This window comes from Sebastes fasciatus, chromosome 3 (assembly GCF_043250625.1).
Source record: "Sebastes fasciatus isolate fSebFas1 chromosome 3, fSebFas1.pri, whole genome shotgun sequence".
Classification (NCBI taxonomy): Eukaryota; Metazoa; Chordata; class Actinopteri; order Perciformes; family Sebastidae; genus Sebastes; species Sebastes fasciatus.
The window spans coordinates 27,863,243-28,439,958 of NC_133797.1; the positions used below are offsets into that span (position 1 = coordinate 27,863,243).

The window sequence follows — 576,716 nt, forward strand, 5'->3', positions numbered from 1 at the left end:
CAAAGTTTTATGCATCTGGCTCCTGTTTCTTTATATGATTGTTTTGCAGCTATTTGATGGCTACACCTAAAAATAAGTGTTTTTAACCACACTTGTTCCATGCATACTATATTTTATTGACACCTCAAACTGAATATTATCACAGACACGGATTTGTTCACTCAGACACACCTTTAAGCCCACATAGATCCTGTATCACCACTTTTACGGTTTCTGTTCTTCCACGAGGCGAGCTCAACCTGTCACTTCATTCGTTTCGTCTTTTCCTCGCTCAGCTTACTCTCGTCTCTCAAATGACTCAATTCCCTTCCTCTATTTCCCCTCACACAATCTGTCTCTCACCTCACTTTCTTTCCCCAAAACATTTGGCCGTAAAAAGTAAGAGAGGGGACTTCAAACTATTATAGCTTTTTGATTCAGTTGTTTTGACTGATTGTTATGTGAACACTATATTTGTATTATTTTTTTATTTTTAGTCTCACACGGTGAATGAATTACATTTTCACTTAGTATTACAAATTCTACATTTAGTTTGACCATGACAAACTCATCGGAATCTATCAGGAACGCACAGCTTTACAGTCTGCATGATCGAGTGTAAAGAGCCATTTGCTCTTTAACCTGCACAGATGATTTAGGAGGGCTGGTCACACTCTGATTTCATTAAATACGCTTCACCTATTCCCTCGCTTCATTAAAGAATGAGAGAGGTAGGTTAAAGATAGCACTATGCTAATAGGTTGCGTGTGAGACAGGGAAAGATCGAGGTAGACACACGGAAAAGGGGAGAGCGAGAAAGGGGGGATGAGGCTGGTGGGTAATCGAGGCAGGATTCAGAAGTCATTAAGGTCAGTTAAGATGAGGTCTCACATTGCCCCCTGTCACCTGGGTCATCAGTGCAGAGCTGTGCACACCAGGGAAAAGGGATGTGTGTGAGAGTGTGTGTGTAGGTGTGCAAAAAAGACATTATGTTAGGTGTGGTTTAACACGTGGAGGATGTACTGTATATTCAATTTATACGTACAGACAAGTGACAAATTAAAGGAAAACCCTGAATAGATGGTGGAGAAACATAAAAAATGCAAATGCTTCCAATAAGGACATGTGACAGGTCACTCAAGGGGCTTCCCGTCAGAAATCAATCAATTTCTGACCTCACCCCTTTCGATTTAAACGACATGTTAACCTATTAACCTCTTAATCCGACGGCCCACTGGTGGACCCGGTCGCTATTCTGTCTTTCAGAGGTTGTAGCGGCTTTAAAGCTAGAGTGAAGATACAAGAACAGAGGTCACGTTAACCAAATATTTTCCATAATTGACTGAATTTTTTACTGGAGGAGGCGTTGGAGCACGTCTGTGACCCTAACGGTGCCGATGCAGCTGCGCCGCTGGTGCAGAAGGAGCGTATGCTGCAGGATTTCCCCCCGGTGATTGCAGGATAGAGAAATCCCACGTTCAGAGATTCCGGTAATTCCAGTCTCCAGTGTGTTAGCAGAGCGCGGGTTAAGCCTTCAGAACAAAATGAAAATGGCCATAAGAAGTCATCTGTCCGAGGCAAAGACTTTGAAAAAAAAATATTCGTCTGCTTTTGTGTGTTGACATGAAAAGAGACCGTGCGGTCGCTGTTGTGTTCATCTTTTCTCTCCATGCCCTTATAAATGCATAATTTATAAGATTGTTGTGTATATTAATCAAAAAAACAAAATTATCAAAAAATCCAAAATTATCAAAAAATCCCCAAAACAAATTAAACAAACACACAAACAAAGCGACGCACACAGCAAGCGCCGTCGCCGTGTGTGCCGCTGTGAGTCAGTCTTCAGTCCAATACTCAATTTATCAAATTCAATTTATTGAAAAAAGATCGGGCCGTGTATGAACTCTATAGTTTTTGCAGCGCACACACAAGGAAGAGACAGATCGTGGACTATGAAGAGATATTCGCTGAAATTTGACAAATAGTGTATTGGATTAGAATCACAGACTCTGCTTTTAAATAGGCATGTATTATTGTCATTAAAAAATGAACATTAAAATGATGGATAATAATAGATGATGATGGAATTTTTGCAAACCTATCCCTCAAAATGACGGACAACGAGAAAGTCTAACGCAACCACTGTACTGGTATGATATGAAACTAGGAAAGCTGAGGAATCGATTGGTACCAACAATGTCACACCTTGTCAGGAAGGAGGCTATATAACGCTCCAAAGCTATGCTAAATTTTGGCGAGGAAAAACTGGCATGGCCATTTTCAAAGATGTCTCTTGACCTCCAACCTCAAGATATGTAAATTAAAATTCTGAGGGAGACAGAGTGATTATATTAGATAAAACAGATCTTGACAATATGTATAATTTTAAGTTGAAAAGAGGTAATAAATCGCAATACTCAGCATTTCACAAAATGTTTAAATATGCTATAAGATCGAATCGTGACTTTATTATCGTGATAATATCGTATCGTGGGGCCTCTGGTGATTCCTACCCCACTGCAGGGTACGGGGCAGCTCTACTCGACTTGAACGTTCTTTTTTGGTTTTCCATTGGCAAAAGTTGTGTTTAGTACATGCACCTGGTCCTTTTTTTGGGATCACCGCAGTCGAGGTTCCAAGCGAGCTGAGCCAACATCACCACCACCATCATCAAAATACCCAACGAGGGAATGTATTTTGGTGTTCAGAGTTTCAGAGACATGTAGAATCTATGCCATGGAGCACTGGAGCTGTTCTGGCAGCTCCTGGTGTCTCAACCCGTGTCCAACACGACACTTTATGTTGTTTTTTCCTTTAATTTGTCACACATTTGAACGCCTGTCTTAAATAACTGCATTGCCCAACATCCGTGGAGGATTCAAACAGCCCTTCCTGAGAAAACGCACCATTACTGGATGAATTCCTCCGAGGAGAACTGCATCAGATCTACAGGCAACATCTCGAGGCATTGTGTCATTGTGATTCATGTCTGTGCAATTTGTACAAACATTGGGGACAGAAAAAACACAACAGTGATCAAGAAATGTTTGTTAAATTTAATCAAAAACAGTAAATTCACAAAGCCTATTAGTGAAATTGCATGCTGTGGTTTGAGTTATAAGAAAACTGATAAATCAGCAGGAGAGCTACTGAAAATTTTTTTTTCTTGATCTTCAGATCTTTAACTGAAAACGTGTGGGCATATAAATGCTAGCGATATTATTTTCATATTAAGATATAAGTTTTATTAAGGACACCATTGTTCCAACTGTAAAAGTAAGACATGACAGTTGTCGTTTACTCAAACTGAAGCAAAGGAATAAAGAACGATTTCAAAGGGAAGTTTCAGGTAGAAGAATATTAAGGACTTTCATAAAACAAGACACTTGTAACATTATTGGTTATAAATCATATACTCTAGACCTCTAGGACACCTGCCCTAATGAAGCAGACCAATAGTACGCCATCCAGACCGCACCATGAGCATAAGATTTACTCTTGAGATTATAATTTCCATACAAAGTTGACAGTTTTCCCTCCCCTTGTATGTCTACCACTTTGGTTTACAGTGTAAAGACATTTCTATGGCTACTTACTACATTCAAACAGCCACATAAACACATAAACACAATTCATATACTTGCTATAAAGACTGCAGCAATGCTGCTTCGTGGGAACCCAAACATTATGCTCAGATCTTGCTATGCATTCACTCTCACCCTTCTACCTTCTACACTACACCACATACTTCCATGAAATATGAGCTGCAGTCACACAGTATAATCAGATATCGTTTCAGGTTTATGATGTGACATTGACAAGCTATTCTCACAGGTAACCGGCAATATATATGTAATAAACAGAGAGAGAGAGTTGGTGAGTTTTGATGGAAGAATTTTTAATTTCAGATTACACTTCTGGTTGGGAGCTATGAAAAGGTATAACAGTATGAGCTATAAAGGATGCTGCTACTGTGTAGCCATAGGAACATCCTTTCGTCTGGTGGCATGCAAAAGCCGGAGAGTGGGGCATGTATTAAAAATGCATCAGATGGATTCACAAGCCGAGGACTGAGGGCTTTTACACTGCTCTCATTACTGTATCCATTTACAGTGCACTTAAATTATTATGAAAAACGCTGAAATCCATATCCGCATTTGCATCTTAAAAGGAGACTGTGATTTGAGTATGTGTGTGAACAAGTTTGTGTGCATGCATGAGTCACCCCTTATTGTGTTAGAAGTGGTGTGAGATGGCATTTATTTGACTTTTTCACTTTTTAACCTTTATGTGACAAATCAAAGTGACAAGAGAGAGAAAGATTAGAAGAGAGAGGGATGACATGCAACTTGATCACTGTTACAGTGTTCTCTATTAAGGTTAATGCATTGTATCGGTGCCATCTGCAAAGCTATCGCTTTAAACATGTAAAAAAAAAAAACAAGGGTGTATAATACCTGATAAAACAAATCTTCAACATACAATTAATTTGCAATTATTTTGATAACGAATTGATTATTCCAGTCATTTCTCAAGCACAAAAATGCCAAATATTCTTGTATTTTTACCTCTCAAATGTGAGGATCTGACAGTTTCTTTGTCATATATGATAGTAGACTGAATATCTTTAGGTTTATAATAAAACAAGCAATTTATATATGTCACCTTCGTCTCTGGGAAATCACAATGGCCATTTTTCACCACAATGTTTATACTTAAAATCCAGAAGCCAGATGCATAGAACTCTGTGTAGAGATTCACAACTAAAACTGTGTGTACGCACTGAAATATGCATACACATTATTTCCGTCAGATTTATAAAGTCGCACGTACACCAGGGTCTGTTTAAGAAATTTCAATCGCACATGCACTAGGGTCGTTTTCCCCACCCACAGGTAGTGAGTAATGGATGTAGAAACACCCTTAAACATCTGTTTGCATATCTATAGTTCCCACTCCACCACTCATTAGACCTGTCAATGAGAAGAACAGCAAAGAAGAGGCGACTGATGTGTATCATCGGTGAAGTTCTCCAATGGTGCCAGAGCAGCTGTCATTACGCACGCCTGTGTCTATTTGTAGCATCTGTACCACTAATTCATCACACTTTTCTGCAAACCATCATTGCAGTAAAATCTCCCGCGGTCTGACCGCCGTGACCAGAGCGATCATGACAGTGTTTCCCACAGGATTTTGTGAGACTGTGGTGGCTGGACCTCAGACCAGGGGTATGCTCCTCGGGAAGAAAATTTCATAGGACACATTGTAATGTTTTAAGAGCAAAAATAAGAGGATGGATCTATGAAGAACTTTGTGCTCTTGTAAACAAGTTTGTGCTCTAGTAAACAATTTAATCATAAACACAAACACATTGGTTTTATAGATATGAAGCATGGTAAACGAGACAGGATCCGTGTTTTAAGACGGGTCGGGTGGATTGCTGACATCACCACTGACGCACCTCGCTTTACAGTCACACAGGGACCAGGGGGCCCCGTCCCTTCGCGCAGGGAGAGAGGGTCTTTCTCTCCCCGGACCTTTCCACCACGGAGGAAATGCGCCCAGCGAGAGCCAGCCGGCACCGGGGAGAGGTCCCACGAGGGTATCCTCCCACACCCGAGGGGCTGTCACGTCTAGGTAATTAATGAGAAACATTGCTCCTTCATGTTGCAAGTTTCCAGCAGCGTGGACGCAGAGTTAAAAAAGGAAAAATAATAGATCATCTCTGAGGCATACAATTCCGATGGATCGGACAATTTGGAACCGGTTCTCAACTGGAACCGGTTCTTGATTCCCATCCCTAGTTGTTTTTTGAATTTCCCTGTATATCAGTGGCAGTCAGCCAAAGTCTTAGAAGAAATATTAAAAGATAAATGAAAGTGGGAAGGTGTCATCACAAAATGCCTGGGGAGAACACTGGGCCTGACATTGATGTAGTAACATCAAATGTTTTTATTATTGTTCACACAAACAGAAACAACATTCACAATGCCACCTGACGAGGAGTGACATGTTCTTCTTTTATTATTGAACCAATTACCTCATGTGTACCACTGAGAGATGCCTCCATGAATTTCAAATGGTCTCCTGGCCTCCCTCTGCTACCTCCTGCCAGGCCTGAATCCCTGAATCAGGTGAGTGGAGTGCTTGAACATGAGAGTCACTGAAGCGTTTAAAGTGAAAACCACAATAAGATATTCCCTCATGTACACTTTAATCTTAGACAAACGTTTTTCACTAAATATTAAACATACACTTGCTGATTTTAGCACACAACGGATGTAGTGCAGTTTGTTCCAGACCTCTGAATCACCCCGCACATGTGCAAAATGTTGTCAAGCATATTTTGTCTTTTCACCTTTCTAGCATCTCCACTCAATCTGGTATCCTTTTTTTGTCATTTCCATCTACAATTCACGTAAAACTGGACAGGAGGGTGGGCGTTGCGCTTTTGCGAAGACCCTGTGAGGCAAGAAAAACTCTTGATTTTGATAAGGAACTAGGGATGCTAATTTTGAAATTTCTTTCTAACCAATAATAGACCCACGTTAACCGATTGTTAACTGACAAGATTAGTTTGTAGCATGCAGCGGTGCTATTTTTAGTGCCTAACAAGCCGCCCAGCTGCAACAAAAAGTAGATGCAAAAACAGGTTAAATCCATCATTTATCACCGGCTGCAGTGTATGAGCGCAAAACAGACAACTGAGTCTTCAATTCAACCGTCCGGGAGAGTTACTACTAGCAGCCATGACGCTATGTGTATTGTCCAAGTCTCCACCTTATTATTTAGTTTAGCTGTGTGTTTGCCTGACGTAACGTTAGCGAGTGTCTGAGTGGCTTCGTGCTCGCCGTTGTCACACACCAATGAACCGTCGGCGTGGCGTACCGTTAGCGAGTGTGCGACAGACCGTGTGTGTGGTGGCGGTGAGTGTGGGGTTTTCGGTGGCGTTGTAGTGGTGAACGTAGCAGCGCAGTGTGTGTACAGTTTATTTTGTTGGTGAACAAATGCTACAACTCCTCAAGACCCAAGACAAGCTCCTATATTTTGCAACACCGGCTCAGACTCACTTAAGGTGGGCTGTTAAGGTGGACCAGCTATTTTCATTTCTATGACAAGCCACTCCTCTGGGTTTTGCTCAGCTTTCTAGCTACTTTTTAATAATTCTTTTAACCGTTTAACCGATAGCATTAATCGGTTAAAAATTCTTAATGTCGGTTAATGGTTAAACGTTTAATTATTAACATCCCTATAAGGAACAGATCATAGTAACGGATAACAAAAACACATCTGAAACAGGAGGCAAACTACAGTCTCCTGCACAAGAGTCGGACATGTGCAACAAGCCCATTCACCACCCGGTCCTCCATAATAACAGTTCACCTTGTTACATATAGGACACACTACCTCCTGCAGTGGCACTGAACATTGGCATTGGATGTACATTCTGAGGTGTGGAATCATCCATTATGGACATAGCCTGATTCCTATGGATACCGGGCTGCTGTAATTTAAGATAAATTCCCCTTTGGTCAAAAAAGGTAGCAAGACACCTGCCATGTGTATAATGTAGAGGTAGAAACCTGCTTCCCCATAGGGGCTATTTTATTATCTTTCCTTATCTGTCAGAATGAAATCCTTTCCTGGTGATATTAGTAATAAATGTCTATAGAGCTTTCACTGCCTCTACAGGTTTTATGGTTTAAGTTGAAATACTGTAAGCAAAGCTGCAATGGGCACCATGGGTGTGCTGCAACAATGACATTTAAAGGGCTCATAGAAATATATCCAAACAGGTTACAAGCTTTCCTGGTTAAGTTATAATCGCTTCAGACAGCTTTTTATTAACAACAAGTCCTACAGAAAGATAGAAAAAAAAGTGGTTCCCATTTGCACTGCAGTACCCCAATGGCTATAAAGGAAGCATGGCAAACCATATGAATTAGTATTCAATGGTGTGAAGCTGCTAAAAAACAGCAGATCAGGGGAAAAGCTCTTGATATACAGTGTATGAGGAGAAGTGATAGTATTTTTTTATTGCCAATTTAGCTCACAACATGTATGCTGATCTCACAGTAGTTGAAAGGCTATTTCTGGGTTACACAAAAAGCAATATAAAAGCAGACTTTTAGCCTGTTTCACGCAGAGCCCCCGCCACCCCCTCCCTTTACAATGTAACATTAAAGTTGCACTTTGTAGAAATGCTTACTCAGTCATTACAGCATACTAAAAACTTGCAAGTGCCCTGCAAAAAACATTTTCTATAGTGCTCTTCCATTTGGAAAACTGTACGGTAAATATTTAAGGAGGTTGTGTATACTCTCATTGCAGTCTTCGTGGTTTCACCAACCTTACACTCCTGCTTAAGAGCCATTAAAGTGAACATGATGACATTCTGCTGTGCAATTTGTTAATCTAATCCAATCTACTCAAATTAAACCTAATTTAATCTCATCTAATCTACTTCTGAAGAAGCAAATTTAGATGGAAGCTTGAATGCATTTTATTTGTACTGTATCCAGGTAAACAACAGCACAAGAGTTTCTTTCTAGCTTCAATGTGTCCCATTGAGGTGAAATTTTATAAATTAACGAGTGAAATGTATTTATAAAATGCTAAACATTGATTTTGTTCCGCATGCGATGGCTTTGAGTGTGGACAGTCTCAAATATTTGAGTGTATATGGTTGGCATGGTAATTTGTTCCACCCTTCCACATTAGTAGGGTAATTATAATTTATTGCTCCCATATCAGTAGCGTAGCTCTGCCCTTGTTATGCCATAATCAGGCCTTTACATTAATAATTTTCAACCTCTGAAGAGATATTTCTCCTGTTATTTACACTCGTTAGTCTAAAGGTTAAGCCCTGAAACGCTTTGTCCCATTCATTTATCTTTTCTGTCTGGAATGGACGGTGGCCGATGGGTCTACTAATCTTTTGTTTGGCTCACAGATGCATTAGGATAAGAAAAGGAGATTATGATTTATTAAGTACTCTGGGTTTTTGTGTACATTATAGATACAGAAAGTGTGCCTCAACATGTGATTACAGATGGAATTATTATGTACATGCTGCACACTCCCCAACATTGACTCATGCTGCTAAAGAAAGTAAGAATAGGAATTTGGTGAAGATGCATTGCTTTAACTTTTTGAAAATATTACATACAATCTGGAAGCATTTGTCATTTGAATTTCTAGTTAGCACCTACGGTAAAGTTTTCTGAACAGTGTATGAATGACAATGACACAAAATGTATACATGCATATATAGATGTAAAGTAGGGCCGTCAACGCCAGGGGCTGTTTAACGCCACTAATTTCTTTAACGCATTAACACAATCTATTTTTCGGCGGTTGTAGCGGGGCTCAGATTTAAAGCTAGAGTGAAGATGTTGGTATCAAATTAAACCAGAAAACCTAAATAACACTCCAAACTTGCGCTAAATTTTGGTGAGCAAAAACTGGAATAACCATTTTCAAAGGGGTCCCTTGACCTCTGACCTCAAGATATGTGAATGAAAATGGGTTCTATGGGTACCCACGAGTCTTCCCTTTATAGACATGCCCACTTTATGATAATCACACGCCCTGTTATAGCGGCAGGCCATCGTAAAACACATTTCATTCAAACTAGGCAGAAAAACTCGCCAAAACCGTCTTGGTTTGTCTTTCCAACAATCACCAACATTGGTTTAGTATAAGTTTAGTAAATAAACCCTTACTTCATAGAGTTAGATGTGAAAATATGACAGCTCTACACGCTGTTTCCCCACCGCGGTCTCTCTCTTTGCCTGCTGAGCAGCAGCTGAGCGGCTCTCGTTCTTCGGAGGCAGACCATTAAATTAGCAAAACAAAATGATAAACATCGCCCAGAAAATCGGCGAAAAAACAAAAAAAACGGTGATGTACTCAGCCAATCGCCGATATATTTGTCCAATCACCCAACCCTACCCTAATTCCTATCCCTACGGGTGGTGGAATTAGGAGTTGTGAGCACTGCATCCCTTCAATGCACATCATGAAAAGCTGAGCATGACCATTTTTAGACAAAATCAGTTGTTCTTAACAGCCAGGGGGCCCAGAGCTGGATAGGAGCCATGGAACATGCAAGCAACTTAAGATATAATATGTCAGAGTTGTTGAACTGTTTTCATGGGGCCAAAAATGTTGAGAAGCACTCACCCCATCTACTTCTGCTTCCAGCTATCAAGACTCTGACAGCCAAAACATGCTAAGTGCTCGGTGCTGTCGGTAGCATGCAATATCATGTCCCTTTCATTTCAGACAATGTGAAAAAGAGAACCAGCACTTTAATCCAGGCTTGTGCATGACATACAGTCTGGAGGACAGTTAGCTGGCTATACTGTGTGTTTTTATGTTGAAAGATGATGAGGCCAAGATTTATCACACAAACACACACACACACACACACACACACACACACACACAGGACAAAACATGTTCAAAGAGTCATATAAAAAGAAATAAGAGACATTGATGCAACTATGCAGAGATTCATCAATGAAATATTCTAAGCTGTGGCACACAGACCAATGTGTTGACTACAAAATATACCCCAGGGCAATCTGTTGAAATATACTTCATCTGCCCTTAAAGAAATAAAGCTTTTTCCAAATAAAAAACAGTCCATGACAAGCACAACATTTCTCCCTCATTTGTCACAATGCAGTATGTGCTTTTACTCACATTTTAGAACATAATGGGACACAAATCTTTACCACACCACATGCATATGTATGCAAGCACATACAAAAGCACACACTCACTTACACATTAATGAACACCCGGGCCTACAGCTTGGTGGAGCACTAATAGGCTTTGCTGTCAGCTCCTAGCCTTCCACCAGACAGAAGGATGATTTCTGTCACATACACAGTCATTGAATTTTGCATCCAGACCTTTAACTGACCCTTCAGACTGCAGCAGTGAGTCATGCTATGGAAATCAGGGCCTACGCACCGACTGTATCCTCCCCTTGCATACAGACACACACTCTTTGCTACTCTCCAATTTAACCTCTCTGTATCTCCATTTTGTCTGAACGATTTTGCTCATTCAGAAGGCAGAGAGTAGGAAATAGAAGACTACATGCTGTGGGAGACTCAAGGTAAACACCTGGAAGTAGACATCCTCTATCTGGCTCTGTGTCTATACATACTTCATAATACCATACACTTTGAGCTATATAGTAGTGCTAAACAGTGCGAGCGTTTCACTCGCAATTGCGACTAATCAACGAACTGTCAAGTGTATTTAGGAGCAGGTGTGCGAATAACCCCACGTTGGGGTGTGTTCACACTTATTTTTTGCAGATGCAGTGGCCAGTAGCTACCATGAACTTCGCTGTTTTGATTTGTTGTCTTTTTGCCTTTGTTACTGGCGCGCGTATGGCCTATGACGGAGACAGTGTTTCCGCTGGCCACGGCAAAAACAATTAAAATCTACAAAATCAACTAAAAAGAAAAATAGTAGTTGCTGGATGTAACTTCAGTTATGAGTATAAGAACTTCAAAGAGTGGACTGGACGCGGGTGAAAGATGCGACTCATGATCAGATTATCATAGTTTATAAAAATGCAGCCCAGTGGCAACACAGACATTTCATATACTATATGAGATGTATAACGCGAACCAGGCAACTCGCGTTCTACCTGCATTGGACCCGGATCACATGAATCAGCTGTCACTCGGTTTGTCACTGTTAGTAGAGAATCCTGTCTGCAGGCTAGTTCTTAACTTCACTGATAAACCGGAGAATTATACAGTAACATTAGGGTTCATAATCAACGAAAGTTTTGTATCACGTCTACACTTCAGTCCATACATTCTCTCTCTCATCCACACAATCTCTCTCTCTCTTCGGTGCACGCAGAATACACGATATATGTAGACAGATGCACATAATGCAGACCCAAAGTTCACAAGCGTGAGTTCCATCTGGAAAGATTTAGCCATACACCATTAGCAACATTTAGCACAACAAGCTGATTGCAATTCAGTCACTAAAGCGCAGATGAAATGGAGGACCCGCCAGCTGTTTGGGAAAAATTTGGGTTCAGCTACAATAGCAACGGAGAGAGTTGTGTATAAAACAATTGTGTGTCGGCTTTGCTCCACCATTGTAGGCTAACTGTTATGTGAATGTGAATATTTGATGGCATCCCTCCTAATCTTTTCAATTTCATAGCATAAGATATGCTTCTCAGGTTTATAGCCTGTTTTGACCTGTTGCCTTTTGGGAAAGTGTTTGTTCAGTGTAATACACAAGTGTTTGAAATGTACCTTATTTTTTACAATGAAAATTGTTTACCAAAGTTGCCAGCGGGCAAAATGTTACCTCAGTCCCCAGCAGGAGGATTGTGTCTGGCTTTGACACTTGCACTACTGTCTGTTCAAAATAAATGAAAAGAAACGTATCCCGATGCATTTCTTTTCTGCTGTACTGAACTCGCACCGAACCATGACTAAACTGGGGTATGAAGCAAACCATGACTTCTGTGTACCTTTACACCCCTAGTGCTATATAATAGAGGGATATTCCTAACGACTTATTAAACAGAAGTTTAAACTTAAACTAATCTAAAAGTAAGAAAAATCTAAATTCAGCACAATTTAGTCTATAAGGTTAATCTTGGTCCGAAGAAATATTGAGTATATTATAAGAGCTATTTGAAATGGTTAGTCTCGCTTTTCAATAACCAAATCGTATTTCAAATGCCACTGAAATCTATATGTCCCCAGTGTCTGCTCCGGTGGCCCAGTTAGGAATGTGCTTCACTCCTGGTGTGTGGTGTAACATTTGATGAAACGCTAGCGGGGACTTTGGTCGAGGGCTGCACTATATCTTTTAGCATCGACACTGCGATGTAATCAATAATCAATAATTGCGATTAAGGATTTGATGACAGAAATTCTTTCAGCTTACCCCCCTCCAAAACTAAATCCTTTTAAATTCTAAATCATCAGGTACCAGTCTGTAGACGGAGGTCTGACAAGGCCCTGTTGGCTATTCCCCGTCAAGTCTGAGGACCAAACGTATCAGGGCATTTGCTGTTAGCTCCAACCCTTTGAAACAGCTTACATGAGGAACTTAGACTTGAAACCTCACTGCCTCCTTGCTGTTTTATGTGTTATTTGTATTTGTTGACTGATTTTGTATTTGACTGGTCTCCTGCTTTCTTTTATTTGTCCTTGTTTGTTTTGAAAGGTACTATATAAACAAAGTTACTATTATTATTATTATTATTATTAAAAAGGTCTGTAGTAGACTCACTAGCAAATGTTAGTGGCTTGAACTTATACTACATTTTGCCTTTACACTGTACTCTGTGTCCTACCTTGCAGTGAGGACTGCTCATATTACTGACCATGAGAAGAGAACCTTAAGGACAACAAACAACAGCGGCCCGCGCCACCTGCTTTTTATAAACGCCACCACCGCTGCAACACTTTCAGAGATAAAGCAATGGACGGAGAAGTTGAAACACCCCGGTCTTCCTCTATTTAGTTGGATTGCTGTCGGTTTGTAAGTGTTTGTTGGAGCTTTGTGGATTATACACAGTCTCCCCTGTGATGATAGATGTCAATAAGTTGAATTACAAGTCACCGGGGTGCCTGGTCTTGAATAGTAGTGTTGTATTTTTTTATGTGCCCCTTTGCTCTTGTAATTTAAACAACAGTGTCGGTAGAAGAAAGATTGGAGCGAGGAAGCAAAAGTTTAGCTTTCACATACATTTGCTGGAGTTATCGATCTTTTAGTGGATAGGTTTTACACCTCTGACATACCCTTACATTCCCTATTATTTTATCATATAATTCTATGCTTTGTTTTATGGCCACCTAGAAATTTTTATCTGGGGGTTTTAGCGTGGACACAAACACATCATGTGCACACACACCTAAAGACGCAAATATGTACGCAAGTGGGTGCATGCAGCAGTGACACATCTTAACACATGCCCTCCCACTCAAACACTCACTCCAATGTCACTCAACAGACGCAACCACACACACAAATATACGGTTCATGTGTGACACACACACATACACACACACACACACAGTTTAAGAGACCAGGCCACATTTATTTATGGTCGCCATTTCCTCTGTCTTGTTGTCCGGAGGCAGAATTTGTGGTGGCATGTGGTGGAGGGCTTTAATGCCAGTCTCTTCACACTAGTCTCTTGTGAGCTCGGTGTACTTCATCTGTCTGGTGTGCCAGGACAGCTTTACCATGTGTATTTCTTCTGCTCGCCATTACTCTCTGCCCCTTTTTTTTTTCTTGTGTTCTTTGTCTGTGTCTCTGTTACTTTTTTCTAGTGTGATATTGTTTCCCATCTGTCTGGTCTCTTGCAGTAATGTTTTTATTCCTCATGGTCAAAAGATCTGAGCAAACAGGGACAGATGGTTTTAAGTTTAAACCAGGAAAGCATGGCATATAAAGATCCACCGTCAACCATCACTAAACCAAATCTGAAACATGCTTGTATAGCTATACTGACTTGACATTAGGGCTGGATGATAATGCAATAGTATATCTCTTAATCTCTCAATACAGCATGGTGCTAGTGTAACAAAGTTCTCATCAGGATTGTTCATAGTTCTGTGTATTGAGTCTCAACACTGTCAGAAATGAAGTTTACATACTACTTTTTTGTTTTCTCAAAAACATTTTGTCGGGAAACATAAATGAAATGAACCACAAGCTAGTCGATGTGGTCAGGGTGGATGGTGGGTGGACACACCGCAGGACTTTGACACCAGCAGCCTGTTGCACCAGCTATATGTAAATTAGGGTGCAAAGTCTGCACTAAATGATGTGTTGAAACTAGTTAGTATGACACTAAAGTTGTCTCAATGTTTAGTTGCACCAGAGAGACGTAACATCAGAGAATTAGTGTTTGATGTCAAGTTCAGTCAAATTACCAGATTTTACATCCAAGGGGCAGCCAGGCACGTTTGTAGCATGTCATCTCTCTCTGTCTCCACATTTCCTATTTGTCTCCACACTACTGTCCAAAAAAACTAAAAAAATACAACATTAACAGAAAAACTATCTGACTTTACGGAACAAACTTTTGACCTATTACCTCGTATTTTGAATACTTTGATAAACATTGGGATAAAGTGTATTTTGTCTATATCGCCCACGTCCGCCTGTCATGATTTTGGCCATGTTCTTTTACAACAGCCATAAAGACAGTTCAATTTGGAAAGAAATACTTACTTTTAAAACATTTGTTAGGTACCTAGGGATCATTTAAATTATTTGTCAGTGTGTTTAGACACTGGATGCCCTTGGATAGTTTCTGATATTTATTTCAAGCATAATGTAATAACTGAATATGCCAACCCATGTCACTACTTTGTTAAAGCCATTTTGTTGTAGCTCTATTGATCACTTGATTTCTTTTGAAATGCTTGGAAATATGTCACGACCAGCACTGGCTGCTTTTTTGAAACTACAGCCCAAACACATTCCATTCAATTCTGAAAAGGAAAAAAAAAAGCAACTTGTTAGAACTAAAACTAATTAATTTTGACTGGAAAACCTGCTGCATTTCATAAGATAATTAGGTAAAAAATGAAGGACAGACATTTGAAGTTAAGAATTAGATCTTAAAGTGACATTTTCTGGTGTAGCTTAATTTTTTTTGGACAGCTTGGTTAAACTCTGGCTTCCAAAGAAAAACAAAATCCCTTAGTCATTGAAGAAGAGCTGTAGTTTTACGTTAAATGGGTATACAATTGTAAACAGTATACAAGTGCCTTTGGCTAACTCCGTGAACTGAAAGCGGTAGAATTATATCTTTAATTAATGTCACTTTTTTGTGAGTCATTGGTAAACAAACATAAAAAAGAGGAAACTTAATATTCCCCTTCCTTTCAAATCAGATGAAAATTAATTAGCTCATGCAGAGCAATATAGCACACACAAATGTCATGTTATTTATAGAACCAAAATATACCCAACTTATAAAGTGACTAAAACAAAAGCCTTGGACACTATTCTCTCTTTTTCATTTCCTTTTCTTGGAAAGACGCTCTGGAAAGAGTAATGTTATGGACTCAGGCCCAAGCAGGACAAACCACAGTTAACACAGTGGTCTGTCTGTTCTGGGCTACTGTAGAAACATTGCGGTGGGTCCGTGAAGAGAGGACCCGCTCCCTATGTAGATATAAACGGGTCATTCTAAGGTAACGAAAACTCATATTTTCAGGTTATTATACACTAAAAAAAACATTCTTATTAATATTATATTCCATTCCAGCCAATAGATCCCCCTAAATGATACACACTGGTCCTTTAAGTTACTTCTGAAATACAACATTACCCTATTTAACCTTCACTACTTGTCAGCCAAGACATTCCCTATTTTTGTCCCTCTATGTTTCACAACAAGCCGGCTCTTTTCCTGAAAGGCTCGGCAGCAACCTGACAGATGTGTTAGAGGAGCGCGGGTTACTGCAATTGAACATGATGCACACTCTGCCCACAGAGGCTGGCTGAGGGAGCGTAACTGAAAAACACAACCAGAGCCAAACATGTTGTAAAGGCTGTATAATCTACAATGAAAACCTACAGAAACATGTAAGTGAACATACATGTTTTATCTTAGATAATAACAATTTGACACTTCGTACAACATCATTGTAGTATGGTAGCTGACAGATCCCTTTTTCCAAGGCCCTTTCCATTCGATGCAGCATTATTTCACAATAATATACTGGATATTATAAAACGGGTAGCTCAAATCAAGCAATCTGATTGGTTTGGTTCATAGTCGTGATATAATACCAACATACCATGGCTATGATGTTTAATTCCTTTGCACTTTCAGTATCACTCCTGAGAAAACAACATTAAACTAATGTGTTGTCATGGTTGCTTAGCAACAGGGTCATGAGGGGGATCGCTTCCACCAACACGGAAGAGGTTACAGATTCAAAGCAATTAAAGTTAGCTGTTAAAACCAGCGACAAAATGGAAACATTGAAGGTTAACTTCTATGGAATGGGTTTAGCTGAAAGCCATCCTACTGACGCAGACCAGTTTCTCAGTGGTTGCACAATAGATGACAACGTACATACAATGTAATTAAGAGACAAATAATGAAATCAATATAATGCTAGCCTGTGATGAAAAAAAAATAATATACGACCTGCTAGTGTATGTTCCATAGCAACCACCTTATCTTACCAATGTACCTTAAAGGGAGATTTGTCAAGTATTTAATACTCTTATCAACATGGGAGTAATGCAAATGTGTGTATATTATTATTGGAAATTAATTAACAATACAAAACAATGACAAATACTGTCCAGAAACCCTCACGGGTACTGCATTTAGCATAACAAATATGTTCAAATCATAACATAGCAAACTGCAGCCCAACAGGCAACAACAGCTGTCAGTGTGTCAGTGTGCTGACTTGACTATGACTTGCTCCAAACGGCATGTGATTATCATAAAGTGGGCATGTCTGTAAAGGGGAGACTCGTGGGTACCCAGAGAACCCATTTTCTTTCACATATCTTGAGGTCAGAGGTCAAGGGACCCCTTTGAAAATGGCCATGACAGTTTTTCCTTGCCAAAATTGTGCGCAAGTTGGTAGTGTTATTTAGCCTCCTACGTGACATGCTAGTATGACATTGACGGTACCAATGGATTCCTTAGATTTTCTAGTTTCATATGATGCCAGTATCTTCACTCTAGCTAACTGAGCTTGCTAAAAACTACCAAAAGATCAGCGGCTTATCAGATTTTAATATTTTTTTTGTTTTTTAGGTTAATCAAAAATCAGAAGTTGTGTTAATGCGTTATATAAATTAGTGGCTTTAAAACAAATTTGCATCAACGCGTTATCACGGTAACTTTGACAGCCCTATTTATTAATAAAAACAACTGAAATTGAAATGTGTCTAAACTTTCATATTGCCAGTCCTGTTCATTGATTTACAAAACTGCCAGAGAGAGAGATAGTATAGAAAAGCATGTATTAGATAACAAATCTATATCTTCTCACAGTGTTATACTGACCAATCTCACCGGAATAGAAGTTAACATCTTTCTATATCTTCCTTCATCTTACAGACAAAGAGAAATTACTTTTGTTTAGAAAAGAAAGCAAGAGAAAGAGAGAGGAGAAAGCTGTTACTTCCAAACTTAACTTTTATAATTTCCTTTTCTCTAGCTTAAATGCCATTCTATTAAAAAAAACTTTACCTTGTTCACAACCCTCGCAGCATGGATTCAAACAAGGATGCGTTAATGTTGTTATCTAGTTAAATTGTTGTTACTACTTCATACCTAGAGTAGGCTCTGGTTTGTCGAAGGACGGAGGATTTCTCTCTGAATTGCCTCTCTCAAGTTTATTCCCATTTATTTTGGTTTCCTGTGTTTTTGGTGGAGAGATATTCCTTGTCCTGTTATAGAGCTTAGGCTGGATCAGGAACGGTTGTTGACGCAGGCCTGTTGAGCCCATTGACACTTCACATGTCATATTGGGCTATAAAAAATAAACTTGACTTCACTTGATATCGAAGGGCAAAAACAAATGGGTTCTTGTCCTACTGGACTGTACAACACATTGACGTGATACTGCATTATGATTATTTCTTGTTACAACCAGGACCCAACCAAAATGCCTTAGTATTGTCTGGTACCATCTCTTTTGCAGGGGTTTAGCCATTAATACTGTGTAGGTTTTTACAGTGTCCAGAGCATGAAAGTGATGTGGACAAGGGAGCAATTTAAGTCCATTGTTGCTGAATGGTTTTTAGCAAGGTCATAATAGCTCTATGCTTGATTGTTACCAGCATAGATATACTTATTTTAGTGCTACTTAAAACAAGAACCTTAATTTTGTTTACACATTTAAATGCATTTGCAAAGTAATAATTGAAGTATATTTGATGATTCTTAATTTTATAATAACATTGGATTATTTTGTTGTAATTGTAGTGGCAGTGAGAGTTTCTGAAACATCTCAGCGGAAACAAGTTATGAGCACAACATTGACCTTTTTAAGTTGATATCCTATGGTGGATTTTGTTGGCAAACACATCCAGCAGTTACGGAGCGTCATTCTCATTCATTTGGGGTTGTATTTTCATTCACCTGTTGAATGTAAGTCCAATATTCACTCTCCTTTAACTGTTTTTTGATCTCCACAAATTCCAGAGGGAAATATCTGGCTCTTTAGCTGCAAAATGCTTTACTATGTTCACAAGCTAGTTGCCAACTGTGTCTGTCTGTGTTTGGTGCAGAGAAGGTGTACAGTGAGTTTTTAGATCTTTTTCACTGAAGAATGCTGCCTGTTGCAGAAAACGACGCTATGATAGCTGTGAGAGTGAACCCAAAGAGTAAAGTTGCGAGCCGGACAGCTAAACAATGAGCTGCAATGCGCTTTAAAGCTCTGTGGGTTCATCACTACGAGTGTCACATTGTCATTAGAGTTTAAACCTTGAAGGGATGTGCTCTACAAAAAAGCCTCTTGGATAATAAAGGCCACCATGATGGATTTCTTTTGCTACAAAACAGTAACGTGAATAGAACTTTTTGGATTTCAAAAACACCAATCAATAACACATTTATTACACAGCCTTGAGGGGACGGAGATACACAATTTTATTACAAATGGGCAAGATTAGTCCAAAAACATGGCCGCCATCAATAAAAAAAAGGGGCGGGGCTTAGCAGGAAATAGGCATAACTCAAGTTGTCTTAAAACAATCTTGATTAAACTCAGTAGAGACATCCTGCACATAGTCGTGAACGTACATAACAATGAATGAATGAAAGAATAATTTATTTTCGTGTCCGGTCATTTACATAACCCGTCCCATGGGATTATTCAGACACATTAACTAACAACAAAACAAACATTCTGACATGTTAGCCCACCATCATCTAACAGCACAATACACCAGCATCATCCACACATAAACATCATCCAGACATAATCGTAAACGTGAACCCCCCACAAATAATGCTCCAGAATATATCCCACAATGGAAATACAACAAATAAACAGTCACAGATATACTAACACAGATATATTAACACAGCTCCCTAAGCACAAGTTCCTTTCACATCCAATAAAAGGAAAGCAAAAGGTGTGACTTTGAGAGTGCAATTATTATTGAAATGCTGCATACATTGTAATGTACATTCTCACTCCTTCAGACAGAATTTAACCTGCTGAAGTGAATTTGCTCGGCTTTGTGAAGCCCAAGGATGGCCTTGGCTGCTGGTGGCTATATTATCATACATCATTTGTATAAAATTATACATTATAAAATGTAATTCCAATCATTCAGTAATAAGTGAGACCCAGAGGACCTAGATATATAAACATATGCACTGAAACCACTGATACGCCATTTCACAAAAGTAAACTGGCATTTTGTTTTAAAAAATGAAATAGAAAAAAACATACTTGAGACCAGCATACATGGTTTTTCTAGCACAAACCTCATGAGACTGTGACATGATAAAGTGAAAATGAAAAATCACTTATTTAGACAATTTTCCATCCTTTAACTCACTTTTATAATGCAACCGCACACTCACATTATAGTGCATTACACAAGCCATGTTTTTGGAGCTGAGTAGTCAGTGGGACATGAACCATTATATTGAGCAGTTCAGCAGTTCATTGCTGTCAGAACACATGCATTTATCACGGATGAACTCCCTTCCCTTCGGTTTAATGATCAGAATGTGCAGCTGTGTGGGAAATAATCCAAGGTGCATGGTGCCATATTCCAACTCCCACAGCAGAAACATTTTTGGGGGTAAATATTTATCACTGCCATTAACCTTCAAGGCAAGATTATTGCTGTTTACAACATTCAGGTCATGGCTGTTTCTCATGAAAAATGTGCACAAATGTTGTAGAACAGCAACTTAAAATGACATATTCACTTACATGTATAGTATGCAGTACATGCTTAACACACCCACGAATGCACTTTGGAGGACGTGAACTGCAGAGGTAGGAGTTGTTTCTTTCATTTGAAAAAGGTAAAAAAGGACATTGTAAAAGCTAAGGATATTAACACCATGGTCTATAGTCAAGGCTCTGAAAAGATATGCTTTGAATCAAAAGTCAAGGTTTGAAAGTGAAAACATGTTTTGAAAGGGAAAAACAATATGAAAGTTTAGATCTTTCATTCAAATGCGTCATACATTCAAACCTTTCACTCCCTCAAATCTCTTCTTTCACCAACTTCTTATGAATGTCTCTTTTGCAGTGTTTTAGTTGGAAAAAGGAGGAAACTCCCCATTAACAACTTTTTCACTTTGACCACCTCCTCATTAAAACTTAAATGTGCAGAATTTTTATGTGGTTTGAAATTACCCTGCTGGCATGAGTTTTTGCTGGTAGAAAAATTAGACAGTCCTACTGAAAAATTGGTGCAGTCTATGTTTTACTTTCATCCGATTTATCTCTGTTTCCAGGTCGAATCCATGGACCATGGTGGAGAGTAGGGAGGGGGAGGTTAGGCCGTGTTCATACAGACATTAGCATTCCTTCTGAGACCACTAAGTTGGCACAGCAGGGATCTTGACACAGAGGGCCACAGCAAAATAATAATAAAACGTAAAAAACACAGGGTTGTCTGGCAAAAACAAAGACTAAGCCAAAGTCGTACATTTTCAAAACCCACACTTTGAATCAGAATTAGTTTTTAATGGCCAAGTAAGTGTGAACACATACAAGAAATTTGACTCTGTTTTTTGTAAACATAAACATTCCCGTTGAGAACCAGTTCCTAGTTGTCCGATTCCTTTGAATCGCATGCCTCCGTAATTATTGATTTCTCTTATTGTCGCTTTCCATATTGACGTAACGGCATATGCATTAATACGCATTAATTGACTAAAAATAAATTGTAAAAGTGTATAAGGGTTTCGAACATTATGATGGAAGTATATGATGGCCATTCCAATGCTCACTTATGTTTCATAAGTTGTTGGAGCAATTTTTGGGTTGATACCATTTGTTACACAGAATCTGTGTAATGTTTAATATTCAAACACATCATATTTAGAATAGGCAAAAATAACACATTTATACTGCATTCAAAAAAACTGCTTGTGATTATCATAAAGTGGGCATATCTGTAAATGGGAGACTCGAAGGAAAAAAAAAAATGTTCCTCGCCAAAATTTAGCTTAACTTTGGAGCGTTATTTAGCCTCGTTCCCAGCAAGCTAGCATGACGTGGTTGTTACCAATGGATTCCTTAGGTTTTCTAGTTTCATATGATATCTGTAATCATTGACAGTTTACACTGACAATTGAAATTATTTTTCAGGATGGTTCCATACCCTGTAGCCTGGTGTATGTTTGATTTCTCAGAGCACACAGACATGCTGTCTTTGGTCTTGTCTAGTTTTTGCTACCTCATCTATATGATGTGAGCAATTAACACATACTATAGGTTGATAAGGTTTCATAGTTCAATAGTTAAGTTATCTTTCAAAGAATTCGAAGATGGTTTTATAAGCTTGTTTTTGAGAAAAGGTCCAATCCTCATTCACTTGTGCATCCATGAAATCTGCTTGCCTTCTCTCTCTCTCTCTCTCTCAAGGATCTCATCAGCACCCAGGCCCTGCTCCAGGACCTCATTTCCATCCATTTAAAGTGTTTTATTTTGGCAACTAAAAATTCTGCCTCCTCGAGTGGCCTTTTCAAAGCATCAGGCATTAGGCAAATAATTTGCCTCTAAATGTTCATTTACTCTCCGCAGGATAAGGAAGCTATGAATGGCTAAAATGCACAGAAAAAAATAACATAAATAACACATTATACTTGGTCTCCAAAAGCACAGTTTTCAATTGACTGTTGCACTCTAAAAGCGTTTTGTGGCAAATCACACCATCAGTCAAATCTGAAAAGGTTTTGAATTGAGTCAACTGAGCAGTTCCTGTGGACACAGAGGGCATGAGACGAGTGAGTGGAGGGAGGGTGGCCCAGATGAAACAGTACAGACACAGGAAATCCACTACTTTGAAATAAACAGCATTATGGAATATGGAAAGTTACTTTTGTTACTTTACTTTGCTCTCTCTTACTTTGATCTTCTCTACTTGCTTTACTCATGACTTCAAGCTTCATTACCTTTTCATATGTTAAAATATTGATAAAAGTTTCATTAACTAATGAGTAATTGAGTTAGATGTACTATACCACTTTCTTTGAAGGCTCAATTGATGCCACAAGGCCTTCAGATTTCCTATCAAACATTGATGGGTACTCTGCACTGGATCTGATCTACCCTGCTCTCTGGAGAAGCCAGTGAGGTTTGCTCTATACAAAATGAGCTACCCAGGCTTAAAGGTATTTAGGAAGGTTCAAATTAGGGTTGTCAATTGTTTAAAATATTTAATTGTGATTGAACGCATGATTGTCTATAATTAATCACAATTAATCGCACATTTTTTTATCAGTTCAAAATGTACATTAAAGGGAGATTTGCCAAGTATTTAATACTTTTATCAACATGGAAGTGGGCAAATATTGCTTGCTTTATATACTGCTTGTATGTATATAATTATTATTGGAAATCAATTAACAACACAAAACAATGACACATATTTTCCAGAAAACCTCACAGGTACTGCATTTAGCATAAAAATATGCTCAAGTCATAAAATGACAAACTCAAGTCCAACAGGCAACAACAGCTGTCAGTGTGTCGGTGTGCTGACTTTATAGTCACTTTAAACTACTTTAATTTAAATGTTTACCACCAGTTTGTTAGTATTATTATTATTTTCGATGTGTTTTGAGGTTAATAGAAGTTTTGGAACCATTTTTGTCAACATTTGTATCCCCTTTTTGTGCAATAAATGGTTCAAAGTTTCAACCTGTTGTGTTTTTGAGTGCATCTTGAAAACCAGCACAGACCGTTAGCCGTTCAAGGCATCGTTACTATCGGATGCTGTGACAATATGCCTGTTTTTGTGTTGTATATTGCAAAAATATGTTGCAAATAATTATTTTCATTATTCATTAGTCTCAATTATTTTCTCAAATAAATTACTCAATGGTCTATAAAAAGTTCGAAAATGGTAAAATTAAGCCCACCACAGTTATGCACAGCCCACATCTTCAAATTCTTTGTTATGGTCAACCAACAGTTCAAATCCCAAAGATATTCAGTTTACTATAATTACAAGCAGAAGTTCATACTTGAGAAGTAGGAACCACTTTAATATTTGGCATTTTTGCTTAAAGAATGACTTTAACTTTTGATCGACTAATCAAATAATTGACTGATCATATCAGCTCTAGTTATATTGTTTCCGACCGAGGCAGAATAATCAGGTCTCGCTTTACACGGGGTACCTCGTCTCTTTCAAAATGTTAGTATGCAAATGTGGAAAGTGTGAGTATGTGTACAACATGGGAAGGGAAATTAATATGGAGCCCACGGTCTGTAGAAAATTACTCTGCCATAATTCTTTCCACCTGGTCGTTCCCATAGAAACAACATGGTCAGGAGGCATTAATATGACGAACAACAAAGTGGGTTGTCAGCAGTCCACGTACCCTCATTCGAATTCTAATGCATTTATTTTCAACAATTTCCTGATGAAATTAGCTTTGCTCTGCAAGAAAACTCAATGAAATAAAAGCCAGTCTGGATGCACATAAATAAATAAATACATAGTTGTTCACAAATATGCAGGATGCTGTACAACAAACAACATCATCAGATCTTTCTTTAGGCCAACACCTATCGATCTACAGTGCTAGGACAGTGGTCTTGCTCTGGAGTTTACAGAAGGTATGTTGTAGGACATGTATTGATTTTGCCCCCCCACAGTTGTTTTTCAGTATTTCTATATTTTCTCTCATTCTGTACTCTTAGTTTCTCTCTTGTTGGGAGGTAAGCTATAAATAAGCTTAAAAGTTAAATGCCACATTTTGCATGCCGGTAATGTGCTAATTTTATGCAACATTACCCCTTTACACAACCGTTACAGTGTTTTTCCTGATCTATTCCAGTGTTAAGCATTTGGTGAAGTTGAGGCTATGCCGTAATTTCACAGGTTCGGAATACTGACATCAACTTGTGTCCACTGATGGACACAAGTTGCAAAAGTAATCAAGTCTTTTTATACAACACCACTACATTACAGCAGTAACACCGAATGCATTTAGCCTTTAATTAAGTCCTTTGAAGGTTAATTTGATCAGACTCTTCTCATGCATTTACCCAACAATGAGAAGCGAAGGCTTCGATCTAGATCCTGAATCTTTAAAAAGCTTAGATCCATTTGTACACTCTCAAAAGCATTAATAGCAGTCTTCCACTAGTATGTATCCTTAGATCTAACGGGTACCCATATACCAATATTGAGTGAACATTCCCAACAGATCCTTTATTAAAGAGTATTTTGTTTGGGGTTTGAAGGAGTGAGCTATCCAATTGTAATATGTATGTATAGTTTCAAAACAATTGAATAAGATGACTAAAAGCTTAAGAAATGTGATGTAGTGTTTAGAGCACACCTGCACAACATCGGAATGCAGTTCAATTATACAGTTATTTTCAAAGAGAATCATATAGTGTTATCTTCAATACTATATAGATCTATTTTCACCAAGCCATACTGCATGGTTCCAGTCTGTGCAAAATGCAGATTTAAAGATTTCATTATTCAAATTTAAAGCTCGTCAAGATCTCTAACAGTTGTCATTTCAAATTGAAACAATCCTCTGAGCATAATAATAATATAATATTGTGGAGCTGAAAACATTTTGGAATTTATTCAATGGGTTTTTCTGTTTGGACGTCAAGTGGCAAATCCTCTGCATTTATTCCAGTGCAGTTGTAAATCACTGCTGTCAGATTGATTAGGCAACCTCAATCTGACTACTACGGTTGAAACCAATGAGCCTATAGCAAAGCTATAATTTACCAAAACATACAGATCTTTTCTGGTGTGGATGGATTGATGATTCTGGTTTGTACTGTTGTTCAGATTGGTCTTTGTTTATTCACATCCAGCAATATTTCACCCAAGACTATGATCTTTTTCCAATTTTTTCTTAATCGTTCTTGCATTTGCAATTTAACACAGAGCCGCTCGTCTCACCCTCTATGATGTTGTTTTTCTGCATACTTTTCTGGACCTACCAACAGGATGTGTTCGGGGACCACAGCACCTTTGGGGTGAATATGTTCTCTGTTGAACCTGTGCTTTACCCACTTTTCCTCAGGCACAAGGATCATTTTGCTGCAGCGCCCCTGCTTCCTTTTCTTTCACCCTGCTTGGGTAAGCAAGGAGGACAATTTGGTTGTTGCTCATAGCTTTTTCTAGGCATGTTGGTATGTGGGATGTTGAATAAAGTCCCTCACTCTGACGTGTCTCTCTAAGTAGTTACTACCGACGTCAACTGAAATTGTTCCTCAACTAACACCTTGTCTACACCAGCTGCATATCAAAAGCAACCCATCAGCACCACCTCAGCAGCAGCTGCACTCCTCCGTCAGTGTCTATGCTGGGTCAATTCAATCACAATACTGTTGTGCAGGCAGAAACGAGCCACACCCCAACACACAATCAATGTAGCTGCAAGTACAAGTGAAAAGAAAACCAACTTAAAGCCAAAAAAAAGATAATATGGTTTGCAGTTACACACGTGAATTGTTCAATGTCTTCAGACTGCTTTTTTTGATCAATCAACAGTCATAAACCGAAATATATTCAATTTAGAATAAAACGGAAAAAAGTAGCAAATCCTCACATTTGAGAAGCTTGAACGATTGATCTATTATTATTATAATTGTTGCTGATTATATGTTCTCTTGATCGACTCGTTTTTATCAGAAAATAGTTGCATATGAACATAATTCTTAGGGAGAAAATGCTGTTGTTTAAAAGTTGTGTTTGGATATGTTTAAATTTGACCTCCAGTAACATAATGTTTGTCCTCATCCATGGTAGTTTTTCCATTGTGTCTTAGGCAGGCTGTTGAGTTGATAAAGACTCGCAGCTCTGTCCGATGGGACACTGGAGGGCAGGATAGGGCAGAGGTGCTTCCCTGCTTGCCCTCTGTCTCTCATTCCTCCCCCTACTTAGATCAATAACAAGCTCCTTAGCCACAGGTGCTCTCCAGGGAGACCGACCTGGAGCCTTCCCTCCTCAGCACTCAGCACATTGTCTGTTGCTAACTCTGGCAGAGCCATGCATTCAAGCCTGACCGATGCTCACAGCCTCCAGCCCTCTGAGGGGATGGAACATACAGTATGCAGGGTATACACCAGAGCCTTTTGTCCAAATGGGGACATGCATGCACACTTCACATCCAAATCTCTCCCTCTTGCTCTCACACACATACATTAAAAAAAAGAGTGCTATAAAATGCTTTCATAAAACATTATGAAAACATGAGGCTAAATCTCTAACACTAGAGAAGATAAAGTACAAATATTGGAGTCTGGTTCAAAATTGTAGCTATGTTAAGCCTCTTAATAGCAGCATGATGAATAGTGCACAACACTATGTCATGCAGCTAGATGAATGTTGCATATTTGTGTGTGTTTAACCATTTATTTTAGTGAATTCTGCTTAATTTAGGCATTATTATCAAGGATATTTATAATAATTATTTCATACCAAAATGGATTAGAATTTATTGAAGGTGCTAAAAGCAAGATTGGGAGCATTTCTATTGCCTCTGCATGACTCAACATGGTGACTGGTGGATCGTAGCTAACGGTGCTAACAGCGTTAACAGTGAAAACAAAGGCAACACTGCTGACAGAGCTAGGGTTGGAGGGTGCTATGCTTCCGCGGTGGCGCTGATGGGGAGACGGCGTTATCAGCTGTAACCTCCGTATGAGAGCAGTGCAGAGCGGCGGCCGTGCACTAGCCAATGAGGTACGCTCACATGCACGAACATGCTCTAGAAGCATGCGTGGCCGGCCCGGCTCTGTCAACAAAGCGCGGAGAAACTCGGAGGGAGAGCGACTTAATTTTCTGCTCAGGTAGACATTACTCCTCTTTATCTTTATAGCAAATAGTTGTTTGCTGCTATGTTAATGCTCTGGATATCATATAGAGAACCTTTAATATTACTTGTGCTTTTACGAGGTACATCTTATATACTCCGTTTACATACTAGAAATGTATTTTGCAGAAATGTAAGTATATAGTGAGCCTTCTGTCAGATACAGTATTCAAACTGCAAAAATTATCCATTTAACTATATAAAATCCATACTAGGGGTGTCGTGGTATACCGGTTTTGCAGTAATTTAACAACAACAATGGCATTTAGCCCTTGGATTAGCTATTTCTCTTTTGTAAATAAAAGCTTGTCGCAGACATTACGTCATACACGCGCCACAAACAAACTATAAAGTAGACGCACCACAAGCAAGCGCGTCTTGTCTTCGTGATTCCTTTAAAAATGACGATGAATGAAAAGGAGATACTTTATCGCCCTGCTAAAACGTTAACTTTGCGGTGTGGGAATTCTTTGGGTTGCGCAAGAAAAACAAAGTCCTTCTTGATACTGCACCAGTGTGCAGGGAATGTGGGGCTACAGTATTAGTCAAAGGACGTAATTCAGAATGACTACGTTAGCTAGCCAGCTAAAGCTGGGTGATGTTGACTGGCTGGGAGCCGTTGGTGGTGGTGAGTGGCTCGGCTAGTTGAAGTCAGGTAATGCTAGCCAACCGAGACCCGCCAGCGATAGTGAACCGGTCGGCTGGCATTGCTTGACTTTGACTGGCTGGGTCGTTCGCTATCACTGGCGGGGCCCAGCTGGCCAACACCACCCAGCTCCAACCAGCCGAGCCGCCCGTCACCCGGCCAGCTGACGTAGTCACCCAGAGCCATTCTGAATGACTGGGAGTGACCATGTTGGCCGGCCGGCTCATTTGTTTATTCAGTTAAGACACACTCACTGCCATGTAAAATACACTGTTATCCGTTGTTTTGGAAAGAAAACAAACAAACGTTGGACCAAATAAAGTTAAAGATGTATTTTAAGTGACTCCGTCATTTTTTTTTATTGATATCGCAATAATATCGTTATCTTTTGCCATGATAATCGTATTGAGAAAAATTGATATTGTGACAGTCCTAATCCATACACAAATACACTTACACCTTCTAATTAATTAATTTGTTAAACTATTACTAAAAATTTTTTAAATATTAAATCAAATAGTAATAGTAAGTAATCTTTATAATATGATCAGTCCTGAACATTTCCAGCTAATTTTTTTCTTCTTTTTTTTTAAGCATAAATTACCCGTGTCCTTTTTAATTCATGTTTCTGTCGAGTTCAATAGTACACGACAACATACTTGACCTTCATCTAACATTATGTTTACTAACCTGACTGGATCTCTCTCCACAGGCTGGCCAAGGACAATACGAGTGCCTGCTGTGCCCCCTTGCTACGGTCTACATACACTTGATAGCCTTTTACAGGATTCATGCCTTTCTCATCTTGCGTACTTGAAAATTTGCATTCCTCAATTCTCTCCTAACACTAGTTCAGTTCCTCCTAGTTCAGATGGTTGATCCATGGCAAAACGGAAAACTGTACCCGGGACATTCTACTAGGCTTGCCGCGGTAGTCTGTGTTACTGGTGTTACACGGTGGTTAGGCATACATCAATTACATTACTTGCCGACCGCCCCCACTGTCGTTTTGCTTTTTTTATAGTAATAAAACCCATTTAGTTCATTTTGGCGTATCATCGGCGTAATCGTTAACACCAGTGTTGTCACAAGTTTATTAACCTGTGGGAAAATGTCCTCAACGTGACCTCCCTACTTTCTACTTAAATTACCTGCTACGAAACAGCTAACTTTTTTTCGCTTGTCACATCTGCACCACCCACCAGCCCAACTTTCACATTATCATCAACAATTTTAAGTTGACTACTGGCACTGTGGGTTTACCACATCATCTACTCTATGCCTGTTTCCCTTGCATTACCATCTATACCACTACCAGCATGCATGTGCTGTGCACAGATAACACAAGAAGATTGTTTTATGCCTTAGCTTTGTTTGCTCATTTTCCATTGGGGTTTTGTTTTTAGGTTAATAGGAAACATACAGTTACGTTGGCATTCTGGTTGAGCAGGGAAAATGCTGTGAGGCCTTACGCCAAGGCCAACTGTAGCTGCAGGTTGTAATCTGTAAATGTTTTATGCTAATGGTACAACGGAAGACAACTGGAAGATCTTAAAAGATTACTAATATTTTTAAAGCCACTGACACACATGCAAGTTTTCCCAGGCAGTGTTTGAGGGTAATGGAAGAGTTCCCTGCAAACTAGCCTATAGTGTTAAGGAAACGACTGTAGAAAAGTATGGATTGGAAAAATTTAAATATAAATTTAAATTCCGTATCTCTTCAAATTCATGCTTTCATTCACTCAGTAATATATTGCTGTAGACCAAGCAGTAGAGTTTTCTGCAAGAAATTCAGCATGAGGTTAGGTAATATAGTATGAAGCTGGCAGATTTGACAACCTCTGGCTCTTCAATACAAGGAAGAAATTCATGAGCTACAGAAGATGGGATGGAAATGACCTCTGTGCACAAGTCAGGTAGGGTTGCATTGCACATGAACAGCTTCAAATCACAACTCATGTCCTGTAGAAATACCAAGAGGAGAGATGAAGAAAGAAGCATGAGGAAGGAGAGAGAGGAGTAAATGAAGAGGGCAGGTGGAAGCTGCTGACTTCCATTACCTCCAATAAATTGTAAAACGGGCTGGTATATTTTGTGTGTTTTTCACAATCGCAGGAATTACGAAGCCAAACATTCTCAAAATTGTTCAAATAAAATGGGGCATGTATGTATTCAAAACAAATAAATAGTTTATGCGCAATATAAAAAATGAAAAAGACATGTACTTTTGGAGGTCTTTTGAAACAAACAGTACAATACAACGTATGAGTCTTACATCCCGTGGACTGCCCTTCCTACTGAGCCAGGATGACATTGTATACATAAGATGTCATGCTGATTCAATACCACGCAAAAACATTCCCCACAATAAGTGCTTTGTTATCTACATCATTTATGCATATTCTAGGTTGTTCTCCCATAGCAATGGCATGTCCTCATAAGGAAATGCACAAGGCAATGGCATAAACACACAAATAAAACTATGTTGTTGCAGATGTTTTTTTAGTGTTTTGAGTCAGTCCATGAATATGAGGGGGTGCTTAAACAGCCCAAGGTCCACTGCTTAAGCTCATATCTCTTTATCGCAGGTTGCAGGTTAATGAAATTTCATGAAACGGTATGATTATATGCATTCTTAGTAGCACTCAAAAGGACATATGCTGACAAATAAGGTTGCTAGAGAGATACCAGTGGGCCAGCTGCCGAAGCATCCTACACGATCCCTTGACCGTGCTCAACACTGGATGGGATGATCCAGGAGGTAATGAAGAGGACCATGTGTCTCTCATTCTCAACATCCTTGACATGAATTCTCAGAGGGGAAGCTTGGGGGATGGCCCTTTCCTGTTTCAACATGACAACTCATGCACAAAGTGAGGTCTTCAATGTTTTCCAAGATTGATGTGGAAGCATTTGACAGGCCTGCAAGAAGCCCCGACCTCATCTCAACCCCATCCAACACCTTTGGGATGAACTAGAACGAAGACTGTGAGAAACACCTCATCACCTAACATTAGTGCCTGACCTCACTAAAGCTCTTGTGGTTAAATGGGAGCAAATTCCTGCAGCCAGGTTGCAAATCTTATTGAAAGACTATCCCGAAAAGTGGAAGCTGTTAAAACACATTATGCCCATGAACAAACATGAACAAGATAGGGCGGTGCAATTAATCGAATTTCGATTACAATCGGGATTTTGGCTTCCAACGGTTATGAAAAAAATATAAATCAAGATAAAACGTTTTTTATGCCGCTTTCCATACCGCAATGACGCTCTCATTTTGTCTTGTGTCATAAATCCAGCGCACGCCTCGCCTATACAGCAGTGTGTTTCGCTCCTCCCTTAAAAGCCTAAACTCAGGCTGGATGTGGCATGTTTAGGTCAGCTGGAGCCTGCGAGCCAAGATGACGGAAAGAGAGCCTTTGGTCAACAAGAGAGGTAAAAATCCATTCAGTTGTTTAGAAATACTTAGGTTTCAAGGAATCTGATGAGGAACAACAAATACTGTGCAAGATTTGTTACATGGCGGTGTCTGCACTACAAAGCAGTATGACAATTTTGTGATGTTTCTACTGCCGAATACTTTGCCACCACAACGGATATGTGGTCAAGCCGCACCATAGAGCGATACATCAGTCTTACAGTTCATTCGTTCATCAACGCTGATTTCAATTTGAAGACAAAGTATCTCCAAACTGCTTTTTTTTCCACACCACACAGGCAAAAACATCGCCCAGGGACTGAGGGAAGCAATGGCTGCATAGGACCTAAAGGAGGACAAACTCGTCTGCATCACAAACAAAGCTGGCGGCCTACGTCAATGGATCGATGAGGCTCCAGTGCTTCAGGCATAGACTCCACTTGGCCCTAGGTGAGTAGGATTCCTTCCTCCTGATTGTGTGTAATATGTGATTATTTAATTGTGTGATATGGGATTTTAAACGACAATACAATACTCGCTTCAGACAGAATGTCCAACCAGATGGGGATCTAGGCAGACCATGATCGACAGGGTCCTCTAGCAGCATAAGGCCATTACCCAGATCCTTTCAAACGACCGAAAGGCCAGACATCTCATCCCCTCGTGGCAGGACATTGATGTACTGGAGGGCATCAATAAGTTGCTCAGCCCTTTGGTTGAATTCACAGATGCACTTTCTGGCGAGAAATATGTGTGTCTTTTTTTTTTTTCAAACCAACCCTCCACCTTTTCAATAACACCTTAACATAAGAGCTGCTCGACATGGCCTCTGCCCTGGACCCAAAGTTCAAGCTATAATATGCTGGTGCAGTCGGGCCCAGATAATCGTGATAATGATTTTTCCCATAATCGAGCAGCCCTAGAACAAGATGTTCAGCAATCACAAATAGGTGTAATGTGTCCACACATTCTTGTCCATATACTGTAATGTACATGGCTTACCATTTCAAAAATGTTATCCCAGTTCAGGGTTAACTTGTCAATATCTAAGATAAGAACATAATATGGTTTCTGTGATGTGCAGGGGTTAAGATATTGGTGCAGATTCAGTTCCCATGTTGGTACTACTGGAAAGCTTGCAGTATCCAAATCCAAGAGGTTTTGCCTTATTGTATTCTGTTTTATTATATGTGAAGCAGCTCCAGAGGAAGAAAATATATACTGTACCCTTTTCAAGGTTTGAATTGCAGTTTTATCAACCTTTATAATATATATATTTTCTCTCTTTGCGGTCATCTAATACAGGGAAGAGATAGAGTAATGTCTTCCCTCATCCCCGACCTTTCCCTTTTTGATTATCCATTCATGTCAAACATAGTGGTTTCCCAGTACAAATCACTCTGAGATGACATTTCAGGCTTCCTCATCTCCCTACACACAGAAATGTTTCACTTCCACTGTGCTTGGCATCAAGGGCTACTCGACTTTTGAATAGCTGAAGAATAAAGATGGACAGCAACATTAAACTGGAAGCAACCAACTATTAAACACCAAAAGAATAAAAAAAATGACCCTTCACACCTTTATTGCAAGAGTTTAGACTGCTACCTCTCACAGATCTATTTTTAGAGGGTGACTCTGAAACAAGGATAGAGGTTAAGGAGGAGAATTGGGATATCAATAGCCTTATCTTTAGGATATCATATCCTATCCTATCCTCAATGCAATGATGTCTCAATGAAAACTAAATCTGAAATGTTGAGGCCTTACATTTCTTCAAAATAGTTTTTTTTTGTAAATTAATTATTAAAATAAGACCAATAAAAAGCACAGTATATATATTTCAGTCATGGTAACATACTGTAGAATGGCACCATGCCCAATATTTACATACCCAGAAGGCTCTGTAACAGGCAGACAACTGTAGATTAACTCATCAGAGGGAAAGTCGAAATCCCCATGGCAGCTAGCACAGCTTTTCTCATTCATATGTTGTGGTTTAGTACCAAATATAAAACATTTTAATCTACCATAATGGTGTCATGTAAATAAATAATTACAGAGTATAGCTAAAATGCTTGCATGCAACATGTTTGAGTACCAGTTTGTCAGAGGAGCACCATTATTTAATTCTGACGTGAGTGAGGGACAGCGGTGCAATTCCAAACTGGATTTAACCAAATCCGGATTTCTAATCTTGTCAGCATATTATGCAGATAATGTAGGGGGTTATGTCCACGCTGGCCGGATATCCCCACTTTGAATCATGATGGCTACTCACAGAGGAACTGCTTTGTGAATCCGCATAGTACATGTCATTCATCTCTTCCAACTGAGGGTGAGGCACACTTCACATTCAAATACAAGAGTCAATCAAATCTCTCACTTAGTTCCTGGTCCAATGCAGCACAAGGAGCAGAAACTTCCCTGACTGTGGTTACAGCTAGCTGTGCCAGGCACATGGAGTTGGCCACTCAGTTTTCAGAGATCTCAACTTGCCTCGGGACCGCCGTGATCGGATGAGCGCTTTAACATCTCAGTTAGTAGGCAGCACTTGTGTCACACACTCAGAGGCTTCCACACAAGTTTTTTTGAACAAAAATTGTGTCATGAGTCCACGAGTGCTGTTTTTACGCCTTGTGTGAACAGTGCACACACCTCTTTCTGCGCTCAGTGTCTCCTCTCCTGAACACCTCGGTGTGTGCGAGTGTAGACGAACATCAAATTCACGTTTGTGGGCCCTCTCCCCCTAAGTGGCGGAGTTTGGAGGCTGCTGTCTCCACACATCTTTGCACCGCCCAGTTCCCGGCTGCAAGCCCATGTGTAATGCAGCCTGCCTAGGCTGCTGCTCAGTCCTTTTGGCCTGAGCCCCACAAGGGTTATGCTCCGAAATAAGTAACAGCAATGAGGGCTCTGGGTTGGCTCATCTCCATGACATGACTCGGGAAGGACTCAGTCAGACATTTCACTGTTCTCGGCTGAGATGGACGGCATAACGCTGCAACACGTGTATTTCGGTTTAATTAAAAAGCATTACATTTTAAGGATTCTGTTATTCTACAGTATTGTTGTTTGTATTGTTATTTGTTTGAATAAGAAGCATTTACCAAAAGGTTTGGTGTATTTGATGCATATTTGTAATCCCGAAGGGGTTAAAAAACAAACAAATATATATATATATGAATCCTAAAAATGAAAACCGAATATCTACCCAACGAACAAATAACCGAATATTCGGGTCCAGCTCCAGCTACCTCCAGAAAATGCGGCAACTAGAACACATGCATCCCCAAGTTTACGAAAGAATTCAGGAAGATGGTCTACAAGTTTTTCGTAGGTCAGATGAATACTGGACTCTCCCGACCTTGTAATAGAACAAGCCCTCATGCGAAGTATGAAAACGACAGGAGGACTGACACGGGGAAGTTGCACATCTGAAGCACAACGTTTGGTGTGGGTCCTTTCCAACCTTACAACATCTGAAATCATCAATGCCATGCAAGAAATGACAGAGCAGGGTAAATTATCAAACTAGTGAATTTCATAAGGACCTTTCTGCATCAAAACAGACAAGAGATAACAGCAACACTATCAAAATTCTTGGTTTGTTAGAGCCCATAATGCGGTGAATGTGGACCATTCAAAAGAGGTTGGTAGGAGGGTGTTAAAGGACATGGTAGGGAAAAGGGTGACAGAGTATACGTTCAAGAGGAAAGCATACGCAGTCAACATTAACACTGGGCATGCAAGAGATGTGTTGGGTGAGGATGCTAGCAACAACATCTTAGCCATGCTTGGCTGTGATAAAACATCCAGAGTGATTGGAGTTGGAGAAAAGAGCGTCTCTGCATCTGGTTCGAAAAAGCATTTAATTCAGAGTACAGGCTAGCATTTTTCAAAAACAATCTGCTACCAAGGATGAAATTGCTGCTGCAGGGGAAAGGGCAATGATACTAATCTACAAAGGCGGAGGAACGGATTATCTCAATGACCTCAGGCTGAAACGTTTCTATGCTAAGGTGACTGACAGTAAAACGGCTATCCACCCTCGCAACTTGCCACCAACATCTTCCTCTGCCATGTTTCACAGCTCCAGTGTACCATCAGGTTCAAGAATGGATGGGAAACCTGCTACCACCAGAGGAATGGGGTTGGAGGATCTAAGACTCATGCCTCATTCCCATCCATTCGGACCAGGACCCTGCTCCTCAATATTTGTTGGAGCTTGTGCAATTGCAAGTCAGGTTGCGGCACTATGCAAATGCCGACGTCAAGGACTTGATTGCTCCCTAACCTGTTCAGAGTGCAAATGTGGCGCAGAGTATTACTTTTAGAGGCATGTTTCAAGCTTGGTCTCATTTAAGGTTACAATCTGTGTGCTGATATGTATCATGGTTGAAACCTTAAAGGAATATGTGACGTTGCTGCATCCAGTGGACATGTCGGGTAAGCCCTGCAGCTTAGATATTATAGCATGGGAGTATTTTTTCAAGTTGCAATTCATGTGTGTGTTTGTACTGTGTGTCTGCTTTCTTTGCAAGGAACTATGATGTCACGATAACAGATACTTCGGCAACAAGTCGATGCCATAATTCTGAAAATGTGACAGTACTCGTTTTTCTACAGTACCGTAGGTGCCGGGGGCTTGAGACTAAGGGCGTCCCGTCATCCTGGGGATGATAGTAAAAGTCTTTGGGATGCAGGAAACTCACAATAGACGCATCCAGGAGTTGCACCATATTTTTCCCTGATAATTGCGAACAACAAATCCGTGTTGAACAGCTAACTTTTACTAGCTCTCGTCCTGCTGATTTCAACACGGAAGGTGCCATTGATTTACACAATGATGTGTTCAGGCTCTAAAATTGATAATAGAGAGGGAATTATGACCTGTTTAACTTCCTAACAAAAACCAGTATGCAAATGATAATAAAGCAGTGTATGTTGAAGTACATGGGATTTATTGTTTTGTTTTTTACCCTGGTATCAAATTGGTATCAAGAATTGTGGCATTTCACTGGTATTGGTAACGACTACTACATTTCTGGAATCGTGACATCCCTACAGGGTACTTTTAATCTATTTCTTAAAGGAAGAACAGGGGTATATTATAATTGAAACATACCTGTTTGAAGTCTCAGCTCCTTTAAACCCACTGGTCCTCACTTACAATGCCCCACATCCCCATACTCACTAATGACAACTTTCCATCTTCCATGGTCTGATTCTAACTCCATTATTATATCCTCTACAAAATATTAGGATTTACGGCTCTTCCCATGAATAGATTGTCTGGATCAGTTGCGAAAGTTAAGAGTCTACATTTCAGCAGATTCACCCACTAATTTCATTCATGAAAGGGAGGAGACGGGATTTAGATGGATTTTTGAGCTTTGAGCCTCGTGAGACCTGTGTTATGCAAAAGAGGTTCAGAACAATATGAGAAAGGTGGTATACTGCTGGAATTGATTTTTAATGATTACAGGCTAATGACTTGTGTGCAGAGCTCACTGTGTTAGCAGCTCCAGTTTCCCAAATGAAGCCTCCACCTCTCGCAATGCTGTTTTCTGTTCTCAGACAATGTCAAGCTACTTTTAAGGAGAGATTCTGAAATTAAAGAGGCGACTGTAGTGCTGTCTACACTCTCTCTCCATCCCTGAAGACTCTCTTCACAGGGAAGATGTAGTATGGTAGTTTAAACGATTCAGAGCGATCAAACCTACTCCTGAGCTCTGGATGCTGCTGTACAGGCAGACCCGTTATGCTCTCCTTCAGCACTTTCACAGCTCAGCATGAATCCACTCTGCTAAAAGGCTTATAATAAACTTCCAACACTTTCAAAGGTGCTCCTCAAAGGCTTCTCCAAGCTGGGTGAGAGGAATAGCCACCTACTAAAAAACTGGCCACTGTGCAAAACCAGAAAGGTATATTGTAGGCCTATTCATTGCTAGCAGACAGTCTTTAAGGCAGTATAATAGGATTTAAGAGTTTAACACATAGAATAATGGAGCAGAGACCCACAAACCTGTGACTGCAGCTTTGACTAGGTGATGACCATTTTTTTCTCTTTGTGTAGCCGCTCTTTTGTGTGCAGGCTTTTGCCATTTAAGGGTTTATAAATGGATGTATACATTTCTTTAGAAAAATGTCCTCATGCAATCCAGTGTGTTCAGATGTGTAATTTGGGTTGTATGAGGTACTTATCCATAGTCAGTGTCTTACTTACAGTCGATGACGGTCGGCACGCCCCCAGTTTGGAGAAACAGATAGGAACACCAGCATCGGAGCAAAGCAATGTACTGCTGTGGACGGGGCCGGCAGCAAAACCTATTTTAGCCACCTAGAAGAAAGGTTGACCTAAAAAAAAAACACAACAACATCCGTTTAAGTGTATATATATATTCTGGAGCGCAAGTTTTACTTGGAAAGTTTTGCCAGCCCATTACTTGTTCTCACTACTTGTTCTCGCCCCTTCAACGTAGGCATGTATGCTAACTCCAGCACACATTGGACGAGAGCCATGATACGCCCTGAACAGGTCAAACACAATCACACTCAAATTGACACCTACAGGCAATTTCACTGCATGTCTCTAATCCTCCAAACCTGCATGTCTTTGGACTGTGGGAGGAAACCAGAACACCCGGAGGAAACCCACACATACATGGGAATAACGTGCAGAAACCTCACAGGAAGGCTCCAGCCCACACATCACAGAAAATTGATTGCCTTCAAGATCTTATAGAAAGATGAATAAGTGATGCATTGCTGATTATAAACACGTCAGTTGCAGGCTTGGATGTTGGTTGATGTCAGCTCACTACCAGCACATGAGAACACCACATTGAAACCACGAATGAATGAATTTAAAAAACTTACAGTACGTCTCTCAGAATGTTACATATATCGAGCTGTAACTAACAAAAGACTACGTTGAAACCTAGTATATGGCTGGTCAATGTACTAAATTGTGTGAATTAGCGAGCGACAGATTTAGAATGAGTGGCAGACAATGAGTGGAACAGCTGTAAAAGCCCCACGAGGACATAAAGGAGGACTGTTAGCGCCTATTCATTTTGAAAGAGCAACGAACGAAGAAACTCCAACACTCGACTGACTCACTCAGTAAGTGACAGACTTTCGCGTTATAGGACCGGCCGAGCTTTGTTGCAGTCCAGCCAAATGATTTAAACGATTAAATCAATATCAAAATTGTTGCCGATTAATTTTCTGTCAATCGACTAATCCATTAATTGACTAACTGTTGCAGCACAAGCTACATACAATATCCCAGAAAGGGAATTGTTAAAGACAGAATACTATGGATTACAGCTAGAGCGACCTAATGATTATTTTATAATTGGTTAATCTGATCAGTATTTTCTATATTAATCAATTAATCACATGGTCAATGAATTGTTAAAAAAACCAAGTTGACGTATTTATGTGCATGCTATGTCCCATCAACAGTCGTCATCATATGTGACAAATAAAAGCAACCTTTTTTTGGCATTTTGCTTGAAGCATGATTTCAATAACCTAATCAATTCTCAAAATTGTTTTTAATTACTTTTCTGCTGTTTGACTAATTACTTATTTAGGGCTGCATTTAACAATTATTTTCATTGTTGATTAATCTGTGGATTATTTTCTCGATTAATCAATTAGTTGTTTGGTCTAGAAAATGTCAAAAATGTCAATCAGTGTTTCCCAAAGCCCAAGATGACGTCCTTAAATGTCTTGTTTTGTCCATAACTCTAAAATATTCAGCTCTAATTACCACAAAGAACTCTTTTTACTTTTAGTTGCAGGACTTTTCTTTAACTTATCCACGTCATGCATTACCGCACACAAAGTTGCATGTAAGCATCGTGCTTCCCTTCTACCTGTCATTCCAGCTTATGCATCTATCTGCCAACGTTCACATCAAAGCAACCCTGATGGGCTTCATAACCTATCCTCATAACAACAGGAGATGTTGGCTTATTAAAAAATAATATGACCTGTTTTATGAGGCAGAAAATGTCTGGAGAAACATCTGTGAAACAAGTTGTGTATTAAATATGTAGGAGCTACATTCAAAATTCCTTTTTGCATGGGATGGCAGAGCTATAAAGAGAATCCAGAGTGCGGGCCCCCAAGCTCATTCAAGTCCCGCCATTCTCCCCATCTGACAGTCAAAGCTGAATGATCTTGCACTCTTTGTGCATTATTATTTCCTCAACTCTGCGGGGATAAAACAGTCAAAATGTTCCCATCACTGCCAGAAATTAGTGACTCATGATTGTCTCTGATCGTTTTAGAAAATCAAGAGGAAAAAACAAAGCGTGAGAGGTATTTTTTGTACTCTGCTCTTCCTAAAGAGTTCATTAATGCCGTTTTTGTTCTGAAGTGGAGACCTCTGGAGACATCCAGAGAAATGAAGGAAGGATAGGGGTGTGTGCTGCAGTGAGGCAGGAAAACTAGCACAGTATCAGTAGATAGATTAAAGAGGCTGGATTTCAAAGGCTTCTTTATAACCTTTTAATGTCATGTTGCTTTATCCTTGTGAATTACATTAAACTGATATTTTCTATTTATCCTCACACAGCTTTTTTTCCAACGTAATGGGATTGTGGAATCTATATGTGCTTTAATCATCATCATTATTCTCACAGTAGATCTGTAGAGGATTATTCTTTGCTTTCTGTGGCAATTTGACAAGACCTAATATCCATCCAGGCAACAGTTCTTTTACTTTAATTGCAGCTACATTATATATATTTAATCGTAATTAATCGCATGATTGTCCATGATTATCGCGATTAATTGCAAATTAATCTCTTGTATTAATCTGTTCAAAATGTACCTTAAAGGCAGATTTGTCAAGTATTTAATACTCTTATCAACTTGGGAGTGGACAAATAAGCTTGCTTTACAGAAAGGTATGTATATATTTATTTTTGGAAATCAACACAAAACAATGATACATATTGTCCAGAGACCCTCACAGGTACTGCATTTAGCATAAAAAAATATGCCCAAATCATAACATGGCAAACTCAAGCGTTAAAGTGTTAGCCTTGACAGCCCTAATACATACTTTAGCTGCATGGTAGTAAAAAATAAAATAAAATCTATTGCAAGAAAAAGAAAAGGTCACTGGTGACTGAATTTGACACATTTGATATGGTATTATGATGGTTTGAACGCATCTCTGTATTTCTGGTGACATCAGTTTCCTCCCTGAAGGAAAGCATTGGCTCAGTTTACACAGATATTCAAAGATGACGCCTGCAGTGGTAGCTCAAGAGGAGAACATTCAGCAAAATGTACACAATGCAAATGTAGTCATCAAGTATTGGTCCCTGTTGAGTACAAACAATAACACACAAATGAGAAATGTAACCAAGCAGGTTTTGCAACAATGGCAATTTCTATGATGGAAATCAAAGAGGCCTCACTACCCATATTTAGCCTGCTGCTCTCCCAATATTGAATCACACTGGGGATTCTCGGGTTGATTAGAGAGAACATTTTTGTGTATGTGATGTATATATATTATTTAACTACACTATACACTGCATGTATAGAGAAAGATAGATGCCTGGGCTCCTATACTGTATTGCCTACTTTCCATAAGATATGTGGAAAAAAGAGATGAAGATAAACAGCAACGAGCAATACACAAAGAAACAAGAGCTACTAACAGCATTTTTTTTTGCTATTCTCCTGGCATATTATATCTAATTTCATACTGCAAAATGAACTCTTATGTAGGTGGATAGTTGTTAGTGCAAATACTCCCTCAGTGTACTGAAGACTTGGCAACTATGTAACAAATTCAGACCACCATTTGTGTGCTGATACAGATTAAATCATGCACAATAAGTCTCTCTTGAAGGTCTAGTTCCCTTTAGATTTCAAATCGCGGATGGATGCACTGTATATGTATTTGACTGAGTGTATTCATTAAGATCTTAAACATAAGATTAACTGGATTGTGTGGGCCTGAGGATTTTAAGCATTGTGATCTCTGGCCTTTGGTCTGCTGCACCATGTCTACTGCCTTTGAGCCTTGAATGAAATGTCTCAGTGACTGCTGGCGAGATGAAAGGCTCCATTTTGAAGTGGTTAGTGCTGGCGTGCCCGACCGGCTGCCTTATATTCCTTCTCCTGTCAGAAACACTTGGCTAGACACGTGTGAAAACCCCACTGCCATCCGGAGCCTGTTATCACATGAAAAGGCTGCTCTCTGACCATAGGACATTTCTGAGCATGTTATTGTCTATCACATTGTGTACAATTTACTTTGAAGCTCAGGGGGACTCAAAGCAAACAGGGACCAAATGCATTGATGGCACTTCGAACAGTGATGAAATCGTGTTTGAAATGGATACAGCAGTGTTGCCCAAGCACACAGACATCTCCCTACAGCTGTGGAGTTAATATGGATGTGGGGAAACTGCAATTTATATGCGTGGCCATGGAAGGGATGCACCTGGGGCTGACTTGATGAAGAAAATGCTTCACTTTAGATGCCATTTTTTTAATTTTAGTCCTCTTTTAGATTTCCATTAAGTCAGTTTAAAACTTAAAAGCCTCATTCCCACCAAGTGCCTGTCGTTGAGATGAAGAGCCATTACTTTCACATCTGGGACCAAGAACAATAGCATCAAAATAAGATTGTATGGGGAGGGCTCGCTCTGTGCAAAACAGATTTTACTTAGCGCTCTGCAGCAGGCTGTTATAACCACAATTGGCAGAGATCAAATGGAAAATGTAGCCTAAACAAATCAGTTGTAACCAGTTTGGACAGAAAGCCATTATGGAAAAAATACCAGATAATAGTTTAGAAATAACTAAGTAAATTCAGTATAAAAACTAAAAATACAGAGTAAAGGTGTCAAAGATTTGCATGCTTTTACTTGTATTTGCTTGTCATTGAATTTGCTGTGTGGATATTAACTTGACATCAAGTATTTAGAGTTTAAAATGGCTACATTTATTTCCCTTACAGGCAAATAAGAAGTGGGGAAAATGTAATATTGCCTGATATTATTTCTTTTATCATTATACAGTATCAGACAAAATGTTCATATTGAACAATTGTTTACTGTCAATGTTTTTCAATATCATATTCTTCTTCATTTTGGTAAATTAAACTACGTGTACTGTTATTACTAATAATGCTACTGCCAATATTATAGTGTAAATAGCATCTACTACTCCTAATGTCACTACACGGCTAATACGCCCACTGTATAACTACAACTATTAAGCTACTACTATTGAGAGAGAATGAGATTTAAATTCGCAAACATTTAAAATGTAAGAAATTGGTTAATTCCATGTTTTGTTTGTTTGCCTTGTAATATTGAATATACAATGAATTCTTAAGAGCTCTGTTTAGCATTACTTTTCTGTCTTATCTGGGATTAAAAACTGTTCAAACATATGATTAAAAGATAATTCTGCTGACAGAGAAAAGAATGTTTCCCACTACTTTGAGTTTTGAATATGGAGTTTCAACAGTTTCCTTTATTTGTTACTGAATCCAGTCTTGCTTTCCACAATCAAATAGAATCAAGAAGAATGTCAATGATCATCACTCTTGTTTGCAAAGTCTAGCAGCAATCTCACAGCACTATAAATCACACATATAAAACCACAAGCTGCTATATTTATCATATATTCATATTAGGGATGATAATTTTGAAGCATTTTCTTAACCGATAACCAACCCTCGTCAACGAATTATTAACCGTTAGATTTGTTCCTCGCATGCAGCGGTGCGCCAGCTGCAGTGTATGAGCACAACAGACAACTGAGTCTACAGTTCACCGTCCGGGAGCGTTAATTTATAAGCCATGCTGCTGGGTGTAGTTTGTGGATATGCAGCCACTTTCCCAGTAAAAGTCTCCACATCACATTTAGTTTAGTTTAGTTTAGCAGGTTGTCAGCTGTGTGTCTGCCCGGCGTAACTTTAGCGAGTGTCCAACAAACAGTGTGTGTGTTTGTGCTACGTTAGCAGCTCTAGCATTGCCAGAGGCTTCGTGCTCGCCGCCGCCACACACAGTCTGTCAGCGCGGCGTAACTTTAACGAGTGTCCGACAGACCATGTGTGTGTGGGGTTGCTGGTGGCGTTATAGCTGTGAACGTAGGTGTATAAGACAGTGTGTGTACAGTTTATTTTGTCGGTGAATAAATGCTATGAGGCTACAACTCTTCCGCTGAAGCGAGCTCGAGAGACCAGAGCCAACTTCCTGTATCCTGCAACTCCGGCTCCGCCTTTAAAGGTGGGCTGTTAAGGTGGACCAGCTTTTCTCCTTAACAAGCCGCTCCTATGAGTTTTGCTCAGCTTTTTGATTCATTATTAACATTTCTTTTAACCGTTTAACCGATAGCGTTAATCGGTTAAAATGCTTATGGTCGGTTAAGCTCGGAACTCCGTCTAAACCCACCCCAGACCCTCGGTGCTCCTTCCAAGGCAGTGCCCCCCACACACATGCACGAGCACCGCCGCATCGTAACTACTTCACAGACAGAGAGCGGAGAGAGGACCGCAACTCAACAACGCTACCTCATGACAAGTAAATGCGGCAGTGCTACTTTTGGCAGAGTTTTCTCTTCCATTCTCCATTAAACTTGCGGCGGCGACGCGCTTTGAGTTCAGGCTGGTGCACACCAAGGGTAGAGTAAGAGCAGGGAGGCAGGGAGGCATCTGATTGGTTCTTTCCAAGCGGATCGCGAGGCAGTGATTGGTAGATGTTTTTACAGAATTACAGCAGCTACAGATGATAGCTCTTTTCCGGTCCTTTTTCAGAGCTCATAAGTAATTGATTGCTGACGGGGTGTAAAGACCATTTCAACCAACATAACAAATAGTGTACTGTATACTGGATAACATCATCAACCATGTCTTTAATTATTAACATCCCTAATTCATATCATATGTTCATCTATCTAAATTGGCTCCTTGAGCCATATGTTGTTGGGAGACACATTGCCAAAGATCTCCAAATCAGTATTCAAATGCTTTTTTTTGCTTTTTTTATACTGTATATAAGTATGAATTAATAACGTATAAATCCCATAATAGCCCATGAAACAAGGAATAATTCCACAACATTATTCATTATTCATATTCAACATTAATTATTATTAGTTATTCTCGCTGTTTGTTATGTGTAGAAGTGTGTATGTGTGTGTGTACAGTAGTGCGGCAGCGGCACTATCCCGAAGCTTTGAATACCTTCGAATATTTCTCACCGAAGCTTTGAAGCCCAAAAATTGGTATTCAGGACAGCCCTACATTTCACACAATGTAACATTTACTTTGCCAATGCAGCATCTCTGTGCTTAATCTGTGCAAATATCAAATTAGGACCCTATGTCTGTAGGACATTATTTTAATGACAACATTGGCACATAGATATTGTGCAAACCTTGCTCAAGGAGCACTTGAATGTGTGTTTAAGTGTCATAGTGAAATGTCTTGATAAAATGTACTGTATGGGGTTTGTCAAGATCAATACTTAAACAGTTGCCGCATATCATATTTTCAAGAATTCTCAGTGTTCCCCTAAATTTATGTGCACTGACTTCTCATTTATTCCTGTTTCTTTTCCTTTTTCATTGCTCAAACATGGCATTAAGTAGGCCATATTTCTGTGTTCAGCCTAAATTGAGCATCAACAGTCTCCCCAGGACCATGTACTGAGAATATACCAGTCATAATAGTGATGGATAGAGCTACTTACAAAAAGGTACAGATGCATTTAATGGGCAGCCGAACATTTTAATGGTTATAGGAGCACCTTGTTGCCCTACTCTTAGCGCTGAAAACATCTCACTGTGCTATTAAGTGCAACCGGAATGGAATTATAAAAGGCATAAATAGGATCTGAAGAAAATGAGCAATCTGAATCCTTAACACATAATCAGTGGACAAGCAGTGAAATGCTACGTACACATTTCATGTCCACATATAAACATGTTTCATTATTCCTGAACGAAGACAGACCAGGAGGGACAAAGCTGACATATGGATTATTAAGCCTTTGGACGTGGGGTTAATTTATTCTTTCGAATTTCTTTAACAGGGTTCCTTTTTCAGTGATGATCGAGTGTGAAATGGTTACTATGGCAGCTAATATGAATTACACATGAATACAATTGGACTCGCTGGATCCACAAGAGTCTCAGCTTTACAGTCATTCCCAATTTATGCACTTCTAAGACTATTTAGGAACTCCAGTACGCAGAAATATTCAAATATACCATTTTAAGTTAGATGAAATTACACATTTATATTGCATGTAAAAAACTACTTGGTTTTTGCTCAAAACTGCATGGAATTATGGGTACCCATAGAACTCTTTTTCATTCACATATCTTGAGGTTAGAGGTCAAGGAACCCCTTTAAAAATGGCCATGACAGTCTTTTCCTCAACAGAATTTAGCGTAACTTTGGAGCGTTATTTAGCCTCCTTTGTGACATGCAAGTACTGTATGCAAATGATGACAATGATGACGATGACACAAATGGATTTCTTAGGTTTTCTAGTTTCATATGATGCCAGTACCTTCACTCTAGCTTTAAAACTTTTAAAAACTAAAATCGATGTATAGCAAGTGGATATCCAGGTCGAGACTTCCTTTTCCGTGCGGTGCTCATTGCTTACAATCCGATTAGCAACTTGAGATGCGAGAACGGAGTTGGAGTTGAGTGACGGCGTGTACGACCGGATAGTTGACAATTAGCCAGTTTACGAGCTACTTTTAAAACAATAAAAAGCTAAATCATCGTCAGACGATAGCAGGTGGGTTCCCAGATTGCATTTCAGCCAATGTGTGCCGCCTCTTTTGCTCTCCACACAGACCGTTTACTTGCATTCAACCAAAGACTGCTCAAACGTGTCGACTGGTCAATACTATTCACACTACAAAGAGAAACCAGAATGCTTCTGATGCCAAAATCTTCTTGTTTAGAGACTACTTCCATTAAGGCATCATGTAAATGTAGCTTGACTATCAGTCACATACTGACACTCCTGTCAGGCTCTTGGAAGCGGTCAAATTGATTTCTTTTTGTCTTTATGAGCTCCTCATCTGTGACACCAGCAGTTCTTGGCTGCTTGACAGATGATTCGGTCCCCGGTGTGTTTCTGCACTCGACGTCGGAAGATGCTCTCGACTTTTACGCATCAGGACTTTATTTCCTCCGTGCACTAATCGGGCACATACCTGATCTGTCTTTTTTGTTTTTAAATCCTATCTTTTTTCCTTTAGTATGGATTACAAAATGTGTGTATATAAAAACACAAGGATAAGTATACTGAGTGCACTCCGTCAAGACAACTTTATCAACAACTGTGAATCGATTCAGAACCATAGCTCTTAAGTAAGAATCACAGCTCTTATGTGAATATATTTTTCCCCCACCACTACTTCAGACCTTGCATTCACAATGTTTTTTCTAAAATGAGCAGGTATTATATGGTGGAGGTGGAAAAATAGGGTTAAAAAAAGACTCTAATAATAAAACATTGTTCATTAAAAAGGAACCCTGTGGAGTTTTTCTCCTGCACAGGCAGAAGGACGTACATGCATGCGAACTTGCTCGCGAGTGACACGAAACCCATTCCTGCCGATGTTTCATATTATTCCATTGATCTTCAGGTGTCGGTAATGTGCCCAGCAACACAGTAATGCACTAACAAAAGCAGGGAAGACTGCAAGCTAGTAAAGATGAATGTAAACAATGCAGGATTTAAAATGCTTGAAAAATATGCTGGCATGGCCATTTTCAAAGGGGTCCCTTGATCTCTGACCTCAAGATATGTGAATGAAATTGGGTTCTATGGGTACCCATAATTCCATGCAGTATGTATATATATATATACTGTATTTGCCCACACCCATGTTAATAAGAGTATTATATATTTGACAAATCTCTCTTTAAGGTACATTTTGAACAGATACAAAATTTGCGATTAATCGTGATTAACTATGGACAATCATGGGATTCAAAATTTGAATCTATTGACAGCCCTAATATTTATACTTCTGCCTTTGTGTGCGCACATAGTTTTAGTCATAAAACTACTAATGACCTCCTAATTAGATCCATACAAGGACGAACACAGAAAAGGCAGACATTAGACTTTACGACTATAAACCATTTTGAGTTTCTCCTTAAAGTGAACTTCAGTGTCTTTGAAATCCAAGTTAAATCCAGAGTACCAAGAAAAATAACAGCTGATGCAAACAGCACACAAAAAAGGGCCATGAATCAATTCAGATGCTTCTTGCTGTGATGACACAATGCCAACCATGGACTCACTACACCCCCCTTGTAGAATTTGTCATGTACCAATGCTACAGTCTGTGTATACGTGTGTGTATTCCTGCATGTGTGTGTTTGGTACCTGCAGTTAGATTTATTGGATTTGGGGATCCCTCCTGCGGTGTGCTCTGTGGTAGGAGTGGGCTTGACTCAGTTTCTCTGTGTGAAGCTGGCAACGCTCTGGACTGACCTTGCAGTGGAGGTGTCACTATGCAGAGTTGTTGTCATTACTCAATTAGACAGAATTAGGCGCTGGCTAACGTGACAGTAGCATGCTGTGAAAACTAACTCAGAATTAAATTCTAGGCCTGGCAAGGTTTATTTTAATGGAACGGCAAAGGGATCAGTCACAACAGGTCTGTTTTTATGTGATGATATATAAAGCCTTAGGATATTACTACACCTGCCTCTCTCTGTAGCAAAAAAAAAGACTTGGAAAAAAAACATCCATGCTACTAAAATAAGCAGCAAGGTTAATGGAGTGTTGGGTCAGGATAGATCGTGTTAAACCCCTTTCAGTGTAAACCTGCGTTGGCAGTTGATCTCAATGGGTCAACTTGGATCATCCAACCTGGGTTCAGCGCGGGTCAGCCTCTGCTTCGCTTTGGCAAACAGGCATTTCTATTAAGGTATCTAATTTAGTGTTATTGATATTTAAACAACAATACCATTTTAAATCAAATATTTTGTTCTAGCCTACACATCATATTCTACAGACTTAAGAAAACATCTTATGAACATCAAATGTTTTTCAGAATAATGATGTAAAAATTATCAATCCCTCTAATATCGTAAATTATATCACAATTGCAATATCAGTGAACGTAATCACAATTAGATATTTTTTTCAAAATCGTTCAGCCCTACTGGGTATCACCAAAGTCTTATTTAACCAAGGATAATTCATCATAATTTATTTGTTGATTATATGTTGTATTATTTATCTAAATCTGCAAAGTAACTAACTGCAACTAACTAAAATTAATGTAGTGGAATAAAAAGAACAATATTTGGCTCTGAATTATAGTAAAGTACTACGACGGAGTATTCCGGACACATTGAGGGGGAAAAAAAATCGGAGATTTCGAGAATAAAGTCATAATATTACGAGAAAAAAGTTGTAATTTAATGAGAATAAAGTCATAACTTTACGAGAAAAAGAGTAATTTCCTTCTCCACAAAAGAGGCAATTTCCCCCAGGTCCGTGTGGTTCTTTCTTTTGAATAAACGCAGTTTTTTGCACAATCTTTTCAAGGTCCCGATACTTATGATAATGTGGTGCTGATGTGCCAAAAGATCAAGTATTTAATTATTTGTGAAACCTATACTAAAGTATAACCTCACAAGATGCTCCACGTTCCTCATTTTCACACAGACGGTACGCTGCTCTATTTCCCCTCTAAAATAACATGTAAAATTACAACTTTATAATATCATGACTTTATTCTCATAATATTACGAGTTTTTTTCTAGTAAACTTTAGTCACAAAATATGTTCCTCAATGTGTTCCTAATACTCTGTCGTAGGAGTACAAATATAAAGTAGCAAAAAAAATACTCAAGTATACAGTAAGTACCTCAAAACAGGATTTAAGAACAGTAGCTACTAGAGTAAATGTACTTAGTTAGCTTGAAAGTGGAGGTCAGGCATAATTCAACAGGCAGCAAGGTTTACACTCAAGTTAAGAAGCTTAAATTTAACCAGGATGCTAAGAAATCGGCACTGAGACCCAACCAGGCCAAAACATTACTGAATATACAACTAAATCCAGCAACAAAAACAACCGCAACACAACACAAAAATATGAATAATCATATATTTAATTTGGGATGTAAATAAATCTGGGATAGTTTATACATTATATTATATTATATTATCATTCTATGATATGTGAGTTAATAGAGGAGAAGTGAGAAAGGGGTAGGAAAATATAAGTTTTACTTCTACCTACTCCTTTTCGGACACTATTACTCTTGTTTTGTTTGTTATTATTTTGTTACTGTTTTTATTTATTCTTATGTTCGAAATAAAGTCATTCATTCAAAAAAGAAAAAAGATGCATGGCCCCCCTAGCACAGACAAGTCAATAAAACATGAATGCAAAAAGGTGCAGATCTGTGCAAAGTAATAAACGACACACAATAATGTCAGTGGTTATAATAATAATAAAGTCACCATCTCTTAAACAGCCGGTGATGACGTAGTGATGACATAGGAGGTGGAGGTTGACGAGCTGCACCTGGTAACGATAGCAACTACGGTGTTAGTTTCATTAGCTCATCTCTAAAGTTGATTTTCTTCGCTTTGAACTCACCTTTTCCCGACTTATATCTTCTCATGTACTTCAGCATATGTTCCCCCGACTGCTGGTGTAGTCTTTAGGTCACAAGGAAACATTTTCTACGGGCTATCTTTGATGTTTGCGAGCTAAATTGAAGAGCTTGGTATCATCGTTGCATCCACTTTCGGTTACGTCAATTAATTATCACCTGAACGGAATGACGTCAGAATGACGTGAACAGTTTGAGTTCCACCCTAAAAAAAAACAGGTTTTATTTACACAACTTTCTGCAGAACTTTTTATGCAGCTGTGCAGCCACAAGTCCTCCATAAATGAGGATTAAAACAATTTAAAATTAACAATAATAATGAATAAAATGTTGGATTATGTATTGTAAAAAAATATCAATAGAATAAGTAGCAACAATTATTTAATTTACCCAAATTAAAGGCCAGGTTGAAAAGATAGGTCTTTAGTTTCTTTATTTATTTATTTTTTTAAGTGAATATTACCTCTTTATATTTTTGTATTTTTGTATATTTTACTTTATTTTTTATTTTTTTATTTAAGGTTAAAGGAATACATATACATACTTGTAAATGGACATACCGACAGCAGCAACAACATATATAAACAAAAAAAAGAAACATAAGAAAAAGAAAAAGAAAAGAAAAAAAAGTACTACCCGTTGTAATAGTGCAGTGTCAAGAAAAGTTCATATTCATATACATACACATTGATATTCATATACATACAACCAACCTCATATATATTTATATATTATTTATATATTTTACATCTTCATTTTACAATAAATTTACAGTATAATTCTTGTTCAGCATACCAGTGACGTGCATCTAGGGATGCAGAAATCAGTCAGTCTGTTGGCCACCACTTGAAATATCTAAAACAAATATTGCATGGATTGTCATTAAATGGTCCCCGAGGGATGGATTCCAACAACTTGGTGTCCCCCTGACTTTTTAAGTCGCACTTCCGATTGGTAAATGTTTCCATTTATCCAGTGAAATATCTCAATGACTTATAATTAGATTGATTGACATTAAACTTTGAGCAGATATTTATAGCGGCACCAACCATAGACTGTATATAAAGATGGACAACGCGTCTCCAAGTGAAGCCAAAATATTGAGATTTTGACGTCTTTTGGAGCCAGAGTCTGCACAGTAATGATCGGGCGGTGAAGCCGCAGTATCGAGGTCACCCGCCCAAATCAATCGCGAGCCGAGCACGGCCCCAGCTTGTCAGCAAGAGAGACTTACAGCTGCCAATCATGAAGTCTCACCCTTTTTTATAGTATCAAATAACTAATTAAAATCAAACTTATTAGCAAAATGAAGACGTGAGCATACATCTGCGTGATAAGAACTACCTAAAATGACAGAAACCATCCTTGTGAAAAATGTATTTGATGTGTAACTTCATCCGCTAACATGGAGGGGGCGGGCTTCACGACCTATACTGCAGCCAGCCACCAGGGGGCGATCGAGATGTTTTGGCTTCACTTTTGGGTAGCTGTCATGTCGTCCATCTTTATATACAGTCTATGGGCATAAACATATTTTTCATTGTAAATGGTGACTGTATTTAAAGGGCATAGACATTCAATGTGCCCCATTCCCTCCACTCAAGCCCAACGCAGCACTAACACCCTCCAGAATGGCTTTCTACATGTAAACCCTTGCCTGAGCAGAAAAAAAAACTCTCATTATTTGATGAAACATTAAAAGTGGTTTTATATTATAGTTTGATTTATATAAGTAGTTTCTGTGTTTTACTGTTCGAGCTGAATTACCCATAAAAAGCTGCTGACCCGGCAAAGAAATGTTTAAAATTTCATCAGTGAAACACATCTTAACCACGCGTTAACCTCTGTGAAAGCACATCCCTTCTGATGGGTAAATATGGACTCCAGCAGATGAAATCCTCACGTGTCCACTCTCTTTGAGAGCTAATGTTAATAGTATATGGTTAATAGTTGTAGGGACGGTAATAGTTGGTGATGGGAGGAAATAACTCTTCCACATCCTTCTTGTGTGATACAATTTTCCTTTCGATTGGCCGAGGCTCAGGCTTTAGTAGAGGTCACTCTCTCTTTCCTCATTCAATTACAGACAGGCATAAATCAAGCTGTTTCTCCAGCCATTTTGGGCGACTGCTGACCACTTTATTATGACCTTGTTCAAATTTGCAAAGGGTATTTTACTCTTTGCCACTCTATCCCTTGCTCTGTGTAATTTAAACAGTGACAGCTTCGGCTCATTAAGGTACCATCTGGTGAAATGCAAAATGAAAGAAGAAAGCGCTCAATAGTGCGGACCTCCAACGGGGCCTAATAATCTTCTCTGTCAGCTGTTACTTATTACATCCACCACATTCTGGATAGATAACAAGTTGAGTAAGATGTTAAGATGACTAAAATGCGTATACTTTTTAAAAAAGGTACTTACATTACTAATGTTGATGTGCTAGATTTGCGATTCTTTGTTTTAAAGTGCTGTTTTTATTTGTTTGTTTGGTTCACCAGTACTACTGCAAAGGGTTGGTTTCAAGTACGACACACAGCTGCGTAGTCTGTAAAAGTGGAGCTAAAAGACTGAGGTGGTGGTGGTGGTGCTAATTAAAACAAATGAGCTGCATCAGTCGCCACTTTATTTCAGATCAGTAATGTTTATTCACCAGAACCTTGTTGAGATCCAGAACCCTTCAGACAAAACAAATCACAACTGAGCACACAGTTCAGAATTACAGTGCAACGTCATCTCACCTTCAACTCAAGTTGCAGGTCCAATGTGTAATATTTAGGGGGATCTACTGGCAGAAATGCAGTATAGTATTCCTAACTTTGTTTTCATTAGTGTATAATAACCTGAAACTGAGAATCATTGTGTTTTTGTTAGCTTAGAATGAGCCCTTCATATCTACATAGGGAGCGAGACCTCTTCACGGAGTCCGCCATGTTGCTCCGTCATGTTTGTACGGCATCACAGAACGGACAAACCAAACACTGATTCTAGAGAGAGAGTTTTGCATTTTTACTTTACCTGAAGGCCATCTTAGTTCTTTGACATGCTTGGAAAGGGAGCGGTGAGCAGAGGGGTATTCAGTTGGTTGCAATCTGCAACCTCACCACTAGATGGCACTAAATCCACACTGGTCCTTTAACAATTTTTTAATCGAATTAACTAATTTCATTGTGCATAGAGCAATACATTCAAGTTTAATATAGTGTACTTTGTATGTGTTATACAATACAGAGTTGAATGAATGAAAAAATTTATTTTATTCACTGGACCTGCAGCTTGTGTGGCCTTCACTTAAGAGGCCGCTATTATTAGTGTTGTATATAATCTAGCGATATAATGAAGAGGTTTCTATAGAATCAGAACTGTGAGGCTCAATATCATCTCTTATTTGTTAGGTTAGTATTATGCTGGGAGGAAATGTTCTTGAAACCATTTAGTATTTTAAAAAGATTATTCCTCAATTGTTCGATATTTGTTTTTATTTTGAAATGAAATACAGTGTACTTTACACACCAAAGAACATGTAGACAAAGATTGTTTTCTCGACTCTATGTGCCGATGGAAATCATTTGATATGAACAAAGACACCAACTAAAGTATTTTTGTCAAAAGATTGTTAAATTTCCGAGAAATGTCTGATGAAAATCAGGCACCTACAACAAGCACACAGCTCTTTCTGAGAGCTATTTTAGATCTACAGTATGTTTTATCTCAAGAAGTCAGCTGCAAAGTCAAACTCAAACTACTTGTTCTCTTCAAACAGAAGCCCCTGTCAAATGTGACACTGGTTTCATGTGTAAGTTGTCATCACTGTAACTGGGCCAAGACATCTGTGCCCTCCCACTTTGAGGGTGAATGCACTTTGGATGGATGAAGTGGCTGATCGTACCTTTGATCCAAGCTTACTGCTGCTTTTCCTGTAGATCTACTGCTGATATGAACATCTGTGGCTGACCAGAAATAACAGGGAGAGACAATCAGGCTGAAATATAAATCTTCAGTTACACAGTAAACTGCCTAAATGTTGTAACTGAAGACGATATTGAAGAGTCAGTCAAAAACAAGTGCACATGGAAAAAAAGGTAGTGGACTCTAACGTTAGACTTTTTCATTTATAATTCAGAATACATTTCACCTTGAATGAATGAATGAATGAAAGACTTTATTTCGAACATAAAATAAATAAAAACAGATACAAAATAATAACAAACAAAACAAGAGTAATAGTGTCCGAAAAGGTAGAAGTAAAACTTATATTTCCCTATACCACTTTCTCACTTTTCCTCTAATAACTCATATATCATAGAATGATAATATAATATAATATATAAATTGTCCCAGATTTATTTACATCCCAAATTAAATATATGAACAGCATCCCAATTTACAACCCACATATCCATCCAGAGTTAAAAAGTAAATATAAACCAATCCTAAACACAACCCTTATCACAACTCTACCTCAACCATATACTTCCCAAAAATATCTTTTTTGTATAGCTTTTTAAAGTGATTTATATTTGTGCTCCGCTTCAACCCATCACCCAACCCATTCCACCTTCATATAATGATATTAACTTGATATTGAATTTAAAAAAAAAGGTCAAGCTTTGTATCCTATCTCTGCAAGGAGCAATCCAACACACCCCACAGGCACAGTGGCGTGGCAGCACTGTCAACCTTCTTTAAACCTGTTTTTCAGAAGGTGTGACAGGAAGACCCAAGGCCAGGTATCGCCGCCCACCTCAACACACGGCCCTAATGGGACGCCACTTACGGCCACGTACCCCTCATTCACACTCCTGGACTGACAAGAATGAAACTGACAAAATAACAGCCCCCAATCCCCAAACTGTCCGTCACTCTAAAGGTCAACACAACACCAAGGCCTCGGTCCCCTTCCACACTCTTACGCTGTTCATTACACCTGGAGACAGCGCAGTGGCCGCCCTCCCTCCTCCTCCACCCTGCAGACTGTCCATCACTGCCATCCAGGTGAGGAGGTAATTGGGGAGGTTCTGCCTGAGCAAGGCAGTGTCCTCTGGCAGCATCCAGAGAGCATAGAGCATGTACCAGCCAGCTATACCAGCGGTTTGGCTGCACCTGTTCAACAATACTGCATCCTTGCACTGTTAAGAATTTCCCAGTAAAATAACAGTAAAGAGCTGGCAGCAGGGTTGCCTTTATGTTACTGTAAAATTAACATTATTATACTGTCAATGAAATTTACAGCTTTGTACTGTTAATGAAAAATACAATTTTAACTGTTTTTTTTTTTTTTTATTAATTTCACAGTATTTTACAGTTAATTTACTGTTTAAAGATACATTATATAGCTATTTTTCACCTTTCTTTTACATTATCTTACTGATTTGTTTTAATGCACTATTCAGGTTGTATTTTTTACATACATTTTAATAAACATTATTTTTTCGCCTAGATGAATAGACTTAGCAGGTTACAGACATAGGAATATTCACACTAAATACAATTAAAGGCACTTGTTAGGAAAAAGGCTATAATAGACTTGTTGACACTTTTTCCCTAAATGTCTGTCTATAGCTGGCTACAAGCACAGAATGCAAACCATAACAACATGTGAGTGAAGAACAATGAAGCTAATTCACTGATTTTACAATCATGTACAATGTACAAGCCTCACATGTGCAGATCAGGTCCCAGATTAAACAAATACTGCATGAAACGGTTACTGATGATACTTTAGACAGTTGATCAGCAGTAAAGTGCTGTTTTTTAAGAATGCATTATAGTTAAAAAATGGCCTATGAGCGTAATTTAACAGGTTTTCTTTTGTATTAACAGTAAAGCACTGTTTTAAGCAATAACAGGTTAATACTGTTGAAATCCTGCTGTAAATTAACAGCAATTGTTTACAGTGTGGACATTATAACAGCTCTTCTGCTGCAGGGCCTCTGGACTCTGCCGATGGACTCCATGGACTTGCTTTAGTTCGTTTACCAGACTCACATGTAAAATGAAATCATATACCACAGGGCTTCTTTCAACATGGCTGAGAGGCTTTGTGCGAATGCATCAGATTTCAGATAAAACGTCCAGCACTTCTCTGACACCTCCTTCAGGATCTGTAGAGATATGAAGGAGGACTATAAGGAAGTGTTGTTAACGTCAGGTGGATCATTGAGGAACGGCAGCACATCAATGCTATTAAGATGAAAGACCTTGTACTCGCTGTACAGATTGTAAAGTCCCCTGAGGCTAATTTGTGATTTGTGATTTTGGGCTATATAAAAAAAGATGCCAAAGAAATGTGTATCTGATACTATCCTTCACGTATCTGGGAGTACGTATAGTATATCCAGCCCAGTATCCATGGGTATCACATTCATATTGGGCAATTTAAGTCCAGTGCAAAAGCAGGAAGTAACATGCTCTTTAGTGAGCAGGATGTGGAGGTTGGTATTCTGTAATATTCTGTTACTGTGATACCTAGTTCTAGCCTCAAATGTTTTCAGAAACATCTTGTAGTATCATTTTAGTGTTTAGCTGTAAAATGAGAAAGTTTGCTCCGGCTGAGGGGGCGGTGCTTGGTGTTTCCTCAACTGATCTCAATATGCCTGAACAGTACACTACAAGATATTTCTGAAAACATTTGAGGAGAGAAATAGGTATGACAGTAACAGAATATTGATTCATATTTGATCAGCGCTGCCTAGTTTGACCGTTTGATTGGAGTTTGTGAGTGATTGACAGCTGCTAAGAGACGGCAGACTCTGCTGTGATTGGTTGTTTTCCTCCAGTCTGTAAAATCCTGCAAATGCCATTAGGAGCACCAGAGGACAGATGCACATGATTTCTTTCAGATTACTTGTCTCATGTACTACTGTAAGGATATAGTAACCGTTTTATAAAAATAACTTTTTTTTAAATTTTATTTACTCTATTTCTACCCACTGCAGCTTTAAGTGTGTTTAATATAAATGCAAGAATGGTATAAACAAAAATTAAATACTAATATTTCTTGAAATGTACAGTATAACTGCAGTATTAATCCTTCCCTAACCAATCTCATTTTGCCATGCGCAGATATTGTAGAAAGATATAATTTTCAGAAAGTGGCATTGATGAAATTTGGCATTTTGCACAATATCAACGTTCTGTCTGGTGATATAGTCGATATATCGGCATCGAACTTAATTCAGCTGATCTCACCAGAATCACAGTGAACCCTGTGTTCCCTCAGCTTTTAGTCACACACCCAACAGCAACCTGCTCTCAACTGCAGACTTCCTTAAGCTACTAAAGCACTATTTGGAAGGCTTAAACCGAATAATCTACAGTATTTGTGAAAAGGCATGATTTTATGCAAAAATAAAAGGTGTGAGTATTTTTTATGAATATGTCCTGGTTAAAGCAGAATTTAAAGTGGGACTCTGTCAGCTATGAGAACGTCACAATGTGCAGACCCGCGGTGCTGCACTGTATGCACACAGAGATATGGATGCTGATTGTTTTGTAAACAGTAAAACAATATTGCGGTTTTGTCTATCATTTCCACCGTGTTTCAATTTGCTGAATTGCCAATCTAATAAAAACAACAGAAGCTATTTTTGTTTTTATTATATAGCCGGCATAGCAAACATCAATCGGCACAAAATCAATTACAATAGACAGACAAAGCATAAGAATGAGCTTATTCCTTTCCAGATGTCAGACTTGAGGTCAGAACAAGAGGAACATTTCAATGCAATCTCAGCTTGTTAGATGCGATGCATTATTCACTTTTATTTAGCCTTCTTCTGTCTGAGTACTAACTTCTCCACATGAGAGCTTTGCAGACAGTTATGAGACAGAAGTTGATATTACAAATACTGTATGTCTTTTGAATAGAGAGGCAAAGTCCCGCCCAAATGAAACGTTATGTTACCTGATGTGTTTTATCAGATTTTATCGACTTTTGGGTGTGTTGTCTTTCTAATTATGCATTTTCACAGTCTTTTACTTCAACAGTTTTACAACAAACTGCGACTTTCTTGACTTACAAAATTATTTTGTAAATTGACAAACATCAGGTGTGATTCATGGCACAATTCTAACAGGATCAAAAAAGTATTTGTGTCTCTCCGTTGACTACTGTTCATATCATTTCTGAAATAAGGTCCCATGGTGGTCCACAAGAAGGTGTGTGAACCGTTAGCAACCAAACTAACAAGCTTGCTAGTTTACAGTTAGCTCGCTTAGCAAGCTTCTTAGCTCGGGTAACTTTTCCTCCCCTCTTCAGTATCTCTTTATCTTAGAATGAGTCAGAAAGAGGAGTCTGAATCTGGGCTGCCACACTGAAATGGCATCTTGACCTCCTCGGACCATTCAAGGAGTTGAGTTGAAGCTGAAGGAAGCATGCAAAAAGAATTACTGGCACAAGAAGATGTGTGTGTGTGTGTGTGCGTGTGTGTGTGTGTGTGTGTGTGTTACCCAGACTTTTGCAGAGCATATCCCAGCATTCAGAAGAGACCGTGAAATTCTTGGACTTTCTCCCAGCTGTCAGCTTGCTTGAGAAAATTTGAATTAGAAACAGGTTTGACCCTTTCCATGAGGAACATCTAAAGCGCTAGAAGTATAGATAAATAAAGAAGAAGTCATTTCATATCTCCCCTTACCTGAATGCAATGCAAATTTGTATTAGTAATGTGTCAAGAAGTGTCAAGCTGAAAGTATTCTTCCACTGGAAAATATTGTATAACAAATGTTTTTGCTCATAAGGGAAACAAAATAAAACTGTCTGCCTTTACTGAGTCTCATTTAGAGCTGAGGACACTTCAGCTGTACTCCAAACGTTTCTATTCAGTTGACAACCTTTCTGGTCTTTAACCTTTGAACAAGTGAAAAAAAAGACTTAGCTATGACATCGGGTCAAAGATGATTCATGTCCACTTCCTCGGATTTAATTTTTGCGTCTCATTATATAAACTGCAGCCATAAACGAGGTCCCTTTACAGCGCTGATGTCCGTCTGTGCAGATGGCACAGTCTCCGGTGGATTCAGTGTCAGAAGGCATCTGACACCAGAGACCCACAGCCAAAAAACATATTGCAGCAGCTGGTTGTATGCTGTTCATAACAATTCTGCCTCGGGGACTTTTAAGTCATTTTCCCCTCCGTCTATTTTTATAGTTGGAGGGAGGTTTGTTTAACTAGACTACAACTCTGTTTTAATCCTTTTAATACGGCACATCCCATGAAGAAATCTCAAATCAAAGTGCCAATATCGTACACTGCAGTGGCATTTCTGCTACCATCATTATTTCTTTTTAATTTTCAAAGAGAGCAGGCCGTCAGCCATCATGTCATGTTTTATTTGGACGGTATAGCGCTGGATACACACAGGGATTATTCTAGTTAGACAGCGCCACAGCCAGGAATTAATCCCTCCATTAACTGGACCGTGTTACAACTCCTCTCCCGTGGCCGTGTTTCCTAAACACAGGGTACTTTGGTGATGCACGGATGCTTGATGCATATTGTCTTTAATGGCCATTAGCGATACAATGTGGATACATAAAGAGCCTTATTCATTATCAGTGACTAAACTGCTGAATTATCTAAACTAGTGTCCCGTGAGCCGTTATTGGGACAATTATGCTTGTCGATGCTTCTGATTTGATTCATGAGGGATCAAGGTCGTGTTAAGCAATCAATTGATTTACCCTCCCTGTTTTAATGGCGGGGTGTGTCGGGGATGCCTGTAGGGGCTTGATAGAGCCGCTCTCTAAAAGGAATGCATTGTACTGTCTCTTAAAATGAACTAATTCACTGGAATCACTGGGCATGAAGGGAGGTTGCAGCCACGGCCTCTGTGGTTTCCAAAAGACCAGACGAGCTGTATAAACTTCACATTTGTAGTATCTGCAATGATTTTCCTCGCCTTTAGAGATCTCAAACCTTTACATTCAAAGCGCAGAGCATTCTGGGGGTTTCCTGTCTTGCTGACTGGCGATGTGTCAGGCATCTGTTGAGTCCCAGCGATCTAACTGCTGTTCCTCTTTTCCCAGTCCTCTTTTTTTCCCCTCAACAACTCAGCGGGCTTAAGAGAGATTGACAGGGACTTCAGTGGTCAATACTGGCTTATATATCTGACATGGAGTCAGCAGTTAACTTTGAGGCCATGAGCAATAGATACAGCTTTAACTGTTCATTAGATGGATGGCAATCTAACAGAGAAACTGTATTTTAAAGAAATATAATCATATGGCGAAGAGTTTGCTTTGAGCTTATGTAGACATAATAATATGTGCACAATGCTGATGCACAATTATTTCCGAGGAGAACATGAATGTGTGCATCAAATTTTATGGCAATCCATCCAACACTTGTTCATTTCACTAAAAAGCAAACAGTCGACCCAATGGTGTCACAAGAGGAAACGTCATGGGATCACCAAAGTTATTGGGATATATCATCTGGGAACCATGAGTGTTTGAACCAAATATTATGGTAATTAATTTGATGTCGAGATATTTCACTGGATAAATGAAAACTTTAAACCTGCTGGTAGTGCTCGAGGAAAAGTTAACCAAATTACGTAGGATTCATCCTCTGGGGACCATGAATATCTGTACAAAAATCATGGCAATCCATCCAACAGTTGAAAAAACAAAAACATCAACCCCATGGTGGCGCAAGAGGAAAAGCCAGGGGATCAAAAAAACTAAATAGGATATATCATCTAGGAACCTTGAATGTTTGTACCAATTTTTGTGGTAATCCATTGTTGATATATTTCAGTGGATAAGTGAAAAATGTAAACATGCTGGTGGTTCGAGAGAAAAAGTCAACCAAATTAAGTTGGGCTCATCCTCTGGGGACCATGAATGTTTGTACCAAATTTTGTGGTAATTGATACGATGATGAGATATTTCACTGGATAAATTAAAGTGTTAAACCTGATGGGGGTGATAGAGAAAAAGTCAACCAAATTATGTAGGATTCATCCTCTGAAGACCATGAATGCAAAAAGTAATGGCAATCCATCCAACAGTTGTTAAGACATTTCACTAAACACCAAAAACGTCAACCCCATGGTGGCACAAGATAAATAGTCAAGGAATTACCAAACTTATTAGGATATATCATCTGGGAACCATTAAAGTTTGTACCAAGTTTTATGGTAATTCATTTGACGTTAAGATATTTCACTGTATAAATGAAAACTCTAAACCTGCTGATGGTGCCAGAGAAAAAAAATCAAGGGATAACCAAATTAAGTAGGATTCATCCTCTGAGGACCATGAATGTCTGTGCAAAAATTCATAGTTCCAAATCCATATGATAGTTATTATATAACATATATGATATTTCAGTCAGAGTGACTGGCCGACATTGCCATCGACTTAAAAGGTCACATGCATGTCTAAATAAACGGTGTTTTATGCAAATTGGCATGTGTAGTAAACTGTTGTTAAGAACCTGGTAAAATATCACAGAGATAGCAGAAAAGATAGCAAGATAGCAGAAACAGTGCTGACCTAGGACCAATTATCTGAAGTCACAGTGAAGTAATGGGACTTGACCTGTGACCCTGAATCGATATGCCTATTCTTGTAAGCTTTTAGCACTAATAGATTTTGTTCTCTCCTCTGGAATCTTTTCATCTCGGGGTCTTGTATGGAAATCACTAATGATTATGTCAGATCCTTCAGATTAATAAAAGGCATCGTACTCACTCACAGCTTGGCAGCTACCGCTGCTAAAATGACAGTAAGAAAGACACGTGAAACCTTGAGGATCAAGTTGAGGGATTTATTAGAGAAGGGTGAATATAAAGGTACTGTATGCAGGGATTTCTATTCTCTGAGCAAACCACAACTAATCAAACCTCTCTGTCTATATTTATACGCTACACAACTTCCAATCAAGGTCATCATAGTTAGTGATGTAATAATTAAATAAATTGAATTTAAAAAGGCAATACAATAGACCATAAGTGTGCTTTGGAAAAAAACACCATATGGATTATTATTATTATTATAATCATCAGGAACAAGGAAACTACTTGGATGCCAACACTTCCAGGTATCTTAAACATAAATTATTCCTAGCACTACAGGTTACATTCAAATTGAAAAAAAAAAATATCAAGAGGGAGCATACCAACATTGACATATTCCCTTTAGAATAACTCCTCTACTGAACCATTCAGGATTTCCATTCAGACAGTTTAAATGTGTATACAAGCAGCCAGTCAGTAGCACGTTAAAGATATAGCTAGAATATCAACTGCCACAATTTTTTTTTTAAATGCCACTATTCCTCCTCTGATATGTTTCTTTTTTTTTTTTTTTAAACTCCCATATTTTCAAAAGTACTTGTATTTGTGTCACATTTTGGCTCTCACATATTAAGCTACATTAAGATCGATAAATAGTGTTGGGTGTGTGCTGGCTGCCTGCGAGCCGCGAGGCCCGCAGTGTTCACAGGAGCCGTCGTGTGGCAGTTTAATACGTATAGTCCTCCTGAGGTGTCACCGAGCACACACAGGGCAAACAGAGGTGGGTAAACACAATGTAAAAAGGAACTTTTTCTTCAACTTGTCACCGCTGTGTTTTGTTGTTTTTCTTGGGTAAGCAGGACTTTTTTTTTTTTTTTTCTTAGAAGGAGTCCATAGCCTTGAATTCGCTGAGGGCCTGGACAGGGGAGATGTGTTTCTTCTGGGAGCCTCGTCGCACACGCGTCTGGCACTCCTCGGGCTTCTCCCTTTTTACCAGAGGCTTCTTCTCGGGGGCCTTCATGCGCCAAGACACCACGGGCGAGTTAACGGCCGCTGTGCCGTACACCTTCTGGTACTTGGTGGAGGCTACATAAGATGCCTTTACAGTCAGCACCACTGCATTCATTAGGTTCTTGGCTGCTTGGATCAGGGAAGTGGCACTATCCAGCTACAGGGGGTTAAAGAGAGTTGGGAAGGGAAAGAGGAAGATAAACACTAAGGGTCAAGGTAAGAAAGTCAACGTGTCTGCAGAAAAAGAGAAAAAGTGTGATGACTTTCATGCACTCAACAAGAACATTAGGACATATTAGCTGCATCCGGTATCCAGGAGGTCTGCGCCGCAACTGGCAATTAAGCGGGATAAAAACACGGCCCTCGCTATGTGACATCTTATTTTAGCAGTTCTTAATTAGCGGAGGCGGGGGTCAGGTGTACCTCTGTCTCCGTCTGTTTTGTTTGGCTGACATTTAAGGGTCGGCGGCCAGTGGGCCTCCTCCTACCCCACGCTGAGACGAGTCAACCGCTTAGATTTAATGAGTGTGGACTCCAGCTGGCCACCATGAAAAGGTTAAAATCTCAGCAGGGCTTGCATATCTCATGTGAGACAAGCTATAATAGAGTCCTGAGAAATCATGAACTGTATCAACACAAGACACAAGGAAGCCCAAAGCAAAGATAAAAGTCAAGTCGGACTTTAATTAGAGGAGGAAATCATAATAAGGCAGTTAATAGGGAAGTTCTTTACAGACAAAACAGTAGGAATGCACCAGTTTCCCCTTTTTTCTCTCCTGATAGAAAAGCCATGACTTAAACTCAGCATGATCATTGTACTATACTGCATTTGTCGGTCTTTCCTGGAAGATCTGTCTGTTGCTCTTTCTGAGCTTTTTCCCTTTTTTCTAACTGTTAAAGAGTTTGTTTTGTGGAGTTTTTCCTTATCTGAATTCAGGGTCTAAGGATAGAAAGTATTGTATGCTGGTAAGATTGTAAAAGCTCTCTAAAGCAAAGTTGTGATTTTGTGTTATATACCTTAAATAAAAATCGATACCTGATCAGTTTGATAATGTCGGTATCTGCACAGACACCAATGAGGTATATGAGACTGGTGCATCACTAAACTACAATTACCGCCCCATCATTTTATCCTATTAGACATTTGTGTGAAAGGGTCATAATTAACATATGCATTCTTGAGTTATGGCCAAAAAAGTTTTTTTGTGAGGTCACAGTGACCTTTGACCACCAAAATCTAATCAGTTCATCCTTGAGTCCAAGTGGATGTTTGTGCCAGATGTGATGAAATTCCCTGAAGGCATTCCTGAGATATCGTGTTCACAAGAATTAGATGGACGTATGTACCTACAGATGGACGAACGGACGGATAACCCAAAAACAGTATGCCTCTGACCACAGCTGTCAACGGCACGGAGGCATAAAAAGATAAAATTACTGCCTCGCGGTTGTATGCCTCCGCCAACCAGTGTGTGTGTCATCACTTCATCATTTTATCCTGTTAGATATTTGTGTAAAATTGTCATAAATAGCCTATGAATTCTTGAGTTATGGCCAAATACGAATCAGAAGAAACTCCATCATGACGTTTCTGAGATTTGGTAAAACATAATGCCTCCGGCCACAGCTGTCCCAGATGCGGAGGCATAAATAAAAATAAACATAAACATAAAATACATGTCCACAGATACACACACCTGCATACATACCGATCAATATTGATGTTGTAGAATGAACTGACTTCTAACAAAACTCCACTTTAAAAGGGAAATCTTCTCACATCTACATCTGAAGGCTGCTTGAAAACATGTATTGAAGACTTTTCCTTTTATTTGAACCAAACAGTATTTATTGGCTTTATGAAGAGATTATAAAGTGTCGGTTTTGCAGGTGGATTTGTTATATTTTATCAAAGTTACAAAAGAAGAATATAAGAGTGTTGAGGGGAGACTTGGATTATTATGAAGAAAAATTCTGCTCAAACTATAATATATTACTATAAATTAAATACTTTTTCATTAAAACTGAAAAGCTTTGAAATGGAGAATATGCCACAAATTAGTAAAGTTAAATGTCAAATGCAAGCAGGATTGGATAATTGACTGATTTTTAGTTTGACCAGGGATAATAGGGTTCATGAGGCATGAAAAACACAAATGGAGAAAAGCCTGCGGTGCATCTTTCTGGTATTATTAGATGGTAATCGGTATGAAATAATTGCATCAGTCTTATTCTGCATGACCCTTCATCTGGTCTTCCGAGCTTCACCATGACCTTGAACTAAAAGGTTTGCCCACCCGCAGTGCAGAGCATGAAACTTGTCTTAAATTGACTTGTCTAGTGGTTCGAGCCTTAAAAGCCTATCTGGAGCATCAGCGATAGTGGAGCTGCTCTGTATGGACGGACTTACCCCGGACACGATGAGCTCTCCACCCAGATTCTGAACCTCAGCTTTCACCTTGCTGCAAATGTTGAGCTGATGACAGTACAGGGCAATTCTCTGCAGGTAGGCCAGCAGATCCTGTTTGCACGCCGAATCAGGGCACTGAATGGAAAAGAGGAACAAAGAGAAACACGTTGTCAAAACACAGAAAACATAATAATAGTCATAAGTGAGCATTCGTTTTTACAAAGCAACTGAAAGTGGCTTGACACACATTTATGGCCTTGGCGGATATTTGTATTAAGTCTCATGACTCTGACATTTAGTGTCTTTACTATATCAGGCATTTTGTGCATGACAGTATTCCTAATACAAAAAAGAAAGTAGGTTGTATAAATATGATTAATGTTCAATTTGGGAGATTGAGGCTACTGTGCAATATCTGCTGTTTAATGATTGGCCTCGTGGTGACACTTTGGATTCTTAACGTCCTTTGACACACATCTGGCCGTATAATCCATATCATTTGTATAACATTAAGGGATTATGCCTCAAGTCCTATTTACATATTTATTTGTTTTTTATCCTTTATTCAACCAGAAAGGTCCCACTGAGATACAATATCTCTTCTGCCAGGCACTCCAGGTTGTTACATACTGACACAGGCTGTGTCCAAAATCACTCCCTTGTTTACTCTTTCACTACTTCTTTTGTAATAGACACTTCATAATGTACTCTACAGTGAGCAGTAAATTGAGATTAAGGACACTTACGACTAGTGCACTAGTCAAGTACTGTAATGAGGTAATTAGGAGTGATTTTAGATGCACTCAAAGTCTATTCAAATGGACTGTAAGGGCGAAATATTTGAAATAAATGAAATGTAAGTCAGAATTCATAATCCATCAAGGATTTGATGATCCATTAATCTGTTTGAGTAATTTTTTAAGTAAAAAAAACCCCAAAATTCTTTGATTGCAGCTTCATAAATATGAATATTTTCTGGTTTCTTTACTCCTCTATGACAGCAACCTGAATATCTTTGACTTGTGGACAAAACAAGACATTTGAGGACGTCATCTTGGGCTTTGGGAAACACTGATCGACATTTTTCACCATTTTATGACATTTAATAGACCAAACAACGAATCAATTAATTGAGAAATTAGTCAACAGATTAATCATCAATGAAAATAATCTTTAGTTGCAGCCCTATAAGGAGTTATTGGGCAAAATGCAAACTAGCATCTCTCTTCCTGTTTGCAAGTCTTTGGTAAAATGTTTCTCAATTTGAGCACCAGCGCCAAACTGTTTTCACAATGTTGTGCTGTGAAATGCTGTAATGCTGGTTAATTCAGGAGGTCCATGCTTTGTTTTAGGTTAAAACTGGATCATCTGTGATGAACAAAGAGCCAACGGTTGGCTAGCTGACAGAAAGGATATATAATTATATCAAGACCAAAAATAAAGCCATCAAGGCAACAGATTTGTCACTGCGCCAAAGAATTTGTAGGAAAAAAAAGGTTCTTGGCCTTATTTACAGCCAAAAAACCAAAGCTGCTTATTACAGACCTACCATCTGGTTTTAAATGGTGTGTGTTTTTCCACAAAAAGGTTTGAGATGTGAATTCTCTACCAAATTGGATTGTTTTAGGAATCGAGGTCTCTGATGTTGCAGACGTTTTTTAAAGCAGAAAACCAAGAACAACAGTCCTAACAAAAACAGTACGGTTCCAGCATTTTGCGTTGCTAATTACATTTGTCTGCACTGAGCCTGGGAGATGTTGTTCAGCATTTTTTTTTTTTTTTTTTCAATGGTGGTTTGTTGCAAGCATTAGTTTCAAAGGCACGTTGAGTTACACTGCAGGGCGTCAAACTCCTTTCAAATTAATTTCACATGAAACAAGTTTGTCACAGCGTGTTGCCCAAGAAGAAAACAGATCAATCAGCAATGAATGGACAGAATGCTTTGAGACACATAAAGACCTGCTGCCACACCAGCCAAGCTTTCTATGTATCCTTCTTATTCTTCTTCTGTACTCTATTTTGTTTTAAACCAGAAGTCCAGTTGACCTGGTCCTGCTGGCCTTTTTGTTGCTACTTCAACAGCGAATAAACCAATCATACAGTGCAGCAAATGGACCAAACAGGGAACACGAGGACAGCCTCCTCAGGTCTCCTACTATCACACAGTTTGCCCCTATTATTCCATCTGGAAGCCTTCCAGGAGTCAGCTATGGCCCACTAAGCTCCCAGTGGGTTAACAACACTGCATCAGTTGCTTAAACACTGTGAGCATCATTTTGTAGCAACACCTTCCTTCTAGCCATTAATATTAAACGGTCCTAACTAGGACATTCAGCAGCACGGTGTGGGGAAATGCACATCTCATTTCCTTGTCTTGTGGGCTCGGGTAGAGGGGGGTGGCGAGTTAAACATAGAGCTGTGATATGAATATACCCCCTCCAGGACTTACGGCGTTCACTGCCGCCTGTCTTCTCTCCTTTTTCTATGAGAAAGGGCCTCTCGTGCTAAGACAAACAGTATTGATTGGCCAGTGCCAATTCACTGCTGGTCACAAATAGGGAGCAAAACACAGTCTTTCACAGTGAAATGAAATGTTTGTTTCGTCAACCCACACACATAATTGCAAAGAGCAATTCAATGCATGATTTGCATTTATAGTTATGGCCGCTATCAGAGCGGGACTTAGAACAACACAGTACATAAGAGCAAAGCTGCCACCAGCATCCAGCCTCCTCTCAGTCAGTGGCGCTGAGTGCAGACTGAGGTGGAGCTACTAGCTCATAGAGCAGCCAGTGAGGCAGAGGGAAGCTTCTCCCGGGGCATTAACACTGCATTGCCAATTCCTGGCTAGCATCCCTGCTAACTGCACTTTACACTGCTGGCACATACACACACGTACACACACACACATACACACACACACACACACACACACGCACGCACACACACAAGCACACAGCTTCCCCCAGGCAAGTTTGATGCAGACATGACACAATTGTTCCCTCTTGTACAGTTGACTAATAGTCCATTTCTTCCACAGATTCCCTGTTGATGTAAATAAACTGTATGGCCCATTACTTTGCAAGGCCCACAAAGCTCTCTTTCGCTATCTCTCACTCTCTCTCTCTCTGTCCTTCATAGTGAAAAATTGTTCTCTACAGACTAGCGTGCTTCACTTTGCTCAGTCTTTCTGAAACTCCCTCTAACCTAAGCGGGTCTGAAAAGTGAAGGCAAGGCAAAAGTGTCTTAATCTTGCATTCTTTCTAACAGCCACACCTCTGGTTGGAAAAAGAAGTCAGATTGTATAGAAGTCTATGAGAAAATGACCCTACTTCTCACTTGATTTATTACCTCGGTAAACATTGTAAACATGAGTTTATGGTCTCAATCGCTAGTTTCAAGTCTTCTTCAATACAGCATGATGTTCATTTAGTAAATTATGGTCCCATTTAGAATAAAATAGACCATAAAGCAGGGGATGCTTTAGGGCCTGGCTACCTTGCGATTGACAGGTCGCTACACTGCCGTTGTCTGGTCTGGGAGTTGTCCGTGTTTTCGTCTTACAACTTGAACCCTTTTACAGTGTGTTTTCAGTTCATGAAACCAAGATGCGACTGCCAAAAAATCAAGATGGCAATGACCAAAAACCTAGATGGCGACGTCCAAATGCCGAACTCGAGGCTTCAAAACCACAGTCCACAAACCATCTGCATAATCGGGCCCTAAATGAATGAAATGTGCTCCTGATGGATAATTCAGGAAGATGATATGAACTCTGGTGCTGAGATGAGGGCAACACTCTATCAGAGTGTGGCAGTCTGTCAAAACACAAGTCACACCTCACACTGACGCAGCATTTATAAGCAGGCAGAGACTGACCTTTCCTAAATTATTCAGAGTGTAAAAAAATAGTAAGTCGGTTATTTCACTTCACCTCTTTTTGCGGTTTCTCTTTAATTATGGCATTTTTCTATATGATTCTTATATCTGCTTCAGGACATATCCAATAGTATAGTGGAGAGACGTTTGAGAGAGAGAAGGATGACATGAAGACACAATGACAGATTCAAATAGAGCATGTTACACGCAGTTACACAATATGCCTTCTAGCCGACTGGACAACTACAGTCCCTCTGATGGTAAGCTGTCATCTTTCAGTTACTTCAAGAGAGCCGGTCATCTTTCTATTTGCTCATCCAGTGTCTGGCATCTCCAACAAACACTGAGCACTACTGTGTTCCAGTACATACAGAAACCACCCATTATATGTAAGTAGAAAAACCTAATTTACTTGTTTTCCTTCTTCCTTCTGTTTTATCACACAATATGGCATTTTGCACATTACAGTTCTCAAAAGAAAAAGGAACACGGATCACCATTATCTAACAGAAGTATCGTGACCTGGTGTTCTCATTTGTGTTAATCTTTCAAACATCCTGTTCTTTTTGTGAAAAATGACTTCATTTGAATCTGCCACATTAGCATTACATTAGAAGCTGTTACTGCAAGCTGTCATGTTGCAACATACAGATCAGTACATGGTCAGCATGTGCTGTGAGAACATGGAACATGTGTTGGCTCTTCTTCTAACTTATTCCTGGGGTATTAGTATGAAGAGCAAAAAGCAGCATAGTTATAATAGGTGTAAAGGGAAAATGTGGATGTTTGAGATGGCTTAAATTGACAGGTGACCTTGAACTCAGACCTTTCTTTTGTTATATTGATTTATTTAAAGGATTTGCAGAGGCCTAAAGAGGTGAGAGTATCCACATTTTTGCAAAAAGACTGGAAATAGAGAAAAAAAACTGAAAAATAAATGTAATTTTATGTAACATTCATATAGATTTCTTTCCTTTTTTTTATTCCTTAAAGCTGTTAGTTAACCGTCACTATATCCTGAGAGTAGGGCATGAGCCAGGTAATCTGTGTCCTCATAGTGCTCCTAATGGCATTTGCAACTTTTCACCACACCCAAACTAAATCAACCAATCAGAGCTGAGCAGTCTCAAAAGCAGCTGTCAATCACTGCTTGCGAAACTCGCAGACTCTGATCAAACGGTCAAACAAGGCAGCGCTGATCAAATATGAATCAATATTCTGTTACTGTAATGCCTATTTCTCGCCTCAAATGTTTTCAGAAACATCTTGTAGTGTACTATTTAGATGGAAAATGGGAAAGTTTATGACCCGGCCGCCATGTTGAAAACAATCGAGCCAAAACCAATCACCGCCTACCAGCCGGAGCAAACTTTCTCATTCTATAGCTAAACAGTACACTACAAAGATGTTTCTGAAAACATTTGAGGAGAGAAATAGGCATTACAGTAACAGTATATTAACTCACATTTGATCAGAGCTCCCTAGTTTGACCGTTTGATCGGAGATGGCAAGTTTCGTGAGCAGTGATTGACAGTTGCTTGAGAGACTGCTCGGCTCTGATTGGTTGTTTTTCTTTCATGCGGTGGAATATGGCAAATGCAATTACGGAGCACAGGAGGACACAGAGGTAAAATATTTTTTCCGCAAATCACCTGTCTCATGCACTACTGTCAAGACATAGTGAAAAAAAAAAGTATCATAATCACTCAAAGCTACCAACTGCAGCTTTAAATCACTTTGCGGCAGCCTCAGATTTGTCTCGGGAGACGTGACGTGCCTCCTCAGGTCGGTGCGAGAGAGTCGCAGGGGGGATGCGTGGGGAGAGAGGTGAGGAAAAGATACTGTGTGAGGTAAAAGGGACAGGTGCATGCTGGTGTTCAACAAACAACAGGAAGTTAGATATATGGTTTGGCATGCTGATTTGGCTGCTCAATGACAGGGTCAACAGCTGGAGCTGCAGAGAGGCTGTGACACACAGCTCAAGGTGGCAATGAAGGTGGTTTTAAACTACCTTCATTTGCCCTAATTTGCGTCAAAGATTTCACTCCTTCTTGGAGTCAGAACTGAGTCATATCTGAACACATACTGTAGATATGATACACATATTTTTAGCTACAGTGTGACTTTATGCCTGCAGAAATGCTTTGCATCTAAAGATATGAAGGAAGAGTAAGACACTTACATAACATGATAAATGATATTAGATTTAAAGCAGAGAAAATCTTTTAAAAAAAAATACGCAAAATGTGTATTTTGGTCATTTTTTCTTACTTCCTGAAAAGCTCACAATTCTGCACTCAGCGACAGCACTGACTTTTGAAGATAGTTAGCACTGACTCCTCTCTAGCCATCTCCGGTTAAACTGTAGTTTTTGTTTTTACTGAGAAGCCTTTTAATTACACATCAGTCACACTTGGTTTCACTGCTGTCAGTGGAGGCGACAGGAGCTTTGCTCTTGTTGTTCTGCATTCAATGCGACAGGCCCTTCCGCTGTGACAACTAAAGTGAAACCTGGAAGTCTGAACGCCTATCTTCAAAATCTGCATGTGTTAAGCATCACTTAGAAACAATTACTTGACACATACTTTAACACTTCCCGGTGTTCAAACTGAAAGTTCACATGAGTGCAAACACAAAAGAAATGTAAACTTTATTATATTCGTCACAGGTGCATACATGAAATTTGACCTCTGCATTTAACCCATCTTAAGCATTTTTAAGGAGCAGTGGGCCGCTGTAAAGCGCCTGCAGAGCAATTTGGGGTTAAGTGTCTCGCTCAAAAACGCTTTGATGTGCAGCAGTAGGAACCGGGGATCGAACCGGTTAAAAGACGACTACTCTACCCACTGAGCTACAGACTACAGCTACAAAGAAAAGTATCCTTGAATGAAATGACAAGGAAATAAATCAGGAAATGTGACTGGAAACCACAGTTAAAAGACAAGGCTGGACATACTCTATTTGTTATTACTGTCAACAAATCCCAAGAGAAGACCAAAACCAACAATGAATTGATTCAACAAACAAATTGTCCGTGTAGCCTGATTTATTTTCACTTATTCCAACACAGACTTCCATTTTTGTCCCAAAACTACACATCAGAGAGACACACGGTTGCACTGAGTGACATGTTCCTTCATTACAGTAAACACTGCTACTGTAGTTTATTTTGAGTCAATCCCAGATGCACTGTCCTGCTGCTGTAAATACTCGCTAATGCACCAAACAGTATTAATCCATGTCTAAAAATAGCCCTCAAAGAATTGCATTACTTAGTCCTGTTTGAGGACCTTTAAATAACAACACACTATACTCTACAATACTATACCTTAAAGGTGCTAAATGCCAGATTGGGAGCATATCTATTGCCTCTGCATGAATCTACGCTTCTGCAATGATGCCGACACTCGGGACAGCATTATCAGCTGTAACCGCCGCATGAGCGCAGTGCAGAGGGGCGGCCGTGAACTACCAGTGGGACACGCTCACGATTACAACACACTCAGAGGGAGAGCGACTTCATTCTCTGCTCAGGTAGACATTACTTCTCTATAGTTTTATTCAGCAAATTGTTGTTTGCTTCTATATTAATGCTCTGGATATTGAATTAAACACCTTTGACATAACTACATGAATGTACAGACATCAACAACGACCACCTGCACAGGTATATCTGAAGCCAGATGGTGCTGCAATCAAACGCTGCCCGTCTCAAGCAGAGCGATACTGTTGTATGCCACTGCTGTTCATGACTCTCAACAATAAATGTATGTCTGAATAGGTGTGCTTAATGTTTGTACAGCTGTCCTCCACTACGTTGCTTGTGTCTGTAGGAAGCATACTTAAAGAATGAAGCAGAGTGAGGGAAATGGAGTGGGGGAAATAGAGTAGAAAAAAAGGCATTGCTGGAGTGAAATGGGGTGAGTTGCCTCGAGGGGTTTTTCTACGTCAAGTGCTGTGCTTAAATGACTATGAAAGAGCTCGCCGTCCTTCCACCGTTCCACGCAGAATTGCCTTCTGCTTCACACTTGTTCATCAATAGGGCTGATGTGGAGTCATGGCGACACGGTTTGCTACTTAAGGGACCTGTCTGAAAGCAGCGGAGCAGCCTTTATTCTTACCGTCAAGCCACAGTGCTCTCGATAAACACAGGTTACCTACAACAATGTGGGAATGCAAAATACTTGTCTTTTTCATATGCAACAGGACAAATAATCATGTTATGTTATCTGATGTGGAATTCCAATAAGATGCTTCATAAAATCAAACTTTTGCTGTTTTAACTTTTTAATAACTCATTCCATTCACTGAACGGTATGGCAAACAGATGCCGCAAATGCCTCACATGAAAAGACTTTTATAATAAATATATGTTGGAAATGAAAATGTCTTCAAGCCCCTCTTTATTTCCTGAACATAGCTCTGATGTTTCTGGAAGTGTAACAGAAGGCTTTGAATATTCAGTAAACACTGGTCTAGGAACCATTTAAGTGAGAATTAAAAATGGCAAGCCACCTGCTCTTTTCATTACAGCAACTGTTGATTCAGACACAGGCTCTGCCACTGATTTGCCATGTGACAGATTCACTCCCACCTAAACCCTGTTAAACACCGATCGTCACTCGGCAGCCCACGAGCCAAGAAATGAATACATGAGCACACAAACACAAGTTCATGCTTACTTTGTCATTTCTGTCCCAGATCCTGCTCTAAACAACAAGCCGTGACGCAGACCGGGACCGGCTTCTTGAGACAAATGTTCTCACACATGGACACATTAAAAATGTGACGCAATGTGAAACAAGACGCTAACAGATTAAAACTCTCACTTTTCATCTCTCTGTTTGTGGTAATTACTGCGTGACAGACAGTTATGTATTCATAGCTTGAACCTTTGTTCAGTAGTGCAATATGCTCTGGAGAGCAGGACAGTGTCACATGAGAAGAACAGTGCCAGCTCTGACTAAAGATGCCTTCTGGTCAGCTGAATGCTCAACAGACTCTACGACCGCTCAAACTGAGAGGCATGCTGCGCTGTGCTAATAGCGGAAGGCTTGCCCACATACTAGCCGTGTTTCCATTCAATTGTCAAGCCAAATTGTAAGCAAACTTTTTAAAAGGTTGCAAAAAAAAGAAATGTGAATCAGGCGCGTTTCCATCAACTGGTTTGGAGAGAATAAACTCCGTTACAGCGCAGTTTTGGTCAGAAATAGGCGATAGAGGCTACGCGAGGCTATGCATGGCTGTAATCTGCAAGTAAACAGAAAAGCAGATATAGAGGTTGCGAACCAGAAACAAAACAAGTCGGCTTGGCCAACCTACGATAGAAAAATGTGTTTCAATTGCGCAAGTTTTAATTATTCTGTCAGCTCGTATTGGCCATATACAGTAAATGCTGTCCGGAGGCGAAGACAAGCATTCGTATACGTTATGGGAATATCTGAGAAGAAGCTGACAGCAGAAACAGTCGATCAGTCATGTGAGTTAAATGTTCGCCACATCAGAATTTATTCGGCAAAACCGTTTCCATAATCTATTTAGCACATGAATTGTTTTTCGGGGCAAAACCACCTCAAACGAGCGTAAAAACCTTTTTCTCGCAATTGAGGAAGTTTTATCGAATTTTGCCGTTTCCATACAGCTTTTCTAATGCGATACTTTAAAATGCGAATAAAAATATGTCAATGGAAACACGGATTCTGTCGTGAAGTCACATATTGTCACAAAAAGGCACGGGATAAAGAAATGTACAGAAAGAGGCGAAAACTATGTCTTTGTACTGATAAACCGCATCCTAGGACTGTCCTCGAACAAAGAAATTCTTGGTTGACTGACACTCATAGGATTTTGTCGACTAACTGATTAGTTGATTCAATCGACGGATTTGTAAAACTGAGATTCTCCACAAAGAATCACACAAATGAAGAATGAATGAATGAAATGATGTATGAAAAAAGCGTAAAAAAAGCGACTGATCAACTAAAATCTAAGTTGACTCAGACTGAAACAGTTGATTAGTTGACTAACCCTGAGCAACGTTTCTGTGCGTACTTTAACTTGCGTATGTTCATTTGATTATGAAAATTCAGTACCAGCCACCTAAATTAATGTGAAATGATTTTAATAAGTATAAAATCCCTTCACAGGAAATAGTGATGAAGGCTTGGAAAGGTTTGTCAAGGGCAGGTTATTTTTTTTGTTTTATTCTTCGTATTTTTTATAAAACAGACCAACTAATTAGTTAGTAGGACATCTCAATAAAACCTGGCCTATGTCCAAATTTAATTTTTTAACACGGAATGAAAAAAGTTGTGGCCCATGTATTCTAATACTTTTTATAATTATTTTGAAGATTTGGATCCAGATGGAAATTCCAGTTTTCTGTTTTCTTCTGTTAAAGCTTGTATAATCAATATGTTTACACCAGTCGATCAGATAACTACATGTAATGTGAAAGGGGTCATTTGTGTGATGATGAACACGACTCTGCAGTTTCCTTCAGCTCTATGGAGCATTTCAGTGTCTTTCATTAATAATTCTGTTTTTTTACGGCCTGCAGCATTACTGTTTTTGATTCGGTCTCACGGCTCTCATCAGCACCGTTTCCAGGTACAGCAGGCGAGTAAACAAAGCTCTGATAAACCAACTGTACGCTACCTGGCCAGCATCAAACGGCAGACAGACAAAGTAAATGCCTTTTCTCTTTTCTTAGGAGTTAGCGGTCAAACAGAGCTGAAAGGAGAGTGAATATTGTCTTACTGTATCTGCTGGATGTGTAAATAAGCCGCTGTTTGCTGACACATTTGTTATATCAAATTTACTAGGTGGTGTTATATGTCAATGTTGTCTTTACAGCTCGTTGCACTGGCCCAAGGTGGCCAAAAAACAAAAATAAAAAACAAACAATTAATGCAGGTTTCAAAGAACATTTTGAGGACTGTGCAGCCTTTACGGAGGTATGATTCACTAGTACTAGTTACTTATCAATATCTTGTTATCTAGTTATCAATATTATAATAGCATGGGTATTCACAGACATTTATATAAAGGAGAAATTTCATTGACATATTAAAGGCACAGTGTGTAACATTTTGGGGGATCTATTCGAAGAAATGGAATATAATATTCATAACAATGTTTTCTTTAGTGTACAATCACATGAAACTAAGAATCGTTGTGTTTTCATTATTATTATTATCATTCATTGTTGGCCCCTCCTCCTCGGCTAAAAGAGCGAGCGAGGGAGAGAGAGCAGCAATGGTTGAGCCAGCTATAGAGTGAATGAAGAGAGGGAACGGCGTTAGTGAGAACAAGAAATATGTTTTTGCTGAAGCCCAGAAATGTCCCGAACACAGCAAAATAAATAGAAAAGAGAATAAACAGGCAAATACAGACAGCACCACAGAGTTCAAGAGGGTGAGAAGTGATGATTGAGATGGATTATTTTTGGATCAGTCTATACATTCTTTTTTTTTTTTTTTTTAATTCTGGCATATTATAGCTTTAAGTATAGTGACTGGTTTGAAATTTGGCACATGAAACTAAAGGTACAGCAGCTTTGTTGGTGATCATGTGTGCAGGCCTCATGTGAGTTTCAGGACTTCAGAAAAAAAGATGTGAGCTCCAGCATTTCTTCAGCAAAGCAACACTGGAAAGAGGCCCAGCGTGTGATGCTGAAACCAACAATGATTATTCCAAGGGTTTGCTAGCAAACAGCAGTTACAATTACATTGACAACAGGCTGCCTTAATAAATCAGTGAGTCTTGTGCCTAAGTTTATTCTCACTGCTTATTAGAGACAGACGAAATGAAGAAGAACATTATGCATTACCTGGAGTGCTGCATTCTGAAATACCTCCCACTTCATTTGCGGTATGCACACATACACGGCGTACACACCGCATTTATTTTCGCTCCCGTCTTCCCTAGGCACAGCACTGATTGATTAGATATTGAAAATGGTCTGTCAGCGTGTTTTAGAGAAGTACTCATCTGATAATGAATGCAACACCTCGGCTGGGAGCTAATTATATTAGAGACACAACTTGGTTCTGCTGTCTTGCTCTCTCAGTGTTGGCCCCATTGGGAGGCAAAGTCATGCGGCAACACAGCCCGCCGCTCCAGCTGGGCTTGTCAATGCCCACATTAAAGATTTCCAATGGCCATGCCCACTTACTCCAACTCAAAAAACTTGCTCCGCCGCCAGCTACTATGACACAGTCGGAGACAGTCTCAGATAAAAAGTATAATGATATAAATGACAGTGGCAGACGTTACCTGATCTGCAACAGCGCGGGCCAATTTGTCCATCCTGGAGCCGGCCTCTGCAATCTTCTTAGCTGCGTTGATCACATCTGAGGAGTTCTTCAGGGGGCCTTTGCCTCTGGGAAAATTAAAGGAGTGAGAAAGAAGGAAAAAAGGGAATGTGGGTGGAGTTGCAGAGGCAGAGGACATGCAGAGCTTCCCTATAAAGCTCACAACTGAGCGCGTACAGCAGCGGCTAATTTGCTGCGGCAGGCAGGAGGTATATGAGACATTACAATCAACCAACAATACACGCTTTTCCCAGATAGTGGATAGTACAAATACAGTATACCTTTGTCCCTAATGATGTATCTTGAAGACGTGCTTTGTATCACAAAGAACAAAAACAAAATGGTTTCTGTTTTTAACAGCAAAACAGGAGCATTTTCAGAGCAGCTACAGTAGGAAATAGAACAGGAGAGGGAAATAATGACCAACCACTGAGCCTTTGTTCTGTGTTGTGTTTTTCTTGAGTTGCCAGCACGGGGAAAGTTATTGTGGCTGGATAAGTGTGTTTGCCTGTGTGTGATGTCTCATTTTTAGTCAGCGCTAAGCTGAAATTTCCACTCAGTTTGTTCATGCCAATCTGAGTAACTGGGGTCAATGCCAAGTAATAATGGTGCAGTCACTGCACCACCATAATCACTCATGACTAATGACTCGTGGCTCTGATTTTTCTTTTTTTTTTTCTCTTTTTTGGTTTGTTCCATGCCATATAATAGTGGAATGGTTCACAAATCCATACACGAGGCAGATAACCATCAGTTAGGCATTAGGGATTTCCCTGATATGTTGAGCCCAGATGGGGGAGATTGAGAGGAAAGCTGCTGGCTTTTAGTAAACATAAGCGACAAGATTCTTAATGCAAACAGATTATCTATTACAGTATATCTTTGAATCACAGCATCGCTACGTAGTCTGAGCAAAACAAAGGTTGTCTGGGTCACTTTGCCTTTCACAAAACAGTTTGCAGCTTTGAGGCAGGGTTGTTTTTCACCAATCCCACTTGATTTATTTTTGCTGCTCCAATATTTTTTATATAAACAATTGATGAAAACACTGTATGTGAAAAGGGTTGCAAAAAATTCTCACAGAGAATTATCACCTGACACTTTTTTAAGCTCACGGTTTTGGTTCTATGGCGCAACATTTCTGTTTTGGTTCACTCTCACCGCTCTTATCAACCTGTTTCAGAAACAGCAGGTAGCTACTTGCAGTGGAAAACCTCTGATACCCTCTATACACTACCTACCCAGCATCAAACAGCAGAAAAACAAAGTTAGCGACCAACTGGTGAACATAGCGGGAGAATTTACAACCCATTCGCAAAAAAAACGTTGGCATTCTACGATTCTGCAAAACCAGGAATACATTTCATGAACACGCTTCAATACTTTTCATTAATACGTACGAACAGTTGTCTCCTGGAAGAAAGCTTTGTGTTTGTTGGACCCATCCACCTCCCCTCCCGCCTATCAGGTGTGTCTCTTTTTGCTCTTTATACTACATAACTTTTTCTGTCCAAATGCAAAAATTCAATGTGTCCCTGGTTTGCAGAAACGTACAACGCCAACATTTCTTCTTGGCGACTGGGCTGAGCGTTTAGCAGCTAAAGACCCAGATATTTCCTTCTAGAGTTTGTGTAGGTCTAGATGTTTAAGCAATAGTTTGCTAACATATTAGCCATCCAGTATGAACTTAAAATGTGACAATACATCAACTTGTTGAGTGGCCCAAAAAAAAAATCAGTCATTGCAGGTTTAAATTTTGCTGCTTTGTGATTTTTACCTGGTGAAGTCTGTCATCTCCATCATGATCATACACATCTGCTTGGCCAGCACAATGATGTCATTGCCATTGTCGTCCCACTTGGCCACTTCTGCATCCAGCTTGCACTTCTCCTGTCTGAAGCTCTCCACCTGCTCAGCAATCTTAGCCTTCTCCTCCTGGGGAAGCTGCGCCATGATAGCCTGCAGGCAACGGGGGAGCATGGAAGAAACAAAAGCATTAGAGGAGCAGGAAGAGGCTGTTAGGGAGTAAATTTGAGCAGAATAAATTGGAAGGATTGCTCAGAATGAGGGAAATGCCAGAGGAGAAGAGTTTAGGTAAAGGAGAGAGATAAGGTTGGGGAGGAGAGAACGATAGGGAAATGAGGAAAGGGGCGAATAAGGAGAGGGATTAGTTAAGGAGAAAGAGAATAAAGGAAATAATATAAGGGGAGAGCTGTACCATTTGTTCTATTTTTTTCTCTTTGGTCTACTTTTTAATCCGCCCTACAAAACTTGAACACTAAGTTTGGAGCCTGAGTCCTTCTTAAACGCTTCAAAATAAAGTTCTAAACTTTACATTTTATGACTGGACCTTTTCAAACCCCTTGACATCCTATATCCATAAAAAGCAAATCCATTTTTGCCTTCATTTTTTCCTCGGCGGCCTTTGGGGGCAGGTCCAAAATGGCATAAATCTTGTGGCAAGGTCACAGGCGCGGTACGGACCCGGTATTATTTGGGAGATAAATGTATAATTACCTCGCTTCTTAGACCAGAGAATGAATAATGCATTTGTTCAACATTATGTCAGGGAGGTGAGATGGAAGGAAGAGTAACCTGGTTTCCATTAGGTCGATTCTATTGACTCGAGAGGCAGAGAGAGAAAACGAGTACAGTAAAAAAAACGAAAAGTCACCATTGTTTTTTAACCTCATCTATTATTGACTGTCCTCCAAGAATTGCTATTCTCTTAATGAAATAATCGCCCTTGTCCTCCTTTTGCCTCTTCCTTATTCCCTCACTCACAGCAAAGCTGGTGTGTGGGGTTGCGGCGTGAGCTCAGCTAGAAAGTGCGTCACTTTGCTCATGTCCCCTGCTAGACGTGTCAGGAGGAAATTGAAAAAAAATATATAGATGACTTGTTCTTCTGAAATTCTTTTGAAAAGAAAATACGCTGAAACAGGAGGGGGCCTGCAATGAAAGGCAAAAAAAAAAAAGAAATTACAGGCAGAAATAGAGAAGCATGGAGGCACAACTTTCTCATCAGAGGCCAACAGATGTGTCCATGAGCTTTGGCCTACTGATCACTGTGTGAGCAGAGTGGTGCAAAGCTTTGATGGCGGTTAGCTTGAAAAAAAAAAAAAAAAACCCGAACGGCATAAACAAACAAGCAAAACCAGCCCCCTCAAGCCCAGTGTAGATTTCCTCCGCTGCTGGTGCCAAGACACACAAACAACAGCGAGGCAGCAAATCCCATTAAACCGCGTGTGGGGTGAAAACACGGCTCACATTTAAAACAAATACAAAGTTAATATGTATTTAGACTGCACAATGAGGAATAAACAATTTAAAACAGGCCACTGATTCCAGCGGGGCAAACTTGTTTTCACTTTGCAGGTGTCGCTATGAATTATGGGTCGCACACAGCAGGCAGTGACTCCGGGGCCACTGCAACAACATTTATTTAATCTGTGACAAAGCAACTACTGTAAGTCTGCCCATCCCATAGACGTTTAAAGAGAACTGGATACAGCGTTGGAGGCGGGCTCCTGTTAATTCCTATGAAAGTTGCTCAGTGGCGCATGAAGCCAAAATGGCCCGACTGTCGAGTGATTAAGTACCCGGATCATCTGGTGATCTTCCGCATCCATTGGGCCCATACAGCAGGAGCACTAGCGTTTTCCTTTAACTCCGCCTCCCAGCCCTCGGTCCAGCCGCAGTCTGGTTCTCATTCACATGAACGACAGCACAAAAATAACTCTGGATTCGGCTATTAGTGCATTTTACAACTTTTAGGACCTAATGATTTGAATAAGGGCTTTCCAGTGTTCGTACTGGGCAGTTGATTTACCTAAAAAAAAATGATCCGCTAATTCACAGACGTCTTTTTCCCAATGTAAGTCTATGGGAAAAAAGTATTTTTGGGCCCAATGGCATCAGGTGACGGACATGAAGGTTGTAATTGATGTTATTGAAATTCACAGCCACTATGCAAAATTTACCTCAAAGCCCGGTGCTCTTCCTGAAGGCTTGGCCCATCTACAAGTCAAATATACCTCCATAACATAATTTACTAATCCGGACAGGCTTGGTTTATTACCACTAATGGGCTTATATAATAACCATATTTTAACCAATAGTCCTCCTGCTTCTTTGAGTTTGTCTTAAATCACACAACATTTGCTGTGTCTTATTCTTACATTCTTATTTATGCTGTTGATTTTAACTATAATTAAAAAAAAAAAATCTGTTTGAATAATAGCACAAAAATGTATAAATATAAACTTGAGGCATTTTAGTCCAGACACTTTAAGGGTGCTTGTGGTTCTGGTTAGCCGGTAGCTCCCTGGGGTATGGTTTGCTGATTACATGCTCATGTTCAATGTGGCCCAAAACATAATGTAGGCGAAGCTGTACAGTAATTGCTGCCTAATCAATAGCGACACAGGTGAGTGCACTGTGCCACCAAAGCACATCTCTCTGACCTCAGGACTCGAGGGCGGTCATTAGCATATCTTTGCTGCACATTTCGTTCCTGCACCCAACTGTTGAGGCATTAATTATTCACTTATTTCTATAATTACACCGAGCAGTATGCCCCTGGTGTCAAAATGGCGGGTACACCCATGGTTGGAAAAAGGCACAGTTCTAGTTTTTGCTAAATACCGTTGTAGCGAGTCAGATAAAGAATGTAAATTGAGAATCGGAGTAGTTTCTAGGTTCGGATATTTCTGTAAGTGCGATCAAAATGTTTCCCCCCTCCGTCTTCTGCGCACAAGAGCTGCATAAAAACCAAGATGAACTGCTCCCCCAAAGAGCTAAAGGGAGCAAAAAGTCTCTTGAAACTCAACAATTTGGATTGGAAATTCCTTTACTAAAATTAGGGATCAAGGGTGGTTGGGGAGAGAGAGAGAGTGAGGGATTTGGTTGGTATTCAAATTCACTCTGAATGTGGTGTGACAAAAGAGAGAGAGAGAGTGTCAGAGAGGAAGAGAGAGAGAGAGAGAGAGGTTCTGAAACACAAAAGAAAGCTGCAGCACCGGGGTAAACACACGAGCCAATTGGGACGTCAGGGGAGCAGGAAGGCACTTGGTGAAGCCCCCCTCTCCCTCCTCCCCTGCTCTCTAGAATTCACTTATCCCTAAATCCCTTCCCCTACTTTACTGATAACAACAAGGAGCGGGCCTTGGGAGCTTAACATAGTGGCAAATCCGGCCGAGGGAGTGCTGTGCCAATACACTCTGCGACTCGGCTACGTCTGCAGGGATTAGAGCGCTTTCCGGGTTTCTTCACCGAGCGCGGCGTCTTGAAATGACTTTAATTTGTTTCATTTGAAATAAACTGCCCAGACACTCAGAGTTCAATTTTATGGATGACCTATCAACAGTGTTATCCAATCACTGTGTTAAGAGATGTTGGGTTTGTGTGTGTGTGTGTGTGTGTGCATTATCCGCGGTGTGTTATAGAAGGAGAGTTTGCGTCTGCATGTTCTAATAGAAAGAGACACTATGTACAGGCCTCCTTCCCCCTGTGTGTTTTTCTGCCTTCTCATTATGCGTGTTTGCTCTAATAAGTTAGCTTTACACATAAGTATAATAGAAGTGACAAGTGGAGCACCACACAAGGCAAAGCACTGTGAACAAAGGCTCCTGGGAACGCCCTGGACTTGATTTGATTTCTTTCTACACTGAGCAAGAGAGAGACGGCGAGATGGAGAAAGTGAGAGGGGAGACATTACGCCTGTGTCCTGTGCGCGATACCCGCACACTGGAGGGGCCTGGAGGGATCATGACTGTAAACCTCAGTGTGCTCGTGTCAGCTTCTACGGAGAAAATGGATTACACTTCCTCTTGTCTGTTTGAATAGAAACACAGAAGCACCCGTGTGCACTTGGCATGACCGTGAGAGGACGGCGAGCTTTATCCCGACACGACAGGCTGAGGCCGACCGGGCAGATCACCAGTGGTTTATGGCAAACACATCTTTTATGGATGTGCTTGCCTTCTGCGTGTGTAAATGTTTAGTCTCTGAGGGCATAACAGTGTCCATGAGTGGAAAAACAGGCACTATCAATTAACTGTGTGAGAGGCTCTGTCAGTATGCCAGATGTAAAGCACGCTGCACACGATAACGTGTACTAAATGTACAAATCATGTTTCATTTTGATTATTCGATTGCGAGCTCGAGCGCATAGCTTGCTAATTAAGGGTGCATGAACACTCATTACATTTAGCCACGTCACCCTTTAATCCACCTTATATCACTTGTATTACAGCAACAAGTCATGACAAAGGGACATGCTGCGACTTCAAACTGTTCCCAAGACGAGCTGCCCACTCAAAGCACAGTTGAGTGCCAGGGAAACTAGTTTTGTGCTGTGAAGCTCCCTTGTGTGGCAGCGCTGGTGCATCTAAGCTCAGATGGCCCCGCAACGGTACGCTGCGGGAGCCTTAGTGGGAGTATACATACAACAAACTCACAGCACTTCACACCCCGGACCTCCTGCAGGCATCCTGGAGATGCTATTGTGCTCCCAAAGCAAGGGTCTGTTCAGATTTGACAAATGTTAAACTTTTATGAGTTATCTCTTAGTTCTGCAGTTGAGTTGTGTGATTAATAAAATGATTGACTACAAAAGAGTGCTGCGAAATCAAATCAGATCCAAATGGCGCTTTATCAAGCAAATTTCACGGTAATTAGGTGATAATTAGCAAGTAACCTATTTGAAATTTCTTTGGAATTACAGCCAAATTACCCCAATATTTACCTCAACATTTATTGAAAATTACTTTATTATAAACATTATTTAATAAATATATTCCCTTATTTCCCAATAGCTGGCAATTAATTTAATACATTTCCAGGAAAAGAATACAAAGTTCTTTGACATGCTTTATTTCCATGTCTGATGATAAATAGATAATAATTAGCAAATAACTTCTTTGAAATTTCTTAGAAAAACTCCCTGAATCATTACATTAGCTACCAGGTTACATTTGTGTGGACAATAAGTTGCACAATGGTGAGGTTTTTGCCTGATCAGAAGTGTCTTCCATTAGTTTTGGTTTTCCACCTCCGATGATTTATTTAAAAGTAATTTTTGATCAATTTTGAGGTAAATATTGGGGTAATTTGGCAGTAATTCCATTCCATTTTTTTTTTTTTTCTCTATGCCCATCTTGCAACCCGTGGAAATTGTTTCACGACCACCTTGGTGGTCCTGACCCCCAGGTTGAGAACCACCGGTATAGTATACATTACGCAACAATAAGCTGCTGTCTGGGTTTCATTTATTCTTCCCTTCTTTGTGCATTACCCCCCTGTGTGTGCAGACTGTGTAGAGACTCCGGCGGTATAATACAGGCCTGTGCCATGGGGAGAGGCACCGGGCCAAGTCATACTCCTGCCATCCACAATCCATTCAACATGCGACACACCACGAGAGCCTCTGTGTTGCTGGAAGGGAGCAAGCACTGATACCCTCTTAATGTTTTTTAAGCTGGGCCCAAGTGAAAAATTGCTAATGTGCAACAAAGCCCAGACCCTGGTGATCGCGACTGAAACCTTGGCACAGAACTATACTGTATTTTGTGTTTTGTCTGGCATCTGAAGGGAATACGGTAATTACTTCTTTGTTTGTGATTGCAATTTTACACCTGCCGCCCCCCGAACCGTGTTTATTTAAAATAATCCCGCTTGTTCGGATCATTTAAATGGACTTTCATGCTATGTAAGTGGAACTAGTTGGATGAATGGATTCCAGTATGGTCAGGGAACAGGGGTGGGTGTTCAGGTGGGATGCAGCGCAACTTGCACCTCAGCCTACAACTGAAGCAACACCACAGTCACTTATATGATGAATTTGGGCATGTTGCACAGCCTTTACCCAAACCAAATTACATGTTGTCTTTTTCAACATCATTTTCATGTCAGGCTCCATGTCTGAGGCACATTCAGGAAGTTCTCAGCACAGCGGGGAGGTGAACATCCACTCACCCGAGCACTCTGTCCGGCAATGAGCTGGTCATCTTCAGTCTGGACACTAGTCCTGCTGCGAGTATCATAGTCCTCCTGTTCAAAGTCAGAGTCATCTTCCAGCTCCTCTGGAGTCTGTGAGAAAAACAAAGACAAAGCCGGGCAAACAGTTCAGAGAGAGAGAAACTGGAAAAATAAATAAATCATACGACTCCTAAATTGACAGTTGAAAAGAGCGACTTTGACTTCATGCCGCATTGTGTGGGAATCTAGAGTAACAGACAGCATATGTTCCTGTGTTGTCGTCCGGTATACATTGCCTCATCTGGAATCTCAGCTCAAACCAAACTCAGCATATGACGGACAGAGATGTAAAGTCTTCATCATCTGGATAACACACCTCCTTCCCTCACCTACACTCTTCTGTCAAATTAAATTACAAATGGGTGACACTCTTTGAAATGTTGAATTATAGGTATTTTTTCAAATTAACAGCATTAATGCATTAGCTTTGGTGGAAAGTGGCAGTTTTCAGTACTTTTTAACTCAGAAATCATCAAGCAAACAATGTGATGAAATGTAGAGAGTATACATGGCAACAATTACAAAACAGAAAAATGAAGATGTGAATTTACAGGTCCCATTTTTAAAACACCTGCACCAGCAACTGTAGTTCCATACACATTGGCGTTAAGTAAGAGGATGCCAAAAAAGCGTTGTCAAGTTTTAGTGAATTAAAGGGGCTGACTGTAATTTGTTTACACTGGAAAGAGACGGTGCAGGCAGAGTATTTAGGGATGCTTTTCTGTATTTGGTCACCAGGCTAGTGTTATTTGCAGAAATATCTGTTAATAAATTGCTTGAAACCTTGAAAACATTTCATTTAGTTTGAAGCTACGACTCAAAGATTAGAGAATTTTTTTGTTCTCCGTCAACGTTGGTGTTGTTGCTTTCAAGAGCCACAAATGCAAAGTTATAAATGAGTAAAATATTTTTTAATCTGAGGGTTTGTAGTAAAACATTCACACTAAAGCGAAATCTGCTCATAACAGGGCTATATCTTTAATTAAGAGGAAGCCCCTTAAATGTAACAAAAAGTCTGCTGTATTGCTTTTTATCTGTGTACATTAATATTTTCAGATTGTCTCTCCACAATAATCGTATGTTTATTTAGAGTCTTTGAAGAGCTATCATTAAACATTGCTGTGTGGCCCTTGTAATTGCTTAACGTTATTCTTTTAAAGTAATGACAGTCCTTTGATTCATCTTATTTTTATTTCCAAAGAAAAAAAAAAATCATCTGAATCACAAGTGTCATGTAATGAAGGAAATTACTCCACCATACGAAATAATTGGAAAAAGCATCGGGAGCACGAGCAGTTAGCGGGAAAATTACAATTGAATTGAATTTTTTTTTTTTTTTTGCATTTCAAAGTGAGAGATTAAATGATAAATAAGCACTAATTAAGATTAGCGGGTTAGCTAGTTAACTTCAACACGGGCTTGTTGATCTCATGAAGCCGGCTCACTCTTTTATACTGGGCTACATCACCATGGTAACCAATGCTGGATGGTTTACCTGCTGCTGCAGAACAGACTGTGAGATCAAAACATGTATATGTGTAAAGTCATCATTCCTACATGATGCTGACATTTAGAAAAGGTCCTGCATTCACAGCGCTGTCACAGTTATCCTTGTGAAGACAGTTATTCTATTTATATCCTGCCTCTCCATGATGATTAATTGTGTCAGAGATATAATTACTGTTTCACATAAAACTAGTGCCCACACTGGCTTTAAAGCAGGACTTCAACCAAACAAAATGTTGCTAGTAGACCAAAACCGATGACAATAATTCATTCAATTTAGTGCATTCTGGCGTAGGCTAGTTTGTGATGAATGTCCTTCATAGTGTTCCCAACAGTGGTTGATCCAGTGTGACTCTTTGAATAGAACATCCTGTAATGGACTCATTGAACATTTTTTTTTATATATACAGTATAGTTGGATTTATTTAGTTATTTGAATGATTGCTTTTTTTGTTTGGCTTTACTAGTTATGTGCCTGTGTTCCTATTGAATCCCACTAAATCAAAACTATTTTTGATTTGATTTTTCTGACCTAATTTTCCCCATGGGAAATAAATAAATGTCAAATTTAAACACACTTGACAACCCTTCCTCTCTTCACGTGAATGCATTTATAGCTGGATCACAAAATCCAAGGTAATAGAACCAGCTGTGTGAGACTGGTCGTTCATTTTAATGGGGCCACTGGGTTGGCACAGTGCAGGTGTAGACACAGAGGGCAAAAAAAACACAATGTTGTTCAGCAAAATACATACCCAGTAGATTGCTTTGTTATTGTAATTTTGGTGTTAACCTCGTGATCATCGAAACAGAGGATACAATTATTGCTATTGTGTTGATTGTCAAAACTTGTCTCATAGAGCAACGTGTCCTCATACAACGGTTCGTATGATATCTTACAAAACGTTATTCCTCATTTTTCGTGTGTCAATTTCCACTCCAGTCTTTTCAAAAGAAACTTCCGTCTTCACATGAAAAAAATTAGTTAGATTTAAGCAACAAAAATACTTCTACAAAAAGATCGTGGTTTGGATTAAAATAACTTCGGAAGTGGCGTAGCTTAAGTACGGAAGTTAAGTGACAAATAAATCATTGACTTCTGGTTTCACACAAACACTTGTCTCCTGAAAAAAAGGCAAACGTCTGGTGTTTTTTTGACCCGCCCATCCACCCCGACCTCCTCCCTTCACTTCGTTTGTCGCTCTTTATACTTCCTGTTTCATAATCACGTGGATCACATACAAATAGATTTTTTGGGATATATATATGAATCACATTGCATTACTTTTCGCAGTTATAGCTACGAACGGTGTATGAGAATAGCCTTCATGGTATTATAAAACACTGTGCAGTGTTATGGCATCTGATGAGCCTTTAAACTCAAGGATCTATTATTAAAGCCAGCCTTTCTTGGATTGCATCTCATCGTCTCACTGGGACCTGAGACAACATGCCCCCATCAAGGCGCCCCTCTTGCATTTCTGTAATGCAGTGCTACTTTAGCTCTGAACTTCCAGCAAAAGTTGAACTCTCTGCTTGAGACCGGCTGTACTGTAGGTCAGTTTGTTGGGAATAGCAGAGAGAGTAAACACCGGATATATATTCAGTTGCCAGTCTCCAACCACGGTTCAGTTTTATACACGTTCCATTGTACTTGCTACTCCATTGCACTATTCTGCTCTCACTGTGTGTGTGTGTGTGTTTGTGTGTACGTGGGTACATAAAGGCCAGGACAAAACTATGTTTTCGAGAACTTTCATTATGACTTTACACTCTTCTCAAGACCTGCCTCCATTTATAAACACTGTGGAGAATTGATTTCTTAATCCATCGACTGCTCATAAGATCTGTGCTGTAAAAATTCTAAAGGAGCCATTACTCGGCTTAAGTGGGAGAAAAATAACACGGGCGCTTAAAAAGGCGCGCACAAAAAAAACTATTACACGTGGCACCAACATTTTGCTATCTATATGATAGAGTTAGACAACAGAGAAGGCAAGGATCTTCCAAGTTGTTTCCGCAGAAAGTAATTGAACTTGGATGGGATTATGAAGCCAGCTGGTCCCGGGCAGTTCAAAGCTGCCTGTTTTACATTATTTACCAACATCAAATTATTTTCCATAATTAGATTTTTTCCAGAGCTGCACTGGGAAACCTTCCAGCCTGCATAAAGTTGAATAAATGAATTACATGGTGAAGAGAGAGAAGGGCCAGTTCGGGTGAAAAATGCAGATACTGTAACATCAGAGTGAGGATGTGAGGCGGTAGAGCTGCTGGTGTCATGTTGTTATGCAGCATTTTTTTTTATAATGACATGCTGTAAAATGTTCTGCCAGCATTATAAAACAGATCATGTGACAGGTGTGACATCTCAAAGGGGAATTCAACTGAATTTTAGATTTCAATTATGTTCGTCTTCATCCTTAGGGCAGATATATTTTTGTCATCGTCAGTAGCAGTTTGCTCTAATAATGTACCACAGATGTGTAGCTAGAATTAGAGTCTGTAAAGGTGACAACTTTGTCTCGAGAGTCCTGGGGATGAATCCAGTGACTCAGGAAATTATTAATTAGAGGGTAAAAACGACAATAATATATGGACTGAAGTGATTGTAGATTGCAAAAATGTTTTAATCAAATATGCTTAAAGCTGCAGTGGGTACACATGCAGGAAATATAATTCAAAAAAGTTATTTTTTATAAAACGGTCGCTATATCCTGACAGTAGTACATGAAACAGGTAATCTGAAAAAAGTCATGTGCCTCTGTGTCCTTTGGTGTCCTCCGGTGCTCCTAATGGCATCTGCAAGATTTCCCAGACTGGAGGAAAACAGCCGGACAGTAACAGAATATTAATTCATATTTGATCAGCGCTCCTTAGTTTGACCGTTTAATCGGAATTCGCGAGTGATTGACATCTGCCTCCATTGAATGAACAGCCAACAGGAACGCTCTATCTCTGAAATGACCTGTGATTGGTCAAAGTCTCCCATCACGGGCTAGATATATTTTTTGAAAGCCTGAAAACAGAGCCATGAGGAGGTGCAGAAGTCTAGTTTTCTCTCAGAGCACTTGAATTATAATATGCTGAAAGGTTTATTTTGGAATTTTTGCCCAATGATGCCAAAAATATTCTGTCTACTGCAGGTTTAATACAGACTCATTGACTGACTATTCAGCAACACTAGGAAATAAACTATTCAGATGTGTTCTTTAACAAAATACCCATTCAAATGTTTTAAATATATGGAGGAAGGCAGAAATAAATTACTGCACTTGGTCTTGGTCAGCATTTCCAAACACATTCATTTCTGTCGAACTCTTGCTGAGCATTCAAACCATTTCAGAGTATTTCAGTGAGTGTTTTCCTTTTCAGAGGAGGTAAAGGACATACCCTTATCATGAGGACAGCTTTCCTGATGTCACGGACGCCGTCGTAGACCAAACGGGACGCGTCGATGAACTCATTCTCCTCAAAGGCCTGTGGAGGGTTCGTACTCAGTGCCTCGATAGCAACCTCCACTTGTTCAGCAAAACGGGGCATGACTGCAGGGAGAAATAGGTAAGGGAGGGAGAGAGAGAGGGAGAGAGAGCAAAAGAAAGATATGAGAATCAGTGTATCACATGTGTTAGTAATCTTTCAGAATGGGTGCAAGCTTATCAATTTGAAAAAAAAATGGCATGGTGAAGGCAAGATTAGTGTGTAGTTTCTCTAGTTGAGGCCATGATCACAACCTTTTCATCTCAAATTTCCCTGCGTCAGTCTCTGCTCACTTGTGCACTTCAGGAGAAGGCGAGATGTCACCGCTAAACCGCTGTGTATGCGACAATATGCCGTTCGCGAGTTGCACGCCAATTAGCTATTTCACCTCGGCTTACCCAACAGGAAGATTGGCCCGTCTGTCACAGATCTGTTAGTGTGTACACTGGCGTTTGGCATGTGGAAGTGTGTGTGTAACCTGCGAGAAGATGTACAAGGACGCTAACGTGCAAGCTCAGCCTGTCAAATCACAATAAAGGGAAACAAATTCATCAAAGTCCTTTGAGCCGAACAAAAGCCAAGCAACAAAAGAAAAGTCCCTATTGATCATAAAAATGGTTGGTTTTGTTGTCAGTATCAATTGGCCAGACCCGATGGAAGAGCTTTATGCTCTTTGTGTTTTCAAATGAATTGTGCTGCTGAATGTGAAAAGATATTATTAAATATTCACAAATACGGACTGAATGTTTGAATATTTAGCAGGCTACCTTTCTACGTAATCTCCTGTTGAGTCACAATAATTGAATGCAGAGTTTAATAATGTGTTTTTTTTTGGGACTCTGTGCTGTCGCGAATTATCATAACAAAAAGCTATGGTTTACCTGGACGGAGAGTCGTCATCCAGAGAAGGTCATTCTTCATATAGCTACTGTACTTTATTATCAATGGAGGGATTTTCAAACACCACAAATGCCTATAACTCCACCATTACTTGTGACTGTGCTGCAAGGCCACAACTCTAAAGATATTTTCTATGAGTTAATAATAATAAATATTTAGAAATTATTTAAATATAAGAAGAGAGACAAAATAAAGAGAAAGACAAAGTTTTTTTTTATATGTTAGACAAAGATGTCCCGGCTGCGTTTGAAATAATCTGCAACAAATATGTATACATAAAGAGTGGATTTCTGAAGAGCAGATACTTGGACTGATTTAAGACAACCCCCTTTTGAGAGGAGAAGACAGGTCTAATGAGGACAGACGGATAGGAAAAAGAAAAACAGGGGGGAAAGACAAATAAAGTATGGCAGCTTGGCTGGTGTGCCTCCACCAGAAAGCCAACTGTGTGATTTTATTATCATTCTCCACACTTCCCTCCTCTCTTACATGCGGAGTGAACTAAATCAATTAGCCAGCTTGCACTAAAGGTGTATCTGCAGTATACTTATTTGTCTGATATAAAACATAAGCTATATTTCACCCAACATAAAAGGCACTACAAGAAAGACTCTCCTTTTTTCTTTTCATTTTTAATTCAGTTTAATCCACTTACTGCAGAAGCATAAAATAGGCTTTTGGGAATTGCTGGGAAGGCGTTTTAAATAGAAATATTTAAATGTTCTCCAAGCTCTTAATGAGCAAAGTTGCTGATGGTAAGGAGCAATTTCACTCATTCCAGTTGAAAAATGATGAAGGGAATTAAATGTGACCATGTAGGAATGGATTTTTTTCACCCCCTAGGCTTAAGCATAGTTTAAGTGAGAAGTTATGGAAGTACAATGAACGCTTAAAAACCTCACAGCAGAGATGGCGTGCCCCAGCGAGGTGTTTAAAAAGCTCCCAACACCACAAACGGCACAGTGTTTGATGCCTAAACCTCAATTTTGCATGAAGACAGCTCAATTTAGGCAATTAAATACAAAAGTTAAAATCAGAAGCAATACAAACAAACAAAATATACAAACAAAACACACACTAAATCATCAAGTACAACTGTAAACCTAAAATTGGATGTTTGATTTGTATTGTTTTTGGAGGATACAGTTTAAACGCCTACGTTACAATGACATGTTGATTCTTTTAAAATGATACAGAATTAAAGGGATCCATGAAGACATTGCATATTACAAAGTATTATATTACTTATATCACTTTATTATAATTATAAATATACTACATTACTATTATATTGTTATTCTTGCATTTTTATGTTATAATTTATGCTCTATTATGGTATTTTTCCATATGTATTTCATAGTATTGTATTTGTAGTGCATAGTGTGTACATATTACATATACTGCATATATTATATATATATAATATTATATACTGTACTTTAAAGCAGCTATCATCAACATTTTTATAATAAATATTATATACATGAATAAGGATCATTTGATTACTTAAATGTGGAAGCAGTTGCTCTTAGTGATGAACCCACAGATATTTATCACCCCTAACTATGATTCCCCTCAGCCCATTGTTTCTGTTGTATGGCCCGCAATTTAACAATTCGTTACGTTACTTGTTTTATCAAAAAAATAATCTAGCTGAAAATTTGGGCTGACACTTCCCTCTGGAGTTGGTGGAGACCAAAACCAGAGCCACAGTAAAAGGAGAGTGAATACAAATAAATACATTCAACACCAATACTATTTGTAATGATAGTCCGCAGAAGTCCATGTAGGGAGGAGGTCGGTGTTATGGACGGGTCAAACAAACACAAACACAGGACTTTCACCCAGTGAAAAACAAAAGTCAACGTTCACTTATTTTAAAGAGGACCTATTATGCTCATTTTCAGGTTCATACTTGTCTTTTGGGTTTCTACTAGAACATGTTGACATGCTTTAATGTTCAAAGAAACACTTTATTTTTCTCATTCCTGCTGTGCTGCAGCACTCTGTATGAAATGCTCTGTTTCAGCTCCTTTGAGGGTGTGCAGGTTTTTATGTAAATGTGTTATTTTGTGACATCACCGCGTTACGGAAGAAAAGGCGGGACTTCAATCAAGGCGTTTCAGACAGTTCAGGAGCAGTGTTTCTGTGGGGGTGAGTAACTCCCTTTGGTGTGGACTTCGGGCCTTGTAACTTTGCAGACCTTTTACATGCACAAAAAAACTATATAACACACTAAAGGAAAGGGAAAAAGCACAAAAGCATAATAGGTCCTCTTTAATTTATGTCCGTAACTTAAAGTAAATAAGACAGCAAATGTAGTCATTTTAAGACAAACCATGATATTTTTTCACTAAACCTAACCAAGTCGTTTTGTTGCGTTTTTTTAGATTTGTTTCAATTTTTTAAAGTTAATCACATGTTTAAAACTTCAACTGCAAACTGGGAGAAAAAATATGTTTCCCTCTAAAGTACTTTTGTAGGAGACAGGGTTGTCCAAGGCATTGTAATATATGGTATAAAGCTCATCTCTTTTTCTTACGTCTCAGCATGTCTCTGCAGTTCTAACATGTGAGCTTCCACCCTGGGATCAATGAAGTCTTAACTTAAAACTATGCATGAGAGGATTTTTACATTTGGTATAACATGTAATCTTCAGAATGTCTTTCATTTCAATGTTCCATGAATAGAAAAACAGCTTCAGAGACTCTTGGTCTCACCGCATAATAAATGTATATGTAACACTGATATATATGTGAACATTTTTTACATCAAACGTTAAAGCAACTTAAGCAGAAATCTGAGAGAACATTGAAAGTTATGAGATGAAGACTTTGGTGCTCCTGCTGCTTACTGCTCTGCTCTGCTCTGCTACACTTGGTTAAAATGTTTCACCTACCTCATCATACTTCACTGCTCTTCTCATAGCAATTTCCTCATCAGCACTGTAACTCCCACCTCTATTTACGCACAGATTAAGAGGCCCCACCTCCTCTCCTTGCAAACTATGAGTTTGCCATCTGCTTCCCATTCTGGCTAAAACCTCTCTTCCCATCATTATAACAACGGATACAAATGTACTCGCCCAAGTGTCTCACCCGTTCAGTCCCCTTAAGTACAAACTAATTCATTGATGTCACTAACAAAGTATCCTGATTAAAGATTTTAAAATAAATTATGGTGAGTTGCTTTTAGTCGAGCCAGCCACACAGTCTGGTCTTCAGAGCTATTATCTTCAAAGTAGACAGTGTGAAGTGTCTTTACTTCTCTCCCTCAGTCTCGGGTGCACTTCTTTTTAGTGCACTTGATCCACTGATTTACAGCTATGACATGTGGGTGGCAGTGTATGCATGTGTGTTATTACTCACTGCAAAAGCCTGGCTAAATCCCATTTACTGTGCCCCGATGTAATAGCAAGGAGCAACGCCACCCTGCTTCTCTAAATGGCACACTGACTTAGGCCATATATCAGTTTTTTAATCTACCCTCTCTGGGCACCACATTAATGATCGACTTTAAAATTTGTCCCTTTTTTTTGAGGAGAAGATTAGTTTAAACACAGGGAGTTAGTGGGCAGAAAAGTGTCTCGGGGAAGAAGGAGGGAGAGGGGGAAAAGAGAGAGAAGCCATAACCACTTTCCCATTAGGCTATTGATTTTTCTCCCTCTCAAGGACACGCTTCAATCCCGGGCCCATGTGTGGACTGTCTGTCAGGAATCTATGGCTCAGCTTTACACCCAAGAGTTGTGTGCCTTGGCTGCCTGTGTTTGGCCCGGCCGTAAATCTGACCACACTCGATATGAGGACGAGGGATGGGAAAATTGAGACAAGGTCAAAGGGCGGGTAGTTGTGATAAGCGTCCTGTGTTGATGTGGCAGCTGTCAGAAAGACGGGCAAGTGGCTGCGATTGGCCGCGGGCATAAACACAGGGGCAATCAAATAAAAACACAAACAGCCGACTCACACATACACTCAGGCACCCAGAATAAATGTTTTACACATGCACACCACTGAGAAACGGAAAAAAGGGGGACCACATCAATGAATTCCACTAAAATCCCCGCTCAAATCGCTTAGTGAAATCCTTGTTGACAGCTATTGATTCTTTGGTGGAGTCTAGTTAATTGGACTCAGTACCCTCTAAAAAGTGTGTGGCCCTATATCCTTTTTCTTTGTTCAGCAACACTTAATCATCTTTCCCCCAGCTATAGATTTCTCCTTGACTGTGTTCAAATCCATAGACATCAGGTCTGTGAGGACCGAGGGGGAGAGGGAGGCAAAAGTTCACAAGGATCAATAAGTGCTTTATGGTCCAGATCAGATGTGCATGGTAGCCCCTAAAAAAACCCAACTACCACCACTAAGAGGGAAACAGGAAGGGGAAACACAACAGCTCTTCATCAAAGAGAAATATGGAGCCAATGAAACGCTGGTCTAACACGGTTGCCGGTTCCCCGCCTTAACATCTCAATTAGTGGCCACAATCGAGAGGACACGAGGCCTCGTTAAAGTTTAAGACTGGAGTCCTCCCTCAGGCCATGCAGCCAGCGAGACTTGCCCATTTGCTGCTTCTGTATCGACTGTATCATCTTAGCCCTTACCTTACAGGGTAACTTTGGTATTTTTTCAACCTGGACCCTATTTTCCCATATTTTAACTGACTAATGGGGACAACAATTTCTGAAATTGGTCCAGTATTGAGGGCGAGTGCAGCCACAAAACCAGCTGCGAACGCAAGAGAGCAGCGTCAGTGTAACATTACGTTCACTAAAAGTGCTTGTTTTTGCTGCTAACAGGCTCAGATTGTTATTATAAGTGTCCGACAACATTTTAGTCACGTAGTAGTAGAGGGCAGCTGCTCACAGGCTGCAGTATGGTGCTATTGGGGCAAGCTGGCACCATCATTAACTCCACTAAAAGTGTTTGTTTTTGCCATGACAGGCTCTGATTGTTTTTATAAGTGTCTTTTATAACTTGCTCAAGGAGATGTCTCGTTGTGAAATCTGGCGAGGTTGCTGAAGACAACGGTGGAATAGTGGAATACATCCATGGTGGAAACGCGAGTGCCAGCCGGGCAGAGTTTGTTATGTTGGAGTACAGAAAGCGTAGCTTCGAGTTATATAAAAGAATTTCAGTGTCATGGCTGAATATTTAGATGATTTCTACAAAGTAGAGGAGGTCTTTGAATTTGATGACCGCCCGTATTTAGTTGAGTATACGGACATTCAGAGTTCACAATGAGACTTCTCCTTGAGTGGGACTTAGACAGAATAACTACCAGACCAGATCAAGTGAAAGGTAAGAAAAACCTTTTACTTCTCTGTAGGGTCCTTTCCATGTTGTATAGACACTTATAATAACTATCTGACCCTTTCAGTGGCAAAAACAAGCACTTTTAGTGGATGTAACGTTCAATTGACGCTGCTCACTTGCCCTCGCAGCTCGTTTCGTGGATGCCGGTTAAAGCGTTCTCCCTCAATACTGGACCAATTTCAGAAATTGTTGTCTCCATTAGTCAGTTAGACCCAAAAACATGGGAAAATAGGGTCCAGGTTGAAAAACACTCAAGTTACCCTTTAAGGTGAAGTCCATTGTATGCTAGGTTTCCTGCTTTGGCCTACAGTCCCATAGGCAGTTCCATAGGCAGCTTCAGTTTTATTTGACCATGGAACTGGCTTATGACTAAATCACAAGCTCACACATATTCACAAATTAATGTTGGCATGTTGCAAATTTTCAAAATTCTTTGGTAAAAGTTGCACAAATGACAACCGGCTCCACCTATAGGAGAGCAAAGTAGTAGCAGCGGTTTAGACCTGCAACTGCAGAGATGGTAATGTTGCCACATACAGGCAGAGAAAGTCATAGCTGCTGAAGTCTCCAATAAAAAGATGTGTGAATTATTTCACTTGCATTAGAGTCTGTAGTTGAAATATTCAGCACCAAAGACAGAAGTCAAACCACATTGGTGATTTTCTGGTTGACCTCTGCATCCCACCGCCCCTGTTCTTTTTCTTTGGACATAAAAAAACTGACAGTGAAACAGAGAACAGTGTGAACTCTGTACTTCCCAGTATTCAGTGGAAAGCTGCTCCATTTAACACTCAAGTCTTGCATTTTGCAGGTTTCAATATAAAATATAAAACATCAAATCCACACATATGAAGAGCTGCTGTGTGTAAATTTGCTGAAACAATTACTTTCCTATAGATGGAGCACATCAGCATGTCAACATCTGTATGTCTAAACTGTTGCAACTATTACTTTTCTTGTGGACAAGGTAGTAAAAGATTGGACTGAAACAGCAGGTAGCTGCAGTATTGGCTGTGCCTGGTTTCAGATTGTTTTTTTGCATTAGTGGCACTTTGCATTATTATTATTAACTCAGGGAAAATATAGTCACACTGTCCTCAATTAGAGATGAGACCAAAATATTGTGGCATATGTTTCTATACGTGTCAATGTTGCCAACAGTGCAGTTACAGGTTTCAGTATTGCAATATTGTAATGAGTAGGTGGTTGAACTATCAGCAATCAATCATATTATTCTAGAGGGAGTTTTTCATGTAAAACCTCATTCTGTAAAGTTATAACGTTATAAAGTTCACATTTTCTGAAATGTAGTGACGTTAAAGTATAGTCACATAAAAAAGAAATGTTCCAGTAAAATGATACTACTGCTGCACAATTAATTAATCCAAATTTTACAAACGTCAATTTTCAAATCGCAGGAGACGCGATACCATAATCATTTTAATATGTTTTTCAATGAAAATGAGAATAATTGTGAAATTACAATTTCCTCTAATATCGCAAATCATTACATAATTGCAACATCATTGAAAATAATCGTATTTGGAATTTTTTCAAAATCGTTCAGCCCGAAATAATACTATCTTGAAATTGTACTCAGGTAAATGTTGCATTCTGCCTCTGTTTATGAATAGGGTTGTGTTCTGTTAGCCAGGTTTATTGTGTGGTATATTGTGTATCCAGTGTCTAACTAATGATTTTTTTTCCCTCATTTCTCTTCTGTATTTGTATAAAGCATTAAGGTAGTGCGCTTCTCATTTTGAGCCATCATATTTCCATGATAATGTTAACTCTTAAATATCAAATACATGATAAAGAAAAATCAGTGGGGAATCAATATGATGCCGCAGCATCAACAGTTCTCCATCCGTTGGTCTCAGTAATGCTGACATAATGCTTCTGGAGACCTGCTGACTCTAGAAACAAGCTCCATCCTCCGCCGAGGATTAATAGAACAGCGGCACAATTATATAGTCTTCCTGTGTGACAGGGTTATGGTCATATGAAATTGACCTTAAGTGTCCACGAGATATTGCCACTGTACTGCATCAATTAATTACCCCAATCAATTAAACTAAATTATGCAATAATAGAACAGAATGTGCTTAAGACACCATATAACTAGACTAGCAACCACTCTGTGGAGGCTAATGGGGATCCAAAGAATAAAGAATAACTAGCACTATATGTAGTCCATTATGGCGGAGCTGAGCGCCAGCAGACCGGCTCACACGTGACACACGTGATTCACCCAGTGCTGTTTGCGACTTATCAGCTAGTGAGGGGAGGGGTGACTGTGCCCCTCAATTATCCTGGCAGATGAAAGTAACGAGCAAAACAATAGATATCGCCTCGCTAAATGGGCTCTAATGGGAGAGATAGAAACCGGGGGAGGGATGGATGGGCGTGAATGGAGAAAAAAAAGAATGAGGACAGGGGGGCTATTGTAAAAGAGGGATTTGTGGTCCGACTTCACATTTGTGGATAGGTCATTTCTAAATTACTTGGTTTCTTTCATCCTCTCTCCTTTCATAATGGTGCATTTTTAAAGGCATTTGAGGAGCTATTTCACAAAGCAAAAATGTTTCTAAGGAAACTAAAGACACCAGACCCTTTCTTCTTTGCTAACATAGTACATTAAACAAGATTGCATTAATGACAAGAAACACTGACTTCTCAATCTCTGAACCACCTGTGTGAAATGAACGAATACTCTTTTCTACAGTTTGTTATGTACGCACTCTACCACTGAAAACAGCTCTAACCTTCTCCCGCTTACTCTGCTTTTAAATATTACTACTATAAACGCCAACCAAATGATGAAGTTGGAATATTTGCAATCTTTTTTCCTGTAAACGAAGACATTTTATGTTTACATTCAGTGTTACTCACCAAAATGCTTCGTGTGTATGCTTGAGATTTAAAGGTGCAGTGTGTAGGATTTGGCAGCATCTAGTGCTGTGGATGCAGATTGCAACCAACTGAGAACCCCTCTGCTCACTCCTCCCTTTTCGAGACAGTGGTAACGTGAGCCTCCGGGTGCAAAACGGTGGTAACGCCGTTCGCCTCGCTCAGAGGCCATCCTTACCATAACAACACTACTTTAGGAGCAACGGAAGTCAGACGGCAGCTGGTGGTACCACGGTTTTACACTCTGCGGCTCACATTACCGCAGTTTCCCAAGTGTGTAGGAGAACTATGGTGGCCTTCAGGTAACGTAAAAATGTGAAAGTCTCTCTTTCGAGTCTTGAAGAGGACCCGCTCCCTATGTAGATCTGAAGGGCTCATTTTTAAGCCAACAAAAGCACAACCATTCTTATTTTCAGGTGATTATACACTAATTAAAACATAGTTATCAATATTATATTCCACCTCTGCTAATAGATCCCCACAAATGTTACACACTGTTACTTTAAAAAATGTGTCGAGGGCATATTTTAAATCTTGCATTGTTAACATCCATGTTTGCTAGCTTGCAGTCTTCCCTGCTTTTGTTGGTACAATGCAGCATATCTTGGCGTGTTACCGCTACCTGTAAATCAGCGGAATAGTGTGACTCCATTGCTAAGAATGTGTATCGCGTCACCCACGCATGTGAATGAGGTAAACAAAATGGGGACCCACTAATAGAAAAAACAACTCCACAGTGCTTCTTGTGTGTGCTAGTGCATGTTCATGCTTGTGAGTGTGTCCTACTGGCTAGTTCACGGCCGCCGTTCTGCATTGCTCCCATAAGGCAATTACAACTGATAACGCCGTCCCAACCGGCAGCACCGTTGCGGAAGTGTAACCCTCTGGTTCCCCCTCAGGTTACCACTGTTAGCTCTGTCAGCATTGTTGCCGTTGTTTTCACTGTTAGCGCTGTTATCCTGAAAGGATAATGGAGCATAAATGACTTTTCTTCCACTCAATAATAGCACATCCTATTAGTGGGCCCTGCACTCTTGTGGTCTACGATGCCTTCTGCTTGAAAACTCGTAAAACTCTATAGCTATATAGTGTATATTCAGAGGTCATACTAAGCCAACGTGACGCTATTTCACTCACTTTCATTTCAACTCTAAAAGTTCACTCTTTACTCCCGACTGCGTCCTCATGCCCCATATACCGTGAAAAAGCATTCAGTCAAATTTGGGGGGAGCCAATCTTCACTTTAGGTGGGACTGAGACATGTCTGGTCTGCCCCAGGGCTAAACTCAGGTCTCCTGGAACGTGACGGACAAAAAAAAATAACAGACGAAAAATGGACGAGAGGCAAGAGTGGCAGAGGAGTGAACAGGTGGTGTCCAAGTTTTGTGTTAGAGCCAAGACACTGATCCAAACTGTGGGACATTGGGCATCCATGCAATTAAGGTGTGTTTGTAAGTCAATGACCAGACTGGGAAGCTAATGTAAGTGCTAGCGTGTGTTTGTGTGTGTGTGTGTGTGTGTGTGTGTGTGTGTGTGTGTGTGTGTGTTGCTACTCCTCATGAAAGTAGCTTAACTTGCCAAAAGGGTTGTAGCAGAGTGTTTGATGCGAGTGCAGTACAAGGGTGAAGGACGCTGTATTAATCTTCACAATACACTTTAATACATTAAACTGTGACTTCTTGTGCCACGCCAGCATTGTGTACTGTGCACTAACCAGTCTCAGACAGGAGCTTGATGGACTCCAGCACACGCTCAGTGTAGACCCCGGGTTCGTAGTTTTCCATCTCAGCGTTAATGATGTGGACCACGCGAGCAGCTCGGCCCCGGATTGCTCCGGCGGTTCGGTCCAGAGTGTCCACGTCTCCCTCTTGCAGAGCAATTACGCATTTGTTGACATCCTCAAGGATGTGGTTCTCTTTAGGGAGACAAACAAGAACGACAGTGAGTGGAATTGGAGGGACCCAAGGCTTTCTCTTCTTGAGAGAAATTATGTTCGGATTCACCAATTGTTCAAATGTTTTCAATATTGTTGGCTGATGATTAATATCTTGCAAAGAGAAATGAATGTCATGATTCATGTTTACCCTTGAATCTGAATGACTTGTTTATAAAATATATTATAATTGCAATTCATTTCATCTAACCTTATTCATAAAAGCTTCTTGAACTTGGCTGGTTCTCTCCTATTAGCCAATCATTGAACAATTTGTGCTGTACTGTTTCATACCTGACACAGAAAGGAAGTCGTCCACAGAGGTGATGTCATCCACGGCCTCAGTCAGGATGCGCACCTGCTTCTCCCACTGGTCCTTGAAGACGTCCATGTTGTCCTGGGCCACCTTGCTTTGCGGACGGGCAGCCAGAGTGAGAGCAGCGTTGATAACCTGACATAGAAGAAAGGAACATTGTTACACAAGGTACGTAAAGAACAACACATACTGTATTATGTTAAAGGATAAGGCTTCGGTTATTATATATTTTTGTTATTGTCAAAAAAATCCCATGAAAACACCAAAACCAGGCTCTTGTCTAGAAGGTAACCCCCAAGTTGCGAAAACATGCCAAAACTCTTGTGAGACTCGCTGCCCAATGACCTATCCTTACCCTAACCATTCGAAGTCAATGCCTAACCATAACCATTTGAGGTCAATGCCTAACCTTAACCATTTGAGGCCTATACTGGATCTTAACTATTCGAAATCAATGCCTAACTTTAACCATTCAAGGTCAATACCTAACTTTAACCAATTGCGGTCAATGCCTAACCTTAACCATTTGAGGCCTATACTGGATCTTAACTATTCGAAATCAATGCCTAAATTTAACCATTCAAGGTCAATACCTAACTTTAACCAATTGCGGTCAATGCCTAACCTTAACCATCTCGTGAGAGTTTCGCTACTTGGGGGTTATCTTCTAGACACGACCTAAAACCAGTGATAATTATGCATTAGTACGTCGCTATAAACTCTCTGACTTCCCAACCCTGTCTGTGGCTCTCAGCTCCATTCTTTCCTACTGAAGATGTGATTTTTTTAAAAACTCGTCACAAATACATAGTTTAATTATAAAAATATGCTACATTATTTCATTAAACAGCTCGGCACTGTGATGTTTTGGAAAACGTTACTCAAATAAGAGTGAAAAGTGCATATGTTGGGGAATACTTTCAGCTTTCACGTTGGTGCTCTAGTGAGTATTTATGACAGCAGGGCGGTGTATGTGGGAATGACTCAAAAAACTACACTATCCATGTTCATCTTAATGAAGAAATGTATAGATTTTAGGTAAGAAGAGAGGTCTATATCTCATACAGTGGAATGAGCTATAGCAGGCTTTAGCTAGATGGACAGTACTTGTTTGTAGGATCAAATTGCTGGTTTTGGTCTTTTCATAGGATTGGTTGACAATAACACAAACATTAAATATCACCAGGCTTATCCTGTAAACACGATTGTCAGTAACATATGTTGTGTTGTCCGGAACAACCCATGGATGTATTAAAACGACCTACCTTTTCTTACAGCTTAAAGAGAGCAAGATTATCTTTTGCAAAAAAGGTATCTTGGCTTCAAGAGTCTGATCGATGTAAGATAGAACATTTGGCTTCAGGCCAAAAAAGATCAACACGTCACAGGGTTTTAAAATTATGAAAATAAAAAAAGACAACTTTTTTCCTTATATTCCTTTTTCTTTTTTAGATAAGCAACATCCTGCTGAGACTCTTCACATCAACAGACTTGTAGGATAGGCAGTATTAATCATATCACTATGACAGCTGGCATGTGTACTTTTACCAGAAGTAGCATGCTTTTTTCCCCTCCTGTTCTTTATCACTTCTTGTTTTTTTTTTAGCTTTAGTTAAATGAATCTGATGTAGGAAAAGAGACACTATGATCTGGACATGGCAGTTGCTGTGGTCGTGTGCTTGTCTGTGTGTGTGTCTGTTTGCATGTGTGAAGATAAGGGACTGGGGGTTAACTCTACCCTGAACAGATGGAAATATTTCTCTTTGTTCCACCCCCTCTTTGTTCCTCCTTCCCCAGCCACATAGTCTGTGTCTGTTATGTTTTTTAATCTGTCTGTGTTGAGCATTGCCAAGAGGTATCAGGAGACGGTTCCTCCCCAAGTTTTCTAAGTAAGTGGGTCTCAGCAGGTGTGCATAGTGGGGCCTGCACATTAGGTCTTGAATCTTAAATTCAGCCTGCCTTCTCCATCTCTCTTTTCCATTACTATGTTGGGTCCCGTGTGAATAAGGCCTACCGTTAACCTTGGAAACAATGGATCGATCCTCCTTTGCTTGCATCCTGAGAAACAGCACTACAAGGTCCACCTACACATTACTCATAGCTCTTCCTCCCATTCTGCAAAGCACAATTCTTTCGCTGTCATTTCTAGCTATTCCAGCTTCTAAAAAAACTCTCTAAAGAAACCCCTTTGAGACGAATTCAGAGGAGTTTATAATTAACAAAACATTTTGACTAGTGCTTGTGTAAAGAGTGCTTTTTTATGGGATGAAAGTGTTTTTTTAAGTCCTCACCTGTGGACATAGGCTGTCAATTTGGGTGGCAGCCATTCGAACCAACTTCACACCCTCTTCATTGTTGGAGATGGAGCAAGCCAGGTTGGCCACCTGAATAAAGCAAGCAAAAAAGAGGACACAGCGTTTATAACCAAGTGCTTTTTACCTGAAGGTCATGAGCACAACAAAGTTTTGCTGTTCCCACTCTGGCAGATTCCCCAGTGAAAAGCATTGGTTTGGATTTTTTTCACATACCCACATGTACACTGAGACACTTTTTTGTTGTTTCACTTGTTCCTTTTGTCCGTACTGGCTGTAGAGATCCTGTCCTAAAATCGCCACTCCACATCGCATCCAAAACTTCATTCTAAAGTTTAGTCCAAGGTAACACGCGGCCAGCAGCCTGAGTTCGACAATTCAAGTATCTTTCAAAGTTAGTATTTTTAGTTCCTCTTTGTGTTACTATCCCTTCTCTGTAGCTCAGCAAGGAAACACGGAGATGGGATTTTGTACAAAGGAGACTTCAGTAGATATCCACTTGTCTAATTTTGACATCTGGAGCCTTGCATTATAGATTCAGCTGAATGTTACAATGCATTTCTGCAGGAGGATTGTGGATTTGTTCCCCATTACTTACATTAGAATTGCATTAAGATGAAATCTCTTCACAGCCGGTATGGAGAGGAAGAAAAATTACAGCAGCCAAAGAGTCAGAGATATATATGATATTAACCTATCCTGTAATGTGGTGGGTAGTAATGTAAAGTAGATACATCCCTACTATATATAAATTAGGGGTAGTGGAAAAGAAATCGATACAGCTTAGTATCGAGGTATTTTGTGCGGCAATGTTGTATCGATACACGGACGTCAAGTATCGATCTTTCATTATCTAAACTATTATCATCCCGGCCACTATCCTGTTGTTGTAGCGAGCTCAGTCTTAAAGCTAGAGTGAAGATACTATCATATGAAACTAGAAAACCTAAGGAATCGATTGGTACTGACCATGTCATGTTAGTTTGTTCAGAAGAATGCTAAATAATGCTCCAAAGTTACCCATTTTCAAAGGGGTCCCTTTATCTCTCACCTCAAGATATGTGAATGAAAACTCTGAGATGAACAGAGTAAAAACTGTATCTTATGACATAAAACAGATGTTGACAAACTGCATAATGGTGACTTAAGTATCGTGATAATATCGTATCCTGGGGCCTCTGGTGAATCCCACCCCTAATATAAATACAGTACATGGTTTGAATTTTGTATTGCTATCTGTGCAGAAAAGAGAAATGAAACATTGCCTTAGAAAGTCATTGTTGTAGGAAACAATGTACCAAAGGTTGGCGTACGCTCAAATACTCCAACACTCCTGGCCTTGTCTTTAATTGCAGGAGCCAGCTTCAAATCAGACGACACGGGTGGCAATCTTATTTTTCTGCTGCACAGTTGGTGGGAATACATTTATAGATGAGCGGTTGATGACGTACATGTTGTGTCAGTCCAACATATAATGTGTGGGAACTCATTTTTACAGACCCCTGATGGCACAGCCCTCTAAATGATTGCCATTACATTACTAAAGAGGGCATGCATGTCAAGAATGTTTGTGACATGGTAGAGTGACATAGCACAGGCTGCTATATAGCTGTGAGGTAATTGGATTCATTCAGATCTAAAATGGCCAGGTTCACACAATACGTATACAGAAAGCCTAACTCATTAGGTTGACATTTCCATGACTAGCGTGCCTAAATCATTACCAGGCTTGGTGGTGCAAAGAGGTGTTTTATTGTATAATTAAGGTGCCAGATGGTTTTTATGTATGAAACAACCGTTATTTTGATTTATGTCTGTCCTTCTACCAAGGTAGGGTTTCTTGATAACATGTTTCCAACCTGACTCCTCTATTAGAGACAGCTTTTAACGGTTATTTTTTTAACAGTACGTCAGGCTGAGCAGCACTAAATGTCTGAATCTGTCTTCATTTTTTTGTAAACTAATTATATTTGATTTATGGCATTTGCAGATTTAGTGATTTGGTGTCTGTATGCAGTCTATCATACATACTGTTTGGTTAACGGGGCTTGTTTGAATAATTAAAAAAAAAGGTGGGAAATATTAAAGATGCTATAGAATATTTGAAACCACAACCATGTCTCTACGATTTCTTTTCTGACAGCAACACACACACACACACACACACAGTCTGCTGTATTCCCACGCTAAGGCGTCATATTGCTCCACAGTATCACTATGTTTCACAGTTAATTTTCATAACTTCAAACTCTGTATATAATCCAATACCATCCTTAAGTAAATCAGATTGCAGCATGAGCCCCGGCTTTGAAACTGAGCTAAACAGACACATGCCTGTTGGCAGCAAAAGGTGCCAGTCTGTATTAGCACTTCAAGTGCTCACATGTCACTGTTTGAGGCAAATTGAGGTAAATCAAATTTGTGTTAGAGGACTCTTGCTTAGAGCTCTGTCTCTTTACTCATGACAGCAATGAGCACATTGATGGATTGCAGTCCTTTATGTGAAGCAGTGTGTGTGTGTGTTAAATGTGTGTGTGTAAGAGAGAGAAGAACAGCGTGTGATTGAGAGTCTGTGTTCCACAGAAACGTGAGTGGCTGCTTGCAGGAGGTTTGGATAATGTACAAAAACCTATAATTTAAAGAACAATTCCAGCATAATTCATGTTCCCTGCAGTTACTTACTGCTTTACATTACAGTAAACTATACAGAGCATTTCCCAGAAACCTTTATTATGCTGTGACATGTTTGCAAATTTCTCCTCGTCTTTGTAAATCAAATTTGAAATGAATGCTGTATAGTTTCTAGAAAATGCTCCCTGTAAAGAAAATGTTGGACAAATCAAGCCATAAAATTCAGTTATATTTTCCTTTTACTCAAATGGACTCCAGCTGCATCCTGCTTTGGTTTCTCTCCTGGTTTCTGACTGACAGACCACCTGCCATTGTATGAGCAAGTAAAACTCTCCTGTCTCGTCTGATCTCTCCTAGATACATTTTGACCTATTTTGAGAATGTTCGCGGCGTGATATTTTTGTTCCAACACAACTTGGTAAGTTTGTGGACTGAAACTGAAATCACGCTGAAAGTCTCGTCGGATTGCAAAGCCATTATGTGTCATTTGCTGTGTCTCCATAAAGTAGCAGGCTTTCAAGAAGTAGGACAAAGGTTCAGCACTTTCCATTTAGCTTTTTTCCTCCCCAATTACAGAATAATTGTGGTACCTGACTAGCAGAAAGCAAGTCCCTTCTCTCTGTCTTCACTCTGTAGTTTCCTTTCTCTAGTTCTGCTCAGGCCCAGCGGCCAATGTGGGGATTCACTGGAACCATGTGAGGCAAAGGGGGCAGAGGGCTTTCTGGAGGCTGGAAACATGCCCAACAGGCCCACTCCCTCTTACCCCGACACAGAGAGCTGGGCCAGGGCCAATGCTGCAACATCCAGCCAAAACTACTAATTGCAATTATCTAAGGAAGTGCCTCTCCTTTGAGGTTTTTTTTTTTTTTTTTTACAAAGAGAGGAGGGAAAAACCAAGACAGAAGGTTTGAGACTACACCGCGCAAGCCTAATGCTGATACGGTCAAGGATGCTGGAACAGAATATGCAATTCAAAGAATGTGTGTGTGTGTGTGTGTGAGAGAGAGAGCAATAGAGAGAGCGAGAGAGAGAGAGAGAGAGAGATCCCTGCTGAATGCTCATTCTTCATTTTAGCCTCGAACAAAGAACTATCGATTTTGTCCTTTTGCTCTGCCCTGGATAATCACTTCAATTCTAATTTGATGAAGGTTTCCACTGCAGTCGGAGAGATGGGCATTCTCATGTATGCTATCTAAATCACCTAAATGGAGCTGAGTAACTGAAAATAGATCTGACAGTGTCATTTTTTACCATTTTTTTTTCTATGCAGTGGGTTGTTACCGAGAACCTCAAATCTATCGCCAGAAAGCACTCATGATGGTAATATATTAAATAACATCTTAACAAGTCTCCCTTTATTGCTACTTAACACTGTCTGCGCACAATGCACATAATCAGTTTATCTACACGAAATCTCATGAATCTCTTCTTTGTTGTAGCTACCTATTATTCCCTATGTAATGCCCAAAACTTTTGACAAATTACTTTTTTCTCTTTTTTTTTTTTTATAAATATCTTTGATCGTTCCAGATGGAGTGAACACTTGAGTGGCCGTGCCAAAGAGCAGGAGAGCCGAGCCAGAAGAGGACTCTCTCCTTGCTTCACTCAGGACGGTCAGCGCCCCCGTAAACCATGCCATTTCCACAGCCATTTTCGGGCAGCTACACCACACAAATCTCCCATCTAGTTACTAAACTCTCAAGAACGACTAATAGAGCCAGTGTCAGCCAAGGTGCTGGACACAACAGCTTTGCCCGTGGAAGAAGCCGGAAGTGGACTTGAAGAGGAGAAGAAAAGGGAGTGGAAGAAGCAATCAGTGGGGATGACATCATAAGTTATGTGATGTAACACAGGAGCACTTTGTCCTATTAAAAGTCTGTCATCTAGATGCTCACTTGTTGCAGGGATGGGGGCTGGGACTCTCTTTTTAAAATGCACCTGAATCTCTCACTGCTCTTTTTCTGCCTCTCTACCACTTGTGCACACACACGAGCAGCGACGCACAATAAATAAATCAGTCTGTCAACACGGATGGAGCAGAACACGTGACGAGGGAATACAGTATGCAGACTGTGAAACAATTACAGGCCCGCCCTCGCAGGAGTACTTCTATTTGTTTTAGTCAGGAGCCGTCAGCGCCCAGCAGCGACGCCTGTAACGCGTGTACCAGAGGTGACAGAAACGGGTTAAGGTGCATCACATTAGGTAACCCCCAGATGTCAAGGTTGTGTAGAGGTCAGGTCTACAGATATCAAGCAGCAGGAGTCAACGACCTGCGGTGCCTGACTGTAAACCGCACCTTTGAAAATCAATCCCTATTAAGGAGTGAAGTGCGTATCGCCTCAGGAAGAATGCCCACCGGGCTCGCAACTACATCAAAAGGCCTGCCAGACCTTGCCGCATATTAAACAAGAAATAACAAGAACAAAGGTAATAGATTTCAGAGCATGTTCGCCATGATAATGGTTGTAATGTCTCTTCGACACTCTGATCTTGTTCAGATGAAGGCAGTTCTTGATTGGTGGATGACTCATTTTCATAAACAATAACAACCTTTTCCTTATTGAGTGGCACATGTTTTGTAATCTCACGTGTGTAATCACAGGAAGTGGAATGAACAGAGAACACCATTTTAATCAATCATTACATACTTAATATTGCAAAATATATGGGAAAACAATATAACAGACAATCAAACAGTCTATTCTTTTTCTGTACGGTGAGGAAGAAACCATCCATCCATTCATCCATCCATCTGCAACCGCTTATCCCGTTAGGGGTCGCGGGGGGGGGCTGGAGCCGATCCCAGCCGACATTGGGCGAAGGCAGGGTACACCCTGGACAGGTCGCCAGTCCATCGCAGGGCTGACACATAGAGACAGACAAACCATTCACGCTCACATTCACACCTACGGGCAATTTAGAGTCCACAATTAACCTAACCTGCATGTCTTTGAACTGTGGGAGGAAACCGGAGTACCCGGAGAAAACCCACGCTAACACGGGGAGAACATGCAAACTCCACACAGAAGGGTCCCAAGCCGGATTCGAACCTGCAACCCTCTAGCTGTGAGGCGCCAGTGCTAACCACTGCACCACCGTGAGGAAGAAACATGATCTGAAATTAGGGAATAGCTCTGCGAGTCATTTTGATTGCCGATTGCTGTTTAATTGCTCCCTCTGCTACCTTTTTCCCATCACCCCACCCAGCCTCGCCAGAGAGATAAAGTGGACCTAAATTGCGAGTGACTCTAATGCACTTAGGAGTTCTCTCTACACTTCCTAACTCAGAATGGAAATGAGTTTAAGTCACTGTTTACTAAGTGACAGGTCCACTAATATGTGGCAGACTGGGATACAATCCTACACTCCCCCACACGCCGCCTCCCCGCAGACCCCTGGTTTGGTTCATCAACTCCATGCATACAGATGCAGTCGCTACCACAAATGCAAGCGCGCACAGTGAAACAAAGAGTGTCTCTCATTATTTGAAATAAAAGACAGTGTTCACTAGTCAGGGTTTTTCATTCAGCGCTGCTAAACTGTGAGGTGTTTAAAAAGAATCAGGTTAAGACATCCACCGAGGCCCCTTTCCGGCAACATGGAAGTTCACTGACCCGATTCCATACGGTCATGGATCCTTAACAAAACTGCTTCTAGGTCAGCTCCAGCTATCGAACATATCCCCTTTGACCAAACGTTTACAATAGGAACATGTGCAGGTGAGTGTAACTGAGGTGGGGGTGCACACAAGGGGCACAGCGGAAGTCAGGAGGAAATGAGAAAGTCCACTCTGTAGTTCACCGATTATAGTTATATAACATGACTTTCTTTCACTGAAAAAAGACTTCCATTAATTACCCTGTAATGTGTTTAATGCTGCTCCTCAGTGTGTTGGGTAATTAAGCTTGCTTTTTGACAGCACTACTTTTAATGGAGTGGCTGCTGTGTTCGGTTTCTGTTCATTTAGACATGCAGGCGGTTAGAGTTAGACCTTGAGTTTTTTATTTTTCGTCCATTCATTTAATGATCAACACTGCAGCATCTGAAGTATTTAGCTGCCTTAAGGAGTGATTTTGACAAAGCCGGTGAAACTTCAGCAGAAACAAAACACTTAATGCTCCCGGAAAACAAATCAAAATTAAAACTGAAATCTAAAATCCAAAACTGAATAAAAAAAACACGGCCGTGTTCCTGTCTCTCCCTCGTGTTCTCCTGTGTCTTCTTTTTTGTGTCTCGTTCCCGTGTTGCTGCTAACCTTAACCCTGCCTACTAGCACACCCACCAGCAATCAGCTCATCACCTCTCGTGCATATCAACCCCGGCTCGTCTCCCACTCGTTGCCAGATTGTTGTGTCAACTACTGTGGTAGCTACGCTCAGGCCTCAAGCTTGTCCATGTGTTCTTGTAACCTGTATTAACGCTTGTTTGTTTCCTTTCGGCCTGCCTGCCAACCTACTCTTCCTTTCTTCCTCTGCCGCTCTCAATTCCTCCTCATCCTCCCTCTTCAACCCATCTCCATCAACAGTACTACTGCAATAAACCCTCAGTTGCATCCTGGCTCTGTGTCCTGCGTTTGGGTCCAACTAACTACACCACAACACCAACATAGACCCTGAAAATTGTAAGCTTACAAAATAAACAATCTGTTAGTCTTCCGTTTTCTCGCTATGACTTTGATGATGCCATATTTGCAAACCTAGAAGACCTTTTATAGATGATGGCTACGTGTTAGAAACTCTGGTTTCTGGTGTTTCTGTGACTATGAAACATATTTCTCCATGGATTGAGCGTTTATATATTTTCCCAGTATTTGTATAGCACTTAAACCTACTTTATAATAAAAATATATGTATAAGCAGCAGAAGCTGATTTACAGCCATTCCTCATATTCAAGATAACTATTAATCAGGATGTAATGTCCCATTACTACTTGTAGTTAATAAGGACTTTTAGTCCCTTAAGAAGACGTAATATAAAGTAAAATACAAAAATTGTATTTAACATGTTGGTTTTGACCTTTTTGCTTTCACCAAGACAAGAAAACAATTTTCTTTTCTTTTGAGTCCATGATTTTGAATCATAACAGAATAGCCGTCACAATCACATCACGGTCTCCTTGACAACCATGACAGAGCTTGCATGGGAGGCTGACAGAGTGTGATTTACAGTGGTCGTTTCACTGGAGCCGCAGCTGAGGAACGGGTGTTCCTGCTAATACCATGGCTGGCTTCTCGATAAATATGATAATTTGCCGCAGGCTGCTTCGGGAGGTAAACCAACACTGCTGGTGGGGAGAGGTGAGAATTGTACACAAGACAGCAGCGAGGGGTGGATGACAACACGGTCCGCACAAGTGCAGACGCACATGACTGCGGACGTACATGTACACACCACCGGAAAGGAGAGCGGAGGCGCCTGATGTAATACAAAAGAAGATGCTAGCAATCTGTTTGCAGCAGTCCGTCCGTACTGTGCTTGTTCACCCCTTACTAGTGCTAAATGTCAAGGACCGGCGGTTCCTTTCAGTGACCACATACACAGAGGCTTCAAAACGTGATTTATTTACATTGAAATTTGAATGACTAAATGCAGACGGCCATAGGAAGAGAGGATGGGCACCTAGAGAATAATATCCACAATATAACATTTTATTGAGCTCAACAAGGGACACAGAGAGGTAATTGAAAGCAATATAAACAAATCATAAAGCTAGCTGGACAGAACTGACTTGGGACAAGGATATACGGTGTATATATGTGTGTGTGCACATGCACTAGATGAGCGTTTTACAGCTTCAATTTAGAGTCCCGGATATTGGATTCTCTTGTTCACATCGCTGTGAATGGCAGGGCATTAAAGAAAGAAGGGAGAGAGGGGAACAAATGGCTGACTCACTTTCCCTCAGGCAGAGGGCAACTACTGTATTCACACTTCCTATTGGCCTTGGTGTCTTGCTGCTCTGCTTTGCTCCAGTCTTGAGGAGCAAAGGCTGGCTAGACTGATTTCTCTTCATTTCGCTACGAGCACTCGCTCGCACAGGGGGTGTTGCTACCACCTATACAGTCAAAAAGTTGTGTCTCCCAGGTAGGTAGCACAGTAGTTTGTTCATCTTACAACATCTTTGGCCTTTTGCTCAAGCTGGTGCTGCAGCCACAGGGGCCAGAATGTCTCTCTCACAGTTCCTCTCCATTCCTCTTTCCCCCCGAAAAAAAATAAAACAAAAAGCAGCTATAGGCTTGTTTCAACTGAAGTATTGATTTCTCTTTGCATTCTCTCTCTCTCTCTCTCTCTCTCTCTCTCTCTCTCTCTCTCTCTCTCTCTCTCCCTCCCGCCCTCCCTTTCTAAGAGTGCTAGCCAAGCAGTCAGGCTTGGCACCAGTGGCGGCCGGCCAATAGAGGGCCGCGGGGCCTGGCCCCACCCACCTTGAGCCACCAAAAAAAAAAAAAAAAATTATAAAATTATTAATTATAAAAATTATAAAAATTCTAAAAATTGTCAATATGTGTGTTTTTGACCTATGGAATATACCCGTAATATTTGTAAAATAGGATAACTGCGCCAAATATCTGCTTTCCTCCTTGAACTCTCTGCTAGTGCACCTCTCAGCTGCTCTGCTGCACGTGCACTTTCTGGGGCCAAATGGATTTGGCCCAAGGAAGGCGGGTCTCATAAGCAGTACAGCCAATCACTGATTAAAGATATATGATTACAAGCATGAATGACATACAATTCATCCAATCAGCGCCGTAAAAAAGACTTCCGGGAGGGCCAAACTGATTTGGCCCATGGTGTGCGCGCGCACGTTCACGTGTGTCTCTCTCTGTTCTCGTCAGGGCTCATGTCAGTTCTCGCGTGATCTTGTCTTCTCGTCTCTCGCCCATTTCCTTTATAAATGATCTGTCGTATGTTATATTAACATACTGAATTGTATGAATAAGATGTCCTTATGTCAGTGTTGGAATAAATGATAAAAATGTAACTGCAAAGTAGTAATGCGTTTTTGATACCTTTTTTTGCATTGAATCGTACTAGGATGTTTGTTGAAATTGATTGGCCCTACCCAAAAAAAAATCCACCAGCCGCCACTGCTTGGCACCAAAACATAATTATGAAAATGGACCTCTGGGTTGTTTCTTTTAATCTATCTGTACATTCCCCAGTCCCTCTGCAACAGAAGCTATTTAAAAACTCTTTCAGGGGAATCGAAATGTTTAACCCACTGTACTGTAAGGAATGGTATACTTATTGGTGGCACGACATCGGTTGCTGTCGAAATCCGGTGTGTAACAGATGCGTCATTACTTTTAGCCCCAAATTATCAGCCAATACAACACTGACTCACATTGTAGATTGTTAGCAGACCCGCAGACGTCTACCGAGGCAGAGCGAGATTTGAGCGCTCGATAGTTTCTGTCAAACGCCGGCATCAATTTACACCGTGTGGCACCCATGACAAAGTGCCTAGATTCAGACAGCAATTGCTGCTCTCTCCCCGACTTACAGTTCAGTGGCCAGTGAAACCCAAATGACACAGCTGAAATCAGGCCCATTTTCAAGACATTAAACTCTGCAGCACGACGTGAGATACTGCAGTATCAAAGCTGCTTCCTTGCTCAAGGTATTAATGTTAGGTTTCAGTGCAAAATGCCGCCAGGTAAAAAAGATATTTGGGTATATTTGTTATTTACTGGTTGTTAGAAAATGCATTATTCTGAACAACAGGTTATAAAACAAGATTTAATCTGCAACAAAGGTCATGCAAGGTGCGATACTTCTATCTAAGACATTAGTTAATGAGCATGTTCGAGATGTAATCTATATTAGTCCCATCTGGCCTTCCATAGATTGGAAAATTAGTTCCCTCTTTCATAAAGGACTAGATTCTCAGTTGATCCAAAGGATCTATAACACCATAGTCCAATCTCAGACAAAATGTGAACACGGCAAGACCTTGACATTTCTCCACATCACATCCCTCTGCCTTCTCACATCTATCTAAGGCACAAGAAAAGCATGATTAGTCTTGTTGGATGATATATGCACGCAGTGGGAAAGGTCAGCGTTTGTCGGTCCTTAATGCCTCAACCTTTAAATTGGGGGATGGGTGAGGAGAGATGAAATAAAAAAAAAAATGAGCAGTGCGAATAGGAGTTGGTGACAATTCTGATTTATAAGAATCAATAATTACTCATTTCACTAATAATGCAACTGTATCCTCATACAACGGCTTATATGATATCTTACAAAAAAATTATTCCTCATTTTTCATGCGTTTTCCAACGAATGTCGAGCAAAACATGATGCTCATGTCAATTTCCGCTCCAGTCTTTTCAAAATAAACTTCCATCTTCACAGGAAACACCTTGGTTAAGTTTAGGCAACAAAACTACTTAGTTAGGTTTAAGAAAAGATCGACTTGGTTAGGTTTAGGCATCAAAACAACTTAGTAAGGTTTAGGAAAAGATTAACTTGATTAGGTTTAGGCAACAAAACAACTTAGTTGGGTTTAGGCAACAAAACTACTTGGTTAGGTTTAAGTAACAAAATAACTTAGTTAGGTTTAGGGAAAGATCGTGGTTGGTTTAAAACAACTCTGGAAGTGGCGTAACTTAAGTACAGAAATTACGCGACAAATAAATCAATGCTGACTTCCGGTTTCGCATGGGTATCCCGACCTCCTCCCTACACGGCGTTTGTCACTCTTTATACTTCCTGGTTCACGATTACGTGTAATACATCCAAATTGATTTTGTGGGATATATACGCATTACAGTGCGTTCATTTTTGTAGGTATAGCTATAAACGGTGTTTCAGAACAGTCTGAATAATGACCCGGATGGAGTCAGTGGAAAGCCCGGTGCGTTGCTATCAAGATGACGATGGCCATTGCCCAAGTGTCGGTATTTGGCGCCCTTGAAGTGGGACCACACTGTACAAAAGACGAAGACGAAAAAATGATATCCTCTGTGAATTCTAAATCAGAAACTCACATCAGAGAAAAATAAAAAGCTGATGTGATTGATTTTATTAGCATCACATCATTTTGCACCTCCTGTCTGTGTGTAGAAAAGACAGGTTTCTACATTTAAGTCGTGTAAAAACAACATATGAGTCCTTCAGAGAGCCCAGATGCACCAGATGGACTTCTTGATCTGATCTACCCAGTGTATTTCTGCCTTAGGATGTCGAAATGTGCCAATGAAAATGGCACATTGATTCCTGTGCTTTTAAATTAATGCTTGTGTGATTTTCTCTCAGGTGAGAACGGGGAAGTGTGAAGATGTGAAAGGCCATCATGGCACTGGCTGTGAGCAGAATTAACAGCACAATTAAAATAGTTTCCATCACACCGGCCATTAGTCCTCCTCCATCTTGGAATATTATTCCTCGGGTGTTAATAAATAACACCTCATGTATAATGCAGTGTGCACCTAAGCTCTTGCTGATATTCGAACAGTTTTATAAGTATAATGTCTGTGGTGATATACAGTACGCTGCAGCACACTGTGTATTTAGTGCAGCTACTTTTCTGCACAGTGATAAAGACGTGAGGTGATAAAAGAGAGTGCATATAAGACAAAGTGATAAAAAAGGAGATCTAGAAACTTTTTCTATGAGCCATTTTGTCTTCAGATAATTTCCTCTCCTGTCACTTCATACAACAGAATTCTGGTGACAATAGGATAAAAAAAAATCACTGTAAACATTTCATTTTCCACTTTACTGCCTTTATGAAGACAAACGTCTTGTACTGGGAGTGTTAGTGGCATTGCACATCTATCTTTGATTGATGTCAGTTTTCCAGAAGGGTGTTAACGTGTTTCAAATTTCAATAGTAATGTCTTGGCACACTTTTTGGCAGAGGAAATTCACTGAAATAATAGATGAATCAGAGCAAGTCTAAGGGGTCCTCTGACCGGACAAAATCAAATTTGCAATCAGCACAAGCCTTTGATACAATGGCTTTAGCTAATTACTTCATTAAGGGGAAGACATAACTTTTGGCCTGGAGTTGCCAATTAATGTGAACCCTGGAACCAAATGTGTTACAGGTGCTTTTCTTACGTAGCAATGATAAACTATAAATTGTGAGTCCAATTAATTTAGGATTGGTGTAATTAAGCTTTGGGAACTGAACACTGCTGCACCTATTGCTCCTTGGGGAGTAGTGTCTGGACGTTTCCACGGTAAATCATGCTAACACTCCTCACTTTCCACCTTGAAAATTCTCTAAATAACTCATTAAAACACGTCGCTGTCATCAAGCACTTTTGGGAAACGGTTGCCTTAATGCTGCGTTATGACCAGCTGGGGTCCAGCCTGTAGTATTTAAGGTTATTTCCACAGTATAACAGACGGCAGGTTGTGGGATTCACCATCAGGGCATATTCACAGATGCCATCCCAGGGGTGTTGTTGCCGTGCCGTATAATTGGATATTTGTCTTAAAATCAGGCTGCATGTTTTGGCTTCACCGGCGAGCCAAGAAGTTAGGTTTATAGGCACAGATCCTGATCATATTTACAGTCTCACAATGTTCTGTCATTAGCCAATAAACTGATCATGTAAAGGTGACAATAACAGCTTTTGTAGTAGCAGCTTTGTTCTGTGTGAACAATGACTGATTTCTTGTGTGTAACATGTGTTTTTCTCTCGTGGCTCAGATCGAACTCAGATGACCCATCCTAACATGGTTCAGTTTTCTAAACACTTCTGGTCTGCCAATATATTGATGCCCTATAAAGAAGTGACTAAAATACTGAGCATGTTTAAAGGTTAAATTCTCATATCAGTGGTCAAACCCATTCAAGCCACATCTTCAGTGTCCAGCTGGAAACAGACAGACAGACAGACGGACGGACGGATGGATGGATAGATGGATAGATGGATGGATGGACGGATGGACGGACGGACAGACAGACGGATAGATGGGTGGATGATGGATGGATGGATGGATGGATAGATAGATGGATAGGTCAACACATTCTCATCCCAACTCGTCACATACCGCCCCTTGGCGTCACTTTATTGTCGGCATCAAAACTACTTCCCTCCGCCTGTGTCTTTTCGCTCTTTAAACTACGTCACCACTCTCCCGGCACACTTTCTCTAAGCGTTTATTGTTGCCGCAGATGGGTTTATATTGTAGTTAATGTAATGCCCGGTGCATTTCATACCGGCACTGAAGGGTGCCTTGTGCGGCGGTATCTGTATAGCTGTGACAAAGCATTGGTATTCGATGCCCTAGGAATGAGAACGGGCTGGATGATAGATGGATAGATGGATAGATGGTAGATGGATAAATAGATGGATTGATTAAATGAGGAACAAAACAATTATTAAAAGTTGCAATTTGATCCCTACCCTGACTAGTTAGACATTGAGTGAAGGGACAGTGTTTATTCTTGACACAGTGAATAATCAATTTCCATCAATCTTTGCTTTCTTATTTCCTTTGTGGCAAAACAAGAACACACCAAAAGCATTATTGGTAAATGCGCCTTAATTGCTGCCGGTCTCAGAGGGGCAGCTAACTTGCTTCAATTTCAACACCACAGTTCTCTGAGAGTTTTCTGTCTGCCAGTCTCATCAACACATTTTTTTTCCCCTCTCATATTATGTTGTCTGAAGGGAAAACTAAAGTAGCTTCCGACAAACAATCACCATTCCAAGAAAATGTAGAAAAATGTTTCTTTTGTTTTGGTTTGGCATTTTTTCCAATGTTTTAGTTCGGAGCCAATTTTCTTGACGGTAAATCAGGCAACAACACACTCTCCAGCAACACAAACCAGACTGAAGGGTATTTACTATGCAGTGCAGTACACTTAACTACTACTTTACCTACTTCTCTTTTATTTGAGGGTCCAAATTATCTGTGTGAAACTCTCTCTAGTGCTCCTCAAGATTGCAACAATGGAACAAAAACAGTAGGGTCTGTGGCATGTACACAACTGTAGGACTCTACGCCTGTCAGTGATGACACATAAGCACTTGTACTGTAGCACTGAACATACTTTTAGTTATTTGCTTAAGAGGGATACACTCCAAATTTTGGATGACACCTAGCTCCTACGTGGTTTGAATACACTTATTGTAAGTCACTATGGATAATCTGCCAAATGAATGTAATGATTCATTAGCGTCCGAAATCTAAGAGTAGAGAGGGTCTATTATGAAGGGAGTATGAATGAGTAAACGAGGTAGTGACTTCGGACACACGTGATTACACTCCAAACTTAAACCTTGGCTGACAATGCTTGAAACACCACACCCTCGTCCCCACCACAAATTACTGCTACATTGTTAACCACATTTAAAGTGCACTCACTTAAAAATGTATAAGCAATACAGTGGCCTGGCATTGTAACACTTGAAAGTGCGGAGCAACCAGGCAGATAATCATATCATTTCACTGGTTCAGTGAATGGATTGGGAAAACATATGCCTTTGCTTGCCAAGCTGGGGGTGAGTAGTTGAGTATGATGTGCGATTGGAGAAATACACAAAAAAAGACATAGCAACAACCAACATTTCAAAGTCAGTTGTGTTTCTTGTCCTGAATTACTTATCAGAGCTGGGAGTAAATCTTCTGCCAAAAACCTCTGCCACCCAGATGAGACAGAGGTTCGGGGTAATTGGCTGGAAATGGTAAAGCAAAGAATTTCTGGATTATTTGCCATGGTAACAGTTTTTCCTCTCTTCAGCCAACACGGTTGTGCAACTTTAGTCTCCTCAGGTTTTCTCTTTATTGCGGCCTCTTTTTGCCAGAATTAATTCACTGGAGCAAGAACTGAATTCTAAACTGGATGAAGTGTGTTGATATGAATTTATATGCTGTGGGCAAAGCTGTGAAGTTGTGCTTTAAGAGCATTTGGGTAGCACTTCATTTGACAGCACAGTAATTACAAATAACTTACTACTTAATGAACAGTCAATGACCGTACAAAAGACAATTACATGTCGTTCACAACTGGGAATATCGTAATTACAACAGTAAAGTAATTATTATATAGTTTTACAAAAAATAATACAATACACAAGCAGCCACATGTTCAGCCCGGTCTCTGAAAAATGACGTTCCCATACAACTAAACGTCATTCTCATTTACGTTTGGAAGGAAACATATTTTGTTGCAGATTATTTGTCCTTGACATATCACAAATACGTTTGTAAGACCGCAGACGGCTGCTGCAAGCGGCGTAGTACAACAAGTGGCGCACAGAGCAGGTGACGTAGTATATCGAGCGACCGTTAATGCAAGTTATGTGGAAAAAAAAGTGTTGTATCTAGAAGGTAACTCACAACTTGGGAAACTCTGATGGTTAAGCATTGACCTTGAATAATTAAGGTTCGGATAGGTCGTCGGGCAGCTGGTTTTATTGAGAATTTTTGCATGTTTTTGCCAGATTATGCAATTTGAAAAAAAAGCGCAATATAAATGCAATTACATTTACCATTTACCTTCTAGACACGACCGAATAATAATGTTATTGGTAAAATACCAAGTATAAGAAGCAAGAAAGTCCACTACTGGCGGGTGTGCAGGGTGGTGGTTGGGTCCAAGAAATACCAGACTTTCTCCCAGGAGCCCGCTGTTCACGTTAGTTGTGAAACGTAGTCATTTTTAGCCAAACCATAATGGTTTTTTTTTACTAAACCTAACCCAGTAGTTTTGCAACCTAAACCTGACTAAGTAGTGTTGTTGCGCTTTTTGTTTTTTTTAAATTTACAACGTTGTGTAATGTGTTTAAAACTGCGTCCGTAATCCGCGACAAAATATGGTTCCTTCCAAATGTAATTGAGAATGCAGTTTAGTTGTATGGGAACTTAATTTTGTGGACTATAAAATGATGTCAGTGCAACACAGTATATCTGTGTGCTCGGCTTCAAATTAAAAGTTGGGTCAAGTGAAACTGTAGTAAAAACAAATATTTTATAAATTAACTTTTGGGGGCCCCACAGTGACAATGTCAGAGACCCGAGGTTCCCAAGAGTTCACACCGAGAACATCATTATGGTTATACGAGATCAGCAGGAGGCGTGATCAGATGGGGGATGGGGGGGTGCATAGTGCCAAATCATCCTCCATTTGAGGCAGAGCCACGTCCTCCCCCTTCATTTTCTCCTCTCCCCACCCCGCCAAACGTAAAGCTCGCCTCTGGAGAGAGAACGGATGGCTCCTTCTGCTCCATTAATCTAATGACAATGCCCCGTGACTAAGACCAGCTTAGCAGGCATTGCTCATCCCCATTGGCTCCTCTTTCACTTAGCATGCCATCTATGCATGAATGCAACAGGGGCAATGACAGCAAAGGAGGAGGAGAAAGAAAATAAAGAGAGACAGAGTCGGTGCAAACAATGGCCAGATTATATTGCACTGGTGTCCATGGTTACCGAAGGATGTTACATACCAATACTGATAAAAAGGGTTTGATGAACTGCATTTAGAAAACTGTTAAAGTAGTGTTTCAACAAGTCCTCAGATTTCCCAGAACTTATATCTGTGATTGTCAGTGTACCGGGAAGGTCTTTTTAGGGGCAGGGCAACTTGACCTTTGGTTTTGTCAACTGTTTGAGGGGACAAAGGCCAAATACCAGGCCAGCAAGGCCACCAAACAAGATGATGATTTTAAGTCTAAGGAAATAATGAATTTAACTTAAGGGTTAAGGATGATTTCATTTTGAATGCATACGCCTAGTATTACAATCAGTGAAATAAATAAATAAATAAATAAATAATTAAATAATTAAATAAATAAATAAATAAATAAATAAATAAATAAATAAATAAATAAATAAATACATAAATAAATAAATAAATAAATAAATAAGCTATTTATTTCACAAAATGATTTATTGTTTTTTACAAATTACCAATATTTGTCAGATTGACTTGTCTGAGTCAGAATTCATTCACGCTGACCCTGGACCAATCAGAATCACTCGTTGTAGCGATATATGAGCAATGCCTGGATTTCACCGGGGGCAGCAGTGGCACGTTCCAGCTGTGGCGCGTTCCGGTTGCAACGCAACCGCAGGCGCTAATCGCGGCCACTGTAGACCAGTGATTCTGAAATTGGGGTTCGGGGACCCCCAGGGGTCTGTGGCATTCCGCGAAAAAATTTGCTGTACATTTTAAATTATGCTGTATCATTAAAAAATGCATATCTACAGATTGGTACCATTTGTGCCAATAAATTAAGCATATTGTGTCCATTACTCCAATGTTAGCTTTGGGCTAATAAAAACTCTGATATGAGTGTGACACACAGCAATAAGTTCAGAATTTTAAAGGTGAAGCACTTACTGAAAGTCAGCTTCAGACTGGTAACTTTAAACGTCTGCATTTATTAGGACTATGCCAGTCTTGCTATACTGTTCATTTTCTGAAAGCTTTTAAGATCAATTACTGGAAAAGTATAAACGCTGTCTAGTTGAGTTCCAGTGCAATTTGAATAAAATTACCACCTGTTTATAAGTATATAAGTGGTATATACTGTATAACATGATTCAAATTGAAATGTGTTTCTGTTTATCACAGTTTGAAACAGGTCGGAAGTATTTAGGTTGAAAAGTTTTAGGATACAAATAGTTCCAATGACATCTTAGGGTACAAATGTCAGTAAGAATTATGCTTAATCAGTGTTACCATTAAGAGGGGATCCCCTGTAATGGAGTGGTATGAAGCTATGCGGAGGACGGAACAAAATCGAATCCCAGCCGGAATGCGCCGCAGCGGCGTCGGGTGGAAACACAAATATTTGTGTCAAACTATAGTCATGAATAGCCCGGTTTTCAAGTGATTCATACCAAGCTCAAACCCACCACTGATAATGTTTCTTGATGTTACCCAGGAATAATTCAGAATCTCAACAAAAGACACTGATGTCTAAAAACCAGAGAAGCAGAGGAGAGAATGGCAAAAACAGTTGGGGCAGCGTGGGCGGGGCATCAAGGCCACTGTGGCCGCAGGGCACTTAATCTTTTGAGGGGCATGAGGCCAAGCTGAGGGGGTACGAAGGTCATGGCCAGCATGGCCCCTGTATAATTTCCTGCTCTGCTGGGAGTAACAATGCAGAGAGAAAAGTAAAGTAACATTCCCTTCAACAAATAATCTGTTAAAAAAATAAATCATAAAATCATTAATCATCATTAATTCATAAAAAGTGAAAGGGGCCAGCTCAAATTTTGGATTTTTGTGGTGCTCTAACTATGTCTACGAGCCATAATGAACACCACAAGAACTGTGATTGGTCTGCTTGGTCTGCTTGAAAACTCGCAACAGGTTTTAATCTTGCCTTTCTCATTTTTGTTTTAGACACATATGCTCTTCATCATCTAGCAACGGAAGCCATGCTACTGTAACCACTCTGTATCACAAAGTGACTGGGAGAGAAATTACACAATACTTTTCTGGCAGAACAAATGCACAAAACTACAATGTAGTTTTGCAACAGTGCGATCAATACGTACAGTCTAAACAGAACAACAAATCCCCAGCTATTCAAGACGGGCTTCAGCACAGCTACGGCGCCGCCTCAAGTTTAATTCAGACTTGAGATGGCTTATGATGCGCTTTTAGTTCAGCCCTGTGGAGTAGGTAGAAACAAGCCCTCCCATCTGACACCTCTGGGAATGTCACTGCTCTGCGGCGTATGTGTTGCTTGCTGATGTCCGCGGGAGCACATGTTAGTCCGGCGTCTCATAGGAGAGATGTCTGCTTCAGCCTAACCTCCGGGGAAATAGCGACCAGAAGTTGGCTGTCAAATAGCAGAGCCGCTTGCCCAGAATAGCACGAGGTCAGTGTGGAAAAATAGGCCTCCCACACAACAAGAGCAGACAGGGCTTCTTAACTAAATGTGTGACATTCGGAGTCACGCTAACTGCCAAGTATTCTTACTCACATTAAGAGTTAATGCAACTGATCTGTTTGGGTGTGACATTGCCACATTAACCCACGGCGGTGACTGAAGTTATCAATGATAGTTAGTGGTTCTCTCCCAGCTGATGCCAAGGCAGAACTTTCTTTCAATTAATCTAATTTAATGTTACAAAAGCTTCCAAAGGCTGACATTATGAAACATGTAATCAAAATGACACCTTGCAACCTTTTGCGAGAAATGATCAAAAAAGAGGGGAAAAGTGGAAAAGCTGAAAAGCTTTTTTTTTTATTTATGATCAATATGAATAAAATGAGAGATGTGCAAGAGATGGTTGACTACCCTCTTCAGCTTGTCACATTTTGAAATAAAAATGGGGCGTCCTAGTATCCTCGGGGTTTAAGATGCTTACCATTTAATTGCAACGTCTGGTCGCCATCTAGTAAAGCAAAAAAAATGCCCACAAAATAAAACTATACAAATAAAAAAGATGTACAGAATCACAGGTAAGATGATGAATAAAATGATGCTGTAAACAGCTACTGTAGGCATTTACATTCATATGTAAATGAGGGCAATAAATGAATCTTTTATGCATCTAAAATTACTTTTTGTTAATTTTTCACCTCAAAGCTAAACCTAGTAATTAAAGGGTCTAAAAGTGCAAACAGGGTTCACACAAAAGGTCAATTAATATAAATGCACGTTGATATTATGGAAAACAAAATTGGCATCTTTTACGATGCTTTAGCCACAAAAAAATTTGAAAATTATTTAAATAAAAGTTGTCACAAATAAACACTGTGTTCCGATCAAGTGTTTAAAACACCCCTGGATCATTTGGGAACACCTTGTTGCTTATTCCAGCATTGTTTCGGGGTAAAAACGTTCCCCACCTCGATGACTCGGCCCTGATTGAGTGTTCTTCTGCTTTATTACCCAGGGGGATGTTTGTTGCCATGGTGACAGAGAAAGCAGGGGCTGACACAGTATTTCATTACTGACCAAACAAAGAGCAAAATGAAACATAATTTGCCATTCTGGAGGACAGGCAGGCAAGGATTAAAATGTTTTCCCTATGCTATGTCATTTGCCCGTTTCTGCAGGTACGGTAATAATGAGCCGAGGAAGGCGGTAGAATCCAAGTTTCTTTGGGTTGTTGATGTCAGCAATTGCAGGAAATGATGACAGAGGTACATTTATAGATGAAATTGTAGAATACGTGCCTCTCACTAGTTGTAGCCAACTAAGAATTGTCATAGTCCATGAAGACGTAGAACTATTTAACATCATAAAAATGCACCCAATACCTCGACCACTACTAACAGTACCTCACTTCCTTGTCATTACCAATATATCAAAGAGGAAATTTCATTGTCTGGACATGTGGGTTAATCTGCAACTGCATGGGCACATCTTTCTGTGCATTTTAAAGCTTTACATTCAGTTACACTAGTGATTTCTGGCTTTTAACCAAAGTCTCACCCAGCAACATGCTGCAAATATAAATAAATAATATATATATTGTTGCTATACTTCTGGCTTCATTTTAAGATATACAATAAAAAAAAAATACGATAACCTTGAACTAAAAAAATCTTCCTTTCTGCTCTAACATTAGGTAGGTGAATACCGTCATCCACCTGCTACAGTCTGCTATAAAAAAGAGTCTTTACAGCACTATAAGTGGTGGCAGTTTTCTGTTGTACAAGGGACATTTTCACCTTGGCTTTAACGGTGAAAAGTTATTACATACTATACAACCTTTATATCCAGTCCGCTGTGAAATCCAAACAGTGTCCAATTATGGTAACACTTTATAATAACAATCATTTATAAATGGTAAATTGATAGTTAATTAAAGTATTTGTTAATGATTACTTGAAATTAAATGAAATTATTTATAAATGTTTAGTAAGAAATTCTTACATAAATAGATGGACCAGATAGTGGTAACACTTTGTTAATGGTTAATAATTTGTAAACCATCTATAAACATTATTTGGTTGGCTATTATAAAGTTGCAACTAGTGATTATAATAGCCTGTTAAATGGTTAATAAACACTTTGTAAAGCATCTATAAACATTATTTTGATAGATAATAAATAGTTTGTCAGTGTTTGATAATTGGTTTCTTGTCCATCATCATTATGTAATGTTATAAATGTTTTACAAACAATTTCTTAAAGGTTTACAACTAATTTATTAATTATTAACAAATGCTTAATTTAGTATATAAAATGTTATAATGTGTGCAATAAATACAAATAAACTGGTGATAAATAATTTACAAATGTAATCAGAATGTAATTGTGAACGTGAACTTATCAGCTATGATACAATATATAATTTATGTATTTCATATTCCACAAAGAACTGATAAAAATAACAGAAATTATAGCATTACTAATAATCAGTAAACATTATTATCATTTCACTGTTTGTTAACAGTAAAATAACTATAAACTAATTTTTTTTATTGATGGTTATTATAAAGCGTTACCTCCATGCATTCTTAGATACACCAGAAAAGAAAAACAGGTAGAGATACTTCTAAAAAAAAACATACACATTAATGAAAATATCTCTCTCATACACACACACAGCTGGTGAAAACAAACATACACACAGGTGAATCCATTCGCACAGAAGTGCATGATTTCACTGATGTGTATGCAAGCAGTCGTCCATTGTGTGCGTGTGTATGAGATGTTTTCACCAGTATGTGCGAGAGAATTTAAGTCTGAATTGTCTTACGGCTTGGCAGATCACACATCAGCAGCCCACAGCCAACATCGCATCTGTGCGAAACAGCTGTATGACACCCAGATGTATGCACTCACATGCCACACTGCTTTTCCAAGTTACTCTTAATTTCCAAGTCAAATAGCTCACATGTGAAACGAACCCCCCCTGTGGCTTTGTGTAATGCGATAAGACCAGACCAATGAATGCATATGGATCAAATGAACCCGAAATAACACACATTACACTGGGAACACACAATATATCACATCATACAGTATGCTCTCATTAATGCATATTAGAGCACAAAGAGCAGTTTGTACTAACACTATTAGATAGTCCAGTAAACTGTGTTTACAGCATGCGGTGTGCTTAACTCTGGGTGGTGTGGTCTGATGATCTGAGCAGCTAGCAGGAGGCGAGAAATGCCTTGTGTGCTTCTGTGCGCACACATGCATTTGCATACTCTATGAATCGGATCAAAGATAGTGTGATGAGCAAGCGCCTGCCTCATGAATATGCACGAGGCAATGTTCTGCTCGCATTATGAGCCCGTTTAAGGCCCGAGCTGCGCTGCTGCGTTTTTCACTCTCTCGGTTCCACCTTATCCAGGGTATTCTCCTCACCTGTGACCTCTGCTAAACAAACCACAACTTATCTGGCTTAAAGTCTTGAGAGAAACTGGGAAATGGAGAGGAGAAAATAAATAGACAAAGCACAAAAAGTGCTGAGGAGAGAGATAAGACCACATTGGGTCAGAGAAGAAAGGAAATTAAATTAGGTATATGTCCTGTTTGTGCTCGGCTGGATTTATGTTCCGGCTTTTATTTATTTCATTTGAGTGAAAAAGCGGCGGCAGTAGCAGACATGTGGATATGTTAAGAGTCGTGGTCATGAATTTCACGGGCACAAATAGGATGTGGCTGAACATGGCCCCCAAAGCAGGTTAATATATGAATGGTCGCCTAGAAACAACAGAAGGCATGTCTTGGGACCAATTACAGGTGGGATGTCATGTGCAAAACTAGGACAAATGTGACAGGCGAGAAGATGTCTGTTTATAGATGATATCAAAGGTACAGTGTAGTTACGTTGTCAATATTTATGTGCTATCATTTTGTGTATATATTATACAGGTTGCTTTATATAAGGGCGACACGGTGATGCAGTGGTTAACAATGCCGCTTCAAACCTGGCTTAGGGCCCTTCTGTGTAGAGTTTGCATGTGTTAGCGTGGGTTTTCTCCGGTTTCCTCCCACAGTCCAAAGACATGCAGGTTGATTGTTGACTCTAAACTGCCCATAGGTGTGAATGTGAGTGTGAATGGTTGTCTGTCTCTATGTATCAGCCCTGTGATAGTCTGGCGACCTGTCCAGGGTGTATAAGCAGTTACAGATAATGGATGGACGGAGGTTGCTTAATAGCTTTTAGAAGATTAGCTGTTCAACATATTCCCATACAACGGTTCATATGATATCTTACGTCAATTTCCGCTCCAGTTTTTTTCAAAATAAACTTCCGTCTTCACAGGAAACAACTTGGTTAGATTTAGGCAACAAAACTACTTAGTAAGGTTTAGGAAAATATCATGGTTTGGGTCAAAATAACCAAAATAAATAACCAATAAACCAGTGTTGACTTCTGGTTTCACACAAAACACTAACGCCAGTCTCCTGGGCGAAAGTCCATTGTTTTTTGACCAACCCATCCCCCCGACCTCCTCCCTATGCGGCGCACTCTTTATACCTCCTGGTTCACAATTACGCTGAATACATATGAATTAATTTCGTGGGATATATAGGAATTACAGTTAATTTACTTTTCGTAGGTATAGCTACAAATAGTGTATGAGAACAGCTGGAGCTGTTACGTGAACATTTTTTAATATTTCATCATAAGGATCAGGATAGAACTTTTCTACCTTAACAACCTCTCCTCTCTGCCTGCTCCTTTTTTTTTTATTAAAGACAAATTGTAACACCGTCTTAATCATCTAAAAAGGAAGATCCCAATTATCTATAGTGCTCCTCACTCGAGCCTCTCTGTTGGTGCCAAAGTTCCCTTCCTCTCCAAACCTGTCACTCTACATTTGACAAGGAACAAATCCCTCTCTACCCATCTACTCTGTTGTCTCATGATTATTGAACAAATGCCAATGTGTGTTACTCGATATCTTCAAATCGCTATGGTGATTAGGAAAGGGATTAGGACAGCCGATCCTAACTTTAACGTTGGGACACGATGCGAGGTCACTTGACATGCAGGAAACATTCATACCATTTTCTTCGTCTTTCCGTTGCAATTTTCATTCCTTATTCCTCTCAGTGTGTTACTGAATAAAGCAAAGTGAAAGCTCCAGTCGTTGCTCCTTTCACAATTATTAAGCGACCCACAGCGAGACAAATTTAGTCAACAGGGGGGCAGTCATGTTTCATAAGAAGCACATCATAAAGGCGTTAGAAAAGGATATGTTCCCTCATAAGTTTTCTCAAAGGATCTAACCTGCAATATATTGCGCTTTCCCTTTAATAAGCTATATCTGGGGCAAAATCACAGGGTCCTCGTAGGTTTTTATACTCTCACCTAATTAATCTGCAATGGGTGGCGCCTGCCATCGCTAGCTTGCGTTATTCTGCATTTGTACTGTGGTAAAAAGCCGCGGCTCTAATTAGGAGAGATGATCTATTTTCCATAATGAGAATTGATTGCTTTTCTTCTGCACCACCAAACATTTTCTCTCTTTCCCTTTCTCACTCTTTCCAACTGAAGCCCCCATTCTCCGTTTACTCCCCCCCCCACGCAGACATACTTCAGAGGTGTGCAGAGAAAAGGACTAAATGAAGCACTATGTGATTAATGGACTTAATTTCCAGCAGATTTGACTTCACGGTGACAGCCCACTTCCCCTCGAAAGCTTTCTGATTATTAGATTTAAGCCTGTGTCAAAAAGTCAGCTGACAGATGAATGTCTCTGCCTGTCTTCTCCTGATCCCCCCACACAGTTTCTATCTGTGCTTCTCACAAGCTTTACATAAAAAAACAATCCAAATTTGTATGTTTCGTGTCACATGATGAAGCTAAACCAAAAAAAATTAAATAAATAAGTGCTGACATCAGGAAAATAGTGTTCCTACTTTGAGGCTACTTAGTTTAAAATCAGAACCCATTTGTAGAATAATCGACAAAGCTGCTCTCGTGGAGGACAGATGCATTGTGCCTAAATTAGTCACCTTGTAAAACAGCGAACCCACGTTCACTATAATCTCGTCGCCTCCCATGGGTGTCAGAGCCTCCTAATCTTTGAACACAAAGACAGCCCCTCTCTATGTGGCTTCGCAAGTCTGTGCTAATGCTGTGTAAACATTGCTGCTGCTGTTTGCCACTGATTTAGCACATGTTAATATTACATGAGACGGAGGGGGCCTTTGATGATGTAAGTGAACACTCAAACTAGGGCTTTCCACCTCGGGGAAGGGGAGACGGGGCTGTGGAGCAGCTCCTCCGAGATTTGTTTCACTTCCGCATGTGCATCCCAGCTTGGTAGGCGTTGAGGAGTTCAGTTTTCTGCAGTCGCATCACAGAGGAGGATTGTTCTAGATTTAAATAACAGTACGGAGGCAAAAAAGTAATAATTAAATGTATAAAGGGGAACATATAGGGGCTGGCAAATGATAGCTGAAGAATTTGTTGAAAAAAATTATGGTGGCCGTTGATGTGTTTGGTTGCTTTTTCAAGCATGATAATAATAATAATAATAATAATAATAATAATAATAATTATTATTATTATTATTACTTTATTAAGAACACAATAAGGAGGTGCACAGCGTACTAAGTAAAAAACAGACAATATATACAAAAATACAATAAAAATACAATGAAAATACAATAAAATACAATACTAATTGACACACAAGGGCAGTTACAGTAGCTTGTACTTAAAAATCACAGATGTATCTACAGAGACTTAAACACACTGCACTCAGTCCCTTATATTGTTGTTTCTAAACAGGGAACAGCAACTTTGCTCACTCCGATGCACCTGGATGACATCAAATCGATGCCTACACGGGTTAAGGTAGGTCTTTTGACGGGAAAAAAATATTTCTCCGAGCTGAGAAAGTCTGGCAGCATCTAACGTTGGCTTTTGGAATCAGAGGAAGATAGTGAACAATTATAGCCAGAAGCAGCAATTCGACGACCGGGCTTTAGTGTTGCAAGTTGAACTATTTCATATTTGGGATTAAAACGTGTTCAGAATTCTGTGTTGAGTTTTTAATTTGACCCTTTATTCTCACATTATGCATGCTGATTTTTTACGTACTGACACTGATGCTTGCTCTGGAGAGACAGTTTCTAAGAGTAATGTTGTCATTTAGTGTTTTTACATTCATAGGAAAGCAGTTAATTTGAGTAAAAATATCAATTCATCACAAAATCAGGATTGGCCAAATAGACCTGAAAAAAAAATCACACTTACAGTAATAGTGTTGAAAATATGATTGTGTCTGTGTTAGAGTTTCTCTAAAATTCTCTGCATTAGCGCTGGGCGATATGGCCAAACTTTTCTATCACGTTATAGGTAATTTTATATCTTGATAACGTTTTCTGGTAATACAAAAAAATCCCCAAAAGAATTAAATAATTGACAAATGAAAGTACTGAGAATTTGCTCATTTTAAGAAATTGAGTGCAAAATGAACATACTGTAACAGTGTTAAAGGAAAGTGTAATAGTGTTATCACAAATGTCTGACTAAAATGAACCACAACTGACTGAATTGTGAACTTTCAAAACAACCTCAAGGTTTACAATATGGAACTTTAAGTGATGTGCTATATATATATATATATATATATATATATATATATATTTTTTTTTTTTTTTTTTTTCTTTTCCTTTATATTCCCCCGGAGTTTTCTGGTAACTCAAAAATTGAAAGCCATCTTAAGCCTTGTGCAGTAATCTCTAAGCAACAACACACAGTCTTGGCTGCAACTAGCAGGATGCAGTGATCTCTATTTTCTTCTCCTCTGTTTCACCTGTGTGCTGGAACCAATTCCCCCGGTCTATCAGGCGCCTATGGCCAGTTTGTGTCTTCTGGGAGACGTCCTTCATTATTGCAGCACCTACCTCTGATAATCCCGCACCTCCCACAGCCACCACTGGACAGTTCAGTAATGATGAAGCCAGAAAAACTGACTCCTTTGTTTGTGGCTCTCCACTCTCCAAGGTCTCTCCATCTTTCTCTGACTTCAACCAAAAACCACGCATGTCAGCTTGCCAGCTGGCATCATGTTGATCTAAATTTTAAAACACAATTTTTATGCAAAAGTACAAAAAGAAATGTGTGAGCTGGTGGATGTGTGCTCACAGCACAATGTCATCAATAGAGCCGTATAAGGACGAGCAGACACGAGAATGAGAAGATCAGTTTCAGGAGAGAGAACAGACTCTTGATGAGCCATTAACCTGCTGTCGGTGAGGGAAAATGGCTGTGGGACGTGGTTTAATTTACCCTTTTATAAAGAGGTTGTTGAATTGATGAGCCACAGGAAAAGAGTTACACCCCTGGTTTGGTGAATTAGCAATGCTGACGGTGAACAGGTTGAGTGAGGAACTGGAAGAGCAGTCAATATGCCCAATCAATCTAAGCTTTCAGAGAATCACTGCTCCACTCGCGGTCAAATCTATAAAACTAATAATATGGATTTGGGCGGGCCTCTGGTGGAGGAATGCTCCAATTTGAAAAGGAAATCATTTGAAATCTCTTCTGAAGCACTCTTATTTGGTTTTATTTTAGCAAAAGTTATTGAAAGCGGAGATGCATTTGACACAGTAGGCTAAATAATGCAGAATGTTTTATTTTGTTGGCCTGTGCTTTCATTTATCTATCTTTGGGTTGGGCCCTCAGCATTGAGTTTAAGATCTCTCTTTAAAAATATCCATCAGCGGGTACAAAGAGTCAATTTTCCCTTTGAAATAAGCTACCAGAGATTTCTATGTGCTCTCCTCACCGTCCATTACAGTAGCTCTATGGATGATAAATTTTAATAGACAAAAGATGGCTAGCGAAGGTCTCTCCATCAATGAAAGAGAGGTGAGAGAAATGGAAAATTATGGCCTGTTCTGTGCATACATGGCATTGCAGGTTGTCTGCTGATCCATTTCATTTGAATAGACTTATATCCTTCCTCATTTTGGCTCGTAAAGTCAAAATTAGACATGGGTGTTCTCCAGAAAAGTAGGCAGATTTTTTTTTTTTTTAACTACAACTTGCAACTAAACATTATTTTCAATATTGATTAACCTGTCGATTATTTTCTTGATTAAGCAGTTAGTTGTTTGGTCTAGAACCGTGATTCTGAAAGTGGGGTCCGTGGCACTCTGTCAGGGGATCCACAAAATAATATGCCATAAATTATAAAATTGTGCTGTATCATTAAAAAGTGCATAACTACAGATGGGGAACATTTGCACCAATAAAACCAGCACATTGTGTCCATTACTCCCATCACCCAAGTTAGCTTTGGGCCAAGATAAACTCTGATATAATTGTGACACACAGCAATAAGTTCATTATTTTTAAGTTGAAGCACTTACTGACAGACAGTTTTAGGTAACTTTAAATATCTGGATTTATTAGGACTATGCCAGTCCTGCTACTATTCATTTTCTGAAAGCTTTTAAGATCAATTACTTGAAATGTAGGCTATAAATGCTGTCAAGTTGAGTCCAAATGCAATTTGAATAAAATCACCCTCTGTTTAACAGTAAGTGGTATTAACATTCAATAACATTACAAATGTCCCCTCTGTGGGACTAATAAAGGATTATCTAATATTATCTTCACATGATTCAAAGTGAAATGTGTTTCTCTCACTATGAAACAATTCTGAAGTATTTAAGTTGAAAAGTTTTAGAATACAAATAGTTCCTATGACATCTAAGAGTACAAATATTAGAAAGCATATGATTAATCGGTGTTAGGATTATGAGGGGGTCCTTGTTAAATGTTCTCCCCTGTAGGGGTCTGTGGTCCAAAACAGTTCGAGAACCCTTGGTCTATAGAATGTCAGAAAATGGTGAAAATGTCCATCAGTGTTTCCCGAAGCCCAAGACGACATCCTCAAATGTCTAGTTTTGTCCACGACTCAAATATATTCAGTTTACTGTCATAGAAAAGTAAAGAAACCAGAAAATATTCACATTTAAGAAGCTGAAATCAGAGACTTTTTTTTCTTAAAAAAATACTCAAACCGATTAATCGATTACCAAAATAGTTGGCGATAACTTAACAGTTGAAAACTTATCGATTAATCGTTGCAGCTCTACCCGACGGTCATTTTAGTGTTTGTATTATCAATTGTACATGCAGTTTGTTAAAAGCATAAAGAAGTTTAAACATGTAGGAGTTTAACATCTCTGACTTTGGAGAGACCTGATGGCAGTTACAAAATGATCACAGCTTTGCAGGAGAATATGTACAGAACACGATTGAAAGCGTAGCGCCCAGCCTCTTGACATCCGAGCTGCAGAAACCTTTTAGACAGATATCCAACCCAACATACACACAGCCACTTGTGGAATATCATATCACTAAGAAGCTTAATGTATCTGTGTGTACGCTGTGTGCTTATGTGAGAAGGACAGCGTGCTCTAATGCACTCTACATCCTTCACTGTGAATAAAATAAAGACGGCATTAATTGAAGTTGCATAGCATGCGAGAACAGCATGGTTTTTTTTTGCGTGATGGCAAAAACTCCAGTGGCGCCGTGCTTCACATCGACTCCCATTTGAGAGCTAGCATTTCCCGCTCCCCTGCTATGCGGGAGGAGCAGAAACTGGGATGCGATCTATATGAGGAAGGGCACACGCCCAGGGCTTATCGTCATTATTACTTTTGATATATAAAGATTAGATGAGATCAATTATGAAGGTACTGAATTGTTGGGCTGCTCAAAGATAAAGTATATGCCCTTTACAGAATCAATAACTAACTGAGGTTCATATTTGATGTGTATGGATGAGAAAACAAATAGTGCATGTATGTGTCTTCAATGTATTGTTCTTGAAATGTGTGTACACATATGTTTTCCCATGCTGTTCCAATGATGTACATCACTCAAGAGTACAACTACAAAGTGACTGCATTGCTTAGTTGCAAGGCTCTGTCTGCAGCACTTTCCCCCATTGATTAATCTATAATAGAGGTCAAACACAGTAGTGCAAATTTAATACAATGTTATGAATTGTTCAACAACATAACAGGGAGTTCAAGGTCGTCAGCGAATCATTTCTTTACTAGATTTTCAGAAATGAATTTGTCCCGAGAAGGCATACTGAACATTAATCATCTCGTGACTAATGAGATAAAATCCGTTTTACGTACAGTCTCTACACTGAGACGAAATGGGACCCGTATGAACATCCAGCACCTCGTAACACTGTATTGTTCACATCCTGGATAAAATGAAGATGATACATGAATCAGACGCAAAAAGGCATTATGGGACATCAAAAGTGATATGACTAAGCCCCCATGGGCATATGGCATAATTAAGGATTTATGCTGGGCTATATATCATATTACCATAGGAAGTCTATGCTCACAGAAGCATGGTGCAGTGTCAAGTCTTATTCCTCTTTTGCTTTCTCTTTTGTCGCACTTAATCTTGTGTAATCCACTTAGTGTCATATCTTGAATAACATGACAGGAATTCCTCCGCTCCTTGTCGAGTAGCACCTTTACAGAAGCTATCCCGGCTCTTAGCGGGAGTGCTGACGTTTTTTGTCTCAGAGCTAAGCTTATCTCCACGGCAATTTGTTTGGGCAAGGTTAGGTAAAATGTGTCACACAAACATTGCCACCAATTTATGCGTTCTGTGAGAGATAATGGACCCTTGAGTTGACTCCCCTAAGCCTGCAGGAGACGGTCGGGGGCAGTCTTTTGTGAATACATGCTTGATGCCGGTATAATTTCCATTTGTTTATCTTTATTTTCCCCTTTTAGGGGACAGTGGAGATGTAACAAAGAATATAAATGTCAGCTCGAGGTTAAAAAATTGGTTGATTGCATCCTAGGGCACAGCTGTATTTCTTCAGAAGAAGCGCTGATGACCAATTCCCTCTAGGACACGTGGAGTGAGTCACAGGGGAATTAACAAAGAAGCCAAGAGGAAGAAATAGCCAAATGTCAGTGTATATTATTAGAATCAATGTTCCAGAACATTATTTATGTATGTACAGGATGTATATTATGTTCTTAATGATGTCATTTGGTGATCTGTGTCCAATAAAACAAGTTTGAAAAGGCAACAATAAAACATACAGTATCATCTAGCTACCCGATGCAGGAGGATAATGCATTATTATTATCATTTCTGATTATACTGAATTTGCATTACATTTCAACCTTAAGCAAGTAGTAAGTAAAAATACCAAAACATTAAAGGTACAGTGTGTAGGATTTGGGAGCATCTAGTGGTGTGGTTGCAGATTGCAACCAACTGAATACCTTTGCTCACTCCTCCCTTTCCGAGACGGCTGTAACGTGAGCTGTCAAGTGTAAAACCGTGTTAACGCCGTTCGCCTCGCTCAGAGGCCATCCTTACCATAATAACACTACTTTAGGAGCAGCGGAAGTCAGACGGTGTCTGGCGGTACCACGGTTTTGCACAAGCATGTCGGGGAACTGCGGTGGCCTTCAGGTAACGTAAAAACGCAAAAGGCTCTCTCTAGAGCCAGTGTTTGGTTTGTCCGTTCTGGGCTACTGTAGAACATGGCGGACTCCGTGAAGAGGACCCACTCCCTATGTAGATATGAAGGGCTCATTCTAAGCTAATGAAAACACAACGGTTTTTAGTTTCAGGTGATTATCCACTAATGAAAACATAGTTATGAATATTATATTCCATTTCTGCCTTGAATGTAAAGATACTTCATTAAGTTATGCATCCAAGTAAAAGTAAAGAAGTATTGTCAGTAAAATGTACTTTAAATATCAAAAGTAAAAGTATTCCTTCTGCAGAAAAATGCTATAGTGACTAATATTACATATTACATTATTAGATTGCTAATACTTATGCAACAATGTGTATGCAACATTTTTTTGTAGCTGGTCGAGGTGCAACTACTTTATCTAATTCAGTGGTTCCCAACCTAGGCGTCCAACGGGTCACATGATAAATATGGGGTGTCGTGAGATGATTATTGAGGAAGCAAATAAGAAAAGTTCTGCTACAAAAGAAAAAAGAAGTGTTTTCACTTTTAGGACCTTTCTCTTATCTTTGCTTTTATTTGTGAAATATTGAATAGTTTTACCTCTGTGAGCCCCAGACAATTGAAAATAAAACCATCTGATAAGGTCAGGGTGAAATCTCTGCTGCTAACACCTCATTGACATCTGAAACGTGACAAGGGACTACAACTAGAAACTGTTTTTCGTGACGGGTCACAAGCCAAAGGGGTAGGGAACCACCGGTTTAATCTTTAACAATGTGTTGTATCTTATAAGCTTAAAACATATCATATATTTTATAACCATATGTTTTTTAATGAAAAGAATAATCTGAAAAGTAACTACAGTTGTCAGATAAATGTAGTGGAGTATAACATTATCCCTCTGTTAACTGTAGTGATGCATGTGAACTGTAAGTGATTTTCCTGCAGTTTAAGAATGTGCTACCTTGAAGTGGGAATCTCCCACTGACTGAGAGTTACTGGTTGTGGCCTGTAGCAGTATTGATCAGATTACCGCACATCAAGGTTACATCAGGTTAAGGCCGCCCTTAATACACTGCTGTCAGTAATGACTGCTGAGGGGGGACATTTTTTAAATCAGCTGCTGGATGGATTTAGTTGGTTTAGCTCTTGCCAGTCCACACAGGTTTCTCAGATAAATCTTTGGCACCCACGACTGAATCTGTTTGGCCTGGTAAACTTTCTCTCCTGCTCCCTCTTACACAGTTTCAATATACATTTTAATATGTTATTGATAAGACAAAGCTGCTTACAGGTATGTGTTTGGTTGAAAACAAACATCTTGTCTTTGGCATTCAAGGTGGGAAGCTTTATAGCCTTACTTGAAAAGCAACATGTATGTACTCTTTGCTATTTTGTTTGGAGCTAGGTCAGTGACAATAAACTTTGGCATCGAAAATAAAATGTGGTATTGAAAACAAGACCTGAACTGAAAAAGGAAACATTGGCAGTGAAACAATTGTATTGGAAAAGGTTGTATTGGCACTGGAAAAAGTTCCACTTCAAAAATATGTTATTATTTTTATATTTTTTTGCATTTTGATGTGTTTTTTTGTGACAATCTTCTGATTTTTTTGGTGTGGAAGGGAGGGGTTTGAGGGATAAGCGCAAGGAGAGCATGATTTACATATAATCTGTATACAAAGGAGAGAACGGGGCTGTTCTGGACTACGGCATCACCAAACGTCTACAGCAATGGCCTCCACAAGTTCCCCTGGAACTCCCAAACAGCAAGTTTCTCTTTGCTTTTGTTTTTTTTACATAGAACCTGGCTGGTTAAAGTTAACTTTTAATTGACGTTTTGCTGGTCTGGCAGATGTGCTAACGTTAGATAATACGTTTCAGATAGCTAACGTTGGGGTTCAAATGAACTCATGAAAGCCATTGCTGTAGATGTGTGGTAATGCCAGAGGCGTACAAGCCAGCCGCCGTTTGGATTTAGATGCTTGTCTATTTGTGCAGTTACGGTACCGGTGCTTGGTGCGGCCAAAAAGGACGAAGAAACAATTGTATTTCAGCAATCCATTCTCACATTTTATAAACCAAATAAAAATAACATTATATTACACATGGTATATTAAATAAGTCTTGTTAAATATGTGATGTCACCAAAAGTATTTTTTTAAAGAGAACGTATTCGTTTGGTTAAAATTGCTATGAAGAGAATGGATGGATTGATTTAAATTTACCCACTGAATGTTTACAATAGTATGGGCTTCTCCTGCCTTTGCAATGTGTGGTGGAAATTGTTTTGAGGCCTCAGTAAGGTTCACCTTAGAACTCCTTAAAACCTCTGGTGTCTGTTTGTGGCACAGGTCGCACTTCAGTACAAATCACACACTGATGCCGCAGTGAGTCACTTCAGCCCTTCTAAGTAAACCCAGCTCAATGTACTCTTCATCATATTTTCAATATATTTGGTTTAGCTCCTGTAGTTTTCAGGCTGCGAGGCTCTTGGTATAAAAAATCGCTTCACTTTGCTACTTCAATTGCCTCCATGAGCTGTGTGTCACAGCCGCTGCTGCAACTACTACTGTTGACCGTGTTGGTAAGTGGGCCAAATCAGCAAGCCATACTACAATAAGTGATTTCTTGTTGTTTACAAGCATGCACCTGTCCCTTTCACATCACGCAGTATCACTGCCTCATCTCTCTCTTCCTCTAAACCTCAAACTTCAACTCTCCTGTGCGCCTCACAGTTTGAAAACCTCTGATGGAAAGTGATAACTGTATGTTATAACTAAGGCTGTCAAAGTTAACGCTATAATAATGCATTAACGCAATTTTTTTTCACGCCACTAATTTCTTTAATGCATTAACACAACTTCAATTGTTAAGCTGTAGCGGGCTCAGTTTTAAAGCTAGTAAAGGTACTGACATCATATGAAACTAGAAAAAACCTAAAGAATCCATTGGTACCAACCATGTCAGCTTGTTGCGAAGGAGGTTAAATAACACTCCAAACTTACGCTAAATTGTGGCGAGGAAAAACTGGCATGGTAATTTTTAAATGGGTCCCTTGACCTCTGACTTCAAGATATGTGAATGAAAATGGGTTCTATGGGTACCCACGAGTCTCTCCTTTATAGACATGCCCACGTTATGATAATCACATGCAGTTCTGGAGCAAGTCATAGTCAATTCAGCACACTGACAGCTGTTGTAGCCCGTTGGGCCTGATTTTGCCATGTTATCTAATAATAAACACCTACATTTGCATAAAGCAGCATATTTGCCCACTCACTTGTTGATAAGAGTGTTAAATACTTGACAAATGTACATTCTGAACATATTTAAAAAATGTGGATTCATTTGTGATTAATCTCAATAACTATGGACAATCGTGCGATTAATTGTGATTAAATAATTTAATCGATTGACAGCCCTAGTTATAACTACTGTATCTTACTAAATGTCTCTTAATGATACCAGACTCAAAATAACATCAGTTTAGTTCATTCAGTTTAGTTTGCAGTTAATTAGAGACAACCTCTACAGTAAGCAGGTCAGTGATGAAGCAAGATTGTAATTTTTCATCCATATTCATCTGACGTCACTCAGCCCATATTTTATGAACGCTTTACTGGACAGAAAGATGTCTTGCCACAGCCAAAGAACTCCCTAGTGATATCAGAATGGCACCTGGTCTCTGGGGATATGACAGATATTGTCAGCTTATTATACTCTCTTGACCTTAGCCATTGACCAAGGACCATCTTGACCGGTTTGCTTCAATCAACAGTAAGGCTTGGTACATTTTTTTCTTCTATTTTCTAATGATGGAATCTACTTTGCTCTTTTTACCCCCTATACTTTAGAAATACCTTTTGTACTATTCCTCAGAGCGATGCCGATTCACAATTCTGTCTCTGAATTATAATGGACTGAGTTGACACACACTTTCTGTTCTGACATGCCCTGCAATGTGTAAGAAACTCAGACGTGAGTCCACTAGACATCTTTGATGGACAGAAAAGCGCCGAGAGGCATAAGGAACAAGCACTAGAAAAAAAAAAAGAAAGTCTGTATGCTACAGCACCACAGGGATATATAGGGAGTACAACAACTATACAAAAGCACCTACAGCACTAAGCAGATTCAGTGTCCGCCCGATGTGCTCCCATCAAACAGTCGTTCTCTCTTTGTTGTGGTAATGTGACTTTTTCCTCCATTTCCTTTGTGGTAAACAATGGCATTGACTCTCATCTCCTCTAGTGTGACTGGACAGTTCATCGTAAGTAACACTGATGAGCACAGCGTCTCTCTCAAACACTGAGCTGACTTCAACTGAAAGAACTCAGAGGTGACCACAAAAAATTAAAGGACAAAAAGGCACCCGTAGTCAGTGGAACCTGTGAGTAATTTAAAACAATTAAAAAAAAAATAAAGCCCAGAAGAAGCCTACACACCTTTAGATAAACAACAATGGTTCATTCTATATAATTGCATCTTTATTTACAAAACTTGAACAAACATTTTGTACAATTTGGATGCATGCTCATGTTGAACACTTTATAATAACCACCATTAATAAATGCTAAATTGAGAGTCTTTAACTTAATAGTTCTTTAACTGTTAATTTAACAAACAATAAAAAATATAATGAATGTGTTCACTTATTATTAGTACTGCTTTAATTTGTTATGTTGATAGTTTATTGTTGTGCACATTATAAGAGACGATAACAATTACATTCTGATTACATTTGTAAACTATTTATTAACAGTTTATTCTGGCACACATAACATTTGACATACTATATATAGACATACATTTAACGTACTATATAAAGTATTTGTTAATGATTACCAAGTGATTTGTAAACCTTTAAGAAAATGGGTACATACATACATGACATAGATAGATAGACCAGACATTTGTAACACTTTGTTAATGGTTAATAATGGATTTGTAACCCATATATAGATATTATTTGAATGGCTATTATAAAGTTGCAACTTGTGATTTTAATACCTTGTTAAAATGGTTAATAAATACTTTGTAAAGCATCTATAAACATTATTTAGATAGTTAATACAATGGTTAATAATTGGTTTCTGGTCCATCTTGTTTTACAGACAATTTCTTAAAGGTTTACAAATCATTAGGTAATCATTAAAAGTACTTAATATAGTATATCAAATATTATAATGTGTGCAACAATAAAATGTTAATAAATACTTTAATGTAATCAGAACTAATTGTTATTGTCTCTCATTGGCTATTATACAGTACAATATAAACTCATTATTTCATATTGCACTAAATAATGATACAAATTATAGCATTAGTAATAATTACTAAATATCATTAATTATCATTTAATTGTTTGTCAACAGTAAAATAACTATTAACTAAAGTTTAATTAACAAATCAATTAATACATTTACCATTTATTAATGATGGTTACTATATAGTGTTACTGAGATAGTAGAGTAGTTGTAAACATCTTTTTGGTCGATTGAATTCAAATATCTACTTTAACATTATGGGTAATTATGTGTAGATCAATGAGAAAAGATACAGGAGGGACCCATTCCATTGTTTTGTTTGTGTTATGTAGTCATGTCGGGACTCCTTACTATTTAATATGGTTGAGAGCCTACAGTAAAACAAACAAAAGGAAAATGAAAGTGGATAAAATCAGGGGATTGAATGCTTTATGAAGGCAGTGTGCACAGATTTGTGCTCACTCACAGGTTTTCTCGCAAGAATCTTAATGACAGAAATCTGTTGTAGTGAGACAACGATTGATTATCACCATTCCTTTCTGTCTGACATTTTTTTGGCTGTGAGCTCACCTAAAAATAACTCCAAAAAGGGGCAAACATAAGGTGGATTAGGTGGGGTGTGATGTATCTTTCTATGCACCTCTGTGACTGCATCTTCCAAAGGCAGATTTCCTCTGAGGCTAATAACTTTGTATGAAAAGAGAGGATTAATGTTGGCCTAAAGGTTTGGGTCATCACAAATAGACCTGCTCCAACAGTGATCCATCCACTTTCCGGTTAACTGTCCAGTAAAGTGCTTAATGCAGTGGCCCCCAGAATAATATTTACTGCTGCAGTCTGTCTCATGTCGCTGAGCCCTGAAGGCCAATTCAGTATTGGTTACATTCAATTCCATATTGATTATGCATAATCACTGGAGGTATGTCTTTCCCCTTGACTCTGCTCATGTCAAAAGTAAGGTCACTGCTGTAAATCCAAAGTAGGAAAAGCTAATGAACTGATGAAGGTAGTGAACAACCTAGCTTAATGTAACTATGTATGTAGAAACCTCTATGACCGCAGACACAATACACTGCATTCCTGAAAAAAAACTGCGTTTGCTCTAACTAATTAATGCATTTACAGCTCAGTGGATTATGCTGTTATTACAGCATTTGGGACCAAAGCAAATATAATCCATTTATTACTAATGAAAAATTAAGGTATAAAAAATCTATTTGAGTAAATTAAGAAAATGGCAAATAAAATACTCCAGAGCCAGGCTGGTCTTATACACTGTTCATAGCTATACCTACGAAAAGTCATGCACTGTAATTGTCTATATCCCACAAAACTAATGTGTGTGTAATTCATGTAATATAAAGAGCAGCGAACTCTGCGTAGAATGCCCTAAGAGATCGGCGTTTGTGTCCCGTATAAAACCAGAAGTCAACATTGATGTATTAATTACTTCCGTACTTAAGTAATACCACTCCCAGAGTTTTTTTAAGCCAAATCTTCTTTTCTTAATCTTAACTAAGTAGTTTTGTTGCCTAATCCTAACCAAATCGATCTTTTCCTAAGCCTAACTAAGTTGTTTTATTGCCTAAACCTAAGGAAGAACAACTTCCTGTGAAGATGGAAGTTTATTTTGAAAAGACTGTATGCATGTAACGATCAGATATTGACATGTTTTGCTCGGCATTCAAAGGAAAACGAATGAAAAAGGAGGAATGACCTTTTCGTAAACTATCATACGAACCATTGCATGAGAATATGTTGACAAAGTAGGGTAAGGGATTCACAAAAGATGCAAATGAAAATAGAAAAATTAGAGGTTAATTATAGAAAACAACATACAAATACAATACACACTATAGCTTGCAAAAAAAGAAAATAGGAGTCAGAGTTGCACGCACGCACAATTAAAACTTGTCTACCCATTATGCAACTCTGCCCTCGATTGGAGAAAGCATTGCAGAGATAGGGCCCTGTTAGAGATAAGGCAGATATAGAAGAGTCCCTCATAATACCACAGCTGTTAAAGAGAAATGCTCCAAGACGGAGTCAAGGTCAGAGGAAAACCTCATTCTGACAATAGAATAGTGATGGAGCGTGACGTCCTTTAGAGGTCCAAGAAATCGCTGGCACGTGTTCATTCTCGCTGCAGTGGCAATGAAAAGGAACCATGGTAACTTTAAAAGATTTGATAGTCATCTTGTGTTTGAATTAACACGAGCAAATCTGTGTGGGCAACACACTGATTTAATGGAGAGCTCGGCCTGCAGCATCAGTGTAAGAGGCAGATATAAGGAAGTAAAAACTGACAAATGGTGATTGTACATGTGTATTGGATGGTGTTGAAGGGGAATAAATAGATAAGAAATATATACGGATATAGTAGGGAGGGGGAGTAATGGCTGTAGAGTAGTAAATAAACCATACATTTGTACTTTTATTTGGAACATACTAATTCTACTGTGTATCCCTTCCCAAAAAATGCTCATTAATTAAATACACTGGTTCTGGCCAATCTTCAGCTACAATAAGATGACCCCATCTCTCAAAGTAACTGTATGCCAATTTTGCAGAGGTGATGAACAGTAGCGTATAAGCACTGTCACTTATCTGTGTACATGTACTTGTGTTATGATGCTCGAGGGACTTTGTACTCTACTCCCTTAGCAACGTGAGCACATGTTGACAGTTAAATAGGGTGTAATAAAAAAAAAATTGCAGTGTTGGATGAGAAGTATGGACATTTTCATTCATGATCTTTGGAGCTTTTATTGATCTATGGGAATGAGAAGAGATGTGGGAACCCTTAAATGAGAAGACGTGGGTTTTATAGTGGTGCGCACTGTTGTAGTTTTATGTTGTCAGGGTTTTATGTCATTGTTTCTGGTGAAGGTCGTTAGTGATACTTGTGGATTTGGTTTAGCAATAAGAGCATCTTTTTTAAGTAATTCATTTTAAGTAGTTTGTGAATGCAAAACAAAAAGAATATTTGCTATTGAATACTTCAAGAATGGAAAGACCAGGATATTGATGTTTAATTAAAAGTCTAATTTACTACCTAAAATATTGTTGTAGCAAATAATTAAAACTGAATTTTAGACGATAATTTCTCATTTGTCTTGGGAAAAGGAATAACATATCTATTAGCAACTTGAACTATTGATAATTGATCTAGACCAGTGGCGGCTGGTGACATGGAAAACTGGGGTGGACAGGAGGAAAATCAACCCACGGTGTCATGTTATTTTATTAAGTTATTTCTCGTATTTTGCACTTGCACCTACATTTTATTTATGGGCTCAGTGCTGTTTGATGTGCTGCTTGATATAGTATGTGCTCTCATGTTCCTCATTTTATCATATGGGGCGGGGGGCTAGACGAAAGAGCTGGTAGTGGACTTCCGCCGGAACACCTATCACCATCCAGGGTGAGGAGGTTCAGGAAGGGACAAAGCAGAATGTACTTCCTGAGGAGACTTAGGTCATTTTATGTGTTTAACAGACTGCTACGCATGCTTTATGAGTCGGTAGTGGCCAGTATGAGGAGATGAATGGGTTAAGAAGCTCCTTCAGCAACCGTCTCATCCTTCCAAGGTGCTTCAAGCGCTCCTTTGTACCATCAGCCATCCGGCTGTACAATACCAGCTGCCGTGATGACCTCAGTCTCAGCCAACTCGGTGGTCTCTGACACTGTTTGTTTTTGCACTGTCTTTGTTTGTCTTGTTCACGTGGATATATAATGTTTGCACTACTGCTACTGCACATAATTTATAATATTTATAATGCACATATTTATTTACCTTTTATAACATATGACTTTTACTAGTGTTCTTATCGCTTGGGTATTTTTTACTCTTATTTGTTGTATGCCCTGTCTTACTATGTACTTACTTCTCTATGTAGGCTATACTGTATAATGTCTATGTTTATGTCAAATGAAAAACTTCACCCCCACACAGGCTGCAAAATTCCCCTCTGACCTGCAGGATCGCTGTGGAGGCATTTTAATTACACTTTAATAAATAATGGATTTTTTCCAAAGAACAGAGAACAAACTATTTATAAATGATACTGAGATTTGGCATTGGTTTATTTCAACAAATTGCTCTTTTATATTTTGATCTCCCTCTTTCCTCTCAAAAAATAGAGGAAGCGCAACCTCCTCTGCCTCTGTGGACCAGACTCCACTGATCTAGACTATACTTTAAAACATGCTAGATGATTCAATAAAATAGAGGCTATATAGAAGTTATGACTGTAAAAGGGAAGATGGAAATGTTCGTGAGCCTCAACACTGAAGCCTTCCAAGAGTGTGTCTGAGTTAATTTAAACTATGCAACACTGAACACACACACACTGATATTCTAAATGCAATGGGAATATTGAAGTTAAACATTAGTTAACATTGCATTTATATAGACTATCACAAAAACACCAGTAAAAGGGGATCTTATTATAGAGAAGGAACTATGCCTGGATTGGCGATGGGTTGGGATACGGTACTTGTCATTAAAATTAGCCTTGGGAATTAATGTCTTAAAACCTGAGTTAATAGACCAATGATACAAGGATACCCACAATTTACCTCTCAAACACTGAGGGATAACATTTCTCTGTGTCTTTAATATACTTCCCCCACTTCTTACTGATTTTCCTCTACAAATAGAGACAGCTGAAATTATCCAACCTCTGTGTGGAGTTCAGTTAAAATATGACAATTCCAAAGAAATAAAGATTGTCAGAAGTCATATCATATGGGCATTACAGGAGGAGAACAAGAGTTTTTTGTCGGTCTGCCAAAATGTCATCTTGTACTACAGGATTAAAGAAAATAATGTGTGTAAATGTGTGTGAGTTTATAAATGGACTAAGGCTGTCAAAGTTAAACGCGATAAAAGCGTGTTAACGCACATATATTTTACTTTATGATAATCACATGCAGTTTGGGGCAAATCATAGTCAAGTCAGCACACTGACACACCGACGGCTGTTGTTGCCTGTTGGGCTGCAGTTTGCCATGTTATGATTTGAGCATATTTTTTTATGCTAAATGCAGTACCTGTGAGGGTTTCTGGACAATAGTTGTCATTGTTTTGTGTTGTTAATTGGTTTCCAATAATAAATATACACATACATTTGCATAAAGCAATCATATTAGCCCACTCCCATGTTGATAGGAGTATCAAATACTTGACAAATTTCCCTTTAAGGTACATTTTGAACAGATAAAAAATCTGCGATTAATTTGTGGTAAATCACGATTGACATCGATTAATCGTGATTACTTATTTTAATCAATATGACAGCCCTAAAATGTACATGTAAAAGGTTGTAAGTGACTACACGCATAGATTAGGCTGTGTACATGTTGAGTGTACAACTATTTGTATCAATACAGAGCTAAATAAGAAGATATGACTATTACTAAGGCAAAAATCTAATAAGGGATTCATGGAGAAGATTTCCCTGACTATAGCAGGTTCATTCCATTATATTTCACAGATTCATTACACGTCTTTAAGCCAATAATTAGTGGTTTCCTGTCGCTGGTCAAGATGGCGTAATGAGTATGATGTGATTAGGAGAGCCTTTGGGGTGAACTTGGCTTGTCGTCACTGAGGTGAGCTGAGAACAATGGTGGAGAAAAGAGAGCTGTTGTACACCGCGGAGCCAAATGGAAAACAAAAGTAAAATGAAAACAAAAGTAGACATGACGAAGGGTACTTTTTACTTTGACACTGCTGAACATGTCCAAAGTCTAATGGCTTAAGACAGCTCCTCCCTGACATCAGGGAGATGACTGCAGTGACATTGATCAGGATGTTAATTATCCTAATATATTAGAGGATTATGATGGTGGCGGTTATGATGACTGTGTCTGTGATGGCGCGAATAATGATGATGACAGCAATGACGGTGATATTGCCAAGTATGTAGCCTTGAGTGTATTAGCTATTCAGCTAGTAAGGGCCAGTAATGTGCATGCTCACCCTGACAAAAGGATACAATTCTGCACTGCGCCTCATTACAGCTTGTGCTCTGTATTTTCCAATATGTGGTGTGAAATACATATTCTTTGGACTGTACTGGAACAGTGACGAATAAACATAGTTTGGATGTCAGAGGGAAGGGTGGACGGTATGTTCTGTAGTTGTCAGAAATTCATTCGTACAGAGGAACTATACCACCCACCTTTTGTTTGGTACAAAGCGTCAAAATAGTGCTGCACATAACACCTGGGGAAACTAGAGTGCAATACTTAATTATCAGTTTTCTCTCAACAATATTGCCACATTTGCGTGAATCAAAACTGCATTTAACATGCAAATGTCACATTCAATACTTCCTTTTGTGAATCAAAAGGTGTAAAAACACTCTAATGAGATGACCCCTCCATGTCGAACCACACCGATTACTCATTTTTCATCCCTTGTTAAAAAAAGCCACTATGACCGCAGCTCCACAATCACAGCTGCAGATCTCTAATAGGACTTTGTTGAAGAAGCACCTCATCCTCTCATGAAACTGAAATTCATATGCATGTGCTGCTCTGCCAGTTACAGTGTGATGAACCTATTTAACCCTGCAGAGCGTTACCTTACTAAAGGGCAAGGGCAGCCACATGTCTCTTCTGATAAGTCTCCATTGACTCGTGGACCAACAAGTACTCATTTGCGGGCTCTCCCTTTGACCCAGAAAACATTGGTCAGTGTTTCTGGGTCGTTGATTGCTTCTGCTAATTTAGGTCCAACACTTAAAAAATATTTAACCACCTCATCCATATTATTTATAGTCTTATCATTGTCAATAAAACACTGAGGGTAACTTGAGTTTCTAGATGTATTTCTAATAATGCGGTTTAACACACTCCATGTGCCTTTAATATTGTTTTTGTTATCCTCTAATATTTCATTATTCCTTCTTACATATCCTCATATTAACTTATTTTAATATATTTTTTATATTACTCTCTGTTTGGACCTGGGCTTACACTCCAGCATACAAACAACTGCTGCTTTACAAAACAAACCAAAAAAAAAAAGCACAGGGCAAAAGCAATGCAACATCTCCCTCCTTTTTCCTTCATCAGAATAATAGAATGTATCTGCCGAAAATGTCCTTGGGCTAAACAAAGTTTTAACATCGTTGGAAGCAAAGGACAGATTTTTAAGTGTAGCAGTCAGATCCTCCCTCATCAGCAAACAGCTGGGGCAGACCAAAAGGGCACACAAATCACTCACTCTCTAGCTGATGTCAAAGGAAGCAGCAGTGCTGTTTTAAGTGACAGTATGTGAAGAGAGGCCCACACAAAGGCTTCTAAAGGCTTTGAAAGGGGCCATGTGAACAAAAGGCAACGCCCACTGAAGGACAGAGGAATTTAACTTTCAATCCTACCCCACTGCAGAAAGGGGATGACCAAAAAACAAACTCTATCCAATCCCCTCCAGAGAGATAGTAGATGTATAACAGAATGTGGCAAAAACCCCTACTGAGTATAAGCTGGAAAGAGCACAAAGCTGACCTGAGTAACACAACATCCCTCGCTCCATAGCACCCTTTTACAGTTTGTAAAGGTGAACATGTGCCTATGAATCATGGATTGTCTGCACAACATTTGCAATTGACAGATGTCTCTCTTTCACATTAGCCAAACATAGGTAGAGTAGGGCTAGATAGTCTTTAGTCAATGTGGTTCTATGAGAGAAAGATGGATCCTAGCAACAGTCCTGACACTCCATATTTCCACAGTATCTTCTCGAGACACCCCAAGATGTCCAATAACAAAACACTTATCAGGTTTGGATCTGCCAGGCCGTACCTCCCAATCACCCATAGACTGTATATGTGTGTGGACGTAGTCACAGTGACGTCAAACATTTTTTTGTGGACTGCCGTTTTGAAGTCTTGAGTTTGGTATTTTGGCTGTAGCCAACTTGTTTTTTTGGAGCCATAAGTGACCATATTTGAACAAGAGGGTGGAGCGTGATAGCAACTTTGTCATTCACAAGGTAGCCACGCCCTAAAGCCAGCCCAGTCTCGCAGCAAAGTATGTAATAGACCTGCCTGTCCACCGGAACAAAGCGCGTCCGTGTCACGTTTTGTGTCGCCGAGATGTGAATATCAAATGCTTGCATGAAGGTGCAGTGTTTTGTAGTGACGGTTGTCACGTGTTTCTTTTACTTTTATTATACTGACTTTCTCACTGTTTCTGCTACATTAATTAAAGTTGGTTTCAAATGTGGAAACTAAAAAAAATTATTTTATTAAATCTCAAAACCTGATAAAGGAGAACAAATCTGAAAATAATGATGACATCTGATGAACAACGGTGACTTTTTAGCAACTTGAGTAAAAATAAAAGACTAATTGGCTCCTAAACATGTAGATTATAGTGTCAGGTTTGTTTTTTGAGCAAAATTAAGAAAAGCATGGAGACACACACAGATAGTGTGGTTAGATGAAGAGGAGCAGAAGCTTTTTCATAGTTTCAATACAGCACACATTTTCAATATGCAACAAAGCTGAGTGACACTTTTTGCGTTATTTACCTGGATTATAAGCAGGTTATACGTCAGTACACCAGCAGCATGTGGCAGTAACATGAACTGTAACTTACTCTTGCTGCATGAATCTATCTCAGTATTGGATAATTATAAAATGGAAGCCAGACTTCTTCATAGCATCTCCTTAAAGGTATGACTACTGGCTACAAACTAAGTCAAAAGAGACAACAGTGTGTAAACAGACCCCCAGTGCCTGTAGCCTTACACAGGTAAACAATAACTGCCCACCAGTATACATAGGTACATATAGTAAGAAAAACATCTACCAGAAAGCTATATTTATAGTTGCTGTGATCATCATTTGTTAACCTTTAGAAAGGTGGTGCAGTGGCAGGCTGGTGGACATTCATGTACATGTTTGCTTCTGACGGAGCATTTAGTGTGTGGCATAGGCAATATTATTTTAAATGGTTTATTAATAGCAACAAAAAAGTCACTGTCACATGATGTACATGCAAACAGTTTAGTCTAAAATGTATGCAACTGAATCAGCAAGTGAAAAAAAACAGTTATCCAAGACTGTATAAGTTAGACATGTAAGCTTGAGCTGAGATTGGCTATTTGCATCACCACAATGAAGCACATAAGGAAAAAACAAAACAAGGACACAGGTCTATTTTCCATGCTGCAAGTACGCTGAGTTCTGCATGCCGAGCTGCACAGCGAGCATGTTATTTCTAAAATTAAAATAAAAGTCAATGATGGTTGAGGCTTCAAGTTGTGGTATGCAGTTTGATTTCAGCCACAAATGTCTGCACACGCAGTTAGGAAGAAGAAGCACGTTTAGGAGCGAGATGTACCTCCATTCTGCCAAGTTACCACATTGCAAATAATTTAATAACATTTCCCCCACTGTCTGGGAGAAAAGGTATTTGTACGGCATTCAAGTGAAAGCAAGAATGTGCATACAAGATGAATACAGAACTCTAGATGAGGTGTATGTGTGTGTGAGTGTGTGTGTCTGAAATCTGCTTTACAGTGTAATACATTTGTTGTTGTTTTTTTTGCATGTTCTGTGGCAGTTTCTCTAACCACTATCAAATAATACCAAATATTTAAAACAATATATTTTTGCCAATATAACAATTTCTAATGTGTATATTTATGGTTTCGACATACAGTCTAGACTGCATTTCTCTCTTCTTATTAAAGTGGCAGTAGGCAGAATTTTATTTTGGCATCATTGGGCAAAAATTCCATAATAACCATTCAGCATGGTGACTTTGGCCAATCACAGGTAATTTCAGACAGCGAGTGTTCCTATTGGCTGTTCATTTAACGGAGGCAACTGTAAATCACTTAAATCACGTAAAATGTTTTCAGAAACATCTTGTACTGTACTGTTTAGCTGTAAAATGAGAAAGTTTGCTCCGGCTCGTGGGCGGTGCTTTGTATTTCCTCAACTGATCCCAACATGGCTGCTGGGTCACAAACTTTCTCATTTTACAGCTAAACAGTACCCTACAAGATGTTTCTGAAAACATTTGAGTTGAGAAATAGGCATTACAGTAACAGAATATTGATTCATATTTGATCAGCGCTGCCTATATTGACCGTTTGATTGGAGTTCGTGAGTGATTGACAGCTGCTCAGAGACGGCAGGCTCCAGATCAGCTCTGATTGGTTGTTTTGAAATATTGCAGATGCCATTAGGAGCACCAGAGCACACTGGAGGACACAGAGGAACAGGATTGTTTTCAGATTACCTGTCTCATGCTTTATATAAAATATAAAAATGACTTTTTAAAATCATGTTTGCTCCAATCTCGCCTACTGCCGCTTTAATGAGGAAGGTTTGCATTGCTCAGTGGGAACAATGCCTCTGTGCGCTGGTTGAAATCCTAATTCTTGGCACCATTATGGTGACCTGACCTGCATTGCTCATATATTCACACACAACATGCACATAACTCATTAAGTTCTGAACTGGCGAATAAGAATAGATATATGTAAGTATATGCGTGTGCCCCTGTGTATAATTCATGACTGACCTCCACCAGCTTGTTAGCATGTTCACGGAACACCTGGGCGTACTCCTTGACCTCCTTCTCGTTTCCACTCTTAGCCGCTTCAATGAGCACCAACAGAGGGACGTTGGTCTCCAGGAAAGAGTCTGAGATGTGGTCCATCACCGCCTTTCTCAACTAGAATGCAGAAGGAGAGAGATGGGGAACAGGTCATATAATTAATATTATTGCAGATGACTTCACTGTGTTACATTTGGCAATGATTGCATATCATTTAGCATTGTGATGAATATGATGTGGTAACATTAGGGGGTGAACGAACACAGAGAGAGAGGTAAAAGAAAGAGGGAGAGCAAAAAAGAGGAGGAGAACTCTCAACGGGCCGGAGTGTAAATTGCTTGTAAGGTGTCATTTTTCCCATAAGGCTTTTACTAGGGCAGACTTTGCGACTTATATCTTTGTTTATGGAATCGTTTTGAACCAAACTGGCAGGGGACTGGTTGTTTTATAAGACAGTAAATGGACCCTGATGGCCCTCACTGGGATATCTGATGAGATGCCAGAGGGAACAGCATAGACACCACAACAGACATGTCCTTTATCTTACACAAAGAGGGAGTTAGTCACATGAGACCGGCACTAAAACAGATAAGAATACACTATAGGGACAAAAGGTGGATTCCCACCCATGTAGCATCACCATTCATTTGTTATGAGGCAATTTACAGTCTCTAAGCCTCCATCATTGGTGAATTTGCTCTAATTCTTTTCACTACAAAATACAGAGGTATGAGTTCAAGATTATATCCTATACATAATTATTAACACAACTGATTCAAGTTCAATATGCTATTTAAATAAATTATTGTGGTGTTGTGTTACTGTAATTGTCACAGTACCATAACACTTTGTTAAAGGCCTTATTGATACAATTGTTATGTCCACAAATTGTTAAAAAAAAAAATAATACATACACAGAGCTTTTAGAAAGGTGCCAAATAAAAATATGGCTTTTCCTGAAAAAATTAAATAAAAATTAGGATTGTGAATTAATCATTTTAATAATGTTGGCGGGTCCAATATTAATGTTTTGTTTATTTCAGTGGAAGATATCTGACGTTTGGTTCCCACTTCTAACAAGGCTTGTGAGCAAATAGTAAAACAACGCTGGTATCACAGTATCTCTGTGTCATCAGCGATTCAAGTTGCCAGTTAGTGTGGAAAAAAATGGATAAATGGTATGACTGTCTGTCTGAGTCTCACTCCTCTCAACCACAAAATATGCAGGTTGTGCAATGAACTGGCAACCACTTGTTGTGAAGTGAATCCAATGGAACGGGGGATGGGGAGTTTGACATATAGTGGCTGTTATCAATGTTTCAATAGCACTTTTAATCCCACTTTACTAGAATTTCTTTAACACATCAACATCATGAGGAATGTAATATTCAGTGATTCAGTAACTCAATTAAGGTCTATACAAACGAAAACAGCTTAAATTGTATGCACACCACACAAAAAGTCGTTTCTGACCGGTTATCACTTCTCCACACATTCAAATGATGAAACGTGTTTAATTAACAACATGGATGACAGAGATTTGTTTGACTTTTCGAGCCATCTTCTATAATTAGGTGGTAGTAAAGCAAACACTGTGACCGTATTCCTGAATTAAAAAGAATGTTTAAGCAGCAAGGGAGATGGTGGGGAAGGCTAATAGCTGTGACTGACAAGGGGAAATTAATTTAACGAACAAAAAAATCATATGTAAGTCTGTCAATCGCACTTAAATAACCTGCAGCAATTACAAACTTAATTGCCAGTCCACAGAGTGCAGGGGAACAATAGTAAATGATGCCTTCCTAAGGGCAGATAATCCATCACTATTGCCTCTGGAAAGAGAATAGATTTGGCCAGTCTAGTGGACATGACAGGTCTGCAAATGCTGTAAACAACCTGAAGCCCACACTCTCTGTAAGCACTCCTTTATCCAGAACCCTATAATCCTGGATCACTGATGTGATGAGATGTGTACAGAGACTGATGCTTTTCTCAAAGGCTGATAAACTTTGACATTTTTGAATTGCGAATATTGCATCTTTTTCACTCAGCAGAGGACAGACTTGCACCAGTGCAATTGTGTAAGCTTGCTATCCTGTCACCTGGTGGGAAGGGTGGGGAATCAGTGGAGATTGAAATCTTGCATTGCCAGAACTATCTTCACACTATGTTAGTGCTGTTGCAGCACTGGATAAAGGTGTGACAGATGACACATGATCACTCTAGGAAAAGGTGGAAATAGAGGATCTGGGGTTGTTTGTAGACCTTAACTGTGATTACTTTAACAATGTTCTCACTGCAGTAAACAAAGTAATGGAGGGGATGTTGTTGAGCTGCATTTTGCATGTGGAAAGATAATTGCCCTACCTGCAACCTATCACTGTTTCATAAATTAGTACTTCATTCAGCCAGGTTTTGAGTGTTGACAATGGGGAAGTGACAACGTTAAGTATACTCGAAGGTGTAAATATGCATACTAAATTGCATGAACAAAATGGAAGAGCTGTAAGGAATTGTCACAATAAATTATATTTAAAAAAGTGGATCTTAGATTAGGAAGATAAACAATGCAGTACTACTGATGTCTGTTGCATCTTGTATAATGTACTATAATATAAAACAGTATATAGTATATACATTTCTTGCATACTGACAAGAAACAAATTGGAATTGGGACACAGCACATGTTTGGGCCATGCGTGTGTCCATCATTAGGATTGAGCCCATGGTGGTGGAGACTTTGACAATGGTATGTATGAAAAATCAGAAAAATGGTAAAGGAGAAGCAAGAGCAAAAAGTACCAGAATGCAGTGACCAGTCGGTGCAAAACTCATCCTATCAGGACATGCATTTAAACAGACTAAGATAGCATAAAGATTAGGGCTGGGCGACAAGGCCAAAATCTATTATCATCATACAGGTAATTTTATATCTCGATAACGATATACAGTATATCACAATATAGTATGTTTTCTGGTAATTCAATAAATAAATAGTCTATATGAAATAACTACAGGGTAAAGCTATTTTTGAGTCATTTTAGGAACTTGAATGCAAAATGAACATAAAAGTTTTAATTGTAGTAAGGAATAAATAAATAAATATAGGCCTAGCCTATATTGTGATAGAAACAATATAGAAAAATATATAGATTAGACATTTTTATATTGTTTTGACAATATATATGTGTGTATATGTATATATATATATATATGTATATATATATATACATTCAGTCATGACGCAGATCACTGGGGTATGAAAGCCAACACTCATAAAATGATCCTCTCTCTGTTCAGTGTATCCTGATCTCTGTTAAAATGGCTTTCAAAAGCTGCACATAATCTCTTTGCCAGTCATGGATTGGCTTGAATCCAATAATAAAAAGCCTAGTCAACCAGACCTTTTTTGGTTTGAGTGTAAATTTAAGAAGATAAAAAAAGGGAATTGAAGGGATTGATCAGAGTTTGGAACGATTTTTTTGGATATCTACTGAGTAGAAATATTCCTGTAAATTACAAGCTGTTGTTGTTGTTGTTGTTGTTACTGAGGAGCAATCACTAGTTGAAGCGCATATATTATGCATAGGATAAGTGTGATAAGAGAGTGTTAGGCTTCAGGATACTCATGAATGCCCGACAGTGAAACTGATTCTGACGGTCGGTTTGAGTGGAGAAATGATGCAGACGAGTGATTTCCCAAGTCAGACTCTCTCCTGCACCATCAGCATTCTAATGCCCACACACCACTCCTACAGAAATCCATCTTCAATCTTTCAGATCTCACCTCCCTCCATGCTCCACCCCCACCGTCTCTCCTCTAACACTCCCTCAGCATTTCAACACTTAAAGGAAATAGACCTGGAATTCCAATAGATAGCGAAGGCGCTGCTCATTATAAGTTAGCGGGGCAGCTATTTTTCTCCCAGTCGTGCCGTGCCACAATGGATTCAAGTTCGGAATGCATCAGGTTTTTAGTTTTACATATTAATATTTGAGCCTTTTTTTCTTTTTTTGAAATGTGATGGGTGTTGGTATTGTATCCTGGGTTTCATTTTGTGGCCAAACATTTCATTTTTCCAAAAAAATGCTATTGGCAGCATGAAGGCTGAAGAAATGTTACAAATGAAACATAGCAATGAGCCAAGACTGCTGTGATGATAGATACACCGACGGAGAGGTAGACAGATAGATAGAAAGATACACTGTAGGGCCAAAAGTCTGTGGACATGTTTGAGCTGCTTTTTATGATTTGGGCTAGGCCATTTAAAGGTTCTCTATATGATATCCAGAGCATTAATATAGCAGTAAAACAACTATTTTCTATGTAAAGATAGGAGGAGTAATGTCTACTTGAGCAGAAAATGAAGTCACTCTCCCTCCGTGTGTGTTGTAATCCAAGCTTTTATGTGCTTTGTTTAATTAGCCGGGCTGGCTGCTCGTGCTTTTAGTGCATGTGAGCGTGCCCCACTGGTTAGCTCACAGCTATTGCTCTGCACTGTGCTCATACGGCGGTTACAGCTGATAACGCCATCCCAACCGACCGCGCCATTGTGGAGGCGTGGCACCCACACTGTTATCTCTGCCAGCAGTGTTGCCTTTGTTTTCACTGTTAGCACCGTTAGCTAGGATACGGCGGCTAAGCTGAATGGGAGCAAATCCCAGCAGATTCTTATGGAAATCCTTCCGAGAAGATTGGAGGCTGTTACAGCACCATATTAACGCCCATTGGTTTTGCAATGAGAGGTTCTGACAATCAAATATGGGTGTAATGTTCAGATGTCTGCATAATTTGTTTGAGCGTCTGCACACTTGTGCCATACAGTGAGATCAATAATGTTGCATTGCACCATAAATGTTTAGCGGTATTGCAGAGGTTTCTGAATGATCCTGGTTCAATTATCCAATTGGAGGTAGGCTATCTGCGAGTGAATGAATGAATGAATAAATAAATGAATTAATATGTGGTTGAGTTTCTTAATGGAAAACAGGGTAATTACACCTCCACTTATCCCTCCATCATGCCTCTTATCCTGTAGATCTCTTTACCCTTGCCATCCAAAGAGGGGAAATAGCTAACATTAACAGCAGTGAATCCCACCTGATACTGAAGTGGCTAACAAGAAGCTCTGTGAAATAATTAAGATGATGCATATGCATGACAAAACTTGACAGACGAATATCTGTGTTGCTCACTGATAAGTGGGAGGGCTGTGTGATCTTCAAAGATCAGATTAGCATTCATTTGGCGCATTTGCGTTTTAATGGGGGAAATGTTTGCATTTTGTGGGATAAGACACCTGCTCGGTCACAAAAAACAGATGCATGAGAGAAACTGTTGCAAACATGATCAGTGTATGACTCAAATTAATGAATTCATGTTAAAAGGACTGCAAACATATAGAGAGAATTATCATGTGAACTCACACGCATTAAGTCTCGACTTGTTGATAAATCCGTAGAGTCTTAACACATGTAGAGGGTGGAAACCACAAATTTGAAAGGGATCACGATGCTGCATTTATGAATGTTTACAGTTGCACTTTGGTTTCTGTTATGTTTCACTTGTGATTCAGAACACATAGCGGTGGGTACCTTGGGGTCAGCACAGGAAAGTTTCTTATTAAAATGTCAAGAGCAATCACAGCATAAACGGCTGGAGTCACGGCTGAGGGGAAACAGCCTGAGCAAATCAAAAATTAAGTAATAGCTCTCATATATGATATCTATCAGGGAGCATGGGAAGATGATTAGTGAGAGGAGAGTGGAGAAATGAAAGGGGGGGGGGGGGAGGGACTGACTGATCATCAACAGTCTAAGGACAAACACATTAGATACCTCGTCTCAGAGCTTTCTTTGGATGCGTCCTGAAAAAATAAAACACTAGCCAGGGGAATCCAGTTTTAGAAACAAGGATAGGATGCATAAATGGTGCTTGTACATTGAAGTGTTTATGTTCCCAAAGGAGAACTGGCGCTGGCAGGTGTTTTACATGACGCGCTGACTGTTGATCACCTGCATCTACTGCAGGTTTTTTAAATAACTAGTGCGGTGCCTGTTCGGAGCGAGTGCCCACAGAAGTTCTGCTGCTTGCAGCGTTGTCGAGAACCACGGTATGTATGGCTGCTTGCACCTGCCAAGTGTCAAGTTGATTGGATGACCGGTTCTTGAGATATGTGAAGGCAGTCATACATACAGTACATGCACAGATAGGCAGACGGATACTATTTGCTTTATAGTTAGATGATGCTGCTACAGCACCACCTACTGGCCAAATGGCACAGAATTTGTAATGGTCACTCAGACATCATGTCCCCGCTGCATTTGAGCTAACTTTGAGGGCCAGCTATGACAAAACTGAATGGAACATCAACAATCCCAAAAAGTTATTTTTCCGAATTGGTCCATAGATGTTCTGTACCAAATTTGGTGCCAATTGCACAATTTGAAAGAAGAGTAGCAAAAAAATCTGATTTGGACACAATTCAAAATGGTAGAAAATCAATTTAGATGCAAATGGGCGTGGCTTTTATAGATAGACATTTTTTATTTATTAGCCTTACGGTTCAAAAGTACAGCCCAAAACATAAAGTTCATTGTTATAGCGCCCGCATCTGGTCATATTGCACCACATTCAACACTGCACTCCCTTAGGTCAATCACATGTAAGAAAATGCACAAACCAAATCTGTGTTTGAGGTGGCAGGCAGAGCCCTGGCAGTTTACTTCAGGACAAAAGCCAAGGATTATTGGACTGTTTAACACCAATAGAGGGAGCAGAGCATTCACTGGGTAGTGATTTATCAGCGAGACACCCTTCTAAACCTTCAGGGCTGCTTCATTCTTACTGAGTGACCAAGCCTTTAGGAAAGTGTTTCCCAACCTTTTTTTTTCTGCCATAGCACATATATTGAGTTAAGGTTGCCCCGCTAACCATTAACTACTAAATAATTATAAAATACTAAACAGATTTGGAACTGTTAATATGTGTATAATTTACTGGTGATTGATGAACAAAAAAAAAATGCTGTAATTGATGACAAGCCATTGAATGTAATGTAAGGTTTTGCAGAATCTTCCCATATCAACGCTGTCTATCGATAGGCTTGTGTGAGCAAGCTTAGTTTGTGGTGATGCAGTTTGGATTCAACAAGCTGGGCCCTTTACCACACTAAATCATGTTGTATTATAATGTTATTTGTGAGTATGGCCGAGTTTGTAATTGCGATTTAGTTGTCTAAACATGCATTAACGGATTTTTTGGCCACTTTAGCAGCAGAAATAAACTGTCAAAACAACACTGACATATCATCACCTTATAAAGTTGATATGGTGAACTTTTTAGCAAACAGTTGCTTATTTACACAACAAGCTGATACAGAGCAACAGAGTTGTGTGCTACCTGAATGTAAATCCAATATTCGCTCTACTTATAGCTTTGTTTTTTGTCTCCAACAACTACTGAGGGAAGTAGCATACTCATTGTACGCAGCTCAACAGCTGTCTGCTGCATCTGGAACTGATGCTGACGAGAGCGGTAAGAGGTGATAATGCTCTGCGGGTTTGTTTTTTATGAGTTTTAAGTCACAATAATTAACAAGTTAAAGCTGCAGTAGGTAGAATTGGAGCAAATATGATTTAAAAAAGATATTTTTTATAAAATGGTCTCTATATCCTGACAGTAGTGCATAAAACAGGTAATCTGAAAACAAATCATGTGCCTCTGGTGTCCTCCAGTGCTCCTAATGGCATCTGCAAGATTTCACAGACCGGAGGAGAACAAGCAATCAGAGCCGAGCTGGAACCTGCCGTCTCTGAGCAGCTGTCAATCACTCACAAACTCTGATCAAACGGTCAAACTAGGCAGCGCTGATCAAATATGAATCAATATTCTGTTACTGAAATGCTCGCATAAAATGTTTTCAGAAACATCTTGTAGTGTGCTGTTTAGTTGTAAAATGAGAAAGTTTGTGACCCGACAGCTATGTTGAGATCAGTTGAGGAAACACCAAGCACCCAAACCTTCTAATTTTACAGCTAAACAGTACACTACAAGATGTTTCTGAAAACATTTAAGGTGAGAAATAGTCATTACAGTAACAAAATATTAGTTCTTATTTGATCAGCGCTGCCTAGTTTGACCGTTTGATCGGAGTTCGCAAGTGATTTACAGCTGCCTCCTTTGAATAAACAAGCAATAGGAACAGCTTTCTCTCTGAAATGACCTGTGATTGGTCAAAGTCTCCCATCACGGGCTAGCCATGAGGAGGTGCAGAAGTCTATTTATCGCTCAGAACACTTGAATTAAAATATGCTTAAAGATTATGGAATTTTTGCCCAATGAAGCCAAAAACATTCTGCCTACTGAAGCTTTACGTCACATAAATAATAATTAACAAGTTGATATTTTGATGAAAGTCATTTTAAGTCAAATTTATGTTCTGCCTTTTGTGTTTACTGTTTCTTGACTGTCACTTAAAGTAATGCTGATATCTAAAAATATAACTTTAAATAATATATACACATGTTTATTAGTCTAGCTATCAACACGTAATGGTTCCAAAAATGGCTGTGTAATTTCCAGTGTCTCAGATAACGGGAATTTGCAATGATATAGCTGATGGAGCTTTAATGCATGTACACATTTCTGCAGGAACAGATCTAAAGGATTCACAGATAATCTTAAATTGTTAGTCTAAACAAAGAGTTACAGCTGACGAGTTTCATAGCAGCTGTTCCTCCTTAACATGATAACCCTCAACAATTAAAAACATCTGTACTAATCAACAGACTAATGGCAGCAATGGAAATGATTTCAACATCCCAAAGCAGAAAGAGAAAGAGAGAATGGGGGAAAAAAAATGTGTGAGGCAGTTGTGCTATAGGGAATCCTGGAATCAGCCATCAGTCAAAATACAGCCCAGAGAGATGACTTGACAGATGCGTTCATTACAGGCAGGATGACAGAGGGTAGAACACATGGCTCATTTCCAACAACTTTGTCGGGTTGGTTACCTAGTGAATGCTAATTAAAGGAAGGAAAGGAATTTAAATCTTAAGAATTATGCTGTTTTTGTATTTTTTGTCCTGCTGTCAAGCCCACTTCTCATTTTCTTTCTATAGTAAAAAATGTCTTCTTCATTGTTCCCCTTGCATTGTTGATTGCAGTCGTGGTTTTAAAAGCAAAAAGAATGTCTAAAAATACAAAAATACCCATGATAACAAAATATGCAAAGTGGTTGTAGTGCGTGGTATTTATCAGCTCTCCCTCAGTGTGCAACTCTCAAAAAGAGCCAGAGGCTAAAACATACTCATGTCTAATGGCAGCTATGGATGTGCTGTAACTTATATTTTGCAAATATACACATTATATCAGTTGAGTATAGTGTACATTTTATATCCATTCTCTGTTATTGCAAAATTGAGCAAGCTACTCGATGTTCTGGTCTATTAGAGAGGCCGACTGAGCCTCTTCAAGAGTCCTCACCTTAACAACCACTGCCTGCCATGTTTCTAAGACTCCTAACTTGAAGAGCACTGTAAGAGTAGGTTCGTTCTCTAATGGCATCTATTTCAAAATGCAGCTATTACTGACATTCATGCAAAATGGCAAGTGAGTCATGGTCTATGCAACTATCTGACTTTCAGGATAGTCTTATGAACACAGATGCACAAGCTGCATAACAATATTCATTAAGTAAGCCGGGCCTTAGAACACTAAAGTAGACTTGATGACCAGCCTGACTTGGTTAAGCCAAATCAAGGGGGATGATATGGCCACTAACCTAAATGACTTCCAGTTTGGATTACTAATTTTCAAGCTTGAGTTGGTGGGCTCAATTACGGAGCTACAGAATCACTCGCTAGCTTGCCTTGACATTCTATTCCTGTGATCTGTTAAGATGCCTCATCTGGCATATCAAGTTTCTTATGAGAAAACAAGGTCAAAGCTCAGCTGATTTTAAGTTGAACTTAAATTAATTTAGTAATTTCTTTAAACCAAGTGGAAACAATGACTATTCATTATCACTAGGGCTGTCAATCGATTCACATATTTACATGATGCTGACTTGACTATGACTTGCCCGAAACTGCTTGCGATTATCGTCAAGGGACCCCTTTGAAAATGCCAGTTTTTCCTCGCCAAAATTTAGCGCAAGTCCGGAGCGTTATTTAACCTCCTTCATAACAAGCTAGACAGGTGGTCATATTGGTTGGTACCAATGGATTCCTTCGATTTTTATAGTTTCATATGATGCCAATATCTTCACTCTAGCTTTACAACTGAGCCCACTACAACTTACAAATTGCAATTTACGTTAATGTGTCTAAGAATTTAATGGCGTTAGAACAAATTTGCGTTAAGGCATTATTATCTTGTTAACTTTGACAGCCCTGATTATAACCCCAGTTCTATGGGCACATGCAAAGTGGTAGTGGCGCTTAATGGGCTCAACCACTCTTGAAATACTGAAATTATGCATGTAAATGCTTAACAAACAAGGATAAGAATACTCAATACTACGTGCAGCTCTGAGTCTCTTCACCAGCAGGTGATTCGTTCAGGATAATCAGTATAGGAGTAGTACTTTGTGCTAGCTTGATTTGAGTAAATTCTGTGAATTTAAGGTACATTTTGGCCTTTAATGTCGACACTAGTCAGCAAGACACAGTATCAAATTATGTTATCCCTCCGAGTTTCACCAAAATTAAACAAAACCCAGATTACCCCATTTGTTAAACGTGTAATGCCTTTTTTTCTTTTTCTTTTGTAATTCTAGCTTTCTACAGGGTCGGCACATGACGAAGGAAAGATCATGGTTATGGCATATAAACCATGGTTAGGGTTAAGCAAAGAGGTTAGGAAAGATCATGGTTGCAGTGAATGAAAAGGCAAATGTTAACGTTCAGTGAATGTAGGCGAAGTCCTGCATGAAAGCCGAAGTCGCTACACGTCCATTCACCTCCCTGATCTCTACACCTACACCACATCTACTGTGCTGTATAGCATCAAATACAGACCATATTCCTTTCATCTCCTCACTCTCGTCACATTTTCAATGATACTCAAGCTATGCGTCCATGAATACATGAAAGCATTTGATTCACTATCAGAAAAGGTAGTATTACATTGGAGTACACATTAGTATCACTATCTACATCACACCAACAACAGTATAATGGACTAACACCGGTAAAGCAGAATTATTTAACACTTTAATTTCACTTTAATCTCATTATTCAATGCAATTCAAGAAGCCATACAAATAACGCTGGCTGGCTGCTTTGGTAGTGTGAAAGTTAAATAAATACATGTCTTTACAAGTCCTACAATCTCTTGCCTTGGAAATCAGCAAAAGAAAGGTTACACTCTTCAGTGGAGCAGCGTACTGGAATTGAGCTGAGTGCTCTGTTCTGACGCCACTGGATCCCACTACATTATTGTTGTTGGTTTCAGTTTCTGACACAGTCCTACCTGCTATAACAGGTATTACATCTAGGGATGCATCGATCCGACTTTTTCATTCCCAATACCGATAGCGATACCTGGGCTTTGGGTATCGGCCGATACAGAGTACCGTTCCGATACCAGTGTTAAATTAATAAGCTGTATGCCTCACTGTGAGGAAGAGACTTGGATCCTTCTTTTATGTGTAAGGCAACATGAGGCTTGACTTACACATTGCTTTACTATGTTTGTAAAACAAAATGTAACAAATAAATACATAGATATATATTTTCTGAATTGTTGTTTATTTACAAAATAATATATCCTATACCAGCAACTTGGTAAAAAATCTTCAAAATTAAAAAGGAATTACAATTCAAGTGTAAACCTCGTTAATGCAGCAACAAATTGGTTAAAACTTAAACAGGGATTCAAATTCCAGTATATAATGTTTATAGTATATAAACACTGAACTGAATTGAATAGATCGGCCCCATTGTCACCGATACCTGATCCAGCTATTTGAGTCAGTATTGGCCTGATATCCGATACAGTATGAGTCAACCCTAATTGCATCCTCTTCATCATTTATTTTAAGTGTGCTACAAGGATCACATTTTTTTTATTGATTTTCAAATGTTCTTCCTCTTACACATATTATACACAAATACAAAATAGATTTTTTGGAAAAGATGTCCATTTATTCCCAGCTATTTTGTCAGCCCTCTGATTTGATGCTACATTTTAAATAGTTTTACAGATTACTAAAATTATACATTTTGAATCTGCTATCCTTGAGGTGGATAATGTTATTGATGCTTTTACTTTGTCCTGTTTGTACAACTGCAAACAATTGTTCCTGAGCCAGAAATGCCTCACTACAGCTGCCATATGACTTTTAACCAATTAAAGGAATACGATTTATCGTCTATATTTTGGACTCCCTTCACTAGTTACTGGTTAGTTTTGGAATTGATTCAAAAGAAAAAAAATGTGTGTGTGTTTGGGTGTGTATGTTTACCAGGTTGTACGGCACGTCCAGCCTTAAGACCAGAGGTGACCTACTTTTTCAATCATAATTATCTTTATATATTTTTTTGGCAACACTTCATTTTACAGGTCTGCCAATTTCAGGGGTAATTAGGTGATAATTAGCAAGTAAACTATATAACATATATTTCTTTGGAATTACTGCCAAATTACCCCAATATTTACCCCAATTTATCAAAAAATATTTTATTATAAACATTATTTAATAATTATATTCCGCTGTTTCCCAATAGCTGTTAATTTATTTAATACATTTCCAGGAAAAGAATACAAAGTTAATTGATATGCTTTATTTCCATGTCTGCTGATAAATAGATAATAATTAGCAAATAACTTATTTGAAATTTCTTAGAAAACTCCCTGAATCATTACATTAGCTACCAGGTAACATTTCTGTAGACAATAAGTCACACAATGGTGAGATTTGTGCCTGATCAGAAGTGTCTTCTATTAGTTTTGGTTTTCCACCTCCGATGAAGAGCAGTGCACAGCCGCTTCTCAAGCCTAAGGGCCCTATTTTAACCATTATATGCTATTTTAGCATATAATTATTAAATAATGTTTATAACAAAGTAATTTTTGATCAAGTTTGAGGTAAATATTGGGGTAATTTGGCAGTAATTCCAAAGAAATTTCAAATAGGTTACTTGCTAATTTCCACCTAATTACCATGAAATGTGCATGTGTACCATTTTTTTTTAAATACCTTTCAGTTTTTCACTTTCCAATCTCTTATTGTAATAGTGTTTTGCTTTTATTTTGTGACATTGCTTCAATATATGCCTGCATAATTACATCAAACATATTTTATCATATGTCCTATCTTGAAAAGTCTTTATCTTATGTTTTGTTAATTATCAAATGTTGTTTTGAAAGGCACAATATAAGATACAGTCCATAGTATTTTATTATTATTATTATAATTGAGGAAAGTGGCAGCGAGCACAGCTCCAAATCTTCAACAGTATTGGGTGCACCGTAGTGGCAAGGACAAAAAAGGAAGAAACAAAGCTCTTACAGATAAAGGGTCTTTTTGTATTATTGTTGGCAAATAATAAACAAAAAAGACCCTTTATCTGTGAGGGCCAGTGCTTTGTTTTTCCTATTATTATTATAATTACAATGCATAGCAGGGAAATTATTACTGCCGCCATTATTACTGCCTACATCCTGGACCAGAGGGTCAGCATGAAAGAAGCCCCACTGCTGCCAGCACCAGATGTACAGTAGGAAAGCAGAGAGTCGCCTGCTGCTAAAAGGCTGTTAAGGCATGAGGTGTAATGACTTATGGTGATGAAGTTTTCAGCAAAGACAATCCAGAGCTTCTTGTCACGATGTAATGTTGCCAGGTGATAAAAAATACGGAGTTTAGTTTTGATAGTCTAGATGTTTGTTATGATTTCTTGGCTCGTAAGAACATATGTAAATTTCAGCGTGCTGCCCTGCTGAGGGGCATGGTCAAACCTTCAATGAGTCTGTGGTTTAGACTTCACTTTAGTTTTTCTCTTCCTTTTACATTTGTCTGTGTGTGTGTATGTTATGGTCTACTACTAATACTAATATAAGCCTTTCTCCGGCTCACCTACTTTAATTCTAACCAATACTATTGTCATTACTATTTATTTTTACTTAACGATATGCTTTATTTCATTTTATTTCTTTGTTTATGCTAAATTTACTATTTTATATTTTGTATTTTTTTATTATTTTTATAATTTATTTTCATTCTTTAATATTTGTATGATGCAAAATGCTGCATGGTTATGCCGCCCTGCAGTTTGTCATTGTTGTTGAAATTTACATTTATTAAGAGAACACAATGGGGGTGGGAAAGGCACACTTGACATCTACCGTGTTTGCCCTGGATAACAGACAGCTTAGCATTGTCTTGTATGCAAACACAACAGCATGAAAGAAGAAAAAAACAATGCCGCATTTCTCTGGCAGTGTTGTCACACGCCTTGTTCGCTCTTACCTGCTCCCATTTCACAAACGCTTGTCTGTCATTTGTGCTCGTCTGCTCTAATATTTGATCCCCCCCTTCTCACAATGGAGATGGTGGAGACTGAAATGCTCAAACGCACAATAGTGCTCCTCCCCTCAGGAAGGTCTCGTGTCTCTACACGGCGCCACTGACTTGCTAAACTCATAATTACAGTATCACGGCTCCGTGTAATGGCTGCATGTGCGCCGCGAGTTTGCCCTCCCATCTAAACTCGATGCTCAAACAGACCGCCCATTCTGTCAAGCCGAACCCTGAGTCAATAGAACATCCTGTCAGAGTGAGTACTGCCTGCCAGCCTGTCAGGCGGCCCCACCGAATGCCCAAAGGGAGGGTGAGGTGCAGTATAGCATCCCATCTGGAATGATCCCCTAGTCTTGAGAGGTCAGAGAGGACACGACCGCAGCTGCTCTGTGCAGGTAGCAGAGCGCCTCTCCTGCAAAATAAAAACATCTTGCACTGCATGACAGGAAAGCGTTGTTTGCTAGTGAAACTGCATTCAGGGACCACAACTGTCGTCTTATGAATGCTTTTTCTGGGGCAAGATGCGTCCTCAAATACTGTACTACTAAAAGACAAGTGGTGCAAGTCATGAGAATCTGAGTTTTAATTAACTGGAATTGTACTCGAGAAGCATGCTTGAGTGATTGTATTACATCAACAGACACTTATGTGCGCTTATTAAGTGTCCTCTTTTTTTTTTCAAGAATGGTGTCTTTGGTGTTTTTTTCAGTGGAAAGCCAGATGAAAAATAAATCAATATTACTGTTGAGTTCTAGCGTTGCATATCACAGCATGATTCATCTACTTATTCATCACTATTGGTGGGGGGGGGGTAATCTGGAAGCTAATTTTACTTCCTGATGCAACACTTCTGAGTTTGAGTATTAAATGTGGAGCTAGGGATCCATATCACTGAATTCCTGAAATATATTTGATTGTTCGCTTAGTTCACCATGTCTGGCCACTTGCAAATAAAATGTAAGCTTGGAATAATGCTCAAAGAGCATATGATATAAAAAAAGGCAAAGACATTTCAACAGCGCTCTTATATGTGGTCAAACTGGATCTTAACAGTTCAAACAGCATGAAACATAATAGCGCAGGGTGTCAGTGGATACCTCGCAGCAAGAACGTTCCGGTTTTGAGTCTCGGTACTGCTCCCGTCTGTGTGGAGGTTGTGTGATGTCTCCATGTTTGACTTACCTATGCATGCTCCCACTAAATTTCTTGCAGTGGATGTACTGTATGTGTTTGTCTGTTTGTTAACCCTGTTACTGGTGACTATAGGGTGTCGCAATATACCCGTATTGACGATAATGATATTTAAAAATGTCATGTTAATAATACTCATATGATAATATTGTATAAGTAATCCAGCACATATTAAATCATTTTATATATACAGCTATGGTTACAGACTCTCTCTCAACTTCCCTACACTCGTATATTAATTTGCCAAAAAGAGTCAAAACGCACAATAAACAAAGTTCAAGATGAATTTGACTGATTTTTTCCCCCGAAATCTTCTATAGATATCACGATTATATCGTTATCGTGAATTATTTTGTCCACGATGATCATGTAGTGACAATCTGATATTGTGACAGCCCTAATGGTGACCTGTCCAGGATCACTCGAAGCATCGTCCCCAATGAACCCTTAATAAGAATGGAATGGTTATTTGAGTTCATCAATATAAATATAATGTTATTTATAGATCTTTGGTCGATGTTTATTTTGTTGTTTTATTTCAGAAATTTATATTTTAATTTTGTTTGTCATTTCATATGTCAGTTGTTTATGTTTTATTGACACTTAAATAGGATTCCAATATTGATGCTCTGCACATTTTTTGTTTATTTAATTATGTTTCATTTTTATATAGTGTTAAAGTGTTTACATATTGTAAATTTGTCATATTGTGATAATAAAAGATAAAAAAACAATAACTGTGAGGTCATTAAAGAATATATATTATATATATATATTTTTGTTCTTGTCAAATAAACATATATTGCATTGTCATTGTTGTACAAATAAATATTAAAACACAGTGACATTATCCCACTGTGTGAGATGTTCCTTAATTAAGATGAACTGTAGTTTTTATTTGATCAGATCCAGATACACTGTCCTCCTGCTCTATAAATACATACAGAATCTACTTTCTCCTTTTTGAGATTTTTTTTGCTTTAAACTACAACTAATGTTAGAAAATTATTTAGCCTTGGAAAAATGAATGCATATATTTTTGACCTGGTTTTAAAGATTTAGGCCCTGGGTAGGAAAGAATGGGCTCGAGGCTGAGTGCCACAGAAAGTGTAAGACAGTATTGAGAGATGTAGAAAAACACTGTTGGTTTTGGTCTATTCATAGGATTTGATAACATTAAAAAAAGAGAGAATGAAATATCGTCAGCCCTAACCTTTAAAGTGACTTCTTTTCAGAGAAGGTGTTTGAAAGGGAGATTGAGATGTAGCATGAAATGTGCACTCACCTGTCTGCGCAGGTCCCTGGTCTTTTTGGTCATCTTATCAATGGCTGAGTTCAATGGGTCACCTTTCTCTTTCCTGCCAGTCTGTGAAAGGAAATAAAAATGTTAATGCAGTGAGTTATAGCACATGCCATTACAATTCTTGATGCCCAACATTACACCACATATTTCACAGTTTACAGTTTCCTGTTGTGAAGCGAAGCTGAAAATACATTTTGTCACAGAACATGTCTTGACATTACAAGCGTTCCACGATTAGACCAGAGTCAGTGAAAACATGACTCAAACAGTTTGGTATGTTACCTAGCAACTGGCCTATCTGGCATGTAGCAATTTAGTTGCCGCCAATTCCCCGTGTGTGTGGCACTTCCTGTCACTGCCAACTCCTACTGGTGACTTTAGGAGGGTGTAGACTACCATGTGCTTCACCTGACACCCACAGAGTCGCCAACTGCTTCCTATCACCTGACAGGGGGGAGTTCCACTGGGAGAGCAGCAAGCTATTTCAGATTCCCCTACTGTCCAGTTAACACGCATCCCGACTAACCAGTAAGGAGTCACTAACGTAAATCCTAGGACAGGATCTCGTGCCGTCTTTCAAACAGAAATACTGCCAACTCTCCTCATTGAAACGCCAGGCCAACAAAGACACTCCACTTTCCGCTATGCCACCTGGGCGCCCCATTTACCACTTTCAAGCTCTACCTTTTTTTTTTGCTCAGAAACAATGGAGAAGAGTGGCGTGATTTATACTACTACAGTTATTAGATTCCAACTTTTACTATCTAACTTGGGTTTGCAGCTTGGCCCGAAGGTTAGAAAGATGCTGTCAATGTCTTGGAGTGAACCATTTTTGCTCCAGGACACATATAAATGAGTAAAGTACTCTGATCCCTCTAGAGAAACACATACGTTGCCACAGCGTGATAACTGATGTTCCCTAATTTCAATTACAGTCTATGTTACTGTCAGAACAAGACACAGGTTTATATGACTGCATTGGTTACTAGGACATAATTGTTAAGCGGAAAACAATTATAATTATGTATTTAGTGGGGCTGTCAATCGATTAAAATATCTAATTGCGATTAATTGCATGGTTGTCCATAATTAATCGTGATTATCGGAAATGAATCACACATTTTTTATCTGTTCAAAATGTACCTTAAAGGAAGATTTGTCAAGCATTTAATACTCTTATCAACATGGGAGTGGGCAAATATGCTTGATTAATGCAAATGTATGTACATATTTATTATTTGAAATCAATTAACAACACAAAACAATAACAAATATTGTCCAGAAACCCTCACAGGTACTGCATTTAGTATAACATACTCAAATCATAACATGACAAACTCAAGCCCAACATACAACAACAGCTGTCAGTGTGTCAGTGTGCTGACTTGACTATGACTTGCCCCAAACTGCATGTGATTATCATAAAGTGGGCATGTCTGTACAGGGGAGGCTTGCGAGTACCCAAAAAAAACATTTTCATTCACATATCTTGCGGTCAGAGGTCAAGGGGACCCCTTTGAAAATGGCCATGCCAGTATTTCCTCACCAAAATATAGCATAAGTTTGGAGCGTTATTTAGCCTCCTTCGCAACAAGCTACTATGACGTGATTGGCTTGGATTCCTTAGGTTTTCTAGTTTAATTTTATACCAGTATCTTCACTCTAGATATCACAAGTTGCGTCAATGCGTTAAAGAAATTAGTGGCGTCAAAACGAACTTGCATTAATGCGGTGGTATCACGTTAACTCTGACAGCACTACTATTTAGTAGATGTTTTTTAATTTAAGTAAAGAAAAAGTAAAAGAGTAAAATGAATGGACGACAACGATAGTAGAACTGTAGACTGTAGGCTACTCCATCCAAGAAGTGAAGAATGTGCTACATGTACTGCTATGCTGCTAACCCTCCGTCAGATCCTCTCACTCAGCTGCTGTATGAAGTACCACCACAGTTCAAACAAACAGTCTCGAAACAATCATTCACGTTAATCACTCCGTCCTTTTATTTTAACAACTGACAAATGAAAAGGTGTTGCTCAACTCTCTTTGGAAACCTAAGCTATGTATAAATGTAAAATTATTCCTTTTTATAACGAGGAAGTTGTTTCTGGATGGATTAATATTGTATGCAAATGCTGTGCTTCATTTTAACACGATAACACAAAAAGACAAAAAGCAATCAAATCTGCTAATTCAATATCTACAAGGCTTCTTTTATTAAACCTTTTTTTTTTTGCAGAGAAACAAAAATGTTAGCAGGATGATCAACAGATTGTAAGACACAGTGATCTCCTGTCAAAGCAATAGCAGCATACAAAATTAGTTGTGTCGTTGCCAGGCAACCGTCTGACAGTTCTGCCCAGCATAGCATGGAGGCGAACGACCAAAATGCTCATCAGCCTTTGCAGAAAGAACACATACCTGGTGACATGTATTCCCATTGACTCGTGCCTGCTGAATCCTCAAGTGAGGATTTCTTTGTGGCAAACTGACCACAGAACAACAGGGCTTTAAGTAGAGGGGCTATTTAGTCGTTATCCTGTTTAATGAGACACAAAATGTGGTTGCTTATCTCTGTGTTGCTGCACTATTGTCCTGCCCTTTTGATAATTGAGTGGAACAGAGCGCCTCATATCTACGGCATGTGTCACAAAGAACTAAATGAGACCCCATCAAACGCCCACCTCATAGTTAACTCACCCCAGGGTTAACATTGATTGTCACTCTCAATGCCTTGGTCACTGTCAGGTTGTGAAATTACCGTTTCCACATTAGATCTGAATGAGCCTCCTATCAGACAGAGATAGGAACAGAGAGGGGTGGCTGCTACTGTAAACTCAACATGAGGACACTGACTACCTGAGCTCTTTCTTTGAGGTTCTATTTGGCTCGGGAAGTACGTGAGCTGTAGCAAATAACTTAAGTCTGTTGCGATCACAGACTGTATATAAGAAGTGGACTTAGTCACCGTGACACCACCCATTGGTTTGTGGACTGCCGTTTTGAAGCCTTGAGTTTGGCATTTTGGCCGCCACCATCTTGGTTTTTGGCCATCGCCATCTTGGTCTTTTGCAACCAGAAGTGACACGAGAGGATGGAGCTAAGTACGACCAAACACTGAATAAGACATTTTTAGGTGACCAAAAAGGTTATAATTAAGTTTTATGAACAGAAAACACACTGTGAAAGGGTTAAAATGTTAAGACAAAAACGCAGACAACTCCCAGACCGGACAGCAGCGTTGTAGCATTCCTGCTTTATCATCTATTTGACTCTAACTGGGACCATAATTTACTAAATGAACATCATGCTGTATTGAAGAAGACTTGAACCTAGCGATTGAGTCCATAAACTCATGTCTACAATGTTTATTGAGGTAATAAATCAAGTGAGAAGTATGGACATTATCTCATAGACTTCTATACAATCAGACTTCTTTTTGCAACCAGAGGAGTCGCCCCCTGCTGGCTATTAGAAAGAATGTAAGTTTAAGGCACTTCCACATTGGCTTCACTTCTCAGACACAGAGGTAGCCCAGTGGTTGCGATGCAACTGTCATTAAGCAGGCACCACTATTAGAAGTTAGAAAACAACTAGTCCAAACCCACTTTCTCATATTTTGACTTACAAAAGACTTGACGCCAACTTGAGGACAAACAACTGCAATCTTTTAGCAATTTCTTCATATTAGATTTGTCACACTCAGAGCTCAACATGCGTTCCAATGTGGGTACGTGCTGTGAGGGAATCACATGTGTGCAAGGTCACCGATGTGAAAGTGCTGCTCAATGAAAAGAGCCTGTAGCCATAAAATCAGATATGATTCCCTTTTCGGGCTAATGTATTGCTGGCTTGCCCTTGGCCAAGGCTCATATAGCACAAGTTTTCTTTCATATGGATGTTAAACATTAGGAATGAGTCATTTGTCTCCTAGCTCGTACTACAGTTAGTCACCCCCCTCTTCTAATAGCAATCACACAGTGCAGTCATTTTTTTTTGTGGAGCAATGCACCAAACTGAAAGGAAGAATACTGTCAATCCCATATTCAGCTCAGGAAAACTCACCTGACCCTAACCCGACTACTTTACTATGTATGTGTGGTTTTATCATATTTGCAAGTCGTATTCTGAAACATACACTTTTAAAAAAAATGTTGATTGACGCAGGGGAAATGAGGATATCATTCAATTGCCTTCCATTATGTGCCACACAATCATACAAGCACTCTCACTTTGATGTGCATGCACAGACAATCTCTCATATGCCAATGCAGAGGACAAAATTAGTCACTGTGCTGCCTAAAGAGCCTAATGTGTCATTAAGGCACCAGAGGGACGCATAGGATTAGAGATACTCACCGCCAAAAATAAAAAGGGGGCTTAACGTGAACCTTTCTGAGGACACAAACATATTCATATAATTTTTATGTGTAATCGACAACCTAAATTGAACTGAGAGACAGAGAAAATGGTCAGGCCGTCGATGATGCAAAAGCTCCTCTCATTATTCAAGTCGAGTCAGTTTATTAATATATCACATTTAAAAAACAACGGGAGTTGAGCCAAAGTGCTTTCCAGTGGAGGCAGATGGGATAGGATCTGCCTCAATACAGGTATACATAATTAAAGTAATAAAAGGCAATAATACATAATGTAATACAATAAGACAATAACAGAGATATAAAATATTCATATCATGAATAGACACGCTGCTAAACTAAATCGGTGTACTTGTTTTTTTTTTTTTCATTACCTGGAATCAGAAGTCCCAGCTGTTTTATTTCACAAAACTCTGAACTCTTTAATCTGAGTTAAGGAGATTAAAACAGCACAGCGATGTCAGTCTAAAGGGAAAAATAACCCCATCACCTGTTATTTTGAGTTCTTATCGACAACTGAGCAGTAGTTATTGTGGAGTATATTGTCCTATACCTACTACAGCTCTTTGTGTAATCTTGTATTTTTAAGATCAATGCAGTGCTCTTGACAGTTACAGTAAGTCAAGGAGGCTACCATTACTAAAAATACGCTTCCCTTATACTGTAATTACTCCTCTGCTTTGATATGTCAAAACTCGTCCAACACGCAATGGAAGATGCATTGCTCATGTTGGGTTTTCTGCAAAAAACATAAAACACCCAATTAAAAACACTACGCATGAATCCCCCATCACAAACGTTATATAGAAAGGAAGTCCACAGTGATGAATCATAGGTTAGACAATGAGTCAGGCTCATACTCAGACCCCGGTCAGTCAAAACTGTGGTCTTTGATATGTGCGTGCATGTGCGGGTGTGTGTGAGAAACAAAGTGAGAGGGACAAACTGAGTCACATTGTTGTATTCATGTGTCTGCGGTGTTTATCTGGCAAACTATTTGACTTCCCTCCATTCCCATCCAGGTGTGCCCTGTATGCGCAGGCAATTCCGCTCTCAAATTCACAGCCATTAAAAGCTTGACAACACAGTTGGCTGTTGATTCAATTGTCTCCCATACAGAAACATTGATTGCTTGGTTTTTGACTGCCACATAATGGAATGTGCATGTTCGGTTTTTCCTGGTAAACACAAGTCCCCGTGGTGTTTTGCAGACAATGTTCCCAACTGTCCCCATCCATTATTTTCTACCCCCCGGTGTGCACTCATTCATTCTCAGTTGGGGAGAGGAAGGTGGAGAGGAGGGTGTCTGAAAATAAGCATCTAGTGTGCGGGGTAATGGAGGCAGTGGCAGTGGAGTTATTCTTGCCCACTCAGGAGACGGCTGGTGGACGGTGCATGCCGGTGGAACGGCTGAGGGCCCTGAGCGTGCTTGTTCTCTCAGGCCCTCCCAAAGTAAGCTGTGTAATTCAGTGGTGCACTGCAGCGCAGTGTGCTTCACTGCATTTCTGACCCTGTAATGGTGGAATAAGACATACAGTAGTGTCTGTGCAAGCTGAGTAATGTACAGAGGAACGTGGCACTTAGTTTCAGTTTCAGTTTTTTTAATTTGAAATGTAAAATAAGAGCAAGAGCTCTAAATTGCAATAATGCAAAAGGCAAAAGTGTGCAATAAGAACGCCGTTTTTACATTAAAGGGTGTCATTTTCACGCCATGTAGTCTATACTGACTGTAATGTAATGACGTAGAATAAAAGGGGAGAAAGACCGCTAATGGCGGGCTGGAGGGGAGGTGGATGGGTCCAACAAACATAGGACTGTTCTCATACAGCGTTCGTAGCTATATCTAAGCTAAGAGAAGTGATACACTATAATTTGTGTATATCCCACGAAATCAATTTGTGTGTAATTCACATAATCGTGAACAAGGAAGTATAAAGAGCAACAAACGCTGCGTAGGTAGAAGTTCGGGGTGGATGGGTGGGTCGAAAAACACTGAACTTTGACCCAGTAGACCAGCGTTTGTGTCCTGTGTGAAACCAGAAGTCAACGTTGATTTATTTGTCACGTAACTTCCGAACATAAGTAACGTAAATTTTTTAAACTAAGTAGTTTTGTTGCCTAAATCTAACCAAGTTGTTTCCTACGAAGACGGAAGTTTATTTTGAAAAGACTGCATGCATGTAATGAGCGGAAATTGACATGTGTTGCTGTTCATTCGTAGGAAAATGAACGAAAAAGGGGGAATAACTTTTTTGTAAGATATCATACAAACCATTGTATGAGAATATGTTGCTTTCAACCAGGAGACTGGTGTTCAAGACCAGTGTTTTGTTTTGTAAGTAACATTAGTGACATTTGTCAGGATTTTTCCGTGGTTGAGTTACATTGTTGTTTTATTTTACTTAGGTTAAGTACTTATTTTAAGGCCAACTATGACGTTTTTTTCTAAACCTAATTGAGTGGTTTTGTTGCCCCCTGCTGGTAATGCACCTTAATACACATTTGTAATATTCATGCCTTGACGAGGCAAAACGTGACAATGACATGCTATCCTCTGGTGGACAGGTGGGTATATTACACGCTTTGGTGTGATACCGGGTTGAATAAAGAGGAGTGTTATGTATTTGCAGCTGAATGTTGTTTTACTAGTGCTGGGAAACAACACATTTTACCTTGTGCTTCTTTGATTTCTCAATCCAGACTGCTGTTTATGTTTATTTTTTATGGTATTTGTTAGCATTATGTGAATAAATGTCCAAAGCTTTTACTTCTGGCAACAACGAAAAAAGAACAGACTTAATGAAAATGCAGGCGATCGATATATTTCTGACACATTAAAAAAAAAAAAAGGTGACTGCACTCACTCATTATATGAACACAATTTTGTTTTTTATCACCACGTCTCTGCACCTCCCTTGAATCTAATGCAATAAAAAATGACAATAGCAAGGAAGCGCTGAAACCGAGGGACGGTGAAAGAAGTGAGGAATGAATCTGGTAATTCATAGGCAATAACATGGCAAATCAAAGGAATGGGCAGATGAATCAGAGAGAAGAAAATAGAAGACAGGTGGGGGAGGAAAGACGGGGGGGATGAGGCATTCTGTCTCAAGATCAATGTGTTAAATGACATCAATTCCGGCTCCTTGTCAATTCAATTAGGCAGGAGCGAGAGGTACAATTACTGTCCAATGTGGTTACACTGTCTGCAGCGGGCTTAAAGGGGGAGGCCAGCTGATAACAAGAGGGTGAGAAAGTGCTTGTGTATGTGCGAGCCCAGCGGTGGGGGTTGATAACAGTGGTAACATGTTGGTCGGGTTACCAGCAGATAATGGGTAGCTAGATCCTCATTAAGATAAGTTGTGCTCCCTCAGCTGTAGTGCCATAGATGGGCCAATTTGACTTGTTCTCATTAAGTGGAACTTAAAGAGGTGCAGCGGTGGCTATCAGCTAGTTTGATTACAGGATACTGGAAAAGAAAACACGCTACAACGCCTGCGGCTGGAAAAAAAATGCTTCCAGATGAGTGGTTCAGATTAGAATTGTTTTTTTTTTCTAAATGAGATGACAGAGCAACATAGTACAGAAATAGATGCCATATCATAATCTCATTATAGCCATTATAACCCCCTGGGAAACTAATAGATACACAGTACAGGCACAATGCAGTGCTGAAGCCAATAAGCACAGCAATATAATTTACAAAGCGTGTGTGTATATTTTCCAAGTGTGCACACGCACATTAAACAGGTCAGTTAGCTGAATATTGCTTTGAGGGCATCACATGGTGAAAGATTATATATCATTTTGCTTTTCCATCCATCCAATATCTATACGTGCTTTTCCTGTGCAGCAGGGTTGTGGGGGGATGGAGCCTATCCCAGCTCACATTGGGCGTACAGCCAGCCTGGAGAGGTCGCCAGTTTATCACCGGGCTAACACGTGAAGACAGACAACCATTCACACTCACAGGTAATGCAGAGTCACTAATTCACTTTCTCACTCAATGAGGGAGAAAACACCCATGGGGACAAGATGCAAACTGAACCACTATACATTTTTTTTTTTTTTAATCTACTTTTTTTGTTGGGCTGTACATCTGAAATCCCGTCCCAGAGAAGATTTGAGACTAAGAAGAAAATAAATATCTCGGTCTGGTATAATTTGGACTCCAACCAATCCAACACATTCTCACTCCTAACTCGTCAAATACCGCCGCTTGGTCAGTGCCCCTTCGGCATTGTAGACCGACACATGGGGTACCACTCTTACCTTACTTTATGACGGACCAGGGACGGCGTGTCAATATATGCTCATTACATGCATAGTGTCCTTTCAAAATAAACTTCCGTTTTCACGGGAAGTTAGGTTTAGGCGAAACAAACACTTAGGTAGGGTTAGGAAACGGTCGTGGTTGACGTTAACTTTACTGACGAGCGACTCACGTGACTGCAGATACCGACGAGTCATGTGTCGACTGACCTCACAAAATAAGTCAATGTTACTTTTAGTTTGACACGGAACACGAACAGTGGTTTCCTGGTTAATAGTCTTGTGTCTGTTTGACCGATCCAACACCCCTCCCGTCCGCCCTTAGCTGACTCTCATGCTATTAATACTACTTCACTTGCTCCACCCGTCGAATAACGCCGTGGGGGGGTATATTTGAGTTAGTTGAAAGCCCGGTTTGTCACATACAGTTGCTAAAGGGTGTCTCCGTGCGTCGGTTTCCCATGCCGAGGGGCGCTGCCCAATCGGCAGTATTTGAAGAGGTGACAGGTTTGACAGGTTGGAGTAAACGGACAAAATCACAAAAAAATTAAATTATTCTACCTAGCTTTATGACTTGTAAAATACATTTACGGTCAATGTTAAATAAGTGTATATCATGTAAAAAGAAGATAATAATTAAAAAATAGAAAACTATCTGCACTTGTTTTTGCACCTTCCCTTCCCACAACACCGATCACAAAAATTATCTGGGAAGAGAGTAGCAGGGGTGCGGACATAGCTTGACCTTTATTTGTGTTGTACTGGAGCTCAACTGCACATTGGTGAGCAGCAGTGCGATGTAGACAAGATTTTGGATGACATTGACCGGACACATTATTTTTACATCTTGCCTCCCAGGGCTGTACGTGCTTCAGCTATTTTTGTCACTGTCGAAAAAACAAGTTTTTTTTTTTCATGCAGCTGTTTACAGTGAAATAATAAGGGAGTGAAAAGTTAGTCCCAGTTCAGTCATGTGGGAAAAGCTTGTTGTAGGCATTGATTAACAGATGAGTTTCACACTGTCTTCAAAGACATGCATGTAGGTCTGAACACCAGACTTTCTTTTTTATTAATGAGGTTTAATGAAAGTGATAATGACCTAAGACGGTGGCTCTCAATCCTCGTCCTTGGGACTCCTGGTGCACCACATGTAACTCATTATCCTTTATGTTTTACAAATTGTACACATCAGTTACAATCTTGAGGAGGGCACACACAATGCTTATCCAGCCTATTTCATACGAACAAAGGATTTGTGTTCTTATCTGTTACAACAAAACGGTAACACTTTACAATAACTGTCATTTATAAATGGTAAATTGATAGTTAATTAATAGTTATTCTGTTAACAAACAAAGACATTATAATAATGTTTACTAATTATTAGTAATGCTATAATTTATATTATTTTATCATTAGTTTGTGTAATATGAAATAATTAGTCTTTAAACTATATATTGTATCATAGATAATAAGAGAAGATAATCAAATTCTGATTACATTAGTAAAATATTTATTGTTGCACTTATTATAACATTTGATTAAGGATTTGTTTGTGATTACCAAATGATTTGTTACCTTTAATAAAACGTTTGTAAAACATCTATAAACATTACATAGATAAATGGACTAAAAAAAAATTATTAACCATCTTTCTAAATAATGTTTATAGATGCTTTACAATATATTTATTAACCATTTAACAAGGTATTCATCATCAGTTGTAACTTTATAATAGCAACATATATATATATTTTTGCACACATTATAACTATATATATATAGTTATATTGTATGCAAAAATAAACTTAAAATAATATAAATTATAACATTACTAATAATTAGTAAACATTATTAATTATCATTTCATTGTTTAACAGTAAAATAACTATTAAATATGTTTAACTCTATAAATTGACCATTTATAAATGATGGTTATCATAAAGTGTTACCAACAAAATATGAGATTAAAAGGTTTATAATGCTATCAATAAGCAAACAATGTAACAATGTAAGTACGGAAAACACGTCACTAACGTAACATGCAAAGCAAAACACTGGTTTTGACCGGAACAGCGACCTCCTGGTTGAAAATCCTGTGTTTGTTGGACCCATCCACCTCTCCTCCCTTTTGCCATTAGTGGTCTTTCTCTCTTTTTATTCTACATCACTAGCTGTGAGCGTAGCATATTTACAAGGATGCATTTACATTGCAGTCAGTACAGACTACATGTTGTACAAATGTCACGCCTAAAGCAAGACCGGCGTTCTCATTACATGCTTTTGCCTTACGCATTATTGTGTCATTCATATGCCTTTTCATGCGACCAGGCTGTAATATCAGGTCAATAATCATTTAACTGACCATAATAAGTACAGCAATGAACATGAAGTAATTTATTTTATCATTTATTAGCAATGTTATTGAAAAGCTTCTACTCATTATTGACAGCAGCACACATACACACCCACCCACCCACCCACACACACACACGCACACACACACACAACATATATACTGTATATGCACTCTCATAACTATTAAAATTCTGCAGTAGGAGAGTGAATGAATACCAGAGCTCCTGTGTGGAGCCTCAGGACAGCCAGTACAGTCCCAACCCCCCATCTGCTGCTTATACGAGGGCTTCATGTCTCCTCTCCTCTCACATGGTTGCCCGTAGTATCTATAACGGTGCTGTTTGAGCCTGGCAGTCTCCTGTAAGTTAGAGTTAATGCAGTCGAGAACGGCGCTGCCCGAGGAGGAGCCGGCGTGCCTCCTGGCACAAGCTCTCTTACGTTTAATGGCTGACGCCGTTTGCTTACTCCTCTCATTACACTGGCTCATGTTTAGACTGAGGGCCTGTCACTGGCTATTAGCATCTGTGGTCAAGCAGGCTGTGGATGAGAGGAAGCATCTGGCTTATCATCAAGCACATCGTAAGTACGAAATGAGCAGTTTGTTTAAGATGGGGTAAACACAGAATGAGGGATTAACACCCTGTGTGTATGGGTTAATTGGTAGATTGATGCAACACAATAACAAAATCTGGAGTCATAACAATTTGGATTTAAGAGGAAACTCATGTGCATACAGTGTAGTATTTTAGCAAAGTTTGTATATAGGCTAAATGCACTAGAGCTGACAAGGCACGATTGTTTCCATACATGCATATAGACTTTTTAAAAATCATCTTTTGGGGGCATTTTCGCATTTATTTGAGATGACGGTTGTGAATGACAGGAGACATGGAGAGCGAACAATAAGGATGACATGCAGCAAAGGTCCCGAGCCAGAATAGAACTGGGAACATTGCAAAGGTCCACAACTCAGACCCCAAAGGAAATTGGGAATGCCCCTCAATTCCGCATGTTAACATAACGTTATCATCCGATTTTGGCTGGGGGTCGGAGCAAATCTAAATCAAGCAATGGACCTTTTTCTTTTTTAGTGATGGCTTCATGCAAACTGGACATGATAGCTTTTTATATAACAGTGATAAGTGCCCAAATAAAAATGTAACTGGACATACATGAAGAGGAACAGTGGGGGCAGAGAAGAGGAAGCACGAAAGAGCAGCAGTGACAGAGGCAGTGGCAGCAACTGACAAAAAATAAACAGAAACAAAGACAGACGTAGAGCAAAGGACATCTAGTTGCACGTCTTTCTACTCACTGTGCCCTTTGTTTGATTGCCAGACATAATCAGAGCATTTTCAAGAAGATTTTATCTTTCTAACTGGAATAAAAATAGGAACTTTTGGGGTTTGCATATTAAAACCTGCAGTAGGCAGAATGTTTTTTGGCATCATTGGGCATAAAATCCATAATAACCTTTCAGCATATTGTAATTCAATGTGGCTCATGGCTCTGTTTTCAGGCTTTAGACAAATCTAGCACGTGACGGGATACTTTGGCCAATCACAGGTCATTTCAGAGAGAGCGTTTCTTATTGGCTGTGCTCCGGCTGGTGGAGCGGTGCTTGGTATTTCCTCAACTGATCCCAACACGGTTGCTGGGTCACAAACTTTCTCATTTTACAGCTAAACAGAACACTACAAGATGTTTCTGAAAACATTTGAGGCGAGATATGGGCATTACAGTAACAGACTATTGATTCATATTTGATCAGCGCTGCCTAGTTTGACCGTTTGATCGGAGTTTGCGAGTGATTGACAGCTGCTCAGAGATGGCAGCTGGAGGGCAGACTCCAGCTCGGCTCTGATTGGATGTTGTCTTTGAAATCTTGCAAATGCCATTTGGAGCACCGGAGGACACAGAGGCACATGATTTCTTTCAGATTACCTGTCACTACTGTCAAGATATAGTGACTGTTTTATAAAAATAACTTGTTTTAATCATATTTGCTCCATTTCAACCCACTGCTGCTTTCTTTTAGTGTTTTGCAGAGATGACAAGTAGTAATGCTAAATGTGAAGTTTGTAATTGAGTAATCTTCCATAACCAGTTTTTCGGATTCTCAGAAAGAAGATACTGTAGTTCTAGAAAGTTCAGACCTCCTACAGCCTTTTCACATAGAGGGAGGTTACAGACACCATAAAGACTTTATTATCATCTCCCCTAGAGTCAGTACAATGGCATCAGGAGGCTGTAAACCTCCATATTTCAGTTTTTTACAGTAGGAGGAAGGTATCCCAAAAACAGCCTGAAATATAAAGGTATGTCAGCGACTGAGCTAACACAGAAAGAAACTTGGAGAGGTAGTACTGGAATATAACAAGGCTGTTTGAGGGCTCTGAAGTCCACAAAATACTTTTGGCATCCCTGGAAGATACACCCAATGTGTTCTTCTTATATGGAGTCTAAAAAGAAAAAGGTTGGCCTACTTGAAAAGACTCTTTCCTGCTACACATTGAATACTGAGATTCAAGTCATCATACGAGTTAAAATTGTTTCAAAATTCCAGCCCTGCACGTACAATGTGAAATGCCTGTGAAACCGTGGTCTCAGTTCACGCCGTTCCTGAAAAACACCACTGTACATGCAATGGGACGTCACGCAGCCATGCAGGGGTTTAAGAATAGAAGCATGAAGAGAAGGGGGAGGGTTAAATATTAAGTGTGCTGGGCTGTAAGCCAAGGTTTTAGGTGCATAGTTTCAGGAGAATAAGAAAAGGAGTGAGGGGAAATGTCTGGTTATCAGACAGAAAGAGAGAGAGAGAGAGAGAGAGAGAGAGAGCAGGGGATAAAAAAGTCTGGTCCTGCAGCAGCAGTATAGGGAGCTAGAGCAATGCTGCCTGCAGCCTCCCTGAACTGAATAGCAAGTAGTTTGCGAGGGAGGGACTGAAGGAAGGGCAGCAGGAGAGAAGAGAAGCGAGGGAGGGAGATGCTGAGAATAGGTTAGAGAGGGTGAGAAAATAAGAGAGCGGTGTGATATCTGTGAGAGCAGAAATGTGGTAAAGAGAAAAAAAGCGAGTCAATGGGGTGAGAAGAAGGTTTGAGTATCATTGATGTACTTTTGTTTCACCGCAGAGCTGAAAAACGTCAATTTATCACGCACGCACACACACACATACACACACAAATGCCTACACATGCATACACAAATATGACGTGGCTGTCTGTGGGTACTTGGTGCTGTTTTTGAAACGCTTCGATACAAGTCAAATGCAACAGATCGGCCAGAACATCTGAAACACGGACTGCTGTGGGTCAATCCAATTCAAGGACCTGTTCTTAATACCAGGAGACATAATCCCATTTCATCATCATTTTCTCTTGCCTGCATTGCATCATTCCCCGCCGCTCTGTAGTGGATCAGACCAAACAATGACATGTTACGAGTGATGGGATTTCCGTGTGCTAGGCGGTGGACACAAAATAGACATTAGTGTTGACTGTGAGGGGTCAAATTCTCAAGTACTTTACAATTAAATGGATGTTCAATGGCAGACCCCTTCAACTATTATGTCTCATCAATATCCAATATGTCACGAATATTGCTGTTAAAGAGATAGTTCAGATGTTTTGAAGTGGGGTTGTATGAGGTACTTATCTATCAGTGTATTACCTGCAGGAGATGATGGTCGGCACGCCCCCAGTTTGGAGAAGCAGACGGGGGTTACCACACGGAACTAAAGCAATATAGTGCTGTGGACGGGACCGGCAGCAAAATATATTTTAGACACCCTAAAAGAAAGGCTCACCTAAAAAAAAAATCAATATCAGTTTAAGCGGGGAACTGAAGCTGTTGTAGCCATCTATGCTCTTGCCAAAGCCACCAGACTCCATTGAAAAAAACAGTAATTTTACCTCGCAGAACATTGAAGTTGATGGTCTACCGCTGCCTCGATCGGTTAGATTGTTTGTGCTATTGTGTGACTTTGGTGAATCCGAAACAAAATAACCTATCGAGGCAGCGGTAGACCAGCAACTCCCATGTTCTGTGAGGTAAAATAGTTTTTTTTCAATGGAGCGTGGTTGCTTTGGCGAGAGCATAGATAACAGCTTCAGTTCCCCGTCGGAAACATAGACCGTATAGCTGTCTGATAGCAAAGTAAACCGGCAAAATATTCTAAATATAGCGTACACTTAAACTGATATTGATTTTGTTAGGTGAGCCTTTCTTTTAGGTGGTTAAATACGTTTTGCTGCCGATCCCGTCCACAGCAGTACGTTGCTTTGGTTCCCTGCTGGTACTCCTGTTTGCTTTTCGTCATCTATCGTAGGTAATACACTGTCTATGGATAAGTACCTCATACAAACCCACTTCAAAACACCCAAACTATCCATTTAACACTGATTATTGACTGTGGCTGTCCTGTTAATACAGGTGTATCTCAGAAAGTATGCTCAATGACAGTTTAATGGTATTCAAAATCTATGAATAGGTGCTACAAAAGAAGAGGGAAAGTGTATAACACAAACCTCCACAAAGTACCTCCACAAGTATTCAGCACACAGCGGTGTGCCAAAAGACTCAAATTTGGGCAATTCCATGATCACTTCTGAATGTATTTTTCTGAATTTTTAATATACATGGAAATAAACTATTTGAGTGAATTCAAGCAAGAAATGTGTTTTGATAAAAGATGTGCAGAAAAACAAGGAAACAGACTGACTTGTTGTGTCTAGACATCATCTACCTTCCCACTTGCCTCTGACTCCCTGCTTGCCTGATCATCTCTTTCCACTCATTGCTCGCAACTGTCAGATCTACCCCTCGCTATGTGACCTCTTAACTATACTGTAGAGCACAGTATTACAAGTCAGCGTGGTCGCTCCAGAAACCTGACTGACGAAAAAACAAGTTTTTCAGACGTTGACGCATTTTGGTACCATTTCATCTTTCACACACTGCTTCTCAAAAAGGAGATGTAATGTGGACATGGGGGGGGGGGGGGAGGATGTGGATAACCAGACGTGCAAGAAACTCTGCACTCTACTACAAACTTGTGTATAGTGATCTTGAGACAAATGTTACACACTTAAATATTGATTGGGTTGAAATGTCCAGCAAATATACGTATATATATATATATATATATATATATATATACGTCTATAGATGTATGGGAAAAAATGGCATGCGTCGGTTTTAATATTAATGTGAACTATAATGCAGTGCTGAATAGGGTTTTATCTAGAACATCTGCCAAAGTTGCAGCAAGAATTATATTGGATAATATGTACAATTGTAATGAAAATATGGAAGACAAGGTGTGCAGTGGTCCTTCACCAAGTCACCATCTCTAGGGTATACATGCCAACCGCTCCCGATTTTACTGGGAGACTCACGTTTTTCTTTGCCCTCTAACAGTTTCCTCCAGGGATCAAACTTCTCCCGTTTTTCACACCTTTTTTCCTTTTCGTTATCGCAACCTGTCTCTGGTGTTGTACAGCGTGTATAAGCCCTACTGTTTCCACTCGGGCAACAATAGAGCTACACCAAATGTTGTTTCAAAGCAAAAGAGAGCTGCTCACGACCATAGATATATATACGCTCGCGACCGACACAGCAAGTTTTGAGCTGCACTCGCCGCACATCACAGTGTGCAGCGCCCAAAGTTGGGCTTTGCTGGACGCAGCGAAAGGCCGTTGTGGTCTGGCACAAGCCAATAGAAATAACGGGTTTCAGATTGCAGTGGTGCCGTTGTCGCGTTGTGTCTGAACGGGCCTACAGTGAGTGAGAGAAGGAAAGAGAAATGGACAGTACTAAGAGAAATAAATACTCAAGCAGGGGCAAAGAATTAATGAATGAATAAAAACTGATGGGCGCATTATTCCGTTTTCTTTCCTGAGAATTAAAAGTAAAATTAGAAGTAGGCCTATTTCACATACAAATGCTGTTTCAGTGTACTTATTATTTTGTTATTTTCATTCTTTAAAAGTCACCAGAATGCAGGAAACAAAGAAAAAAAAAGAAGAAAATTTTTTTCTGTGGGAGGATTCACAGATCTGCCACTTTGGTTTTGAAATACTCTCTATTTTTGAGGTCTCAAGGTTGGTAAGTATGCTCTAGTGATGCGGTTTTCAAACAAATTATAACTGAATGAACACCTTGGCACTTGATACAATTAGAACTTTCTGTATATTGTGAGCACTGTCCTCGTCATGAGGTGTAAAATGTCCTTCTTTTTTTTTATTGTGTAAACTCAAAGTATTGCTAAAAAGTGAAAACCAGTTATCTAGACACTGACACACACTGGTTTCATATGGTTCACTGCAAAGGCACATACAAATAAGTAGACTCAAATTATACGAAACATGTGACCACCGGCAAACGAGTTCTCCGGAGCTGGCAGGCCTTTGCTATCAACGTGAAGGTGCTGGTTGTCAGGGATGGCGAGGGGCTATAAAGAATGATATGTTTTGTAAATCAGGATAATGATGACTCAAGCTGCTCCTCTGGGTGGGTTGCTGTGTGTAGGTAGCACTAATCAGGGATTAGGGTGGTTTGGGAAAAGAAAAAAAAAAAAAAAAAAGGTCTGACAGCAAAACGTAGCCAGCACTGGATCAAATAAAAACATGTTAATGATAGCATGATAACATACCTGCTGCCTATTGTGGCTGAGCCCACTGTGGAGACAGCCGCTGTGTACACAAACAACACAGATACACTGTACGGAGCTACACAACAGTGTGTTCTCTTGCTGTAATGATCCAGGGTGCAACAACTTCAAAGACTGCTGGAGCTGGCTGAACTGGTGAAATGATTATGTCTCCCACTATCCTTTCATGTGGGCTTTATCAGTCCAGCCACGCAGCAGCACAAGCCACTAACAGAGCTGTTGCTGCTATTAGTTACGAGGAATAAGGAACAGTAAAGCCACAGCATATCTGGACATGATGTAAGCGCACTGCGTGAGGATGGATTAGGGGATAGGACTTACTGTCATTGTGGGTGTTTGGGGATTGATGTCTTTTCAAAGGACATCTATTCTCTTCCTTAAGCTGACTTATAAAATGTATTCCTATAATGGTCACTGCTGTTTGGAGTCCAACCCGTATTTTCAGGAAATGACATGTAGACATCACCCTTGAAAAATATTGGCTGTCATTTATCAAGCCGTCTTGGAAACAGCACAGATTCAAGCACTAGGCGAGACATATGAAGCTCTCCATGTCTGATTTATTAAACTGTCGCGCGGCATCTAAATGGGCACTGATTTGATCAGAGACTGATAAATTGATTCAGCAGTGGAAACAAGGACACGCTGCACCAGTCCCTTATTTACATACCACAGACCCTAATTTATGTGTGTTTGGCAACCCTTGGCCTGTTAAATGGGACGCCTGGTGCTGCAAAATGTCCACACGCCACATGACAAAGAGGAAGTAGCACAATATCTGCCATGGTCGCTGGGATTCAACAGAGAGATCCATCATCAGTTCTGCTCCATAAAGACACTTCAAGTGCTTCCATAAAGACCACATGCGTCTCCATATTTGAATCGTGTTTTCAATGCAGAATTAAATTGCTGTTCAATTGCTAAATAATATATTTCAAGACCTATAAAGCTTTATGTGCTGTAAATGCACACTGTTGTCCAAGTGCAACGCGTTCGCAATGGGTGTATGCAATTAGACAAACACTATATGCAATCACCAACAATAGGTCTGCAATACCTTTGTGAAGGCCTTTGTAATGTTAATTTACTTTTGTGGAGTACTGTGCCTGTGGTCATAAGTGGCAATCTGAGGTGTTGTTTTGGATTACATTAATTGTTAAAGTGTTGAAATGAGTGGGAATGTTCTCCAAGCAAAGCTGAGGGCTATGAGAAATAATGCAACTGATAACTACTGAGTGTCAAAAGAACATAAACATACAGTATATGTATATCATAAGTAATGTCGTGTAGGGGTGTAAGAAAATTAGGGCTGTCAATCGATTAAAATATTTAATCGCGATTAATCGCATGATTGTCCATGATTAATTGCGATTAATGGCAAATTAATGGCAAATTTCTGTTCAAAATGTACCTTAAAGGGAGATTTGTCAAGTATTTAATACTCTTATAAACATGGGAGTGGACAAATATGCTTGCTTTATGGAAATGTATGTATATATGTATTATTGGAAATCAATTAACAACACAAAACAATGACAGATATTGTCCAGAAACCCTCACAGGTTCTGCATTTAGCATAAAAAATATGCTCAAATCATAACATGGCAAACTCAAGCCCAACAGCTGTCAGTGTGTCAGTGTGCTGACTTGACTATGACTTGCCCAAAACTCCATGTGATTATCATAAAGTGGGCATGTCTGTAAAGGGGAGACTCGTGGGTACCCATAGAACCCATTTTCAGTCACATATCTTGAGGTCAGAGGTCAAGGGACCCCTTTGAAAATGGCCATGACAGTTTTTCCTGGCTAAATTTTGCGTAAGTTTGGAGCGTTATTTAGCCTCTTTCCGAACAAGTTAGCATGACATGTTTGATACCAATGGATTCCTTAGGTTTTTCTAGTTTCATATGATGCCAGGATCTTCACTCTTTAAAATTGGCCCGCTAGCTCCGAAAAATCAATTGCATTAATGTGTTAATTAAACTAGTGGGGTTAATTTGCGTTAATGCGTTATCGCCTTAACTTTGACAGCCCTAAAGAAAATATTGAAAAAATTTAATATAACTATATTATGTTTTGTAATACTTTATCGGCTATCAAAAAAGCTGTATTAAAAGATTACTTCAGTCAATACTTTATTTTAATTGCAAAGAGCTGCGCCCTCTCAGTGTATGTGCCCTCTCAAAGTAGTGCTATGATGTTGGATGTTAAATGGACTGTGATCAATTCAAATGCAGATCCCACTTGTTTTACTCAGATTGTATGCATATTGTGGTGTGTGCTAAATAAACAATGACAAATTCAACAGAGCCAGAAGGACAAGTTGTTTTTAAAAAACTTTTCAATGAAAATTCTGTCATGTGTTTGGAAAATCTTAGCCATTGTGATACCACTGTGTGCTCTGGCAAATAACAATTAGTTTAGTCTGAGTGCAGCGTAGCCGGAACTTGTGGGGATCACAAGGAGGGTGAAGTGTGCCCTAGGGCTGGCCAGCCTTATTTTCAGTGCTGTGACAGGGTCAGGTCTCTGCTGAGGGTTATCGTCTTAATTATGCATGGCCCATCTGGTCGACAAGGCTCTGGTGTAGGTGGGCGGCTGGACCAGACAGTAGCTGATAGAAGAATGACGTGATGAATAATGTCGATTCCTAGTTCCTGTTCTTTGCAACTCAAATAGATGTGATGTCAATAGATGACGTAGCCAGTGCTTAGTCACACAGGTTGAAAAGACTGAAAGTATAAAACAACACTTGCAACGCTTGCCAATGCAATCCACATTATACACCACGATGCAAAATAGCTGGCTCATTGTGGGCTGAAAATGTAAAATGTGTCCATATAGCCAGATAAAAAAAAAAAAATACAGATTATGTTCAGTGATGGTTTATGGTATTTTTATCAAGGCGAGCAAGACAACATACAATAGCCGCAGATTAAAATCATTCCTCTGAATTGAAGGCTCTACATATCATTTTCCAGAAGCGCCCCCCACTGTGCAGAAGGTTCTGCAGTTTGTCAACAAGTTCATGATTTTGTAAACAAAGGGTGTTTTGAGTGGGCTCTAGATTTCTAGGTTTTGAAATTACTGGGGTGGAGAGAGTAAATCATGCAAAAACATTTCTAAGCAGTTAGACACCCGAGCAAAATACACACACACAGGCACACACAAGCACAAAGACGGCGGGGAGGAAGTGAGGCTGAGAATTTTTCTCTTGTCAGAGGATTTAGCTGCCATTGTCTGCTGCCAGAGACAGTACTCTGCATTTTAATCAAGGCTGCAGTTCTGAATCCAGTGGCCTTATGATGTGGTAACAATTGAGTTTTTTTTTTACTTCTACTGTGTAGGGCTTGCATCGTGTACCATCACATCGCACAGATCTGCCATGCTTATCTAGTTATCTTTACATTGTGCCTGTGGTCGGTTTACAGTATGTCCTGCTATGGATCTATGGGTTAAGTTGTCCTTATGATACTTAACTCCAGCCAGTATAGATCTAAACAAGGTGGCCAGTTTCATGTGATGGTTTCAGTGAATTTGATACAATGAGGGAGCCTAAAAGGTCGCATTTCTTCTGTATTAACACCTTTTATATTTGCAGTGCACAGTTTTTAAATCTTTAAAGCTGAATTAAATATTGTGGATATCAATCCATAGTGAAGACTCTAGTTATCATTCATCGTGAGAAGTATCTGTTATGTGCATGTGTATGTTGACTGTAACTGTTTTTATAATTGTTTAAGTCTGACAGCTAAAACCAACAAATGTATAAATGCAAACACTTGTTTATATTGATCAGATGTAGTGAAACACAAAAGAAGCAACCACAGAAGCTGTCACAGAAGCGGCACAATGGCTCAGTGGTTTGAGTTAAGATGACCTCCCTTTGTTCAAATAGGTTTCATACAGGACAGGTATAGCCTAGTTTCATCACACACCAATAGACATGTAACAGGATTTATCCTTTCACTGCCCTTGACCAAGGCACTGGCCTGTACGGACTGGAGCTGAGAACCCCGTGGGGATTAATTAAGTACAACTTTAACCCCCTTACGTCATTTTAAAGAGGTGTTTTGGGGATTCCCTCTGTCAACACAAAGGACATCCCTGTTTTCTACCGAATTCTAGGTGCGCCAGATATTTGTGCACTGAGATAAAGACAAAGATAGTTGTGCTCTACATTTGTAACAGACTTAAAATAATAATAATGATACATTATTCACAGGCTCTAAAAGCTCGACATCTACTGGGTTAGCGCAGTCCTTGTATCACCCTGCTACTGTGTGTAGACATGACAAATTGATCAGTAAGACAATTACATTAGATACTACCTGGTCTGAATGCAGCAGACAACAATTAGCAGGAGCGTAGCATAGCCTTACATTTTCTTGTTTCCACTTACTATAGTGTTCATTTCACTTTCGCTCAAAAGGTTGATGAATGATTTCACCTTTATATGAGGTCTAAATGTTTAATCTATTATGGGAATGGAGTAAACAATGAGTTCTGTATATAACCTGTGTTGGCAAGGAATACCAAGTAACTGAACTCACTGATGTAACATGCGAGCATTTGCATGAGTATGTGCACACAGCCACACAAACACAAGAACTCTTACATACATAAGTGGCAGATTAACCCCTTAGATGATGTCGGTGTAATCAAGTGCTACTGTATAGAAATTAACCAAACTACTAGGGCTGGGTAATATGATGATATTAGGGCTGTCAATCGATTAAAATATTCAATCACGATTAATCGCATGATTGTCCATGATTAATCGTGATTAATCGCAAATTAATCACACATTTTGTATCTGTTTAAAATGTACCTGAAATGTAATGTAAAAGGGAGATTTGTCAAGTATTTAATGCTCCTATCAGCATGGGAGTGGGCAAATATGCTTGCTTTATGCAAATATATGTTTATATTTATTATTGTAAATCAATTAACAACACAAAGCAACGACAAATATTGTCCAGAAACCCTCACAGGTACTGCATTTTAGCATAATATGCTCAAATCATAACATGGCAAACTCAAGCCCAACAGGCAACAACAGCTGTCAGTTTGTGGACTTAACTATGACTTGCCCCAAGGCTGCATGTGATTATCATAAAGTGGGCATATCTGTAAAGAGGAGATTCGTGGGTACCCAAAGAACCCATTTTCATTCACATATCTGGAGGTCAGAGGTCAAGGGACCCCTTTGAAAATGTCCATGCCAGTTTTTCCTCGCCAAAATGTATCGTACGTTTGGAGCGTTATTTAGCCTCCTTCGCTACAAGCTGGTATGACATGGTTGATACCAATGGATTCCTTAGGTTCCCTATAGTTTGATAAGATACCAGTATTCCCACTCTAGCTTTAAAACTCAGCCCGCTACAATCTCCGGAATGCTGATGGCGTTAATGCATTAAAGAAATTAGTGGCGTTAAAACGAACTTTCGTTAACTTTGACAGCCCTAGACGATATATATCGTCAAATTAATATAAAAATGTCTATCGCATATATTTTTCTATATTGTTTCTATTTATATCTTTTCTCTCTATACATATATTCACTTTAAACTTTACTTTATTTTGCACTCAAGTTCTTAAAATGAGAAAATACTCTTCTACTTTTCATTTGTCAGTATTTAATTCACACAGGAGTACACCAAAATAGGCTTTACCATGTGGTTATTTCATATTGACTATTCATTTCTTGAATTACCAGAAAACATGCAATATCGTTATTTGTTATCACGATATGAAATGACCTACACATGATAGAAGATTTTGGCCATATCGCCCAACCCTACTAACTACTGAATTCCACTCAAATAGAAACTTCTGACCCTTGTTGCTTCCTATGCTGCATGTTGCAAAGCAAGACTTGGCATTTTAGCATTTTTGTTTTTATCTTTTCAATATTATCGAAGATTCCCCTCGAGAGACTAACACCAGTAATTAATTTGTCCTACAAAATATTGTCAGTGTAGCCAGAGCCTTATATAGTATATACCTCTCCACCGTACTCCACTGTCACCCCAAACCTATTAAAAGAAACATGAAAGAGCCATACTGTTACACCGGGTGACATATTCCTTCAACACAACAAGTGCATTTTACTCTGAAACGACTCAGACTGCATTTTCGATCTCTTAGTGTAGCTCCTCGTCGGGCAGACACCACGCTTGGGGCACACGGTTCTGTGTTTACACTGCTTTGCTAGTTTGACGAGCTTGGAGGAATAACACCTTACTGGTACAAAACAGTACCCTACACCTCAGGCTTGGGAAGAAAAAATGTCTGAGGATGTTTATCAAACGTGTTTGTGCATAAGAAGAGAGGAGGAGGCATTCGGTTTTATTTCTCATAATATGTGTAGAGGGAGCTCATTTATAAACATTGTGTGTGCACACTTCCCATAAAGAGAATTTGCTGGGGACCCTCCGACACTTTGCTTTATAAATGTTAAATGCTAGTTTGCCATAAGTCCTTTCCTATGCAACATCCCTTATGAGCTCATTTGTTTGTTATAATTAACTGCTACAAATTCAAGGCAATTTTAGACAACTACAATAAATGTCAAAAAGGTGCTTTCAATAGACCTTTTTATTGCGGACATTCTGACTTGTCATAGAATAAAAACAACAAGTGTTACAAATGGCATTAAGGACGGCTCTGTTCTATTCAGGTGTCCCAGTAAGCTTTGAAACTGTGACAGTGAGCAAGCATGCAAAATACCAGGACCCTGAAACTGAGGCAGCTAAACGGAATGGTGCCATCATTAGATGTATTATTACACCGATGCTTTTTGGTCAAATGTCTTCCATGAAGGCCTATGATGGGGTATGATGGGGTATGGTGATATCATACATGGTGGTTGCTGTCTTGGTACAAGGGTTATCGTACATCATCTGACATGTCATTCTGCAAAATGAGAATACAATTCTTGAAACTGGAAGAGTCTATGGAAATGCATTACACTTGGGAAAAAAAAATATCTCATGATTATTCAATATCTCCTTAATATGAGAAATCAGTCATAATCTCTAACAATCCAAGATATTTCATTTTCATCATTTATTAAATTGGTCAAAATGCTGCTGGTGATTGGGATCTGGAACTGTTCGTTTGCAGACTGCTTGTGTTTGTGTTTTATTACGTCATAGTTTTGAGATAATTATGAGGTCTTAATTGAGATAATCTTGTAATAATTAAGAATGAGATATTATGTTGTATTACAAGATATGACTTATTTACCAATTACTATTCTTTTATTTGGTAAAAGCAATGAGCTGGCATATTGTATTTCTGAAAAATGCCATGTAGTTTAAATGTATACACATATATAAATATACAGTATACATATATATATATATATATATTATTAGGGCTGTCAATCGATTAAAATATTTAATCGCATGATTGTCCATAATTAATCGCAATTAATCGCAAATTCACAACACTTTTTTTTCTGTTCAAAATGTACCTTAAAGGGATATTTTGGCAAGTATTTAATACTCTTATCAACATGGGAGTGGACAAATACACTTGTTTTATGCAAATGTATGTATATATTTATTATTGGAAATCAATTAACAACACAACACAATGACAAATATTGTCCAGAAACCCTCACAGGTACTGCATTTAGCATAAAAAAAAGCTCAAATCATAACATGGCAAACTCAAGCACAACAGACAACAACAGCTGTCAGTGTGTCAGTGTGCTGACTTAACTATGGCTTTCCCCAAAGCTTCATGTGATTATCATAAAGTGGGCATGTCTGTAAAGAGGAGACTCGTGGGTACCCATAGAACCCATTTTTGGGTCAAGGATCAAGGACCTTTGAAAATGGCCATGCCAGCTTTTCATTGCCAAAATTTAGCGTAAGTTTGGAGCGTTATTTAACCTCCTTTGTGACACGTAAGTATGACATTGTACCAATGGATTCCTTCTAGTTTCTCACATACACACATATATATATATATATATACATATATATATATATGTATATATATATATATATACTGTATATGGGTGTATGTTTCTTGGTCAATCTGAAGTGTAAAATGATGAACGTGTCATTAGTTTCACTACAAAGTCAAAAGGCATATTTGGGGGACCCCCGGCAGTGTATGTAATGTATTTCAGTGTCATCCTGTTTTTCTGACATCGTTCAACTAATTATTATGATCAAGGTGAGACATCAGTAAAAGAGAAAGAGAGCTCCAGTGTACGCCACCACCTGTGGCTCTGACACCAGATGAGCAGCAGGGTGGTTTTTGGCATCAACCTTTACACCAGATCTTTTCTCTTTACATCATTTTTCAAAGATCAATCCTCTTATTATAAACAGTAGTAACTGCTGCTGGGAAATACCTGGACATTCTCTGCATGTTGCTACTTGTACAGTATATGAATGTATCTCACAAAAAGAGCAATGATGAGCACATTTACATAAAAATCAGCACTTGATCAGAAGGCCATTTTACATCGTATTTATGGCTGATTGAAAGAGTGATGCAGACTTGTGCGCACAATGACTGGCTGAATAGAACCTTGGTTAAAGGAAAGCAAAAAGAGTTTATAGTACAGAATAACTGAATGTGCATTGCTAACAAATCAAGTGTTATTTGTGAGTAACAATTCAACTCATTTCAACTCAAGGTTCAAGATGTAAGACTTAATGCCTCCAATGTGAAAACACAAGGCCCTTTCTTGTATTACAAGGTTCATCTGTCCTTTGTACTGCTGCTCTCTAATGGAGTTTTATTCCGAGTTCTAAGCTGGCGTTCTTACTTTACTTTGTAGTACGGACACGAGGGATAAAGGCAAAAGTAATTTTCAGTACAAATTTACAAGTGTTTCAGCCTTTTGCATCAGAGACTCCTCTGTTCGCTGTATTTTGCTCTGCTTCATCCCAACATGAGAGAGGCTAGTGGACACATGAAGGATGTAGAGGCTTGTTTGGCTCTGGATGAGGCAATATGCCAGGGTGGTCAGGGCTCTCAAAAGTGGGGGCATGCTGCTCCAGAGAGCTGGGTTTTGAAAATGGGCTTGGTGGCTCTCAGCGGGATTTCTGCGTCATCTGACAGCGGAACAAAGTTCCTTTGGCAGATCGAGCCGAGTCACAAGAGCCGTTTGATGTAGTCTCTGAAGCCAAAAGCATTAGAGGCGGAACATAAAGAAACACTAAGAGTAAATGTTAAAACACGTAATTCAATTAAATACTCCATATGGAAAACCCACACACACCATCCCGCCAGAGCCGAGTGGAAAAACTGGCTGCGGCAGGTAGCTGCTACCCCCAGCCGTGGTGGTGGGTGAAGAATTCTGATCTTGTTTCTGTATAAAAGCATGTCTAACGCCGGGAGTGTGACTGCTGTGTGTAGTAGTGACATGGCGAAATCACCGTCTCTGTCTCTCTCAACGGGGAACACCTCGCTTTGGACATAGCTGGAAGCGATTTAGACCCATATTAATTCTCTCTTTCACACACACACACACACACACACACACACACACACACACACATATATATGCGCTTCCACTGTTGAGTCTCTTCCAATAAACAATCCAACACACAAACCTTGATAATCACCAGGGGTGTAGCACAAAATTCTGTGCCCTATACATAAGCAGTCTCTGCGGGCCCCTTCCCTCTCTTGATTTATGTCTCTCACGCATGTTTTTATTTTATTTTTTTTACAAATAACTGAGCCAACAACTGTACACATGAATGTGTCTCTGGTTATAATTCACGAACGAACGATAAATACCACAATTAAACAAGTAATAATAATATGTGATATGTGCTTATGTCTGCTCAGTTTGAAATATCACCACGTTTCAACCCTCTTTTCTCAACATAATGTAGCCTACAATTACGGTGTGATACTTTGACTATGGTTAAAATAGGTTTTCTTGGAGTCTCATGCTTAAACCTGCAGAAGGCAGAATGTTTTAGGCATCATTGTGCAAAAATTACATAATAACCTTACAGAATATTGTAATTCAAGTGTTCTGAGATAAAACTAGACTTCTGCACCTCCTCATGGCTCTGTCTTCAGGCTTTAAAAAATCTAGCCCGTGATTGGAGACTTTGGCCAATCACAGGTCATGTAAGAGAGAGCGTTCCTATTGGATGTGCTCCGGCTGGTGGGCGGTGCTTGGTATTTCCTCAACAGATCTCAACATGGCTGCCGGGCCACAAATGTTTTTACAGGTAAACAGTACACTACAAGATGTTTCTGAATACATTTGAGGAGAGAAATAGTCATTACAGTAACAGAATATTGATTGATATTTGATCAGCGCTGCCTAGTTGTACCGTTTGATCGGAGATGGTGAGTGGTTGACAGCTGCTCAGAGACGGGAAGGCTCCAGCTCATCTCTGATTGATCGTTTTCCTTCGGTCTGTGAAATCTTGCAGATGCCATTAGTTATTTATAAAAATAACTTTTTTTAATCATATATCCACTCTCGCCTACTTCAGCTTTAAGTATTAATCATTCCAAAAGTATAAGACAAAGCTAAAAAATACCAAGTTACATTGAGAAAATGCTCAATGCATAATAAATAATAAATACCAATCGAACAAGACTTCAATAAAATCATGCTTTATTTGCAGAAACAAAAATAAACAGCTTTCCAACAAGTGCTAGCAAAAGCATAAGGGCAGAATTAGATCCATCCGAGGAGACTTGGCTTGATAACCGGAGGGTCGGCGACCCCTAAAACTGCTCCCTGGGCTCCGTATAGTAGCTGCCCATTGCTCCTAATATACCAGGATGGATTACATGCAGTAGCTAAATTTCACTGTGTGCTGTGCTGTGCTATGTACAATTTGTAACACTAAAATTTGATTCACATTTGCATTTAACATTTACATAGGCCTATAAGGAAAATAAAAAAAAAAATTAGAAAGCTGGAAAAAAAAACACAACGTCTTAAGCATGCTTAGAATAAGATTATCAATCTTAAAAATGTGAAGTTATTCTCATTTTAGGGTACTGATGCTGACACAGATGAGGTTGGAGTTCATTGGTTGGGTCGTCTTGTTAGCAAAATCATTGACATCTTTAAAGTCCTATTTTTTTGCTAATTGGCTTTCAATGGAGCGAGAGAGAGAGAGAAGTGCAAAGCTGCTCAGTCCATCTCGGACATTGTTGATCTCGGGTAGTTTTCACCAGTTTCAACTTTCTGAAAGCCCGTTCAGCCCCAGCAACAGTCACAGGCAGTGTGCAGAAAATCCTCTTTCTTAAACAGTGTTAGCAAGTTGTGTATAGGATTGACATAGCTTCTAAACCAGCTCATAATATAGCTACGATATTAACCTTGACTATGATACGCCCTCCACTTCAGGACTCCTTTTTTTTTTTTTGAAGATCAAATCTTGTTTTATGAAGAAAATAATTAAATCTGACCAGATAGCTTTTAAATTAAATTGTCTTAGGCCAACAATGAAACGTCAGCCTACTGGTAGGCCTATTTCTAACACAATTTAACCATCTAAAAGTGAAAAATAGAAACATAGATTATATCCTAATTAGACTCGGCCTGCCTCGTTGATCGCCACGATCTGAAAATTGGAATTATTCTCCTCCGTTCTTGGTTTACATGGCCTACTTTTAACCTTTTGTAAATGATGATGGGTCATCTGGCATTAACATTACGGTCTTTTGAAGCCCATTGCAGGTTTATTATTTGAACATAGCATATGAAGCCAGTGGTGTCATCTGAATCTTGAGATTTCAATGAATCCATTGATACCAAACATGTCATGCTATCTTATAGAAAGGGGCTCCAAAGTTGAACAGTCTTTACTGCGAGGTCTGCGACACCTCAATGTCAAATGATTGCTTGTAATAACTTTTAGTGGCCACTTCATGGGCTCACCTTGTCTCATGTCCTCGGTAACGTTACGAGGAGATGATGACGGACCTGCCGCACGGGCCATGTGTTTCATGATGTTAATGCTGATAGATATGTCGTATGCCATTGCAGCTATGATGCTGATTAATTTATGATACTGATTCATTTATGTTATACAATTCAAATAGGCTCCAAGCTAGATTCCTGGCCGACTGCCTTCAATCTAAACAGCTGCTGATATTAGCTTAAACCATTTTTAAACTGTGCTGTGCTCACCTTTCCTTTGAAAGAAATCAGTCAAAAGCTGTTTTCTTTCCCTGTTCTTAATTTAGCTTTATTTTTGGAAGCCAGATTTCCCTTTCTTGGGGAAAGACATGACTCAGTGTATGTCGCTGGTGCTCCAGCATCAGCAGTCACTCGGCTCAATTAGCTGCGTTTAGAGACGAATCCTATGGTGCAGTGGCGGACTAAGCCATTTTGCGCCTTTTGTAAGGGGTGAGAGGGACCTCAGAGAGCTGCCACTTTTTTTGTATTCAAAGTTCAGTATCTCAACCGATTTATTCAGCCAATTTTAATTTACTTATGCTAAACTAAAACAAACTTTTCATCCCAGGCTTTTCGAGGACCCATCTCCCATCGAGGCCCTGGATAGTCAGTCCCCCTACAACGCCCTGATAGTTACTAGTTATTTTACCATTTCTATTTGTAAGCATACTAAATACAATGTCTATGATAATGTACAAGTGTTCAATACAACTCATCAATGTGGCGTAGACAGGAAACTAATTTCCAAAGACAGCTGTTGTATATAAAAGTCAGATGGAGTGGAAATTGAATGGTTTGGTGAGATCTTATCAAGATCTTATCTCTGCTGTTTGTTGTGGACGTGGTGGAAAATAGTGGATTGATTCCTTGAGTTTGGGAGTGACCTTTTGCCCCGAGTGAAGGAGCTCAAATATCTCAAGGTCTTATTCACCATGGAGGTTTATGATGGAGAAGGAGATCAAAACCTGGTCTGTTGCAGCATCAGCATTAATGCAGATGTCACGTCAGACTGTCACGGTGCTGGCAAAGCTCTCATCTACCGATCTCTCCTTTCAACCTTCTTTTTTTCTTACATATTAGCTTTACAGTTTTCTTTCTACTGCTAAGTATTATGATCAGTAATGCATAGGTTACTTAAACTCAGTCCTTTCAGCAGTGTCACAATTGTTGATATATCTTCTCTATGCAAATGTACATATAGGTATGTCCTTTGGGTATTCTGTTTACATGTGTTTGTCTGCTTGACAGTGCTTTGTTGGTTGACTAAGAAGCGTTCTCATTTCTCTCTATAGATATTTACTGATCCTGTCTGTCTGTTATCTATCTGTAATGTCTGCAACAATTATTTGTTGTTTACATGCTCGCTTACGTTTCTATCTTTGCCCTTTTCTCCCACCATCTTGCTTTTTTGTTCTATCACTCCTTCTGAATTAAACTGTGATATTTTCGACACAAATCCAAATATACGCTCCGTAAACACATTATTAGGAATACATGCAACGAGCCAGGTCCTTCAAATAGCAAAATAATGTCGCTGTAGCTCAGGGGAGATAGGGTTCAGAGGCACAGTTTACTCTTTAACCTAACATTACAATGAGGCTGATTGCCAGGGTCCGACAGGGAGGTTTCAGCATCTAGGATGCAGCCATCCACCTGGAATGTTTGCACACTATGATGGGTAGAGTTTACAGAGACCAGTGAACAACAGAGCGGTAGTGTGGGCAAAACACCAAGTCAATGAAACGAAGGACAACATGTTCAAGGCAACAGGGAGGCCATAAGTGCACCAAGCAGCTTAGTACATCTGGCGTATGGAAAGCAGCATTCCTGAGGGCGCAAGCAATTTATCAAACCTTGAACTAAGACGCTTAGCGCAAGAGCAAAAGGCTTCGGTGGACGCATGATCACTGAAACTGGGAGATAAAAAAAGAGCCAGAATCTTGATTAATACTAAATATCATGGGGTGTAAAGGAGAGTTATCACTTCATTTGTAAAGTTTAAGAAAACCAAAGAACACTGGACAAATAATTACTGATTATTTTTTTCCATTCCATCTAGTAAAAACTATATGTAATACTAAGAATGCAGTATATATGCTAAATGCCTGTGGTTTAGAATATGTCAGACACTTCAGATACTTGAAAGCAGAGGACAACTCAACGCTATGCAATAGCAATATGGACACCGGATTGTCCGACTTTATGCCAAGGCATTGTATATTGGAATTTTTTGAAGTGGCAATGTCTTTTATCAAACCGACACTGAAAGCTTCACTGTTCAAACTAATCATCAAAGAAGAAGAAGAAATGTCTCAAGCTGTCTCAGATATGAAGGATGACATAAAATACCAAGCGGGGGGTTTAGAAAAACAGGACAAACATTTAGTTAAAGTTTTAAACATGTTGTGGCCAGCTTGTGTTCAATAAAGAAAGTTGAAAAATGTTTTATGATGGCTGCCCAATTTACACAGTGCAGAGCGTTATTTTTTTTTGTGGTGGGAGAGAAACATAAAACTAGAGGCGATTTAAGATCATGCTGCTTCCAAAAGCCACCCCCAGATTTATTGGTACACAGTTTATTTCCCACCAACGATGATACACACTCTCTTTGCTTTACCCATGTTGGCCTTTTCAGACAGATTCTTAATCCTTTTTTTCCTGTCTTGATATATATAGGGTATATATGCGGATCCACGTGTTCACATCATGGACAAAATATTAGATCTTTGCCAGGCTTACCATCCATCTTGCGCCATAAATCCTCTGTCCATACATCAACCCAAACTTTTACTGTAAAGCCTCAAACATGGGCAAATCACGAGGATACGCTATATTGATTTTTCAGTTTGAGCAGTCAATGGTGCTCACTGAAGCAAACTTTGTATCACATAAAACATGCTTCAAGGAGTTGTAACCCATAGTTAATAGCCATGTTCCCCCGTCACATGCTCCAGTGAACGTTATGATTGTATGTTTTTCCTGTTAGGTTTACCGCAGTTATTATCAACTCCTTTAAAATCATAAGAAGTCTAAGAAACCCAGGATGTATACTAACACGAACCCTCACTGGGGTTACTACCTTCACACTTTTGATTTAGTTGATATATATCTGAGATAAGACTATGATGGTAATAATTAGAAATGCCCACGGCGATCTCAATTTATCTTTGAGTACATTTCCTTCGTTCCTAAGTTCATCCTCAGTTGCTGATTATGTAATGGGATTATGTCATCTAAAGTACCAAAGGAGATGGAAAATAAGCACTAAAACTGAAATGAATAAGCTCAATGTTAACTCTCTGTCCACTCGTGACCCTTTTAAACTGAGAAAAAAACTCCATCTGCTGGAGGTCGCACTCAATTGCAGATGCAGGATCATCTCTTGCCGTTTCCTCACCCACACCACGGCATAAGTGTCTGCACCGACCCCCACCGCAACCCCTTTCCCAGCTGCCCATCAACATTATCTCTGCAGCGGGCCAATTAGTCATCATCTGCCTTGTTTTGTTGGGCTCACACAGTCGGGCGTCCTCTGATTCAATAAATGATTTAAATAATGGGCCTGTAATCATAGATGCTGATAATTTCGAGTCTTATTTGATCCCTCAAATCAATTCAGTGTGCTGACAATACACCACGACCTCTAACCATCTTATCATAAAAACTATCCAAGACGATCAAATAAAATGATCACATAATTAGCCGAGGACATGAAATCATGCTTTATAGGTTAGAACTCCATTTAAATTGTGCATGTTTGATTACACACGCAACAATAACAACATATTCTAACAAAACTAGCAAGCCCTGACCAACATTGTCATAAACTGAACTTTTGACCCAAGACTGCTTGTCTTCTGAAAGTCAGGTAAAGAAGTGGTCAGATGGGAAGCCAGTGAGGGATCATGTTCTTGTCATTGCACTACCCACCAGTGATGGAGATTTTAATTTTCTTCAAATATACTACTTGGCTTTACTTCATGTTTCAAGATCGATCACTCACTTAGGGCAAAAAAGCCAGCAGTGCAGCACCACTGCCTGGATAAAAGAATAACATAATTATCTGCATAACAACGCACAGATTAAAATCTTCATGCTTTCCTTATTGTCAATAGCAACCTGATCTCATGGGAAGGCGTATAAATAGCACAATGTTACAAGGATATTCCATTAATTTTAGCCTTTTTGCATATCATTTGTAAACCTCTGTGCATGTGTCATTTGTACGCCACGCAACAAAAGTATGGTGACGGCCGCAGTTAGGTTTAGGCAACAAAACCACTTAGTTAGGTTTAGGAAAAACATCCTGGTTGGGCTTAGAATAAACTAAGGAAAATACATACCGTAACAGAAGTACGGAAAACACGTCACTTAAAAAACACGTCGCAAACATCATTTCAAATGATGGCGTGTCAATAAAATTGTTTCTACGAACGGCTCATGACAAAATAAGTCAACGTTTACTTTTAGTTTCACATGAGCTACGAACAGTGGTCTCCTGTATTTGTTGACCAACTCCCCTCCCATCTGCTCTGAGCGGACTCTCACGCTCTTAATATTGCATCTCTTGCTCTGTCCGTCGAATAATGCCACGGGGTGTCTTCGTACGTCGGTATCCGATGCCGAGGGGCACTTACCAAACGGTGGTATTTGACGAGTTGGGTGTAAGACCGGGTTGGAATTACTGTGCCATACGCCATTTAGTGCGACCGTGCTCAATAGACACAACTACTCAGAATGTAAAAAATACTCTTAAATCAAGTAATTTAGAGTCATGTGACTAGTCAGAAAATGATGATTCTCTCAAATGTATATATATATAAAAAAACATAGTGAAAGCTCAAAATCATTATTAGGTGGTTGCTGCACAGCAAATCATACAATCCATTTTTAAAGCAATAATAATAAAAAAGACAGAGCTCTTCCTTCCATTTCACAAAGCAAGGCACAACTACTTGCTGATGATGCTGATAATGAATTACATTCAAACATAAATTGAAAGCGGATGATTTATGATAAGAGAGAAACAAAATGAAGGTTACGCAAAGGTTATTCATTTAAAAAAAAAAAATTAATTATCCTTATCAGCCATCAATCTGTAATATGGCTGTATCTGTTTATGTGACTATGTTCATGTGAGCGTGCCAGTAGGCCTGTGTGTTTCACCCACACATACACGGACGCATTTTCACTCACACTTGTGCTGACCTTAACTCCAAAGCAGGGAGCCAAAGCTCTTAAAGTCTTAAAACTGATGGTCTGGATACTCTCATCTCCTGTTCGCTGTGTCAAGTCATTATAGTGCACCAAGTCATTAGCTGATGGTGTAGTCATCCATTACAGCTAAGAGGGAATATAGCAAAGGCAAAGCAGAGATGATTCCAACTTCAAGATGTCCAGATCATGTGAAGGACAATTTGTCTTTCTTTTGCTTTGGTGTTCAATATATCTTTGTCGCTGTCATACCTTCACCAAGTGCTTCAATGATCATGGTGGAATAAAAAAAAAATATTCAACAGTTTCAGACAAAACTTCTTACTTAATTAAACCTGTTCACATCCCTCCAATGACTCTATTAGAGGTTTGACTTGTCCATGAACTATGAATAAAATGAAAATCACAGAACAATGTTATCAACCAAAGAAAAGTGATGCTGAAAACTAAAGAAAATCTTTGCTTTCAATCAAAGTAACTATCAGTGTAATAGCTTGTCAGATCTTTTAATGTAACATTAATGTGAGGATTGTGAAGTCCCTAGCGGTGGCTGCGATATTTAAGCTTAAGCTGTCGAGCGCCAGACAGGGTCAGAGCAAAGTACAGGGCTGTTAGGTAATTGTGGTTCCTTGGTATAATTATTATAATCAAATAGAGAGCCAAACTCCCACCTCATTTTCAAGCTAGCCTATGTTCCAATAGACGCAGCCAGAAAATCTATTTTGCCCAAAAACAGACTTGCTTTCTGTATAAACTTGCACAACTGATGCCAGATAAAGAAGTTAATAAAGAATAAAAGGAAAATGTTGAGAAAAAAGATATATATACATTGATGAGAGACGAGTATTGATGAGTTGAATATTGAGAGATATTTGGTAATTTCATTGAACAAAATACCTTTGTACCCCATCATATCTAGTAGAACTCATGCATACGAAAAGCATTTGGCGATACATTGGCATGTGTGAGCCCGCTCGACCTTACATGCTTATGTAATCCAATAAGATATCTGCACATGCATTCAGAGGTTATAATACAATAAACAACAGAAATCTACCCCAAATCTTAACATCTGATTCATTATTTTGTTCAGTAAAGCTTAGTTAGATAAACAGCTTTAAATACTGGTAGTGTAACAGTCAGAAAGGCCTGTGGTGTTGTTGCAGTAATGGGTTATACCACTGGGTGGGGATTCTTTCTGTTTGATGAAATGTCATCTAATCATCTACCGAGCAGGATAACATAACTCTCCTGATTTAGTACCTGTTATATTTTACTCTTACTCTAGAGGAAAAAAAGCGCTGCCCCAGCGTCTTTTTTCTGAGCACTTCACGCGCTGGTGACGTTGTCGTCACTCCTTTTCTGGCAACCAATCATCCGGCGGGACTCGTCACTATAGTTACCAAGAAAATGGAGGAAAAGCTTGTTTTGACCATATCTGTCTATCCAGAGCTTTATGATATATCAGGCAGACATTATCATAACAAAGACCGAAAAGCCCATTTGTGGGAGCAGATTGGACGGACACTGAATGTCGCTGGTGAGTGTTGTGTTTTTATCACCATATGCGTTGGGAGCTTGTTAGCTGTACAGTCCAGTCAACCCTCTGTTAACGTCGCGTTGGTAGAGTGGTGATATGTTGTTGAGATATTGTTTTCACAGAAACATAAAAAAAGCGCTCGGAGGGCTTTTGGATGAAACGTTGGGATGAAGCGCTCCCCGGCGCCCCGTGGGCGCTTTTCTGCCAGTAAAATACACTATATGGACACAATGCCCTCATAGAAAGCTCTGTCTCCGTTAGACAGCTATTATACAGCGAATGCTAATGCGATACTACCAGCTCCAAAACAAACAACAACATTATAGTACACACACGAACAGACACAGCGACATCTGTGGAAACATGACACAAACCTGGGCTTTAGCCCCATACCGTTTTACAAGACCACATTTCCAAAGTAATGGGAATGATGCGTCAGCATCTTTGATTTATTCCTTTTAAAAAAAAAAAAAACAATGAACAAGGAGGCTTGATATCAAAGTTATGGCATCTGTCAGTACAAATGCAATGACCTCAGAGATCAGATGGTAAGAAACTTGGCTGATAGGAGGAATGTAAGGCGCTGTCACAGCTCATTGTCTTTGAAAATTAATGGGAGAACGATGACAAGGCTAGGAGTGATTCCAGAAAAATGCAAAGCAAGGCGAGAGCGGACCTTCAGAGAAGAATATTTATGTTATAGCGTAATGCTAATATTATGTGGCAAGCAATTACATCTGTATTCAGAATGGATAGCCTAGCCATAATTGACAATGACATTAAATGCCTGGCTACAGGACAGTTTGATCGAATGAAGAATGTCATACTCCAGTCTTGACCAACAATGAATATCAATAGACAGAGATTGATTCATTACACAAAGTCATATTTTAAATCATAAGGCATAAAATGATGAGCTCATTTAAATTGTATCATCATTACTGCAATAAATTACTTTGATGTGTTGTGTGGATATAGTTGTGATTTTCAGGGAGAATATGGTGAATCGTAATTATATAATTATTTATTTTTTTTCCCGTTCTCCTATATTCGGACTCATCTGATTGTTAATACATATATATGCAAATGGGTGGAACAAATAGAGGACACCCTTCCGTTCATTGGATGAATGTTATTTTGCAACTCTGAAATCAGAAAACTGCTTTCTCACAGCAACGTCAAAGGAGGCAGACATTATATGGCCCAATTCATTACAGTCAGTGAAGGAGGAAGGGAGGGATGGAGGGAGGGAGAAAGACAGAGGGAGAGAGAGAGAGAGCTTCATTAAAGCTCCTGGTTTAAGCCCAGCCCATACTGAATATGTAAATGTCTCTGGCACAGAGAAAAACACAGCAAGAGAAAAGCGAGGAGGGAAGAGGGGAGAGAGAGAGGAAGAGGAGGGGAGCAGCATGAAAAAAGCGAGTGAGCGATCAAGGAAAAGAGAGCAAGGGAGTGAGGGAAAGAGAGCGAGCACTCTGAATTGTGAGTGGCTTACGACACTCAGTGAACAGAAGGTGCTTCTGCATGCACTGTCAGTGTACTGCTCTGCTGCAAGGGATTGCGCGCTCCTTTGCTTCCCACATTTACCGCCCCTGCCTGCCTACCAGCACCAGCCTTCAGCAGCCTCTTCCAGCTGGCTGAGAAAACACCCGGAGAGCAAGGGAGTGAACGAAAACTGCGAGCCACGGGGGGATGCAAGCGACTTCTTAACCGAGATGAGCCACTGAGATGACAAGGAATACTGTTATACAAGACAGCAGTGAACAGGGTTCACCTCTTTAAATCCTGTTTTTTTTTTTTCCCCTGCATCCGTCACTGAAAGCATGATTACCCGCTTGAATGGATTTAAACCTTACAAGTCAGTGATTGCTTCCAGAGATGGACGATAATATGTGGTGACAGATCTGCTGAAACTTAAGCAGGAAGGGGGAGGAGAAATGAGCAAGGCAGATATTTGAAAAGATTTTTCCTTGGTCTTTTTTTTTTCTTTCTGTGGTTGTCTCTTCTTGCCTCTGATCGTTGCAGCAGAGGACTGCGGAGGAGCGAAAGAGACAGAGCTCATGCATGCAGACAGGGGAACTTGCACTTCCTACCATCTAGCTGAAAGCTACTTGGATTCCTTCTCTTTCTGGCTCTTTCACTTGAGGAGAACTAAGACATTGTAAGCCTGCCAAGGATCTGGTGTCCACTGAAAAGAGAGAAGGGAGGGGGGGAGAATTTGTACCACAGTGGGGTCTTTTTTAGATTCGCACATAATTAGTGTCGGGGCACAAAGCGAGACGCTGAATGGAGATTGTCAGCTTTTGGATAGGGGTGAGTAGGAATCTTTTCAAATAAGATCGATCAATGAGGACAATTTTGTTTTTTTCATCCTCTCGACTCTCCACCCACCGCTTGATACCTAACATAAGCAAAGAGACTTGCCCTTTATCCTTTTGTATTTTCGACAAGGATCCCCTCGGTTGACAAAGTAAAAGAAATACAATATCACCGTCTACAGCTAAAAAATACAAAACGAACGAAACAGATTATTAAATTGATTATAAATATGATGTGATAGGTGCAAAAACAATATCCAGAGTGGTTCAATGGACATTTTCTCAGAGACATCCCTGGATATTTATGCTAATGGATTTCCTTCTAATTGGACTGTACTTAAAGTGGCCACTGAAGAAGCCCCCTGGGTTGATACTGTGTTTATTGGGGATTTTTCTGAGAACGGTCCCCTTGGTAGAGGGGGTCTGTCCAAGGCTGTGCCGCTGCGACAGCAAGCTGCTGTACTGCGAGGGGCTCAACCTCACAGACATTCCCCGCAATCTGAGCAGCGCCATGGGCCTGTCCATGAGAGAGAACAACTTGACCGAGCTGCGTGAAGGCCAGCTGGTTGGTCTGTCACAGCTCACCTGGCTCTACCTAGATCACAACAACATTGACATTGTCGAGGAGGGTGCATTTGACAGGCTAAGACGGGTCAAGGAGTTAGACCTCAGCAGCAACCGGATTGAGATTCTGCCAAATGGTACCTTTAGGCCCCTCCCAAACCTGCGCATCCTGGACCTCTCATACAACAGGCTGCAGGCACTGGAGCCTGACCTGTTCCACGGCCTTAGAAAGCTCACCAATTTGCATTTGCGCTACAATGCTCTCAAATTTGTGCCAGTGCGGATTTTTCAAGACTGCCGGAGCATGCAGTTTCTGGACTTGGGATACAACCAACTGCAGAGCCTAGCACGAAACTCCTTCGCTGGCCTCTTCAAGTTGACTGAGTTGCATCTTGAGCACAATGAGCTGGTTAAAGTCAACCTGGCCCACTTCCCTCGCCTCATCACTTTACGTACTCTGTACATGCACAACAATCGTGCCACTGTTGTTGTCAATACACTGGACTGGACATGGCATTTTTTAGAGAAGATCGACCTATCGGCCAATGAAATCGAGTACATGGAGCCGCACGTTTTCGAGAGCGCACCCAACCTCAAGGTGCTGATGCTGGACTCCAATCGGTTGACCTACGTGGACCAGCGTATCCTGGATTCGTGGTCGTCTTTGGACAGCATCACCCTGGCAGGGAATGACTGGGAGTGCAGTCGCAACGTGTGTGCCTTGGCCTCTTGGCTGAGTGCCTTCCGAGGCCAGCGTGACAATTCCCTGCTGTGTTCAAGCCCCGACACCGCACAGGGCGAGGATGTGTTGGATGCTGTCTATGCTTTTCAGCTATGTGAGGACCCCCCAATGGAGGTAACTACAGCAGGCCTGTACGCCTCTACAAGGGATCTGGCCCAGGGTGGTTCTGTTTTCCTGGGCCCATTTACCCCCAACCCTTACGAGGGTAGCGAGGTGGTCACCAGCACTTTCACTGTCACAGTGGGCCATGACGACCTGGAGAGCACCATGCAGATCCACAAGGTGGTGACAGGCACCATGGCGCTCATCTTCTCCTTCCTCATCATTGTGCTCATGCTGTATGTGGCATGGAAGTGCTTTCCAGCCGGAATAAGACAGCTGAGGCAGTGCTTCAGCAGTCAGCGCCGTAAGCAAAAGCAAAAGCAAAGCATGCAGCAGATGGCTGCGATCTCCACACCGGAGTACTATGTTGACTATAAGCCCAACCACATTGAGGGAGCTCTGGTAATCATCAATGAATATGGCTCTTGCACTTGCCAACAGCAACCTTCTCGGGAATGTGAGGTGTGACCCTGCTTTGTGAGTACGTCTTTACCTGTGATTATCTGGATATACAGTAAATCCCCTTTTTGGATACACTAGGGAGGGGAATATGGCGGGACAGAAGGAATAAAGGGATCTTTTTGGACACTTTTTACTCTCACTGTGATGTGGAAGGAGTGTACTTTATGCGGCGGACTATTTCGCGGTGGATTTACTGCTACTGCTATCTACAGCTGATTTGAGGCCACAGGGCATAATGGGCCCATGACTTTTGGACCTGTTAATGTTCTACAGAAACACAGAGAGGAATACATTGTGGGCACTGAGGCTTTTCTCTCATGGGTGGATATTTGAGCTTTAATGTGTCTTTCTACTTCAGGACATTTAATTATTGTTTAAAAAGAAACTGGGGACACACATAAGAAGAAAAAAAGAGGAAAAATACCCATTTGTATTATGGTAAACACGATATTTGACAAGCATTTAAAATATTAAAAAAATATGTTTAAGTTGGATTACAAATGTAAAAATAAAAGTCTGTGTAAAATATGTTAAAAGAAGAAGTGCAAATGTGGACAAAAAATGATACGAGATAATCTATTTCTTTTGTAAACTACAAAAAAATGTTTAAATAAATGAATTGCTATTCACAGTAAACTCATTTGTACGTGAGAAGCCTGTCAGAAAGGATGAATGACAATAGACGCAGTCTTTGCGCTCGTGGACTGGGGAGCCATGTCTCTGCAGTGTGTCGTACCAAAAAAATGAAATACGGAAAAAAAAGGGGCAGAGGGATATCTGCATCTCATCTCCAATGTAAAATTCATGGTCTTTCAGATCTCTTCTCTGTTTTAACTCTCATATTTGTTGTTTTATCATTCGATGTGTTGGCTCGCTATCAGTGTAGTTTCTTTACCCCTTCACATTGCCTATCTGAGCATAGATTCAAATGATCTATTGCATTTCAATCGGCTAGCATATTTCCATATTATTACATCACTAGTTGTGCACCATCCAAGTAAAGAAAGCAGAGTGTCAAAGATCTAAAGCTATGCTTCTCATTGCGTCTCACTCTTTGGCTTTCACAGAGGAGCGACGCCTCCTTTCACTGAATCAAGCACACTAAAGGCAACAATCATCAAAACCATGCATACTGAAATCAAAAATACAATTTCTAATTGTGTCAGAATCATTGAAGAAATTATCCAGCAGCTTAAAAAGGAAGATTTGCACATATTCTTCACTGTGTTTTCATGTGATGTAAAATGTTTGTTCAATACAAGGTCATTTTGAGGTGTATATATATCCTTCTTCCTCTGGTGTTCATTGTGTAAATTAGTGCACTGACAGATGTTGTGTTTCCTGGGTCCTTTGACATGAACAGTATGTTGTGTGAGAAGGTGGGGGGAAGTGAGAGGGAGATGGAGGCTCACGACGACTGCAGAAAGAGGGAACAGACTGCTCTCTAGTGTGCATATTCTCATACTGTGGCTGCATTTTACCTATTGTGCACCATACTCTGCAAACCTCCACAGCAGGGGGGGGGCAACATCAATATACTGAATTTGCAGCGGCTTTTCTGAGAAAAAAATTCAATGCATCAATTTGCATCATTTTTTTGTGTTATTTTGCGATAAATTAAGATAATGTTTACAACTTGTAAGTCAGCAGGAATAAAAATGTTTTAAGAAATCACTGACAATCATTACATAATTAGTTCCAATAAGAGTAAAACGTTATCTCTTCAAACGTATCAACAACATTGTAATTGCAGTTGGTGTTCTGGTGTCCTTTGAACAATATGCAACAAAAGGGTCAGAAAAACAGGTAAGAACTGGTCGGGTTAGAGATGGTTTGGTGAGTTTAAATCAGTGGAACTTGGGAGAAGAAGAAGTGCGAATGTCCCTCAGGGAATAATGTGTCTGAACAAAATAGTTTTGCTGGTGTTGAGGACTTCATTTCATTCGTCCAAGGCTCGTTATGAGCTAAAACGGGCAGACGTGTTTACAGTATTTTGTGGAAATATCGCACAGATTGGACAAAAGTGCAAGCTCTCAAAAAGATTTGATTAAATTTGTGTTAATTCTTGTAATCACAAGATTTGTCAAATCCTAGAGGGACTGACAAAGTCAGCAGCAGTATATACATATCAAATTATTTTCCTCCCACAGCTCATAGGATTTCTCTCAGGTAAAATCCCACCACACACTAATCGCACGTATTAATATGAAGGATATGCTAGGAATTTAGGGTTTTGCAGCTGAGTCACTAAATGGAAACTATTTTCTTATTCCATTCCTCAATAAATGCAAGCGTTAGTAAACATGCATTTCATGTTTATAATATATTAGAATTTAAATACATGGGAGAAATTTAATGTCAAACAATAAGCTATAAGGGTTCCTTCAAAAATGTCATCAACATGGAATTCATCAGTCAGTTTTCAAAACTGTAGCATGTCTGTATATTTGTACATGAGTTTTTGATCACAATTGTGTTTCGAGGAGTTTGTCTTCACACATATCCATGCCAAATGGCGCTGAATGATGAGTTTTCATCTGAACCGGACCGCAGCAGTCTGTGACAGTAAAGGGACCCTGTATCAGTAACTAACATCCAACCAATGTCTGAGGAAGTGGCCCATGTAGGATGAAAAATAAAGGTGCAGCGTGAGCAATATACCCACAATGTACTTTCATGCTTTTCTGGCTATTATCTCTGGGGAACATCTAAATTAATAGTCTGCATGCACTCATGTAAGTGCTCAAGTAACAAAAGCACTACATTTTGTGGTTATTTTTTTTAAGGGGAAGCATTTTGGGGAGTGATAATGGCTTAAAGTTGCCATGTGGGATTTATGATCCATTTCTTATTTATGGCACCAAGGGCGTCCCACTTTAAGACTCAACATAGCTGTTAATCATAACCTGCCATATCAGGTGAATGCAAATGACTGCAGTGTGTACGGCAGGGCATCGTGATGCGGGTATAGACCTGTTTAATTCTCTCGTCTTCAATTTTCACCCCCTCAGAGTCCTTCACAACCCCTTAAACATGCAACTGTTGGGTACATTTGAGATTATGAAGCTTCATTTGTATAAATATTGGATGATGCCTGGCACAGAGGCCGGCACTGGCACCGCTATTGATTTAATTTCACTCCTTTCTTGAACAAGCAACCGGGGCAAAAGGTGATGGAGAATGGCTCTGAATATTTTAAAAGCTTCGAGTCCTGAGGGCTGACACTAAACTACTTTAGACTTATCTCTATCCCTATTCACCTTTACCGTTTCTTTTCTTTCTCCCCCTCTGTTTCTGTGCCCATAAAACACGGTAACTGTAGAGGAAAACATCAATTCATCTAACTGACAATAGATCAAATCTCTGCTTGACCTGAGCTAGGGGTGATAATTCCCTGGGGGGAGATATGGGCTCTCAGACGGCATCCATTATAAATGCCTTGATTGATGATGCTCAGTGAAAATCAATACAGATGAGTGGTGACCAAAATGATCAGAGTGATAACAAATGTATTCATCTCTGCCTCACATTTTCAAGCGTACACTGATGGATGAGGATGATATGTTTTATTTATATGTAAATCCAGAATCGATTTAGAAGATGATAAGTGGTTTGACATGGTGATTTGCGACTGTCTTACACAAATCAGATCACCGTTCGGTCAGAGAAAAGAGTGATATTCGGCTTCTTTTAATTGCAGTTGGGCAGGAAAGCGTAACATTGGTTCTGCACTTTGCAGAGCCGCAGCTGTCTGCCAGCCAGAGGATATGCAGGGGTTGTATGTGTAATGCACATGCTAGTAGGTCTGAAGCTATTGGCTTGTAGCTTAAACTGAGCATGTGGTGTATCTGTGCACATGCAGTTACGTTCACGTGTTGTTATAAATAAGCCCGACGGAGCTGGAAGCCATACGATGTCTATATGGAGGACTATATTTTTATGAGTGCAACGCTGAGATGAGAAGTCACAAAAGAAAGATGGATATAAAGGTAGAGTTACTGACACAGAGTAAAAGGTCACAACAATGAAATGAAAAAATTCAGAGGGGTTGAGGTGAGCAAAGTGGGGGGCATTCTGTACATGAGGCGTGGGTCAGATCTGAAGGTCAAACACTAACAATATAGAAACCCTGCAGATTCAGGCTGTACACATAGTTGCTAGCTGAGATCCCAATGAACACAATTTAGCCTCACCATCAATCAGCGAGCTCTCACAGCTAGTATTGTCAGAGTCCCGAGCCTTGTTCAAACAGCAAAGAAAACAGCAGAAAACAGCTTAATTGGTTTTGTAAAACACAAAAACAGTATAACAGTAGAATACAGTAAACAAAAATGGTGCACCAGTATGTATTAGGGGTGTAAGAAAATATTGATACACATGAGTATCGCAATATAATGTTGTGCAATACTGTATTGATTCTCCAAAACACTATAGACTTTTAATTAACCTCTTAAAAATCTGACAGCCCGCTGCTCTTCAATCTTTCAGAAGTTATAGCGGGCTCGGTTTTAAAGCTAGAGTGAAGATACTGGTTTCATATAAAACTGTAAACTAAACTAGGAGGATCTATTTGTACCAACCATGTTATACTAACTTGCAGAGAAGGAGGATAAATAATGGTCCAAAGTTATGCAAAATTTTGGCGAGGAAAAACAGGCATGGCCATTTTCAAAGGGGTCCCTTGACCTCTGACCTCAATATATGTGAATTAAAATGGGTTCTATGGGTACCCACAAGACTCCCCTTTACAGACATGCCCACTTTATGATAATCAAATCCATGCAGTTTTTTGCATGCAGTATAATTGGTTTATTTTTGCCTATTCTAAAATGATCTATTTCTGGTGTGTTCTTTACACTGTGACAGTTTTCCTAAAATAAAATTTTAAAAAATCGCAATATATCGCCTTGCTTACAGTATCGCAATATATCATAATATATTGAATCATTACCCCGGTATCATGATATGTATCCTAGCACCAGATTCTTGCCAATACACAGCCCTAGCATGCATGTACTAACTGTACAGTACTTTTGCCTGTGTGCAGTGGTGTATGTGTGCATCAGTGACAAAACATCACTCTGCAGATCTCTGGGAAATAGCTTGCATCACAACCTGCAGCAAGAGGGGGTGGGGGTGGGGGAGGGATGCAAACAAATCCTTAAAAAATAAATTAACCTGACTTCCTGTGAGGGGTATCGATCGGGCAGCATTCTGCCATCTCATTGGGACTCGGACTGGGCTGCATAATAAACGCTTAACACCCCCTCATAACTGGATGGAGAGCTAAATCATGGGTGGCAGCATGTACTGTACTGCAGTGGGCTGTAGGGAGCCGATGATGACTAATGACAATGAGTGGGTGGCTTTCCACTGCTTCTTTTATAACAGGTGGGTTATCAGGATCAATATTCTAATCATCATCAACATTATCTTTGAATCCAAAACCTCTGACACACCACTTTCTCCCTTGTTGTACATTCCTCTTCCTTTCAAATACCGCTGCTGCTGTTGTTGTAATAAATATAATACAATATAATATGAAATATGACTGCACTGAAGAGCCACTAACAAAATCCTGGTGTTTGCCTAACCTACATACGCAGGCTGACGATTAATTAAAAGGAGGGCAGCAAACGGAAGTTAAACTCACACATTATATAGTGAGATCTCCTATTGCGTAATAGATTAAGTTATAAGCTTATAGTTTAGGCCCACTCACAACGCCCTCCCCTTATGAACATTGAACAAACTGTCAACATAATAACTTTACTAAAACAGACACAGGTCCAATAGGGCACTATACATTCATTACTCAGGCTAACTCTCCAGGCAACCTATAGCTCTCTACGCCCACTGCTTCATTTACATGCACCAAACTCGAGCAACACTGAATTAATAATAATCACTGAGGAGTCATTACTCTTATTGTACTCTAGGTAGTAGAGCAGTGGTGGTTGCTGAGGAAGGTGAAACTAGTTAGAGAATGGGGGCAAGGTTGGCAGCTGAATATTCATTACAGTGAGTCAGAGGACTAGTGGCCATTATTATTATTATTATTACAATGTATGTTGTAGCTAACTTTCTTGCCATTGCTCGGTTGGATTAGCCCCGTGATAATGTTCTGTCTTGCTTTTAACATTAAACATCAGGGTCAGCCAGTGAGATAATACACGGCAACAGCTGGGCCTTACCCGTCTAACGGCAGATGTGGGTCAGCGCCAGAGTATTATGGTGGCTGAACTACAAAGCTTTATCCATGACTGCATTTATGTGTTATTGTCATTCATACCTTTACAGATATACCCTGGTGCAATTGATGTGATATAAAATCCAAGATGATTTAGGCTAAAAAACAAATTTAAACACAAATTTTCCTCTTTTTTTTTTACACCTCAGATTTTTTTATAGGTCGTGCATGTTTTGACATATTTTTTCCAATCCAGTTCTATTCCTCGTGTGTCAATAGTCAAACAAATTAGATGCCTAAAGACAAGTGTCGAACACAAACTGTACTCCAGCACCCACACACGGAAACAGCGATCAATAAAATGCATGGTTGAGATCTCTGCAACTGAATGTGTACTGTACGTGCATAGGAGGCTACTCTGTACAAAAAAAAACAATAAATACTTTACATAATGAAACGGTACTTATCGTATATGCTTGAGGAAATATGTGTTGCAGTACTGACCAGCAGAAGAGTGAAACAGGATAAAGGGGGATGGAAATGTATACATCAGAAAGAAACTGTGTAAATGAGTGTGTTCAGATAACGATGTATTAATAATAATGTATCAAACTACATCCTTCTTAGATGTTCAATATATGTGTAACTTTGAATTTACAAAGCAATTCAACTGCAATGTTTTTTTTTGTAGATCAATATCAATACAACAAAGAGATTTACTAATCTATTTCTTTCGCAGGTGGCTGTAAACAAAGTAGCATTAAGTTTAAAAATAAGAACAAACTTAAATATCAGCCACTCGGGGGACATCATGGCCTTTTCAACAACTATAAATTAAGCAGCTCTGAATTGACATTTAGATTCACTGAGCAACTTTTGAAAGAACTCAAACAAACAAACAAACAAAAAGGAAAATTAATAAAAACTGCATACTGGGGACTGATTTCCAAACAAAGCCTTTTTGTCCTCTTAGTTGATGACTGTCTCCTCCTTTACCCAGCAGACAGCTCAACGTATTCACCATTTATGCTAAATGAGTCATCGGGACAACTGCAACATGTTTCATTATTCATACTCGGATCACCTCAAATAAAACTGAGTCCCAAACAACACTTTGATTAAGTGTTTCAAAGGCACAGCACGGCGAGACCCTAGGAGCTTCTTTTTTGAATGAAAAGTTAACGCAGGTTAAGCGAAGTAAAAATAGACAGCATTTATCATTTCCCATTCATCTGATCAGTGTCAGGATGAATAAATGCTAATCTAGCCGCTCCCCTTGCTCCCCTCTCTCTTCCCTGTCTGTGAGGGGCAGATTGGCATCTCTCCAGTAGCCAATGAGATTGGCTGCATAAATGGAATTGCCCCATTCTCCAAGTGTCAGCTGAGCAAAGAGAATGTGTTTACTGTTTACAAAACTATTGTGCTAAAATGCATCCCTGGTGCAGCAAGTACTTAAGATGCAATTTTGGTAAACATTCGCACCGTGACAGCCGGCGCATACGAGCTAATCCAGCCCAGAGGCTTCAAAATAAATACAAAAGATGGACTTACCTGTCGAATTAAATGCAGGGAGGACAGGAGACCAATGGATCCACAAAGAATGCCAAAAGAGAGACAGAGAGAAAAGAAAAGGCTTGTTAAAATACATACTTTTATTGCATTTCATTTCTTTCTGATATCAGAACAGGTCTATTTAAATATCTTTATATTCAACTGTGCAGAAGTATTCACTCAATTAGAGACCACAGACTTTTTTTCTGATGATTTGAGAGATTAGATGTGCTACAGCAGAGCACAATGGCGTGTGTGCCTTGCATAGAGGGGAGAGCCTGCAGAACCTCAGTTAAACTGATGGCGCGTTTAATGTCTAACTTGCGACAGCCATCGTAGTGGACAGTGAAAAGAGGAAGAGCAGAAAGACGGCCTTTTATTGGGAGGCTGTGCTGACAAAGAGCTGACGGTGACACTGGCATCCCACTCTGCCAACCATGCAGCACAACACTACAAGTCTATATAACACCCCCCCCCCCCTGCTTATACAGATGTCAGGACTTCATCACATCATAGCTGTTACTGCTTCACACAAACTGTAAAAGAAAAGTACAGTATGGACATTAAGTGCATTTACTTAAACCTGCATTAGGCAGAATGTTTTCGGCATCATTGGGCAAAAATGACATAATAACCTTTCGGCATATTGTAATTCAAGTGTTCTGAGAGATAACTAGACTTCTGCACCTCCTCATGGCTCTGTTTTCAGGCTTTAAACAATCTAGCTCGTGACGGGAGACTCTGGCCAATCACAGGTCATTTCAGAGAGAGAGAGCGTTCCTATTAGCTGTGCTCTGGCTGGTGGGTGGTGCTCGGTATTTCCTCAACTGACCTCAACAGTCCACTACAAGGCACATGATTTTTTTTCAGATTACCTGTCTAATGCACTACTGTCAGGATATAGTGACCGTTTTATAAAAATAACTTGTTTTAATCATATTTTCTCCATTTCTACCCACTGCAGCTTTAAGTACATTACTTGAGCGCAATTTCAAGGTATTTGTACTTGAGTGTTTCCATGTTATGAAACTTATTTTCCTTTTACAACTTTTTTGGAGGTGAATACAACAATGTGAGAGGAAAGCGTCCAAGGTGAAAATAAAAGAAACTTACAGTATTCTTTCCATTTTTCTACTACCTCACATAAAGAGATGAATGAGCACCTTCAAGGATTCATACGGCCATCAGCACATATCGATCATTCCATCTCAATGCCTTTAAATAAAGTGTGACATTGAAAACAACTCCTGAATTACTAGTCATAAGATATTCTAGGAATCTGCCAACAATCCTTCGTGAATGTGAGAACTGGACTGATATATTCCATATGTTGCCAACATGAGATGTAACTAGTTTCCAGAAATGCATATTTTTAAATATTGGCTTGTGACAAAAAAACTACTTCCTTCAGAGTTATTTTTTTTTTTTATCACACACAGAGTTGTAAATGTAAACATTTCAAATGTGTCCCAGTTTATTTGCTGTTGCAGTGTATGTGAATGACATACTGTAAGCTGAAAGGAAGTAAAAAGCTGTTGCCTAGCAATGCAGTTCTGTTGAAACGCTCTATAAATTAAATGTTGGAGGTGATGGATGGATGTTGGATTATTAAATATCACAGTGAAATCAGTTTAAAAACAACAAAAGGAACTGCTTATAAGTGAGAGCTTTTCTCTTTTTGCTGGTAAAAATGCTCAGGGAATTAATCACTGTTAAATTCAGTGTATAAATTCACATCTGCTTTGGCATTGTTGCCACTCAGTGGATGGTAGTTTAGGACTAAATGAAGTGGAATACGCGTTAAATTCATGGTAAATGTCAAGTTTGCTATATAAGGCTGCATTTCAGTCAATATGCCATTATGTTTCCTCCTGGCTGCTCTGGATAGGAGAGTCCCCCATGCACAAACGGTCTCTCCTGATTATGTTGGAAAATGAACCCAATAACTTTTTTAAATGAACCTAATAAAATGTTGAACAAAATACATTTACAATCAGATCACTGGAGCTAATGTATTGTGACAGCGATATTGCTTTTAGTTAATGCGTTACAAATTTCAATTGGCTCCGGTTTCTCGGCAAGTATATTGATGACAAATGAGTGTAATTCACGGTGCATCATTAAAGAGGAAAATAGGTGCGGTTCAAAAAGAAATGGGCCTTTCCGTTATCTGTCTTCACAGTTGTTCGTTCACTGTGCAAACTTTAAGGTTGCCTGATAGAGCCCAAATGGCCAGCTGAATAGTGGGAGTGCAGATAAAGGGATGAAATAGGTGCTAAAAATGTATACAAACACACACAGTAGGCTACACGCACAGCATATCAACCAAAGAAACCTCCCGCGATGGTGTTCAATGACATTTGAAGAGAAGAACACAAAGGCAAGCGACACGAAACCCGAGTTTAAGGAAATGAAAAGAGATACAAATCGAACATATTGCGGCTTTGAGCATCATTGTACGTCAGAAAAATACTGTAACAACAAAAGAGCACAGCTTTGATCAGCAATCCTTGCTTGCTGTATATAAGAGGTAAAAAAAAAATCCATTCACTCTGGGTAATTAGTTTACTTATGATCAGACATATAGTGCTAACATGCAAAAGTGAAATCTGTTTAATGGTTTCTACAAAGTCAAAAACCTCCATCCATCCATCCATCCATCCATCCTCTTCCGCAGCAGGCTAAGTAGGGTATTCCAGATGTAGAAAATGTATTATTTATAAATATTCCGCTGTAATAAACTGTCACTATCAACTCAAGACAACCACAATGATTTCATATTGACAACTTTGCGACAGTGTGCCATTGACGTTTTGGAATCAATCCAGGTACTCTTTATGTATAACATCCAGTACCTTATGATTGGACTAATCTTGTTGTTTATATGTGTTAGACCTTATTTTTAATGTGTTAGACTTTGCAGGAGATTAGCAAGGTTAGACTTTAAAACCTATTCCCTGGGAGTGTGACAAATAAAAAGGGGTTTAGGATGTCTTTACACAGATCTGCCTTGTGTGTTTTAACAATTCTGACCACCATAATCCATTAAGTGTCAACTTCAGCAGCATTAATTCAATCATTCTCATAATCAAAATGGTTGCTCTGAGCCCCTGCTGCGGGGCTTAGCGATGGTGTGCGGAGAATGAAAAGGCACATTAAAATGGGTTGGAGCATGCAATCCCCCAAAAAGGCATTTGCTGCGCTCTGCATGCACCAAGGACATGCAACAGTAAGGTCAGGATCAAACATCGGCAGAATACTGAATAAGTCAGCCTCCTGGGCAGGGATTCCTGTATCCAGCTCATCCTTCCCTGTCCAATGGTAAAATGTCTGATCGCTCTAGATACGACGTCCCCGAGGGCTTGCTGGAAACTTCCAACATGCAGGACAAAGTCTGAAGTATAAGCAGGTATATGCTCTTACAAAAAAAAAACTGCTGCCTACATTTCACAATGTTTTTAGAAGAATTCCCCCACTCTGCAAACTCTTAATTTCTCCTTTTTAATACGGTCATCTTTGTTCAACCTTTGGTCACAAATAAATAACCTGTAAAATAACCAAAAACCAACCGAGCAGCATTACATGTACAGTATACTGTAATACAAACTAAATAACACTGAGAAGGCTCTATAATGAAACATTAGTTGCTCTGCCTTCATTTTGAGAAAAACTGCAGAGGCCCTGGAAGCGTCCTCTATCTGTTGCTAGGCAACCACAGAGTCAGCTGCTGTCCACTACTTTGCTATTACATTAGTTAATGTAATTCTAATTGCAGGGGAAAAAACAGCATTCACAGTCACGAAGCTGCAAATCTGATGCCAATTATTGTGATTTCCCTTCATGCTGAAACAGTGGGCAGAAACAAACAATACTATCTTCTTCTCCCTCTTTACAACAATAGCTCTGATGTGGAAGAAGAAAACCAGAAGAAAGCCTCACCTCATTTGATTAGACGGCAGAGAAAAAAAGCTGTGGTGACGTAGGCCATTTTTTTTCTGCACACAATTGAACACTTTTCAACTTGGGGTGCTCAGAGCATTTTATAAAAAAACATGCAAGGTGTGCTGCGTGGATAAAAGCGAGGTGCCCTGGGTGCATAAGCAGCATACAAAACACCCTCAGATCCAGTGAAAACTGTTAGAAAAGGCAGCTCACTGACAGAAAGGAGTCCGGTGTGATCACCTGCTTTGCCCGCTCACTGCACCAACCAAGGTCTTTAATTTCAGTGAGTCCCTAAATGTTTAGCATGAAATGTATGGGTTTGGTCCTGAAGTTTGCTTTTATTGCAAATTTGTAATCTTACCTGTGATAAGCATAAATGTGACCATACAGGCTTTTCGCATACACCGTAGCTGTACCTACAAAAAGTAATGCACTATAATTCGTATATATCCCACAAAATCAATTAATATATAATCCACGTAATTGAGATTTATTTGTCATGTAACATCCGTGCTTAAATTACGCCCCTTCTGGAGGTATTTTAACCCAAATCATGATCTTTTCCTAAACCTAACTAAGTAGTTTTGCTTCCTAAACATAACTAAGTTTTATTGCCTAAACCTATAACCAAGTCGATCTTACCCTTAACCTAACCAAGCCGATCTTTTCCTAAACCTAACTAAGTAGTTTTGTTTCCTAAACCTAACTAAGTTGTATTGCCTAAACCTAACCAAGTCAATCTTTTCCTAAACCTAACTAAGTAGTTTTGTTTCCTAAACCTAACAAAGTCAATCTTTTCCTAAACCTAACTAAGTAGTTTTGTTTCCTAAACCTAACTAAGTTTTATTGCCAAAAGTTAAACAAGTCAATCTTTTCCTAAACCTAACTAAGTAGTTTTGTTTCCTAAACCTAACTAAGTTTTATTGCCTAAACCTAACCAAGTCGATCTTTTCCTAAACCTAACTAAGTAGTTTTGTTTCCTAAACCTAACTAAGTTGTATTGCCTAAAGTTAACCAAGTCAATCTTTTCCTAAACCTAACTAAGTAGTTTTGTTTCCTAAACCTAACTAAGTTGTATTGCCTAAACCTAACCAAGTCAATATTTCCCTTAACCTAACCAAGTCAATCTTTTCCTAAACCTAACCAAGTCAATCATTTCCTAAACCTAACCAAGTCAATCTTTTCCTAAACCTAACCAAGTCGATCTTTACCTTTTGTTTCCTAAACCTAACTAAGTAGTTTTGTTGTGTAAACCTATTCAAGTTGTTTCTTGTGAAGACGGAAGTTTATTTTGAAAAGAATGCATGCATGTAGCGAGCGGATATTGACACGTGTTGCTGGACATTCGTAGGAAAAACGCACGAAAAAATTAGGAAAGAAGAAATCATATGAACCGTTGTATGAGGATATGTTGAAACATACAACTAGCCAATGTAACTATTTGTTAGAACAGCAAAGAAGTAAATTAACATTAGTGCTGATCAGGTTACACTGTGTTTCTCCCGAGCCAGTCAAATGAGAATATAAATCACTTTTTTTTTTGTGGAATTTCATATGCACGTACCCTTCAGGCAAGTGTTCTTTCCTCCTCCATTGAAAGCATTTGGGACTAGAGTGTGGGAGTGGGAATGAGAGTTGTTGTTTTAAAGCTGGCACTAATGAAACCCATGGGTCCCACAATGACAATGGGAAGATGTTTGATGAGAAAGTATGTGGTCCAGTCTGTGCGTTGTGTTTGGCCTTGCATGTGTGTCCATGTGTGTGTGATTGTATGTGGAAGTATGACAGCGGGAGAGAGACAGTTGGTAAAAAAAATTAAAATAGATCCATAACATCAGTTTGGGTGACATTTCAAGAACTTTTAAAAGCTGCCATATGGTCCTCTTTAATCTTTTGACGTTTTGAATGTCCCATGCTTGCAAACTATGAATATATTTCGATTATTTTCAATAAAAAAATGGCAAAAAACTTCAAACACATACCATTATATATCTACCAGCAGCTCTCCATTTGTTATAAAATGCCAAATGGGACAACCTACAGTAATTCATACGCCTCAAAGGGAAAAGTTTAACAAAGACTATTCAGGGGCAAAAAAAAGTCAAGAGTTATGCTTTTAATGTTGAGTGCTATTTAATGCCACCAGAAGTGCAAAACAAGATCAGTTTTCAAAAATGAATCCAAACAAAAAGAGCAGGGTAACTGACAACACCTCAATTGAATTCACAACATAATTGCTGAATCTACAGATGAAATGAGAAAATATCTCAAATCTAATCTAACTAATGGTTATAAAAAAAAGACTGCTACCAGCTCTTAAAGCAGGTTTTAGCAGTACATGTTCCAGCTACTCACAATATTACAATTTCTCAACCTTGGGGCCAGTGTCCAGTGTGGTAGTACACAGCATGCATCTTCCATACCTGAATTCATCTGAGCCAACAAGGAACATGGGAACATAGATCGTACTGTATCTTATCAATGCTTAATATGAACAGGTACCAGCAGCTCTTTACCTTGTGACCTTATTCCACATCACATTTTTACGTTTTCAAATATATATAATTTCCTTCAACGCAAAAGTCAAACAATTAAATCGAGAAAAAACAAACTAAACCCTTATGTGAAAATAACACAATTCAATCTGACCAACTGCACATGAATTCCATTATAAAAAAGTATGAACAACATATTCTGCATTCGACTCTCTCAAGCTTAAAGTATACAGTTTGGGAATAAAGCCACGCATCTCTGTTACAAGGACACTTCCTCAGCTCCTATACATTTATAAAGGGAAGAGACTGAATGGTTCACAGTCTATTGTGTGTCTTGCATACTCAAGCCACAATTTTTCTAATGCCCCGCCTGGATATATTACAAATCTGTGCCTGTGCCCTCTCAAAGGTTGACTTGCAGGCTGAGTAGCGCTTCAATTTGCTTTGTGCTCTTTCAAATCTTTTGTCGTCAATATACTTCCGTACTCGCAGCTCTGTCAAGCTCTGTCGAGCTCTGTCAGATAATTGCTCCAGTCTTCCTCTGTCTGTCTAAACATGTTTTAATGCTCAGATATCTGAAGATCATTGAGAAATAATATGTAACTCTTGTTGCAATAGACACTAAGGAACCAAAACCACATTAAAATCAAATCAAAGTCATTTTAAACTAAACTTGAGAAAGGATATCAAAAACTAAAAATGAGCTGAAATGATTAAAAGTAATTTTGCTGCCATTTTTATTTCCCAACGTTTATTAACACTAGAATCACCTGGCTCTTTAGGAGTACTATTACTACTCCAAATTCCACGCCAAAGAGCATCTGTGTCCTTATGGGCCATTACCGCCTCATCAGTCTCCATCTCCTTAGCGCATTATGACGACTCAGGCTGTGCCGCTGTGTTTCCATAGCGCAGCAATGACATCAGTCGTTACGCAGTCCCCACGCATCATACCCAGCCAGATAGCTTATCTAACAGTTACAACCTACGTAAAATCATTTTTCTTAGCAGTGTGCAATGTGCTATTTTCATATGATATCTATTTATAGAAGGCAGTAATAGTCCATGGCGAAACAAAATGTTTTTGAGAGGCTAAATGCCAACAAATATGGATTGAAGCAGAATATTTTGTTAGATAAAAACATGTTGTGAATTTTTGAAACGGTTACATCTATCATTTTTCAATACATTTTGACTTTTGGACTGAAGACTGACATGCAATATTTCTGTAGGTTATTAATAATAGTAATTTGAATGTCAACGTTATGAATGAAGCTTCAGACTGTTCGTTACAGCCCTCATTATATATGCATACAGCGCTCACACAGGACATAACTTTTATAGTTAGACAAAAAGTCCTTCTTTTAACTATGCATTTTAATGAGCTATAATAAAAAAATATATAAAACATTGTGTAGGTAAATAGTGAAACTGTAATTGTAACCTTGACATGAAATGGAAGGAACATTAGAGACTGAAATCGAGTTAAAGGTTTGGAGGACAGAGAGTCAACAATGCCAAAATCCAATACAACCAGATGGTCCCCGGAACAAGCATCGCCTAGGGTAAGTTACCTCCCCCCAACAATTTACTGTACATCCAAGCATGGACCCACACCAAACATCCCCCCGCTCCATTCTCAAAAGTATTTAAGAATGGCATTAAAGACATCCACTGTGCATTTTGTACAACTGTATTTACGCTGTTAAAGTGATTGAGTTGCAAATAGGTGATTATAAAATAATCTGCTTTTTAGAGCGAGAGACGCTGTGGCATTCTTACTGTTTTAGATACATAAAGATACATAATAAGTCTCAAGTAAATCCTGTTGTTTTTATTGTGTTTTTTTATGGGCATTTATGTATAAACGCTGCTTCCCTCCTATTAAAAAAATAAGCATGTCTTTCTGGCACCTTTTTCAGTTAAAGGTGAAGGCACTGAGGACGGAAAAGACATATCTAAATATCCTGAACAAATGGTTTTATTTCCTCGGATGAAGCAAAGCACAAAGTAATCAGTGAGCAACCTCTCTTGCCCCTCTTTCACAAGCCCACGCACCAACACATCCCACACTCGCAGATATACTGAGAGAAGACGGGCTTGTTATTGGCCACAGTGTAGGAGACTCATCAATCAATCATGAATTAATGGTTGGGCCGTCTCATCGCGAAAACACACGCACCCCTGCAGTCACATAACCACGCGCATGCAGACTCCCGGCCTTGTGGACACACATGACTCAAAATCAAATCACAAAAGCCATTTCATTAAACTGAGCTGTGATTCAATAGCTTTAATCATTTACTAAATGATTGTTGGAAAAAAACAAAAAAAAACACTCTTTCAGGCACTGTTGCTATGCCACAAATTCTATAATTCCACAGCATATCGCATTAAAAAGGACCAATAAGCACTGCATTTAGACATTAAAAAGCAACCACAAAAGCATCTTAAAATGAGCTTACAGTGTTTTTGTCTCTTAAGCAATATCACGGTGCCTATTTGTCCATTAGACAACAACTAGAGGGCTGTGTGACAAATCTCTTTCATGGAGAATATTGGCATGCATGTTTTGGGCCATACCAGCCATAAGGGTCTCCGTAGGGGGCGGTGAGAAGGGATATGCTCTCCAGTCATTGTTGTTTGAGAGGCCACTGAGCCTCTTGATCCCTGGGTAATCTCCAGCTATCTGTCTGAGTTATCACCTCTCCTGATTTAGGTCACCCTGGCTGCTTTCGGTTTTTTAGGTTGTCTGCCATCCCCCCACAGAGCACACACGCACACAAATCCCACATGCAATTGGACAAGAAGATAAACAGGCAGCCCGACTGCAGGGAACATTAACACATTGCTCTCTCGGGTAAAAAACGATATTCAACCTGGGATGGAAGAGAGACTAATTTTACTGATGTTATACAAGACTTTCAGGAACTCAAAACCGTATATATTTTACTAACCTACTCCTGCTTTTCTATGACACGTCAATGACGTAATTTTCGTCACAAATTAATAGCGAGTTTTGCAAATTTCCCTGAAATGCTGGCCCTCAACATTGCTCATACTGCTTAACTCTTGTCTGCTATGTTTGTTTATAATAAAAGTGCGTATTGTTCATAACATTTTTTATAATTTATTTGGTTGATCAGACAAAGTGGATCAGTCTTTCAGTTTTTGCCGCAGACTGTATATAAGAAATGGACGTAGTCACCGTGATGTCACACATTGGTTTGTGGACTGCCGTTTTGAAGCCTTGAGTTCTGCATTTTGGTCATCGCCATCTTGGTTTTTTGCAACCAGAAGTGACACGAGAGGGTGGAGCTAAGTACAACCGAGCGCTGAATAAGACATTTTTAGGCAACCAAAAAGGCTATAATTAAGTTATATGAACAGAAAACATGCGTCGAAAGGAGCCAGTTGAGGTGGTTCGGGCATCTAGCACGGATGCCTCCTGGGCGCCTCCCTTGGGAGGTGTTCCAGCCACGACCAGCTGGGAGGAGACCACGGGGAAGACCCAGGACTAGATGGAGAGATTATATCTCTACTCTGGCCTGGGAACGCCTCGGGATCCCCCAGTCAGAGCTGGTTAATGTGGCCCGGGAAAGGGAAGTTTGGGGTCCCCTGCTGGAGCTGTTGCCCCCGCGACCCGATCCCGGATAAGCGGTTGAAGATGGATGGATGGAACAGAAAACACACTGTGAAAGGGCTAACGTTTTAAGACAAAACGCAGACAACTCCCAGACCGGACAACGGTGTTGTAGCGACCTGTCAATCACAAGGTAGCCACGCCCTAAAGCTTACCCTGCTTTATGGTCTATTTGACTCTAAATGGGACCATAATTTATTAAATAAACATCATGCTGTATTGAAGAAGACTTGAAACTAGTGATTGAGACCATAAACTCATGTTAACAATGTTTACTGAAATAATAAATCAAGTGAGAAGTAGGCTCATTTTCTCATAGACTTCTATACAATCAAACTTCTTTTTGCAACTCTTTGCACTTCTTTTTATGGCCTTAATTGAAAGGTTAATATAAAACTTTTAATTTCAGTGTCATCATGTGGGCTATTTCAGTCTGTAGTCAATATCAATTAATTTCATTACAATTACTTTTATGCATAAAAATGAACTTGTAAGCACACTATTAAATATATGACCATTAGTGTGGGCATTTTCTTTTTCTATTCTTCAAAATCCCTTCACGCACTTGTGTTTTACTTACAGGTGAGCAAAGATATTTTTCGTTCTACTACACGTGCAGAAAACTATAAATAAGTTAAATATTGTGTATAGTCTTGTGTTAGCAATTGTTGACTAAACTGTGATTGTTTTATCTGCATTTTATGGTTAAAAACAATAGGACAAATTCAGCACTCATCTTTGCGGTTTTAGTGATTTTCAATGTTTACTGTAGTTATTTCTGAGGTAAGACATTGGTTAATATGAACACAAACAGTCCTCTATTTGAGACGTGGTTCAGTTTGATGACCCGGTGGTGTATATGGTGACTTGAGTTACCATAAGAGCCAAAAACATCTTGATAAGTCTCACTTTGCAGGATTGTGCTGAACTAATGTCACATCGTTGGTTTTTAAAACTGGTCTATCCACTGAAATATAGCCTAAGTAACATTCTTCCCTCATATCTTTCTTTTTAAATCCTCTAACAGTGGAGCATGCACAGCCCCATTTTCAGATCAGACTGCAGCTCAGTGTTACTCACCCAGCACCCCCAACCCCACCCTAAGCTACGTGGCTCTCTTGCTCCATATCATCTCCTTATAGCCAACACTTCTCATCTCTGTGACTAACAGTTCGCTCCCCGGCCCTTGAGGAAGACTAATATCCTGTCCTGCTTTGCTGTAATGAAAAACGTAGGCCATGGAAAAAGGATGGAAAAGTGTGGATAAAGGACAAGCTGCTGGGTCTGGTCTGGGTGTGGTACCAGCTCATGTCTGCCATTTAATTTCAAGCTGGGTTCATACTGATAACATCTCCAGCTGAGGCAAATTATTTTGTTCTAATTTGGGATAGAGAGGGTTTTGGACAGGTGATCTGATTCCCTTTTAAATCATTATTTATACAAAATACATATATGGAAATAAGATTGAGTGGATTATATTCACCAGAAGTATAAAACATTGCATGTCCCTTATGAATTAAAAAGAAAATACCACTAATTTGTGAGGGAAATGTCTTTATTCTTAGATTTTTGGGCTGCTAAAATTTATTTTTTTATAAATAATGCCTGACAATGACTGATATATTTGACTTCAGGACATCTCTGACTACATACTTGCTGAAAATCAAACATTTTTACTGTATTAATTTAGACATTTTCCAAAGTAAAAGTGGTCTAGTGTTAAAAAAGTTAACAAAAATTGCAATAAATCGTAATATCGACTCACAATACTTGTAGAATCGCAATCGCCACCCAATTGTCGTGATGGTATCGAATCGGGAGATAGGTGTATCGTCTTAGCCCTAGTTTTTACCCTCAAACACAGAACTATTTAACAAATTAAGAATGGAAGTGAAATAGTAACCCAATTGTTTATTCTGATGATGCATAAAATCATACTGCAGTTTTGAATGGAACCGTCCACACACGGTATCAGTGTGTGTGGATATCATGCGTGACTTGAGAACAAAACCAGCAATAGTTTGGGACAGTGAGACTAAATGCACCCATTCACTAAAGAGGGAATTACTGACCTGCTGGGTCAACTGCAGTCTGTCGCCCCAGGCCTTACTCCAAAAAGCCACCAATCGGGGTACGTTCTCATGATCTTGACCTCAGCATAGATGTCACAGAGGATGGGTGCAAACAGCGTGTTCCCCTGCTGCTTTCCAGCATATAATACATCACTTGCCATTATGTAGTCAACATCCCAGTCTCGCTCCAACACTGGAGCATTGTTTGAGGAAAACGGGCGGCATCGGTCACAGTTAAAGGAACGATTCATCATCTAGGGCTACAGGCCATGGGTGCTCTTGACAGCATTTCCCGCAGCAACCAAGGGTCTGTGTAGTTCCCTTCACAAATGCTCACGTCCACAGCAGCCCAGACAACATCAACATACTTCTCATGTTTTCTCATTCCAGTATCTGGAAGAAGAGTTCATTTAATACCAGCTTTATCTCTTCTTACCATTCCTAAGTAGAAGCCATGAAATTGCATCTTCCGCAATTTCGGCATCGTGTGTATTGCCTCTCGCCGTGAATGTCACCTCATTTTTCATACGTATCTGTATATTCATAGTCATGTTTATCAATGGAGAGCTAGTACGGTGCTGTCATCATATATACATGTTAACTTGTGCTGTGTATTGCTGCTTAAACCGGCTGTAGTATAAAGCTATCATCAGTGAGAATAATGACACACTCCAAGCTATGCTTACAAAAACAGGAAGTTCTAATTAACACTGTCACCTCAAAACATCTGGCCCCGGACCTTTCATTGCTGAATGTGCATGTTTTCACAATAGAACAGCATGTGATCATGAGTAGGTCACGGTTGCTCCTCAAGACATGCGAGCCAAGAAAAACAGCGATGTACTGGGATACGCTACGCTGTGAACCTGAACAGGAGTAAATTGGTAAGGAAAATGAGTTTGCGGCATGTCACCCACCAACACACACGAAGATATGCACACAGACATGCATCTATCTCCAGCTCGGTGTAGGTGGCGGTGGGGAAGCACTGACTAAAACAATCTCTGTTATGTGAGCCCCCATCAAACTTTCATGGGCATAATGTCTACAAAAGGTAACGGTTCTTGACAGCCTCACCCACACATTGGGCCTTGAGGACCTGCTGAAAAAGGGCAAAAGTGAAGCCAAAGGTCTCTTTCTTGCTGCACATAAATGCATACAGCGCAATATAAACAAAAGAATGATGAAACAAAGAGACATATCCTGTTATCCTCATCCCTCACATCCATAGGAACAGTTATACTGTCTGCAGTGCAGTGGAATGTCATCCACTTTGAGCTGGAGTTTATTCAATAAGCCTGTACACACATGCATCATTCATAGCTGATAGAGCTGCTTGAGAACATGATGCTGGGCCAACTTTCTTTACTGGCTTTGAAAACAAAAGCTGTCTATACTATGATGTGCTGCATCACATTTGCTGATCACTTCTCACTTACAGCCTTAAAGGACAACAGTACAGGCTCAACTGTGATGCAGTGAGCACATGTGGGTAGATGTGTTGGATGGGGTCAGCCAGGTAAGAAAGTTTCATACCATCTGATGTCTACAGGGGATCTAAATAGCTTCATACCTCTAATACAATGTTTTCAGACACTTTGCTGACCTGATACTGGACATTTAAGAGCATTTAGCAAATACTGCACTGAAATGTATAGTCAACTGAACACCTACAATTTGTAAACATATCTTATAATACAGAGAGGGATGCTGTAATTGATCAGAGAAGATCGGAAAAGGAGAGGAGAGAGAAGAGGAAGATATTCATTCCAAGTTAGTTGCGACATCTAGTGGTGTGGTTGCAGATTGCAACCAACTGAGTACCCCTCCGCTCACTCCTGCCTTTCCAATGCTGCGGTAACTCGAGCTGTGAGGTGTAAAACCGTGGTAACGCAATTTGCCTCGCTCCCATCCTTTGATCCTTGCCATTATAACACTACTTTAGGAGCAACAGAAGTCAGACGGTGCCACGGTTTTGCACTCTGCAGCTCACATTACTGGAGTTTCACAAGCGTGTCGGAGAACGCTTTGGGTAACGTAAAACCGTGAAAGGATCTCTCTAGAGCCAGTGTTTGGTTTGTCCATTCTGGCTTACTGTAGAAACATGGCGGAGCAGCACGGCAGACTCCATGAAGAGAACACTAATGAAAACATAGTTATGAATATTATATTCTATTTCTGCTAATAGATCTTCCAAAATGTTACACACTGTTCCTTTAAGATACGCTGATCATTGTTGGTAGCCAGAGTGGGACTCCAAATACAGCCAGACAGGCAGTGTTTATAGGCAATAGCGCATAGCAAGCACTGGTACCTGTGTTAGCAGCATGCGCTGAGCTAACAGAGCAAACAGAGCAAATTGACAACATCAGTTCCCTCAGTTCTCAGTGAAAAGCTTTTGGAGGATTAACTTTTGGATGCATCATACTTCCGTATGCCCGCAGTGTAAGCGATGGCAAAAATAACACCATCGGATTGGAAGAGCAACAAGTGCATGGCTACTGTCGTTAGGGAGGAAGGATTAATAACGACAGCTGTGATGTCATTCTGGTTGGCACTTTTATTGGGTGTGTGAAAGATACACAAATATGGTTGTTTGATCATCTGATCGTTAAAGCTGTTCTGTGAGAGAGGCATTCAGGGAGGGGAGACTTTTTTTCCAGAATGAATGTGATGGAGTTTAACAAGAAGTAATGAATCACTACAGTCACATTGGATATTTTTAATATGTTGGAGTGTTGGCTTCTAGATCAGTAACTAAAGTAGTGGTCTTTGGCACGGCCTCTTATGCAGGAGCTAGCTACTAAAATGTTTAAAGGAGCCAGCTGGTGATCCGTATCAGATCAGAAGTCTGATATTCTGACCCACAGCTTATATTTTCACTGAAACAAGAACAATTATTAATGATCAATTTTTCTTTGTCGTCTTCAAGGGGGAATTTTGGCTTTGCAATTGGAAACATGTATTTGCAGGCATTTCTTTTTCAATAGGATATTGTGACCTATGTCTGACCTTACAGTACATGCCATCCAGTAGTTAACATAAAAAATGCTTTTACTGGAAAAGGGTAATATGTCACAGCTTACGTATGAATGATTGATGGTAAGGCCAGAAGAGCCTCTAACCAAATCCCCATAGATCCATGGCTATTCATCTGATAACGTGTCCCGCTATGGCACGGGGAGATATGTCTGTCTAGACCCGGTTCAAGGAGTAAAGCTTGGGCTCTCTGCCTTTGTAATGGCAAATTATACAAATGAACAAAGCTCACTGACGGTATTTATGTGCCACAATAAAATGAGCTCAAGAGGGGCCGTGAGTCATGGCATTGGATCAGGTTTACTAATGAAGATGAGAAAAAAAAAAAAAAGTGAATAAATGAATGCCAATGACCTGAGCCAGCATCACACCAAGACATAAATACTGGAGTGGATTTTTTTTTCAGAAAAAGAGCGATTGAGAGTGTGAGAGGCTAGAGAACAAAATTGAAAAGAAAAAAAAGAAGAAAAACAGAGAAAGAAAAAAATCTGACATTAACAAATGATAATTGTTGTATCACCATCCTTTGAGGATCACTGTGCAGGCAACAAGGATCCTGAGACAGATGGAGGCCCATCTGAGCAAACCCACAAACCAAAAGGGCTATCAATCAAAGTCTGTGCGTTTTTATGGGGATGGGCTGTGATGTTGGTGTTAGCATCTCCCTGTCTGTCATCAGGAAAACAATTTCACAAACTCACAAAGCACACTCACAAACACGGGAGCTGTCAAAGCAACCGCCGTGTTTGAGGGAAGCCGAAGACATCTGTAACCTCTGCGGACCACGATCAAGCTGCACGTTCACCCCTTGTCTTGAAGAATATTCCAAGTCTCTCATCCACTGCATTCTGGCTTTTACATGTTGAAAGGACACCACCATTAGGCACCCACCAGCTTTTGCAATTTAACATGTCAGCATCTGTAGGGAATTGTAGAATAGTTGTTCAAGTTTTGTGCCTCGCTGCCTGGGGGGGTTTGGGGGTTTGGCAGTGCTCTCTAGTTGACTAATTAAAGTCTAAACAAGTGCAGAAATAAATACAGATGAGGGCTGCAATTCATGGGCAGCTTTGGCTCTAGATGGACGGCTGGCCTTACAGTAGAGTCAGATCAGTCAGACTCATCAAGTCACATGAGAGACTGAAAGAATGTGTCTCTGTGTGTATGTGCGTGTTTGTGAGAGGAATAAATACAAAAAAGAAAGAATAAATAAGAGAGAGAGAGGACAAGAGAGACAGAAGAGAGGGAGAGGATGAAAAACTAGCATCCCACGATGCATAGCAATGATTTGCACAGCCATATTTAGCCCAAGCAGTATGGCATCTTAAGTCTGAGGCAATAAACCATGGTGCCCTCTGAGAAAGCTGTAAAGCATCCTGCAAACATATTGTACCTTAGGATATGCTATCCATCGTTTTCATTTATCAAGGCTTGTGTGAGGTCCGTGCTCCCTCATGATCAAGAAACAAATTGCGTAACAAGTAATTTGCATCTGCATCGAAAATATCTTAATATCTGTCTTGCTCTGAATAAAATCTGCCTGCACTGATATGGACAAAATGATGATGCCAACATTAGACGCTGAATGGTGCAAATTAAAGAAAGAGTTGCAGGGAAATACGCTTATTCACTTTCTTGCAGAGAGTTAGATGAGAAGATTGATACCGCTCTCATGACTGTATGGTAATTATGAAGATTATGAAGACTCGAGGAACATTACATTTATAACATGTTAATTAGTGAGCTTCAGAGATGCTGGTAGGCAGATTTTGTTACCTTTTGACTAGGGCTGTCAAAGTTAACACAAATTTGTTTTGAAGCCACACATTTCTTTAACGTATTAACACAACTTGCGATTTTTAAGAACGTGGCAGACTCAGTTTTAAAGGTAGAGTGAAGATATTGTCATCATATGAAACTAAAAAAAACCTAAGGATCCATTGGTACCAACCAATGTGACCCTACTTTTGACAAAGCCAGGCTGCATGTTGTAGCTTCATAGGGCCTATACTTTACGTTAGCCATCTTTGTGTTGACTGTAACACTAACCGGGGGCTGTATGGTCCATGTACTTTTTAATAGTTTGTTTATTAGATCAAATCCAAAGTGGCAGAAACGAGAAAACAACTCCTATGTTTGTTTCGTCCTCCCCGCCACTAGAAGATACTTCGCCGGGAGGAGAGTGTTCGGGAGCTCTGGGAGACGGACCTTTAGTTAGCAGAGCTGTAGCACCTCGAATTTAGCCAGTGTAAACCCCGGCGCCGGGGGTCTGATCCCCGGCGCCGGGGGTCTGATCCCCGCCGGATCAGCAAACTTTCTGTTTCTCCCGTTACACAGTTTAGATCCAGGGCCATCTCGCTGTGACTCCTGGCGCTAGGGTTTGCGCTGGCTGAACTGCTAACCGCTAACCGAATGTCAGTCTCCCAGAGCCGCCCGCTTCCCACCCTCCTCCCAACGAAGTAGTCTCTTGGTGGTGGGAGGACAAAATGAAAATACGAGTCATTTTCTTGTTTCTGCCACTTTGTATTTAATCCAATAAATAAACCATCAAACCGTACACAGACCCTGTACCTTCAACGTGATTGACTAGCCCTCGGGGCAGCTCTTCGTCCTCTCATGAGAGCAGACTGGACGCTACAGTGACTATTTTTAAAGCAAAATCAAAAAAATCCACAGTACAAAACTGACAAACCAAAAGAAAACCTGAGCCTTAACTGTTGCTGACAGTCATATGTGAGCCTATTGAACACGATGTAACAGATGTTTACACAATTATGATCCAATAAGCCACAATCCTATTACCGTAAACCACGTCACTGATACAATTTCAGTCTAAACCTCTGCTTCCATTAACAACACAGCAGCCCATCTCTGAGTGAGTGTGACCTGCTAAAGTGTCTATATCTTTTAAGACCCATCTCTATGAGAGACTAGATATGACACAGGCTAATACCTGACGCATGTGTTATAATGAGCTCGTTAAACTATATGGGGCCTTGTTTCCAACAAGATCCACTAACCAGCCTCTGCAACGTGTACAAGTCCATAAAGTTTTATTGGTTCCCACCCATTGCATCCCCAGCCATTAATTGCCAGGGTGGGCGGTGTGTTCCATTACTAAGTGCAATCTAACCTTGTTCAAAAATAAATAGACCAAGAATATAAAACATGTCTGATGACTCACAACACAAGTTAAGTGAGAGCATAATTTAGAATAGAGAGTTATAATTTAAAAACCCGATACCATTTCATTTCTCATATCTCTCACACCTATTGTATTACATTTAATACCCCGGGCATGTTGGCTTCACTTTAGTTTACTTACAGCCTTTAATAAATTAACATAATCAATTCTGTTTTAATCGTTATGCAAACCGCAGCATATTTTGCTTGTATGCTGTGAATGTACTGCGATGTATGAATAGAACAACGAGGTCAGGCTGGAGGAAAAAAAAAAAATCAATGCAATTCTATAGGGTCTACTGCATCTAGCGTTGAGTGATCTTAGATCAATGGCCGTGAACACCTTCTACATGTTGCACCGCGCTTGATTATTTTGATCCTAGAAAAGCGCTCATTTACAGTATGAACACACACACACACGCCTCAGGCATCAATCACGACACAGTAACTGCACTGCTTACCATATTTAAATAGGGAAACCACTATGATTTTGAATTTATATTGAAAGCTATATCACTGGATTTTTCAATGTTGTTTTTTGACAATCAATGACATTTTTTTTTAAATTGAACTCTTCTAGTCCAACCACTGTTCTTGAATGGCATATATTACACATGAGGATCAGTTAACTTGTCATGAGGACAGTTGTATAATGTCTTCCGTGGCTCTGAAGGGAGATTTCTAAAATCTATAAATGTAACCCTGATGATGTCATCAGGGGTATCTCAGATTGGACTTGAGACTTGAAATATAAAAGGTGTAGATTTTGAAAAGCATGTGCATTTACCAGGCAGGGAGGGTCTAACTAGGTAGGAGTGGCCTCTGTTTTACAGACTTTGATTATTTTTGTTTTAAATCAGTTTCTTGCAAGTCCCACAAGTTCATGGAATTGCAATAGTAAATCACTGAATACCACTTTAACCCTCATCCTACCGACTGGGGTTCCCGCAGACACTAGAGGTATACTTGTGTCATATCTCACACGTACTTTATTTTATCATTTCAATTTTCCATGACTTTGTCAATCCATTTGTTCCTAATGTCTTCATATTTTGTTTTGTTTTAATTAGTTATTTTTAAAAAGACCAATGTATTGGGGTCCTAGAGGACCCCAGTCAAACGTACCCAATTGCCAATCTATTTTCATTTTACACAATATGCAAATTAACTGTAACTTTCCTAAAATAATAATAATATGTTTTCCTTTCTTCAGATGACATTAAACTAAACTAACAATGTTTTTAGAAGAAATAAGTTAGCATTTTGCTATGATGGTTGTTTCTTACAGTAGTTTATTCTTGGAGTCCCCAGGGACCCCAGTTGGTAGTCTTTGTATGTTATATAGGTTGGTAGGATGAGGGTTAAGGAGCAAAGACCACTACTACATATTATTGCTATTATTACTTACAGTGTATATTGGTTCATCTGTTAATTAATAATATATCTCAGCATACTTAACAGAGTTCATTGAAATTTGATGAGCCATGAGCATGGAAGACCTCAAGCAGCAGTACATGTAGCTCAGATGGTAAAGGCTGTGGTTAACCATTGGAGAGTATAGGGTTGGTGTTTCGATCATATCAAAGTGTCTCTAAGCCAAGACAGTGAACTCGGAGTTGCTTCCCAAATGTACTGTAAGACGCTCTGGATACAAGTGCATGATGAAAGTGAAGATTGTTTTGGGTGTGGACAGCAACAACATGTAGCCATTTATAAATATCTTTATATTTTGGCTCATAACTACTGAACCATGAAATGCAGGAAGATAGCACTATAGCAACAAAAATGAGTTTAGACTTTAAACTCAGTGAGTCACTTGAATTTTCGCACTACGCATACTTGTAACTACAACTGTAACGCTACTCTCGCCATCGGCCACTTAGCATAACTGTCACTATCACTATGTCTATTTAGATGGAGATCCAGAGAGAGAGAGAGAGAGATACAGACTAAGACATTCTACACGTTTTCTATTATTAAAATAATTAATTTAGATGAGCTTGGTGGAGATAATGTGCCTGCCTTCTAGCTTCAATACATTTATTTAAGGTTTGTTATTGGAGTTTGTGCCGCATTGGAATATTTATTCCAAGTACCATATCTTTGTCCTTCTTTTGCAGCCTGTCATTTGCATCCGCTGACTTGAATACAGAATCATACTTGTTAACATTTTAGCCCTGAAGCATGAGGATGACTTGTGTGTGTGGAGTGAATACATCATTCACTTCTGTCTCTGATAGTGATTCATGGCCTACAGCCTTTTGTGGCTGACAAAAGATAGACAGCTCACTGGCCTGCTTCCAACATGCCCCCAATACACATCTCTAACACAACCGATACTGTAGCCTAGAAACTTTTAACTCAACATGTAAACAAACACTGAGTCTGCCAGGCTGCATGTTAAGCTTTTAAAAATCCATCAAATGTGAATCGCAGTGCCAGCAATAAGTAGAGACACACTGTCAAAAACAGAAGTCTAAAACAAGGTTATATATTCACGGATATCCAACAGGAGTCTACAGAGCCCAAGATATGTCACTGAGAAAAAAAATAAAGTCACAAATCCATTCTTTAATGAAAACTATATAGAAGCTGTATAGATTAACTGCTGCCCCGCGCACAGGTCAATGTTTAAACATTTTTTTTCCACATTCCAGCGCCTAATTTGTGTTGCTTTAGTTGGTGGAGGCGTACATACAGACCTCTCAATAAATCATTATGCTTTTCATGTGCAGTTCAGACCCTTTCTTTTTTCTATACAATTTCACAGAGTAAATCTATTATGTTAATACATTTTACCCATTATGTTCACGTCACTGAATTATCAGTTTATAATACAAGCGTCTCCAAATAAAGAATAGGCATTTTCGCACATGTGGCACAGCAACTTCATTACATTTTTTTATTTTACTGTACAAACTCTCATCCCGACTCATCATATTTTGCTGCTTTGGCAAAAGCCTTTTTCGTAGTATCTTGACAAGTTCTGTCGATCAAAATCGAAATATTAAAATATTTAACCGCGAAAAATATGCTCAAATCATAACATGGCAAACTCAAGCCCAACAGGCAACAAAAGCTGTCAGTGTGTCAGTGTGATGACTTGACTATGACTTGCCCCAAACTGCATGTGATTATCATAAAGTGGGCATGTCTGTAAAGGGGAGATTTGTCGGTACCCATAGAACCCATTTTCCATCACATATATTGAGGTCAGAGGTCAAGGGACCCCTTTGAAAATGGCCATGCCAGTTTTTCCTGGCCTGAAATTTTGCATAAGTTTGGAGGGTTATTTAACCTCCTTTGCGACAAGCTAGTATCACATGGTTGGTACCAATGGATCCTTAGGTTTTTTAGTTTCATATGATAACTATCACATGTCTTCCCTCTACCTTTAAATCTGAGCCCGCCACAATCTTAAAAAACGGTGGGTGGGTATGTGTGTGAATGGGGGAAAGAGGTCTCAACCCATTTTGGAAAAGTGATGTATTATTTTCAAAATCAATAAAAATATGTAATAGAAAAAAAAAACGTACATGTGGAAACGGAAAAAAGAACTGATTTCACATTGCTGAAAATCTGCGCGCTATTTTCAAGACAATATCGACCTGCTAATCTCCATAGTGTATTTATTTTCCACCTCAGGTTAAAGTGACTTTATCTGCCTGCGGGCTTCTGAATAACAAACCTACGATGAGTTGAAAACATAACTTATGTTAAATAATGTTCAGTTGTGATAACGGTTAAAGACTGTCAGTAGATCAGCGGTGGCCTCCTGCTTTAAAGGAGGATCATTTATTTAAAGTGTGTCATGATCATTGACTAAGGTTCTGTTCCTGGGACTCGATGTTTGCTTCCTGGAGGGGATGCGGTCTTGATGGTTGACAAGTTTTGCATTTTAAAACAATCAGCATTATTTTAGTACATTTTTCAATAAGTTCCTTGATTACTGTGCTGTTAAGGGGCTCCATGTTTACTTTACATATCTGTGTTGATATTAGACGGTGGCTTTGTCGCTTATCGCTTTAGTGCATACAGCAAGCACTGAATTTCAATGTGCCAACAGTATTAACGTGTGTTTTGATATTTGTGCTCTTTTGGAGCAGGTGTCTGGATGGAACGTCTCCAACATGACCGGACGTCCAACTCTGCATCATGTAATTGGTTATAATTTATGAAGGACGGCCATATATCTGATTCCATGCGTGTCAGGCTATGACATCATCGGAGATAATATATAGTTAATTCGGGGCGCAGTGACAAATATTGCAGCACGCCAGCCCCTCAGCAGCCACTGAGGCCGGTTCACTCATTAAGTGGCTGTAATAACTGTTTATTTATAAAAAAATAGAGAGTGGCTGTATTTTCACTATTCTGTTTCATTTGCGATGTAAATGTATTATGTCGAATTATTGAGTGAAGGCTATTGCAGGTTTTATCTCAGTCAAGGGGAGGGTCCAAAGAAATTATTAATAAGGCTCAGGAGGGTCTGGCTTTTTTTTTTATTTTATAGAATAAAATATTATATTCAGCCCTCCTCCCCATCCCAACAGTTTCCTAATGTCTCTTATAAATAATGAATGAAGTTACAGATGCCGTGACACATGCTTAAAAATGCCCATTCTTAATTTGCAAGACGCTCGTGTCGTTCTTGCTGCTGTGTGATGGCTACAGGTATTTAATATTAATCATAAAAATATTATTCACTGACGTGAACATAAACTCAGGCCTCCTCCAACCAGAGCCTCAAAAATCGTGGCTTTTACGCTCTCTTTAATGAATATTGATCAATCTCGTATAGATGGAATGAAATACTGTATATTTGTCATTAAGGAATGGCTTAACAATATTAAATAAACACACAAACTACGGGAACTACACAACACAGCAGGCTGAGATACAGTTAGCCAGTTACTATATCTACACAGATGTATAGAGTAGGCTATGTTAGATATATAACCACATATAGAAGGAGCATACTATGTAACTCAAGCAGTTTATCATCTAAAACAAACATGATGATATGCCATAGACCTGAAATAACCTTGGAGAATTTACTTGTTGTAAATACAAGACTTCCCTCCTTTACTGTAACATCAGTTGATTCCAGAGAGCTCTGCTGATTTGCATTAGGAAAAAAAAAGTGCTATTAGCATATCTCAGCTGTACTGGCACCGTTTTTGCTTACTACTAGGAAAACAAGCAGACTCAAACGAGAAGACACATATTCAAAATCGCTTTTTAAGATGGATGCTGTTTTTTGCATTTGGCAATAATGATGTCCTACATGAACACGCAATCTTCTGCTTAAGTTAGAACAGTTTATTTTCTATTTCTGCATTTGGGGTTTCATCTGTACTTCTCTCACTGGTTTTGAAGTGGACAGGTGTCCGATGGAAAAAAGGAGAGCTCCCATATTTCAGTGCAGCGATCAGAACTGAGCAATATTTGAATCAAAATGTGATGACAGTAGTGTGCTTGTTTGCTTACACTACTTTTCACCCGGGGTAACTTAACACGAGGCTGAGAAGTAGTGTTTCACTGCCGTCTCTGGTTGAAAGTCTGTTGCCTCGGACCACAGCCAGCATCACTGTTGGGTGTGGTCAGAAGGTGTGCTCAGTTGCAACCGTAACCACACCGACAGATGTCAGAGGTAAGGATGCACCGATCCAACTTTTTCAGTCCCGATGCGATACCTGGGCTTTGGGTTTCGGCTGATACCGAGTACCGATCCGATACCAGTGTTTAATTATTAAACTGTATGCCTCATTGTGTGGAAGTGGATCATTCTTTTATGTGTAAGGAAACATCAGGTTTCACTTACTCTCCTAACTTTTTAAAACAAAATGTAACAAAATAAATAGATACAAATTTAGATATTTATTATTAAAATAATAAATCTTTAAATTAAGAGGAATTACAATTCAGGTGTAAACCCTTTTAATGCAGCAACAAATTGGTCAAAACTTAAACAGGAATTAAAATTCTAGTATATAATGTATATAGTATATAAACATAGAATTTAATTTAATAGATTGGCCCCATTTTCAACGATATCCGATCCAGCTAGTCGAGACGGTATCGGCCCGATATTCGATCGGGTATCGTATTGGTGCATCCCTATTTAGAAGGTCCTGGATTACGCATGTACATCCCTGCAGCAAGTTGAGTAGTTAAACCACTGAATAAAAAAATACAGATTTGTTTTCAATACTTAGACTTTGTTTCTTATTTAGTCATAAATATTTAATGTTGCTGAAAAAAAAAAAAATATATCATTGAAACCAGTTTTTCAGGGGCTTTAATGACTGGTGTGTGTCTACATGAAATAATGTCTCCAAATCAAATTTCCCTTGTGGGACAATAAAGAATTAAACAGAATTGTTATCCACTCACAAAAATCATATTTTGTGCTTGGAGCTTGTAACTGAAACTCACTAGCAAGCAGTGCCACCGAGGTAAAAAGTGACACCAGAGCTATGAAACAAAACTTATTCCGTGATCTATGTACATATATGCATAATGAATACATTATTTGCACACTGTATGCATAAGTGATCCATGTCACTGACATGAATGAGGCATACATACACAGAGATGGTGATACATCAGACGATGGAATATTTCACCATACAATATTATATTATACTATGTCAAAAATATGTGATGACATGTATCATTAATGTAAATCACATAAACACACAAAGTACAGTAGATCTCCGTCAACGTCAAAACGAGAGCCTGCAGTTAAAAAAAAGTCCGCAGAGAGCTGCACCCTGCCCTCACCCAGCCACCTAGAAGCACCAGTGACACTCAAACGAATTAAGGGTGCCATTCTGAGCAATTATGGAATTTAGTGGTCACATTGTCAGAATGATTTGGCCAGAGAGGGATGATTCAATTAATACATCACGGGTCATTAGCCATGTTCTCCTTTGGCCAGCGGAAGAGGCAGTCCTGAAGGTACCAAATGACCAGTAAAGTGGAGCGTAATGCAATTTGATTTTTAGAGTTATTAGATGATGAGAGAGGGAGAAGGAGAAAGAGACAGAAAGACTGACAGATAGACTGAGAGACACGGAGAGGAAAATAGAGAGAGACGAATTGTTTTCCTAATTATGTTTTTTGGCCTTTCCCTGTTCCATCGCTGCTGTTTGTGATTTCATTCTCTGTGAGTATTTGTCTATATAGCAGGGAGGGGCACAAGTGGAGGGATAAGTGTCTCATCATATCAACCGCTGTATTGTTTTGCACAAAGTCACCACTGAATCACAGATAAATAATGCCAGGAGGAAGATAAAGTGGACAGCTCAGCTCAAATGTACCGACAGGAATTAAAATACCCGACATAAAAAAAGGTGGGCAGAAATCCTGCTATATGCTTAAACACACACATGCATTCACATGTGACACAGACTTAGATACACTATCTCCCTCACTCTATATATATATATCTACCGATGACAAGGACAGCGTGAACACAGCTAAAACAGAAATAATTCAAAGCAAATATCCACCGTTGACTCCTGTCTCTTTACAATAAATTACATCCGCTATCTTGCGTCTTTGTGGTCGCAGGTGAGGGCATATCTATGCTGATGGCAGCCATGCTGCTCCCTGGTGAGAGTTCATTAAACTCTGATTACCCTTGCCCCAACTGTTCCCCTCGCCCGCCACCAGTGCAGACGGACAGTCAGAGGAAAGAAAGCATGTTTACTGACGAGGAGCGGGGGGAACTTCCAAGCCTCCGGGAATTTAGCTGGGCTGTGATGAGATTATGGCGTATGCGCCGCACGGGATATTGCAACTTCACATTCATCACTGGCCCAAAAAGCATCTTTTTCCCATACACTATTATTGGAAAAGGAGGGGCAGTATAACGGTGAATATTTATTGAGTGTCAAAAACCCCCCAAAATGACTCTTTTTATTATTTGAATTGAATCCATCCATTCCAATAACATTTGGGAATTCCAGAAGAGCCGTATGATTCAATTATTTTATCTCATTCATGTGTGCGAGGAGCCAGTAGGAAGTCAGCCGGCTTGGCCGACGGAAGTCTGGGACGTGCATGCTCTCAACTGGCTCGGCAGGAGAGGGACAAGGTCTGCCTGCTCTATGGGCCCACAAATATGGAAGCACGAGGAAGCCAGCAGAGACTTTTCCAGCCTACGTGCCCAGTGAACAACTTTAATGGAAATGAATGGGTTGTCATCTTTAAACGTGATATCCAGTTGTCCTTAACCTTTTAAAAATGTACCTTATTTGCATGATTCTGTTTAAATCAATCTAAAATAATAACCATAATAGCTAGATCATGAATTCTTTTCACAGCCGAAAGCTACGGCTTCTTTCTTTCGCGTCATCAAGTTGTATGCTTGTGATGACGTCATTACGTCACGTAGGGTACAAAACCTGGTGACAACATGCGGTGGCGCCAGAGTATTGCCTCATAACGGCCGCGGGAGATCGTTGTTAACATGATCCTGTTTAAATCGATCTAAAATAAAAAGCATAATAGCCGGGGCATTCATTGTTTTCGCAGTGGAAAGCACCAACAGTCAACACCTTGTGCGTTTGTGATGATGTCATTACTTTACGTTATGTGCGGAGCGTAACAAAACAAAAAAAATCACAATGCTTTTGCACTCAATCTGAGCATATCTCAAAAACCAAAAGATGTATAGTTCAAATAACTTAAGGAGTGTTAAGATATATTTTGTATATTTAGTAATATTTTATGAAAAACATGTCCAATTTTTGTATTTTTTTTTATTTGACACTATTTCAATACTGTTATTGATTATTAAAGTTTATTGACTGACATAACCTCGTAGCTTATGTTGTACAGATTTAGGAAAATGAAGAATGTGAAGATACTCCAAGAAATGACTTCACAATAAGCAAGAGTACCAACTTAAAGTAATACATTCTTGGGTACTTCTAATACAGAGAATGATACCTCCATGTATAAGTATACAGTACATGTCTAAAATAAGATAGTTTATTTGATGTTATGTCTGCCTTCTCTCAGCTCCCTGACGTGATGCTAACAATTTTCCAATATTCTTTTAGCAAATATTAAACAGTTGAATTAATTTCTTAAGATGAAAATTATGTTTTTTTTTGTGTCAACACATGATGTGAAACATTGTGATGTCTCACGCAGAAATACATTTTCTGACCCATCTGAAATCCTGGGAAAGTCTCCAGTGACGATTTCAACAGCAACGCCATGAAATATACATTAAAAAGAAAAAAAAATCACTTTGAAGTCAAAGTACTGTAACAGACTTCTTACAAGCCAGACCTATATGTCCTCGGATACCTCCGTTATGAGCGGAAGAGACTCCATTAGACTTGTTATTCAAGTCAAAGACCACTGTGACCTGACAGGACCCTCTAAGTACAGTAATGGGGTCAGATTGGATTATATGTTACACTCATTTGAATTCACATTCGCACAGTATATGCGATTTACTCTTGTATGAAGACTCATTTAGTATGTACATAATTGTATAGCTAGCTGTGCCTGTATTTGCAGGAAAGAGCTGGCAAGCTGTTTCCCACACATACTGTTTTATGATTGACAAAATAAACGGCCAAGCCTACTGCCCTTGAAGAGAGACAGCTAACATCACTGTTGGGTTCTTCATATGTCTTAAAATAGTACCTTTGAGCAGCGTTTTCAGTGTTTTATTGGGCAGCAGACAGGAACTGAGAAACTGGCAAGCTTCAACATAAAATAATCCAAGCTCTGTGTAGTACACAGTTTTTTTAAAGGAGCCAAATGTGATTGAAGTTGGAAAAAACACAAGGCTCGACTGAATATGTTTTTATTTTCCTAAAAAAACGATCAACAATTAATTCTGGTAGCTGAAAATGGAAATTATAGTTTCTATTCAATTGGTAGATGTGTCCTAAACCTTTTTTTTCCCACAATCCTCTAGGGTCAGGTGCAGGACAAATGAGGGAAAATATACACACACTTTTTGCAATCAGGTTTTTAGTGTACCAGCATGGGTATGTGAAGGATAATTAAGGTCTAGTTGGGCTCAGGCTTCAGCACACATGGTACAGTTAAAGCGAATGCTTGAATTTTCAGGCCCACTGAAACCTCTAATTTAGCTCCTCAGTCTAATGGCACTCTACATCTCCATCTCCAGAGCCCTCTGAGGGGTCCTGCTGGAGCAACTATGATTAAAAGAAAAGTAATCTCTCGTCAGGGTAGAGCGAAAACTATCATGAAAGCCTGCTTAATTACAGAAGGACTGTGGACACATGGCCAATTTCAAGCTATGGGCTCCCTACTTACAGACTTTCATTTTAAGAGAACACGCCATCGATGTCTGTGCAGCAATGACCAGTGATGACAACCCCCCTCCTCCACCCGGCAAACACATATCTCTCTGCCTCTTGCCCCTGGAGCATGCCAACCTAGCAGCTGGCAGGGAGCTGATGAATGGCAGACGACCAGCAGCTGAGGCAATGCTGCTCTTCTTCCTTCAATCCATGAAGTGTGGCTCGGTTGATTCCCTATTTCTACTGAGTCACTGCTCAGAGGCGGCACTGTACTGTAAATGTTTCTGCCTTCCGATCGAATATTTTTTTATCCGTCCCGTTCTTATGGATCCAACCTCATTCAAGGATTCAACAAACATTTAACGCGTGTTGTTGCATCAAAGGATTCGTTCCAACTGCTGCACCCCCACGCCTCCCCACACCACCAGCCCATCCATTCTCCTGTTAAACAGTCTGCCCCCGTAGCCCTCCCAGTTGGCAAGTGTCCTCCATTTCCTCATTCCTTCCTGTTTCTCTGTGGGGCCTCCGATCCTGCTGATGTCTGTGGTTTGGGCCCGTGGCGCAGCCTCCTCGCAGCTAGAGGCGGCTCAGCCATCACACACATCAAATCAGAGTAAAGAGCAATCGATAGCGTGCGGTCTAATGTTTATCAAAGCAACACACATCCATCTGATGTGCACGAGGCGAGCCGGTTGCACATCAGCGCTGCAGCGGTGAACGTACACAGAGAGGCTGCTCATTTCGTCTGCTTGTGGAAAATGAGAGGTTGTTTGAAATGCAGAGAGATGCTTATTTTTAATTATGCATTTAGTTGGAGCAGGGAATGCATAATGTGGGCTGCGTTCACGAAGGGAAAGTATAATGACAAGTCAAAATGTATTTACTGCCCCCACACAGAAAACAGATTTGTACACGGGGACTAATTCACATTAAGATTATATCCCCCTCATTTCTTTTGAAACTGCATCGCTTTGATCTTGTGTAGGGGGCAATTTACATTAAGATTATATACTCCCATTCGCTTCAAAACAACAATGCTTTGATGTTATGTATCAGTAAGGAGCGGTGTATTATATTTCTCTTGAAGCTGTGGACAACCGTGTCGTCGTTATTCTACAAGAACCATGTCTACAACTGAAACCAATTCAGAGGTATCACTAAATATCATCAACGGAAATATCCCCATATAACCAATTATTGCAAAATGAAAACAAAAAAATGGTAACAGTTCCGTAAATTTCATGGTAATTAGGTGATCATTAGCAAGGAACCTATTTAAAAATGTCTTTGGAATTACTGCCAAATTACCCCAATATTTACCTAAAAATATATCGAAAATGACTTTATTATAAACATTATTTCATAATGCTATGCTAAAATAGCACATAATCGTTAAAATAGGGCCCTTAGGCTTGAGAAGCGGCTGTGCGCTGCTCTTCATCGCAGATGGAAAACCAAATCTAATAGAAAACACTTCTGATCAGGCACAAATCTCACCATTGTGTGACTTATTTTCTACACAAATGTAATCTGTTTTTTTTTTTAAAGAAATTAAGAAATAAGTTATTTGCTAATTATTATCTATTTATCAGCAGACATGGAAATAAAGCATATCAACTAACTTTGTATTATTTTCCTGGAAATACATTCAATAAATTACCAGCTATTGGGAAATAGAGGAATACAATTATTAAATAATGTTTATAATAAAGTATTTTTTGTTCAATTTTGAGGTAAATATTGGGGTAATTTGGCAGTAATTCAAAAATAAATTTCAAATAGGTTACTTGCTAATTATCACCTAATTACCATGAAATTTGCGGACCTGTAAAATTAAGTGTTACCCAAAAAAACTACAGTAATATGTGGTGGTACTGCATAGAAGAAACCATCTCATAACTCTCTAAGCTCTTTCAGCCATGATCCAGTGTGTCCATGGGCATGAGCCACTGTAGTAAAAGCACACATGGATTTTCAAGTGCTCCGACTGGAATTTTGTGTTCTGCTAGCCTGCTTACTCACACAGTAGCCTACAAACCCAGTCTTATCAAGCTGGAGAGGTTCTCGAGGCTTTTGTGAGAGTCCTTTAGACACATTTAAAGCTACAGAAACACAAAGAGACGCTTGGGAATATAAATATCCAATGAATGTATTACATGATGAGCAATAGTGCAGCAGTTCTTTGAGTAACAGAATCAAGCCAACAAAACAGCAGCCGCGGTGGTGGTGGTGGCGGTGGCGGTGGCGGTGGGTTGCAGCGGGACACCAGCCCCTGGGTGCTTGTCAAGTACTATTACTTGCTGCAGTATGCTGTCTACTGGCAGACAAGCAAATAACCATATGAGAACTGTTAAAATCTGCTCTCCTGCATGCACTTCTCATGCGCTTTTTTATGCTCCTGCAGATTGCTCGGTGAAAAGTTAACAACAAAGATGTTGTAGGCGATGCATCTGTCAGAGAGAACACAAGCACTTGTGTTTGTGCCACGTGTGTATGTGCACGCGCACACATCTGTCCATACACCGTTTGTTAATAGAAAATGCCCAGGGCTCACTTAGAGTTGCAAATGGGCTTTGTTGCAAGATGCAGGGAGAGTGAGAGAGGTATTGAAAGGAAGCATGCAGATACATATTTTTTTTTTGTCAGGCGGCGCATGACCCACATGGTGTGGACCACTTTCTCAACAGCAGACAAAAAGCAATCATTATTTTAGCACTAGGGCGGATTAGCAAGGCTTACCAGGAATTTTATCACTCTCCCATAATGTGCTGCATGGTATTAGCATAATGCGAAAAATGATTAGACACCCTTTATCTCTGAATCACATAGGGTAACTATGCAATTATTAATAGGAGCTGGCCCAAAACATGTCTTGCTATATGTGGAGCTTATCATGCTTTTTGATAAAAAAAAAAAAAAAACAACAAAAAAAAACATGTTTGTTGCAAATTTAAGGACAGAATCAGATTGAAAGGGAGTGTTTTTGTGAAACCCACTGTAAAGGAGGTGCTGCATGCACTCCCTTAGAAATCATTTGAAGACCCACCTACACTCATCCCCACTGTCCCCATTACCGATCACAGTCAGATGCTATGGTAGTGTTGTTGCAGTTAACGGTTGGATATACAGGACCATTTTCAAATTCAAGAAGACAGACATAAAACAATTGATTTTTGGATTTAGATTTTCATCCTAATGCCACTGGTATCACAACCTTGAAAATCAAGGTCATAATCCAGCATTAGAACCAAAACAACAAGGGAGACAGACAGATATCTTAAATTGTCTTGTTCACTTCAACCTCACGGCACAATAAACTTGTCTAATAAACTCGTCTAATAAACTCGTCTGTGTAGTTTTGAATTGTTCCAGAACAAGTGGAACTTGTGAAATAATAAAATCAATACATTTAATAAAGACTGCTGTGCTTGTTTTTTTCTGTAGAACAAAAAAATATAATGAGTATAAAATATGAACAATACAAAAATATGTCTAAAAATTAGGGCTGTCAAAGTTAACGCGATAACGCAATTTTTTTTTAACGCCACTAATTTCTTTAACGTATTAACGCAACCAATCTTTTAGAGGTTGTACCAGGCTCAGTTTTAAAGCTAGTGTGAAGATACTGGCATCATATGAAAACCTAAGGAATCCATTGGTACCATTAGTCATACTAGCTTGTCACGAAGGAGGTTAAATAACGCTCCAAAGTCACGCTAAATTTTAACAAGGAAAAACTGTCATGGGAGTCTCGCCTTTACAGACATGCCTGCTTTATGATAATCACATGCAGTTTGGGGCAAGTTATAGTCAAGTCAGCACACTGACACACTGACAGCTGTTGTTGTCTGTTGGGCTGCAGTTTGTCATGTTAGATTTGAGCATATTTTGTATGCTAAATGCAGTACCTGTGAGGGTTTCTGGACACTATTTGTCATTGTTTTGTGTTGATAATTGATTTCCAATAATAAATATATACATACATTTGCATAAAGCAAGCATATTATCCCACTCACATGTTGATAATAGTATTAAATACTTGACAAATCTCCCTTTAAGGTACATTTTGAACAGATTAACTATGGAAAATATGCTATTAATCGCGATTAAATATTTTAATAATAATATATTGACAGCCTTAATAAAAATATCTATAGTTTTAGAGAAGACCGGTTGAATTAATGGTCAAATAGTTTAAATGCACAAACTTTTTTTATAGCACTGTACATAAATGGATTTGGTCCTCAATTGTAAGGTGAGTGCTCTGTTAATTTACCCAGTGTTCATGAGGAGAATCACGGTGGGCTCATTGGAAATGCTGAACTGAGAAGGAAAGCAAACACATTTGTTGTGGAAAGACAGCGTCTTGCCTCAACAACATATTCCTGTATTTACTTCGTTCTCAGCTCATTTATTCCTTAATGGCTTATTTACTGCATGCTATTTATCATTTAACTAATGCAATACTAACAGGACTCACTGCAACAGTAGACCATCAAGAATAACAAAATAATAAAAACAAAGAAGGCCGACCATATGTGCAGGTGAGGTGAAAACATAGCAGAAGAGTCAAAAATTACAGAAAGACTGCAATCCTGTAAATATCATTTATAATTTAGTAAATGTTAAATTATTTTCCTCATATGTACAGTACTTCCATTCCTGTAGTTGAATGAACCATTGTGTAACGTGAAATATGGGGCTTTATAAAACGGGTAGCTAAAATCAAGCAATCTGATTGGTTCATTCATAGCCATGGTATAATACCCACATACCACTGCTATGACGTCTAATTAACTATTTCGATAATCAATTAATCGGTTTGAGTAAAAAAAAAGTAAAAATTATCTGATTCCATTTTCTTAAATGTGAATATTTTCTGATTTCTTTACTCCTTTATGACAGTAAACTTAAAATCTTTGAGTTGTGGACAAAACAAGACATTTGATGACGTCGTCTTGGGCTCAACTGGTACCAGATGTGGTGCTTAAATTTTAGAGTTTGGCAAATGTTTAGCATGCTCCTTAAGAAAATATTGTATGTCCCAGAGAGGACAGATGTCTTAGAAATGCTACTTATGATCAAATAAATTATTCAGGACAATAAATGGGATCTCTGTGAGGAGCATATGAGCACACAAGTCAATGGGATCCTAAACAGCTGGTTTATAAGCTCATGGAGACTTTGTTTATGTGTTTGGTCCAAACAGGACTTCCTGCTGGCCTGTTTTGATTACTGTGTAACCTACTGTGAGCCTGTGGACTGCTGACTCTTTGTGGTGAGAATCCCTTGTTATTTTGCTTCCTCAAGATGACATGTCGAGAGTGTAAAGATTTGTGACGGCTTGAAAAGACAAAACAAAGAGAATGGAATCAACAGACAGATGCTTTCTCTTTTTTTTCCAACTTCAGAACTCCAAGACCTGCTGTCTACCATCCTTTTAAGTAGGGCATTTACATCCCAACCTTACACCCATTCACACATAATCCAGGTTTTTTTCCTGAATTTTAGCTGACAGTGTGTCTGCGCAATTCTTGCTCTTCCTTGCCTTGTTGCAATTTCATAAAGGAAGATTTGAAACAGAGAGGCTTTATGTGTCAAGTGAAGTGTCACAAGAAAAAAACAAAAAAAAGCAGCAGGGTGACACTGCCTAAAATCATTGTGGCAGCTTCAAACATGTGTTTGTAACCGTGAAATGGAGCATAGAAAAGAAATCAAAACACATGCTGGATTCTATTCTCACCAAATAAATGTAACAAACACCATGAAAGGCACTTTCGGTTGACTAGAAAAATATTGGATGTGACAACATCTGTTGACGGGACACAACTTCATTAGCATGCCTTTCGATGATAGCAGGATGACGTGTCATAAGAAATAGTTTTTTTCCCTTTCTCCCCCCCCCCCTTCCTCTATGTGCTGTGAATGCTGATTTCTGGCGTCTTTCAGCGGATCCCCGAGCTTAGCTTTCATCAGTGGTAGGCCTCCTGTCTGACTGACCTGTTTGAGTAAAGGTGAGCAGCATCACATAGGTCCCAAGGCCAGTTCCACAAAAAAAGAAATGATTAAAGAGGTAGGGAGGGAGAGAGATCCACCAGCAAGCAGCCGGCAGCATCAGTCCTCAATTTCATTCTCTGTGTCTCCACCTCTGTCACTAATTCACACCTTCCTGCTAATACCTCTCTCAGCATCTCTCTGCTCTTCATCTATCCACTGGTCGGATCTACAAAAACCCGTTCTTCCTCGTATCAGCACCTCCTCTGACTCAACCCCTCCATCCTCTTTCTGTATTTTCCCTCCTTTGCTCTGATTGAAGCACAGATGGTTTCCTTTAGAGATTATCGAGTTTATTTAGGTGTGAAGCTCGCCTTCTTTACACTGAATGTCATAAAATGTGGAGAATGGGAGTTTTCAGATTTGGCCTTGGCAGAGCGTCCCAAAGCAATATATATAAATCTTCATATTATGTATCATATATACCTATGGCTCCAATATTCTATATGTATACCGTAATATCAACAACAATGCATGTTAATCATCACATCAATACAAACGAATAATTTCACACTAATTTCTTTAACGCACTAATGCCATCGATCTTTGGGAGGTTGTGGCTGACTCAGTTTTAAAGGTATAGTGAAAATATTAGCATCATATGAAACTAGGAAACCTAAGGATCCATTGGTGCCATCCATGTTATATTAGCTTGTCGTAAAGGAGGTTAAATAACGCTCCAAACTTACACAAAATTTTGGCAAGGAAAAACTGGCATGGATGGTCCCTTGACCTCTAATCTCAAAATATGTGAATGTAAATGGGTTCTATGGGTACCCACGAGTCTCCCCTTTACAGACATGCCTTCTTTATGATAATCACATGCAGTTTGGGGCAAGTCATAGTCAGGTCAACACTGACAGCTGTTGTTGCCTGTTGGGCTGCAGTTTGCCATATTATGATTTGAGTATATTTTTTATGATAAATGCACCTGTGAGGGTTTCTGGACAATATTTGTCATTTTTTTGTGTTGGTAATTTTTTCCAATAATAAATATATGCATACATTTGCATAAAGCAAGCATATTTTTCCACTCCCATGTTGATAAGAGTATTAAATACTAGAAAAATCTCCCTTTTAAGGTACATTTTAAACAGATCAAAAATGTGTGATTAATCACGATCAACCATGCGATCAATGTCAATTCAATATTTTAATCAATTGACAGCCCTAATAAAAACTAATCAATTTAATTCTTATGGTTCAACCGACAATACAAATCAGTTAGAAACACTATACTTGCAAGCAGGAACAGCTATTACTTAGGTCCATGTGGCATGACTCATAAGGCAGTAGTATATATGTAATATTATTAATATAATAAACACGGTGCAAAGGAAAACAGTATAATAAACAGTAGTAGTGCATAGGGATTTGCATGGGTTAGTCTAGGGCTCATGAGCTGCTACACATCATTACAAGCAAGGTCAGTAGTTTGCTGTGTCGCATCAAAACATACCACCCCTGACTAAATATTAATTTTCAATATTTTTCTACACTGATGCCTGTTGCAGTGCATATCAGATGAGTAATACCATAAAGCATGCCGATGATCGACTTATGAAGGAGTTTAACCAAAGACTTAGTGGTACAAAGACAATATCTGCCAACTGGATACAGTGCTGGATGAAAAGACGTGTTTTAAACCAATGCAGAAGTACTATGTATTTCATCTTTTTTTAAATAGATTATTTCCTTTAATGCTACAATCTGCTGCCATTTTTTTTGAATAAGTTCTACATTAATTTTGCTAAGTTATTCACTGCACTGGGGCCATCTGTGCTCCTTCAATTTTAGGACATAAGAGCTTTTTAGTACTCTGCCCAAGAAGGATAAAGAGAGGTAGCTTCAATTATAGAGATGATATAGAGCGGTGATGTCTTCACTAGATGTTGCAATACGTTGAAATCACATATCAGACAAAGTGTAAAATGAGATAATTTTGGCTGAAGAAGTCTGGGTTGAAATCTGACAGTGGATATGATCATATCCAGTGACATTTTCTCTATCTTAACATCTCTGTATATGTAAGTCTGTGCTTTCTATGGCAGACATGTGGTGCCAAAATTCAAGATTCAATGTCTACATCTTGAAGAAATATACAACTACAAGGCATTAAATTATTTAAAAAGTAGTATGTATTTTTTTTTTTGTGCAAGTGATTCATAAAAAAATATTAAATCCCCTTAGGTACAATGAGTATCACTTTATTTCGCGCATTTCTTGGAGTCTTCGTATGGAATCGTGTTGCTAGTTTCTTGGCATATTTTCTCAAATTAGCCGGGGGATGGAGACGGTGACAGGAATAATTACATCCAACAGAATTTACTTATCAACACAAAGTGGCTATAAAAAAACACAAACACTGCCATGGAGATAGCCAAAGGCTGCAACAATTTCAAATAAAATAGATCTATAGGCACGGTGTCAGGGGACAGGGAGATGGGAGATTCCAAAACAACAATTCCTATCAGATTGAGTATATGCATATGGTGAGACATGTCCCCTGGTTGCTTCTATTACCGCTGTAGCAAGATGAAAGGGAGCAAAAAAAAAGAGAGGAAACCCTCCATGACAATGGTGCAAGTTAGCATTTCAGATTTAGAGAAAAGAACAAACATGCACATCAAGAGATGAAAACAAAAAGCAAGAAGAGTTTTGAGGACTAGTCACGGGTGGATCTAACACCTGCGATGTACAGCATCACAAAATCTGAACAGGCACACAGCATAAAAAGCGGACCCCACATGAACATTGATTATAGCAGCAGATGAAGGAGTAAAACAAAAGATGAGGCAAAGGAAAGAATATGAGAGAGGAAGAGAGGGGGAGATTCGAGAGAGAGACACAGACAGAAGACAGAGATGAATGAGGCAAAGCTTTACAGAGCATGGTTGAGTATGGATCAGCTGATTGATTAATGTCACTTTTGGGGTATCAGAGAATATGGATGAGCGCCGGCTCTGAGGCCATTTGGTAGTCAGATGTAATGCGATTACCGTGACACACCAATATATTACTGCAATCAGAGCAGAAGTATTGGTGTAGTCAGGAAAAGGAGGAGAGTCAATTTCAATCAAGATGGGAGTCTCAACTATGCAGGCCTGTCTGGCATGTGTAACTTGACAAATTGTGTGACAGTTTTCACAGACACAAGTGTAGAGATGTGAAAACAGTTCATTTACGAGCTGCTAATGAGGGCCGACGTTTGATATAGTCAGCCTATTTTCTATAGATGCCGTCGTCAAAGCTGGTAATTCTTTCAGCATCAAAACACGACGCGTGACAGGCTGGAATTAGTAAGGGGGTCTTTGCTGTACGTGCACTTGCACATGGCCTCAGGCAACTCTTAAATACAGGAGATAAAACTGACCTTAGATGAGTATGGTGAGGGGTGAGGTATAAACAACAACAGCAGTTAGCTATGTCAGCACTCAGCAGACCTTGGACAATACTAGTGTGAGTGTTATCCACACTGATGTGGAAGGAAAGGAAAAACAGAGAAAGATCGTCCAATTCAGGACCACTGAAGCATGGAAGAGGCTGTATAGAACAGCTTACATATGGCCCAATGGCCATATGGTTGTTTGCATGCCCATATGTGTGTGTTTGTGCATGTGTGTGACAGAGACAAAGAGAGAGCCGGAGACGGAGATGGAGCTTGGCTATGTTTATACATGGCAAACAGAGTGATTTCCAATGGATATCCAACTACTGATTTGTTTCAAAATCAGAGAACTGAAGCTTATGTAAATGTTAAGAATGCTACAAGCCTTTACCAAGTTGTTTTTCCTGGTACAAGAACTGTATTTACAGTATTAGATTGTGTGTATATGGAGATCATGAATCACAATGTGGTCACATCAATCAAAAATCATATGTGTTTTTTTCTCTCCTTTGCGAGAAATTTAATTAAAGGTCGGGTTAGAAATGCTGAGAAACTTGCAAGAGTATACTTTATTTTTTTAAAATGATTCAAACGAAAAACCCAGCCCAATTTTGCCATCTCTTTTGCAATGAAAGTAGCTAGCAGCATTTGCTCCAAAAGTCCCTAAATCTAGAGATGTGGGGCCTTCAAATGAAACTTGTGAGCTCGTGTTTACAACATCGAGTGTCGTGTACACAATGTGCTTCACGTTCAAGTGGTTTTTATAAAATTACAAAGCTTAAAACAATATACGACTAAAATTACAATATATTTACTTATTATACACTGAATAATTTACTGCCAAGGCCTCCGCCATTTCTGACAACGTCAACAAACATGTCACAACTCATAAACTCAGAGCTTTCAGAAACTTTCCACTGATGAGGTCGTGAATACCACATATGGACTCTTCTAGTGAACACGGTAAATCCGACCCAATTTGAAGGCACCAAGAATATCGACAAGTCAACAACATCGAGCCACTCCCCCAAAATTATCATTATGAACGTAAACAATGAACATGGCTGTTGTTAGTACTCACTGCTGTTAAGATAGCAGCTTGTGGAATATTTAAGAGACTTCAATCGGGCCGCATGAAATGATTGGACGGGATTATTACACTCCTGCGACAGCCACAGATACTGGATTTTTATCTTTTTTTGTTAGAGCATTTTATTTATTGATTGCTGTCGGGATGTAACGAGAATTTCATCAAATATAACAAAACAAATTATTTGAATAACACTACCAACCCTACCTTTAATGTTTTTAAATGGTAGTCAAACTTGTTGAATGTATTCTTTGCATGGAGGCTGCATAGGGTGATGCAAAACCATTTGGGTGAACTTGTTAACTGCCACTGATATCCTGATGAATATTAACGCAAACCGTTCTGTACAACAAATTACATACTTTCACCATTTTCAGCTCTTTGTGGATGCCTGGCATTGGTCTCCCTCTGATTATCCCAGGAATTACTTTGTCCATTATAGGGACCCATGTGGCAAATAAACTGGACTGAGTTCTACAAGGTTGTCATTCTTTAGTCCTTTTCATTGCCATTCTGTTGCAAGGACAACAACTCTGGTCCAAGTTTACTTTACCACTGGAAAATGAAAAGGGGCCCATTTACAATGTTTGTATTGTCAAGATTGTATTGTATTGTCTATTTCATATAAATGCTTTCTATTTTATTTGTTCATGCACGCTGTCCTCATCAAGTATTGTTCCCTTGAACATAAACTTAGCTATAGGCTATGCACTTGTAAACACTCGTCAAACGAATCCTCTGTGGAACAGGGCGTTGGCTGGATTTGGCAGATTAGAGATTTTTGTGAAACTGTTGATAAAAGAAAAGTAAAAAGGCGCTGGTAAGTGTATGGTCGATTATTGTGATGTTTGTTGCCTTTGGCCAATGTCAACTGAGAGCAGTGTCAGCTTTGAACTAAAAGAGACTGAAATAAAGTGTTATGCCAGTCTTATGCTAACCTCATTACAGAAATGCCTAAAGTGTATCTTCTGTGAGCGAGACTTCAGCATATACCTAAATGAATAAACACTCTTTTTACGCATCAGTCATTGCTGTATAATATGTTAACATGACAGTATAGAGTTGGGGAAGAAGGTAGCTGTAGTATTTGTGTCTACTGTAGAAGGTTAATCTTCCAAAAAAAGAAAAAAGATCCTTTACCTCAGTTCACTGTTGTCTGTTGCAGTTGGCTCTGAGGAGGTTTTAACGGACCCTAAGAGTTTTCGGGGGGTATAAAAAAAGTGGAAGGAAGGCGATTGGCTTTCACAGTGGGTGTTGGAATGGAGCTATCATGGTAGAAGAATCAGTTTTCCAGTTTCGCACCTGTCCCTCTGGAGGGACTTACAGAGAAACTCACAATTTCCCCGACCTTGCCCCAAGCTTCTGAGGAAAGTTGTCGCAGATGTGTTAAAGTTTTTCTTTCTAAATCCCGTTCTCATACTCATGAGTCGGTGTCTGTCTCTGTCCTTTTATTTCTCCCCACACAATACCTATTCTTCATACCTCTGCCTATTTAAAAGAGTGAAGCTATTATTGTCACATTTGAGATATGTGTGTGGTTCGGTGTGTTAAGCTTTTTAGCTATTATGATGCTCAGCATCGCAAAAAAAAAAAAAGAAAAAGCAGTTAACAAGCTGAGATAGATTTCAAATACAATTCAGTCTCAAAGACTTTTTTTTTTCTTAACAAATGCTTAAAGTGTAATGATCTAGAATTTCTGGGTGCATGGTGGGCTAATAACTTTCAGCTTTCTTTATGGGACAATAAAAAAATATCTTCTCACTCAACTATATTGTTAGATGGAACATTTTTGTCCCCATGTTATTATTTATTGATTTGAAGAGGGAGAGAAGGTGAGATAGACAGTGTGTGTGTGTGTGTGTGTGTGTGTGTGTGTGTGTGTGTGTGTGTGTGTGTGTGTGTGTGTGTGCGTGTCCAAATGCTGTGTCTAATCCCACACTGTGACGAGCCCCAATGGCCCTGCTTCTCTTCCAAGTCTAAATGGAACAGGTGAGGAGCCGAAGCCTCTCGGGGCCGGCCTCACACCTCAGTGATGCCCACACTTAAATTGGCTTCTTCTCCTGCTGTTCCACACCAGTAATTACCCTCCCAAGCCCCTGCCAGGAACAGGAGAAATAAATGTAGACAAATAAACAAATAAATACAATGCCTGCGGGGCAGAGTCACAGTACTTTGCACCCACTTGTTCCACTGTATAGAAAACTGGTGGGGCTGTAGGGGGTATCGCAGCTGTTTGCAAGAACATGCACACGCGTACTGTATGCAAGCACGCGTATACCCGTGGGGTTCCACCGTTTTATCTCAAAAGGCTACGGTGTCATATAACACAAAATACTGCATATATTTAACAGTCACTTCAGTCGGACACCTACGATTGATTGGCGGAAAACATCACTATGGCATCACACTGCGTCTTGGCTGCACTTGTCTCGCCTAACAGCAGAAGTAACAGTAATCATCACTTTTTTTGCAAGCTGTGGGGTCTTAGGAAATGAGCATGAAAGCCTTTGTGTCTCTGCAGCTGTCAGGAGAGCAATACCCGAGATACCTGCTGTGCCCCGTGTCAGAACAGCCCAAGTCAGAATCGCACGATGACTCATGTGTGTCCTTCGTGCATTTGCGCTGTCAACACACCCCTCAGTCTCTCGGGCTATCCATTTTCTCCCTTCAGAGTGTGCCATTAACTTGGACGGGGCCATGTTTAAAGGGCTTTGCCTACGCCGATGACACCCGTCAAAGGCTCTGAGATTACCTTTGTCACCTGCCTGACTGTGACAGACCTGATGGCGTGCATGACAAGGTTGAGAAAGAAAATAGTAACAAAGAGGCAAAGTGAGAGAGAGAGAGAACTGATAGCTTCAACCAATTCACAACATTGAGGGAAAACGATTCACATCTGAACCTTTGAGTATAAATGATCTGCATCGTGCTATGCGGTGTCAGAGAGCCATGGTAATATGGGTTGCGTAATATCAACATTTCTTAAAAAGTCGGTGCTATGGGTGTTGCGTTAAGCTTTTTCATCACAAGCATATGAATTCTAGTTGTGCTCAAAAATGCAGATATGCCCTCTTGTCATTATTTTAATACTGTAGTCGTAAACACAGAGGAGGAGGATGGCAATTACTGCGATTCAAAAACAACTCATGTACAAAAATTCTAACTAGGCCCATGATACCCCAAGACATGTAAACAAACGGCACAGCTGGATGTAAATTATTTCAGCTCTCACATCTTCGAATTTTAGTTTAAATCTATTGCCTGAAACAATAACAACAAGCCAGATAATCGTGTTTTAATCTGCCTTGTGTCCTCATGTCAGCAGATAATGATATTCATATTCATGTGTATGTTGCATTGACAAAAAAAGCCTCCTAAAGCAGGGTCTGAACCGAAGCCCTAAAGCCAATAATTCAGAGAGCTTGAGAAAGCTTGAAGGGAGAATCTGGCAGTGTTGCGGGGGATGGTGGGATGGGAGGGGGGTGCTATGCCAATTTGAACCACCCGAGCTCCACAATCTGCCCATCCAGATTGCTCTTTGGACCCACTTGCCTCACAATTGGGAAATAATATATCAGGTGGCAGTGGAAGATTGTGGGTCACTGTGTCCTAAGATTATTCAACATATATGATTGCGAAAAATAAAACAACAGCTGAGTTCAGGTGAAATAAATTAGTTGATTTGAATTTTGAGACAATGAAGTTGACATCTACAGAGTTGAAAGACTATTAGAAAAAAAACATTTCTTTTTTCTTGTGGAAAGGGTTAATGAAGACACATGCAAAAGAACTTGATTTGGCTCTTATTCCAAGTGTGCCTGCCATTAAATTGCCACTTGTTCTGAAAGTCAATGATGAAAAGGAAATCATTTTAAAAAGTTAAACAAAAACTGTGACATGTCCACTAGTAAACAACACCTTAATAATACCGTGAAAGGTGGACAAATGGATAATGAGTTGAATACAACAATAAACAAAGCTAGTTTTGTTCTAGACAAGAACAGCATGTGTAGCAACAGTGAAAGTACAAACCAACGATGGTGGCTGTGGAAGCCTCATAAATAATTTTAAATGATCAAAACCTTAGATTTATCTGTCACGCTGTGATCAAAAAACACCCACAGTGTTTTGTGACATCCTGTGGCTAAAAGGCACCACTCCACCAATAATTCTGAGAATGAGTAACACTCGCCCCCTGCAGCCTTTAGAAGTCGTTAAAAAACTTTTTTTTTCAGAGGGCAATGGCTTTGAATTTTGCACCAGTTACATTGCAATTTACAGTGGCATTATTCTACATGGACAGTAACAACCCTGTCTTCTGGAAAATATGTTTAAATACAAATAATTTGTAACATGTTTTGAAGAAAATGTAATGCTGGCCAAATCATGTTTTCTGGTAGAGGAAATATTGTTAATTAACGTATCTGGCAAGTCGCAGAAATGTTGTTGGGGTGAAAGGTTAATTGAAAATTGATTTTTTTTTCTGCCAACATATCCAGTTTTTCTATATAATATCCGCTCGTAACAACTACAACATTATCAAACTTTAATGGGTGTTTTTAATAAGCACTCACAGCTCATTAGTTAAGGTAAGGGAAAGATTATGGTCTTAGTTTTATACTGAAAAAGTCCAGTTACTTGAAGCGTGAGATAATATGTTTATTAACATTTAACCAAAACCACAATCTTTCCCTAACCTTAAGTATTTGTCGCCTACACCAAACCACAGACAGGACTCAGAATGCGGCAGTCTCTAATGTCACAGTCCTGCGCTTTCATCCACATATCTTGAGGTCAAAGGTCAAGGGACCTCTTTGAAAATGACCATGCCAGTTTTTCCTCGCTAAAATTTAGCCCAACTTTGGAGCGTTATTTAGCCTCCTTCCAAATATGTCAGCATTACCAATTGGATGGTCTGCTGCTGGGTGCTGGCGTTGCAATGGATCGTATAATTGACTTTCACTTCTTAGCAATATATAATAATGTACTAAGTTACTGCTAATGCAAACAGAACATTTCCTACTGCTGCAGCTTCACATTAAAAGCATTCAACTAGTGAAACGCGAGTTGACTTTTATTTTGAAGCAGTCACAGCAAATGCAATTATTTTGTCAATGAGCTTCACACTGACTGCTATTGATCAAAAATGTGTCTATAATACAAGACATTTTAGTCATTTTTAGTCATAGATGAAGAGCGGTAGGCCGCACACCTCTAACTTCTCAACGAGAAAGCAAACTAATTTTACTTTCGCTGTTTGCAGACTCATACCTTGCAGCATAAAATCAGATCACGGTTGCTCACAGAATGATGGATAAAGGCTATTTTGTTCCTGACTTTATTAAAACAATAGTTTGTTTTGCTGTCTCCAATATTATTTGACCTGTAGTATTAAACCACATTTGCTGTTACCACCAGTAAATAGGGTGTCGCCAAATCAACCAGGACTGAAATCTAACGGATTGCCACTCTAACTTTACAAATATCATTGTTTTCTTAAACAACTTTGCAGTCACCATTAAGCATGGACAGATGAGATGTGTATACTACAAGATAGGATGCCCTAAAGCTATTAGAACCAGCAGGGACCTGTGCAAATTAGCAACACGTGTTGATGCCAGAAACATCATTCATGGCTCGTTAGCACAGGAAAGGTGTATATTTTTAGCTCTGAAAGTTTCATCAGCCGATCACTGAGGCTACGTAAGGCTGGAAAGAACCCAGAGTTAAGGGTTAGACTTAAGCTATTCCTCACTTTTCCCAAATGCCTTCTGGTGGAAACAGGGTTCCCATCATCCTCAGACAGACCAGTGAGTGCTGACCATCGCTGCACACCAATTCCACCACCTGCCAGCACATGTCAGCTCACAATATGACCAAGATGCCGATTCCTTTTACCACCAGTGTGTATCATCGAGTGGTAACGCTTTCTTGGTAAGGCTGGACATGTCTGGTCCAACACTGCAGTGCAGCTAAATAATGAAAAAGGAGCTCTAAAATTGAAGTTACCAAACCACAGTGAAGCAGACACCAGCTATGAGCTATTTGACATTACCTTCTCCTCATTCCTCCCCTTTCACTTCAGTCTTGTTAACTGTCTACAGAAACAACTGTGAACCGATGAACTGAGTAAAACAATGCACACCTACAGCCTATATTCAGACTACTGATTGGCAGCAAGTCATATTTCAGTTTAAAGTGCCAATTTGCCAGTACCAGATGTTTTACTTCTCCATTAACAATGAAGCTATCTCAAACTATTAATTCTGACAGCTGGCCTTGACATATTTCCTATGAGAAGTGCCCTATATTAATAAACAATATTGTATATTCTTGTGCTATATACTGCACATGACTCCCCTTTTAGTGTGCCGACTTTTCAAAATACTTTTATTTTTTCTGAACAGCTAGTGAAGCTAATTCCACTACACCTACTACAGTACAAAATGTCCAACAGCTTGTGGCATAATTGTAAATATATACATCATTTTGTGATATTTTTCATGTCACTGGATGTGTTTCCCCACATGGGTTGATATGAGAGAACCCAGAGTTTGATATTGATGGGTGAATCCAAACAATATTACTTTGATAGAAGATTATGTAGCATTTGGTCATGTTACATGTGTTCATTTTGCACCTGATTCTGCCGTACAATTTTAGTCTCAACTCTTTTTAACACAAGTGTACACGGCTCCAGAATACAACCATTCTTAGAGAGACTGGGACTGACATTTATGAGTAGTAGCACCGCTGCTTTTTGCAAACGCACTCGTCATTTTTTTTCTATTTCTTTCAACTCATGGTTGAATAAGTTTCTCTGTTGTTCATCAGGAGGGAAAGAGAGAATTAGAGTGCATGTGTGTGTGTGTTTGTCACTGTTGGTCTCGACTGGTAATTAGCTGTCTAGCTAACATGTGGTGGGCATGACATGAAAAACAACAAGCCCTCCCCCTCCAGAAGGCAGCTCACACATCGTGAACAGTGAGTCAATATGCGCAGAGGTAGTCGCTTTAAAGACCAGCGACACATCAAGATGAATGACGTGTTTGAATGAGTGTGGCATAAATTTACGAGCTTCCCACCACAGCCAGCTCCGTGAGTGGCGTGGCCAAAGATAACGTTGGCATAACATTTAAGCTAATATAACTAGCTAACATTAAAGCTGCAGTGGGTAGAAATGGAGCAAATATTATTTTAAAAATATATTTTTATACAATGGTCACTATATCCTGACAGTAGTGCATGAGACAGGTAAACTGACAAAAATAATGTGCCTCTGTGTCCTCCGGTGCTCCTAATGGCATCTGCAAGATTTCACAGACCGGAGGGAAACAATCAATCAGAGCCAAGCTGGAGTCTGCCGTCCAGCTATCGTCGCTGAGCAGCTGTCAATCGCTCACAAACTCCAAACTCCAATGATCAAATATTAATCAATATTCTGTTACTGTAACGCCTATTTCTCACTTCAAATGTCAGAAACATCTTGTAGTGTACTGTTTAGCTGTAAAATGAGAACATTTGTGACCCAACAGCCATGTTGAGATAAGTTGAGGAAATACCAAGCACCGCCCACCAGCCGGAGCACAGCCAATAGGAACGCTCTCTCTCTGAAATGAACTGTGACTGGCTAAAGTCTCCCATCACGGGCTGGATTTTTAAAAGCCTGAAAACAGAGCCATGAGGAGGTGCAGAAGTCTAGTTTTCTCTCAGAGCACTTGGATTTCAATATGCCGAAGGGTTATTATGGAATTTTTGCCCAATGATGCCAAAAATGTTCTGCCTACTGAAGCTTTAAGGAGTGATGTCAAGGACTAAGGGCTTGTAATAATGGTTAATCTTCGGGCGAAATAAATAACAAAAACAATAAGTAAGGACAAAAAAAGGGCTTGAACTCCCCCTGTTGTGATTTCTGAATGTTTTGTTTTAAACACCCCAAAGAACCCAATGTAAAAAACTAAAAAAGGAAAAAACAAAACAAATGGGTGATGAATAAAATAAAGCACCTGTCAGTTGGGCTGAGGCCTACGCTATCTGATTTAGCTGCAGGCTCTCACCTAAGCCACTTGTCATTTTGTAAACAATCTCAGGGAGCATGCGGTGGCTAGCCTGTTGCCTGGGTAACAGTCTGCTGCAGAAGTTCAGGCCCACCAAGCTCATTATCGATGCCAAGGTTGTCCACAGGTTGGCCAGGAGCTTTCAGAGTACCGCTTCCCTCAGGGATGGCCAGAAGGCACACTGGAGCGGTTCCAGGCCTAGATCAAACCCTCTCACCTCGACAAGGAGGTGCCCTTCTCTGCTTTAGACAGCCATCATCCACCAGCAAGGAGCCTCCTCTCAAAAACTGTCCTCCCCTGGCCCTCTACACTTCAGAGAATGTCGCTCATTCATTCATTCACTTTTCTTACTTGCCTAATTATTGTTTCTCGGCCAGCGTGGCTACTCTTTGGGTCCCCTCCTCTGTCCCTTTGTTTCAACTGGCAGCCATGAAATCTCAGAACACCTTCTCCTGCTAATCACTCGCATGGTAAAGCACTCCACTTACAAAGTCACCCGGGGGGGTCTCGGATATCACAATGGAGTCTTACCCCACGAAGAGCAAAATGGCCATATTCATTGTGAGAGAGGAACTAAATGAGTTAAGTGACATCCCCCCACTGCAGCCCCAAGAGCACATTCTCCCAACGCTGCTCATCCACTCCCACTCGTAGCTACATCCGCCCTTGCTCTGGCAGAAAATGATTCTGCTTGAATCCCCAAGATGTATGGCTGGTGGTGGGAGGGCAGACCATTTAGGCCATATTTCATGTGTTTCTGCTGCCAGAAAAATAAAAAATGGATTGGTGAGCTTAGTCTACTATTACAGCGTAGGCTAGATGGAGCAGGCGTGTTCAGGAATTATAACTGTGTACCGTCTCATTAAAGGGTGAAATGACGATATGCTTATTAGTTGCATTGCTTTGAAGATAAATATGTATACAAATATACACATACACTGAGATATTAGATATTACACAAGTCAAAAGTCACATGTATAAAGAGTAGGGCTGTGAAAGTTAACATGTTGATGACGTGTTAACACAAATTTGTTTTTGACACCACTAATTTCTTTAACGCATTAATGCAATCGATCGTCCGGAGGTTGTAGCGGGCTCAGTTTTAAGGCCAGGGTGAAGATACTTATACTTATTTCTTTATAACAGACCGTTGCTATGGGCTGAGTCCTGATGTCGGACTCTGGCTGACCGATTTCTTGTCAAATTATTGAATTCTTAAGTAAGTGGCCGTGTAATAAACAAGATAATGTACGGGTCATTGTTGTGAAATAAACCCATTCAGGGCGATGCAAGACCTTCCATAATTACTTCAATTGGGAAAAACTCAATTTTAAAGATATTGTGTTATTCTATCTCGTTAACTGGATGAGAAAAAACTTAATTAATTTGATTGTTACTAATTGAAGCAATTATTTTACAATTTGCATTTCTCAGTGTATAGCTTTTACCTCATTGACTTGAATATGAAGCTCGGTATTCAGTGTACCACATTTAGACTAAATCATAAGCTACCTTTTGATTTACATACTGCCTTTCCTGGCAGACATATTTTAATATCTTGGGATTCTTATATCAATGATATTTGCACTTACAGCCCCCTCTCTATGTAAAGTCTTCTAATACGAAGTAAAAATCTGATATTATCAAAAGAGAGTTGGCCCTGAAACCTCAACTGTGTTAGGTTACTGTCTGTGCCGGCCCACTCCCAGACTTGTCCAGAACTGCCTGTACAATTGCCCTCTCCCCCTCTCTTTTCTCACTGCAGCACAGCGGCAGACAAGGTCCTCCATCACCCTGACTTAGGTAGGACGGCTGGATCTATGGGCTGTAACAGGGTTGGTGAGGGGGGGGTATAGTCGAGAGCCTGGCCAGACACATCTCCCTTTAGATCAATCACATTTCCCCTTTCTGTCCTTGAACCTCCCTATCCTTCTGTTGCTTTCTTTCTCCTCTGTCCTATTTAAAGAGAAGAGATATGTGATGGGAAAGTTTAACAGTATATAAGAAAGCACCTGCAACACTCTGAGCTTTGGCTGCCTCGAAGTGCTTATTTTTTTGGCAGTACCTGAATGGGATTGGAAAACGACAACATCACTCTGACTCCCTTCCTTTGTCTGTCTTTTTGTGTGCATATTATACACCTGTGTTCATCATTCATCCGCATAGTTTTCCTGACTTTATTCCAAATCCTTTGCTGCATTCATTTCACCCGACTTGACATGGTTGGTTTTTAGTCAGCTATTGACAAGGTAGGTTTTATTTGTCTTTGTGTTGTGCGCATACATGTACATGTGCACAAGCGCGTCTGCTGTCAAGGGTTGCGTCAGCGGCTTCGACTGATCATTGTTGTGTCGACACACTTGACTCAGGCACTGCCACTCCAAAACCAAGAAGCCATAAAGCATGGCTGTCTGCCTCAAAGCACCCATCCATCCACATGCACTCAACACTACCTGAACCCTCTGATCTCCTACAGAGACCCGATGTGTGAGTGGCATGGCTCACAGAGCTCATGATGGTGTGGCAGCAGTGGAATGCAATATGGCACACACAAGTGCAGTCATGCCCTTACATGTTTGACACTCTTTATGTTACTGTAACACGGGGAGCATGATGCAGGAAACTGAAATATATTGCCTATAAAGACCATCTGCCTGCAATGTCACAAAACGCAATTCAAATTCATGTCTGACATGTTAAACTTAACTCTACCTTGATACCAAAATACACCGAATATCAGTCGGTTGATCTGAATAATGTCACAACAATCAAAGTTAAGTTAAAATTTAGACTACGATATTGGTGCACATGTATCTCTACAGACCAATGAGCAAAGTGATCACTTATCTATGACTGATGACCAATCACCCACACCCACACACACATTACCATACTCATACCGTAAGAGTTACATTAGCTAACTGCTATTTATTGGTTAGAAGCTGCTAGTGCATTGCAAGCAGATTCACTACGGGTTAAGCTTGTCACTATTTCTCATACACCTATAGCATTTGAACATACTTCAGTCATCCAGAATGTTGTCTAATGAATACAGAAGATAACCCTGACTAACAGTGTTTCACCAGGGTCCTTTTACTGTAATCACACTGCTGGGGTTTGTGTTTGCCTTACCAATTATAACTTCCTAAATGGGCAGGACAGCTGATTTGAATGGAGCTATTACGCCGAGGGCAACTGTATTTGCAATAATAGCAAATTAGAACGGGAATGTTTCTGTCTGAAATGGTCCACCGTATTACGATTGCATTCGGATTTCATCCACTATGCCAACTTTCATACAGTTATTGTATTTGCCAAACTGCAGATTAAAGGGACAGAAACTAATCAATGAATTGCAACACTACCATCAAATTAATTAGCGACCAAAGCCACTTTAACAACGTTACGGCCATATCAGTCACTTCCTTACTTTACTTAAGCTGCAAGCAGTCCCGGCGGCAGACATAAATCCGTGGGCAGGCATTCGATTTCCTTGATCGGGGCCCAATGTAAATACAATAGGTGCCGCTGGCACGTGAGCGTATTGATCAGGCTGATTATACAATGATAAGCACATTCTCCCTATCTGTACGTAGCATATGCACATCGAGCTGAATTTTCACTGATCCGGAAACAACATAGGTGAAGTCATTATCACTTCATATATTTTAGCAGGTCAGTGAAAATGCAGCCCACCTGGGTGCAGCTTTGGAAATGGAACACAGCTATGTCATGGGGCACTGCCAAGATGTGGATGTGATTTCAGACCAGCAGAGTGATACAAATAACATATGATATAATGACTTATATAATGCTGACACAGAAAATTACCTATGGGGCTACACTCAAAACAGGGTTAAGCCCTGACGAAATGACCGGGCGAAATTGATGCCCGTGACCAACTCACTTCTGCCTGCATGCCCACGGCGAGAGAGCCCGGCCCCCCAATGCCCGTCCATGCCGCCGGGACTGGTTGCACGGAACTCACTCTACCATATTACACACATGTAGAAGAAATGAATAAAGACAAAAATACTAACAAACCGCACTGCATTGTGTCAATAACCCCCAATAACCCACAATAACCCCGGTTCAAGGTAATAAGAGGGTTATCAAATCCATTTACATCAACCTTGTATCACTGCTCAGATGATCAATAGACACACAGAGACAGACAAAGAGATATCTGAATAGTGCATTGACTTACCTATAGAAGGAACCAATGGAGGGTAATCAGGATGCACAGCAGAACATAAGGAGAGAGGAAGAGAAATGGAGGATTACTATGTATTGCAAAATTGAGTGAAAAATGCTATTATATTATCTCTGGTAATGGACCAAACAACAAATTCTGTCATACTGACATATAGTTTGAGGATTCAAACTGCCCCATGTTGCTACTGTTAATGGACTTGAATTTTATATAGCGCTTAATGCAGCCATACTGAGACTTAATATCAACTCTTAATATCAACTCTCAAGGCAATGTGGGAATCTATATCCATTCTGATGTATGTGTACTTCCACCATCAGATATCACAGGGGAATTAGACAAAACACGCTTGGGAGAATTGGAAAGATTTGGAATTAGAAAGTGGCAATGAAAAATGAGTCAGATGAGAGCAACAGAAAGCAAGGGTGTGTCTGCCAAAGGACCAAGTTTCTATCTCTGGCTTGCTTTGGGTAAAATGCCTGTGTCCCATTGATTGAGCATTGTAATCCAGGTCAGAGCCCTGAACTGGCAGCCACAGAAGCTACCCAAGCAGTGAGCCGGCCAGGTTGAAATTGATCCTAGCAGTCTCCTGAATCAAATAGTGTCCAAATCCTCTGTGCCATGCAGCATGCTGATACAATCTTCTGTTTGACCCCAGTGCAAAGAGAGAGAGAGAGAAAGAAAGAGAGATAGAAAGAGAGAAAGAGAGAAAGAAAGAAAGAAAGAAAGAACCAATGGAAGAACCAACGAAAGAACCAACGAACCAACGAACCAACTACAGCTCGCTGTATTGCCTTAGACCGGTTGCCTCAGCAACAAGAAACCAAGCATTTCTTTACAGCTGCTTGCTTGATATTACATGACTTTTGTATTAAAACCCACAGAATCAGAAAATCAACCTCCAGGTCACATTTTCAAAAAAGAAGAAAATGAACCTAAAAACCTTAAATGATTTAGAGGTGCCAAATAACCTAACTTAAATTAAAGCTAGGGTTGGTAATGTTGAGAAACTAGCAAGAATACGCTAGATTTTAATAATGATCCAACCGAAAAACCGAGCCCAGTGTTGCCAACTCTTTTCCAATGAAAGTAAGTAGCAGCATTAGCTCCAAAAGTCTCTAAATCTAGCGAGAAAGGCACCAAGTCAACAACATTGCCAGTCCGTCCCTTCAAACCTCCCTCAAAAGCCACTCCCCCACAATTATCATTATGGACGTAAACTTATCATAATGAATGTAAAAACACTGGCTATTGTTAGTCCTCACAGCTGTCAAGCTAGCAGCTTGTGGAAGATTGACACGCAATGTGTGCATGGGCAGCGCAGGTAGGGAGGCAGGTAGGTAGCCTGTCCAATCATTACATTCAATGACTGAAATGATTGGACGGGCTTATTCAGCAAGAGATACCAGATTTTATTAATTAATAGCCGTCAGGATTAATGTGAATTTCAACAAATATAACAAATAAATGTTTTTGAACATTAAAACATTACCAACCCTAGCTTTAATATTGCATAATTACTGACTCTTTATTACCCTACTAAGGGCAATACAAGACGAAAGCTTACACCATATTAGGTTGTCCAAAAGGCCACAAAACTGACAAATCAGACACAGTGGAGGAGGAAGACAATAACAAACATGCATGAAGGCAGACTGCTTGTTTCAATCTCGCAATTTGCTGTACACTGCTAAACACAAGTGACTGTTCAGCAAATCAGCACCGTGTGGAAATAGAGCATATCTGACGGTCTACATTGAATCAATCACTGCTGCAAAGCAATTTATGCGAAGGGTTAGGTGTTGCGGAAAAACACCCAGTTCATTGAACAAGGAGGAGGATTTTTGAGTTTAAGAGTTTTTTAAATTAAAAAAAAAAAAAAAAAAATGTTGGAAAATACCTTTTCGAAAGACATATCATTGAAATATGTATTGTTCAAGTTGTATTAAGCTCAGAGTTATGTAAAACTGCAGAGTTTGGTGTCAATTCTCAGTGGGTTTGGTAGAGTTATCCACCCTTTCATATTATGGAGTCATTTGTTATAATGTTCATATCAAAACTCATCTCATCTCTTAATGTAATGGAGCTTTTAAAAACTTGAAAATCAGGAGTGGCAGCCAATGATGTCTTAATGGACCATAGGGGCCTATACTTAGCGAGTTTACTGATGTTTCATTTCTACTTCTTTAAACTTTAATCTCAGACAGAATTAAACTCTTAACCCAAAGATGAACCACAAAGCATCAGCGGCTATGTTTACTTTCCCTCTCAGTAAACCCTAGTCCCAGTCTTTGAGCATTACAGATTAGTATGACGTCAAGTAGCTGGAAAGATTACAAATAATATAACCTCATCAACTGTCAGCTTCCTACAATGGCATCTTAAACATCTTCAAAAATAAACTCCTTGGCAATCTTGAATTGAATTCCCTGATAAAAAAAAAAAGATAATTTAGTTTATTTAAATGACAATTCAATTAATAACTTGTGAATGTTCTGTGTATTCTGTAATTGCAGATTTTTCAAAAAGACCAAAATTCCGTAGTCCAAAATAATACGAGCTCCAGAGACGCGGCATGGTATTCGTGCTCTCATCTAGAATGGTGCCAGAGACGACACATCTTTAATGAGAGCACCGATGTGCTTGGTGTGGGGGAGCATACTGGCAGCCTCCTCCTGGGGCCTTGCCGTTCTTTTTCTTGGCTGCAACCTTGCTTTTAAGTGAAAAGTTCTGAATCAAACTGCTTTCTTTTAACTTCGTGAGAACACTGTTCTCTGCAGGATCTAACCGCTTTCACCTGCTTCGGGATCTCCATCCATGTCATTTTATTGTGAGGCTGTAAAGATAATGCTTCTGCTGCAAGGTAGTAGGCAATACTGTCTGTTTCATTGGCTGTAATTGAAAATGTATCAAAATGCACACAGGGTGAACAGAGCGGGTTAACATCTAAACGCTTATGTGCAAATCACAAATTTGTGTAAGGCATGTAACACATTGTACTGGAGGCAGGAAAACAGTCTGCATAAGTCACCCGTCCAACACAGGACGGGCAGAAATAATAACTGACAGCACTAGATTCCTTAGAGCTCCTGAACAAATATGCATATTGAACAAAGAAACCCACACATGAGCAAGGCCGTAGGCTGTCTAAAGTTCAGGTGTCGGAGCTGAACTCTACTTGACGTTATCTATACTTTAAGGGCCCTTTCACAAGCCAACATTTAGCAGTAATCGTACTCTGGTTTGGACCAAAACAACCGGTCCGAGACCGCTTGTGAGACGTGGTCTTAGACCATTTTCAAGCAAATCAAAATGCAGGGGATTACGGGCTGCCTGCGCGGGCATTTGTTGAGATGGACACAGGTAAACGACAGGTTAACATGAACGGGAGAGGATTGACTTGGACTTCTGCAAAAGCCCAATGTTTGCTTGACATTTGGGCCGAAGAGAACATACAGAATATGCTAAATAAAGCCCACAAAACTAGTGATGTTTATAAAGTTATTCCAGATAAACTGGAGAAGGGGTTTGTGCCTATTGTAGATCAGTGCAGAGTCAAAGAAAAAACTTTGACAGCAATATTTCAAAGTGCACGATTCCCTGCATAGAAGTAGCAGCTCTCAAGATGAAAAATATCAATTTGTTCCTTCGTACACGCCCCTCAGCAAATTATTATTTTTATTTGGTCCGCTTTAAAACCAAACCGAAAACTGAACTAGACTAAATAGAAAACGAACCAAAAGAATCAATTTCACTCCCATTTTTCAGACTACCAAAACAGAAGTTTGACATGGCTGCAACAGACAAAAATAGAAAGCCTGAATATTCACAGTGTCCCAGAGGAAGGACAAAGGCCAAATCTGACTGGTTGATACTTAGTATTTGTACCTGGCTTCCCATTGTCACACACAATTCCCTCTAACTGATCAAATGCTACTGTTGTTTCAAAAACTCTTCTGTTACCTGACAAAAAGAAATGAGGTTTATCTCAGAGCTGCTCTGGCTTCCTTTTGCTTCTGGGAGAAAATGCTACTGCATTTTAGTTGACCACAAGCACATCCACCATGTCTGGTGTCAAACCCCTTAATTCTTCTATTACCACTGCATTATAACCGGCAAATTGTTAAAAAATATAACGACATACTCAAAACTAAGTAGCACACAGCGGTGTTTTACAATCTATCTATGGGAAGGCCTATGCTGTGGCCCAAGAGAAGGTCACATCTAACAAGGCCATGTTCACCATGGCGACAACAGAGTAATCCCATCAGTGTGCATCAGCCTGTCTTATTGTGTTTATCTGCAGGGTTTTCAGCTCTGGAACGCTCCCACATTGATTGCTGTCCATGTTACATCATTGTACTTCAAAACTATTGTTGCTTCTTTTTGTGTATCATCATTGCTTTCTTGTACTTTAATTTATGTTTCCCTTCAGGCAAAGAGATACCTTGAGGATGATGGTTTGCTGTACGTACTTATAACAGCCTAACAAAAATGCATGTGATTATGATTTTTAATATTGGTTTGTGTGATCGAGAATTACGTTATTATTCATCTATTTTTTTAGTGTTGTTAGTACCGTCAGTAAAAGTTAACTCCAGTGGTGAAGGCCCAATGTAGGCTTGTTGTTATAGAAAGCAATCACGATTTGATGGCATAGACGAGACATGCAATGGCTGTAGTGCATGTCAGAAAATTACATACATTATTCTTCCACTCAGACAGAAATCGTAAGCATTCATATTTTAGAGCAAGCAAATGAGAGAGTACTCCTTAAAACAAAATTGTCCTTTCTAAAATGACATCCAAAGAAGTAAAAGACAAAGACGGAAAGCATTCTCATCGCTCTTTCTTGCCATGTCCTACACTGTTAATTCAAATCCAAATGAGGCCTTTCAACTCTCTGAATTAAACTGCAGTATTTAATAAACAAACTCATCAGCAGGCACCCAAAGTGTGTATATGTCCCATCATATTAATTAAATATTTAGTCCCCTCATCTATACGCCTGAGTGTTCTCGTCTTAATTGCAATGAACACGAGCGTGAAGTCAAGGAGAGGAGAAGAAAACAGCGTGACAGTTGTTTTGATTCCCCGAAAATGAGCATGTAAAAGTGATCTTTGTGAAATTTGTCGCAAAGGCAACATTAAAGCTACATCAAGACCTTTCAGTCCCTTTGTTTCTCGTAATGCGAGGGAAATACCGTAAAAGCAGAGCTAAAGTGGCCTAAAAGATAAGAGAAATTGAAGAATCTGACATAAGGACAGGGGAAGTCAGACTTTGTACGCACAAAATAACTATAGAATTATATCCCTATACTATAGTACTATTTATATCCCATAATGAGAGCCTCAATAATCATTGGGTTATCGTACTATATATAAGGCTCAATAAAGCTTCATCACTTTTGGTTTTAAGGTTTTGAATGTATAGTCAGTGACAAGAAAATATGAACACCTGCCAAATATAATAATTTAATTCTACCATTGTGAAAGTAATAATATTATTTTATTTAAAGAGTGTAACAGCAACAGTGTTACAGAATTGCTCCTTAAAGGCTGACATTTTAAAACATACTGTACAACAGTATTATACCACATCTTGTGATGTCAGCGGTGTTTGACTTTGCTCCCATGATCATTTAATTGATTACCGCCGGTGACGTTTGCAGCATCTACGTCACCGGCGGCAATCAATTAAATGTTCAAGGGAGCAGTATCTAGTGTGCAGAGTCCATTTTTCCTTCTTTTGCATGTTTATCTCTCCAGCACCTAGTATTTATTGCCGGGATGTGCGTGCTTTTGTAAATACTTTTTTAGAGGTGTTACACCAACTGTATCATCAGTGTTTAAATTTAAAATAATTTATTTGGATGTTAATAGGGCCAAGACCTGTCTACTGGTAGGGCCCCTAATGACATCAATTATGATGCTGAATTGTACTCAACAGATGTCAAACTACATTGGGTTATCACTAATGAACCCTTGCTTAGGTAAATCAGTGGTAAATGGGCAAATGGATGCATTTACTGTGAAATAGTCTAACACTACCAGTGGGCTGATAGTTGATGCTTAAACCTGCAGTAGGCAGAATGTTTTTGGCATCATTGGGCAAAAATCCCATAATAACCTTTCAGAATATTGTAATTCAAGTGAGAATTCAAGTGAGAGATAACTAGACTTCTGCACCTTTGCAGAATCACAGGCCAATCACAGGTCATTTCAGAGAGAGAGAGCGTTCCTATTGGCTGTGCTCTGGCTGGTGGGCGGTGCTTGGTATTTCCTCAACTTATTTCAACATGGCTGCCGGGTCACAAACTCTCATTTTTACAGCTAAACAGTACACTACAAGATGTTTCTGACATTTGAAGTGAGAAATAGGTGTTACAGTAACAGAATAAAGATTAATATTTGATCAGCGCTGCCTAGTTTGACCGTTTGATCAAGTTCGCGAGTGATTGACAGCTGCTCATATAGACGGCAGGCTCCAGCTCGGCTCTGATTGGTTGTTTTCCTCCGGTCTGTGAAATCTTGCAGATGCCATTAGGAACATCGGAGGACAACGGAGGACAAAGAGGCAGATGATTTGTTTCAGATTACCTGTTTCATGCACTACTGTCAAATGACTATTTTATAAAACTAACTTTTTTAAATCATATTTACTTAATTTCTACCCACTGCAGCTTTAACTGAATAGAGACTTAACAATACATTACAAAAGCATTTCTCAGCAACTAAATAATAGTCACATATATGCAGTAAGAAGGTGACACTGAAATCTATTGAATTTAATTTGACAAAATGCAACCAAATATTTGAACAAATAAATATGCAAAGCACACGTTCATGCAGTTTCAAGCAGAGGCCAATATTCATGTTGGGTAGATGAAAACCACTACGGATCCTGAGGATCAAAGGTGTCTTTAGAAATCCCCTCTAAAACCCCCACTGCTAAGCCAAATAAACAAAAAAGATTACCATAGGACATGAACAACTGATATCGGAGAGCTCTGTCAAATATCTGAGTTAAGCACCTGCTTAGCTCAAGTGTGGACGTGAATAGATTTTCTGCATATTTCCTGACACACTTTAAGAACTTTATGTAAGTAACAGGGTTGTTAGGTTGCACATGGCTCGCAGGGATGAGTTAAAAATACAAAGCAGCTCTCATTTTAAAAGAAGGCCAGTGGATAAAAGTATCTCCATCACAATGAAATTTGAAGTCAGGTGAGGCAACCTATTCATCTTGGCTTTCACTGATGAATCCCCAGATTTGTGGCAGCAACAGGCATAACCATTATTCTTCCTTCATTCTCCAGTTAACATGATGTATTGCTGAGGCAAGGGCCAGTAACTGAGCCCAGAGTGTTTCATTAAGAATGAAACATGGAGTTTTACTTTGTTCTGTGAATTATAGTTTAGATGGAATTTCTGGGATCAAGGAATCGTTGAATCATTGAGTAGGTAATGTAGGGAACATCATGGGCGATGTATAGAAATTTTATATACACAAAGAGCTCTGTATAGGCATAGCTATATAACTTGAGTGGATTAATATAAGGTTTTAATATGCAAGCTCTGATCATTCATTCAAATTCTACACAGCAGCAGCAGCAGTCTCAAACTGATTAGTCCAGACTAGCTCATTATACATGCTGTGCATTAAAGGAACAATATGTAGAACTGACAGCTAGCGTTTCAAATGGGTAAAGGCATGTCCAAATTCAAAACATTGGAGCCGCGGCCCGTCCGCTCCTCCAGTGTGACTGATAGCAGTTAGCGCACGCTTTCGCAATTTGAGGGTTACCTTCTAGACACGGCCAGCCTCTGGCTAGCAGCATTAGTCGGAATCATTTCACCGGCAGCGTGTCTCAAATACTCGCTGCCTTGATAACCCGGCTGCACACGGACCACAGAGAGATGGCTTTTCAGGTCGGGTAGAATCTAATGTTATGTTATCTCTGTTGATTCAGTGTGTTTGCTAGCTGCAGAAGGCTGTTTGTATGCCAATTTGTTTCATATGTGGCAACGGGGTGTCGTAATGGGCAGTGGACGGGATCACACGGATCCAAAATGAAAACAGACGGTCCGGACCGGAATGGAAATTTAGTAGAAGAACATAGAACGTACTGGCTGTGGCATTGTTGCTGGAGAAGACAGTATTTCAATTTAGCATGTTTCCTTAATCTCTGATGACGTATCATGGTCATTTTAGAATTTATTATTACAGTAAATATATTACATATTGGTCCTTTAACTGACATGATAGAAAATATCTTTATTTTAAAGGTTCTATATATGGGATTCAGAGTATTAATATAGCAGCAAACAACAATTTGCAATGTAAAGATGTTGAGAGCCGTGTGGCGGCAATAGATATGCTCTGAATTCCATATTGAGCACCTTTAATATCTATTTATTTGTATGCATTAGCCAGGGAACACTCCTTATTTCCATGCCTCCCTTTATTGTTTCACTTTGATATTCCTTGCTTTGCTTTCATGTCTTCCCTTATGCTCACCAGGTTTTGCTGTTTTTATTTACAGTTGTAAAGGGGCTTTGTTACTTGTAAATAAGCTAAGTTTAAGCAAATAAGCAAATTTCCGGAGGCCTGTTTTTGGATGAGCACAGATTCCATTTGGACATGGCATCTGTGTGGAACTTTCTCATTAGCCACTTATGATTGGTGTGTTATTCCTACATCAGTTTGTTGAACCCACACTCCCACAGAGGTTCTGCCAGTGTGAGTGCGTTATGCATTACAAACCTCTAAAGAAGAGCCTTTCCCCGATGACAGGGCATGTTGATATGAAATATCCTGCATATGTACAATATGCTCCTGTTGTCGACTGCTGTAAAAATGTATTTGTAATGAACTGTCATTCATGGTGTTTGCGGCAAAAGTTGTTATTTGGTAGTGGCGATAGAGGTAGCAAATATGCATACCTGTGATTGTAGCTGGATGCCAACTAACAGTCTGGAAGTAATCTCAATCATGGATTGAAAATGATGAAAGAAAAAATGATCACAAAATCCTATTATATGTCAGAATTATACTTCCCCCATACAGACACGATTGGACAGTTTGCCTTGAAATATGAAACAATGACGTTTGGACCAAGAATAAACAAGACTTGTGAGACTCTGTTGACTGAACAACATTAATGTTTGATAAGAGAAACTAGTGTGATACACTCCCTGTGCGGTGCAGGTAAGATGATAGAGGTACTGAAGGGAGTAGAGATTCTGAAGATAAATAAACAAGAATTAAAAAAATGCTTGATCTCAAAGAAGAGAAGAAGAAACGTACAAGCAGTGCTTAATCCAGATTCATTTTTCAAAGCACATTATTTTGAGATACTTTATAGAAACTGAGTGGTTTTGACTTAGCAGGAGACTTGTTTAAAAAACATATCTTTAGGTTACTTTAACAGTCATTAAAAAATGTCACACTCTGTTTGCGACTTCCCCAGCGACAGCTTTAGGATAAAATCTTAAAATAAGTTTGAAGACAATATGTACGTAGAAGTCTCAGATCAAAACATTGGGCTTGGGGAGAATAATTTAGCAGTAGATAAGTCCTTACACTAAAATGCATAGGGGTATCACAATCAGTAATCGATCGAAATTAGCTTCCGGTCTCGACCACTGAAATCAAAAGCAGGATCATCAATTATTTTTTTCTTCTCTCTGCCCCAGCCTACTAACATGTCTTAAGTAAATATACAGCTGTACTCAAGAAATGTAACAGCCACCTCACGAATGGTTAAAACTATAAACGCGCACCAAAATCACAATTACCGACAAACACTAACAGAAGTAACATTTGTATTTTGGAACATTAAAACAGCAAACTTAAAATGCTCAGTCCAGCACTCAGGACCAGGCAGGCATGATGGGAAATGTGGGCCGTCCCTGTCACTACAATACTCAGCGCACTTCCAGCATATGCCTATTCCTTACTCATCATAGGTCTTTTTGTCTTACTTGGTTTAACATTAAGTCACTGCGTCTCCCGACAGAACAACACCACGGTTGAATTTCAGCCTACATGCACGTTTTTTCAGCTCAACATTGTTGAATCAGAGCAGCTGATTTTGGTAGCAATATGCTAGCGGGCCGCCGAGTGCCGTCTCTCAGCGCACACAGACTCTGCCTAAGTTTTGAAACACTTTCTAAATAAAAAAGGTGGTCAGTTCTCTTTTGAAAGAAGAATTTGAAAGTGTAAATGACAGTTGTCAGGGCATAAAACCAATGATCTGTTGATCTTTACGACTCAAGGCTCCGTAGTCTAACAATGGCATGTTTAAATCAAAAATCTAATTGAATTGTGACCTTAAAATAGAAAGTCAAATCAAATCGTGACACCCCTAAAAATGTACTATGTCAAATAACCGCCAATGCAAAGCACACAGAAAACATAAGAAAATAAAAGCTATATTTATATAATGTTTAAATTCAATGAGTAGTGACAAAAAAGGTCCATTTATAGAAAGATCAAATTATATGAGACGCTATATAAGACGCTTTCAAAGGCTGATCGAATAGTTGTCTGTGGTTATTTTCCACTATCGCCCAATGAAACAAGCCATCATATTTCAGTGCACAGATAACTGCTACACAGCGACGCAAATGACTGTAAAGATGTATGTACCTAAGCACCAAACTTGACGTGATGTACACAATGTTTACCTCAGGGCCACACAAAGGGCTAGCAACTGTCTCACCTCAAATAACTTACTCATACTCAAACAGTATTTATTATTCGTCCATGTTTAAAGCAAAACAGCCACTGCAGAATGGTCAATGACTTCAAAGTCAAATGAATAATGGACTTATATGCAAAAACAATAAGAGAAAGGCTGCAATGGGATGGCCTGTATGTGTAAGAAGGTATGCCCCATGCATGCAAAAAATGGAAGGTATTTTTTTGTTTAAAGGTTTTAAAGTGCATCATCATCATAAGACAGTACTCAGGAATAGACACAAGCTAGTTTGAGACCATATGTTGGTAATTTTAGCAAACATCTCTCTATTCTCTATTGATATCCAAACAACTGTCTTTTTTTCTCTGTTGGATAACGTTAGCTAAGGCACTGAGATTTTCATATACTACTATATTTGCTACTTTATTCTGCAAGGCTTTGGTTATAGAGTCCTTTTTCCATATTTGTAATTGTCATGTCTAGCCATCTCAAATGGCAAGAAGGATAGAATCTCCCAAGCAGCCTAAGAGGAGATATAAAAGGGGATTTTGAGGCTTTTCTTCAACAGCGGCTTCAAGTTTTTCCTGCAGAATTTTCTAAAAACCATGTCAGGGAAAAGAAGTAGGAGCAAGCTCGACCTTTAACATTCATCAATCACAGTATGTGAGCCTCTGACTCACCTTCCTTACAATTTGATCCACTTCCTTTGTCTGTCTTCTAACAGGGTGAGAAAGCGCGCCAATAACTTGTAAGATTCGACCTTTTTTCAGCTCATCTTATTTTAGGTGAACAAAAAGGAATCCCCCACCGTGACTAGCAATTAGATCAAGATCATTTCACAACGGAAATGTCCTGAAGACCCAGGTAGATGAGGAGCAATACAGACTTGTAAGCTTTAAGTCTATCCTCTCTGCCACAGGCGCTAAAGCACGCAAGCATGCATTTGAAGTGTCTTAACCAAAGTTGTAGTTAGTGGGGGCCCTCAACTGCTTTTTATAATTTTACAGAATGAGGTGTGATACATATTTTTAATTACAGATCTCTTCCAGCGGAAATCATGTACTGCAGAAAATGCTCCCTTGAAAGCCTTGTAAATAAATAAAGGCAAGTTCTCTAATTAAACAAGAAGTCTCTCTCATACAATAAGCATGGGGCCTTTCTTTATCCCTGAGCCTTTTAGGAGGAAGTGCGCCTTGAAGTTAAAAGACTTTCATAAAAATGTGTTTTGAAAACTGTGAAAACACAGCCATGTATTAATAAATGCCCACTTAAAGTGCAACAAAAAGACAGCCTCACCCTTGGGTCGTTTGCAAAGCACTTTGCTTTTAAAGTTTGAGTTTAATTATAGATTGGGCAAAAAGGTGGTCACAGCAGGAATCAGGGTAAACTGATATTCTCATAGAAAATAACCGGTAATTATCAGTGTCTACTCAGATAACCCACCTATATCCTCTTTTGCATTACAGTTCATTGAAAAAAATAATTAATTAATTTTGTGCATGTAACATCAAGGCTGTAAAGCACCACTGGCATTACAAATGCTCTGAAACTCTGCTTATGAAATGGATGTGATTCGCGGTGCCGACGCAATTTTTACGCTTACTGTGGTATGGTTTGTACCAGGCTGGTAATGGAGCTTCAAATATACACCAAGTACGGATTACCCTGCAATGAAATTGTTTGTATAAAACAATGTAATAGAGTTTGCATTTGTTAGTACTGCTTCGTGCTTTGCGTGTAGCTTATAGCGGCCAGTGTAGTGGTCGGTTGTTGCAATGATGCTGACCAACATTGCTTTAGAGACACTATGCTGCAGTGCTGCATATTAAAAGTTTCAGATTTAACTATACCAAATGTACTACATAAAATCTGTCAGTTTTTCATAATTAAAAAAAATCTTATATTAAACACAACCTGTCGCGTACATACAAATATTCAGAGCCAGCCAATTACATTGTGCACACAGGGTTTTCATCCAGGAGACTTGGGTTTGCATCCCACGTGAAACCAACAACATGTAGTTGTCTTTGAGTTCACACGTGTTAAGTTTCACTTTCACTTTTGAAACACTCATTTTCAGCAAAAAAGCAAACTTTTTCACTAAACCTAACCAAGTGTTTTTGTTGCCTAAACCTAAATAATTTGTAGTTTTATTGCCTAAACCTAAAAAAGCTGTTTTGTTTGTGTTCAAAACGTTACGGTTCATGCAGTTTTACATGTAAGAACGTGTTGCTTTTAAGTTTAATTTTCACTGTTACAACATAGTAGTCATAGCAGGCCCCTAATAACCCACATCTGTGAAGCTTATAGCAAGCGATAACAGTCGAATCGGGTGCCAATGCAGGCCACTTGCTGAAAATATGTTTCCGCGCATCTACACTCACTCACACATAGTGTGCCCATTGCTAGTTAGCTTACAGCTAACGTAAGCAAAGTTGGTAGCTGTTTGGCACGAAATCCAAAAAACAAACCTGTGTTTTACTTTATTTAACATTACACTGTCAATGGCATAAACAAGCCAAAATGTATTGCAAATATCTGATGTTGTAGTTTCACATCAATGAATATCATACCTTGCTTGTAAACATTCACATTTTTCACTTAATATCCACTGTATACTTTTACTGCAGTTACCATAATGTAACAAGTATGTCTATATTTCCCAATCCCAAGTCTATTCACAAAATACATTATTATAACAGGTGGACCACCTGGGGTTAGCAATCAATTAAAGTCTTCTTTACCCCTTAAGTTAAAGCGGATGCAGTAATAACAATAATGATAACTGAAAAAGGAAACTATCTGAACTGCTTATAAATGAAGATATGTGAGTCACTGCCAATTGCCCAGAGATTGCGTCCATATTCTCTTTGTCATCACAACAAGATGTGGCACTATGGCATTGACTGCAGACAAAATAGACAGACAGGCAGATAGATAAGATTCTATAGATAGACGGATGATTTGTCCATTGTTTACAAGACAACATGCCTTGTGCTGTATGGTACAATGGTGTCTGGTTCACTGCGCAGCTTGTGTGAAACTCTGAAAGGTTCATAATTGAAATTTATATTGTTCATCTTTTTATGTTATTGCACCTATTACAGACATCTGATAGAAGACAAATCTCAGGGCAGCGTAGAGCTTGTGGAAAAGGTTGTGGTGTGAAGAGGAGTCATTTTTGTTTCATGGCTTTGCTTTCGTGCTGACTCAGAGCATGCCAAATTTACAGCGTTGCCTTTTTTTTTAAAGAGAGGAATTAAGGGAGAAGGTTGTGAAGGTAGCTCTTGTGAATTATGGCGCAGACCTTGACCTTGACTCGTAGCTGACATGCGTGTTTGCACCTTCAGTACTTTCACGCTGGGTGGTCATCACTGTCTGGATCTGCATTCATTAATAATTCATTCATCCATTCACTTGTTTGCTTCAATAAAATACACTTCAGTCTCATAATGTGTTTTGATATCTTTTGTGGATGTAGAGGCACATTTTGCATCTGGGTTACATAAAATCTATTGAAGTTACAAGGACTGCATTGAATACGCTTGCATTTGGCATTAACTGAACTGACTTTGCAAAGGGAGTGCTCTGGCTGAATGGCCAGCTTGCTCAGATGGGCCACAACAGACCACGAGGACTCCATTCGCTTTTACTAATCCATTATATATACGATGCAAATCAACAACACAAAGACCGTGGTTTAATCTGTTTTTATAATGCACCAGTTCAGCAGGGGAGCGACTGGCTGTCAGTGGGCAAAAAAGGTCAGAAATTCTTAATAATGGATGCAAAACACTGACAAAAAAATTATTTTAATTAAAACCTGGCTCAAAGCAATAAACACCTTTGAATATGTTATTGTGGCATAATGTTTATTAATGTGTTTATTTGCTGGCTCAAACAGCACATCATGCACACTGATTACTATATCAAATAGAGACAGACGGCTGGAACCCACTTGAGACCTTATTCCTCTTCTGCAGCACAGACTAGTGGAGAGGAGGTGCTAGTTAGGCACCTCCTAACAAAGGTAAATGCAGATACTGTAGATTGAAGCACATCAAATGTTACTAAATGATCTACTTTGTAACTTAAAGCTGCAGTGGGTAGAAAAAAACAGATAAACTAGGCAGCGCTGATCAAATATGAATCAATATTCTGTTACTGTGATGCCTATTTCTCGCCTCAAATGTTTTCAGAGAGATCTTGTAGTGTACTGTTTAGCTGGAAAATGAGAAAGTTTGCCCAGCGCTGCCTAGTTTGACCGTTTGATCGGAGTTTGTATTTACAGCTGCCTCTGTTAAATAAACAGCCAATAGGAACGCTCTCTCTCTGAAATGACCTGTGATTGGCTAAAGTCTCCCGTCACGGGCTAGAGTTTTTAAAGCCTGAAAACAGAGCCGTGACGAGGTGCAGAAGTCTAGTTTTCTCTCACAACACTTGAATTACAATATGCTGAAAGGTTATTATGGAATTTTTGCCCAATTACGTCAAAAACATTCTGCCTACTGCCGCTTTAAAAGCCTGAAAAGAAAGGCAACCTAATAGCACTAATACCACATTAAAGATAAACTGATGACCTAATAATTATTTTGTTAACACGCATACATATGGGATTAAATCCTGCAGTGTTAAATGCATGCATTCATAATAATTAATTCTCAGTTTTGGATGATTTGATGTTCAAGTCCTTTTTGAGTGGTGCAGTGCTCCATCACACTCGCCCAGAGAGTGATGCTGAATCAGGTATTCTGCCAGCGTTAGCACTGAACCAGATGACTGACTACCATCTAATGGAAGCATCGCTTTCAAAACAAACTCAATATACGCCACCCCTCTGGGACCCCCTCCGTACGAAAAAGAAATAGCAGCCTAAAATCTACAGGGATACTATTCAGTGCCCCCTTCGATTGAATCTATAGTCTGATAGGCTCTGGCAGGCTGTATATTTCTTTACTTTAGACTTGGCGCCAGCATGGGAGATTGATATCCACTGGATATAATGGAGGCAGGATAAGCTATTCAAAATCCCTGTAAGGATAGTGATGGAGTGTCTAAACAATAAGTAACCAAATGGGATTCATGACAATCTCACAACTTTGACTCGCCAATTCACAGCATTGACTATGAAATGATCCTTCATGAGTGGAATATCAGATGACTCCCGGTTATGTATTATGTGTATGAGAGGAAACACTGTCAACACACTGACTATAATTCATCTGTTTCAGTTGGTCCAAAACTGCCTGTCTTCTAATGCTTATGTTTAACAGAACAGTGATTGGTGCATCTTTTGAGACTGCCATCCAAACGCTGACCTAATCCAAACCCTGGAGGAAGAAACCTTTATAATAATGTTATAAGAAAAAAGTAACTACAGTGTATTGCAATAAAATGTATTCATTCAGCCACATGATCTGAGTCAATTACATGCATATTCAGACAAAATGTAACTACTTCAGATGTTGAAATGTCTTGCTTGCATTCACTGCTTAAATATCAAAAATAATCCCAGTTATTTATATCCTTTAATATCCTGATGTTTAAACTGCACCTATATTAACAGATATTAATGTGTTTGCTAATCAGCCTAATTCAAATTAGCCCCCTGGATTGAACACTAACACATGCAAGGGTAACATACTGTACTTCTGAGCAAGATGAAGGCCTATTACTAGTCCACACTCATCTCATATTTTGCTATTACATTTGAAATATGAATAACTATGACACCCTTACCCCAAGAAATAGTAATAACTCAGGCTCATTACTGATGGCCTATGTAACTATTATGTCTATGACTATATAGTCCCTTTCACAAATGCACCGCAACCCTGAACTTATCACTCGGAGGAGCTGTATGTGAGGACGCAAATGTCCGAATCCTTCGGAGCGGCCATTAAACAGACTTCACCCTGCCAGCTCCCTAGTACAAAGTCTTGATTGAGCCCATGTTTGAATAGAGCCGGTCATTATCTGGAGAATTCACAGCGAGCGAGTAGGCGTACTGATGACGTTTCCATCATGCGGCTGGCGCCAAACCAGAACAATACAAACATTCGAGGGTGAAGCAGAAAGGTCATTTACAAGAGGACGCCAACAAAAATGACTAACTGGATAGACAACGAGATATGTCAGTATAAGGGCTGATGCTGAAATTGTCAGACAACTTCAAGGAACGGCGAGAGACTCAGTTGTTTATGACCAAATTACCAATCGGCTACATGGCCACGGTATAATTTGCGTCATGTCGTGCCTCCTGCACGCTCTACCCACTCCTCGCCTAAACCAAACAGAGTATTTCCAGTCCGGAGTGCATATGAGAAAACGGCTTGTGTCTACTGCAAAAACACAAAGTATTATAATTTTTAAGTACCTGGATGTGTGTACCTCTATATGTCAGCACAAGATGCAATATGTAGCATTAAATCAGCCACAGAGAAACATCAAAGAGGACCCAGCTACATGCTCTACATACATGTAAAGTACTGTACATTAGTGAATCACTTTCTCTTTCCCTTAAAATCATAATGACAAGCTTTATTTCTATCTAAAACCATTAGTGTGCCTCCTAGGCAGCTAAGACCAAGTACCAAGCATGATATTGAAACTCTACATACATGGCCCGCCATGTGCTTATCAAAAAGCAAAGTATTGATCTTAAAGCCTGACTGCTGCACTTTGAATTAAACCAGCCGTAAACAAGCTGTACCAGAGTGAGTTTTCTTACCTGAAACCATATGTTTTCCCCCTTTTTTCTCTACATTAGCATATACCATGTTATTAAAATCCAGAGTTCTGAATAAATCTGATTAATTTGCCATACCAAAACCTGACTAACCTTGGCCCTTATTTCATTCTTAATATGTCTTGTTACTCACAATTTCTAGCTCTTCAATGCGCATTTTCAATGGATACTTATGGAAGTGTATTACTGCCATGCCAGAAAAAGAAAAACGGATCAGTATCATGTTATAATGTGAAAAGCTTATTGGTATAACAATAAATTTTTTGACATTATAACAAGATATTTTCATGTTATAACAAGATATTTTTTGAAAAAGGAAGAATAAGTCGGACTCTCTGTAGGTAGTATTGGGCTCATTCTTCATTCTGTACAGCCCCATGCATTTCAAAATCCTTCCTAGTTTAGGCATACTTATCACATTATCATCCACCGCACTCAAGAACAGCAGCATTTTGCCATGTCTCAACCCAAGCATGAAGTAGAATTTAATCAAATTGTGTAAATGAGCCATATTCCTCAATTTATCCTTTCTAAGCACATGTTTCCTCATTCAAACATGAGTTTCACATTATAACAAAATATGCGTTATCACGTTACAACGTGAAATGTTTAGGATTATAATAATATAAGTGACCATGTTATAACGTGAATCCTTTGATGTTATAACAATAAGTGATCATGTTATAACAAGAAGTTAGAACACGGATAAATAGTATATTATTAGGGCTGTCAAAGTTAATAAGATAATAATATGTTAACGCAAATTTGTTTTAACGCCACTAATTTCTTTAACTCATTAACGCAATCAATCTTTCGGAGGTTATAATGGGCTCAGTTTTAAAGCTAGCTAGTGAAGAAACTGGTTTGAAACTAGAAAAACTAAGGAATCCATTGTTACCAACCATGTCATGCCAGCTTGTAGAGAAGAATGCTAAATAACGCTACAGAGTTACGCTAAATTTTGTGTCATGTCCATTTTCAAAGGTGTCGGATTCAAACCCGGGCTGCTGCGGTAAGGACTCAGCCTTAGTACATTGGCGCCCGCTCTACCAGGTGAGCTACCTGGGTGCCGTATTAGCTTGTATCTTGAATGCAGAAAGAAGCCTAAATTGCAGAAATTGAGTGTTTTGGGTGGAACAGTTTGAATAAGTGGGAACCTCACTGTAAGAAGACAAATGGGTTTGTCTTGGCCAGTGGTTGTATTTGTTCAAATTTAGCCTTCAAAACAGAGGCAATATTCAAAACATTCAAAATAAAAGCAGTGTAGCATTCTTTTAAGACAGTTCCTTAAGTACTACGTAATCCCATCTGACTGCAACACTAAAACACCTGCCGGTGGAAGTCAATCACTATGTGTGGAGAGTCTTGTCTTTAAAGTTTAACCAAGTCCTCATGACTGTTTACAGCTTAAAGTGAAGGACTGTTAGAATTAGGGATGAGATGTTTATGGAGTTTTGAAGTATCTTAAGTGGAGGAGGAAATGACTGCAATTAGTAGGAACTGAAGAAATGCTTTCCAAATGCTAAAAAGCACTGGACTGAGTAAAGTGTTTACGCATTATCATGAGAGATGTGCTGAGATTTCTCATAATGAAGTGGTGCCATCATTGTTTCAACACATGCCAAAACATCATTAAGATGTCCTTGGTGTTGTTAGGATTATTGATGGGACACATTCATGTCATGAATGTTGTAAAAATAATGTTTTCTTCAAAATCTCCCCTCAGGAAAAAGGAAAAAAGAATGAGGAAAAGAACCTCACGATAGGCGAGAACACGTTTTTTTTGTAAAATTCCCCATGTTAATAGTGACTTTTTGTCCCTCTATATTTTGTATTTTATGTGTAGCTAAATAAAGAATATCAAAAGAAAACCCTTTGCATCTCCTAGGATAGCAGGAAAATGATGAGCTCAGCTGTGAGGCTGAGCCCTCAAGCTCTCTTGAAAAAAATGGGGCTTTGACTCTTGAAGATATTGGGCTTTAAATGTAGAGGCTACTACATTTCTCGATTCTCCCTAAATAATTCTTCAAAAACTAAACTAAACTTCTCAAGAAAATAACCCAAAATGCTGCCTGCTGCAGGAATTCAAAAGCATTTGGGTCATATTGGTTATGTCCCCCATGTGTAGAAATGTTGTGTGATTACAGCATCTTTCAAATTATTCTGAAGGCAGAAGTTTTTGCAGAAAATGAGACAATCCCAGTGGAAATTGGTGAAGTGTATGAGTTGCTTCCAGCCCGTCGAATCAACATCTCTGAGAGAAGAATTTAGATTGAAGAAACTGTGTACTTGGAAAGCATGTCTCTTCAGTGCTTTGAGTGTCTGGTCATAATGATGGCTCACAAACAACACACAGTGGCTGTGCATGCTTGTGAAGAAAAATAAGCATTCAGGAATTAAACTTTTCTATAAAAATGTCGATAAAAAACAGTTACCAGCCACTAGCTCTGTTTTATGTGAATCTTTTTACTCATGCATGATACAATAACAGTTTTCTAAATAATAAACAAATGGATAAATTCTTCATAGACTGCACTGCTCAGCAGCACTCGATGGTTTGACACTTTTAACGGACAGATTCATCTTTTTTTACTTGCTTGTTTGCTGTAACTGTTGTGATTAATGTCCCATGTCCTCTTGTATGTTGTGTTTTTGCCCTCCAAATTTGCCCTCGAGGGACAATAAAGAAGAACTGAACTGAACTACCTCCGTAGACAAAGATATGAATGAATGGATAAACAGGTAGATAACTGAAAAAGACACTTACCTGTTAAGGTGATCACAGAGTTCAGAGAGGTCAAACAGCACATGTTGGAAAGAGGAAATGGAACAAGAAAATTAGCAATTTTCCAGACTACCTCAATATTCTCATCACTGCTAGTCACATAAAACCCAAAGGTAAGCAGCCAAAGTCATGATTGCCAACAGCAATCCCTAAAAAATGTGGGCAGTGTGGGGAATGTCCTACTTTTTTGGCATTTTTTTTTTGTTTTAAATTACCAGCATACAATCTTCTTACTTTGTATAACCTAGTGCCTCATTTCTGACTCAACTCAACTCACTTTTGGTACCATGTCCTTTTCTCTATTTTGTTTTTCATTGCATCGCCGTAGCAACACCACATGAAACTGCCTTGACATGATCTTCAACGCCACTCGTGAAGATTGAAGCTGAATCCTTTCATCGTCAATTGTATGGTGTAGTTTTGTGGGCTATTGCGTTCACTATTGACAGTAGCTTGGCTATTTAATCGCTAGTGATGATTCTTTCTGACCAATCAGTGGTCTGCAGTGTTTTAACTCCACCTTCTAGTATCGGCTCAGTTCGCTTGATCCTCGACCGAGGTGGTACAAAAAAAAAGAACCAGGTGTCGTGTACTACCAACAACTCGTGCTAATGGAAAACCAAAAAAAGAGGGAGTCGAGGTGAGTAGAGCCGTGCAATACCATGGAGTGGAAATGTGGCATAACTTCATCTAAACCATTAACACAGTTTGAATTGCCGAACCTCAACTGCTCTAATTACTCCGACAGATTTTACAAGCTGACATTCAAGATTGATATCTGTGCAGATCAAAGCGTTTTTGTTTAAAAGGGTCTGCATGAAATACAAAGTATTGATTCCATTACTGCGCCCCATGCACATGCATATTATAAACTAATATACTTTTTAGAAAGATCACATGAATGAAAGAGATTCTGACTTATCACACACAAGAGGACTTCACTGTCCTTCTGAGCGACTTCCTTGATTGTCTTACCTTACAAAATGATCAATTTGGAATTTCCAGCACAGTTTTGGAAAATTTCGCAGCATGTGGCAATTATATATATTTAGTGATGTTTTTACCCGTACGCTATGAAAGAAATGTGTTGCTTTATCTACAGTCTTTTAATCCTTCTCCTAAATTACTGCCCTCTATGGTACACTTCTCTGATTTAACGGCATATAAAGCAATGACACAATATGAAATTATATGGCACAAGATTATAAAGACACACCATTTACACTCTTTCAAAGATCAAAGCCTTATATGCCTACAAATGCCAGAACAAGATGTCTTCGTCATGACTCATAATTCATTGACTATAAATGAGAATACCTTTAAAAGGTATGAGCACTGCTGTGAAAGCAGCGCACATCCTCCAAAGCATTACTGTGACTTCACTCTCACATTGTGCAATACATGTGAAATGTGGAGGAAGAAAAACAAAGGCATAATATTTTGCCTCTCCAGCTCTGGGGATGAATGGTTCGCACATTTGTTTCCTTTATTTCACTGTTATTCATGATTGCTGACGACAGGTATTCACATCTTTAAATAAAGTGAGCAGGAGGGAATACAAATGTCCTCCACTCTGTACAACATAGAAGGGTTTCACTTGGGTGGTGGCCAACAACTCCATCCACTGAAATCCCAAACAATTACTGTACATGTCTCACTGCTCTCGTTACAAAACACAATGAATTCTAACATCAACGCTGGGAGCCTATCAGGTTCTGTGATCTACGATTGCTATTCTATTGTAAAAAAAAGGCCAACATGCACAGACACTTTTAGAGAAGAGGGTCACAATTTCAATATGCCTAACCTTCTGAGTGCTGACAAGAGACATGTGGGGCAGCAGCTGTGGCCTTTTTAGTGCAAAGACTGTACTCTTATCTGTCCTGTGGAATATTTAGTAGATTTCAACATTGCCTAGTTATATAACTGGACTTATTTAATTTGATATAACTGTCCAAACAATCAATCAAACAATGAATCTATTCATTACTCCATCCATTGTTAGCTTCTGGAGACTCATTTGCAAATGGCAAAGCTGAAAACTTTTTCAGCAGCAGGGTGCTGATTAAGATATAAGCCATGATTTGTCAAGCAGACAGTGAAAAGCTCTCTGCGACAACCTCACTGTTTTGGACAGTCTAATAAAGAGAACTGATTTTAGAAGCAATGACCTGACCTGGAGTAAGAAAATGAGAGTGTAATCAAAATGACGAAAAGACACATGACAAAATGCACGGATAATGACAAAAGTGCAAGGGAAGATATTAAATTGGGCCCAAGAAAAGATCCACATCCTCAGTGTGTGTGTGTGTGTGTGTGTGTGTGTGTGTGTGTGTGTTTATAAGAGAGAGGGCATGTGTGTAAGTACATCTAGGGCTGATAGATTATTGTATTTAATTTTATTTTATCGATTTATTGATCAAGAATTTTGTCTATAAAATCTCAGAAAATAGGTAATATCTTTAAACTGCCTGTTTTTATCCTACAACCAGTCCAAAACCCAACGATATTCAGTTTACTACTATACATGACAAAGAAAATAATCTAATCATCATGTTTGCTGGAACCAGGGGAACATTTAAATTGAAAAGTAACTGATGTGATTCATAAACTAAAATTATATAAATAGTTTGGGATCAATTTTCTGACAATTTACTAATTATTTTAAGACTGACTGTGTCAGCGCTAAGCAGGTCCATGTCTGTAATAATAATATAAAAGGAACATTTTATATTAAGAAAAAAAATCTTTTTGAAATGAAAGAAAATTTAACATTCGCTCAACCCTCTGAGACCCGAGACTGACTTTACGGTCTTTCAGAGGCTCTAGCAGGTTCAGTTTTAGGGCTAAAGTGAAGCTACAGATATCATATGAAACTAGAAAACTTAAGGAATCCCTTACTACCAACCCTGTCATGCTACCATATTGGCAAGGAGGGGTTTCTGAGCAGTTTCCAGAGCAGAAGTGCTCCAAATGTCAAACGTTTTTGAAACCAAATCACAGCATGGCTTTTTCTAAGGTGTCCCTCAAGGTCTTGATGTCTTAATCTGGTATTTTTGGGGGATTATTGATAATTTTTTATCAATTCTCGAAAGGTAAAAAATGGTTACATTTAGCACCAAATAGGTGTAACAAATGGTATCAACCCAAAAATTGCTGCAACAACTTATGAGACATAATAGAGCATGGAAATGACCATCATATACTTCTATTATATAATGTTCCAAACACTTATACACTTTTGCAATTATTTTTAAATAATTCATTCATTCATGTTTATTTCTGATTTATGACTAAAACAAACTTGACACACAGTTCTGAGCTGCATCTCAAATTAATCTTCAGGTTTGCAGCTTTCAGATGATGTACACCACTTCTACTGTATGTAACATCGATATAGTGACCTGCTATCTCACCCTAAGCCCTCTGTATCCCCCTAAAAAAGACAAAAACTGGTCTATTGTGGGTCTCAGAGGGTTACATGTTTATGTTTACTACACATAAAAATCAACCAAATTACTGCTTTAATGTTAGTGAGCTCACAGGCTTTACTCCTACTGCATGACCTGACACAGGCTTTACTCCTACTGCATGACCTGACACAGGCTTTACTCCTACTGCATGACCTGAGCTCATGTGATCCTATGGGAGGAAATCATGGACTGTTTATGGGACCGCACAAGACTAGACAAGAAATGATCGAGATCCCACTCAGGCAGAGCGCAGACTGTCTCCACTGATTATATTTAAATTGTTATTCTTACCATAGAACACTGGGCATCAGTGTTTTCACAGCATGTCTGAAGTATTAAGCAGTCCATGCATCAATTAACATAATAATTGGAAGGAAAGAGGAAAGATGTGAGACACTGTTCACAAGCTAAGGAGACATTTTGGCCGGCCCTCTGCAGCTCTAAATGAGGGTGGATCATTTGTAACGGAGCCAGATCATCTGGTTATGATCCAGTTTTCCTCGCGCTGCTTCAGTGAGCACAATTGAGATGGCTCCGTTTATCAGTTATATAGCAACTGCATTGCATTTGCACTGCGCAGTCACGGTAGCACCCTCCCCTCTCACTTCCTTTCTCACTCTCTCCTGTCAGTGCTCCATTTAGTAAACGTCAAAGTACAATGAAATCAAATGGAATATGGCCATGGATCTGGATCTTGATCTTGGCCGGAAGGGATGGGATCTTCTCTGCCACTCCTTTTCTTTATCCACGTTTTCCTGTCAAACATCCATCACTTCAGGCTTGGCTTTAAGGTCAATATGGAGAATCAATAAGTCTCATATTACAGCTACTTCTCTCTGTTGTGAGTTGTATTTATGTCTGACTGTTTTTTTTTTTTTTTTAAAGTTATTTTTTTGGAGAGATTTTTCAAGCATTTTATTGATAAGACAGTGGATAGAGTGTTGGAAAGGGGGAGAGAGAGGAATGACATGCGGAAAGGACCACAGCCCGGATTCGAACCCCGGTCCACCGCTGCTAGGACACAGCCTTGGCAATACATGGGCGCTCGCTCTACCGACTGAGCTAACCAGCCGCCCATGTCTGACTGTTTTGATCACAAACAATAAAACGTGTGCAGGATCTCCCAGTTTGTTTTCAAGCTAGAGACATCGGTTATCACGGTTTCATTTCTGATATCGCTCATGTGTTCATAACTGGATTTATCATTCTTCCATTATTTGGAAAAATGTCTTTCTGGTCTTTCATTCCAGCGTTTCCATTCTTAATTTATCTTACAAAATATAGATTCTTAACTGTCAGAGAGTCAAAACATCTATTATGTATGCTTGGATATGAATCAATGTTTGATATAAAATATGGTGGAGGCCTGAGACCCCCCCACCACCACCAGCACACACACAAAGCAAAACACACATGCATACACACAAAACCTTCTGAATTCGGATTCGTAGAGGAATATCAACTTCTCTGATGAAAGCCAACGGAGCCTCAGCAGAGTTAAAGCTCCTCTGCCTGTTTGCGAATGACACTTCTGCCAGAAAGAAGAGGACATGACAGCCAGAACACAGACTTTATGAAGGCTATGGTAATTCCACTCCCACTTTACCCACAGCTACTCCTGACGGTTAAGCTTTTGGCTCAGATGCCACATAGCGGCATGTAAAATTTAGCAGGTAGATGTGAGACGAATAGCACCATCTAGAGGGAAAGACTAAAGCAACAACTAGAAAAATGCAACCAAATGGTAAATGGACCCGCATTTATATAGCACCTTTCGGCCACTCCTAAGCGCTTTACACGACATGTTAACATTCACCCGTTCACACACACATTCATACACTGATGGAAGAGGCTGCAATGCAAGGTGCCGACCTGCCCATCAGGATCTAATTGAAATGCTCATTCACACACACTCACACTTGGCACAGCCTTCGGGAGCAATTTTGGGGTTGCCCAAGGACAGATCTTGCCCAAGGACACTTCGACATGCGGACTGGAGAGGGATCGAACTGCCAATCATCCAATTAGTGGACATCCCGCTCTACCTCTGAGCCACAGCTGCCACAACCTCTCACTACACTACAAAATGTGGTCGGATCATCCAAATCCTTGACTGAAAGCTTGGAGCTTTATATGAAAGACATCTGACTTCTGGATTTAGTACACTGCTAGAAATCTTAGCAGAAAAAGGTGGCATCAGGTACAAACATTCAAATACTTTTTTTTATGTGTTTGTCCCTTTGTGTTAGAAAGGTCCTTATAAATAAATTTGTTTTTAAAAAAATGGTTAAAATAGTTAAATTATGGTGATATTGTAAGGGGCTTTGGATAAATATAGCAACTAACTAACTAGCATAATTAATGGTAATGCTATGTGCCCTTGCAAATATCATGAGCTGATGGTGATGAGTGACGATGATACAACTTGAACATTACAATATTTTCCAGCGACATTGAATACTTTGATATTCATTAAATGTGTTATCAGGTTAGTGGTTCTAAGTGGGAGCATGACATCAGTCTCCCATCTCCTTCAAGATCTATTAAACAACGCCCATCATAACTTTGATTTACTGTTTTAGCTGTATCCATATTTCATGATAAATCACTTTTTGAAGGTGTCTCCAGAGAGCCCTAGGTTAGGATGTCTTATGCTGTAGGGACAGGAACTGTAATAGAAAGGATGCAATTTATGGATGCACGCCCTGTAGACAAACAACCCATGGGACTTCCATGGTCCAACTTCATGACTGTGTGTATTATTTTAGAACAATACCTATGTGTGATGTTAGGAAAAAAGAAGCAGCTGGATGTTTGTCCAAGGAGATGTCGATTGGTCAGAGGTGAGAAGAGGGCAAGCAGAGCGCTATTATTTACTCCTGGCTGTTTACCCGTGACAGAGTGATTCAAGCGGAGGGGTTAATAACTTGGTGTGACCTCAGATCAACACGGACAGACCACTCTCAGGCTCTCTTACTTCACTGTTTTACACTTAACTGGCCTTTCAAAAAGATAAAAAGACTGATTAGAGCATGACTTGGAAATTCAAGTGGTTCTCTCATAAAGATGAGGACAAATCACGGTTTAGAATTGATATCTAACAACACGTCCATGTGTTGTAATTATATAATTGCCTATAATGAGGTGAAAGTTGTAATTTTCATTCATAATTTTTTTTATGATAACTCTGTTTTTGTCTCTGAAGATGCAAACAGCTGATGGATAATTTGAGGCATTACGGCCGGGACGGATAGGACACATCAGCAGCGTGAGACGGCTACTTCGCTGAACTGATGTGTCTCTCATGTGTGTGGTGTCCACACTGGCAGTGTTTCTGCTACAGCGCTGCTGCTGCCAGCCCGTTCTCTCTACATTGAGTTTGTCTTTCAGAGCGTCGATTTCATTTCATTCTAAATGTCATTTATATTTATTTTAGACAGAAAAAGGTTAAGAAGCGGGTGCTCATTTGTAAATAATAGTAATAATCCACAATTAAAACCAGCTACTGTATCCATTCATGGAGTCCTGCAAGTCACTGCATTTTCTACAACACTGTCCTGTAAATATTTTAGAATAAAAACCTTGTGTTAACAAATGAAGGAATTCTGTCAGCAGAAAAAACAGGCTTTTATTTTGAAACCAAAGTAGACAGTGTTGGTTTAAAAATTAATCCTTACTTTTTTTTCACATTTGTGACATATTCTACAGATACAGACATTGAAACTGTACTAATGTTGCTGGTATGATGTCAATATACTGTTCAAAGATCCCTTTCATTGTCTGTGACATATTCTACAGATATAGACATTGAAACTGTACTAATGTTGCTGATATAATGTCAATATGCTGTCAAAAGATGTTCCCTGTTTGTTGTTGCGGCGAACCACAACCGCAACCGGCTAGGCGAGACCTCAAATCTCTGGAAGAGACACAGTTGACACGCAGCTGAGTCGCGCTGCTCACGCGGTGCTGTGTGACTGCTCAAACATGTTAACATGGGTGCCGAAATAACAGGTTCCGCAGCGCTGCTGATGTTCCCAGTGTGTCCCGTCGGTTACAGACATCAAATAATCCTAAATTTAACAACTGACATTGCAAAAATGTGTTTCTACGTGAATGATAGACACTACAATACAAGTCCATTATAGGGCTTACATTTAGAAACGAGAAGGTGAAGTAACCTTATCCAATATCTCTTTGCAGATGCAGTCATGAAATACAGTGTCAGAGGCTGTAAGCCCAAAAGGAGTCTTGAGAAAATCTTTCTGTGGTGCCAAAACCGACTGCTTCCAACAACTTGACAGGGAAGTATACGAGTATGTGACTGAAAACCAGAATAAAAGCATGTCTATAACCAGAGCTGTCATTCAGCTGACAGCTTTGGAAGTCATCAAGCAGGTGAGTCCACTTGTTAATGCAGATTTTCTTTGAGGCAGTAGGCCACCGTATGATTGTCATTATTTTTTGGTAATCATATTTTTGCTGATTATATTATACCGACTGCATCTTAAAATACTAGCAAGAGTGAATGAACTAACAATTCAGTTTTTCCCATGGCAATGCTACATTGAAGCACTAATCCTTTATACTATTTTTTTGCCTTCTATACACGGTGTGCAGGCGCACGCGCACACACACACACACACACACACACAAGTGTATTCCGATGTCTTAGCTTGCTGGAGGGGATTAAGTCTGACCTGCAGACAGATACTCATCCAGCTGTTTCTGTTTTTCTGTTCATTACAGAAAAGGAACAAACTCACCCTCTTCCTGACACTTTTTTTAATCACACTAATCTCCACCATGAGTTCCTGGCTGCACTCCATAGCATTTATTTTACAATAAAGCATGCATGTACTTTCATGAAATCCCTTACATACAGCATATTTAGATACATGTAAATTAATAAATGTACCAGTACCATGTATCTTTTATTGTATTGGAAATTGCCTGGATCTAATTCCTGGGCTTTAGTTTGCAAAGAACATAGACTAAATAAACCCCTTATATATTTGTGGTGAGTTTGCTTCTCTTACTTTTTGATTGAATTCTTCAATTTGTACAAATCAAAATACAATTCTCTTTGTGATTATGGAAGTCTGTACTGGGCTGGATGGGTCATTGTCCCCAATAATATTATCCAGAAGTGATTGCATGTATGAGCGCCAGTGTCAGTTGATTAAATCTTTACGACCGTCACACTGCAGCAGGATCGTGCGTGCTGGCTCTGATTTGCGGGATGTGCTGCGTGTTTCCAAAGCATTAAATTATGCATGCCTCATCATTACACAACATTGGCTCTGCACCGAGTTAAAAGACAATAATACATTTTTGATGTATTTCTGATTTATATGTCACTTCACACAATGTTTTGCACATCGCATGTTGCACATATGAAGAGAAATTACTTTGACACAATGTTATTGTCTGTGCATACATGAACTAGCACTTTTACTGCGATTGCAACTGTGCTTTTGTAGGACTGTGAAAGTTTGATTCAGCCAAGTTGGCTCGTATCTGGATAGCATTAACTGCCATAATTAATTTTTATCTGTAGTTGTCAGGTGTTTTAAGACCTGTAAAGGCCCGCACTTGAGTCCAAAGTGCTTTGACCGAACCACCTAACTGGTAAGAATCGAAGACCTTCTTTTTAGCACTATTAGGTTAACACCACAATAGTGAGAAACACTGCACCGATTGGTACTTAAAAACCGAAAATTTCAGAAACAGGTTATTTTTTCAGTGTGTGGATCAGTTGAACAGTTGACAGAGCACAGACGGAGCCTGTGGACGTTTTATCTCCTGCCAGTTGATGTGGAAGAGCCTGCGATTCTATTTGCTTACATGCATGCACCAGTAATCACAACATGATTGATTCGTTATTTCAGCATTTTCCCTATCTGCTCTCACCACTTTTGTCAACTTGGGACTCCTACAAACCTTAACGTCTCTGCTCTCGCTTATTCTCTCTTGTTGTTTTCCCATTCACACCAGAGTTTGTAATGAGTGCGGAAATTTCCATAGATGCATTTCAAACCATGATGAGACTTGTCGGATAAACAAAGCATCGCCTAACAAATTCCCTTGGATGTACAAGGAGCCAAGAGGGGAGATGTTCAGTTGTCATTTGTGTTTACTAATCTCTACTAGAGAAGCTCTCCATAACCAGCTGAAACAAAATGCAAGAGAGCTAATAATATCGAACTCTCTCCATTGTTTGGATGTGTTTATTTTTAAGCCATCTCCTCTTGGCTAATAGATGAAAAAATATTTTCTGAATGCCCAAGGGAAGCCGCCACATCCTGCTTTAACTAGTGCCGTGCTTATTAATAGAATATTGTTTAATTGTGCATGCTTTCCACAATTAAGAAGGTGAGGCTTCATTCCACCCTAGAGCGAATAAGCACAATTTTAATTTAAGAAATGACAAAAATGCTTCACTTCACAATTGCTTGCATTTGATGCCTCATAATGCTAATGAAGCTAGTGCTGTAATTAATGAGATAAGCAAAAGAGACTTTTGATGAGGCTTGCATGTGTGACTGTGTCTGAGGGCCACGAGTGGGAACAGGCTATCCCTCAGAAGGCTACAGCCTTGAGGTGAGTAATCACCCACAGGGAGTTTCTATGAGAGCGGCCCTCTTAAAGTCATTAATTAGATATCTTCTCTCACTGCACTAACCCCAAGGTAGGTCACAAGAAATGCAGCTCCTCCCTGACCCTCTCTCGCTGCCCCTAGTTTCACCCCCTCCCTCATCATGTCTTGCCCCTCTGGCCTCCTCTCTCTCCCACTCTCTCATTTTGCCTGTTTACCCATGGCTCTTGTTTGGCTGAAGGCTCTTTGGGTTGCCCGAGACGCTGGTCTATTCTCAGTGACAACTCCTACAGCGAAACAGAGCAGCGAGCTCCAGGCTCACACATCAAATACAAAAATAAATAATGTAGTACAGGATAAAAATAATGCACTCAAGTCTGATGATATCAGCATTCTGTGAATGACACGTACAGTACATTTTGGGGGATCTGTTACCAGAAATGGAATATAATATACATAACTATGGTTTCAATAGTGTATAATCGCCTGAAACTAAGAATTGTTGTGTTTCCGTTAGCTTAGAATGAGCTCTTCATATCTACATAGGGAGCGGGTCCTCTTCACAGAGTCCGCAATGTTGTTTTGCTATGTTTCTACAGAACGGACAAACCAAACACTGGCTCTAGTGAGAGCCTTTAGTGTTTTTACGTCATCTGAAAGCCGCCGTAGTTCTCCGACATGCTTGTGAAACTGCAGTAACGTGAACCGCAGAGTGCAAAACCAGCCGCCGTCGTCTGACTTCAGTTGCTCCTAAAATAGTGTGATTACGGTAAGGATGGCCTCTGAGCGAGGCAAACGTTGTTACCACGGTTTTGCACTTGGCGGCTCACGTTACCGCAGTCTTGGAAAGGGAGGAGTGAGCGGAGGGGTACTCAGTTGGTTGCAATCTGCAACCACACCACCACCAAATCCTACACACTGCACCTTTAATGTACAATTATGAACATTTTAATATAGGTATTCAACACAAACTGACAACTATACCAATATTGAACAATATAAATACATTCTGAAATTGGTATAAGATTATATGTATGGCAATAACTCTCATATGCAAATGTTTAATATGCTTAATGTGCTATTAAAACAATGCACAGGGGTGGACAAAATAACATATTGCAAATAAAGTACAACCTTTCTGCTATACATGATTTTGTGTGTGGAGTTTGGAAATTGAATTTCTATTCAAACTGTGTTAGCAACTGTTTCTGTTTCAACTGTTTTGCACCTCATCAGACATAAAGTTCACATTGTTCATGTCTGTAGCAAATTCACTGCCAATATAATGTTTATTCCTACCTTATCTGTCAATGGCAACCTAAGTGTAGCTATATGCATCAGTTAATATAAGGCAACTAAAGCCTATTTGTTAATAGCGAAGGAAAGATCCAGATTTTGGTTATATAATACAAATATCAAACAGGTATGCAAACATGGGCCATTGATGTTGACACGATGCACCCACCAAACACCCTGACCTTCACACCATCGCTTTTTGCTGTACTATGTGAATGTCGCACTACTTCCTGAATAATGAATGATAAACCCAGGATCAGTGCCAACCACCGATCCACCGTGCCTCCATCCCTATAATATGTCTGTGTATCTGAAATGCAGATTAATGTTACACATACCATGTCAATGTGAATCTGAAAGAGAGAGAGAGAGAGAGAGAGAGAGAGAGAGAGAGAGAGAGAGAGAGAGAGAGAGAGAGAGAGAGAGAGAGAGAGAGAGAGAGAATATCTTTTGTGAGCTTTCCTTTATATTTCACTAATCTGTTTTTCAAGGTATAAGGTTCATATGTAAAATAAGTAACTATCATATGTAAATGCCCACACAAAGCAAACTTGTCCCCTTATAGGGTTGGCTTAATCCTATCTGCTCCATATGCACTGTAACTCTGGAGCTGCATGCCTACAGGGCAGAATAATTCATGCCCCACTATATCTGCCTGAGCGGTGGCATGTTGGTATCACTGACACAGCTTGTTGCATGGGCAGAGAGAGAGAGAAAGGAAACAGGCATGATAACAGCATTAAGTGAGGAAACTGAATTTATATGCAATGTAAACCAAGAGAGCTCCTTTTTGGGATTTTTGTAATTATTGTAATGTAAGTGTGACTCTTCTGTAGGTGTGTTCTGAATAAAACGAACAGACAATTTGCCCTCCATTTGCAAGGCTCGCATTAAACTGTTAACTAAGAATATAGCTTGTGTTTTTCCAGTTTTTCACAGGATTTGAAGATTTGACTTCGTCTGCAACGATTATGCGTGTGGAAAATGACTGTCGACTAGGCAAGTGGTTCCCAAAGTGGGGTTCAGGGACCACCGAAGGAGTCCTTGAGGCAGTTCCAGGGGGTCCCCAGCAGAAAGGGGAATATTTGTTTACTACAATTCCATCCATAAGTAACATGATGACAAAATATTTGACAATTTTGGTCATGGGTTTCATACACTTTCTTTAATAAAACATCAGATGGGGGACCTTGGGACAAAATCTTATCAAATGGGGGTCTGTTGTCTAATTTGTGTCAGTTTAGGGGTCCTTGACGTGAAAAAGTTTGGGAACCACTGGACTAGGCAGTAGCCTGTTTTTAAAAGCCATGTGGAAAACTTTGCTCATTAAATAAAAAAAGTGAATGGATTCATACTGGAACTGGAGTAGGTTTCCTTTTTAAAAACAGAAAAAAAAACTAATTATAAAATCCTATTCATTATCTATGCTTTCTTATGAATATATACTGTGTTTCCATACTGCTGCCACTACCCTCAAACCACTGGATGTCATTAAGTGCTATTCCATTCATCACTAAAGTTGGGTGTTGCACTCATGATTGTCTAGAAGGCACCTACACACTAGCGTTTTCATTTACAAGGGTTTGCTCTCCAAGCTGCCAAGTTATTTAACATACTTAGCTGAATTCAAAGCTATAAAAATGACACCGCATCACAGCGTAGGTTTGCCTTAATAGTTCCTTGTACCATCCCTGAATTGAGAAAGAGCGGTCACCCGTAGTGTGTACCTTCCAATGGGAATAAATAGCAATGCAATTTAAAGTTAGAGACTCATTCCCCTGTGCGACTTCATTGTTTTAGTTTCTCATGTTTTTTTTGATACTGTAATTATTGTGTGTGAGAGACTACTGCTTTTCGTGACTGCACTTTAGTTGTGATCTTGTATATATTGCAAGTAATTTGTTCTCGGGTCCATTTTGCAAAAAAACATCTTGATCTCACTGAGACTTGCTGAATAAAAAGAGCTTAACAAAGCACTTCTGCATCATGAAGATTCTTTTACAGTAATTATCATAAAAGCTGGAATGCAAAACGGTATAAAACAGCGTAAAATGCTGAGTTAGGATTCAGAGTTTTTTTCCACAGACCTCACTGAACTAGCTGTCACAATGTAAAACTCTGAGACAACACTTTTCAGTCACGCCTTGTGGGGTAAACAATCTTCCGGTGCCCATCATATGCTCATTTGGATTACAAATTATTTCGACTGCTGGCAAATCAAACACCTGGTTTGTAATTTTCGCCCGACTGAAATCATCCTTCTTGATGTGTTCACAGGATATATCCCGCCGTCTCTACCGTGAAAAGACCATAAAGTACTGCTTACACACATTGAGATTATGTGTATCACATGTCTGAACAACTGTGTGTGTATGATTAAGTCTGTTGACCGAAATTAACCTGTGACATGTTTTACATGCATATTATTATGTCTTTGTCGAGATGACCTTCATAAATGCATATTTACAAGTCAAATCATTTACTGTATATAGAGCTAAACCATTACAACCAAACAACAAAGAAAACATACATTGGCAGCTATGTAACTTATTTTTCCACTTGGAGCCATGAGAAAAGATGTAACACAACATAAGTTTTATGCTTATGCTGAGTTAAACAAGAGGCACTAGAACTCTCCTGAGGGAAACAACGCCCGCTCTACATCCTGCACTGATCTATCTCCACTACACGAGGGAAAAATGTACAAAGTGATAATGAATACAGTATAAAGAAACATTTTCAATTTCCTGGAGGTGTAAAGTACTGCATTCACACACGAAGCATCAATGTGAAGAAAGGACAACTGACCTTGTTCTCTATTGATATCATCTCGTGTACAAGATACCATTAACTTTTATATTTTGGTAAATTATTGTATTAATGACCTTTATGTATCTATTGTGGTCTTTTTTCTTTCAATTCACCAATGTTATATGTATCACTGCAGCATTACTGTTGCACTGTGGGCGGCTGTGGCTCAGAGGGTAGAGCAGGTTGTCCACCAATCGGAAGGTCGGTGGTTCGATCCCCGGCTGCTCCGGGTCACATGTCGATGTGTCCTTGAGCAAGACACTTAACCCTAAATTGCTCCCGGAGGCATAGCCATCGGTGTGTGAATGAGTATTTAGATTAAATCCTGATGGGCAAAGTTGGCACCTTAGTAACATTCATACACTCTGCCATCAGTGTATGAATGTGTGTGTGAATGGGTGAATACTGACATGTAGTGTAAAGCGCTTTGAGTGGTCGGAAGACTAGAAAAGCGCTATATAAGTCCAAGTCCATTTACTGTGAGTCATTTTCTACTGAAAAGCAACATTTCTTTCATTGAAAAACACTTTTATGAACTTTTCAGATATGCTGGTTGAGTTGAAAATGTGCAGCAGCAGTTAAACGCAGAGTAAAGGGTACATACGTATTATGATGAGGTAGAGGTGAATGTCAGGTTTCTATACATTGTTGGCTTGAGACGTATAGCTCAACCTGACTGTGTGCATACCATAGTTTGAGTAAGTGAGTACGTTGACATGCTACTATTCAATTTAATTTGATATGGGTCATTTAAAAACAGACTATTCCTTTTATTCCGTGCGTTGTACACCAGTCCAGTCTCAGGAAAAAAATGTTAGCATTGAATGTCGATGTTTTCGTATTCAGTCAGAGCAAGTGACGTAGTTTAAATAGCGAAAAGGCCTGGTGGCGGGCGGGAGGGGAGGTGGATGGGTCCAACATACACAAGGCTTTCATCCAGGAGGCAGCTGTCTGTGTCTCATGTGTCACACAACAATCAACTGTTCATTCGTCTTCCATGTTCAAAACGTTGAGGGTCATTTTCACTGTACAATCATAGTATTTTTAAGACCAACCATGTAGTTCTTTCCTAAATATAACTATAGTGGTTTTGTTACGGTTGTTATGTTACGTTGTTACATTATTATTTGAACCCAAACTATGATCTTTTTTATAACCTTAACCAAGTTGTTTTGTTGCCTAAACCTAACCAATCGATTCACAGCATTAACAACGTGGCTTTGCGTTTCAGCAAGCGTGACACGAGGCTGATATGAAACACATTTTTGAAACATACAGTATATTCGGTTGAGAAACGTTGCCATTCAATGTACCCATGGTTTGCAAAAACGTCCAATGTCAAAAAAATCTCTGGGTTGTGTACACAAACAAACTAGCCAACAGTTTGCATGGCTGGTGTAGGGGGCATTTTAGATTAATCAGAGTATGCACGGCTGCATGTAAAGGAGAATGTTAGTGGAATATTAATTTTCATTAGACATGAAAACAGCTTATATTGTCTTTTTCGGAGTAAGGGCAAAAAACAGGATATTTTGTGCATGTAAACGTAGTCATTGATAGGGGGCTAGACACTGGCCTCTGGCATGTCATCGAAAGAAAACCCAATACATAAAATTGTCAACAATACTAGGAAGTGGCCATGTATATACATTAACATATCAAGCTACATTGACACTTGAATGTATACAGCACAGACCTAAAGTTTTACTGAAACTTGTCAGTCAAGTTTTCAGGAGACGAGGGAAAAAAGGCTTAAATGCAAAAGCTTGAGTTCTGCCAGTAGCGGGGCTTCGCACTGTGAGGGTATGAGAGCAACCAAGCAACAGTTACAGCTCACTCTGTGAGGGGAATACATCATTGTGACAGAGAGAAATTGACCAAAAATATATCTTAAAAAGGCCTTCCTTCCATTATGAGTTATGCCACTTTCACCACTTCTCTGCATCAAGACATGCAGATGGCAGGAATGATCTTGGTTTTAAACAAATTCCAGGTCAGTCAGGTTTTTAAAAAGTACAGTTTGTAAGATGGGAATGTGGACAATGTGAAATTAACCATAGCATAATTGTGTTAAATACGGATGAATATCCAATAAATTTGTGAAAAGAAAACCCTGCACTCAACTTTAATTATTTTGGCATTTACATCAACCAATCCAATCAAATCATACGTGGGTTGTGTGGTGTTTGTGGACAAGCGGTCGACACACGCCACACAAAGCACACTCGTATAGTTCTGTAATTTATCTTTCATTGTGTAGTGAAAATCTCCAAGTAATTTTCTTGTAATAAGAGCATGTACCTGTTCACCACCAATAAAAAAAAAGAATCATATTTTTAGATTTTATCTTCATATATTAACAGTCTTAATTTAAAACCGCTGTATCCTGGCTGTGCAAACTCTGTAATTTACCAAGTGTTAGTAAGAGGTCGGCAAGCAAATGAAAGTGTTAAAGTTGACCCATTACTAATACAATGCAGATACTTGTATTAACTGTAACTGTCAAACTGTTGACACAATATTTGGTTGATAAGAAAATTCTCTGAGGCAAATATATGGGGATAAACAAGATAAACAGGAGAAAATTGGATGATTTCACATTCATTGATGGATCTCTGAATATACTACTGATTGTGTTGAAATTGTTTGTTAAAACGTTCAACTAAATAATGCAACAAACTTAAGCAGGAACTGTGTTGATTAAAAAAACAGCAAATCCCTGCAATATTTGTGATTAAGTGTGGGACAAAAAAAAAAAAATCTTATGGTTGCAAATGTGAAAATTCCTGGAGGGACTGTTTCAGTTTCAACACCAGCCTGGAGAGTTCTCTTGTCCTACTTAGGGCCAAGCTCACTGGCGTTCGGAGCTGTGCCTCAGACTGTTTCTTGAGGTTCGCTGCGCTGCGAGCCAAGGCACTTGTAAGGTTAAACCATCTGACAGCTCCAGTTTCACTGACAACACACATCCTCGGGCTGATTTTCACATACTTAATGGTGGGAATCTTCACATGCTCCATTTATGTTGATCATACATGATTACCCTTGGTTATGTGGCGCCTCAACAGCTGAAGCACAAAGGGAAGTGATACTGTGAGAGAAGTTCATCAGCGAAAGTGGGAGAGATGAAAAGAAAAGCCGTAGGAGTAAATATGTGCGTCTTAATGGTGTCTGCATGTGCTTTGCCTTTGTCTTTGTGTGTGTGTGTGGGTTCATGTGGATGTTCAACCTGAAGAATAACAGAGTGCCTGACAGCAATCACGATTGTCATCCACACGTTGGTATCTTAGATATGCAATAGGTTTAGTATAGCTCCAAATACTGCATAGAGACATGTATTTTATTGTAACTATGCAAGTGAAAACTGAATCAGGTTCCAGCTCGACTCTGATTGGTTGTTTTCCTCCGGTCTGTGAGATCCTGTAGATGACACCGGAGGACACAGAGACACATGATTTTTTTTTTCACATTACCAGTCTCATGCTCTACCGTCAGAATATAGTGACTGTTTTATAAAAATAACCTTTTTTTAATTGTGTTAGTTCTAATTCTACCTACTGCTGCTTTAAGGATATTTAAATAACAGTGAAATAGGTTCTATAATTCTTGATGCAACTAAGTTCACCAAACTGTAAACAAATCTGTCAAACCCTAAATAAAAGTTTTTTCTGTTCTATTTTTTGTGTTTCTGTCTGTCTAATGTCTATTCATCTCTGAGAGTTTTGTGGTTCAAAAAAATGTGATTCTACCTTAATGATTATGCTCGGCTGAATAACAGTCTCATACGTGTTCAGCAGAGGAAGATGTGATACAGCTGCATAATGACAACTTGTTGGCCTTTTCTCCCTACTCTCTCAGCTGTCTCAATCCAAGCAGGAGCTGCAGCTGTGTCTTAGTGATCGAGTCAAGTGTGTCTTATGTCATATTAGAACGGGATCATATTCAAAATAATGCATGTTTGCCGTCAATGATTGTTACAGGAATCCCCTTCTAACACCACAAGGCCCTGCATTATGTCAGTTTACTTTAGTATTGTTTTCCCTCTATGTCATGCTTGTGTGTGTTTGTGTATATTTTGTGGTTCAAACGATGAGAAAATTGAAAAAAAAGGTGCAGTCACAGGTCAAAATCGACTAAGAGCAGCATTACCACACACTAAAAGATTAACACAGCCAGTTCTGGCCCCATTTTACAAATCCTCTCATGCAAATTAGGTCATCCCCATTTCAGTATTCTCTGAGGATCACACTTGAAAAACAGCATCAGGTGGAGGGAAAAAGAAAAAGAAGGACTTGTTTCTATGCTTAACATGAGATAAGGCAAACTGCAGGGAAATAAAAATAAAAAAAAAAAATCATAAAAGTGACTTTGGACCTCACACAGTTTTGGGAAAACGAATAACACACATCCCCCACGATTTGCACACAGACATTAAATTTAATTAAAACTAGACCCAAGGTGAAGCAGTTATGGCTTTACAAAGTGTGCCTATCAGACCCAATCAGGCCAATAAGTGCAGTTTTTTAATGCCAGGACATAGTGCCAAATTGTATCCTGGCTGTAGGGCAGGGGCCTGCAACTTGGTTCGGCCATGAGCCAACATGGTTCACTTGGGGGGCAACGCAGTTGTATACGTGCAACAGAGGCACACGGCTGTGGTTTTATATATATGTATATGTAATTTCACAATGAAAAGGAATCACTTGACTTTTGAGTTGCTGCCATTGAAGCTTCAGTCCAAGTCCTGGCCTGCGTAATTGTCCAGAATGGACTCGGTCGCTGCAGTATTCCTACACTTAAAAGCTGTGACAGATGGAGAGAGATAGGACATTACCTCTTTGAACGATTTATTAGGCCTCCCATTAAGCTAGACTAGACAGTCAAAGCCAATGCCTCATGATAAAATACATCATGTATCTCTGAAAACTGCAAATGGAATTTCAGCAGCGTGTACCGTGGAAGTGGCGGTGGAGAAGGGGTCTAAAAGGTTAAAACTGGGATGTTTTTGTCAGTCTAAATGGATCGACTGGTTGGGCCAAGCAGTTCACTCTGAATATTCAGCATTATCCTGCAATTGTGTGCATTTACAGCAAGCATTTAGTTTTAGCTTACTGGTAGCAGACCTGAGGCCTCATTTCAGCTGAGCACACACACACACTAATTCATCAATTTCCTCTTATTTGTCCAAATGTGCATATATTTACTGTGTTGACAGCGTTTTTCACCTGCTCCGCTGTTGTTTGTTTGTTTATTTTGACAGTATATATATCCATTTTGGGTTTATGTGTGCCAGATTTTGCAGTACCTCAACCTTATTATTTTTTTAAGGCTGTCTTCCTTTTCCTTCTCAGTTGCTCAATTTTTTTTTTTCAGAAGTTGTCCTACATTCAGACTACTAGGTCTTTTTTTTTTTAAATGACGTTGTTTATCATGTATGGCAAATTGAGGGTGTGTCCTTATGCAAATGAGCCTGTTTCTGCACAAGCAGATGGTTGTAGAACAGGTAGAATTTATCACTGTTCATTGCATACAGGTGTGCATATGTTATATACGTTTTGATTTATACCAACTTTCTTGTGCATACAGGCAGGTCTTATACACAGATATAGAACTTGCATGCTTTGAAAAATGAGGCAGCTGTATAACGTGGATGTCTATTCTAAGCACAACGCCAAAGAAGACCCAATTTCTTTACCAAAATACCAACACCTCATCTAGCACCTAGCTCACTTAAATGCAACTCACAAACAAACAGGCAAAGAACATGCAAGGTCAGTAATAATATCAGCATGCTGCAGTAAAGCTTGTGCTAATATTTATGTTGCCATAAAACGGTATGCTGCATGCGCTTCAAAATGTAAGATTCTGCATGCATTAGATCACAACTTGTATCGGTGACAAAGCTGTTACATACTGAACTGTAGCTTAAGAAGGCCTGATGGTGTCCCAAAATTAAAATGATGTATCTTAAATGTAGGATAATTCGAAAGTGGATTTTTGAAGAATGCCCAAATAGAGGCAGATCTAAAGTTTAATGTGGATTTAGTTCAGTCTGGGTTGAAACTGTCTTGTTGTTTATCATAAAGTAGCCTCAGTTTCATCGGAAAATGTTGTGGTTAAATTGGAATATCAATATGTTTAGAGATTCACTCTACCTATATGCCACATAGAGCAAGCTAGAAAGCTAATGATTTATTTTTTTGACAAATTGGGACAAAACATGAATTACAAGCCAAGATGAAATCCAGATTCCCAGATATATGTATTGTTATGAAAATGAAAAATGTAAAAAAAAGCCTATTTAATATTGCAAATATGTTTTATTTATGTTCAACTCATGTTTTCTTTGAAATGAAAATTTCTGTTTATGTGTATTTTTTATTAATATGTTAAGCTCAGGTTTCTCTGTTTTAAAAGAGGCACATTCCTACATGTTCACACTATCTGTTGCTGCATACACGTAAACTAAATAATAGGTCCCTGTGGAGGTTTTCCAATGAAGGTGGGTGGGGAGCTTTTGATTGGTGAGAGGCTACTGAGCAGGCAACACTGTGGAAAATGATTTTAATTTATAAATAACTTCTTAAAAGCAACATAAAGCACAGGAATCAATCATTTTTGTGCAAGGGTATGAGGCTGTACGTGTGTGTGTGTGTGTGTGTGTGTGTGTGTGTGTGTGTGTGTGTGTGTGTGTGGGAGGGCCCTCTGGAGAATCCATTTGCAGCAACAATCAAGAAGACTACAGCAGAGCTGGTAAACTAGTGCACACTAGTGCAGGCTGTGTTCCTAAGATCCGTTCAATATAAAGGAATGTGGTAAATGTTAAAGAAAATATTTGTTAAATGATAAATCTATAACCTATAAACAAATACAAACAAATATAGAAATACTGACCAAGTTAATTAGCAAGGAAGAAAATCTACCAAAGGCAAATTTCAAAGCATCCTAATTCAGTGACAGCAAGAATCAAAGTCAAGTCGTTACCCATCAGTGTCGATTCACGTCGAGTTCTGTTCTACATGAACTTCAAAATGCATAGTAAATCATAGAGGCTTGATGCAACGGAAAATAACTCACTTTTCATGCCCATCCTTAGATAGAAATGCAAGTGGATTTTTTTGGCCTTTAAATAGAGTAATAAAGCTAACAAAAATCAATAATGCATTATAAAAGAACAGGCAAGTACTGGGTGTATAGAGTACATGCTTTAACAGAACAACAATCTATTTCTTTAAAAGGTCAGCGAGCTATAAAGCCTGCTCAAACAGCACAGCCGCCTCTCATTCTTCCCTGACACTATAGTCACTCATATTTTCCCAGTACTTCAGGGAATCATCACCCAGAAGCCATGAAAAAGCATTTCAGACCTTTTCTCCGTCTAAGTAATCACTTTATTAGTGACACGAAGATGAGTTTGTGCTGTTATATGGATCCAGAGGGTGTAATGAAATTTGACTCTGCTGCAGAGTAACAATATAATAAAAGGGAGAGGGAGGCAAAGAATCAATATGATACATGCTCCGTCTGTTTGTCTGCTTCTCGATGAACGTAATGAAGTCACGGGATAACTTTAAATTGATTAGTTATCATTTAAAAAAAAAAAAATTAAGAGAGCATTTCTTCACGTCTGCTAACTAAATAGACCCCATCGTGTTTGAGAAAATGTGAAACACATTTCAAAAGCGTTTCAATTCCCATTTAGTGATTTATTGCTGTTTGAGGAAATTGTAAGACATGGTCAATGCAGGTGGTTTTGGGGTTAAGGCTCGATTAGAATGCAAAACAATTCTTCAGCGTGCACCAACATTTGTGTTTCTCATGTCCTTATGAATCATCATAATCATAATAACTGCAAAATTGTTTGTAATTTTTCAGCAAGATTGTTTCATGATTAAAGTCTGAAGTGTAGTGCCACACCCCCACTCATTTCCACTCAGAGCATGCAATCCTTTTACCAAATATTTCATCTCACATCCAAGCACTCGTGTCATCCTCCTCTATAATCTATTGCTTTCTCTTGTCTCGCTCTTCTCTCGTTCATTCATTGTCACCACTTCCACAGTTCCTTCAGTGGGTTACAGTGCACAGGACCCAGCTCAGACCAGTGTAATTGATCAGTGTTGTTGTGGGTGCCGGCATCTAACACTTACTCATGCTGCTCCTTGTGAGCGCAAACACTGAGAGAGAGAAAAACCACGCATTGTTGCAAGAATCACTTCAAACCATTTTGCATTGTTTCAGATTCTCCCTTGGTTTTGACTGGACCTTTAAAAAGCTTAAAAGATAGTAGACAGATAGGAGTAAAATCACTATAGAATTTGGAGGCGTCTCGAGACTTGTACACATCATCAAACGCAGACAGTAGAACAGAAACTCAATATAAATGTCTGACGCTGACGCCGCGGAGGGCAGTCGGCTGTTTCGCATGAGAGGGGGCATCGCTTTGTATTGGGGCACCACTACATTTCACACAAGTGCTCAATCACAGAGAGAAGAGCCGCTAGTGAGGGTAAAGGGATGTGACTGAAAAGACAGAAAGACAGTTTAGAGTTTAAAGGACGATAGGAGAGAAAAGAATAATGGAAGCTTTGCAAAAAAAAAAAAACCTGCCTGGCCGTATGCTGATTTCTGTGCTTCTCTGATGGAAATGAAGATGGAACACAGCCCTTTTATATTTTACTTTGTAATTTACCGTCCCAAAAATCATACATTTTAGAATTGTAATTGTATATCTAAAGAGGCCACAGTAGAGCTCCTCGATGACAGCCTGTTTGATATGTAAACAAACCAGTCGTTTGCTTTTAATAATACAATTTTAGTCATTTCCACCTACTTGATACTGCAGTGTGAAAAAGAAAAATATCCATTAAGAGAACAGTTTAAATATATTTGACTGTGGTTTCATCAAACAAGGTACATTTTTCCAAATCAATTATGTGGTGAGTGTTGTAAGATGTCCCTGACAGAGCGGTGAAGAGAAAAGTTATTTGATGAGCATACCGCAAAGCAGAGGCAATGTGGTGAACGGTGGGACACTATTCCCATCTTGAATAAGATGAAACCAACAGAACCAAAAATATGCTCTTTGGAATTTGGATGACATGGTTGACAGGTTGGTCTTAAGAGTTTAACTATGAACACAAAGGTGGTACAAACAGGAGGATGTGTGACCTTTAAGTGGAGGATGACTAGAAGCTGTTTCATCAATTGTGGTCACTAATATCAAAGTATTTGGCAGTATCATTGGGAATAGCATCCTAGTTGAATAACATCCAGTTATTTGGATAAAATGCATTACTGCTCACTCCTACAGTACATGTGGATAACCTGTGTTAGGAATGCACGATTACGACCAAAATAATAATCACAATTATTTTCATCAATAATGAGATCACGATTATTATCACGAGTATTCATAGATTTTAGGAAAAAAATATTTTTATTGTAATTTCATATTTAAATAAACAGAGCGCTGCTTTCACTTCCATGTTGTGCTTCATTCCAACCGTCAACAATGCTAAATGTTATCCTTTTACTTTGTTATTGTCATCTATAGTGGCAATTTGCATAAAAACACACAATTCAAATGATTAGGTAATAAATGATTGTATCTTTATTTAAATATTTGCTTTGATTAAAAATAATCTTGGCATAAGTAGTTTTAATTATATATTATAAGCTGTTTAGAGCTAAAAGTTAAACAGGTCAAAATTCCTTCTCTATTATCTATTTATATTGCTGTGAAAACATCTACTTCAAACGACTGGATTTATTCAAGTTTCTCGCCAAAAACTACATGTTACAAGATTACATTTGAACACGTCATGATAGTGTTATAATTAACCATCGCCTAATACTCATTCTTACTAAGTAGAGCTTGAATGTATCATAATGTGCTCCGTGCTGTCGGCAGACGAGCCGGTCACAGTGATGACTCTGAGGCAGCATCATGGGAATAAATAAGAATATAATAAGTTTCTGATTAAGTTGGTTGTTCTAAATGTTTTAGGTTGTTCCTCCACGGCTTATTTTGGACTTGCAGTTGTAACAAATTGCAGCTTTATGTCTTCTTCCCTCGCTCTGAAGATCTTACACACCGACGACATGTTGTGTGTGTCTGTGTGAGATGTGACTGACTGTGGCGCTCTGTGCCTACGTAAAACCATCATGTCGCTGGCTGCACATGTGTGTCTGACCGGCAAAGAAACTAGGATAAATGAATATGAGACTGCTGAATATGAGACGGTCCGGCATCGATCAGCTGCTGATTGACGTTTCATCTCCAGCTGTTGGCTTAGGAAGCGCTTGATTTATGCAGCGGAGTTTTAATTGAGCGGAGCACGCATTTTAACGTCAATATCGCAGTCGATCATGTTCATTTAATAGTGGGAAGCCAAAGTTGTGAAGGCGATTCATATTATAATTGTGCAGCCCTACCCTGTATAACAAATCCTGTTTTTCTCAGAAAAAGCGGTTGACAGATAGAGGGGCGTGTGCAGATCTCAGCTTATTTTGGCAAAATAAGGACACCGTGTCTGACAATAATGCCTGTAAAAATGCATGTAAAAAGCAAGTAAATGCCAACAGGAATCGCTCTGCATAAGTGCACATGTGCACAGACACGTCCATTTCCACATACTCTGCAGCCCACATCCAAAGGCCCAAAGGTCACACATACACAGGCAAATTGTGGTTTGCATGCTTGATTTCCCAATGCATTTAGCCTCCTGCATCCATAACCCTAACATATGTAGCGGCTAATACAGTTAGAGACCAGGTCTTTGCTGCCATGTCTGCTCACTTAATGATATTAGGGTTGATTCTATAGTTTGATCCAGCTATCAATGTCAATCATGTTAGCGCTGCTCAAAGCAGCAAGCCCTTGAGGGGGATTGGCATTGGACTGAGGGAGGGAAAGAGGGGAAGGGCAGGCAGCTTTCTAATGCAATAGAGCTGCCAGATCTGAGAGCTTTTTATTACATTAATATGTTCCTGGATAATTCTATCTCATCTCCTAATATGACTTAGCCTAAAAACCCAATTAAAATCTCATTTATCAGATCACCTCAATTGGAGATGGTGACATGAGGGCGTTCAGATAGCCATGTGATAGTTGCTTGCTTCTGCCTACAGAGGATTCTGTTTCTTTTTCCAGCCACGGCAAAAGCATAATTTGAATGGAGAGTGTGGCAGGCAGCATTCTCTAGCTGAAATTATAGCTGCCGCTTGCACAAATGGTGAGCACACAGACTAAACAAGAGCCGCATCTTAGGGCTTGTTGTTTTCAGATGCATGAGGAGGTGTTACACAGATCACTTCATAGACTTTAGGGAATATAATAAACTATTTAATACAGTGTGAGGATCCAAACATTAATTGATGTAATGATTGAGACCAAATGACCTTTAGGTCACGGGGATTTTCTTGCAGATCTTGATTATCATAGCTTTGGGATTTCTATTTGGCAGGATTTTGATTAATACTGCAAAATCATGCCAGATTCAATTGCTCTGATCAGTCCAAGCAAAACTGTATCCAATACAGATGGTGAGGGAGTTAAATGAAAGATCTGTCATCCCTCCAAAATAATCACGTGTTAATCAAGTATTACGTCTGTATATATGTCAGTGCCCTAATAAGAACTTGCATTCTTTATTTTTTTGTTGAATGAAAACACCAAAGCTGACCAATTTAAAGGGCTAGTTCGGGTGTTTGAAGTGGGGTCGTATGAGGAACTTATCCATAGTAGGTGAATTACTTACAGTAGATGAGGGCCTGCGTGCCCCCACCCTCGAAAAACAGAAAGGTGCACCGGCATTGGAGCAAAGCAACACAGCACATTGGACAGGACCGGCAGGAAAACATATTTTAGCCACCTAAAAGAAAGGCCAACTTAAAAAAAAATTATATCTTTTCAAGTGTACAATATATTTAGAATGTTTTCCGACAGCAAACTGAACTGAATTCAATTCAGTTTTCTATTGGAAAGGAGAAAAAACGTTTTGTCTGACGGCAAGGTAATCCAGCGCAAATATTCTAAATATAGCATAAACTTAAACAGATATAGATTTTTTTTAGGTGAGCTTTTCTTTTAGGTGGCTAAAACACATTTTTTGCCATCCCCATCCACAGCACTGTATTGCTTTGCTCTGGTGCCAGTGCTCCTCTCTGTTTCTCCAAACTGGGGGCGCATCGACCACCATCTACTGTAAGTAATACACCTTCTATGGATAAGTACCTCATACAATTCCCCTTCAAAACACCCAAACCATCCCTTTAAACCTGCAGCAGGCAGAAAGGTTTTGGCATCATTGGGCAAAGATTCCATCATAACCTTTCAGCATATTGTAATTCAAGTGTACTGAGAGATGACTAGACTTCTGCCTGTGACGGGAGACTTCGGCCAATCAGAGGTAATTTCAGAGAGAGAGCGTTCCTATTGGCTGTTCATTCAAAGGCAGCAGCTGTCACTTGCGAACTCCAATCAAACGGTCAAACTAGGCAGCGCTGACCAAATATTAATCAATATTCTGTTATTGCAATGCCTATTTCTCACCTCAAATGTTTTCAGAAACATCTTGTAGTGTTGTTTAGCTGTAAAAATAAGAAAGTGTACTCTGGCTGGTGGGCGGTGCTTGGTATTTCCTCAACTTATCTCAACATGGCTGCCAGGTTGCAAACTTTCACAAACAGCTTGGCTCTGATTGGTTGTTTTCCTCCGGTCTGTGAAAATCTTGCAGATGCCATTAGGACCACCGGAGGACACAGGGGCGCATAATATTTTTTTCAGATTACATGTCTCATGCTCTACTGTCAGGATATAGTGACCGTTTTAATCCTATTTGCTCCGATTCTACCCACTGCTGCTTGAAGGGGAACCGGGAGGGATTCGGGACAGCCCAACTCTGGTTGACCCAAATGCCTCTCTGGTCAGTCTGAGTGCCTTTCTAGCGCTTGTCTGGCCGACCTGAGTGCTCCCCAAATGACCTTACGTTTGCCCCAACTGCCTGTCTGCTCAGAAAAAGGGTCTCCTGAGTGCCTCGATGGTTGGTCCAACAGCCCTTCTGTTGAACTTAGGAATCGTTCAATAGCTTGTCTGGTTGGCCCAAGTGATTCTCAAGTCCCTCTATGGTCAGCTTAAGTGTCACTAAAATGTCCATCTGGATGGCCCAGGAGCACCCCAAGTGTAAGCCTAAGTATCCTTCTGGTTGGCCAGGTGCCCCTCTGGTAAGTTAAAGTGCCAGTTTAATATGACTAAAGGGCAAAACTGAACCTTAAACTTTACACTTTTCTAACCCCTCTACATGCTCATGGTGCCTCTTTTTTATTGTCACCCCTGATTAGGTGGACGCCACTGTTTCTATCTCAGCATAGTTCTTACCAGAACTCATCTAAACCTAACAAAGTAGTTTTGTCGTCTAAACCTAACGAAGTATTTCTGTTGCGTTTTTTTTCAATTTACAACATTAACCACATGTTTAAAACTGTTTAAAACAGCAACTGTAATCAAGGAGAAAACACGTTTCCCTTGAAACGTAATTGAGAATGCAGCTTAGTTGTATGAGAATGTAATCTTGTAGGAGACAGGTTTGATCGATGATGTCTGAAGCTGTTAAAGTGCCACTCATGCAAAGTGAACAATTTCCGTGGCTGCTTGATATCAAAAGCCTTTCATTGGTGAACTACTGGAAGGCTTTTATTGTGAAGCCATTAAAGGGAAGTCCAGCTGTAGACAAATCGTTTAGTAACTCATTGTGTGATAATGATTACTCTAAATAAAACATGGATGTTATTCTCCTTTTTTGTCAGAGAATCAGGTTTTAATATGGTAATAACGGAAGAATGTTGAAGATGCATGTAGCCACAGCGACTTATTTAAATTACAAACTACAGGCGACAGGGGCTTGTTACAGTTTGGGCAGGCTCAAACCTCATCAATCATCGAAATGTATTAACGTCCCATTATTTAAAACCACCTGCGCCTTGCCTGCATCACATGCATTGATCGTGGTTGCTCATGGTACAGCACTGGGCACGTATCCTCATGTAAATTAGACCTATGAGGGCTACATGTTATAAAAATGTATTGAAAATAAATTAGCTCCTTTGGCAGACAGAGGTCAAAGGCACATTAATAAGGTTCATTCCGGCTAAAAGAAATACCGAACAAAAAACAACATTTCCACAGTGCAACAGTGTTAAAGCTGATGGGCTGTAGCAGTAGAAGACCATGTCACTTCCTGCTCATGCCGGCTCAAAACAGGAAGCTGGGGTTACTGTGGATACATCGTGATCAAAACTGAATGGCAAGAATTGAAAGATAACCAGATGTCCTAATTAAATTGAGGCAAATATTCAACCACTTGTTACAGTCTTGGTTGTTATAATAGGACTGACGTTCTTTTTTTTTTATTTTATTTTTAATAAAACAAAATTTGTTGTCCTTTGTGGAATGTGTATTGCCGTAAGTGAGTATTTAAGTAAGTAAGTGAGTTAAGTAAGTATTTAAACCATGAAAAAGAAGCAGAGTGAATATCAGAATAACTACTTTTTGGCAAACATTAGACTCTATAGTACTACTAAGTGGACAGTGTATCTAAGCATTATTGCTGATACTTTCATTGGCAATAGCATTTCTCACACAAATACTTCCAACAGGATAACTGCACTATATCTAAAAGCCTCATCTTAGGAGGATTCTGGAAATTCAACAAACTACTTAATAAATCCAAATTTACTCCAATGGCTAGCACTGTCTCTGAAGCTAATCCAAAGAGAGCACCTGTGGGATCTAGTGGAGTGGGATGTTTGCAACATTTGAATGCATGGCCAAAACAATTAGCAAAGCACTACTGATTTGGCATTGTAAAAATCCTCAAGAGACACATCCTGGACCTTAATGACAGGTTTATGCCTTATGTAAAACACTTTGGATTGTCTCGTTGAAAGGTGCTATAGACCGTTTCAACGGATTTGCATTAACAGCTTAGGTTTGTGTTTACTTCCTGTCAGCTTATGTCATTCATATACACTGCAACAAGAAAAAAAAGTGGGACACGGTGAATGTTTACAACTGTGAAATGGTCTATACAAATAAACTTTGCTTGACTTGACTTGATAAGAGTTCTAAACATTATCTAAGAGCATGGATAGAAACAAAAAATGTCTGACCACACCCATCTTCAAACTCTGCCATCATTTCTCAACAACAGAGTGACTGCATCCTGCACGGTTGTGACGGACAGACAGACGGACAGACAGACAGACAGACAGACAGACAGACAAAAATATAAACCCCTGGCAAAGTACTCAAAACCACTTTTGTGGTAGTGCCCGCTACAGTAGGTGCTTCCAGGACCACATTTTGCCATGATGACACACGCACAGACTCACCAAGTGAAAACAATACCAGCCACACATTGTCGCGGCTAGTAAAAACATAAATAAGAGAGGAAAAGATCTGACTGTGTGACAGCAACATGGATATTTATTATCAGGAAATATCCTTGAATTATATATTTCAGTGGACTGGAACCAAATTTGATTTGTGTTTGTACAGGATTGTACAGAGAGTGCTCATGGCCTGGACACAATTATTTGTCTTGGTAGATAAAGTGCAATGCAATTTGACATTACAGACGTTCAACTGGAAACCATCTTGTGATGGGATAACACCAGCCGCGACGCCACATCGGGTCACGGGGGGGCATAAAGAGGGGGGGCTCTTCACCCCCCATGCTTGGACAATGCCTATCTTTGAACTCGCCCTTCATTTGGATCTCAACTACACATCTGTAAAGTTTTGTGACTGCATCTTGCACGATTGCAATACTATCACGGTCACAAAATCTGTCCACAGACAGACAGAAATATAAACAACTGGCAGAGTACTCAAACTGTCTCTGTGGTAGTTCCCTCTGCAGTCGGTGTCTCAAGGACCACTTTTTGCCATGCTGACACAAAACAAAACAATACCAGTGTCGCTGACGCGGCTGGTAATAACTGCTATCTGTGAAGCCCATGTTCAGTTTTGTTGTGTCAGGTAGGAGTAGATTCAACTGAGTGGTAAGTGTGAGCTGAAGGTTGCCATGTTCGGTCGGGTCGGTAAGGTACTACAATTATTTAGTTCGGAAGCATTGAAAAAACCTTAAAAAGAATGCAATCTCTCATGCATGAATGGCCCCATACACGAATGGGACTGGGACTCAGCAAAGTTACAGGATAAGAAAATAAATATCGTTCTTAAAACTTGTGGGTTGTCTGGTGAATGTTTCACAGCAGGTGGAAGCTCTTTGAGCTTTGGTCCATTCGCAGGCAGGTGGCCTTAATATCCCGGTGGAAGACATTCACTGTGGGTCAGTTGCTTCAGTTTTCTACAACTCACTATCAGACTGAAGTGGTGGGAATAAAGGAGTCCTTTGAGTCTCCAGAGGGCCTTAAATAGACTTACAGTTTTTACCTGGGCCTTCTGGTCAATCTCCTTCAGGGGCCATGTCTTTAAGCCAGCCTTCAATGGCTGAGAAAGCTACGTTGTTCAAAGTGAGTGGTTTGTGCACAGTGGATTGCAGCTTGTCGTGTGGCGCATTAGGGTGTTGACAGATGGGAGGGAGGGCATGGGACGCTGTGGGGAACCAATGATTTATTGCTGGTCCTGGGACACTTAACAGGGTGTAAGTGCTGAGTCTAGAGGGACCATGATGCGAGGACAATTGGAAAAAAGAGAAGAATAAACAAATGGAATAACTAAAAAGAGGGAGGAGGTACTGCAAATTTGCCCACTAATCATTAAAGGGAGATTTTGATTAACTCTGGCATTAAAACTGGTGCCATTATTATTATTGTTATCATGTGGCAACATTTGTATGGTTGAAACAAGGAAACCATGTGCTTCTCTTACAATAAGGAAACCTCTAGGGCCTACTAGCGAGGGTGCAGAAATGAAGGGGAACACACAAATTATTGATGGGAATTGCGTTCGATGTTATTTGCATTTAAACAACACCCATGTAACCAACTACCTGACTACCTGAAAATAAAAAGAGGATAGAGAAAGCATGAGTAAGAGAGGGAGTGTAAGCAACAAGCAACGAAGAGAAGGGGAGAGGGAGAGCACGGGAACACAGCAGGCAACAAAGTAGTGGGCACGCACAGATAATGGCAGGAGAGCATTATAGCTCCGGGTATTGGTGTGTTTCCTCTTTCCACTGCACAAATGGATCCTCACTGCACACCTCCCTACTGGTGTGCTGTATACTGCATATTGGTTGTGCCCGGCACCCCGCTGTGCCGTTTTTAATGATGACCTTTTAAATATGATTTGATGAACTTCATTTTATCTCTAGCAGCGAGATCTAGCTATCATTGTGTACTGCTAATTATTGTTAAATGTTTCAGATACGGTATGTAGCAGAACTTTAAACTTCAGATTATGGAAATTTAATTTTTTTTGTAAATGAATACTAAGAGAAACATGAATACAACAAGAAAAAGTATAGATTCAGTACATACTAAATCAAATAAAGGGGAAGAATGTGGGTGAAAAAGAAACCAAAACCCATTCTTTACTTTCTGTGTTGGCTTGTAACTGCACAGACCTTTGAGGGGTGAGGTGAGGCTATGTGTTCATTGTATTTCAGGAGCGACAACAGATGGAAAAGTGGCCCAATTCCCTATGGTGTTCACCCGGACACTGTTTACATCTACCATTTTGTTAGACTGTCCAAATGATTTTCTTGAATTTTTTTAACACCTTTGAGTAGCATTATCCGTATCTGCAATGAAACTAGATTGTTATGCTAGTAATTCAGGGCTAATGCTATTCTACTAATGCAATTCCTCAAAGCTACAAAGCAAAGAATCTCTGCCTGCCTGTCCTTCTGTTTTTCTGTGTGTCCTTTGCATATCTTGAGAACCGCTCATCATATCTACTTCACACTTGGACACTTGGTGGGTGTGTTGCTGGGGGACCCCATGGAGTGCCATGTCGAATTTGGTGCAATTTGGACACACGTGACACGTTCAGTATTAATAAACTTTGAATAAACAAGCAGCCAACGCTCTGTTCAGCAGCAAGACAAACATGTCATCCTTAGCAGGCAGACAGCGACTCATTGACTGCAGTTAACTATTGCTGCTGGATGCTGGACATACTAACGTTACAACCAAACTCTTCTTCACTTCCCTGGAGTCTATGAGCGATGAGTTCGCGACACTGCTGCAAGCAGCACTTTCTTGGGGCCAAGCAATCAGCCCGCTACGAACGGGCACGAGCCCCCGACAACGCTGCAAGCGGCAATACTGAGAGGCTACCAGGAGCCAAGCAATCGGACCGTTCCAAACGGGCACGGCACGAACGAGCACTGCACTAGTACCATTAAGCAACTGTTGAGCTATTGTATGCAGTTTTAGTAGAAAAAAAAGGTTTCTATAAAACGTATCACTTGACAAAGACACAAGCAACAGCCTAGACCCAAACATAAAAGCCATGGATTGAAATCGTGACCTAAAGTAATACCTAGTCCCCTGTGACAGAACCTATCAGTGCCATCACTTTTGATGCCCCCCACACAGCCAATTAGCCTTAGAAAACCCTGTCAAGGTAAATTCAGCCTCCTTGCATCTGTTACAGCTGTGCCCTTCAGCCAGCTTAGGGTGATGGACAGTGGAGCACATCAGAGGAGCTGGGGGACGGAAGAAGTATTGATCAGGTCTGTTTTGTTCAGCTTTGTTCTTCAAATACGGACTTCAGTGACACTGAGATCATGTTGCACTGTAAACACAAGAATGATTAAAAACCGGGGCAGGCTTGTTCTGTGTTTTGCAGTGGTACCTTGGCAGTGTCAGGTTTTGTTAGATACAAATTCATTGTGTGGTGGTTTCTAGACAATGAGGAGAGACAGCGTGGGCAACTGCTGAGTCTGTGTGGTTTATCTTGCCAGACTGACGCTTCCCATCTGAGACTAGATGGTCTCAGATGGGAGAAGGAGTTTTACACAGCCACAGGGCCTCATTCATTAAGTGTTCATACATGCAGATTTTATCTGGGTTTGTGAAACAAAAAAAAATTAGAAAGTTTTTTAGGGGTTCATTAATATTTTGTCTTCTCCAAAACTTTCTTTTGTATCAAGAGTACTGTAGATGATATCTTGAAAGAGTGGCGAAGTAAAACACAACTCCATTGCTGCAATTCAGCATTGGTGCAATTCATCAGTGAACACAGACAGTCGCAGGTGGATGGTCTGTTTTGTTGAATTAGAAAAAAATAAAATGGTACAAAATACCTACCCCTATCCAACTGCTCGGAGAGGGGCTTTCAATGCTCTCAGACTTCTAAACACAACTTCTTTTATATATAAGTATATAATGGCTTTTAGCCCAGGGGTTCACTATTGATCACTGCCCAACAATGTTCACCAGCTTTGTCTGTCTCTCTTTTATTCTTTGTCCTAACTATCTCATTTTCACTTTTAAGACAATGGCAGGTTAAGAAGATATAATCTGATGTGGACAGCACAAGCAAACTGTTTGTATGATTTCATACGAAAAAGTTATTCCTCCTTTTTCATTCGTTTTCCTACGAATGTCCAGCAAAACGTGTCAATTTCTGCTCGTTATGTGCGTACGGTCTTTACAGGAAATGACTCCCTTAGGTTTAGACAATAAAACGACTTAGTTAGGCTTCAGCAAAGATCGACTTGGTTAGGTTTAGGCAACAAAACTACTGTGATCAGTCTGTGATCACTGTGTGTCACTCCAGTTGTTGATTGAGCATTCTACGTGGCAACTCCCAGAGGAGCTGTGTGAGCAAGAAGGCCATCAGTCTCTCCCTAATGATCATCCTACCTCACAACCCCTGTTTAGGTTTATGTGCCAGCTAACAGTGAGATTAGTGCACTCGCTATCACACTCCCTAAATCCTTCTGTCCGCTGCTCACAGGCCTGCCGAGGTGCCCCCTTTCACCTGCCGTGGTTTCTGACTATGGCTATATTCTGCCCAGGCTCCCTTGACCCAGCCTGGTAATGCATTACTCCCCAGATCAATTGATAGATTGGCCCTGTCGGAGCTGCCGTAACTAAATCAGCTGCTCCTGATGATTCAGCACCAGCCAGGGAGCCGGGCCTGCTGTCACCAATCACAGATCACCAGCAGCAGAGACAGGTATGGACATTCTCCTGTCACTTGAACCTAATTTATTGCCAGCTACCACATTGATTAACCTTGTGCTGTGGTTCAAGCTTCCTATAAAAATTTGTGTGTGGGGGGGGGGGGGGGGGGGAGGGGTGTGTGTGTGTGTGTGTGTGTGTGTGTGTGTGTGTGTGTGTGTGTGGCTGAATGAAGAGGGAGGAGGAAACATAAAGGCAAGTGGATGTTTACAATACTTCAGTAAACTTTTAACAAAAGGACTTTCGCTGTACAGCCAGGAGCAACTTTATCAGAGTGGCGGCTGGTAACACTTCAGCTGGGGGGAATAATGTCTCTGGATGTTTCAGCGATAAACACTATTTTTAACGAATACATTCCACATTGAGTGGACAACTATTTCTATCCTCTGCAGTTGGAATCTACTTCATCGACCGAGGCTTGTTCATTATCCGTAATCTATCGTGGTTTCTTGGTGGCTAGGTTTGTACTTTTGCAAGGATGTCTAATGAGTTCAGACATGATGCAGTCACTTGCCAGTTTAGTCCTTATCCTTGATAACAGTATGGAATGCACCTAGTATGGACACTTACATTCAAACGATGGGCAAAGACTTTCAAGTGGTTGATTTCCCTTCAGCAGTCAGTTCAACAGTACGTAATGTCTTATATTTGACAAAGTGAGCTGTAAATTGCAAGCACAAAGTCTGTTATATGGCACTGCAGTAATGACATGATTCAGAGATCTCGTGGTGCCTGAACCCTAACAATTGCCATTTAAAGCTGTTTTTCAAAATAGCAGTTAAACTATAAAAAGCAAAATGTCAGTCAGGTTCACAGCAATGCATATCTCTGAAACAGACTGTTTGAGGAGATCAAAAATGTCTCCAATGAAGATTTCTTACTAATAAAAGAATACATGTACATTTCTTAGAAAGACAAGATAAATGTTGTGTTCCTGTTGTACTGCGCAGTGACCATAGACTGTATATAATGTACGTAGGAGTTGAACAAAGTCACCGTGATGTCACCCATTGGTTTGTGGACTGCGGTTTTGAAGCCTCGAGTTTGGCATTTTGGCCGTCGCCATCTTGTTTTGTTGCTAACATAAGTGACACGAGAGGGTGGAGCTAAGTACAACCGAATGCTGATTAAGAAATTTTAGGCGACCAAAACGGTTCAAATTAACTTTCCTGAACTTAAAACACATTGTGAAAGGGTTAAAATTTGAAGATGAAAACTCGGACAACTCGCCGTGGTAGTGACCTTTCAATCACAAGGTAGCCCCGCCTTGAAGCATCCCCTGCTTCATGGTCTATTTTACTCTAAAAAGGACCATAATTTACTAAATGAACATTAGGCTGTATTGAAGAAGACTCGAAACCAGCAATTGAGACCATAAACTCATGTTTACAATGTTTACTGAGGTGATAAATCAAGTGAGAAGTAGGGTCATTTTCTCATAGACTATTCTACATACTCTGACTTCTTTTTTTAACCAGAGGAGTCGCCCCCTGCTGGCTATTAGAAATAATGCAAGTTCAACTTCCGCATTGGCTTCACTTTCTCAGACCCGGAGGTATCACTATCTAAAATTGTGCAACATCTTGAGTTAAGGTCATATACAGTAGCTACTACTGTTTTCAGAGAAGGGTTAGGCTTAACAAGCCTTAATTTATTAAGAGATTTACAGCTATTTTAAGCATCTACATTATTTATTGTATAACACACTTCTTGAGAAGGCTTGGTAACAATATCCTCCATATTCACTCTTGGATGTTGATTTACCCTCATTGGAGATGCTGAGCTGAGAAGTGGAAGCATTTTGTTTTTTGTGTCTCTGTGATTTACTCTCTGTTCTTTGCTAGGACAGCCAGGGGCTGTTAGCAATCTCCCAGCTGTAGCCTCTGAAACACAACTCATGGGCCTAATGAAGCAAGGAACAATTACTTTAGCAAAAAGCTGCCGTGCCCTAAGAGGGGGAAAGGGCATCTGAGTTTTCATGAACACACACATGATTTTAGTTTTGTTAACCAAGACTGAGTAAAAGGAGAAGATCTCTGTGGCTTTAACACCATACTATGAGCAAATGTTTTCTGAATGAAAGAGCCATACCTACAATGTATGCACATCACAGAGCCTTTTTCTTTTCAAAGAACAGTGTGTAGGATCTGGCGGTATCTAGTGGTGAGGTTGCAGAATGCAACAAACTGAAGCCTCTTCCATGTGCCAAGCGTGTCGGAGAGCTACGGCGGCCGATGCAAAAACGTGAATGGCTTATCTAGCCATTTGTTGTAAGAGTAGCGTATGTCATTTGGAGCAGAGCCAGTGCGTGTACATGGGAAGTGAGTGGTGAAGCAAGAGAGAGAGTGGCGGCGACAGCAGTGAGTAACGTTATCAACTCTGGTTTCTGTCAATATATCCCCCTAATTGTTACTCACTGCTCCTTTAACATTTACCAAAAATAGCGTTTATGTTTCTTCAATGATTTTGCAGACTGATAATACCAATCTACCATAAAACTGCAACTTAGTAATATTAAATATATACAAATAACTATAATCATGACTAAAAAGTCAGTTTTCCAAATTAAACAAGAAAAAAAAAAGAGATGAGTGCCTATGTTGTTGGAAATAATATATTAAATAATAATTACAGTTTATACTTTCTAAATATGAAAATAATTCTAGAAGCAGAGCATCATGACAGCCTTTGTCTCTAAGCTGTGAAATTTGAGAACTAGTTTGGAACACAGCGGGATAGTAAACCCCGAAAACTACGACCACAAAAAAAACAAAAAAACAATAAGCATAGCTTTGACAACAAATGAAGGTCATTCCCCCCAGCATTCACAGACACACATGCATGCAGAGTGTAGACTTACTGCTCGCTGTTGCACTGTTAATATTCTATTACTACCAGAGAGGATCTCTAATCTAATAAGGACCCTTATCTAATAGCCCCCCATTGTTTCTAGACTACTTTATGAGCCCAGATGCCACAACAAATACACATAATTAGGCTGAAGATTATAGAGTATTACACAGGGCCTTTAGCCAGCAGGAGAACTGATACTGTAGAGATCAATAGACAGCTGGCTTGCCAATTGCTCAATGGCCACAAATGACACTTAATACACACTGGATCGACCGTTAGTGCACCGTTTCAGCAGGGCGCACCAGAGGATTATCATTAAGATTTCCTTCTGGTCAGCGGACAAAAGTCAAAATATGTAAAATAATGTGTGAGGTTGTTTGTAATATTCATTCATTCAAGAGCTTCTTTGAGAGCTTCTTTCAGGCTGGCCTAGAATTTCACAGTGGTGAATGAGGTACTCCTTCCTTTAAGGAGAAAGCCCATCCTTCACAAACACTCTGGTTCCCTCCTTGACGGCAGTACTGATGGCCCACTTCAGGTCACCAGTTCACTTTTAAAATCCTCATTTCACCCATGTAATGGTTTACAAAACTAACACCAAAGAAAGCTGAAAAGAAAGGGCAGGGTAACAGGTTCTTAAGAGAGCATATTAAGAGGACTGTCAATCCTTCATTTACCACCATCAGCATAACTAAGGTATTAATATCCCTCAAGCTTTTTCCTCCACAGATGGCTATACTACCTCAGGCTACAATGACCAATGTGGACTCTGAGTCCCAGTTTAGTAGGAACACACTGGTACATCACAGTCATTTTGAACACAGCAATAACTCACCAACAGTCCATGCCCATTAGGGGTTATCTAAGAATTAAGGCTGGCCTAGTAAATGCCCCACTGTGGAAGTTATAGGTGCTGCCTTTTCAGTGATGTATGACTCTGTTTAGGACACCTGAAAGGTTGCCATGTTGATTGTATCTCAATGTTAACGTTACATTACCATTTCCTTGAGAACCTAGCAAAAGAAGTTTTAATGCCATTCAGACTTACCTTTGGCTAAAGTATCAGTTTGTACCAAATAAATACCTCTATATTATCACAAGCATTATTACTATTTTTGCCCACACAATGTCAAACAATGTCAAAACAAATACTGTAGGAACACAATCCATCTCCATAGACATTACAGCTATAATACAGAACTATTACATAAAATGGGGCCATTTTATGCACACACAGAAAACAAATACAACTACACATACAGTATTAATGTGAATAGCCTGCCAAGCTCCCATTCAATAAGCAATGATGTCATCGTGTTTAGTGCCATTTGTTTCAGTAAAGAGAGTTGGGAAGGAGCTCCACACTTGCTTTCTTTAATCAACACAGCGTGAGCTGTTCTTTATCATCATGTGAGTCATTTACTCAGGAGTTATGGCTAGTTTGCATACATTTTGTTGTTAATTGGTTATCATTAATCAGTTAATTTGAATAATTTACCCCACGCGTGTGGCTGTATTTGTGTTTAATTAACTTTAATGTGTTGTTTGTTAGCTGTGAACTCTTGAATATTCTATTCTATATTTTGTAATGTTTATATTCTGATTATTTTTTCCAGGTACAAGGTTAATAAAATGCATGTGCGCCTTAATGTGTGTGTGTGTGCAGACAGGTGATAGATGGATGTGTATTTGTGTTAGCAGTTATCATACTATGAGTATGCTGCCAACAGTTTCCTCGGCAGATAAATGCAGGAATGAGTCTAACACTTGGTTTTAAGATGATAAAAGGAGATCAGACATTTAATAGATTTGACATTGAACGTTTCAGAAATCTTAGAGCTCTGATTTAATGGCACAATCGCAAAGTCCAGCACAAAGAACAAAGTCATGTGTGCAAGGTCAATGGCAGTGTATCCGAGTGCATCTAGTATTTTCGCTACAGCTCACAGCTCACTTTGCACAAAAAGTTCTGTTGAAGTAGAATATAAATTGGATGTGTGTGATGATTAATCATTGTTTTGGCCTGTCTCATAACCTTTAAACAGCTGTGCCAATCACAGTGGTGCATGAGGAAAATGGCTCACAAATGCAGAGGAAAAGCCCAGATCGGCTTCTCCAAGAAGGGAAATACTGCTGTTGCCCATAATGTCCATTTTCACTTAACTTAGATTTGTGGAGGTATTGAAAGTGTTATGTGGTGCAGTTTTATTCGTCCTCACAGTGACACAGACAATTACCATTATTGCATGTCCAGTCAGTGACTCTGATGTTAGCTATATAATAAGAAGTACAATAAAAGTGTTTAAATAGTGTTCCATTTCGCTGGTTGTTGAACTTACTGATGGGATCATGAAGCTATCAACAAAATGATGCTGAAAATAGACCTGGTCCTCTGACAACTACTCTAAGCACATCAAATAGCTGCTTTTCATCAACACCTTACCTTGCACTGTCTCATCTCCTCCCACCTTTGCACCTGTCGCACTACTCTAAGGACAAAAATACCAAAGAGGTCGACAAAGAGCCAATTCCAAGTAAGGAAATTACCAACATGTAAGGCGGCTTGCACTTTTGTTTGAACTTCCTATAAAAATAGAGCCCCATATGTCAAACATAATTCTGGATGAGCAAGGCTGAGCTAGCCTAATTAAAAAGTGTATCACTGGATGTTTGATGGCAGGTGAAAGTATCATGAGAGAAAATGATTCTGAGAAGTGTAGTCAGATTTAATTAGAAACGTCAAAGGACATCAGCAGCATGTGTTTCTGTTTCCATGATGTGTGTGTATGTGTTCAAATGATGGCAGGGCAATATATTGAATAGTAACCCCAGTATCATGATACATATCGTATTGCCAGATTTTAGCCTATCTATCTATACACAGCCCTATAAAATGAGGTGCACAAAAGAGCAAGTGTGCGGTTGCAGTTTGCTAATGAGTAACAAATTATCAGAGAGGTAACTCACATTGTTCATGTACTCGCTCAACAAGTCTTGCAGGGCCTGTCGGACGGCGTTGCACTCGGCCACGATGCGTTCGCGGCGGTCGTCGCGTGTGCACGAGGAGTCAGCCATTAGTGCGGCACCGCTGATGATGCTCTCCAAGCGTTCCTCCAGAGAGGGCCGGAAACGAGCCTCACTGAATGTCAGAGGGTCCAGGATGATCTTGTTCTGTAGGGCAAAAAAGACACGTAGAAGGTCAGGACAGTAATACAGGCATATCCGGGCTAAAGCATGACCAAAGCATGGAGGACCGAACCCAGAAACTGTGATAAGCTGTAGTTCAGATTTCATCACAGGCTTTGATAAAGTGTGTGAAGTGATTTGAGTGTGTTTTGTGACAGAATCCCAGTGGCACAAGACAGCAGCATTTGCCTGTAGGGAGTAATTTCTGATAACAGATCAACAGCAGCATTATCAGTTGAACATATAAAAATAAAATAAAACATGCCAGGAGCCGCTAACCAGCCAGTGAACTTATATGGTTTAATGCTAATTAAATGAGTAGAGCGTATCAAAAAACGAAGGACAAAGTGCCTCTTTCTTCATAAATGATTACATAAGTGTTTTAATTCAATGGCATGCATAGCACATTGAAAAATAGACCTGATTTTGATGATTTAAACAAAAAAGACTACATGCATGAAAAAAGCAAGCACAGTATGACCCATTACGGTTTAGACCTTTGCTTATAAGACAGCTTCGAACTATTAAGAGACACATTTTAAGCTGCATTCCTTTCCCCAAAAAGGGATGAAGTGTTTTGTAATAAATCCCTTCGAGGAGAATATGTACGTCAAACTAAAAAGGACCTTCTTGTAAAAATCACTTTTATTTCCATGCTACAAATTATACTTACAAATATGAACATCTACAGTATCTCAGAATGTCATACTAGAGTTGTATTTGCTTAAAGAAACATAAAATGCTTCCACTGGGTTTTAATACGTTGGCAAACAACAGTCAAATATTCACTGAGGTTTGTTTACAAATTTATTGAGATGTATGCAAAGTGTAGCTCTGAATGAGGCTGAAACGCTCCAACAACAATCAGCTACCATGACTAAGATAGGTAAAACCAGGGGTGCATAAAGAAGGTCGACCACGGGGAAGCGTGACTTGGAAATAACACTTTTAAAACGATACTCCACCCTCCGAAGCACAATGTGAAACCACAGATGCTTATATATGATCTCTGCCGAAGGATCACGACTGTATATGCTCATACTATTAAAATGTGTCATTCACAGCTGTTTGTGACATGTTGTTTTTCGTGCATATATCTTTTACACAGCCCTACAGCAGGAGGTTGTAATTTTTGTCCTTTCAGCTGTGATGATGAAGTGTGATCTGCAAGTGAGCAACAGTTCACATCGACAAGATGGAAGCAAAGTGCTAATGAGTTTATTTTGTAAGCAAGGTGTGGTGACCCCTACTGTGTAAAACATTACTCAAGTAACATGTGAAAACATTACTCAGGGAGACAAGACAGGAGAAATAAAAGGCACAAGATAGTGGCATATCTTCATATGAATAACAATCACATTTGTTACAGTAGGTCCTATTATCTCTTTTTCACTCAGAATCATATGTACAAAAGCATTTTTGCCTCTATAGGTGAGATTGGAATCTAACTGATATAGTATTATCTAGAGCACAATAGGACTTAACTTTAAACACATATGTGTTTATCAGTTTAAGCTCGTGCCACACTAACGTGAATGCCGCGGTAATAATGTAATTTATTTGAATGTTGACTTATCTTGTTTTGTTCAATTCGAAGAGATAGGGATACCCATGGATCAGTGAATAGAGACACCAATTCATGAAGCAGATCAACAACATGTGCCTCGCAATTAACTGCAAAGACTGTTTTATCATATCCCCTTCCCATCTATTCACCGGGGAACATTTACCTAATAGCAATTCCAGTTTAGTCTTTCCATCCTAAGGATCAACAAAACCAATTAAATAAAAAGCTGCCTTAGCTTCAGCACCCAGCCCAAGTTGCATTTCAGTGAGTGTCATTTAAGCTGTAAATAAACTAAACAACGGAGGGGGAAAGCCTTAAGATGTGGCTCTGTGGCATACGTGACGAGTTCCACAAGCGTTGGATAATAGTACGGAGCAAAGTTGCAGTGTTTGGTCTCTCCTCAGCCAGTCAAATCCCGGGGCAGGATGACAGACTGTCAAATGATGCATAATAACATGTAAGGTAAGAGAGTGCAAGCACCAAGCATAACCTACTTTTCATCTGCAGCTGGCAGGAAAGAGCAGTAAATACAAGATTTTGCTGTAAAAAAAAAAAAAAAGAAAAGAAAATGGATGGGGAAGGAAGAGATAGTTTGCGGCTACAGAAAATAAATAATAAAAAACAAGATTGGAGGGAGAGATAGAAGGAGAGAAAATGCAGGAAAGAAATGCAAAAAGGGAAAAGGAGATAAATATAGAACAGAAAAAAAAAATGTCTGGGAGAAAGACAGCAAATGGTGGTTCAACTTAAAAGAAAAGCAATCTGAGCTGGCCTACAACAAGCGAATAGTGAATGACCTTGTAAACTCCTGAACATATCCTCAAGGATACCATGACGAAAGCCAAAAACATTAGGCCGTGTGTAATGTATAGCCTTAACTTGATTCATGTTGGTTTTGAATTGTAATGCATTTTTAGTGCTTGTGTCCTGACATTTGATTCCATTCATCACCTCTAGCTTATATTTAATATAATCATTTACATCTATTTCTGCTGTGTGGTACAGCAGGATTATTGATTCATCTGTTGTCTAAAAGCCCACCTATGCCAACATTAGCGAACACAAGCATATATTCTAAAGTTGGTGTTGCAATAATCAATACAACAGTGAGCAGTTGATTTATTTATGGTTTTATGTCAGAGTAAAGTCGGGGGTACAAACAAAAGTTAATGTTTCTTTACTTCTTCTTCTTTCTGCCTGCTCAAGGTCTAAAATCAACTTTTTTCACTTCCTGCCACTGTGGCAAGTATTTAATTTTGTCTGCCACTTTTGAAATCTATGCGCTAAATGACGGAATAACATTTTAGATCTGATGTCATTCAATGTTCGATACATTTTACATAAAAATATATTACATGAATGGTAAATTACAGTGTTCAAATTACACCGTTGCTTCCGGGGAGTCCTATTTTTGGGGTGGGAGGGAGGGTACTTTACACAGTACTGAAATGTACTTTGTTTTTGTCATCTATATAATGGTTGTTTGCATACAAACACACAATTCAAATGATTGTGATTATTTAAATATTTGCTTTGATTAAAAAAATCTTGGTAAGTTGTTAGGAAGTTAAACAGGTCATAATTATCTCTCTAATATCTATTTTATATTGCTGTGAAAACATCTCCTTCAAACAACTAGATTTATTCAAGTTTCTCGCCAGAAACTTAATTTTACAAGATTACATTTGAACACATCATGATAACGTTGTTTTTGCTGAGCAGACAGTGAACGTCTCATAATAATAACTAAATGGCACCTCCGTTAACGTTAGCAGCTCCGCTATTTATCCAAGCAGAATGGTGTTGCCCACCGGCTTCTAACAGGTAACGTCACTAACTCTCATGCTGTTGATTTTAACACAGATTTGTTGTTTGCAGTGTCGCATTTACAGGGAAAAATAGGTTGTGGCTCTCAGGTTTAGTAGCACCACGCTGTTGAGCGCTTTTTTTTCTCTCCGCCAAAAAACTGAAACATGATACAGCGTGCGTATGCGTCATTCTGCATGCATAACTGTTGGAAAGCATCAATAAGAGGAATCAATAGACACGGAGGCATGAGATGCCAAGGAATCGGACAATTACGGTTCTCTATTCCCATCACTAGCGTTTTCTCTGCCTGCCAAAGTGGCGGATGTCCTGATGATTTCACCCGCCTCTGCCAACAATTTACCCGCATTTGGCGGGTGGCGGGTGCTAACTTCAGACCCTGCACCTGCTCCTAAAACAACATATCTAATGTTCTCACGTTATACTTCTGTTGAATAAAATGTACAGCATGTAGATGAGACAAGGCTAGCTGCTTCCAGTTTAATGCTAAGGGTCGTAGATCTAATATTTATATTGATATACTGATCTTCTCAACTGGTTAAGAGACAAAAAAGCATATTTGGTTCCGAGTGATGTATTTGTGCATAAAATACAGATTTAACTTTCACTCTTACTACTAACACCCTCTGATATACTGTAGAGCCTTCAGTCCATTTCAATTATCAAACAGAAAAAACGTGATGTTAAGAGATCAGTTCCATTTGTGAGATAGTATCTCATAATTAAATGCTGAGTCCTAACGGATCCCCTGTTCCTTGTCTTCCGTTGTTGTGGAATGGCTATCCTATGGTTGATGTCTGCATCAGAAATTAGAGCTTTATAAGGGCAAAAAAGAACACAGCAAAGCTCAAAACACTGTAAATCTCAACATGGAAAGATCCAAAGAAGAAAAGAACATGAAGGGAAACTGAGAACATCCTTTACTCAATTGTTATTCCACACAGGATGTCAGGTTGCAATTATCACTGGTAGTTGGGAACAGGCAGAGTAGAAAGAGCGGCAAATGCCGGGTTGACAAAGGCTGAGAGGTTTTCAAAGTAATTGGCAATGGCTGAAGCCATCCTCCAAGAAGCTAACAAACGTGACTCATAGTGTCAGTTCCCTCAATGAGCTGCACATTTTCTGGGGACTTTTGTTGTGTTTGAACTGCATTATTACTTTGTTATTTGCTTTAGAGGCCCACATTATCCAGTATTTGTGGAAAAGTATCTCTGACAAGTGCACACAGTAAATTATGCCAAAAATCAAAGCCTGTAAAATTCAAAGCTTCCTTATACAACTAACAACCTTATGTTTCAATATACTCTAGCACTTCACGGTGAATTTCCTTTGTAGATCATTCATTCATGAATGTTCTTTACATACAATTTATTCCATGCTGCAAGACTAAAATAATATTTTACAAATGTACATCACGATTTTTTTTCTATTTTCCCTTCTTCATCTCCTCTTGAAGTTCACAGAGCAGAGTCAACTTCCGAGCAGCGAATTGGTGTAGTGTTCAAGCATAATTCAGCAAAGCATATTTGCTGACACTGAATTTTGAAGCCTTTCATTGCAGCATGTCAATTTCTTCATTCAATTCCTTGAAGAAAAAGAGTAGATTTATCTTAGCATAGTGCTAGATCAAATGCACTCTTTGCTTAGTCTTAATGTCCTTTGCAGCTAACTGAAATGTACTCCAACAAATGATAATGATAAAAAAAAAAAAAAAAAAACATCCATGTCACCTCCTTTCACTTATCTTTATATTAAAAAGGTGTTGCAGATTTCCAAACGGTTTGGAGAAAAGATGTATTGTAGTTTCATGATGTTGTTTGCACAGAGCAGTTTGACAGGTCTTACCTGTAGGCTAATGAAAGAGTTAAGTTTTTTCCTCAATTCTAGGTCACGCTTTAAGCCTGTAATTCAAAGTGAATGTTGGTTTTGACAGTGTATCACAGCCAGAGGCGACCTTAGGCAACTAATAACCTCGCCCACAAAGGGTGAGGCTATTAGTTTGACCCCACTTTGGGGCATCAACCAGTGAGACAGGGCACATGTCACATCATCCCATGTCAAATGCGCCTTCCAGGACCTCCCAATACTCCATGACAAGTATTTTGTCTAAGAGGGAAGTTCAACAAAGTCTTGAACATACCACTGTATCGCCTCTGGTGGCCCTATTCCAGGGTTCAAGGGCTGTTTGGTTGTGACTATTACGCTGTTTGACAAAGCTCTGCCCACGCTGGCCCGGGAGGGGCATTAGTCATAACCCACTCTCTGATTGATTAACCTTAATGAAGAGCGCCAGACTCGAGGATAGGGTTTGGCCTTCTGTTGTCACACAATGGAAGGCAACTAAAATAGCTTTGAAAAGGCCAAATTGTGTGGGTGTGGTGAATAACAGTGGATTAGTTCAGTCACATTTGAAACCACTACTCATCAATTAGAAATAGGGAAAAAAGTTAAATCTACAACTGAGCGGCTGCATGTGAGTTAATTTACAACTGTGATCGTGCAACTAACATTACATTTTGGCACACAGTGATATCCTCATGCCATCCCATCAGTGTAAGAAATCCTAGGTTTCTGCTTGATGGAGCCTCAAGGAGCTTTACTATCTGTACAGCATATGGCACCCTCTGTCCTTTTGACCCCGATTCAGATATGGGAAAACTCCCCTCAAAAAAACATTAATGGGAAGAAAATGGAAGAGACCTCAGGACGAACAACTGAAAAGGGATAACCAGCATGATAATATCACAGTATGGAAAACGCATGTAATATGCATGCCTCGGCGAGGCAAAATGTGACAATGACACATTATCCTTTGGTGGACAGGTGGGTCTAATACACGCTTTGGCGTGATACCGGGTTGCAGAGGCAGTCCGCGATGGAGAGGTACAATACCATATGACAAAACATTCAAACAGTAAAAGGAAAGTACCCACGCAGTTGCGTACTACATTGTTAAGGATATGCTACCGCTCAGCATTTAACAACACATTCAAATTATTACCTGTGTGCCTTGATAAATAAAGTGGTTCAATTCAAATTAAGGTGGTTAAATTCAAAATAAAGTGGTTGAATGCAGCCCTTTGTCTCTGGTAACTAGTCATTACAAATGATCAATAATTATCGATAAAACTATAATTTTATGTTGATACATTTTTCAGCTATATCGCCCAGCCCATCATTTACTGTGTCTTTATCACGTGTTTTCGTGACAAAATGTAGTTTGGAGACCTCATCGGGGATTCCTCCTGGTGAACGATCTCGTAGTGTGTGACTCCCTGTCGTCGTCAGTCATGTCGTGTGAAAGTCACGACGAAAAAAGACGATGGAAGGCTCCCAATTACAAGAGAGCAGGTTGTGTAGTGTGAACAGCACAGCTATCTGACAACTTTGAAGGTCATGTATTGTGAACTTGGCTTAAGATACATGTGCAGATTTTCCCCAAATCTCCGCTCCACATTTTTAAATCATAGCAGCAGAGCTTGTATACAATACACAACAGGAAATGAGTGTACATGTATGGTATATCATTATTATGTGGCTTTTTTATTGATCTCTCCTATAACCCTTAACTATGATGGCCAGATTCCGGGCTAGTCAATAATACATTTATTAACCTGTACCTATATCGTGAGTGTATTCCCGTGACCTGAGTGTTATATGCCTGCCTTCAAACCAAACTGATTTCGTGATGATTCATATAAGTAATATGTAACTTGGCTTTTGCTCTTATTGTGCCTTAATCTCTAAAGATGAAAAAAATATATATATATTCTGAATTCTGAAAAAATTCATCCATCTATACATTTATTCACCTTGTAGACCTCCTGCAGTACACTAAATATTTCAAGAGTGAGCTTTTACCATGTCTTTATATTTGAAAGAAAGCTAAACTGGGTAGCGCTGAATCTTTTATATGCAAAAACAGTAGGACATCTGAGAAAAGAAATCTCAATACATCTGAGCCTTACAGGACACCGTCTACTAAACTGTGTTTCATCTGGGAGTTAAGTAAAGGACACATTTTTGAGAAAATGCGCAGCACATCGAAGGTGAAAAGTACATTCAATAAGCCTCATGGGTCAACACAAACAATAAGAAAAAAACAAAACCAGAAATTGATGAAGCACCTTAACACAACAACAGGTAGAGGACCAAAAAGAACACAAAACACAACTGGTATTTCCTCAAGAAAAACACTGGCTTCTTCTAGTTGCGTTTTAAACTCAAAATGTGGAACAAGAAATGTTTGGTTATTTACCAAATGCGTAATCAGACCAAAAACAGCCTAAAAATTATTTTGACCACAGAACCATGCAATTATGTCCAAACAAAAAATAAAAAACAATAATAAGTTGATTGCAATCAAACATTGTGGTGCAAAAATTGGAACCAACTGAACCATGAATTAGCTACCATCAGTTAAAAACACACCATGTACTAACCTTAGATGGCTTTTTCCTTTGTTATACAGTTCAGAGACAGACCAAAAAAAAGCTTTGATGCTCAAACCAAAACATATTAGCACTATAAGATGGTTTAACCATGCCCATTGCATGGAGGACACTCACTGTCATCACATGTAAAGAGAAAAAAAGCTCAAATTTATAGCAATTTCAATGTATGAATCCATATTAGCATGACATATTGTTAGAAACTAGATTAATGCCGACCAGCATTAAAAAAAACGATCCAAGATGGCGCTAACTACGGCTGCCTCGGCGAATTGGTGCGCTCTGTTTTTCTTGTTTTTTTGTATTTCTTTTGTTTTTTGTGAAAGTTCACGGATTGTTTTCTCTAGAGAAGACATCCTGAACCTCAGGGAATCCACCCCAGCAGATCTTTTTCCCACATTTCTGGCTCCTTCAGCGGATTTAATGCACATTTTGCTGGGAGCTGTGGCCCTCGGCCGAGCGATTAAGCGCAGGAGAGGAAAGCGCTCTGGAGTGCTGAATCGCTTCAGACAGAGAGGACTGAAAACTCCGCTGCCTGCGATATTCCTCTCCAACGTGCGCTCACTGTGCAACAAAGTGGACGAGTTGCTGCTGATGGTGAGAAACAACAGAGACTTTTCCCTCTCTTCAGTCTTGTGTTTTACTGAGTCGTGGTTGTGTGGAACTATACCGGACTCTGCGCTGCAGCTGCCCGGCTTCCAGATGTTCCGAGCCGACCGCGACCCTATGCTATCACACAAATCAAAAGGAGGGGGAATATGTTTCTATGTTAACGACGGCTGGTGCAAGGACGTGACAGTGCTTCTGCGGACATGTTCTCCGGATCTGGAATCCTTTTTTATCAATTGCAAACCATTTTATTCCCCCCGTGAATTCTCCTCCTTCATTCTGGTCGGTGTTTACATCCCGCCTCAGGCTCACGTGGAGCTCGCGCAGCGGCTGCTTGCCGACCAGATACGGGAGGTGGAGAGGAAAAACCCGGACTCTCTTGTTATCGTTCTTGGGGACTTTAACAAGGGGAACTTATCACAGGAGCTCCCAAAATACAAACAGTTTATTAAATGTCCGACCAGAGAGGAGAACACGCTGGACAAGTGCTACTGCAACATCAGAGACGCATATCACGCCGTTCCCCGCGCTGCGCTGGGAAACTCCGACCACGTCTTGGTCCACCTCATCCCCTCTTACAGGCAGAGGGTCAAACTGGCTAGACCGGTTGTGAGGACGACCAAGAAGTGGAGCAGCGAGGCGGTGGAGGATCTGCGTGAGTGCCTGGACTGCACGGACTGGGAGATGTTTAGGACCGCCACTGACAGTCTGGACGAGTATGCAGAGGCTGTGACGTCGTATATCAGCTTCTGTGAGGACAGCTGTATACCGACGCGTACCAGGGTTCACTATAACAACGAGAAGCCCTGGTTCACAGCCAAACTCAAACAGCTTTGTTTGGTTAAGGAAGAGGCATTTAGGAGTGGTGACAGGGAGGACTTTAAAGAGGCTAAATACGCGTTTGGCAAGGCGGTGAGGGAGGCCAAACGGCAGTATTCAGAGAAACTACAAGAGCAGTTCTCAGCCAGTGACTCTGCCTCAGTCTGGAAAGGGCTGAGGCAGATCACAAACTATAAGCCCAAACCGTCCCACTCCACGAATGACCTCCGACTGGCAAATGAGCTGAATGAGTTCTACTGCAGATTCGACAGACAAAGTGCCAGTCCTGACTACATCTCCTCTCCCCCCAGCCATCAGCCATCAGCAGTTAACACTGTTAACACCAGCACCCCCCAGCTTTCTCCACAAGCACCGAGCCTGTGCACACCCCTCCCCCCCTTCACACCTCTGTCCATCAAAGAGGGGGAGGTCAACAGGCTCTTCAAAGGACAAAACCCCCGCAAGGCAGCCGGCCCAGACGCTGTCTCACCTGCAACCCTGAAACACTGTGCAGACCAGTTGTCACCAGTGTTTACAGGGATTTTCAACATCTCCCTGGAAAACTGCAGGGTGCCGGCCTGCTTCAAAGCCTCCACCATCATCCCGGTCCCCAAGAAGCCAAGGATCACAGATCTTCAGGACTACAGACCCGTCGCCCTGACCTCCGTTATAATGAAGACCTTTGAACGCCTTGTGCTCCACCACCTAAAGACTATCACCAACCCCCTGCTGGACCCACTGCAGTTTGCCTACAGAGCCAACAGGTCTGTAGACGACGCAGTAAATGTAGCCCTTCATTACATTCTCCAGCACCTGGACTCCCCTGGCTCCTATGCCAGGATCCTGTTTGTGGACTTCAGCTCTGCATTCAACACCATCAGCCCAGCTCTGCTACAGGACAAGCTTTCCCTGCTGAGCATGCCTGACTCCACCTGCAGGTGGATCACAGACTTTCTAACAGACAGGAGTCAGCACGTAAGGCTGGGGAAGCAAGTCTCCGACACCCAGACCATCAGCACCGGTGCCCCCCAAGGCTGCGTTCTCTCCCCACTGCTCTTCTCCCTGTACACCAACGGCTGCACCTCCAGACACCAATCTGTCAGGCTCCTTAAGTTTGCAGACGACACCACCCTCATCGGCCTCATCTCCGAGGGTGACGAGTCTGCCTACAGATGGGAGGTTGACCATCTGGCATCCTGGTGCAGCCAGAACCACATGGAGCTGAACGCTCTGAAGACAGTGGAGATGGCAGTGGACTTCAGGAGGAACTCAGCCCCGCCCCCCCCCCCTCATCCTGCGCGGCTCCCCAGTTAACACGGTGGAGTCGTTCCGTTTCCTGGGCACGACCATCGCCCAGGACCTCAAGTGGGAGCTGAACATCAGCTCCCTCATCAGTAAGGCCCAGCAGGGGATGTACTTCCTGAGGCAGTTGAAGAAATTCAACCTGCCACAGACCATGATGGTGCACTTCTACTCGGCCATCATCGAGTCCATCCTCACCTCCTCCATCACCGTCTGGTTTGCCGCTGCCACCGCCAAGGACAAGGCCAGGCTGCAGCGGGTCATCCGTGCTGCAGAGAGGGCGATTGGCTGCAACCTTCCCTCCCTCCAGGAGCTGTACACCTCCAGGACCTTAAGGAGGGCAGGGAAGATTGTGGCCGACCCCTCCCATCCTGGACACCATCTCTTTCAGACTTTACCATCTGGCAGGAGGTTAAGGTCCATCAGGACCAAAACCTCACGCCACAAAAACAGTTTTTTCCCCATGGCAGTAGGGCTCTGCAACAGCCCATCCGCCCCCCTGTGACTGTCTCCCCCTCACACACACACTACGCCCCCCCCCCACCCCGACACTGACTCTCCCCCTCTCTCATACACTCTCAATACCACCCCCTACAGTATCCCTCTCTCTCCCTCTCTCTCCCTCTCTCTCCCTCTGTTACCTGATTGTTTTGTTTGCACACCGACACTATTTGCACTATCTGTTTATACCATGTTTATTTTTATAGCTTATTTTGTAAATTGTACATTTTTATTCTTATTTTATTCTAACGTTTTATCTATTATTTGTTATTATACTGTTTGTCTCGCACCAAAAAGCCAAAGAAAATTCCTCGTGTATACCCCTTACACCTGGCAATAAACACCTTTCTGATTCTGATTCTGATTCTGATTCTGATTCAGCATAAATCTTGAGGTAATTTCACATTCAGATCATCTAAAGTCAACACCCATAAACAATACTGCAGCTAAAGAGAAAGCTGCAACTAAATATCTGATATGGTGAATGCTTGATAGCAGAATTAATCCAATGCTCATTTGTAATATCAACTTGTAACAGAACAAACTGTAGGCAATTTATTGATCTTGTAAAACAATATTTAAAAAATGTGTTTGAAGTAGGGTTGGGCGATATGTTAAAATTTTCCAACCGGCAATGGATGAAAATACGCCCACTCAGCACGCTCTTTTCCCCGCTGTATCCCTCTCTGCCTGCTGAGCATTGGCAGAGCGGCTCTCGTTCGTCGAAGGTGGACCATTCAACTAGCAAAATAAAATGACAAACATCGCCCAAACAATCGCCAAAAAAAACAAAAAGAAAACCAACCGGCGATGTACTCTCAGTATTCGTCCAATCGCCCAACCCTTGTTGGAAGAAGCTCAAATCACAGCTTTGGCAATACGTAGAGTCATAGACTAAGTTTATAAATCATTACAATAAAAGGTATTCAACCATACAATCAAAATTAAGAGCACTAATATCATCAAAAGCTAATTGGGATATAAAAATATAAGCCCAGATACCACAAATGTAGTATCTTCCAAGATGTTCATTGCTATACTGTACAGCTGCTCAAAGGAAATATGAAGCTTTATTCTTGGAAAATATGTTCAAGGCTGTAATTGTCTTGACCATTGGAGGACTGTATGAAGTTAAGTGGTATTGTCCTGTTTGTTGCAGCTACATGTTGTGTAGTAAACACATGTGGCTCTGGAATGTACAGTCCTCTTAAGGCTAAAAATACCACAAAAACATCATATTAAAGCCTCCTTAAATAATGTATATAGGAATGAAAAAAAGAGGGAGAATTGGAGCAGAGAAAGTAAAAAATACATGAATTGGTAAAGTAGTGTAACCAGCAGGAAATCGAGCTAAAAGCGCGCTATTCCTAAAATAGTGGGCGCATGCCCCATTGAGCTCACTGCGTCCAGTCTGAAAACATTTTCATAATAAAGTATACAACTATCTCCCTTAAAACAAGTGCATAGACACATGCAGGCTGCAGCTTAGTTGAAACATAAACCAGACAGGAATTACTGTACACATGTTAATTAGAACTGCACTTTGAACAAAGACAAAAGCCGTCCCGACTGCAAACAGGGACGTATTCTGTCAACAATCCGACTCTATTCTCCAGATGTCTTCGGCGTGTTTGAGGAATTACAGTATATGAATATTTTGAGCGGTGTTGTTTATTTGGAAACGAGGTGAAAGAGAGGGGAAAAAACAGAGACGGATTCAGAAGCAGCCGCGCAAAAACAGACAGAATAGTTTTCCATAGTAAATGAACCGCGTTCATTTAGAAGTGAGACAAATCCCAGTGGTCAGGACATCTTGATTAATGATTGAACTTGTATCCTGCTGGTTTAATTATGTCAAGTTTGGCTGTGACCTGCCTCATGTAGGCTATACCTAAGGGGAGATATCAAGGTTCTGCATATAATCAACTTGATGAGGAAAAAGAAATAACTTTCAGTGCAATCAACATTTTACATAACATCAACAAATTTAGTTCTCTGTGGGCATTGCTTCCTCAAAACAAGCCTGAAACTAATATTCAAATGCACGTTGTTTGAATGTTTGTATCAGTCGAGCCGTCAACATTCCCTCTTCAGTAACGCTACGACTGTCTCATTCCCCTCGTCCCCCTGGGTTTGCGCTACTTGACATCCCATTGCTTTCCCCCCTGTCTGTTTTTTGCCTTGATACGTTTGCTCAAAAAGTGAAACAGCAAAAGCAGACAAAATGATGACCCGATTCACAGCAGTTTCAATGGAACAGCAATCTTTTTTTCTTTTTTTTCTTTTGCCCGGCTCAGACATATTTGCCATGACACGTCTGGAAACGAAAATAAGAGTGTGACTCCATCCATTGTCTGCATCTAGGTTTTGTTACCATGACAACTGCTTAGAAACTATATCATAAAACAGTCAAAGACAAAAGCTGCTTTTTTGTTCATTTTCTCGGGTGCACATAAGTACCAAGTGGAGGTCACACGTCTTTGAATAAATGAAGAACGGCTGTGCTATTTGATGAGCATATGAAAAGACAATCAGCGAAACTATGTACTCTAAACTAATGTGATCCTCAGCAGTGATGCTCATGATACTGAAGGTATGATATAGCTTGTATTCAAAGCTGTGTAGGTTAAATTATGAGCGTGTGCCCGAATGTTTATTAATGTAGCAGATGCACATAGACAGAGTCATAAATCATACAGTACAGTAGCATAATAAGGCCAACAAGGCTCCCCGCCTGCCCAGGTAATGGTAGTTGGAGCGCTGCCCAGTCTCTCTGGCATTACACTGCCAGTGTGGACCGACAGTAAGCTGCAGGGGAGCTTTGGGTGGGGGTGGTTTTGGGTCGGAAACAAGGTTTGGCACGACACACTAGACAGAGACAATATTTCACTGTATTGGGTGATGGCATGGGGATATTGGAACGTTTCCTTTACCCCTTTGATCTCAACAACACAAGACAAAAAAATAAGCATTTGCTTTAAAAATGTCAGTTGTGATTGAATATTTATATCAGAAAGGTCCTTGGTTTTTCAGCTGCTATACTCAGAAAGATGTTTTTGTTTTATTAAATTACATCTTCAGCCCTGTTTTTTTTTTAAAAACATCATTCCCCATCTACTCCAAAATGACAAACTGCTCTTAAGGCACCCACCCCTCTGAGTTCCCCTGAAGTTAAAGCCATTAAGGCCAGTGAGCAAACTGCATGTCAAATGAAGCTTTTAGTGCAAGTTCAAGCAGCCAGACAATTATCATTCTAATTTCCTAATCACAACGGGTCTGGGCTCCTCAGTTATTATCCACTGAACTCACTGGTTTATGCTAATGAGGTTGTCTGTCAACCAGTGATCACCCTTGCTGAAGGGTATTTAATGACCTCACCTGTTATCACACCTGTCACTTTACCCCCTGCACCGCCGCACCACTACCAGTGGCATAGACCCATCTATGGTGCCCTATAGGGGGATCGCTGAAATGGCTGAAATTCGAAGGGCGTTACCCTGATACATACTGATTTAATCAACGGGTCAATGCCAAAAATCTTTCAAATATTGAAATGCATTTTATTCAGTTTTGGTGTCTCCCTTGATTTCAGTACAAAACTGAAGCTTAGGCGTGGAAATGTCTCTTCACTGTCTATATTAGGGTTGTCGCAAATTAATTTTAACGCCACTAATTCCTTTAACGCATTAATGCAGTGCAGTTTTAAAGCTAGAGTGAAGATACTATTATTATATGAAATTAGAAAAAACTAAGGAATCATTGGTAACCTGCCATGTCATACTAGCTTGTCAGGTAGGAGGTTAAATAACATTGCAAACTTGCGCTAAATTTTGGCGAGAAAAAATCGTCAAGACCATTTTCAAAGTGGTCCCTTGACCTCTCCTGAAGATATGTAAATGAAAATGGGTTCTATGGGTACCCACGAGTCTCCCCTTTAAAGACATACCCACTTTATGATAATCACATGCAGTTTGGGGCAAGTCATAGTCAAGTCAGCACACTGACACACTGACAGCTGTTGTTGCCTGTTGGACTTGAGTTTGCCATGTTATGATTTGTGCATATATGTGTATGCTAAATGCAGTGTCTTTGAGGATTGCTGGACAATATTTGTCATTGTTTTGTGTTGTTAATTGATTTCCAATAATAAAGATATACATACATTTGAATAAAGCAGCATATTTGTCCATTCTCATGATGATAAGAGTATTAAATACTTGACAAATATCATTTTAAGGTACATTTTGAACAGATCAAATAGGTGTGATTAATCAAGGACAATCATGTGATTATTATTAAACATTTAAATTGAATGAAAGCCCTAATTTCAGTACAGCAATCTGTAGCTTAATTGTGGAAATGTCTCTTCACTGTCTATGTCCGTAAATGCATCTGATTGAACGGTGATAGCCTTGAAAAACTAAAAACACTGCTGCCAAACGACGCAATTAACTGAGGATCATTGTATAATGTCAAGACAGCTAGAATTACAACACTATGACAGTTAAACTGCAGGTAAATTGTCACAGGGTCGCTGAGTTCACTAAGCCGCGGTATGCAGGTTTTCGCGTGTCTCATTTAATGATGCACCAGTCTAATGGTAATCAGCAGTGTTGTTATGATCCTGCAGGTGGAAGCTGCCAAACAAGCAGGAGCAAATCCTACAGATGGCAATTTGACAGCATGTGTCCAGTTGTTTAAAAAGAGGACACATACTGGGGGTCATCAGCAAAGGCGCACCTGCCATCTCCCCGACTAATCTTTTTTTGATGTGTTCAGGAGATAGGTGGAATCGATGTTGCTGGAAGTCAGTCTGTTCCGTTATACCTGGGAGTCCAGTTAATAAGGAGATAATGACGTCTTGGCAAGTTGCAGAAAACAACAACACATTTCTCAAAAATCATCACAAAAATTGGGACAGGAAGCCAAACTGATGTATGTCGATGTGGGAAACACATTTAAATATATGATTAATGATGGCAAGTGTTTCTGCAAAGGTAAGAGGTAATGATTACATAAGCCCCCCCCCATTGCAGCCTATATTTAAAATAGAATAGATGGATAAAATGTTTGCCACGGGTCCCAATTTAAAGTATCACACACTATTAAGGGGGGTAGGAGCAATTTGTCAGTCATTGTGAAGGAGACAGACACAGATGTACTCATGTGCTCGGGTCTCTTTTCGTTTTACATAATATGAATATTATCTGTAACTTTCCTAAAATAATAATTATAATAATCTGTTGTTTTTCTTCAGATGACATTAATTATATAACTAGTAATGTTTTGAGAAGAAATAAGTTAACTTATAGTGTATTCAGTTGGTAGTCCTAGTAGGTTAAATAGGTTGGTAGGATGAGGGTTAAACTTTATCAAACCGATTTTTTTTTTTAATTGACCTGACTGGAATGTAATGTTTCATACTGTCAGCTGCCAGATTTTTCAGACATAAACCACACCCAGGTCTCTCCTCAGCTCCGACCGCCTTCATTATTATTTACATTTATATAAATGTAATTTATGGTGTTGTTGGATTGCTGCTAGAGAGAAAACTGTTTTTAACTGCAGTGAAACTGTTGTTTCTGAAAGGCTGAACGCCGAAAAAACATGGACTGAAGCAGAAAATTTCGTTAGATAAAAACATGTAGGGAATTTTGGAAATAATTACGATCTCTGTTGTTTCAATAAATTTGTACTTTTGGACTGAGACAATTACACAGACGGATGGAGCGCTGCGTTGCTTGCTTTGTGTGTGTGTGTTTGAGAGAGAGGAGAGAAGAGAGGGTGGAAGGTAGGCTAATGTTTCTGTAGGTTTAATATTTATTAGAATGTCATCGCAGCCGTACTAAGTAATATTTTCTTTTGATTTTTGGCAGATGAGCGTGTTGTCTTGTTCGTCTCTGAAGCATCGTCTGTTTTTTTTTGCCAAATATCTGTCCATCCTGTAAATGTACAGACTGTCTGTCTGAATGACCAGCATTGGTACCTTGGATGTATAATGAGCCGATCTGTTTACTGTTTTGCCGTGAAAAATATTCCAACATCAAAATATTAATTGTGCATAACATTGTCTCCGCTCATGCGTACACCCCTCTGTCAAAAAATGCCTCACAGGCATTTACTTGAATCTCTCTGTGAACACAGCCTAAATGGTAAATATATCTCAGGACAGACTTATTTAGATCTCAGCGGGGGTTTTTTTTTCCCTAGCCAGTGCTGTTTTTTTTTTTTATTTTGTATATAGTATAGCAAGTTGTTGGATACAAAAAACTTCAGATGTTTACCAGAAGGCAATTAATAGAAGCCTCACAGAAGACAAAAGGTATAACAGCTATTCACTGAGACATTGGTACCAATCTCCAGGTTTTATGTCCCTAAGAGAGACTCATTGTTAGGAGTGGCAGTGATTATGTTTGCCTTCCGCAGCAAACAAAACAAAAAGCGACGAAGCACAGGGACGACAACCGCACATCAATCAGTCTTTCTGAGCATTCGGCAACAGTCCTCGAGGAGAAGAGGCGATTAACTGACCTCTAGCCCCGGGTTTAGTGAGTCGCTGTTATCCATACGATTTTTGTTAGAGACAGAAATCACGCTCTCAGAAGCAATCTCTAAATACCTGTGACAGTGGCCTTCACAGTTTAGCCGGGGCCAAAATGTCACCAAGTGAAAGTACTGATAGTGCTATATACCTGCCAGCCACCTACTACCTTCAAGAGCAGTGAGAAAAGAAAAAAATATATATATAATAATGCAATATTTCATTTTCTGTTATCTCATCATCAGGTGTGACAGATATTTTTTCTCCAAACCCACTCGCAAAAGAACACCTGAGTGCTCTTCACACATTAACCAGTGGGAATACATATAAAGTTGTTCCAGAGCTATCCTTTCTTATATGAAGATCTTTATATTACACACTACAGTGACATTATCCCATCAGCCTTCTCTGATAGGCTTCTCTGTGCTGGTATTAACTCCAGGCTGTGACTGTCAACACCGTAATGAGAGGGACATTTGAGGGGATTGCATGATCATGGAGTGGAGGGGGGACATCAGGTATAATGTCCACTGCTTCCAGCTGCAAAGCTCACGAAACAGGCAGATGTTGAAGCCTGACTCCTTGCACTGTATACTGTATAGGTGCCACAGAAAAGCAGTGCAGAGATAGTGGATGACATGGCAGTTTATTCCTGTGGCCGTGAGACCCAGTGGAGCTGTTGCGAATGAGAAAAAGTAATAGCAAAGCTATAAGAATATGTCGGGAAAACTCAATGAGATCCCATTTTTTCAAGGACTACAAACTAGCTATGCCTCCCCATTTTCACAGTAATAGCACACATCATCTCCAAAATAAAAAAAAAAATAATTGAGATATTAACTACAGAGGTTTGGGAGGATAATTATTGTTATCATGGCTCACCTGCTAATCCCCGTTTATTAACCACTGTTTACTGCAGGTATGGAAAAAAGTAAAGGTAATTATAAATCACAGGGATAAAAAGATGCAATTAACATTTAAATTTAGGGTTCTTTGTCCTTCCCTTTGCTCTGTGGGGCTAGCTGAGGAGAAACGGACTTTACTAATTACCCAGCGGGAGCTTGAGTAGAGCCTTTCATTGGCTCTGTAGCAGTGAGTCAGACTGATGCCCCTGTGTCTTAATGAAGATTAAGACCATTCACAATACTGCAAGGTGTCTGAATGTCCACAGTGACCAGGGGAAATTACGTTACACAGTAGGCACACCGTGTCTACGTGGCCAGAGGTGTTGCCATGACACCGTGTATCTCCTATTGTGCTATCAGAGATGCAGACACACAGTAACAAGGGCTTTTACATTCAGTGCAGCCTGCCGCAGCACAACTGTGTGTTTTACTGATGGACAGTTATGGGATAAGGCATCAAAGATTGATTTATTTCTGTGTATGTTTTACACTTTAAAGGGCCTGTGGGTGACATATTTGAAAATGATATGCTGAGGGGTGTGAACAAAGGAGCGAATTTATCTTTTTCATATCGAGAGCTCCCACTTCTATGTAGGGAATCGCGGACCTTGAAATATTGCTGTCTAAGTTTTTTCACTTTGACACTGCACTGATGTACTGTGCGCACAAATCCCTTCCCCTTCAGTTTATCTGGAATGGCTTTATAAACGTCACTATTCTTGTGGACTTTATTTAGCATATTCTGGATGTTCTCTTCGGCCCAGATGTCAAGCAAACATCGGACTTCTGCAGAGGTCCAAGCCAGTCCTCTCCCACTCATATTAACCTGTCGTTGACCTGTGTCCATCTCAGCAATGCCCACAAAGGCAGCCCAGAATCCCCTGCGTTTTGGTTCACTTCCTGCAACTGGGTCGGATTATGTCTCTCGCAAGAGGTCTCGGACCGGTTGTTTTGGTCCGCACCAGAGTACGATTACTGTGTTCACAACTGCCTAAACTGACTAAATGTTGGCTTGTGAAAGCACCTTAAGACGTTCCTTTAAATTTCGCTGGTGCAGCCAGATTTAGTAAATTACTTGTTTAAAAGTAGCTATAGTTACTGAGACCTTAGGGAAGGACTTTACACTTTTGGGACGGCTGTAGCTCAGTGGGTGAGTGGGAGTCCTTTAATTGCAATGTTGGCAGTTCAATCCCCGGCTCCTACTGTCTCCATGTCGAGGTGTCCTTGAGCGACACTGAACCCTAAGCTGCTCCCCAAGCGCTTTACAGCAGCTCACTGCTCCCAAAATGCTTAAGATGGGTTAAATGCAGAGGTCAAATGCCATGTATGTACTGGTATGTATATGATGATTGTCATAAAGTTTAAGTTTTAAACATAGCGATGGATTTAGGAATTGCTGATGAAACCCAAACCACATTCTCAACTGATTCCATATTAAGAATGATATATGACAAATACTGCAGTCCAAGACAAACCCCAAATCTATACTACAAAATGATATGCTACATCATATGCTATCAACATTTGTGAATATGAATACTCATTTTCTGAGGGAGACAATTTTTAGAAACTTGTTCCAGTGACAATCATTTGAAGGGCATTTTTTTTAAAGAATATATAAAACACATATTTTATGGAGTTGACACATTTCTAGATCCATTGTTGCGGTGTTAAGTAAAATACATTACTGGATTGTCTCCCAACATGTTAATGAACATCTTTGATGCTATACATCCCTCTTTTCAGAATGTAACCTGCATGTACCAGGCTTGCACTTTATGTATTTATTATGTACTTTTATCTATGCAGTGTTTTATTTATTCATTAATTAATCAATTAATAATGTGGCCCGTGTGGTCACCACATCTTTACATGAGTTATTTATTGTATGTTTGCATAATGATCTTGTTAAGCACTTTGTGATGTACATGTATGTCTGTGAAAAGCGCTATATAAATACATTTTATTTACTTTCTTCATTTTTTGCAGACTACGAGTGCTTGTTGTAACTGAAAGGCTATGTCTTTGTAGTTGGCAAAATGTTCTCAACTATCCTCTAAATAAAGAATTGAAAAAAAAGAAATGTGTAAAACAGTAAATCAAACTGTATTTATTCAGATTTTTTGTTTCTCCTTTGATTTGCTTCTGAGAGTGATACACATGTTCAGTTATTTTCCGCACTGAAGAGAAACTGAGTAAAAACAGGAAAGAACAGAAGCGAGAGGAGAGAGAGGTCTTTGACAGTCATGTTAGAGGAGTCAGGGCTCAAGGTTTTTACTAGCACGCCCCGGGGCGGACTGACTATCTGGAGCACTAGAACTTTTCCTGGTGGGCTGGCAGTGAGAGAGGGAACACAGATGAGAACAGATGAAATCATTTCCGATGCTGTCTGATTCTTCATCTGACAGATTTGTATCACTTTTCATGAGTCTCTTGGTCACGGGACCTTATTTTTCATCACATTCAGCTACTGATGCATGGACAAAATGTCTCCTGGGACCTGTACTACGAAGCAGGATTTGGGGTTAGTGAGGTAACTTCAGGGTTAACCCTTAGTTTTCCGTCCTACGACGGTAGTTCACTCCTTAACGGGGAAGATCACCATGGTAACTTATGCTGAACACCTAACTTGCTCCGGAGCAGGTTATTTTCCAGATAAGAGATCAACTCATATGAAAGCACCGCCTACTGACCAATCAGAGCTCAGTGTGCGAATCGTATGATGATATTACACAAATACGAAGACGTTTAAGTCATAATCCAGGCTAAAAACAACACAGTTTAAACTGCCAAGTGCAGAAAGGACAGCTGGCTTTATGCTGTGGGTGCTTCCCACTTTGAATTATGTTTTTATATTCATATTTTTACTTGCTCTCAAGTCCGTTTCACACGGACGCAGCTGAAAGAAGGCTGAAATAGTCATATATGCCACATTGCTTTCAAAGGGCCTAATCAAATGTAATTATCTCATCCATTATACTTCTGAAAGCTATGTATAGCACTGCCCCATCCAGACGACTATATCTGACTTTTGAGTGTCCCGTTAAATTAATAAGTCAGTTAATTTACGCATTCACACATCAGCAATTGTGCCAGCTGTCCTTCCTGCTCCTGTTCATGTGAATCTGCATCACAGATATGTATGTATCATATATATTTTTAATGTGCATATTCTTCATCCGACTGGCCAACAACACAAATACAGGCCTCAGACTGTCAGCAGAATAACACATCAGATACTTGTGATGCTCCAGCTCGCAAAAGCATCGAGCGGCCCTGTCCAGCACACATAAATATACATATCTCCCATAATTGAAAACCGTGCAGGGACATGGGGACTTAATTTGAATATGAATACAGTTCTCATTTCATTTTCTGCTTCTTCAAATTCTGTCTAGCAAAATGATAACCCCGAACCACACTCACTTCCACCCCTTCAATGGAAATCATTCTGCTCGACATTACCTCCGTCCCTCCCAATGACCCAGCACCCTTCACTCTTTCCCTTTTCTACAAATCAGCTGTTCTCAAATCAGCACTCCACACAATGGCTTCTGACTGCGACCTCACAAAAGCATTGCCTCTATAGAAAAAGTCTCGAGGGCCTGTTTCTACTGTATAGGCTCAAGAAAAGCAAAGGGAAGTTTACATACTGTATTTTTCCCAACCTGGGATGTATTGTTATTGTGTTGGTCAATGCAGCTAAAGGTCTGTGTAACATTGTACTCATCCTTGTCATTGTAGATACTAGATAGAAAAAAACCCCGAAAAAGTGCAAACCTCAGACAGATTGTAAACAACTCCAACTTAAACTGAACTATCAACTAAAACTTTATTATATAACTTTATTTAAAGGTGATAAAAAGTTGATCATTCAGTGTCTTAACCCCAATAATCCATTACAACCGTCCTTTGTGCTGCAGAGCCTCTCAGGGTTAAGTCCACAGAATGACCTGAATGTCTGACTTTATTGTGTTTATCATGGGATGTGGGATGTGACCTAACTGAGAGGTCATGCACAAAGAGAAGTCATGCAGACAGTCCAAAAAGGAACAACAGTAAGGTTTTTCTTCGTTGTCGTTGAAATGGTTGATGACAGATACAATGTCATGCTAACATATAGGTAGTAATAATTCTATTAAATGAATACTGTAAGGGGAAAGCTGCATTAACCTTGTCTGAGTATGGTTGCCCTTTATTGAAGTCAGAATAAACAGAAATGTCTAAAATAGTTTTAAAATAACTGTAATTTATTTTGTTTGTTTGTCTGTCCCTTTCTGTTCTTAATGAGAGCAGTAGAACAAGTCATTTTGTTTAGATAAATTTGACAACAATCTTGTGTGTTTATGTTACAGATGCTGAGAAGACCCAACTGTTGTGCTAGAGGTGTAGACTCATTAGTCCATACTTCACTATTACAAGTTTTTTGTCATCACTATTGGTATCATTTTCTTAGAGATTTAGACTTGACTTCTGACTTTTCTATCTTACCTTGGGATTTCAGTTGCAAAACGTGTTATACAACATTCCCCCACCTCAGCAAAGAAATAAAAATACTAGGGCTGTCAAAGTTAACGTGATAATAACACGTTAACGCCACTAATTTCTTTAACGCATTAACAAAATCAATCTTTCGGAGGTCGTAGCGGGCTTAGTTCTAAAACTAGAGTGAAGACACTGGCATCATATGAAACTATAAACCTTAAGAATCCATTGATACCAACCATGTCATACTAGAGACGTAGGTTAAATAATGTTCAATAATCATGCAATTAATCGCAATTAAATATTTTAATCGATTGACAGCCCTAAAAAATACTTAAAATATATGTTAAATAGAGTATATTTTCTTTCTTTGGCACAGGAAAGTCAAATGTCAGAAGATTGTATTTTAAGTGTTACTAGTGTATGCCATGTGGGATGCGACATTTAAGTGGTGGGATACAGAAATCATATATTTAAAAAAAGAAAAAAGAAAGTATCTGTTCATCTGCATGTACTCGGCCCGTATTCTTCACATCAGAGAACTTACTTCTCCTTCACAATACAGTCGAAGCTGTGAGTGACAGATCAGACGGGTGACAACAGATCAAAAGTGCATGATTGTTTGATCCCTCTGCCCTTCTTTCTTTATTGCATCTCCTACTCTTCTTTGCTGAATCTAATCTTGACCAGCAGCATATCCAGCTTTCCTCTTACTCTTTTTGTCTCTTTATCTCTGTTTTGCTATTGGTGCATGTGCTATGTCCAATACATGCTGTCTGTTGCTCTTTCATACAGTAATATTGAAATAACCATATGAATTCTGCAGCTTTCTATAACAAATGGTATTTCATTTGATTTCAGGGTGGCTTTTGAGGTTATGCTGTGGAGTTTTTGATCAGTATGGAGCAGTTTTTATGTGGGTCCCTGTTTTGTTTGTCTCCTGCATGCACACAAGGACGCACGTGTGATCGACATAAGACACAGTCCTGCTAATTGTTTTACGCTATTCCACTGATTTAGAGGTGGCTTTACTGCACCAAGCAACACCCCAAGGCAAGAGCAAAGAAGACTGCTAGATAGTTAACATGGATATACACAATGCAAGATTAAAAAATACCTGGAAACACCAGGTTAGCACATATTTTATGAGGAAGGAAATGCATTCAATGCTTTTGTTAGACCTTAAGGATACACACAATGCATTATAGTGAGAAACAATGGATGTAAACATAACTTATGTTTGTGTATAAAAAAAAATCCACAGGGCACATTTAACATCTGCCCACAAACAAAGAATTCAAATCAACCTTCCAACTCTGGCTCATTTATTAAATGTTTGTTTTCATGGGTGCTTATGTGATTCCCTGACGATCATTTTAGAAGAGCTGTCAGCTTCCTTTACAAATTAAATGCACTTTGATAGAACGGTGAAGAACAAATGTTGAAATAGCACACAGCGAGGCAGCAGCACAGCATGAAACATGGCCATGTCATTTGTACTGCCAGACTGAGCTACCACGACACCTCACTGAACTTCGCATTTAATAGAATTAAGGGTTTGACGCACAGGCAGCACAAAAGACCAAGGCTGGCAGTGAATTTGCAAGTAATATTTTCTACATCACTCGCTTTCTTATTCGCAAAGCATGAAAAGCTTTAAATCAGTGAAACCGCACACTGTTTTCACACAGGGCAGATTACATCATGGTCTTTAACTCAAGACTTGCAGTCATTTGTTTGATGTTCAATCGTTTGTTTGGGTTTCACATGATTTGCTAAATGAGAAGGGATGTATCAGCAGGGCAGCCACTGGTGAATATGCAACTGGGTATTTACCTCTGTGTGGAGAGGCGATGGGGATGGGGAACAGGCAGCCAGGGATCTTGGCAACGAAGGCAGAATCATTTTCAGAAAGTTTCCTATTTAACTGCTGCAGCTTTTGAGAGATACAGAAGAAGCTCGCAACCTTCAGCCAAAACGTATTTGCTCTTGGATGCCACTGAGGCTGACAGTGAGAGAACAACGTGCACACAATGGCGATACATACTGCGGATGCTTTAGTAGGCACCATTACAGTACGAGATTTAAAAGACTGGAACAGGGATAAAGGGAAAAGACGTGGAACTAACAAGATGAAGACATAATGCCGGCAAAGCAGGAGCATGAAAGAGAGCAGTCAATTTCATTGCTGCGAAAGGAAGTCTTGACAATGAAAGCTGTGCTGATGAGAGGAGAGCATTCATCAGACAAAAGCACAACCAAGTTATCATTCAAGGAGTATTTTTTTCTCTTTAACTCGTGAGTTGAAAAGAAAATACCTCCTGAACCCGCCGTGTTAAACCTTGAGATGATCAAAACATCAGTTTAATGAGAACTTGACGTCTCGGTAACGGGAGCACCTCTTTGTCCTTCAGGGAGGTTAATGTTGTTTAGTTGTGTTTTCATCTGATGAAGAAGACTGCTTTAAAAATCATATTAAAAATGCTCACACGTTCATATAACTAGGACCAACTTTTAGTCTCAAAATGTATTTTTGTTTTTTTCTTAAGAGTTGGAAAACAAAAAAACGAACCGGAGGAGAGGAACTGGCTTGGGTTAGGATCTGAGGAAGCTGGGCTCTGGATCATCGCTCCACGCGGATGTACTTACTGCCACAGAACACTACATTATCTCAAAATGACAGCTAAATTGGCCTGTCAACAAAGCTACACTCATCTAAGCAACTTCACCGGTGCATTAGTGCTTCTTCCAAACATAGATCAGGGATAGGGGCATCTCTTCCGTTCTGGAAGCCACAGGGGGAAATTAGAGAGTTTCTAAGTGCTGCACTATTCAAACATGCAGTCTTGGCTATTGGTTGGTTTCCCCTTGATGGTTGTTTTTTTTTCCTAGCTGAGCTGCTTAAGTATTTTTCATAACTGCTCAAAGTTGAGGTGAACCGGAAAAAAAATCAAGCCCAGTGCATCAGGGGAACAAAGTAGCACACAATTGATGGTGTGTGATTAATTCAAAGTCAGGACTTCTTGTGGCTGCTTCAACTTCAGCTCCGGTGAAGAGAACTGATTTTTAATAAGCAGACACTATATATATATATATGTATTAGAGTTGTAAGAAAATATTGAAAAAATAAAATATGTTTTGTGATACTGCATCAATTCTCAAAAACACTGTATCAATTTTTAATTAATAGAGTACATGCAAAGATGAACTCAGTGAATACTTTATTTCATTTGAAAAGATATGCACCCTCTCAGTGTATGCGCCGTCTCAAAGTAGTGCTACGATGCTGGATGTTACAGGGACTGTGATCAATGCAAATGCAGATCCCACTGTTCTGACTGCATAAAAAAAGTTAACTTTATTTGCACAAATGTTATGCATATGGCAGTGTGTTCTTTATACTATGACATTTTTCTTAAATTTATCTAATAAATAACAATATATCGCCTTGCTTACTGTATATTACTATATTGAATCGTATTGTGATATCGCCAGATTCTTGCCAATACACAGCCCTAATGTCTATCCATTAATTTATCTGTTTATCAATTCAGTCAACAATTGACCTTACAGTAAGTCCTTTAACATAACACACTAAAACTTTTAATTGCTTCCTGATCTGGCAACCCAAATTAGTTACTGTAGCTCTTAGCTGAGTATGAATAGCTTCCCTGACTTATCTACAGAACTTACGTCGGTAGTTTAAGTCAGCCAACTCTGACTTGAGGTGTTACTTCCTTAAACTCCTGTGAATTAAATTTCTTGAATGTCTGTAAATCCCTAAGGCGATGGCACTATCTCCAGTCCAAGCTGTTGAGGACTCATCCATCCCCTAACAGCTTGTACACCCCGTCTTTGCCTCGGGTTTATCAGTCTATTAAAAAAAACACTGTCTTGTTTAAATGAATGCTTGCTGGATACCACTAAGCATAATTAAAAAGGTCGCTACATGCTTAGCAGTCGCACCATCCAATGCTGAACGCACATATATGTCAAATTACAGACACCTGGCAGCTAAACTCTGTAGAGGATTTTGATTTCTAGTTTTTTTTTTAGGTTTTCTAAAATGTTTACACCAGTGAATGTTCGTAGAATCGTGTCTAGAGAAAAGAAACTCCTTTGCATTTTCTATACAGTCAGACTTTGAGGTAGGGAGCTAAGCTTAGCAACATGGAGAGTGAAAATCAGACAAGCAGCTCATTTATAATCTTTTGGTTAGGTTTTTTGTCTCAAATCCACCAGGAGTTCCCTGCCAGATATATCCCTTTTGCAGAAAAGCTAGCCTCCATAACAGGACTCTGTGTGCTTGTGTGTGTGTGTATGCGTGCGCATGCCCGTATTATTGTTCAGAGATAGTGAAAGAGTATGTGTGGGAGGAAATGGTGCATTTTCAGAAAGTCATCAAAACCTTTTTGCAAAGTACTGTGGCGTTGTGTGGCTGGCAAGGACAATCAGATTGGCCTTAAGCAAATATACTGTCTCCTAGCCTTGCTTCTCTGTTTGTGCATTCACCTGTATAGCATGAGACAAGAGGAGAATTCATTCTAAACCTTGGCATTTGCTCCTATGGGCAAAATCCATTATAATACAAACAGCCTGGTGTGTGTGTGTGTGCTTGCATACAGCACATGTACTGTATGTCTAAGAGCCAGCATGCCCCTGCATCCATGAGTCTAAACAGAGATGAGTGGGCAAGCTGGCAGGTGGGGCTCTTACAGAGAAGACCTTGACTGGAAGGCTAGATAACTTCAAAAGAAAAAAGGAATTTGTCCTTTCTCCTACTCAGAAAATCAACTCCCAAGAGTTTTATGCTGAGAGAGGTCGGAAGTCGCAGCCAATTCACATTGGTTGTTGTTGCCGTTTAATTTATGGTGTGTGTCCATATATGGAGAGAGTGGTTAGAATATATTCTAAACACTATGTTAATCATTTCTTTCCTTCTAACTGAGAACGTGAGCCAAGAAAAACAGTGTGAATTTTGCTTATAACACGCAATACTAACAGAAATAAATTAAAGCCAACCTCGAAAAAAAAGTCTGGGGGATGCTCTGAGGATGCATTGTTGTGATAAACCATCTGATGTATTATGATAAATGTCCTAAAGTACTTGCATTGTGTTGTGTGCATCATCGAGACATGTAAATGCAAACTGCCAAAGTGCCTTGGCAGAACATCAGTCAGTCTAATCTAACAAGACTAAATCTATAACTGGGGATAAACAAGAAGAGCTGAGTAATTCCAGGAAGCTGCAAACTGAGCATTAAGGAAGAAGGGGAGTGAGAGACAGAGGCTGATCACAATGGACCCCGAGGCTATAAGCACCAACTGGAACTAGTATGGATCTCTGAATCCTGTTTACCAATGACCCATCCCACTCCCTCGCCTCTCTCCCATGCCTTATTGCCATCAAGACGAGACAGGCGGTGGCTAATTACTGTACAGCCACAAACAAACCAATAGTTCTCTATCTCCCTGGTCATGTCCCATTACTTCAGCTCACTTCTCCTATTCATATTTCTCTTGACAGGTGCATCTGTCCATGGAGAATGAGGCAGAGTTTCAATTGGCAGGGAGAGGATGTCGTAATTTAGAGGTGTACCTCTGGGCTAACGCATGGCTCAGCCAAGGTGAAAATGACGGCGGGAGTGGAGTTTTATTGAACTCAACGGGGTTCTTGTCAATAACGCTGCCACTTTGGCATCGCTGTTCGATGCTGTTATTAATGCTCGGGGTCTGTGCGCATCTGTACACGATTGTGCATCTGTGCATGTTTGTGTCCGACCTTCCCCGGCGCGTATCGGTGGGTGCGACGATTCGGGATGTGCTCTTTTCCTCTCTGCCGGTTTCTCACAGGCAACTGAGGAATGTGTTGAACACCCACATGTTCAAGCGGCGAATCAATGTGAGTCAAGGAGAGAGAAACAAATCGGGGAAGGAGAGACAATGCGGAGGGGAGAAGAGCGGCAGACTATGCGCGTGTGTCTGAGCAAGCGCACGTGTGCCCAGAGAGAGGAAGAGGAAGAAGCGGGAGAGAAAGAAGAGAGAGAGTCTGAAATGAGACAGCAAGGATAGGAGTGCACTGATTGATATAGCAATTACCAAGAAAGCTATCCCTCAGTTAGGAATACATCTACATACATTAGAGCAGGGTTGCTCTCCAGCCAATGTCTCTTCTGAGGTTGGGCTCGGGCGGCATCTCATGCACAAACGGAGCACGCGAAAAGGTCATCACCGGGCAGTCGCTGTGCACACACTAACGATGGAGAGCCTATCTATCGTGCATGTTGCTCATACCACCAGAGAAAGAAATCCATCTTGTTGGCAAGAGAAGAATAAAAACAAAAAGCTCCCCAAAAAGAAAAGCAGAAGTCTATCTTCATATACAGACATATTGCACACAAAAAAGAATCAGCTGATATCTTTGGTGTTTATTGGAATTCCCATCTCAGCTGTAATTCAGGGGGTGTCTCAGTGCATCATCCCATCAACATAAACATGGTCAATTACCTGTCACTGCAAAGATGGACGCATGCAGCATTTCGAAGAAGCGACTTACGCTTTGGAAGCAATGCTTGCCACAGTGAGATTCAAAGGGGCTGGCTGTCATGCACACTTTCCCTGAGCTAGCAAGTAAATCCGGTTATAGTTTGCCTGTAATGTATGCAGAGAGAGGACCGGCGTATGCTTGTGCAGCGTGACTACAGCCCCTGCAATATATAGAGGGGAGTTTTGCATGAAAATACAATGCTGCTACCAAATGGGCTCAGAGTATGCATGTAAGCATTTCAAACACCTCTGTTGGTTCAAGACACATCAGACAATGCGAACAAAGAGAGAAAGGTGGGAGAGAGAGAGAGAGAGAGAGAGGGGAGAGAAGACAGAGAGGTGAGGGGGGAGTGAGAAAGAACGATCCTGTGTAAATAACCCCCTGAAAAAAAAAGAAGAAAGAGGTAGAGGACAAGCAGATGGAAACAAAAAACGTGGTAAAAATGATCCAGTGCGACTTGGATCTCTGCCGCAGGCTCAAAAGCTATGCTCTGCCAGCGCATGCACGTCTGCACTGTGTGTGAATGAAATGTGTGCGCCAGTGCTTGTGTGTGTGTGTGTGTGTGTGTGTGTGTGTTTGTATACAGTACATCAACTGAGAACCATTCACTGTGTTTTTATGTCAGATAGCTGTAGGTGTACGAGAGTTGTGATGACACAATATGGCTGGGATAGGGAAGAGTACAGCACGGGGCTGCTAACTGTGTCATCCTCTCTTTGCAGGCGCGTGGAAGAGAGGAAAACGTTGCTATCCGGCAGATGTGTGCTGCTGGGGTCAAATTGGGAAGGCTGTATCTGGTGAACTCTAATACTGGATTCTCTTTGACAAAGCTCAACTTAAGGATCTGCATACATCAGACCGCCGCAGCGTCAGAAGATAGCCTCCATCTCATTAATGGCACAAAAACCATACAAGGTGACGCAGGCTCTCTTGCTCTGAGCGGAGAATGAGCCAGACAGAAAATCTCTGTTTCTAAGGACTTGCAGGGAAAAAGGATAAAAATGGAAAAGCTAGAGAGAGAGGGTGGGGAATAAAGAGAGAGAGAGGGAGAGGATGGACAAGTGTTGAAAGTAATTAAACACTGCCATCTACCGGTGATGGTATGAACATATAGACTGTGTGCTTTGGAGTCTGAAGCTTTTTTTGCATTTGAACAGCTGCACCTTTGACCACCTGTTTGCATTGATCCAACCAAAGCATATGTGACACACAAAGGACACAGCGCCGGGCCAAAATTGACATAGTAATAGGGAAAAAATCTTACAAATTCATACAATGGAATAGTACAGCCATGCTCAGAAAGAAGCTAATTTAATTTGCTGGTTGAGAAGAAGGAGCGCTGAGGTAATCTGAGTAATCATTTTGATGCAATTACAATCATGTTAAAAGACACCATTCCCATCTTCTCCCCACTCTTCCTGGCTCATCTAATTGAACACGGCAGCAGCAGCAGAGGAATAAAAGGAAAACCCATCTTCACCTATGCTTGTACTGGCAGGGGTTTTCTTAGCTCAGTTACATTAGCCGAGTCATAGTGTATCTTGTATTCCTTCATGAAAAAAAAAGGCTATTAAAGTACTTACTTTGCTGCTGCTCACGAGCTGATGCCTTTATGAAAGACACTTCAAATAAGTGTGAGAGAGCGGGAGAGACCAACAGAGTCACAATTTTTGAAAGGCTGCATCAGGTGCTTCTTGCTTTTGACTGCACAAAGATAAGGTGGCTCAAAGCGGGATAATGGCAGGGAGACAAAGGGAGATCTTTTGCATATTAAAATGTGCTCAGCAGTTAGGAGGTGAGAGGGAGACTATTACAGTCTGTTTCCTGTCTGCATGTAAATGCTCACAGATAGCGAGGAGCCAGAAACAGATCATTCTACATTTGCATGTGGTAAAAAACAAATATATCAATATTTGCTATGATTAATTCATAACTCCACTACTCTATATGTATTTGTTTTCTTTTTAAATCTAATAGAATTTCTACACAGTGTATGTGTGCTGTGACCTAAAAATCTATGCCTGTGTGTTGCTACACTAGTGTGTCTTTACCCACATACCCGTAGGGCCCTGACTCCATCTGTCCTCCCACTGAGCTCAGATCCCCAAATAAAGACTTTCATTCCAACATGACAGGGCTTTTCCCGCATAGCGAATTTAAAAATGTGTCCATCTTCAAATTGTGTCCCGCCTTTTCCAAAACCTGACCATGACCTCAACAATTTAAGACTGTCGTGTTAAATCCGTCACTGGCAACTGTTATTAAAACAACTGAATCAGGCCAAGATAGTGCTTGGTGATTTGGATATGGATATGCTTACTAAAAGCACTGGCCATTATAGGCATTATTCATCTTAATAACAACTAGAATTACCGCCTCGCGGTTGTATGCCTCCGCCGACCAGTCAAAGTTTACATTGCAGTTTGTCCAAAATGTCATCACTTTAATCGATCTGTCTGAAATTGTCATAATTAGCATGTGAATTCTTAAGTTATGGCCAAAAACGTGCTTTGTGAGGTCATAGTGACCTTGACCTTTGACCACCAAAATCTAATCAGGTCATCCTAGAAAACAAGAAATTCCCTCAAGGCTTTCCTGAGATATCGTGTTCACAAGAATGGGATGGACGTGAGGTCGCAGCGACCTTGACCTTTGACCAGCAAAATCTAAGTTCAAATCTCAGATTGTCCTTGAGTCTAAGTGGACGTCTGTGCCAAATTTGGAGAAATTCCCTCCAGGCGTTCCTGATCCGAACGTATAACAGTATAACCCAAAAACATAATGCCTCCCCCCACGGCTGTTGCCAGCGCAGAGGCATAAAAAGAGGTACATTGGTGTAGAAAGAGAGACCTGTCACTATTTTACAACCAACTGTTCAAGTTCAAGTAACAAGAGGACCAAATGTCAACACCGCCATCATCAACTGACTTACTGGCTCAACAACTCATAGTTATATAGTCAATGCTTCCTTTAGGAACAGTAGGCTGATGAGGTCTTGCAAATCTGCAGCCACAAACTTTTAATACATAAATCAATGTTCAGTGGGAAAAATCCTCAATCACAATTTTTATCCCTTGAAACCATTGACATTTCCACAGCAAACTAATAGTTTCAGTCCAATATTAGCAACACATTCTCATCCCAACTTGTCACATATTGACGCTTTGCCAGACCTCTAAGAGTCACTTTTCGATCACAGTAAACACGTGCTTAACGTTGTGAATTAAACAAAAACACTTGCTTAAGTTTAGGCAACAAAACCACTATAGTTAGGTTTAGGAAAAAAACGACATGGTTGGGCTTCAAACTCCTACATTTGTACAGTGAAAATGTAACTGAACGTTGTGAACACAGGACACGAACGATCAGCTGATTGTAAAGTGAAAGTGAACCCACCATTCTACCAATCCACTATTCGCTCTCTAAACTAAGTCACCACAGCACTTTCTCTAAGCATTTACTGTTGCTGCAGATGGGTTTACATTGTAGTTAATGGAAAGAGCTTGAGCCCGGCACTCAAGGGTGCCTTGTACTGTGGTATCACACGCCGACGATCACGACAACGCATCGGTGTTTGACGCCCTGGGAATGAGAACAGGCTGCTATTAGTGACTGTTAAAATGAAAAGTATTGGTAAAGTGAAATATTATATCATCTTATAAATGATATTCTCACTTTTTTTTGACTTTCCCAACATGTACACAGCACTGTGAAACGAAGCCCTTGAAATATATTTGATGAGGAACTCTTAAAGGTAAAAGGTGGAGGGGGTTCATTCCAAACGACATTGAAATTGAGCGATTTTGAACTGATGCTGACCTCCCCTTTCTCTCTTAATAGATCGTGTACCTCAGTGTCCAAAGTTGACTCATTCCAAACTAATTCTGGGTGTCAGTAAAAAAAAAAAGTACAGATGAGGTCACCCCCTCTTTCTTGTCTTATTCATAAGCTGCCCTTTCAGTCCCGCATCTGTGCCCTGCATTTAAAACTCTTGTCTAACCTTTTCTGTCACGGACTGTACACGTTCAGGAGCAGTTGAGGCAAGGCGCTCAACATCTTTGCCATTTTCATTTTAGTGGCATATGAGCCTCAATCTTCCTTGAAAAACATGCACAGTCCTGAGGATGTTTTCCATAATTATAGATGGAAAATAATCCACAAAGCAGGCAATCTATATTCTCACTGATGTGTCTGTGTTGGTGTGCTGTTTTTACAGATGATTGCACATTCTTGGCATTGAGATGGAGATGAAAGGTACTCTGTGTTCTTTTTCTTCAGTCTACCCAGAAAGGAATACTTGTTTACAGTGTGATCAGGATTATTTCCTCAGTAAGTGTGAGACTGATGTAAATTATTGTGATCGCTTGGACACACATCTGCATTTTGGTGTGACAAAATGTCCTGTAATGTCTGAGTAAAAGAGGCTGTAAGAGACACTGAGACAGAATAGAGAATGAAGGAGTCAAAACCAATAGTCAAAATGGTGACATCGGTTTGGCAAAGGGAACAACTTATCCACATCCACTCATTTATGCCCATTAATTAAATGAACACCATCATACATAAGCTGATCTCATGGGAAGCAGTCGTTATTTATAAAAAAATTAAATAGTTTATGTGACTATTCATCCCATCTTAAAAAACATATACTGTATTTCCTTTGTATTAACCATTGCAGGCACTGCCTGGTAGTAACGTTACTACCGGTAAAACGTGTGTGGCACATTCAATTCGGCTCTTTTCTGTTAGCGCAGGGGTGTGTGTGTGTGTGTGTGTGTGTGCCGCTTCCACAAACCCCCGTGCTCCCTCTAAAGGAGGAGGGAGAGTTGGGTACCCGGAGGCGCACAGCAGGCGACCAGCTTGAGGCCGCTGCACTTTGTTTAAGGCTCAGAATGGAGTGCCAGGCCCATTGGCACCAGACCACCCTCCCTGGGCAGACCCCCCGCACCGCCGCGAGCGCACCCCGACGTTGTGTCCGCGTGCAAGGTGCGCCGCGCCCCTAGTAGTTTCAGCAGGTAGATCAGCTGTTCCAGCACCTGAGCATATCGTCATTCAAACCCGACAGAAACAAAATACATTTTTGGTATTAGTCGATTAATAATCGAATAATTCCCAGTGATTTTCGAATAGTATTTTTGCTTGGAATGCTACAAAATGTTCTTTCTAAATGCCTGATGTTTCCACAGTCAATGAGTAATTGTATTCAATCTCAATAGTTACCAAAATAATAATATGATTTTTGTCATAATCAAGCATCCTTAGTCATTCATGCACCTTTTCATGCAACCAGGCTGTCATACAACAGCTTGTTAACAAAAAATAAACCAAAAAAACTGAAACCAGCTCCAATATTAGAAGTCTTTTTTTCCTGGGTAGTCTGTGTTTATCTGAGACTGTCTGTGCTGTACTCAGGTCTGCCATCCATGCATCCAACCATTGCAGAAGAGTCAAAGAATGAGTAACAGATCAAAGCTGACTTAGGCCAGGGAGCAGCACCCCAAAACAGATAAACGCAATCATCCAACTCTGAACTCCATTACTGGAAACAAAGCAAGCGTGCATGTGAGTGCGCTCGGGTTTGTGTGGATGGAAAGAACAAAAACAAGAGAGAAAGTGAAAGCTGGAAAACACTGTATAACTGCCCCCATTGTATCATTACATTACAATAACATACACCCCACATTATATGCCCCATTGTTTGTATGTGTGCATGTACTTTACCATCAAACAACGAGTGCCGTGATGCCTCGTAGCTCAGTATATCAGGTCATTACTATTCTGAGAGGATCTGACCGGTCTGTGTCTCTGTGGTAAGTCAGGAATTAAACATGCACCAGCTTCAGGCGAGCACAGAGGGCTAAGCAAAGGGCAATTTGTCTCATTTAACTGATGCCTGTCTAACTATCTGCCGAATAGAATCAAATTATGCAGGTCTTTTGTTTTTCTGAAAAGCCGTTCTGTTTTGAGTCGATGTGATTACCACATGCCACGGCCTGGTGCAGAATAACAGGTTAACAGGTTCAGAAGAAACTAGAATTGTGCTTGTCTCAAAGTGTCTAAGCCCTTAACATAGCATAGCTCTTAGTTGTTTGTCTATTATATCAGAGTCTATGTTTCACCCTACTGGTCTGACATTTCTCCTCATAGCAGCAACATTAAGTCAAAAATAGAAGCTACTTGCAATTTCCAAACATTACCACAAGGGGTCACTCATATACTGTAAACTGGCCACCTCACTGAAAGAAAATATCAACAGCACTGTGAAGTACAGCACATTTTTCATATACTGCATTCATTCCACCATAAAAAAAACAAAAACTGAGTACTGTAGTTAATAAGTGTATACTCTGCAGTGTCTGGGAAGTATATGTCAAAGTGTATACAGTAAGTATGCTACTCTGATTATGGTTAAAACTGAGCTTAAGTTATATAAAGATGTGTGAATTCCAACTAGAGTATACAGTATCACATCTTTTAAGAATGTATAAAGATCATGTATTTTGACTGTTTGATAATTGTGTCATTGATCGCAACATTACAGTAGTTAGTATATGTGACATTATTTACCTCAAAATAAATACATATTGAGGTTTGTTTGTCATAAACAAAATGTGTTCCCATCCCATCTCTAATTACAGATGCGATCAGAGTATTTAACAACATATCATTTAGAGATGAAGTAGCTTAACAACTTCTAATTCATTGTACTTGAGAGTTTGAACTTTCTGCTTTACTTTATACAACTTGTCTATAGTTTCCCATGTTGTGTTCTGTCATTCAAACTTCAACATTTCTGTAATTAAACAACATCTTAAAGGCACAATGAGAAGGATTTGTCGGTTGCAGACTGTAAACACAACATTCAAAGTTAAACCCTCCTCCACGGCTCAACGTGACCAGAACTGCATGCCCCCTGACCGCGGTTAGGAAGGTGCTCGCCAACGGGTGATAGTCAACACCAGATTCACTCTCATTTTGGAACGAGCTTTGTCCGTTTGGCTTTTCGCCTCGCTACATTTGCGTTTTTTCACTGCTGCGTCCGCCATTTTTGTAGCTTCCTCTCAGAAGTGCTCACTATCTTGCACCAGCTCGCTACGATTTTATAAAAGGTTAACGCCCAGAAAAAATCTGAACACAGCGGGCTAAAAAAAAAACAGGCAAAGGGCAGGGTTCGCCACACAGGGCTGTAGTACTCGAGTCCGGTCTCACTTTTTTGAAGTCTTGCACTTGTCTTGGACTCGTGCCTTGTTGGACTCAGAATTGTCTCGGTCTCAGGCTCGGCTTTTGAGAATTGGTCAAGTTCTTCCTATAGTTGCTGATTTCGGGTTAGCTGTATGTTGCCCGATTCAAACAATGTTTCCCCTATATGCATTCAACAGCGGCACAGCGCCGCTGCTAAAACTATCAACCCGCGCTGGACCCGTTCATATGAGTCACTCTGTCGCTGTTAGTAGAAACTTCAATCTGAAGTATAGTTACTTCACTGAAAAAGCTGAGAATTGCTCAGTAACACTGGGCTTCATGATGAAAGAAAGTTTTTGTTTGCAGTCTACACTTCTGTCTGCGGTGTGTGTCTGTGTCTCTCTCTCACTATCTCTCACTCTCACATGTCGTGCGCGATAGAGTGTACATCACATGGAATAATGGACTAATGCATATGATAATAAACAGATATAAAAAGCAAGCCTCTCTCCCACCACAAACAGCCTACTTGAGTACTTCACATACAGCCTGTATCCCAGGAAAAAAGGGGAAAACCACAAACACTAAGTTTACACTTTATCAATTGATGGTTGTTTGTTTTAGGAGCTGCTGCAGCACGACTACTTCCTCGTCCGTGCTATTTGCATGAATAATAATCTCCATGAATAACTTGAAAAAGAAACTTTAATGAAAATGTCCCTGCTTGTGGGTATATTGAGGGAGGTCCCCGAGGTAGAAACATCAGTAGCAAATATCGGATCAAATTCAAGGTTTACTAATGAATGCAACGTTAGACTGTAATGGTCCTCAAACATTAATTATATGCATTGATTAGTTTGATGTTAAAACACAGATCAATATTGTTCATAGATAGGTTAGTTCTGTCCATCCTCACTCCTTAATCACTATATTTGCATTGGAAAGACACTATTCAGTGGCAGTTCAGTAAAATCAAGTAAAAGTGGAGCTAGAAAGGAGCAAAACTGAAGAACAGAGTCAAGTATTTGCTGCCACAGAACCAGGTAAGGTACAGCTGTCTTCAAGTAAGCAGATTGTGTGGCATTTGTCAATATTTAACAATAAAAGCTTGGTTTGTAACAAATAGCCAATCCGATTCTGTAGACAGATCCCGATGAGATGATTTAGAGAAATGCATAACTATTGATCCCGGTGAGTAAAATCGTCAGTTGCAGTCTGTAGCAAGTCATATAATTTAGTGGAATAAGTCTTAAAAGAGGTAAAACTGCTTCTGCTGCCACGCCTAGACTAGTGGGGAAATGAAATATCACTTAGGTGCAGTGGGTTACAAGAAGCCTCATTTTGTAGCTAAAGAATGGAACATGTCCTGAAAATGCTGCGATATTTGTTGCATCTCTGTAACTCACTGAATCTATCGACTGCGTGTGTCTGATATAAAACAGATTGTTTGTATACTGCGGTATGTTGGGGATCTTAAAATGGAAATGTGCAGCATTCATTTAAGGTTGCTCTGAATGTTACAGCTAAATGTCTTAAATCTACATGCAAACACAATCTGGGTCTCATCAAGCATGACCAAGGCTGAAGCGTTAACTATGCCTGACAAAAATGTATACATAAATCTAAGTACTGCTTTCACCCTGAACCAGTGGTTCTTGGGTGTGTCCCTCAGCGGCCTCTGAGTACTCCTGGTATTTTATCCTACAATACACTTTTGCACCCACAACACGTTTTAATGAGGATGTTTGTAATGAACAACGGCAGGGGCTCCAGATCCTGATCCAACATCCAAAACCACCTCAAAGACCTGACCTGTAGAGACGTGATCACCTAAACAGCAAAAAGCCAACCAGCTTTGAACACACCAATAGTTCACCATCGATATATAACCACTAGATGGCAGCAGAGAATCACGTCTATGGAGAAACCTCTCTTTGAGCACAAATGAGTGTCAGAGATAGACAGACAGATAAATAAGTAGTATGTAAATGTATTAATTACAGCTACACTGGCAGCCTTCACAAAGTGGTGCGGAAAAGAACTCCTCCTGATGCACCAGTATTTCTAATTCTTCTTGAGTAAAGTCTTGGAGGCAAGGTTCCCCATATATTATGAGTTATAGTCGGAAAAGGATATGACAGAAGGAGAGCTAGCCATCTTATATATCAGACCTGGAAATGTCAGATCACATTGAAGTGCCTACTGTAAACAAAGCTATATTTTATGTTCAAGAACAGGGTGCTATGATTTATTCATGCAGCATGTGTCATATGTGAAGAAATCATATGTGAAAAAAGCAGTTACTTCATTCAGGAGACTGTTTCTGTGAGTTTTAAGACAATAGAAAAGTTGGGTCTGAATATATGTATGTGCTAAGTGTCGTATTTGAAAGAAGAACAGAATGTTTGCTGACTTACATCGAATTCATTGAGGGCAGCAGCCAGTTCTCCGATGCCGGCGTGGCCGTGCTTCTCATCAGTGGGTGAGGTGGCCTGAGCAGCGCTGGAAATGCCTCCTATTGCCTCCTGGACTTGCTTGAACACGTAGTCTCGGTTGGCACGTGTGGCCGCCACATCTGGGTGGCGCAGGAAGGCCTGCGAGGCCGTGTACAGCATGGTGGCGTTTTTCTTAAGGGCCCCACGCGCAGCTGCCATCTCATCTCGACACTGGGGGTCTTTCAGTTCCTGAGAAGGTGATAAAGGTTCTCAAGTGAGTACAAAATAACCACTTATAGCCAGTCATTAAAGAATTAAGAAAGATCCTGTACAATATATGTAACGGCAAGAGTGTACTTCTCAAAATGTTTGAGGACAAGGAGGACTTTTGATGACACCAATGATTCACAATAGAGCCAAACAGAGCATAAACCGATCCCATTTCAAGACATTTCCTGTCAAAACATAAGTTCATGTCCCAGCTGATGGATTGGTATTGTTCCAACCACACAAAGTTAGGGCAGCGTCAGCGGATCAGCAACCCTGAAGCTGGATGGAATTCAGCTCAGTGTTTTGCTCTGGGACGGTTCAGCAGGATGGATTCTTGCCAACATGATACTTGTAGGAAAAATCTTCTAAAAGCTTTTTTGTCACACTGGGGGCCATGTTAAATATTCTAACACTTTCATGTTCCTCCTCCCGGAGAAATTAAGCACTGATGCCAATATTTTGCTGATTTACAGTAATATGATGAAGTCATTTCAAATGGTACTGAAAAACAGGAATTTCTAGCAAGCATTACCTAATGTGCATTTCAGCTAAAACTAATCATATCCAGTGATATTCAGTTATGTTTTGCTAAAATGTTGCAAAGTACACTTTTTATTGCCTATCAGCTACAACTAATACCATGAAATATCAATATGAAATAAACCACATTAAATGTGTTGGAACTGTCAGTGCTGTTTAAATCACCCCACAACTATTAGTACAATAATTGATTGAAAATAGGTTCCTTTCCTGCTACAATAACCACATTTCTCCTACAGGAAAAAGTTTAATCTTGCTAATCACATCATAGTGGCAGTATGTATTAGGAGTGGGAATCACCAGAGGCCCTACAATACCATTGATACTGAAGTCACGATACAATCTTATTGTGATTTGAAATATTTTGCGATACGCTGAGTATTGCGATAAGATATATTGCGATTTATTAGCTTTTTTTCAACTGAAAAGTAGGCGGTTTTTGTCAACATCTATTTGATCTAATAATATACAGTTTTCACTATGTTCATCTCAGAGTTTTTATTCGCATGTCTTGAGGTCAGAGGTCAAGGGACCCCTTTGAAAATGGTCATGCCAGTTTTTCCTTACCGAAATTTAGCGAAACTTTGGAGCGTTATTTAGCATTCTTCCCAACAAGCTAACATGACATGGTTGGTACCGATAGATTCCTTTGTTTTTTCTAGTTTCATATGATGCTAACTGCAACTCTGCAACAGCCCATCCGCCCCCCTGTGACTGTCTCCCCCTCACACACACACTACGCCCCCCCCCCCCACCCCCCTACCCCGACACTGACTCTCCCCCTCTCTCAATACCACCCCCTACAGTATCCCTCTCTCTCCCTCTCTCTCCCTCTGTTACCTGATTGTTTTGTTTGCACACCGGCAATATTTGCACTATCTGTTTATACCATGTTTATTTTTATAGCTTATTTTGTAAATTGTACATTTTTATTCTTATTTTATTCTAACGTTTTATCTATTCTTTGTTATTATAGTGTTTGTCTCGCACCAAAAAGCCAAAGAAAATTCCTCGTGTATACCCCTTACACCTGGCAATAAACACCTTTCTGATTCTGATTCTGATTCTGATTCTGATGCCAGTATCTAGCTTTAAGACCTCTGACCTCTGAAAGACAGTATAGCGACCATGCAGGCTGGCGGGCTGTCGAATTGTTAAGAGGTTAATATTTTATATAACAAAAGATTGATACTTGACGTCCGTGTATCGATACAATATTGCCACGCAATACACTGTATTTTGATACTATGCGCGATTTTCCCCCTACCCCTAGCATGTATGTATTTCTATGAAAGCCAGCCTTAAAAAGACGATGCGAAGCAAATACAACTGCATATAATTATGGAGTTGGCCAATATTTTGTCAAGATCTGACACCAAATAACTCTTGCTAGTCACTGACTGAATCTGATTGTGTTACACCATTTCCTGTATCTCTCACCAGTATTCTGCTCTGCACTTGTAACCTACGAATGAAGTTTACAAAATCACCAAGACAGAGAAAGCCAGAGAGCTTTCTCCTATGGGAACTCCCTGTACCTGAATATGACACACACGTCAAGAGTGGTTTACGTTTTCAGAGCAGGGGACGGGGGACGGGGGACGGGGAGGGGGACGGGGGCTTCCAGTTACCTGCTGCCTCCGAGCTGCCACGTAGTTCAGCTTCACCATCTCCTTCCCAAACTCCTTGAAGCGGTTGGCAAGGTCCTGCTCATTGGTCGCATTCTTTACTCCCTCCAGGGCTTCCTCCACCTGTAACACACACACACATAAATACAGTAAATACTTCCAAAAACTCCTACATGTACCTAAAAACTAGTGTACATTAATCTCTATAGTTTCATTCAGTAATAAACCTCAAGCCATAAATGTTACAACATACATTAAAGTAAAACAATAATGGAACACTGCGTAATTGCAAACGGGTTTAAAAAGACGATAGCTATTTAGTTGTGCAATTTCAATGGGTCTCACTTCAGCAATCTCCATCCTTTTTGTGGGTACATTCTGATTCTAAACTCCTTTCTATCCCTAATGAAAGTGACGCACAAGATGTAATGGAAAAGAGAGAAGAGAGAGAGATAACTTTTAAGTGGCCTTTGATGGCGGGGCTTATACTGGCTAGAGTTAAGCCCCTCTGTGGGCCTCAAGAATGGAGCTTGGAAAAAAAAGGACTCTGAGTGTGTGTGTGTGTGTGTGTGCGTGTGTGTGTGTGTGTGTGTGTGTGTGTGTGTGTGTGCGTGTGTTTGTGAGAGACGGACAAAGTGAGTGAATGGAGGTGCATGCAGGCCTGAGTTTGTTTCAGATTATACCAATTGCATATCAGTCTTTCTAGCACCCTGCATTAACTTCTCTTTCAAAGCCCTGAGCCATTTTCACAATAAAGGACGGAGAAACCTTTAGTTCTACAAATGACTCTACAGTCGGTGAGCGGGACGGCTATGTGTAGTTCATCACACCGGGGCACTATGGTATGATATTAATACAGTACCATCAGATGTACGTTCTCAGGATACTCCTCCATGCCTCATCTATATGCTAATGTGTGCAGAGGTTTGTGATAAAAGTATACATTGCTTCTGTGGAACACCAGGAAGTCCTTTCTTTAACATCCGACCACACCGGTCTACTTGAACACCGTGCATGCAAGTCTTATGAATACATTTGATTCTATCAGTTGGAAAACATATTTGGGAAGACTGTAATTTCAGGGCATGTTAGATATATTTGTGTAAAGGAAAATAATAGTAGAAAAATAGTAATGATTTAACTATTTTTTTTTTTTTTGCATCGTGGCTACGAGTGTGCGACTTTCCTTCAAACTTTTATTTTCACCGTGGTCAGCACCTCTCCAACCAATCCGATCTCACGGGAAGGCAGATAAATACCACAACATTACAAGGACAATCCACGTGTTATGTGGATGCACTTTAAGGCTTTTTTGTGTGTCATTTGTACGCCACGCAAAGAAAACTACGATAACGTCCACAGTTAAATTGAGGCAACAAAATAACATTTAGGAAAAACGTTATGGTTGGGCTTAAATTAAATATGTAAAGTAAGTCAAATATGTAGGAAGTCACTAAAAACACTTGACAAAACGCAACTTACAAAACAAAACACCGGTCTCAAACATCTTGGTCCTTCTCCTGGTTGACAGTCTTGTGTTTGTTGGACCCATCCACTTCCCCACATGCCCGCCATACGAGGTCTTTGTCGCTTGTTATTCCATGTCACTAGTTCTGAGCGTAGCATATTTATGCAGATGTACTTATATTGCAGTCAATACAGAGTACATGGCGTACAAATGACACCCCAAAAGAACAGTATTCTTATTGCACGCTAAATGCCTTGCACATTATCGTAGTGTGTATTCCTCCTCTCTCACATCATGTCAGATATATTAACATCAGTTTCCTGACTGCACCTCTAATACAAAATAACCAATAGGCACAACCCCATGGCTTCATAACTCTATTAGGTCACAGGGTCATATCAACCACCAAACGCAAACGAGTACACGTCGTTCTTTGGCAGAAGGACATAATATTTGTGTTAAATTTAAGGTGATGATCGCACTTACAATTTTAAGGTGGGCCAGCAGCCTCATGACATCAGCCATGTCGGCGAGGATGAGCAGGCGGGTGACAGCAGAGAGCAGGGCGCGGGCGGCCCTCACCATGGTTCCACGTTTCACAGAGGAACACGGGTCATCGGCAAACTCTGACGAGGCAATACGCATCGTATCTCCTGCAAGAGTCAAGGGAGAGAATTGTTAGTGGGAAAGAATGACATGAATATATTTGACCTTAGAGCAGACAATACATTATCTCTGGCTGCGACTTACTACAGTTATTTTTATTGTTGATTAATCTGTCTAATAATTTCTTGAATAATCGATAAGTTGTTAGGTTTATAAAATGTCAGAAAATGGTGAAAAATGACGATCAGTGTTTCCCAAAGCCCAAGATGTCGTCCTCAAATGTCTTCTTTTGTCCACAACTCAACGATATTTAGTTTACTGTCATGGAGGAGTAAAGAAACAAGAACATATTCACAATTAAGAAGCTGGAATCAGAGAATTTAGATTTTTTTTATTATTATTATTAATTACTCAAACCGATTAATCAATTATCGAAATAATTGGCAATTAATTCAATAGCTGACAACTAATCGATAAATCAATTAATTGTTGCAGATCTAATATTATCTGTATGTGGGTGTATTTGTGTGTGCCTGCTACACCAATTATTTATATATATATTATTAAACATAGAGCTGCAATTTGAATCAATTAGTTGTCAATCAGTTAGTTGTTTAATCACCAACTATTTTGAGAATTGATAAATTGGTTTGAGTATTTTTTTTTAAGAAAAAGAAAACTCAAAATGTCAGCTTCTAAATGTGAATATGTTCTGGTTTCTTTACTCCTCTATGACAGTAAACTGAATCTCTTCGAGTTATGGACAAAACAAGACATTTGAGGACATCATCTTGGGCTTTTGGAAACACTGATGGACATTTTTCACCATTTTACAGACCAAACAACTAATCAATTAATCGAGAAAATAATTGAAAGATTAATTGATAATGAAAATAATTGTTAGTTGCAACCCTAATTTAAGACCAGTTTGAAGACAGAATGAGCTACTGTGGTATAAATACAATGAGATGACTGATTGTGCCTTGAATCTGTATCAGCAACACTGTAAATAACCCATGTAAGACCCACCGCTACTAATGTCCTTCATCCAATTCAGAGTGTTGTTGTTACTGTAGGAAATAGATCAGAATTTGGCACGCCCCAGTTGACTCAAACCCACACAACCACAGAAATCAATGAGCATGTAACCTAGAAGCCTTACAGAAACACTATGACTGGTGAGCTGGTCCCTCTACATAATGTGCTGCAAAGAGGTTTAGTTATAACTCAACCATTTCATCTTAGATAAAATTACATTCCAGAAAACATCAGGTCCTCCATGTCTCCGAGCAAAACTCATTCCTCACAGCTCTTACCATTAAGACAAACTGCATAAACACGTCTTGTTCTTGTTTTAATAAGAGTTTCTTTGTTTTAAGCAGCGACAGCAACTTTTTCGATGTTTATTTACCACCAAAAATGCTGTTTTGATGCTTGTCTACAACTACCCATTAGTGAGAAAAAATAGGTTATTTTCCAAATAATGATGCAAAAGGCTTCCCGCTGGGTCATCAGCAAAGTGGCAGCGGGTCAACACCGGCAGTGCAAGCTCTCAAAATTAAAACAAACTCTTCTCCAGTGCATCGTGATTTATTCACCAAACTTGTTTGTCTATCTTGCCTTCAATCAGCTCTCTCAGCATTAATCAAAAAAAAAAAAAAACGTCAGGCAAATATAGCTAGTTTGTCCTATGGTGATGTCATGTGTACAATATAAACTGCCAGACACACATCCATACACAAGGCAGACTGTTGCTGATGGTGCCATGAGTCTGTCTGACTCAGCGTTGAGGAAGTGAAGAGTGACAGCACAAAGGACCTGATTACTGAACCCCTCTGTGCTCTGAAATCAGCATCTATAATTCAGCCATGACAAGATAAAGGGGTTTGGGATGATGAGGTCACGGATACACGGGCATGATGAGGTGATGACAGATTTAAGGGTGTTTTACGATTCACAGTGACCTTAACTAGGCCGATGATGCCATTTGGGGACAACTCTACCTGCTGCTAAAAAGGAGGTATTATTTTAGTGTGTTTTCACACCAATTACCTGGGAACGGATCCGAGTACACTTGACCCCAAAGTCCAGTTTGTTTGATTAGTGTAAACGCTCCGTTCCGTACTTGGGCACGGTTCGTCGATCCGTACTCAATTCCACTTGAAAAGGTTTTCTGGAGTACGGTTCATGTGTACTCGGATACGGTTCGCATCAGGTGCAAAAGCCAACCGCACCGAAACATAAAAGTGGACTGCTATTTAACATGAGTAACGTTAGCAGTCAGCGAGTAGTTTTGAAAAGGCAGGCTTTTTTCAACGCTGTCGATCTCCTCTGAAATCTGTATATGTGCGCAGCACGCGCCGATCTCATCCTCTGAACTGTACAGCCATGATTGATAAAGCAGGAAGGCAGGCGAGAGGGTGCTTAAGATATAAACAATAGTAGGCATTGTGGTTGGGCGATGTTTGTTATTTTATATAGCTAGTTTAATGGTCTGCCTCCAAAGAACGAGAGTCGCTCAGCTGTTCAGTGGGCAGAGAGAGAGAGACAGCGGGAGAGAAATAGAGTATAGAGACAGCATATCTTCACATCAAACTCTGTGAAATAGGAGTTTATTTCGACCATACCAGAGTTGGTGATTGTTCTAATCACTAACGACGGTTTTGGCGAGTTTTACTTTGTTTCTGTCAGGTTTGAATGAAGTGGACAGCTGATCTCAACATGAACAAATAGACGTGGATGATGACGCAAGAGTACTCGGGTTTGGAACAACTTTACTAATGTGAAAGCTGAGCAGCGAGGAGTGGCAATCGTACTCGGGCACGGTAAGGATCAATCGTACCAACATGAAAACGCCCTTAAAGGCTGCTGAACACAGTCAATATAGCATATTTCTGGCCTCATAGTTCCAATGTTATTATCATAAAAAAGTTTTTCCTGGCATGTAATAATATATCAAACCTGACATAAAAGTGTATAAAGAGAGAATGAAGAGAGTGTCCCATCAGCAGCCCACTTCTGTGCTGAAGAGCTTTTTGAGCATGCCCATCTTTTCATAATGCCAGTAAAAGGTTAAGAGATGTGGAGTATTAACTTTCATCTCCTATTCTAGTGTTGGTCAAGCAACGTTTTTCTTTTTTTTTTCCTGGGAAAGACAGATACTGAGTTTGATTCATTGCCTTTTTCTAAAGGGCAGAGCCTTACCATCAGAAGAATCAGAAAGGGCAGTGTAATCATTCATGAGCACAAATACACAAACACAAATGTGCCACATTAGTTCGAAACGTGCCCAAAGATATAAAACGGTTTCCATAAACCTTTTTTTTTTTTTTTAACACAGCCTCCCTTTGGTTTTGGCTCGCATGCCAAACAGGTGGGAAGATTGATCTTGTCCTTTTTGATGTCAGCTCTGGTGATGACCTGTATAGCAACAGTCTATTTCACGCCTCAAAAGAGCTGAGTGCCAACGTATTCAAGTCAGTGTTCAACAGCACCGGCGGCCAAGTGGAGCTGACAGTGCAGGATGAGGAATACCGCTACAACACAACTGTTTGCTGAGCTCCATTTGCTCTTTCTGCTGATGTGGTTATTGAACGGGGGGAATCTAATTCCATTCTGGGGACAAACATCTGATTCACATAAAGGCTCACTGACTTGCTCTCAGCACAGAAAAGAAAGTTTGGAATCTGTGACATTGACCCATCTGAGCTCCCCGAAAGGCTGAGCGTGATTTGATGAAGGGAAGAGTTGTTGAGTTGAGAAGTTTCAGTGTTAACCAACATCGGATATTTACAAGTTGTTGCTAATGAAAATGGGCTTCTATAATGTCTTAAAATTCAGCGAGGCTCACCACTATCACAGACAGTCGAAGCTTTAACGATGCATGACTTTAGGGTAAACAACTCCAGAATTAGGCTCATTACATTCATGAAGCTGCGTGCACTGAGTAAAGCCCAAAATTAATGGGTACTAATCTGTTAAATTTAATGGATTTGCCTTTGCCACTCTTATATCTACAACACTTATTAAGTTCTCCAAACATTAAAATATTTATAGCATTACTCTCCTTGTGTAGCTTTCAATGCTAGAAAAAAAAACAAAAAAACATTGGCACTACAGTCATTTCACAGAAAATGGCGCCAGCGGTGCTAAAAATATCAGCTGGAAATGATGCAGAGTTGAGATCCACTCAACAATATCTGTAAAATCTGCATAATTCTATGTTCAGTATGTTCCACATTGACAAGTATAGTAATCAGGAAGCTATTCTGAAGCTTTAGGAAATGGATACCTCAACATAAGGCATTTATTAACATTCCCACGACACATATAGAAGGGCAGCGAGGAAAACTACAGTACGAAGAGCCTGACTATTCTAATCCAATGCAACACTAAACAAAGTGAACACAAAAGTATTTTCTATTACTGGGCTGTTTTGGTGAGTTACATTACACTGTAAAGGGGTTCATGTTTTTGTGTCTACCCTATGAACAACATATGCATCTCAAAGTCATTTTGCATCTACACATTTTACTTCAAAATTTAAAGCATTAAAGTGTATAAAATGCTGTGATTTTCAAGAGATAGAAAGGTGTCAGATGTTTGCAGATGTGGTCTGTGCATAGTTACTCATTTAGACTGGACTATTTTATGCTGCCGTTTAAGTAAATAAAAATAATTTATGATATTCAATTGCATTTTTGATTTCTGCTACACATGTCTTTAAAAGTGTATCCTTTCAAAGGTTAAAACAAACAACAAAAAACAGACAAAAGATAAAGCCTTTTGAACATGGTAACAGAAAGACCTCCAAGGGGACTGACAGCAAGTGGGCAACCCTATACTGATGATGGATGATGCTCTAGAAAGTAAAAAAAAAAAAAAAACGCAGCCATACACCATGTTATACTATACAGTAGAGTATGTGATTAGTACGTTCAATAAAGGAAATAAAAAACACAATAATAATACTACTGAGGGCAGGGAGGAATTACTACATGTCTAATGGTGAAAGCATGGATATGCAATATTATGATACAACAGCTGTAAAAGCACAAGCATTGCATCTGCATAAGAACATCCAGCGAGCTCTCACCTTGCTTACGAACATCCTCCACAGCAGAAATGAGCTCCTCCTTGAGGTCGTGGCTGTCTTTGGCGATCTGCTCACCCTTTTCCAAAAAGTTCTGGGTAGCCTGCTCAACAGACACTGCCAGGACATGGGCCTTCTTGGAGCGCCCCTTCTTCTTACTGGATGGCCCTTTGTTGCTGGTGTTCACCAGGGTAGTCACCTGGGAAAAGAGGAGAGGTCATTACAGTTGGCTGAGTAACATTAAACGGGAAATACCATGAAAAACTCACTTTTCAGTGCTTGTGCACATACATTTGGGTATCTGGAGTGACTACCAACTCACAAATTGTGAATGACACTTGCAGGCTCATTAGAACATATCGCCCACAGCTTGAATACTACCTTTGCAAAGGTGCACCATATTTTTCTTGCAAGCCAATCAGAGCAGACTGGGCTTTTTTTGGGAGGGGGGCTTAAAGAGGCAGGCACTAAAACGGAGCGTTTCAGACAGAGGTTGAATACAGGTATATTCAGACATACAGGATGAGAAAAATAATGTGTTTTTTTTTTAACATTAACGCATGTAAACGTGTTCTAGTAGAAACCCAAAATACAAGTATGAACCTGAAAATGAGCATGATATGTACCCTTTAACAGTAGGCTATGTAAAACACATGGACAAGGGTGACAGCTTTTGTGCAGTTCCAACAGTTGTCCTGGCTTTGGTGGTTATGGCACATTGCTATTGTGGACATCAACCATGACAATAAGAGCAAAAGAAATGATAGGACTACAGAACAATTCTCACAGAACGCGACAACGGCACCACTGCGCCACAACAGCTTTTAGCTGCGTTGAGCAAAGCGTGGGCGCAGCATGCCGCACGCCAAGCACTGCACCCAAAGTTCAACCTAGTTGAACGCAGCTCGAACTGCATTCTGTGTGAAAGGCCTACAACACTTGGAAAATGAAAAAAACAGGTTTATATTTTTTTATTTTTTTATTTGTTTATTTTATTTTTTGTTCTTGAAGCTCTCAGTGCAGAATTATGTAGTCTAAAAGATTTTCAAAGTTAATTAACTGTTGCATAGTTGTCTAATGTAAATAGCTGACAGAAAATGAACAAACGCATTATTACAAAATAAATAATTATTATAATCTTTATAATAATGAAACAGACACAGAGCTGGGTCCTGTTTTTTTTCCCAGCAATGTCAATCCAATAAATAGGATCAATTTCTACTATTCTACTTCTTTCTTTTTCTCTTTTTCTGAAAATGTACTTCCCCTTATAATGATGGGAGTATATTTTGTCCTAGTTTGTGAATACATAGCGAAACAACTTTGGAAAAATGCCTTAATGACAAATAGTCATGTCTTTATCCATAATATGTGCTTCCACAACCATAATGAGGCAATTCATTATAAATGCTATTACAGCTGCAAAACATGCTAAATTTGATATAGCATCAATCAGGTACATTGCCTCATCTTAGTCAGGAGGACTCACTGAAAACACTTATCCCTCAGCTTGAATAGGAGTGCTGTGAAGTGCAGCAGCTCCATCAATCTGTCCTTCTCATTGTAAGAAAATGTAACTGAAAGGAGCCTTCTTTGATCTCAGCTCTTTTGGATAGGCCACACTGCACACAATCAATAGGATGATGTGTTACTGAATCCTACTAAATGAGCCCTTGATCTAATTGCATCGGTACAGTCAGCATTTTGCAGGACTGTGTTTTGTAGAAGAAATGCAATGAGATACTTTCCATTAAGAAAGCTTCTAGTACAGTGAAGAAGCATTCTGTATTGAACTACTATTGATTTCTCCTCACAGCAGACAGTCAGTCAAGAAGATGACATATGGCTTGTTTTCACCAAGTAGTCCAGTTCAGTTAAGTCCACATTAGAACAGTTTTTTTCACATTTCCATTAGCAAAAGTTGTGAATGGTACTAATAGAACAACTCTTTCGGTATCACCTCAGTCGAGGTTCCAAGCGAGCTGAGCCGATACTAGAAGGTGGAGTTAAAACACTGCAGACCACTGATTGGTCAGAGAGAATCGTCACTAGCCCATTTTAAATAGCCAAGCTACCGTCATAGCAACCGCAATTTTTAATTCACTCGACCCAGATTTTAAGAAATGGCAGCCCGCAAAACTACACTGTACACTACGCCAGACAATTGACAAAGTGCAAACGTTCCTCTGTTTGGTTGTCGTTGAAATTATTCACTGAGTGTCCCGTTGAAGATGATGTCACGCGCTGCCGCTACGGCGATCAGCTGAGAATCCCGCCTACACTGAAGGGGTACTATTGCAGTGGAAACACGGCAAAGAGAAAAGGACCAGGGACCAAAAGTGAGTCGAGTGGAGCAGAGCCTTACCATGCAGTGGAAACGCAGCTATACAGGGACGTACGTTTGATGAAAACTCAACGGCTTTCTCTGAAATCGCATACTACAGTATGCACTACATACTCAACAGGTGAACTATCGTTCGCACATACTTTTGTGTGAATAAACAGCAGTGTGTATCTTTTCAGATGAAATGAGCAGCAATTTACGTTGTCAGTTTTTGATAGCCTCCTTGCTGGTTGGAGACGTGTAACCATGGTAACTCGTGCCAACCTCATGTGACCAAAACAACGGTTTGAGAGAATCAATGTCTGAATTCATTTAAAATATACGCCTATAGCAAAGTGAAATCTTATACTTAGACCTAAATTGAAGCGTTATTGGCGTTACAGAGTTGTCCGTCAATGTCTATTATGAATGTTGACGTCACTACTGAATTGTATCATGGGATATGTATCCCGCCATAGTGTCCAGCGTTGCATACTGTAATATTTCACCCGAAATAGTATGCAATTTACGCACTATTGGTTTCATACATACTAAAATATCTCACATACTGTTTTAACGTACTAAATAGCACGTTAGTATGGAATTCCGGACGCAACCAATGTGTTGGTTCATGTTATTGATGCTGTAAAGATCACAAGAAACAAAATAACCATTTTAGACAAGCACTCTGCCTTAAAGAAGACACAAAATCATGAGGAACAGGCATCCTCACTTTAACTAATCAGCAATCACATAGTACTCTCAAGAACACGCAAGCCTCAGGGTTGAGAGATATCTGTTAAGTATTTGGAGATAATCAGGACACGCTCTGAGAAATGTGTGCTGGTCTCGGCTTCTTCCTCTAAAATAATGTGAGAAAAAAAATGCTTTTAAAATATCCATATCAATTATATTGAGCTACAATGAAAGTGTCATTATCATCAAACCAAAATGACCGCACTAAACTCACTCAGCCTACAGGACAGGCCACAGAAGAGCAGCAATCGTTGCAGCCTGTCAATAATTCATTAAAGGGTGGGATTATTTCCACCGCTTGTGTGCCGGTGACACCTTTGTCGCACACAATTACATATCTGTCTGAGGCCAGTGACGATGCACATGGACGGAATTGCTCATTACACACTCCAGTCAGATTTTGCTGTAGGAGTATCAGTCAGACGACAGCCGAACTTGCACAATGCGGTGATATGATTAGTTTGTTGAATATATCAGAGGCGTTCGCTCTGAAAAGCTGCTAAGAGCAAAGTTATGTCCCGTCTAGGCTGCATTACTTAGAGGCTTCTAGACAGGAATAAAAACTTTAATGATGTATGTCCTCACTCAGGATGGATCCAGGAATAGTACGGCTGATATAAGACCAAGTTAACCTTTCCAGTCTTTTTAAAATATTTTGACTAAAAAGTAATTCATAATTTAATAACATTCTTTTTTCTTTTTTTTTTTAAATCTGTATTCAAAGCCGCCCTGACAACTTACTTTGATACATCTGTTTACCATCAGCTCATCCGCTCAACAACACTTCACACAGCTGAACGACTGCTCATTATGAAGTGCAGTGGTGTGTTTTTTTTTTCCAATCTAAGTTTGTTGAATCAATAACTCATCATTATATTTACACATGAAAGCACACACACAAATCTGCGACACAAACTCCCTCCACCTCACACACAGACACGCACTCATATGCTGGCTGCCCACATAAAAGCCCAGATCCACCACCACCACTGACAGACACAAACACACATACAGACTCCCTATTCTTTCAAGTTCTACCTCACAGACCACACTGAGAAGTCTTGTGATTGTTGTTCAGCAAGTAAATCAACAGCACACGAATGTGTCCAGGTTGGTACTTAGCTATTACATTATAATAGCCTGTTCCATATGTCTGCTTATCACTGCCATATTATTAAACTGAAATCCGAAACAGTCTTTTCTAGCTTGATGCAGAGTCTTGGATTTGTGATACACCTGGGAATGAGGAGAGGAGATGCTCATTTCTGACTGGCTGTCAGCCGTCTTTTTAAAATCATATATCAGGACACCACAGACACCATAGACAGCTGGTCAACAGTTTTTGTACCGCCTCATAATATGTTCATAGTTAGTTGTCACTATGTAACTATTGGCTAAATAGTTGGCTAAATAATTGTCATGTCAAGTAAACTAACACATAACAAAATGCCCTCATATACGAATCAACGGATAAACTCAACATGCTCAGTTTGCGTTCTTACATACTTACACTTGCTATTTTGAGTGTGTTCACAGTGTTCACACTGACAAGTATGGCAAAATGTCAGTGCACTATGAGTACCTGGATGGTATACTCATAACGGTCATAATGTTGAGTGTGGAACGCTGGACACTTCTCAACCTCAGTGGTGTGAAAATGGCACAGATGGCGGCGTATTTTCCTCCTCGCATGAAACAAGGGGAAACGCAAGCAAGTAGAAGTAAAATTGCATTCATTTTTATTCAGTTTTAATACAATTGTGAAGTGAGCAACAAGCCAGCTATAGCCGCATGATTAATCCAAATTTTATAAAAATCGCAATATGGCCTACTGCAACTTTCAAATCGCAGGAGGCACAATAATTGTTGTCGTAATACTATTTTAGATAAAATATTGTTGCACTGCAGAGATGTCCTGGCCTACAGACATATTCTACAGGCTTAAGAAAACATCTTTGTTCAGTGCTGATTCCTGCAAAAATCACATCACAACCATTGTAATATGTTTTTCAATGGAAATGAGAATAATGACGTAAAGATTATCATTCCCTCTGTTATAGCAAATCATATCGCAATTGCAATATCAGTCAAAATAAACGCACTTAGATATTTTTTTCAAAATCTTTCAGCCCAAAAGCCGGCAGATATTTTGGCGAGCGGCAATCGCGGTCAAATGTCGGCGGTAAATCCAGAAGAAGAAGAAGAAGAAGAAGAAGAAGAAGAAGAAGAAGAAGAAGAAGAAGAAGAAGAAGAGGTAGAATATTGCGATCATCATTTCCAGTAAGTGCACAACAGCCGTCTTCGATTTAAGACAATACTACACTGTCGAAATGTATGCACTGCACAAGTACAAGTACATTGTGTACACAGTGTACTACATGGACTAATCTGAATTGAGACACAGTAATAGTGACACAGCAATTAGTGTTTTCTACAAGTACCGGGTAGCCAGTCGAAGAGAAGAAAGGCTCTGAATATTAAGCACAGTTTTACACAGAACTACCTTGTAAGGAAGTAGATTACTTGTCTGCAGAACAGCTTAAATGCGCCGCGGAACCAATTACATACAAGTTTTGATCTGCGTGTGGTTGTGTGTGTGAGACATGTTTTCATCAATCATCACGTTGTGTTTCATAAAGCCCCACTGAGGTCCATTGTTCAGAAGTGGAGAACGGGGAGGCCACGGAAGGCATCTGACTTCATTGCGGTGTTAATGAAAACATAATTGAATTTGTTTGACACTGTGCATGGTGCCAGTAACAGAAATAGAGTTTGCGGTGCACCTGGTCCTTTAAAATGGCATTATATTCTTTAGCTGTTTTTCATTCAATCAAGCAGAGCCATAATTTGGGCTAATGACCATAAGTTGGCTGCCCATACCATTAGACAGTAGATCCACTGCCAACAGCTGGCAACAGACACTGTGGATTAGAGATAGCAGTGTAAATATGCCTGTAGGAATAAGGATGAAAGATAAGTAATTTAATCACATACTGTTATCAACTGCTCGAGGTTAAGGGTTCTGTGTCCATTATATTAGCTCACTAGATGTGTAACCAGATTACCCAACATGTGACCATTTTGAATTATAAGATTTATGTGGTAGTAAATGATTTTTGAACTGAAAAGAGCTTAAATAAATGCCCTTTGAGAAAGTGCAGGGGTTAATTCAATTGTCTACAGCCCCAGGGTTTCTGTGGATGCAGTTTTGTGGCAGATATACAGTAATTACATTAAACAATGTCATAGTAGTGAGAGGAAATGTGGGCAAACTGCAAACTGTGGGTGCTGTTGCAGCCTCTACCTTCTTCAGATATGTAAACTTGGAGATTAGTGGTCAAGTTGGGATATTTCTCTTTTATCTTGGCTTAACCTAACTTCTATGCCTCATGCCTTTTGAAACTCTTCCATAGAACATACTGAGTTATGGGTGTGCATGATTCATCTGCACTTCTAATGCTCATTTATTCATTAACACAGGGCCGGTGTGGAATACACAGAGATAAGGCAACGGCGTCATGTAGCTTTCCACAGGGATTGACTCGGTGAAGTCAAGGCTTGTTGATGTTTTATTCTGCAACAGTGACTTAAAAAAAGCTTGATGTATATTTAATTATGCCCGCAATAACCTCACAGCATGCACTGAGGCTGATTCAATTTATCTACCTTCGTACAGCTTTGACAGGGCTATTTTTGTGATATCTTGCTGTGTCTGCACGCAGATGCCTCGCTGCATGTCTTCAGAAATGAGCTGAGCAGACTGATAAGAACATGTGTATTATAGGCCTCTGTCACAGCAGACATTTTGGCTTGTCATAGTAGGAAAAGCAGAGGTGTTACTAATAATATTAACGATGGCTCTGTAATATGTAAATGTCCCAATAAGCCATGACAGTGTGACAGTCAACCAGCATGCAAAATACCAGGACCCTGAAACTTGTGGACCCTCATACTGTACGGTATTACCTCATAAATTACCGGCTATGCTTTTAAAAGACAGATGAGATGAAATGATATAGTACAGGCAAGCTGAGTGAAGAGGCTGCTGCATACTCTCATAGACCGAGAACTAATTTGAAGGACCTACATAAGCGGACAGCAGAGCTTACACTGATTAGATGAAGCGTGGAGATCAGATTTAACAAACATCCCTGGGAGGGACAAACATTGCGTGGAGAGAGTGCTTTTGTTTCAGGCTGAATAACGTTACATTTCGAGGTCCTTACTCACCACAGCTTTTTTACCGTGGTTGCTGAGGCATCCCAGTTTAATCACTGTCACTTTCACAGAGACACAGCATATGACAAATAGCCTGGATGTTTGACTTCTGGAGCATGTTCAGCACTGACAGCCATCAAGTTCATACTCAGCCTATCAAGAAAACAGAGGAAGAAAGCTGCAACTTGATGTAAGCCTAAAATACTGCAATGTAATGAGTATGTTTGAAAGATAATAGCAATACCCCCAACACACAGACCAGTAGATTGTATATAATGTATGTACATGACAGCTCCCGAAAAGTGAAGCCAAATCATCTTGATTGCCCCCTGGTGGCTGGCTGCAGTATAGGTCATAAAGCCCGCCCCCTCAATGTTAGCGGATGGGACATGGGCCAAACTAAAAAGTCAAAGTACATCTTTTTTCCCAAAGATGGTTTCTGTAATTTTAGGTAGTTCTTATCACGCTGACATACAGTATGTTCAAGTGTTCATTTTTCTGATACGTTTGTTTTTAATTAAAAAAAAGGGGGTGAGATGTCATGATTGGCAGTGGTGATTCTCTTTCACTAGCACACTGCGTCCGTGCTCGGCTCACGATTGGTTTGGGCAGGTGTGTGGGCGGGACCTCAATACCGCGGCTCCAGCCCCCCGATCACTACTGCGCAGACTCTGGCTCCAAATGATTTCAAAATCTGAAAATGGCAGCTCCCATATCCAAGATATTTGGGCTTCACTTACGTATGTACAGCGTGAGGAAGTGGAGACGCATCGTCCATCTTTATATACAGTCTATGGCACAGACACACTCACAAACTTAAACACAACACTGCCACTTGCCACAAACACTGAGTTAATGTCAAGATAATTTAAATAAATTAATAAATAACGTAAATTTGGGATGGAACTAAGTAAAAAAAAAGATTATGTGACATTTATCATATAACCTAAATCATCTGTGTGATCTGAAACACAGTCCTTTCCTTATACCCCTCTTTGGGCACGTGGCCATTAAAAGGAGAGAGCAGTATAGGATCCAACCTGTTCCCTCATAAAGCCACAGGGCCGACTGTAGCACTGTGTAGTCAAATGATGAATGGTGTCATAAAGCTATGTCTTGCATGTCATGAAAAGTTGGAATCCTTCAATACCTACTGCAGGTAAAAAAAAAAAAAAAGAAGAACTGAGCACACTGACTAATCAAATGGATCCCTCAGGGGAATGAGGTAGAAACAAAAGTAGTTTGCGAAAAAGAAATGAAGTGGGCCCCAGTAATGTTTGCCTAGTGCATCCAAATGTGGCCTAATACGAAACTAAATAAATTCAGTGTCTGGGCGAGGCAGCCTTGCCCTTTTCTGCCAGCTGGTAATTGGCCCTGGGCAAGCCCATTTATCGTGTGTATTAGCAGCCCTGCTCGGATTTTATGCAAGACCACACTGGGGTTATTTCCATACAGCCACAAGTTATGTCATCTCTCAGGCTTAGCCCGACTGCTCACACGCCGCAAGCTTTACTCTGCACACTACGGTCATATATATAACCTACACATCTGAAGCTTAGAGCTAATGAGTGCTCTTGGACATTTGGTAGAGCATTACATTATCACCGCCCAGCAATGTTGAAAGGCAAAAAAGCAAAGGAGAGTAGTTTTACTGTCGCAGACTTAATGAGCTTGTACATCAGCTCTATCTGGTCACGCGAAATGGTACGTGTTAATATAACTGAAGGCAGTGACTCGTGGGAATGAGTGAACTGACTCGTCTCTATTACTTAAGCCAATTACGCAATTGGCTTTCACTAGGCATATAAAAAATATCAGCCAGCAAGCACAATCTTTACGATAGCATGAAGGCTGAAATGTAGAACTGTGGTCAGCAGATTTAGAATGATATGAGTGGACATACGTGGGGGGTGGAAAAAGTGTTAAAGGATAAGGAAATGTCTCGCCATATGATGCAACGGTATAAAATATTCAATTCCTAACCAACGAAGAGGGAGAGTCTCGCCTGGTTGTGTGCTGCCTGATGAGTGGAGAATTAAAATGTCTGTGCCAACACTTTAGGGTGAAAAGAGACACACTGAACAGTTTGGCTCATTATGTTGTTATGTGCTGAACCGCAGGGGTCCTACACAGTGTTATCAGTAAATGGTGCTTCTATAACATGCTATATTGCTTCCTGCTGTGGTTCTCCAGAGGCCAGATGTAAACACAATAAGAATGCGCAAAAAAATCATGCTTATGCTATTGCCATTTCCAACATATTAATTGGTATTTATAAAAGAATTTGCACACGTCTCGCAGCCTCATGGGTACTGTACACAAGGTTTTCTAGAGCAAGCTCAGTGTGATAGGGCCAAGGAAAAATGGAAATGAGACACCAAATCAAAGTCAAACCACGATGATTCTTTTAGAGTCCATATTAAATCATCATCGTAATGTAATGCACATTATAAACTTTATTTTAACGGCTTTATTGTGAAACGTCTGTTCCGATATCAATGCTGTAATAAAAATAGTTGTTGGCTACCTCTCTGATGACTATGAATCAGATACAGTGTATGTGATTAATTCATTTTCGACACTCCTTGTGTCATGAATAGTGCCGCCGTGTATAATGGTAAGGATGGCCACTCTGGGGCTGACACTGGTGCATGTAGGTGACCTATTCATTCATATGCAAACAGTTGATTCAGGATGTGTCTACAGTCATCTATGGCTTAAATGTGGAAGTGGAATTCAGGCTCATGCATGTGCACACAATCATGCACCGAGTGAGATGTATAAAACTTTGTAAGCAATATGTATGCAGGGCTTTATAAATATGATTAAAAGAGTGTGCACGCATATGACCTGAATACTTTGAAGCTTCGACCTCAAAATCATTATTCAAATGCTTTGATTTTTTTTTTTTTAAAGTATGTAATACAAATGTATAAATCCCAATATAGCCCATAAAATAAGGAATAATCCCACAACATTATTCATTATTCATATTCAACATGGATTATTATTAGTTATTCTCAGGCTGATATCGCCGTTTGTTGTGTGTAGAGGTGTGTGTAGTGCGGCAGCGGTATTGTCCCCGTCACTGATCCGGGTGGAGATGGAGACGGACTGACAGAAGAACATGTCAGCCTGTAGCACTGCACCGTGCCGCGAAGCTTCGAATACCTTCGAATATTTCTCACCGAAGCTTCGAAGCCCAAAAATGGTATTCGGGACAGCCATACATGAATATTTCTGGATTTGTGCAGAGTTTAGTTAATCTACAGTTTTATGCATCTGGCCGCAGGCCTGCTGTGTTGTGCACTACTGCTCTTGCTGTGTAATGATGTTAAAAGATGAGAGTATGGGCACCGTTGCTAATAATGGTTAAAGTAAAACCTGAACATTGACAATCTTCAACAATATTCAAGGGTAACTTCCCAAAACGTTATTTACAATAAGATGTATTTTTCCCATAAAAACAGTACACATACAGTATACTAGTTTTACCAGTGAGGGCGTGAGTGCAGAGATTGAGGCATTAAGCTGACAGTCTACAAAAAAAAAAGTTTTAATCATTACAAACAAAAAATCTATAACAACTGGCAGCTGAACAGATTCAGCCCTTGTCATGCTACCAACTATCGACACTGCAAATACTGCACGAAACCCATGTGGACAGCTGATTGCTCCCCTATGAACATGTCCAAATGTTCCCAAAGATTGATTGTGTAAGCAGGGACACACACACACACACACAGCAACGACCACAGAGACACATCAACACACGGTCACTGGGCGAGAGAGACACAAGACGACCACAGATGCGCATGAGAACAAATCCACAAAAATGGCTGATGAACACATTTGCACAGGGCTCTCATGCTGATTTGGAGGGTGATGATCTAGAAAAAGGAAGCGCGGGAATCACATCTACATAGATTGGCTTGTAATTCCATTAGCAACACATTGATGAATTGATAAATGAGATACATTACAGCTTGTGACTTCTGTCATCAGACATTTGTCTTGTCCTGAATTAACACTCCCTGCTGCTGCAATACTGTAAATCCGTCAAACACATGGTGGAGAAGAAAAAAAAAGAAGCTTGGCTGGATTCATCTAGTTTGTGGCAGCATGTTTCTAATGGTTGTCCCATCCTCAACCCAACCATGTCCAACTCCATTTATTTTTCACACCTTCGTCTTCAGCAGTCATGCCTCTGCCAGAATTCATTGATTTAGCCCCGGCTTTTAAATCCTGCTCAAGTATGCAGGATGTTACACTGCAACTCAGATATGGAAGCTCACTGCTGATTGGATGATTGAAATATATGCACATCATTGGACACTGAAATGTGCTGGAATGATAATGAACAACACTCATCTGAAACAAAAACCCATGTCAAGTTGTTACCACAGCCTTTGCATACAGATTTAATTAATTTTTTAGTCCCTCTCTATTTAACAGAATCAGACTTTTTCTTAAAAGCAATGTTGTCCTACAACATCCAGGCTCAGATAACAGGTAATACATACTGTAAGTGATTATTCTGCAGCAGCGGTGAGGCTAACCTTTCCTTCAGGCCTAAGGAGTTGTCGTGCTGTGGCCTCCCATTTTATTGCTGATCAATAGTATTAAATGCCATGCGGCCTTTCCTCTCCAGAGCACCGGCCAGTGGCCTGTCCACTCAGTAGTAAATCCCCGTGGCTCTGCGTAGCCATTCAATTTTCCGCCTTCAGCCTCGGAGACTTGCATCCAACGGATGAGTGATGCACTTTAACTGGTCAACATTAAGGGAGGGCATGTGCATGTGTGTGTGTACGTGTAGCCAACTGCACACACGCATCATCATGCAATCCCATACACAGCTCCTGAGAGATTCGGTTAACCTTTGGCCCCACTCCTACAGTTAGTGATATACATAACCGCCCCTGTTAAATAATTGATGAGGCCGTTTATGCCCATGCGTAAAGTGCATAATGTGTGCAAAAAGCTCAGGGGAAAAATGCAAGAGGGGGTCCTCTACATTTATCCAAGCGGGTAAATCAATCACCTAGGAGGACAATATAGAAACCTGTTTGCACAAGGTGGGTGTGATGGCTTCAGGCCATGTTACATTTGCACAATAAAACGATACACAGTATACTATAGTCAAGATGGATAAACATTGAAATGCAGAGAACTACACTTGCATTGCACATTTGCATGTAAGGAAAAACAAATCTAGTGTACATCTACGCATAATTCCCGAAGATGTGAACTGTGCCTGCCATGTCCAACTGCAACAGCACTATAGCCCTAGAATCCTGCAGAGCTAAATATAAAACGTATCTTAGATTTCTGTGCTCACTTTTCATTACCCTGTTACTTAAAATATCTTTTGAAGTTAACAAGTGCTGAAGTGCAAAGCAGTGAGGATTAGCAAGCATTAAGATTGGTACCTGAATGGGGTTTTGGGTGGCAAAGAGGAAGGGTTTTAGCGGGAAGTGTCACATTGCAGGGGGTGTCAAGCTCTGACATTCTTAACTGTGCCGTGTGCTCGCTGGCAACCACATCCCCATAAAACCTCCTGGAAGCGTACTTAGTTTTAAAGCCTCGAGATGAATGTTGGAGAGGAACTGTGGCGCACGACGACGGATAAGAAGGAAAACTGATGAATAATAAAACACAGCGCTGGTTGTCATATATTTTCATCTTTTTCTGGTTTATTTGTCCTACTTGAATAGATTTTCACTGAATTGTCAGGTTTATCGAACTACCTGCAGTTTTGTTGAACTTTTTAGCATTTTGAACTGATATCCAGACTCTGCATTTCCGCCAATGTTCTACACCACAAGAACACAGTCTCACATGACTTACTTGAAGTTATGAATGTAACAAATAGTGGCAAGAAAAAACATGATTCAGTAGAAAAGCAGAGCCAGTGGAATCAATGGCGTTATCTGCAATAAAGATTCTCACATTTTAAAAGGTGAACTTCTGAGAGCAGCATTCATTCACTCTGCTTCGAGAGTGCAATAGACTTTCAGTCTCCCCATAATATTTCCTCATTAGTAACCCTCTTAGCCCATGTTCCTATACTCTGTTTGATCCTCCCACTCCTTCATTATCATTCTCACCACAGATGTCTTTTTTGCTATCTCTGAGGTTACACAATTCATTTTTGAGGCATGACAGGATCTTTTTTGATACATAGCTGATCTACACAGAGCGGGTCAATACATTATTTCAGGTGGGCATGCCTTAAACCGCTTGATGTAAGGACAATTTTGCACCTATTTGAAAATCGTCACACCTTCCACGAAGTCCAATGCGGGAGCCAAACTGCGGATCCAAATATCGGCTGGAGCACATGTTCGGTTGCCAAGATATACCTAAAAATACCATTCACCTAGTGTGTGTGAGAAAAAGTCAATGATTTTTCCTCGGGGAACAAATCTAAGGAAAACAGCAGCACAAGAGAGTGGGTTTTGAAATCAATGTGCAACACCGGTCAATTAGAACATTTAACTTCCAAACTTCCCCACCTCTACTTAAAATGTGAATATAAGAAATTACTGAATGTTTGTGTTAAAACTGCTTATTTCTTCGCTGGAAAATGCCAATGAGTCCTCGTTTGACTTAGGCTTGATTTTTTGCATGACGTGCCTTGAGGTTTGCACATAATCTTCACAACTAATGGCAGAATACATGCCATCCGAAATGCTGTTCACTTCAAAGACAGGCCACATAAAAGCTTTCTCAAATCTCATTCTGAAATGGCTTCAAGTGTGAGATACGGTCACAATGCCGAGTGTCAAAGAAATTAGTGCGGCAATACACAGAAAACACGGCTTCAAGGAGAGTGTGAGAGTATAAGCGTCCAATAAGATTTTGGATGAGATGATATATTAGTAGCAACAGAGGACAGGACATGTATACCTACAGTATGGTATGCACAACAACGTCTTTGCTTCCCAAGCAGCAGGCCACCTCCTGTAAACTAATCAAGGGACTTGCAACTCTACAGGCATCCTCTGCATGTGATCACTGCAACGCACTCTCTCTCTCTCGCTGTAACCTTCACTCCCACTCCACAAGCCTTCCACATTTAGTAATTCATCCATATTTATCCGTCAACATTCCCCTCCCAAAAGAAACTTGTCTGTCGGACCTTCATCTCTGTCAGGAAAGTCAAATGGTCTGCAACAATTTCAACACTCCAGCTGAAGGCTTTCCCATGTCCTTTTTCAACACACCTGCTCATAATACAGAGGTGCCTAAATTCTGCACATTACACATGGATCAAGGATGACAATTGATCAAACTATACCCAACCTGGTATAACAGTCACACTGACTCTTGATTCACATGTCAATACTTTAGCCCTTGCTCACCAGTGTGACTGTGTAATTTTATGCCGCAGCAAACCTGACCTTTGATTTCACAAATTACAAAATAACTGATGTATTTAGATCAGATCTGACAAATGACTGGGACTGTGTCCGAAATCCCTCCCTTGTGTACTCATTCGCTACTCCCTTAAAGACACTCAATAGTTTACTCAATTGTGAGCAGTGAATTGAGATTTTGCACACTTATTATCCATCATTTTGCGTAATCTCTGACAGGTGTGGAGCCGCTCAACGGTCATTTTTGCATCTGTAAAATTTGGAGCATTGCATTGTGGGATTGATCGCAAAAAGTAGTGTACATGCCATGAACACTACTTTTTTTGTTCCATTGTGGAATTTTTTGAGGACAAGGAGACGAAACTGTTGTCAAAAAAAACGGGTGTTTGTTTGACAACAGTCGCTGCTGCCATTTTGGACTGAAAACGCTTATCATATTTAAAATATGCTATTGTTCAACACAGGCCATTTTGGTCAAATATGACAATATAATAGAAATAATTTTGTTTTACTTTTTTACGGCACTTTTTAGGCGGATGTTTTACTGGCGTCCCGTAGTTGCTTTCAGTCCGAAATGGCGGAAGTGTTGCTTTGCTGCTGGACGCTGATGTTGCAATGGAAAGAACACCTGATTGTCTCTTTTTGGCAATATACATTCTTTGATATAGTGGATAAATTTACACACTCAGCGGCGAATTTACAAAGAATGGATTGCGGTCGCTGATAGCACCAGGAATTGCGCATCATTTGCAACCGCCATCTTCCCCGTCTCAAGGTCCGATTCACAAAAAATACTGCATTAATGACATTACAAATCAAACACTCCCATAAAGTTTTGCAGCTGAGTGCAGTTTGTCCTTTTTTTGCAGAGGGAAGAAACAATTTGTTTATTTGTTTAAAAAAAATAAGCTTATTTTCCCCCATTTCCCATAATTTTTTTCTCTCATGTATTTTAAAAAAATGACATGTAGGAGAGCTTTATTCATATATTTTTCATTACACAACTGTCGTTGCATCCTATCACTGAATCCCAAAGTAAATGAGTTTCAGCGGAGCATGACGACACCTTTGCCTGGCTACAATCACTGCTGCCAAGATCACTGGAGAGTCTGACACCCCAACTCTCTGAAGGCGCTAATAATTTCACTGTAACTGTGTGTGGCTATTGGCGCTGATCTTTGTGAATTGGACTGTTTTTGCAATGAGGCTTATTTGCATAGAAGGGGCCAATTTTGCGCCAAATGTATGCAAATTACCTATGCTACGCTATTTGCTTGGCCGCGCAGTTAGTGGTGCATTTCATCCTTTATGGGTGCTTTTAGAATTACAGTTTCTTTTAGTCTTATTTGTGCAGGTTTAACGGCCGCAAAAGCCACGCAATCCTTTTGTGAATTCGCTGCTCAGAATTTAGACACTAAATTGGACAGTAAATATAGTGAGCTATGAATAGCCTGGATGTAACCACGTCAGTTAAACGGCACCTGCTATGGTGCGTGGGAGGTAGGGGTTTCTAGTAGCAACAGTATGTTCAGCTGAAACAAACTGCTCAAAGCAAACGGTTGGAAAATAATTGATTTTTTTTTTCAGTTCCAGCACAGCACGTGGTACAGTATATGACAGCCAGTTAATTGTTGCTGATACCTTTACACCACAAAATCATTATAAAAGCACAATTTAAATATTGCTTTAGGGTTGACAATCCCTCTCGGAGTAGTATTTGTAGAAAAGTAGTATTTGTGGAGTTCTAATCCATTCATACAAGATCAAGAACTCAAGCAACATGACCGACTTGTGTGCACTATATCTGTTCATATTCATAGCATTAGATTTCCAGGGTTACTTTCAATAATTCAGTTCACGCAGTGCAAAGATGAAATATTTACCACAAAAAACTAAAGTAATTACTGGGTTCAATCAATCATATGCAAGCAAAGTGATGCCACTTCCTACAGAAGTGCCAAATGATGCACCACAGGGAACCATAGCCAAAGTTTTATACTAAGCCTGCCTGTAAGTAAATACCAAACTCAGCAAAGTGAGACAAAACTGGAAGGAGAGCTTAAACCAAAGTAGTTAAGCAGTTGAGCTCAGCAAGTAAATTATTCATGGCAATGGGCTTGTTTTGTGGTATTTTATGTTCTGCAAAATAATAAGTTCATCGAGTTAACCCTGGTTTATAGGTCATAGGGGGATGGCTGTATGGAGGGAAGTAACACAGAGAGGAAATTTAAAAAAGCGCACACATACATATAAAAGAATAAATAGAGAAATAACATGCAGACACTCATTTTTGACTATTCAGCCTCATTTAGATTATATCTGCGCTGATCTTGCTCCTAGCCAAATATGCAGACAATCAGAATCTCAGATTATCTGTCTGCTTCTTTCCCTTTCATCCTGTTCCTCTCCGTCTCGCTCTTACACATATACAACAGAACAGGGGAGGCAAGGACCCTGCTGGCTCACTGTCAGAGTTCTTTGAACATCCTAAATGGATCAGTTGGATTTCATCCGTAGATCTGCTCGGCACCTTCACAGCATAGGCCGAGTGGCATTATGTCACAATCGTATCAGTCCAGGGCACTACTACAGAAAAAATGTTCTTTAATCGTTGCTGATATGGATGGTAGGGCCATGTATTGGTAAGAATCTGGTGATACGATACGTATCATGATACAAGGGTTATGATTCAATATATTGCGATATATTGCAATACTATAAGCAAGGCGATATATTGTAATTTTTGTAATCTAATTTAAGGAAAACTGTCATTGTATAAAGAACGCCACCATATGCATAACATCTGAGTAAAAAAAAAGTTAATTTTTTTTAGAACAGTGGGATCTGCATTTGCATTTATCACAGTCCCTGTAAATAGCCACTACTGTGAGAGGGCACTATACACTGAGAGGGTGCATCTCTTTGCAAATGAAACAATGTATTGACTGAGTTAATCTAAACTATTGATTAAAATCAATAGTGTTTTTGAGAATTGATATAGTATCACAAAACAGAATATGGGGATATTGGATATTTTTTTTTCTCTATATTGTCTTACACCCCTAATGGATGGTGGTGGTGAGTAAATGTATCCTAGTGTCCTGTTACAATAATGTCCTGGTTCACAGAGTACAACACATTGTAAGGCATACAGCACTGACCTTGGACTCTATTCTGCTGCTCCCACAGCTCTCAGGCATCGGACAGGCAGTATTCAATAATGAATATAGAAACATTGACTCTCTCTCTCTCTCTCTCTCTCTCTCTCTCTCTCATTTATAAAAGTTTTAAGTACAGTTTTATCTTGTAGGAAGAATAAGTGCTTGTTACATGGTAAACTGCTTCAAGAAGTATAATGAAAACTGCAGGCGTGGGAGCTGCTCACTGAAAAGAGATGAAGTGAATGAAACAAAAAGAAAGTATAAACTTTTTTATTATAGCTGTAATTCAATTGCATTCAGCTAATTTTATAACAATAACAAAAGAGGGTTTATGGCCATTTTCTCTCTCTCACCCCCAACCGGTCGAGGCAGATGGCTGCCCACCCAGAGCCTGGTTCTGCCCAAGGTTTCTACCCATTAAAGGGGTTCCGTTGTTGGGTAAATTATACGGTCTAAACCTGCTCTATATGAATGTTTGGTGAGATAACTTCCGTAAAAAATAAATTGAACTGAATAATGTGCACGATGTGTGTTTTACAAGCAACTGAAAACTTTTGTCAAACTGAAAAGACAAAAGAAGATTTCTGTGTTTTAAAGTTTATTCGGTAAAGGTTTTAAAATGTGGGAGTGCAGGCTTTTGCTTTGTCTTTAAAAGAAAGTAATTATTCCCTTTTGTCCCTGATGATAAAAGCAAAATGTGTTCTTTAGCCTTGATGTCTCTATCACTCTGAAGAGGACATCGTATATGACGTACTGTAAGTTTTCTCATCTCAAACTATACTGTAATAAAGCAGATTGCCCAAACCAAGGCATTTCATTTTGCAACAAAATTGTATTTTAAGAAAAAGTCTTCTGAGGTGACAGCAGCATGCTTTTCTTCAACTACCCAAGGCTGTTATCATAAAAGATGTAGTCATTCCACAGTCAAATTTACTCAGCTAACTAAGCATAAGGACATATTCTCATTATGTTTTTTTTCCCAAAAATTGGCAAAAACCTAAATTTAAAGTGGCCATCTGAGAGATTCTTGTTTTTGTTTATTGAAGTGACACCTTTGGCAAGTTTAGATCATGTCTACCTATGTCTTCTTCAACATTCATAAACATCATTAACAATTGTATAATTCTGTTTTTGTATAATTTATAAATAATGTTGCGTTTAAAATACAAATTAGATGTATAGAGTACCTGTAGTCAAATGATAGAATATATTTTGACATGTCACAGTTGGCAGAGTACAAGTGTTGTTCCATTTAGCTTGTCAGTTTTGAGGCATAGTATAGTAGCATAGTGGTATAGTGCATGCTGGCTCACTGTCACACCGTCATGGCTTACAGACACTTGAATAGCCCGGAGCTATCGTTAATGTTATTAGTAACACCTGAGCTTAAATGTGACAAGTCAAAATGTCTTATAGTATTTATATCAATTTATATGGAATCAATTAGTCATGGAAACACATGAGTCAAAACGATAAACATGTAGCTACTTATGGTGCAGGTCCTTCAGTGGCTTAGGCCATGAATAATAATAACAAAAATAAAAGGGCTGGGACGATAAATCTCCTGATTCGATACTATCACGATACTTATGTGCCGATTCGATATGTATTGCGATTTTAAAGTATTGCGATTCTACAAGTATTGCAATTTCATATTATGATTTATTGTGATTTTTGTTAACTTTGTTAACTTTGTTAACACTAGACCATGGGAAAAAGTTGAATAATATACTTCAAGGGACTTTTATTTTGAAAAATAGCTTAATTAATACATTAAAAAGTAATCAATCTTATTTCCATATATGTATAACCAGCGGCTAGTTGAGTTTGTGCTTGTGAAAATAGTGCTTAAACCCGAAGGTTTTGTGTTTCTAAGGCAATCTGTCCTGATGCGGTGTATTTTCTATGGTAGAAATGCAGAGCGAGAGCGGACAACCTGCATCTGTGCATGGCTGCTGTTCAGAACCCTGGGGCAAGCCATATGCTGACATAGCAAGGTGTCAGAAGATACAGCCCGAAGACAGATTAAAGTATGTTTCACAAGATCCAGCACTGACCCCGAGGCGCTGGCAGAGGTAATGAGAAGACAGAAGCTAACAGGGGGCACTCTGCATAATGACACAGCTGTCATCCTTATCATACTACTGTGTAAAAGTAGAATATTACTTACTATCACCACCTTTCTCAGTTTGAATCCAGTGTGTTAGTTGACACTTCTGCACAGAAAGCAGAGCGAGAGAGATGACACAGCTCCAATATTATATGTAATGAAGAGAATGAGAGTTACAGATAAAGAGAGAGAGAGAGAAGTATGTGCAATGAAGTTGCTGCATTGTACGTGTTTGTGAGATCAAGAGCCCATGTGTTGAATTGAATAGAAACAACACATGCCAACATGAGCAGTTGAGACTTCCAGAGTGCAAAATTGCTGTGAGATAACTGCCAGATTAACTGGGAAATTAATACACTGGCCAGCTGCATCTATTCAATTAATATGCAAGGTTATTTTGAACAAGACTGACATACTAAAGGTCTTTATTTTCCAAGAGAAAACACAAAGATAGAAAAAGAAGGTTGTACATGCTTAGGGTCCAATACAAGAGTGATAACGTTTTTCGTCACTAGACCTACACCTGGGCAAACGTTTCACAAAAGGGAATCATACAAGTACACAAGGCAACTGCAGTTCGCTACTGTAGCTCCCAAGACCCAAGAGAAAATGCAGTCATGGCAAACAGATAGGAACTTAATTATGTTACAATATTTAACCTCTTCCACTCCATGAGGGTGCTGGTGCCCTTGGCCGGCATTACTGTCTCTCAGAGCATAGTGCCAACCATGTCATGCTAGCATGTCGGGAGGACCGCTAAATAATACTCTGAAGTTGGGCTAAATTTTGGCGAGGAAAAACTGTCATAGCCATTTTCAAAGGGGTCCCTTGACCTCTGACCTCAAGGTATGTGAATGAAAATGGGTTCTATGTGTACCCACGAGTCTCCCCTTGACATGCCCACTTTATGATAATCCCATGCAGTTTGGGGCAAAAAATAAATGCAGTTTTATGCATGCAGTATAAACATGTTTATGTTTTGCCTATTCTAAAAGACTTTCTGCACACTGTGGTTCCTGGAATTGCATAAATTGGGTATCACTGTAAAGCTGAGACTCTTGTGGATCAAATAAGCCCAATTGTACTCATGTGTGATGATGTTAGTCCCCATAGTAGCCATTTCATTGTAGTTAGACCATTTTTTGAAACTTGACCTTGCTGTATAAAAGGACCAGCTGCATTCAGAGGTGGGATGGCTTTGCTAGGTAGAGTGACAATAAGGGGGTTTCTTAGCAGTTTCCAGAACAGAAGTGCTTGCCATCTAATCGCCGATTAGATTATTTCAGATTTTTGACTAGAATAACTTTACACACAGTGCTGAGCTGCATCTCAAATTAATCTTCAGGTTCCCAGCTTTCAGATGATGTACACCACTTGTATGTGACATCTACTGCTGACCTGCTATCTCCCCCTAAAGGTCCCCTGTACCCCCTATGGTAAAGAGGGGTGGAGTGGAAAAGGTTGAGGTCAAGCTTAAAGTTAATTTCCAACCTCAATACTACTTACTACACTGTCACCATATATATCATCATCAAGTGGTGCTAAGTAGGTAATACCCATATGCATATACCATTTGTCTATTCCGTATATCCACTAGAAAATAAACTATATAAATGAAGAAATAAATACAAATATATTTACATGTTAAGTTCCTTCTAGCCAATATTCAGAAAAAAATAAGAATGACAAATGGCAAGAAGATACATTTGGGTTTCAGGTACATTACAAAATATTAGTTGCATGCATTGATGATTATGATAATTCACTATGAAGCAAAAATACTTTAAATGTTTCACTGTGGAGAGAAACAAAGATACAGGCTAAACGTTCTCAGGGGAGCAGAAGCGTGACACATCTGAGAACAAAGAGAGCAAATGTCATGATATCATGCGAGGCAGCGGGACCAACTGAGGCACCAATAAAGGAGACCAAATACGTCACATGTGTTACATAATGAAACCAAAGATGGGAGAGAGCAAAATCTAATTTTATTCATGTTGCCTGCATGTTAAATCAACTTGGATTTAAAGTTCATCACCAATAATAAGATTTATCCTACTGTGTTAGGCTGGATTTCTCATTATTGCAAACTTTGATTTAAATTTCAACCCTCTAGCTTATGTGAGTATCACATCAAATTTGAACTGTAATGTTAATGTGATAAACAAAATCTTGGAAAATGTAAATACTGCATTATTATTATTATTACACTGGTGTCAAACTATCTCTGAACTACACTTTGGCCTTGGCAAGATGTCACTGTTTTTCCAGCTGTCAAATTAATTTCCCTGTTTCCCTCTTCCAGCTTAAATTAAGAATTGCTTCCTCTAACATGGCATGTGTCCGATGAGTAGCATGCCAAGAAGCAGGGGGTTCCAGACTGCCTTTGAACATCATCGCCTCTCACAGGGTTCAAAGCCTCTTAGAAACACTGTCATCCAAATTCAAACAAGGGATAGAAAAGAGTACAAAGGACTTCACATCTTCAAATCCAGTGAGATTTGTCCCTTCTTTTTCAGTACTTCGAAAATGAAGCAAAAGATGAGCTAGATCCATTTCTTCAGTGCTTCCAAGACCCAGGTAATACTTTATAATATCTGAATATGCATGTCTGCAATAAAATTTGTTTCTGAGAGAACCCAAAGTCATTAAACTAAATCATCAATCAAGTTATTTTGTTTTTCTCCAAAAAGCGAGATGCTGCTGTTGTCAACAAGCTGTCGTCATATTCCTAAAATTAGGACTACTCTCCAACCTTTGAGAGCGACTGTTCTGTGGTTTCAATAAAAACTTTGAGGAGAAATATAGCATCCCTCCTTGCCTCCAAAAAGTGTCTGTTTGAGGTCCAGGCTTCCTCCTTTTCCGCTAGCTTAATGGATTATGACAGTGATGCAGCATGAAGCTTTAATCCCCTTGCCGCCGTCGTCTCCCCTCCCTTTATGTTAAGCCCCTTGACTAGAGCGAGTGTGTGTGCATGTGTGTCAGGTGCCAAACAATACTAGGAGCCAAACCTTGGGCTTGGATGATATACAAAAACAAAGGGGGTTAAAGCATCCACTGCTGACAGCCAACCCTGCCCTTCAGGTGTCCTGCTAGCCCATTACCAGGCTTTGAAGTCAATATGCCAAGGAAAAATAGCTGTCAACTTAATAACCAAGAAAACCAGAAGATTTAAGGATATATCCACAACAATACGGTTTTGCTGTGTCTCCCAAACACAACTGATCAATGATTCATGTGAATATAGACAAGCAGCAACGCAGACAGACACATCTGTCAACGTCACTCTTTCATTCTGAGTTCTTGTCTGCCCTCAAAGCAGGACTTATTCCTAAACGGCCTTCATTATCAAACCAGTGTTTGCTTTTACCCATGTGACAATTAAAGAGAACCAACCACCAATGGAAGTACAATTATCTCATATACAATAGTAGAGTTCCTAATTGTCAGTTGTTTACAGAAAATTGTACGGTGCTGGACCAGAATCAGCTGCGCATGTAGGACGGACTTTCTGAGCGAATACATAAGAGATGACCTCTGAGATTAAACATTTATTAAGAGACGAAAGTTGCTCTGACGAGGTTGGCATCAGTACTCACCATGAATGAATCCATGTTAGAGTATTAAAAGCAACCATGGGAGTCAGAGGACCCCAATGAAAGAAAACCATAACTGGGACATTATTTAATAGCTCTCCGGTCCTTTCAAACTGGACAGACAACGCAGCAGAGAGGCTCTTCTCCGCACCACATGGAGCCGAATGTAATGTCAACGACCAAACATCCCAATGGTGGAAATCCCATCCAAGAGGCAGAATTAGGGCGGAGAGATCAGGGGGTAAATCCACTTTGTTGTTGTACTCATGTCATGTTTTAACCCTGTAAGAGCTAAACACGTTTTCTGTTGGATTTGCCAGGTATGTCATGCTGATTAAAACATGACATCAATCCAGTATATATCATACCAAATACCAGTTACTTGAATTTGAAGATGGCTGAAGATGGCTAGACTCTTCATCTCCTTAGCTAAATTCAAAACTAAAAGACTTTTTTTTTTTTTAATCAAGCATCAATTATAATCTTTAAGACCAATCAAATTGGTATGCACATCACAATAACAAGAACTCAATTCAAAGACTTTAATTGTGCAAAAGACCACCTTAGCTGCTGCATCCGACTGCATAATAATTAAACAACAGCCTCAAAGCAAAAGGACCTTTGACAGTAATTAGTCAATATACAACAAATTCAGACTGCAGATTCATCCTGAATAAAAGACATCTAAAATTTAAGGCAGAAAAACAGACAATAATTGACAAGTGTTTTATGGCAGGAAATGATAGTTTTTGCAGATATTACCTCCAGCCAAGACTGGCTTCGAGAACAGGAAAGCAAAATCAGTGTCTTGTATTGCATTCTTTGGTTTTCTTAAATGAAATACAGGGCCAATAGTACATACAGTAGAACAATGCTTTTTTAATATTTGTGTGTATGCTGTTTTAAATGTTTGAGTGTATCTTGTTTGAAACACTGTTGCTAATGTTTTGGCTGGGGCTCCCTTGGAAAAGAGATTTTCAAATCTCAATGGGACTTACTTGGTTAAATAAAGGTTTAATAAGAATAATAAAAAAAGTAAAAAATATTTAATTGCAAGTAAAAGTCCTGCATTTAAAATCCTACTTAAGTAAAAGTGCTATTAATATCACACCACTAAGTTTGATATTATATCATTAAACTAGTAATAATAATGTAATTAAAATGTTCTTAAAGTATCAAAAGTGAAAGTACTAATTCTGCAGAAGACCGGCCCTTGTGACTGATTTATCATTACATACGACATTATGACAATGTTAATACTGAGCATCAATGTGTAAGCATCATTTTACTGTTGTAGCTGGTGAAGGTGAAGCTAGTTTTAACTACTTTATATACTGTACAGTGGTGGTTTCCAAACTAGGGTTCAGGCCCCTCCAAAGGGTCACAAGATAAATCTGACGGGTCGTGGAATGATTAAAGGGGGGAAAAAAATTAAGTTCTGCTACAAATCTGTATTTTTTTATTATTATTATTCTTTGCTTTTCATTAAATAAATATTGAATATGTTTAGCTATTCAGGGTTGAACGGTCAGGGGGAAATGTAACAGCTGAATGTTTAATATGAACTATGACTTTAATCATTGTCATAGCAAGTCACAGTCATATTTGGACAAAATGTTAATGTTGAATTTGTTTGTTAAAGAGTATTAATTTAACAGAAAATGTGTTTATTATTGTAGTGTATTAATTGAAAGCACCAATTTTAGTAAACACAAACATGGTGGACAAGAACAAGGCTTATATTAAAGGAGTATATGGGCAACTCCTATTGACTTGTTCATTAAAAAAATACAGCTGGCTGTCTTTTTTTTAAAAATGGGATATTATTAGTTGTCCTTGTCAGTTGTTCCTCGAAAGGGAAGTCCAATAAGCAAACACAACAAAGAAAGAAAAGCAAGCGCAGATAAACAAAGCATTAGTTATGTGTATATAACAAGCGGAGATGAAATGAAATGGCTGAGCAAGAAGTGGAAGCAAAGAATAAATAAACATACAAACCAATGAGAATATTAAAATAGATTCAGTGTGTGTGTGTGTGTGTGTGTGTGTGTGTGTGTGTGAGAAGGAGAGAGAGACCGAGGAGAAGAGAAACCGTCTTTTCTCTGATGAAATACTGTTTGACAGTAGAAATGATGAAGCCTGTATACACCTCTCACCCTGAATATTTGGGTTGGAGAGTTTTTGCCTCATTAGTAGCTCCTGCTGTGAGACGATTACAGGAGACACACTACATGATGGGAGACTGATGGGAGTTCTGGGATCAGCGCTCTTATATTTACCACAAGTGCAAATCAACTAAGTCAGCAGGACAAGCACCAAGACACACTGAATGGCAAGGCTCTTTTTTTATTATTATTATGTTCACTGCCAGTACACCTTATTACACTGACAGGAGTCAATATTAGCCTGCAGCCCCAATAAGTCCGTTTTAAAATGGAATTCAAAATTACAGTTTGTCATGTGCAATGATGTGCTATTTTTCAGAAAATATCTGTGCAATGATGACTAATGTGATAAAATGTATTTATTTATTTGATATCTTATAGATTTTGTTAACTTTGGGAAACACTGATTGACATTTTTCAACATTTTCTGACATTTTAAAGACCAAACATCAAATTGATTAATCGAGAAAATAATCAACAGATTAATCAACAATAAAAATAATAATCATAAGTTGCAGCCCCTAATCAAGGCATGCATACCCCAGGAAGACCAGCGACCGCTCTTTGGAAGCTAATGGGGCTCCAAATAAAGAATAATAACCGGCCATCATCCCCCAAAAGCTAACAATGGTGTCTTGCTCAGTTAAATGCTGTACATTTTTACATGTCAAAAGTTGAATTCAAAGTTTAAAATCAATACGTAGGAAGACCTCCAGAGCAACAACACTGCAGAAGAGTATCCACTGACTGCCTGTGAGTGAAGCTAGTCAAAGCAAAAGTTTGCCCAGTGCCCAAGTTCTGTCATCATTTTCTGTGGTTATATCAAAGCCTTTCCACTTTTTATAACCATACTGTATATACCATCAGCCAACTGGTTTCTATTCAGTGCCCCCCACATTTCCATATCAACATACGTAAAGTCTAGAGTGTAAATAAAAACAGCCAAACTTCTAACACCTGTTTTTTTTCCCCACCTGCCTCTCAAGGCTACCTCCCCATAATTCTCTCAAAAAATATTGCTACCGCCTGCAGTATAAAAATGTTTACTATATCAGAGGCATGCTGCCTTCATCCGCAGTGATAAAGTAAGCCCCTCAGTGTTATTAGCTATGGACTTGCCCAGTACTCCAGCAGGGGTGAGAGAAGCTTGGTCATGATAAATGAGCCTGCTATCTCACGCAATGTCAGTGCGAGCCTGTTTGTCTATCCTCCTGAGGCAACCTTTTATTCCATCCAAAAACACTGAATCATCCAAATTGACAGGAGAAACAATCACAGTGTCTCGTTCATATCCGAAAATGCTTCACACTTCCAATGCAATCGCAGTAAAGATGAACTACCACGGTTGGCTGTTGTGCTTATTCCCATAGGTGTGTAGTGAACACATTTTGCCTCAATATCATCTTTGATGCAGAGTTTTACTATTATTGTGCAGTATAGAGTAGATGATGAATCAGTATTAACTGTGATATCCATCAATTCAGAGATGTAACAATCAGACGGAGGGAGCAAATAATGTCACAGATCATTTATTAAAAGGCAGTTATAAGACGAATGCCACAAAATTCTGAGGTTTAAATCTCAGTGTCGAGCAACTGCTAATAAAACTCCCCTAGATCATAAGCACTGACATGATCAGATGATGATTGTTTCTAGACCTGTCTCATTCTCTTTTGGCTAAGTCGATAAGCATTGTGCTGGGAGTTCACACACTCAGAATGAAGCTGTCTGAAATCATCCGGGGATCATTGCTGCAAACACAGGAAAATGAATTCTAATATAGAGCAATTAAGAAGTCAAAGGGAAGACAAGTCATTTTTCTAAATAAAAAAATGTTTGGTCGTTAGACACATAATTTGCTGTACAGGCACTGCTATAGAAAATAATTAATAATGATCACAATACATCAAGAGAGAAAGCTCATCAGCTTTTCATCCTGCCAACATTAAGCAATTACCTACCTGTCACTTTGATGGACACTCGTGAGAACAAACACGGGAAAGTCGGAATGGAAACCGACTGGGCCGGATTGTATATACTGCCTAAAAATTACTATATATATTTGATTGGACTTTGTGCAGATATTTGATGTTAATGCTATTCAAACTAGGGATGCCCATTGAAAAATGCATGTCTGGGTTTTCTTCCAAGCAAACAGTAACGGTGGTACATTGGGAAGTTTGTATTTAATCCAGTTACGGCAAATAAAACCCAAAACCCATAACGTTCTATAAGCAGGGATGAGGAGACGGATGGCCAGCAATGACTCAAGCTTAGAAATCCTGATGAATGAATGAGGAGTGAAACACATTTTCAACTTCTGCTCTGATTCAGCCATCTCTTGATGTGCTCTTATTGGTATTTTGATGACTTGCCACGAACTTAACTTTGTCTAGGCACAAAAAGAGCTGTTTCAGCAAAAATCAAGCAAGCGAGTCTAGTGCAATTATGGCCTCAAGGATGATCAGTATTTGAACTTACTGTAAGCATGTTACATGCCAGCACCAAATGCTGCCATGTACTGTGCTGTTTTAGGTTCAACCAGTGATGCATGTCTGCACAGATCCTATTGGAAAGATTAACAGCCCTTTCTATGGTTATGTTGGCTCATTTGACATTGATATGAACATCCATACATTGAAGAGATTGTATCCCTTAAGCCTGCATCTCTAAAGGATAGCATTTGTCAGTGTCACCAAACAAGAAAAGCTAAAAGCAAATTCAATGTGTAAGTGTGCAACAGCTTTTTGTATTTTCTTGTTTACTGAAGTGTTTCAAGGCTATCCATGTATTACAATGGAATACATTTTTAAAAAAGTAATAAAGACAAAGTTTATGAAGAATCCATGTGTTGCAAAACATCTAACCACTATCCTGTTCTGTTGGTGCTTAAATTTCAATTGGTGAAGAATGCAATATCACACTTGTTTAGGACTGTGGACTTGAGTGTAAAGATTTGAGACTTCCTCGTTACAAAACAACGACTACATTGGGTATATGAGGGATTTGTGTGTAATTTCAGATAAAACCAGACACTATAGTAATCCCTTCTTTTCAAAAGAAAGCAAAAATACAAAGTTGACAATAGGAGATAAAAGGGCTGTGTATTGTTGCTGCAACAAGTAGAGCTGGCAAAAAGTCTACAATCAATACTTACAATACAATACATTCTCTAGGGGACCAAAGAGTAAACAGGTTGTGTTCTGAGTCCCAGGCTGTGAGTAAATCTTTCCAAATCTAATATCCACCACTCTGTGGGTCAGACATTACCTGCAATGAAGCAGCTTTATGAAGACATCCTGGAGAAACGGGATAGTTGCCAAGGATGACTTTGTGTTCATTTTGCGCCTACTGTGAGTAAGTCTGCTTGATTTTGAAGTGTGATTTCTGACAAGCTAGGAAGAGTTGTGGTAGTGTGTTCTGTTATTCTATTACCGTGCCAACAGAGTTTATTTCCCAAAGCAGCTGAGCAAGACTCGGAGGAGCGGCTTGTCACTAAAATGAGAATAGCTGGTCCACCTTAAAGGTCAGTCCACCTTAATCAAGCCAGAGCCGCAGTTGTTGCTAACTTCGGGGTTAAACCCCCTTCAGTTTAATCAGCAGACAACAAGCAAGACATGGGAACTTGGCTTAGGTTTCTAGGAGTTGTAGCATTTATTCATCGACAGCCTAACCTTTACACACACTGCACTGCTACTCTCACAGCTATAATGTTACTGCTAACTTCATACTCACTGTCTTTGCTCTCTCTCGCTTGCACACTGACACTCACTAACGTTAAGCACACAACCCATGCACTAATTTATGTTGTTCCTTAAAGGAGTTTTCTACTTGTAAAATAAATTTTAGTTTAAAAAAACATATTAAAAATACATAATTCCCTGATTATTAGGCCCGTCGGGCCATTGGGCTTGCAATACACTGGCGGAAACTCTGACATATGTTCTGAGTCATGTGAACTCCTATCATAAAAGCCTAAATCCGCCAAAGCCACAGGTGGATTTTACTTATAACATGCTTTTTTCCCCTTAGGCAGATATAATGACTGTAATCTGACCCAGAATTCAGTAAGATTCAGACCAGATATGATACATAAATTCAGAATCAGAATCAAAATCCACAAAATCTAAAAGATGCCCAACCATACTCACAGGCTTCTTCAGAATAAGCCAGGGTGACCGAAGTCATGTTCAGCCATCTGTTCAGCTTGAGAAGCCAAACAAAGTCAGTGGCGATGGGCCAAAGTCTTTGGCAGTACTCCAATGCAGTTTATGTTTGCAATAAGTGATCCAGCAAAGGTGCAACCAGAAAGTAATCCATTTTGCTCTCATACTCAACTATGACAAGTGTCTATTATTGTTTATAAGTCCATCACAATTCCCGCCATCAGACTTTAGAAGACAACCCTTTCAGAGAATAAGGAAATATAAACTCGGATTTACTTGTCTAGTGTTTAGTACGTATATTAAAAAACGTACATCAGCCAGTTTGAGTTAGACAGTAAACTCCAATGATCTTTTAAACTTCAATGCTTTGCCTACTCTTTTGTTACATTTGAATCACAGAGTTAACTGATCTACCTGTGTAACCAGGGGCTCCAGAAGCCTCTCCACAGTCAGGGTGCGGATCTCAAGACTCTTGGGGTCCCATTTCAACAGGATGGGGGAGGTGGCGGTCGTCATGGTCTCTGTTGGGAGCAAAAGCAGATCAATAGTTAGAGGAATGTTTCGCTTTGAAAAGCTTTTGGCTCATTAAAAAAATATAAACTCTGCGACAGGTCACGTTGCACATTATATGTGCTCAAGAGAACAGGGTGGCTAGAGGTATTCACAAAGTCTGTAGGTAGTGTTCAGCTGTGTAAAAAGAGCTGTTTTTTGAATATAGGTCTGCAGGCATAAATGTTCCTCAAAAGCTGACAGGTTGATAAGACAGCACAGATGGTTTCAGAGTGGGTTGGGTTTTTAAAGATGGCAGAAGCCTTTATAGGGCAGCATTGTTAAGCATTATTATCCAAAAGACTCAAAGACCAAATTACAATTAATGTACACTGTCATACTACTGGTCCTTCTTATGACAATTATTAGTTCTTTCAGGGCAAGATTTCTGTCACTGCAACCACGCCAGGCTCTGAACCTTTTGTCTCTGTAAGCTGATCTTACTGTTCTCAGACAGTCTTATCAGCATTGTGTCACTGTGTAATAGTATTGATGGTGTATACACTTACTGGGTGAAGATGGCCAAGGATATTGAGTTTTCAAACATTTCTTTTTTTTTTAAAAGGTTTCGAGGTTGACAGAGAGTCAACATGACATTTCCATTTAAACATTATGTTGCTTCAAATTTGGCCATGGGATAAACACGATAAACCACTCCGTGGTTATGAAAATAGTGAACTCTGCAGAGGCAATCTGCAGAATATTTTTTGCCCAATAACCACAAAACCTGTCATGGATTACTCCTTACTTGACAAATAAACTTTAGCCAATCAGAAACCATATTTCATCATGAGGTATGTGCCAATACCTAATCCTCATAAACATCTCAGCAATTCCACTAAATAGAATGAAGCCCAGCAGGCTAAAACCACTGGCTCAAAAACAAGGATTTCATGATTGTCCGTTTGGCAAATCTCACTTCTGCACATCAAACAACACAGTCAACAATTCCAACAATCCATAAATTAATGGCCAGCCACCTCTCTAACCTTGATTTACAGTAATTAACTTCCTTAATTAACTCCATTGTATCTCTCCAAAGATAAAACTTACTGAGTAAAGCGACAGTAAATTCAGGGAGAATGTTATTGTTATTCTTCATTTGTATAGCTAGATGTCATTCAACAGAGTTTTGGCATAGATTTGCCCACATTGCTGACTACTTCATCAGGTACAATTCAGGTACAGGTTCATTCAGGTACAAAAATTGCATTGTACTGTAGCGTTGCATTATAAGAGTCTCCAAATTAAGAAAAAACAGTAAAGAAAGGAGGCAAAAGCAGAGAAAAACAGGAGAAAAGTTGGAGATTAAATTAACCTGATGTTCAACTCATTAAGTTCAACAGCAAAACATAGTCAGTCACATAAGTGAAAAGATGCACTCCTGAGATGGTGCTGAGCTCTGCAATATGAGTCTCAATTGCACAGTTCTTCAGACAATCTGCTCTTTAACTTGGAATATTATTTCATTAAAATTTTTAAAACCCTTAAACTCAGTGGGGTTACATTAGGTGAATGTGAGGACTGAACAGCTGGCATGGGGGTAGCAGTCTGTTTTACTGAGGGGATGTGTTTCTACAGTAAGCAATTTCAGAATGGGCCAGCTGGGACTGGCTCAGTCTACTGCCAATGTCAATGAGGCAGAAGGGAATAAAGGATGTGAATAAGAATGACAGATCTGGGCCAGAGGCCCCTGATACTACACACAGTGGGCTAAAGATGGATGAACAGTAGGAAATCATGCAACCTGGCACTATTGATGAAACCACAACCCAGACATTATAGTTCTCTCAAAAGAGCATGGACCTTTAGCTTCAAAAAAATGTCAGGCCCTCACGTATGCTGCTGTCATTACATGTTTGTCCCCGCAAGGAAATCTGGACAGGGACAATGAATCTGGCTTTGTCAACTTATCACTCTATCATGCACAGTAGTTTGACAGAACCTTAGGGAATGATGCGTGTCATTTCTCTGTTCTGACATTTTCAAAATTACACATACTGAGAGGTGAACAGGAGTGTTGAATACAGTATTACAGTCTTAATTTACTTCTGGCAAAACCTGAAACCTTGCACAATGGAGTTAGAAAATATTCACACATTGCAAATTGTGAAGTTACAAGCTAGTGTTACTAGCTACGCGATAACGCTTTAACGCCACTAATTTCTTTAACGCATTAACACAATTGATCTTTCGGAGGTTGTAACAGGCTCAGTTTAGAGCTAGAGTGATGATCCTGGAATCACCTGAAATTAGAAAACCTAAGGAATCCATTGGTACCAACCATGTCATACTAACGAAGGATGCTAAATAACGCTCCAAACGTATGCTTAATTTTGGCGAGGAAAAACTGTCATGGTCATTTTCTGACCTCAAGATATGTGAATGAAAATGGGTTCTATGGGTACCCATGAGTCTATCCTTTAAAGACATGCCCACTTTAATAATCACATGCAGTTTGGGGGAGGTCATAGTCAAGTCAGCACACTGACACACTGACAGCTGTTGTTGCCTGTTGGGCTGGAGTTTGTCATGTTATGATATGAGCAAATTTTGTTATCCTAAATGCAGTAGCTGTGAGGGTTTCTGGACAATATTTGTCATTGTTTTGTGTTGTTAATTGATTTCCAATAATAAATATATACATACATTTGCATAAAGCAAGCACATTTAACCACTCCCATGTTGATAAGAGTATTTAATACTTGACAAATCTCCATTTATGGTACATTTTGAACAGATACAAAATGTGTGATTAATCATGGACAATCATGCGATTGATCAAGCTTTCCCCGTGGTATCAAAAATCAAATATCAATATTTTTCAAGTTTTGTATCAACGTAGAAATTCCAGTATTGTGAAAACACCATAACAAGCTTGGATTTGTGCAGTGAATGTGAGGCAAAACGTATTTACAGAGAAAATTTTAAAAGTATTCAGAAATTCTCTTCCCTACAGCTGATTTCACTTTAGTTGGTGAAAGGTGAAAGTTTTGGCTTTCTTCCGATATATGCACTGACTCTGAGAACCAGTGTGTGTACTGTATAATTTATGTTGAGAAAAAAATCCTTTTTGCATTTTGGAACTTATTGTTGGCATTACACAACAGATTGGATCTCTTTGCTGTTCAGAAAGACCACCAAAGTAGTAAGTCTTTCTCTACGGTAACACTATACAGTAGCTGATGTTGTCTTCATGCAGCTTCCATTAGCAGCCAGCTGGTTAGATACAGTAGCTGAGAATAACTTAGAAAGAAATGATGCCTATGAGAGCCTCTCTTTTTGAAGATTAGTTTGGCAGCTCTCCTTTATGACATTAAAGATTTCCCGGCAGATCATAGTACATACGGTGAAAATAAGCAGGAGTGATGCTAATGCAGCTGAGGAGAAAGCAGCAGCACTGTGAAAAATAGCAGATTGCCATTGTAATGCAATAAACAGTTTCCTGGTGTATGACGGTGGAACTTCTCAAAAACCAGGGTTGAAACTATTCTTGACACATTATGTAACCAAATCAATTATAGAAGGGGTTTGTCAAGATATCGGTATAAGTGATAAGTCATAGTGGGTGTGGCAGTTATAAATGTTTGAAAGCTGAAACAAACTGCTATTGCTGCTTGCACTAATTCACAGTGCACTGTGGTTGAAAATCACATTACCATATTATACTAATAATGCTTCTTGTCATTGATTGAAAATCTAATGTCATTTTAAGCAGTGAAATTAGTTAATTAATTAATTACTTGTTTGCAAGAAAATTAATCGTCAACTGATTTTTTTTATGACAAATCATTCTTTTAAAGGAAGAATGTGTAACATTTGGGGGGATCTATTAGCAGAAATGCCATATAATATTCATAACTATGTTTTCATTAGTGTATAATCAGCTGAAATTAAGAATTGTTGTGTTTTCTTCGTCTTAGAATGAGCCCTTCATATCTACATAGGGAGCTTGTCCTCTTCATCGAGTCTGCCATGTTACTTCGTCATGTTTCTACAGTAGCCCGGAACGGACAAACCAAACACTGGCTCTAGAGAGAGCGGTGACGTGAGCCACAGAGTGCAAAACTGTGGTACCACCAGCCGCCCTCTGACTTCCGTTGCTCCTAAAGTACTGTTATTATGGTAAGGATGGCCTCTGAGTAAGGCAAATGACATTACCACAGTTTTGCACTCAGCGGCTCATGTTACCGCAGTCTTGGAAAGGCAGGAGTAAGCAGAGGGGTACTCAGTTAGTTGCAATCTGCAACCACACCACTAGATGCCACCAAATCCTACATACTGTCCTTTAAAGCCATTTTTAAGGAAACAAATGTGAAACGTTTTCTGGTTCGAGCTTCTCAAATGTGAGGATTTGGTGTTTTTTTTAGTTTATATCATTGGAAACTAAATGTCTTTGGGTTTTGGACTGTTAATCAAACACAATAATACATGTGACATCACCTAGGATTCATGACAATCTGTTATTAGGGCCCGAGCACGAAAGTGCCAGGACCCAACGGTGTCCTGGCACGAAGTGCAAGGAACCTATTGTTTTTCTGGGTATTATTCTTTTTCTGCTGCAAGAACGCGTTTTTGACGACCTTAGCCATCCCCAAAACTCACCAGAATTGGAATATGCGTCAGAAGTGGCGAAAATTGCAATATTCTGTAGTGATTGGGCTCGGGTGCACCAGCGGGCTCGATAGCGCCCCCTATAGAAAGCAGGTTGCCAGAAAAAGTTACTTCGATCTTCACGAAATTTAAGTATGTCATTGCTCACATCTTCAATGGCACATTAAATATTTTTGAGATTTTTTCGGCCAACAGGAAGTCAGCCATGTTGGATTTCCTGCGTGATTTTAAAATTTACGAACACATTTTTGAGGACTTTAGGATGCACCAAATCTCATGAAACTTTACACGCACATCCAAACAGGTAATCCCTTTGATTCAGTGGTGAAATTTTGCTTGGGCGTGGCATGTTGGCTCTCTAGCGCCCCCGTATGTCCTTTTTGCTTTTGAACATCCATTTGTATACCTTGGCATACTCGTAGACGCATGAAATTTGGCAACATGATAGACACCTGTGAACTTTATGTAACTGTATAGCCATTAGGCTCAGTGTGTTTAGCCGGCTCTATAGCGCCCCCTAACGCGTTGAAATTTTAACTTTGTCAAAGTTGATCCGATATTCATGAAATTTGGTATGCATATCCCACTCATCATTTGAAACATATTCCTCATTGGGTTTCATTAGCCCCGCCCACCCAGAAGTCGGCCATATTGGATTTTATGTACGATTTTCCCAATTTTTGCGTTTTATTGGCCATGTACTTTAACGAACTCCTCCTACAGATTTGATCAGATCGATTTGAAATTTGGTCAGGACCATCTTAAGACCTTGAGGATGAAATGTTATTAAAATGGTGAGTGTTCACTTAACGAGCGGACCGTGGCGTGGCGGCCATTTTGAGCCATTCGCCAGTTATTGTAACTCAACTGTACATAGTCCGATCTGCCCCAAATCTCTCAGGTATGATGGTGCTCCAGTACTGATGACATGTATATGAAAAAATATACTCATAGCCCCGCCCCAAGACGTTATCCCCGCCCCCTTTCATATCTCATGAACCGTTTATAGTAGAGTCTTGTGGGATGTGTCATATCACTCAGCAGAGAGTGGGGTTAACCCTAACTCAACTGTACATAGTTCGATCTGCCCCAAATTTCTCAGGTATGATAAGGGTCCAGTCCTGATTATATGTAAATGCAAAAATATAGTCATAGCCCCGCCCCCTACACATTAGCCCCGCCCCTTTCATAACTCATGAACCGTTTGTCGTAGAGTCTTGTGGGAGGTGTCATATCACTCAGCAGAGAGTGCCTGTTTCATTGGTGAAGGTTATGCCCGCCCCCTACACATTAGCCCCGCCCCCTTTCATATCTCATGAACCGTTTAAAGTAGAGTCTTGTGGGAGGTGTCATATCACTCAGCAGAGTGCCTGTTTCATTGGTGAAAGTTATGCCCGCCCCCTACACATTAGCCACGCCCCCTTTCATAACTCATGATCCGTTTGTCGTAGAGTCTTGTGGGAGGTGTTATATCGCTCAGCAGAGAGTGCCTGTTAAGTTGGTGTTGTTATCCCCGCCCCCTACACATTAGCCACGCACCCCTTCATAACTCTTGAACCGCTTGTTGTAGAGCCTTGCGGCAGGCGTCGTGGCGCTCGTCAGAGTTTCGGTTTCACGGTGCCCGGCCGCGTCGGTCGGCGTCCCGCCAGCATCCCCGACGCGCAAGTAGGGGCGAGGGCCCGTTCATCGCTGCTTGCAGCTTTAATTATTGTTATTTTCTGACATTTTATAGACAAAGCAATAAACTGCTTAATTGAAAAAAATAATCAACAGATTATTCAATAATAAAAACAATCATTAGTTGCAGCCCTAATAAAATTCAATCTGACAATGATTCTCTATAATGATGGTCTAGCATATCTGTAAAACGTTTGAATGTAACCTATGGAGGAAAGACTCATTCAAATACAAATGCTGTCATTATTATAATAGAGGCTCAACTGAAAGACTGCAGACTGAAAGCAAAGCATGCAAATCACAGAGCACAACACTATTATATCACTGCCAGCGACAGGGAATGTTCTAGTGACTCATGTGATGTAGTGTATTGTTGGTAGAGATCTCTGTAAATGCCATGACCCTGTCAGTGAATGCTCTTTACAAATGCATATTATAATTGTAAAAATGTGAGCAATGGTGTCACTCTGCAGTAGTTCATTATCATGTAATGTAGACACATTATGAATCAAATGAAATCTTCAAAAACTGCAAAAACAGGGGTTTCTGATGATGCAGAATATAAGCAGGGAAGCAAAGTGAAATTCAGTCAAAGATGTTTCCACATGAGGGTGTCTCTCACGAAGCTAGAACGAAAACAGCTGAAAGACCATCATCTGTCAAAGAGACATCTATAATGTCCTCTATAATGATATTATACAGCACGTTCAGCTGCACGGTTTAACAACAAATGTTGATACAGAATGATATCCTAAATAGCACTTCCACCTTGTGAATAACACGCCCACTGGCACACATTTTCTTTCACTGTACACATAATCACATAGATTCTTGTTGCCGTAGCATGTTAATGCATGTGACTTTTTCAAACTGAATTGATATAGAGTGCTGCAGGAATGAATCCTAAGAAAACCTGGAAGTGAGTTAGCATTTTAGCGTTTCCAGTTCCCTCGTCTCAAAGTCAATGGGTTTTTAGTAAGATGCCTGAAATAAGATCTGTGGTTAACACAGGCTTAAGAGATTTTAACCAGGGCTGTCAAAGTGAACGCAAATTTGTTTAAACGCCACTGATTTCTTTAACGCATTAACGCAACTTTTAGGTTGTAGTAGGCCCAGTTTGAAGCTAGAGTGAAGATACTGGCATCATATGAAACTAGAAAAACCTAAGGAATCCTTTGGTACCAACCATGTCATACTAGCTTGTCGCGAAGGATTCTGGTGAGGAAAAACTGGCATGGCCATTTTTAAAGGGGTAAATTAAGTACCTGTGAGGGTTTGTGGACAATATTTGTCATTGTTTTGTGTTGGTAATTGATTTCCAGTAATAAACATATACCTACATTTGCATAAAGCAAGCATATTTGCCCACTCCCATGTTGATAATAGACTTAAATACTTGACAAATCTCCCTTTAAGGTACATTTTGAACAGATAAAAAATGTGTGATTAACTTTAAAACATCATGCAAATAATAGCGATTAAATATTTTAATCGACTGATAACCCTAATTTTAACGTTTTGCTCAACAATATGAAATACGTCAGTAAATATTATGTATACTTATTTTCTGCAATAATCCAAAATCCGATGGAACAATCCCACTGGCTCTTTGACCAGGGAACCAGGTGATGCTAATTTACTGGTTAAAAAACGTCATCCCTGCAGCACACTATCGTGTGTAGAATTTTTTTTAAATCATCACATATATAAGGTAAAGCATGGTACTGCTTTAAGTGCAATATGTCTGCGCAGGAGGAGCACAGACCCAAAATAATAACTCTTCTGATCTGCACGAATCATGAGGGTGTCATATTTTTTCATTCAAACTACGAATTTTGCCAAAAGTTGACGAGTTTGCAGCTACATCAGTGTTGTTCAGACAATTCAATAAAACCAGAATGTGATCTGTTAGTTTGGTGAGCAACATGCATTCTGTGCCACAGTTTTGATGACTTGGCCTTGTGTTCTCAACAGCCAGCATGGGAAAAAAGTAAAAAATGCATCCATAAAACTAAAAGAGATGGAAAGACTTCAAAGTAATCTGACACAAATCCATCAGCACCATCCCAGACAGCAATGCACTGTGTGAGATAGGGGTAAACAAGCAATGTGGCAAGGTGTTCAGATTACTACGAGTTCAGTTGTGCGTCCTGCTTTGCTCACTTGTCACTGTGGCACCTGATTTCCTTCGCAATCTCAATGTAGTCTGTCCTTTTTACAAATTCCAAGGTATTTTCACACCACAGCATGCGCCTTTTTCCGAGGAGGGATAAAATATCTCTCTCTCAGATCTGTTTTGCTCAACAAACATGTTTTTGGTGAAGAGCATGAGTCAGATTTCGGCTGTTGTAATTTGTGAGATGTCCCGCCATCTGCTGTGTACAACTGTGTGTGTGTGAGTGTGTGTACGTCTGTGACTGACAAATGATCAGAGCAAACCAAGGCAGCGAGGAATAGAATATGACTCATTTGCTGTATGAGAAAAATAAAATTCAATACCGATAAAGCGAGTTCAGAATTTTTTTTTTAAAAAGCGACTGCACAGGCAATTTATTGTTTATTGAGTATTTGTGTTTTGTAGAGAAGTTTTGTGGGGTTCCGCATACATGTACTGCACTGTCGCTGTGTGTTCACAAATGTACCTGCTTTTTGCAGTATACAGTTCAAGCAAGCATTGCTTACTGTCATGTTCCCGTCTTTATTTTCTGAATACATCTAACGAAAGCTCCCTTCTGCCCCAGGACAGGCTTTTGGCGAAGGATGGTGAAGTTTCAGAAGGTTTAGAATAACACAATACGCGGGGAGGAAAATGGGCCATCTGCTTGTTTTTTAGGATTTATTCTAAAGCACGGCACAAGCATTCACATAAATATTCTACTCCTCTCGGCTAGACACTGATATATGGACAAACATTCAGGCTGCTTTGAAATAAAGTGAGGAAGAAGAAAACTTGAGTCCAACAACAGCTCTTCCTGGCTGGTTGCACACATGGCTTCTCTATATTACCAAGTTAACTCCACACTGTGTTCATAATGAATGCATTACAACCTTAATGTAGTGTAGACTCTTCGTCACGATATGCATCACTGCATTATGCTGAGAAGTGTTCCTAATATTCTGTCCCCCTCGTGTATGTAAAATGTTGTTGAGGTCTCAAAAGTTATCTTATGCCGGGTACACACTACACAAGAATCAAGCCGATTTTGGGCCTGTTTCTCCACTTCCAACAATCAGCAGCAAAGCCCCAATTTTAATGGTTCTAAAGATTATCTTTCCAGATATCCCTGTGGTGTGAGATATGTTGAGAGTGTTTTTTACATTTCCGATCGGCTCAGAAGTCCATTCTGTCCGCACCAATTACAAATCGTAAATATTGGACATGTTTACGGAGTCAAGTAGGAAAAAAGGATAGCCAATTGAGAACCAAGCTGACTGAAGCGGAAGGACAATGAGCTAAAGCGAAACGCAAAGCATAAAGTAGTAGTAAGATGTACCTCAGAAATGGAGGACAAACTTATTAATCTGTGGCAACAACACAAGTGTTTATTTAACATGTCTCCATGACTTCATCCATCCATCCCTCGTGTATTTTCCGTACAAAGTAGTGCAAAAACTAACATCATGTTTGTTTACACTAAAGTCACTAAAGTCACGTTTGATCGTGAGAGGTTTTTCCACTTAAGAAAGTAGACTCTTGTTGTTCATGAATGGAAACGGTGTGCTGTTTTGGCCAAATCGTTGCTCACCAGGCACTATAAGAATAAAACTGTTGAATTTATCATAACATGTCGATAAGTGTGGCGTCTCTCACATTTTCAACATCTGTTAAGATTTGAAAAATCTTTTAGTGTGGACCAGCCTTTAGAGTTCTGTGACCAGTACACTAAAAACTAGAACTTAAATGAACATTTCACAGCAATTGGTTTCGGTGCTGGAAAGCAGCATTCTCACTGTTCAGTTCATCACTAGACAGCAGATACTTTTCCTGCTGGGTTTGGCAAGGAATCCTCGCCAAATCGTAATTAATAAAACTAGAATTACTGCCTCGCTGTTGCATGCTTCTGCCAACCAAGTTGCAGTTTACATCCATGTCTTTCCAAAATGGCATCCCTTCATCCTGTTAGACATTTGTGTAAAATTCTTGAGGTATGGCCAAAAACATGTTTTGTGAGGTCACAGTGATCTTGACCTTTGACCACCAAAATCGAATCAGTTCATCCTTGAGTCCAAGTGGACGTTTGTGCCAAATTTGAAAATAATTCCTGAAATATCTTTGTGTAGGAAAATGAATGAATATTTATATATCTCACTTCATCAGGGACGAGACTCAAAAAAAACTAAAAACCTTTAAAATGCAAATGATTTATAGGCACTGACTTCGTACATACTATACAATTTAGCAAAAGATTAAAGATGAAACTAAGATAGTATGATATTAAACCACATGCAGAGTCCATGCACACATCTTACAACAACAAGAGCAACTAAAATATGCACATAAAATTAAAACATCTTGATTAAGGCCATGATATCGTTGCTCATGTGAATTCTTGCTTGGAAACACTTTGTAATGGAATAAGCACACAGATGGGCGGCCCAGATGCTCAGTGGTTAGCACTGCAGGCTTGTGTGGAATGTCCATATCCCTCCCTTATTTAAGTGGGTTGACTCCAGGTGCTGCAGCTATCCCCCACAGTCTAAACCCATATAATACTGTGGGTTAGGCTGATTGGAGACTCCAAATTGGCTGTCATAATTGTTGTGAATATGTGAGAGAAAACACACATAAATTGGCCAAAACAATAAACTAAGTGCTGACAAACCATACAACCTTATATATAGAAACACACAATTCTCTTATTAGCTCTCTGGGTTTCACACATCTTTTCCTGAATTAGTAGCTTCAAAGCTGTTGCCCGCTCTGCCCCCTCTAACCTGATACTGGTGTTGAATTTTGCACAACTGTGATGGAGTATGTAAGCAAGTCGCTGCTAGAGTTGCAAACTTTTTAATGCACAGTTCTTGCTGCAGTGACTGCTTTCAGTGACTTTCATTTTGTTTCCTCAAAACTCTCTTTTCATCTAATTTTAACCAAAATTGCAATGACAAGACTTGAACTTTGAATTCTGGCATGAAAAAGTGAGTGAGACCTGAGGCCTATACTACGAAGCGAGTTCGACATACCCAGGGTATCTTCTCGTTATCTGGTTTAACTAACCCTAACAAACGCGATGCCGCTAAACGGTCCAACGACGGCGGTTATCAACTCAGTAGGTCAATCCAGGGAATTTCTCTATCTGGCTATGAGTGCGTTCACATGAAAGGGGCGATGTTTGCAGCATCTGACCAATCACAAACATGGACAAGTCTACTGGCAGCAGAGCGGCACATTTTACAAAGGAAGAGCAGACTATAATATTAGACAAATACGAAGAAGTTAAACACATAATCAGACTAAAAGTAACACAGTTGAAGCTGCAAAATGCAGGAAGAACAGCTGGCAAAAGAAAAAAAAAGCACATGTGTGAATGCTTAAATTAACAGGCTTATAAATGGAATTAATGGAACACTCAAAAGTCAGATAAAGTTGTTCAGATGGTGCAGTATATAGGATATATATATATATATATATATATATAGGGCCTATAGATTGCACTTCATTGGGCCCTTAGGTAACAATGTGGCGTGTACGACTATTTCAGCCTTCATTCACCTGCGTTCCAGACTCCGGCGGTGTGAAACGGACTTGGGAGCAAGTAAAAAAATAAATATAAAAACATAATTCAAAACAGTAAGCACCCTCAGCATAAAGCCTTCTATTATTTCCTGCATTTGTCGGTTTAAAATGTGTTGCTTTTAGCCTGGATTTTGGATTCTGGATTCTTTATATTTGTGTAATATTATCATAAGATCCACGCACCGAGCTCTAATTGGTCAGTAGGCGATGCTTTTCTACGAGTTGATCTCTTGTCTGGAACATAACCTGCCCTGGAGCAGGTTAGGTATTCAGCAAAAGTTACCATGGTGATCTACTCCGGTAAGAAGTGAACCGCCGTTATAGGACGGAAAACCCAGAGTTAACCCTGAAGTTACCTCGCTCACTCCTCAGAGAAGGTGAGGCTTGTTTACGTGGAGGCTGAGAGCACCAGGACAAACATTTAACATCCTGTCACTGCTTATTCAATGACATGTTTTATCATCAGAATGCAAGGGTGGCAACAATGAAGGAGTGGTAACAATGGCATCTGTAGCGAGCTCACCACATGCTGCCATTTCCTGTAAACCAGCTCATTTGTCACCTAATGTAGGGTCTTCTTGATACTGTTTGTTTTTTTATTGCCCATTAAACAATATTATTACCTTAGGTTCTGCTTGTGTCAGCTCTTCTGTAAAATACTGCTGATAACATGAGGCAGAGAGACAACTGCTAACGGATGTAAAGTAATTACTTCAGTCCACCAGGTGTTAACTGAGCTGTGTGTGTGTGTGTTTATGTGTATGTGTGTTTAGAATGTGTGTTGTGTGTGTTTATAGTTTTACTTAATCAATTGTAATTATTCATTGCAGTGACAACTGCAGTAAACAAGAGAGAGGAGTTACAACGCTACGCTAGCCAATTACCAGCTAACAAACAACCAGCTTGCCATCTGAAAACAAAGCACATTAGAGAAGGCTGTGGGGTCATGTTGTTCATGTATTGAGACTTATCACATCTTCTGCACTCTCACTTTCTAATTTACCAGAGGTAACCAGAGAAGTCCTTCAAAAAAATATTTTTTAAATGGTTTTTTTTCTGATATTTTGTTGTGCATTTTTTGTTTCTCTGCCATGCGCAGCCAGAACTGCAGCATCCACACCTCGCAGGTGCACGCAGAGTCAAAGGAAACATTTTTAAAGCACTTCTGAAATTTGAAAAAAAGTAGTAAAAGTACTGTTACCCAGACATAATCCCCTTAATTGTCAGGCTCAGACAGACGGATGTTGCGTCCGAAATTCCATAGTAACATGCTATTTAGTACGCTGAAACAATATGTGAGATATTTGAGTATGTCCGAAACCTTAGTATGAAACCAATCGTACGCAAATTGCATACTATTTCCGGTGAAATATTACAGTATGCAACGCTACACTACAGCGGAATAAATATCCCATAAAGCAATGCGGTAGTGACAACAACATTCAAAACAGACGTTGACGGACAGCTCTTTAACGTCAATAACGCTTCAATTCAACTGCAAGTGTAAGCTTTCACATCCACACTGGTCATCGGTGGTAGAGGGGGTCAAATAGGCAGAATCATGATCACTTACACATCCACACTAGAGGGGATTATGTAAATTACACAAGGTAATACTTGTGTCTGTATGGGGATTATTGTAGGAAGGAAGTCTTCTGGGAATCATTTAAATGTATTTAATGTATGTAAATACATTTACAAAAAATTTAATTTCAGGTTGCGCAAGGTGTGTACAGGTGTTTCTATGCCAGCGCACAGCAAAGAAAAGTCAGAAATCCACAATATAGAAATAAGATTCATTCCTATAGATAAAAAAAAAGTTTTACAGATTGAATTAAATAATTGAATAAACAGATGACACACAGACCAACCTAGAAATAGAGAATTAGCTATTATTTCTTACTCAAAAGGATCAATCGATTATCAAAATAGTCTGTGGACTGACTAATCCATTAGTCAACTAATTGTTGCAGCTCATCAATGCTAATTTTGCTAGGCCCTAATCATGTGGTTCTTGTGGTAAAGGAAGCTTGCAGTATTCAATCCAGTATGAACTTCCAAACATTAGATGTTGATGCTTGACTAACATCTTAAAACTGAAGATCTCATTTAGAAAGTGACCAAGCCAAGTTCATCTGCACTAATAACACGTAGCACAGACAGATGCAGACAAGGCCTCTGACAGTTCATTAAGATGTCCATTCAGACTACAGCGAACCCCAGCAACCTTTCAACGACTCATGGATTAAATCTCATCAGGTACAGATTAATTTACTTTGTGACATTTTGATTAACGTAAAATTAAATGATATGCCTTACACACCCGAGGGATGTCTTGTAAAAAAAAATACGAGTACTCTGACAGAGTAGGAAATCAAGTACAGATTTCTTCCTAGGAAGACCACAAGGAACCTTTCTGCTAAGAACCAGTCTGTCTGTCATGTATATTGGAAAAAAATATATATTTATTCCCCACATTAGCAATTCAGATTTTAACAAAATAACAAATTTGCAATTGTATTTCAGTTCTACCGTCCACTGTACGCGCCTTTCATCTTCCCACTATTTTGCTAAAACGGAACTAGGTAGTGTCTAAATAGCATTCTTTGCTCATGCTGGATCTTGCCTGAATCATTTTTAAATTTCAATTAATTTTTGGCTGCTTACATTGTCAAAACTGATACTGACTATTGTGGTTTTAATGGAAGTAAATGAAACTCCAGGACTGTTCACAGACTGCTTTGGTGTTACAGATGTCTAACTGCAAAAAGCTGTAGCGGGATAATCAGTGTGACTCAACAAATCAGGCAAACATAGAGCTGGCAGTTAAGACAGATATTCTGCTGAGTCAGAGCTCTGTTTGTGTGTCTGTATTGATTGAGCACCTGCCATACAGAGCTACTCCATCCAGTGGTCTATTGGCAATACCAAAGCAAACAGATGGCAATGACTAGTACTATTCAACACTGTTGGCCCAACTAACACAAACAGAAAACCCCCTGTGTTTGTGGAGCCTGTGGATTTAATGTTGAGGCTGCACTACTGCAGTGGATATATACATTACATTAAACATGATTATTGACTGCATGATAGTTGGAAAAATATCGTTATTCATACCACGTGCCTTGAACAGATTTTGCAATAACTAAATAGAGAGAATACTGTCTTCAGATACAGTTTACCATGTATATCAATTTATACATTCTATGGCGTTTAATTAGTCTCAAAACCAACGCAGATAAAAACTAGGTGTGTGAATGTGATATGAGCGCACAGAACAGTATCCAACAGTCACTCACTCATCAAGTTGACTTTTGAGACTTTGGAGACGGGGATGGAATAGACAGTGGCTGATGTCTCCGCTCCTTTATTTGGTCACTTTCAACACCCACAATCTCAACCCTGATCTATGTTTCTCTTGTGATACACACTATGGATCGACCGATTATCAGCCTTGCCGATTATCACGTACGATATTTAGCATTTTTATGATTATCAGAATCATTCTTTTTTTAAACTAATAAATTAATTTCAAAATGCGCTACTTTGGCTCTGATGCAGTCTCCTCTCTATGTCAGTGCTCTCCACTGTGTAGTCTGGCTTAATGTCCCGCCCACAGTGCTATCTGATTGGTTACACGTCATGAGCAACAGCCAATCAACACTGAAGGCTATTGTGCTACAGACAAAGACTGTTTTGACACCAAGATTTGAATTTTTACTGCAAATGTGTATCGGTTCAAAATTCCCTCCTTGATTACTAATTATCGGTATCGATCCTAAAAAAAACATATCGGTCGATCCCTAATACACATACCACCATTCAAAAGTTTTCAATCATGAAAATGAAAATTTTGTTTTATTTATTTATTTAATTTTTTGGGCTTTTACCTTTATTTGATAGTGACAATTATGAATGGGAGAGAGAGAGAGAGAGAGAGAGAGAGAGAGAGAGAGAGAGAAGGGGTGGCATGCAGCAAAGGGTAAATGTATGTATATACACAATGCCGGTGTGTGAATCAGCTTCACTGTTCTCTGAAAATGTAAGAGCCTAACAGTGGACATACGTATATAATTCTGACAATGCTTGGTAGTCGACTCAGAAAATAAAAACAATTCAAACATTTCATTTTCATGATTGAAAACTTAGATCAGGGCGGAGATTATGAATGTTGAAAGTGACCGATCAAAGGAGCGGAGACACCAGCCCCTGTCTATTCCATCTCCGCCTCCAAAGTCTCAAAAGTCAACTTGACGAGTGAGTGAGAGTTGAGCAGTTGCGACCGCGTAGGGAGGGTTGCGCTTATCACGCTCATCACAGCCCCTGCGCTTGCGGACCACATTTGAGCACGCGGAGCAAAAATGCTCCCTCGCGAGGATGCTTTTCCTCTCGTGGATACTGTTCTGTGCACTAGTATGACGTGCATGTGCCTGGTTTTTATGTGCGTGGGTTATGAGACTAATTAAACGCCATTTCACACTATGGTGTGTTAAATTGACTGAGGCAGTATACATATATGAATATTATATGGGCATTCAATAGTGTAAAGACAGTAAAATACATTCAATATAGTTTGTCAGTTTATGCTCACAAATTAAAATACTTGTGGTTTTGTTTTCATCACATTCAAATCCATAAAAGCTGCAAGCAGTATTTCCTTCCATCTACTAAGTCAAAGCACCAAATGCTCCTCCAGTGGAGAAGCATCATGCAGCCTGCTCTCTGCCACTACTCCATCTGCTACTTTATTATGCTCACTGTCTCTAAGAGGAAGTCTTATAAACACAATTCACATGCTGTTGCATAAGAAGCTTTCAATAATGTACACAATGGTGAAAACCACTTCAACTGTTTCCTCCCACATGCAGGTGAGGTAAACTGGAAACCCTAAACTCCCCATAATGTGCATATGCATATATACGTACTGTGCCATGTACCATGTAGTAGCAGCAAGCAAAACTGTGTGGGTCGGAGAGGCAGTGAAGCAATATCAATATTTTACAACCTCGTTCGACTGCCAACTCAAGACACATAGTGCATTGTATGACACGACCACACGGGAACATATAAGGACTATACTGAAGGGGAAAACACTCTCTCTGACCACACACGCTTATAGTATGTGACAGTCACAGCTCACTGTATCTCAAACTCAAGCTTTACAATATGGGTAAAATGGGTTCAAATTTACTCCAACCAATTACATGTGAGATCAAATTTGTTCAGACTTGACTTGAATAGCGACAGCTCTAGTATCCTCCATTAAAAATGAATGCCTTAACCAATCGCCACGATTGTCTGTGTGTATTTTGATGGAGATCTATAACCATATCTGCCTGTCACATTATATGCAGTCTCTCAATATGTAAAATGTAAAATCAGCGAATCAGAAGAATAAATCTAATTCATGTATAGCGAAGACGTTCACATTTATTAATCTGTTAAATTCTCATGATTTATTCACATATATACAGTATCTCCAGTAGCTAAAAATCAAAGCTCACCAAGCGTATACAGTTTGATTTAAATGTGTTCCTTTGGGGTCACTATCTCTTAATTTGTATCTCGTCTGGTGGTCTTGAAGGCGGAATCAAAATCAAGACTCCTCTCCCAGTGAGTGCATGTAAACGTGGATTAACTTCGCTGCCATGAAAGTATTAACAAATGAGGTTAATACATGATAAGCATTCAGGGAGCAGAGAAATAAGGTCAAACCAAGCGCTAAAACAGACAGGGTTTAGTATTATAGTAGTAGTACACTAATGTTTATTTACATGTAGGAACAACTCAAAATGTATGCAACAATGCATAAGAGAATAAAGAGTGATACGGTTAAAACATTTTCTGTAATCCAGCCTATTTCATAAGATTCACAGAAAGCTGTTTTAAGGTTTAATGTGTGCCTTGGAAACATTTTGTTGCTAAGGAAAGCAGCTTCGGATTAGAATAGTTCTTAACAAAACCATGGACAAATGTTTAAAACATTTCAGAAATTCTGAGCACAACTAGATAGTCCTTGAGAATGAGACCTGGTTAATATTTTCCTTTTAACACTCAAATGGAAAATCATAGATTTTAATGTATTGTTAGATCCCTTAGACACAGATGTGAGCAGAATTTGTGATGGCAAGAGATGGACTCCCACTTAAGTTATGTTTTATGTGAAGCTGAGGCTTTGTCTCTCTACAATATGAGGGTAAAAAGCTCTTCAAAATGGTATAGTGTGGGTTTTAAGAGAGAAAACTATTTTTCTCTGAATATTCTTAGCCCTGGAATTTTGCAAATACATGCATATTTGTCACAGATAAAAATATTCAAAAGTTTAAACTCTGCTTGCACTGCATAAAATGGGCATCAGAGCTGCTTTACCATATGACACTAACTTTGTGACTACAATCCCTGTCATTTGTCATTATGGAAAGTTAATATGCCGACACTGCATTGACCCAGATTCAGAGCGGAGTTAAGCACATACACACACTTGCGTTGAGCGTCGGAAGCAGTCTCTAGAAGCAGAAGTCAAGGCTCAACCTGTCATATCGCTGCTCTCCAGAGCCATGCTCTCGGAGCGGCCAAAATAGGCTGATCAAAGTAGAGCACAACCTGTGAAATTCTCAAAAGCACTCTTGTTCTCTTAGGAATTCAAAAAACCTTCTTTAAAAACATAATGCACACACTGCAAAGTTGAATAAATGCTGGTAAACCACGTCTTCTGAGAACACCTGCACCTGATTGGCTGGAATGTGTCCATAAAAATCCGGAATCAGGACACCTCAAACAAGTCTCAAATACATTGCTATTCCTGTAAGCCAGTGTCTGTCAAATCGTGTGTTTTACCGTCTTTTAAAAACCTGGTCCTGTCTTCCTTCATCCTAAAGGTACAGCCCATCCTAGTAGAAAGGTTGCTGTTCATTTCTTACTGTAAATGCTAGGCCTGAGTTGAGTAGCCAATGGCAGTAATTCTCAACCTTTTTCGTGTCAAGGACCCCTAAATTGATACACATTAGGTCACAGACCCCCATTTGATAACGTTTCGCATCTGGGACCTCCATCGAAAAAGATGTTGGTTGATATGATTAAGACCAGAATTCTATAGTTGTTAACTACAGTTGAGGAGATGATCGTGGAGGAGGTGAAACCTATGATCAGAGTAGTCACTCACTCTTACTAACTGAATTAAATAGTGAAAATAAACGATTCTCCATTTTTCTAGGGACCCCCTGGAACTCCCTCAAGAACCCCTGGGTGTTCCTGGATCCCTGGTTGAGTGACATATGGTAACTGGGCTCTGTGTCTGCAAGCTAGGTCAGTACTTGAGAACATAGATGGGAAAAATATGTAAATGTATTAAATATAAAATCAAGTTTCGAATTTTTAGACTATATGATGATTAAACATCATCTCCATCAAAAAGAAATTTGATATTGGTAGCCTTTTGTCAGCACTAGCAGTTTATTCTATAGTTCTTGTATAGTTTCTACTCTTATACAAGGTGTATACAGTATACCTCTTATTTTATTTATTCTTAATTCTTATTTTTACTTCTCTATTTATCTGTATTTATTTCTGTCTTCATGGCGCTACAACACTTGAACGAATTTCCCCTCTGGGGATCGATAAAGGCTTATCTTATCTTATCTTATCTTATCTTATCTTATCTTATTATAAAGGCTTCACCATTACTGTCAAGTGTAGGAAGTTAACACAAGAGGACACTACAGTACAGCATTAAGTGTAAGTTACACTCCCACAGAGCAGCCGTAAAACAGGCTTTTAAAAATAAGCAGCACCAGTATAAAACAGTTAACACAATTCCCTACATACAGTACATGAGGATACTATATCCCCTTTGGTCATGCTCGTGTGAAAAATGCAATATGTTTCTCACACCACCAATATCAGTCTTTAAAATCCAATAGTATGTGGGAGAAAAAAATTATATCCATACCAACTATGTGCCTTATCCTTAGAAGTAGATGCCTTAAACATGTCGGCATCTTGCTCGTCTCGCATACACAATATGTCCCACATTCATATGTAACTTTTTCAAACTGAGGACAAAACAATATCCTACTTATTGGACTACAGTAGGGCTGCACGGTTATGGCCAAAATGATAATCACAATTATTTTGATCATAATTGAGATCACGATTATTTATCAGGTACATGACACAATATACATGTTTATTTTGTTTTAATCATGATGTACAACTTTTCTATTAACATTTTTATTCACAACACATGAAAATCTTTTTTTTTTTAAACACCCCTTTGTTGAAGTAAACTGAGAGTGGTAAATCCCAAACTCTTTAATGCCTAATAGTTTTACTGTGTGATATTGAGATATAACCTGAAGACCCCTCAATTCTTAATGAAAATGTGAAGTCAGTTTTTAAAGATTGACATATCATGTATATATGAAGGATATTGGCGACAACATATCTTTATGCACTTTCACATTTAAATAAACAGACCTGGCTTTCACTTCCATGCTGTGCCACATCCCTGCTAAAATACAAATTAGGGCTGCATGATGTTCGAAAAAGCAGACATTGCAATATTTTGTTTTCAGCTATCATATATAAAACTACAGGAATGTTCACCCTAAATTGTGTAGGTTACATTCAGGAAAGTTTTTCCCAGGCTGCTGCTGTATAGGGTGCACGCAGCGGCATGACAACTACACAAGACTGAAGCCAAAACATCTCGATCGCCGGCTGTTAGTTTACGAAGCTCTCGATTTGATATTCAGCAGACTTTCCTATAAGCAGAGCATGCATTTCAAACGTTAATATTGCAGGCAATTATGTTCATTTAATTGTGAGATGCCAATATCGTGATCTTGATTATTATTTGATTAATTGTACAGCCCTAGACCACAGGCGTAATTATTGAATGTGCTATGTTGTCACCAAAGGATATCAAGACATTCAGTTATGCTGTAGCCTCAACGAGTTGTGGATTAATTATATTGGTAATTCTGAATATTTTCCTAACCTTACCTGTTCTTTGTTACCAGGCTGCCCTTTGACCCTGCTAAAATACTCAGTTACGTCCATATTGCTGGTGTTTTTAATGAACTACACCTCTTCTGCACATTTTGTACATAGCACATTCAGCAGTTCAACAAATTGTACAAACCATTATTAGATATTTGTGTTTTTATTATTTAGCAGTTGTTATTATAATCTATTCATGTATTTTTTTCTTTGTATAAGTGAACATAGTTGTGAGTGTGATAGGCTACCTATACAAAAATAAGGTTCAGACACAAACTAAGTCTAAATGCCAAAAAATGAGAAACTCAAAGCAGAAGATGAGTGTATACCTGGTGGAGTGTACTGGTTGGATGTTGCAGTTAAAGCATACTGTATGGTAAACAACCCCAAACTAATTCCCAAGATGAACGCTTCCCTTTGGAGGGCTATTAAAGGCAAATCCCTCTTTTACCGCAACTATACAGCAATGTATCTGTGTCAACACAAAATGGCTAAAGCAGAGGAGACGACTGCTTTCCACTGCAATCAAATTTTTGTGCCAAACTGATCGGAATTAAAACAATTGTTTTAATTACTTAAGCATGACAAGATTCACAACCTTGCAAGAATCTTATCAAAAGCTCTCACACTTATTTATTTTACAGAGATCAGGAGAAGGAGCAGGGTTTTAAAGGTACCTTGAATTTTAAACTACTAGTAGCACTATGGAGCAATGTTTTTGTGAGTAGCTCCCCGTTTTGTTTGTATTGTGGATGCACAGGTGGATTCTACTGATCGACACTTAGTGGCAGGACAAACATATGCACCAAAAAAAGGAAAAGAAGAAGACTGCTAGCAAGGACGCATAGGGGTAAACAATGCAGGATTAAAAATATTTCAAGAATAAGCTTTGCAAATGTTTTATGAGGAAGGACCTTGAGGATACACAGTGCGTTTTAGTGAGAAACACTAAATATAAATTGTGTTTGTTCACAAGAAGACTCCCCTGGGCACCTTTAATCATGTAAAATGTAGATTTTTGTTATCTATCCAAAATCCATCACTTATAGTGATATCCATCCTGTGAAAACAACCCCATCTAATTGAGTTTTACTAATTAATCAATGTTATGTTCCTGCTTTGTCGGCAAGCTTTTGTTTTCCTCATCATTCAAAGTACTCCTTTTCAAACACCAATTTAGCATCTGTTTGTTAAATACTATTGATACAACTTGAATTTAAAAACTTTACATTCTGACCTCTGACAGCCGCAACCTCTTTTTTTTGCACTTTGTTAAGTCAAAGAGCTTTTTAATAGCCATTCCACAGAAATGTGACAAGATGACAATGCATTTTCCATATGTCTGAATGGGACAATGAGTCATCTGACCTTTGCAACACTGATGCCAATGCAGGGGTCGATGCTCCGCTTTGATTTGAAAGAGGGAACACAGGCTTCTTTAATGCCTATAGGATTACCATTTGTTACACTAGGATCATTATAGCGTATAGTATTGTACCTTTAAGGAATTGATCAACTCTGTTCAGCAAATACTGTAAATCTTAAATCTCACACAGAATGTGTAAGGAACTATATCCCAAGGATTGGATCTTGTTACTGGGTATTGTCATGGGATTAACCCATGAGAGTTAAATCATAGGTTAACCACACTAATGTCATGGGATTAACCCATGAAAGTGGGTTAATCCCATGGATAAATGGGTCAAACAAAGGTTGAATACAGATTTATAATCCCACATCAGACATGGGTTTTGTGTGAGAGCAGTATACAGTTAAAAAGAACGTACATAATTGTAGCACTCCTAAAAAATTCTAGTCATTTCTGCGTGTCCAAAATGATATATTAAATAACTGTAAGTGCATGAATTTGAATGTCAGATGAAACGAAAATACTCATGACATTTATGAGTGTTATAAATGTGACCGTTCCCATTCATTAGGCTTACAGAATGTAAAGTGCTCTGAAACAAATTTGTGATTTTGGGAAAAAAAAAAAAAAACTGACTTGATTTAAACCCTACTGCTGTGTTTTGTGCCTTTTGGGGTGGGAGCTTCAAATCACTGCAAAAGCGAAACGTCTGATCATTTTTACAAGTTAGTTAGAAATGTCACCCTGAATTTATGATGTCTTGTCAAAAACTGTGTCCTGCAATGGCTTCTTTTTTTCCAAAGGAGTACAGAAGCCATATTTACCGAGTGAGAAAGTAAGAAGTAGAAGCAAATGAGAGACTGCATTCCTTAAATTTCTAAATGGATGATCAACATGTCAGCATGACTGGCCGTACTAGGGTATTGTTTTCTGTGCTCGTGCCCTGAATAGCACAGCCACGCTTCTTGTAGCAGTGGACATCATGGGCTGTGTGTGGTGGCTGGTCAAGCCATGAGACACACAACACAGTCAACACCAATAGTGGGCAATTTCAGCTCAAGACGGAACTAAACTGGTTCATCTTCTTTCACACATTTTTCCTGAGAAAAATATTTATATATAAAATAACAATATAAAAATAAAGACCTTTAAGAACTATTGCCATCGCAGCCCACATCTATGGTATATTTTAGCAATTAAAATGTGGTGTTGTGCATATTGAGACAGCTGTTTCTCAGTTTAAAAAACAAAACAAAAAACAATTTCCTCAAAAATAGTGACTCCCATGGATGAGATCGAGGAAGATTTACATGTTGTTGTGAGTTGACTTTTTGCAATTCCTGTCGGCATATTTCTTCAGTTGACATAACTCCACATATGTCAGTCACTACTAATTGGTTAAAATAAAACAAGATAACACCCCTCCCAAAGAGGAAACAGCTAACATGAGCACTAAACCAAGTTAATGTGTAAAAGTAAAAGTTCACAGTATATACTATACAGTGGAAATCAAAAAGCTTGGGACAGAATCATTCCTATACAAATGCTGTTTAAAAAATAGTGATCATACTAATCAAGTGGTCCGCTTACATGGTTCATTTTGGGTCTTTTCATACATGACAACATATGGAGCAAGCCAGTAAATAGCAAAGTGGTCTGTTTCATTACTTTCTATTCATGTAATAAATATACAAAATGTCAATTAGATTATAATCTGCATGAGACATGATGCATAACAACAAAAATTTGGTTATAATAATCATCCACTTATAGTGATCAATTTGACCCAGACAGACATGATCGTTATAAGCGGTTTCCACTGTACTATCAAAATGAAAACTAGCCTCTCTATTTTGTATTTGTAGCAAATTATTTCATGTCCATCATCTACATTGTCTTGATCGTTATCTTTTCAGTAAAACAATTCTTAGTTGCCAAGTTCACTCTAATGCATTATATGGAATTTAATGTCTTGTTTAGAAATTGACAGCAGAGGTCCTTTGCTCTTTTAACAGGATAAAATAGTGGGTTAATAATGTATGACTGTGAGTGACCGTAGGCGACGAAGAGAGACAGGGGAATAACAGGAAGCAAACTACACAAACATATGAGGATGATTTCTGAGAAAGTGGGGTAGACACTGAAAAATGTATGTGCTCATTGCACTGTCAGGCATTTTTCTGGGAAAATCTGTAAGCAGCCGGCACATTCTAAGCCTTTAACACCCCAGTTTTTGGTTTATTTATAGAACAGATCTATCTAATCTTGAGTTAAGAGGTTCATTTCAAATTGCATAAAAATGTATGTGTTTAACTTATGAAATAAAAAAAAGAAATTGCCCTGAAAGTATATGTCCCCAGCCTCCCACTCCAAGTGTCTAGGCTAAGCCCCAGACGTCAAATCCTAGAATCGCCCCTGGTCAGCATATAGATTTTCTGTAAGAGGAGTGAAGAAAAGCAGTCACCCAACAATAGAAAAGTTAATGCACCAAGACAGAGCGCACACAATGTGGGGGAGGAGCTGGGCCAATACTTGGGGCCCACACTGGTCCCAGATGTAGCCTATGGTGGGGGTGGATAGGGAGTGAATATGAGAGAGACTAGTGAGGTCTCAGAAGGATGGAACAACTGAGAGCATGAGACACTTGAATGGCCTCTAGCAAGACTCTCTGCACAGATTGTTTTTTGATAGAATCAAAACAATAAGTTGGCAGACATTCAGACGAAGCAGAGAGGGAACGGTCTAGTACCAGAAGTGTGTTAACATGACCTCTCATGGCGAGGGAAACATGGATTGTGCAAGTGAGAATAACACAGAATGTTTGCACACATATTATGCACAGTTCACCAAACTGTATTTTTGAAACATATTTCACATTACATTCACAGAGAGAAATGCTGTTGCTTTTACAAAGGGAAACAAGTTAATATAGATTTGAAATAACCACCAGGAAGCAGGATCAATTGCTTATATTATGTAGGAGTCCAGGGTTATCTCCACATATTCAAACTAGAGGTAGACCGATTAATCGGCGCCAATAGGACGAAAATTGGTTAAAACTCCACAAAGACCAACCGCCACATCTTACGTGTAGGCTACAAGTGCTGGACAACAACAACAATGGTAGGAGAAATTAATAAACATAGACCGGCACGTCCGTCCTTTCTCCCTATGCATGTTTCAGCTTTTTCTTCATCCAGAGCAAGTACTCTACCTTCTGTCAACATTTTGATATTCCATATCATAGCAACCAGACGCAACCAAAACGCAGCTGCATCTTGTTGCTCTTCTTTGTTCTGCATTTAACGATAAATTAAAAAGCAACAATATACTTAATAATAGCCAAACAGTAAAGCTTATGTATACAGCACTAAAATCGGGATAAATAAAGTAATTTGCAAAAAAAAACAATAATACCGCATATAGCACTGTTGAGCCAATCATTATCACAGCAGGGGGGATTTCTTCACCAAAACAGCCCTATTTACAAACTATCATTATAGGCTACTGCAGAAGTAAAAAAGACTTTGCTTTTTGCTGCTCCAAACTATCGTTATTTTATCAACCTTTAAAAATTAATTATCGGTCGACCTCTAATCCAAGTTTTGCATAACATACAAACAAGATGTGTCATCGAAAATACAATGTACAGCTTAAAGATATTACCAAATTATCCTAATATTATGGGCAATTTGATGTTAACAAAAATATATAGTCAGCATTATGTCAATTTCCAATGATAAAGTCAACTCATGCACAGTCGAGGCAGCATGCCCTGAAGTGTATCCATGTCTTACCATGACTACCAGATTCAAAGTGACTTGGACATGCAGCTCCAACTTTACAAAGACAGCCTTTGAAGCTCGCAGTTCAAGGCATCCTAGTCCGCATGTATAACATGAATTCTTAGAGTGAAATGTAGCCAGCTATAAAGGCAATGAAATGATCCACATCAGCTGGATAAAATCTGAGAATTAGTTGAGGTGGTTCTGCCTGTACTTGTGAGGAAAGGCTTTGTTGTCACTTCATACCCTCGGAACCGACGGGGCCACCGACCAACAAAAGAAAAAATACTATTAACAATTCAGCCTTGTCAAAATCAATAATTTTCCCCCAGAGACCGTGACATCTGTAGGAGGCTGGGGGAGAATCATTAAAACAGTAGTGAGAAATCTTGACAGCAGCTTGGCATCACGCTCCTGTTACAACATCTCAATGAGGAAAGGTGCTGTCTGCTCGCTGGGAAATTTGATTCTCTCAGTTCTTAGGAGATATGAACTCCTTTTTGCTCTCTCTCCATGAGTGTTTCCACTGATACGACTAAAACCTTATCACAGATAATTTCACCCCTTAATTAAACTTGTTATCAAAGAACAACTCTAATCGTGTAAAGAGAGCTGCTTGGTTTCCATGCTGGAAGATGTGAAACAACAACTGATCAGTGAGCACATCTAATGCATGTTCCCAGGGCTCTATGCTCCCAGGATCCTACTGTACGTCTCCTTAACATAAAAAAAACAATAATGTCCAAACCTTTAACATATTAACCAAAGACTACAATCTGATTGTACAACACCGGTAGTAACTCAATCCATCTTATGAGTCTAAAACCCTTGACCTGCAGTTAGCCCAAGCCTCATACCATACCATAGCCCCTTTGACTCTTATTAACCAGTATCTGATACTTTAACCCTGGTAACAAAGAACCTGGGATATAGGGGGGACATGTCTGAGGATGGAGAGTTGGGAGATTTTGGAAAACAATTCTATGACAACAATATGCTCTCACTCTGCACTTAAATAGACTCGCTTATCTATCATTAAAAAGGTCACTTTTAAAACTGGGAATAGAGCAGCTAGCTTTTGAAACACTCCCTGCAGATGAATATTTAATGATAAAACTAAATGTAAGATATGCATAGAAAAGCAGAGAATACGGTTTTCAGGGCACATAAATACTATTTTACAGTTATATGAGAAATAAAATACATCTTGAAAAAGTTATAAAAGTGATATTTAATATACAACGAATGTCACACTTGTTTGCTTTAAAAAGTGACTGATTAAAGAAACGGTGTTTGATGGATTTGACGAGCCACTGAGGCTCGTTGTGCAGAAACATTACCTACAACCCTTGATTTAGATTTTCCATATGAACAGCCTTAAAAAACAAATCAACCAAACCAACAGCTGGTCACGCTAGAATTTGGTAGGGACAGTAGGGGCATGTCCCTACCAATTTCCAGTAACTACCGAATTGTCCCTAGAGATTTTTATTGAAATATAACCACTGTCATGTCAAATTTGCAATACAGGACGACGGCTACTATAGCCTATAGTTATTTTGACTTGCAAAAAGTTTGCACTGCTGTGAGGCGTCTTTCCTCTGACTGGTATCTGTGTCGCTGTCTCTGTGTCACTCTCGCTTATAGACCCCTTTGCTCTGTTGGGACCATCTCCAGACTCCAGGATGCTTTCCACTCAAAAGCTTGGGGAAAAGCAGCTGTGAGCTGCCCTTTATCGGCAGTGGTGAAGTTAACATTTGTGTGGACAATAAACCACACAATGGTGAGATTTATGCCTCATCAGAAGTGTTTTTGGTTAGTTTTGGTTTTCTACCACTGTTGAAGAGCAGTGCACAGATGCTGCCCTAAACATTGTCTCATCCAGTCCCAAACAGGGTTAAGCTATGTGTCTGTCAGATGGTCTCAAGGGGATACTACCATATCAGCAGAGCAATAACAGAATGCACAGCGGTATATAGGGGTAGATAAACTTTTCCTTCAAATATTATAATTTTATTGTCATTAAATTATGACTTTATCGGAATATTACAACTTTTTTCTTAAATATTATGACTTTATTCTCATTAAATTACAACTTTTTTCTCTTAATGTGACTATTTTCTCAAATCAGAGAATACAGTTATGTGAGTTTTGAATGTGCAGAACGTTTTGAATATGTGCTGAAACACATATGAGCTATTAAAATCCAGGGGTTTAAACAAGAGACATTAAATGAGAAAAGTTGATCTACAGAAGAATAAATATTTGAAAGCCACACAGAATGCCTGAGAGCTTGACTGCAACATATTCCATTATATTTGCAATTGTCACCAGTGCCTGAATTTCGTGTTGTCCTCTACATAAATAAAGACATTTCCTCCATAGATAAAGCCGAGCTGGAGTCTGCCGTCTATGAGCAGCAGTCAATCACTCGCAAACTCCGATCAAACGGTCAAATTAAGCAGCGCTGATCAAATATGAATCAATATTCTGTTGTTGTAATGCCTATTTCTCATGTAAAATGTTTTCAAAAACATCTTGTAGTGTACCGTTTAGCTGTAAATGAGAAAGTTTGTGACCCGGCAGCCATGTTGAGATTAAGTTGAGGAAATAGCAAGCACAGCCCACCAGTCGGAGCAAACTTTCTCGTTTTACAGCTAAACAGTACACTACAAGATGTTCCTGAAAACATTTGAGGCGAGAAATAGGCATTGCAGTAACAGAATATTGATTCATATTTGATCAGCGCTGCCTAGTTTGAACGTTTGATCGGAGTTTGCCAGTGATCTACAGCTGTCTTCGTTGAATGAACAGCCAATAGGAACGCACACCTTCTGAAATGACCTGTGATTGGCTAAAGTCTCCTATCAAGGGCTAGATTTTCTAAAGCCTGAAAACAGAGCCATGACGACGTGCGAAAGTCTAGGTTTCTCTCACAACACTTGAATTACAATATGCTGAAAGGTCATTTTGGATTTTTTGCCCAATGATGCCAAAAGTATTCAGCCTACTGGCACTTTAAAACCTGTGCAGATCTGTTAGTAGCTTTTGTTTGTAGGGCAAGACTCCCAACAATTCTGAAGCACTGTTAAAAATTTAGTTTCAACCTGAATAGATGATCTGAGCTGCATAAGATATTACATTTTGATTAAATATTTCCACACAAGTTAAGTTGTGATGACTCAAGGGGTGCGCATACTTTTGCACTTTTCATTCATTTAAATTATATTAGCTTCATAAGAAAAAAGACAAAATGGCAGCCCGACTTCTAATGACTTGCAATGCTCTGTGAGCAGTTTTGTTGATGAAATGTTATTCAACCACATTCTCCCACAATGTGAGGGAAGGATGAGTTGATTTTGTATTAATGATAGTCCTATAGAAAATAAAGCTAACAGCTCTTTTGCCGGGCATTGTGGGGTGTGGTCTTGAGCAGACTAATAGACATGAAAAGGAACTTAAGAGAATAACCTCGTTCTTTCTTGCTGCACCAAACTGCTGCTGACACTATACTTTCAAGCATTGCTGGATCATCTACTTTATTGTCCCTCCTGAAACAACCAAGTGCTCTTCTCTTTTTTTTTTTTCGTCTTTATAGTCCAGTGTGGGATAATGTCATATAAAAAGTGAAGGAAACAGCAGAGGAGTCTAGCCAATCTAACATATGCCCATGTTGCATTCTGTTGAAAAGGCTAAGTAATCAACTGTCTCCAACAACCCACAATATGCTAATCTGTATATCTTAAAGATGAGGAAATACACAATTAGTCAAAAACCTGTTTGCTGTAAGTTGAATGCAGCTCCATATTGCAGCATCGGACAATACAAACCCAGGGGTTAGGAGAGTTAAAATTGATGTGTTAGACAAGAGCGCTACAACTATTGATTGCTCTGTGTTGTTTCTATTGCCTCATCTCTCATCTCTTAAACAGTATCAAACATGTGTGCAAGAGCTGGAGCGAGAGGAGGCAATCCTGTTCCAGTAAGCAGGGCTACCATGGCTACCGTAAAGCCCAGCTTCAGTACAACAACAGGGGGTTCCATGGTGTTCAGCCAATATCGCTTCCTCTCCCAGGAGACGGAGAACACAATGCACTCCGGACTGCCATTGATTGCATAGTCTCACCCATAAATTATGGCTGTTCCTTATCCCCAGTAACCAGGCTTTATACTGCGAATGGCATAAAGTAACTGAGCCAAAAACATTTAGATGATTACATACAGGTGGCCCCAGTAACAGAACCAGACTTTATAATGCGAATGGCATAACGTTACTGAGCCAAAACATTTAGATGATTACATACAGGTGGCTGTCAAACCCTGTAATTTTGTTTTATCAAATGAGGAATAAGAAATGGGCTACAATTTAGGTGAAAATAATTGGGGGAAAAATCCTTTTTGACACCAGCTTTGTAGTTGTGTTTTTCCTTTTCCAAAGTCAAAGCAAATTGTTTGTTAAGTTTGCCCAGAGGGTCAAAGTGATAAAAACAGCAATTATAAAATGTCATCTTGATTACTAAAGCATGCTTAGCAATGGTTAACTGTCTATTATAATAGCATAATCCTGAATATCGATGTAGTCTATACTGTAAAAAGACAGAAAGAATATCCTAAAGGTTAAACAAATAAGCCTTGAATAAAATATGGTCTTAAGCAGATGGTTTTAAAGTGATACATGCATGCAGTTATTTTCCAAAGGGCAGAGAGAGTCTGTCCACGCTTGGCAGCCTGGAATCACAGCTCTTGACTTGTCCGCCTCTAGTCAATATTCAGTAAAAGATATATTTAAGAGTTTATATAGGTCTTGTTAAGAAAATTACTGCAACTACAAATGTTTTACTCATGCTGCCACATCAAAGGATGGGAAATGTTAAAATGCATTGTTTGAGGGACAGATTGAACTAGTGCAGGAATCATTAGTTTATTATTCAATTAGAAAATCATCAGTAAGTTAAACCTGCAGTAGGCAGAATGTTTTTGGCATCATTGGGCAAAAATGCCATAATATCCTTTCAGCATATTGTAATTCAAGTGCTCTGAGAGATAACTAGACTTCTGCGCCTCCTCATGGCTCTGTTTTCAGGCTTTAAAAAATCTAGCCCATGACGGGAGACTTTGGCCAATCACAGGTCATTTCAGAGAGAGAGCGTTGCTATTGAGCGTTCCTATTGGCTATGCTCCGCCTGGTGGGCGGTGCTTGGTATTTCCTCAACTGATCTCAACATGGCTGCCGGGTCACAAACGTTCTCATTTTCCAGCTAAACAGTACACTACAAGAAAACATTTGAGGCGAGAAATAGGCATTACAGTAACAGAATATTGATTCATATTTGATCAACGCTGCTTAATTTGACCGTTTGATGGGAGTTTGCTAGTGATTGACAGCCTGCTCATAGACGACAGCTGGACAGCAGACTCCAGATCAGCTCTGACTGCTTGTTTTCCTCCAGTCTGTGAAATCTTGCAGATGTCATTAGGAGCACCTGCGGTCACTGGAGGACACAGAGGCACATGATTTGTTCATGTCTCATGCACTACTGTCAGGATATAGTGACCGTTTTATAAAAATAAGTTTTTTTTTCATATTTGCTCCATTTCTATCCACTGCTGCTTTAATTGACAACAATTTATATAATCAATTTAGTCATTTTACAGGCAGAAATGCCAAACAAAAGGTGGTCCCACCTTCTCAGATGTGAGGATTATATGCCAAAGAGAGCCAAAGTCACGCCCCTTCCGGTGGATGCCATGGGACCTCATTTAGGAAAAAATGTGAACGGTAGACAACGGAGAGGGATAAATATTTTTTTGATCCTATTTGAATTGCGCCACGAATCACACCTATGATGTTTTATCAATTTAAAACAGAATTTTTCAAGTCAAGAAAGTCTCAGTTTGTTGTAGGTTTGTCGTAGTATCATTTAGTTTTGTGTGAAACTGCTCAGTGAAACACATCTCTCGTCTCACACAATATACGTCACCAACACTAGCAAACTTAGCTATGACCACGCACAGATGAAACGTTATCTGACCTGATGTGTTTTATCCAGCAACTCTTGGTCTTTTTTTATCAGCTGAGAAGAGAGAGAACGATCACACCCGGTGCTCGTGTGAGTACATCCCAGTAGGAAACACACGGGCATCGTAGCTTCAGAGAGAGAGACGTCACTACGCAACTTTTGGTTGCGTAGTCTTTCTAATTACGTATTTTCACAGCCTGAAACTTCAACAGTTTTACAACAAACTGTGAATTTCTTGACTTGCAAAATTATCTTATAAATTGACAAACATATGTGTGATTCATGGCGCAATTCAATAAGGATCAAAAAAATATTTAATAAGGATCAAAAAAATATGTATCTCTCCAGGTTGAATATTGTTCATATTTTTTCCTAAATTAGGTCCCATGGCGGTCCACCGGAAGAGGCTTGACTTCGACTCTTTAATAGTAACCATTTTCCCACAATTGATATAATTATCCTATAACAAAAATATTTGATGGTTTAATTGAACGTGAAAATACTCATTAGTTGCAGCCCTTGACTTTTTTTTAAAATGCATTGTGATGAACATGATGTTACGAATGTAGGAATAGCTCACCCATATTATATTTCTTTCTTTCTCCTCTAAAACTCAGAAGCCAAAAGCCACAGCACACTACACAACAGAGACATTTTGTTTCACTAAAACATACATAAATTATTAGATTATTTTAGCCTCAGCAGCTGCAGGCTGTGCCTTCTTCCGGCTAATAAAATGGCATGGTAAACATATACCAAGAAAGAGAGCCACATAACCCTGACAGTGAACCTGAGCATGCCTCCTTGCCAATCAAATGTTCAGATTCTAAATACAGACACTATGTGACCCCTAGAGGCATGTGAGACCCCACATCTCCAGTTACAGGAAGAGAATGTGGCACATTACACTGGCTCACAAAAGCTTTGGTCTGACTCCTGCTGCACTGTGGAGTTCACTTAGCCAACCTCAACACACTATACAGACTCTATTGATCATTTCAAGGCAGAAAGAAGATATGTAGCACTGGCTGATCATAGGCTATATGGATGAATAGCCTATCAATAGCAATCAGTGCTTTAGCAGAATATGCCAACTCTGAATGCACGTTGTTTGCCGTAATGTTAATCAGGGGACAGTTGACACTGCAAATTGCAATGTGTTTCACGCAGCCTGTCAGGTTTCTTAAAGGTTCCATATTGTGATAATTTTCAGGATCATACTTGTATTTTGTATTTCTACTAGAACATGTTTATATGCTATAATGTTCAAAAAAACATTTATTTTCCTCATATGTTGGCCTGAATATGCCTGTATTTACCCTCTGTCTTAAACGCTCCGTTTTAGCGCATTTCGACGGAATAGCGACGATATTGAAAAAGAATTGCGTTGCTTTAGGCAACCGCTTGGGTCCATGTGTACTTCCTGTCAGCTGATGACATTCACATACACTGCAACCAGGAAATAAACTGGGACACATTAAGAATGTTTACGTTTAAATCTGTGTGAAGGGTCTAAATATTGTATCTTTGTGACATCACAAATGGACAGAAATCCTGACAGCTTGTTTCAAATGCAGAGTTTCTGAATACGGACTGTGTGTATTTCCCTGTGGTTTGAGCATTTCGATACTTTCACAGTATTTATATAGGACTTAAGCCTGCTTTATAATATTAAAAAAAACATGAAAATCTCACTTTTTTATAATATGGGACCTTTAAACTAATTGTTCTCATTGTTAAAAGTGCTAATAGAGACTTGATATAATAGATGTAAATCACATTCTTCCTTTTATTTACTCCTCTACTTCATGTTTTTTTTTACATTTACATTTATCCTTTGGTATTGCAATATATTGCTATTAATTGTTTTTTATTTGTTTGTTTTATTGACACAACAAACATGAATTACTTATGTATTGTTTTCTTCCATTTACATGCATGTTCTTTTTTAAATATCTATATATTGTAATTTGCTTAATGAATTGTATATATGTGTGTGTATATATATATATGTATATGTATATATATATATATATATATACATATACATATATATATATATTGTTCATCTGACAGTCATGCCAATAAAGCAAATTGAATTGAATTGACTTGACTATAAAGTACTGTTACACTTGCAAAGTGAGGCAAAGTCTGTGTGCTTCTTCGCTACTAGTTAAAAAACCTTTGAGTCCATAAATAATTCAAAATCTTTTGCAAAAAGATTAGTATGATTTAACTAGATTAGATTAGATATAACGAGTTTATTTGAACCGTGCGCAAAAAAATGTCAATTAAACAAAAGAGGCAAAAATTGTCAAACAAAAGACATGTATGCAAACACACAAAAAGGCGAGAAGCTAAACGGTTTTTTGAAATTGCAGTATTAACCAACCAACCAACCGCTCTAACGGTTAAACAGCCGTTAGTGCAGATGTGGAGCCGTTATTCAAAAGTGTCAGTTAGTGTCAGTTAGTTAGCTTATAGCTACTCCACTTAGCACTAGCAAGCCTTAGCTCGTCTCTCTGCCCGGACAGAGGCTTTCAGCACCGGGGCTCGCTGGATAGCAGTGCTCGGAGGAGTGCGGCGGGGAAACGCCAGGTAAGCACGTTGTAGTACGAAAGTATTACAGTGCAGAGATTTATTATTAACACCGCCAACAATGAGACAAAATGATGAATGAAAACCTCGCCTACGCTAATGTTAGCTGCACAGCGGGTCAGTGTAATGCTACCAAGCTGCTAGCAACAAGAAAGAGCAAGCATCCACCACAGCATCCTCCTAACTACGTACCTTTAACCGTTGGAGATCACACCTCTTTGCTAGGTCCACAAACTGTCCTGGTTTCACTGAGTATTCCCCAAAAAAATGGTGTCCCTCCTTCCTTGTTCAGTTAAACCCACGGTGCTTGAAGAGGAGTGACTCAATCCTGGACGCTTTCCTCAGACTTGTGGTGCTGAATCTGAGGCTATAATATACACGCTTCTGTTCTGTCGGTGTCTCTCGGAAAAAAAATGCCTCCTCCTCCTTCCTATAAGGCTGCTGCCCTGCGAAATAATGAGCCCTCTCACCAGCGCTCCGACGACAACAACGGAGTAGGCAGGTGCAGATGATGGTGCGCTAGTAAAACGGAGAGGCTTGCGATATAGTGGGCTGTGTGGTCGGTGGTTCCAGGGTTGACCAATCAGAGAGAGAGTCTCCGTGGTTGACGCATGCGTGGTTCAGACTGTGAGGACGCAGAGCTGAACACATTGTAAGGGAGGATTTCTGAGCTTTGACATATTCTGGGAGGGTTTCAGCTGTAGTAATACAAACTAAGAAGAACAGTATAACATTATTATAACAGCCTAACTGTGTTTGTACTATAATACTATATACTCTATATAGATAATTCATACGACACCTTCTCACACAAAAAGTACCTCAATCATATATCTTATACTGTATATGTTCTTAATATGCCTGTTTATATTCTTAATATGCCTTGTACAAAGTATTTATTATATATGTACATTCATACTTCCTGATATGTATATGTTCTTAATATGCCTTGTACAAAGTATTTCCTTTTATAATTGTAATATAACTTATTATTTTTAATGGAGCTTCCCAGCAAAAAGCATTTCACACGATTGTACTTGTACAGAAAGACTATTTGTAGAAGTCACTAATGTTTGATATGATGATTAATATGGCCATTTAGTATGAGAAAAACGTTTCTACCGAACATCACCGACATGTTAGGTAAAAATGTTGGTAACACTTCATTTTACAGGTCTGCAAATTTCATAGTAATTAGGTGATAATGAGTAAGTAACCTATTTAAAATGTATTTTGAATTACTGCCAAATTACCCCAATATTTACCTAAAAATTTACCAAAATTTACTTCATTATAAACATTATTTAATAATTTTATGGTGAAATAGCATATAATCGTTAAAATAGGGCCCTTAGACTTGAGAAGTGCCTGTGCGCTGCTCTTCATCGGAGGTGGAAAACCAAAAACTAATAGAAGACACTTCTGATCAGGCACAAATCTCACCATTGTGTGACTTATTGTCTTCACAGATGTAACCTGATAGCTAATGTAATGATTCAGGGAGTTTTTTAAGCAATTTCAAATAAGCTATTTGCTAATTATTATCTATTTATCAGAAGACATGGAAATAAATATATCATAAACATAAATTAACTTTGTATTTTTTTTCCTGGAAATGTATTAAATAAATTACCAGCTATTTATTACTGCTTATTGTGAAATAGTGAAATATAAATATTAAATCATGTTTATAATAGATATAATATAATAATAATAAAAGTCCAGAATCAAGTCTCAAGTCAAGACAGCCAAACAAAGAAATTTTTGATACATTTTGAGGTAAATATTGGGGTAATTTGGCAGTAATTCCAAAGAAATTTCAAATAGGTTACTTGCTGATTATCACATAATTAACATGACATTTGCGGACCTGTAAAATTAAGTGTTACCAAAATTTTCTGTGCCAGGTTGAGGTGGACCAATTTTGGGTATTGAAAGTGCTATGTGCATGGGGTTATTATTTTGTGTTTGTATTATTGTGTTTTTAAATGTGCTGGATATAATATAAGAGGCTTACATACCATTACAGATATCAAGTGCTAAAACTACTGAAACATTTTCTTCCGCATATTATAGTCATTGGCAAGACTTACTGAATTAATTCAGTAACTGACATTGTAACAGATTGATTGGTTTTAACAAATGGGTTTACTGCACCTCAAATCATACTAACCAGTAAATCAGTAAATCCTGTTTCAAAAGCATGCAGCTGCAAATTTTTTGAGTTTCTCTTCCACAATGTATTTTCTCCCTATTTCAAACAATTTTTCACAAAGACATTACACAGTGTTGATTACTTTAAAATGTTGCTGAAAGCAGAAGTTTGTGGAAAGCTAAATATTTCTGTTCACTTAATACTAAAAAAATGTTTTTACATTGTTTCTGTGGCTTTGTCTGTACAAGACGATACATACAAAACACTTCAACAGCTCAAATACAGAGAACACATAATGCACAGCACATGTCAATGTGTCGCAAAGTTTAAAGAAATGGAAGTATAATGATGTCTCTAACTGGACTACATTTCTTTATTCCAAAAATGTACCTGAACAAGAAAAATACATAAAATGTAGTATCAATATACTGTATGAAAAAGACAGGAGCCGAAGGATATCAACAATAGAAACTTTCTACCACAGGCCTTTTTCACAGTAGGAAAGTTAACATGTCTAACTTTTGTACTGTATCGTTTGTGAAATATGCTTATAATGAGGGTTAAAAGTAAAAATATGAGGTGAGCCTCAAGGTTATGTTCCCACTCCTACTCTTCCTCCTCTATGGGAAACACAATAAAAGTGTATATATGTGTTTTTAGACATTGTTTTGAATGAAAGATCAAGGACACTACAGGAATGATAACTTTTCTAACTCACACAAGCTCCGCCCTCTACTGGAATCTAGGGGTAATACTCTCATCCAATCACGAGCACGCTTTCGTCAACTGAAAATTTGCATACAAGTAGCCTGCCAATCAGGATGTGCTTACCCGAATATGTGCGAACCCTACAGTGTATAAGGCGGCACACATGGCTGTCTGTTATCCTTTTTCTCTTCAGCGATTACCGATTTGCCCACTGACTGCTTATCTCCATGGATGGAGTCACTGCTTCAGGAACCTCGTCAGTGCATGTCGTGTCCCGGTCTCATCACCGGGACGGACCTTCAGGACTTCTGCTTCAAGTGCCTTGGGCACCACCCACAGAGAGGGGTGTCCAGCAGCCACCGGCCTGCGAGGCCTGCCGAGCGCTGCCCAAGATTTGATGCCAGCAGCGGTGGGATCACTTCGGAAGGCTGTGATGCTTCGCTGCAATGAGAGCGAGCTGGAGCTCGAAATTGATGCCATCGAGGCCCCCGCCCCAGTCAACAATGCTCCGCCGCTGCCTCCGGTCATCCCTACTGACACACCAGCGTCATCTGCAGATGACAATATCTCATCGCTGTCCGGAACTTCAGAATTTCACGGAAGTCCACCACCGACACCTCTCCACCGGGACTTCCCGCTAGCGATGACCACCGCAGCGGCGGTCTTGGGCGTAGGGTTGCACGGAGACACCTCAAACCCGGCGCACAACCCCGACAAGTGCCTTGTGACCCACCTGCTTCAGCAGCCAGCTGGCTGGTCAGAGAGCAGGAAGCCTCTTCTACTGCTGCTGTATGACAGAGAGACGCTAGAATATTTTGAAAAATATTTCAACAGCGAGCCCAGCGACTGCAGCTGCTAACTATCTGGATGTGTTGGGCGTTTCATTTCGCTCACCTTCTGAGACTGGCATTTTTTACCACAGCATCAGCTAAATTAATAATGTGATTCAAGGTGTTGCAACAGCCACGGGCTGTGTGATGTCTCTAGCTACAATAAGCCAGTTGGCAAACTGCGACAGTAACGGCGTTGACTATCATGCAGGCGCTGGAGTTCATAGCAGCTGCCCATCCGGTGGTGCCGCTGGGGGCCACTGCACATGTGGCTCCTGCAGACGTGGTTTGCCAGCCCAGATTGCATTTAGTCCATCCTGCTTGCTCTTGGTCTTCCCCAGGGTCTTCTCCCAGTTGGATGTGCCCAGCTTTTGTCCACAGGGAGGCTGTCAGGAGGCATCCTAATCAGATGTCTGAACAACCTCAACTGGGTCCTCTTACATGTAATGGAAAGGAGGGGCAGTTCAACTCTGAGCTCTTTATCTGAGCTTCTCACTCTGTCCCTTAGGGTGAGCCCAGATGCACTATATATGAAGGTAACTCATTTCGACTGCCCCACTGCCCAGAGCTAATGGCCGTGAGCAATGTTTGGAACATAGATTGCTCGGTTTAATCCTGAACTTTGCCTTCAGGCTCAACTACAGCTCAAGTACAATGCCTGCATAACCTCAGACGGCAATCCACCTGCCAATCTCCTGGTCCATCTTAACCTCACTCATAAAAAAACACTAACACCATGCCACTTTATCACGCCATTCCTGAGAAAATGTGGATCTCAGAGGCTTGGTGAATTGGTCTCAAGAGTAAACTCTCAGTTAGAAACCTTTACTTTGTGAGTATGTGTACAATACACACAATTATTGACATTTAGCATGATGAAGTGGGATGCTACTAAAAATTGTTTAAATGATTTTTTATATAACCATGAGGCAAACTATACCTCTCCGTATACAGAAATAAACACATAATTTATTACATGATTCACGATGACATGAAGAAAACCTCACCTTTCATACATAATCACCCTATATAAAAAATAGTTAATAGTAATTATTATTATTATTTAACAGCTTGTTGGATTTTCCACTGTGAAATATTGCCAAATGGCTGATATTTTCCTCGATCTGACTACCATTGCCATTACACTCTCCACTAGCACCGCACTGTTGTTGTCATCACGTGACAAACTACCTGCAATCAGTTCTTCTTCACTGCTCTAAAACAGTACTAGCCAGTGGCAGCCATGATGCATCAAGGGCGGCAGTTCTTTGAGCACATTGAAAGAGTATAGAAGCAAAGAGACGAAAAAGAAACTCCGCTGCTTTTTTTGACAACTGCTGCTGCTGCCATTTTGGACTGAAAACGCTTATCATATTTATAATACTTTATTGTTCAACAAAAGCCATTTCCATAGAATATGATAAAAGAACAGAAATAATTTTGCTTTACTTTTGTACAGCACTTTATAGGCGGATGTTTTAATGGCGTCCGGTAGTCGCTTTCAGTCCAAAATGGCGGAAGCTTAGCTCTGCTGCTGGGAACTGATGTTGCAATGGCACGAAAAATTCACTTTCACTTCTTGGCAATATATATTCTTTGGCAGAGTGAAGGCTACTGTTTTGGAGCAACGAAGAAGAATTTCTGGTTAAAAAAGATTTTCTTCTGGGTTAATAAATTATGGTATCGGATTGGTGCATAGACTGGCTGACATGATAAATACAAAAAGTGAAACCAGTGTAGTCTAAAAGTGATGCTCAATAATGGTCAATCATTTATTGGTGAGCAAACATCGTTACAGAATAGGGCCAGCTGTGTGCATTGTCTTTAGTCCCAACATTTTCTTTTTCTGCTCCCTTATTTCTTTATCTTGGGAGACAAAAAGTGCAGGAACAGCAGCCCGTTGTCTCCCATCTGCTCGTGTTTTCACAACATGTTAGCAAGCTATTATTCATTTGTCAGTTAGGGGATCGTGACTATGGGGTTACCGTAGTGAGTTGTCTCACAATGTATCCCAGCCTTTTACTATCTGGTTCACTGGCCTGATCCATCTGGAGCAAAGCTACACTGGGAATAAACCAGTGAGTTTGAGGACTTGTCAACTACTTTATTATATTTAGATCAAGGCGAGCAGCATAATGCAGAACAAGATGAGAAGCTCCTTTTTGCTTGTAAAGCTACACAGCCCTACACTGAGATTTCCTCTGAGATTTCATCCAACCTGTAAGGGTACAATATATGTGTGTGCTGATGTATGCACACATACCCAAGTTACGAGTGCAGTCCATAGGCTTGGCTTACATAAAACCCCATCTGTTTCGAACACATATTCACATCCCTCCTCAGTGTCCAGCTGGGCCCTCCCCTCCACCCAGAGGAGAGGCACTCCAGAGACTGCAATCAGAAAATGTCCCTGGACTGGCTTCCACTGCTCGCTTAACATAATGAGGTCATCACTACACCCAACCCGCTGTACTTTGGGGATGAATAATAAAGTTTTGCAGTCTCTTGGCTCTCAAAACCTTACGCTTTATCCTATGATTCAAAGAGATGAGAATGCAGAGAGGACAGGAAAGAAGGGTTGGGGCTGCAGTTTTTGAAAACTGTCACTGGAAGTTAAAAGCTCAAGAGGAGAATAGCTTTGGTTTTTGGTTTCTTTTAATCACTCCATTGTGACATAAGAGTCATTCACATCTGTTAAAAACAGCAGTCGAGAGCCATTTCATTTTCAAATGCAAGAGACGTGAATGGGCCATGGCCATACAACCAAAACTATTACCACTTAGGAAAGAGTTTTAGATTTCACCCTGAAGATAATGAAGGTTATAAAGCACCTTATTGACTTTATATAAACTTTGCATAATAAATCGGTTTACTACCTTATACCAATGACAGGATTATTCAAAGGTATGTGTGAAAAAATGCAGTATGTGCATAGCATGTATTTGAAAAGTAAAAGCTATGAGAACATGTTTATAACACACTCAATGTACTCACTTGGGGCGGCTGTAGCTCAGTGTGTAGAGCAGGTCGTCCTTTAACCAGAAGGTTTGTGGTTTGATCCTAGGCTCCTCCTGTCTGCATATCAAATCGTCCTTGTGCGAGACACTGAACCCCAAGTTCCTCCCCGGGTGCTTTACAGCAGTCCACTGCTCCTAAGGATGGGTTAAATGCAGAGGTCAAATATCATGTATGTACCTGTATGTATATGACACATCTAATAAAGTTTAAGTTCAGTTAAGCAAAAAAAGTATCCTATAAAGGCAGCTTAAAGACATTTTACAATATGTGATCCTTCTGCCTTCGAAAAGAGGGACATGCCCCATCATACTTTTCAATATTGCTGCAAACACACAATGAATCTCGCAAGAGAAAGGCCAGATCGAGTTAAAATGCAGGCAAAACTGCATCAAGAAAAAGGCTGTCAAAAAGTGTTGTCAAGCCCAGTCCTGAGAGCCAAAGCACTTCTTACGGCCTGGACACATTGGATGCATGAGCAGCGTGTGACGGCTACCTCGCTGAAGTGCTGCGTCTCTCACGCGTGTGGTGTCCACACCGTCAACGTTACTGCTGCTGCGCTGCTACTGCCAGCTGTTTCTTACTACATAGCGTTTGCCTTTCATAATGGCCATTTCATTTCATTATAAATATTTCTATTTATTTTAGACAGAAAGGTTAAGAAGCGTGTGCTCATTTGTAAATAATAATAATAATCCACAATTAAAAGCCGGTACTTCATTTATGGAGCCATGAAAGTCAATGCATATTCATCAAGACTGTCCTGCAAATATTCCAGAATAAAAGCCTTGTGTTAACAAATGAAGGAATTTTGTCCACAGAAAAATGCTAGAGGGCTTTTATTTTGAAAGAGAAATCGGAAGTGTTGAGTTAAAAATAAATATTGTTTTTTTTTCATGTCTGTGACATATTCTACAGATATAGACATTGAAACTGTAGTAATGTTGCTGGTATATGATGTCAAAAGATAATTTTTATTGTCACTGTATTTTTGCTTTGAAACGCATTCGGAAAAAACAAGTGAGACTTCGAATCCCCAAACCTAGACGCAGCCAACACGCAGCCGCGCCGCTCCTGTGCCTCGCCGCTCACGTGGGCTGTGTGGCTGCTATAAACTTTTAAAATGGGCACCGAAATAAAAAAAGCAAGAGGTTCCGCAACGCACACGCGCTGCTCACACGTCCAGTGTGTCCCAGCCGTTAGGGCGTATGTCCATATTAGGGTGATTTTATTCCATTGAAACCGTATTCATTATATGTATCCTTAGAGCAGTTTATAATCAGTGAATCAGGACCAGGATGTGCCTTTTGATAGTGTTATCAATGGAGACAAGTTTTGCTTCTGTTGATTTTAATCCTGGGAGAGTCTCGGGCACATCTTCTCATCCAATGAGATGTAATCACAGTAGCAATCATCATATCATTTCCTCCGAATCCATTCTCTTCATCCTGCTCGTTATCATTATCCTCACATCAACACAAATGCATCACTTGGTCTCGGTTATTATCGAAACTGTTCAACCTCTATTTAAATAGATTTTTTTTGGAGGGGGGGGTCAATGTGACAATCAGATAAGCTATTGTGGTATATTTTCAGGTCTTATACAAGACAGCGGGGCCCCTCTTATGCAAACATGGGTAAATAGCATACGTGGACATAGGGTCCAAAGTCCAGGGGTTGAAAGATAAACATGTAGGACACACATGTTCTTATGCTCAGCTCGCATGTTACATGACAGATGTTGCATAACATCTGTGCCCGATATAAGGAGGCGCGAGAGCCCCAAAGGCAGGACTTTCAGATTCGACTTGAGACCTCCGGGCGCTCTAGACGCCCGTATGACATGTGTGGCTTGTTTGTAATAAACTTTATTATACCAGCAAGAACAGTGTCCTCGGAGCATCCTTCATCATCACTTCAACAGCACTGTCGCAGAAAAGATACGACATAATTTGGCGTCACGAACAGGATCGGAAGTGGCCTCAGCGACAACTTCACAAAACGGTAAGCGCGCTCGATTTAAATGCTGGTCATAAATTGGGGCTGTTATGTGGAGTTGTTTGGACACACCGTAAATTAAGAACCTTCTTGTATGGACATGTACTGTTGATTTGATGTTTAAAGTGAGGCTCCGTGCTAAATTTAATGAAAAAAGGGGAATGAATAGAGAAAAGATATAAAGTGAAGAAAAGAAGTATGAGAAATACAAGGAATAGTTTAGAATAGTCATGGTAACTATAAGGTGTACTAAAGAGTATTGTGCAAGATTAACGCTAAGACACATGCATAAAAAATGCATATTAGACACTGAGTAACGATGGCTCTGACATAGTCCGGAATTAACTTAGAAAGAAAAAATTGGGAAACCTGGATCCAGGTAATTTGAATAAATAAATGTAAAGAGTGTTAAGAGACAGAGAAATAAAGGAAATAAAGGAAATAAAGGAAATGATCATAGGACAGCCGCAAATCGGATAGAATAGAAAGCCCTCAAGTGGAGGAGCATGTAGTATGGGCCGCGAGTAAAACCTGAAAACGACATCTTATGGTCAGTTTAATAACTGGAGAGTGTAGAATCACAATTCGAATGACCGTTACCACTCTGACGCTTGTTGACGAACGGTGTTCAAGAAGTAGCCTCTCTTCGGAGATTTTACACTTCAATGGTAGCACAAATTTTATGAGAAAAAGTAAGGAAAATAGCGGCAGAAAGCATGCTGTACGAATGAAGATATCTAAAGTTGGAGTGAAGAGAATGTGTGTGTATGGACTTTGGGAGGAGATGCAGCTGGGAAAATGTGGGTGTGTGACACATGGCGCCATATGTGTGCCATAAAATGCATGGGAAGAGAATATATGTGTCAAAGTTAATAATTTGTAAGAATAGATACGTGGCCCGATGTATTGTATAAAACCATGAGCTTCTGTTTCCAGAAGACTAAATTAATTAAATAATGTAAAACATAAGCTGTTGATTGTGGGAATTGCTCTGGATCAGAGATCGAAGCGCACCCTCTCTGGATCTCTGCTGTCACTCACGCCGTTGGGCGTGATGACACGGCCGGTAGGAGTGGACGCTTGTTTTCTCTGCAAAAGAGGGACTTCCGGGAGATACAGTAAAAGAATAAAACGATGAGCCACTGAAATGAGCCTGGTTACGATAAACGCATACACATAAGATAAATAACTATAAACCAGGACGAATAAAGTGGAGTTGTGTAACTGCAGTACCCGTATAACCCTTGGAAAAGAATAGAAATATATAATAATAAGAATAAAGAATGTATAAAACCATGAACTTCGTTTAAGAAGGGTAGCGTTTGAAACCCCCCCCCCTCTCTCTCACTCGCCTCAGAATTCCCTAGAGGAGGTTGGAATGTGGGAGTATCCTTGGCCGTTTGAACTGTTTGGATCAGTGGGGTGTACTAAGTGCTTTAATGTGTAGGTAGGGGTTTAAGTTGGGAATAAAATTGATGATGCTGTTAAAGGGACCTAATGGGTTCACAAGAGACTAAATCATTACATGTTTTTTGTCTGTTATGTCATTTATGGTGAATGAGAATTGAGACGGGAGGCACGGCAGCGGGCCGGCACATCACGGAGGGTGGATTACTGACGTCAACTTGGAGGCTCTCCAGGTCAATCTACTAAAAAGGCCGGTACAATTTATTCACAAACTCTTTAACAAAAACAAAACCTGCATTCCCATATTTGTATGTGTTCTCAGTCATAAGCAATATTGATGGTACACATATAGACCTGCTTTCATTTATTAAGCCTAAGAGGAAACTGACCTGCTCATTCAGGAGAAATAAATAAATGAATTAATAGAAAACTTGGCAACGGATTGATCAGTTAATGCATTTGATTAATTAATGGCATATGATTGTTTAGTCTAAACTCTGCTGACAATTACAGATGTTCAGTTATGTTATGGTGCGTAGTTTGTAAGAGAAAGATTACAAAAGAGTGTGATTTTTGGGCACCATGTTTGCTTGAACAGATTGATTATGTCATAGGCAGGTGTAACTAGTTGTGGACTATGTTGACATGATAAAACCGATTGAAGGGAATGCTCAATCGGTTGCCAAGTTCTTATGCAGAGAGGTCATAAGCAGGTGGGGACTTCCAGATCGAATATCCTCAGACAATGGGAAAGAGTTTGTGGATAAGACGGTGAAATTGATTTTGGAAAAAAACTAGGAATTAAACAGCGTACAATTTACTACAGTAACCACTCCAAAGGTGATTAGTACACAGATAAAGCTTGTTACGTTAGTTCCGGAAACAACTAAGAATGTTCATACACCTACTCAGGCTACTACTCTAGTTATGACTTCAAAGGGGATGAATGCTACAACAGTGACGACATCCGTGGCATCTACGACATTTGTAAATACAGCGCAGACATCTAATATGACATCTTGGACCTTTAAGGATGTGGTTAATTTAGTCGAGAAGCAAGTGTCAAAAATAGAGCCTAGCGTGAACAGAAATAATGACATTGTTGAAGTTAGAGAACAGAGGATAGAAGAAAAGTATATAGAGTCATCTACGACAGCTCAAAGGACTATTTTAAACATAGATAATAACTTTGTTGACTCTGATCAGACACCAGGGTACATGATGGATCAATACCATACAATACAAAAGAGAGACACTAAATGGAAGGCGTTTGGGTTTGATTCTTCAGTGTTACAAATCGCAGACCCTTGGGCAGGTAGGAACTTATGGTTTCAGCAAGTAACCCACTCCGTAAGATCGGTTGTGAAAACGGATGGTCCGTGTCTGGTGAAAATCCGACCGCCAAGCTCATGGCCTTCGATTTTAGAGACTATACCAGAACCACTAACTACTATGTGTCAAAGTTATGCATTATCATGGCTCTTGTATCAACAGCAATCATCAGTGGATAAAGTGATGGCTTTAGCAATGAACCTTTTTAAGCCTAGATTGACTTGTTCTTGGTTGGCAGGTTTACCATATGTAAATATACTTGATCAGCATGAAGATATCAGAACAGCGGTCCCTGATATAATGGAGGTGACGGCAGTGGGAGCTAACAGCTGTTTTTGTTCAAATACAACTCATGAAGGACCGGGAACGTTTATGGGGTTATCAAAGTGTGATAAATATATGATGGACTTGGGTAAAATGGAACGTGGGAATAGTAATGATTCGTATGAAGCGTCTTTTCAGGTACCACAACACAAAAAGAAGACAATTGTAAGGGTACATAATCAGATATTGCCAGGGAATGTGACTATCGGGAATTTCAAGGATATTTGGTGGGTCTGTGGTAATAAGGCATACATATTTCTACCATATGGGTGGACAGGATGCTGTTATATGGCACTGTTGAAACTCCCGTATGAGGTTCTTACTATCCAGAAGGGAGAAGGGCCAAAGGGGGTCCAATCTGATGTTGCTTCAAGTAGTAGGAGAAAACGTGAGTTGGCACAGTTTCACAAGTTGGAATCCTACCATTGGAGAATAAGTTTAGGAGAGAAGTGGGGTATAGGATTATTTCCATGGTATGGGGTGGCATTCTTGGCAGATCACATCGACAACATTACCTACACCTTGCAAGGCTTTGCGAACGAAACCATAAGAGGTTTCGAATTGTTGTCAAACACCCAGAGAAGTCACAGACTGACGTTGCTGAAACATGACATGGCTCTTGATTATATTTTGGCCAAACAAGGGGGCTTATGTGTTGCTTTAAATTTATCAGGAGATGCTTGCTATACGTTGATTCCTGATAGTTCTGACAATATGACTAGTGTCATAGAGGCATTGAAGCACATAAGAGATGCGTTTGGCCCATCAGAAGACGCGGGATGGTCTGCAAACGCTTGGTTGCAGGATAAATTGGGGCCACTAGGAGCAGTGTTAGTTCAGGTTTTGGTAGCGCTCGTTCTGTCGTTGTGCGTGATGTTTTGTTTTTGCACGATGTTGTTGACCTTTGCAAAGGCCTTGATAATTAAATGGGTTGGAGTTGTGCTGCCCGGCGATCAAACGTTGATGCCATTATTACACGAAGCTGACACGGACGTGGAAGAGGATGACGCAATAAAGATCGAATTGGTGGAGGAATATCCATTTTAAATATCTCAGAGGATTATAATCCTGTTCTTTACCTCTGCTTTTGCTTGCATAGTTTGTAGTGTTGATTTGGGTTTGCTCTTTCGAGACTTTGTGTAGTCTCGAAGGGGGGGTATGGCAACAAAGGAACAATATGATTAATGGATAATATGATTTCTAATTTCACATTTTTACTTATAGAAGTGTTCTTATTCTGTGTTTGATGTTTTAATTTGTATCTGTTATGTATGCAAAAGATACTGGTTTTCTTTTCTTTCATTCTAGAACATATTGGGGGAAGAACACTGTGAGGGTGGTGGATTGTCAGGGACTCCGAGGGGCTGAATGGATTCAGACACTTCAAACATGAAAATACGAATGGCCTGAAGAACTCTGAACGTGGACTGGCGATACAACATCCAGAGTCAAGACGTCATCGATACTACACCGGCGTCAAGGCTGCTGAGAAACTGCAGCGTTATACAGTCTTATGTCTTCTCTTAGATGTTACCTTAGTATTATTGAAAATGAATTTTCTTTTTTGTGTATTACATGCTTGGGAAATTATGGTTTCTAAATATAATGGGACCTCAGATGTTTTCTTTTTCTTTTTCTCGATGTTTAGGGACAGTGGAGTAGGCAGGAAAAGGTCCATAGAAAGGTGCGATGGGTCGACCAGCCTGACTTTGGACATTATCTTGTTTTGATTTGCTGAGAGTTCCATATGCATTTGCTTAAATCATTTCCATACACAAATTGCTAAAATTCCTCATTTCGGTGTTATGGAGTACTACGTATGGTCGCCTTGGCAGAGGGACCGTGAGAGAATTTTCCTGTCTACATTGTTTAATGGATATTTCAAGAAAGATTAGCTGCCGGACAGGTTTTTCACTCTCACTTTTATACTCCATGTAGTTGTTTCAATGGTAAAAAGGAAGGGTTGTTAAATTTGTCATGTTTATACACCTGTATGTCTTTTATTTTATTTTTTCGAGACTTTGTGTAAGTCTCGAAGGGGGGAATATGTGGTATATTTTCAGGTCTTATACAAGACAGCGGGGCCCCTCTTATGCAAACATGGGTAAATAGCATACGTGGACATAGGGTCCAAAGTCCAGGGGTTGAAAAATAAACATGTAGGACACACATGTTCTTATGCTCAGCTCGCATGTTACATGACAGATGTTGCATAACATCTGTGCCCGATATAAGGAGGCGCGAGAGCCCCAAAGGCAGGACTTTCAGATTCGACTTGAGACCTCCGGGCGCTCTAGACGCCCGTATGACATGTGTGGCTTGTTTGTAATAAACTTTATTATACCAGCAAGAACAGTGTCCTCGGAGCATCCTTCATCATCACTTCAACAGCACTGTCGCAGAAAAGATACGACACTATCTAAAAGGGTCTCTGCACAGTTGTGTGTCAGATTGCCTTTCAAATGCAGAGCACAAGAGTGAGAGTGATTACATTTAAATGAGCACCCCACTTTACATGATGATTTTGGTGAGACTACACTCACAATTACCTCTGCTGTGCTTTCAACCAGAGACACTAAAATAGGAGAATTCTTTTGAAGATAAATGTCTTATTAAAAATGACAGTCTAACTGTATAGGCTTGTTAACATGATGCTTTGGTTATTCAAGCCTTTCTTAGCCTTTCTTGCCCCAAGTATTCCTTAGCAGTAGGCTTGTCATGGTAGTCGGTGTTACCGGTGTTACACGGTGGTCGGGCATATACCCATTACATTACGTACCCGCCGTTTTGCAGAAATAAAACCCATTTAGTTAATTTTGGCGTATCAGTGCAGTGTTATCAATACATAGTCGGACGACGAACGCTACAAACTGAAAGTGAATGCATCTGCTCTGTAAGGTGTCAGCTCAGAGTAGCAAGTGTCATATTTCACACACACGGGACAAAAGAGAGTTGACAGACAAGAGTGATGGCAGAGGATTTGGTGTCGAAGCGAAAAGCAAAAGCGCATATTTGGCAATATTTCAGATTTAAAACCAATGCTATAAGGGAACCATAATGTTAATGAGGTAATCGCTGTGAGGAGGACGCAGTGAAAGCTCTACCGAAGAGGCCAGACACACAGCCACCCGACGTTAAAGATCAAAGTAAGCTCGCTACATATATTGACCATCATATTTTCTTGTAAAACGTCCGGTGTAATTGGTAACACCGGTGTTGTCACACGTTTATTAACCGGTGGGAAAATTTCCTCACCGTCACATCCCTACTTAGCAGTTCAACATACTTGCCAACTCTCCCAATTTTCCCGGGAGACTCCCGTTGTTCATTGCCCCCTTCCGGTTTCCTCCCGGGATGACGATTCTCCCGTATTTCTCCCGATTTATGACACATATTCACACCTTTTTGTCCTTTTCCTTATCTCAACCTGTTTCTGACACTGGCACAGCATTTATAAGCCATACTGTTTCAACCCGGACAACAATACAGCTGCAGCTAATGTTTTTTTTCCTGTCAGAAGAGAGTGCTTGCACCACTACATTGAGCTGCTGGGTCACAGCCTGCAGCGCCCAAAGTTGGGCTTTGCTCAACGCAGAAAAAAGCCATCGTCGCGCCGCACAAGCCATTGGAAATAACAGGTTGGGTTTCAGAGCGCATTGGTGCCATTGTCGCCGTTTGAAAGGGCTTTCAGTGAGTAAGTGAGAGAAGGAGAAATGGAAAGTACTAAGAAAAAGAATTACTCAAGCAGGGGAAACATTTTTATGAATGAATGAAAACTGATGAATAGCCTGTTAGTTTATGACAGAGATTCACATGAGTTCACACCAGAGGTGTGAATTATTCAGTTTTCTTTCCTGAGAATTAAAAGTTTAATTAATTATTAAGTAGTTCTACTTAGCATAAAATGCTGTTGCAGTGTACTTATTATTTTGCTATTTTTCATTTCCTTTAAAAGTCACCAGAATGCAGGAAACAAAGTCTTTGAAACTCAATTTTTCTGGGGGAGGACCCCCCTACCCCCACTTTAGTTTCTGAATCCTCCCTATTTTTGCGGTCTCAAGGTTGGCAACTATGCTAGTGCAACATAATGTACTCTGTAATGTACTATTTTTTGCTGACAGCCTCTGTAGCATCCTGAGTCATGAATTATAGATTGTTCATGATTTAATACATGAGATGAAATTAATCATTCAGACAACTGTCAGACGTGATATATATTATTAGATGTGGTTTAATGGCTATCTTTTATCCTTTGGTGAGTGTGTGGGAAGTAATTCACAGTAAATGTTCTCAGGTCTACGGATCATGAGAGAAATCTTTACTTCAACAACTTACCATCACCTTTCACCATCAGCCTTCACTGCTGATATTACTGCCAGGCTGCTGAAAATGATGCTATAGCAGTCGGATCCCATTAGAAAACAATGTATCTACAGTATGTAATAGATCCCTCTAGTGTTGCTGCTAGAATAATCTACCATAGAAGGTCAGATTGCTCAAGGACGAGATGGTTGCATACCCGGCGAACGTGCATTTATTCATCCCTTCAAGGGCTGAAATACTAAAGTATAATAATGTCAGATCTTTTTCTTACTTACTTTACCATCCCTCTCCACCAATCTAATAAAATGCTTGAAGGGACAGTTTCTACTCCAATAAAAAAGCAGTTGTGTTTGTGAAACGTACTGTGGATTATTATGCACTCAGGGACGAGATGGCATATTTGTGATCATGTTGCCCTTTCTGCGTCACCCAGCGGCTTGCTTTGTTAGCATCCAAGGTTGTGAGGAGTGTGCTGACCAGATAAGCTTGTGTGGCATCTCCCAGAGATGCAAACACTACAATGGGATTTAATATGAGAATGAAACAGCATCTGCCTGTCATTTTGTCTGCGTTTGTGACTCTGAGGCTTGCATACCAAACACAACCCTCAGAAGAACCGAGTAATGCCATCTGCTAGGATTTATGCAAGAATATACTCTGAATTTAAAGATAAAATGTTCACGTGGCTTTTCCAAAGACTTGTTTTGCAGACGGGACGTGCAAACCAAAGCATTCACGGTTTAACTTTTAAATAGAAAAACAACCTTCATACACTGAAGTCAAGCATGTCTTATCTTCAGGCCAAACAAGCTGAACGGAGGTCAATTTGTGGCACCACAGTGCTGGTTCCATACTAGCACACAGCCTTCGGGGAAGGTTCCCAACTCATTTTAGCGTTTCTGTTTCCAGCTTCAGCACATCTGTAAGCTCTTCTGAATGAAAAGGGGCTTTTTATACAAGATAGATGCAGTGTTGTGTATAATATTGTAAAAAACCTTTTCAAAACATGTAAATAAGAGGTTGTGTTAAGAATTATTTATATGAACATAATGTTTAGGATGTCATACATAAAGGTGAGAAATGGCTTGTTTACATCTTGTTGTGCAGTTGCAAGTCCTCTGTTTTTGTTGTGTATCCCCCCCATCGGGTACAGCTGTATAATCCTAAAAGTGTGCTCCAGGGATGACATATTTTTATAGGCCAACCAGGAAGTTAGCATCGTCCTGGTTCCCTCGACAAAAAGCCAATGGGATTTTTCTATTGGGTTTTGGATTATTGCAGAAAATAAGCTCTGTGGCAAACACACTTTTTTAATACTTACACATTTTGTTCAGCAAGATAATCTTCACAAATGAACACCACTTTTATGATTTTTGAAGCATGAATGCAATCGGCAGAAGTAAAAAGCTAACGTTAGGCTATAAACGAACTACACCACAGTCGCATGTGTGGGATGATGATGTGCCTGATGATGTTTAGTACTCTCATTTAGCCACTTGTTAGCAACCGTTCTAAAGACACATTAAGGCTTCAAAAGTCATGAGTGGGGTATTTATTTATGTATTTTATGTTGTATAACAAAATGTTAACATCTTTTAAGCTTGTGTTAACCTTAGACCTTATTTCAGGCATCTAACTAAAAACCCATTCAAAAAAAACATTGACTTCCTGACGAGGGAACCAGAAGTGCAAAAATACTAACTAATTTCTGGGTTTTAGGACTCATTTCTGTAGCACTCTATGGTGCTGAGAGAACAACAAACTTGATCAACTGCATTCTTAAAGGTATAGTGTGTAGGATTTGGTAGAATCTAGTGGTGTGATTGCAGATTGCGGAGTACCGCGCCGTTCACTCCTCCCTTTCCAAGGCTGCGGTAACATGAGCAGTCGAGTAAAAATACATATTTATGAAATATGCACTGTTCCTTTAATCTGTGTACAGTAGAAGTGGGATCTCTATCATTAGACAATAAGGTCAGGAGTTGTCACCTGGATACACATGAGGAAGACATTTGGAGAACAAACACGATGGTGCAAAAGGTCAGTGAAAGCTAGAAAATTGAAGACTAATCATCAACTTCAGTATAAATCATCCCTGCCCCATCATCACATCTGCAGATACAAACACACATGCACAGCTGTTATTGCATGAATGAGTCATGTTTGTCATTGCTCCAGCTCCTTGAAAAGCTGCATGAATGATGTCATGCTGGATCTTTTACAGACAGAAAGCCCCTCCAAAGATGTGAGAAACCTTAGCATCCGCTGAAGAAGATGAACTACACTTTGTGCTTGAAAATGTTATGACCTTTCATGAGAAAGAAAAGAACAACCATGGCACAGAGCGCCTTGGTTCCTCACAGCTGTCAGTAACAAAAGGAGATTGGAGAGCACAATGAATGAGGGAAAGAGGGAAAAGGGACAGTAACAGACAAAGAGACATCAATTATTCATACTTCCTGGGTATGTATTTGGAGGATGCAACTACATATTCAAAACTAGAAACAGCAAATGTTGGTTGTTTCTGGCCACAGGTTTATTTCCAGAGTGGTTTTTACTTCTCAGACACAAAATTCACTCTAAAGTATTTTGAGTAAATGTACCAACAAGGCCTTAGGGGGGTGTTGTAATTACTTTTCTAGGCTTTTGTCCAGGAAACACAGCTAATTTTCCTTGTGGAAGCCCTAAAATAGGAGGAAAGACAGAATTGTCTCTGGCCATTTCATTAATACACAGCAGTAAGCATTCGTCCATTTAATTTGCATTAGGATATCAAAGGGTACAAATGTACAAATGATAAATAAGCGACAGCAAACCCCCCATCATATTCATACTGTATAACTATCTCTCCAACACACATACACTATACATGTTCAGCTCTACAGTACATTTCACCATATCCGCCACCAAATGCACGTTACTCTCTTTCCATGTTAAAGGTTCAGTGTGTAGGATTTGTCGGGATCTAGCGGTGAAACTTCTCCCTTACGCCAAGTGTGTAGGAGAACTACGGTGTCCAAAGTGAAAACGCGAATGGTCCTATCTAGAGCGAGTGTTTGGTTTGTCCAGTCTCGGCTACTGAAGAAACATGGCAGCCGCCCACTCCCTATGTAGATATTTAGAGCTGCATTGATTAATCAATTAGTTGTCAACTATTAAAGTGATCGCCAACTACAATGACAGTCGGTTAATCAGTTTGAGTCGTATTTTAAGAAATAAAAGTCAAAATTCTCTGATTTCTGATGATTTTCTGGTTTCTTTACTACTCTATGAAAGTAAACTGAGTAACTTTTAGTTGTGGACAAAACAAGACATTTGACAACGCCATCTTGGGCTTTGGGAATCACTGATCGTCATTTTTCACCATTTTCTGACTTTTTATAAACCAAACAACTTAACAACTTAACTTAATTAATCGAGAAAATAATTGAATATTGCAGGCCTAATCATATTGATATTCTTAACTGATAAAGATGGTGCAAAATGTATGTAAATTAATTTTTATTTCCAATGATTAAATGATAAGAGGTTCAACTAAAAAACACTATAGTAACACTATTCTTAACCAAGAACCACAGTTACTACTCTAACCACAGAGTTGTTTGATTGCAATAGAAAGGGCTTAGAGACACTAATGGTGCAACCATGTGTGCATTAATAATGTGATTCAACAGAGGGTGAAAGGCCCCCACTAAGAGGATGATTGTATTACATGATTGCAATATATTTATAAATATATATATACTGCTCCCCACACCACAGGAGAGACATGGAAACGATAATGCAAGCTAAAATTATGTATCCTTTTAAAATGGATTTGCATTTGATAGGAAGAAAAATAATGTGAACCATCTTAAGGTAATATAGTGAAATATGAGTCTCCATAAAAAATCTAATTTTAATGTTTTATTTATAACAGGTATTTCTTGTTACGGCAGTCGTCATTAAAAAGCTTACAGTGAACTTTCCATTGAGGGATAGAGGACTATAACATTCACACAGAGTAGATGGTTATAAAGATACTAGGGCTGTCAAAATGAATGCGCTAATAACATGTTAACACAAATTTGTTTTAATGCCACTAATTTTTTTAACACATTAACACAACTTGTGATTTGTAGGTTGTAGCAAGCTTAGTCTTAAAGGTAGAGTGAAGGTACTGGCATCATCTGACACTAGAAAATGTAAAGAATCCTTTGGTACTAGCCATGTCATTCTAGTATGTCGCAAAGGAAGATAAATAATGCTCCGAACGTATGCTACATTTTGGTGAGGAAAAACTATCATTGCCATTTCAAAGGGGTCCCTTGACCTCTGACCTCAAGATATGTTAATGAAAATGGGTTCTATGGGTACCCACGAGTCTCCCCTTTACAGACATGCCCACTTTATGGTAATCACATGCAGTTTTGGGGCGAAATAATAGTAACTATGTTGTATGAAACTTGAGAGTGGATCAACAATAGATATGTTAACACTTAGACTCAAGATTACTTGTCTTCAATACCTGGAACACTATTGTACATAAAAGCAGGATTCATTATCAGCATTACGTTTGTCCACCTTCCTATCAACACTTAAATAAAGTGTAAACATGAAGTGGCAATAAAAGGTCCCACAGTCACAACTGTCTTTACTCGGGGCTCCTGGATGGCTGAAATCATGAGTGGCAGATGCATTCACTCCGTGTTGCCAATTTGCCAATGTGACAGTAGTTCAAGACAACAAGCACCCTCAGGGAGACTGCCAACCTCAATTGATGACACTGCACTGGGCTCCATTTGTCTTTTCCATTGCGTTTGCAACAGTGTGGCAAGAAGACTTGCTTCTTGACTTCATAATCTTGATTTATAGAAGTCATTTGGCTCACAAAGGGAATCTTGGGCTTAGAGAGCTACCTAAAAAACAGTTAAGAAGGAGTACCAGCCACTTACTTTGTAAAAGGGATTAACCCTCCGAGACCCGCGGGATCGCCCAATTTACTGTCTTTCAGAGTAAATCCAGGAAACTATTGGTACCAACCACGTCATGATAGCTGAGAAGGAGGTTAAATAACACTCCAAAGTTGGACTTAATGTTGGCAAGAAAAGGGGTCCCTTGAGCTCTGACTTCAAGATATGCAACCAAAAATAGGTTCTATGGGTACCCACGAGTCTCCCCTTTGCAGGATATAAATGTGTTATTTTCGCCCATTCTAAAATGGTATGTTTGAATATTTCAGCATACTAAACAGTCTTGGAATTACATAAATTGGGTATGACTGGAAAAAAATTTACCTCACTGTATAAAATGACCTGTGGTGACCTCTAGGATAGGTGGCCTCATGAAACTTTACAATAACAAACTAAAGACCTAAGTCATTAAGAGGATTTGTATGGCTTAGGAAGATTGACAATAACGGGGTTTCTAAGCAGTTTCCAGAACAGTAGTGCTCGCCATCTAATCACCAAAAAAATGCAATTCTTGCAGAAATCTCTAATATCAAAAGTATTTGATACCAAATCACAGCATGAGTTTTTTCTATGGTGTTCCTCAAGGTCTTGGTGTCTTAGTGTGGTATTTTGGATGGATTATGATCATTTTTAACAATTTGGTGGTGAAAGTGGTTTAATTTAGCACCAAATCTGTGTAACAAATTGTATCAACCCAAAAATTGATGCAACAACCTATGAGACATAAGTGAGCATGGGAATGGTCATCATATACTTCGATCATAATGTTCTAAACCCTTATACATTTTCACAATTAATTCTACTTAATTAATTCATTAATTCATGTTTATTTCTTATTTATGACGTGAACAACTTGACACACAGTGCTGAGCTGCATCTCAAATTAATCCCCAGGTTCCCACCTTTAAGATGATGTACACCACTTATATGTGACATCTACTGTTAACCTGCTATCTCCCCCTAAAGACCCCCTGTACCCTCCTAAAAAAGACAAAACCTGTGTATTCTGGGTCTCAGAGGGTTAAGAGTTATTTTTGTGTGTCTGCGCATTGTATGTTTTGGATTATGCAGAGATCAGGGTAACACAAATCTTCCTATTTTCACTCTTTCAGAATGTAACATGTCTACTCTTTTATTTACCTTGTTAGCTTTTTAAAAGAAGCACACACTGCCATCAGAGTTGGGACTAACTACCGATATAAATCCCTGAATACAAGATATATAATAAAATGTGATATATCCAATCAATTAACTGAATCTGAGTCTTAGTCTAGCACATTTCCATTAATTGGAAACCAGTTCACCTCTCGTCCTTACACTGATTAAATGACAAGCATTTCATACCGAGCTTGTATTGCTAAAGTGTTGGTGCACTTCCTAATAAACCCTGAGGCAAATAAAAGCAGAGGGACAAAGACTACGCCAGCAGACAGCCACTCTAGATTAGAGGCCACACAGCCTTGAGTACTGACTGTTTTATAGTGTGTGTACTGTCACTTGATCTGAAATATACACTGTTACAAAGTCCTGTTCAATGACTCTCATCCATTTATAAACAGATCTCCAGGGAGGTCTCAAAGCGAATGCTTCGCCCAGAGTGCAGCCTCGCTGGTTTATATCGAACCTCCAGACAGTTTAACTGCTAACCAGAGGACCACTGTGCTTCCATTGCCAAAGAATACTGCAGAGCTGTTACTATATGAGAACAATAAATTCCTTTGAAGGACGATGCATTTTGTTCCGTGAGACTGTAAAATGCATTTGTTAATGAGCACAGAACAGAAGCAAAATTGGAAAACTCCTTGAATTGCTCATTCTTGATGTCCTTATGTGGAAAGTCTCAAATGAAAAATACTACCTCCCCTTGATAACACCAGCGGGAACAAGGTAAAGCTTTATGTTTTTTCTTGCTTTCATCATTATAAAGCGCGAGGGAGATTTCTCAGAAAGATAAATTTCCTACCTTAATGTCTTTTTCGCTCCCCAGACAAAAATATAGTTCTACACAAATGCAGACAGATTACTCTGCAGCAACCCTGAATGGCAGAACTCTTGATCACTGTCTCGGAGAAACAGCGAGAGCTGAAGTGTTTGAAATATTACTGAGGAAACAACACACTATATGATAGATGCATTTCCTCTCCATTTTCCACAAAACTGCAGACGAAACCTATTCACTTTCCCAGAAAGTCAGGAGATAAGGAAGGAAGGAAAGAAGGAAGGATGGTATGTAGGTAGGTACGTGGGTGGGTAAGTATGTAGGTTTGTCTCTCTCTATCTAACAAGTATTACTTTTAGGAGAAGAGCTGTGGAGGAGCATACCATATCAATGAATATAACCATGTCGTCTGCAAAGCATGATTCATCAAGCGTCATCAGTGGTGTGATCAGAAAGCACAGGTTCTTTAAATCAGTCAATTTGAACCAAATTATTCTAGCACTCTAGCCTCTAGCTATACAGCCGGGTCTGTGTAAGTGAAAGAGCAACGCCAGAGGAGAATGTTGGCATTGGAACATTAAAAAAAGAAACAAAATGTCAAGTAAATGGAGAATAAGGGTTCTTTCACATCAGGGACCCTTGCCCGGATCCGAGTACACATGTTCCCAAAGTCCAGTTCGTTTGATACTTGATTACTTGAAAAGGTGGTCTTGAGTACAGTTCATGTGTACTCTGGTACGGTTTGCATAAGGTTAGAAAGCCAACCGTACCAAAACACGGAAATAGACTGCTATTTAACGTGAGTAACGTTAGCAGTCAGCGAGCAGTTTTGAAAGGGTAGGCTTTTTTCAATGCCGCTGGTCTCCTCCGAAATTTGTATATGTGTGTAGCATGCACCGATCTCATCCTCTGAACTGCATGACCGTGATTGATAAAGCAGGAAGACATTCGAGAGGTTCCTTAAAATATAAACAATAGTGGGCGATGGGGTAGGGCGATGTTTGATATTTTATTTAGCTAGTTTATTGGTCTGCCTCCGAAGAACAAGAGCCGCTCATCTGCTCAGTGGGCAGAGAGAGAGAAACAGCCGAGGAAACAGAGTGCAGAGCCGGCATATTTTCACATCAAACTCTGTGAAATAAGAGTTAATTTGACCAAACCAGAGTTGGTGATTGCTGGAAAGACTAACAAACAACGTTTTTGGTGAGTTTTATTTCGTTTCTGTAAAGTTTTAATGATTTTTTTTACGATGCTCTGTCACTAGAACAGCTGATCTCAACATAAATAAATACACGTGGATGAAGACACAAGCGTACTCGGGTACAGACCAACATTACTAATGTGAAAGCTGAGTGCGGGGGAGTGGAGAGAGGGGGGCAGTCGTACTCAGCCCGGTACAGATCAATCATACCTAATGTGAAAACGCCCTAAAATTTCAGGAAAATGATGTGCAAGTAAAACCAAAAGGACAGCGTAAAGCTGAAGGAGCAACGGGAAGTGTTACCATGCTGAATATCTGCTGTTCTGACACGAGAACTGTGAAAGAGGAAGATGATTTTACAACAAAATTAATTCCAAAATTAAGTGGGATATTATCAGGTTCAGGAGAGGGCTAGCACAGTGATCAGAAACAAATATGTTATAAAATGTTGGATAAAAGAAAGGCAAAATCATTTATCCTCAACAACCAAATATCACTGAACACATAGGTTTCCAGGCACACTCAGATCGATACAAGCAACAGGCTCAACATATCCTCAACAGTTTGTGTATTTTACAAAAAGTGATTCCTTATTTTACGTGTGTTTTCCTACAAATGTCCAGCAACACATGACCAATGTCCAGCAACAACAAGCGTCAATTTCTTCTTGATACATGCAAACAGTCTTTTCAAAGTAAACTTCCATCTTCACAGGATCAACTTGGATAGGTTTAGGCAACAAAATTAGTTAGGTTCAGGTAAGAAAACTATTTTATTAGGTTTAGGCAACATAACTACTAAATTAGGTATAGGAAAAAGGTTGTGGTTTGGGTTAAAATAACTCCGAAGGTGGGGTAACTTAAGTACAGAAGTTACATGACAAATAAATCAACGTTGACTTCTGGTTTCACACGGGGTACAAACAGTAGTCTCCTATGCGAAAGTCTGGTGTTTTTTGACACACCCATCCACCCCAACCTCCTCTCTATGTGGCATTTCTCACACTTTATACCTCCTGATTCACAATTATGTGGATTACATACAAATTAATTTTGTGGGATATATACAAATTATAGTGTATTACTTTTCCTAGCAAAAGCTACAAACGGTGTACGAGAACAGCCTGACAGGGTAACAACAAAATACAGAATGTACTAGTAAATAGTCTACTGCAATGCAGAACTTTGCTAAAGAAATGATAGAAAAGCAGAACAGGCGTTATTATCATTCAGTCAGTAAAACAGTTATACTCCCATGTATTTGTCTTACAATAGGGTTGCAGAAGATGACGATGCTTCTGTTTCAACCATTTTGACTGTCTGGGTAAGAGCTGAGTGGTCGGCTAACTGTTGGTAAAACAATGGCCTCCATTATTTCCCAGAGAAAGATGATGTTACTGCTGGCAGGATACCCAAAGTTGTAAATCAAGAATGAACTATTATTCTTCACTGAAACTGAATAGTGGAAGCAACCTGCCATGATTCAGTTTTGCAGAAAGAGAGGAAGATTATAGATGTTTAAGAGCAGTCCGAAAGCACATAATCACCTTGCCCAATTGATAGGTCAACTGAGAAGAACGTTTTATTCCCGATAGATGTATTTAAAACTAAAGCATTGAGTTCTAAGACTTCATAACTTATCACATAGGGGATTGTCCCCACCATAAAAATCATTGCATTGGTTGGTTGACCTCTGACCAAGAGGTCGCTTGAAAATGTAAACTATTTCCATGACAAGTGACCTCTTGTGACCTGACCTGAGTGGATTATTGAGTCAACAAAACATGTGACTTTGACACAGGAGACCACTGTTTGCATCTAGTCTCTGACCAATAGTTAATATGGGTTTCTTTTGACCATGATTGCGGTCTTACCTCAACCATAACCAAGTATTTTTAGTTGCTTATACTTAACCAAACCATAACCGTAGATATGGCAGATAAGAAAATGCTTGTATGACTTACTTTTGTAGCGGTTATATGCTGTTTGGAGGGCACTGACGATACTGACCATAGGGACTCCAGATCAGAAAATGCTAGTTCATCCTGGATAGCAATGACAAGTAACCCGTTTTGTTGTTTACGGACTTGGAGAACTTGGCATCTCATCTCTGTTGTCCCACATGGTCCAATGGTCAGGATGTTTTCATCCAGGTGGCCAGAGTTCAACTCCCAATATGGGAAAAAAATTGGTTTGATGTATTAGGGCGCAAAGTGATAAATATGATCCTGATCAGCTGATGTGTCCTTCGAAGTGCTGCAATGTGTCTCCCTTCCACCAGTAGGTACGTTTTCTGGACATTTGATTGATCTGGAGATGAAGCATGTCATCTTGATGTGTCTCTGCAATTTTGTGTTTGTTCAATAGCTAACCAAGATCTTCCATCTGTAATCACATACTGTATAATCCTGTGTTCAGTGCCAGATGGATTGTTATTGAGTGTGAATCTAGCCTTCAAAATCCTTCCCCTTTTATATGTGTATGGGAATGAAGCGAAGTTGAAAATGTGTAGTTTCCTTAGATCCTTTTGGTAAAGTACAAAAGTGACTTTAATATAGTAACGCATTTAGAATATACTAATATAAGTCAATAAACTTGAAGTACAGATGGAAAATTCTGATGTTTCAGATTCAGATTCAGACAACTTTATTGATCCCAAGAAGGGCAATTCAATTCGCAGCCTACCCCATCACAGACACACACAGACAACATCCAGACAAACATCCAAAATGTTTGGATGAAACAGTACACCCAAATACATGAATAGTATATTTTCAAGATATTCAACCAAAAGTGAACTACATATTAAGTTGTTTTTTTTTGTATTCAGTATTATTTCTAAATAAATAAAATTTAGTTTATTTGAGAATACTTTTTTATACAGTACATGTGCTGTTTATTCTCTTGTCCTGATTAAACTGAATATTTGTATGGCGGGGAGTTGGATGGTTACTGAATTGTTAATTTATTTCATCTTTGTGAAAATGAAAAAAAAAGTTTGAGGATAAAAAATGTAAAAATGAATGAGTTTTGACAGCTCCTCCACCCACATGCCTGAATCGTTTGTTTATTGAAGATAAGACAAATGAGCTATAAAATCGGGCACTAGCAGCAGACCTGCTGAACAAAAGGAAGAAAAAGCTTACAAGTACACTGTTTTCTGACCTAGATCTGGTACTGCTTATACGAGTCAAGGGCTTGTGCAAATCACAGCATTACAGCTTACTAACACACAACATGTTCTCTGGGTGCCTCATAAATATTTTGTTGAGAGCAAAAAACACGTTGTTGTTGAAATGGATAATATTGTAACACGGTGATGTTTTTTAAAAGTAATTTTGTTAAGAGACTGGGCTCCTGTTGTGTTTAATTAAAGTAGAGAGACTTAGAAGCAATTAGCTGGTGTGCCCTTTTGCACTCACTGTAGACTTCTCTACAGTATTGTGTGCATAAAGTATAGACAGAACTGCAATTATTGCCACTGTCCAACTTTGTACAGCGATGATGAAGTACCGTACTTTGTCTGGCCACATCACATCTGTCCTCCTTGCAGCATGACTTCCTATTCACTCGCTCCCTCTTAACTTGCTTCCTCTCTTCCTACACATCATGCTGGGGGATGGTAAAGTGAATTTAATATGACATCTGTTGTGTCCATTACAGCTTCTTTATCTGTCATCAATAGGCAGAAAACAAAGGGTGTGTCTGGCCACACAGGACACCAGATATGGAGGGTAGTTAGACTTCATGAGTTACCGATGAAGTCGGCCACATTGAGACCATAACATCCAGGAAGTAACATATGTTACACCAACTGGACTTCCTAGATTGCATTTCATTGTAGCACAAACCCACACTATGCAGCCCCCTGCGCTGTTTTAAAGAGGACATATTACGCTTTTGTGCTTTTTCCCTTTTCTTTGTGTGTTATATAGTTCTTTGAGAATGTAAAAGGTCTGCAAAGTTACAAAGCCCAAGGTCCGCACGAAAGGGAGTTACTCTCCCCCACAGAAACACTTCTCCTGAACGTCCTGAAACGCCTTGCTTGAAGTCCCGCCTTTCCATGTATTATGCAACTGTGTTACTTGTGTTACTTGGTGATGTCACCAAGTAACACATTTTGCATAATACTTGCCTTGTGACTAGTTTGGCACACCCTCAAACAAAGTTAGTTAGAGTGGAGCTGTGTCCAAAGAGTTTGGTTCGGTTGACCAATCACAACAGAGTTGGCCAGCTGAGCAATCAGAGCAGACTGGAGCTCAAACAGTGTTTCAGACAGAGGGTGAAAAGAGGTGCTGCCGCACAGACGCTATGAGAAAAATAAAGCGTTTTTTTTTAACATTGAAGCATGTCAACATGTTCTAGTAGAAAACCAAAATACAAGTATGCACCTGAAACTGAGCGTATTAGGTCCTCTTTAACGCAGGACTGTTTTCAGTCTGAGCCCAAGTAAAGAATTATCATTCCCATTCATTTTCAGAAAGAATGTTTTCATTTGTCTGGCTGAAAGAAAAAACAGTATGCATGACATGATGCTCCACTTTGAGAAACCTTTCCACGCCCCAGCAAGAAAATCCACTCCACTAATCAATTATTTACATATTTCCTCGGCCATGCCAGGAAATTCCAGTGAGCATATAAAGTAAATAAACCGTGGAAAGAGAGACAGGTGAAGCGGAATTAGCATTGTGTGTGTCTGTTTGTGTTTATGCATGTTTCGGGTGAAAAACTGAGAGAATTAGAAACCCAGAGACGTTTCTTATTGCTACCAAATGATGTCTTCAAAGTTTGTCAAAAAAAAACAGTGTTTCTGTTTGGTTCTCTTGACTAAAGTGCACAGAAAAACGGTCTTTGCTGCCTCTTAAAGAAGACAACCAAAACAGCTTGAAAACAAAAACAAATAAGCACTCTTCTAAATGCATTCAGACAAGCAGGGAATGCTGTTATTTGTAAAAGATCCAATATCGTTTTTCTCGTGGTTGTTATCGGCATATCATTCAATTTACTTCAGTTTACACCCTGAAATTGTGGACTTGTCATCTGTGCCCTCAGGGAGATCTGCCTACCTTTCTGTGTGTGTGTGAGGCAGACAGCAGAGACGAGGCACAACAGCTGCCTCCTCTGTAGCACCTTCACATCACCCAGCATCATCACAAGGTGAGAAAAGCTGTGAAATCCTCTATAATTATTCACTTCTGGGGTCTGCTGTAACAGTGAACTACTGTCTATATATGTGCGTTTCATTAGTATTCCAATAATGAAGCCACACTCACACAAAACCATTTGCAGAAGAAATACCTAAGCGACTACGGGGAAAAACCTGTGCGTGCCCAGAAAAATTTTGTGAGCTTGTCGAATGCCACCTTGTCCTGTTGTCATGGTGATGTTGTCACCCTGTATGTTAGAGGGAGATATGCACCGACACAGGGATGTTTTGTCTAATTAATGCTTGAAGACAGGTCACTGTGGAGACCAAAATGTCACCAATAAGGTGGGCTTTTGTGGAATATGTTGATATGTGCTTTTCATGGATTTGCATATAAATTGAAGAATATACAATTATACAGTACACAGTACAAGCAAACCTCATGAGTAGGAGTTTGAATGTCAATAAAACATAAAAGGAAATAGTGTGAGCTTATGTTCCTGACCACAAAATTGTTGTTTTTGTCAAGAATGGTAATAAAGCAGCAGCAGGTAAACTTGCTTGAAGTTACAGTAAATTACAAACGGGTTTTGACCATAGGGTGTATATTGTAGATGGAAGATGCTTCTCTAATTCCTCCCACTGTACAAAAGTGAAGCCAAAATATTCCGGATACGCGCATTCAACGTCATTTGGAGCCAGAGTCTGCGCAGTAGTGATCGAGGGATGGAGTCGCGGTTTCGAGGTCCCGTCCATTCAATTGTCCAACCCAAACATGAGCCAAACGCGGCCACAGCTTGTTACCGTGAGCCACCTAGCTGCTGCGTTAGCACCACGGTAGCTGTTTGGCTAGAAAGACACAACAACTAACCACAACATCACTATAACTAGATTTATGATCAAAATGATGCCGTGCAATGAATGGTGACAGTGCTGACAGAGATAGCAGTGTTAACCTTAGGGGGTACTAGAGGGTGGGTGCTACGCTTCTTCGTAAACGCCATCTGTCAGGACGGTGTCATCAGCTGTAACCGCTGCATGAGAGCAGTGTAGAGAGGCGTCCATGAGCTAACAAGTGGAGCACGCTAACATGTCAAGAACATGCACTAAACGCACACACGCCCGGCCCAACTATGTAAACAAAGCACAGAGAAGCTTGGATCACAACACACACAAAGGGAGAACGACTTCATCTTCTGCTCAGGTAGACATTACTCTATCTCTACATAGCACAAAGTTGTTTGCTGCTATATTAATGCTCTGGATATCGAATTTAGAACCTTTAAAGTTAAAGTGACATTGCCTCTCGAAGTTCCTACAATTCCCGAGCCTTTGGCTTTGCGGCTGTAAATTCACTCAGAGCAGCTGTCAATCATGACGCCACACCCCCTTTTTTGCATCAAATAAGTCATGAAAACCAAACATATCAGAAAAATGAACACTTGAACATACATCAGCATGATAACAACTACCTAAAATGATGAAAAATGTATTTGACATGTATTTTTTTTTTTAGTTTGCCCCCCCCCCATAGACAAGTCCGCTAACATGGAGTGTGCTTCCTCGTTTTTCATGGGGAAAAAAACATTATAAGAGCCTAATATCTCATTGGGAAACACAGAGTTTGTGGTGTGTGCTATTGTATTTTTCTTTTGTTGTTGCATTGTGGTTTGGAGTGGGCTTGTCACCAATTAGCTCAATAGGAGTTAATAAGTATGGAGCCACGCATTAATCACAACTGATGGAGTGGCTTACTCGTCTTGAGTTAGTGGAATTGATGGTAGAAACAAGATTACAAACACAAATCAAGGATCATGGCAGCTGGGCCATGGCTCCCTCAAAAATAAAGAACACTTCTGCAGTTGACATGGCCAACAGCTGCCACACTACCAGCAGCAGTCAGCCATTGAGTTTTCTACGAGATCCCTGAGTTTACTTTACTTGAGCTGATGAAAAAGTAGATGTGTGCTGGCGCTGGTGGCCTTCGAAGTCTGGCCATGATGGAATAGTTGGACTATACAAAGACTGTTTATTCAAACATTATGTTGAATGAAAGACAAGTGTTTTCTGCTCATGACTTCATCAGAGGCAAACAGAAGTAATGAATTAAAAGACACTTTACAGTTATGCATTTTTTATATACACAAGACAGAATGACTGCATCATTCAGTAATCAGGCGATTATCTGTATCTTTCTTCTCTTTTTCATATCAGCACCATCTGCACCAAAGGAGCCCATCACAGTACAGCTGTGAAGAGTACCCCGTCATCTTCACAGCTGTACTGTGATGGGCTCCTTTGTTGCATTTCGTACTAAATGTGAATCATCAATCATTGTCTCCATATTCCATATGGAAACATATTTAGCTCTCCATCACGTCCATGTGGCAGTAAATGAGATGAAATCATGCACATGAACCTCATGTTTGGGCTGGCCAGAATACATGCTTATTAACGTTTACAATAAACAATTTACAGATGTAGTATCACATCTTCTGTAATTAAATGTGGCATTTGTGTGGAAATACAGTAATATTACAGCTGGACAAATAATATGATCCAAATCTGATTATATTTGATATCTTCTTTTAAATCACGCCTCAAAACCTCCCTTTACAGAAAGGCCTTTTTATAGCAATCCCTTGTTTTAAATTTAATTATTGATGACTTTTTGTACACACTTTTTTATTAAGTCTTATGTTCAACATTTTATTTCGGCCTATGTTATGTTTTTATTCTGTATTGTTCTTATTTTGATGTTCGCACTATTTTAACTTATGTAAAGCACTTTGTAACTGTTTGTAAAAGGGCTATACAAATAAAGTTTATTATTATTATTATATTTTAACCTGCAACAAGCTCAGCTGCTATACTGCTGTATTTTTTCATTTTGCAGTTGGTCAAAACTTTAAAACATACAGGCTTAACAGGTAAGGGCTGATTGCTTCTTACTTTATGGTGTTTTATTCAACATTAGAGATGTGTTATGTTTAAGATAATGTAAATTTCCATCCTGTCAGACTCATCTGTCTGTCCCAAGAAAGAGCAGTAACACTTCCGGACGGGTGAACTGGGGACTCAGTTGTCTGTTGTGCTCATACACTGCAGCTGACGCACCGCTGCATTCAACGCACTAATCTTGTTGGTTTAACGGTTAATAAGCAGTAAACAAGGGTCGGTTATCGGTTAAATTTTTTTTCAAAATTACCATCCCTAATTTCCGTATTATCCTGCTGCGAAAGAATTTGTTGTGCATGCGTGTGCACGTTTATTTGCTTGTGCTTTGAATTGACGACCCGCCTACAAGTAAATGCGCACATGAGCGAAGTCCGTTTGCACTGATATGCTTTAATTTTTCGGGCGATCCGCTCTCCTTAACAACATTTTTTTCTTGGACCTTAGAGAGCCTAGGTGAGAACTTTTTATATGTTTTTTGGATGAACTATTCCTTTAATGCTGTGTTGTTAATCCACTTTGCATGACAAGTATAAGAAGTGCAGCATTTACAGAGTTTAGTATGCTAAAAGCTATGAGGGATCAATTCGTGAGAAGGAAAACTGTTTCACGCTGCGTTGTTTTTGAATGATTAAAAATGATTTCTGTATTTGGATCATTAGCTTAATACACGTAAGCGGATTTCAAAAGAGCCTGGGAAGATAGGCTAATTCCACCTGGAGAGGTTTCTAACTGTCTCAGAGTGAAATGACTTCTCTATTAGCATGAACCTTGCTGCTAATCCTCCAGCTCATTAGTTATATGAATTAGGTCCAGTTGTTGAGTTATAATTGTAGACATCCTCTCAGACAAGTATTAACCCAGAAAAGAAGTTGTCTGTAGGACCAGATGCCCTGTATATCATTAGCTAAACAACAGTAAGAGTGTGACAACTTTCAGTCTGAGTAGTTTTCTTCCATCAGCTCTCGCTGTCCTTTATTTGTCACTGCAGCTCATAGAAGTGCACCTCCTCCAAGAGAATATGAAAATGCAGAAAAATGCAAAATCTCTGTGGTTCAAATTCAAGGGATGTGCTGCAAAGCTGCAAACAACTCAACTCTATAGGAAAAGCATATTTGAAAATGCTGAGGTTGGCCTGGGATGTGCGTATGTATAGGGACGTGGAATATGATCAGAGAAACTGAAATGTATCAGTGAGGAACAGCAGCGCCCATGCACAGCCTGGTGGGGGGAACGAGCCAATCCTATCTGCTCTAAACACAAGTACACAGACTCTCTCTCTCTCTCTCTCTCTCACACACACACACACACACACACACACACACACTGATAGAGTTTGTGTTGTTTAAAAATATCAAGAGACTTGCTGGTGTTGTCTATCATTCGTGCCTGCAGGCACTTTCACATGCGTGTGCTGGTATGTTTTTGAGATTTAAAAAAAGGAAAAATGATGCAACTAATGTGACAAGTTTCATCTGCAGAGGAGTTAACATATCTTGCATCATATAATTTTATTATGTAAATGTAATTTAGATTGTTTAAAGTAGTGGCACGGAGTCAAACAAATGAAGAGAAAGTCCTATTTTTCTATATTGTTTTTATCAATATGTAGGTAATATAAAAGGTAATTTTATCATAATACTGGCATTCGTAAAATGTAAAGGAGAGAAAGGAAATCACTTTGACCATAGTATCTGTACTAATATTTTATTTGTTTGAATTCTCAATTAAACAAGTGCAATGTTAGTATTTTGTCCTCCTTGATTTTGAAATTTGAGGTGTGCTACCCTATCACATTTGTATGCTTGTTGGACTTTGGGTCTAGCACTCCACCGTGAATCCTATTGTTGAAACGCAACCTCCTTTACCAACACATAGTATCTGTACTGCAACGTATCCTCATACAACAGTTTGTATGATATCTTACAAATAATTATTTTGCTACAAATGTCCTACAACACGTGACTCAAGTTTCAATTTCCGCTCATCACATGCATGCAGTCTTAAAATAAAATAAACTTCCATCTTCACAGAAAACTACACAGTTAGGTTTAGGCAACAGAACTATTTAATTAGGCTTAGGCAACAAAACTACTAGGCTAGGTTTAGGAAAAGATCGACTTAGTAAGGTTTAGGAAAAGATCGACTTAGTTAGGTATCAACTTAGTTAGGTTTTGGCAAAAAAACTACTTGGTTAGGTTTAGGCAACAAAACTACTTGGTTAGGTTTAGGAAAATATCGACTTAGTTAGGTTTAGGAAAATATCGACTTAGTTGGGTTTAGGAAAATATCGACTTAGTTAGGTTTAGGAAAATATCGACTTAGTTGGGTTTAGGAAAATATCGACTTAGTTAGGTTTAGGAAAAGATCGACTTAGTTAGGTTTAGGAAAATATCGACTTAGTTGGGTTTAGGAAAAGATCAACTTAGTTAAGTTTAGGGAAAGATTGACTTAGTAAGGTTTAGGCAACGAAACCACTAGGTTAGGTTTAGGAAAAGATCAAAGTAGTCAAGTAAATTTTTTTATAGAGCCCAATATTACAAATTTGCCTTAGGGGGCTATACAATCTGAACAGCATACGTACAGATTCAATTATGATATATCATTATATTTCATATTATTTGCCAAAAATGATTTCACCCTCACTATAATGGTACAAACCTACCATAACAAGCAAGTCAACATGGCAGAACTCTGACAGCAGTGATAGAAGAAGAAGAAGAAGAATTTGGAGCTGTCTGAAACAACCTGTAATTTCCTCCAGGCCCGGTTGATGTGTTTTTTTGTTTTTTTTCAGAAACAACAGCACTTTGACTTCAGAAGGGTGCTGTTTGTCTGACACATGAAGAGGTAACCTTTGAAAATCTCTGTCATTTTGCTCAAAGCATGTAATAAGGCCGGTGGGGAAGCTGTATGTATATCCTCCCAACCCAGGTAAAGCTCCTCTTACTCAGTGTAATTCATTTCTTAAACTAATATGAACGGATGTGGGAAATCTGTTGATTCACTGTTATTTATGTAAAGTTTGATGTGTGAAAAGTGTGCAGTGAAGAACAAAGTTATGCAACCTAACAGCGGGCAGATGGTGTTTGTTGCTGTTATTATGTTTTAATAGAGAGTTCACTTCTTAAACTTACAGTGCCAGCAGAGAAAGACAGCGTCAACAGGCTGCAACCAAAAGAACAGTACGTGACCTGTCATATTGGTGGCAGATGTTAAACCTTGCCTCAGGAACCTGTAGGTGACAACAGTGTTTGAACAAAGTATACTGCCTTCAAAATGGTGATAATGGGAATGTTTTGTATTTTGGACCACAGTTAACAGGATAAAGATTAGGTATAGGCCTATATTATGTCTTCTATCAGTGTCAAAGTCATAGAATCTATTGATTTCTGGCCTGTAATACTGATAAGATATAAATTACATTACTAGGTATTAGTGTATGGCACAGTGAGACTGACAGAGTGACTGAAATAGCAAAAAATGTTACATAGCGGACATGACGAAAACAGACTTAGAAATTCATTTAGATTTCACATTTGCCCTTAACTCATAACTAGGTTCGAATTACAAACCTCGGCTTTGTGATCCTTCAGAAAATAACTTAAAAACAGGTAACCAGATCAGACTTTGCTATTAATTAAGTATAGTGCTAGAGCATCCCTATTGTCTGTTATCCTATTCTTTTTCAAACAGCAGTAGAAAGTACGTATGTTGCAGTGATACAACAGTGTGTCAGCTATCAGAGCCTCAAGTGGTGCAGTGGAAAACTACAGAGAGTAGTTTATGTTATTCCTCGATAAAACAGCCCTCTTATTAATATCTGTGATTTATGAGTTACATCATTGTTTGAAAGTGTGGGAAATGATCTGCAGCAACTTTCAGGGAATTAACCATAGATAGATAGATAGATAGAGAGATAGAGAGATAGAGAGATAGAGAGATAGATAGACTGCATAGAGAGATAGATAGATACATATAAAAAGGCGTCTCTCTTAAGAGGCAACATTGTCAGCAGTCTTCTCATATATATTTTAAGTGATAAAAAGCATCTCCGCTGTAAAGCAGGACATTGGGTTTTACAAGCAGGATGAATGTTATACACCTCCCAACTGCCCTGAGATTAACAGCCAGATCATTCACTTTATAAGTGTGTCATTAATGAGGAGTGGCTCAGAGATACACAACAAAAACAGTGTGTGTGTGTGTGTGTGTGTGTGTGTGTGTGTGTGTGCGTGTGTGTGCGTGTGTGTGTGTGTGACTATAAAGTGAGTGCCAAGTTTCTTAATTGTTTGTTTTTACTTTGTGTTTGTTGTTCTTGGAGTACCTGACGCACACTGTGTAGGCATGTGTTTGAGGAGAGTGGCAGCAAGCCAGATTCTAAAGCTGATAAGCGGGAAACCACCACATTACAGAGAAATAAATTGGCTTGGGGACTCAGTCTGCTTAATGTGCATGTGTATCTTACAGTATAAAGGTAGCTACTCTACATTTATGTAATGGTTTTATGACTGCAAGTATGTGACAGCTGTCAGTGTAAGTTACTGTAAAAAAGGTTTATCCCAGCTCAGAGGTACCACCGTCATGACAAGATGCTTCAAACATATGCAGCTTCACATCAGTATCACAAGTACTTCTCTTAAGTTTAGGTACTAAAATAAGATCATAGCCCAAAGACACGCTTCTCCTCTTCTCAATTAATTTCTTCCATTTACATTTTCCTGAGTATACTTTAATGACAGGAAGATGAGAGATCATAAAGCACTTTTCACAGTGGGTCCCTTCATTATATCAGTCAAGTCTAGACACCTCACAGAGATAACAATGATACACAGAAATAGCTGGAAAACAGTCTTTACTTAATTCAAATGTACTCTATATAAGAGCTGGTACGTGGCCACTGACAACATCCTTGATTTTCTTCTTTTTCATATCTGCAAGCTGTATTATGTTGCAATTCTAAACCATGTATTAACACGATATGTTCAAACATACAGATGAACATACAAACTGTTATATTAAGAATGCATTGGTACACTGAATTTAGGTCTGCATTATATTCAATGGAATATATAATATCTATATATTCGCATTTTCTGTTAGTTTTCCTTGTCCAAGTATTATTCTGTTTACCACACACTTTCAAGTAATATTCTAAATGGGAAATATCAATTTAACAACAAAATTAATCAAACTGTCTTCTTGTCTGTCAATGTAATCTGTTAACATGAGATTGACTTCATTACCAGGCCCTGTATTGAGGCTCAGTCCAATACACTCTGCAGACTAGTGTGTAGGTATACAACACTGCCACTAGGTGGTAGGCTATAATCACAAACTTCTCCATTGTTGAACATTACCTAAAAAACACATTTATACATTCCCTGAAAACAGTCAGTGGAGGTGAATAATTGTGAAATTAATTCTTACTCTTTTAACTCATAATCTGTGCTTTTCAGACAAAAACCCTGACCTTTGACCTGACCTTTGACTAACTTCCCCCCCATTTAATTTGCAGTTATCACATTCAAATCGTTGCTCTTTGAATTTTGCTGCAAGTGTTACAGGTAGGGCTGTAGCGTTCCAGTAATTTATTGATCTCAAAACTGGTCTCCATTACAAACATCAATGGTTTTGGTCTCTACTCAGACTTAAATTGATTTGGTCTTGCCTTAAAGTAATTTATAATGAGTAATTAATCAACTAAATGGTGACTACATTGAAGTTGAGCATGACAGGCTAAACAGCAAAGCGGATGATAAATGATTGAATCATTATGTATTACACCAGGGGGCAGGAGAGCTTTACCAAAGACTAGTATGTGATGACAAATGAGGGGGATATGAAAAGGGAAATTATGAAATATGCATTGATCTTGGGTGTTATCTTGTGTCAGTTGCCATTTTCTCTGTCATATTATGTTGTCATACAAAATAAACCAAAGGATGACAACTGCTGTGCCACTTTTTATCACCCAATGTTAGAATTTCTGAGGCTGCAGTTTTGTATTGTTGTACAGCATCGGTGTGCATTGTACTGTGTCATGGTACACTTTGGATGATCAGAATTCCTGGTGATTCTAATATTATACCTATCCTCTTAATGTATATTGTACTGTAACCAAGAAAAACAAAAGTCCAATGTTATGTAAATGTGGTAATCAAGTGAAAGGAGAAGGTAACAGACTCCTTTTGCACTCAGTAACTGAAATTGTACTTGCATGTTTGATAAAAGTATCACTTATTCTTGCGAAAGCAGCAAGACAGATAGAAAAAAGTTTTCGCAATAGCTATGGCCTTTCTGTGAAATAAACAGTTATTTAAAATGACTTCTTGGTTGCAGTAAACTGAAGAGAGATGCTTTGTATCCTTATCACTGGCAATCTTTATTGTTGGAACTGACATGGCCCACTGAGATTTTACTCTGGACTTAAAGTACCATTTCTTTATTAGAAAATGTTTTTTCCAGCAAATGTTCCCACACATTCCTCGTATGTACAGTAACTAACTTGCCATGTATGACACATGACATGAAAAGCAATAACATTGATGAATATTTATTTTTATTTTGCAACAGCAAACATTTTTTTGGAGGAGATACATTCATGCCTGGGAGCATTTTATATCAAGAAAATAAGATAAGGTGCTGAAAGGAAATAAAAATGAAAACGTCCACACCACAGATTCAATCAGTGTACACAGCTGCAAAACGTTCAGCCAGGACCACCACTTTGGTTCCAGACTGAAATATCTCGACATCTTTGCATAGCCCTAGTGGATGCATCGTTTTCACTTTGCTGATCCACTGACGTTTCATCTAGCTCCACCAGCACTTTCAACATTTTCACTTATACTGTGAAATATCTCAATATCCACAAGATGGATTGACCAACAATTTGGCAGACATCCATGGTTCCCAGAGGATGAATCCTAATGACTTTGGTGATATCCTTGACATTGGTGTTAACTAAGATGGTGAAAGTGGTAAACATAATATCTGCTAAACATCAGCATGTAAGCATCGTCATTGTGAGCATGTAACAATGTATAGCATTAAGCTTAAAGCACCACTGTAGCTAAGTACAGCTTCACAGAACTACTGGTATGGCTGTAGACTCATTGTCTTGTTTTTCATTCACGTTCATTCTGAACGCAACTACAAAATGTTCTTGGTCTCCTTTTTCTATATCAGCTGGTAGCAATTAAAGCATGATTCATGCATTTATGGTCACTGTTGTTGGAGCTCAGTCTATTACTGTAAGCTACTGAGATGTCTAACCCAGGAGTGACCTTGTTGACGCGCTTTGCTAATTGTTAGCCTATCATAGACTACCATTTGCTATGTCCCTTACAGAATCTGCAGACATGTTCTTCGTTTGCAGAGAAATATTCCATTTATTGGCTTCGCCGTGCATGAACAAACAAAGTCCATTTCCATTTTCCAACACTAACCAAACAAACAAAAGTCTAGGAGCATGCCAAACAAGTGCCAAAAACCCTTTACCCTTCTGGGGTCAAACACCTGACGACATCAGTGACTTTCCTTACCTATAGACCTGAGCTCAGGATATTAACACAGCAACACCAAATGTACACAGAGGATAACAATTACATTTCTGAATATTCTAACACCATATTTGGCTCTTAAAGTTACTTTTGGCCTCCTAAAATGTCTCCGCTAAGAGTACAGACACTGTGTTCTCAGTGAAATATTGTCAACCCTGACATAAAATATTAAATAAACAAAAAATTGTATTATTAGTTTCTGCAAGCGTGATACGAGGCTGATATGTAGGCAGAAACGGTGAAATTCAACATATCCTGTGGTTTCCAGAAACGTACGATGCCAACATTTTTTTCTGGTGACTGGGTTGGTTAAATTGGAGCATTTTGGACATCCATCACCATCCTGCACTAACAATGAATGTTCCCACTCAGTATAAGCAATGATTGCGAGTCAGTTGTATATGTATGTTTCTAGAATACAGGAATGGTTAGATACAGGGTTAGATATGCAGATGCTACTCCATGTTGTGATAATCTAATCCACCTCCCCAGGGAAGGCACCCACTGTTGACATTTTTCAAAACAGCCTTCACCAAGCCAAGGCTAGACCATAGACTGTATGAAAAAAGGGCTAAACAGACTTCATATAAGCCAAGAATGTGGAATAACTGGGATCTCCTCGGAAGCAGCAGATCCAATCAGACAGCAGAGGAGGTTATAACCCACCTGGCTTACACTGGACAGCACAGTGGCAACTTTTGGAACTGGACTTTCACACATAATCAAAAGTAAACTTTTATCTGAGGGCAAAACAAGTTTGTTCTGTCAATTCTGTGACTGAAAAAGAGTCAGGGATAATGGAAACAACAAATCATCACTGAATGGAAGGAGCTGGTAAAAAAAATGAGTCCGTATTTCCCCTCAAAAGCCAACGAAAGCCATTACAGAAAAAAGATTGAACTATTTTAACAACAATCTCTTGCCAAAAACAGTCAGGATAGCCTCTCATTATACAGTCAGAGTAAGACAGGACAGTAAATCACAATGATATTAAACAAGCCATTGAATGATTGATAAAGCCTGCCCCTATAGTGTATCTACTGGGCAACTACGGGGTCTGAAAAGTGAAGCCAATGCTTAAGTGCCTTAAACTTGCTTTCTTTCTAACAGCCAGCAGGGGCGACTCCTCTGGTTGCAAAAAAAAGTCTGATTGTATAGAAGTCTATGGGGAAATGAGCCTACTTCTCACTTGATTTATTACCTCAGTAAAAATTGTGAAGACGAGATTTGGTTTAAATTGCTAGTTTCGAGTCTTCTTAAATACAGCATGATGTTCGGTTTTACTTAGCCTCTCACTTCTGGTTGCAAATAACCAAGATGGGCGATGGGCACAAAGAAGAACTTGAGGCTACAAAACAGCAGTCCACAAACCAATGGGTGACGTCATGGTGATTACATCCACTTCTTATATACAGTCAATGAGTGTATCCTGAATTACAGTACTCTGCATCCAAATGAGATTCAGGTTTTTCCTGTGTCAGTGCCACGTTTTGCCTCACCGAGGCATGAATATTACATGTGTGTATTGGGGTGCAGTACCAGCAGGGGGCAACAAAACCACTCACTTATGTTTATGCAACAAAACCACAGTTAGGTTTAGGAAAAACTTCATGGTTGGCCTTAAAATCAGTACGTAAACTAACATAACATCATTAAAGAAAACGTGACAAATTACACTAACGTGAAATTAACCATCTCCTCTCCCTTCTGCCATGAGCAGTCTATCTCACTTTGTATTCAGTGTCACTAGCTCAGAGTGTAACATATTTACATAGATGCATTTACATTGCAGTCAGTACAGACTACATGGCGTGAAAATGCTACGCCTAAAGCAAGAAGAGTGTTCTTATTACACACTTTTGCCTTGCGCATTATCGTGTCATTCACACGCCTTTTCGTGCGACAAGTGTTGCTAGTGAAACATTGTGTGAAGCAAACAATTGGCATCTGAAACTTAAGAGTATCTATATCTTTGTTTCAATTATTTTCCTATTGTAAGACAGAGTATAATGTGAATTATGTTTGCTTCCACTTGGAAAAAAAAGCCTACAGTGGGCACAGTACAGTCTCTGCTTTGCTTCCTAAAAGCTGGTGGAAATATAGCTGCTATTTTTATCGGTACCGTTGTTATACTTGCTCCTAATAGTAGTACCTTAACCTTTATTCCTCTCATATTTAAGTGGTGTCTGCTCTCTCACACGCACACAAACACACACACAACTGTATAGTTCAAACACGTTATACATGAATTACTCCACTGATGCTGTCCAGGAGCTTTCAGCTGGTCTGTGTTTACATAGGAACATATCATTTTTCATTTTATCAGTGAGCATCAAAAAAGCATAAGAAGAAAAAGGATATTTTCAGACTACTCTCATGACTTTCCTTTCCCTTTCCCTAAGTGGCCTTTTTTCATGCTAAATGTCTCAAATGGAGCCCAGAATCTCGATCAAATTATGCTCCCCAAAGAGCATCCGATCTGAGAAGCTGTTGTCAGATATGATTAATTTCACGATTAATCCACAATAAAGTCCTTTTTGTTTCATTCCAGAAATTCTTATCAGAATGAATATTCCATGTGAACTGCAGAAAAGCTATCTTTATATCACTACGGGTAATCATCAGTGAGCGCTAAACTGATTTAAATTGACTCAAGCATTTCATTTTGTTTGACTGACACAAAACTTTCTTCACCTTCACAGAAAAAGATGTTATGGTAATTTGTTAAAATGAGCTCACAACTAACACAATGTTGTAGTATAATTAGAAATTAGGATATAGATTAGAATACACAGAACTCACTGTTGGAACGGTGTAATGGAAAATTCAATTCACATCGATTATACTTGGAAGATGGCTACTGGGAAAACCTCAGGACATACCACTGAAACTATTTGCTTGGCTGGCTACACTTTGTGATTTAGATTAAATGATTATTAATTTCCCCATGTGGGAATAATAAAATGCATCTTTTTCTTATCTGCAGGTTGCTCGTAGCCATATATTGAGTATGCTAGTTTTGGATACACAGTGTACATGCAGACGGGCAGCATTTTCCAGCACTGGATCCTGGATGAGACTTCAGCATGCAGGTCACTCAGCAGTACTGAGCTTTTACTGAGTCAACAGTATTACTCTGAGTCTGCATGGGAGGCCCAGAGGGAAATAGTGTGTCAACTCAACACACCTCGAAAATTTGGCAACACGTGAAGGTTTTGTCACAGTATTTCCAACGATAGATGTATCGACTTTGTTAAACTTCACCAAGTGTGAAATGCTTCCTTTGCAATCATTGGAGCGTGTAGCGAAAAAAGCAATTTATCTCGGTGTAGATTGCAGCTTCAGAGAGAACTTTTTTTTCTGAATGACCAATTGTGTCATTGCTTGTGTTCATGTATGTCAGTTGTTGCTGCTTTATAAACCAAATACTACATGGACACATGATTAAAAGAAGAGGGAACTGGTGCAAATGGCCAGGGTTTTCTTCAAACTGTCAATAGTACTCTGGAAAAACAGCGTTGCTTGAAGCTGGGCATACACTGTAGGATTTTAGATATGTTGCTCACGATTTATGTGCTCACATTGTATGATCCGATCATCAGCCACGACCTGATTGATCACACTGTACATGTAAAATACAGAAAAAAACATGGCACGTCGGTCCCCGTCTGGCTGTTGACAGTTGTCAATAAAGATTTGTTTGAAAGCTGTGAGGCAGGTAAAGTTTGTTTGCTGGCAGAGGTCTGTACGGGTCACAATGCGAACAAGGCAGAAACGTGCTGCCTTGATCATCTGTGCCATCCTGTCTGCTGAAACGTCTAAAAAAAGAGAGTGTATATGGACTCACAGGTGGCTAGGAAGATATGGACAGTATGGCTTGTCCATTTTGCAGAGAAAATTGAAGGTAAGCTATCTACGTTTTACTATATATATTGTACATTGTTATGTTGATAGCTACTCTCTGATTACTGTAAAAAAGTACAAAAAAAGGCACTGACGTTTGGTAATCATCTTGTGGATCTGCTTCAACTGTGCGAGAGCCTGTAGTCAGCCCGACGAAACTGAAATTCGATCCGACTGTAAAATGAGTCGTGCCGCTCAAAATTTGGGCCAAAAAAAAGGGCTAAAATTGCACACTGTATGCCCAGCTTTAGTGTGGAATGTTGCTACACGGTTAAGAGATCTGAAACATGGGATATTAACCAGAAAGTCCAGTTTACTTATGAAATGCCAACACAGACGTGGTACAGTATGTACTCCGTTGAGGCTGGTTTAAAGTGCAACTGGGAGAAGTTAATTAAGGCACAAATGAGGTTCTCCTCCATCTTGATGCCTGCGATGTAAAAGCAAACTAATAACAAAGTAATACAAAGCTGCAAAGTACCTTCAAGGGAAACCAAGCAAAAAAAAACAAGTCAGAACCAATATTTTTACTGCAGCAGTTTTTGCTGCAGAGCTAGTGTCAGTGTTAAAGTCTTCCTTAGGCTCCGGACACGGTGTCTTTGTTTTGTACAAGAAAACTTCTCAGTCACAACACCTGCCAAATTCTTGCAAGATTCCAAAATCTCATGGCAAAAGTACTGAAAGACAAATCTTTTTGTTATCCATTAATGCTGCCATCAAGTCCCATTCTGCCAAAGTTTATATATAGATTAAGTCCAGTATTTTTAATATTTTTCATCTAGGGGGGCTTCAGCAAGGATTGAGAGACCATCTGTGTGTCTGGATGATTTGCATCTCAGGCAGAGAGCTCAGCTGTTCACTCAAACTCATCTCAACTTGATTATGCATAAACAGGCTTGAAATTTTATGCCCACTATGGTGTATGTCAAACCCATTTTGAACTAATTTGCTGTCAGGTCAGATTCTGACATGCAAATATATGCCAGTAGTTAAGGTTTTATATTATTGAAATATATGTCAAGTTTACAATGTCATAGCAACTTAGAAACAATGCAACATTGCTGCCGTGAATATATTAACATAAATATTGAATAAAACAAAAACAAATCAACAATACTCTTGATTACACCTCTTCATATACTCTTTCAGATTACTTGCACAAAAAAAGTACCTACATGGCCAAAGTATGTGGAAACCTAAACATTAGGTTTGTGATTGCTGAAAGTTGGAATCTGGCTGCAGGGATTTGTTCCCATTCAACCACAAGAGCATTAGTGAGGTTGGGCATTGATGTCGATACGGGCTCGAGGTCAGTGTTCAGTGTGCCTGAGTTTTCTGTGCAGGCTAGGTCTTTCACACCAAACTCAGAAAATCCATTTCCAGTCCAAGCTAGGAAAACTAGACCAAAAGAACACAAAGGGTATCAACAAATCATATGGAGAGGGGTGTCCATTGACCTTTGGCCACATGTGTTGAGTACATTTTAAGTATTGATATGTGGAACATGCTGCAGATTAATAATATGTTATAGTTATAACATGTGAGATAAATACTGAAATATATTAGGTGATTTACGTGTGTAAGTTCTTGTTAAAGGTTCTATATACAATATTCAGAGCATTAATATAGCAGCAAACTATTTGCTATTTAAAGATATAGAGGAGTAACGTCTACCTGAGCAGAGAATGAAGTCACTCTCCCTCTCGGTGTGTTGTAGTCAGAGCTTTTCTGTGCTTTGTTGACATAGCCAGGCCAGCGGTGCTTGCTTTTAGTGCATGTGAGGGTTTTTCCACTGACTAGCTCACGGCCGCCGCTCTGACACTGCTCTCATACGGCCGTTATAGCTAATAACGCCGTCCCGACTGACTGCGCCGTTGCAGAAGCGCTGCTCCCACCCTCTGGTTCCCTCTCAGGTAAACACTGTTAGCTCTGTCCGAACTGTTGCCTTTGTTTTCAACCTTAGCGGCGAGCCACTGGCTCAGCCATCGCCATGTTGAGAGCCGTGCGGAGGCAATAGAAATGCTCCTAATCTCACATTTAGCAGCTTTAACAACACACTGTAATGAGAAGGAGTCAGATGGCGTTTACAAAGAGAGAAAAATGCAATGGATTTGAATATCGTTCAGACATTTTCCAGTAATTGACACGTTGACATAATACTCTTACAATAAAAAAGAGACGTGAGAATTAAAACAGATTACCAACTTCTCTCCAGGATGTGTGTGATTCCCTGACATCACACACTTTAAACACCAGCATGTCATGTGCCAGACACCCTGTACAACCCTCTTGCATCTGATTTCCAGCCCATTTACCCTTTAGCTTCACTTTCTAAGTCTCATCTATCTCCCCGCATGATTCATTCTTCAGCCAGAGTTTGAGATTCACTTTAGGTCAAAAGAGAGATTTGCAATGGAGAAACCTCTCAAAGAGAGTGATGATAAAAGATGAAAGAGCTAGAGAAACATTAGGGCATGAGGACACAAATCAAAGCTGAAAATGGAAGATTAAAGGGTCGGTTCACCCAAATAAGGTTTGAAATTTCAAAGTTCTGCTGCCACACCTATACAATGCATTGAAAGAGTAAATAAAAAAACGCTTTCAGGTTTTAGAAAGACTTTGTAGTTAATAGTCCACAACAAAGGGCTAATTTTCACAGTGGAAAAGATTAAATGAATGCCTCCCTAAATAAACACAGCAATCATACACTTGACTGGAAATGAGTACAAATACTTTTTGCTCATTGACAACACAAACCAGCCAGTGTTTTTCCGTTATAAATCATTACATGTCTGCACTACTCTTCCTTTTGCAACACAGGCTGTAACCATAGCTTACACTAATTAATACAGACTCCCATAAAAACGAGGGAGGTGAGAGCAGCACGAAGACTTAAGAGTATCCTGTGATCCCAGTGGCGATTTAGTATTGATTTGCCATTTGACACAAATGCAGTAAGTGAAACTAATGGTGTGCCTTCAAAGGAGCAGAACAGAACAGAACAGAACAGAGGAAAGAAGTAGGAGAGAACGGCTTTGGTGGTTGGAAAGCCGAGAAGGAGGTTGGAGTGTGTGCAGTGCCCTTTTATGATGGTCTGGTGGAGTTTGCTGTGTTTTCACCTGTTGCAGTTGATTGCAGAAACAGAGCTTCTGGCAGTAGCATTGTGAAGAAATACCTCTTTTTCGTTTGGGAACTATTAGGTGAAAAACTGGTCTGTAAAATCAAATGTTTGTTGCTCAAAAGATGGAATCCTCAAATGCAGTATATCACATTGGTATTTTAAGGTATGATATTTTAGTGTGAGTAAATTACAGGAACTTGAAACTTTGTACAAACCTTCCTAATAAATGTAAAGAAAGACGTCATGCACTTTGGATTCCATTGTTCACATTGGGATCTACTGTATAATCAAAGCCTCTCCTTATACTTGCCTACCTTTCCTACTACCATACTTGTATGCACTGTATGATGTATGCACTATCAAGATGCAACTTCCATACCCTCCAAATTACAAACTCGGTACATTCTTGGAGTGTACACTAAAAATAATGGCTATCTGGACCAACAAACTTTACTTTTTTGCACAACACAGTATGCAAAATGTGTTTCCAGTCTCTCGACTAATTAGGGGAGGATGGAGGTTAAAGAGTAAGAGTCAAAAGTCCAGAGCTATTTCTCATTGTCCCCGATTAATTAAAGTGGGTTATTACATTTTACATAATAACCTCGTCCTGTCTCAATAAACTCTTGCAGCTGTTTTTGCTGGAGATTAAAAAAAGAGAGCTAAAACATACTGTATAATTGAATGTCATGCACTCTATAGTGCATCTTATTGCTTGGATGTAGATGTAAGTTTTGAGCAACACTATAAACTTTAGTCTAAGCACGCAATAGCACAATAAGAAAAGTGGACGTTTAATTCAACTGTTCATAATGTGCAAATAAATGAATTAATTTTACATTAACCAGAGTATGACCAATAGCTGGGTCATTGCTCAGGTTGTTCTCATACACCGTTCTATACAAAAAGTAATGCACTGTAATTCATATAGAGTATATCCCACAGAATCAATTCATATGTAATCAACCTAATTGTGAACTAGGAATTATAAAGAGCGACAAATGCCGCGTAAGGTAATGGTCGGGGAGGATGGGTAGGTCAGAAAACACCAGACATTCACCAGGAGACCGGTGTTCGTACCCTGCTTAAACCAGAAGTCAACGTTTTGATTTGTCACGTAACTTCCGTTCTTAAGTAAAGCCACTTTCGTAGGTATTTTAACCCAAACCACAATATTTTCCTAAACCTAACCAAGTAGTTTTGTTGCCTGAACCTAACCTAAGTTGTTTCCTGTGAAAATGGAAGTTTATTGTGAAAAGACTGTATGCAGGTATTGAGCGGAAATTGACACTTGTTGCCGGACATTCGTAGGAGAACGCACGGAAAATGACGAATAATTTCCGTAAGATATCATGCATGAGGATACGTTGCACTGCCACATATACTGTAGTGCAGAAGTTATAAATACAGACTAAATATGGTATTTTTTCTACTTAAACTAAAATATGGGATTGTTCATTCAATTCAATTATTTATGTGCAGCTGAAAATTATGATGTCAGGACAATGACAAACGGTTCCAGACAATAAACAGACCTCTAGACGCTGTAGACATTACCTAGTGAAGGTTATAAAGCCAAGTCAGGACAGGAGAAGAGAGACGAGTGAGGTGTACTGAATGAAGAATCGCTCTTTATGGATCAGCTGAACGGAGCTCAGCAGGAGGAACACCACTCGAGTGAAATGACAGCAGATATCCTGTAAAAATGAGGCTTTTAGTGAAGCTGGAATAACAAAAACCCAGACAGAATATGAATGACACTATTATCCCTGAACTTCCCTGAGCAAGAGGCACATTCAAATGACCTTTGGTAAACAATACAAAGCCATATTAATAATTCATAACCTCTACTTTTGAATTCAAAGGTGTATGCGATGTATATTTATCTGTTTTTTTTTCATCAGTTTGAAAATTTGTGCTTGTAATTTCTTGAGTAAGAGTCATTGATAAAGAGGGGTTGTCTGCTATAGCTGTAATTTAAATCTACATTCTGTAATTCATTTTTTCACATGACTACCCAGACTGAACCTCTGATGCACTGAATGAGTGTGATATGTGCTATGCTTCTGCAACTGTGCCGTGTGTCGTCACAGCGTTATCAGTTGTAACCGCTGTATAAGGGCCGTGCAGAGCGGTGGCCGTGAGCTAGTTAGCGGAGCACGCTCACATGCATGAACATGCACAAAAAGGCACACACGTCCAGCCCGGCTATGTAAACAAAGCACAGAGAAATTCGGATAACAACACACACAGAGGGAAAGCGACTTCATTCTCTGCTCAGGTAGACATTACTCCACTATATCTTTATTGCAAATAGTTGTTTGCTGCTATATTAATGCTCTGATATCATATAGAGAACCAGATACAAAGAAATAATATGTAGCTCTTATTGTCTTTTTTAAGATTACAGTGGAAACAGCTTATAGTGATCACAGTTACAGTGAACAACCGCTTATATGGATAAAAAAACTTTGGAGAAAATCACTCCTATACAAATGCTGTTTAAATAATTTGTTAGTTGAATATTTGTTTTGTTTTGCTTTGCAGACCGTCTGCTTTGCGGCTGGATACCTGTGCTGCGTGTACATTGATATCAAAACAGGAAAAAGAAAGTAATTTTCTGTGAATAAAAAAACAATGCGTACGGGGAAAGTACCTGTGGTTGAATCCGCCCTCATCAAGTGTATTGATAATGCCTGGTCACGTAATGCCCCCAAAGTAAAACTTTGCAGATCCTCAACCGGCTCTGTGGCACACATGCAGACCGGCACCCGTCTCCCTCCATGTCGCTACCAAGTGAGAGAACGAGGAGCCCCGGCAAAAGGGCGCCGTTCTGTATGCACGCTCACGCTGCACAGCCGGCCAAAAACGGTAATCCTCACCCTCGGTGAGGGAAAAGGCAGAATAATTGGCAACGAGCCAATAAAAAGCAAAGCGGCCCGTTTCATAACTTTGTATTCATGTTACAAAAATGCAAATGTCAATTTGATGATAATCTGCATGAGAAACGATGCACAACAACAAAACATACGTGATCACTATAAGACTACTAACACTGTACCTGAATCAATTATATGAGTGTTTATAGTGAACGTTAATGAATTAGAAGTAACCACAGTAGCAACGATTGTGAACAAATTGAATAGTCAATGAAACAGCCACTATTTAAATTAGCGATTAGATGTTGTGAGTCAAAAAAAAATTCTTTCAGGGCCATGAAACTACCATTTACTGTAAAAGGTGTATAGAAGCAACAGCCTTGCCACAGTACATGTACGTTACACACACCGCCATCATTTTGGTCAAAGGCTGGGCACATTTCCGCAGATTGAAAATGTCAGCATTTCCTCTTGACATTTTTCGCAACGAACATAATATCCTGATTAACCTTTACTCTATTCCATTTATCATGGATCGCTTTTCTGAGGTGTTTCAGTCTGAGCTGAATGGACTCTGCAGTTGTACAGCCTCCAGCAGACAATGACTTTGATTGAAAAAAGATATCATTTCAAAACCTGTAGCAGAGCAGACAATAATAAGATGATATGAGATATATCATTAGGCTGTCTGAACTCAAAGCAGAGAAGATGAACTTTTGATGAAAACTCCCTAAACGATCTTCTACATATCTGACATGGCATTATGAGGAGAGGTAACCAGGTCAGGAAAAATGGTTGGGCATATAATAATCGTGTGAGGAATGTGCAGAATATAACTGCTGAAGAGAGATAGAAGTGGAATAAGATGAAAGTATGCAAAATCAACATACTAGTAGAAAACATTCAGAATCATTGCCACAAATATATTTGATGCTATGAATACTTGTGCTGACCAGCAGAGTCTAGAGTTGACTGACCTTTTCACAGTATTTCTGTGCAGCGCAGCAGTTTGTGACAGTGTTATTTTTCCTTATAAATAAAAAACAGACTTATTTCTGTACGTTTGAGATGAGGCAATAAAAAAAAAAAATCTACCTTTTCAGCTTTTTATAAAGTCTGATAAAAAATAAATCTGTCTCAGAGAAAATACATTGGACCGGTGGAGCACTGGCTGGCCTGAAAAGGGGCTTTATTTGTGGCTGTATTTTCTCCACTAGATACCAAAACATGGCTTGAAATCTGATTATAATTAATTCTCTTCACCTTGCTGATGATGATATTTTTAGCTGGGTTAGCAGGGTAACGATGGTTTAATTGAGTTTCGTGTTTTAATGCAGCCTCAGAATTATCAGCATGCCCCTAAGTGTTGAACACCGCCATCTGTGGCATCACGCTGATGACAAATATCCCTCTAATGAACCATCCATCCAGCCAGACAGGTGCCATTATCTCACAAACAACACTCAATCAAGACCAAAAATGCTGTCAAGACAGCAACCACTTTAGAATGAATATAGCGGAAACACTGGCTGTCAATCTCCCAACTCTGCAAATTATTAGGCTATTAGCAAGGAGCCTGGCAAATGAGGAGAGCTATAAGTTAACATTGGCATACAGCTGGGTGGTGAGGTCAGCGCGTGGGATACACTGCACACGTTGTGCTTCTTATTCAAGTCATCTTCATTGATCAGCCTCGGGAGAAAAAGTGTTTACACAAGCAGTGACAGTGAAAGACATGACGGATGAGAAATCAGAGGCTCAGGAGTGCGCTTGTTATCAACGGTATTGGTGCAGTAATGACTTTCCTTGGCTTATGGCCTTTTGGCAGCCTTATTAGTCCCTTTTTCTTCGTGTTGTTGTTTTTTTGTGAAGGGGTTTTGTGCTCAAAATAGATTTTCTGCTCACTACACCAAGCCGTCCAACCAATTCTCTTCGTTCCAGACGGGTGATGTCTGAATAGCTCCTTCCGTCTGCTGTGACTCACTGATTGACATATTCTTTTAGGACTCACTGTATAAATCCGTTTTGATCAGTTATAAACACTATCCAGCCCTTATCTAAAGGCAGTAAAACACATTTTCTGAACATTTTCGATCTACGTTTTTGCGTTCCACTGTTGACATCATTAATTAATAATCGCTGCTGCAATCTAAAACATCACGCTTTGCATTCACAATCGATCATTACCGGATATCAACAAACCCTGTTGTAAATTGCAGGCTGATTGCAAATTCAGTCATGCATTTTAATTTGTGTCAACCTCAGGAGAGACAAAGGCTGCGTACAGGCTAGGTGGGATTTTTATCATCTTACAGCAAATGTGCTAATGCTCATAGTGAAGGTTTGCCACATTAAACAGCAATTTGTTCCAAGTTAAAGAGATTAAAAAATGTACTGTAAATGACGATATGTTTTCTGGTGCAGCACAGTATTAATGTTTAGGAGAAAGACATTATGTTCTTCTTTCAGAAAGTAAGCATATGATTTAGTGTTAGAGAAGACCAATAAAAAAGTTATAATATAAGTTCTTTAACAGTGCGAGACAATAATAAGGATTTTAAAGAGAAGAAAGAGAAGTAGGGAGGAAAAAAGAAACGCAACTTCCGATATTGCTGCTATGGCACCGGGCAGTCTCACTTTTGTTTAACCCCTTACCATTACGCACTCTTTTTTAGCGGGGTGGCGGACAGGGGATGTTCAGGGGTAGATAAATAGTCAACATGTCACATAAAAGTGGTGTACATCATCTGAAAGCTGGGAAAACTGAAGATTAATTTGAGATGCAGCTTAGATAAAAATGAATTGATAAAAATGATCAGAAATTCCCCCAAAATACAAAATGAAGACACCAAGACCTTGAGGTACACCATAGAAAAAGCCATGCTGTAATTTGGTTTAAAAAACTTTTGACATTTGGAGGTTTCTGCAAGAATTTCTTGGCGATTGCAACTTCTGATCTGGAAACTGCTCATACACCCCCTTATTGTCAATATACCTAGGGAAGCCATCCATCCTCTGAATGCTCTAGGTCTCTAGTTTTTGGCTGTAAAGTTTCATGAGGCTGTGATTATCCTAGAAGTCACCACACATCATTTTTTACAGGGAGGTCAAGTTTCAAAAAAAGGTCTCACTACAATGAAATGGCTACTATGGGGACTAACATCATCACACATGAATACAATTGGACTCTTTCGATCCACAAGAGTCTCAGCTGAACGGTGATACACAATTTATGTAATTCCAAGACTGTTTAGGGACCCCAGTATGCAGAAATATACATTGTATTTCAAATACATCATTTAGAATAGGCGAAAATAACACATTTATACTGCATTCAAAAACTGCATGTTTTTTGCCCCGAACTGCATGTGATTATCATAAAGTGGACATATCTGTAAAGGGGAGACTCGTGGGTACCTTAAGAACCCATTTTCATTCACATATCTTGAGATCAGAGGTCAAGGGACGCCTTTGAAAATCGCCAAGCCAGTTTTTCCTCGCCAAAATTTTGCAGAACCTCGTAGCGTTATTTAGCATGACATGGTTGGTACCAATGGATTTCTTAGGTTTTTCTAGTTTCACATGATACCAGTATCTCCACTCTAGCTTGAAAAGTCAGCCCGCAACAACCTCTGAAAGACAGAATAGCAGCCTGTCCCGCCGGCGGAGTTTTAAGGGGTTATGGTGTTAAGGCTTAACAGAGTAAGAATTATACAGTATATTGTGTCAGTCAATACAAAAACACAGACATACTGTATATACTGAATCTGTCAGACTCTGTCGTTGTAATAAACTCTATATTTTTGCTGACACGAGTGGCAACCTCAGCAGTAAATTTGATTGCTTTAGCAATGCGTTAAAATTCAAGAGAATAAAACAAAGCCTACGGCAAAAAACAACAGAAGTGCCACTGTTTCTCCTAACCACAGCTCTCAAGTCAAGTCAATGCGATTTTAATCCGGAATTTGCTGTGCCCTTGAAAAAGGGGGAGAAATCATCACAAGATTGCTTGGTGGTGTTTCCTCAGTGGGAACGTTTACCCGAATTTATCGAAGATGCATTAACAATTTACAAATAAACAGTTACAGGAAACACGGCTGATGTAGGAGTATTGCCTGGGACAAAATTCTCATTTTCTCCATTATTACAAGCAGGCACAAAGCAACTAAAGCTCAGTTACTCCTCACACAACTTACCAGAACTGCTAAATACACAATTTACAAACAACTGGGCAAAAATATATAGGAACATATGTGTACATGTCATTTAATGTTTGACACAAAAGTGGCGGCGGCACACACCACAATTGCAGGCTGCACCTGAGAAAACTTGTAAAACTCTAACTTAATTAAAATGTCACACTATTTCATTCACAGCTCACGGAACAAATAGTGCATCAATATGAGATCATCAAATATAAATCAAAGGAAGGAGGAAGAGAAGAGCAGGAAAATTAAGTGCTCTGACTGCACGGCTGCACGATGAGCCAATTCAGGAGAGAAATGACCCTGCAAATAAGGATGACTTGAATCTCTCACGTGTCTAGGATTTAAAGCTCCTTCTGCTGGGCTGACAGGGACACCTTATCTCAATGGCTGCATGTTGAGTGGACACGTTCATATTGGACACATTCAGGCTCCAAAACCAATCCTATTATTCGATTCTATACCGTTACCCAAAGTTTAAAACATTATTAAAGGTGTGTAGGATCTGGCAGTCTAGCGGTGAGGTTGTAGATTGCAACCAATTGAAACTTCTTCCGTGTGCCAAGCGTGTAGGAGAACTACGGTGGCCGACGCAAAAAACACGAAAGGCCCTCTTTAGAGCCAGTGTTTGGTTTGTCCGTTCTGGGCTACTGTAGAAACATGCCGGCCGGCTCTGGTGAAGAGGACCTGCTGCTATGTAGATATAAACGGTTCATTCTAAGCTAACGAAAACACAACGATTCAGATTTCCAGGTGATAATGCACTAAAGAAATTATGCTTGTTAATATTATATTCCATTTCTGCCAATAGATCCTCCTTAATGTTACACACTGTTCCTTTAAACATCCCGTTTATTTGAAAATGGAAATTATTTATTATGGCTGAGTATCCATAAGTTAGAATTCTAAATACAAAACCAAATCCTGACAAATATATTGATCCATTTGAGGAGATTTGTGACAAAAAGTGTGTATGTCTGCCACAGCACAACAATGTAGTCCTACAAAACACAAAGAATAGATTATGTACAACAGTATGGAGGGAACAAAAGAGGAGAAAAAGGATAAGGACTAAAGCATTAAGTGTAACAAAGAAAACAATGTCAGTGATATGTGATACACCCCATGTGATATTACCCCTCGTATACTTTCAAAAATTTAAAAAAGTCACCAATGGCAGTGTGTTTTCCTTTCCTATCAAACACGAGGCTCATCATTCAGCAGAGCCGTATAGACTGCATTTCTCATAAACATCAGATCTCAGTTCAGGACACTGGAGATGACCCCAGTTTGAGACACATGGTGATCTGAGAGGAAGAGAATGCATTGGTAAAAATCAGTTCCCACAAGCTTTGACTTGGCCTCCGAACTTACTGGATCCCATGGGCTTTCTGTGTGAGTGTGGCTGAGACAGTACACAAGCCACCGAGAGGGGAAGACATGCAAATTAGTGGGCAGACAAGAAAACATACTGAGAATAGATGTGTCTTCTGAGGGGCATGCAATAAGCAAACATGAACCAGCGAAAACAGAGGAGTCAAAAGGGAAAAAGGATGTATTTGCAGAAAGAAATACCAGTGTATTATCTTACTGTTTCTGGTGAAGGTTTGATTTTCATAGGTAGGCTGACTAACAAAATATCAGCAGCTTTAGATGTAGAGGTGGGAAAAAAAATCGATTCACCCACGTATTGCAATTTATTATTTTTTTTTACGATTTTTAAATAGATTTTTTAATGCCAGAATCAATATATTTGCTTAATTTGAGTTTATGCGGAGGTAGAAGGAAGTTATATATATATATATATTTATATAAATAAAAGAAAATTCCACTAAATTGTGAGGGAAATGTCTTTATTCTTTGATTTGACTGATATACAGTATTATAATATAATATTATAATATACAGTGTATAATTCAAATTTTTCCCACAGTGTAGTGTTAAAAAAAGTTAACAAAAATCGCAATAAATCGTGATATCGAATTGTAATTCTTGTAGAATAACAATAGAGGTAGAGGTCACTTTTAAAAAAGTTTCTGGCAAACTACAACTTCAATGACAACCCAGGTTTTAAGTCATGTCTGAGAGCACAACATTGCAGCCAGCAGACAATGCATTGATGAAGATCATCGTAGGGGACGGGCATGGGGGTGCTTTGGCAGTCTTTTATTGCTTGAAAGATTAGAGTGAATCACACTGCCATAAATTCACAACAAGAAAGGCTTTTTCCATTTATTAAATTATGCCACTCCATTTGATGCCTAATGTTAACACCCCGACGCATCTTGTCTCTGATTTGAGCATGAAGAAGTGCTGTTTTTGGAGTATAAAACACAGCTTGTAAAAATGAAAGAGGAATGAAACAGAAGGAGCCCTCATCATATGCTGTATATGTATTTTTTTTTTTTATAAAAGCAGAGATCAGACATTAACAGAACAGAAGGTGTAAAGTGGTTTCCTCTCAGGTTCAGATTAAATCAAAATATATACTTCTTTTTCATTGCCTATTAATTCTTCAACAGAGACTACTTACGAGGTCATTCCTCTTCACTCGATTCATCCAAGCTGATGACACACTGCGGTCATCCCATCGGTCTTAAACGAGTATAAATTATACATTAACTTTTCAAATGGACACAATGGCACCAGTCGTGACGGGTTGATCTATGACTCACTGTACAACTTTCACAAGTGATGTAGGTAGCTTCTACTTGGAGAACTTAAAATGCAAAGAGATCGATGAGACTGCTTGCGTTCAGGCTCACAGGCCCTGCTAAATGATCAGTCACTCCTACGCACGTACACACGCCATTTGCAGTCTTGGCCTAGTTTGCTGGTTTAAGTTATTAACCTGTCCATCATGAAGCATCAAAGTAACAGTGAGACAAAAGTTAGAGCTCTTTGTACTCGTCATGTGACGTGTTTCCCAGTGAAACTGAATATGTGGGCAGGGTAACGATTCGAGAGGAATTTAAATTAAATCCTTCAGATTTGAGTGGATTGCTGAAAAGTGAACGTGGTCTAGCGAATACAAATCGATATTGAGCTGATATGGAGCCGTAGAGGACTGTTGGCCTCCACCCACCCCTCCCTCCCTCACCTGCGTACATCAGGAGGAGGAGGATAAGGGAAAAATCAATAATTCAGATCACAACATACTTTAGAAGTGTAAACAAAGTTTTTGCTGACTGAAGTCCAAACCACAGACTGTATAAAAGAAGTGGACGTAGCCTCCGGGTCTGAAAAGTGAAGCCAATGCTGAAGTGCCTTAAACCTGCATACTTTCTAATAGCCAGCAGGGGCCGTAGTCCAATTGTATAGAAGTCTATGAGAAAATGAGCCTACTTCTCACTTGATTTATTACCTCAGTAAACATTATAAAGATGAGTTTATGGTCTCAATCACTAGTGTCAAGCAGTGGGCAACCTCTGGGTCTGAAAAATGAAGCCAATGCGGAAGTGCCATAAATTTGTATTCTATTGAATATCCACTGCTCATAAAGGATGGTCCAGGGTACCCTATGCTAAAGGAGATAAGAAAGGAAGGAGTGAAGCACCTTTCTTTAGCATTTAGAGAATTCGACCAGCTCTCATCATGGCTGCCGATGAGATACTTCCAAGTCATTTCACTCCTTTAGGAACCTTTCTAAGCAAAAATATGATTTGACCACAGCCAAGGAGTTGGTGGGGAAAGTGTACCAGATTAATAGTCAGCTGAGCATATCAGGCGGCAACCTCCCGGTCTGAGAAGTGAAGCCAAAGCTGAAGTGCCTTAAACTTTCCATTCTTTCTAATAGCCAGCAGAGGGCGACTCCTCTGGTTGCAAAAAGAAGTCTGATTGTATAGAAGTCTGTGAGAAAATGACCCTACTACTCACTTGATTTATTACCTCAGTAAACATTGTAAACATGAGTTTATTGTCTCAATCACTAGTTTCAAGTATTCTTCAATACAGCATGATGTTCATTTAGTAAATTATGGTCACATTTAGAGTATAACAGACGATAGGGTAGGCAGGGTATGCTTCAGGGCGTGGCCACCTTGTGATTGATAGGTCACTACAACAGCGTCGCCCGGTCTGGGTGTTGTCCGCGTTTTCTGTTCATGAAAGTTACATGTAACATTTTGGTCGCCTGAAAATGTCTTATTCAGCGTTCGGTTGTACTTAGCTCCACCCTCTCGTGTCACTTCTGGTTGCATAAAGCCAAGATCGCGATGGACAAAAACCAAGATGGCAATGGCCAAAATGCCAAACTCAAGGCTTCAAAATGGCAGAACGTAAAAGAATCGGTGATGTCACGATGACTATGTCCACTTCTTATATACAGCCTATGGTTTCAAGTCTTCTTCAATACAGCATGATTGTCAATCAGAATAGAGGCGTAGCAATGCATATCCCTCCCCAGCTCCACCCTTTCATATGGTCACTTCTGGCTCCAAAAAAAAAAACAAGATGCCGAAAGCCAAATTGCTAAACTCAAGGCTTCAAAATGGTAGTCCAGTAAATAATGGTTTTGTAGGCTTTTGTATACACCCCAAGTTCAAGATGAGTTATCAAACATAGCACAGAACTAATAAAATATATATTTTGTTAATTTCACTGTGTCTTTAAGCAACAAGTGAACCATCTGTAAATATAAACAGTGATATCCACAAACTTCAAACCTCACTGATAAAGCACACCATTAAACAATCATAATGATCAAGAAGTACTAACTGCTTACTGTAACTAATCCCACTCACTGATCAATAACTATATATAACAGTATTCCTGTTACAGAGTTTAGTATGGAGTTGTTTGACTGACCTCGCTCTGAGGTCAGCTCAGCAACTGAGCAGCACGGGGGAGAAAACAGCAGGAGCAAAGAACGGATAAAACAAAAAGACTGAAAATTGTGTAATTATTGAAGAGGCTCTTTGTGGACAAAGTCGAAATTGGTAAACACTTTGTAGCAAGAGGTAAAGTTAGGTTAGGAAGGTTTGGACTCAAGCCATTTATGCGTTGGTCAGTGCTTTGTTTGACACTGAGGCACAATTTCTTGTATCAAACAAGTGAGACAGAAAAAGTTATGTGCAAAGACTGCATTCACCAGAACAGAGAAGCTGGAGATAATTGTATTAATCAAAATAAATTGAAGATCCCATTTGGTGACTACTATATAAAACCAAGCTTGTGTATATAAAACCAACTCAGTGTAATGTGAAATCAAAGAGTACAGTGCCAAATGTAAAAATGTACACTTCTATTACCTATTGGATTTAATGCTATACCAATCATGTTCAACTCGCATTTAAATACTGTGTATCTGTTTACGTGACAATCCACAGAGAAATGACAATTAAGAGAAAGGGCTTTGTATGTTTGTCCCATCACTGATCATGGACTTGACTATAGTATACCTTGTTTCTGAAGAGAAACACTTATAATTCAGTACATGTAACGGGTAGCGGACAGGAGAGGTGAATGCTAGTCCTGGTGTGTTTGTGGTTGGCATCAGCTGGCACCTCTAGCCCCTTCACAAACACACACGCACACACACTTCAACACAACCATCATTACATAGCAACGCCATGTAATCATTTGGTATGAGTCATCGCCCTCAGATACACCCCCCTTGCCTCACCCTCGACTCACAATCCCTGCCTGACTGCGCAGTGACACATTTCATCCTAATGGTATTTTTTCCCAGAGTTTTTTTCACCTCGAGCCTGATATCCACCCAGAAAGATACGTAGGAGAAATGAAGTGAAATTAAACACTCGCCAAAGCAAGCAACCAGAAACATTTGCCTTAAATAATGGGATAATAATACTGCTAAAAGGTCAGATGAAGTTAAAAACAGATTTGAAAAAAAATGGTAAAATGCCTCCTGTCGCACCATTACAGATGCTAATCATACTCTACTCAGTATGAGAGTCTTACTATTTAGAAAGACACAGAATTTGTGAATTTACAAAAATGCAGGCTGATATATGAACTACTACTAAAAAATAGATGGGTGGGAAAAAATTGATTCACCTATCTATTGTGTTTTTTTTGTAGTTTTCTTTTACGATTTTGAAATTGTTTTTTTAAAGCCACAATCGATATGTTTGCTTCATTTGAGTCTATGCCGAGGCAGAAGGAAGTTACCGCTTTATTGTTGTAGTTTGAGTAACGTGACGTCATATCTGTTCCGTATCCGTCAACCAAAACAAACCGCAATGAACCGAAACGACAAAGCAGAAAACGTCGGAGGATCCACGTGGACATGACCTGCACCCACACATTTTAAATCCAAAGTGGTAAACACTACACCTACAGCAAAGTATGGAAACACTTTGGGTTTCACACATTACCAGCAAAAGCAGAACTAGAAATCACGGCTAATGCTGCATGCCAACTCTGTCATTGACAGGAAACGTTATCGTATTGTGGTAACGTGCGTTCAAGCCAGCCGTCACTCGCATCTCCGGGGTCAAATCGGCCGACGCTACAACTGTAGAGCACCCATATACTGATATTTATGTTAAATGCATTCAAACGGCCCCAATTGGAGCTGACCATGGATGTATAAAGAGAATGGAGCTGACGAGGAGAGCTAGAGAAGGACTTGGCGAAATTAGCAGAAACGTTTTTAATGTATTAATTTAGATAAAATTCCAAATTAAAAGTCCCCAGAAGTGAATGATTTAACCTTGTCCCATGGTCTAGTGTTAAAAAAGCTACCAAAAATTGCAATAAATCGTTATATCGAATCGTAATTCTTGTAGAATCGCAATACTTAAAAATCACAATACATTTCGAATCGCCACCCAAGTATCGTGACAGTATCGATTCGGGAGACAGGTGTATCGTCCCAGCCATTACCACTACCTGTATAGAGAAGTTCATTCAGCAGGATCAAGAACACACCTACATTTCTATACCCAGCTCTTTTCAATACAACATTTCCCAGTACCTTCTGAACCACACATACGGTATATAATTTGACTTTCTTGATTAATGTGTCCAATTCATAAGACCTTCCCTTTTCATATCCTCTGCTTTGAATGTGTGCCTCTTCATCAGTCTCATCAGTGATTTCATTTCCTTTCCACTTTGTTTTTTAAGCTGCCTTCCCTCCTAGCTCTTTTCCTCTCTGGCTCAAAGCGGCCAGCCTGTTTATAGTTTAGATGTGTGTGTTTGTGAGTATGAGAAGGTCAGCAGTGATGGAGATAGTCGCTTTCCTCTGTATTGCTGCTAATTGCTGATCAGCATCATTCACACGAGTGGACTCTGAGCTGCGACAAAACTGCTGATGGAGGAAGCTCTTGTGAGCCAGAATCATGCGTGTTGAAGGCTCGTACTGGCAGTGGACTGTGAGATATTCAGCATGAATACAACACACGCATGCTCGCATTTCTCTGTTGTTAAATAAAAGTGCATTTTAAATGTGAATATCAATGAATGGCACAAATAATTCAGGTATATAACAGATAAGGAAAGGTTGAGGTGGAAAAATAATTCAGTTATGTTTCCACCAGAGGTTTGAACAAGTCATTGTTTTGCACGTCTCAAGTAAGCTTCAAGTCGTTGCACTCAAGTCTCAAGTCAAGACTGACAGTTCCCAAGTCAAGCCCCAACTTTGAGTTTCGAGTCCAAAACAAGTCATAATGCACTCTTCACCAAATGTAATGCTATTTTAACAACAGAGTAACTGGCGCTTAGTAACGTAACATTAAAGTTTTCATGGTTTTCTCCTGCAACTTGATTGGATGCTGTCAGATTGATTAAAAAAAAGTGGATCTGGAGAATTAATTGTAAGATAATCAAATCCTAATAATATTCTCCAAAAATAGTGCAGTGTTCAACAAAAATACATCACTTTTCGGGGATTAAACAATAAACAACAAAAGATAGAAATTCAGTTTGTTCAGTTCAGTTTTTTTCCCCAACGAGTAAATCGCCTTCCCAAACAAATCAATAAATGATCTCTCAAAAAGTAAATAAACCCAACATCTCCGATGCTGTCGGAAGTACCTAGGGTGCCCGGCAGTTTATCGTCTTTGTGCAGACATGTTTTTAAAAAACTTTACTTTTCTTTGGGCTTGGTGGAAGGTATCAAGTATTTTCAAGTCAAAAGGCTCAAGTCCAAGTGAAGTCATGAGTCATTGGTGTTAAAGTTCAAGTCGAGTTGCAAGTTTTTTTTTAATTCGTCAAGTCGAGTCTAAAGTCGTCAAATTTGTGAGTCAAGTCTGACCCGAGTCCATACCTCTGGTTTCCACTAGGTTTCTTGTGTCATAGTGGAAGTGAAGATTGATACAACCCCTAAATAAAGTTCACAAATGCAGAAGATTTAATATTACAGGTATGTCTTTTGTTACCATGTTGCAGTAAAGTATTTAAAGTTAGTTAGTTAACATTAAATAGCCTTGGTTTTACAGTGCAACACAAAGAGCAATCTAAAAACCCAGCCAAATTGGATAACCAATTATAACTGTAAATAGATATATTGTGCACATAACATCTTACCCTTTATGCTGCATTGAACCAACTGTCAACATCTGAAAATTTCATTGTTGCATTTTCCACCTCTTACCTTTCACAAGACATTGTGGCATAGTATATACAGTATTTTGACCATTAACACAAAGAGCTTTAGGCTCCGTTGACCAAATATGTATACATATTTGCATACAGTACAGTGACAGCTAATTTGAATAAATGTCTATACAGCTTTACATTACGTTTTTACATTTCAACTGCACCCGTTGTATGTATAAAACTACAGATGTTTACATTCCAATGGCACTGTAGTCATTCCTTTGTACATTTCTATTCCTGTATTTATTTTTTCCTATGTAGCCAATACAATTCAGCAACGTGCAATATCTAATGTGCAATATCTTGTCGTTTTTATAGGTCAAGCAAATACATATTTTTCTATTTATAATATATCCATTTCCACTCTTCTTTATTTGCACTACTGTTTAATAGATGCGTATGCACCGCCAGGATTGCTATTTAATTTCGTTGTACCCTATAGAGTAATTCTATTCTATTCTACATGCATAGGCAAATTATGTGATAACATTTTATCCAAAGCACGTAGCAAAGGAACGATGCTCCCCGGTTCTACACATGTATTTTAAATAGATGTGATCTGTTTTCTGGTTCACTTTGCATATAAAGCAGCTTGGTCATTAATTTGTTAATTGGTTGCCATGAGACAAACTTCCTACCTCCACTGCCCTGTTGTTCAGAAAGCATCATCTGTAGAGCAATCAGCCTGCATGCAGATAAACATGAAACCTGTAAATTACTGATGTGCATCTAAAATGCAGATTTGCTGTAATGAGACAAGTTTACTTTTGCTGTGAAGAGAGGAGGTGGAGAGCAGAGGAGTTTTAGAAATAGCATGTGGCAAAAAAAAACATGCACAGTACGTGTTCATGCACATACATACAACGTCCTACGGGCTAATGCACCAGCCCCCACCTGTCAGGTAGCAGGTTTAAATTAGAATAAAGTTCCTGTTAGGTGGTACGATGCTGTCAGATGCTGGTACTATGCGCGGGGGCAAACAAGTGAACCTGACATCAACAGAAAAAAAGCACAGGTAGGAATTTGAGAGGTCCACCTTATTAAACAACCATGCACAATATTTAAATGCTATGAAGAATGGCATAAGAGTCTATTTTAAACATTGCCACCAATGCATAACAATGTCACAACTAACTACAGTGAGTGCACCGTAAGTGCGATCTTCACTGTCAGACTAACAGTGCAGGATGTGGTAACACAATAAGCCGGGGAAAATCTATAGACTACCGAAAACACAAGACATGTTGACGTGTGGGAGGAATACAGAGTACATGCAAATAATATGACAGATACTGTAAGCCACCTGAAACACCTACACTGCATGTTGTCGAAGGCATACTGTAATTAAAGCAATGGAGAGTCCACAAAGGTAATAGTTGGCCTTGAGTACAAACACGCAGAAAAATATGGATGTATATTTTCTGATTGGTTGTAGTTTAAGGTTGTCTGACAGTCACCTGGAGACTGGGCCAAGAAAATCCTCCTTTCATCCAAGGTTAACTGCATAAATGTGTATCATATTTTAAAGTTTTAAATTAAATTACCAAGATGTAATACACACTAATGTACTCCCGCATCAGTAACATGTTCAGGTTCATAGTGACTCGATGAAAATGAATTTGACTCCCTCCTCAGCCTGAATGAAGAAGGATTACTGACAGGGAGGCTCCACAAAGACTCACTCTGTAATCTCTTTTTCAAAATGAGTCAGACGTTTCAAGCAATAATCTTTATTCAATTAAGATACATCGCTGTAAAAGGTTGCTGGATTTATTTCAGATCCAAGAGTGCGTATGCAGATCTCCATGAAAATGTTGTTTTAATACCACAGATGTATGAAAAACACTTTCATGTTCATCCGTGCTATGGGGATCCAACTTTTGAAAGAAAAGGGTGCTATCACTGCTATTAGTGTACATATAACACAAATTGAATCTAACTATAAATCTCTGTCTGTCTTTCAGTATGTCCTTTACATATCTCGATAACCCTTGGTGGGTGTATTTCTGGGAATCCAAGTGCAGTGTCGAATGACGGTGGCGCTATTACAATGAACTTTACGTTTTGGCCTGTAACTTATGAACCTTAGCTCTCAAAAACTAAATTCCGAGGCTCTTCTCGCAGCAGCACTTCTAGGGGCCAAGTAATCGGCCTGTTCCACACGGGCACGCGCTCAGAACAGGCACTGCACTATACTCCAAAACAGCCAAAAGTCTATTATGCAACTTATGTTATATGCTAGGGCAACCTACCCTCATACAATGATATCTTGTGAAAAGTTATTCCTGATTTATTTTGTGCGTTTTCCTACGTGCGTTTTTCCTTCACAGGAAACAACTTGGTTAGGTTTAGGCAACAAAACAGTTAGGTTTAGCAAAAGATTGTGGTTTTGGTTAAATTAACTCCGGAAGTAGCATAACTTAAGTTCGAAAGTTACGTAAATAAATCAACGTTGACTTCTGATTTCATACGGGGTACAAACACCGGTCTCCTGGGCGAAAGTCTGGTGCTTTTTGACCCATCCATTCATCCCGACCTCCTCCCCTACACAGCGTTTGTTGCTCTTAATACTTCCTGGTTTACGATTATGTGGATTACATACAAATTGATTTTGTATGATACAGTATATAGGAATTACAGTGCATTACCTTTTCGTAGGTATAGCTATGAATGGTGTCCAGCAGACTGAGATATCTCAACGAGTATTGGATGGATTGACATAACATTTGGTGCAGTCATTCATGGTCTCCAGAGGATGAATCCTAATGACTTTGGTTACATTGCAAAAGACCTTTTCTGTGGCTATTCAGGAGCAAATGATTTTCTTTATTTTGACTCCATCAACAGACAACTGCTGGGCATCTGAGTTGAGATGAATCTATAGATTCATGGTACGTGTCCACAGGCTCCGTGCTTTCCACGCTTTCCATTCATTGTCTATGTAAGCAGCCGCGCAATGTATTCTGGTAGCGTGGCGTCGCGATTGGAGAGACTAGGCGTCAAGATGCCCGCTCCTTATTTGCATAAAGTTGAGGGCTCCGCTACTTTATGCAAATCACGGGCGTCTGACGCGACTTGCCACCTCTCGAAACTCCCGATAATCTTTTAAAATAAACGTTTTCGATCCAAAATAAAGACAGATTCAGCAACTGCGTGGCTTATTTCTCGCCTCAAATGTTTTCAGAAACACATTTCAGTGAACTATTTTCGTGAAATAAGAGAAGAAAGTTTCCAAACGAGCCTCCATACTGGTTCCGGTTTGAAAGCTGGAGCAGCAGCCAACGGCGGGAAAGCGTTCGTCCAATCAGGAGCCGAGTGCCTTGTTTCTAGGGACAGCCCACCAAGCGTCCAATGTTGGGAAGCGTCGCGTCCCCTCGCGATAAAAAACGCCCCTGTGGACACGTACCGTCAGAGTAGTATGTTGTCAAGAGTCTATTCCCACTCTGGCAGACCTTTGAGACAGGCATTTAGCAGAGCTGCACTCGTAAGCACTATGGTGCTTGCAGAATTCTTATTTGATGCATAACAACCTAATTTGTCATGGTCCCGGGGGTAAATATGGAAATGTTCCATTTATATTCCATTTCATTGTACATAATTGAAGCCTAAATTGTTTAATATCTTAAAGCGCATTTTGTGTGAAAATGATCGACAGTGTAATACATTATATTAACTTAATCAGCGTTGCTTTCTGCAAACACTTAGCAAAACATTACACAATTACACAGTAATGGTAAGTGGAAATTCAGGGTAATATTGAGAAGAGTGCCAGGAGACACAGGCAAGGGCACTGTTTATCTTCAATCTTCAGTATCTACAATTTTTTGGTGATTTGGGGGAACACAAACTTTAAAGTAATGTTATAGTAATAAAGCATACTGCATACTTGCATTAATTGTATCAATACATCAAAAGGTGACAGGGTTGCATAACATGATACAACACAACTGGTAAATTGTGGAACTATGGTCACATGATAACACCTATCTGATAAAGGATAGCCTTTGGTGTTGGATGTAAATGTCCTCCTTCATCTTTAGCTATCCACTGACTCCTTATCAATGACTTTGACTTGCTTGACTTTAATTTGCTTTTCTTTCAAACCAATCCTGACAGACTCCAAGTCATTTTCGGAACACAGAACATGAGATCACCAAATATAGTAACTATTAAATGCAAATGATCATGTGCACTGAGAGGAAGGCCCCTCTTTCAGCTGAGCTGAGAAGCTGCACTGACTGACTCCTTTTCATTCTCTGTTAATGAGTCTACTCATCTGACACTGTTATTACCTCCCATTCACAGCTGTCACCTCCTCCCTCAAGACCCTTCCATCTTCCTTTCATCCTCCTGCATCTCACTGCCACCCAGACCCAATCATCAGTCAGGTGAAGACGCCTCGGATGTCGACCTCAATCCTGACATACACAATGACGCATGGCCCTGCTTTTGTAGTCAGGTCACACTCAGTCTTACATAAGTCATGCCTGTGAAAATGCCACTCTCAGCCGCTTTCTGGCTGCACACCTTCCAATAGATCTGCTGAAGCCACCGAACACAGTAAAGGAATCCTGATTGAAATGCTGCCCGATGCAGCAACTGGGCAGCAGACTGTGATGGTAATAATGGCGGTAATGATTGAGATGGCTTGGAAGCGCTCGGTTTGCTCTGGGGCTTGAATTGAGTTCTTCAAGATTTTTTTTTTCATTCCGGCATGGAGAAATGTGAACTGTCTGCAAAGTTGAAGACATATATAGTGATCCTTGTTAAAAAAACAACAAAGTGCAATAGATAATAATTATCATAATGTGCCTGTGGAAAAAACAAAAGCCAGAAATGATGATCCATCAGCAAAGTAAAGGCAAGTCTAATAAGATTTGAATAAGAATGAGGAACACAAGGCCATAATACTAAAGCCAAATTCAGCTATTTCTGGAAAAAATATTCCAGCTCTCACTTTGTATCACGCTGTTTTTCCAGCGTTAGCAAAGTTTCAATTATAGTAGTAGCAAAACATCTTTTTGTTTCATTTCAGCAGTTAGAAAATAATTGTTGATTTATAGCCAGGTGCAACAGCTAAAAGCACACACTTTGTCTTCAGTGTCACACTGATTTGATTTCATGCATGGGAACGGAGCCACTCATAAAAAGCTGATATGATCCAGATGTTGAAAATTAGCTCTGTTTATTTGTGTTTACAAGCATCATATGGACAAGAACCTTTTTTATATCTGCGTGCTTGTGAAACTAATAAGCGTGATGGAGGATTTCTGCTTTTGTGAGACCCTTAAAACGGTTACCAGTCAGGAGTTAAGTCAAGGTATCATATCGCATCAGTCAGGTATACTTTATTAATCCTGCAAGGGGAAATTTAATTTTTGAAGACAGGAACTTGAAAAGGAAATGCTTCCAGGAAGATCTTTCCTGCTTCATCTATATCAACAGACAGTACATTTAATAATTCACAGTTTAATAAACCCCTTGCACCGCAGTGCGGTCCTATAAATTGCAGTGAAGAAGGGATTTGCCAGAGGTTGAACGGATAAATCTGCCCCACAGTTACTCCACACTGACACATTACTGTCCATGGTGGCAAAGGGGGGATTCATCACAGAAATCAACACATTGAGTCGACCTGAAATGACTATTCACCTCTTTATGGATACAAGCTCATAATAGGCTCTCAATGTTTCATTTTCTTGAAGCAAAAAGGTATTTGTATCATTCAGAACTTATCCGCTAATGAATTATTTTCAGCAGCTCATAAATGAACAATCCTCAAGTTAAATAACCATAAGCAGATTCAAGTTTTAGCATTTGTATAATCTGTTGTTTCACGATTAACCTAACCCTATCTTCCTTTCCAGTGTAAAGTTTTGACTTTACCTTCCTCCGCTTCAGTCCTATTTAGACCTATGCTGGTGTAATTTAAAGGGGAACTCCAACGATTTGACATTAAAGCCTGTAAACACACTTTGATATGTATTACAGGCCTTGGTGAGGACTACTACATACCTGAAAAGTTGTATAAAGCTCCAGAGGATACTGAGCAAATGGCCTCATGTGACGTCACTTACTTCTGTATTTTTCAAACTGGACCCTATTTTCCCATGTTTTTAAGTCTAACTGACTAATGGGGACAACAATCTCTGAAATTGGTCCAGTATTGAGGGAGAGCGCTGTAGAGGGCAGCTGCTCACAGGCTTTCATCCACTAAAAGTGCTTGTTTTTGCCATGACAGGCTCTGATTGTTATTATAAGTGTCTGACAACATTATGGAAAGAGTCTCGCTCAAGGAGAAGTCTCGTTCATTTTTTTAATTCCAATTATTCGAGTGGCCACTAGGACAAATTAGCAGCAAGGCTGAGTGATAACACATGATAACACACCTAAATCTCCAACCAAACTGTTGGCGGTGGAGATGCATTTAGGGTAATGTTGGCACAATGTTTTGACAAGGAAGAAAAATGCATGAAATAAAAAAAGACAATATCTCTGGCTCTGCTGTGTTGATTTTGATCCTTTTTTTTTAAACTGCCCATCGTGTTTAAAAATTCTGGCCGCAAAGAATGATTTAAAAGAAGACAAAATGTCTCACTGCTTTTCCCCCAGACGTTACGGAGATTGAATTTCTTAAAATAACAATAAATATTTGACACAGCCCAAGCAATCTTAAAGAATGCTGTGCTTGGCAGAGACACTTTGTTATATAACAGAGCATCACTTGTGATGATGATGATGATGTTAGTGTAGATTGTGTAATATTTATATAAGATATAAAGTATTGTAAAATTCAAGTGATGACCAGCGACATGATACTTGATGGTGGTTTTGGTTTCCTTATATTACAAAGGAAAAGATGAAAGGTTTCACAAATGTTAGACAAAGTTGGCCATAGTTACACAGACATGCAGTACTGCTTCATCTAAATTTAAACCATTTAAACTCTGCACTTTCATGAATTGCTTTAGAAACTGGATCTGCCCTGTAGAGACCCCTCTTGATCTTGTCTGAGAAGCTGACTGCCCACCAGGATTCTCATATTGCATGTTGTCAAGTCCCAGACGGGGTTCCAGGGGGTTCAAATAAAGAAGAGTTTAATTTCACGGTTATTGAGTTTTCTCAATGTAGATGGCTACAAAAGGGAAAGTGTTTCTACAAGTACTGCAGGACAAAACAAATGTTTTGAATGCGGTCAGCGTCACGAGCGCAGGGTGGGACGTGGTCGTCTACACAGAAGAATAAAATAATATTTATGCATAGGTTCAACTTGTTTTGCGGGCCCCCTATTAGCTGGGACGTTGGTGTAAGCGTAATCCTAGTTCCTAGCTCCTATCTGGGGAGTCGCTGTTTCCTAACAATTATTTGGGTATTTTTTTGCAAAAGCAGAATGAGGTTCACACAGCTTTTTACAACCATTAAAGGTTATATTTGCATGCCTTTGACAATAATGCATCCAGTAGTATGACACTTGTCATCTTTAGGCTTGCTGCAATAGTCTGTGTTACCGGTGTTCGGGAACAAACCGATTACATTACTTGCCCACCGCTTCCAGTGTCATTATGCATTTCTTTTCAAATAAAAACCATTTAGTTCATTTTTGCGTTTCAGTGCCGTGTAGGGATGTCACGGTACCAGAAATCTAGTAGTCGATACCAAAACCAGGGAATTTACACGATTCTCGATACCAATTTGATAACACGGTAAAAAAAACAAAAGAAACCCCAATAAATCCCATGTAATTCAACACGCACTCCTTTATTAAAACATTTGCACATTACAAAAAACAGAGGCATGTAGCCTTTAAGTAATAAATAAAAAGAAAGGTCTATTAACATTGCAAAACAGAACAGTGGCATGTAGCCTTCAAGTATTTAAAACAAACAATTTTGTCTGGATGTCTGTCTTTGAGGTGCTTTGCTAAATTGGAAGTATTTCCTCATTTGGAAATAAAAGTACGACGGCACCGTTACTGCACCGCATACTGTTTTTTGCAAATCTATTATTACTCCTTGTAAATCCGCCTCGAACGCAAAGTACTTCCATATCCGACTCTTGCTATTTGTTTTCTCAACGAGTTGAGGCGCAGGTAGCGCTGCAGCAGCTGCCATCTTTCACGTCTCATGTTGTTGTTTTTTTCCGTGCTGTTACAGCGTTCGTCTTCTTCCTTCATTTCACGGTAGATGAGAACACTTGTAAGCATATACTTCCCCCATTAGATACGGAAGAATCGCATCTCCAGTACCTCCACTCCGGTGCCAAATGACCATTACAGGCTTCGTTCGGTTCCTTCGGTACCGAAGAAAACGTGTACCGTCACATTTTTTTAATTTTGGTACAGAGTTGGTAACGAAGTATCAGTTCTCGTGACATGCCTAGCGCCGTGTTGTCAATACATAGTCGGACGATGGACGCTAGAAAGAGAAAGTGTCTGCTCCATATGGAGTCTCAGCTCAGAGCAGCAGGAGTCAGATTTAACACACATAGGACGAGAAGAAGTTGATTTGGTGTCAAAGTGAAAAGCAAAAGCCCCTATTTGGCAATATTTCGGATTTAAACCCAATGCTATTAGGTAACCATAGCGTTGATGAGGCAATCCTCGTGCGGAGGACGGAGGGTTAGCAGCCAGTGTGCACGACGCAGCCCAAGTACGGCGCTAGGTACAAGCTTGCGGCCCCACAGCAAAAGCTTGACCGGAGAGGCCAGACACACAGCCATCCAACGTTAAAGATCAAAGTTAGTGCTCTACATATATCGACCGGCAACTTTTCTTGTAAAATGTCCGGTGTAATCGGTAACACCGGTGTGGTCCCAGGTTTACTAACCGGTGGGAAAATGTCCTTGCTGTGACATCCCAGACATCTTGTTCTCGTTTTGTGCCTTGTTTGATGCGACTTTGCTGCCCCTCACAATACAGAAACCGTGGCAGGTGATGATCCTGATTTAGGACAAATACAGTCAGATAAAATTGAATGAAAACGTATGTGAAATGATAATTGTTATTCACTCTAACATGGCTGTGGCGTTTTTCAACATACACCAGCAGAGGCATTCTGGCTTTCTATTTGGAGCGCTACTTTTCTTCAGGGGGACTGGTTCCAGGAATAACCTCCAGATCACTGTGTAGCAATTAAAAACTCCCCCGAGGAGAGGATTTGCTGTCACATTCCGGTTTAGTTTCTCTCTTGTGTATCCTGGCTCATGTTATACCACATTTTGCCATAACCTCGTAAAATTAAAGCCATCTGAAACCTCTCAACGTTGGCCAAGTCAATTGCCCTGTGTTTGTGCTCTTAGTTAGTACAGAAGGTCTTGGCGGGATCAAACCACAACATTACTGTAATCAGATAGGGCATAATGGTCCACTCTGTGTTAACTCCTATTGCAGCTCTTTCAACGTACATGCAACTACCATATCGACTGTGATTAACTCATAATTATGTAATATCAGGATCCAAGCCTGCTTCACGAAGCGCAGCCTTGTCTAAACATTTGTGTAGGATAGAAATCATAAGCCGCAGATGTATGGGATATCATGGAAAGAAGCAAAGGAGGTGTCTTTCTTGAAAACTTATACTTTATTAGCTTTAATTTTATGGCCAGACATTTCTGAGTCGTGCAGCGGAGAAATGAGAAATGAGTGAAAACAAGACAGAAATTAAAGCCTTATTTGGCATCGAAACTTGATTGTAATGGAACGAGACTGCTTTGTCATTTTCTCTTAATAACTTACTGCTATCTGGAAGTGGTACTATGATGATATGAGCAAAAACAAAACTCTGAAATAGAAATCAAAGTTCATTAAAAGGCTGATTGCAAGAAGAGAAGGTGTTTGTTTCCATTTTATTAAACTTATTTACTCCCATATTTCTAACCTAAACTGCACTCCTCTCCTTTTCCTCAGTTTCAAAGTTAGTATATTAGTGTAAGAACACTTTATACAATGCCTCTTTCCTCCCCAATTGCTGTCAAATTTGAGTTAATCCTCATCTCATTTTACACTAAGAGTGGACCACAGAGGGAGATGGTAATAGCTGCTTTCCTGTACAGGAATTTTGGTATGGCTTACTAATATTGGCTGGACAAAATGTACTCGTGCACAGTGTTGAAAAACAGGTACAACCTGAAAAGCTAGAGCTGCTAGAGCCAACTAACTTTATTATTCCTCAAGATGAAAATAAATGCATAATTGTTTCTTTATTACCGTCTTTGCTCACTGCCATGAAGCATTCCTCTGACTCTGCTGCTTGTGTTCTCTGATCCTGCAGTTTAGGTATAAAAACACGAGTAAACAGAAACTATCATTACCTCCTAAACAAGAAATCAGTCCCATTCTCTCTCAAATTGGCTGAACAACGGTGAGTCTTACCACTTCACGAGTCAAAGTTCAACCAGAAGGAACTTTATGGGGCACAAATGAGGCGGGATCTATTTAAAACGACAGAAGGCAAATGCATCTCGTCACCTTTGTCATTGAAATAAATGGGGTGTGTGACTCAACCATAAGGGGAATTCAATACTGCTGCTAAGCAGCATTGAGCACATAAGTAAGTACTTAACGGCTAGATCAGCAGGAAAAAAGTGCTTAAGTGTACCTATGTAATGTGTGTTATGTAATCTCAAAATGTTTGTTCTTTCTAATTTTAGGAAACGTTTGGGTGGTCCAATTAGCAGCAGTGCTCTAGGTGCAGAAACAGGGGCCAGAAACTGTCGTATATGGAGTGGAACTGTAATTAGCTCTTTTCAAGTTTGCTGATTAGACCTATTCTCTTAATGTCGGGCCTCGCTGAAGGTTTGCTAAGTTTATACCTGTATGATTTGGAGCCTACAGCATGGAACAGTTGTGGAAGTATCCCTCAGTATGACATTTTTTCCTGTTTTACTGAGTGGTTTAATGATCGCAGGTTGTTTTGATGAAACACAGTGCTTGTTTGTGGAACCTATTGGTCAATTGTTGTATTCCATTACAGCAAATGGAAAATCGTAGTTGATGGCGACATCGACGGATCCTCACATTTTGATTTTGCCGCTCAGTACTACAAACGAGGCCACAGCAGTGGTGTATGGATTTTTGTGTGTGGTCGGTCAATATGGTGTCCCATCAAAAGCTTGGCAAGCACACTGGAGATGTTGAGAAATACGACAAATACAAAGTATGCAAATGTTTTTTGACACTGGAGCATGTTACTGTGACACTTTTGTTACCATTTAATAGGGCTGCACAATTAATAAAAATGATATCGATATTGCAATATGGCCTACTGCAATTTTCAAATCACATTATTTGTTAAAATCGCAATATTTGTTAAAGACAAAATGTGTCAAAATACCATTTAAAATTAAATATTGTGGTGCTGAAAAGATGTCCTGAGTTAAGAAAACATATTTGTTTGGTACAGATCCCCACAAAAATCACACCAGAATTATTTCAATTAGTTTTCAATGAAAATGAGAATAATGATGTAAAACTCATCATTCCCTCTAATATCGCAAATCATATCGCAGTTGCAATATCAGTCAAATAATTGCAATTACATATTTTTTTCAAAATCGTGCCGCCCTACCATTTAATGTTGTTTTCTTGTTACCATGACTGCCATCTTTCCCTAACCAAGTTAGGCACCTAAATTTAACTAAACCTTAACAATAAAGGTGGTAGATTCGTCACCTGTGTATTGGAAAGCATCGCCATCCTGTTGATAGGGGCACTAGAAAAAAGTGCATATGAATTATTTTGGAAGGCAACGACAAAACCAAATTTATTTGTTTAGTTTAGAAGACTTGATACAATATTTATATCAGTGTGTCTATTCATATTTTAGTCACACTGGGTCCTATAAGTCTGCCTTCCCTTAAGAGCAGTAAAGATTGACAGCTGTAGAAACATAACAGATTATTCATGTATGAAACAAATATATAAATGTATTAAACGGGAGCTGTGTGTTTGTAATATCTCTAATATGTCTATTACCAGTTTTTAAGGCTGGTATAAGTAGACAGAAACAGTCCCTACTGTATGCTGTTTTCTTGTTTGACAACACTTTCCTTAACCTGCTGCTTGGAGGCTAAATCTTTGGGGGATTTTACTTAAGTTTTCTGTCACATTCTGTGTACGGCCGGAAGGAAGAAGCTTTCCCTAATGACATCCAGGGAACTTTCCCACAGCTGAAGGAGAGGGTGGCCAAGGGATTCATTTCTTTTACATGTTTGGAGTGCAGTGCTCTTACCACTGGAAAAAAGAGATATTCCCCAACAGGGAATCTCAGCTCTTCACCTGCGGGATCACTGCAAGGAAACAGGAAACAAACAGCTGTTTATTCCCAGAATATAGTCTCAGATTGCACACAGGGAAGAATATACAATGTTCTGAAAAACACAAAAGAAAAACACAAGTACTGTTACTTGTTTTACGTCAAGTGTAAATATGATGACTTGTGTTGACAGCTCAAGTTAAACTACATTTCAAAAACATTTACATTATAAGCAATTAGACTTGAGGCTTGCTGTTTTTCAAACTTGTTTTTTTCTTTTTTTTGTTGCTATAGTCTGCATCACTGCTCTGCACAGTGGTTGACAACGTTAACCAGATGAATGGGATCTTATTAATAATAACAGTTAAAAGCTAATGCTAAAAAACTCAGATTTGTCTGCTGGACATCACATGAGAGGTAAGAGGTGCCATGTTGATCTCTTTAAAACCTGTTTTTCTTGGTGTCTGTGTGTCTGTCTGACAGGTGTATCCAGGACTTGCTAGGAGCTTTAGCTGAGATTACTTTAGTTGTGTAGAGCGATGAAGAAAAACCCCAGGCTTCTCTTGTAAACCATGTCTGAATTAAGGAGAAGAGAAACAGAACATGCGGACTGACTAAATGAAGCACATATAGGGAGGTTGTTTCATGCTTCAGATATCACTCTAACTACAGATGGATCGGTTGGCTTGCTTTAATGTGTTTTTCGCTCTGTGCCACATGTTGAACTGGAGTATTCCCTACATACAAACAATTCATATCATCATAGGCTCGGTTTGTGGTTGTCTACCATTTTACTTTATTGTGCTCTTGCTTCACCCGCGGTGTGGGAAATAGGGTAGTACCATTAAATGTATACTTCTTCCTACTCCTTTTTGGACATGTAATATTTATTCATGTTGATTATTTGTTTATTGACAGTTTGTTATATGTTTACTTTTCACTTTATTTGTTATTGTTTTTTTTTTTACTTATTTGTTACTTGTTCAAAATAAATAAATATAAATAAAGTTAAATGAAATGGTTGTCACTGTCCACTCATATTTATCAACATGAATCCCAATTAGTATATGACTGTATGAAAATAATGTGTAAGATAAGCATATTGTTTGCATAACAGCTGAATGGTGCATCACTTTAAATGTTGCGGCCACAAGGAATTGTGGGACGGTATTATCTCCTTTCTTTGGTAAAGGATGGTCCAGTGTATCCTACGCTAAAGGAGATAAGAAAGGAAGCATTGAAGCAGCTTTCCTTAACATTTAGAGGATTCGACCAGCTCTTATCACGGCTGCTACTGAGCTACATCCGGGTCATTTCACTCCGTTAGGAACCTTCCTAATCAAAAAAAGACTTTTCGACCACAGCCAGAGATTTATTAAATAGCAAAGGGCAGATTAGTAAGGGAATGATTGTCCACAACCTGTGATTCTTTTAAACTGGTACTAATCGCAGACAAAACACTTTGAAAGCTATGTTAGATCCACTGTAACATTTTCAATTGCACAGCATCTGTGAAGACACGCATTGATTACATGCTGGCACAGACCCTGGAAACCTCTCCTCCTCCATCATTCTCCTGTTTCCAGCCAGAGGCCTCCATCTCCTTAGTCACCTGAATCTGAGGAACCCTGCTCTTGGATTTACTGACAGTAATGCCCGCTGATGTGACACATCAATAAATTCAGCGTACATTCAGCTTCTCAGACAAATGTTCTGAACACTCAGATTTCATTTATCCGATATGATGAAGATCAACATGAAGCTATTCTCTTTGGTGAGCTACTGACTCTCTGCAGACAGAGCAGCCTGAGGCTGCGGCTCCCTCGCTGCTGTGGACCTCATCTGAATCATATCCCGTTCTGCACAGCACTAAACACTGCTGGCAGCGCATCATAATACTCACACATGTTGCTCACACACACAAGTTGAAGTGACCTGGTATAATAAAGAGCACGCAGTCTGCCAATATGACAAATGTACTAATCAGAGCAAGCTTGTTTGTGCTGACCTCTTGGAAATAGAGGTCGTTGCAGGGGGAATGAAATACAATTACAGAAAAACAGTGAAAACAGAGAAACTCGTAGTCAAGCCTGTCCATGCACTCTACAATGCACTTTACTGTGTCTTTGTCTGTATAAAAAGCATAGCAGTGTGCAGCAAAGAGTATGCAATCCTGTCATGTCTATACGCTGAGCCCCCCAAAAATCTGATTAAGATCATTTGTATTCTTGTAAGCAGCATTTGATGTTTATAATGTCTGTAGGGTAATACATAAAAAAGATACAATAAGTCAATAAACGTTTCATATAGCAATTTTCAAACCGGACAAAGTTTAAGAAGTGCTTTACAAGAGAGGAGAAAGAGATCAATAAAGGAGAGAGAAAAGATATATAATAAAGTGCACAAAAGAGACAATATGTGGTTATAAGAAAAAGACAAAAACAACAACAAACAAATGAGTTTAAAGCAGTTGTACCTACCGCTGTGTTTGAGATATGAGTTTTCAATTACTTGCTTTGACACTTTTGTAATTCAGCAATAAAGAAGTTTCTTTGTAGCCATTAGAAGGCTGGTCTAAAGAGGACACACTGAGCCAGCATCATTTGTTCACCTCTTCTCTGCAATATTTACTGCTGAACTGTCAACGGTATTTCAGCAAATTTAGCAGTTTTGAGTCAATGACACTGTGTGTGGTTTTGTTTCCTCTGCAGGTGCCCACTTCAGCAAACGAGGACACATTGAAGGGCACATTGTCACAGCTTCCGAATTAATAACAGCATAGAAATTGCAACACAAGCAGAGAAACAACAAGCAGCTTTTTTCAAGGGCTGATAAAGCAGAACTTATCAGATGTCCATGGTGCAATTTAAACACATTTTATGACTGCTGAAGAGGAACGGACATGAAAACACAAGGAGAGATTTTGCTGGTCAGAATAAACTGAACTTATTAAAAAGAAAAACAGAATAAACCTAATGGAACAAAAAGAGGTATATACTGTACGGAAAAATAAATTACAAACACTGCCAATAAGAAAACGGTAAGTGTGTTTCGTCAAATCAAGAAAAAAGGGCAGAGTTTCATTGTGTTCTTTATCCTTCATTCACATGGATGTGAGGTGTGAAGTGTATTGAAATGCTCCTGAAGCAGAGGAGAAGTTCAAGGAATATCAATCGGTATTTTCACATAATTTATTTAAACTTCACCTGCAGCAGCAGGGATACGAGATATCCACTGAATGACCATAGTCTACTGTGGCGTCACAAGTCCCTTTCACACAGAGAATCTGCAATACCGACATATGGATCAACAGCAAACAGCAAAACTGGGTAGCAAAATCATTTCATTTCAAAAGTTATCATCCGCTATGAGCTGTTTTGCTTGCAGAGAGGGAAGTACATCCAATCTTTCAAATGGAGTTCAACTTTGGTGAACTTTGACAAGCTAATTTGCACCGTTGACCAATTATAGAAAATCGCTTGGAAATGCTGACCTTTAATAGAAAGCCAGAGGAAGCTATCATAGTTTATTAGCAGTGTTGCACAATCCATCTGTTTATATAACCCCACTCTGTCTGGGTAACTGTTTGCAGACAGACAGGAATCAATGCTACAAATACGTCTCTCGAATACACTTGTATTAACAAAGTTTGGCTGGTTAATATTGGAGACCATAATTACCCAACTTGTAAACATATTCACATCAACATCCAAGTCATAATTCCAATTCGGAAACTTTGATTTTCCTGGAAGCTCCGATATAGCTGACTTGGTGCAAACAAACAAACAAACATGGATGCGGATATATAAGTCAAAGTTTATTGTTCAAGCTTGTTAAATCCAAACTTAATAGATACTCTTCAATCATTAGAGCTGTAACGGTTCTTGTATTCGTGCCGAACCGTCACGGTAGGGGGGTCATGGTTTGAAGCATGCAGCTGCACACGTAATATACACGGTATGCACGTAATGTGGAACCAAAGTTCACAAGTGCAAGTTCTGCCCGGAAAGTTTTAGCCATTTGCAACAAGCGCTGAGGTTAGTGCAACAAGCTGATTGGCATGTGAGTCAGTCACACTACGGCGAGCGCAAATGAAACGCCGGAGCTGCTGCTGAAGAACTGCCTGCTACAAGAGAGAGAAAGAGAGTTGTGTATAAGACAAGGACAGTGTGTCGGCGCTGCTCCACGTTGATGGGGATGTGAATGGAAACACATTGAACATGCTAACACACATTCGGCATCACCCAGATGTGTCCATAACTGGAACAATGAATAAGCAAACTGTATTCTGAACTTTATTGTATTCAGTTTCATAGTATATTGTGACCTGTTGCCTTTTGGGAAAGTGTTTGAAATCTTCCTTATTTTTAGTATGAAAATAGTTAACTAATGTTGCCAGTGGGCAAAATGTTACCTCAGTCCCCAGCAAGACAATTTTGTCTGTCTTTGACAATTGCACTACTGTAAAATAAATCGAAGAAACGTATCTTGATGCATTTTTTTCACCACTTTTAAACATGCAGCAAACCTGTGCCACCACACACACACGGTCTGTCGGACACTCGCTAAAGTTACGCCGCGCTGACAGTCCATATGTGTGTGACAATGGCGAGAACGAAGCCTTGCAACGCTACAGCTACTAACGTAGCACAAACCAAACAGACACAGTCTGTCGGACAGACAGAGTAACGTTACGCCAGGCAGACACACGGCTGACATTAATCACACTAATAATCGCACTAAAAGCGCACTGATCTTGTCGGTTAGCGGTTAACGAGGGTCAGTTATCAGTTTAAAAAAAAATATTCAAAATTAGCATCCCTAATTGTAATAAATTATCGTGATCTTAATATTGATCAAAATAATCACAATAACCCGCCCCATTCTGTGTTCGTAACTTTTAAACAGAACGGCGAGGTGGAATAACGGCGCAACATTTCCACCTTGAACAGGCTGTGTGATGGGGGCTTTTGTTTTGCTCTGCATAGTTCAAGCTCCATGAAGGATCAAAGTAAAGAGAAGTGAAATATATTCAGAACAACAAGCAAATAGGTCACTGTCAAACAATGTCACCTATATCTCTTTCGCTGTTTGTTGTCTCTCTGCACTGTCACCCAATATTTATTTTCCACCTCTCCAGAATGGCCATCTTCCATCATCTTGTCACAGAGAGCTCGAGTCTGAACTGGCTCTTGTGTTTTCTAAAGAACGATTTCATAGATTTGTTGTGTTTATTACCTCCACAAACCACCTCTTTGTGCAAACTCTCGTCTCCTCTATCTCATATAGCCAAACACTCTCCTCTTGCTCTCTGACAGCAGATTCAATCACAGTTCAGTCGCAATCACACCAATCAAAAGTCAACCAAATGCGGTTTCTTAAAACAGCATCTCATTTATATAACAGGAGTACAGGAAATTGGAAGGTGGAAGTTTATTGTTTTCAGTGTGGCTCTTTTGGGGCCATATCTCTCTGCTTCACCGACTGAGGATACCTAATTATACAAAGTGCTGTTTCATTATTGTTTCTGAAGCAGAATTGAAATGTCTTCTTTGTAGATGTATTCCTCTTCTACATGTCCATTAAAGTTGGAGCTGCGCCATGTGGAATTTCAATGAGTGACCTGTGCTATTTTTAGGTACACTTTGACTGATTTGTCTTTACCACTTAAGTATAACGCTGAAGAATTACAAAAGCATGCACACACACACACTCGCACACAGTACTGCCTGCAGATAAGAGGCATGATGCTACATTGTCATTTACCTGTCACGATTTATGAAGCAGATGGAGTCCGACAGTCATGCGGCATACGTAATCCTGTAATCTCATTCTAGTGTGGACTACAGGTCTGCATTAAATTGAACCGGATTTAAGTCAAGAGGACACCAGTGCATTAAACCAAGGAGACGGATGTTCCTCTCATCCTCTTACGTAATTCTCCAGCTGAAGATGTATGGATATTGTAATGGAGAGGTGAAATTTGCAAGGCACCAACTGAGAGTTAATCTACCTGTCAAATTATGATTTGACAATATGAGATTTCCAAACAAACTCAGGACCACATGCTTAAAGCAGCAGCGGGTAGAAATGGAGCAAATATGATTAAAAATAAGTAATTTTTTATAAAACGGTCACTATATCCTGACAGTAGTGCATTAGACAGAAAATCTAGGGAAAGAAAATCATGTGCCTCTGTATCCGCTAGTGCTCCTAATGGCATCTGCAAGATTTCACAGACCGGAGGAAAACGACCAATCAGAGCCGAGCTGGAGCCTGCCGTCTCTGAACAGCTGTCAATCACTCACAAACTCCGATTAAACGGTCAAAGTAGGCAGCGCTGATCAAATATTCATCAATATTCTGTTACTGTAATGCCTATTTCTCGCCTCAAATGTTTTCAGAAACATCTTGTAGTGTACTGTTTAGCTATAAGAAAGTTTGTGACCCGGCAGCCATGTTGAGATAAGTTGAGGAAATACCAAGCATCGCCCACCAGCCGGAGCACAGCCAATAGGAATGCTCTCTCTCTGAAATGACCTGTGATTGTCCAAAATCTCCCATCACAGGCAAAACAATTTTAAAGCCTGAAAACAGAGCCATGAGGAGGTGCAGAAGTCTAGTCATCTCTCAGAGCACTTGAATTACAATATGCTGAAAGGTTATTATGTTTTTTTGCCCAATGATGCCAAAAATATACTGCCTACTGCAGCTTTAATGCCAAATGGACGCAAACACAGATAACTGCTCAGAGCAGCAACCACACGCAGCTATGGAAAAAAAAGAAAAACATTACTGTCGAGTTCCTCTGTACAAAACTGAGGTTATGTGAACCGACCGACGTGTACACTCTGAGGCCAAGATACAGCGACCACAGAGGCTTTCTTCTTCCTCTGTGGGCTGAGGTTACAGTGGCTAATTAGTGTGTTTGTTGTTGTAAATGTTACACAGCAGATAAAAGCAAATTGCTGGAAGGAACAAAAAGAAAGGATTGGTGATTTCCCAAACTACAAATGGGAAGTGGGGAGTCACAGCTAACCAAAAAGAATAAACTGTGATTTCGAGAGAAATGCTTCCCTGGGGACCAATCCACAGCACATGCATCTGTTGATGTGAGAATACCAAACACGTTTGCTCAAATAAACATGCCACTGACTAAATTAAACTGTTCAGGTCCACATTTTAAAAAGGATCAGAATATATATATGGTAGATGGAGGTTATGATAAACAAAAAAAACAGAATCCCATCAGTTGCACTGCATGTGTATAATGGAAGTGATAGTATTTAGTAAAGAATAAGGCTGCTGATCATCAATGAGCCACACCATTACACTGGGTGACACATTCCCTCATTATGATGAGCATGGGAACTGTAGCACAACACCACATACACCATTATGCTGCCAAAAATACTCAGAGCATCAATTGTGCATCAATCTGTAGCAGAAAAAAAGTCCCCAGCAGATGCATTTTTTACTCCTTTCGCAATGTTTGCTCAGAACTACTGGCCAGATGTTTAAGTAAATTATTTACTCTTTCATAAAAAACTAAACCACATATTTGTGAGCTGCCTCTCCTCTCCTAAAACACATTGGGAGAACGCTGAACTTTCTAACTGCATGTGTATGGAAAAGGGCTTCTTGGCAATCACATTTGGAAAATATCAAAATTCTTCGCTGTACTATTCTCCTGCAATGTGGGGATGTTCACCTAAATTCCGGTACTATCCTCCTGCAATGTGGGGATGTGTCCCACAGATCTGTGGGACTTTTAAACATGCAGAGCATCATTTCAAAGAGTAAACAACTTGAATATTTAATGACTCACTCTAACCTTGATTATCTCTTGTCTTACAGAAACTAAATCCTTTAGCTCTAGTTAATGTCCCAGGTTCTAATGTGTACAGATGAGACAGAAGAAAAAGGAAGGGTGGAGGGGTTCTTATTCATGTTAAATAGAGCATTCAAAGCAAACAAATTGTTGTCTCATCAGTTTTCAACCCCACCTGTTGGTGGATAACCTCTCCAACTACTTTGTTGTCGACTCTATTGCCTGGTTGGATCCTTGACTTCCTCTCCAACAGAACCCAGAGGGTGAGGGTGAATGAGTGCATGTCAGTGGAGCTCTCATCATCTACATGGTTCACCCCAGGGGTTTATATTCTGTAAACAGACAGTTTGAAAACCGATATATCCTGAAGTTTGCAGATGACTCAGTTATAGTCAGTCTCCTCCATGATGACGAATCAAGCCAATGGCCCTGAGGCCGATTGTTTTATAAATTGGTGCAAAACTCATTCCTCTAACTCAATAACAAAAGACGTCCATTGACTTCACACGCCATCCTCCTCCCCCTCGGAGCACTATCATTAAGGGTCAATAGGTGGAATCTGTTGTCAGCTATAAGTTGGTTTAATCATGGATAACAAACTCACTTTTGAATGTAACACTGAAATGGCTTGTAGGAGAGGTCAACAATGACTTTGGAGGTAGTTCGCCCATCATTATTCAGGCCCACATATAGGATGACGTTCATGTTGTTCTCTAATTATGCTGTTGCTGCTAGATGAATCTGTTTGACGTATTTTGGCCTTGATTATAATGCTTTGCATCATCATACGTTTATGTAGGAGGATGATAGTCATCATGTATTGTTCATACTGCTGTTGGGATGAATTGATGCAGTGCTGCTGAGACTGTGTTACTCTGTCTACTGTTATTTCATTAGTTAGTTAGTTAGTTTTATGTTGCATGTTGCGCTCTATGCTGCAAAACCAATTGCCCTTCTGGGACAAATAAAGTTGAAGTTGAGGAACTTTATCACACTCAGCTCAGAAATAACAACACAAGCCCCTAGGTCAACCACTCGGGTTGTAGTGCAGACTTCCAAAACGCAAGACCTCCCTTGGCAAATCATCCTTCTCTTTCATGCCGATAAAACAATGGCACAATCTCCCAACAGAACTAATAACATCTACGGATGTTCAAACTCCTGTCTGACAAAACATTAGATACTCGCACAGCAAACATACAGATTTGCATTGTTCTAAGCACAATGAAGCAAATTATTTTCATTTATGTGGGGGGTCAGGGTGGTGCATTTTGTAGCTTTTTTAGTGTCGGCCGAACCGCACCGGAGGACAGATAGACATGTTGCTGAGGTCCGCCGTTTGAAATGCAGTGTCGGGATGTTTTGGAGATAAACCGTCCACCAGCACGGGATGCTTTCGCCTCAGCTGTGTAATTGACTGCGCCCGTTCACCGCACACACAAATGCCATTGTGAAAATAAACACACTAAAGTAAGGTGGAGGAAATTAAAAAATAAAATGAAAACCCTCAGTCAGCTAATGCAACAACTTGGGCTATCTAACTACACTTAACTAACTAGAAAGACAAGCTGACAGACAGATAAACAGATTTATCAGTTTGCTGCTGCTCAGACACAAACGAGCACGAGTGCGCCTGCGGAAGCTTGGAGGATGACGTATGACTTGCAGCTTCTACTATAGTCACATGTCATATTCCCATTTTAGCAAGAACCTTCTTTTGTATAACTTTGAGCACAAAATTAAGTAATTTGTCAAAAAAAAAGGCAAACAGTGTGGCTAATCAACTTAATCAGGAAATGACTTAAACATATATGAAATATCATAGAAAAGCCAAAATACACTGGAGGGGGGCTTTAATAGTTTAGAGGACACACTTCAAATCTTAGAACTGCTTCTCACACCTGTCAGTCTTCCCCAGTCAGCTATGGAAGTAGGAGAGTGAAATTATTTTCAGTAATTACCACAAATCACCTGAACCAAGCAGGCCGTCAGCATGGACCGGAGGAGAAACTGAATCATCTAATGAAAACTGTCCACCCATGAGTCCAAAAAGGCACAGATATGTTTCTACCCGCAAATTTTGATTATTATATGAATCTTTCCAGTCTACACAACACATCTATAGTTTATGGCTCCTGGCCTGTCACTTGTCATTAGTATCTGGAAGGCTGAAGGACATCCATCCACCTCCCTCTCTCATAACCACTAATTAATGACCAATCAGAAATTTTTCTTCCTCTAATTACAGACGTCTTCACTAAATTTAGGTTAATGGCTTTATGCTTGTATGGTGCTGTCTGTCTGTCTGTCATCCTGCTTTATAGCCAAGATAAAAAAAAAAAAAAGAATGCCCTGCTTTATAGACAAAAATATCGTAACCAAACAAGATCAGTTGAGTTTGGGTCAGGTCAAGAAACATAGCTTTCTATCCTGGGTACTCACCAATATTCGCAGTTCCTCTCTACAACCTCTACTGACTCACTTCCAGCAGGTGCATCCAGTCTTTTGACAGATCTGTACTTCCTTTGGGGACTGACTTAATACTTTGTTTCTTTCTGGCATGAGAGATAAGTAACTTGAAAAAAAATGTTTGCTTTGGAGATGTAACTAGCAGTCTATACTTAGTTAAGTTAAAGTAAAATTAAAGTACTTAGTTTCGTTGTTACTTTACCAGTTATTTTTACAACACCTTTGGTAACTAATACTATGTCTTATCTTTTTTCTGATTTGTAATAAATATCATTGCATTTTACCCAATAATGTTTGCAGTTTCACAACTGAAGACATTGAAGGCCAACTGCTGTCTTTAACCTTTAATGGAAGTGTGTTTAGCTCATTGCATAGTTGTGCACTTATACACATAGTGAGGGCATGAAAAGGTGCATGAATGATACGATAATGCGCAAGGCATTTAGCAAGCAATAAGAACGCCTTTCTTGCTTTTGGCGTGTCATTTGTACGCCATGTAGTCTGTACTGAGTCCAATGTAAACGCATCCGCGTAAATATGCTACACTCAGAGTTAGTGACGTAGAATAAAAAGCGAGAAAGACGGCTTATGGCGGGCGGGTGGGGAGTAGTAATGGTCCAACAAACACGACTTTCAACCAGAGATGTTTTGTTTTGTAAGTTACATTTTTAGTGACGTTTGTGACGTGTTTTCCGTATTTATGTAACATTGTTTCCTTAAATATTTTTCTAAGTTTGCATGCTTATTTTAAGCCCAACGATGAAGTTTTTCCTAAACCTAAGTGAGTGGTTTTGTTGCCTAAAAAAAATGTTACCTGCCTGGACTTGCTGATCTCACTTGTGTGATACCATTTAGATACTGTATAGTATGTAATAAATTAGACTGTCTTCAATCAAAAGATAACAAATTCAGCTTTTTATTTTTATTTTTTCTTCTTCGTTTTTTGCGTCTCTGTAATTACTGACTGGGTATTTGCTTTTAATAAGCACAACAGCGTGGGCTTGTCCAGCTTTGAGATAAAAAAAAAATAAAAATGTCCTGCTGTAACACTTTTATTTCATTATGCAAGTTTTATGCATGTGAGAATACAATTTATTTCAACCAAGCCATCACTGGAGTTTCCATGGCGTATATTTGGGAGTTAGCTCTTTAGCTATTCTTGCAATAGTTATTTTCACAAAAATTATCAGAAGAAGTAGAGGAGTTGCAGCTGAGGAGTGTAACATTTTTTTGGTATCAACTCTGACTCGGATTTTCGCAGATATTTCCGTAACCTTCAGCGACAAGTTGGCATGATGCAATTAATTTTCAAGTAGTTCTATATGGCTCCAGGCTTAGCATTTCCTTGATCCTGCAGGACAGACTGCACAGCTTAAACCAGGATGAATATATGCATATGAGCGCACACACTCTGCCACTGTTATCCTGCACCAAAGATCACTAGACTGCTATACGTCTGACTGGCATTTTGCTACATAACCTGGGATTTCTTTACGAAATGATTGGGTTAATATAATTCTCCACTTGTCGTTCTTTTTTTTTTATTAGTTTGGGTTTTAGTCCAATCTTAAAGGAATAGTGCAGATGCAATATAATATTAAAAAGTATGTTTTCTGTAGTGTATAATCACCTAAAAATAAGAATTATTGTGTTTTTGTTACCTTAGAATGAGCTGTTTATATCTACATAGGGAGCGGGTTTTCTTCACGGAGCCTGCCGCCATGTTTCTACAGTAGCCCAGAAAGGACAAACCAAACACTGGCCCTAGAGAAGGCCATTCGCATTTTCATGTGTTCACGTCAGCCACCGTAGTTTTCCTACACACTTTCAGTGTTTCACTTCCAATCGGCAACCTCACCACTAGATGTCGCTAAATCCTACACAGTGCGCCTTTAAATGTTACCTGCATTTGTAGTTGTGTAATACTTTTTTTTGCTTCCAAACAGCAAGCCTTGATGAGAAATATCTTGTGTGCTAGAAAAAAATCTAAATATGCAGACCCACCTCAGTCCTGCTAGGTTGTCAATAAGAAGATCCAACATCCTACTTATTTGTTTACCCTCAACTTTCTCCTCAATTAAAACAAAACTCAATGTCTTATAGAATTGCTGATATTATTACAATGCATATACAATTCACAATGTAACATTATTCAGAAGGTGTCTGCTTTGTCGCAATGCTGAATGCTTTCTTTTTTGCTTCAATGTTCTTTTTGCCTTTGTGTCTTCAGTCTGAAGAAGAGCCTCTGCTCGAAATGTCACTAACAACTATGTACCGATAAATTGCACTTAAGGGAGCTACAGTGTGCTGACCTTCTTCTACATTTTTCATTGCTGTCTTCTACTGGTCCAGCACCTGTCTACTATGGTTTTGGATGTGCGCGACTACTTGACATTGTTTGTCGCTTCTTGCCTTAGTGGACATCAATTTTAGTTGGTTTCCGCCCAGATACCCAGTCTCGACTGTTCGTATTGATTTTTGCCCTCTCTTGCCCTTAAGTCTCCTCTCTTTTTGTAATGCTTCAGTATCAGTTTGTTCTTCCATCTGACCCTGATGTCATGACCAGCTACACACCCCAAGTTAAGTTGTTTAGTTACTGTTACTGCAGCTGAGCAAATGTGAAAAACACAATACAAAATAACCAACAACAGCTACTAATTTTGCCACTGGGTCTGTTGAAACAATGCATTCCTGCCTTAACTGCTGGCAACAGAGGTGTAGTAACAGTATGTCACAGAAAGAAACAGCAAAAAACAAATGTCATATTATATATTATTATTATTATTATTATGCATTCAGGGGAGCAGAAAAGTAGTTCACTTCTCATACAAGTGCCTTTGCCATTCAAGCTTTGTAGTTAAAGTAAAAAGCCAGCTGCTGTAGCAAATGTGTCACTGAGTTCCCCAAATTGTTTGTTGGGAAATTGCCTAAATTAGAGGTTCAATTGTAGAAAATTTCATGTCATGTTGTCTGTTGTCCCAGATAGGAAAATATTAACATGTTACCGATAAAAGCGTAATTGTCCAAAATCCTATGGGAAATGTCAAGCTGCTGTTGTCATAGCAACCAGCCCTGCTGATGGTATGATGGTGATGACAGGATAATGGGAAAGTGCAGATTTTAAATGTTACATGTAAATAAGTGTTGATCCTCTGTCAGACCTGGCAACTGAGAGCTTGATTGATTTAAGTTGTGTTTCCTGCCTGGTTGCTATGCAGGTGATCAGAAATGACTTTGACGGTGTGTAAAGGTCTCAGTCAAAGCATTATGCAGCATCACAATACAATTGTTCTTATTTGCAGAGCCTGGGACAGAACACAAATTTCTTTGTTTGCAATGTTATGTTGTAATGTCATACGTCAGGAATTATGCTATATTGTTTGACAAATGTTTCACCACTGAAATGTTCAGTGTCTTATCAGGCAGCTTCGATATGAACATACTGTACACACTTTTGTGCTAGAATTTTGTACCAGAACATCAAGTTTGCACATACTGTATATATATATTTGCTTTTTTTTTAGTTTCTATCTATTTCATCTTGCATCACCACAAACACCCTCCTTTCTGAGCTCTCTACAGTAAATTATGTATGTTATTTTGCTTCCCTGAGGCCCGATAAAGAGTACAAGTTGTTGAATGAGTGGAACAAAGTAGGCAGCTCATGGCACACATGCTCTGCTGATTTTAGCTGTGTTTTTAATGGTTTTTGAAGACCCTCCTACATCAGCCTCCAGAAGACGTGGCTTGCTTTTGCACTCTGAAACACAACATGTAACTTGAACCAATGTTGGCTTATAGCAGCAACTATTTGATAATCGCTTCATTGTTTAAGTTATTGTTCAAGCAAAATTAAATTATCATTATTTGGTTCCAGCTTCAAAAATGTGAGCATTTGCTGCTTTTCTCTCTTTCATGTCATTGTAACAGAATATCTTTGGGTTCTGGACTTGGGCTTTCGTATCTCTTTTTTGACATTACTTTGACTAAACGATTAATCAATTAATCGTGAAATTAATCAGCAGGCTAATCGATAATGAATATAATTGTCATTTGCCGCCCTAAATTGGCCCAACATTAGTCGTAACGTCATGGAAAAAATGCTTGTCCTGCCTGCTGGGAAACTGGAATAGAGGAAAATGGAGGAAAATGGTCTGTTACAATTTGTTGATCGTAATGACAGACGTCAGCGCTGAGGCTGAAATTACACAAGGTCAGTACTGGGGCACGAATGACATCTATGCCTTTTACAGTTAACATATTTCATTGTCAAACCAATACTGCAGCCACCTAGGCAAAGGCACTGTCAAAACTGACAACAAAGATGCAAGACTTGTAATACTCAGCACTCAACTGGTGAATCAAATGTTTCTTGGTTTTCATACCTGCACTAAAAATGGGAAAATCCATGTCCATCATTTACCGCAGACAAAGCAATTTCTAATTGACTGGAAGAATGGAAACCACAGAAAAGGATAATATTGGGTTCATATTAACTGACGATGTCAATTGATTGATTGAAAAATTCATGAAACAAAAGTGTATTGCATGAAAGTTTTTATGATCAGAAGGTCCTGTCATTGTATTACCTCAATGTGGAGTGTGCATGTGTAAAGATGTATAACGTATGCACAGGAGGCAGCAGTGCTGCTGTTGTTGTTGTTGGACATGTGACGGTTCAGTAAAGTTACATGGAAGAACGAACTCACGACGTCGGCTCATTCTGTTATGAAAATATTCATTATGTCAGGAAGATACATATCTACAGACATTACAAAAAGGTCTTTAAGGAATTCATTTCTTTGATGAGGAGAAAGTGCAACATGACTGTGTATGTAATCACTGTAGGTAGGAAGCACAAACTCTAATTATGATACTGTGATGGGTGTAAACAGGAGATGGTGTTGAAAAGAATTTGAATGAAAATCCCCCTATTATACTGTTCATCCTGTCTTCAACAAGCTCTCGCTCTCTCACACACACACACACACAGACATGATGAAGAGGGAGATTTACGCCACACTAAATACAGGTCAAGAGGATATGAGTGTGTGTTGTGTTCAACAGTATCCTAGAGGGGTTCAGTGTTGATTTCATCTGTCCACACACACTCAACAAAGTGCATGTAGCGTGAGAAAGGCGCTGCAGGGTCCCTGTGTCTTTGGAGGACTCTCAGTGTACACACAGAGCAGATCTCAGGAGAGTTGTCTCAGTAAACTCAGTCGGTGGCTCGTAATTAAGTGGGATTTACACAGCGACGGACAGAGGCCAACAGAACAAACATGCGGATGAAAAGTGTTGAGTGTTTTGTTTTAGCAGCAGTAAATTCATGCCTGTGTGGGACAGAGATTTCCATTGACTCAGTGCTAGTTTCAGCTGTCTATGAATTAAGTTTATAACGTTATTTAATGGCATTTTGCTGCTAGGCCTGCAAGGTATGAGGAAAATCTGCATTGTGCGATATGACTTGCAATAAATAAACAAATATTGAAGTGTGTATATTAGCTATACGTTTTCTATGTCAGCCTGGTTGTCTTTAAATTCAGAACCACATTAGAGTTGAATATTTTCTAAATATAACTAGGCTAAAGGTAATGTTTACAACAGCAAAGTCACTATATAAAGTCATTAATATCTCACTGGAAACAAATCTAAAATGTCAATAAAATAAATCATATTCCCGACATCAACATACTGAGTAAGTTGATAAAGACTGAAGAACATAGACATCAGTCAGTATCAGTCTGAGGATGTGATTCACTGCCTGCAGGTATCGCTTGTAGAGAGAGGAGGGGCTGGTTTGTCTCCGCCAGCAGATAAGTTTACAAGAATTTTAAGATACGTGATAAACCAAGCGAAACAGTTAGACTACATACAGACAACTTCTGTTTTAGCTTGTGTAACCGAGGGTTACGATGCACCTATATTTCATGAAGGTAATTAAATAAAAACACGGAGGCTCCATAGCACCAAGACGGCAACAACTACACATACACTGTCTGGAACACTGCTTACTAGAAAGAAATTAAAGTCATTCAGAACTCAACAAAATGTGTGTGTATGTATATGGGGAGCTCCTCCACAGCCCCGACACAGAGCAGGGAGAAGCTTCAGCGTGATAATAAATACTGCTGTCTTTAGCACCGGGGCCGTTTAATACCAAGTTTCTGTAACCATCTATAAATAAAATGATTTTTCATATTCATCATGTTTCAGGCAGTCTTATGCGATGTGTTTCTTGCGCATGTTCATATAGCGATGGCAATGAAAATACAATTTTATCACTCAGCACTAATTCCCGCTTGATGTGAAGACAAAGCAGCAATAACAATGCATGAATATTAAGCACCTAATATTGAGTATAACTGCCCCTTACCCTCAAACCAGGTTACTGGAAGGGACTCAGTTGCTTTATAAACTGAAGTTGGTAGTCTAAAAAATCATTTCAGATTGTTTTCGAACCTTTGTATGTCCTTCCTCCTGGCTATACTGCAAAACTTCTGACCCACCTCAGCATTTTTTAGGCCCCTGAGATCCATCAAACAATCACTGCTAGTCATCCCAAGGTCTTAGCTGTAACACCTGCAGTAATAAGCTTTTATTTTTCAATAGCAGCGCTGAAAGACTATAGGAAAGTCTAATGAGCAGACTCTATTCTTTTAAGAATTGCCTGAAAACACATTTTGCTTTGTTGACTTATATGGGATTGATCTTCATTCTCATCTTGCAATCTCAGCATTCACAATATGAACATTTTTGAAAAGCTCACAGTGATGTCTCTATCTCTCTCAAAGTCCTCCACAATCTGTCCCAGGTTCAACCTCTCTGCTCGTTCATTCTCACAACATAATACAACCAGTCCACTCTGCCTCTCTGTCTCTATCACGGCTGATTCGATACTATCACGATACCTGGGTGCCAATTCGATATGTACTGCGATTTTTAAGTATTGCAATTTGACATAACGATTTTTTTAGATTTTTGTTAACTTTTTTAACACTACAGACTAGACTATGGAAAAAGACTTTTACTTTGGTAAATATCTAAATTGATACATGTAAAAATGTTTGATTTTCAGCACGTACGTATTCACAGATATCCTGAAGTCAAATATATCAGTCATTGTCAGGCATAATTTTTTCCACCAACCCAAAGATCAAAGAATAAAGACATACCATTCACAAATTAGTGGTATTTTCTTTTTTAATTTATAAGGGACATGTCATGTTTAAACTTCTGGTGAATATAATCAAATCAATCTTATTTCCATATATGTATTTTGTGTAAACCGGACATAATCACACATGTATACTTCTGCTAACTTTGCCAAGTCCGTCTCTAGCTCTCCCGTCAGCTCCATTCTCTTTATACATCCATGGTCAGCTCCATCGGGGCCATTTGAATGCACTTAACATTAATGTCAGTATACGAGTGCTCTACAGACCAGATTTGACTACGGAGATGCGAGTAAAAGGTTGACTTGACCGATAACGTTTTCTGTCCATGTCAGAGTTAGCATGCAGCTTTAGCCATGATGTCTAGCTCTGCTTTTCCTGCAATGTGTGAAACCTAAAGTGTTTCAAAACTTTACTGAATGTGTAGTGTTTAACACTTTGGATTTAACATGTGAGGGTTCAAGTCGTATCCACACAGAGACCCTCCGTCGTTTTTTAATTTGTTTCGGCTTGCTGCGGTTTGTTTTGGTTGATGGATACCGAACGGATATGACGTCACATTACTCAGACTACAACAATAAAAGCGGTAACTTCCTTCTACCTCTGCTTAGACTCAAATGAAGCAAATATATCAATTCTGGCATTAAAAAAATCTATTTCAAAATCGTTATGACAGGTATTCTTCCAAAACACACCTCACTGAAGGTAGAAGGTTCCAACCTGGAGCATCCACCACGAGCATATTAGTACCCAGCATGCACCTATTGTCAAATTGTGGGTGTATTTGATTTGGGTCACTTGGCGTCCTCGCCGGGTGGTGATATGGCTCCTGTCTTTTGTTTCTCTCTCTCGCACTTTATCATGACTTTTTCATGTGATTTTTGTTCTTACTGTGTAACATGAAATGTAGCGAAGTACAATTCACGATGCATGATGATATAACAATACTTAAGTACAAGTAAAATGACTGATTTTTAAAATACTCAAAAAGCACATATTTCAGTAACGAGAGTAGATGTCATTCGTTACTTCGAGCCCTGCCTAATCAGTCCGTTAGTTTACATATCAGCTCCCTTTGACTGATCATCTGTTGTGATTCAGCCTGAGCATTCCAACCGTTGCCCCTGCCTGCAGGCCGGCCTACCCGTCATGACCTCTGCTCCTCTTTTGGACCAGTTTGATCCAGCTTATCTGTTGCCCAACCTGTTCTGACAGTTGCAACACCTTATCTGCCTTATCCAGTCCTCACAACTGTTATCAGATCCCCCAAAATATCTAGTAAATTCCAAAACCGTATGAGGTCCCAAATAGCTCGAATCCAGTGTTAACAGGGCTGTAAATACGGAAAACATTTTTCCTCAGTATTATTATTTTGGTGTTCCCCTATAAGTATAACTGTATGCTATAACTTCTTCACGTTGTGGCACATCGATTACTGTGTGGTTTGGCCACCAAACAGGACAGGAAGAGACTACAACGGACAGTCAGAACTGCAGAGAAAATCAAAGGTGCCAGCCTGCCCTCCATCCAGGACTTCTACTCCTCCAGAGACAGGAAACGGAAGGGAAGTATTACTGCAGACCCTTCACATCCTGGACACAACCTCTTCCAGCTTCTCCCTTCTGGTAGGCGCTACAGAGCTCTGCACGCTAAAACAACCTGACACGAAAACAAGTTTTTCCCTCAGGCCGTCATTCCGATGAACATTTCAATCAGTCATTTACTGTCAAAAAACACTCTAACACCAAAATATCCACTGCTGCTGTTATAGATTATAATTTACAGTCTTGATTATTTTTTTCCTTTTAATTCGTACATCATCTGTCACTGTCAATATAAATCCCACTCACTGTACATATAGATATCTATACATGTACATACTGTACATAATCATCCAGTCCATGTCCATTCAGTATTTATTTCTTTGCACTATATGTATTGTCTTCAATTTACAGAACACTTGACTTGAATATAGACGTTTCATTTTATTGTTGGTCATTGGTGTTCTTTATATAGATTTATATAATATTCATATATACACATCTTTTTTATCACCATCATACATGGCAGTTATGTCTATTACTTGCCTTTATTTGTCCAGCTTTGTTGTCCTTGTCACTAGCTGTTATTTTTCTATTTCTGAATAAGTACGTTTAGAGAGATGCATAAAACCGGGGTCAAATTCCTTGCATGTACAGTATGTTCTTGGAAAATAAATTCTGATTCTGATGTTACATATCCAGGCTAGATCTCGCAGTTATGATACTGTGTATGCCATAGAAAAGGTGCCACTTACAGAAGGGGACACATGCAATCAGTAACTTGCCATTTTGGAATGAGGACACAGACTGAGAAATCCTGGCTTCAGTATCATCTGGGACAATCTAAGACACGTCTGGAGAGGATGAGGAGTGGCACGAGAAGATACTGATTAATAGCAGTTTTGACTGCACAAATGCATTGAAATGAGGAGTCTGATGCGTATTTAATCTGAATCACAATGATCTCTTTCAAGCATGTTGAACTCACGGTCACCCCCTAATCTGTGACATCACACAAGAAACATCTGATGAAAAAAATTTTAAATGCATAATGATGAGCTCTTCCTGCTGCTATTGCTAAATTAGTTCATGCACTTGTTAATGCTGGTTGTTAATTTCACACTTATCATTCATTTGACTAAAAATGATTAAAGTGTAATCCTTGTAATAGTTTATTATAAAACATTATTATATAACTATAAATGATTGCTATAAATTATTTTCCAGGACCGTTCTCTCAAATGGTAAATGGACTTGCATTTATAAAGCACCTTTCTAGACTTCTGACCACTCAAAGAACTTCGGGAGCAATTTGGGGTTCAGTATCTTGCCCAAGGACACTTCGACATGTGGACTGGACTGGAGAAGTTGGGAACCAACCACTGGGGGGTCGACTCACTCTACCTCTGAGCCACAGCGCCCTAATGTAATCTTATAAAATGTTACAATGACTATGATGTCTATTTTGGCTGAGTATGACAGTTAAACCTATACCGATCTGCAGCTTGACATAGGGACGTTCTTTCATGAGTTAATTTATTATGCTACTAAAAACACACCTAATTAAAAAAAAAAACATATTTAATTATAAAGTAGACTTTTAGTATCCATGCTTTGTTAATGCATTCACAGAAACATGCAGACAAATTGTTCTTTTTTTCTTATTTTCAAATGTATTACTTCAATAAACGTATTAAAAGTTATTGTTTTGCGCTCATCTCAATTGTACTATGGATGTGTTGTTTGTACACTAAATGCCTCACAAGGGCAGTTAGAGTTATTTGCAACTTGTGCTTGTGCTGTTTTGATGAAAGTTTCAGGCTGCAAATCTCCAACACATCCCCTGACTGTGATTACCAGAGTGTACAGAGTCACTGCATGTCTCCAAATACCTAAATTCAAGGAGTATTTCACCTGTGCTGCTGCTGGCAGAGGTTTAATCTAGATGGAAAATCTCACTTTGGTATCGGAGAGAACTCCATAGTGCTGTTTCTATTTTCAAAAGTAGCGTTCTGAGAGCAGAAAATATCTGGTTCACAATAAAAAAAAAAGTCAGGTTGAATGTCAATGAGAGGGCTGCATCACGTCTCTGGTGAAGAGTTTCTACCAACATAAAGTGACATTTATCAATCAGAGTTTAAAGCAATTTAAACTCTGATCACATGATACATGTCACTTTATGTTGGTGTTTTGTTCTTGTCAAATTTCAGCCCCTAATGCGTCTCCTCCTTTTCATTATCTGTACGGTACAACCCACCCCCTAAAAAAAGGCAAAAATAATGTTAGAAGTTTCATCTATATCTCTTGACTAGTTAATAATTACATTTGCTATATTTGTGCACTCAAACAGAGAAAACACAGCATGTAATCTAATTGAATTGTTTGTTTTGGATCCAGTAGAATCATTTTTGGATAGCCTGTTATACCCAAAGGGCATGGGAGTGTCTTTTCATTACACCTTTAACTATCATTTCTAAGTGGATAGCCACTTTGGAAATTCAACATTTCCAATTCTTGGCAAGATTTTATTCTATCTTACTCTTGCGAGGCACCTTATCTCCGGGCAACTTCAAATCAGTATGAATTTCATATAATCCAGACAACCCTGGTGTTATCCTGACCTCGAAATAGAAATGTTTTAGTGCAGTCAATCAGCAATACTCCAGGGTGCATATTAAAAGCTCAATCAAAGAGAAAATACAAACATATCCTGGCCTTCAAAAATATGGGTATGCAACTGTACAGAATAGTCTTCCAGGAATACTGCATCTGTTTTTACAAAACTGTAGTGCAATCTGAGATTTTCCAGCAAACATTAAAATGCAAAAAGAGCTCCCGTTGCCGTTGGTGTATCATGCTGTCAGCAAGACACCAAACTGAACCTTAACAAGAGAACATAAATCAACATTTGAAATGACTATCTGCCAAGCAGAGCCTGACAGCCCTACTTTCTCCCCGAGTTTCTCTTCCTTAAAACCAACACAACAAACGACTCTGGGGGCTCGTGTTGATTGCCTTTTTTGGTTCACTACCTCTTTCTGTATCGTTTAAGCCGGTAGATTTATGTTATATGGCCGGTTTCCAGTCAAACCAAGTCTGCTCTCCTGGGGAAAGATAGCTGTGGTAGTAGCAGTGTGCATTTGTATGTGTGTGTATCATGGTAGATGGTGGAAAATTCACCTGTTGCTAGGGGTGGGCATCACCAAAGTCCCCACAATACTATATTATCACGATACTTAAGTCACGATACAATCTTATAATGACTTTAAACATTTTGCAATATGCTGAGGATTGCGATAAGATATGCTGCGATACACTGCAAATTTCGTACCTTTTTTAACTGCAAATTATGCAGTTTGTCAATATAACAGTTTGTTTTGTCTAATAAGATACTGTTTTCCTTCTGTTCTTCTTAGAGTTTTCATTCACATATCTAGAGGTCAGAGGTCAAGGGACCCCTTTGAAAATGGCCATGCCAGTTTTTCCTCGCCAAAATTAAGCGTAAGTTAGGAGCATTATTTTGTGTTAGCATTCTTCCCGACAAGCTGACACGCATTGGTTGTTCTTATTTTAGTTTTATATGATACCACTATCTTCACTCTAGCTGTAAGTGCTCAGCTCATAAGTGGTGCGCTGCTCGGCTGCGCACTGCGTCTCAGTATGCTCCGAATCAGCCTGTCATAATAACATATCAAGGCTGGCTAACACCATCATCTCTCACCCCAACCATGTTTTGAACAGTGAATATGAATTGTTACCATCAAATCAGAGATAAAGGGTTCCACGATTTAATAAGGTTAGACTGAAGCACTCTTTTGTGCACCAGTCAATGCTAAAACTAAATATGAAGCCTAATCCCAGATCAGATGTACGTTGAAGGGCCCTGAATATCGTCTTCTGTGATTGTAATGTTTAAATGTACGTGCCCTTGTTTCTTGTCTTTGTCCTTTTTGTGATGTTGCAAATGGAGCTGCTGTGATGCAAAACAAATTTCAGACCTGTCTGACAATAAAGCATTATCTTATCGTATCGTATTATCGTATTAAGACTGAGCCCACTACAACCTCTGAAAGACAGAATAGCATGCCTTTTAGGATTGTTAGGAGGTTAATCATTTATGTAATAAAAGATCAATACTTGACGTCCGTGTATCGATACAATACTGCCACACAAAATATCGCTATACAACCCCCTAAGGTGCTGGACTGCTAGTTGGGAACAATTGGGGGTTTCCCTCTCCGCCCTGAGCCACATGTGTTTGTTTACCACCATTACATTTGCTTTCAGGCAAGCCATGCTCAGAGGAAGCACCCTGGCAAGCTCACAATCCAACCCTGGAACATATGAGAGGCAGACTGCCACCAGGCACTGACTTCATGGAGTTCCACACTGTTGTCTGAGCAACAACAGGTGGCGTGGAGATTTGGTCCAAACAGGGGCGTTCAGGAGAAACACTTGTTTATCTACTGCTCTGTATTGTACTAGTACTGCTCTGTCTTTGCAGCCACATGCAGTGTATATACTGTATTTAATCCCCCAAATTTGGCCTGAAAATGATCACATCTGTAATCTGAATACAGTGGAAACAGCGTAGCTCATGGCTAATTCTTAAAGCTTATCAAGAGATTTAGATTCTCCCCTGTGTGCGTGTTGGTACTCTGGTCTATCTCAGGTCCAGTGCCATGGCCTCTAGAACTCGTAGACAAACAGAATAATCTGGTAACATGCCAATCCAAACTGACAATCATAATATGATTTGCATTCCACAGCTGCCATAATAACGGAGTCCTTATTTGACATTTTCAAATATCTTAATTCAAACCATAAGGTCACAAAATTTCACTTATTCCTTATTTAATCATTAAAAAGCATCCAGAATAGACTTTTCACAGTTGTCCTAAAAGATTATCAGATTATAAATCAGATGGACAGGTTTTTGGTTCTCTCATCATTAAAATAAATATGCAAGACCTAGCCCGCAGGGGATGACAGTAAAGATGTTGTTGAAATATCTGCACTGTCAAAGCCAGAGAGGACTGCATTATTATGATAAAAGGTGGTAATTATGTAATGCGCCACCGATGACACTCTGCTTTCCACCGTCCTCCACCTTTGTAATGGCATTAATTAGCCTAAGCATCGGCAAAGTGTGACAAATGCATCCATTTCCGCACGGTTAAAACAAAGCAGTGAATGCAACTAATTTTCCCTGTGTGATAAGAGTGCTCTCTGATGCACAATTACAAGGTGTAAATCAACACTTGTGAATGCAGAGAGGGTGAGAGGCATATGACGCTGCTGCTGGTTTGCAGTAAAACTTGAGTTTGACCTTGAAGCAAAGTGGCATCATTTTACAGCAAAAAAAAGGGTGCTTGCTTATGCCATATTAGGACACCCACACAAAGTTTCACAAATAACACTAAAATGCAGTGCAACACATGCCGACATGACAACTGCCTCCCTGAGCATTACAAGACACTTCAGACCTTTTGACCTTTTTCATTTGAGCCTTTTAACAGTCATGTATGAAGTTATATCAAAACACGACATGACTTGAGGCCGACTGAATACCAGTGCTCTGCCGAGAACTGATAAGATGGCGCACAGTTAAAGTCTGGGGCAGATTACCATATTGAGAGTCTGAGGGGAGAGAGAGAGAGAGCGAGAAAGAATGTGTCTGAGTGTGTGTGTGTGTGTGATGTGTGATGTGTAAATGTGCAAATATCTGGGTTAGAACCATAACAAATGGGACCCAAAATATGCGTAGGCAACAGAATACCCCTCCCTCTCCTTTTTGTCAGCCTGCAACATCATTTCAAACATTTAAAAACTCACACGCACACACGGAAACAGCTAAATCCCTCAAAAGATGTTTTGCTCTGAACAGATTGATGACAGACTTTTTGACATTATCACAGGAAATACCAGGCATTTTGATAGAGGTCAAAATCATCTTGGGTGAGTGGAATGCAGCTGAAAAGCAGGTTGTGTGTGATAGACTTTTCTTTTGTGATCACACGCAAGAGAAGATGACAAAATAACTTCATAGAGTGGTGTGAAGGCTCTTTGCTGCTCATTAAAGCAGCAGTACAGCATAGCATCATATGTGCATCAATTTCATGGGAATTCATTTATACAGGCTAGGAAAGCGTTGTGTTGCCATACCATGAGCCAATTTGCAAGATACGCTGAGTGACCAAAGGAGCATTACATGAGCATTTCAACAGTGTGTGCCACTCAAGTCAGTTGCAGGCATTCTACTAGGCTGAGCAGCCGCACAAAAAAAGGGAAATAGACCTCCAGGGTGCACTAAGTAGTTTGTTATGTTGGCTCTTAGCACAGTAGATATGAAACTAAACAATGGCTATGAGGTTAAAGAGCTGATTTAAATCTTTAATTTGTTGGCTTCACATCCACATCAGATTAAAAGTGTAGCACTTTTCTTATGTATTCCCTCAATTTAAGAGGACCACAATGCATTGGAAAATTAAAGTAAACTGTCGATAATCGATAACAAACTGCAGTCCCATAGAGATTAGCAAACACTCTGCAAGAGTTAAACAGCAGCCATTTCAAGATTTTCTTTGTTTTGGAGGCTTTTTGCCTTTAGTCTGGTCTTCAGCAAGTGAAACACATACTCGTTAAGTGGATTCCACTGTTTGGTTCCCCCAAAAAAACAATGGTTGCATTAGCTGTATATTTAGGATCATTGGCCTGGTGCAATGTCCTAAAAGTGGATGACTATAAATAGAGGGGGCTACCGGTCGAACACAATTAACCCAATATAGATTTTGAACACTGTCAAACACCGTTAAAGCAGAGAGTCAGAGTTTAAAGAGGCTATAACCAATATTAACAATTAGGGCTGTCAAAGTTAACGAGATAATAACGCGTTAATGCAAATTCATTTTAACGCCACCAATTTCTTAAACGCATTCACGCAACTTGTGATTTTTAGGTTGTAGTGGGCTCAGTTTAAAGCTAGAGTGAAGATACTGGCATCTTATAAAACTATAAAACCTAAGGAATCATTAGTACCAACCATGTCATGGTAGATTGTTGAGAAGGAGGCTAAATATCTTATAACTAACTAACTTATAACTTAACTTATGCTACATTTTGGTGAGGAAAAACTGGCATGGCCATTTTCAAAGGGGTCCCTTGACCTCTGACCTCAATATATGTGAATGAAAATGGGCTCTATGGGTACCCACGAGTCTCCCCTTTACAGACATGCCCACTTTATGATAATCACATGCAGTTTGGGGCAAGTCATATTCAAGTCAGCAGACTGACACACTGACAGCTGTTGTTGCCTGTTAGGTTTGAGTTTGCCATGTTATGATTTGAGTATATTTTTTATACTAAATGCAGTACCTGTGAGGGTTTCTGGACAATATTTGTCATTGATTTGTGTTGTTAACTGATTTCCAACAATAAATATATACATACATTTGCATAAAGCAGGCATATTTGCCCACTCCCATGTTGATAACAGTATTAAATACTTGACAAATCTGCCTTTGAGGTAAATTTTGAACAGATAAATAATATCTTAATTGCAATCATGCAATTAATCGCAATTAAATATTTGAATCAATTGACAGCCCTATTAACAATGTATGAAATTGCAATGTGAAATCAAAGTTACAATGTGAAATGCTTCGCTTGTAGTGATGAACATACAGAAAATTATCACCTGAATCTGCCTCTAACAAATTTGCCATATCAACTCAAAAGGTGATGATATATCAGTGTTGTGTTCCCAGATTGTTTCCGCTGCACCCAAGTGGCAGATATTGCAAGTTTAAGTCAGTCATTTTGTGCGTTCCAATACCTATACTATCCTACTATTTAGTATGCCAGAAAAACATTTAGTATGTCCCAATAAATAGTATGTCAAATACAGTATGCAAAAGATATCAGGATGTCCTACTGCATCCGGTCGCATGTTGCAGTATGCAAGGCAGCATGCTTTTCGAGAAATGTTATGACGGGAGTAGTATGTCCCAATTGTATACATACATGCTTGCAACAGTATGTACTTTGTAAGGGCAGCTGCAGTATGTACTAAAAGTAAAAAGAACAAGTATGCGATTTGAAACATGTCCAGATTTATTTTAACTAGCTGAAATAATAAATTCAGAAAATAATAAGTCAGGATTAGAAGGATCAGGGGAAACATTAAATGCTCTCATAAAGAACATTATAACATTAGAAAACTCTAAACTACAATTCATCCCATCCATAAATATCTGAAACATACCCGTTTTTTAAAAAGCTCATGCTCTGTGCCATCGAAATAGCTCTCCTGTATGGCGTGGCCTAAAGTTAGCTCTGCATGACAGCAGATTTAGCCCTCTCATAAGGAGGAGCAGGTGGGCTGGATGAGGTTGTTGCTTTTTTTATAAATCCAATAATGAGGATGTGCTCTGACAGCTGAGAAGACTCACCGTGACTTGAAACAGAAGTGCTGCTACCCACAGCCAGAGCACTGACTCTATATTAGACCTAGTTTGCTAATATACTGTGTAACTCTTGTGCGCTTTTCAGTCAAACTAGCACAGCGGTTGGCTTCAATGACGGTCGGTCTGCCATTTACAGATACTGCATAAAGCAAAAATAAAAAAAAACATTGGCCCATTATGAAATGGTCCAACATCGATGTTTTCAGGCCACATTTTAAATATATTGCTGCACTCATTTGTGGGATCCAAGAGTAGCAAAGTTGCCATTTTTCATCCATCCAGTAATTTTGTTTTCTGGTGCTCGGACACACGATAGATAATTATTAATCCTTTTGGAAAGTCATCATGTGCCATACAGCAAACGTCAGATAAATAAACAGACTAAACTATAATACTACCAACAACAACAACAGACATCAACAACAGAACACCTTAACATTAGCCTGCTATAGAGCAGTTCACTATATCATTAAAGTGCTCTACATATCATAAGGACATAAGGTGCAGCATCCTCACACACAGGTTCAGTCATTTTTTGTTTCACAGTTTGTTCAACAATGCGATACTGGTAGGCACAAATGATCTGCGAGCCTGATTGGTTTCGGAGGGATGCACTCTATGCCCTCTACATGAAGGTAGGGGGAATAAGGGGATTTGATGCCTCTCTAATCAACGGCTGCCCTTTCCTCACCACTCGGGACTCACAGGTCATCGTCATGCAATTTTGCTGTTGTCCAGCAATTTTACTGGACATATTGACTTATGCAGTTTGTTTTTTATTATTCACCAACAATGAAAAATATCAGGCAATAAAACAGAAAGTAAAAAAAAAAACAATATATTATATGTCTGTCCACTCAAAATCTATTATTGTTCCTAAATATTTGTGGTCATCACCCACTTCAATAACCTCCCCATAAATGGTAATTTGTTGGTGCGAGTTGTTACCAGTCCTGAAGTCAAAGATGATGTCTTTAGTTTTCTTGGTATTCAAATGAAGACAACTGTATCTACACCAATCTACACATCCTCCAGCATATATCTCCAACATACACTTTTACACTTATTTTAAGCATTAAAACTAATAAGAAGATATAGATGAGGACACAAAAGGCGACATAATATTCTTTAACTTTTGTGAAACACACTCGGGTGTAATCATGGACCTTAGTGGAGCTCTTTGGTGCTTGGCTGTTTTGTGCAATGATATGAAAACCAACCAAGTTTCACCAAAGTTTGTCTTTAAATAAAACATGTCTGGCTATCCACTGATGCTGCACATTAATACAGTAACTGATTTAGAATAGTTTGCAGGTGAATTTGCAAGAAACGGCAATGTGTACACTCAAGCTCAGGTAATTACGGCAATTCCTTCAAAATCAAATAATAAGAGATGATGTGCAAACCTCAATCAGCAGAGAACAATCAGCACAATGTGTGCAAGAGTAGTCCAGTCTCACCAGAGACTATAGTACTAAAGTCTTCTGTAAATCTGGAATTGGCTTCACCGCTCGGATACAGTAATATTCAGTCAACATGGCTGATAGAATATCTTTGATTACTCAACATAACATGTTTAAAGTCCATCATACATATAAAAAGATGGAGCTCAGAGGTGGAAAGAGTAGCCCCAGAATTTTGTACTCAAGTAAAATTACTATTACTTTAAATTCATTTTACTAAAGTGAAAGTACTTGTGTAAAAACTGTACCTAAATAAAAGTAAAATGCATGTTACATTTACAAAAAAAAGAGGGGGTGGGGTGTATGATGATAAAGGCCTACTACTGTTAAATCAAATAACATCTTTAGGCTACAAAATAGATTGCATTAAATATTAACATACAACAACATCAGTAACAATAGCCCTTCTGTCCAAACCCTGACTATCTAACTGACTATGAATCATTTAAATATACAACTGGCTTCCTCAGTGTAGCCTCACAAGACAAATCCCAGAAAATTAAACACAAATCGACAATAAATTAAACAAGCTACGGACACCGTGACGCCTGAAACATCTTTTAGAATCAACAGTAGAATAAAACATCAGCAAATCAGACAACGTGGACATGTAAAGCATATAAATTCCAAAGCGGATGCAGACACTACACACAGCAAAGAAGAGGCTGCATACTTACTGCGAAGCGCACAGCGTTGCTTGGCAACGAAGTTCTCATCTGGAGAGTCAGTCAGCAGTGTGTCGTTGTTGTTGTACTCACCTGTCCCGACGGCACCGGGAAGTCCAAAACAATCTGCTCCAGGTTCAGCTTCTCTACTTGTTCATTCTCAAAGCATAACCAGTCCTCTCTGCCTCTATGTCCTAGTATAACAAGTCCTCTCGGCCTCTATGTCCTAATATAACCAGTCCACTCGCCTCTCTGGTCCCACTGCGCTCCTGAAATTCAAACTGTTTTGAGCTGAATGAGGTCCTACCATCACATCAGGGATGGTACCTTCAAATGAAACTCGTGAATTCATGTTTACAACATGGGAACAACATCAACATTTTCCTCGGATATAAAATTACGACTTAAATGACAATGTATTAATTTATTATCTTCTCATGAACTCCGAGCTTTCAGAAACTTTCCACTTACCAGGTTGTGAATACCACAAGAGGGCGACGTTCACATGGATTCTTCTCATGAACACGGTAAACACGACCCCATTTGAAGTCACCATCAGTCTCAAGCAGCAGAAAGTCCTCACGCACCTCAACGAAGGTAGAAGTTCCTAAGTGAAGCAGAAGATACGAGCATGTTAGCATTTAGCATGTTATCCGGGCCCAGCGTGCCCATAATGTCGCTGTTCCAGGTCACAAACAATGTGGGTGTGTCACTTAGCATGCTCACCTGATGGTTACTCATTAATTGAGATAGATGCGACATGTTTTCAACTATGCCGAGGTAACATTAGGCTACAATAATGCCAATAACCGCACCATACAGGCCTATGTGACCCTTAATTTGATTGTGCTTGAAGTGCTAACTCAGGCCGTGAACTTCGAGTATCGAACGTATCGATACCTTATACGTTTATAAGGCATCATTTCCGGAGTGCAGAGTGTCTCTTCTCTGGCGCTCTGTTGCCCTCCTGCAGCCCCAGACACATCTGCAGCTTCTTCTCTGCTGCAGCTGCTGATTTTATCTCTTTCTTTTGTTCCATTCTCACACATTTTATCAGGACTTTTTCATATGACTTTTTGTTTTTACTTTGTAACTGATGCGACTTGAAATGTAATGTGATAAATAGGCTAATTAAAAGTAAAATGAAAAAAAAAGTACAGTAAATTTAAACCTAAATCTGTTTTCTTCCACCCATGGAGCTGGGATGTCACAACACAACTGAGCTGATGTTTTCCCATGCCGGGGATTGTTTGTCCTCTTTGTGACTCTGCCCTTTTGGCCTTTCCTCTCCTCCAGGCTCCCCGGTGGTTTGTGCAGGCCTGTCCGTCCCTCTGCTTAAACTATACACACGAGGCCTTGGGATGGCAGCTGCTAGACTGGGAGACTTCACAGCTTTTAGCCTGAGGCACTCACTTTTTCCCTGCAGTGGTCAGAGCTGTTTTTTGTCGGTGCCCGGTGGCTGTTTAAATGATCTGACTGATGCTGTTTTTTGTCTTGTCTTTGCAGGATGGATGAGAGGTTGTTTCGGGTAGCAGTAGTAGTAGTAGCCTATTATTCCATGAGGGTGTTTTTAAGATTATGAGACTATAAAAAATAAAATCGTAGACATTTTATGTGTCCAGGAAACTGAACATTCTTTCAGTTTATGACATAAATATTCATCAGATATGTGTGTTTATATATAAATACATGTGCTTGCCTTCTTCTTTACCATCATCGTTTAGCAACCTCTTTAAATCTAATTCTCAAATTCATTCACATAATACTAGACAGGTTAATCATCTTCACCTGCCCTTTTACAAAACAAAACATGGCCAGTACTCCCTCAGATATCGTATTGTATCAATATGGAACACCAAAATACATGTTATTAAAAGAGCTCGTTATCCTTAGAACATTTTAAAAGGAAATCATCATCACATTTAATTCATGTCTTATCATCTCTTGATATGTTTAGATATTTTTCTTTTTTTCTGTACTGTTTTTTTCTGTATTTCATTGTTTTTATTGGATTGTTTTCCACTGTTTGATGAGGTTTTTCTGCACAAATTGTTTACTTCTTGTTGTTGTTTAACTTTTGTCGTAAAATTATGTTAGTTTAGATCTTTCTTCCTTTTGTTCTTTTTTTCACATTTCTTGTTTATTTTTTTTCATTGACTGGATTTTGTGCAGTTTTTATATATGTGCAAGTAAATAAATAAATAAATAAAATTAAAAAATGTATCACCTGTTAATGAAAACAACTCAGATAAAGAAGTAAAAAAAAAATAGCAAGGCAATTTCAGATCGTGTCTATAGATTTAAAGTGACGCTGTCTGTTTGGAGAGACTGTGAAGGCAACAGAAGAGATGTGAATGTGTGACTGTGTGGGTGGAGCTGCAGGTTCAGACCTGCTTTACCAGCTCTGACTCTGTGATCGGGGAGTTGTTACAAGGATGCCACCAGTGGAAAACCATCGCAAGGAAGGAAGAAATGCAGCTAAATATAGAGCCTATTTGCTTTTTTGTTCTTCTTATTTTTATGGTATATATCTAAATGATACTTCCTCCAGAATTTTTGAGTGAGAATATTTTTATTTTTTCCCCCAAAAAAACAGCTGCTTCATAATCATGCATGCATTTGCCTGTTGTTATATTGACTTTTCTTTGTTCTTTTTATTATTTAAATACAACTCGCTTGAGGACTTCACTGGAAAGAGAGACTGAAGACTGCTTTCTTTAAGAAAAAAAACTTACTCCAAAAGTTCTCTTTATGGCTCTTCAAAAATGACAGATAACCTGAGGAACGAAAGCAACTATGGGATGTATTTTGCTGAAGCTTTTAACTCATCTGCTCTGGACCAAATCTTTCCAAACGACAGCAACATCAGCAGCATCACGACATGCCCCAACTTCACCATGGACTCGCAGGTCGTCGGAGTTGGGGTCTTTCTCTCCGCGTTTATTTCAGTGGCTATTATTGGGAACATTTTGGTCATCCTGTCTGTCGTGTGCAACAAACACTTACAAACCGTCACCAACTTCTTCATCGTCAACTTAGCCATGGCAGACCTGCTGCTGAGCATCATCGTGCTGCCCTTTTCTGCCTCTCTGGAGGTGCTCGGATGCTGGGTGTTCGGCCGCGTCTTCTGCAACATCTGGGCAGCTGTGGATGTGCTCTGCTGCACAGCATCCATCCTCAGCCTCTGCGTCATCTCTATAGACCGCTACATAGGAGTCAAACACTGCCTGAAATACCCAACTATTATGACAGAGAAGAAAGCAGTGGCTATTTTAGTGCTTGTATGGGTTTCCTCCACGGTGATCTCTGTTGGACCTCTGCTGGGATGGAAGGAAGCTCCGCCAGTGGACGACCGGATCTGCAGCATCACAGAGGAACCGGGCTACGCGCTCTTCTCCTCTCTCTTCTCTTTCTACCTGCCGCTCATGGTCATCCTCATCATGTATTTTCGGGTGTATGTGGTGGCCCGCAGGACTACTAAGAGCCTGGAAGCGGGCGTCAAGAGGGAGAGGAATAAGTCGATGGAGGTGGTGCTGAGGATCCACTGTCGCAGCGTGGTGGAGGACGCGCGTCCGAGCAGCTCCAAGAACAACAAGAACCATCCGTTCAGAAGTTCTCTGTCCGTGAGGCTGATGAAGTTCTCCAGAGAGAAGAAGGCTGCTAAAACACTCGCCATCGTGGTGGGGATGTTCATCCTGTGCTGGCTGCCCTTTTTCTTCTTTCTGCCCATGGGTATGTCTTACTATAACTTTTTATTATTATGTTTCTGCTCCCTGCTGTGTGGTCCAACATAAAGTGTTGCACTCTCTTACATTTAGGAGTAGGCTACTACAGAATATATAGAGATGTTGTAATTTCATATAAACTATGCTCCCTGTTGTTGTTCTCAAGGACATCAAACAAATTCTTGAAATTTATAGAACATTAAATTCCTTAAAGTAACCAAAGGATATGATTCAACACCTCAGCTGATGATTTGGTGAATCGTTTGCAGTAGGGGTGTAAGAAAAAAAAGAAAAAAAGAAAATAAATAAATATTTATATATATATATATATATTTGATAAAAATCGTTTGCAGTAGGGGTGTAAGAAAATATCGGAAAAAAAATCAAATATCGTGATATGTTTTGTGATACTGTATCGATTCTCAAAAACACTTTTTAATTAATAGTTTACATGCAAAGATTGTCTCAATCAATACTTTATTTAATTTGCAAAGAGATGTGTCCTCTCAAAGTAGTGCTATGATGTTGGATGTTACAGGGACTGTGATAAATGCAGATCTCACTGTTCTGATTGCATAAAAAAAGTCAACATTTTTTTACTCCGATTTTATGCATATGGCAGTGTCTTCTTTATTCTTACAGTTTTCCTAGAATTAGATTCAACGCCTTACTCACAGTATCGCAATATATTGAATCTTAACCTCTGTATTGGCAAGAATCTGCCGATACGATAGGTATCATGATACAGAGGTTAAGATTCAATATATTGCGATACTGTGAGTAAGGCGTTAAATCTAATTCTAGGAAAACTGTAAGAATAAAGAACACACTGCCAAACCCTCACCATCGTTGTGGGGATGTTCATCCTGTGTTGGCTGCCCTTTTTCTTCTTTCTGCCGATGAGTATATCTTATAATAACTGTGTGTCCAGCATAAAGTGTGCCCCCTATTGCACTCGCTTACATTTAGGAGTATAGGCTACTACAGAATAGAGATGTTGTAATTTCATATAAACTCTGTTGATAACAGAGTGACTCTGATAAATATGTCTGGTGATATCTTTAGTTGTTTTAAATTTATGACTCTTGGTAGCTATAGCAGCCTCTAATTTGCATTATAAAAAAGTGTCAGGCCACCAAGAACACCTTTATAATCTAAAGTTTAGATTCTACACTAAACCATATTGTCTGTAGTATGTTAATGGATATAATGTGATAGTTAATAGATCTCAGGAACTCTCAGGAATTTAGGGTCCTTGCTGGAAACCATCTGTCCAGCAGAAATTCCTCAGACATGCTGTTCTGCAACCTGACCCTGAACTTTCACCTCCCAGGAGGGAGTAGTTTAAAACAACAAGTCCCCTTAGGGATCAATAAAGTGTTACCCTGTTTTATGGATTCATCCGTATGGGTGTTTGCTGTGTGGTCCAGCATAAGGTGTGCCCCCTATTGTACTCTCTTACATTTAGGAGTATAGGCTACTACAGAATAGAGACGTTGTAATTTCATATAAACTATGCTCCCTGTTGTTATTCTCAAGGACATCAAACACATTTTTGAAATTTATAGGACATTAAATTCCTTAAAGTGACCGAATGTATGATTCAACACCTCAGCTGATAATGTGGTGAATCGTTTACAGTACAGGTGTAAGAAAATATGTATAAAAAAAAAAAAGAAATCAAATATCGTGATATGTTTTGTGATACTGTATCGATTCTCAAAAACACTTGAATTAATAGTTTACATGCAAAGATTGACTCAATCAATACTTTATGTCATTTGCAAAAAGATGTTTACTCTCAAAGTAGTGCTATGATGTTGGATGTTACAGGGACTGTGGTAAATGCAGATCTCCCTGTTCTGATTGCATAAAAAAGTCAACATTTTCTTATTCCGATTTTATGCATATGGCAGTATGTTCTTTATTCTTACAGTTTTCCTAGAATTAGATTTAACGCCTTACTCACAGTATCACAATATATTGAATCGTAACCTCTGTATCATGATACGTATCGTATCTCCAGATTCTTGCCAATACACAGCCCTAGTTTGCAGATTTATAAGTTATACAACTGCCAGGATTAAATCAGTAAACTACAGTTTAAGAAAACAACAAAAACATGTCCAGCAGTAAAATAGGCACAAGAGAAAACAGAAAATGACACCTGGTGGATTTCATTCACTGTTTATTCTAAGAGCTATGCCAGGAATTGATCAAAACTAAGATTGTAATAAAGAAAAACAAATATTTTGGTCAGAAAAGCAAATCTGCAACGTGACTATTAATGTGGCTTGTTGTCATGCATGCAATTTTTCTTAGAGCCCTTTTTTTCAGATGGCTAATATCACATTTTTTAGAAGAGCAGTCATAATAGATTGAAATTCTTCACTAATGAGAACTCTAAAATTAAATGCTCCCAGCATCTTGCAGTCATAACAGCTGCCCATTCCAAGTAGCTACCATTTCCAGTGAGCTTCTTATTTAGTTTCATGATCTACATATGTAGCACGGAAAGGTCAGTTATAAAACTAAATTCTACCTGGAAGTCTTGAAAATGTTAGATTATTCACACCAAAGACTAAAAATGTAGTTGTTAATGTTAAAAGCAGCTTTTAAACTGACCACAGCGTTAAAAAGGATGAGATTAGGATGAGAAATGGAGAATCACTAGATGGTTGAAAAGGCCCTTCAGTGGGGATGACCAATGCAAGTCATTATGGATTACACATAAATCAAACTGAAGTATGCAACATGCACTTACAGAAAGTAATAGCCTAGTATTGACAACACACGCGCACACACACACTTATGGTGACCTCATGAATTTTAATTCAGCGTATATTTCACATAATTGATTGTGAAAGCCATTATGAACAAATGGCAAGTGTCTTACCAGGTACAGCACTTACAGCACTCTCGTTCTGGCGCAACCTCCAGATTTATTGAATGGAATTATTACAGCAAAGCCTTCTGGGAGAAATTAAGTGGGAGCTGCTCGTCACTTTTGGTCACTCAATGGGAGTTAAAAGGGCAAGTGTATTTGTATCGAGGAGTCCAAGAGATGCAATCTCCTCTTGTGATTAGAAACTAGCAAATTTGTTAGTACAAATCAATATGCCATCACATTAGATACATTATCGTATCAGCACAACATTTCTATGCACGATCTTGTATTACACACATAGAGGCCTGAATCTGAAACATGTGTTTTGAGCTGATTTTGACAATCTCTCATATAATTTTCATTATCATATGATGCCTTTGTGATCACATTATACAGTCTGCTTTGGGGAAACGTCACCCAGGATCTCGAGTCTGAAAGAGTCCATGACTCTCGGTGTATCACTCTGCTAAAAATCAGTATTCAAAAGGAAAAACAAAACAACGAGCTCTGCCAAAAGGAATAAATATCTTAGAGAAATATGTCTGGTGATATTTTAAGTTGGTGGTTAACTGGTAGCTATAGCGGCCTCTAATTTGCATAAAAAAAGTGTCAGGCCACCAAGAACACCTTTATCATCTAAAGTTTAGATTCTACACTAAACCATATTGTCTGTAGTATGTTAATGGATATAATGTGATTGTTAATAGATCTCAGGAACTCTCAGGAATTTAGGGTCCTTGCTGGAAACCATCTGTCCAGCAGAAACCCCTCAGACATGCTGTTCTGCAACCTGACCCTAAACTTTCACCTCCCCGGAGGGAGTAGTTTAAAACAACAAGCCCCCACAGGGATCTGTAAAGTGTTACCCTGTTTTATGGATTCAAGCCTAATGCTGTTGCTGTTTGTTCCTAAATGACTGATTGACGAGAGTGGAATAGTCACATCCTATCCTAAGCGCTGCTTACCCATCCTTAGACAGATTTATGTTGGTACGTCGTTGAGACAAAACATTAATGAGTTCCCTTTTGTTGAGAGGCAGACATGTACTTTTAGCACCTCTTGTGCCAATCAGGTGCTTTCTCTGCGATGATGCAAATCTAGACGAAGAAGTCTGACTCATCTGAAGCTCCAGAGAGGAACCTGACACGATCTGCTTATATTAGTGCACCAGACTAATGAATACCAAAAAGAGAAGTAGCCTTTCACACACAGGGAATATAGAGTTAACATTTTAGTATGAATTATTCAACAATGTTATAATTGGCTGGTTTTCCTTTATTTGTTGCAGACATAAATCCAGCCAGCATAAAGGCACATGGTCATACATGTTTCAAGCCTCCAGCTATTGCAGTTAAATGTGGCCTCATTGTTTTAAAGTATATTGTACATTCTATACTAGGACTATTGAAACAATACACTTGGTCTGATGGAGATGTAATGTTTTGCAGTAAATTAAGAGAATTAGTGTCCATTAGTGTCTGAAATGTACTGAGATTAATATCATAATAAACTGTAATATTACTGCAGTTGTGCTCCGATGGATTGAAATTATTACCTTGAGTTTTATGTGGTCATCAACCTATAAAATTTACATATTTGTGTGCGTGTTAGGATGTGAGCCAGCAGATCTGAGAGGTTTAGAGAGCCAAAATGAGCACAACAGACGGGGAATTTATTCAGAGCTCAGCTTTTTACGGTTTCTTACTGTATCATCAATATACATAGAACAAAAGGCGTCAATACAAAAACAAAGGAAACTCACTGACATAGAGGAGGGGTCCCCAGCAAACCTACAAAAGGTTGAATGAATCAAAACTTGAAATACCTTTTGGTCAAAACTACATTGCTAACAGCAAGGGTAAAATTAAGCAGACAATTAAAGCTATTAAGATTGTTAGAAATATCAGTCTTTCCTTTTGGGGCATTAAGATACAATAACTCTACAACATACTATTCAAGCTACTGTTAATTTTTCTAAGGCTGGTATAAACAAAATACAAAAAGAAAACCCATTGCTTCATCTCCCATCCCAAGGTCCCACTTGGTACAGTCCACATTGGCAACACCTGGTGGAGCAAGGGGCATTCATGTTCGCGTGTTCATGAGAGCATCAGTCTCTGGAAAATTCTTTTTATTCCTTTTTTTCCCAAACATAGCATAACAAACATAACAAAACATAACACCGGTGCCATAATCATTTAATATGTACATACATATATGCACACATACACATCGCTTCCCATTCCCACACAGAGACAGGTCCAGCCTTCTTCCCACCCCTAAAGGTAAAGTTACAGAAAAAAAAACTAATAAAAAATAACTAAATAACTAAATCGTTTTTAAAATAATTTGATTAGTAAGTTAGAATTAAAAGTAATAAGTACTACAGTAGTATAGTTCATGGTGGTAGGACAGAAAATACATTTAAATAAAATAATTAATTAAATAAATGTAGAGGGAAAAAAAAGAAAAAAAGAAAACAGCACTTAGAAAATAATAATTAATAATTAAGTAAATACCCTAGACAGGTTAAGAAGATTCTATATAAGTGATCCATGGATCCCATATCCTATAGAAAAGCTGTGGGCTTCCTCTTATAGCATAGGTTATTTTTTCCAAGGGAGCACATGAATTGACCTCATTAATCCACTGAGTAATATTAGGGGGATCCTCGTGATTCCACTTAGATGTGATACATCTATTGGCAATCACGGCTGCCAACACGAGAGCATCATTCTCAATCAGGAAGTGGAGCGCAGAGGGAACAATAATTAGAAATCAAAGCAAACAAGAAACAATAAAACATACAAAATGAAGCAAATGTATTAATCAACAGAAGTTGTACTCTTAGTTGAGAGTGGTGGAGCGAGGGGTTAGTGGGATAGCGATGGGGGTCTCGGGTTAACTAGGTGAAATGTCCAAAATATAATCTGCAACCTATTGTTTTGTATGTAATTTGTTGGTGTTACAGTAGTGGTTGCAATAAGAAAATAAGTGATAAAAACACAAGTGGATCCCACTTTTAGAGGATAAACACATGTCACATAACCCAAAAACAAATATATAACTATACTGATAAATAAAGGAGCTATTCACCGGACTGGTGCGGGACTGAGTGGCGCTCCCTCACTGTTCGTTTTATACTATATAGGCTACTATATAAATCATAATAACAGGGCTGATTTGGCAGTCTGCACCTTACCAATATCAGGCTAAAAATATACTGTTATCTAATAAGTCAATAAAACAAACAAAACAAATCTAAAAGACCTTACCTGTTGTCATGGTGTTGTGGTAGTGCGTCAGAGTGGTGAATCACTTGCTGTCTGCGCTTAAGGTGATGTCATTTCATTGAGAAGAATCAGTGGAGAACATCGCCTTCCTTTTTTTCATCTTAACCTTTAACCGTGTTGAGCCAGGACTGGTTTACAGATGAGTCTTTTAACAGAAATGAAATCAGAGTAAGAGGAAGGTAGCAGATGCTACACACAGAATACTGTTCAGGCTGCAGAATAAGTTACGAAAGATAGAGAGAGGGAACTGTTTTATATTACAGTTTTTTTTGTGAGAACACCGCTGCTGAGCGAGCGGCAATATTAACGTTACTGTCGGCGTCTAGAAGCCACAGAGGTTAACAATTTAGCAAGCGGGTAACATAATGCAGGAAATGCAAAGGCATACTGACAGAGGAAAAAGATGAGGCTCTTGGGAATATCAGCATTTTTGAAGAAAAACAATATACAACTAAAATTACAATATATTTACTTATTATGTACTGAAAAATTAACTTCCATGGCCTCCACCATTTCTGACAACGTCAGCAAACACGTCACAACTCGTAAACTCTGAGCTTTTAGAAACTTTCCACTTACGAGGTCGTGAATACCACAAGAGGGGGGCGTTCATATGGACTCTTCTCGTGAACACGGTAAACACGACCCCATTTGAAGGCAACAAATGGTACAATCAAGTGTGCAGTATGTTATTGGTGGCTGATGTCAAAACAGCATGAAACCAGTACTTTGAAAATCACATACAAGCCATTTTGTATATTTCCACATGGTACTAACAGAGTTGAAATGAAAACGGACTTCTGGGTCCAGGCCGTCCAGACCTGACATTAGCACTATGTTGCCTCTGTGTCCAGGGTCAACAACTGTGTTAAATCCAAGCTGAGGTCATTGCATGTCATGCCAAAAATTGCCAAAACAAGTATGATAAAATGAGCAAAACAGCTAGGGCTTGGGTTGATAGTTAGCAGAAAGAAAACAAAACTTTTAACTCAAAACTTTTTATCTTATTAATGGTAAATTCTGTAATGTTATATGTAAGAACGCCACAATTTAATATATTTTTTTAAATGCCTTTAGGCAATTAATGTCCTAGAAAAAGTTTTAGCTGATCCCAAAGAAAGCTGATAAAGGGAATACTTAAAGTTCTCCATGGCAGGAGTTTCCATCATACCACTATTAATGACAAAGACATGGTTTGAATGAACCTTTGCACCAGCCAAGGCAGTGTTCATGCATTACATGTAGAATCAAGGTGTATATTCTACCTTATCCCCTCAGAGAAAGCATACATCACAGGAACATTTAAATCCCCTTCATATTGTTAGCAGTCTGGTTAACATAGACAAATGTGCATCAATTAAAGTCATTCATGAAATAATTTAAGTACTTAGCACTAATAAGAAAACGTCTCATCACATATTCTACTCAAGCAAAAGCATCATAAAGAGAGTTGTGTGTGCTGGGGCTTGTGGTTGAAGCGTGCTTTGTAAATATCTGTCCCCATTAATAAAATGTCACAAAATGTCAGAGCCACAGCTACCGCTGCACAATAAATCATCACAAAATAATGCTGTGAATACCCTACTGTCAGAGGGATGAAAAATGTATACAAGTAGCATAAGCATAATATAGCTGCACATACCCTTAACGCATTGTTTGTTTCAGATTTAGGTTCAGTTTAACAGTTCTGTCATCTATTGTTCCTTAAAAACATAAACCATTTAAAAAGCAAACTTTTTGTAACATTGATTTGTTAAGATCCAATTATTCCAATTAATTACTTATTAAATATGTTTAAACTGATTACATTCCAGATTGACAAAAATGGCCTACATTGCCAAAATCCAGATCTCATATTTAGCATTGCATTTAGAATACATAAGTATCGGGATAATGTACAGTGAGCCGGTCATTGTTGTGAAATAAACCCAACAGTGCGATGCAGAACCGTGACTCAAAGCTGTGGTCTGGACCTGAAGGAGTTTATTTCACAACAATGACCCACTAGCTGTACATTATCCCGCTACTTACTTAAGAAATCAATAATATGACACAAAAACGGTCCGCCAGAGTCCGACATCAGAACTTCGTCCATAGCAACGGTCTACTATAAAGAAATAACAGACCGTAAAACACTGTGATTGACCAATCAGAATTGAGTATTCTACAAAACCTTGTAATAAAAGATAAGAGAACTTCTCTAACTGTATCTAAATTTTGCTTCAACTGTTCTTGATTATGAAATATATTTTGTGAAAATGTTCTTGAATTTTGAATGGAACACTGAAAGCAGTTGAACTTATATTGTGCATTTACTGTACGTCTCCTCACAAATCCTTCTAATGGCTTCATCTACTTTCAGGTGCCTTCTTCCCGGCGCTGAAGCCATCCGAAACTGTGTTCAAGGTGGTCTTCTGGCTGGGCTACTTCAACAGCTGCATCAACCCCATGATCTACCCCTGCTCCAGCAAAGAGTTCAAGCGGGCGTTCACTCGGCTCCTCAGGTGCCGGTGTCACCAAAGACAGAGGGTCCTGCGTCGCTTCTACGACCAGAGGTGGCGGACGGCCGTCAGGGGAATGACAAGGGATCAGAGGGGAGAGACTAAGCCCGGCTACGCTGTGCACGAATCCTGTGGCAGCTCTTTGTTACACAAGGGAAAAGGGCACTCGCTAGGTTTCAAGAGATGGAGTCTCTTTCCACCACTGCAAAAATCCTCCTTCCAGCTCAAAGAGAAAGTGAACAATCTGTCGAATAAAATCAAAGGAGGGCCGGGAAAAGGAACCACACCTGCAGTGGGTCGGATTGATATAGTAGATACAGTCTCTATGGGGATTTACAACTCCTGTGAGCAGAGCAGTTATCAGTTCTATGATCTGGCAGATTGCTATGGCCTGAAAGAGACTGACATTTAGAGGGGCCACCAGAGAATCTCTTATTTATTTTTCAAAGGGCCATATTGGACCAACATGCAAGAAAGACTGTGATCGTTTTGTGTTCACAAAACTTCTGAGAATCAAAGCTTGATTAAAGCTGAGGACTGAGAATGAAGGCCTGTTCCCAGCACAAACAGGACTAATCTCAATCCCTCATCCCCATCATGTTTATTTAGATGAAACATCTTGTGAGCTACTTTTTTGGAAGTGGACACAGAAGTATAGCCAACTTCTTGGACTTACTTTGACTGCTGTCACATGGAAATACTGTGCATCGACATTACACAGCCCACAGTTGACAAGCGTGCTCACATTTAACATAAGCCTCATTTTTGCCGCTTATTTCTTTCAATTTGATATCAGACAATCTCCATGTCTTCAACTGACACTATGCGATGACTGGTGGATGCTTTGTTTGATATTCAGCTGATTTTAAACAAAACAAATAACTGTAAAGGATTTAAACAAATATTTTGAAAACTCTAACAGAGTGAAATAAAAGTTATAAGTGCAATTTTTATTGTTGCCAGAATGTCTGGATTTAATCTAATGTAATATGTCAGAATGAGTTATGATATTTCAGCTGCCATTTTTCTGTTTTGACAAGGCTTTGTAAAGATAAGAGTCCGGCTAAGAAATAAGATGCTGCACAGTATTTATTCTGAATGTTGGCATTGATATGTACACTTGTTTGAATAAAAACCCTCGTGTCTACTTGGCCCGCCTAACTACAATTTGCATTGCCAAGTGAGTGCTAATGTGAAATGAACATGCTTTTGTTTTGTACTTTCTGATGTTATGTTTGTTTATGTCAGATGAAAAGAGGAATAAAAAGGAGAGAAAACAAGTTGAGCCAATGATTCTGTTTTTCAGTTAAATTAAAATAAGGCTCCCTTGTAATTTGATTTATGATTTAAAATCTGCATCCAGCAGATGTCACTATTGTTCTGGTTGTTTTACCTCTTGCATATTTCACCTTTAAAGCTGCAGTGGGTAGAAATGGAGCAAATATGATTTTAAAAAGGTTTTTTTTATAAAACGATCACTATATCCTGACAGTAGTGCATGAAACAGGTAATCTGAAAAAAGGCATGTGCCTCTGTGTCCTCTGGTGCACCTAGTGGAATCTGCAAGATTTCACAGACCGGAGGAAAACCACCAATCGGAGCTGAGCTGGGGCCTGCCGTCTCTGAGCAGCTGTCAATCACTGTCATCAAATATGAATACTGAGGTACTGTAATGCCTATTTCTCGCCTCAAATGTTTTCAGAAACATCTTGTAGTGTACTGTTAAGCTGTAAAATGAGAAAGTTTGTGACCCGACAGCCATGTTGAGATCAGTCGAGGAAATACCAAGCACCGCCCATAGCCGGAGCTATATAAATTCAACAGGGTAGTGAGAATATGCTGACTGACAAACAAATACAAATAAAGATTTTAGGAAGAGACCAGTCACATTCACATAAGGCTGGAGCTGCCGGTAATGTAGAGAAACCGAGAGAAAGAGGGAGAGACTCTATCAGGACTAATAAATCTCAACTGCTTCCTGTTATTAGCCTCATTCCACCATGAGTTTACTCAAAGGTTTTCTTGACCCGAGGGGAAGTCAAACAGCTGAAATGTACTTTTTTCATTTGTAATCATGACCAAAAACTAATACATGACAGAAAAAAATCTCTATGAAGAGAAAGAAAGTGATGAAAATAAACAGAAAACAGTTCTTATTGGTGGACACCCACGTAAAGAACTGAAACACAAAGTGGACAAAAACATCATAAGTACTGACAGTAAAAGTTATTGCAAGAGGAATGTACTCTCAAAATCCATACATGAATGGTAGAAATATACGAATGGAAATATTCAAAACCAATGTAAAACACAAACAAATAAACATACCTTGCTGTAATGGTTTAAATGCTCTTTGTTGTGGTCTTTAACAAACGCCCTTTGAAACATTTTCCATTTATCCTCACTCACCCTTCTGTCCCTCAAAAAGAAAACAGACTTGAAACAACAACATAACTCCAAAGCTATTTTGTAAGTGGAGTGATAAAATCCACTGGTTCCCACTGCAATGTGCTGTAACACTTTCACAGTTTGCACAGTACCACAAAGCGAAAGAGCCCTCCAAACAAACAGCCACTGCCTTGACTCCTAATTGTGTACTGACTGCACTGGTGCTAGTTTAACAAAATAGACTCTGACTATGGCTTAGGGCTTATAAACTGACAGCAGATAAACATCTGAGTTCAGCATTTGCACAAAGCCGTGTGGTCCTTGACTATCTTGAGTAGGCGACTGTGCGCTCTGGGTATCTGTGTGCCTTGCAGGATTAGATTACAAAATTAAAAGGAGAGTGAGGCAATAACAGAAAATAATATATACTTTCAAGGAGTTGCTAGGACTTCCAAAAACGTACCACTCTCACTGCTCATCTTACAGCAATGTTAAACCACAAATTGAGTCACTTGTCAGTCGTGTGTTACCATGGAAACACAGACATTAGCACTATCTGAGATAGCCTGGGATTAGAGTGGTTGCGTTTTTAGCCTTTAAACTAAACCTTTTTTAGCATTTTAGCCAAAATAAGTCTACCTATATGTTTGTGTAGCTCTAGTATAACAGTATGATGAGCAAAACTAAGAGTGGCCTAAAGGATTAAAAGCAAATGTCCTCAATGTTGATCCACAAAAAATAAAGAGAGAGAGAGAGAGACTAATAAGTAAGTAAAATTACAAAGATGGCAGTACAACTGTTCTGAGTAAAGCCAGCCACAGCGTTAAATACCGAGGCTTTGTGGTTCAGTACCACCACACACGGTACCCTTTAGCGCCGGTATGAAACACACCGGGGGTTCCATTATCCAACCCATCCGCGGCTACAGTAAACGCTCCGAGAAAGTGTGCCTGGAGTGTGGTGACGTAGTTTAAAGAGCAAAAGAGACACACCAGGCAGGCGGAAGCGGAGGTGGATGGGTCCAACAAACACAAGGCTTTCATCCAGGAGACCGCTGTTCGTGTCCTGTGTGTCAAGTTACAATCAGCTGTTTGTTCATGTACCGTGTTCACAATGTTCAGTGTCATTTTTACTGTACAAAAGTATTAGTTTTGAGCCAAACCATGTATTTCTTTCCTAAACCTAACTATACTTGTTTTGTTGCCTAATCCTAAAGTGATGCCAAGGGTAAGTATAGTGGTTTTGATGTCGAAAATAAAGTGACGCCAAGGGGGCGTGACAAAGCAGCGGTATGTGACGAGTTGGGATGAGAACTTGTTGAAATAAATGTATTTTTTTCAGTCTAAAATGTCCCTGGACACTGATTTACAAGCACTGCACAACATCCCACCAATTTAGCATCCAGCATTAGCTATGCTGCATTCCTAGTAATTTATGGGATTTAGCGTAAAGTATGCTATTCCATTGTACCAATAATATTGGTCTTTATCTCATGTACCATAATGTGAAGCAAAACACCTAAAAGTATATGCATTGGCCCAAAAGCAAACTGTCTTCAGAATATCCTGAAAACTGTTGAATGAACCTACTAAATATTTTTACATACATTTACATTTTATATTTCCACAACATCAGTTGTTTATATTAATGAATCCATAATTATTGCAAGATAAAATCTGAATTTATTAAATATACTTATATTGGTTTTATGCCTCTTGTGCCATCTTGCAGGAGGCATTGTGTATCATTATGCCACAACATAATCCATACTTTGTATTAAAGATTAAAGGAGCAACATGTTGCAAGGGGAAGACTGAGAAAAGGGACACATTTGTCTAAAATCAATTCACATGTGATGAGCATGTGAGTTTCATATAGTGTAAATACATTGGTGATTCATAATTGCAGATGTATTTTGTGGTTATTTCACAACAAACTTGTCAAATTCAAATTAAATGTTAAATGTTAATTTTAGAAGAAATAATAATGCATTTTGATATTGACTTAAAAAATGAAGGTACAGTGCATTTTTTAAAAATTTATAAAATAAAAAGCACCCTGAGAGCACACATACACTCAATAATCCACCACCTGCTATTTTGTCGAAACGACATCTTGAGTTATAATATTACTCTGTGGTATTTTTAGTGTGGCTGCAACTCCTGAATTCAGTCGGTCCTGTCTTAGACAGCAATCTTTTCACAAGAACAATCAAAACCTAATCATTCCCAAAGACTAGCAAGCATGTTTAGAAAAGTAATCCTGCTTTATGATTACACCCTAATCACTGTTTATTACAACAATCACAATAGTATTATAGTCTTGCTACAAAGTACAAATTATTTGTCCTCTACCCATCATACCTACTTCATCTTTGATTTAATAGCGCAAATTGTCATTTTCACACCACAAACATTTAGGTTACAATAAATATGAGATATGCTTAATTTCATGAACATTATTAACACAACATTTCAGATTTGCAGAATGTTTTGGACTCAAAAATATTAATTCCAGTCCTATATAATACCAAGCTATCAAAATATTATATGACAGAAATAAATAAAAGAGGAATAATGTCGCACTAAACTTATTTTGTAATTTCACCTTATATCCACATCAAGACGCAATTTTGGATGGGTGCCACTTAAATTATTATACCTGTCAGGAGCATATTAGTTTGAAAAGGTTATACCAACACCAAATCACACAGGGAAGAAAACTGCTGCTGCATTGCTCATTTTTCAAGCATGCAACATTTCAGCTCATATCAGCAGCTGGCCAACAGCTGTCAAAATATCAGATTTTATATTACTCACTTGGGTTTTTGCCAGAAGTAGAAATTGCTTGAAACATCTATAGATGTGCAATTTACAGGGGTAAAGTCTGTCTATAAAAAGTGGCTTTCATTTGAATGAAGTAGCCTAAGCTATTATGTTCATTCACATACTTCTATTTTGCTCATCGTATAACCTGTTCAACAACCGCACCCATTACTGCTCCTCTTTCACTTCCAAAATGCACCTAGAGGGCAGTCTCAGATAGTGATTGTGTAACTAAACTGAGGGCAGACTGGACGCTACAGTGACTCGCTATTGCCTCTCAAGGTGCAAGTAGTATTAGAACACATGTCTTGGAATAAGGAATGAATTTATGTAGAAACAATTTAAAAACATTAGTCCACTCAACTTGAAATAGCAATTGGTCTGAATATAGTTGAAGTTATCTTGATTTGAAATTGTGAGTTGAAATACTTTGTTTATTTGACTAGATGATCAAGTTTTCTTGAATGGATAATGTAACATAGTAAGTCATTTTAACTCAGAGTATCAAGCTTAAACAACAAATGATCATTAGTTAAACAACTTGCATAACTTAACTTGTTGAATTGAAACAAAGCTTATCTTCAAGTTGACTTTACTCATGTTTTTAAGGCAGCAGGTGAACTTTCGTTTCTGCTGCTTTGCATGCTCATTTCAGTAGATACCTCTGCAACACAATACATAGACGTCTTTAACATAACGTCAACACTGCAACCTCTTCACATTCTGCTGATTGTTTGTTAATTTTTTAATGTTTTAAATTAAAATTCTGGCCATATCTCACACATTGCCCCTTTATCAAATCAACTTTGGTTTGGAATGAGTCAAAGCCTAATTATAAGTATAAATAAGATGTTTACATGTTATGTAAATCTCTGTTGTGTCATCCTAGTGAAGCTTCATCAAGCCCTTTGATTTGGCCTCTTCAAGACTTCCAAATCTTTGCAATTTTTTCCTTTTAGGTCTCGAGAATTGTTTTCTCTCCAATAAAACCCTGTTATCTATGGTTTAAATATCCTTTGATCCTCCTCCTCACTAGTATGCAGATTGGAGAAAACAAATTATTTTCAGTTGTAGCAATTTTTAGGCCATATCTGTTCTGCCATCCTCTTGGATCCATTTGAAGCTTCCCTTATTATTATTGAAAAATTATTTTACAAGGGAAATATTTTCAAAATGAACATGCCACAGTCTTGATTGTATATACACATGAATGATTCTACTTCAAGACAGAGGCATCTGAATGCTAGACATAATATACATACATTGGGAGACACTGACTAACAGGTATAGATGGCTATCTTGCCAAATTATTCTTGCCGTTCCCGACCACTTTCTGGTTTAAATTCTAATATCACTGACACATTCCTACAGTTGGCAACAGAGAGAGAAACACATGGACATAATCCAAAGCTAATTTACTTAAAAGTGGAACTGGAAAAATCCTTTGTGGCGGAGCTCAGCTACAAAATCAAAATGTTTGTGCCACAGAGCACATTACCTTTACATGGAAGAAAAAAGAGGTGATTTCATACATCATGGTTAAAGGCATGTTTGGTGGCATATCACTAATATTTCTTATTTCTTCCTGATTTAAACATATTTTTCCATTACGTCGACAAAAAATTGTGGTAGGAGCACACCGACTAGTGACATTGATTCACAAAAATGTAGCCCTTACTGTTCACTGAAATTTGTATGCCTACATAAAATATACAGGTACTATCTTAAGTTCATGGTTGATCTGCACGTTCATTTGCCTCTTTCCTAGTGTGCGACAGCTCCATCCCAGGGGAGGTTCCAGGCAGGCATACCCTGCAGCCCATGAACATGAGGAATGCCCTACGGAAGTAACGGTTGAAGAAACCATACAGGAAAGGATTTAGAGATGAGTTGATATATCCAAGCCACAAAAATATATCCCAGACAACCACTTCCGTGCTGTATTCAATGAACGGGTCCACAATGTTGACTGTAAAGAATGGCATCCAGAAGAGCAGGAAAACTCCCATGATGATACCCAACGTTTTTGCTGCCTTTCTTTCCCTCTTCATAGTGTTTCGGTGTCTTTTTTTCTTGCTTGAGTCTTTGCCCACTCCAGCAGCCATCTGGCTTTCCATGGCGCTGATCTGCATGGCCTGCCGTTTGGCAGCTTTGAAGATCTTCCAGTAGGCTATTAGCATGATAGCCATCGGCAAGTAAAAGGCTACCATGGAAGCCATGACAGCGTAAATGCGATTGACCAAGAACACGCATACATCTTTAGGGAGTAGGATGTCCACACCGGCAACATGGAGATCTAGCATTATGGGGCCAAAGGAGATGAGCATGGGAACAGCCCAACATACAACAATAAGGAGAGCTACCCGACTGCGGGACATCTTTAAAGAGTAAACGAGCGGGTTGCAGACAGCGTAGTAGCGGTCAAAGGCAATGCAACTGAGATGGAATATAGAGGCAGTGCAGAGCATGACATCTAGGCTAGAGTGAAGCTGACAGAAAAGGACGCCAAAGAACCAGCATCCCTCCACGGTTCGAATCATACTATACGGCATCACTACCAGGCCAACAAGGCAGTCAGCCACCGCCAGGGACATGACGAAGGAGTTTGTGGGTGACTGCAATTGCTTGAAGTAGGCGATGGACAAGACCACAAGGAAGTTGCCCACCACTGTGCAGACGATGCCAACAGAGAGGGAGGCATACAGGAAAATACGAGAGACCTGGTTCCTCAATGTAGTACAGGATTCAATGTGAAGAGATGTGTTAGCATCTCCGAGTAATCCCAAGGTGCCGTTATCCATGGTCCGATCAAGCCTGTCAAAACACACAGATACAGTTGTAAGTAATGATTGGTCTGACTTCGCAGTAAGTGTTTCATAGCAGTTGGCCTACACTTCTCTTTGGTACATTAACAGTGAACAAAATTGACAAACCACCCAGAATTCTGTTTGTTTTGACCCAATTGCCGCTCCATGGTAACTTCTCATTAGTTAATCCCTAAATTTGACGCAGGAATCACAAAACACTGTGGGCCTGAAAAGCCCTTGTTCTGGTGTAGTTGCCTTATCTAAAAGGCCATCTCTTCGCTTGGTTTGGAGAGCAAAACCAGATGTTCTTTTCATCAACACAGGTCTTGATATAATGAGGAGAATTATATACAGTATGATTACTTTTTGCATGTGTCTTCTAAACCACGAAATACTCTTGTTAGATAACACATTGTGGAGCTTGAGGAGACAGGGAATTCTCCATATGAGTCTGTTGAAGAGGAGTTTGTCACCACAGTTATACTTTCTTATAAAGATATTTAAGAATTTGAACCCTGCATATTACATTCAGGGCGGCAGGGCAGTGGTTAGCACTGTCACAGCAAGGAGGTCGCAAGTTCAAAACTCGGCTTGTGACCCTTCTGTGTGGAGTTTGCATGTTGGCTTGCAGGTTAGGTTAATTGTTGACTCTAAATTGCCCGTAGGTGTGAATGTGAGCATGAATGGTCGCCCAATGTCAGCTGGGATTGGCTCAAGCCCAACCCTGAACAGGATAAGCAGTTACAGATAATGGATGGATGGATATTACATTCATTAAAAACATCACTGGAATTGTCAGACTATTAGTAATTTATTTAATTTCACAACTATGTTTGCCTCTGGGAACAATTACATATTTATTAAGTTTTGTTTAAAAGTTTTGCTCCTCCCGATTCATGCATTGCACATTACAGTATACACACAGCAGAACACATATCACTGTAATGAACAGAATAATATTAAATTTACAGTGCCAGCAGTGTGAACAGGGAGTACATGTTCCAGCTGACTTGGAATAGATTTTAATGAACACCACAGGGACCGTGCAGTGGTGACGGGGAAGTGATGCAGAGTGAAAATGTAGGTTTTTGTTTGGCTTGGAGACTTGTTGAGTGGAACCAACACACATCCTCATGTCTAATAAATAAATAAATTTGAATTCACTCCATATAGATCCAACCACACATTTCCCATAAAGTCTGTTAGCATACTTATTGTGTATTCAATGAGAGCAGAGTGCCCTTTACTCTGCCACTTCCCTCTTCAGGGAGGTAGAGGGCACTTCGGCCGTCATCTCCACAGCCCCCATTAGAAAGATCACGTCTACAATAGTCATACAGTTGTATACCTCTTCTCTGCCATTATCCACAAAATCATGTTCTTAATGTCAGTTTGGTGGTTTACACTGCCAGTAGATAATAATTTGTACAATATTAGTGTAAAAGCGTTAAATAATATCTTACTGTCAAGTGTATACAAAATTTTGCCTGGTAATAATAAAAATACCTTAAAATATTTTGTTCGAAGATAACGGCCATCTATTAGTTTTGTCATTCTTGGTGGATACATATTTTTGCAATACAGCAATACTGAAGAATACTATACTTATTAGTATAATGTTGATGTACACATTGGAATGTAAAATAAAATATCAAAGCAAGCTCCATTTTTTTTTCATTAAGAAAATATAGTAACTGCCACACTTGAAATATCACATATTGAGTAGGATTCTGCTTCTGTCTGATTCTACGAAGAGCAGGTCAGTCACTACAAATTAGCATATTTATAGCTGTTAGCATTTCAAACAAGGTCTTTTAAAATTCAGTTTAAAAACAAAAGGTTTGTTTATTATACTACTTCACATTAGGCACTACCAGAAAACTGTGTAAACCGTGACACTCACCTGTGAAGAAGAGAGATGATCGTCTGTCTTCATGTCTGTATCATACTGCACCTTTTACACAGAGACGAGAGGGGTGGGAGAGCTGGGAAGTGGGTTGTAATGAATGCATGCAACAATAATCACAGTAACAAAATACAGTCTGCTGCCAACACCCCTGCCAACTCAATTCAAATGACTGGCAATGCTTATTGTGGTATGTTGAATAAGGGCAGACCAGTATCTGTATCCGTACATCACTTTGAAAAGTGTACATTTGTACACTAGTGAGTGATGAATCATGTTGTTAGAACGCTAAAGAGACAGGATATTATATTTGACAACAAACCAATGTCATAACATAACCCTGTAATTAAAACAGCAGTCGGAAGAAATGGAGCAATTATGATTAAAAAAAGTTATTTTCTACAAAACGGTGACTATATCATGACAGTATAGTGCATGAGACAGGTAATCTGAAAGAAATCATGCGCCTTTGTGTCCTCCGGTGCTCCTAATGGAATCTGCTAGATTTCACAGACCGGAGGAAAACAACCAATCAGAGCCGAGCTGGAGCCTATCATCTCTGGGCAGCTGTCAATCACTCGCAAACTCTGATCAAAAGGTCAAACTAGGCAGCGCTGATCAAATATGAATCAATATTCTGTTACTGTGATCCGTATTTCAAGCCTCAAATGTATTCAGAAAAATCTTGTAGTGTACTGTTTAGCTGTAAAATGAGAAAGTTTGTGACCGGCAGCCACGTTGAGATCAGTTGAAGAAATACTAAGCCCCGCCCATCAGCCAGAGCACAGCCAATAGGAACGCTCTCTCTCTGAAATGACCTGTGATTGTCCAAACTCTCCCGTCATTTTTTAAAGCCTCAAAACAGAGCCAAGAGGACTTACAGAAGTCTAGTTATCTCTCACAGCTCTTGAATTACAATATGCTGAAAGGAATTTTTGCCCAATGATGCCTAAAACTGCCAAAAGAAGCTTTAAGACTATTGATAACTACATAAACTGTACTTTATAGCTAAACACACAATTTCACTTTCTCCAGAGAAATCAGTGCAAACCCTAAATGTTTATGCATCTGTCACAACACTTGGAGGTTTGTTTAGCCATACTATACAATGGGGCTCTAGGCATGGCAATGTCAGTCATTCAGTCAACAACTTTGGTCCAGACTGAAATAACAACTATTGGATAGATTGTCATGAAATTGTTGCAAATTCATTCATGGTCCCGAGAGTGTGTATCCTACTGACTATGGTGATCCATGACTTGTCCTGTAGTGCTATCATCAGCAAGTCGACATTTTTTTTTTTTGTTGGATGGATTCCCATGTTATTTAATTAATGTCTCCTTTAGGAATAATTGTAATAACTTCAACGGGCATGAGTAGTTAGTAATCAGTCTAACTGGCTGTCAGGAGACTCTGATCCTTCACAGACAGTGAGGACCAGCTCTTTATAAAGAATGACCCTTGCCGAGAGCTCCGATCTAAAGTTTAGAGCATCCTCTCCCCTGCATGCACAATGGAAGTAGAATGAGCTAAAACTATATCCACAGGGATACACTATGGGTAGACACTGCACACCGGATATCTTTGATTGCTGTCATTGTTATCGGAATTACTGTCATGTAAAAAACAATACAAAACACACACATTTGTGCATTACATGAATTTTGAAAGCATGTTAAAGCTTCAGTAGGCAGAATATTTCTGGCATCATTGGGCAAATTTTCAGCTAAACAGTACACTACAAGATGTTTCTGAGAACATGTGCAAGAAATAGACATTACAGTAACAGAATATTGATTCATATTTGATCAGCGCTGCCTAGTTTGACTGTTTGATCAGAGTTCACGAGTGATTGACAGCTGCTCAGAGACGGCAGGCTCAGTTCGGCTCTGATTGGTTGTTTTCCTTCGGTCTGTGAAATCTTGCAGATGCCATTAGGAGCACCGGAGGACACAGAGGCACATGATTTCTTTCAGATTACCTGTCTCAGGCACTACTGTCAGGATATAGTAACCGTTTAGTTATATATTATTATTATTATATTATATAGTAATCTTGTTTTAATCCTATTTGATCCATTTCTAACCACTGCATCTTTGAATATAAGTGTTTTTAACATGTAAAATATAGTGGACATACTTTTGGAAAAACCAAAGGTGGCGTGAACCAGCAGTTGCACAGCTGCAGATGTTGACTTAGACAGCAAAAACACATGCAAAAATGTTGTATATTGTTTGTTTTTTGGCTTAATATTTTGCTTGATACAATTCATAACACTAAATAAAACTGAGGGAAAAAGAGAACATCTTCTATTCTAAATATATGATGAAGGAAGGATGGATACTTATTATCTGACTTCTCATTTTAAATGCGTTTTGCATGAGTGCAACTTCACTTTCTTTATACCCCTAAAACAGCTCTCATCATCCCTTTCATGTGTTTCAGTGTGCAGTAGAGCACAACCAATCCTGCCAAGCTTGAATACTTTGGGCCTCAGCCAGTGACAGACATATCTCAAGTGTGGCGGATGTTTTCTAATTAAACATGGGGGGATTTTTAATGAAGGGTGCAATAAAAGGCACATAGGCTCAATAGCTCATGTTTTTTTTTTTTTTTCAGACCAGTCATTCATATGTGTAATGCAAGTGTGCCTTACAGACAGGGGAGACTGGCTGCACATCTGTTCTTTTGTTTCTGAAAGAGGAGTGGGCAGAGGTTGATTCCCCGGGCTTTGTTGCATTTACTAAGGGGAAAATAAAGTGACCTATCTAATATTATTACACATTTCATTATCAACAGGTCATTACTGATTATTAGTATTACTATACCTCTATATGATGCTTCAAATTTATATTCTATTATTCTGGACTATGTATGAATTTGCAACCCTGACATCTTGAAATTATGTTTGTATACTAATAATTTGCAAATATGTAATGGAGCCCAAATTCCTGTATTTTTTTTTATCAACATAATGAGGAAATATTTTTAAGTGCACGAATCTGAAAAGTTGCAAAATGTTGATCAGGTGGAAGGTGGATAATCCCTAATTAAAGGAACATTATATAGTATTTAGGAGGATCTATTGGAAAAAATGGAATATAATATTAATAAGTATGTTTTCTGTAGTGTATAATCACCTGAAAATAAAAATTGTTGGGTTTTCGTTACCTTTGAATGAGACATTTATATCTACATACGGAGCGGGTCCTCTTCACAGAACCAACCGCCATGTTTTTACAGTAGCCCAGAAAAGACAAACCTAAAACTGGCTCTAGATAGGGCGTGTTTCCATGTCGGCCACCGTTGTTCTCCTACAGGCTTGGCACACGAAAGAAGTTTCAGTTGGTCGCAATCTGCGATCTCACTGCTATAGATGGCGCCACATCCTACACACTGCAGCTTTAACATTAATCAGTGAACTACTGTAATTGCCAACCTCTTGAACCCGCGCGCCCTCGGTACCGAGGGCAGTTGCGCAACAAACATCGCAACAAAAACAGTGTAGGGACATGTTAAACATATAGCAACATATTCATCCTGCATAGCTAAATAACGAGAAAAGGCTTGGCTAAAAGCTCATTAAAGCTATTTTTACCCAAACAAAACACAACTTCAACACCAAGAAACTAAATGAGCACACAGCTAAATTTGCTAAGGGTGCAACCTCGCAAAGTGGGTGCAACCTCGTATAGTGGTGTTAGCGATTTTGCTACCCGCACAAAGGATATGCCATTATGAAAGCTGCGACTCCACAGATTCCAACAGTATAAGTATTATCACTCACTAGCAACCAAAGAAGAGAAGAAATAAACTTAACTTTATACAACCATAACCATAAATTAGGCCTTACCTTTACTGTTGTGTTAAAGGGCATATCAACGCTGCAAATGGCTACACCGATGTCTCATTTTTGAGTCAATTCCAGACGTCTCTATTCATTTGCATGGCATGGTGTGTGTGCACCGCGATCTCTCAGGTCATGGCGGTCATGCCAGTGACCAGAGGAGCTCTGAGATTCCTCTGCAGGTTGAGTTATACAGAATGCCTGAGTGCCTAACTTCATTATGTTCCATTATATTCTGAACTATCACCTGCCGCCTGAATTTTGGGTGCAAATACGTTTGCTACTTACATAATATGGGCACAGGGCAAGCAGGAGGCTGAGCAAGAGGCCTAGGGTTCAAGAAGATGGTCTATGGAGTTCATGTGTCTTCATTCACTGAAAGGACAAGAAGATGATGATAAATGGGAATGTGCATTTGCGTAACAGTAATTTCTGATTTTATTTTATGCGGGGGAACACAAGGACCTGGCTCATCTAAGTCGAACAAATTCAGATAGATTATTTTGCTTTTTTTTTTATTGCTCTTCTTACCGATTCCTATTTTTTCCATTTAAATTGTTCTCTCTGGCTTTTTTTAAAAAACAATCAAAACTCATGTGAAGTCATGTATGGCCGATGGTGATGCGAGGGCTGTGTGACCTTGACTAACAGAGCACACAAAACTGTAAATAAAATATCTTTGGGATGAAAGCTGTACACACACACAGAGAGAGGTCTGGATGATCTTTAGGGCAATGCAGCCCTCTTCTGGTGTGTCATTCCTATTGCAAGTACATTATGAGAACATGACATGTTGTTGTTAATAGCAACAACTGGATTATACATTCTGTATTAATAATATAGTTTATGCAAAAACTGCACTTATCAGGATTCTAATTCATTCAATTCAGACCCTAATTCATAGACACACAATTAGTCATAAAAGCATTTTAACAAACAACATGCACATACCATGTGCCAGAAAGTGTAAACTCTGTTGAGCTGCATTTTGTAATTAGTGTATTTTTTTATGTGGCCCAAGAATGATTATATGGTGCTCTTCTTAGTAGTTAGCAACTTTCTCCATTTCAAAGCATCTCTTCACTACTCTGATGACTGTATGAAGATGCCACAATATGCCGATTCTTTCTTGAAAGTAATATAACTGTGCAAAATTCGCTACTTCCAAGTGCAGCCTTGAAAAAGCTCTTTACCTCTCGAGGAAAAGTGTCCTGTAGCTACTTTACCAGGCAACTAAGTACTCAAGTAACAAAGTGCAAAATGTGAAAGAGGACAAAGCTGCATTTTCACTCTTTTTCCCTCTCGGCCAAATGATTTGGATCCCGTTTCCTGCTAAATTATTTGAGTGACCTAGCTATAAGAACAAGAGACACTTTGAATTATAGATTAAAGACACTAAACACTTAGATTTAGATTGAAAAAAAATGTAACATGAACCTCTAAATTTTCAACCCTGTCTCTATGATCTTGCTTGTTTTGATTTCTGTAGGCCTATAATGTGTTAAACTTGTTCCAGCCATGACAGCAACGCTGTTATTGTATTCAACTTATAGGTCAATGTGGTCCTGGAGACACCTGCGGTAGCGGGAACTACCACAGAATCAGTTTTGAGGACTTTGCCAGGTACTTATATTTCTATCTGTGTACAGATTTTGTCACTGCGATAGCATCACAACCGTACAAGATCCAGTCATGAAACTATACAGGTGTATAATTGAGATAAATAAAATGAAGGCCGAGTTTGAAGATAGGAGTGGTCTGAGCAAGGGCGCCTTCTGTAGGGGGGTATGAAGTGGGTGGGATCCGTTGGCCACACCATTCTACGCCACTGGTCTGATTTGGTTTTGCAGCTGGTGTGATTCCATTGCAAGATGGTCTCTTGTGTTCCCTGTATCTTATTACAACTATACTTAACTGAATCCACCACCGTTTAATCATACAAGCCTTATACATCATCATCATCATCATCAGAGGTAATGTTACAGGCACCAACAAGATGAACATTAACAGCATCACATAGCCTGGCAGGACGGCCACATATTCACACACACACTGCCGACAGACGCAACAGCATTATTAATCAAGCATATGGTACACCAGC

At 39.5% G+C, this 576,716-nt stretch overlaps 4 protein-coding genes and 2 long non-coding RNA genes across 22 annotated transcripts; 3 read left to right on the forward strand and 3 right to left on the reverse strand.

Annotated features, from left to right (window-relative positions):
• Positions 1-38,333: 38,333 nt before the first annotated feature.
• Positions 38,334-50,938, reverse strand: LOC141765340 (uncharacterized). 2 transcript variants are annotated; one of them, XR_012593450.1, is made up of 3 exons: positions 50,754-50,938; positions 50,615-50,678; positions 38,334-38,448 (listed from the first exon to the last, which is right to left on the reverse strand). It is a non-coding gene; the product is annotated as an uncharacterized LOC141765340 (long non-coding RNA). The 2 variants fall into 2 exon arrangements; XR_012593449.1 differs by lacking the exon at positions 38,334-38,448 and adding an exon at positions 41,058-41,455.
• An 11,589-nt stretch (positions 50,939-62,527) lies between these two features.
• Positions 62,528-444,618, reverse strand: ctnna2 (catenin (cadherin-associated protein), alpha 2). 13 transcript variants are annotated; one of them, XM_074629996.1, is made up of 18 exons: positions 444,244-444,615; positions 409,117-409,223; positions 378,832-379,027; positions 373,617-373,783; positions 371,666-371,785; positions 369,207-369,473; positions 329,835-330,038; positions 169,673-169,753; positions 152,636-152,788; positions 104,810-104,902; positions 102,497-102,653; positions 101,984-102,184; positions 91,061-91,212; positions 86,099-86,212; positions 79,902-80,083; positions 78,087-78,192; positions 65,931-66,065; positions 62,528-63,677 (listed from the first exon to the last, which is right to left on the reverse strand). In XM_074629996.1, exons 2-18 carry the CDS (start codon positions 409,216-409,218, stop codon positions 63,390-63,392), a joined length of 2,718 nt encoding a protein of 905 aa, XP_074486097.1. In that variant the 5' UTR covers positions 409,219-409,223; positions 444,244-444,615; the 3' UTR covers positions 62,528-63,389. The 13 variants fall into 13 exon arrangements, with proteins under 13 accessions (XP_074486097.1, XP_074486099.1, XP_074486098.1 ...); XM_074629998.1 differs by lacking the exon at positions 444,244-444,615 and adding an exon at positions 427,759-427,933; XM_074629997.1 differs by lacking the exon at positions 444,244-444,615 and adding an exon at positions 427,755-427,933.
• Positions 207,289-217,386, forward strand: lrrtm1 (leucine rich repeat transmembrane neuronal 1). The gene has a single exon (XM_074630010.1). The coding sequence runs from the start codon at positions 208,657-208,659 to the stop codon at positions 210,226-210,228; it is 1,572 nt and encodes a 523-aa protein (XP_074486111.1). The 5' UTR covers positions 207,289-208,656; the 3' UTR covers positions 210,229-217,386.
• LOC141764651 (uncharacterized) lies at positions 428,106-432,768 on the forward strand. 4 transcript variants are annotated; one of them, XR_012593290.1, is made up of 6 exons: positions 428,106-428,157; positions 428,493-428,584; positions 428,950-429,013; positions 430,924-430,952; positions 431,040-431,129; positions 432,452-432,768. It is a non-coding gene; the product is annotated as an uncharacterized LOC141764651 (long non-coding RNA). The 4 variants fall into 4 exon arrangements; XR_012593289.1 differs by lacking the exon at positions 430,924-430,952; XR_012593288.1 differs by lacking the exon at positions 432,452-432,768 and having other exon boundaries at positions 431,040-431,165.
• Positions 444,619-550,815: 106,197 nt separating the features above from the next.
• Positions 550,816-562,122, forward strand: adra1d (adrenoceptor alpha 1D). Its single transcript, XM_074630012.1, has 2 exons — positions 550,816-552,168; positions 560,704-562,122. The coding sequence occupies exons 1-2, from the start codon at positions 551,202-551,204 to the stop codon at positions 561,252-561,254; spliced, it is 1,518 nt and encodes a 505-aa protein (XP_074486113.1). The 5' UTR covers positions 550,816-551,201; the 3' UTR covers positions 561,255-562,122.
• Positions 562,123-567,328: 5,206 nt separating this feature from the next.
• Positions 567,329-568,856, reverse strand: LOC141762813 (5-hydroxytryptamine receptor 4). The gene has a single exon (XM_074626897.1). It carries the CDS (start codon positions 568,854-568,856, stop codon positions 567,786-567,788), a length of 1,071 nt encoding a protein of 356 aa, XP_074482998.1. The 3' UTR covers positions 567,329-567,785.
• Between the last annotated feature and the right edge of the window lie 7,860 nt (positions 568,857-576,716).

Excerpts from the sequence above, each read along its gene's own strand:
- lrrtm1 (XM_074630010.1), top strand. The coding sequence starts at position 208,657 with ATGCTAATGGATTTCCTTCTAATTGGACTGTACTTAAAGTGGCCACTG.
- ctnna2 (XM_074629996.1), bottom strand. The coding sequence starts at position 409,218 with ATGACGACCGCCACCTCCCCCATCCTGTTGAAATGGGACCCCAAGAGT. Across the intron at positions 102,185-102,496 it reads CGACTTCCTTTCTGTGTCAG|AGAACCACATCCTTGAGGAT; the intron begins GTATGAAACAGT and ends GTCTCCCTAAAG. Across the intron at positions 86,213-91,060 it reads AAGCTGTCCTCATGATAAGG|ACTCCAGAGGAGCTGGAAGA; the intron begins GTATGTCCTTTA and ends TTTTTCTCACAG.
- adra1d (XM_074630012.1), top strand. The coding sequence starts at position 551,202 with ATGACAGATAACCTGAGGAACGAAAGCAACTATGGGATGTATTTTGCT. Across the intron at positions 552,169-560,703 it reads TTTCTTCTTTCTGCCCATGG|GTGCCTTCTTCCCGGCGCTG; the intron begins GTATGTCTTACT and ends ATCTACTTTCAG.
- LOC141762813 (XM_074626897.1), bottom strand. The coding sequence starts at position 568,856 with ATGGATAACGGCACCTTGGGATTACTCGGAGATGCTAACACATCTCTT.